The 540,413-nt window shown below is 38.6% G+C and overlaps 8 protein-coding genes across 18 annotated transcripts; 2 read left to right on the top strand and 6 right to left on the bottom strand.

Annotated features, from left to right (window-relative positions):
- Nucleotides 1–94,418: 94,418 nt before the first annotated feature.
- LOC127453180 (igLON family member 5-like) lies at nucleotides 94,419–345,280 on the top strand. The gene is made up of 8 exons (XM_051719406.1): nucleotides 94,419–94,910; nucleotides 314,591–314,672; nucleotides 317,948–318,180; nucleotides 320,972–321,091; nucleotides 328,881–329,012; nucleotides 332,059–332,179; nucleotides 333,380–333,531; nucleotides 341,444–345,280. The coding sequence occupies exons 1-8, from the start codon at nucleotides 94,757–94,759 to the stop codon at nucleotides 341,542–341,544; spliced, it is 1,095 nt and encodes a 364-aa protein (XP_051575366.1). The 5' UTR covers nucleotides 94,419–94,756; the 3' UTR covers nucleotides 341,545–345,280.
- A 20,947-nt stretch (nucleotides 345,281–366,227) lies between these two features.
- On the bottom strand, nucleotides 366,228–373,535 carry LOC127453196 (free fatty acid receptor 2-like). Its single transcript, XM_051719431.1, has 2 exons — nucleotides 371,057–373,535; nucleotides 366,228–368,994 (listed from the first exon to the last, which is right to left on the bottom strand). The coding sequence occupies exon 2, from the start codon at nucleotides 368,957–368,959 to the stop codon at nucleotides 367,976–367,978; it is 984 nt and encodes a 327-aa protein (XP_051575391.1). The 5' UTR covers nucleotides 368,960–368,994; nucleotides 371,057–373,535; the 3' UTR covers nucleotides 366,228–367,975.
- LOC127453363 (free fatty acid receptor 2-like) lies at nucleotides 367,976–368,959 on the bottom strand. The gene has a single exon (XM_051719693.1). The coding sequence runs from the start codon at nucleotides 368,957–368,959 to the stop codon at nucleotides 367,976–367,978; it is 984 nt and encodes a 327-aa protein (XP_051575653.1).
- A 43-nt stretch (nucleotides 373,536–373,578) lies between the features above and the next one.
- Nucleotides 373,579–389,356, bottom strand: LOC127453193 (free fatty acid receptor 3-like). Its single transcript, XM_051719426.1, has 2 exons — nucleotides 389,260–389,356; nucleotides 373,579–378,478 (listed from the first exon to the last, which is right to left on the bottom strand). The coding sequence occupies exon 2, from the start codon at nucleotides 378,448–378,450 to the stop codon at nucleotides 377,458–377,460; it is 993 nt and encodes a 330-aa protein (XP_051575386.1). The 5' UTR covers nucleotides 378,451–378,478; nucleotides 389,260–389,356; the 3' UTR covers nucleotides 373,579–377,457.
- Nucleotides 377,458–378,450, bottom strand: LOC127453362 (free fatty acid receptor 3-like). The gene has a single exon (XM_051719692.1). It carries the CDS (start codon nucleotides 378,448–378,450, stop codon nucleotides 377,458–377,460), a length of 993 nt encoding a protein of 330 aa, XP_051575652.1.
- A 28,227-nt stretch (nucleotides 389,357–417,583) lies between the features above and the next one.
- LOC127453195 (free fatty acid receptor 2-like) lies at nucleotides 417,584–444,116 on the bottom strand. Of its 2 annotated transcripts, XM_051719429.1 has the most exons (8): nucleotides 440,622–444,116; nucleotides 438,504–438,608; nucleotides 438,349–438,405; nucleotides 436,525–438,173; nucleotides 432,499–433,695; nucleotides 432,001–432,063; nucleotides 430,108–430,140; nucleotides 417,584–422,968 (listed from the first exon to the last, which is right to left on the bottom strand). In XM_051719429.1, exon 8 carries the CDS (start codon nucleotides 422,938–422,940, stop codon nucleotides 421,957–421,959), a length of 984 nt encoding a protein of 327 aa, XP_051575389.1. In that variant the 5' UTR covers nucleotides 422,941–422,968; nucleotides 430,108–430,140; nucleotides 432,001–432,063; nucleotides 432,499–433,695; nucleotides 436,525–438,173; nucleotides 438,349–438,405; nucleotides 438,504–438,608; nucleotides 440,622–444,116; the 3' UTR covers nucleotides 417,584–421,956. The 2 variants fall into 2 exon arrangements, with proteins under 2 accessions (XP_051575389.1, XP_051575390.1); XM_051719430.1 differs by lacking the exons at nucleotides 430,108–430,140; nucleotides 432,001–432,063; nucleotides 432,499–433,695; ... (2 more) ...; nucleotides 438,504–438,608; nucleotides 440,622–444,116 and adding an exon at nucleotides 429,411–429,439.
- Nucleotides 444,117–446,769: 2,653 nt separating this feature from the next.
- Nucleotides 446,770–465,410, top strand: LOC127453175 (muscle, skeletal receptor tyrosine protein kinase-like). 6 transcript variants are annotated; one of them, XR_007899371.1, is made up of 8 exons: nucleotides 446,770–447,146; nucleotides 447,280–447,340; nucleotides 448,018–448,344; nucleotides 448,799–449,038; nucleotides 452,190–452,268; nucleotides 453,486–455,124; nucleotides 455,276–455,335; nucleotides 460,004–460,133. XR_007899371.1 is itself a non-coding variant. In XM_051719393.1 (8 exons), the coding sequence occupies exons 2-8, from the start codon at nucleotides 455,281–455,283 to the stop codon at nucleotides 464,777–464,779; spliced, it is 1,131 nt and encodes a 376-aa protein (XP_051575353.1). In that variant the 5' UTR covers nucleotides 454,966–455,124; nucleotides 455,250–455,280; the 3' UTR covers nucleotides 464,780–465,410. The 6 variants fall into 6 exon arrangements, 4 of the variants coding, with proteins under 4 accessions (XP_051575353.1, XP_051575356.1, XP_051575355.1 ...); XR_007899370.1 differs by having other exon boundaries at nucleotides 455,250–455,335; XM_051719393.1 differs by lacking the exons at nucleotides 446,770–447,146; nucleotides 447,280–447,340; nucleotides 448,018–448,344; nucleotides 448,799–449,038; nucleotides 452,190–452,268 and adding exons at nucleotides 456,302–456,544; nucleotides 456,666–456,761; nucleotides 457,160–457,498; nucleotides 461,139–461,235; nucleotides 464,716–465,410 and having other exon boundaries at nucleotides 454,966–455,124; nucleotides 455,250–455,335; nucleotides 460,004–460,240.
- A 1,551-nt stretch (nucleotides 465,411–466,961) lies between these two features.
- On the bottom strand, nucleotides 466,962–539,101 carry LOC127453090 (protein argonaute-3). 5 transcript variants are annotated; one of them, XM_051719163.1, is made up of 19 exons: nucleotides 538,509–539,101; nucleotides 502,781–502,952; nucleotides 502,579–502,699; nucleotides 502,171–502,379; nucleotides 499,317–499,453; nucleotides 496,334–496,468; nucleotides 496,167–496,254; nucleotides 495,452–495,599; nucleotides 495,251–495,370; nucleotides 490,785–490,928; nucleotides 489,166–489,299; nucleotides 485,792–485,976; nucleotides 485,531–485,690; nucleotides 485,287–485,377; nucleotides 484,493–484,687; nucleotides 484,220–484,354; nucleotides 483,504–483,605; nucleotides 475,536–475,735; nucleotides 466,962–473,993 (listed from the first exon to the last, which is right to left on the bottom strand). In XM_051719163.1, exons 1-19 carry the CDS (start codon nucleotides 538,525–538,527, stop codon nucleotides 473,885–473,887), a joined length of 2,604 nt encoding a protein of 867 aa, XP_051575123.1. In that variant the 5' UTR covers nucleotides 538,528–539,101; the 3' UTR covers nucleotides 466,962–473,884. The 5 variants fall into 5 exon arrangements, with proteins under 5 accessions (XP_051575123.1, XP_051575125.1, XP_051575124.1 ...); XM_051719165.1 differs by having other exon boundaries at nucleotides 490,806–490,928; XM_051719164.1 differs by lacking the exons at nucleotides 466,962–473,993; nucleotides 475,536–475,735 and adding exons at nucleotides 479,371–480,049; nucleotides 480,350–480,610.
- Nucleotides 539,102–540,413: the final 1,312 nt, after the last annotated feature.

Genomic DNA, 540,413 nt, shown 5'->3' with positions numbered 1-540,413 from the left:
AAAATTAAAAAAGTAAAACTTAAAATATTTAGTTTTTTTTATTTTATTAAAGGTTACTCAATTCAGTTTTATTCAAATAAGTTTTACTTTTTTTTTTTTAGTGTTAATGGACATTTGCATGACATTTTTCGAGAGAATCATCCAGTTATACTAAAATGTATAGTCTTTCGAGAAAACATACCAAAAACATTGATGACTCATCTTGCACTCACATGCGTATCCAAATTTTTGTCCAATTAAATGGTATCTTGAAAGATTTGCCATTTTTAAAAGTCCTTGGTCACTGTCTGTATTTGATAAATGGTAACAGACCAGCTTGGACATTCTGCAAAATAACTGCCTTTTTGTTCCACAGAAGAAAGAAAATCCAGTTTGGACCGACATGAGGGTGAGTAAACTGATTTTCATTTTTGGGTAAATATCCTTTTAAGAGTTCATGTTCCATACGCAGACGTTGCTGATAGCTATGGGATGCAGCGCAGGTGATTTTAAAGTAACACAGAAGGGCAGAATGGTGTATTATTAGTGAGTCACAGTGCTGCTTTGTTCTTGCTGACTCTGTGACTTCATAGGCAAATGCTGCAGCAGACGGATCCTGCACAAATAACTCACCGCAAGGTTTCAAAGGGAGGCAAAAAAATCAGAGCTCATATATTCTTCCTCTCTCGCACACATACACGCTCTCTCCCGTCCAGCTGTCTACCGGTGCATGGCCTGCTCTTTCATTCTGGTACAAGAGAGTGAAAAAAATTGTCTATTCATTTGTCTCCACCAAAATGCATTATAGAAGCTGTTAAGACTGCACAGAAGATAAGGAAAAAACAAGACTAGATGTTTGTAGACATGCTCCTGGGGAAAGAAAGATTGAATTGGAAAGTATAGAACAAGTTCTACTGAATATACAATGTGATGCAAAAGTCCATTAATGGAAATGCCTCTATTTTGCACTCTTTCAGAATATAATACAAAATATTATTATAAATTATATTATCAGCATGTAAAAGGTTGAGAAATTGACATTTATTTCTTAGTATTTGGTAAGTTGCAATTTTTCTTTAATGACAGCATGCACTCGAGCTGGCGTGAACTCCAAAAGTTGTTTCAAACTTCTATATAATAATGTGGTCTTCAAAGACTTTGATAATTTGAATAATTAATTTTGATTGCAGAATATGGTGTCTGAGCATGTCTGAGCACAGTTTAAACATTATTGAGATGCCCTTTGAAACCCTAGAAGAGACATACAATACGTGAGATTACCGGGGTCTGTTTCAAAGGAGTGATTTATTTGATCTCATTGCTTTCTATAAGAAACAATTGAGATGTTAAAGGGATAGTTCACCCAAAAATGAAAATCTGTCATCAAAAATCACATGAAGGAAACATACAAGTAATCCATATGACTCCAGTGTTTCAATCCATATCTTCAGAAGCGATATAATAGGTGAGGGAGAGAAAAAAGAACAATATTCAAGTCCCTTTTTATCCTAAATCTCCACTTTAACTTTTACTTTCAGATTTGAAAGTTAAACTAAACAGGCACCACATGTGAGATGTAAAAGTGAAAGTGGAGATTTATTTACTCTGTTTCTCACCCACAGCTATTATATCGCTTCTGAAGATATGAATTTAACCACTGGAGTCGTATGGATTACTTATATGTTTTCTTTTTGTGATTTTTGGAGCTACGAAGGTCTGGTCACCATTCACTTGCATTGTATGGACAAACAGAGCTGTGATATTCTAAAAATCTTTATTTGTGTTCTGCAGAAGAAAGAAAGTCAGACACATCTGGGATGGCATGAGGGTGAGTAAATGATGTGAGAATTTTCATTTTTGGGTGAACTATCCCTTTAAATAGATGTCATATGTGATCTTTCTTTTCTATGTGTTGTCAATACTCCAGAAAAATACTGGTTGTTCAGTTGGGTTCTGTACACACTACACAGATTTAATTGACCTGAATTGTTCTGGAGCTAATTCAGTTGCATTTCTGATTTCTGCATAATCAGTGTCCATTTAAACAAAGGAATAGCATGCATCCACCTATATACCAACAGGGGAGCTGTCCTAATTACAGTCTCTGTCTGCGCTTTTTTTATTCACTCGATCCTACGTGATCAATTGTAAACTGGCCCCTGTATTCACTTATGCAACACTCATCTGATTTGTTCAAGGCTTTGTAGAGAGCATCTGCATCTGTCTTCAAAGTTGTGCTATAATGGCAGCAGAACAGCACAGTGCATTAAGCAATCATTGCCTGCACTCAGTGTCTCTGAGGGACTTGTCCAAGGTGATCTGGGCTTTACTCCCTGATCAGTCTTTCACCGTGACAAACTTGATAATTCAGCTGCCGTCGGCCATTTGAGGATTTGCATGAATGCCAGGATGTGTCTGTTTGATGCATGGGCGGGCAAATTCAGAATTCAACAATTGGCTTTCTTTCCATTCATGAGTTGGAATTTGGATCGAATTGGCCACTCCCAATGTTGAACTGAAATGACAGGTAGAGGAATTTACTGAATTGCAATTCAAAGACATTTAAAGGGATAGTTCACCTAAAAATGAAAATTCTCTCATCATTTACTCACCCTCATGCCATCCCAGATGTGTATGACTTTCTCTCATCTGCTGAACACAAATGAAGAGTTTTAGAAGAATTTCTCAGCTCTGTAGGTCCGTACAATGCAAGTGAATGGGTGCCAAGATTTTGAAGCTCCAAAAATCACATACAGTAAATCAGCATAAAAGTAATCAATAAGACTCCAGTGGTTTAATCCATCTCTTCAGAAGTGATAGGTGTGGGTGAGAAACAGATCAATATTTAAGTTCTTTTTCACTATAAATTCTCCTCCCTGCTCATTCAACCTCCATTTTAAATTTAACTTTTACATTCTTCTTTTTTTGTTTTTGGTGATTCACTTTCTTCATGCATATTGCATCCTAATGGGCAGGGAGAAGAGTTTCTGGGGGAAAATGACTTAAATATTGATCTGTTTCTCACCTACACCTATCATATCACTTCTGAAGACATGGATTTAAACACTGAAGATGTATGGATTACTTGTATGTTTCTTTTATGTGATTTCTGGAGCTACAAATGGTCTGGTCACCATTCACTTGAATTGTATGGACCATCAGAGCTGAAATATTCTTCTAAAAATCTTTGTTTGTGTTCTGCAGAAGTCATACATATCTGGGATGGCATGAGGGTGAGAAAATGATGAGAGAATTTTCATTTTTGGGTGATCTATCCCTTTAACACAATCACACAACAGGTATTTCATTGGTTGAAAACAAAACTCTTTTCTTACTGGGTATTTTTTTTAATCTTATTTCCCAGTTAAAATATCAAAACATACTTAAAACAAGATACATTTAGAAACAAAATGACATGTGATAATTTGTCTTGTTTTCAGAGACATCTAACAAAATGTAAAAACATTTATGCTTATAACAAGACAGGTTTGTGTTTCTGTTTCTGTTTAAATTTTGTGGATCTACGCACCCTGAACTGGTAGAGCGCAATGATTCAATTTTTCTGAAAACAAGCCTTAATATCTTATTCCATTCTCCTTCTCAAGTAATTTTTTCTTGTTTTGAGGATGCATTTTTACCGGAATATAAGACAAAATGCTCTGTACGTTTTTTTTTGTTTTTTTTTTTTGCAGTATGGGACAAACAATTAATTATACCATTAATAATGTAAGCCTGCTTCATGTTGTTTGGCTCCATTTTAAAGACTGTGGGGTAAAGTATAGCTTGCAGAATTAATTGTTCTTCCAACATGGCCCATACAATGACAGCTAATCTAATAAATGTAATGAAAAATATTTAAATTAAATCAAATTTTGGTAACATGTTTTGTTAACACTAGTTACCTATATTAGTTAACATAAACTAACAATGAACAACACTTTTTCCAACATTTATTAATGTTGATTAATATCAATTTCTACATACTCTATAGTAATGCATGTTTTGCATTAAAAGTTTGTTAAAATATAGTTGAATTATGAACTAAATATGAATAATAGTGTTTTGATAAATTAACATTAACCACAAATAATAATTCCTGTACATCAAAATTGTTTATTGTTAGTTTATGATATCTAATGAATGTACTAATGTTAACAAACTGAATCTTGTTGTAATGTGTTACCCACATTTCTAAATAATTATAAATAACATTTGATGTTTCAGGAAATACCCCGTTTATTGTGAGTATGGTAACATATTCATGGGTAATTCATACTAAAAAATGAAATATTTTATTTGAAACATCACTTCAAGCAGTTGTATGAATTTTATTCTACATTTTAATTCTACACTGCAAATAATAATAATAATAATAATGATGAGGATGATGATGATGATGATGAATAATCACTTTCCTACTCAGTATTTTTGTCTTGTTTTCCAGAAACAATATTTAAACATCCTTAAAACAAGACACACTTACTTGAGAAGCAAAAATACATAACATATGAAGTCTTGTTTTCAGAGAAATCTAACTAAAATGTGTGAGTTTTATAATTAAAATAATTCAAATGAAGACTTGATATCTTGTGTCATAAACAAAATTATTAAGAAAATAATTGGTACAGTCAATGCAAAACCCAAAACAATTACTGATGCAAAAGGACATTCACGTTTATTTTCGAAGCAGGGTGCAGATAAAAAGAGCTGTGCATTAACTTAGAAACATAATTTAATAAAGAAACTAAATGTCATGTGTATTTGTGCGCTGTACTGTGAGCTTTCAATGCAGTATATCGATTTTGGCACATGCACAGTAAAATTACATTAGATTTATGTTTTGTTTTGAGAAAAATGTGACAAAATGAGGTTTAAAAAATGATTTATCAATGGGGTAAGACAAATAAAATTAATTCTAGTCTGAATATCTTAATGTCATTTTGCTTCTTAAGTAAATGTGTCTTGTTTAAGGGATGTTCAGATATTTTTAATGGAAAACAAGACAAAAATACTGACTAAGAAAATAATTCTTTGCCGTGTGCTACTTATTACAATTACAGTTTTGCATCCTGTTTGCTACCTCAGTCTAAATTCAGGGATTTACAAAGCATTGTCGCTTCAATTGTAAATGCTGGTCAATCCTGCCATTGATGAGTGGCTCTTGGATGAGCGCAAACCGCCTGTTTCCCATGTCTTTTTTTGTACATGCACGCCCCACTGGAGCCTCTTTGAGTTATTTCAGTGCAGAGGTGGAGAGACACGTAACAAATGGCTCCTTGGTGGAATTACGCATGCGGCTGTGCTTTACGCCTTGCTGCACACTGACTCAGCTCCCAGGGGGCTGTGTTTTTTTTTATTTTTATAGGTGAGCAAGCCCCGCCCCCTCCACCTGTCCGGCTCACTTGATCATATAAGAGCTGCTCATTGACTGCAGCTGCCATCTATGTCTTTCCAACATCTGCGTCTGCACATGCGCCGTGGGGCTGCATGGATGTGTCACAGATGTGGGGTCTCTCAGGTCCCGGGACAACACTTCCCCTCTATGTGCTCCCACCGTCTGTGCTCAGCCCAGCATGCAGCACCAAATGGAGAGCGGTCGCAGTATGGAACGAGATGCAGTCACAGATGTGCATCTACACCAAGCTGGAGAGACGCCATGCCTCTGCTGCTGCAATCTTCATGGCGACATTACTTAAAGAATGTTTTCTAAGGAACTGTCATTGTGCACATTTGTCAGACGGACTCAACATAGAGCAGAAAAGATTAAGTACTTTCTACATTGAATAAGTTAAAGAGTGAACTTGAAAATATTGAGTAAATTCTACATTCAAACATGTGAAAATGAATGCTCTAGCTTATAAGTAAATATGATTTATGATTATTATCTGTAGAATGTGTCATCATGTATCAATCCTAAAGTAAAAACCTTGTCTAAAATAAGTCCTTTTTTTACTATGAATCTCCACTTTCACATTCATTCACATTCTGAAAGTGAAAGTGGAGATTTATAGTAAAATTAAAAATGTATCTGTTTCTCACCCACACCTATCATATCACTTCTAAAGACATAGATTTAACCACTGGAGTCTTATGGATTGCTTTTTTGCTGCCTTTGTGTGATTTCTGGTCACCATTCACTTGCATTGTATGGACCTACAGACCTGAGATATTCTTCTAAAAATCTTCATTTGTGTTCTGCAGATACACAAGTCAAGGATATGGAATGAAGGTGAGTAAATTATGAGAGGATATTCATTTTTGGATGAACTATTCTTTTAAGCTTCCATGTGGGAGGCTTCAGTGAGTCATCTGGTACACCAGTAAACATGTGGTTGTAAGGGAAGATCAAAACGTGACATATCTAAATTCTAAATATATGTTCATTTACATATTACTACGTTTATTGCAGTACCATGCATCATATCATATTTGTAAGCAACAGTTACTGTATTAACTAAAATGTTTAAGTTAAATTTACTCACACACTTTAATCAATAGTATGTCATGAAGTTAAGTAGATTTGACTTAATTTCATACCATTAAGGTTTACTTTAACTATGTGCAAAAACGAATGAACAATTAAGTAAATCTTACTAGTCAAAGGTGCCATCCGTTGTTCCTGGCAGGCAACTCTGCCTTACAGGCTCCTTATGGTAAGGATTAGGTTGGGGACAGGGTTAGGGTATTTGCTGCCTGCCAGGAACAAATTGTGACCCCTATGTACTGTACAACAGGCTGCTACTGTCAAGCAAACCTTGTCTGGTTTGTTGTCTGTACAGTCAGAGTTTCGCTTACTGCCCCCTGAATGTATGAATGTTACAGTTATATAGCGCTTTTCTGACACTACACTCAAACCGCTTTACACAGTGTACAGGGGACTCTCCTCAACCACCACCAGTGTGCAGCATCCACCTGGATGATGCGACAGCAGCCATAGTGCGCCAGTACACTCACCACACACCAGCTATTGGTGGAGAGGAGAGAGTGGAGTGATAGAGCCGATTAATGGCTCAATTAATGTAAACAAAACAACTGCTGCATAAGCGAAAAATTGTCAAAAACCAGCAACCCTGCCCTTCATTATTCAACAGCTCTGGTCGAAAGCCTTTTCACCGTGAATGCCAAGCATTTCCTCTTCTGTGATCCTCTTCAATGTCAGCCATATGCGTAGAATACTCTCGTCTTGAACACAATGCACGGTTCAATGCTGTATTCACCATAAAGGGAGGCTTTGCTCAGAGTGTTTTGTATTCTGCCATCATTCAAGCTCAGGATGGCTTTATGAGGTGCTTCATTTTCAAAGAAATACGTGTCGCTCTCTCTCTATGGCTTTTAGAGTCCCTCATATCCACTCCTAACGGCACGCTCTGTGGCCCATACTGTTCCAGGTGGATCTTAGATTATGGCAGAGTGATCCGAACAGCTTCGTAGCATTTTGCTCTCGCACGGCAATGATTTGCAAACTGATTACCACATAGGACCAAACAGCCCTATAGTGCTGTGTCTTATCATTTGGTTTTTACCGAGAGAGGTGTATAACTAAGATGGAGGAAGAGACAAGTACTGGAGAATAAAAGAAATGGGGAAATGAGGGGAAAATGCTGAAAGAGATTAACTAGTGTGCAGATCAAGGCTTTGAACAGGAAAGAGTCGAAGAAATGGATCTTATCCAGAAATTGAGAACCGACAGCTTGACTGCTATAACACCTGAATGAATAAAATTGAAGGTACAATGTAAATACAACCACTGTGGTCTTGTAATGTAAGAGTGTGGAATTATGTGTAAATGCAACAAGCAAATAGGGCTGCACAATAATTGTGCAGCAAGAGTTGGGAATCAAAAAACAATTCTTATTCTGGTTATAAAAGCATCTTTCTGCATAGAGCACAAGAGTATTGTTCCAGAAGTAAAAATACTACTAATTTTTTCCATTGAGGAATTGATTATCAAAGATAACCTATGAACATTTAAAGACAAACCTACCGTAAGCTACGAGGTTGTTAATCGATGGTATATACTTCTGTTGAAGCCATCAGTCCGTGTTATTTCAACAGCATTTTTTAGAAATTGTGTTTAATTGTGGAATTCCTGGTGAAGAACTACAATACCCATGATCCTGAAGAGAAATATCCACCAATCAAAGAATTGCGTCAAATAAACCCCGGCAAAAAGCTCTGCAGCGACCACCCACTCACATGGCGCAATGTGAATGATGCAGTCGAGTTGTTCTCTCTACACTCTCATATTACTTAAATATTTTTATATATATCTGAATATTTTGGAATGAATTTAAAATGTATTGTTTCTATAGTTATACTCATCAACTTTAAATCAATAGTTTTATATTTTCCCATCATTTTTAATCCAGTTATGTCATTTGCAATGCTCAATGCGACATAAAGTAAACAGCCAGTTACCTATTTCTTTTTGTCCAATTTTCACACTTTTTTTTGCAAAGTTAGTAAGCTGGTTTGTTTGGTACTTTATGAAGTACCTATGAAAAAATTAAAGGAAAAAAATAATTCCGGAACCAAGATGGTAAAAAAGTGGGTGGGCGCTTTTCCACTCTATTGACGGCCATTCAGATGAAGTAATCTGATGAAATCTGCATTTTTTGCAAGCAAAATATAGTTACTGAATATTTCATCATGTTATAGTTGTATTAAACATTTTCCATTTTCCCTTATCTACTGTCTTTGACGTCACAACTCTAGTCAAGGCTTTTATGACTGTAAGCATTCTTGTGATGCCATCAGCCAATCAGTGTTGATCAGACACTTTCATTATTTAAACAAAATACTGAAACCGAATTATTTTATTTTGTTCAGTTCCGTCAAAGGTTCTGCATTCTTCCATAAATGCAGACAAACACTTCTTGCTAACAACTTGAATAATAACACATTTTGCAATGGAACATACATTTGAAGGTAACTCTGTCGCACCCTTGAGTACTGAGGTTTGTCACCGCCACAACAACGTAAGAATGCACTTTATATATGTCCAGCGAGACTGCATGCTTGCAATGTATTGGCCAACCATTAGTATATGTGTTTGCACACATACTTGTGTAAAGTATGTTTCTGGATAGCTTGTTTTTTTTTTTTTTTTTTTTTTGTTTTTTTTTTTTAAGAATTAAATACATCTGTTATTACTATTCTGTTGAAATGTGAAATTATCTTATAATTTGTCAGTGGAAACTTTTCACAGACTGAGGTGACAAATTTCAGCCTAATCTCACGAAATTTACATGAACATGACAACATTTTTGCAATTCAAAATGTACGTGCTGTATAACACGTTTGGCTGCCGTTTTCCAGTGAAATGTCCAGCTGGGGGCGCCAAAAGCGAGTGAAATGGTGTCGTATTCAGACGAGGTTTTAAGGTGAGTTTCAGATGGATGTTTTAAAAATGTACCTCCCTAACCAAAAACTTTTTCCTGAACCTAACAAATAGTGTTTTAAAATATAAATGAGACATTTAAAAAATACATCCTTACCTTATCAATGCCTAAATCTAACCAATATTGTTTTAAAATGCAGAAGCAAAATGAAAAATAACATTTTCTGAACAAACCACATCAGAGCTTCTATGACTCTGCAATATCACATGCCAGCTTGAGTTCATGGCTAGACTTGAAATACGATCCTCTGACGCTAATTCCGACACCCTATCAGGTGAGCTACTATGCAAACTGGAATAAGTGTATATATGTAGGTGGGTCTGTAATCCAAGCATTAAAATATACTGTTTTTCAAAAGATGTGTTAGAGTAAAAGTGTGTAAATATTGGAACACATATTTTTATTTTTTTTTAAAGAAAAGGAGGGACGAGACAAAATGAATTTTTGTGGTAATCAACATTATGCCACAAATGCTGTCGATTGAGTTTAACCTGTGTTGAACCCAGAATATTCCTTCAAGCGGAATCATAATCATCAAATTCCATACATTTTCCACCCTTATGCCTGCTACAGGAGGAGTATTTACCCGCAGGTTGCGTTCACATTATAAAGTCCAGCCATGGTCCAGAGATCTCAGGTAATTTGAGCGATTACGCCACATGTGCCAGGTGCATTGAGAAGGCTCCCTGGTGAGGGGTCGTTTCCCAGCCTGTTTAGAAAAGCTGGCAGCTGTTGGAAAGATGGATGGAGCTTCTACCCAAAGCTGTCTGTCTGTAAACCGCTACCACCCAAGGTCAGCCAGCCACGAGGCCTGTGCAGAGCAGGGGCGGACCTGCAGAAGTAGTGAGGGGAAAGACAGCACAGGGGCGTGATCCAGAATCCTGGACAGAGTAAATAAGCCACTTTGTTTAATCTTAGATGGCTAATTTCACCAGAGTTTCACCTGTTTGTCCTTGATACTGCTGTATGAATGAATGCAATGTCTATAATCATGTTCTATAATGGTAAAAAACATAAAACCAAAAAACAAGAGTATATAAGAATAGAGGTATAAGAATAGAGGACAAATACCTAACTCAAATGCACTGAAAATCGCTTTCATAATGTAATAAATACTGTATTTATATTAATGATCTCATCTAGGGCCCTGCAAACCCATGGGCCGGTCAAGACTTCCAGGGTAACCCAACTTCACTAAGAAGACCATGACTACCAGCACTAACCAGCATAAACCAGCTGGAAATTCATGCTGATCTGAGCTGGCCTTTGTAGTTAGGCAAGTGAAGAAATATTAGGGTTTTCCCTGAAGAAATATACTGATAGGATGCCTATATTGTTATGCATGTATTTGTGATGGTGCCAGCCGACTGTTCCTCTGTACTTCCTGCTTAAATCAATTCTCTCTGTCTCTCCTTTTCATTCTTGTTGTCCCATCTCTCTCTCTGCCCCTCTCACTCTCTTCAATCTCGCACATGTCAGTTTGTGGCTAGCTCTCTCCGCTTGGTCATTGATCACAGTGGCGTGCGTCGGGATGCGTTTCTCAGCGGGACGTTCGTCTCTGCGGAGAGGGAGGCAGATCAAACGTTTTAATTACTGAAGGTGTGTAGGTGCCATTGGCTGCAGGCACTAATCATATAACCCAAGCAGGCGAGACTCTAATGAAAGTAACGTTGAAAAGGGCGTTAACAAGACTGATTGCTCACAAAACAATACCAGTGATGACATATTAACATTTGCATAAAGACGTAATCATATGCATAATACAGACAATGTCGCTTTGTTTCAAAACCTTGTTAGCTGCTTTCGTAGGCAGGTTTTTTCAAAAGGTAGCCTACCTCTTCTGGCCAAATTCAGGGGCCGTTCACAAGTCTCGAGATGCTTTTTGTTTTTTTTTGTTTTTTTGAGTTGGACTGTTTTTAACTTGACACTTTGTCTTAAAAATGCTGCGTTTATGGTGAGAGAAGCTAAAAAGCCAGAAGGATATGTTATGGTGGTTAAAAATGTTCGTCTGAAGTTTTTGCAACTATGCAACCTTTGTGTGGCCCCGTTAGACAGCAGTGCATGCATTGTGAAAAGCTCATTGAAATATCAATCCAAAATGGAGGATGAGGCGAGAGAGATATTTATTATAAATAATAATTTGTTGAAATCTGAAAGATACTGATTAAAAGTTAAATTTAGATACAATGAACCCTAAATTTGCACTTTTTTTTTTTGTAAAATCCCAATATTTGTGCTTCAGTATGTAGTTTTATGCTTGTTAGATTATCACGTTGTTAGCTTAGCAACATGCTAACATATCAAGTTTTTGTGTTCATCTGCGCTGCTTTTAAACTATTTTACTATGTAAACGTGCTAGATGGATGTCTTTGACTATTGCATTATTTCTCACTGTGTTTTCAGCATTTTGTGCTGGAGTGCCGTGTTTTTTACACATCGTTTCAAGTAAAAACAAGAACATCAACTTTTAAAAATGTTTTTAAAGGTTGAATTGATTTTAACTTGACACCCCTTAAAAAATCGAGAGTTCATGGCAAATTTGTCGCAAACTTGCTGCAAATTCGCCACTGATCATTATGCAAATGAGCTTTGCGGCAAACTTGCAGCAAATTGTCCATTGTTTCCAAAGGTTTGCTGCAGGTTCACAACAACCGGTGAAGAGCTGCAAAATTCTGGCAAACATTTGCGGCGAGTCACAAGCTCATTTGCAAGTGAAAATAATGAGCGGCAAATTTGTGGCTCGTTTGCCAGAACTCTAGATTTTTTGTAAGGGACCATATCTTAAAAATGCTGTGTTCATGGTGAGAGAAGCTACAAATACAAAGAGAAATGTTGTGGTGGTCAAAAATATCCATCTGAAGCTTGTGCAACTCTGTGTGAACACCCCCTGCATTGCATGCATTCTGACGAGTTCAGTATAAATCCAAGATGGCAGATGTCACGAGAAAATGTGATTATATTCATAAATATTGATTATAAATATAATTATTTCGGTATTGAAAAGTATCTATAAAAATGGTTTAATAAAACTAAATTGCTCACGTTGTTAGCTCAGCAACATGTTAACAACATGCTTTAGCGTTCATCTGTTGATAAAAAATCAACATTTTAAAAATGTTTTTAGTTATTTATTTATTTATTTTTTAATGTTAACATGCACTAGATGGACGACTTTCAATGGTGCGTCATTTCTCGCTGTTTTTTCTACATATCATAAGAGTGCAATGTTTTTTTAGACACGAACTTCAACTTATACAAATATGTCTCAAGACACCTGCAGTCCGTTACATTTGTTGCGCTTCATCAAGCTATTTTTTTTTAGCACAAAAATGCATTCTATGCCTAATCAGCCCCAACAATATATTGAAAATGAATTAATTAGAGTCCAGTCTCTTGTATGCTTTGTGTGAGGAGTTCTGTGACACACGTAGTTGTTGCCACCGAGTCAGTATTTGGTATTACCGGAAGGCTACTGTTAAAAGACCGGTATCATTAAATATAATACTTAATACCAAAATATATTTTTATTTTATCAACTTGATACCAAAGAATGAATTAAAACCATTTGGGGTCTTCAGCCCGAGAGCCCAACCCTAGTGCCGCCCCTACTTAGAAGGCAGCTGCCTACATAGGCAGTAGACAGTAAAGCATCTCACTTGGTTTTGGCACAGAGCTGGTGTAATGTGCACAGGAGAACATTAGCTAAGCACGAATATTCACAAATGAGCAACCAACATGCAAATGAGCTTTTGCGTGCACATATGCACGTACACAAGCATCCATTCTCTGCCAAGCATTCCGCCCTCATAAATTGCGGACCTGTCACATCGAAACATTTAAAGTTCTGTCTGAGGGAAAAAGATTATTTACTTCCAGAAATTACGCAAGTGCCCGGTGGCCCATGCCTCCATTTACATAATCAGCATTATGTCACATTGTGCGTGGAATGCATCAGGCAGAGGGAGGGTGGACTCGCTCACTGTTGGCGTATGCTGATTCAGATTTTGCAGGAGCTGCATCAGACCCCTCTGGGTACCATCACACTGAGGGAAACGTACCCATTGAAACAGTGCTGGCTGTATGTGCCTTGCCCAGAAACCCTCTTGCTGGTTTATGCTTTCCCAGACCCTCAGACACTGACTACTCAAGGCAAACGTGATGTAATGACTGCTCTCTGTGTATTCAGATAACAGGCCGATCGCTTCTCCTCAAAGGAGATTGGTGGCTAATGCTAATGGTTCAAGCTAATTAACTGCTACTACATGCTTGTTTTACATCTTGGTGGTGCGATTTAGCAGTTAAATAGGCTCTGAAATCAAAATTGGGAGTTTTGAGGCTTTTAGTCTATAGCTGTGTCTCAAATGACGCACTATACACTGGGCACTTAACTATACTTTATGCCAGGGGTCGGCGACCTATGGCACGCAGAGGGTGTATCATTAAGGCTGTTATGATATCAAGGAAGACTCATCACACATGTCTGTCTCTCATCCGAACATACTTTTTTATTCTCTCCACTTCCTTTCCTTCCGCCCCTCCCTCTAGCACATCAGTACACCTCCCACTTTTAGCTAAGCAATGCATTCACTTTCACTTATGGAAACTTTTAATATAACATTAACTCTGTTAAATCTTAACATTAACTCGTTTTCATTTCAACAAACACTTTCTTAACATTTTCATTTCAACAAACACTTTCTTCACATTTTCATTTCTTTAACACATCCCTTTTTTTTCTTCTCCACAGCATTCCACTCTCTGTCTGCACCAGGTAAGATCTTGGTGTATGAGCCGGTCCGCAGACAGATCCATAGATCTGTTCAGTGGCGAGCCACACTTTCTGTTCACACTGAAGTTGTGGTAAGGGATGTGACTTATGGCGGTAATTGTAATTCACTGCCTGGCGTTTCCTCCCTTCCTCCTCCTTTTTCTGAACTCCCGCAGGTCCGGCCACCTGGGCTCCAGCTTCCCTGTGATTTGAGGTAAGGTGGTGCATAGACATCTTCCCATGAGCAACTGGGAAGGGGAAAACCCTTGCTCCATAGGTGTTATTCTGTAAATCAGCAGGGCTTTGTGGTGGTCTTTTTCCTTAGCCCACAGGCCTTTGATTGTACAGCCCTCTCGGCCTCTCCGTTTGCTTGGGGATAATGTGGGCTGCTTGTAATGTGTTTAAAGTTACAGTCTTTTGCAAACTATTGGAATGTGTGTGAGACAAACTGAGGTCTGTTGTCCGAAATACCTCCTCTGGGATGCCATGGCGTGCAAAGGCTTCTTTGATTGCTGTTACCATGACCACAGAAGACATAGTTTTCAGATGAGCCACCTCTATATATCTAGAGAAATAGTCTACTATGAGCAGGTATGTGTTCTTTGCCCACTCAAAGAGATCCATGCCCACCTTTTCCCATGGACGTGCTGGAACTAAAGAAGGTAAGAGTGGTTCACAGTGAGGGACCCTGTGTTGATTGCATATGTGGCATTGCTCGACCATCTGGTAAATGTCTGATGATATACCAGGCCACCACACTGAGTGCTGAGATCTGGCATGAAATTTTGTTATTCCTTGGTGGCTGTCGTGTATTTTCATCAGCATCTCTTTCTGTAGATTCACTGGAATTACAAGTCTGTCTCCTTTTAACAGCAGATTGTCAGGCAATGTCAATTCTGCTCTCACCTGCCAATAAGGTCTCAATTCTTTACTCACATCATGTTTTCCGGGCCAGCCGGAGAGACAGTGTTCCTTCACCTGTCTACAGATTTCATCATCTTTTTGAGCCCTTTTTATCGCTCCAAACGACCATCTGTCACCGGGAGAGAAGACACAACAGCATCTACAAAGACATGTACATCTTTTTCTAGCTGCAGGTCTGCTTGTGAGGGATCCTCCCTCAGAGGTGCACGTGAAAGTGTGTCTGCTGTGATTAAATTTTTACCTGGGACATGTTGGATGTCATAACTGAATCTCAACAGACGAAGGTGGAATCTGAGGACTCTGGGTGGTAGCTCATCAAGTTCTCTGCACCCCAGCAGTGGTATGAGATGTTTGTGGTCAGTGAGTACAGTGAAGTGTAGACCTTGTAGATATGAAACCAGTCTTTTGCACGCCCATGTCATAGCCAATGCCTCTTTTTCAATTTGCGCATTGCACTTCTCTGTGTCCATTAGACTCCTGGATATGTAAGTGACTGGTTTCCATGTGCCATAATTTTGCTTCTGTGTCAAGATACCACCTACCCCATAGGAGGACGTATCTGCTACAACTTTTGACTCTCTTTCGGGGAGTAAGCAGCCAACAATTTTGGTGAGCTCAGTTCCTCTTTCAGTTTGTGAAAGGCACATCTCTGAGGTTCATCCCATACCCATTCATTTCTCTGTCTGAGCAGTTCTTTCAGTGGCATGGTGAATGAAGCCGGTTGTGGTAAAAATGTAGCGAGATAGTTGGCCATCCCTAGTACTCTGCGTAAATCTGCCACACACTTTGGTTTGGGCATGTGGAGGATAGCACTGACTTTGCTTGGGTCTGCCTCAGTACTGTTGGCTGTGATTTTGTGGCCCACAAAAACAGTTCTCTCTTAGCAAACTCACATTTTTCGTTTAGTGTGAGGCCCACAGACTGAATTTTTTAAGACACTGTGCAGGTGGTAGTCATGTTCAGCTTTGTCTCGGCCAAAGACGAGGATATCATCAGCATGACAAATCACTCCGCTTTAGTCCTACAATAGCTGGGACATTCGTCTTTGAAAATGTTTGGGCGCTGAAACAATTCCAAATGGGAGACAATTGAAGACATATCTCCCAAATGGTGTGATAAATGCAGTGAGTGGTCGTGACTCATAGGTGAGAGGGATCTGCCAGAAACCTGATCGTGCATCTAGTTTTGTGAATATTTTGGCATCTGACAGCATGGCTAAGGATTGATCAATGGCTGGAAGAATGTGGCGTTCTCTCTTAACCCATTTGTTAAGGTTTGTTAAATCCACACATATACAGATCTTTCCATTTGGCTTGGGAATGACAACCATCCTGCACACCATTCCGTAGGGCTGCTCACCTTTGAAATGACCCCCATCTTCTCCATTCTGTGTAGTTCCTCCTTCACTTTTGCTCTTAGAAGTATGGGAACACGGTGGGGTGCTGATAGGGCATATGGTGTTGCATCCTTCTGCAGTTTGATGTGATACGGCTCCTGCAGCAACGCTAGACCTGTAAACACTGAGGGGTAAGCAGTAATGAAGTCATTGTCTTGTTTTGTGACTGCTTCAATGCGGTGAACAAGGTTTAGGACCTCTATTGCTGGTAATCCCAAGAGTGGTTTCGTGAGCTTATTTACAACATACACTTCTTGGGTACAGCTGTGTCCTTTTGCACTCAACACGCTCCGAAAACACCCTTTTACATCAAGGATGTTGCGCCCTGGCCCATACAGTACTTTTGACAGTGTCTTTAACTCACCAAGTTTGTTTGCATTGAAAATGGTCTCTGGAACAGCAGTCACGGCTGCCCCAGTGTCCAGTTTAAAATTGACAGGAGCCCTATTCACTGCAACAGTCTCTGTCCATTCTGTAACCGCAGCTGTAAACACTTCCCCGAGAAAAGCATAGTCCTCCTCCTCAGCATATTCAATCTCTTGTTGTGAGACAGAGACAATTTTGTATGTGTGACATGCAGCTGCAAAATGGCCTTTTTTTTTGTTGCATTTTCGGCACTCTGCGTCTTTCGCTGGACAGTCTTTCCAAGAATGTCTCTGCCTTGCCCCGCATCTGCCACAGTCTTTTTATGTTGATTTCCCTTTTCTGTCATTGTTTTTGTCTGTTTTTCTTTGTCTGTCATGTTGGAATGTTTTGTTAATCATCCTCTTTCCTCTGATTGTATATACATTTAAGCTATGTGTAGCTGTTGATTCTGCCCCGTGTAACACTGCTTGTTGTTTTTATACTGTTTCGTTTTGCCATACTTTCTGTATTGCTTTGGCTAATGCAAGATCCGGATCTAGTTGCAGATGTTCAGATAGTCCCCTATCTCTAATCCCTACAACTATTCGATCTCTGATCAGCTCTTCTTTCAGTGTGCCAAAATTGCAGTGTTCAGCAAGCTTGTGTACCGCTGTTATAAAAGTCTCTGTGTTTTCTCGGTCTTCCTGACATCGACGGTTAAACTGTACACATTCGAATATGACATTATGTTTGCTGACACAATGTTGGCGAAATGCTTCTACAACACTGTCATATTACTTTCTATCCGACTCACCCAGCGGTAGTATTGCGAGGATGTCGTCCACTTCGTCCCCCATAGCATAGAGTAAGGAGTTGATTTGATATTCCTCAGGCTTTGTACTCAGGCCGGATGCCAGACGAAAGCGTCTTCAAGATGTCTTATCCACCTAGGAAAATCTGTTGAATTGGAGAAGTTGAACAGTTCCGGGTGTGTTATTTGTACTGCTGCAACAGCCATTTTATTTATTTATCTTTTTTTTTTTTTCTGAATCTGCACTGCTCCCTTGAGTTTCACGCACGATTCTTTCAGTTTTCAAACTCAGTTTTCGGAGTTCTAACTGGTGTGGTCCATTTCGACCTACAATATGGGTCCACTTCTGTCACCATGTATCATTAAGGCTGATATGATATCAAGGAAGACTCATCGCATATGTCTGTCTCTCATCCGAACATACTTTTTTATTCTCTCCACTTCCTTTCCTTCCACCCCTCCCTCTAGCCCCATCACTGCTCATACATTATGGGTATTGTAGTCCCTATCAGCACAGAGGGGTAAGCACTGGCACGGCAGCAATGGCGAGAGAGGAGCAGACTATATTATTCAGATAAATTCCACACCTGCATTCTAATCTACATCTTGATGTAATCCTTCCTCATGATCACGCAGCATGTTTTCATGAACTGAATGGGAGGCTAAACAAAAAGTTAAATGTGATGAGACTGCAGTATAGGCTACCCAACAGCTTGTGCAGCACGTGCAAGCCATTCGCGCATCACGAGCTGGCAGCGCTTCACTTTTGGTTAATCGCACAAGTAAACATGCCCGCTTTTCTTCGGTCAGGCTGCGCGGATGACAGCCTTCATTATGTGATTCATTTGTTTCTTTTTTCTTTCAGGACAACACATGATGTGATAAGGATAACCCAGCATACAGGTACACCCTCCTTAAACCATGGTCACATTCAAAATTACATTAAATGATTAAAAGAGAAAACATAAACCCACATAGTGGGGTTCAAAAATCTGAGTCTATTAAAAGTATACATTAAACCTGGAACTAACGTTTTAGGACTTTGCAGGTGCAATTTACCGAAAAGGGCTAAATAGTCGATCAGATTGTGATCCGCGAATGGCTTGCACATTCAGCACGAGTCTCCCATTTAGCTGATGAAAACACGCTGCGTGATCATGAAGAAGGATTACATCAAGATGTAGATTGGAATGCAGGTGCGAAATACGTCAGATAAATAAAATAACCTGCTCCTCTCTCTCTGTTGGCTTACGTGCTAGTGATTACCCCTCTGTGTGATTTTGAATAATGGATGACAAAATGTAAGAAGCACTTTCACAAGATGCTCTGTGAAAATGCACATGCACATTGGGTTTCGCACACATTTTTCACTCAAACTATATGCTGATAATATCATTTCTATAATGAAAATAAACGATTAAAATAGAAAAATGCAAAAAGTGGACTCAAACTTCAGAAAATCACATACATGCGCATGTTTTGTTTTTTGCACAGCCATTGACCAGGAAAATAAAAAATGGCACTCCATGTCAAAAAGGTTGCCGACCCCTGCTCTATGCACTCAGTCATAGTGTATGAGTTTTCAAAGTGTAGTTCTGTCCCAAATGGAGCACCTACATTTTTTTACTACACGGAAGCGTTCGCCATCAGCTGACGGAAGTGACATTTAGCACATTAGCCAACTTCAGTCCAACACTATCAGTCTATCTCAAAAAATGTACATAATCATACAACGTGAGCTGATGGTTAAGCATTCAACTCACATTTGTAAGGTGCTGTCTTCACAGAAGTTTCGCTAGTTGCCACATTTACTGTTAATTACAATAGTTTTTTCAGTCCAGCATCGCATCCAGTTAACTCCGCACCTTCCGCTACGTACAGCAAGAGCAAACTCTGAGTGCATGAAGTGTCCAACATTCCAAGTTTTTTCAGTTAAAAAAGTGCATCATCCAGTTACCATCTTCATGATACTTTACACTTGTGCCGAAAGTGTCATAGAAGCATCACAAAATTATGTGGTTGCGTTTTTCGTCTCACATTTGCTCTTTAGGTTTAGGTTTGAGGTTTAGGGTAGGGAGAGTGGTTTGCTGATTGCATACTTGGTAGAGCATTAACTTTAAAAACCTCATCTGTTTGGGAGAACATTTAAGTCACTTTTAGCACCACACATTGGACATTTCACCTCAGAACTGCTGCGTAATGAGTAATGAACCACGTAATGTAATTTTGCAACTATGTCGCCACAGTCACGTAATTTTCATGAGATAAGGCTGGAAATGTTATAGGTTCAAATCCTAGAAATGTTTCATAACACCATTGTGCCCTCCCGCTGAAAAGACTGGCTAATAGACACTTTACCTCATGTTGTTATTATGGGTGAAAATTAGAAATAGTAATGTTGACATTTTAAGCACCAATCTGTGTAAAAGTTAGATTTTTGGTTTTCTGCTTAAATTGCACTTTGTGCTGCTCAACATTTTCACTGGTATTGCAATGACTGCAGATGACAACACAATAGATGTTTCTCTGAAAGCAAATATTGAAATAAACACATCATCCTGCAGTTACAAAATAATCATCAGGCATCTGAAAGAAACCTTCAAAAAGAGTGTGACAAATCCTTTGAAAACAAAGAAATCCAAGCATGCGTTTTTGTCTAGTGTGTGTGTTTTATCTCACTCTTTGTTCTTCACTTTTGTATTCTATATCTGACTTTTAACTAAATCTGCCATATTGGCAGCTAAAAGACATGCTGCTCTTTGGCTGCTCTGTTGTGCTCCAGTCTGCTGTGAATTTTTTTTTACATTGAAGGTGATTCTGCTCTTTGATTTCGTGGATCAATCGCTCACAAGTGTTTTTCCTCAAAAGCAAAGGTTTTATTTTCTGTCCTTTTCTCGAGTGAAAACTCAGACTCAGCCAAGATGGGTGGAGGAGATAGATAGCCAGAGATGTAAAATATGAGTTCAGAAAAATAAAAGCAAGAGGAGAGAGAGAGAGAGAGAGAGAGAATCTTGGTGGAGTCAGAAAGTATGTGGAACAGATGGAGTTTGAGGCAGCAGTGATGGGGGCAGAAGAATAAATATTTATGTCCTGTAATGTTTCTGCATGACAGATTCTGTATCAAATTGAATGCAATGCCACGTGTGAACCATGAGAAATGTGTTGGCGATACAACGAACGCGGCACCAATAAAAACACATTTGGGATTCAAGTGATGGGGCAGGAAAGAGATGGAAAGAAATGCAGAGAGAATGAAGGAATAAAGAAAGGATAAAAGAATAATGAATCAAGGATGTGGAGTGTGGAAAAATAATGAATGTATTAAATACATTTTAATAAAAAAATGTTTTTAACAAATTTACTAAACTAATGAATTTATGAAATATTCTAATTATATAAAATGTTTTATATCCAGTACATTTAAATAAGTTTAATATTTTATACAGTATAGTATATATTTAGAAAAATATGATAGGGTCATGTGAATGTACTGTATAGTAGGAATAACCCAGTTAGTGATTGTAATAATAATCAATTATTTTATTATTTATTTTCCCCTTTTTCTCCCAGTTTGGAATGCCCAATTCCCAATGTGCTTTTTAGGTCCTTGTGGTCGCGTAGTGATTTGCCTCAGTCCGGGTGGCGGAGGACGAATCCCTGTTGCCTCCGCGTCTGAGACCGTCAACCTGTGCATCTTATCACGTGGCTTGTTGAGCATGTTGCCATGGAGACATAGTGCATGTGGAGGCTTCATGCCATCCACTGCGGCAACCACGCTCAACTTAGGAGACCTGGCTGGAGTCACTCAGCACGCCCTGGGATTTGAGCTAACGAGCTAGTGAACTCCAGGGATGGTAGCCAGTGTATTTTACCACTGAGCTACCCAGGCCCCCAATGATGATAATAATAATAATAATAATAATAATAATAATAATAATAATAATAATAATAATAATAATAATAATAATAATAATAATAGCAGCTAGTGGGACTTTAATGCAATCAGATTATTACTGATATAAATTTTTTATAGATGACATCTAGACTAATATGTGAATCTGAACACAGATTTAAGGTCACTTCCAGTGAAGACAGCTTCATTTAATATAATAGTAGCAATTTCGTTTTGTTGTCTGAGAGATGCTTGTCAAAATAGCAATGCGAACCCTTTTACTGATATTTAGAAAGCTTCTTGAATTGTAAATTGAACTCTTAAAACAAAGATATGTCCAGCAGAATTATTGCATCTATGAGATGCAGGAGTCTGCCCAGCATGTCAGAGGTCATGTGATTGGAGCCATGCCGCAGGAGGGTGGGATTCTGGGAGGGAGTGAGATGGGAGAGGAGGACAAGGACCATTAACCCAGAGGCTGTACCTGACCACTGGACCCCCAGAGCATGACCGTGTACATCTCAACTGTATTGAGGTGCAGAGAAAGACAGCAGATATTGATAATTCTGCAGTCCACTGCAGTGGATTTATAAAGGGCAACTGCAATTAAGCACATGCTTGTTGGAGAGATTGAAGGATTTTTCTCAATGCTGCTTGAGAGGTCTTGCTTAGACCATATGGTTTCTATGCTGGCTGGTATAGCTGATGGACAAATTTCACCATGGTTTTCACTAGTAAACTTTATTCTGTTGAAAGGAACACAAAAGGTGATGTGAGGCAGAATGTAAGGGATTTCAGTCATCATTCATTTTCATTGGTTCATTTTTTTTCTTTTTTTTTTCAATACAGTGAAAGAGAATGGTGTCTGAGGCTAACATTCTACCTAACATCTCCTTTTGTGGGGGGACTATTCCTTTAATATCTCAATTATTTATTTTAGACAGCAATGAGATTAAATGGAGACTTTTGCTACAATCCCCTGCTTCCCTGCTTTGCCTCCTGAACAATATATTCTCCACTACACTTAGAAAATATATATTTTAGATTATTTTTAAGATTTATGCATTTCCATTTATGCATACACATTTACGCAATTTTTTATTTTTATTTTTATTTTTTTTTTTATTTCGGTATGAAATTCACTGTGATTTTGATGAAGTGATTTTATAATAAGAGTGTATTTTTATGAGTGTAGAGTTTCAGAATAATGTCTCAAACTGTTCTCAGATTTGGCAAGATTCCAAAGTCTACAATCAAATTTTCAAAATGAACAACAATTCTCATCCAATTCTTGCAAGACCAAATGATCTGAGCTAGATCTAATTGTGTCATGTGTCTACATTGATTACTCCTAAAGAATTGGACAAACTTCTGAGACAAAATTATACTTATAGCTGAGAACTATATATAAAAATAATTTAATATTTAAGAAGATTATCAGTTAACACTGTTGCTGTTGTCTGTTGCTCACACAAAACTATCAGATGACTTGAAATATGGCACTCAAGAAGTAAAGAATACTTTTATGATATGTGGTGCTTTTTTGTTGGCCGATTTATACTGTATATCGTGGCAACTAGTGTTGTCAAAAGAACTGGTACTTCGGTACCAAGATGTCAGGATACCAGTGTTTCTGCAGTACTAATACCGAGCACCGATTTATTTGAGCGCTTACTCCTTTTACACTGAAATGGACAATTTATCTAGTTAAAATCATGATATGTCCTAGTGTCATTTTTAAACCACGAAAGGTTGCAATCTGCATTCGAGCTGAGTGTTTTAAATCAATGTCCACAGACATTAATAATCAATCGCATTGAGTGAGAGATGACAAAGCAGAGCACTAATCCACTGTGATCTCGTATTACATGTAGATTATATACAGAATATATAATTAAATCACAGCATTTGCGCTTCAAGGATCACACTGGGCCATGTAGTGAATTGTTTATCCATCAGAAGAAGAAGTGAAGCTTCTGTCAAAACCACACGTCAAAATAAAAGCTTGATGCAAAATAAAAGCTAGACACCTGAAATTGAAGAAATTGCAACAGAAACACATTACAACTGTGTAGTAAAATGTAATATTCACTGAAGTAATAATACTAATAATAATAAATAATGATATATAAATAATAATAATAACAACAAATATTATTGTTATTATTATTATTAAGCAATATATCACAAGGAACAGTGATGCTGCACCGAATAAAAGTTTGTTATAAAATGCAATGGTACGATGAAAAGTATTTGTTAAATATTTTTGTTAAAAGTTTTTAAACGTTTTCAGAATTAATTTGATTAGACACCATTTTGATGATGAAATTAAATTAATCTTCAAAACAGGGAATTCTGTAAAAATAATAATAATAAAAAAAGGAAAAAATAAAACAGATTTCAGTAGGGGCCTACTTCAAAACACCTTAGCAATGCATACTTAATTGAGAAACACTTGAAACACGCATTTCTTTTAGTTTATTATTTACATTGAAATTTAACTTTAAATAGTCTAAAGGAGTGTGTTCAATAGCACATTACCATATTAGCATATTTTTGCTGTGGCATCAAAATTGGTATAGAGAACAGTGAAATTTCACTGGTATTGGTACCGACTACTATTTTGATATTGTAACAACACTAGTGGCGACGATATAGAGTTTCAATAGATAGAGATTTCGCCGTATCATGTATATTGCGATGGAAATATCTATGTGCACCATCTATCAACGGACAGGGCTTCATGTGAGAAAATTTCAATAAAAAAAAGAAAATCAATAAGCGCTAAATATGCTTCTTATCTGACACAAGCATCTGTGTTTCGTGTGAGTGTCGCACACGCTATCTCTGGAGAACACAAGTGCTTGAGTCCAGCAGGCTTCATGATATTTGTGCTCCAGAGACAGGAGAGCGCAGAGCTGGATCACTGGCATTACTCAATCTGGATTCTCTTGATATGCACAGACCACAAAACTTGCGTGACCCATTTGAATACTACAGAGTGTTTTACCTGATAGTGCTATGAAGGAAGTCAAACATCTCAAATGGCTAGACAGCCTGACATTCTACCCACCACTGATGAGGAAAACAGCTACAAAACTGTGTCATGCGCCAAAATAAAGTGTTTTTACATTGCACATAATCACCCTTACTAAAGTTCTGTTTGAATGATGCCTTCAGTTATTCATATATTCTCTATAGAGATGACTTAAACCATTAAGGGCCTAATGAAGTATTTATTTTTGTTGGATATTGTTTTACTTATGAGTTTATAATTATAATATTGGTCAACAAAATATCAGACTGAAATGTGGCATAATTTAAAAATGAGAATTATGGTAAAGCTGATTTAAAACCAAATTGAGTTTATATATATATATATATATATATATATATATATATATATATATATATATATATATATATATATATATATTATTTGTTTATTTTTACTTTGACGATGTTTGTCAAGATCTAAATAAAGAGAAAATGTTATAAGAGGAAGCAGTTTGGTCATATCGCCCACCCCTAGTTGACAGTATAAATCACCATACGTTCTGTTGTATGGAAAAGAGCAGCTCAGAAATTCTGCCTAACATCTCATTTTGTATTTCACAGAAGAAGAATATACTTCACCGAAAGAAAATAATACGCCTTGTAACGACATGAGATAAATTATGATTAAATTTTCATTTTTGGGTGAACAACATACTTTTTAATGATGCACATCTATATAGGATACAGAGCACAAAAGATCCCAAAACTCTTTTGTTGTTGATTTTGTTGCCACCTCTGGTCACTGGTTTCCACCCCAGACTGATGCAGTGGACTGTATATACTGTATGTATGTGTTCATTGGCAGAGCTTTGAGTCTATAGGGACGATCACTGAACCATAGCCACCTGTCTTCTCTGCTCACCTCTCTAGAATCACTGCAAGCCCCTTGCCCACGTCTCCTAAATGAAGGAGGACGTGGACAGAGGAGGCGACAAAGGCAGAATTCTCAAACTGGCCAGGAAAGATGTAGGGGGGAATTTACTAAGAATGAATTGAGCTCGATGATAGTGATGTTAAAATGCTAATTTCATTTACTGCTTGCCATCTGCGTGTAGGCAAGTGGTTCTTGACTGGTGGGTAACAAACCAAAAATGGAATGCAGGTCTGTTCTGACTGAACTGTGGACAGCAGTGATAAATGCTACTAAATTCAAATTATAAAATGCAACTAAACGAATAATTCAAATAAATAAAATGATTAAAAAACAATTATAAACGGAAGAAAAATGCTCACTATATCTTTTGTTGTTGGCGTCAAAGGCTGTGCATTCAATCAAACTCTATGGTATTTTGGTGCAGATTCATCTGTCACTTGGTAGAAGCTAGAAAAATTAGGCGCGTCAACATGAACTGCAGTGATGATTGCTTTAAAACAAGGGAAGCATTGTTTCCCATAAAATTTCATCAGAAATTAGGCAATTAAGAGTAATATATGTATGCAAATAATATATGTAGACATAATCTGAATAAATGACATACTACTCTTTGTGCAAAAATGGAAAACATCACACATCACTGTTTGTAATCCGCTTTTCCCTACGTGAATATTTCCTTACAAGTCAGGTTAGGGTTAGTCTAACCCTAGTAATTGGGTAGGGTTAGTAAAGGGAGATACCTGTATAAGCAGATTTCAGGTGTAGGACTTCGCAGCAGAAGAGAACTAAGAGAAACTGAACAATTCTACACCGAATTATTTAAATACAGAATCTACACTGACTTTCTCCTGAGCTATAAAGAGATTCAGACTGGTGCCAGCAAGTCTGAATTTCTTGCAGCTGGCAGATCTTAACTGCCTTAAGACCAGGGGTGAATGGGGGGAGAAGCACAACAAAACCCCTCTCCTCTTTGATAAGACTGATAAGATCATTTGCTTAAAGAGCACCTATTATGGTTTTTCAAATATGACCTTTCATGTAGTGTGTTATATAGCTGTTTGTGAATGTAAAAAAGTCAGAAAATTTTCAGAAATCAAAGTGCACGAAATATGGAGTTATTGACTCCCAAAAGAAAGAACCGATTCTGAATACCTGAAATGAGTCGTTAGTAATTCCAGACTTACTTCCTGTACTAACCTACGTAATTTGGTAACAAAAAACCCGCCTCTGGTCTGTTTACATGTACAGCCAGTGCACGCTGTTAGCCTGTTAGCTGTTAGCATCTGCTAACCGGCTAACTCACGTTATTGTCAAACTACATATAAACTTACCACTGAGAAACGTCCTGTTCTCGTCGTGCTTGCGATGGTGGTTGGGTTTGATCTTCCGATGTATCACTATCGGACTCGGGCTCAAATTGATAAGGTAAAACAGAAATTTTTTCAGACGGAGCTGAAACTCAGATATGGTAGTGGCCTTTTCCTTTCCGACACGTGCTGTAAGCGGTAGAACAATCACAAAAGACTGGGACATCTGACCAATCAGAGCAGAGTAGGCTCTCTGAAAGGAGGAGTTTAGAATGAATCCTTTAGAACGGATCATTGAAGGAGTCGTTTGAGACACTGGAAAAAAGGTAATGCTGCAATTTAAATTATGAGCAAATTAAAGTGTTTTTTGACCTTGGATGCATGTAAATCTATTGTATGAGACCTTTAAAACAAAATTAGGCACGTTTAAATACCATAATAGGTGCACTTTAAGAAACTTCCCCATGGTTGCCATGGGAATTTCAGAACAAAGACATTCCATTGTTCTTCAATATAACCAACTCTCTACACTTACAATTATTGTACTAATCATGAGGCATGCTTCTGGCTTACCATCTCACAAGAAGCTTAATTCATGAACATTTGACGTGGACTGCGGACTTTTCTTATTTCACTACAATCCAATGTGTAGGATTATACTAAAAATATGGACAAATGAACCCTATGCAGATGATAACCCTGACAATTATGTTTTTCATAACGTGAAATGTATTATCCGTGTTAAAAACTAACAAACTAATTAGTAGGAAGTTTTATCATGCATTATAACTGAATTATAACTGTAATTTAATAAGAAAGTACAAGTGTTTGGTATGCAACTGATTGTCTCTTAATTTCCACAATGATGGTGTGAAGTATATTCGGGTCATTTGCAATTATAATTTTCTTATAAAGTTCATGATTTAACATTGCCCTATTTTGAGCAGGAAAAAGAACAATGAGCCATAAATTAATTATCTGGAGGGGAGGACAGAAATTACCATGTGACCCAGCAAAAGACACTTCTGATTGGGTAGAATTCCTTTGGGGGTTTGACTAAACAGAAAGGGTTAAAAGACCAGCCTGGACAACCCCCCTCTCTCTCTTCTCAGCTCTACGGCCTTCACACACTTTGACCTCTGTCCCAGGAAGTCCCGAGTTTTCCCTAGCAGGAGTCCTCATCTCCAGGGCTCTGCCAGGTCATTCCATCACCCATTCAATGAACCAAACAAAGGCCTCCTAGAACTGAACCAAGCAAAAGGACTTCAAAGAACTCCACACGCCAAACAACGCACGCAACACAAGTACAGACCTCCAGACTTTGTTGTAGATTAGTTAATAAAGTCTTGTTTATATTCAAAGAGAAGTTGACAGTGTATTTTATTAAATCATATTGGTCCCTTGAAATCTGTCGATCCTAAGCTACATGTTCAGTATTTCAATCTATTTGTGATATTACTTTCAGTGGCCATGAAAGTAGTATTACTGTAAGAATAAATCTTACGTTCTGATCAACTCATCGCTGGCCGAAGACTTTGATTAGACGTAAACATTTATTCTTTTAATATTATCCAAATCAATCATTAATATCTCCCTCTGAGCTAAATCCCTTGCATATAAATTGTTCATTTGTAATTTATCTTGCATAAATTTCCTAACATTATTTTGGTGGTCGAACGTGGCCAAGATTCTTAAACAAATTATTTACATATAAAATCATACACAGGGGAGTAAAGATCGTTGTTCATTGTACGAGTGGCTCTAAACACGTCATTTAGGTCCCACCAAGAACTGTGCTTCTCTGGGAGCCCAAGGGAGCTTCATGAGTCTTATTTGCATTGGGAAACATATCTGATTGTTGATTGGACAGTGGGCTTTTAATCAGTATTTGTCCAGCCTGGAAGCCTAGCTTCTCTATGTGATGATTGTTTGAGTTCTCAAATGGTGTGACTTTGCAACAAATGGGGAATAATTGATGTTATTTCATTATAAAACTAAAATTTAATAAAAAAATAAAAAAAGTGTTTGAAATTGATGACTTGGACCAAATAATAAAGAAAAGCAGCCAGTAAGTACCCAACATAGATGGGAACTCCTTCAATACTGTTTAAAAAGCATCCCAGAGTGATACCTCAAGAAGTTGGTTGAGAAAATGTCAAGAGTACATGTCTGCAAATTCTAGGCAAAGCATGACTACTTTGAAGATGCTAAAATATAACATAGTTTTGATTTATTTTGGATTTTGTTTAGTCACAACATAATTCCCATAGTTCCATTTATGTTATTCCATAGTTTTGATGACTATACTATTATTCTAAAATGTGAAAAAAATTATAATAAAGAATGAGTAAGGGTTTTAAAACTTTTGACCGGTAGTGTATAATAATACGTTTTGGGCTTAGTTAAAGGAGCAGTATGTAATATATTATCAGAGATTTAGGAAACAGGCTAGGTTGAAATACTGGCTTCTCCAAAAACAATGCTACAGCCAGTATATTCTACTTTGAAATGTCTGTTCCGGGCTGGAATTTCTGTTTGTGTTATGGCCTGTATAATCCCGCCCACTGCCCATTTCCCAATAGTATTTCGACACCCCGGGTTGCCAGATTTGAAACAAGTTAGCGGGCAAACACAGCGCGCTGCAGCCATGGAAGCCAGCAATACATCTAGCTAACATTGGCAGAGTTATAAAAAATCCACGTGAGCTGGTTTATAATTTGCAAACAACAAAAACATTACAAACATATACATTATCTGATCAACTTACAGTGTAAGGCTCGTCACTTGCCATTGTCAGTATGCTCATTCCTGTTGCATGTCCTCAACCTGGCAACCCGTGTGCGCTTTGAGTCTGGGGAGGAGGGGGCGGGGGAGACCACTCTCTCCAATATTTTGAATTTGGACTGCAGTACCCATTTTAAACGCTTGATGCCAATGTTACATATTGCTCCTTTAATTATTTTCAAGATGTTTCACTGTTTGAGTAGCAGTCTGAGCAGCCATTGCAAGCAACATTACAGACACCAAAAACAACAGGACAGATGTCCCGTACTCATAGGCGTAGATTTAGGTAGGGATGTTAGGGACATGTCCCTACCAACTTTCAGACAATTGGAAATGTCCCGACCAACATTTAGGCAATTTTACCACAGAGAAAATACTTTAACTTACGTTTTTGTTTTCATTTTAATGGCTATTAAAGTTTATCAGAATCAGTATTCATGTGTAAATTATTGTCTGACTTCTTCTGAAGCAGCGTGTCAATGGCATTATCACATGGCACCGGTTACTTTTCTCAGCGCTGTTCAGGATGCACCAATCACAGTCGTTTGTGATTACTGCAGAAAGATATTACAAAAATCATTATCTGGAGGTTAGACAGGCAGATTTCCATTTGTATCTTAAGACCAATCCTTGAAATTAATAGATTTAAACAAGCTTACTTTTTATGTACGTCACATTATAAAACAAACAAAAATGTTTTATCACATATCACATTTTTCCTCCATATCATGCAGTCCTAGTGGACATGCTGTCCATATAAGCAAGGTAAGCAGTGCTTACTTAACAGAAGGGTGAAAAGAAAAATTACACTATGAAATATTTAAATATAACTGTTAATATAAACTACCATTTTCTTTCAAATTAGTCATCTTTCATCTCAGCTGAGCAGCACAGACAGTTATTCATTTATTCGCTTTAATGCCACCCTCAGGTATAAGCACTTTATGTTATACTTTCTCTGATTCAAAGCATTGTTTACCACCCTTTCATTCAACACTGTATGTTCATCAAAGTCACGCCCGTTACTACAAATGGCCAAGGTAAGCATGCTTACCAAAACGAGTTAGCCAATCAGAAGCTCCTTCCTTCAGTCATGCTATCTGATAGGCTAGATTTTAGTTATGTGTCAACACGTTCAAGTTTATTAAGCGCTAAAATGGATATAGTGTAAGCATCTGCGACCTACTAAGATTTAGAAAAGTTGATTTAAATGGAATCAAGAAAGAGGCTATCGAAACTTTAACAAGCGACTTTTACAACAAAGTGACTGAGATGTTAGGGCGCAGTGTCTGTTTAAAAATATATACAGTATATTAAGGAATGTAGACGGACATGTTTAGGTTACATTTGCCTTGTGCATTCAAGTTAAGATTGTTGTCTTTGGTAGTCAGATTAGTTAATTGCTGCTGTCCATTCCAGTGGTTCTGAACTATGGGACGAGTGATGTGTGAGGCCTATGATGTTGAAACTAGTAACTGGCAATCTTTACTTTTTCTTTTTGTTGTATGTCAAAACAAGCTCTTCTGGCACTATGGTTCATTGTATGATTTAATGGACATAAACATGCTTGGCTCAATATATGACAATCTTTTATTTGTGTGATATGAGCAATATTACTGTCCTGAATTTAAAACAATTTGGTCATGAAGTTCGCCACTGTGACATAATTGTTTCCATTGACTGGTGGGTTATAAGGCAACAATTTACGTCTATAAAATTTCCGCAACATTACACTTACCGTGTGTTTTGGGCACAGCATTTAATAATGTGTATTATAAATATTGAATACTTGCCAAGTCTCAAAGCCCACAGCACATGCCTGATATACTGTATATCTTGTAAGAAAATAATGTTATTTTTGGCTATATAACCAGACTGATTTTTCTCGTATTTTCTTAATTCATTTTGAATATTACAACTTTCAAACCAAACCTATGTCCTTGCCTGTACTTTTTAACTTTGAAGGTGGCAACCTTAGTTGTTTGACATGCCCTCATCCTCAAAAAACACTAACAAAACTACACAAGGTAAAAGAAAATGCGACCCAGACTACATTAAATATGGGTTCACTTGCCGCAAGGTTAAGCATCCATTATGCTGGATGTGTTTTTATTCAGCTAAAAACCTGTTAACATGCTAGGTTAGATTATTTTCAGTCATGACAGAAGTTGACTTGAAAGACAAAACTGACCATAGAAGAAGACTCTTATGTCCGCTATAGTGCCCCTTGTGGCAACACTCAAAATGCAACATGTATTTTCGTTGCGCTATGAATTGCTCTCTGTGATCAGCGATATTGAGTTCTTGTAGCTAGAAGCGTGTGCATTCAGATATGTGTGTAGTGTATGTTCCAAACCAGTCACTTCATGCATTTCAAAGGCTATTTTTAAGTCCTCAGTCTTTTTCATTGTCTATCTAAGTAAACATGGAAAGATCCATCTTTAACCATTGCACCAGCTGTTTTTGAGTGTCTTACACAGGAGCACTGTGTAAGAACAACAACTTTTAAAGGCACGTCTTGAGACATCTGTGTTCTGTTGTATGCTTGCATCTAGCTTTTTAAGGGCAAAAAAACATTCGGTCTGAACAGCCCCTTTGAAGGCAGCTGCCGATACAGGCAGTAGACAGCAAGGCAGCTCACTATGTTTTTGGTACAGATCGAGAGTGAGAGGGTTTTTAGTTGGGCTTTGGTGGGTTTATGAAGAAAAGTTTGAGTGCTGCTATAGAGGTGTGGAAACGGACATATGCCAAGCTGAAGGGGGGTGAGGCTGAGATGCAGGACCCCCGCTTTAAGTGTCATCTGTCGGCAGTATCATGATGGGCAGAGAGTGAAGGTGGTTGGAGAGGTAGAGGAGAGAGATAAGACGAGGAAGAAACACAAGAGTTTAAAATTCACCAGCTCAGATCAGTGTCAAACGGCGAACAGACAAATCACATTCTCTACCAGGCGGTAATTTGGTTTGATGGATCGGGCAGCCCTGTCAGTGCAGTTGGCAAGACTCACAAGCATATGGGAGAATATCTGATATGATTTGATTTTCGTTCACCGAACTGCCAGAAGGGAAATTGACCCATGGAACAAAAAATCAGCTTCAGCACCCTGGACATGTGATCCAGTAGCCTGTTTAAAAGAAAATGTTCCGGGTTCAATACAAGTTAGAATCAACATTAATGATTGGCTGATAAGTGTTTTTCTTTTTCTTTCTTTCTTTCTTTCTATCTATCTATCTACCTATCGCTTAAGTTTAATGAACATTTATTTTAAGCAAAATGCTAAAAATTTAATAACATTATATAAAGACAGGGTGGGACATGACAATAAAATGTGAGTACAGTATGTGTGTATCTTTTGTGCAATCATTAAATTGTATTCCATGTACAGTACAGTATATATATACTGCATATATTGTGTATATATATATATATATATATATATATATATACACACACACACACACAGTGCTGTGAAAGTGTACAAAGTACAGTATTTTCTTCTGTTTTTGTGTATATCTCATACTAAATTGTTTTAAAAAATTCAAACTAAATCTAACATAAAACAAAGTAAATCTGAGTAAACACAAAATACAGTTTTTAAATGATAATGTTATTTATTGAAGCAAAAAAGTTATCCAATACCAACTGGGCCTGTGTGAAAAAGTGCCAAGGTCATAAGAAATGATGAGGGAAAAAGATGATATACATCAGTCTGGGAAGGGTTACAAAGTTATTTAGAAGGCTCTGGGGCTCCAAAGAACCACAGTGAGAGTCATTATCTCCAAATGGAGAAAACTTGGCACAGTAGTGAACCTTCCCAGAAGTGGCCGACCTTCCAAAATTCCTCCAAGAGCACAGACTCATCCAAATTGTTTATTGTACAAGTTGTATTTCAATGGATTCATGCAAATTCACAGCGTAAGACACATTGTTTATGAACATTGTTCATGGTATTTGAGAATGTTGCCATCAAAATATGGTTAAGTTTGATTGAACAGCCTTTGACGTCAACAACTAAATATGTGGGAAACGTTTCCTCCTTCCTTTTAAAAGTTGATAAGACTATTTTTTTTTACTATACTAAATATGAACAATTATAACATAATTATAATAACATATTTTTTATTTTTTTCTTGCAATTACCATTGTTTGCCCCTGCTGTCAGCGTCCCTATCAGAACACACCCGCTACCCATTTTTTATTCTCATTCAGTTGCGAACACGGCTTTAACCTTTAACCCATAGAAATACTGCCTGTTGGGGTACTGTGTTCGATGGTGCATATTTGGAATACGAACAAAGAATGTCAATACACAACTTGCATAAACAGTATTTTCCATGATATTGTACTCATAAGATATATTGTTGCGTTGTGTCTCTCAGGTTCTGTGGTTTGTTTTTATTTAGTGTTGCATTATTTTGAGTGCCTCTACAACCTCTAAGTGGGATCAGAGACTGTCAAGCTAATAGCGCATCATGAGCTCGTCCACAACCTTAATAAGCTTGAGTCCATTAAGATCAACCACAGATTAGATAAACAAATTATCAGCGTTCTACCGACAGCATTCTTAAGAGGATCGTGCAAAAGTCCAATGTCTGCTGGTGAGACAGACTGTTTGTCATACAGCTATACATTAACAAAGCCTCTCGCAACAGCATCTATCATCAGATAGGAGTCTTTATGACCCAAAAGGTGACTGTAACATCCGTTTTGACTCATTTTGATAATCAACAATAAAAATAATATCATTAAGAAGACTTTCTAAATTCATCTAACATAGCAACAATGAGGTGTTTTCTTGGTGGTCTTGATACATTGTTACTTTGTCATGAGAATTAAGTTTTATTACTGCAACTGTTATTTTATTGTTTACTAAAATGAGCCTTTATTAACAAAATAAACCCTTTTTAGATAATTTTTTTTTTTTCATTGTGCAGATGTTGATCTTTCATGACTCAGCACAGGAGGCTTTAAATGAATAGTTTATTCTAAAATTAAAATTATTTCATCATTAACTCAGTTCTTTCATCATGTTGTTTCAAACTCATATGGTGTGTTTTATTTCTTGTGAAAAATATATTTTAAGAATCGTTATTCGCTTTTTACCATATAACAACCACTTATTGTGACCATCTTTTTCAAGCTTAAAAAAGCACACAAAGCACCATAAAAGTGTCATAAGAGAAGTCCATATGATCCCATCTGATGTTAGTAGAGCTCTCAGTTATGTCTCATTTATGAACTTTGTCTCAGATGTTTCTTCTAAAATTCCAGGTTCAATACAATTACAATATCACACAGTAATTTTATAGGTAAAGTTATTGCATGTCATCATTTGTCTCCTTTGTGTCTCATTTCGCTTAAAGGATATTCAAGGTTCAATATAAGCTAAGCTCAATCGACAGCATTTGTGGAATAATGTTGATGACCACAACAAGGAGGGACAAGTCCCCTTTTTGGTGTTGAACACCAAAAAGGGGACTTGACCCTCCTTTTCTTAAACAAAAGCAAAAATCAAGGTTACAGTGAGGCACCTAAAATTTTAATTAATGGAACCAATATTGGAGAGTTTTAAGGCAGAAATATGAAGCATATAACTGTATAAAAAGCACCTAGATCAACACTTTTGTTAAAACATGTATATTATTTGAGGTGTAAAGTTGTTTAAATAGTCATTTTTACAGTTATTTTAGGGTTTACAGCTTTACATTGTCATGGCAACAAAGTTGTAAAATTAGGATAACTTTACACAAAAAGTTAGCAAGCGATTATATTACACTAAAATCATGTTAACACATTATTTACATCTTGTGGCTGTACTTTTAAAAACAGTGTGTATTCAAATGTTTATGGATTAGCCCCATTTACTTCGATTGTAAGAGCCTCACTGTAACCACAATTTTTGCTTATTTTAAAGAAAAGGATGGATGAGTCAAAGTACATTTTTGTAGTAATCAACATTATGCCACAAATGCTTTAGATTGAGCTTAACTTGTATTGAACATGGAATAGTCCTTTAAGCGAAATGAGACACAAAGGAGACAATTGTTTACATGCAGTAACTTTATAGAGCTATTAAATTACTATGGATAGTGTAATGTTGGGTGTCTAGGAGTGGAAGAGTGGAGACACAGGAGTGAAATCTTGAAATCCTTTAATAATACACGCCGGAGTGGAAACAAACTATTAAAATGTAACACTTCAATAAATCTTAACATCTAAACTTAACGAAACACTTCAAAGTACTGACCAATGAATTAACAAAACTGGAGGGTATTTATACACAAAGCACTAAATGAAGTGCTTGAAACCTGTATTCCTACAGGTGAGGAAAATAAGGAACAGGTGGAAGTGATTAGGGCAGAGAATTCCGGGAAACGTAGTGCAGGGGTAAACTTCAAATAGGAGTCCTTGAAGAAAATGAGGGAGACAGACTGTGACATTACTACCCCCACCCCTTAAAGGGCGACTCCAGGCGCCCAATGACAGATGAGGGCAAGATGACTCAGAAGATGAGGGATTTGAGGAGGATGAACAGGAGGCCTAGGGGTCAGCTTCAGGGCAGGAACTGGGTCTGGATGCAGAACCGCTGGAGGAGACTCTGGGGAAGTGGGTGGAGCCGAGAAAGGCAGCGCTGCAAGAGGCTCGAGGGGCAGAGCCGTGGAAGGCGGAGCCACAGGAGAGAGTACAGGCCGAGACTGAAAAAAAAAAAAAAAAAAAGACCACCGTGGTCATGAGCATGGGCAGAGAATGGGGAGATGTCCATGGCAGGCTTGGGCACTGGCTCGTTAACTGTGGCAGGCTTGGGCACTGGCTGTGGCCCGGGGTTACCGCCATAATTCACAGAATATGGGAGAAACGCAACCTCCGTGGTTGCTACCGCTGACTGCGGTGGGGAAAATCGACCACCGGAGCTTGAAGAGGATGAGCCCCCTGCAAAAAACTTAGCGGGATTGTATGGAGAGGAGTTAACTTGGAGATAGGGGGCATGGAAGGCGGAGACAAAGGCCGTGGAAGGCCTGGAGTAGCGGAAGGCTGGAGGATGTTCACTGTGGGAGGAGATTCAAAGTCCTCATCCTCCAAACCCACAGTGAATGGTGAGCCACAAAGCTGCAGAACCACCTCCACATAATAGGAGATCATTCAGTGAGGACCCGATGGAGGCATCAGCTCCTTCAATGCACTATTCAGGCCAGCCCTGAAGAAACTCACTAGAGTGTGGTCATCTTAGTGCACCAAATTTGCGAGATGGAGAAACTCATGTACATGATCCTCAACTGGACGGTCTCCTTGTTCTAGAAGGAGGATTGCTACTGCAGGTGGTAGATCCATTTGGTTGGGTCAGTTCTTCTGTAACATTCGGTGTCTAGGAGTGGAAGAGGAAGAGAGGAGACACAGGAGTGGAATCTTTAAATCCTTTAATAATACATGCTGGAGTGGAACCAACGAAAGGCTCAACAATAGTAATCGCTGGAGTGCAAACAAACTACTAAACATAACACTTCAATAAATCTTAGCATCTAAACTTAACTCAACAAAACACTTCACAGGACTGACCAATGAATTAACAAAACTAGAGGGTATTTATACACAAAGAACTAAACGAAGGAATGGAATACAAGTGAGGAAAATAAGGAACAGGTGGAAGTGATTAGGGCAGAGAATTCTGGGAAATGTAGTGCAGGGGAAAACTTCAAAATAAGAGTCCATGAAGAAAATGAGGGAGACAGGCTGTGACAGATAGCTTAGCTCAAATTATTTAGTCTTAGAAGAATTTGATGAGAAGACACATGTGAGATTACTGGGGACATTGTCTTTCAGTAAAAGTCTCCATGCATTTCTGTCTAGCAATATAAACAATAGAGAGATTTGTGATTATTTTTTTTTTCCGATAAGAAATCACATTAAACATGGTTTATATGTCTCTAATAGATCCTAAGATGATGCCTGTAAGTCAAGCAATTTACGCAATTTGTAATGCTGTAAATGCACAAAGAGCGAGTGAATCAGATTGAGCTCATTATACTGAGACCTTTAAAAGCTTATTCAGGCTTACTGAATGCACTGCTGTCACAGCGAGTGACTCTCAGCACCTTTGCCCAGGTGATAATAGATGAGTTGTCTATACAACCTAAAGATGAAGCTATATTGTAGTCACAATGGCTTTGGTAGCTTTGGACGAATTCAAAGATAACAAAGTTCGCAAGGCGAAGATGAAGAAAAACTGTGTCCAGGTGTACCTAGAAGAATTGATGCTGTTTTAAAGGCAAAGTTTGTCATACCAAAAATGTATTTAGTTTTTTTTTTTTTTTTTTTTTTTAATGTTTACAGGACTATGATGTTAATTGATAAATTAAAACTATTCATGGCATTATTTTTGAAGACATCCTCACTATGCAAGATTTTCTATGCAACAAGTGCCTAAAATTCTTGCACAGTACTGTAATAATAAACATTAGTACACACAAAAGGTATAGCCACAAAATGTAAATATCGCCATGAGAGTAGTATCGTGGTTGAATTGCTTACAAATATGGGTTACAGATATTTCTAAAAATAATATTAAACGTGGAATGCATTTAAAACAGGAATTATACTTAAAAGAACATCTAGTCACATTTGTGTGAGAGCTGAAGGGCGTGCGTCCCTAGTGGATGAGGAGGAAATATAGACATTGTTGAATTAGTTGAGAAGAAAATGAAAACATTTCTATGGACCATTGCAAGATGGTTTAAGGAAGTGACATCTTTTTTTCTCTTGAATATTTCCTGGTAGTTGTTGCATAGGGATGATCACTTCGGATTGGAACACACCCTCATTCAAAACAACAGCGGGAGGCACTTTATTCATAGCATCTTTAACACATTTAACGTTATTGATGTTAACACGATAGTCATAAACTGCCATTATTAAAATGTGGACCATGTTGTTTGGTGGATGGATGCTCCCTGGGTACCTGGAACTAACGGAAATTAAAGAGTTTAGATCTCAGAAAAAGCAACTAAAAATGGACGCACAAACTGCAGCAGTGAAGCGAGAGCTGGTTACTTACATAACTAACAACTGTAGCACACATCTTATCTCTGGTAAGTGAACAAAATTTATGCCAAATAATTGTAAGTTGGAGAGATGGAGCTCTAAAAGTGAATATAGAATGCTCCCATTTAAATGAATGAAGCTGCGCAAGTCATTTAGTTATTTAGCAGGTGCTTTTATCTAGAGGAAAGAGACAGGAAAAGTATTTGTTTCATTAAAAAAAAAGAAATCCTTATGTAACCAGACCTGCTCGACCCACTCCGAGTGGGATTCTTTCTGGCGTCAGCTGACATGGGAGGCGGGCGCGCTAACAAGGAGGCTAAAAGGGCAGTGGTGGCTCAGTGGTTAAGTCTCTGGGTTACTGACCAGTAGGTCAGGGGTTCAAGCCCCAACACTGCCATGATGTCACTATTGGGCCCTTGAGCAAGGCCCTTGACCCCATCTGCTCAAAGGGGTGCCATATCATGGCTGACCCTGCACTCTGACCCCAACATAGCTAGGATATGCAAAAACATCTGTTGCTCAAGATGGCACCAAGTATCCTTTTTGGACTCAAGATGGCGCCGAGTATGACTGCTGCGTTGCAAGCTCCGACACAACATTGTAGTGATTTGTTTGTTTTGTTTACAGTTCTTATGTTTTTTTCTTGGATGTTGTCTGCCTTATTGTCTACGACAGACAAACACTTTTGGACATTGGTTCTGCAATTACACACCATAAACCGGACTTCAAATTCCTAAATGCTGACCCGCTGTTTACAAACACACCAGCGGAGCCCTTTGTCTGGGCTGCCTAGCCGCGGAAACGCAAAAGGAAAAGGGGAAACAGAGCCGGCGTTCTCATCAGAATAAGGCGTTGTGCAAATCGACCCCCGCTACCCAGTATTCTACTGGCAAATGTTTAGTCTCTGGACAACAAGCTTCTGCGAGCTAAGAGTGCGGATCTCTTTCCAATGAGAGACGAGGGACGGAAACTTGGATGTCTGCTGAGATTCCAGACTCAGCCATTGAACCCGCGGGGTTCTCCGTGCACTGAGCGGACAGAGTGAAAGACCTCTCAGGTAAAAGCAGAGGTGGTGGTGTATGTTTTATGATCAACAAATCCTGATCTGATCAGAGGAACGTACATTCTATCAAGTCTTTCTGCTCTCCTGATCTGGAATTTCTCATGCTTCTGTGCCGACCATTCTGACTACCAAGGGAATTCACAGCAGTCATTATCACTGCTGTGTACATCCCGTCACAAGCCGACACAGACCGGGCACTCAAGGAACTGTATGGGATTATAAGCAAGCAGGAAACCGCGCACCCTAAGGCCACGTTCATTGTGACTGGGGACTTTAATAAAGCCAGTTTCAAATCAGTCGCACCAAAATACCACCAACACATTAGTTTTAACACACGAGGGGACCGGGTTTTGGACCATTGCTACTCTCCCTTCCGGGATGGCTACAAATCCCTCCCCCGCCCACCATTTGGCAAATCGGACCACTCTTCCATTCTGCTTCTGCCCGCTTACAGGCAGAAACTGAAACAGGAAGCACCCACCCTCAGAATGATCCAGTGCTGGTCGGACCAATCAGACTCTACGCTACAAGACTGTTTTGATCATACAGACTGGGAGATGTTCCGGTCCACCTCTGATGATGACATCGTGCTTTATGCTGATAGCGTAACGTGTTTCATCAGAAAGTGTGTAGAGGACGTTGTTCCGACCAGAACAATATGGATCTACCCGAACCAGAAACCTTTGATTAATAGCGATGATGCGCGGACCTCCGCTATTAATTCCAGGAATGCAGAGGAGCATAAACAAGCCAGTTATGCCCTCCAAAAAATGTCAAAATATCAGTACAGGAACAAGATTGAAGGACAGTTCAACACCACCAACTCTAGAAGCATGTGGCAGGGAATTAATATCATCACGGACTTTAAAGGGAATAAAAACTCTGTTGAACACCGCTGCCTCTCTCCCGAATGAGCTAAATACTTTTTATGCTCGTTTTGAGGGAAATAACAACGCCCTCACGGAGAGAGCTCTTGCGGCCAAAGCTACAGAGGTTAGTTCACTCTCTGTCTCTGTAGCGGATGTAACCCGATCCGTCCGATGGGTGAATATCCGCAAAGCTGCGGGTCCAGACGGCATTCTGGGCCGCGTCATCAGAGCGTGCGCAAACCAACTGGCTGGTGTTTTTATGGACATTTTCAACCTTTCCCTCTCCTTGTCTGTAGTCCCCACATGCTTTAAAACATCCACTATTGTGCCTGTACCAAAGCAATCCAAAATCACTTGCTTAAATGACTGGCGTCCTGCTGCTCTGACCCCCATAATCAGCAAATGCTTTGAGAGACTAATCAGAGATTACATCTGCTCTGTGCTGCCCACCTCACTGGACTTACTGCAGTTTGCATACCGCAACAACTGCTCCACTGATGATGTCATTGCATCTACACTACACACTGCTCTCTCCCACCTGGAAAAAAGGAACACATATGTGAGAATGCTGTTTGTAGACTACAGCTCAGCATTCAACACCATAGTGCCCTCCAAGCTTGATGAGAATCTCCAGGCTCTGGGCTTAAACAGCTCGCTATGCAGCTGGATCCTGGACTTCCTGTCAAGCAGATGCCAGGTGTTTAGAATGGGCAGCAACATCTCCTCATCACTGACCCTCAACATTGGAGCCCCAAAGGGCTGTGTTCTCAGCCCCCTCCTGTTTTCCCTGTACACACATGACTGTGTGGCAACACATAGCTCCAATGCCATCATTAAGTTTGCTGATTATACGACGGTGGTAGGTCTGATCACTGACAATGATGAAACAGCCTACAGAGAGGAGGTGCACACTCTGACACACTGGTGTCAGGAGCACAACCTCTCCCTCAACGTCAGCAAGACCAAGGAGCTTGTGGTGGACTTCAGGAGAAAAGACAGAGAACACAGCCCCATCACCATCAATGGAGCAGTGGTGGAGAGAGTCAGCAGCTTCAAGTTCCTGGGTGTCCACATCACTGAGAAACTCACATGGTCCGTCCACACTGAGGCCGTTGTGAAGAAGACTCACCAGCGCCTCTTCTTCCTGAGACGGCTGAGGTAATTTGGAATGAACCACCACATCCTCACATGGTTCTACACCAGCACTGTAGAGAGCATCCTGACTGGCTGCATCACTGCCTGGTATGGCAACAGCACCACCCTCAACTGCAAAGCCCTGGAAAGGGTGGTGCGAACTGCCAGACACATCATCGGAAGTGAGCTTCCCTCCCTCCAGGGCATCTATACCAGGCGGTGTGGGAAAAAAGCTCGGAGGATCATCAGAGACTCCAGCCACCCGAGCCATGGGCTGCTCTCACTGCTACCATCAGGCAGGCAGTATCACAGCATCAGGACCCACACCAGCTGACTTCATGACAGCTTCTTCCCCCAAGCAATCAGACTTTTGAACTCTTGATCGATCACAATACATACATCAGCACCGCACTTTATTAGCAATCGACAGCTGAATGTCAAAACAACACTTCATATTTATTTCCACTGATTACATGGGGGTGGGGGTGGTGGTACAGTGTATTTTTAATGTATACAGTCTTCTTATTTAGTTTATACTGTATATTGTATATTATTAGGTGTATATTGTGTAACAGATGTGTAAACTGTGTTATGTGTAAATCAGAAGTTTATTGTAATTGTCATACTGCTATGTTGCTTGGAACCGCATCCAAGACTTTCACCCACTGTTGCACTTGTGTATATGGTTGAGTGACAATAAAGGGATTTGATTTGATAGGTTTTAGCGTCAGATGCTAGTGCACCACTTGTGGCCAGGGGAGTGACATTTACACATATTGCACAGTTATCACATACCAGCTGGCTCCCGTTACTCACCTCCCTAAACCTCACTCCCATCCGGGTCATGGCACTACTGTAACCAGTCCTGGGATTCGAAGTGGGATTCGAACCGGCGTAAGCCGGCATGCGAGGCGGGCGCGCTAACGAGGAGGCTACAGCCTCTAGTGTCAGTCGCTAGTGTGCCTCTTGAGGCCAGGGGAGTGAGGTTTACACATACTGCACAGCTATCACGCACCTGCTGGCTCCCATTGCACTTACCTTGTCCACAGGTCATGCAGACAGCTTAATTAAATGGCTTCATTGATTGTAATATGAGCAATCCAATATTCCTATCCTTACCGCTGATTAAATAATTGTGAGCATCTAAATTATGGTACAGTGTCATTGCCTCTCTCAAGTAGACACTCAGTATCAAAAACACGTCTGTATAAGTCACTTCAGGTAACCCTTTTGATGTTCTCTGAGAGAATATGTTAACTCAGAGCCTTATTTAAATGATCTGTTAATGATACTGAGAGTGCTTCAGGAACAGTTGCATTCTAATTCCTTTGTTATTGTTTACATGCTTGAAATGGTCTATACAAAGTGGTAGATGGGGATTTAGAAAGTAACTTTAAAGTTATTATTTAAATTATACTAATCTGATTACAATTTTATAGAAGTAATTAGTATCTCTAGTGGACAACATGATCACACAGGAAATCGACATGTACAGTAGCTTCCGAAAGTTCATATACCCTGAAATCAACCCCATAATTCTGAAGTACTGACCAACGCCATCCCCCATCAGACATTTTTGCCTTAATTCAAATGTGAACACTTTCTCCTCTGATAGCACATTGTGCAGGCAACCTCAAAGACACGGGTTCTGGTCTCATGGGAACCAGGAAGTAATCATATTCACATAAACAATGACAAGTGTGATTCAGAGATTGCATTTTCACTAAAAGATTTATTTTTTACTCCACTGACACATAGGTTTACAACTAAAAATACAACTCGCTTTTGGTGCCACTTTGTGGACATTTCACCTGGAATCTGGAGCTCATCCATGCCCTTACGTTGAACAACACTTCCAGCTTCGGCCACTGGGGGCAGTGATTCAAATTTCAGTAAACGCAGATCAATTTCAGCAGCAAAACTTTCTACTTACTGTTGCTGAAATCTGTGATCAGTCAGAATAATTCAAAAACAAACATGCAAGGCCACTTGCTATTCAACTATGCAACAATACATGCGATGCGAGCACGTTTGACCTTCTGAAATAGATTGAGGGACATCATCCTCTGGCATGCCGCCACACTGCTCTCACCGGCTGTGACCCCGACTCACCCCGATCCACATGTGAGATGTGTCCGCCTCAGCCTCAAGAGTCTGTTTCACACTCATCTGCTTCATTTTCTCTCTTATTCTCTTTTGCCGGAGGGCAGAATGTGTTGCGGGGCTACAGGGGATGAGCGGAGCTTTGAGGCGAATACTGAGTGCATGTGGACCACTCGCTCACTTCATTACTAAGCTCAGATTATGAATAGATAGGTGTCAAGGTTTGTGTCACCTGCACTGTGTGCTATCTCTCTATCAAAAAGAGAAATCCTTGAGAACATAAAATAGGTCTTTGAGGTCAGGATGAAAGGGTTTTAACTTTTTCTCTTGTATGTATATATTAACTTGCTGTTTCTCCATGGTGAGTTGAACTTATCATGTTGATATCTCTATAATGTCTATTTTAGTTTTACTGGTGCTTATCAGTGTTTAATTGTTTTTTTTTTTATGTACAGTATGTGTGTATTATGTCCCTAACCAAAATCCTCATTGTTTTATGGGTGGTCAAACAGGAACTAAGTATATAAATATAGTTATAAATCTGCATATATATTAAAAAATTCTGAATATCTAGCTGTAATTCTGAATATATATTTTTAAATCTGAATATTTGCAAAACCAAAAATATAGTTATAAATCTGAAAATATAATTGTAAATCTGAATATATATTTACAAATCTGAATACTTGTAAATCTGAAAATATAGTTAGAAATCCTGAATATGTAATTGTAAATCTGAATATACAATATATTTATAAATCTGAATACTTGAAAATCTGAATATATACATTTATAAATCAAGTCTGATTATATAGTTGTAAATCTACTACTACATATTCTGATTTATAGTTGTAAATCTGAATATATAGTTATAAAACTGAATATATATTTGAATATATTTCAAAGTTTCAGTTTGGGAGTTCACATATTTATGAGATGTGGATTTCGATTTGATAATGTTTACATTATCTCCTACATTGGGAGAATTCAACCACTGTAGAAAAACAGATCTGCTATCAATAGCCTACTTTTTTAAAATAACAGTTTCCAGTGGGGGCACGGAAACAAGTGATAAAAGATGAGTTGTATCACAAATTAGTAGAGGCAGGTATTTTGCCTAGATCCTCAAATTGCATTTAATTTAAAAGAGCTTGATTTGGTGTTAAAGAAGCAGGAACATGAGACCCAGCTGCTTCATCTGAGAGCTCTTGAAATTGAAGCAGATCATGACATTAAATTGCATACAGTACACTTGAGCTCGAGGCTCAAACCCTATGCAGCAGGCTGATTCCAACACATCGATCTAGACCGCCTACCTCTGGTGTCCTCGAGGTGTCAAAATCTGACTTCGATGCAGGTAAGTACATCAAATTGGTACCGTCTTTTCGCGAAGCAGAAGTAGACTCTTATTTTATCTCTTTCGTACATGTCGCCGCTAAGTTAAGTTGGCAGAAAGACATGTGGGCTTTGTTGCTACAGTGTAACCTCATTGACAAAGCTTAAGAGGTGTGCACAGCTTTGCCAATTGAGGAGTCATTGGACCATGACACAGTAAAAACAGCAGTCTTGAGAGCCTATGAATTGGTGCCGGAGGCATATCGACAAAAGTTCAGGTCATGTTCAAAGCAAGCAAACTTACGTTGAGTTTGCTAGAGAAAAGAAAACACTTTTTGAAAAGTGGTGTCTCGCCAGTAAGACTACCACTTTTGATGAGTTGCAAGAGTTAGACTTACTGGAAGATTTAAAAGTTGTGCACTGGAAAATATGAACAAAAAGCATCAAAGCTTTCTGATGCGGCTGTTCTGGCTGATGAATTTGTGCTCACCCACCGAACAGTTTTTTCTTCTGAAAGTCAAATGAAAACTTCCTCAACTAGTGAGTTGATAGGCAAGGAGATGCACCGGTTTAATGTTGGTAAACCTAGTAATGAAAGTAAAGCTGTCTCAAGAAGCACACAGAGAAAAGAGAATGCTTTTACTACTGTACCTTGATTCTAGCCATTTAATCTCTGACTGTAAAGCTTGGAAGCAGAAGTCCGTGAATGTGAAACCATAAGCATTGTGCTAGTACAGTCTGTACCTAATTTGATTGCTGCTGACACTTCATCGTATAACCCATTTATCCTGATGGGTTATGAATCTCTTTCTGCCAACTCTAATGTCAAACAAGTACAAATTTTAAGAGATACTGGGTCAGCTCAGTTTTTCATTCTGGAGGACGTTTTACCCTTTTCTGGTGTTTTCTATACAGGGGAGAATGTCTTAGTACAGTACGTGGTATTGAAATGGGCTGTGTTAGTGTTCCATTACACACGGTTAACTTGAAGTCTGACCTTGTTACGGGCTCCATACAGTTGGCTGTATGCAAAAAGCTACCCATACCTACAATGTCAGTCTGATACTGGGAAATGACCTTACAGATGGTAATGTCTTTCCCAGCCCAATTGTTGTAAGTAAACCTGTTGCATACGAACAATCTGATCTTTCTGGTAAGTTTCCCTTAGCTTTTCCGGCATGCTCTGTGACTCGTTCTCATTCAAGAAAGTTCAGAGATGTTGTTGATCTCTCTGATTCGTTCCTGACTATGCAACCTAAACCTGTAGAATGCGAGTTATTTGTTAAAACTGAAATAAACCCTCATAATAACTCCAAGCTCACAACTGAACTTCCTTCCAAGATGGGTAAGGAACATTTAGTTGCTGCTCAGAAGTCAGACCGCAAATTGCATAAGTTGACCGAAGTGATCTCCTAAAGGCTAAAGAAGGATATTTTTGGGATGAGGGAATTCTGATGTGCAAATGGGCACCACAATGTTCAGAAGGAGATGATTTCCAAACAGTGTATCAGATTGTTTTACCCTCAAGTTATCATTCCCAAATTCTAAAATTAGCCCATGAAAATGTTCTTTCTGGACACCTTGGTGTCACGAAAACGTTTCAGCGTATCACTAAACATTACTACTGGCCGGGAATAAAATCCACCATATCTAGTTTCTGTCACTCGTGTGATGTCTGCCAGCGTGCAGGCAAACCAAATCAAAAAGTGCCTATAGCTCCCCTTAATCCAATACCTGTTGTAGGAGAACCGTTTGAGAGACTGGTAATTGACTGTGTAGGGCCCCTTCCTAAGTCATAACACGGACACCAGTATACAGTGCATCCGGAAAGTATTCATAGCGCTTCACTTTTTCCACATTTTGTTATGTTACAGCCTTATTCCAAAATGGATTAAATTCATTATTTTTCTCAAAATTCTACAAACAATACCCCATAATGACAACGTGAAAGAAGTTTGTTTGAAATCTTTGCAAATGTATTAAAAATAAAAAAACAAAAACAAAAAAATCACATGTATATATGTATTCATAGCCTTTGCCATGACACTCAAAGAGTGAGCTCAGGTGCATCCTGTTTCCACTGATCATCCTTGAGATGTTTCTACAACTTGATTGGAGTCCACCTGTGGTAAATTCAGTTGATTGGACATGATTTGGAAAGGCACACACCTGTCTATATAAGGTCCCACAGTTAACAGTGCATGTCAGAGCACAAACCAAGCCATGAAGTCCAAGGAATTGTCTGTAGACCCTCGAGACAGGATTGTATCGAGGCACAGATCTGGGGAAGGGTACAGAAAAAATTCTGCAGCACTGAAGGTCCCAATGAGCACAGTGGCCTCCATCATCCATAAATGGAAGAAGTTTGGAACCACCAGGACTCTTCCTAGAGCTGGCTGCCCGGCCAAACTGAGCGATCAGGGGAGAAGGGCCTTAGTCAGGGAGGTGACCAAGAACCCGATGGTCACTCTGACAGAGCCCCAGCATTTCTCTGTGGAGAGAGGAGAACCTTCCAGAAGAACAACCATCTCTGCAGCACTCCACCAATCAGGCCTGTATGGTAGAATGGCCAGACAGAAGCCACTCCTCAGTAAAAGGCACACTACAGCCCGCCTGGAGTTTGCCAAAAGGCACCCGAAGGACTCTCAGACCACGAGAAACAAAGATTGAACTCTTTGGCCTGAATGGCAAGCGTCATGTCTGGAGGAAACCAGGCACTGCTCATCACCTGGCCAATACCATCCCTACAGTGAAGCATGGTGGTGGCAGCATCATGCTGTGGGGATGTTTTTCAGCGGCAGGAACTGGGAGACTAGTCAGGATCGAGGGAAAGATGAATGCAGCAATGTACAGTGACATCCTTGATGAAAACCTGCTCCAGAGCGCTCTGGACCTCAGACTGGGGCGAAGGTTCATCTTCCAACAGGACAACGACCCTAAGCACACAACCAAGATAACAAAAGAGTGGCTATGGGACAACTCTGTGAATGTCCTTGAGTGGCCCAGCCAGAGCCCAGACTTGAACCCGATTGAACATTTCTGGAGAGATCTGAAAATGGCTGTGCACCGATGCTCCCCATCCAACCTGATGGAGCTTGAGAGGTCCTGCAAAGAAGAATGGGAGAAACTGCCCAAAAATAGGTGTGCCAAGCTTGTAGCATCATACTCAAAAAGACTTGAGGCTGTAATTGGTGCCAAAGGTGCTTCAACCAAGTATTGAGCAAAGGCTGTGAATACTTATGTACATGTGATTTTTATTTATTTATTTATTTATTTTTATAAATTTGCAAAGATTTCAAACAAACTTCTTTCACGTTGTCATTATGGGGTATTGTTTGTAGAATTTTGAGGAAAATAATGAATTTAATCCATTTTGGAATAAGGCTGTAACATTACAAAATGTGGAAAAAGTGAAGCGCTGTGAATACTTTCTGGATGCACTGTATATTAACAATAATGTGTACTGCAGCCCATTACCCCGAAGCTGTACTGTTGCATGCATTGAAAGTACAGGTAGTGGTGAAAGAGGTGGTAAAATTTTGCTCAACAGTAATCCAAACATATCAAGGATCTAATTTCATCTCGAAAGTATTTGGGCAGATGTTGAAGGAGTTAGGTATAACGCACCGCATGTCTAGTGCATACCACCCCGAGGAGTCACAAGGAGTGCTAGAACGCTTCCATCAAACCCTCAAGTCTTTGCTCCGCACCTTCTGTATAGAGACAGGAAAAGACTGGGTGCATGGCTTACCTTTACTCATGTTTGCTGTGAGGGAGTCTGTACAAGAATCACTAGGATTTAGTCCTGCTGAACTTGTGTTTGCACACATGGTTTGAGGTCCCTTGAAGATGCTAAAAGAACAGTTAGTAGGTAAGAGTAACGCATCTGTTTCTGTTTTGGACTATGTCAGTTCATTTCTCGAGCGTCTTCACAAAGCTTGTGAGGTTGAAAAAACTCATCTCGCCGTGACACAGTCTAAGAAGAAAACTTACTTCGACAAGAAAACGCTACAGAGAGGTTTTCAGCCAGTTGAGTCTGTTATCGTGTTACTTCCTGTTCCTGGCTCAGCTCTTCAAGCTAAGTTCTCTGGTCTTTATGACATTGAATGAAAACTTTGTGACACAGACTAGTTGTTAGTCTGTGCCTGTTTGTTAGTACGCCCGATCGCTGACGTAAGAAGAGAATATGCCACGTTAAAATGTTGTTGCACTATGTTTTGCAAGAAGTACCTAAGTCTACTCTTCCTTCTGCGCACATATCTGCTATTCCTTGTAGTGCTATATCTCCTGTGTACATTCCTGAGGAAGACGGTTTAGTGTTAAGTAAATCTCAATCCCCTGGCATGTGTTTAAACAATTTGACTATATTGGGTAGTCTGGAGTTGCATCTATCTTATTTGTCTGAGAATCAACGTAAGGATATTGTAAAGTTGTTGCAATAACATCCCACCTTGTTTTCTGATGATCCTGGAAGAACAGATGTATTGTATCATGACACTGATGTAGGTAATTCTATCCCCATAAACAGCACCCGTACAGAGTGAACCCTCACAAACAAGAGATAATGAAGACTGAGGTGGACTATTTACTCCAAAATGGGCTATCTATTCCCAGTCAGAGTCCCTGGAGTTCCCCCGTCTGGTAGTTCTGAAGCCCAATGCTTCCTTTCACTTTTTTACAGACTACAGAAAGGTAAACAGCCTCACAAAGCCCAATTCTTTCCCTCTACCACATATGGAAGATTGCGTGGATAGTGTTGGTGCTTCAAGGTTTGTCACTAAATTAGATCTACTAAAAGGCTATTGGCAAGTCCCCTTAACTTCACATGATGGTAAAATCTCTGCATTTGTAACCCCTGACAACTTTCTGCAGTATAACTGTATGGCCTTCGGAATGCAAAATGCACCAGCAACATTCCAGCAGCTCATGCAGAAAGTTTTATCGGGGTTGCCTAGCTGTGAAGCTTACTTAGACAACGTCATGGTCTATTCAAGTGATTGGGAAGACCACATCCATAGCCTAGAGAATATTTTTACCCATTTGGGTCTTGCTCAACTAACCCTTAATTTGGCCAAGTGTGAGTTTGCTAAAGCCATGGTAACGTGGTAAACAAGTGGGTCAGGGTTGTGTAAATCCTTTTACAGCTAAGGTAGCAGCTTTGATTGAATTTCCTACTCCTAGTACTAAAAGTCAGTTATGTTGGTTTTTAGGAATGACTGGATACTATCGTGGTTTCTGTAAAAACTTTGCAACAATAGTTTATCCCTTAACTGTCCTCCTAAGTACTACAAAAAAAATAGTTTGGAGTCCTCAGTATGAGTATGCTTTTGTTGCCCTCAAAGACCTTCTCTGTGGTGCTCCGGTCCTATCAGCCCCTGACTCTTCTCTTCCATATAAATTGCAAGTAGATGCAAGTGCAGTGGGAGCCGGTGTGGTCCTGTTGCAGGAAGACAGTGCTGGAGTCGAACACTCAGTCTGCTACTTCTCTAAGAAGTTCTCTAAAAGCCAACAACTACAGTACCATCGAGAAAGAGGCTCTCACACTAGTGATGACACTCCAACATTTTGAAGTTTACATGGGAGGTAGTTGTACTCCTCTTATTATATATACTGACCATAACCTTCTCATTTTTCTTTCACGTATGTCCAGCCTGAATCAGCATTTGACATATTGGTCACTGTATCTTCAAGAATGCAACTTGGACATTCGCCACAAGAAAGGCTCTGAAAACGTGGTGGCAGACGCATTGTCCAGAACCTATGTTACTGATGGTAATTAAAATGTGTATTTTGTACAAGCCATGGGTTGTAAATTTGGTGATGGGGGTGTTGCGTCCTAGGGTGTAATTCCTTTATTTGTTTATTATACGTCTGCTGTAAGATACCTTAAAATTTTTTGTATATATGTGGTGGGTATTGTGGCAGTGTTCTGGTGTTGTTTCGCTCTCTCTCTCTCTCTCTCTCTCTCTCTCTCTCTCTCTCTCTCTCTCTCTCTCTCTCTCTCTCTCTCTCTAAATCCAAGCTTAATGGCTCCAGCTGACTCTGGTTACCATCAACTGCTGGTCTGCTCTGATTGGCTGCTGCAGGGAGAGCCTGTGGATAAAACTGGAGAGGAAACTCACTTTGGAAAGGCCTTTTGTCTCCATGCTGCTGAGACTCTTTTCTTGCCCCATACATTAGCTAGTGTGCTAATGCTATTGTTACATGATGTTTTTATTCTTGTTGCTAACTCTGTTAGTGTAAACATTGTTGTTCAATAAAGTAAGCTTGTTTCTATTCTCTGTTTTACTCACCAAGTGTACATTGTTACGTAGGAGCGAGTGATTTAGTTATAATTATTTTCAGAAGCAGTAGAGTGGTGGATGTCATTTTTGTTCATGTTAAAAAAAAATCCTGTTTCTTGGTTAGAAAGGGAGTGAGGGAAGAGTTTTGTTGCATATTTGATTGTTATTTCGAAAGCTTAAGAAGTCCTCACTAAAAGTCAGAAGAACTTTGTTATTTTGGCCTGGTCCCCTTCTGAAGCCCTTTGGAAGCTTCCCTTTTGTGTTTGAACTTGTAAATAAATCTTACTTTTGTATTTCTAAACTGTTTTTGAGTTCTGGGACAGGAGAGGAAAGTTCTTGGTCTTGCTGTTATTATTTTTACTTTTTCTTTTCCTTTCTTTCCTTGTTACCCCTTTCCCAGCCCCTGGACTGTGGAGGACATAATTTATAAATCTGAATACTTGTAAATCAGAATATATAGTAATAAATCCTGAATAAAGTGTTGTAAAACCAAAATTTTATTTATAAATCTGAATATATGAATTCTGAATATAGTATATGAATAAATTATTACAAGTCTGAATATATAGTTGTAAATCTGATTAAAAGTTATAAATCTTGAATATGTATTATAGCTTACTGTTGTACAGTATATTCACATTTACTAGTACATATTCTGATTTATTGTTGGAAATCTGAATATATAGCTGTAAATCCTAACTATGTTGTTGTAAATATATAGTTGTAAATACAAATATACATATAAATCTGAATATATAATTGTAAACACTAATATATAGTTATAATTCCTCAATATATAATTATAAATTTGATTATGTAGAGTAAAATCCTTCTGAGAGGAACTCATGAGGACATCTGTGAGCAAAAACAGGTCTATGGCAAAGCTTGCGCTAAGCTACTGAAACACTACTTGGCATGCTAGCTTTAGCTTGACTCCTACTGGCAGTAGCTGTTCCTCAGAAGAGGCTTACAATGTGCTGAACACAATTCCGGGCTTTAATTGGGTGTAACAGGAGACAGACTGGGCTCACTCTGAGGATTGTCCAGCGCACGGTGCCAGCTTTGTGCCAGCTACAGGTGCAGATGATGCCTGCAGAGCGTTGCTTAGATGCTCAGGTTATTTCCTCCATGTCAGGTTTTGACCATACAGGTTTTCAAACCACTTGAATTGCCCAGGGGGATGTTATATGGCTCTCTATTAGAAAATAAGAAATCAGGAGCAATGGAGAGAGAGAAAAGAGACTAAAACTGAAGAATGGTCAATGGTAGACAGGATGGAGCAGCAGTCCTTTCAGTGGATGTACATTGAAAGAGTGGATGGGTGGTATACTGAATTTTGTTTTGTTTTTGATTTTTTGTGAATTATAAAGGTATTTACAGTTTCAGAAATGAAGGGAGACAGACAAGTTTTATAAAACAATCAGTTTATTTGCAGATTAAAACAGTTTTCTTTAGTAATTCAAATTATAAACAGTAAATGCTAAAAGTTATATTCATTATTAATAGGAGTGTATGTTTTACGTAATGTTCTGTTACGTGTGTGTGCGTAATTAGTCATTCCTTTACGCACCTGCGTGCCTGCATCGCCATGCGCATGCACAGAGAGAACACTCGTGAAACGCTTTACTTGAGATAAAGGGCCATTGGTGAAGCATCGCATCTGAGTTGTTCCTTCTCTCATTATTCTTCTTTTTCAGGTAATAATGCAATAAACACCCATCACACTACCTCAAACGAGTATACACTGATGCATGACAGTGTGGCCTCTGGAAGGTAAATTGTTGGCAATTCTAAGTATTCACGAATTTAAACTTTCAGACATGATATTATTCAGATGAATATGCAGATTTGTTTTATTTATTTATTTTTATTTTCCCCTTTTCTCCTAATTTGGAATGCCCAATTCCCACTACTTAGTAGGTCCTCGTGGTGGCGCGGTTACTCACCTCAATCTGGGTGGCGGAGGACAAGTCTTCTGAGTCAATCCGTGCATCTTATCACGTGGCTCGTTGTGCATGACACCGCAGAGACTCACAGCATGTGGAGGCTCATTCTACTTTCCGCGATCCACGCACAACTTACCACGCACCCCATTGAGAGCGAGAACCACTAATCTCGAGGAGGTTACCCCATGTGACTCTACCTTCCCTAGCAACCGGGACAATTTGGTTGCTTAGGAGACCTGGCTGGAGTCACTCAGCACACCCTGGATTCGAACTCGTGGCTCCAGGGGTGGTAGTCAGTGTCAATACTTGCTGAGCTACCCAGATGCAGGTTTGTGTTTAAAAATGTGTAAGAATTACACGTGTATGAATATTAAGTTGCCCATTTTCTAGAGTCATTACAGTAGTAAATCTATGAAGGTAAATCGGTTGTGAAACTGTAGATTTTAATTTGAGGATTTGTACAATAAATATTTATATTTGTAAGTTGAAATTAACACACACAGCAATGATGTGAATAATTGTAAAATAAAAATCTGAAGTTGAAATGTTACAATCTGCACCCACAGACAATAATCAAAAATAGACAAATAGTCACAAATGTGTAAAATGGCATTCACATAAATATCAGTTGTTCCAGCTCTTGTGATTGGTCACAGCTTATTGTACAAGTTCTCAAATTCAAATCTACAAGCTCTCGAATTTTGCAACCGATTTACCTTCATAGAATTCTCTGCTGCACTGTGAGCACGGAGAGGATAAAAATACTGCAAACAGGTATAAAAACGAATTAAAAAAGAAATAAACATGCGTAAACAAATCTGAATATACGTGATGTAACGTGAGTCATGACAATCAGACGTGTTGAGCGACAGAGACTGTTTGAACGATCATGAGCACTTTCAGCTTCACTCCCTTCAATATGCTCACTTGCTCTAAAAAAAATACAGTTTAGAATTTGTTGTGGGGCCCCTTGGATCTTTGGGCCCCTAGAATCATTACCACCTTTCACCCCACTAGCTACGGTCCTGGTGTCAGTCAAACATGCGCACTCTCCATGTGCTCTCAATATCTCATCAGTCTCTCATCTCAGCGCTATTCTGTGAGGATCCCAATTCAAATCAGATTAATGCTGGTCACATTACCACTAATCACAGCAATTACATTTTAACCATAACGGCACCGCGTCTTCACGCATTTGCTTAGTAATTAGTGATTTGTGTTACAGCAAATCACCAAAGACAGTAAACAAATCATAGATATTAATGATTTCTCACTGGAGCAGTTTTAGAGCTGGTAATGGATATATTTTTCTTATTTTTAAACATATCTCTGCTGTGTGTGATGCTCTCATGGTTTTTACTGCTTACCAGTATGTCACAATGACCGTTTGATATTGACAACAGAACTATTCATAACTGTTTCAAAACAAGTAAATGTTAGCAATTCACAATTAATGTAATTTTGGTAATACTTTATAAAAAGCTTCCATTTGTTAACATTAGTTAATGCATTAGGTAACATGAACAAACAATGAAAAATATATTTTTACAGCCTTTATTAATTGTAATGTTAGTTAATAAAATTACAATTGTTCATTGTTAGTTCATGTTAGTTCATAGTGCATTAACTAATGTTAACTAATACAACTTTTGATTTTAAAAATGTAATAGTATATGTTGTAACAAACATTAAGTTCATTAGTTCATGTTAACTACAGTAATGTTGTTAAATAATGTTAACAAATGGAAACTTTTTGTAAAGTGTTACCGCACTTTTACTGTGTGGGGCATAAACATATAACTGCAGCATATAACTTGCAAAAGTGTGGCAAAGGGCACTTTTAAAAAAATCGGTATTGGCCGATCTTAGTTTAAAAAAATCGGATATCGGTATCAGCCTCAAATTTCCTGATTGGTGCACGTGCACTATTACTTCTTACGCCTGTGAGCTGTGAGTTAAGTTTCATAGTGCCTTAATGAATCCAGCATGTGTCTTTACTGAACTTGAGCATTCAGACATAATGGATTAAGAGTATTATTGTTCAAGTAAATGTTTTCTTTGTCAATATTGATTTATTTCGCCAAAGACTATTCGTTAAATGTAATTTCACGTGAGATAATGAGTTAACAGTTTATGTCTTCCTAGTGACATGCTTATTTCACATTTGGTAAAAGGAGTTTTCATACAATGTCAATGTTTATACATGTTACATATATGTAATTGTATATTGTTATTGTAAAATGTTGTCATGTTACTGTGACATGCTAATGTTTACATGCAATTGTGACAATTGACTCGAGATAAAGCGCCATTGGTGAAGTATCATCTGAGTTGTACCTTCTTTCATTATTCTCCACAGATGGCAGATGAAAATACTTGGATTTTCTACACAATCACATTGTTTATGTATCTTTTATGCTGTTTTTTTTAATTTTTTTTAATTTTTTTTTAATTCTGGAGCTGGACAGACAGTCAATTTATTCAAAGACATGTTTTTTTTTTCTCCAGTTGTTGCTTTCAGACACCTACCGGTAGTTTAAAAACCCAGTTAAAGGAATATTCCAGGTTCAATACAAGTCAAGCTCAGTCGACAGCATGTGGCATAATGTTAATTAATTTATATTGACTGGTCCTTCCTTTAAAAAAAAAAAAAAAAAATCAAGTTTACAGTGAGGCACTTACAATGGAAGTCAATGGGGCCAATTTTTGGAGGGTTTAAAGGCAGAAATGTGAAGCTTATAATTTTATAAAAGCCATTACATAAAATCTTCTGTTAAAACTCATGTATTATTTGAGCTGTAAAGTTGTTTAAATTGTCCTTTTTACAGTCATTTTAGGGTTTGTTGACATTACATCGTCATGGCAATGAAGTTTAAAAACTGGCTATAACTTCACACAGAAAAGGTAAGTGAATTTATCATACTAAAATCATGTTTACACACTGTGGCAGACAAGCCTCTTGTTCGTTGGTAGAGGAAGCAGGAATTGGATTGACACTCAACAAGACTTTAATTACAACTTAAAACACTGAACTGGAACATGATAACATGACGACACACATACTCAGCTCTGTGTGTGTGTGTGTGTGTGTGTGTGTGTGTGTGTGTGTGTGTGTGTGTTTGTCTCCAGCACTCCCGACTCCTCCTCTTATCTCTCTCCCGCTGACTGGGCCGCTCAGCACCAGGCGCGCACACTCACAGCCCGACCATGTTTTCCTCTTCATCACACACACATTTTTTATGTGGCTATACATTTGAAATAATGAGTATTTTAATGTTTACAGTTTGGCCCCATTTGCAAGTGCCTCACTGTAACCCAGTGTAACGAGGAGGAGGGCATGGCCGAGCTGTGAGGACGCACGCCTGGCACTGAATTGTCCTAATCAGCCGGGAGGGGGATAAAGACGTGCCAGGGAAGCCAGTTCGAGAGAGAGATAGAGAGAGAGAGAGAGAGAGAGAGAGAGAGAGACACAAACGGCCGCTGTGTGTGTGTGTCCATGTTTCTTTAAGTTCATTTATGTCATTTATGTCAAGTTATGTTGACCGTTCTGCCAGTTCCCGCCTCCTCCTTGCCCATCGTGAACTCTGTTACATTGGTGCCGAAACCCAGGAAGGAGGAGGGATGCACTGTCGTTGAGTCCTCACCACTGCCGTCCGCCAGGGGAGGAGCCGCAGCCATCCGCCAGGGGAGGAGCGGCTGCCGTCCACCAGAGGGCGGAGGAGTGGCTGAGGACCAGGTGACGGTCTGTCCGGGGACCGCCGAGTGAGTTTTTCTCTCTCTCGCTCCTCTTTCTTTCTCTCCCCCTCGCTGTTTCCCTCTCCCTCCCCTCATCTCTCCCAGGGCTCAAGAGAGGCGGGGAAGACCTGCCGGCAGATGGACGGCCGGAAGGGCAACACCTCTCCTCCAGGAAGGAGGGGAGTACGTCATGCCGGAGGTTTCCCCAGCCTGAATCGGGCGGTGGAGTAGTGTGACGAGGAGGAGGGCGTGGCCGGGCCGTGAGGATGCACACCCGGCACTGAATTGCCCTAATCAGCCGGGAGGAGGATAAAGACGAGCCGGGGGTGCCAGTTCGAGAGAGAGAGCGAGAGAGAGAGAGAGAGAGAGAGACATGGCCGCTGTGTGTGTCTATGTGTTTATATTTTAAGTTTATTTATGTCATTAAAGTTATGTTGACCGTTTTGCCGGTTCCTGCCTCCTCCTTGCCCATCATGAACTCCGTTAAACCCAGATTTTTCCTTTTTTTTAAAGAAAAGGAAGGACAAGTCAAAATTAATTTCTGTGGTAATTAATTAATTTCTCAACATTATGCCAGAAATGCTGCCGATTCAGCTTAACTTGTATTGAACCCGGAATGTTCCTTTAAATTCGAATCATTTTTGTGAATTCTACCCTTTAAAGTACACATAATTTTGTTAAAGCTCTCAGAAAAAACAAGCAAACATAATCAAACCACACTAGCATACGTTCAGGCAAGAGTCAACTATAGTATGAAAGCAGATTTTTACCTATAAGTTTAAATGTGTTCTTTGGACAAAGCCATTTTTTATGAAAGTCAGGTCAGGGCATGTTGTCACATGTGTTTTAAATAGTATTTTTTGGTCATTTTTTATATATATATATATATATTTTGGTACAGTACCTTTTCCATTGTTGTTGTTTCATAAATTATTTTGTATATCATAACTGGTTTATCATTAAAATTCCTGAACAGCCTGTAAGAGGCTGTTTAATGCAGGCGAAGACTTAAAGAGAGGCATAAATTTTGTTTTGTTGGTTGCGATGGGGGTGATGGGAGGACATTAAACCTGTGTTCACATTAAACCTGCTCCAGTGGTTTAATAGCAGCTTCCCTTGTGACGACTTACCCCATATGGTGTGACAACATGCCCCAATAGCAGCAAAAGGCAACAACAACTACACGTTGAACAAAAGGTCAACGTGTATTTTAGGGTTGCTCCGATACCAAAATTTTGGCTTTGGTAGGATTCCAGCTGAACTTTTATTTTGACAGACGTTTGAGTTCTTCCTTTTTTGACGGGTTAGTTGTATCAAGCTTCCCATTAATGCTGTAATACTCCTGTCGCGACTTGCAAGCTAAAATCTCCAAGCTGCACCGGAGGAGATTTGAGTGTTCACAACAGTTTATACACTAAACACACTGCATGAAAATCAAGCACCAGTAGTGTGTGTTGCATTTGTGCGTATGCACGCATGCGTGCGTGTGTATGTGTTGTGTGAAGTATATAGAGCAGAGCGGCACCTCTCCTTCATTCTGTAGCACACAGCGAATGGGACTGTATATTATTTAAATGACACACTTCTGCTGTTTAATGATCACACTTGGCCATATCTAAAATATATATATATATATATATATTTCGAATTGTCAATGATTTCATCTCAAAACTTTCACATCTCATTACATTTTGCTAATGGCAACATACTGTAAAATGGTACCAAAATTAGCAACAAGATGATATCGTATCATTTAAATTTTTTTGGTATCGTGATATTTCGTTAGTACCAGTATACCGTGCAACCCTTGGTGTTTAATGAACCGTTTTTCCTGTGTAAGAACGGTGAAAATGTTTGTTAGCTTTTTTTGTTTCCAAGACTTGACAGCTCCTTTAAAGCCTCGGCACACAGCAATCATGTTTACACACTGTGGCAGACAAGCCACACAGGTCTTCTTAGTTCAGTGGTAAAATTAGGTCAAAACAGCTGAGCAATGGTATAGTGTTTGTGAACATTTAGACACAAGCTGTTTAATAGCCGGTAAGAAGTTTTCCTGAGAGTTCGCCTAGGCAAGCTGTTATGAACCACAGAAATGAACGCAAAAACACCTTCATTTTGGCCAGATTTTGTTCTAAATGACGTCCTGTTTGTTCTTCGATTTCGTAGGAAGCGTGCAGGGGTCTTAAATGTCACTTTCCCTTTTTCCTATGCACACCAACAGTCTCACAGCACTGCCAAAGTGTCTCAGTCAAAAAAAGAAGGCCTTGATCTTGTCAGTCACCCAGCGATACTCTCAGATTTGGCCTCTTAAACGGACTCTCGCAATCTCTCTTGGTGCACACGGCACCATTCATGAAAAGCATGTTTAAGTGCAGTTGGAAGCGATGACAGGCCTGACTTTCACTGTTGTTGTGCACTGTGAGTAGAGAAACAGGCCAAATTCTGCAATAGTGGGGATTTGTGTGAAAAAGCCAATAACAGCAGGCCTAAGCCCTCTACTCTCTTCACGGACACGTAGAGGTCACTGCGCCCATTCACACACCAATTTACATTGATCAGCTCACCCAGTGTTGTTTATGGTGTTTATCTGCTCAGGTTCTCCACTGCAAACCAACTATAAATCACCTAAAGATTCAATCTAAACGGTAGGAAAAAAATAGTTCTTCTGGGAAAATTGGAGGGAAATAAATAAGCTTGTTGAATCTAGTTTAACTCATTCTTGATAAGAACCTCAGTCACCATTTAATTGCATGGATTAAAAAAAATAAAATAAAAATGCAATGAAAGGAAAGTGAATGGTGACTGAGGCTAACATTCTGCGTAATATATCTGATTTGTGTTCCATGCTAGAAAAAATAAATAAAAATCATATGCCTTTGGAAGAAAATGAGGGTGAACAAATGATTCGAGAATTTTCATTTTTCAGTAAACTATTCCTTTTAACCGATTACTATTCTTTTTTCTATTATAAAATTAGCTACATGTCAATTTATACTTGGAAAGTCATAATTATAAGATACTACGTCATATTTATGAGATAAAAAGCCATAATTATAAGAGCCGGTTTTACCGACTGAACTGAACTGTCGTTATCGGCAAAAATCTGTGCCGATAGTTTTTTCATCATTTCTTCATTTCAAAATAAGAGTCCCCTGTATATTTTGGGCTTGTTTATACTTAAAAGTCCCGTGTTATGCACCAACTCTTGTTTTTTTTTTTTGTTTTTTTTTAAGGTTATTACTGGAATTTTGGTTGAACAATAAACTGCATCTGAGATTTTATTAATTTTGAACTCTTTGTCTGTGTCCGTCATAGTAAGAAAGAATAAGATTTTTTTTTTTTTTTTTACATTCTAAAAATCTATTTTAAAAACTATCAGCCGATTAATTGGTGACCTCTGGCCTTCCCCACCATCGTAGTTATCGGTATTGGCAAAATCCACTATCGGTCGACCTCTAATAATTATGTGATACTAAGTCATAATAATGAGATGTTAAGTCATTAAGTCAAGACTTAGTATCTCATAATTATGACTTTTTATCTCTTGAATGTGACTTTGAATCTAAACATGCTTTTCATCTCAAAATTATGGCTTTGAATATAATAATAATGACTTTTATCTCAATATGTTGACTTCGAATCTAATAATTATGACTTTTTGTCTTAGAAATAATTACTTTGAATCTAATAATTGATTTATTACTTCAAAATTATGACTTTGAATGATAATTATTTTTATCTCAAAATTATGACTGAATCTAATCCTTCTTTTTTTTTCTCAAAACGATGACCTTAAATCTAATCATTTTGACTTTTTATCTCAACAATTTGTCTTTAAATCTAATAATTCTGACTCTTTTTACTGAAAAATTATGACTTTGAATCTGATAATTATGACTTTTATTAATCTCAAAATGCACTTAATATAAGAATTCTGTCTTTATTTTTTAAATTGACTTTGAATCTAATAATTATGACTTTTATCTCATAACTTTGACTTAGTATTTCATAATTATGCATTTTAATTAAAGCATTTGTTTTTTTCATGTGGCGGAAACATATATTTCCAAATTAAGTTCAACCTGCCTGTTATCCCACAATTAGCTAAATAGTAGCTAAATATTAATATAAAAAAATCCCATCTGACGAGTGTTTTAAATGTTGTCTGCTGCCAAGCTGTTGCTTCTCGCTCAATTAATAATCATATGGTAGTTGTTTCAATGGAAATCTGGAAAATTACCAACTAAATTAGGCCTCACCTTCACTTGTGGTGGAGATGGCATGCTCGGCTGAAAAACAACACCTGTCATGTAAACATGTTTGTTTGCTGCTGAAACGATAGACAAGTGAAATTGATCCACCCAATTAATACATTTCTTGTCTTGTTAAATAAAGTCAAATGGTAAGGAAATTACTGTATCTTTTAACCAACTAACTCTTTTTACTGAAGCATTTTTTTTTCATTCTTATCATATAAATATATCTTAATAGAATAATATAATGTATCTTTCCATTTAAACTCTTAACCTCAACAGAGCAGCGCTATAAGTGTAGCAGGCAGCCGCTAGAAAGTAACAAACTCAGACTGTGGTCTTTTTGGTGTGTTGCAGATTAACAAATTAACAAATTAACCATTATTGAGAGGAGAGAGAGATAAACGGGGCGAGTGACAGAGTTTGGAAGCTTAAAAGAGAGTAAGAGAAGATGGCACGCCATTGATTGGCACTCCAGATGCTTTAGGCCAGACCTGAATCAGCACCAAAGACTTCGATTGGGCGAGCATTGACCAGGAGCTCTTGATGGAACTGTGATGCGGCCGGGACGTGTTTAATTAATGGGCAGCAGAACATGTCTGTTAGGAGATTAATAGGGAGGAGAGGAGCAAATGGAGGGGTGATGGGGTGAAAGGGAAAAGGGATGGATCAATAGATAAATTGAACTAAATGATGGCACCAACAATCACAAAGCAATAGTACTAATACCGATTGCATGACTAAAACGCTTTAATAGCTGTGAAATCGAGTATGTGTGCATTAGAGTTAAGGAAGAAGGGAGCAAATTATGAGGGGTGGGGGTAGTTAAATAAACTATGCTGTATGTTTCGTACTGCAGATTCAAAAGAACAAGCTCATATGAGTCATTTGTTTGGGAACTGCACTACACTGGTTGCGCTATAGATTCAAAAAAATCATCTCATAAAAGTCATTCATTTGGGAATCAGACTACACTGGCCGTGCTGTTTGTTTTGCACTATACATTCAAAAGATCTGGCTCATAATAGCAATTTGTCTAGGGAATCTGATTACACTGGTTGCACTGTAGATTCAAATGAACCGTGTCATAAGAGTATTTGTTCGGGAATCAGACTACACTGGCTGCCCTGAATGTTTTGCGCTATAGATACAAAAGAACAAGCTCATAAGAATCATTCGTTCAGATATTATACTACCCTTGCTGCGCTGTGTGTTTCATGCTCTAGATTTTAAGTCTTATTTACAAGAGTCATTTTTTCAGGAATCACGCAACACTGATCATGCTGTTGATTCAAAAGAACCAGCTCACGAGAATAATTTGTTCAGGAAATGGACTACACCGGTCACACTGTGTATATTGCGCTAAAGTTTCAGTACAGTGCTGCCTCTGAATAGCAGTGTAGGAAATACTGTCAGAATATTTTAGTGTGGTGTTTCATCTGCACCGGTTTTAAAAATTTTACTGGTTCAGAAATCAGAATGACAAATGGTTCTCGGTTTCTAACCCACCTTTAAGTACACAGTCTTTTACCTTTTTCCCCCTGAATTTTCAAATACTCTTTTGCTTCAAATCCAAGTTTGTGATGATGAATCTCTGAGCTGTTTGGTTTGGTTCAAGGCATAGATCTCTTAGTTGAAGTATTTTTTAAAATATGTATGGAGAAATTTAATGCAAGTAACTCCATTTAATTTATTCACCAAATTTCACCCACACACACAAAAAAAAGAGTCTAAAATCAAACACTTAATCATGCAAACTTTTTTTGGGGAATTGGACCTCAATTGGAAATCAATGGTCAAGTTATCAGTGAAATACTGTATTTTTATATTTGAGTATATTTGTAATATACTCGCAAGGCCTTTCTTTACTCGATTATAAATGATGTATTCAAACAGCCAGAGATATTTTTCTCTGGCTATACTTTTTTCCTCTCCAAGGCCACCCAAATAGCACACTGCATCTCTGAACAAAAAGATATGCGCTGACTGTGATGGACTGTTGCATTCAGCAGGGACAATCCCCGAATCTCTGTTTTTTTCTGGGACTCACTTTTCCATCCAGTTTCATTATTCAGCAGACCAGCTGATGTGCCTGTTTCGGTGCAAGTTCTTTTGTTTAATCTACATATTATTTTCTGTTTTATAGAAACCTTTCCTGGAGAATGGCTGTTCTCCAGTGAATCTGAGTAAAACGGCCCATGACTGATAGGTTTACCATATCTTTGTCTCATTCTAAAGACTGAATATGCTAGAAGATATTGAGGTCTTTTTCTGGAGAAAAATCTGAGAAACTTGAGACTTAAAAGTTGATTTGATCTCCATTTAATCTCACTAATGTCTAGGAAAAACAATTGAGATATCAAAGAGATATCTTTTTTTTTTTTTTTTTCATCTGCCATTGTTTGTTTGATTGTCTTTGTCATGTCTCTTTATTTCCGTCATGTCCTTGTCTGTCTTTTCTGGTGTCTGTGTCTCTACATAGACCAATGCATTGGGCTGTAGTGAGTGATGTTGAAAGTAAGACTGGCCGGAGGTGAGCCAGACCAAGCCGGGAAGTTAATGAGTTGAGCGACCTTCATTGTGCCTGAAGTAAGACAGAACTGGAAGATATGTGGAATTTCCCAGCTAGAGAAAGTTCTTACAATGAGTTTCAAACTACCTCCCACATGATCAGTCTTTCCTACAAAGTAATAGTGCCGTTTGAATAGGCAAGCCTCTCTATTACTTTTGCTGTCCAATTTTTTTTTTTTTTCACACTGAAAAAATAAATAAAGAAACAGCTTGAACTGCTTTTGCTGGTCTCCCAGCCAGTCTTGGCTGATTTTTGAAGAGTTTTGTTCACTGTTTGCCTGGTCAGCCCAGAGAAAAAAAAAATGGCTGACCAGCTAAGCCAACTGAGCACCAGCTTTGTCAGATTGGGAAGCCATATTAAACTAGCTAAGACCAGGATAAACCAGCTATGACCAGCAAACCACCTCAGATTGATTTAAATGGTTAGGGTTAGGGTTAGGGTTTAGCAGGGGTTTAAACAAACCTCAACTTTACTGCCTGAAACATACTCTACACAAGTACTGTATTTAAACACAATTGCTCATAACAACACAAGAAAGGTGGGACCCAAGCCATATTTAGGGACTAGATGTCATACTTGGGGTGGCTCTTTTGATTTGGTAAACAACCATCTAGAAAAAAATTAGCAACCACCAGAACACTCTAGCAACTGTATAGCTAAAATCCTAAACATGCTAAAATCCTGTCAACCAACCACAACACCCTAGTAGCTGCAAAGCAACGCCCTAGCAACACCCTGGCAACCAAACATAACACCCTAGAAAACACCCACAACAGCCTAGAAACTGCAAAGCAACACCCTAGCAACCATCCACAACACCCTAGCAAATGCCTAGATCACACTAGCAACCGTAAAGTAATGCCCTATTAACCACCAACAAACACCCAGAATCCTGGCAACCACCCACAACACTCTTGCAAAACATAGAACACCCTAGCAACTGCATAACAACACCCAGACATCCACCCACAAAACCGTAGAACTGAATAGCAACACCATGGCAACCACCCACAACACCCTAGCAAACACCCTAACAAACACCTTGTGTGTAGCAAAATCTTAGTAACCACTCACAACATCCTGGCAACTGCAAGGCAAAATCCTGGCAACCACACACAACACCCTAGAAACTGGAAAGCAATGTTCTGATAAACCACCCACAAAACCCAAGCAAACAACAAGAACACCCTAGCAACTAAATAGCAACAACCTAGCTACCATTCACAACACCATAGCAAATGCATAGCAATGTCCTGGCAACAACCCACAACACCTTAGCAACCACCCAACACCTGCTAAGCAATGCTGTAGCAACCACACACAACACCCTAGCAACTGCATAGAAACGTTCTGGCAACCACCCACAACACCATAGCAAACATCCTAGTGTGACGCTCCTGTTCTCCTAGTGTGACACTGCACAGCTATCTATCAGCTGACTCCCGTTACACTAGCAACTACATAGCAACAACCTGGCAACCACAAACAACACCCTAGCAACTGCATAGCAATGTCCTGGCAACCAGTCACAACACCCTTGCAAACACACAGAATGCCCTAGCAACTGCATAACAACACCCCGGCAACCACCCACAACACCCTAGTAAACAACCACAACACCATAGCAAACACCCAAATGAGCCTAAAAACTGTAAAGCAACGCCTTAGCAATTGCATAGCAACACCCCTGTCAACCACCCAAAACACACTAGCGTTCATTCACATTTTCCTTATAAAATGTACAAATCTATTTTGCTTAATGTTATTTCTGCATTTGTAAATGTCACACAGACCTCAGGGAGGTGAAACTAGCTTTTTAAACAGGCAAGACATCAGCAAATTCTTAAAGCGCTGTTTGTCTAATGACTTTGCAGTTACTCCTGACTCTCCTTTTCCCCTATTTTGCTCTCTCTTTCTCTCTGTCTAACTCTCACCCACATCATGTTATTGATTTCGTCTGCCATTCACCATACAGCTCAAAGTCTTCACGATTTTCTTGCGTCCTACACAACGTTTGTCTTTGGATGATTGTTCTCTCTTGACATTGCTTTTCTTTGTTGCTGCCCCCAAATCAATCAAAGTTATTTCAGCTGGAATTGATTGTGCCATTTCGTATTGTAGATGCCACCGTCTTCACCACGCCTACATTTATCTTTATCTCGCTCATCTGTCGCTTCCTCTTCACTGTTCAAACTCATTCAGACTGTTTCGCCATTTTTTCTGCTTTTGTTCCACATGTGTTTGTACAAAAAGTGTTCAAATTACCGCTTGCAAAACTTGGAATTGTATTAGCCGACTAGTAGGCGAGTCAATGTTTACCTTATTTAAATGACTCCTCGCTGAAACGACCAACTTAGACCAATAGATTTTTCAAGCTGCTCTAGGCTGGCTTTGCTGGTTAGTGCTAGTTTGGTGCTGGACTAGAATTATGTATGTATTTATTTATTTATTATTTTTATTTATTTTTTGCAGATGAAACATATATAACCTTATATCCACTTCTAGTTTTTGTCAACCTCTAGACAACAGTTTTGTTTGTTCAGTGGTCTCGGAGTGATTTGCAAGAATGTTGGCTTGTGTTCAAACACTCCAAATGAACAAAGATAATTTTTTAGAAGTCCTCCGTGCAGTTCGTCTATAACGTGCTTTATGAACATGACACTTTCCAGGTTCACTTTCTATTCACAATTGTGCAATTTCACCTATATTTGGTCTTACAAGACACTATACAAAAATATAATAGGGATTATTAAAATATCACAGGGATCATAGGGATCATAGGGAAGTCCTTCATGAAAGAGTTCTCAGCCATGATCCAAATCAAACTCTGAGGTGAATAAGCAAAAAAAGTGTTTGAAAATGAGACAAAAAGACACAGATACAAGACTGGGTACTTAATGTCTTTCATGAGAGAATAAACCATAATCCCATGAAGTCAACACAGACCCAAAGAATCGACTAGTGGTAGAACTTGTTGACTACTAAGTGCAAACCCTAGTTTACATTTAGATGGACAGCCATTGCATGGCACATTTTTATATATTTAATGGAACTGCACAGAGTGACATTATGCATTTAAAATGTCATCACTTAATACCAATGATAACATCTCAATGTGTTCCCATCCAACCACATGCCACATTTCTGCCTGAAGAAGCACTTGCAATGACTCGCTTGATAGTGTATATCTGTAAATGTGCATCATTACTCAAACTCTACCACTCTACGTTGCTGTCCAGGAGCTGTTTAGTAACTTGCCTTTGGTCTGCAGTATTCTTCTTGGTTGAGACTGCAGGGAAATATCTTCTGGCTCCAACATGTTCTGTCGGGTTAGCGGTCTGATTGATGGATTCCTCAGACAGATCTGATAAACTGACCTGGATGCTTTGAACAAAGATGAAATTCTGGCAAGTACTGCCTTGCAATTCAATCACATAGGTAGTACCAGAGACTTTGTAAAGAGCAGGAGATGGAGCACTTGTAAAAAATAAAATAAAATAAAATAAAGTAAGAGAAACTGTAACGCTCAATATGGCATTTGAACAAATGGAAGTTCCACCTTTGAGTTTTATAGATGCATCGGCAGCACATATATGGACTACTTTTATGGTGTTTATATGGTGTTTTTTGTCCTTTTTGGAGCTTGTCAGCTTGACACTGAATTGAGAAAGAGGATACAGGTTTAGAAGGCATGAGGGTGAGTAAATATTTTTTGGGTGAACAGTTCCTTCAAAGGGACATTTCTGACACTCAGACACATGTGAAATAGTCAGTGTCCAAACCCATTTGAATGGCTGCCATGACAATTTCAGAATCAATATGACTTCATTGATTAGCGCATGCAGATTAAAATGCAGCATTGGGAGGGGCAGTTTGTTCCACTGTAGTAGATAACAACAAGGCATGTCAGCACATTTCATCAGTTGGATCCCATTTTGAATGCTTTCCAGCACTTTGTCAAATTATGCGAGTAAGTGTGCCATATGTTAAAACCGAGAACCCACAGAGGTGCATCATCAAAATGACAAATTGAACATTCTATGAAACGGGTGCCTGTTACAGTCTGATAGGGTGATTTTTAAAGTACATTTTTTCAAGATTTTAAACATACTGTCAAATAAATAATGTTGAAGTTTTTAAAGAAATTGCAGGATGCCATCTCAAGTTAATGGATTTGATTATATATTAGAATAATTATACCTTTAGAAAGGTAACAGAGTTGATGATAACAGGGTTGACAGTTTTACAGATTAATTTGACATTAAAAGTGGTGCTCAAGGTTGTGAAGCTATAAAGTTCTATTTAGAGAATTTAATGCTGATATTTAACTTAAAATATCAACTTTTATTTATCAGTTGTTTGCTATATTAAATCATGGTAACAGGGTTGATTTATTAAGATTGTGCCCTTTAACTTGATTGGAAGAGTTTTCTTCTTGAAAGGATGAAGTCAGTATGACAACTTTTTTATATGTGACATATTTAATTAATTGAGTTGAGACTAACGGGGTTGAAAGTTTTACTGTTTAATTTGACATTACAACTCTTGATCTCAAGGTTGTGGAACCGCAAGGTGATTTTTAGAGAGTTAATGTTGATATTTTTACAATTATCCACTTTTTAATTATCAGATTTTTACTATGCTTAATCATGGTAACAGGGTTGATGTTTTAAGATTGTTACCAAAACTTTGTTGTTTATTAAGATTACACTTCTTGAAAGGATGATGTCATTTATTTTTAATCATGACAAAGTTAATGGCATTTTAATATGTAAGTATATAATTATGCCTTCAGAAAGGTAACAGGGTTGAAAGTTTTACAGTTTAATTTGACATAAGTCTTGAGCTCAATGTCGTGATACTACAAGGTGCTTTTTACAGAATTTATGTTGATATTTCTACTAATATAAGTTTTTTAATTGTCAGTTGTTGACTACTAAATCATGGTAACAGTGTTGATGTTTTAAGATTGTCACCTAAACTTTAAGTTGTTAATGAAGAGTTCACTTCTTAAAAGGATGATGTTATTATGGCAAAGTTCATGACGTAGTTTATTCATGATGTAGTTCATTAATTAATTTTAATATACAGTATGGTAGTATATAATTATGCATTCAGAATGGTACAGGATTGACAGTATCAGGGTTGACTGTTTTACAGTTTAATTGATGTAAATCTTGAGCTCAATGCCATGATACAAAAATGTGCTTTTTAAAATAATAATAATAATAATAATAATAATAATAATAATAATGTTGATTTTCCACAAATATCAATTTTTGTTTTTTTCAGTTGTTGACTATACTAAATCATGGTAACAGTGTTGATGTTTTATGATTGTCACCTAAACTTTAAGTTGTTAATGAAGAGTTCACTTGAAAGGATGATGACGTTTTTATGACATAGTTCATAAATAGATTTTCATATATGTTAGTATATAATTATGCCTCCAGAAAGGTAACAGAATTGAAAGTAACAGGGTTGACAGTTTTACAGTTTCATTTGACATAAGTCTTGAGCTCAGTGTCTTTAACTTGTTTTTTCAAGAGTTCACATCTTCTATGAATGATAGTCATTATGAAAAAGTTAATTTTGTTTATCAAATAGTTCATTACTTTTAAAAAGAGAACAAATGATGGTAACAGGGTTGACGCATAAACTTGGGACACAACCTTAAAACTTTAAATAAACATTGTGCTGTAAAATAAAATACAAATATTTATAGAGAGAATAATGTCAAAAATACTAGCTTTAATTTGCATATATAAACTGTCAACCCTGTTACCTATCTAAGGGTATAATTATATCCTTACATTAAAATTCATTAGCTTAAGATGGCACACACAATTTGTTAACATTTCAACACATTATTTGTCTTATAATTGTTTTTAAGTCTCTAAAAATACTCTAAATACTCTCAAAATAATCAAAATGTGCATATTTGCAGACAGGACAAAAAGCCCTGCTCAAAAGAAGAAGAAGAAAAAAAAAAGAAAAAACAACATATAAATAAAATACAAATAATTGATTTGGGAAAACTGTAGGATCTTATGGGCAGAAGAATGAAGGATTTCTATGGAAAATTATTCGAATCCAGGATGTAAACTGATATTTTCCTTCCAAGTTATTCACTAAGACACAGAGGCCTGAAAATAGTCCATTAAAAGCTGCTCTGCTGAGTGTCAACCGTCTTGAGAACATAGAGAGTTCTGTGGACACACCAAAATTCCTCCTTGTCCAGGTTGTAAATCAGGAATGCCCTGAACGTTAATGGTCATCACATGACTTAAAGACTACTCTTCTGAATTAACCCCCATGTCATAAATCTAAAAGAAGTCCCTTTGTTTCATTAATTTATTAACACACGAACACTTAAAAATTAGACATTTTCTGTGTCGCATGCTAAAAAAACTCATTACTAAGACACAGAGCTAAAGCAGGCTCCTTATGATACCCTCATGTTTGCAATGGACAACACAATTCTAATACTAAGACATCTCATCTTAATCCATGAACATTTCACACAGTCACAGTACTTTGCTGACTTAACCCTCTAAAATGCACAGAATCTACCTTTTTGTACCAAAATGTACACAATACTTAGCCTTGCTAGATAATTCTGAAAATGTTGTTATGACCTTTAAAAACTTTGCTAACTGATGAATTGATGATTATAATCTTTAATCTTGTGTTAATGATGTCATATTACTAGAATTGTAACCATTCATGATAAAGCACATCATGTTTACTATGTTGAGATTCTTTCAGCATTTCAGAATGTTTGTTAATACATTTTTTATATATTCAGTTGTATCTGAGATATAAAAAGCCATGATTAAGAACTGACTATTTTGAGCGGGAAACGGTGGGGTCACATGGCAAATGACCATGTGACCCCACAAAAGACACTTCTGATTGGCTCAAGATACCTTTGGGGTGCAGCCAACCACAATAGTACAAAGCCTCCCCACCAAGGAAGAACACTCTCTTACTTCTTACTCTTACGCTCTTCTCAAGGCATTGTCTATAGACTCCATAAAGTTAAATTTCTCTGTACAGATCATTTCATTTACCTTATGTTACAATTTACTCACAAACCTGTTAGTCATGTTTGTCTATGTGTTTAGATTAGTAATAAAGTCTTGTTTGTATTCAAAGATAATTTGACTGTGTTATATTTTGATAAATAATCTCATCACTTGATTTTTTAAAAGATCTGTGCTCCAAAGCTTGAACCATATCTAAACATATTTGTGATATTATTTTCAATAGCCATGAGAATAGTATTACTCTAAAGAGGTCACAGCTGCGTCATATCAACTCAGCGTGGCCGAGTGATTAGACGTATACCGTAATTCTTTCAATGAGTGAATTAATCATAATTCCCTTAAGCTAACTCCTTATATATTAATTGTGATCGATACAACAAGCCTGTTGTATTGCATTTTAAATGGTGGAGAATCTTTATTCAGGTTTCTAATCTGATTATTTGTCATTTATACTTCTTATAATGGTGGTCGAATGCAGCAATTTCCATTATACAATTTCCTACATATTATTGGTGAAGGTACCGTGTACATTTATACTACCAATTTCCCTACATAACACAGAACAAATTGACATCAACTATGCATTCTTACACTGACATATACTGTTTGACTAATGGCACCTGTTTTATAGAAAGACCAAAATGCAACTTATCTGTTGATGCATGCAAGACATTTCAAGGAAGCTAGACAGAAAACAATGCATCTCTGGCATCCAGTTAATGATGTTAGATAAAAAAAAAAAAAAAAAAAGGTAAAGAGAAGAAAATGAATCAGAAAGACAGCGAGCGAGAGCAAGCGAGCCAAGCACATGATTAAATTCCTACATCTATTACTGCCCGGGCTTTGATCCATTTTCAAGGCTGCTTACTTTGTGCTGTACATTTTGAACTTTCCATCTTAAAAGGTGAATCTCCAACAGCTGTTTCGTCACATATTTAATATCAATAATTTACCCTGCCCTTGGGGAGAGCCAAAATTAAGAACACTCTCCTTTGCAGGTTAAGATATTAAAATGAAGCATTGACAAATAGCAGTGGGACAAAAAAAGTCATAAATGCAGTTTATTTTTGCTATTTGCAGCCTGAAAAGCGCTTCCAACCTGAGCAATGCAACTTTTATGTTGCTTGCAAAATAAAATGAAGTTGTCAGAATGCATGGCTTAAAAGACAGTCAAATGAGAATGATGGCTTTTGGCAAGAGAATGGCAACCAGTGTTGGGTGCATGGGGCATAGATTCTGGGATCCCCCCCCAATCAACCCCGCTGCAACCCCCCAATGTTCAAGCAAAATCTACGCCCTTGGTTGGGTGTAATCTGATTATAAAGTAATTAATAACTGAAATATAATTACTTTTTAGTCAAAAAGTAGTCGAACACATTACATTTTAAACTTTTGTAATCAGATTACAGTTACTGATGTTTAATTTAATTAATTTCTTTAAGTAAATGTCAATGGAAATGTAAAATGTAAGGACATCATTTAGATTACACATATTTCTCAAATAACATTATTTATGTAGAATACATTTACATTAATTATTTTAAAATGTATTTTTTAAGCATTTCTGTAACAGATGTAGAGTGTGCACCCCATAACGAGAGCATTCAAAACAGCATTTTGAATTTATTAAGTGAAAAAACAAAAACTTTATGTTTTTACAAAGTAACCTAAAGTTAATGTTATTAGTAATGCATTTACTTTTTTTTTAAGCTAACCAGCTAGTTACTTGCTACTACTTTACTTCCTACTATAACTATGTCTTAAAAAATATCATTCGATGTCACTGACCTGATGAAATTTGACACTGCATGCACAAAAAAACCAGGAAACTTTATTAAGAAAGTAAAAAGGTTGACTTTGAAACAGCAACTCATCACAGTTTTGTTGATTTGTTTTCAGTGTTTCAATTTCAAGGTGATTCACAGGCATGAAATGTTTATAAAAAATAAAAATCAACCAAAGCAACTGTGATCACAAAGTACAGCATATTCAACTGCGGCAGCCCGAACCATACGAAGGGTGCAAACCTTGAAAATGAAGATTAACAGTGTATAAATGGTTCCTCTCTGTAATAAGTACCCCTCTCCTCCTCCCCCGATGGCTGTGTGTTGTTTACTTCACACAGTATGGAGAGGGCATTCATTTAAAGGAGAAAGGAGGCTCCACATTTCAAAACACGGCTCTGTGCTTTGAAATTATTTTCTATCATTTCCCATAAGCTACCAACTATTCAACTCTCTTCGGATACTCAAGTTTCATTCTCTCTCTATTATAAGGCTTTAATGGGTATTGCCATTTCTTTCTTTCTTTCTTTTCCCCTTAGTTATGGGCAGGGTCAAAAATTAACATATGGCAAGCACTAAATGCGTGTAAAAATTGGCTTTGGCAAGTAAATAAAACTGAATTACTCACCAGTTGGCCAGCAGCTTTATTAAGAGCTGCTACATGAATTAAGATTCATAATCGGATACTTACTTACGTAAGCGACGTAAGTGAGTGATTCAAATCAAACAGTTAGATTTTGTCAGACTGATTCAAACTTGTGAACTTGTGACATTCTCTTAAAAATACTCTACTCAAAAGAACCAGTTCGAAAAAGTCATTTGCTCATGAATCGGACTACACTGTTCGTGCTGTTTTTGCATGCAGCCTGTCAGGATTCCTTAACAGAAAGACGTTTTCTTGCCATTATTTTGTGATACACTGTCTTTTTATGTCATTGCATTCATTTTAGACTGCAAGATCACAACCAAGAATTTTTTATTTAAAAAAAAAAAAAAAAAAATTATTTTATTTTTGTTCACTAGTGGTGCTGTAGATTAAGTAGCAGCGGACCGCCACTTATTAAAAGTGGTGCAGGAAGCACTTGATCATAGAGAACACAATGATACCAGTTTTTTAGTGGTATGCCATTTTGATTTTTGCTGTAAAATGCTGCATTTTAGCAACGGTTTGTTGTTTTGAAATGACACTTGGTGTCACTATTATAGCCCTTTTACATGCACATCTGCTGATAACTCCAAAAATAATTGTAGTTAAAAACTTTAACAAAGATAGAAAACTGCATTTACATGAGATTTTTAAATAATAGTTATTCTCTGCTTTTGACATCAAATCATGAAGAGGCATACTTGCGTACATTGGATAAGCAGGTAAGGTGTCTAAATGCAAAGCGAAATTGAGGTAATAAGCAAAAACATACCTGTTTTGATCATTTTATTCATAAGCGGTTAATGACCTTTCACTATCCCTTTGAACTATCCCTTTAAGGGGTGCCTTTAGCCCCATTGGGATTGATGGAAGGGTGGATGGATGGATAGATTCTTTCTTACATTTCTTCATTTACTCTTTCATTCTTCCTTTCTTTTTTCAGTGCCTACCCTCCACCCCTCCCCTTTTCTGTTTGGGCCTCTCCACGGGACAGTGATTACAAGTGAATGTCTGCTGCTTGTGTCATGCCAATTAATGAGGAAAGCTTTAGGCCTGTGTGAACGCAAAGAGAAAGCAGGAATGCCATCTCCATACATTTCCATACTAAATAGTCTAGAGATGCCTTCCCTCTCTCTCTCTCTCTCTCTCTCTCTCTCTCTCTCTCTCTGTGGCACTGCCATAGACTCTTATTGGCACATATACTGTATACTCTTGGCCCAGGAGCACAACGTTTCAGACACTGCAGAGCATTCTTGTGCTAAAGAATGTCTTCCGAGGAAAGATTGCTCCATGGTTTGTTGCCCAGTGATCCTGTGGTGCTGTCAGACTTAATGGTCCTATCATATTCACATAGGCAAAAAATAATTCAAATGATAATTATGTGAAAATTGCATTAGTAATTGAATTCCAGAGGGAGGTATCTTTTTTGAACAGCAAGACCTAGATTGTGAATTTGCACCTGATTTAAGAGAAAGCACTTTTTTGAAGGAAATATTCCAGATTCAAAACAACTTATGCTCTGTTAACAGCATTTGTGGAATAATATACAGTACCTTTACATATATAAAATAAGCCCACAATTTTATGACACTGAAATCATGTTAAAATGTCTAATATTTACATACAAATTTAGAAATGATAGAAATAATTTCCAAACAATGAATATACTTATATATATAAAATAATTATTTGTTTATTTCAGTCTTTGTTTAGATTATCATAGTTTTAAACAAACAATAATTTGTATTTTTATAATTGATTTTCATAGTTTAATATACTGTAGAATGTCTGAGTCTGGGACACAGTTAAAACAGTCAAATATAAACGGAAAAGATATTTCAAAATTACCAAAAATAAATGAAGGCATGGTAAAAAAATAAATAAAAAAATTCCAGTTCAGTTTTAATGAGACCTTCTCATAACAAACAAAAACAAAAAGTTTAAATCAATTGCATACAGTATAGGCTAATTGTGTCAATATAATTATTGGTACTGTAAGTTATCTATAAAATATCAAATATATATAAAATTAGTAGTGATCTCAACAAATCAAGACAGACATTTTTTCTTTTATCCACCAGGAATTTACTGACTTGAAAAAAGTGTATGCTATAGACCAACATGAGCGCAAATTTGCTAAAAAATTTTTGCATTATTGTCAAATCACAAAAAATGCTATTTGGCTATTGGTTAACATTATCCAATAGCCCGCATGGCATAAATTACATCAGCAGAAAAGGACAGTCATTTCAAAGGCAGAGCAAAGTTATTGATTTTTTGATAACGAAGACAAACAAGTTCCCCTTCTGTCACTCACTCGACGTTGTGTCGATGTAGTGACACTAGGGGTCGATCTTGAGAGCCCGAGACACCTTCAGATCTTGAGAAAAGGCCAATGAGAATTGGCGAGTAGAATTTGCATGCCACTCCCCCTGACATACGGGTATAAAAGGGAGGCTGGAATGTGGATTCATTCAGATTTTTTCTTCGGAGCCGAGCGGTTGTATTTCAGCGAGCTGAATACTACTACAGATCCATTCACCTCTTCAGAAGCGTGTGCTGTTGGATATACGGCGCATTCCAGCGGCTTTCTCTCCACTCTGTACTGCACTGCAGACTATGCCCCTGGGCGCTTCGACAGCGCTTTAAAAGAGTTTATTTCCTCTAAAGAGTATATTTCCTCTATTAGAGCAGACACAGTGACGTTGAACTTCTTTTTAAAGACGTGTCTTTTTAAAGATGCCCTTCCGTCTCTGTGCAGTTCCTGGATGCGGTCGTTACCTCTCCGCCTCTGATGGTCACGATCACTTTCTCACATGCCTGGGCCAAAATCACGCTGAGGAAGCGTTCGTGGATGGTTCATGTTCTCATTGCGAGAACATGACCATGGCAACGTTGCGGTCGCGACTTTCCTTCTTTTGAGGGAAAGCCACTTCAGCTGTCCACCCCGCTGGTCCTTCTTCCTACGGGTACAAGGCTGCCCTGGTTGACGCTGAAGGCGATTCAGGGGCTTCAATGGGTACGGTTCCACCGCGTAAACCCCCACGGACCACCCACTCCCCGGTACGCTCGTTTGCGCCCGTCCAGTTCTGGGATGAAACAGGCAGCTCGCCTCAGTGCCAGCCTAATGTCTCTTTCGGAGCTCGTGAGCCAGATGAGATGTCGATCGCTGCATCGGAGAGCATCTTGGTGATGTCGGATGCCGAGGACTCGACCGGGCTGCCACCTTCGGGTGTGGCAGCCCAGTCTGAGGCTGACGCGGAGCTGACTGCCATGCTTGCCCAGGCCGCTGCGAGTGTTGGGCTTGAGTGGAACCCTCTACCCGCCCCTGAGCACTCGTGGCTTGACGACTGGTTTCTGGGTTCGGCACGCCGCTCGCGGCCACGCCCCCTCCAGTCCCCTTCTTTCCGGAAGTGCACGACGAGCTGACACGATCGTGGAGGGCACCTTTCGCTGCCCGAACCCGATCCTTCAGTTCGTCCACTCTCACTACCCTCGACAGTGGGGCAGCCGAGGGTTATGCCGCGATACCCCAGGTGGATAAAAAAAGAAAAAAGAAAAAATTAGAAAAAAAAGGCGATCACGGCACACCTGTTCCCACTGAGAGCGACCACCTGGCGGAGTCACCCGGCACTCCCTTCCCGAGCCTGTAGGACGACATTGTCTCTGGCGACTAAAGCCTACAGCACTGCCGATCAGGCCGCCTCCACCCTGCACGCCATGGCCCTCTTACAGGTCCATCAGGCCAAGGCTTTGAAAGAGCTACATGAGGGTAGTTCTGATCCCGGTGTGCCACAAGAGTTGCGCTCAGCGACCGATCTCTCCGTGTGACTAAGGTCACAGTGCGCGCACTCGGGCAGACAATGTCCACGCTTGTGGTCCAGGAGCGCCACCTGTGGCTGAACCTGGTTAAGATGAGGGACGAGGACAAGGCGCGGTTCCTTAACATCTCCCAAGTTTGCCCAGCAGTTCTCAGCGGTGAAACAACAGATGGTGGCCATTCAGCACATCTTGCCCCAATGTGGCTCAAGAGTGCGCACCCTGTCTGTTCGCCAAGGGCGTCCCCCTGCGGCGACACAAACTCAACCAGCTCCACCCCAGCCTGAGCCCAGCCCTCAGCCCCAGCGTAGAGCCCCCCGCAGGAGAGGGACACCCCCCGCTTCTTGGCCGGCCACGAAGACCCCCAGGAGGGCTCCCAAGTGCCCCAGAGATGGGACACTCGAGGATTGAGACGTCTGCGGGAACTCCGGAGCTGATAGCCAGACCACTCCATCCCCCGGTGGAGGGCCGGGAGGAAAATCTTTTGTTCCCTTTTTCTTTTCTGTTCGCCACACCCCGTACGGGCTGTGGTACCCACATTGTCAAAAAAAGAGCAGTTTCCTCTCTCCTCGGGTCACACCACCAATGCTCACGGTTGCTGACCCCACGGTTACCGGACACTGAGTGCCAGCAGCCTGGGCCTCAAGAACGCAGCCCCCCGCCTTCGTGTGCCCCGCTGCATCACACAAACCACACCCCCGGCCTTACGCCAGGTGCATGGAGTGAGGTAAGTGCTTCGAGGGTCCCCTCAGCGCGGCTGCCTCGGGTCAGAGCACCGCTCCCCGACGTGGCAGTCCCTGCTCCCCCACGCCGTGAGGTCCCACTCCCAGGAACGTCAGATGTGATCCTTCCATTAGTGCCCCTTTCCCGGAGTTTGGACGTGTGGCTATCGCTTTCCAACCCATCGCGCAGGCTGGCCAGAACCATCCGACTCGGCTATGCGATTCAATTCGCCAGGCGCCTGCCCCGGTTCCGCGGCATTCTCTTCATGTCCTGCGGGCAGAGATCGCGGTCCTCCTACAGAAGGGCGCGATAGAACCTGTCCTTCCTGCCAAGGTGAGACAGGGATTTTACAGTCCTTACTTCATCGTTCCCAAGAAGGGCGGTGGGTTGCAGCCAATCTTGGACCTGCGAGTTCTGAACCGGGCCTTGTACAGACTCCCGTTCAAGATGCTGATGCAAAAGCACATTTTGATGTGCATCCGGCATCAAGATTGTTTCGCAGCGGTAGACCTGAAGGACGGGTACTTTCACATCTCGATTTTACCTCGGAGCCCTGCGGAGGCTATTGCCGTTGCTGTTTAAAGGCCCCAACCGAATCTAATTTTCTGTGGAGAGAAAAACGGCTGGCGCGGCCTGCTCCCATACTAGATACGTCTCCTTCCCCCCCTCAGGGTTGTTGGGAATTACATGACATTTTGGGGCATCTGGGGAGGCTGCATGCAGTCTGAGTGCATCTGTTCCTATGCTCACACTAGCTTGCCTACACCTGCATCGGCAGTTCACGTAACACAGTTCAGCCATTGTGGCATTTTGTATAGGGACCCCTAGTGTCACTACATCGACACAACATCGAGTGAGTGACAGAAGGGGAACGTCTCGGTTACTGTCATAACCTCGTAACGAGACGTTGTGTCCCTCTTGCCACAGGCTGAACTACACCGCTGTAATGGCCGGGACCTTGTCTCGGCTCCTCAGTGCAAAAACCTGAATGAATCCCTTTTATACTGTATGTCAGGGGGAGTGGCATGCAAATTCTACTCGCCAATTCTCATTGGCCTTTTCTCAAAGATCTGAAGGTGTCTCGGGCTCTCAAGATCGACCCCTAGTCGACCCCCTACATCGACACAATGATTTCCATCAGGGAACGGAGGTTACGACAGTAACCGAGACATTTTGTTTTTTGTTTTTTTTGCCCCCAAAACATCGACATAGTTTAGTTACCCTCTTTCTGGCCATTATAATTAAACATGCCATTTTTGCTGATATCCCTTTAAGACTACTTTGTAAACGCTCCATTTGCATGTGAAATGACTAACAGTTCTTTGCTACGCTTTCACATGAGCCATAGGTATGCTTTCGAGTTTAAAATAGATCTGAAAAGAAGGATCTGCAGAGCAGCAGGTGCTACACACAGACAGAAACTTTGACACAATTTTTACTCTTTTTATTAGTTCATCTTGTGTTTAGGAATGTCTGTCCTACTTCCTTCTCATCTCCTTGTGACCGGACAGGCCAAATTTCCTGATGTGTAAATGTGGGTGATCTTTTCATCTGTCTGATGTCAGAAAATTGGCAATAAATGCTCTTTTTTTGGACTTGCGAGGAAGTTTTGAGTTCTGAAAGTTAGAGTATGTTTTCATAGTGCAAAGAACTCTTTTATCTCAAAAGATCAAGGAAAATTTAACCCCTTTAAAGTGTTAAAATAAAGAATTCTGTCAATTGTTGTGATGAAGTTGACCTCTCTCAGAGACAGGACTACACAACAACTGTCCCATCCTGTCTGAGGACAGTGAGTAATGTTCTCTCTATTTTTTGCTCTTTCTGAGCAAACCCTTTTTAGTTTGGTCAGAGTCTTCAAAGCAAACAGAGCAGAAACAAAACATGAAACAACCCGAGCAGTGTTCACTGTAACATTCTTTATAAAAAACATTTGATAAAAATCATCTAATGCAGAACAATATGCACATGCATCATAGGGGATGTATGCCATTTTTGTCCCACCACAGTTTCATTTCTAACACATCTTGATAGAATTCTGTGGTGGAAATGATGCTAATGAAAATGACATTTTTAAAGTTTTTTAAATAAAATAAACAATCCTTTGTCTTGCTAAGGCTTAATTCATAGCTAACATTTTATGTATCCTAAATACAGACAATTAAATAATATTTTCACACTTTTTACATAATTTGGCAAAATTACAGCTTGATTGGAAATGATGCCCAATAAAAATATTCTGCTCACAAGTGATATTTACCTTGATTTTTCTTTGTTTTGCCTCATATTTCATCTCAAGCATGCTCTTCACTGACACTTTTGTCCACTTGGATAACAAGTGCACTAACTTTAAAAAAAAAAAAAAAAAAAATACTTAATTTGGGGCAAAATTGTTTGGTGTGGTGGAAATGATACCACAACTATGGGACAGTTGTAATTTTTGAAAAAAAAAAAAAAAAAAATGATAGAAATGATTTCCAAAAAATAAATATAGAAATGGTTTATTTATTTCAGTCTTTGTTTTAGATAATCATAGTTTTAAACAAGCAATAATTTGTATTTTTATAATTGATTTTCATAGTCGGAAAAGACATTTGAAAAGTACCAAAAATAAATGATGAAGGCATGGTTAAAAAAATAAATAAATAAATAAATAAAAAATAAAAATTTCAATTAAGTTTTAATGAGACCTTCTCATAACAAGCAAAAACAAAAGTTTAAATCAATGGCATATAGCAAATACGTCCTACAGTTTAGGCTAATTGTGTCAATATAATTATTGGTACTGTCAGTTATCTATCAAATATAAATATATATAAAATTAGTTGTGATAATAATGCATGGTCTTTGTGGGTTTACGTATTTTTTGTTTTGTTTTTTGAAAACATTATTTTTTTCCTCTTTTGTTCTGTTTGTTCTAGGATGTGGCTCTTATCTTGCAAATTGATCTGCACTTTGTATTTCTGCACAAGATTTCTCACGGCTTTAATTCCATACTGAAAATCAATGGAAATGTGGATGGACTCGACGTTGTCTAGGAAGCCAATCTGAAACCTCATCCAAAAATGGTTTAGATATTCAGACACGGCCTCAGAGGATTGTTATGAAGCTTTCTGCTCTTGGAGGAGTAGTTTAGGAGTGAGGGAATTTCAACAGAAAGATTACAATAATGAACCTAGGCAGGTCACAGAGACTGACAAAAATCTTGAAACAGGCATGATTGTAGTTGAAAATGTCTCAAGCGGTCACAAACAACATTGAAAGAATGAAGGACACTGGCTTTCAGATAGCAATCTTGAAAGGCAAATTATGCAGAGTTTGCTCTATTGAAAGCATTCTCTCTTTGAGAATTACGTCAAAAAGCAAACAGAAAGAGCAAATAGATGACAACTCGTTCGGAAGGTACACAACCAAACAGAAGCAAAGACAATTCCAATTAATGATTTTAATTAGAAATGAATCAGAACTATTTCAAAGACTTGCTGCATGAATACTCAATGATGCTCTGTACAACTTTTTGAAGTCTGTCATTTAACACAAGCTCACATTAAATGAAGCTATGGGCCATTAATGTGTGATAAATGCAGTGTAATAGGACAAAAACATATTCCATCTTTGGGAAAGCACATAAGATTTCTGCACCATTTCACAATTGATTTCTCTGTCAGATTGCCAAATGAACGTGCTGGCGTTCCATTGTGCTATGATGGGACCCACGTTTTTACAGAAGAATAGTACAGATCAGAGCATTTTCAAGCCAGAAACCAGATCTTACATTTGTATTAGATTTCAAATTTTATTCCATTTTTATTATTAAGGATTCGATCAAGCCTGCACAAGCACATATATCAGGACATTATCTCTTGAATAGAGTCGAGTATACATACAGGGTGAATTTGGGTAAACTGGGCCATTATTTATTTAATTTAAACGTGACTTTCAAAAAGTTTGAAGGATTGTTCCAAGTTTATCCAAGTTTTGCTGATTGCCTTGTGGCATAATTTGGATCACCACAAAAAATAAATGATGGCTACTGTATTGCACTTAAAATGGAAATGTATGAGGCCTGAATTCTGAAAGATTTAAAAGCAGAAATGTGAAGCTTGTTCTTTTGTTGTAGCACTTACAGGAATTATTCTGAGAAAATCGTGGGTGCAGATGTCTAGGGTGCAATGGGGCTAAAGGCCCCCTGGAGTAAAAGACACTTTTTTGTCTTCTTCCAAAACACTAAATACAGTAGAAACAAAAACTGCCACAGTTCTTTCCTGAACACCTGTTTGTCACCGCATGCACTGCAAAATTCCCCTCATCCATGAGGGTGTCATGTGCAATATCTAAAGATTGATTTTGAGGTAACTTGATTTAACATTTTATACTTTTAAAATGTTGCAAATGTATGTAGTTAAAGAATAGGCGTAGATTAAGGTAGGGATGGTAGGGACATTTCAGAAAATTGGAAATGTCCCGACTAACATTTGGACAATTTTACCACATAGAAAATACTTAAAATTTTGTTTTTATTTTCATTGTAATGACTATTAAAGTTTCTAAGTATCATAATTCATGTGTAAATTATTGTCTGACTTCTGAAGCAGCGTATAATCGGCATTGTCACGTGGCACCGGTTACTTTTCTCAGCGCTGTTCAGGATGCACCAATCACAGTCGTTTGTGATTACTGCAGAAATATTTTACAAAAAACATTTTCTGGAGAATAGATGGACGGATTTCCATTTGTATCTTACATCCAATCCTTGAAATGAATTGATTTACAGTTTTTTTCAACTGCTTACACACAAAATCCTTACTTGTCACACAATTTCTGAAACCTGACACTCAAACACCAGAACCACACACCAAATCTGCAAAACCATACACTAATTCTCGGCCTTCGACTCAGTTTTCAATTTCATAAAACACTTTTTGCAAAACACAACACACAATTCTCTATGTAACACACACAAATCTAACAGGAAGTATCTTGATTTCCTTTTTCAAACACAACCAATCAAAATGCCACACTAATTCATCAGTGCCTCACACTAACTCCTCACATGTGCAAACACTCATTGCTTTACTTAACACCAACCAATCATGGCTTTAGAATAGGCCTATAAATAGGCCAAAGGTCAAGTTATTGGTTTTGAACAATGGATGCAAACAATGCAGACAGAGTAAGGGGAGTTGGAGGGAGAGCCAGAGGACGAGGCAGAGTTCGAAGAGGAGGAGGAGGAGTTCAAAGAGGAGCAAGAGGAGGAGTTGGAAGGGGAGCAAGGGGAGGAAAAGGACGAGTCGGATGGGGAAGAGGAGGAGGAGGAGGAGGAGGAGGACAAAGACCAGGAACAAGAAGAGTGGTCTCTGATGAGATTAGGCTACTGTCATTGATCATGTGATCAACCACGGTTTAACAATGAGAGAGACAGAGTCCAGCCTAATTTGAGTCGATTTACAGTGGTGGGTATAACTCGAACCTTTAGAAATGAGAACAGGTATGTAACAATCTACTGTAATGTACACGTTCTAATGTACACGTAATAGCTATTTCAGCAGAACATACGGTATACTATAATTCATATATTTTAGCACCCATGCATCCATTTACTGCAGTGCACTGCATGATTGGTCACAGTTTGGTGGGTTATCATACTGTACAGTACAGCTGACTGTAAGAAGACATTCTGACTATATTGTATAAAATAGTATATATTATGTTACAGTTTATGGCACACACTCACACTGTTCTTGAATCTTCTACAGAGTGGAAAGGCGAAGGTTTCATGGTGGGCGAGGTCACATGTTCACTGAAGAGCAAGAGACAGCTATCGTGAATTTGGTTTTGGCCAATAATGCTATAACAATTCACCAAATATGCAATTATATCCTTAATGATGCCACAATTTTGGCTAACATAAATGCTGTGAGCCCCTCAACAATACATCGTGTCCTCCAGAAAAATCAACTGAGAATGAAACAGCTGTACAGGGTCCCATTTGAAAAGAACTGTGACAGAGTCAACATGACTTTGTGGATGTATGCATACAACACTTTCTCCAATATATCAGACTTGCACCTACCAAGTCAGGTTACTGGGTTGGGCATATACTGATCTCCATATTCTTTTGTCTTTTACAGAGAATTTTGGAAGTGGATGCCCATGCCATCGTCCATGAATACATTTATGTGGATGAGGTGGGCTTCAATCTCAGCAAAACCAGAAGAAGGGGGAGAAATGTCATTGGACAAAGGGCCATTGACAATGTCCCTGGACAACGTGGTGGAAACATTACAATGTGTGCTGCAATTACACAGAATGGTGTCCTGCACCATCATGCCACACTTGGCCCCTATAACACTGATCACATCATACGTTTTCTGGATGCTGTTCATGATATGCTTGTTCAAGGTCTGCAGAATGAAGACCAGGCAAGATTTGTCATCATCTGGGATAATGTCAGCTTTCATCGCAGCCCATCAGGTCCAAAACTAATTTGTTACTCATCCCCATTTTCTGTTGTCTACCTGCCTCCATATTCACCATTTCTAAACCCTATTGAGGAATTTTTCTCCACATGGCGCTGGAGAGTGTATGATCGTCATCCCTATGTCAACATGACACTTCTCCAGGCAATGGAGGAGGCATGTGGAGACATTGACACTGCCTCCATCCAAGGTTGGATACACCATACAAGGAGGTTCTTTCCATGGTGTCTGGCAAGAGAGAACATAGCATGTGATGTGGATGAAGTATTGTGGCCGGTCCCAGCCCGGAGGAGAGATGGAGCCTAGATACACCCAACCATCTCGCCCGCCAACAAACACACACACACACACACACACACACACACCATTCCTTTGGAATAATCACCTTTTTCAAAATTATGTTTGGTTTCTGTCCAACTACACATGGTTGATGTATTTCTTTTCTTTTGTACTGTAATACTGTATTCACAACCACAAATGTTTACAGTAAAAAAAATATAGTTTGGTTTCAATCTTGCTTTCGTGTTTACCGTGAATTTTTCAACATCTCTCTGCCAATTACTTTCAATCTTGTACAGAAATGTACATAGGAGGTCATGAAAGAAGAGCTTTAGGTTTTGAATAACTGTGTGTATATGATATATCCAAAAATATAATATTATGGAAAAGGTGTTTGCAACGTAAGACAAATGTTTGCTTTTGAGATGTGTTTGTGATATTTTGAATGCAATGCTTCATTCTGCAAGAGATGTGAGGCATTTCGTGTGTGCAGTTCTTGGATTGTGTGTAAAGTTTTGGGGAAAAAAAAAGAGGCAAAGTTGTGAAAATGTGTGTAAGCAGTTGAAAAAAACTGTAAACAAGCTTGCGTTTTATGTACATCGCATTTACAACAAGTTTATCGCATATCACATTTTTTTTCTCTATATCGTGCAGTCCTAGTCATCAGTTATTAACCTGTTTATTATTCAGAATTTAAAAAAAGTGTACTATTTAATATGGTAGGACAGAGAAATAGGAAATGAGACTTGTTATATAAGGAAATAAATGTTATTTTGGCTATATCACCAGATTGAATTTTCTTAATACCGACATTTTTTTTATATTATCCTCCACGCAGGGCCTGGGTAGCTCAGTGAGCACTAACGCTGACTACCACCCCTGGAGTCGCGAGTTTGAATCCAGGGTGTGCTGAGTGACTCCAGCCAGGTCTCCTAAGCAACCAAATTGGCCCGGTTGCTAGGGAGGGTAGTCACATGGGGTAACCTCCTCGAGGTCACGATTAGTGGTTTTTCGCTCTCAATGGGGCGTGTGATAAGTTGTACGTGGATCGCGGAGAGTAGCACGAGCCTCCACATGCTGGGAGTCTCCGCAGTGTCTGATAAGATGCGTGGATTGATGGTCTCAGAAGTGGAGGCAACTGAGACTTGTCCTCCACCACCCGGATTGAGGTGAGTAACCGCGCCACCACGAGGACCTACTAAGTAGTGGGAATTGTGCATTCCAAATTGGGGAATAAAGGGGATAAAAAAACTTAAAAAAAAAAAATAATGTCCCTACCAACTTTCAAAAACAAACCTACACCCTTAAAGAGTTAAAGAGAATCCCTGAAATTATTACATTTAATGTGAGACAAAATAATTGTCATTTTCAGTTTTTCAATAACTTTCCCAAAGGGTAGTATTTAGGGTAAAAAGCCCCCTTGTTTCAGGGGCTAAAGGCCCCCCATAGAAGAGAATAGATTTGTTATGAAGAATGTTCAAAGTGGGCTCACATTAACTGATTTAATCACAATGGAGATTCATTTGTTTATAGAATACTTGAGATGTTATGAAATGCCAAATGTGATTGAAATGAACAGGAAATGGTTATTTTGAATAAGCATTTATTTATTTATTTATTTATTTTTTGTTATACTTAAAAAGGCATTTTGCTATCCCATCTTTTTAAAATTAATTTGAATCAAAACAACTTTCTGTTTATTATTTCACACAAATTATGTTGTTCCATTAATATTCAATAAAAATAAATATCTTTATACATTTTGCGACTAGAAAAAAAATGCACACTTTTCATAACCCTTTAATGCCCTTTACCTCATCCATCTTTTTAAGTTATGCCCACACCTCTTTAATATTCCTCAACATTTGTCTTCTGAATAGTGTAACAAGAAAAAAAAAAGAAATAAATAGTTTTTATAACTGCTCGATTACCAAAAGTGTATAGGGTCATTAAAGATCCAAAATATGTTATAGTGTTGCTTTTTATTTTTTGTGCTTCCATAAATCATATATAGATATGAAATAATCATAAAAATAAGTTTACTCTCACAGGATATATATATTTCTTTGTTTATTACAAGACAAATTAGTTCTATCTTCATAAAAATGACTACTTTATCATGTTGATTTTCTGTATGACAGTGGTGAACTATCAGTATTCCATATGCATGTTCACATACATGTTATACTGTACATGCTGTTTCTTTCTCAAGGTGGAACTGGTGTTTCAGTGATTGACTTGATTTACATTTTACATTGCTATTTGATGAAAATGCAACGTGGAAGTAAACTATAGCAAGTTTAACACATGAATAGTATGATTTGGCTATTGTCATTTGTGTGTACTACTGAAATTATGTAAGATGTGCATTTATTTAGACTCAAAAAGTACCTGAGAAAGCACATACAGTGCATTCATAAAGTATTCAGACCTTTTCATTGTTTTTCTCATTTTGTTATGTTGCAGCCTTATGCTAAAATGCTTTTATTTATTTTTTTCACATCAATCTACACTCCATACCCCATAATGACAAAGCAAAAACCAGATTTTGATAACTGCAAATTTATTAAAAAGGAAAAACTGAAATATCACATTGACATTGTATTCAGACCCTTTGGTATGACACTTGACATTTGGCTCAGGAGCATCCCATTTCTTAGCATCATCTTTGAGATGTTTCTACACTTTGATTGGAGTCCACCTGTGGCAAATTCAATTGATTGGACATGATTTGGAAAGGCATACACCTGTCTATATAAGATCACACAGCTGAAAATGCATATCAGAGCAAAAACCAAGCCATGATGTCAAAGGAACTGCCTGCAGAGCTCAGAGACAGGATTGTGTCGAGGCACAGATCTGGGGAAGGCTGCACTGAAGGTTCCCAAGAGCACAGTGGTCTCCATAATTCTTGGACGAAGTTTGGAACAACCAGGACTCTTCCTAGAGCTGGCCACTCGGCCAAACTGAGCAATCGGAGGAGAAGGGCCAAGAACCCGATGGTCACTCTGGTTGAGCTCCAGAGATCTTGTGTGGATATGTAAGAAACTTGCAGAAGGACAACCATCACTGCAACACTCCAATGATCTGGGCTTTATGGCAGAGTGGCCAGACGGAAGCCTCTCCTTAGTGCTTAGACACATGAAAGCCTGCTTGGAATTTGCAAAAAGGTTCCTAACGGACTCTCATACTGTGAGAAACAAGAATCTCTGGTCTGATGAAATGAAGATTGAACTGTTTGGCCTCAAATTCAAGCGTTATGTCTGAAGGAAACCAGGCACCGCTCATCACCTGTGCAATACCATCCCAACGGTGAAGCATGGTGGTGGTAGCATCATGCTGTGGGGGTGTTGTACAGCAAAATACAGAGATATCCTTAATGAAAACCTGTCCAGAGTGCTCAGGACCTCAGACTGGGCCAAAGGTTCACCTTCCAACATGACATAAACCCTAAGCACACAACCAAGACAATGCAAGAGTGGCTTAGGGACAACTCTGTAAATGTCCTTGAGTGGCCCAGCCAGAGCCCGCACATGAACGCAATCTAACATCTCTGGAGAGATCTGAAAATGGCTGTCCACCGACGGTCCCCATCCAATCTGACAGAGCTTGAGAGGATCTGCAGACAAGAATGACAGAAAATCCTCAAATCCAGGTGTGCAAAGCTTGTCGCATCATAGTAATCGCTGCCAAAGCTGCTTCAACTAATTACTGAGTTAAGGGTCTGAATACTTATGTCAATGTGATATTTCAGTTTTTTCTTTTCAATAAATCTGCAAAGTTATCAAAAATCTGGTTTTTGCTTTGTCATTATGGGGTATGGAATGTAGATTGAAAAAAATGAAGGGGTTTGAATATTTTATGAATGCACTGTATGTGTAGCTTATGAATAGCTTATACTGTATGTTATTTGTAGCTCAATATGCGCTTGACAGCCAGTTGCGTCTCATGAAATTTGAGTGTGGAAGTAATGAATCCTGTTCTATATTTGTTGCATCATCTCTTTGATATATGAAAAATAAAACATCAAAATGTATCAGAATATATTCTATTATTTTCGAATTGTCTTGAAAATGCTTAGAAATTTTGACACTTTCTGGGCATTTTGTAGAACCATTTGTGATAGATATAAGTACTGGGTCTCTAAAGAACCGAGTATGCAATAATGTTTGGCAAAACACCCATGCATTCAAGGGTAAAGGGGTTCCTTCAGCCCTCTTGTACCTTACTATTTGATATAAAGACTCTGTAAAGTCTAGACCAAACTTATTTGTGGTGGGACTACTTTTCTAGGTGGATGAACCTTTGGTTATGCATTAAAACATAAGCTTACATAAGCTTTAAGTCTTGTTGCTAGACTTTCAAAACAGTTGGTATTTGAATGTTTACTGGTGCTGTGTACTTCCATTGTGCCTTACTGTAACTGCAATTTTTGCTTGGAAAAAATCTAAATTGTTTTCTGTGGTAATTAAATTGACATTGCTCCACAAATATTGATGATAATTCTGAAGTTGTATTGAACCCAGAACATTTATTTAATGTACACTTTCACATCTTTCCTACATAAAGTACATTGAAAGACTTGATTCCAGCTTGGCATCATACAGAGCTCTCAGACTGATATTCAAACGCTGTTGCAACATCCCTTCACCAGTCATGGCTGCCATCAATCTATGAATGACTCTCAAGACCCTAACCGAGGACGATTCTCCAGAGTCAGTGACCTTGTGAAAGTATGGTGTGAATATTCCCACCGAATTACTTTCAGAGCCATGATGCTGTCTCCAAATCACAACCAATAACTTCAGTTCAGCATTTTCAATCAGATTTCTTAGCTGTTTCCAAGACTTCACTGAATTATTATTAGATATGATGCATTTAAGCAGATTTGATGCTGCCAGGTTCTGACTGAGAAGCAGACTGTAATTAAAACAAATAATTAATAAATGTTTAAAATAAAATAATTTGGGCTGAATATGATGACATTTAGTCCAAACACGCCCAAGCAGTGTGTGCAGGGGGTCATGCACCTATTTTGTTTGAGGGGGCACCCCCCCCCAATCAATCACAGGAAACATTATCTATTTTTTTTAATAACTATTTCATTTGCAGCTGATTGTTAATAATTGTCTTTCTGTAATGGATACATCTGGTTACATTTTATGAGTTGCCCTGCGTGACTGACATCTTCAGGTGGTTTTACATCACTTTTTTGCGATCTTGCCACTTTTTTGTTTTCAAGCACTTTCCATACACGACAAGAGAGGTGGTGCAAAAGGTGCCAGCAAAAATGCAATGATGCCTACAACTGCTTCAGCTCAATAGAGAGTGAAAACATGTAGCCCATCTCTGAATGAGGCAATCCTGTAAATATAGTATTACGTGTTCAGTGTAAATGATAGCTATAAAACTAAGAAAATTAACTAAATCGAATGGTTTGCATTTCTCTAAGAGTGTGTTATTTCTCCATAACATATTTTAACCATGAATATGGTCTTATAGTTTTTTCAACTGCTTACACACATTTTCAAAACTTTACACACAAATCCAAGAATTGCCTCACAGCTCTTGCAAAATGAAGCATTGCATTCAAAATATCACAAACACATCTCAAAAGCAAACATTTGTCTTACGTTGCAAACACCTTTGCCATAATATTATATTTTTGGATATACCATATACACACAGTTATACAAAACCTAAAGCTCTTCTTTCATGAGCTCCTATGTACATTTCTGTACAAGATTGAAAGTAATTGGCAGAGAGATGTTGAAAAATTCACGGTAAACACGAAAGCAAGATTGAAACCAAACTATATTTTTTTACTGTAAACATTTGTGGTTGTGAATACAGTATTACACAGTACAAAAGAAAAGAAATACATCAACCATGTGTAGTTGGACAGAAACCAAACATAATTTTGAAAAAGGTGATTATTCCAAAGGAATGGTGTGTGTGTGTGTGTGTGTGTGTGTGTGTGTGTGTGTGTGTGTATGTTGGCGGGCGAGATGGTTGGGTGTATCTAGGCTCCATCTCTCCTCCGGGCTGGGACCGGCCACAATACTTCATCCACGTCACATGCTATGTTCTCTCTTGCCAGACACCATGGAAAGAACCTCCTTGTATGGTGTATCCAACCTTGGATGGAGGCAGTGTCAATGTCTCCACATGCCTCCTCCATTGCCTGGAGAAGTGTCATGTTGACATAGGGACGACGATCATACACTTTCCAGTGCCATGTGGAGAAATATTCCTCAATAGGGTTTAGAAATGGTGAATATGGAGGCAGGTAGACAACAGAAAAATGGGGATGAGTAACAAACCAGTTTTGGACCTGATGGGCGCCATGAAAGCTGACATTATCCCAGATGATGACAAATCTTGCCTGGTCTTCATTCTGCAGACCTTGAACAAGCATATCATGAACAGCATCCAGAAAACGTATGATGTGATCAGTGTTATAGGGGCCAAGTGTGGCATGATGGTGCAGGACACCATTCTGTGTAATTGCAGCACACATTGTAATGTTTCCACCACGTTGTCCAGGGACATTGTCAATGGCCCTTTGTCCAATGACATTTCTCCCCCTTCTTCTGGTTTTGCTGAGATTGAAGCCCACCTCATCCACATAAATGTATTCATGGACGATGGCATGGGCATCCACTTCCAAAATTCTCTGTAAAAGACAAAAGAATATGGAGATCAGTATATGCACAACCCAATAACCTGACTTGGTAAGTGCAAGTCTGATATATTGGAGAAAGTGTTGTATGCATACATCCACAAAGTCATGTTGACTCTGTCACAGTTCTTTTCAAATGGGACCCTGTACAGCTGTTTCATTCTCAGTTGATTTTTCTGGAGGACACGATGTATTGTTGAGGGGCTCACAGCATTTATGTTAGCCAAAATTGTGGCATCATTAAGGATATAATTGCATATTTGGTGAATTGTTATAGCATTATTGGCCAAAACCAAATTCACGATAGCTGTCTCTTGCTCTTCAGTGAACATGTGACCTCGCCCACCATGAAACCTTTGCCTTTCCACTCTGTAGAAGATTCAAGAACAGTGTGAGTGTGTGCCATAAACTGTAACATAATATATACCATTTTATACAATATAGTCAGAATGTCTTCTTACAGTCAGCTGTACTGTACAGTATGATAACCCACCAAACTGTGACCAATCATGCAGTGCACTGCAGTAAATGGATGCATGGGTGCTAAAATATATGAATTATAGTATATATAATATATAGTATGTTCTGCTGAAATAGCTATTACGTGTACATTAGAACGTGTACATTACAGTAGATTGTTACATACCTGTTCTCATTTCTAAAGGTTCGAGTTATACCTACCACTGTAAATCGACTCAAATTAGGCTGGACACTGTCTCTCTCATTGTTAAACCGTGGTTGATCACATGATCAATGACAGTAGCCTAATCTCATCAGAGACCACTCTTCTTGTTCCTGGTCTTTGTCCTCCTCCTCCTCCTCCTCCCCATCCGACTCGTCCTCTTGCTCCTCTTTGAACTCCTACTCCTCTAATTCGAACTCTGCCTCGTCCTCTGGCTCTCCCTCCAACTCCCCTTACTCTGTCTGCATTGTTTGCATCCATTGTTCAAAACCAATAACTTGACCTTTGGCCTATTTATAGGCCTATTCTAAAGCCATGATTGGTTGGTGTTAAGTAAAGCAATGAGTGTTTGCACATGTGAGGAGTTAGTGTGAGGCACTGATGAATTAGTGTGGCATTTTGATTGGTTGTGTTTGAAAAAGGAAATCAAGATACTTCCTGTTAGATTTGTGTGTGTTACATAGAGAATTGTGTGTTGTGTTTTGCAAAAAGTGTTTTATGAAATTGAAAACCGAAGAATGGTCGAAGGCCGAGAATTAGTGTATGGTTTTGCAGATTTGGTGTGTGGTTCTGGTGTTTGAGTGTCAGGTTTCAGAAATTGTGTGACAAGTAAGGATGTTTTGTGTAAGCAGTTGAAAAAAACTGTAAATGTCTTCAATATAGCCTTACAATGCATATAGGGATTTATTTGTTGTTGCCTTTTTTATAGAAAAAATTTCAAATATACAACAAACATCTCAACTAATCTGAGCAGACAACAACATAATGGTTATAAGAGAAGAATAAGAGAAAAAAAGGGAAAAACATATACATTATTTTTGTAAACCAAAGTTAGGTAATTCCAATTCCAATGAGTAGTCAGTGACACTCAGCAGCCGCAAAAAGATAAAACATTTTTATCTTGCGCAGTGTGTGCTAAGCAGAAAAGCACTGCTGCTTTGACCCGTTCAGCCACCCGCCACCGCAGTAGCGGATTTAGGCATGAGCGAAATGTTCAGTCGCCCAGGGCGGCATCTTGCAGGTGGGGGGGGGGAGGGTCTTCATGAGGCAACTTTGGGGGCGTGTTGAAGCTCGCCCAAGGCACCCTACAAACAACACCCCCCCCCCCCCCCAACACCCCACCCACCCAGTATGCAATTTAAGACCAGTCAAGCACACAAGCTGTCAATTAAGACGAGAGTTTCATAGAAGCGACATGAAATAACTTGGTTGCTTCAGAAAATGTGCTTTGCATTTTTTTCTCTCTCTCTTTTTTTTTCTTTGGACACTATCGTTTAGGTTTAGGTTAAAGTTCTAGGTTAGGGAGGCACGTTTTACTCATGAGAAACATCCATCTTACATTCACTTTAAAAATCTTGTCTGATTACGGCAATATATCACCCGCTTTTGGCGCCCCCCAGTGGACATTTCACTGGGAAACTGCAGCCAAATGTGCAATAAGGCACGTAATTTCCTTTTGCAAACATTTTCGCCACGGTCACGTAATGTTCATGAGACCAGGCTGGTTTTTTCATTTATTTAGATTGAGGCAAGTCCCTTATTTTGAGCTTGTTTTTCCAGACCAGGTCCTCTTTTTTTTCTTGAGAGATCAGGTAATACTGCAACTGGTATGTAACCCGCCCTTAGCACAGAGTTGTTATTAACCGTTCTTTAATTTCGTTCTAAACGGTTACCAATTGGAGGAGACAGCGGAACGCCAGAACCGGAACAAAAAAAGTTCAGTTTCTGCTCAGAATGAACTGAAATGAAGAACATTTCATTTTTTAGGGACTGACTAATACCATAAAACATCGCAGAATTCATCAGATGTATATTGCTAATAATGGCTGATGTTTGTGCTGTGCTTTTCTGAGTAAAATAAAAAGTTTTGTTTGAAACATTTCAGAATAAAGAAAGTAAAAAAATAATAATAATAAAAAAAACGAATAAACACCTGTAATATTTCTTAATAAATCACCAGTTTTTACATTTTAGAAGTTTAAAAACTAGCACCCCTCAATTTTCCGTATGACAAAAATAGCAACATCTGTTCAAAACAAGTCACATTACTTAAAATTGTGATATGTGATGAAACAAAAATGAAAAAAGACAAATATTGCTTCCTTCTTTAAAACTGTGAGTTTAATATGTTATCTAGTATGAATGTTTTATCACAGTAGGCCACATAAATAATCTATAAACCGCTAATTTGCTTGTCCACTACACCTCTCCTTCCAGTACTGCAGTACACTGTCCATGCTATAAATCACCTCTTATTTATCCTAGCGCTCTTCTTGTCTCCTCCCCACTGTTGGCTCCTGATTGGCCGAGGCTCTTCCTTGTCGCCCCGCCCCCTTCCTTGAAGCTCGCTGATTGGCGGAGCGCATTTCTCCTTGAGCTTGAGCTGTCAATCAAAGGTTTCTCTCAAGCTCCTTTAACGATGCACAGTGATGCTGATCCACTGAAAGCGACGCGTCAGACCAGAGCATCCTTCAAAAACCTGCACAATACTCTTTATCTCCTAAACTGACCACATGTTCTCTTCTGTGGATTGTTTTGTTTTGAATCTAAAATTCCGAGTGGTAAAACACTAGTATTGTTTTTGGGTGAAGGAATTATTTTTGTGTCCTTTGGCACTCCAAACGCCAACAGATTGTGTTCGGTCTCCTCGTAAAGGGTCACTTGGGAGAATCGGTTCACTTTTGACTCACTTGGAAGATTCGTGGACTGCGGACGTTTAATTGAATAGGATAAAAGGGCGAACGACTGTTTATGCGTTTCCATCCTCATAAAAACAGATCACAACGGACTGTTGCTGCAAGGACTACCACAGAGAAAGAACAAACAGTGATTGAAACTCGAAACATGAGTTGCGCAATGTTGCGACACGCACTCTCCGCTTGGCTCTTGGCATTGCTGTGGCAAGGTAAGTTGGCATTCCTCATGCGTTCCTCTACACGGGGCACATCATGCACACTCGTTCTTGCCTCATTCTTTTGCTCGGACCTGGACTGGAATACTAATGCGGTTCTTGGGGTCTACCTGCCAATGAATCACGCGTGTGTGTCCACGCAAGGATTCTGTTGTGTGTAACTGCGCGCGTGCGTGTGTGTGTGTGTGTGTGTGTGTGTGTGCGCGCGCGCGCGCGTGTATGATGATGAGAATCAAATCACAGAGACAAGTGCGTTCTACAATATACGAGTGCTGCATATCAACACTTAGAAGAAAAATTACATCAAGACGGCTTTCCTCGCATCTCTCTCTCTCTCTCTCTCTCTCTCTCTCTCTCTCTCTCTCTCTCTCTCTCTCTGTGTGTGTGTGTGTGTGTGTGTGTGTGTGTGTGTGTGTGTGTGTGTGTCAATGCATGCAAGTAGAGATCGACCGATAGACTATTTTATTTTAAGAATCCCATAACGAGATGCAGAACCTATTTTTAATTATTTTATTGTTGCTTTTTTAACACAACAATAATAATCACTAGACTAAAACAATATGAACAGAATATGTATTATGAATATGCTGTCATTAACAACAACTAAAATAATAGTTGTAGTAATTTAGCCTAAAAAAAATTACATGCCAAGAATTTATTTTGTTAATATTTTAAGTATTTAGTTGTATTATTTAATTTAAATATAAATATTGTTATTAACTTAGCTTAAACATTTTACATGTCCTGCATTTCTGCTATTTTTCAAAATGTATTTTTTTAATTATTTATTTAATTGTATAACTTATTTATTATTTTATTTAAATGATGATGGTGATTATTATTTTATCTCAAAATGCTACATGTCAAGAATTGTTGTATTTTTTCTGTATTAACTACAATTTTTATTACATTACCATTATTATTATTATTATTATTATTATTATTATTATTATTTACATTTTACATTTTAATTTAATATTTTTTATTTATTTGTTGTTGTTGCTAAATTAACAAATTATAACAACAACAACAACAATTACATTTAAAATATTAAATTAAAATAGAAAAACTAGAACAAATTGAACAAAAATGTAATTCTAAAACATGAAGATAATAATAAAAATAAATGTCAAGATATTTTTTCTCTATTACACCTTTTTAAAAATTATTTTCATTAATTGTGTCACAATTATGCAAAATGACCATTATTATAATCGTTACATCAAAAGTTGAATTATTTATGAAAACATCACACAGAAATATTTAATTAATTTACTTGTGAACACTATTGTTCCCTGTTGTATGCATAGTGGTGTAATGGCATAATGGGTGCTATTCAGTATAGACCCACTAGATGGCATTTATCCATTAGCCGATATTCAAAAACCCATAATTAAATAAGTCGAAAATGTGAATATCGGTTAAAAAATATCAGTCAAATCGATAGGTCTATCTTTACATGTGTTTACTTGTATTGTTGAGTATGTGATTCTCCCTGAGACTGGATGATGCAAAATGCTTCAGCAAATTTCTAATACTAAGCAGTGATTTGTGAAACTGGCATGAGCGATTACATAAACATTTCATAATAAAATCCACAGAATGAATGTAATGTGTTGCTGCAATTTTGCTACAAATAGGCCTAATTGTTGATGGATGACCAAGGAATTAGTTGGTTATGTTTGCTATTCTAGGACAGTTGTGCTTGGTGAAATTGTTAATCTCAGAGAACTGAAGAAAATCGGATGTGTCTGGGTGATTCGTATGGATTAGGAGTAGCCTATTGTTTTATTATTGATTTGTCAAAGAACACTGGGGCATCAGGCTGGGAATAATAGCATTTGGTGTTCTGTGAGGAGAGAAAAACCTGCTTTGAAATTATGTTTGATTCCACTCTTCAAACCCTTTACTATGATGAACACAAATTTAATCATTCTTGCCCTGCAGGGAATCTTTTTTTCTACACATACGCAGGAGATCTGAAGGGGAACTCTACACGTAAATCATCTAGTGTGTCCCTTGTGTCCGACAAAACACGCTTCAACATACGCAAATGAATGCCACCTTATAGGCCCGAAACATATTCTAAACAAGTACGTGAACGCAAAAACTTTCTTCCATCTTATGTTGTTTCAAACCCATATGATTTTCTTTCTTCTGTGGAATGAAAAAGGAGATGTTTAGCAGAATGTTAGCCTCATTGACCATTCACTGTCATTGCATAATTTTTCAATACAACAAAAGTGAATTGTGATTTAGGCTAACTCGAAGGCCAAAGCTACGGTATCGAGTTTGTGTAGCTAGAAGCATTTGCGTTCATATTTTTGCATAATATATTATTCTGGTATTACTCTATCTCCCCCTGCAGAATTGTAATTTGATAAAAGAGCGAATGTTAAGTATATACAACTGGACCGCGGCCTTGAAATGCATTCGTGTTTGAGTTTAGTATGTTTCTGACCAGACTCTATAACTCCCTTGAGTACTGTAGTTTGCTACTGCAACAGCAATGCAAGAGCACATGTTAAGTATGCACGATAGAATGAAACACTTGAAATGCAATAGCAAAGCATTTGCATTTGCATTGAGTATGTTTATGATTGTTCTCTATCGCCCCCTTGAGTACTGTAGTTTGTTACCGCAACAGCAATACAAGAGAACATGTTAAGTATGTACATCAGGGCATTTGAAATGTGTTAGCCAAGCATTCGCAATTGCGTGGAGTATGTTTATGACCGTTCTGTATCGCCCCCTTGAGTACTGTAGGTTGTTACTGTAACAGCAACGCAAGAGAACATGTTAAGTATGTTCGTCAGGGCAGCACACTTGAAATGCATTCACAATTGCTTGGAGTATGTTCATGACCATTCTCTATCGCCCCCTTGAGTACTGTAGTTTGTTACCGCAACAGCAACACAAGAGAACATGTTAAGTATGTAAGACAGGGCCAGGCACTTGAAATGCATTAGCCAAGCATTTGTGTTTGAGTTTAGTATGTTTCTCACCATACTCTATTGCCCCCTTGTGTAATGTAGTTTGTTACCGCAACGCAAATGCACATGTTAAGTATGCACGATAGGATGGCACACTTGAAATGCAATAGCAAAGCATTTGCATTTGCGTCGAGTATGTTCAGGATTGTTCTCTATCGCCCCCTTGAGTACTGTAGTTTGTTACCGCAACAGCAACACAAGAGAACATGTTAAGTATGTACATCAGGGCATTTGAAATGTGTTAGCCAAGCATTCTCAATTACGTGGAGTATGTTTATGACCGTTCTCTATCGCCACCTTGAGTACTGTAGGTTGTTACTGTAACAGCAACGCAAGAGAACATGTTAAGTATGTACGTCAGGGCAGCACACTTGAAATGCGTTCGCAATTGCTTGGAGTATGTTCATGACCGTTTTCTATCGCCCCCTTAAGTACTAAGGTTTGTTACCGCAACAGCAACGCAAAAAGCGTATGTTAAGTATGTACGTCAGGGCTGCGCACTTGAAATGCGTTAGCCAAGCATTCGCAATTGCGTGGAGTATGTTTATGACCGTTCTTTATCCCCCCCTTAAAAACGTAAGTTTGTTACCGCAACAGCAACGCAAAAAGCGTATGCTAAGTATGCACAATAGCCCAGCGTACTTGAAATTAGTTAGCCAAGCATTCGCAATTGCGTGGAGTATGTTTATGACCGTTCTCTTTCACCCCCTTGAGTGTAGTTTGTAACAGTCACACCAATGCAAGAGCACATGTTAAGTTTGTACAATAGGACCGCGTACTTGAAATGCAATAGGAAACCTTTCACGTCTGCGTGATTGCATAATTGTGATTTTGGCCTTAGGGTTTACATAAACAAATCACCTGTTAATCAGAATCGATTTCCATTAGTGTAGAACAGTGCTGCTGATGCACAGATCAATGTACGATTAACATTGCAAATCATACAAGGTGGATCTGTTGAAGGATATATGACATTGTGTTAGGGAGCAGAATTTTTTAATTTTCGTATCAGCGTGTGTCTTTGTTGGTGGGAGGGGTGAACGAGGGCTTGTAACTCCCACAGACTCAACAGAGCTGGAGCTGTTTGCTCAGGGGAAAATCTGTCTCAGACTCATTATGTTTTTTTCTCACAATTCAGCACTTCTGCACAAGGGAAATTGATTCAGCCGGCTGATAATTTGATATGTACTGACCACATAATTTACACTCACAGTAGCTGCCCTTCTAACTCATATTTCTTTCCCCTCTATCAATAGCTGTGTTTAAAGTCTAAAATGCAAAATTTTCATTGACCTCCAACCTTATAAAAGAATGTTTTAGATTACTAATAACGAGTTGGCTTCTCTTAACTAAAATTTGGCATAATTGATAATGCTAACCAAAAATGGACCATGGTTTGTTTGGTTTTTGGACCAAGAGTATTCTGATGACTCCCAGAGATTTGCTTGTGTGAGCAAATGTAAATTTTTTTATTTCTACATATTTTTACATTTTTTAATACATAGGTTGGTGTGGATGTTGGAAAATAGCACCAATATTACTGCAACTTTCTATATTCAGCGTAAGGATATGAGTTTTCGTGGTTGACGAATGACGAGACGTCATTTACAGAATGACCTCATGAAAATTTTGTGACCGTGTCGACTTTTTTACAGAATGATATTACGTGGTTCCTTACATGTATCACTGCAGATCCAAGGTGAAACGTCCACTGAGCGGCACTAAAAGCGAGTTAAATTTTACTCCCAAACATATGAGGTTTTTAAGGTTAATTCTCTATCGAGTTTTAAATCGACTACCGCACAATTTATTCATGCTCGAACAAACTTGTAAGTGTAGTTGGTTTATGTTATGTAAGGCAAACCATTTTGATGTTTGCAAATCAGGCGCTATAGTTAAAGTGTTTATATTTCATTAGAAAGCATCAGTGGCAGACTGGCCATTGGGAGAACCGGGACTTTTCCCGGTGGGCCGGCCCGAAATGGGGCCGCATGGGCCGCCGCGTTATGCAGAACGCGCCACAAAATGGCGCCGTGATATGCGGAAGAGGGCAGCGATATGCAGAAAAGGACAGCAACCCCCCCCCCCTTTGGACCAGATTCTATGTAAAATCCCGGGCCGAATTTACTTCCCAGTCCGCCACTGGAGAGCATTGTGTGAAGGACAGGGCGAAAAGTATGTAAATTATTTACGTACTAATACTATACTCTTTTACTCGTTATTTATGTGAAAATGAATAAAAGTCTACTTCACATTTCTGCCTCCAAACCCTCCAAAAATTGGCCCCATTCACTCTCATTGGAAGCACCTCACTGTAACCCAGTTTAGGATTGGGCATTTTGGTCATTTTGTCTACTCGAGTACTCGGACTAATTACTAAGTACTCGTCGATTACTCGAGGGTCAATGATGTGTACATAACTGTATATATAATAACATGTCTGACAAACGTCTATAGCTGCTGCATTGTGTCTTGTTGGTCCAGTGTATCATCTATTCATCATTATAGGCTGTTATAAAATAATATGTAACTAAATGTTCAAAAGATTGCATAATCAAAATATAATGCATCATATTTTGTCATTATGTGAAGATTCACTGCCCAGCTCGGAAAGAATGTGCACAATGCGTGTCTGTCTATTCTTCCTTCAGGTTACCGTAGTAATCTTAGTAAGCGTGCACCAGTTTTTTTTAGTGACTGTCTGAACCGTCTATTTTCAAATCGCATTTGGCTTACCAGGAGATGCCATAACCATCACGTTTTTAATATGCGTGTTGAAGTTTAGTTTTGAAGACGCTGCATTCTGTTCCATTTAGCTGCGCTCTGTCAAAGTGTTTGAAACACTTGCCTGCTGTATATGTGTTGCTTCAGCGCATTGAGTCCACTGCCATACTGCCTGGTGTGTGTGTGTGCATGTGTAAGTGTGTGTGTGCGTGCATCCAAGTGTTCGCTCTTGTGGGGAAAGCCTCGATGCTCCGCATTGTGTTTGCTGTGATTCATGAAGTATTCCATACAACTTGGAAATTAGGAATTTCCACCTTTCAGCTGGGGAAAGTGCAACGGAATGACACTTTATATCACACATCTAACTTAGAAATTCGTGCGGAAATCTTCATTACATCACGCAAACATGACGCCACCCAGGGCAGGGAGGTTTACAGTCAGTGACAAACGTGTCCATTAACGAGTCAAAGTTCTTACATTAAATGATAATAAAACGTGTTTAGCAAACGTTTTGCAGAGACAGGTGTTCAAAACACGGTTAATTACACTTTCTTTTGATTATCGTAACGATAGAATTGCAGTGTCGTATATCAGTTTGGTTGCTATGAGACGTCTCTGACACGTTTGTGTTTAGTTGTCAGGTAATTGTCACTGGATTTTGAATTAAGTGAAAAGTCACATCATGCATGATCACTATCGATCATCGTTTTCATGATCGATCATTGCTGCCACATCCGAGTACCCGAGTATTCGAGTACTCGTGCCCATCCCTAACCCAGATCTTTGCCTTTTTTTTTTTAGAGAAAAGGAGGAACAAGTCGAATAATTTGTTATGTTTATTAAATCAGCAGTATGCCACAGATGCTGTCGATTGAGTTTAACTTGTATTGAACCCAGAATGATCCTTGAACATATCTAGGACTGATTCAGCTGGTTCTCTGCCCTGGTTTTGTACCCATAAGCAGGTCACATGACCTTCATGTCAGTGCAACATGGCATTACCATTTCCCCTTGACCCATTACAACAACCTTAAAAACACAGAGGCTGTTGAATGATGTTTATATAGCTTAATCAAAAATTGTTTTCTCAATATGGCCTTGACTGACCTGTTTTGTACAGACAGAAAATTAACAAAATATCAGAGAGGCAAATTGTGCCCTGCATCAGTTATAATTACGAAATACGAATCGATATATTTTTAAATGTCATTCTGTCAGACTGCTTTTAATGTAGAAAGACATTTGTAGTGTTTGTTTCGCAGAGGATATTTTGTTAAGACATTTTGTTTGCGCTGTGAATGTTAATTAATCTACAAAACAATAAGGCTTTTTTTGACATTTTGTTTGATTGCTTGGTCAAACCTCGAGTTCTATTCCATCCTCCTCACTCTGCAGATTTCTTTTCACATTGTAAAAGAACTGACGTATGATTGCATCATCAACGTGAGTACCACTGTGAGTACTAGTAGAAGCTGTTTACTACTCAGGAGGAGAAGACTCCAGTTTTACCTCCTGAGACCCGAGCGTGACTGCTGTGTGCATTTTTCATTTCTTTTTTTGATTTGTAACTAGTCACCCTGCACATGCAAAACAACAAAAAAAACATGTGTGTCCTCATATGTGGAGTAAATTCTAGAGACTGTTGTGTGTAAAAATCCCTGGAGATCAGAAGTTACTGAAATACTCAAACCAGCCCGTATGGCACCAACAATCATGCCACTCTCCAAATCACTGAGATCACATTTTTCCCCATTCTCATGGTTTATGTGAACATTAACTGAAGCTCCTGACCCATATATGCACTGCTGCCACACGATTGGCTGATTAGATAATCACATGGATGATTGTTGGTGCCAGACGGGCTGGTTTGAGTATTTCTGGGATTTACACGCACAACAGTCTCTAGAATTTACACTGAATGGTGCCAAAACCAAAAAACATCCAGTGTGCTGCAGTTCTGTGGATGGAAGCGCCTTGTTGATGAGAGAGGTCAACAGAGAATGGCCAAACTGGTTCAAACTGACAAAGTCTACGGTAACTCAGATAACCACTCTGTACAATTGCGGTGAGAAGAATATCATCTCAGAATGCTGAATTGGCGGCATGAGGGGGACCTACACAATATTACGCAGGTGGTTTTAATTTTGTGGCTGATCGGTGTATACTATAGCTCAAATAATAAAAGTTTTAACAGAAGAATTATTGTGCATGCTTTTATAAAATTATAGGCTACACATTGCTGCACATTTGTTGTTAAATGTTAATGTTAAATGGCTAAACTGACCCATTTTATCCTCAGAAATAGCAAAAAATAAAAATCTTTTCAATAGAGGTATCGGCATTGATATTAGCCTGATATTACTTGGTATTGAACTGAAAAGATAATAAGTGGTACCGTCCATCCCTAAACTGCACTTGCGTTGGTCTGCTGCAGATGTTTTCACAAGATGTTGCCAACAGTAACATCAAAACATGAGCTGTGTCCCAAACGACACACTATACACTATGCACTTACAAAATGTACTATGCACTCAGCCATGTAGTGTATGAATTTTCAAAGTGTAGCATCGTCCCAAATGGAACACTTAATGTTTTTTTTTACTACACGGAAGCGTTCGCCGTATAACAGCTGACGGAAGTGACGTTTTAAACCCAAGCGTTGTGTTGTCGCTAGCTTTAGCGCGCTATCCACCCTCAGTTCAACACTTATATCTCAATACTATACATATTCACACAGCATGGTATGATGGTAAAGCGTTTAACTCACTTTTGTAAGGTGGTGTATTCACAGAAGTTTAGCTAGTTGTAATGTTCTCCATTATTTACAATTGTTTTGCCAGACCAGCATCGCTGCTGGTAACTCCACCCCTTCCACTATGTACACTATTCCACACTCCGTTTTGACAGTTGAAAAAGTGCATCATCCAAGTATTCGTAGCACACTTCTTTTTGTTGCATTTTCAGTGTAAACATACTACTCGTACTCGACGTAAAATAGTTCAGAAGTGTCTGGTTTGGGACACACCTATGAATTTGTTGTTCCAAATTCGTGAGGCTATCTTCTGTGGAACACAAAAAGAGATGTTTGGCAGAATGTTAACCTCAGTCACCATTCACTTTCATCTTTTTTTTCCATTCAGTAAATGTCAGTGGTGACTGTGGCTATAATTTTGCCTCCTTTTATGTTTGAGGGAAGGAAGTCATACAGATTTGGTATAACTATGAGTAAATAATGAGACCTTTATAGTATTTCTAAGCCTCCAAGCGTCACAAAATGTGACTTTTCCAAGCCACTCAAATCAATGTGATGTTAATGTCAACATTATTGACGAAACCTGAAATCATGTGTTGACAGGCAGCAGAGAGCAGGTAAACTTCACTCAAAATGTTTTTTCACTATCATCAGCTTTACTGATTCAACTAAAAAAGTGTCTTGTCAGCTCTATGAAATCCATGTGTGTTGGGACAACATTAATTTTTGTTATGTTGTAGATTTGAGGGTGAAGAGTGGAGCTTGAGCTAGGTTGAGGACCAATGCAGTTTGAGTATTCTATTGCTTTATCCATTGAGCAATTGCTGTGCTAACCATAGCATAGTTGCACTCAGTAGTTTTTTAGCATGCTAACATATCTTGTCTCTAGCAAATATATCACTAAAAGATTCATTTGTGTTTTTTTGACATGTTACATTTTGTTGGGTTTACTTGATTTGGTTAGGTTCCCTCTACTTGAAGAATTTAAGTTGAAATTACATGGAAATTTTAATTTAAGAAAACATATTTGAAACATGCAGAACCAATGACCATGATTTCAATCAAGTTCAACCAAAGTTCCTCACAACTGGGGCAGGTGTATCAATGTGTACGGTCCATATTTGGTAATTTCTTTCTCTCTTGGACCAAGATTGTTGACTGGCCGTGAAAAAGCAATTAAATCCATCCACTGCCAGTCAAAACAGATGCCATGTCTTTCAAAACTGGCTCTCTTTTTTAATCCAGTCTCTGAACTACAATGCAGAGCTCTCCAAGCCTGGCCCGCGAATGCTCTCTGTGTTTTTTCTGGAGCGGTTTGGTTGTTTCTCTACATTTTTCTGTCTTGTTGTCAGCTCGTAGTCCATCAGACCTGGCCTGCGTGTCTGGCAAGAAGGAGCTGTTGACGTAATCGCAGTGCTGGGGTGGGCTGATTCACTAGACAGACGACGAGGCACTGGGCTTCGTGCCCGCGGTTGGGCGTGTGCTTATTATACCTGTTGAAAACAGTACTGACAGACTAGGGTTTTTTTTGTAGTCTGGTCATTTTAAAATGTTTTGACATGGCAAGCAAGCAGTAGAGGATTTTTAAACATTTTCACCAAAGTGTCGACCTTTATGTGACCTGCCTTTGATAAATGAAAGATGACAGATTGCGTGGCTTGAACTGTGATCACAACTGCTGGTGTCATAGCTGGAAGTAAGGACATTGGCTTAAAGGGGCAGTTCACCCAAAAATGAAAATTCTGCTATAATTTCCCCTAAATCCAACCTAGTCTCATAGAATGAACGTTACTTTTACTACATTTTTGCAAACTGAGTTTTACGTGCCAGTTTCCTGGTGAAATTAACACTAGAGGCACTACAACAACTGTGCGTTTTATTCACTTTCACACAAAGCACAAGTACAATGGCTGATTATGACTTTATAAACACTTATTTTTCACTCTGTTACTCACATACTGCTATGATATGATTTTGAAACACTTACTCCAACACATCATTTAAAAAACTGCAAATGTTAACACTTCTATTACAGACACACGTACATTTACATACTTATTCAAATGTGATTAGCGTCTGCTGTAGCTCACCTGATAGAGTGTTGAACTTTGGTCTCTGAAGTATGTGGTTTGAGACCAGGCAAGCACAGAAGTTGACACATGACACTAAGTGGTCATGGTTGCTGTAGAAAATGTGCTTTTCATGTCACATCTGCGACAAGAACACTATTACTTAGGTGTTGGGTAAGGGTGGCTGTTTTGTTCACCTCACATTTATCTTTTAGAACACTATTGCTAAGGTTTAGGTTTAAGTTTAAGGTTAGGGAAGTACATTTTACTCATTAAAACCTCCATCTAAAATTCATCTTAAAAACCTTGTCTGATTACAACACCATTTCACTCGCTTTTGGCGCCCCCCGCTGGACATTCTACAGGGAAACTGCAGCCAAGTGAGTAATACAGCAATCAATTTTGGTTGCAAAAATTTTTTACATGGTCAAGTAAATTTCATGAGACCAGGCTGCTTATTTAATGCAATTTGACTTTCTTCTGTAGAACACAAGAATGTAGGACTGGGTAAAAAATATAGATTTTCCGATTATACGCAACCTTCATTTGAATGATCCCAATATCGATTCTTAAAATCCTATGATCAATCTTTTACTTTAAAGTTTAGTTCAGTTTTGGTTCTATTAAATTAATAGCAATTGAACTGCATAGTTTGGGCCTTGTTGTTTATATTTCAATTAAAGATTTTTGCAGTGTACCAAGCTAGAAGTTTTCCTGTAAAATGTACAGAATTAGCTGAGAGAGAATTTCTTTCATATTGTGGTGGGGTGAACAAGAGACAGACACAGTGGGTGTGGCATCAAGCCTCGGAGAGGCATTTATTGAAAATAATAATAAACATAAAATGTCCATAAAAGGAGAAAATAAAGTGTCCATGGGGGAAAGTGTTCCAAATAAAAGGGAATCTGGCATCCTCGCGTTGAATGGGGCATGTGTAGGAAGAGGTGTCCAGGACGTGGACGGGGTCCGGCGGCCGCTCGTGCTCCCTCTGTGGTCCTCGACGCAAGGGATGGCGGCTTCTGTGGTGGCCTGTATTCCCAAAGGCCGTGGTGAGTGTGAGGGAAAGGCAGCCCGGCATCCGTGCCCGTCGGCCGCAATGCGAGCAGTGCTCCCCGTCGACTCATCTAATCCGCGCCGGGGTTTCCAAGGGAGCGGGTCGGGCGTGCATCTAACTCGGCCAGTACCCTCCCCGCTCTGCTCCTGGAACCTGCGAAGATGCCAGCGTGTGCACACATGGAGAATAGAAGGCAGCTCCCTGAGAAGAGGCGCGCTCTATGTTTATATAGTAGCGGTGACGAGGCTAAACACACATCAGGTGTGCCTCGTTCCCCACTGCCTAAATTATGCTTTTTAATTATGCGCCTCTTCTCTCTCCTGCCCACTCCCGTCATGAGCCTGGCTGAAAGATGGCCTTCAGAGGTGGGGCGACGATGACGAAAGAATGATTAATTCTTAAAATATTAAAATATTTTTAAGATTTACACATTTCATTTTAGAACAAATTTCCATCAAAATGAATTGAGTAATCTTTTACAAAATGTAATTAGAAGAATATCTCATCTCTGTAGGATGATTCAATGCAAGTGAATGGGTACCAACATTTTGAGGCTCCAATGGCACATAAAGGCAGCATAAAAGGAATCTATAAGACTCCAGTCGTTAAATCCATGTCTTCTGAAACAATATGATAAGTGTGGGTGAGAAACAGATCAAAATTGAACTGCTTTTTTACTATCAATCTTAACTTTCACTCTTACTTTCACATTCTTCTTTTGTTTTTGGCAATTCACATTCTATTTGCATATCACCACCTACTGGGCAGGGAGGAGAATTTATAGTAAAAAAGGACTTAAATATTGATCTGTTTCTCACCCACACCTATCATAATGCTTCTGAAAACATGGATTAAACCACTGGAGTCTTATGGATTACTTTTATGCTGCCTTTATGTGCTTTTTGGAGCTTCAACATTTTGGAACCCATTCACTTGCATTGTATGGACCTACAGAGCTTCTAAAAGCCTTTGTTTGTGTTCAGCAGAAGAAGGAACGTTATAAACATCTGAAATGACATGATGGTGAGTAAATGATGGGAGAGTTTTCATTTTTGGGTGAACTATCCATTTAATGCAGCTCTTTTCTACACAACAACTGTTCGTAGTTCATGACTACGACTGTCGGGCTCCAAAAATGACAAAAAAGTCACCACAAAATTGGTCGTTACAACTTGATATTATGCTATGCTATATTCCAGGTCTACTAAAGCTATATGATAGTTTTGTCTGAGGAATAGACCAAATTCACAGTCTTTATATGGAAACTAGTGGCAAGTAGATTCTTCAACATTTCTCCTTTTGTTTTCCATGGAAGATGGAAAGTCATACTGGTTAAAAATGACATGAAGGTGAGTAAATGATGACAGAATTTTTCATTTTGGGTGAAGTTTACCTTTAAATCACCTTTGGCTCCATAGAAATCTTTCATCCAGAAATATTGTGCTTTGCAGGCAATCAGGTGAACTGCATCAAATAATAATTACTGCATACAGTCATATGAAAATTACCGTCATTACATTGAACCTAAGAGACATGGAAATGAAACAGGTTTCCGGTGGTGTAGGATAGCTTTTCCGACCATGTTTAATTATCGTCTCTATTCCCTTCCATTTCTTGCCCTTCTCCAATTCCCAACTCAACCCCATGCACGCCTCACACATGAATATGTCCACGAAGAAATGAGCTCACTCTAATAATAATGAAAAAAGCCCCATGTTTTATTTAACACAGCAGAGGAGAGATCATTCAAGTGCAGAAGGGAGAATGTACAGGCTGAAGTAAGTGGGGTTAGGGTTAGGTCCGCATGCCGTCAGCACTCAGAAATATTCTTGGCACACACGTAGCCATGTGTGGCATGAATACGTGTCCACAAGCATCTTTTACTGTTATTTGCAGTACCTGCAATACACAGTAGATTTGAACATTTTCAAAAAAGAAAATGCCAGCTGTGATTCATGAAAAACACATTTAGCACTGAAGATTTTATTTATTCATTTAAAAAAATTTTTTTATATCAGGCTGGTCAATTTAATACATTAATTTAGTGCGATTAATCATTTAAACATTAGATGCGATTAAAAAATGAATGCATAATCGCCCCCTGATGTTGCAAACTCTGTTTAAGCCTCTCCTCTAAAAAGAAAATTGAACTACCACAAATAAAAAAATAAAATAAAAAGTTGAACTACTTTTAACTTGACATGGCATCTTGAAATCACCACATATGGCACTCATTGTAAAAATAGTGCAGATGGAATGCACGAATGTGTATGTTAACTTGTTAACTTGCGCAAAGATTAAAGATGAAGAATAAACTATTGAAAAACAACGCAGACAGATGCAAAAACATGTTCAGTGTAAACAGCCCCTAAGTTTACCATATCTCTGACAGATTGACAAACTCGATTGGAAAATGGATTGCAGGCAAGTGATATAGGCCTATGCAATTATTTGCAGTTAATTTAATTTATTAATCACCATATTATGTAATTAATAGTGACAGCACAATTCATATTCATACTACTCTGTACACAATGTTTTTGGAATAAAAACATTATTGATAAAGGTATGGAACACTTCCAATCACTTTGCGCCACAAGCAAGATGAATTAGAACTTGTAGAAGATGCTTGACGTAATTCAGGAAAAACGTTTTACCTTTTTATTAGGTCAGTCAATTTAATGCAATAATGTATTGCAATTAGTTATTACAAAGATTCTGCAATAAAACATGAATGCATAACTGCCCCTGACCCATACATCAACACAAACATAGTTTGGGCCTCAGCAAACAAAATTGAAGTACTTCCGAAAAACAAAAACTACTTTTAATTTGTCATGGCATCTTAAAAACAGAGCACTCATGCCACTTTCTGAAAAAATAGCACAGACCGAATGCACAAACTTTGTGAACTTCAGCAATGTCCAGACTAATGTGTTTTTGTTTGAAAATGCATTAATTTTGCTATGTTTACGCCACCCATCCACACTAGAACGCTGTGATCCTCCACAGAAACAATGAAAAACTACGATTTTAGCCAACTCAAAACGAAAGCGCATTAGTGTGTTTACCTCGTACAGATTAACAAACTCAATTGCTAAATTGATTGCTGTGAATGGTATATGGGATTATGTGCAATTAATTTGAAAATTCAATCACAATATCATGTAATTAATATAATTACATTACACTTTTTAATCGATTAAAGACCCTAATTTATATTCATACCACTAATAGAAATAGTACTGATAAAGACATGTTGAGAGAATGTAATTAGGGTCTGGTCTTCGAGATGTAGTCAGTGCAGGGCTGAGAGAGTCGTTTGGTGAGTGTGTGAGCGTAGATGGAGACAGAACCGAGATTAGGGTGAGCTCTTTGTCCTGAGGTAGCTGTAGGAACAAGGATCCTTGCACTCTCCCTGTCCTCATTATGGCAGACAAGGTGCTCAGCCTGGAATCAACGGCAACAGCTTAGACACTAATGCCAGCTGTACCTCGTAATAGGCACATGTGTGTCTGTGAGTTAGTTTGTACTGTGTTACACCACAGTGAAAGTAGTCATTAGACTGTGTGCACACTGCAGACCATAAAGCGAGTCTCTCAGTGCACAAAGTTAATGCCGGTAATTTTTAATACTGAGTTATTATCGCACAGCAAACCTTTAATGAAAGTGAAATTATGGTGATTTCAGAACAGCGGGGTGTGAAGACTGAACTATATTTACTTTGGCTGCTTTGACTGCACTTCTGTATATTATGTGTTACAACTATTGCCAACGAACTGAATTTGCAATGTTTCTCAATGGTTTAACAAAGCACTTTCTCTTTATAAAGAGCAACTTTTCATTGTGTATCGTTCTTAAGTTGCTAAACTCTGAGATGTTGTTCTAGAAACTGTTTTTTTTTTTTTTTTTGGAAATTAAAACGCTTTTAATGTAATAGTTCTGTCATTTACATATTTGTTCACTGTAAAAGAGTATTTTTGTCTTGTTTTCCAGTAAATATTTCTAAACATTCTTAAAACAAGATACATTTACTTGAGAAGCAAAGATATTTTGTGTTGTTTTCAGAAAAATCTAAAACAATTTAGTAGTGTTTATGTGCTTATAACAAGAAAAAAAAAAAGTTTGCCAATGGGGTAAGAAAAGAAACTTGATTCAAACGGAAAACAAGTTTATTTTTTACTTACCCCATAGGCAAATAATTGTTTCTTGATTTAAGCATAAACTCCACCGAATGATGTCAGATTTCTCTGAAAACAAGACTTAGGGTGTGTTCACACTTGTAGTTCGATTCTCTTGGTCCTCTTGGTCCGGACTAAAAAAGAAAATGATACATCTAGTCCTGGTTCGCTTGGCGTTCACACTGGCATTTTTAACACCGAACCTAAAGATACAAAGCAAAAGGCATCAGGAAAAAGCCACAACCTGATTGGACAGCTTTTATGACGTATATTTTGTGACGGAACTTGCCGAACAACCAAAACAATGCTGGCGCTCGTTAGATTTATGTATGTATATGTGGTGGTATTTTTACCAGCTGAGAACAAACAAAGAGCTAATAAAATGTGTAAAGGAGTCAAACAAAGATTTGCTCACACAAATGAGGATATGCTGCAAGGACAGCTGACGGTGGTTCCGACGCCTGTACCGAACTGTAATGGGCAACATAGCTCTTATGATGAGAAGAACCAGGTATGCTTGAGATCAGCATTAAAGGCAAATTACTTCCTGTTTTTGGTCCGCTTAGACATCTTTGGTCCATGTTGCGTTCATATATCAATCGAACCGCACCAGAGTTAGTTTGGAAGCGGACCAAGACCCACTATTCAGGCGGTCTCGGTCTGCTTGTTTGGTGCGCACCAAGGTTCGGGTGACAGCGTTCACACTTGTTCAAATGAACCGCTTAAACAGAACAATCGCACCAGAGTTCATTTTAATCGAACCAAACCTGCCAAGTGTGAACACACCCTAAATATCTTATGCCATTCTGCTTCTCAAATAATTTTTACTTGTTTTAAGGATTTTTAAAAATTTTGCCATAAAATAAGACAAAATAAAACAAAAATACTCTCATAATGCTTTCAATTATTTGCAGTGTATGTGTTACAGCTATTGCTAAAGAACCCAAATAAGCCCCATTTTCAACAGTTCAACAAAGAACTTTGTCTTTATAAAGAGCCATTTTGCGTTGAGTTGCTAAATGGTTCTTCTGAGATTTAAAAGTACTTAAAGGTATAGTTATGTTATTATTTAATCACCATCATGTCATTTCCAACCCATAACTTGTTATTTTTTTATACTATGGAACACAAAAATAATATTCTTAAGAATCTTCTGGAGCTTTTTTACTGCCAGAAGTATTTTCGTCTTGTTTTAATTATCTAAACATTCTAAAAATGTGATTTATTTACTAGTCAAGCAAAATGGCATAAGATATTTTGTCTTGTTTTAAGAGAAATCTGACAAAATTAAGTGAAACCTAACCAAAAAACAAACAAACAGTTTTTGTCTTGTTTTAAGCATTTATCTTACTAGATTCAGTTAGATTTTTCTCAAAACAAGACTTAAAATCTTAAGGAAGTTTGCTTGTCAAGTAAATAAATCATGTTTTAAGAATGTTTAGATAATTTTACTGGAAAACAAGACAAAAATACTTATTTTTAAAATCATGTTTTGCAGTGTTCCCTTAAAATAACAAAGTGACCATGTCTGTAAAGCTCAAAAATAAAATAAATAAATAAATAAAATAAAAAACATCATTAAAGTATCATAATAGTCCATAAACTCTCTGCACTATATTTCAAGTTTTCTAAAGCCATAACATAGCTTTGTGTGAGGAACAGCAATGTTGTCCTTGTATAGAAAAGTGCTGTGTGAAGATTCTTCTAAAATTACCCTTTTGAGTTCCACACAAAAAATAACAGCATGCAGGTTTGGAATGACAATAGGGTGAATTAATAATGACATCATTTTTGAGTGAAAGATCAGTTTCTGATTGCTAAAAAATCACATCTGCTCCTTCACAGCTGGAATATCTGATCCACCGGGCCGTTTGGGCCATTGCCCAGGGGCCTCTAAACCCAAAGGGCCCCGAGCTCTAAATCAATTATTTATTTATTTTGAGATACCTATTATAAATCCACGTAAATGTCAGCCTTATGCAAAACACCATTTGTTCTGACGAATGCGCACTGGACGACAGCAGCGCGAGCACAGACACAAGGACAGAAAACAACGTCTGATTTACAAAACGCTTTCAAACACAAAGATAAGGTGCAGTCTACCATGGCTGTGTACAAAGCTGATGGTTTACATTCATATAAGCGATGGAATTTGTGCAACAGTATAGAGGACTTTAAGATGTTTAAGTCCTGCATGCATTTAATGTTTAATGATATAGCGAAAGATGCCTTAATATCCTAAATATGTGCACGGTAACCTTTCCCCAATTTGGAATGCACAATTCCCAGTGTGCTCTAGGTCATCATGGTGGTGTAGTGACTCGCCTCAATCCGGGTGGCGGAGGACAAATCTCAGTTGCCTCCGTGTCTGAGACGTCAACCCACACATCTTCGTGCGCTTGTTGAGCATGTTACCGTGGAGACATAGCACGTGTGGAGGCTTCACGCTATTCTCTGCGGCATCCACACATAACTCACCAAGTGCCCCACCGAGAGCGAGAACCACATTATAGCGACCACGAGGAGGTTACCCAACGTGACTCTACCCTCTCTAGCAACCGGGCCAATTTGGTTGCTTAGGAGACCTGGCTGGAGTCACACAACACGCCCTGGATTCGAACTCATGACTCCAGGGGTGGTAGTCAGCGTCTTTACTCGCTGAGCTACCCAGGCCCCCCATGGTAACCTTTTGGAATATTTGGTAAACTGCGAGAGTTTTTAATTTATTTTTTGGATTTTTCTCCCCTTTTCTCCCCAATTTGGAATGCCCAATCCCAATGCGCTCTAGGTCCTCGTGGTGGCATAGTGACTCGCCTCAATCTGGGTGGCAGAGGACGAATCTCAGTTGCCTCCGCGTCTGAGACCGTCAATTCACGCATGTTATCACGTGGCTTGTTGAGCACATGGCTTGTTGAGCACATTACCGTGGAGACCTAGCGCTTGTGGAGGCTCACACTATTCTCCGCGGCATCCACGCACAACTCACCACGTGCCCCACCGAGAGTGAGAACCACTTTATGGTGACCACGAGGAGGTTAACCCAACGTGACTCTGCCCACCCTAGTAACCGGGCCAATGGTTGCTTAGGAAGCTTGACTGGAGCCACTCAGCACACCCTGGATATGAACTTGCGATTCCAGGTGTGGTAGTCAGCGTCTTTACTTGCTGAGCTACCCAGGCCCCCTCACAAACGGTTATTGTGTTATTTGTCAGGAGACGGGACCTGGAATAAAGGACATTTATTGCCATGCAAATGTGTCAAACACAATCTCAGATTGGCAGGGAATAAAGTGCACAGTGAGCTATGAGCCTAAATAGCACAATACATAGATCTTCAAACGATAAAATCACATTCAAGTTAAACAAAAATAATCTCTGTCACTGCCTGCAGCATAGTAGGCCTATTCTTAATCAATGGACAATGCGTAATTCTGCTCAGGCAGATTCACTTTCCATGAGGCAGCGAACGCTATGGTTTATAGGACTTCTTTGGGATCCTTTGATTTTAAATGATTCAGCATTTAACTTATGTAATTGTTGTCTGCACACCAGATCAAAAGGGGGAAAAACACTCACCGTTTATCAAGCGCTGAATCTTTGCCAGGTGAAAAACAATCTGGAATCATGTGTAACAGTCACATTAAGTCCTCTTTGCAACCTGAACTTCATCAGAATGTTGATTTGTGACACCAGCGCTGAAAAAACTTGATGCAGCGAAACAAATGGTGAAACAGAACACAGGTGTCTCGAGATGTGTTAATAAATATTGAAATTATTTTTAAGTTAACAGTGTCTAACAAAATGTGACGGTCCTGCACAACGAATTGTAAAACAGTACGCGCTTATAAATATGAACGTTTTTTAAACTTTACAGTGAGTTGTGGCACAACGATCAAAGACATCCATCCAGTGCATGTTTACATGGCCTCGATGCACGTGTGAACAGCCCATAACTCGCCCTATAGACAACTTGAAAAACTGACCCGAACCTGGCCCAAAACCTGTAGGTTTGTCAGGTACCGTCGGACTCAGATCGGGTTGAAGACCTCCAAACACGTGCAGAATAACTAAATAGTGATTTTGGTATTTGAATACCGTGCACATCCCTATTAATAACGCATGATTTGGGATTAAAAAGTACATATACCTGGCCGTGTAAGACATTGCTCCAAACTTTTCTTCTGTCAATTTGGTGTACCGGCCCATGGGCCTCTCAGTTCTTAATCTGTCCTTGGAAACCAAAATAATAAAATGGATGGCAAAAACTGTAATGGAAATCTCTATTGGTGAATTATCACACCAGGCACACTTTCCCTGTTGGAATTTAACAACGCCTGTAGCTTCTAGCATGCCTAGAAGGGGGCTGCATCCCATGCCTCGATGGGATGCAGCAATTTACATGTTTGTTGTCCTCACACATAATGGTGCAGCGCTGATAAGATTCTGATCTCTCCGTTACCTCAAATTGTGACTTTTTTCATGGAACATTCCAAGGAGATAAGTAACTAGAGGAATACAGCATAGCGCCCAGATTCTTACTGCTGCACTGACCTTGAGATTATGTACTGCAAAACCCAAAAGTGGATCACAGGTCTGTTCTGATTGGGTCATGGACAGTGGGGGGAAAACAAGCTAAATGCAAATACTGAAATGCAACTAATTCAATCTGATCTCATAAATATTCATTGCTATTCGTAGGTAACATTTACAAGTACATATTTGTACATTTGGACAGACACTGAAACATGAAATACAGATGTACTGACAGCATCTAAAATGTAAAAATATTTAAAAATCCTTCGTCATCCTGAGACCCAAGCGCGACTGCTGTGTGCATTTTTAGAAGCACCTAATAAACATGCAAAAATATTTTTTTAGAGCAAATAGTTTTCCTAAAAATGTATGTTCTCATATGGGGACAGCGGGATTAAGTTGCAAAATTTTAAATAATACCAAGATACAGAAAGTCTGATTTTTTTTTTTTTTTTATTAAATAGTTTATTATGTGTCCAGGAGTGTACTTTTTTGTTACAATGTTTTTTCTACTTTGGTGACAAAATCTCAATGTTTTCTCTTTGCACTTTCAAACAAACAAGTGACAGCCCGTGCAGGAGTTTTTTTAACCAATCAGAAATTTGCATAAATAATTCTGAAACAATTTTTGGCCAGCATCGTCCAATCAATGCCAACCATGTTAAAATAAAATTAAGCATAATACATTTTGAATCTATGTACTGATTATCATTGTCCCATGTCTGCCAACCATGTTGAGTGGTCCAAACATCATCTGTAGCCTGAAACTGAACTTTTGGTCGGATTTTAGGAGTGAATGCACTTGGCTGCATAGGAAAGATTTAGGATGCTCCCTTGCTCCCTATTTAGTGAATGACTTAACCTCCAGTGTGCTGTCTGTCTGCACTGGTCTCAGAACAGTTCGAAATGCATTTTATTTTCATCCTAACTCCATTTAAAGCCTCTGAAAGCAAAATGTTTTCAGCTTTTGGGTGAACCCATTGATTCTCAATGTGAATACAGGATTTCTTAGGCAAAAAAGGCTTATAGTCCTCATAAGCAGTCATTGTGTTTATCAGCATACCGTTTCATGATAAATCGCTCAAATTGTCAAAATGGCATATCAGATGAAACTAGAGACTCTAGAGTTTTGACTCAAACAGGGTTCAATGTAAAAACGTAATTAAGATTCTTACAGATGTAGTTTTGTTGGCGTTTCTCCCTAAGACAAACTCAGCTGAGGTCGGCACCAGGTTGTTTTGTCACATGACTTGTCAAAAGTTTAACACTTTACTGACAGCCCAGAGTATTCTGAACTGTGATCAGTTGGATTAAATGAAATTATGCATAGCATATAGCGAAGACAAAACACACAGTCCACGCAGGAGGACGGGGGGGTCGCACAAGGTTATATTATAAATGTATTTGTATAGATGCATCTTGACTATTTTATAGATATTTTGTTGTAGATCCCTTAACCCTACCCCTACCCCCAAACTTAACCACTCTTAAAAAATATTATAAAAGTAACAAGGAGAGAAATGTATAAAAATAGGATTTACACTTTACGTAAGAATAGCTACGAATACTCACGAGATCACATTGACTAAACATAATTTATTACGATTTATAACAGCAATAAGTCACTTGAGTAATTTCGTTGCACCAATTTTATCTTAGGAAAGATGTTAATTATAGACTTTACAGGTATTATAGTTCTGACTCTACATTCTGATTAAATGAGTAACATTCGAAAGTAACTGATAGTGTCATAAAAAGTGAATGTGAGATGAAAAATGCAACAATGTCATTTTGTGGTGCTTCTATGACACTTTCAGCCCACATGTTGACTCTCGTGCTTTTCAGGACTCGTACCTCAGTCCTGTGCATCGCAAGTGCAATGCTCTATCAGTTTAGCTACCGTGCAATTTGATTTCATTAGAACAAACTTATAAATGTAGCTGATGATGTAATGCAAACTTTAAAATCACCTTACAGGAGGGCCCGGGTAGCTCAGCGAGTATTGACGCTGACTACCACCCCTGGAGTCGTGAGTTCAAATAATTATCATTTTATTTATTTATCACACATTATACATTTGCACATATACAGTGAAATTCTTTTTTTCACATATCCCAGCTAAGCTGGGGTCAGAGTGCAGGGTCAAATCCAGGGTGTGCTGAGTGACTCCAGCCAGGTCTCGAAAGCAACCAAATTGGCCCGGTTGCTAGGGAGGGTAGAGTCAAATGGGGTAACCTCCTCGTGGTCGCGATTAGTGGTTCTCGCTCTCAGTGGCGCGCGTGGTAAGTTGTGCGTGGATAGCGGAGAGTAGCATGAGCCTCCACATGCCGTGAGTCTCCGCGGTGTCATGCACAACGAGCCATGTGATAAGATGCGCGGATTGACTGTCTCAGAAGCGGAGGCAACTGAGACTTGTTCTCCGACACCCGGATTGAGGTGAGTAACTGCGCCACCACAAGGACCTACTAAGTAGTGGGAATTGGGCATTCCAAATTGGAGGAAAAGGGGATAAAATAAAAATAATAAAATTAAAAAATTAAAAAGTCATGCACTATAGTAAAAGTATTTAGATGTTACAAGATAGCATTTTGTGAGGAACAGGGCAAAAAGTAAATGATTATGAACTGATAATCTGCCTTTTAACTTGTGATTTGCATGAAAGTAAATAAAAGTCAGTTTTACAGTCGCACAGTGTATACAGTCATACCACCCAGCTGTAATTTGGCGTAATGATTTTGCTTCAAGTTCAATCAATATTGCACTCAGTCTGTTGCTGGTCTTTGCCACTTTTCACCACCTCCGCCCCCCACTCGCCATCTGCCTGTTCTTGTAATCAGTTTTTGTTTACAAAGCCTCTTTCCTCTCTGTCCATTCCTTGTTCGCGCTCTTGCATCCCTCGTTCACTTTGGGATGCGTGTCGTAGAAATGTTTCCACCTGCCTACATGTTGTTCTTTCTTTTAGTAACTGCACCATTCCATTTCCCCTCATATACAATCTTGGCTTCAGAAGAACTTTGAGGGGCGCAGCTGTTGAAATATTTATTGATCTGTGTTTTTTCTTCTTCTTGTCTCTCTGCTTTATTTATTTTTGTCTATGTCTCTTGCACTCCTCCAAAGCAGTGCAACAAGGTACATTGCTGCCAGCTGTCAGATATGAAGGTGGGATTCAAATCTTCAACACGAATCCATTGTTTAGCATGTTTAAATTTCTAGTTTCTCAAGAAAAGGGGAAAGCTGCACGTGGATGCAATGATGGCGGTAGAGTCTTTTACAACTGCCTACAAGTGGAGGGGGTTTTACTGCATAAAAATCACTTTCTTTATCAGAATCAGCTTTATTGCCAAGTATGCTTACACATACATGGAATTTGTCTTGGTGACAGGAGCTTCCAGTGTACAACAATACAAAAACAATACAAAAACAGCAGCAAGACATAGATAATAATAAAAAAAAAAAATAGTTATACACATACGTACATACACACACAGACACACACACATACATACACACATACAAATACATAGTGCAATCTAATACAAATCTTTTATCTGTTATGTACAGTGCAAATACAAATCTGTTATGTACAGTGCAAATGTTTTATTTTTTTTCAGAGGAATGAAATGGCAGAAGAGGTTGGATGTGTTGGATAAATATAAAAAAAGAATAAACTGTGTATTGCACATAGTTATTGCTCAATGGGGCAATTTAACTGTTCATGAGATGGATAGCCTGAGGGAAAAAACTGTTCCTGTGCCTGACGGTTCTGGTGCTCAGAGCTCTGAAGCGTCGGCCAGAAGGCAACAGTTCAGAAAGGTAATGGGCAGGGTGAGTGGGGTCCAGAGTGATTTTTCCAGCCTTTTTCCTCACTCTGGAAGTGTATAGTTCTTGGGGAGGGGGGGGGCAGGGGGCTACCAATAATCCTCTCAGCAGTCCAAACTGTCCTTTGTAGTCTTCTGATGTCTGAGTTCATAGCTGAACCAAACCAGACAGTTATTGAAGTGCAGAGGACAGACTCAGTGACCGCTGAGTAGAACTGTATCAGCAGCACCTGTGGCAGGTTGAACTTCCTCAGCTGGCGAAGGAAGTACAACCTCTGCTGGGCCTTTTTCACAATGGAGTCAATGTGTGTCTCCCACTTCAGGTCCTGTGAGATGGTAGTGCCCAGGAGCCTGAATGACTCCACTGCTACCACAATGCTGTTTAGAATGGTGAGGGGGGTCAGTGTTGGGGTGTTCCTCCTAAAGTCCACAATCATCTCCACCGTTTTGAGCATGTTCAGCTCAAGGTTGTTTTGACTGAACCAGAGAGCCAGCAGACTCATCGTCATCTCGAATGAGGCCGATGACAGTGGTGTCCTCTGCAAACTTCAGGAGCTTGACAGAGGGGTCCTTGGTGATGCAGTCATTGGTGTAGAGGGAGAAGAGTAGTGGGGAGAGCACACATTGTGCTGATTGTACATGTGCTGGAGGTGAGTTTCCCCTGTCTCACAAGCTGCTGCCTGTCCGTCAGAAAGCCGGTAATCCACTGACAGACAGACATGGGAACAGAGAGTTGGTGTAATTTATTCTGGAGTATAGCCGGGATGATGGTGTTGAAAGCTGAACTGAAGTCCACAAAAAGGATCCTTGCAGGATATGATGCAATCCCATGTTGACTGCATCCTCCACAGACCTGTTTGCTCGATAAGCAAATTGAAGGGGATATAGAAAGGGTCCAGCGATGTTCTTCAGGTGGGCCAACACCAGTCTCTCAAATGATTTCATGACCACAGATGTCAGGGCGACAGGTCTGTAGTCATTAAGCCCTGTGATTTTTGGTTTCTTTGGGATAGGAATAATGATTGAGCATTTGAAGCAGCATGGGACTTCGCACTGCTCCAGTGATCTATTGAAGATCTGTGTGAAGATGGGGGCCAGCTGGTTAACACAGGATCGAAGACACGCTGGTGAGATGCCATCTGGGCCTGAAGCTTTTCTCGTCTTTTGTTTTCGAAAGACCCGCCTCACATCATCTTCACAGATCTTATGTGCAGGTTGAGTAGCAGGAGGGGGAGGAGGGGAGTTGCATGAGGTGTTGGTGTTTGTGTGAAGTGAAGGTCAGAGTGGGTGTGGGGTGTGAGATTGGGCCTTTCAAATCTGCAGTAGAACACATTCAGGTCGTCAGCCAGTTGTTGGTTCACCACAGGGTTGGGGGTAGGAGTCCTGTAATTTGTGAGTTGTTTCATGCCACTCCACACTGATGCAGGGTCGTTAGCTGAAAACTTGTCAGAGTATCTCCTTTTAGCCACTCTGATTTCCTTGTTCAGTGTGTTCCTGGCCTGATTGTACAAGACTTTATCCCCACCCCTCTAAGCATCCCCTTTGGCCTGATGAGGCTGCCTGAGCTCTGCTGTTCAACAACGACCATGGTTTGTCGTTGTTGAACTTTAAATAAGTCCTAGTAGGAATGCACATATCCTCACAGAAACTGATATATGATGTAACAGTATCTGTGAGCTCATCCAGGTCTGTGGCTGCAGCCTCAAAAACACTCCAGTCCATGCAATCGAAGCAGGCTTGTAGTTCCTGCTCTGCTTCATTGGTCCATCTCTTTACAGTCCTTACTACTGGCTTGGTTGATTTTAATTTCTGCCTGTAGGTTGGAAGAAGATGAACCAGACAGTGATCAGAGAGTCCCAAAGCTGCTCTAGAGACAGGGCGATATGCATCCTTTATTGTTGTGTAACAATGATCCAGTATGTTCCTGTCTCTGGTTGGGCATGTAATGTGCTGTTTGTATTTGGGCAGTTCACGTGTGAGATTTGCTTTGTTAAAATCCCCAAGAATAATAATAACTTTGTCCATATTTTTGTCTTGTTTTCCAATTCAAATATCTATTTCTAATTTCTTGAGAAGCAAAATTGTGTAAGTTAACAAGAATATATCTAGGTTACACTGTAGAAAATAATTTTCTTAATTAGTATTTTTGTCTTGTTTACAGTAAAAATATCTAAACATTCTTAAAAATATATATATTTTCTTGACAAGCAAAATGGCATAATATATTTTGTCTTGTGTTCACAGAAATATAACTAAATTTAGTGAGTTTTAGGCTTAGAACAAGAGAAAACTATTTACCAATGTGGTAAGAAAAATAAACTTATTTCAAAGAGACAACAAGTTTGTTTTTCTTAATCCACTAGCATTTTTATTTTTTGTCTTGTTTTAAGCGTAGAGTTTAATAGATTTTGTCAGATTTCTCTTAAAACAAGACTCAATGGCTAATGCCATTTTGCTTGTTAAGAAAATATACAGTATCTTGTTTTAAGAATATTTTGATAGTTTTACTGGAAAACAAGACAAAAATTCTAATTATTTATTTTTTGTATTGTACTTTTATTGTAAAATAGTTTTTCTTGCTAAAACCTTACCAAATTTTTGATTTATGCATAAAAGAAGAAGAAGAAAAAATATCAGTGGGGTAAAATAAACATATAGCAGTGGTTTACGTGAACGTTTCCAGACAGAATCCAGCCACATTGCAAAACAATCATTAATTTTAGTATTTTAGTCTTACTTTCCAGTAAAAATATCTGATCATCCTTAAACAAGATACTGTACATTTACTTGACAAGCAAAATATATTATTAAGTCTTGTTTTCAGAGAAATCTAACAACATTTAGGAAGGTTTATTCTTTAAACCAGAAATTAAAAAAAAAATAAAAATATATATATATATATATATATATATATATATATATATATATATTTGCCAGTAGGGTATGATAAGATACTAAATCCAAAGAAAAAGCTAATTTATTTTTGTTACCCTATTGGCAGATTATTATTATTATTATTATTATTATTATTATTGTTGTTTTAAGCATAAAATTCACTCAATTTTGTTAGACTTCATGAAAAATAAAATAATAATAATACAAAAAAAAAATAAAAACATAGGGGTTTGAAACGACTCGAGGGTGTATAAGTAATATCAGAATTTTACTTTTAAGGTGAACTGTTCCTTTAACATTATATTTAAGCTCAGATTTTGAGGATTAGCCCACGGAAACCTGCTAAAAGACTTATGGCCTTTGTCACACTTGAGGCTTAAAGCTTTTGTTAATGTGAATTGGGGAATTTTGCTAATCGGGATAAAATTTCACGGCATGCACCAGTGTTTATTTATTCCTTTAAAGAAGCTGAGAAACGTGGAGGAATTTGTTTTGGGGGTGACAGTGTGACATTTTTCTAAATTGTGAGAAAGGATGAGATCTCACGACTTGATTGAGCGCCTGTATTACCCTAATTTGGTTCGCCGTCAGACTGCAGTGTGTTATCGCCTGAGGACGTGCCACTAATGTGGTGTTGGGGGATATTTCTCTGTCAGTGTCTCGTGTTCATTATCAACAGGCGCAGATGAAGTTCCTTATAAACATGACAAGATGAAGCCTAGACCGAGAAGGGCATCTTTAGCAGTGCAAAGCCATACCATCTCTGGTGTAAGTTTAGACAGCCTGATGTCTCTGAGCTCTTTAATGGGAAGATGTTTTCTGCATGACTGTGCAAATTCATATCACGCGCCTTCCACAAATTTTCGATTGGAATATCATTAACCAAAAGGGCAATTTTTCAGCATTTAATTAATATCTTAATGAATTCCGAGCAAGATATTCATGGTTAATGAAATTTACTTTAATTTCCGAATGAAACCGCTCACGTGCTGCACTGTATTCGGAGTCCTGCCTGCACACACAACTTTTCTCATTATTAAATTCATTGTTTAAATTGCACCCTCCAATTTGTTGGTTATTTGCTGTGGTTATATTTCTTTGTGATTTGCATAATCAAAAAAGGTCATTAATGATCATAAGTCTTTATAATTATAGTCCATAATTCTATATTTATATTAATTGGACCATACTTTTTGTCATTAGGTGAATCTCACAAAACCCGTCGGAATATGCACCCCCGAAATAAAAAGAATAAACCATTTTACCATTTTACATATTTTCGTGACTCCATCCATCTATCTATCCATCCATCCATCCAATAGGATGCATATGGTAGTATTTGTTGTACTGCCTTTAATTTATGCATACAAATAAAATAATTGGATTAGAGTATTTTTCTTTACTGTAATACAGTACAAAATACTGTATGACAGATATACAACATATTGAGAATTACCACTACCATGTAATACTTACATAGAGGGTATCAAAGCTACAATGACTAGCCGTGACAATCGCACTCTCATGACCTTTGCATGAGCCACACACATTCAAATTCATTAGCCAATAATGAGAACTTTACAGAGGCCAATTAGCTGCCTAATGTTGGGAAAAGCTGTCATGAAGCTGTTGCGATTTTGCTGACAAGTCAATGTTGCAGTGCGCTTTAAATATTTCCAGAGAGACAATTAAACTTTTACTAAGATTTGGAGTATATTCGAATGATTATGAACAGGGCTGGGCAGCATGAAGGTACAAAGGATACGGGGCTAGTTGTCACACTTTTTACTCAACTGAAAATTTCTCAGGGTAGGTTTATATTTAAAACTCAGTTTCTTTAAGGCCACATACGTACCTTAAAGTCTTGGCGACAAAAAAGCTTTCCAACATGTCCACTGTTATTGCTCAGGAAAAAAGATCCAGTTAATTTAACACAAGTTGACATTTCCTGACATCGTGCCCCAATAGCATTTATTGTACAACAGCTTAAAATGTTGCTCATCCAATCAGAATTTAGAAAACGAGACTATGCTTTTTATAATTTAAGTTTTTATAGTCTTTTGTTTTTAACTCAAGTGTTACATAATGTGAAGCTGTTTTTGCTCTGATGCCAGATTTATTACTTATTTGTTATGAATAATCTTATCTGATGGTTTGCATCCATCAAGTTCCAAATGAGAAAATAATCAAATGAGATGAAATATCTTTAATTTGTAAAGTATTTCATACACTTGATTTTTCTAAAAATAGGCATTATTGAATTAATATATTAACTGTTTGTTGAATCATTTCCAGCAGAAATACCTATATCATGAGATACTGTCAATCGTACCAAAATATACAAAGTTTGGTGATGCCGCCCACCCCTAATTATAACGTAGAGGCCTTTACATTTTCTGTTTCATATCTATTCTGTCTCTACATTTCCCATCGAAAATCTCAATGGAAATCAATCTGTTTACCACATGTCTCTTAATTTAGTCCTGGTCAATGTGAAACCGATACATGTGTCGATTCTATCAGGTACAGCTGAGAGATAGAGGCCTAGATTCATCACACTTAGCTTACATTGACAAAATGACATTATGAAGCACTCTGCAGTAAAAATAGAGATTCAATACATAGTGTTTCAGCTCCTACTGAAGAGACCAGGCCTGTTGCTTTCACACCAACAGTGTTTTTGCCGCTGAACAGTGCATATATATATATATATATATTTTTTTTTAAGGATCAAAGCATAGAAGGTGCTGGAACCCTATTGCATTTGTACAGATTTTATTGTTATTGTTTTTCTGCCCTAAAAAGCACTCAGCCTTTCAAAGTTGACTCTTTTGACCGCGAGTACAGACGCGTTCGTCGCCTATGCACTGCAACTGTTTTAGTACAGTCAACGGCAGGCGTATGCGCCGACGATGTGCACAGTCAAGGACTGTCCGCAGTCTGCGCAGACTGTGCTGATTATGAAATTTGCACCATGCACTGTGCGCGTTCCAAATGTGCACAACCGAAGTATACGGTACTTTGGCCTTTAGAGACACCACATTTGGCAGAATGGTCCCAAATGCCACCCATTGCTCAGGTTCGCAATTTTGGGTGAATTAAAACATTTTAGAAGGAGATCCGAAAAAAGTTGTGATTGTAAATATATATTTTGTTTCGCTAATCCTTGTAAGTCTGGAAATACCATACCTACAATGTAACTAGAGTACTTGGTAATGAAATTACTTTGCCCCTGACAGATCTTTCTATTCAAATTTTGAAATTTGGGTTACTTTCTCAAGCTGCTTGGACCCCGATAATTGCTGCTCATGGCTAAATTTAATCAGTATTTTCTCTTGTTTCCAGTAAAAAAGATATCCAAACATCCTTAAAACAAGATATATTTACTTGAGAAGCAAAGTTATGAATAACAATAAGACTTGTTTTCATAGAACACATTTATGTCAGAGTTTATATTACTTATTGCTCAATTAAAGCATGAACCTCAAAAAACTTAGTTTTATGCTTAAAAAATGGCAATGGTAAAATGATAAATAATAAAAATAAATCAGGATATATTCTTTAAAAACAAGTCTTAATATCAAAAGCGTAGGTTTGGTTTGAAAGTTGGTAGGGACATATTGCAAGCATAATATTTTTTATTTTTTTTTTTTTTTTTTATCCCTTTTTCTCCCAATTCCCACTACTTAGTAGGTACTCATGGTGGCGCGGTTACTCACTTCAATCCGGGTGGTGTAGGACAAATCTAGTTACCTCTGCTTCTGAGACAGTCAATCCACGCATCTTATCACATGGCTCGTTGTGCATGACACCGCGGAGACTCACAGCATGTGGAGGCTCATGCTATCCTCCGTGATCCACGCACAACTTACCACACACCCCATTGAGAGCGAGAACCACTAATTGTGACCACGAGGAGGTTACCCCATGTGACTCTACCCTCCCTAGCAAACGGGCCAATTTGTTTGCTTAGGAGACCTGGCTGGAGTCACTTAGCACACCCTGGATTCGAACTCGCGACTCCAGGGGTGGTAGTCGGCGTCAATACTCACTGAGATACCCAGGACCCCCCGCAACTCCAGGGGTGGTAGTCAGCGTCCATACCAACTGAGCTACCCAGCCCCCCCCCCCCCTAAAAATTTTGGAAAATGCGAGAAAGTCAGTCTGGTAATAAACAGCATTATTACCTCATATAACAATTATTTCTCTGCGCCACCATATGAAATATTAGCCTTTTTTAAAAAAAATTATGAACTGACCACTAGGGTTTCACGGTTAGGATAAAAAATGTGATGTGTGATAAACTTGATGGTTAATGGATGATGGGACAGCGATATGCAATGTGATAAACCTAAGGTTAATGTGTCAAAATCAAATGTTATCTTTCACATAACAAGATGGGAATGGAGCATTTACATTTTTCCTCAGTTTCTGCTTGCCAACTCCCCTCACTCCCACTTAATCTTTTATCATATTGCTTATTTATAAGTACTTACATTTTTATTTGAAAAAGTAGGCCCCCTGAAGAGGCTATAATTAATGTTTTTGTGTGTGTGTGTGTGTGTGTGTGTGTGTGTGTGTGTATGTGTTTTTTTATCACCAATGCCTTATTTTATTGACAAAAATATTATTTTTTTTATCTATAAATAAAACATTTATTGGGAGTTATACTGGCATCTTGAGATCCTGCATCTCTTACACAATCGTTAAAATTTTAAGGTGTCTTCCTCAAGAGGGTGCTTACCGGCTGAAAAGCAGAATCCTCTATTGGGCTGCATATAAAACTCAGGATGTTTTTGACTTAGAAAGAAAACATTTGTACACGTAAAGTATGCTTGTTTAAATCTATTAATTTTAAGGATATGATGTAAAATACCAATGTAATCCGCCCATGTAATCTCCACAAAATAATAATAAAAAAAAAAAAAATCTTCCAAACAACTGTGTTTGTTGCATCCTGAACAGTGCTGAGAAAAGTAACAGGTGCTGGGTGACAACTCTGTTAATGTGCTGCTTCAGAAGAGGTAAGAGGTAGGACAATCATTTCTGCGTAGTAAAATTGCCCAAATGTTGGTCGGGACATTTTTCAGATTTTCTGAAAGTTGATAGGGACATGTCGCTATCATCCTTACCTAAATCTATGCCTATGGTTAATGTATTATGCAATTTTTCTTCTCAAGTAAAATTATTTTGTTTTAAGGATGTTTAGATATTTTTACTTGGAAACAAGACAAAAACACTGAGTAAAAAGCGGTCCTTTAAGTCCTCCCATCATCCATTCTCTTAGCTGCCTTTTCATTGCATGGATGCAAGCTGCATTTAACACCCTCCTCCATCCCCAGCTCCATATCTCGTATGACAGCTTTGTTGTAATAATTCTGCTGGATCTCTTCTGTTACCCTTGGGGGGTTTTATTCGCTGCTCCATGCATGTGTAGTTGATGCATAACGTGTCCATAGACTTTTTCCATCAAAATTTTCTGTGGAACAATAATGTGCGTTTCCCATTCTGTTGGCATTTTCAAACCGGGATGGGCGTTTTTCAACTGTCCAATGAAAGTAGGGAATCTCAGTTTAGTAATCAGTGGACGTTTCCAAACCAGAATGGGCGTTTCTGAACTATACAGTGAAAGCAAGGAATCTGAATGTATAAGGCAAATCGTGAAAACCCCGACTGACTGGAAAACTCTCATATTTGTTCTGCAGAGACACAGCTCTCAAACGTTCTGTAAAAATGTAAATGAATCTATAAGGGAAAGTGTAAATCTTAAGTGCTGTAACTGGTCGCCATTTCTCGTAAGTTTTTCGCCATTTTTAATCACCTTTTTGCCTTCACCGGTTCTGATGGTCCTGCAGTATGTTCCATTTAAACTCTCAGCTGAAGGAAAATTCCGGGTTCAATACAAGTTAAGCTCAATCGACAGCATTTGTGGCATAATTTGGATTACCACAAAACTTAAGTTTGACTTGTCCCTCCTTTTCTTTAAAAAAAGCAAAAATTGAGGTGACAGTGAGGCACTTATAATGGAAGTGAATGGGGTCAATTTTGGAGGGTTTAAAGGCAGAAATGTGAAGCTTATAATTTTATAAAAGCAGTAATTCTTCTGTTAAAACTCATGTATTATTTGAGCTGTAAAGTTGTTTAAATTGTAATTTTTACTGTAATTTTAGGGTTTTAGGGTTGGTTGACATTACATCGTCATGGCAACAAAGTTGTAAAATTGGCTATAACTTTACATAGAAAAGGTTAGTAAGTAATTTTATCACACTAAAGTCATGTTTACATGCATATTGTTTATGTCTTGTGGCTATACTTTTGAAAAAGTGAGTATTTTAACATTATAAAATTGGCCCCATTGAGTTCCATTGTAAGTGCTCACTGTGCTAAGTGCTTTTTTAAGAAAATTTGGAGCAGGTCAAAATTAATTTTTGTGGTAATCAACATTATGTCACAAATGCTGTCGATTGAGCTGAACTTGTATTGAACCCGGAATATAAGGTCATGAAGACCAAATGCATAATAATACTATTAAAAATGTTGTTTAAAATAGTTTTAGATTGAATATAGCATGTCCCACTTCCAACTTCCTTAAAAGTATTTAATGTCAACCTCTCTAAAATGGGCTCCGAAATGAAAAGTACGTGCCACTTGCAGCAGATATAATATGTGTGGAACAGGCCTCACCCCTCAACTGTCGCTAATATTTGTTTGTCTGGTCAAAACTAGCTTTAGATATTCTAGCTTTAATATGCAGACATGTCACTGAAAATGGATTGGGGTTGTTTACTGGTGTTATTCAAACCGTGCACACAGAATGCCAGAAAATCCTGCTTCCTGGATGGGATTTCAAACGCTGCTTCAAAGCAAACACATAACAACAGCTTGTGAATTTAAATCCATATGAGGGCTATATGATGATGACAAAAATCATTATTGTCGATTATTTCACTGTAAAATTGTAATTAGGATTATAAAATAATATCAATAGATTAAAATACTTATTTTATGTAGGACATCTGCATGTCATGTTCCTTGTATAGGCTAAACTGAGAACTGTGTTCCTTAATTACTTTATTCTTCTATACTTAATTATAATTTTGATTCTTTTTTCAATGAATGGTCCAGTCCTTATCTATATTTTTATCCTTTTAGTCCTGAAAGATAATCAGTCATGTGTGGTCAGGATGAAAGTTGAGGCATTATTGAACAATTGAAAGGATCTGAATGATTGAAATCTGTACACATGCTCTCTAGATTGTAGATTGTGTTCAGAGGAATGCTATTTTATCGTTACACAGCTTGGAATGGTCGATAATCTTTCACAAATCATTTGGTGATTAAAGAGTTAGATTGCATGAAGCTTTTTGTTGTTTTCTTTTCAAAGAGATTTTATCCATGTGATATCCATTGCTAAAATTATTACTGGTATTAACTAAGGATGTGCGAGACTAGTCGGCTAAACGGTTCTGATGCCGATAGTCGACACTGGAATTACTAGTCGGTTTAAACTGTTCAGCATTTTAACACATTTACATTTGGCTTACAGAGTCTGCACTTACATTAGTCATATTAATGTTGCACATTTTAAATATAATTTGTAATACAAATATTACTGAAAAAAGAGGATATCTGGAACAGTAACAAAGTTTAATTTCACCGCAGGCTGTGCGTGCTTCTTCCCTCTATCACACGCAGGAAAACGTCCTCTCGCTAGACAAGCAAAACTCAGCAAACTAGCTGTGAAATCCCTTCGGTGTTGGCTTGAAAGTCCCTATGGATGTTTTCACATTTGAGTCTTTAAATCTATGCATGCTTTTAAGTTACACTGGCAGCCAAAAGTTTGGAATAATGTACAGATTTTGCTCTTATGGAAAGAAATTGGTACTTTTATTCACCAAAATGGCATTCAACTGATCACAATGTATAGTCAGGACATTAATAATATGAACAATTACTATTACAATTTGAAAAAAAAAAAAAAAAAATGTCTTAAACTACTTCAAAGAGTTCTCATTAAAAAATCCTCCATGTGCAGCAATGACAGCTTTGCAGATCCTTGTTATTCTAGCTGTCAGTTTGTCCAGATACTCAGGTGACATTTCACCCCGCACTTCCTGTAGCACTTGCCATAGATGTGGCTGTCTTGTCGGGCACTTCTCACACACCTTACAGTCTAGCTGATCCCACAAAAGCTCAATGGGGTTAAGATCCATAACACTCTTTTCCAATGATCTGTTGTCCAATGTCTGTGTTTCTTTGCCCACTCTAACCTTTTCTTTTTGATTTTCTGTTTCAAAAGTGGCTTTTTGTTTGCAATTCTTCCCATAAGGCCTGCACCCCTGAGTCTTCTCTTTACTGTTGTACATGAAACTGGTGTTGAGCGGGTAGAATTCAATGAAGTTGTCAGCTGAGGACATGTGAGTTGTCTATTTCTCAAACTAGAGACTCTGATGTACTTATCCTCTTGTTTAGTTGTACATCTGGTCTTCCACATCTCTTTCTGTCCTTGTTAGAGACAGTTGTCCTTTGTCTTTGAAGACTGTAGTGTACACCTTTGTATGAAATCTATCAATTTCAAGCATTGTATAGCCTTCATTCCTCAAAACAATGATTGACTGACGAGTTTCTAGAGAAAGCTCTTTCTTTTCTTTTCTTTTCTTTTTTTTGCCATTTTTGACCTAATATTGACCTTAAGACATGCCAGTCTATTGCATACTGTGGCAACTCAAAAACAAACACAAAGACAATGTTAAGCTTCATTTAACGAACAAAATAGCTTTCAGCTGTGTTTGATATAATGGCAAATGATTTTCTAGTACCAGATGATCAATTTAGCATGATTCCTCAAGGATTAGCTGTTGGAGTGATGGCTGCTGTCTAGATTTGATCAAAAATGACTTTTTTCAAATAGTGATGGTGCAGTTTTATACATCAGTAATGGCCTGACTATACTTTGTGATCAGTTGAATGCCACTTTGGTGAATTAAAGTACCAATCTCCTTCCAAAACAGCTAAATCTTTACATTATTCCAAACTTTTGGCCACCAGTGTATATTCCCGCTGAGTGGGCTTTTTCATGCCAGGATAGCCACTTCAGGTGATTCAGGTCCCGTCTTTCACCGGACCATGTCATCATGTTAATTTTGCTCATCAAAAAAATGTATGCTTTTGAGTAATTAGCCTAGAAAATGGCTTTATTTTCAACGAGGTGCCGACTGCTTAACGGGTTAAATTATCTTTTATTCTATGTGCACATCATGTTTAGAATACATTAGGTTTATTGTAGGCTACATCACAGGCCTATTTTTTCTATCCTTATAACAAGTTTTTTTACATCGTAATTGTTATTGGTTAACGTTCTTTACAGAACAGCTGTCATATTAAATCAATGGCTAATGCACGACTGCTTTTCAGCACATTTTTCTCTCTCGTAGATTTGGCCTACCTGTTAATTATTTTCAACAATGTGATGACTGTTTTAATATGTTAAGTAACTTTTACGTGGTGAATTCCATTTAGAACAGACTATTGGGGTTGCGCTATTGGTCCTGCACTATTCATTGCTTTCAGTAAATAAACATGTATTCGCTAATGGTGAATGCGTTTCATGTTCTATATTTAATGTACAATGATGATAGTGCAAGGCGAGCACATCGCAGATAAATGCACCTTTTCAGCGGAATTTAGCGTCGGATTTGGAACAGATTAAGTGTTGTAAATGGGTCACATAAACACAATTCTTTTTTTTTTTTTTTTGCTGTTTTCTGAAGGTTGTTTTTCTTTTAGACTAGTTGACTAGTCGACTCCACAATTTTCATTTAAACATCAGTGAAATTAGTCATTCTGCACATCCCTAGTATTAAACATATAAAATGGATAGTAACTACCAAGCAGTTAAGATTTGGCTGGTTAGCTTCTGCAGTTTGCTTTTACATGCTGTAACGACGCCATTATGGGGGCAAAAAGCATCTTTCTTTGTTGATGTACATTCAAAAGTAGCTGTATATTCTGAAAAAAAAAAAAATAGATATTTTTCCTTGCAAAATATGAGTCTCAGATATTTTCTTTACATTATATAGTAGATGTTTTGTACGGAGCTCCTTAGAGGACAAAATGGGAATTTATTGTCTGAAATAGTTTTGCGTTCCCTCACAATAAGTTTGAAGTATTACAGTATATAATAAGTAAGGGATAATGTACAGTCAGCCGGTTGTTATCGCAAAATAAACCCCGATATGGTGATCAGGACCCTGAGACTCTTTATTTTGCAAAAACAACCAGCTAACTGTACATTATATCGCTTATTACATGGCTATTAACCAAAAAAATTAATACATGAACATAAAATATTGGTTTGGGTTGAAATTATGTAATTATGTGAGAAGAAAGAAATCACTGAACAGCTGAAATCCACCTCCGGTTTGCGTCAGAGTTCTGTTGGTATTTATTTTGTAATTAATTAACGTCTGACTGCTCATTATGCATCTTATTACAAGACTACTTGCAAAATAAATAAATCAATGAAACATTGAGTTGAGTTGAAATTATTTTATCAGCTTACTTTTAGAGATTGAGCAGTGATTCGAGAAGCAGGAAAGATGACTCGCAGTACCCGAATGAGTGAGAAATATCAGACCGTTAGATGGCGGCTTCAACCAATCAGAATCGAGTATTCCAGAGAGCCGTGTAATAAGTATTATTATTATGGTTTAACTACAAATAGCATAGTTAAAATATGGTTACTGTAGTATAACCGTGGTACATTTTGTGGTTATAAAGGTTTTACTAAAAATGTCTTAGTTGAACTATAATTAATGTAAAAAGTAGTGTTTGTGGTTATGGTTTAATTATAAATACCACAGTTCAACCATGGTAAATTTTCGAAATTGATAGAGAAAAGGTAGTTTGCGAGGGAACGCAAACTATTGCACTGGAGCACAAATCTTTTTGTGAGGGAATGCAAAACTATTTCAGAAAATATATTCCTTTCTTATCCTCTCTCTAATTAATTTTCTATCTTGTTAATCTCATAACTATAGGAGAAATATTAATGATATTAATATTAATTAGATCTCATTGCTGATTTTTCTTTCCTTTTGGCCAAGCCACTAAAATGAGGTGTACGTGATTTTAAAAAGTACCATTAATTTCTTGTAGGTGTAAAACATTTGGAGAAAAAACTTTTAATAGCACCTTTTAGCTGTTTTTTTTCTTCTTTAGATCTAATTTTATGTTACATTAACAGTTGTTTGCTAATTTGATTGTTAAAACTTTCCAGTCCATATTTACTTGATAATGTCCGAGCTGTATTTAAACTAGTTGTTCTTTAAAACCAAATCTCAATTTTATTGCTCAGGTGTTGGCAATACCACCTTCAGTGGATCACTGGACTGATGAGCGTGCTTTCTCAGTCAAGTTAGTGTTGACCCCTCCTGCTTGTAACATCCACGCAAACACTTCTGTCAGTGTTCGCTGGTTTGGCGGCTTTAATCACGTTGCCGTCTAAGGTTTATTCCTACGCTCCCTCATTACGCCGTAGTCGAAGCACTTTCACACCCCAGTTAGTGTCATATTCGAGCGGAGTCAGTGTTGTGTAATGCATTCAAGGAGTCGCCGTGCTGGGCGCTCGCCGCTGATGTTATGCCTCATTGCAGGGCAACTGCATGTTTATTAAATTGCAAGGCTGCACCAGTTGGCCTGAGCTGTTTTGATATCCCTCTATTGGGTGATGGGATGTGTTTGTGTGTGTGTGTGTGTGTGTACAGTCTGGTCGGGTAAACATGGCGCCTCGGGTTGCTTTTGCAGACTGACTGTCTCCCACCTGCGTACCATCGCAGCATCTTGCAGTGTGCAAATGCAATCATATGCATTTAGTTACACTTGCTGCGCACACTCACAGTGGACAAAACTTTGACCAAGTTGGACATGGCTGGGATGACAAATCTTATATCACGAAATAAGTCATATTATATCACTATGAGGGTAAAGTTAGTTTTGCTGGAAGTTCAACTAATTCAAATTAAAGAAAATATTTGGGAATAATTCAGTGAATTACAGTAATATACATTACAAGTTAAATGTTTTTCATCTCGTTTGATTATTTTCTCTTTGTATTTGCAACTTGGATGGAAACCAAAAGATAAGATATTCACAATGAATGGAAAATACGTCTGGTATCAGTGCAAAAACAGCAGGAACACTTTATTTTGATGGTCCTTTAAACAGATATTTAACTGACTATAAGTCACTTATCAACTGGCTTGCTATAGCTAGTAAACAGTGTTTCAACAACATTCAGTAGACTTTCAGTAGCCTGTATATAGATCATTATTAATGACCTACTTACATTATTGTTGAGAACATCAGTTCATTAAAAGATCTTTAATAAAGATCTATATACAGGCTACTGAAAGTCTACTGAATGATTGTTGAAACACTGTTTACTAGCTATAGCAAGCCAGTTGATAAGTCACTTATAGTCAGTTAAATATCTTTTTGGGACCATCAAAATAAAGTGTTACCAACAAAAGACCCAAAACAGTCAGACTAATATTACTAATGAGTTCTGACTCTTAACTGTGATTGGATGAGCTACTGTTGAATCTGTTGTTAAATAGCTGATATGTGCACACCTTTGACCACACATCAGATGAATTCTATATTATGCTGTGTTCACGTCTAATCGGAATTACTGTAATTACGAGATGAAAATTCTGAGGTTCTACTAAAAACTGTTCATGTCTTCGGACAGGAATGATTTGTTTCTATGGCAACGCCTGCTTATAACACCAACATGGATCCATGTGCTGCCCTCTGATAATGTTAGTAAATTGTGCATCCTTGAATTTTTGACCTAGGAGAACTCAGCTAGTTGAAGAGCGTCAATGAAAGGTTGAAACAAATCATGGGTGTGATTTGGACGTGATATTCATGATTTGTTTATTTTCCTCATCTAACTAATTTTAAAATGACTTTGCAAGCTTTGTTCACCAAGGGTGCTTTAGTCCATTCTTCCATTGGAGAAATTGGGTTATTTAATTTCAAATCAACCAAATTTCATAAACTTTCCCGGCTGCAATGTTTGATTTTGTTAACACTTTTTCTGAAGAAAGATAAATATAAATGATGATAAAAGCCAAATAATTCAATTCCATGGGTCAATATTTACTGCGTAATCTGTAAATAATTGCATTTGAGTAAAGTGCATTTTTGGACATTTTGGATTTTGATATTATTGTTTTTATGTGAACAAATAAAGGTACATTTCTAGTTTCAACATTATTCATACTTCAGACCTTTGTTTTGTTGAACAAGTAAAACTACCATCATTCTGTGTGAACCACATTTGGTTTTTAACCATTTAAAATGGGTAAAAATTTACAATTTTAGGATGTAGCCAAATTGAGAGCCCCATATCTCTGGTATTTAACTACTATATACAGGTGCATCTCAATAAATTAGAATGTCGTGGAAAAGTTCATTTATTTCAGTAATTCAACTCAAATTGTGAAACTCGTGTATTAAATAAATTCAATGCACACAGACTGAAGTAGTTTAAGTCTTTGGTTCTTTTAATTGTGATGATTTTGGCTCACATTTAACAAAAACCCACCAATTCACTATCTCAAAAAATTAGAATATGGTGACATGCCAATCAGCTAATCAACTCAAAAAACCTGCAAAGGTTTCCTGAGCCTTCAAAATGGTCTCTCAGTTTGGTTCACTAGGCTACACAATCATGGGGAAGACTGCTGATCTGACAGTTGTCCAGAAGACAATCATTGACACCCACTGAGGCTGGGGTCAAGGCATCAAGAGCCACCACACACAGACATGTCAAGGAATTTGGCTACAGTTGTCGTATTCCTCTTGTTAAGCCACTCCTGAACCACAGACAACGTCAGAGGCGTCTTACCTGGGCTAAGGAGAAGAAGAACTGGACTGTTGCCCAGTGGTCCAAAGTCCTCTTTTCAGATGAGAGCAAGTTTTGTATTTCATTTGGAAACCAAGGCCCTAGAGTCTGGAGGAAGGGTGGAGAAGCTCATAGCCCAAGTTGCTTGAAGTCCAGTGTTAAGTTTCCACGGTCTGTGATGATTTGGGGTGCAATGTCATCTGCTGGTGTTGGTCCATTGTGTTTTTTGAAAACCAAAGTCACTGCACCCGTTTACCAAGAAATTTTGGAGCACTTCATGCTTCCTTCTGCTGACCAGCTTTTTAAAGATGCTGATTTCATTTTCCAGCAGGATTTGGCACCTGCCCACACTGCCAAAAGCACCAAAAGTTGGTTAAATGACCATGGTGTTGGTGTGCTTGACTGGCCAGCAAACTCACCAGACCTGAACCCCATAGAGAATCTAGGGGGTATTGTCAAGAGGAAAATGAGAAACAAGAGACCAAAAAATGCAGATGAGCTGAAGGCCACTGTCAAAGAAACCTGGGCTTCCATACCACCTCAGCAGTGCCACAAACTGATCACCTCCATGCCACGCCGAATTGAGGCAGTAATTAAAGCAAAAGGAGACCCTACCAAGTATTGAGTACATATACAGTAAATGAACATACTTTCCAGAAGGCCAACAATTCACTAAAAATGTTTTTTTTATTGGTCTTATGATGTATTCTAATTTTTTGAGATAGTGAATTGGTGGGTTTTTGTTAAATGTGAGCCAAAATCATCACAATTAAAAGAACCAAAGACTTAAACTACTTCAGTCTGTGTGCATTGAATTTATTTAATACACGAGTTTCACAATTTGAGTTGAATTACTGAAATAAATGAACTTTTCCATGACATTCTAATTTATTGAGATGCACCTGTATATGGCCTTAAAAATGAAGAAACAAAAAGTAAAGTTTGTTCAGAACTAAAAGGATATTAAGATATATTTAATACTTCTGGAGTTATAGGCACTTCAACTTTTGAAAAACAACACAAAAAAGTGTTTTTTCCATTTTTGGACTCGCACCATTGGCATACACCGATCAGCCACAACATTAAATCCACCTGCCTAATATCGTGTAGGTCATCCTCGTGCCACCAAAACAGCTCTGACCCGTAGAGGCATGGACTCCACAAGACCTCTGAAGGTGTCCTGTGGTATCTGGCACCAAGACGTTAGCAGCAGATCCTTTAAACCCTGTAAGTTGCGAGGTGGGGCCTGCATGGATCCGACTTGTTGGTCCATAGATGCTCAATCGGATTGAGATCTGGGTAATTTGGAGGCCAGGTCAACACCTTGAACTCTTTGTCATGTTCCTCAAACCATTCCTGAGCAATTTTTGCATTGTGGCAGGGCGCATTATCCTGCTGAAAGAGGCCACTGCCATCAGGGAATACCGTTGCCATGAAGGGGTGTACGTGGTCTGCAACAGTCTTTAGGTAGGTGGAATGTGTCAAAGTAACATCCACATGAATGGCAGGACCCAAGGTTTCCCAGCAGAACATTGCCCAGAGCATAACACTGCCTCTGCCGGCTTGCCTTCTTCCTATAGTGCATCTTGTTGCCGTCTCTTCCCCAGGTAAACGAACCCACATGCACCCGGCCATCCACATGATCTAAAAGAAAATGTGATTCGTCAGACCAGGCCACCTTCTTCCATTGCTCCATGGTCCAGTTCTGATGCTCACGTGCCCATTGTAGGTGCTTTCAGTGGTGGACAGGGGTCAGCATGGGCACTCTGACCGATCTATAGCAAGCTGTGATGCACTGTGTGTTCTGACACCTTTCGATCATGGCCAGCATTAAGTTTTTTGTACTACAGTAGCTCTTCTGTGGGATCAGACCAGACGGGCTAGCCTTCACTCCCCAAGTGCATCAATGAGCCTTGGGCACCCATGGCCCTGATGCCGGTTTACTGGTTGTTCTTCCTTGGACCACTTTTGGTAGGTGCTAACCACTGCATACCGGGAACACCCCACAATGCGAAATTTTAAATTATTGACCCCCTTCTACAAAATTAGGGATTTCTCAGTAAACATTGATTCATGCCATTTAATATTTTGTCTTTCATTGTCATTCATGTTTATCTTTCACCAGTAAAAAAATATGTATATATCAAAAAACAAAACTTTGAGCCATCAACCTTTGGTTGAGCTGACACGGAATTAAGGCACACAGTATACAGAGTGTTGAAACAGAACAATCTGTTGCTTTCTGGTTGCCGCATTGAGTCTTCTGGGAGGGTTACTAATGCTAGGATGTTCTGTAGGAGACGAGACCCAGCTTATCCTCCTATCTCACCATATAATAAGACCCGTCTGTCTCCACATGACACCACCTTCACATGGAGGTTAATGAAAATGACACGAATATTAATACCACCATTATTGCAAAGCCTGTGAGATGTGTTTGAATTTGACGTGAGAAGAGTTCATTCTTTTGAAGGCAGGTACCGAAGTCACGCTGTTGGTCAGGTCACTAACATCCACCCTCACCTTTAAGACATGATGAACATATGGTCCACTTCAACAAAAGAGGCTTTCAAAATCGAAATGTTTGCAAATTTCAGATGACAAAGTCAGCACTAGCAAAACTGTGATGTCTCTACATGAAAGAGAATTAATCAATGAAACTTCTACCTGCCGGCTAATCAGTGATGATACTAGAATAACTGAGTTGAGGTGTATGCTTAAATGCGATGTGTATAATTTTTTTTATCCTATTCCAATTTAATGTGCAAAGACAACTAGATGTAAGCCATTTGTAGGTTGACTTCCTAAAGAGTGTAAACATTGGGTATATTACAGTCAGTGTTTGGTATTGACAACTGTATTTACAAACAGGTGCTGTGCATAAACATTCCGAACAAGTATATTTGTCTCGTTTTCTAGTAAAATATATAAGGGCTGTGGGTTTAATCAGAGCATTAAAATAACATATGAAAGTGAAGAAATTAGGAAAGAAATGGTTTACTATTGCATATTATAATTTAAAATATTATATAAATATAATAAAATATATATAAATATTATATTACATTTTTATTAAAAATAATATATATATATATATATATATATATATATATATATATATATATATATATATACTGTATATAGATTTAAAAAAACAAGTGTAAATGTAAAATTAACCAAAACTAAAGTTAAAAAGAGAGACATATTTTAAAGGGGACCTGTTATGCAAAATTCACTTTAACATGGTGTTTGAACATAAATGTGAGTCGGCAGTGTGTGTACACAACCACCCTACAATGTTAAAAGTCCACCCACTCCTCTTTCTTATATTTCTATTAATCTAAAACAGTGTCTCAAAATGATTGGTTTTCGTTTCTGCTCTAAAGTGACGTCACTTTAGAGCAGGCCACGCCCACGACTGGTGATGGACTCCACCCTATTATCATAGATCCTCCCCCGAGTGATCTACGCGCAGTTCGCCATTTTTTTCCGTGCTGGAGCAGCTGCGGTGAGAAGAATAATGTCTCAGCTTCGTAAGCGTCATAAGTGTTCTGTTGTTGGCTGTAAAAGTGAACATAAGAGTCTTCATGTACTCCCGGCATCAGAGCCACTGAAGATGCAGTGGACAAGTTTTGTTTTTGAAGCAAATGTGCCCCAAAACATACCAAAATTTGTGTATGTTTGTTTAAATCATTTTACACCAGACTGCTTTGTGAATGAGGATCAATATTGTGAAGGTTGCATGGGAAAGGACGAGTCGGGAAGCTCAGACACCGTCAAAGTAAGGCTTTTATTTTCTGCCTTCTGCACAGCCTGTACACTCTCTCTAGTGTTTTCCTGGGTTCACACAGATAGCTTCACCAATAACAAAAACTCTCCATAAATTTCTTAAAAGACATGCAGCTTTTTGACATTCAGGACACATGCCAACACTGGACTGACGTGTCGTTCTTTCTCTGCTTTTGACGGTGGCGTGGCTGTTTATACTGGGGGCCCAGTCGCGGCATCCTCCACCGTATTCTCCCCTGTCGACGTTCTTGGGAAGGCACGCATGTAAACACATTCAGCAGGAGATGCTGATATAAACACAGAGAAGGTGCGCAACAGTTAAACCTGTCCGTGTAGCGCAAGGTGATTGAGTGCGAACGTTCCTCCTTCAAACACTTTGTTGTAATATACAGTAGCTCACTACTTTTCCAAAAGGGTAGATTGACTATAGTAGAACTACTTTAAACGATGAGTAATTGTAGTTTGACAAACCACATTTTCAAAGTAGCTTCCCAAACATTGGACATAAGCACCAGGCCGTGGTGGGTCTCGTATCTTTTGGACTGAACCAAAGTTCCCCCTCTTCTTCAGATGCATATTGTAAAACCTCCCAGGACCTCCGCTCTGATTCCTTTCCTCGCTTTCTCTCCGCATGCCTCCAGACGTATCACAGTACCAGCCGCTGCTTAAAAATTCATGTGTGTGGATTTTGGGTCATTAAAGAGCAATCACTTGGGTTTCTTTAATGAAATCCAATATTCATGAGAATGGATTTTCTTGGTTTATTTTTCTTCTCTCACCATCCTTGGCTGTGTTTGCATGCATTGGTTGGCTTTGGTTAAGAATAGCATAGGTTTACGGCATCCTGTACTGTGGGGCCAATTATTCCATGAGTTGGCGGCAAAGGCGGCTAATCACCTGATGTATGACACCTCTGGTTAACTGCCTACTGTACGTGAGATTTGACGGAATGTTAGATCCTGTTGCAAGGCGGTTATATCATACTAATTCCTGGAACTGAACCTTAATTGACTTTCCTATAGAATTAAATAAAATCTGCAGGATTTAGAGTTCCCTTTCGCTAAGGGAGTCTGAAAACAGTGTGTGATTGTGCTGAGGCGGCGTAGGAGTATTATGAGCTAACTCAAGTGGTTTGCTCTGTTGTAAATGAGCTGTACTGACTTAACTAGTTAATCAGTTGGTGTGAAGGTAGTCTCAGCCTCAGATGGCACGCCTACGGGCATATTGTACACAAAACTGGCAAGACCTATCTGAAAATCACCGGTTCCAATCTGATGAAGTTGGGGATGCACAAGTCTATCTAGAAACAAAGTTGTGTATACAAGGTACCAGGCTGATTCAGTGTATGCTTTTGAGGAAGAACTAGTCACTAAATTTTGCCAGGTTGGTGGCATGAAACCTTTGAAATACTCTAGAGTTGTGTTTAAGGCACTTAGTAGCAAGTAAATTAGATATTCATATGCAGAACTTTATTTTCTGCTTTGTTTTCTGAGTTATGTCTGTGAAATAATCGTTATTTATTACTTTGGATTGAATTGGTGTTTCCAGTACAGTCGATTGGGTACAACACTATGGTGCAATTATTTTAAAAAAATTAGTTTTTCCAGGTCTTTTATTATTGTATCAACTGTTTCGGAAAAACCCACCCCTAAATGACAGCTAAAAAAACAAAATGTGATTGGTCCCTTTTTGTGTCAATTAGATGTGGGTGATTCTTGGCGAGAATAAGCTTCGATGTACACCCAACTTAATGCAAAAATCAAAAGTCTGGCTATGTAAAAATAGAGTAAAGTAGACTTAAAGGGATAGTTCACCCAAAAATCATTTACTCACCCTCATGCCATCCCGGATGTGTATGACTTTTTCATCTGCTGAACACAGATGAAGATTTTTAGAAGAATATTTCAGCTCTGTTGGTCCTTACAGTGCAAGTGAATGGGTGCCAAAAGGTTGAAGCTCCAAAATCCACATAAGGGCAACACAAAAGTACTGCAGATGACTCTGGTGGTTAAATCCATATCTTATGAAGCGATATGATAGGTGTGGGTGAGAAACAGATCAATATTTAAGTCCTTTTTCCTTCACGTTCACTTTCTTCTTCTGTTGTTGGTGATTCATGGTCTTCATGCATATCGCCCCCTGCTGGGCAGGGAGGAGAATTTATGATTAAAAAATGACTTAAATATTGATCTGTTTCTCATTAGTCATGTGTCTAAACACATGGATTAAACCACTGGAGTCATGTGGTTTACTTTTATATCCCCTTATGTGGATTTCGGAGCTTCAAAATTTTGGTCACCATTCACTTGCATTGTATGGACCTACAGAACAGAGATATTCTTCTAAAAATCATAATTTGTGTTCAGCAGAAGATAGAGAGTTAGTCATACACATCTGGTATGGCATGTGGGTGAATAAATGATGAGAGAATTTTCATATTTGGGTAAACTATTCCTTTAAGCCACATCGAAATTAATGTGTTTTCATTTGAAAACTCAATTTCAAATTTCAAACAAAAATGTTGTATTGTAGACACGGCCTTAAACTTAAGACACGTCAATCACAAATACAGTTTTCATTACAAGGAATATAAAACAAAAAACAGAATTTATTGACTTGATTGATAAAACAACTCGCTTTTATCTCTCTTACATGTAGCATTAACCAGTTTTATTCACAAGCAGAATTGACACCTTATTATAGTATTTTACGAGTTATGTCCGAAAAGTAATCATGATTACTTTCGGATTGAATCGTTGTTTCCTATACAATCGATTGGGTACAACACTATGGTGTAATTATTTTAAAAAAGTTTTTTTTTTTTTTTTTTCAAGGCAAAACTGTTTCAGATAAACCCACCTCAAAATGACAGCTAAAACCAAAATGTGATTGGTTACGTTATGTGTCAATTAGATGTGGGTGATTCTTGGCCAGGATAAGCTTCAATGTGGACCAGACTTTCCACAAAATGGCAAAAGTCTGGTGACACAAAATTAGAGTAAAGTATGCAAAAGTAGAATAGACTTAAAGTAGCACAAGTCAATCACAAATAAAGTTTCCATTATTAAAAAGAAAAACAGAACTTATTAACTGAATTGGTAAAACAGCTCGCTTTTATCTCTTGTTTTAAGCATGTGGTATTAAGAACATTTCCTTACATAACACATCCTGATCAGAATTCAAAAGATACAGACAGTACAAAGCAAGACTCTTTTAAATGCAAACACTAACTCGCAAAAACCCCATTGTATGAATGATTCCAAATACTGTACATATGATAGCAATAAACAAAGGCATTTTACTGGGCGAAAATATCGACCAAATAGTTTGAAATTCATAGCAGTAATTTTCGCAAAGCCACCCCAATAACTACAACTCCCTTTTCTGCCATTAAACATCTCTTTTCTCGTCTACTTCTTTTACTGCCAATAATTGGACCACTAAAGTACAAATCCATATTGTTCGCTCCCTGCCGCAGCTTACACTCAGTTACGACTGCTTTGTGTTTTGTTGCAGGGAGGCTGTAGTATGCTACAGCACAATTACATACTTCACTGAAGCAGAAGAGGTGATCCGCTCTCAGTGTCTCTGATTATGTTTTATTACAGTCATTTTTCATTTGTCATCATCCCCGGCCGTATCATCTTTACCATCACTGGGCAGACCGGAGAGACTTTGCCAAGAGCAAGTATTCTGTTATGTGGATTATTCCTGTTATGCAGTACAACTTTTAAGAAAAATAATTGTTTTGTCATTTTAAAAGGGCAGACTTTCAGAAATATGCTCTGGTAAAGCTCAGGCACTATAACTTTATTCATTATAACTTGATTATGTACACAATTGGAAGACAATTGCAACAGGATGGAACGAAAGAGGATGGAAAAACAAAGCTAAAGTTTGCCAAGAGCCTCTGCTTAATGAGGGATTAGCTTACATGTTAAACAGTTAGCTTGCATGAGGGTGTCAATTTTAAAGTAAATGTATTATTTTTAACTATCTCAAAAATAAAATTGTGATATTATCATCCAAATAATAGAATGTTTTAGAATTATAAAAACCAAGCAATAACACAAAACATCACAGAAGTTATAAAAAGCATTGTTAATACATACTGAAGTATGATAAAAGAAATAATACGTACTGTTGTTTTCCCTCCAAAAATGATGGAACTTCCTGGAGGATGATGCCGTGAAGATTAAAGCAATTTTCCCAAGAAAACTTGTTTCGTTTTAAAAATTGTGATTAGAGAAAGGAAACAATTTAACACCTAGAATATTTCATAATAAATCAGCAAAATATAAAAAAATAAAATAAAAAAGCAGTATTCACGAAACCAAAGTAGTGAAATAGTGAAATTCACCCCTCATGGGAATTTAATTGTAATATAGCGACAGAAGAAAATTAGGTATGGTAATATGATAACATTGATGTTTTAGAGCGAGACAAACCAGCTATAGCACAAAACATCACAGAATTAATCAAATCCATTGCTAATCATTACTGGTGTTTATGCAGTTGGTTTCCCTCCAAAAATTGCCACTTCCTGGCGGATGATGTCATTAAGGAACTGGCTTTTTTGGGGATGTTACTAAAAACTAACAGGATGGAAAGTGATATTGAGGACACAAGAAAACATATGAATTGATCACCAACTGACCCTTCATTTATTACATTACATTTACATTTATTCATTTGGCAGATGCTTTTATCCAAAGCACTTACAAAAGAGGAATACATTATAAGCTAATCATCTTAAGGAGACAGTGGTACGAAAAGTGCCATATTACAAAGTTTCACTAGCATCAGAATAGTAGTATTCAAGACAGATTAAAGTGCAACAAGAATTTTTCCTTTTTTATTAATGACTGGTTAAGTGCTCATGGAAAAGATGTGTTTTTAGCTGTTTTTTGAAGACAGAGAGTGAGTCAGCTTCACGGATGGAGTTGAGAAAGTCATTCCACCAACGTGGTGCGATGAAGCCGAAAGTTCGGGAAAGTGTTTTGGTGCCTCTTTGTGTTGGTACAACAAGGCGATGTTCCTTAGCCGACCGCAGGCTTCTAGTGGGAACATAGCTCTGCAGAAATGATTTTAGGTTTGCTGGAGCAGACCCACTGACTGTTCTGTATGCCTGCATCAGAGCCTTGAATTTGATATGTGCATCAACCGGCAGCCGTGAAGAGAGACAAGGAGTGGTGTAACATGTGCTCTCTTTGGTTCATTAACAGACCAGATGTGCTGCTGCATTCTGGATCATTTGCAGGGGTCTCATTGCACATGCAGGGAGGCCTGCAATGAGAGTGTCACAGTAGTCCAGTCTAGTTATGACAAGTGACTAGACAAGCAGTTGTGTGGCATGTTCAGAGGAAGGGTCTTATCTTCCTGATATTGTAGAGTGTAAATCTACATGATCGTGCTGTCTTTGAGATGTGGTCTGTGAAATTTAGTTGGTTATCGATGGTTACCCTTAGATTTCTGACCGTATTGGAAGGCGTTAATGTAGTTGAACCCAGCAGCACATGTTGTGTTCAACAGCAGGGTTGGCTGCAAAGACAAGGAGTTCAGTCTTGGCTAGGTTAAGTTGCAGGTGGTGCTCCTTCATCCAGGCCGAGATGTCTGCCAAACAGGCAGAGATTCGAGTAGTCACTGTGGTGTCGTTGGGCTGGAAAGACAAGTAGAGTTGCGTGTCATCAGCGTAGCAGTGGTAAGAGAAACCATGTGACTGAATGATGGGTCCCAGTGATGTTGTGTATATAGAGAAGAGAAGTGGCCCAAACACTGATCCCTGAGGCACCCCAGTAAGTAGCTGGTGTGACTTGGACACCTCACCTCTCCAGGCTACCTTGAAGGACCTACCTGAGAGATATGAATTAAACCAGTCAAGCACAGTTCCTGTGATGCCCAGAGAAGAGAGGGTGGAGAGTAGGATCTGATGGTTGACTGTGTAAAAGGCTGCAGAAAGGTCACAAAGTCCCACCTTAAAAGTGCTTCTGACCATTCCTGTCTTAGCAACTGTTGCCCTGCCGCCATTACTCTGACAGCGTTTGCTATTTTCCAATGACAGCCTATGGAAGTAATGTGTGTTTTAGTACTTTTAAGTGTGATTTTATCAAAATAATCAAACAAATATCAAACACATTGTTGCCGGGTCATTTGTAATAGTGGAACATGTTACCCAGAGAGGATACACGCAGTGTTTTTCTTTATTTAAAATAATAATAATAATAAAAAAAAAAATCTTTAAATCTGGAGAAGAGCATGTTATGGATTAAACTTCCCAAATGAACTTATAGCATCTGCAACGACACCTACATTTGCTCCAAGATAAATTAAAGCTAATAACCGAATGTTAATTAATTTATGTATTGAAGTCATAGTAAAAGCGATAGTAAATAAACCATTCACAGCATCAAAATGAGTGTGTTATGAGATGTTATAAACAGCTCTGTTCACTTACGCTGATGTTATTGGATGTGTAATAGCTAATAAATGAAGTTTTTCTCTTTTTAAGTGACTAATAATCATTTGTCTTGATTCTGATTCACAGTCTCTACAGTTTTTAATCAAATTACTGTGTAATTTAACAATTTCTCTTACAAAAAAACTTCAGATAAATATGCATTACAATGTAACTCTTCATACCAGCCCACGTAAAAATATTATCCATTCCATTTATGAGAATATTTTGCCAAAAACCGCATTGTTCACGGCAATCTCCCATTCATTCTTATGGGGAGTTCTGCAGAGCTTGTAAGAGCGAGCAACCGTAACCAAGGGGGCGGAGCTTAAAAAAGGGTAAATTAAAGCAATATTCCCAAGAAACCATGTTTTGTTTGAAACATTTTGATTAGAGAAAGGAAAAATATCACAAAAATTGCTGACCGAACAATGAATGAAAAAATAAAAAATCGAAACATACTTAAAAGAAGATAAATGTACTTGAGAAGCAAAATGACATAATATATTTTGTCTTGTTTTTGGAGAAAAAGCAAAAACAACAAGCACAACAATACTTTCTACTTTTATTGAAATAAATGATGAAATGACTATGCAACTGGAATATTTCTGGAATAAGTTATAAATTGAGATAGCAAAAATGGCAACCAACCAAAGTAGTTAAATTAAATAAATTAATTATTATATTGTGAATAAAACAATGCAATATGATGTCCATCTTTAAATTGTGTGAGTTTAATATTTTATTCAATCTACTAACACATATCATATGAACATGAAAATGTACAGCATAACAGGAATGACCCGTACGCTTTTTTTGTCTCTTCACAAGCACCCTATAGATTTTACTTTGCCTGCATATCGTTCTACTCTCTTTCAGCCTCTCCCAGGCCACACTGGTCATGGTGAGGCCGAGAGAAGGCCAGGCAGGTGTTTTTGGAGTGCTACCGGAGGTACAGAAAAAAGGGGGCACTGAAATTGTGTCGAGAGATGTGTATGTTGTGCACAAAATGAAGGGTGTTGCCACACACACATGTATCAGGGAGATAGAAGGGTGCTTCTCAACTGGTGGGTCGCAACCCGAATATGGGTCACATGTCTGTTCTGATAGGGTCGAGGAGAGCAGGGAAAAACAATAGTAAATGGATATAGAAAAATGCAACTAACTATATAATTTATCAACTTTTTTTAATAGATACCTTTCTGTATTTAATGATTTGTAAGTACATCTATGAAAAGCTTTCTTTCTTTTTTCTTGCTTTGCCATCTTGGATGGAGTTGGAGTTTTCACTGACGCAGTGTCGCAATGAATTCTAGGGTTGCCTTCTACGTGAAATAGACTAATAATTAACAACAATTAAAATAAATAGCACAGGCAGAAGGCAAGACTCTGTCCTGTGTGAACAGCTCCTTAGAATTTGGCCAAAAGCAGGTATCTTAGAAGTATCTTTTGGAATAGCCTTTGCATCTGAAGCACGCCTGTGACACTTAAAAATGCAGTTTATGTAGGCAGCTCACAAGGTTTTGGACACAGAGCCATTGTTTGTTCCACCGATTTCTGAATTATGCATGCAATCAAATTGTCAGAGTGATAATCTGGATCTCGCCTAACTTTATATGCATGTGACACATAACAACAAAATAAATACAATTTATTACACTTCAATTTCAATTTCAATTGAACCACGCTTAGCCTACAACTACCAACTCGTCAGGTCAATGGTAAAATGGGGTGACAACACCATTAATTTGCTGCATTGTTTTCTCATTTATTTAGGGCTAATAAATATATAAATATGCAATAACAAGTATTTTCATTACAATTTTTTAGGAAGGTGGCATGATTAACCAATACATATGAAGCAACGATTTCAATGTAACCTATTGAAAATTATACTATGCCAATGCTAAATTCACGAGCTATAACTTTAACATGACAATTAGTTTGTTGCATTGTTTGATCTCAATTTAAAAATAAAAACAATGTTAAAAAAAGTAACAACTCTCACTCTCTTCACACTTAACAAAAACATTTTCATTTGTGCAAACTGGCGGTGATTTTCGCAAATGACTCTCACATGTGACTAGAATTTACAGATTTACCGTGGCGGTTAGGGTCATATTGGTCTTGGTTATGAAATTTGGCTGAAGATTAATTGTCCCACAAGTCATCATCATCATCATCAATTTTATTTATAAAGCACAATTTAAAAACAACAACAGTTGACCAATGTGCTGTACAATGTGTTCGCAAGAACTTTTTAAATACAATAAAAACCACATTAAAACATAATATAGACCCAAAGACATAAAATAACAAACAACAGAGAACATCACAAGTTGTAGGCTAGAGAGAAAAGATGCATTTTTAACGTAGATTTAAAAATATGTAGTGTTGGAGCAGTTCTGATAGAAGTCGGTAAGCTGTTCCAAAGTTTAGGTGCGGCTATGGCGAATGCTCGATCACCCCTAGATTTTAGCTTCGACTTAGGAACAGTTAATAAACTTTGTTCACACAAACTGGACTGTGTTCACACAAAAGGTTGGAGAGGTAGGTAGGGGCTCGGCCATTTAAGGATTTAAATACAAGCAAGAGCACTTTAAAATCAATTCTAGAACGGACAGGAAGCCAATGTAAAGACACTGAAACAGGAGTAATATGTTCACGTTTACGGACACCCGTTAAAAGTCTCGCAGCTGCATTTTGAACCATCTGTAATCTAGATATGGAAGAATTGTTTATTCCCAAATATAGGGAATTACAATAGTCCAGTCTAGAGGTGATAAAAGCATGTATCGCTGTTTCGAAGTGCTTGATGGACAGAAAGGTCATCACTTTATCCAGTACTCTTAGTTGATAAAAGCTAGATTTTACAACTGTTAATTTGCTTGTCAAATTTAAGGGCACTATCAAAAAAGACCCCCAAATTTAAGGGATAAAACACTAACATTTAAATGAGAATTTTAGGGGCTTCTGATCTCAGTTTTATTCTCATTTAAATGTAAGAAACTTAAAGACATCCAGGCCTTAACATCAGAAAGACAGGCAACGAGAGAGTCTAAGCCATTTTTATACTTCTGGGGCAGATAAATTTGTGTATCATCCGCATAGCAGTGATAATACAAGCTGTGTTTTTCAAAAATAGAGCCTAAGGGAAGCATATAAAGAGAAAACAATATGAGGGCCAAAATAGAGCCTTGTGGGACCCTACAATTCAGGGGAGCAACACTCGATTGGAATTTTCTTATGTTTACAGAGAAACTTCTATTTTTAAGATATGATTGGAGCCAACTTAGGGCAGTTCCTCTTATGCCCACAACATGCTCTAACTGAGATGGGCCTAAAATGAGATAATATTGTTTTTTAAAAGGGGTTTAACAGTAGCATGTTTCAAACAGTCAGGTACAATTCCTGATTCCAGACACCTATTGATAAAAACTAGAAGAGTGGGCCCAACCACATCAAAAACCTGTCCTTTGAGTATTAGTTTCATCATTTTATCACTCCACAGAAAAAGAGTAAGAGTGCGTCTCCTCCTCTGTGTGTCATTAACACTGTCTGCGTGTATGAACCTACTATGACCAGGGAAATTTGCCATACACGATCATTTAAAGTGAAACCGGAGTGCTTTGCGTACATTATCAGAGTTATATTTGTTCATTTATATTTTTGCGGGATTTTGGTGTGAGCCTCTGCATCAAAGCAGATGAGACTCACTTAATTCGCTCTTCCGGACAGGTGCTGCTCTGGTTTAGATCCACGGTGCAGCTCAGTGATGCTCGGAGTTCAACTCAATGACTAAGACAAATGCGCCGTTCATGGCATTTTATATATTCATTTAAAATTCCATTAATTATTAAATGTGCATTAAATGTGATTATAATTAAAAATGCACAATAATCACGGTTATTTTCGATAACCGCGATTATTGTGCATTTCTGTCTCACAAAATGCGTTTCTATACAAATTTTGTGAGACAGAATTACACAACAGAAAATAATCTATAAAACAAACTCCAGCCAATTTGAGGCATAAGCACAAAGAACATGTAGATTCATCCACATAACCGTCCCGAAGGTGTGTTCCTTCACAAAACAAACTCCAGCTGCTAGCGGAACCAGCACAAACAAAAAAGGCCATTTGGTTTCCTCAGACAGTCAAACGAATGATCAGTGAGCCGACCGTTTGGCCGTTACATGAGTGGAACAGATGCCCTAATCACTCTAATGATTTGCAAGAAATATTCCACAAAACAAACTCCATCCAATAGGAGGCACAAGCACAAAGAACGTGCAGATTCATCCACAAACTGTCCTGAAGTAGTGTTATTCCACAAAACAAACTCCAGCTGCTAGGCGGAACCAACACAAAAAGAAACAAATAAGGTGCTCAGTTTCCTCGGACAGTCAAGTGAATGTTCAGTGAGTCATGTTCACTTGGCTGCATCACACAATGACTTACTCAGTCCATTGACTTTATGAAGGACAATGCTTGCTGTGGACATGTAAATGTTTTACGGCCATCCTTAGCATCTATTCTCAATTTGGCCGTGAACATCAGTGCAAAAGCAAACTTCTGTTGATGTAAGAGTTTCTTGAATTCCTTGAATCAATCACGTTTTCATAGTTTCAGTAAATTTTCACTGTTATAGAGCGTGCTTACATTCCTGACAGATTATGCGTAATTAGCCGACAATGTGTAAGGTCATGTAAATGCCTTAAACGGTTTTCCTTTTTAAGCATAAAACGAATGGCACATAGATTTTTGCCCATCGAACCAAATTTTTATTGCATGGAAACACCTTTACTGGCGTTCTGACCGGCTTATCCAATGTGCACAAGAGTTGTGCACATGACTGTTAATGTTTTACAATGAGTCCAAATCTCATGTAAATGCGTGTTGCTTACATTGTCGTTTTTATTTAATAGTTATCAGCATATTGCTGTGCATGTTATCGCACTCACTGGCAGGTGTGGAAAAAAGTTTATTTTGAGCCCTCTGTTTTGGTGTCAGAGGGAAACATCTCTAGAGTCACGTTTCCATTGTACAACTAGAGGCGCTTTGGATGCTACAAACGTCATTTTAGGACAGTCGCCTGTTCAGTGGAGTCCTGATTCTGAAGTTACAGCAGTGTGCACACTAACGGACAGCAGCCTCAGGCATGTCTCTCATCTCACATGTGTCTCTGGTCTGCCGCAGAGACAGGAGGAATAAAGTCATCACGCCTCCATGGAAAACCAACCAGCGCCCTATTTACAACTCCATTCTAATTGGCTGAGAGCTCTGACAGTTGACTGCAGTATGATATGGGGAATATTCTATAAATACACCAATCAGCCACAACATTAAAACCACCTGCCTAATATTGTGTAGGTTCCCCTTGTGCCGCCAAAACAGCGATGACCCGCATCTCAGAATAGCATTCTAAGATTATATGCTTCTCAACACAATTGTACAGAGCGGTTATCTGAGTTACCGTAGACTTTGTCAGTTCGAACCAGTCTGGCAACTTCTGTTGACTTAGAAGAAAGCAAAATAGAAAGGTTTCCAGATTTCAGTCTACAGTAGTGGTGTGTGTGTGTGTGTGTGTGTGTGTGTGTGTGTGTGTGTGTGTGTGTGTGAGTGAGGGAGTCAAGCTGTTGACAGATTCTGACAATTTTATTTATCACAAGCAAAGTAAGATATAAGACTGCCATTTTTAATTCAATATATCCATTTCCATTTAGCTCAGTATTTTAGTGAAAAGGGAAGGTAGATAGATCTGTGGTTCTCAACTGGAAGTTCACAACCCAGAAATGGGTCACAGGTCTGTTCTGAAAGGGTCGAAAGGAAATGACAGGAGAAAACACTTCCTTTATCTTTTGTTGTTGACATCAAGGCTGTGCCTCTAATTAAACACTATGTTAATTTGGTGCAAATTTAAAATTAATTGTTAGTGTGGCTCATGCTCTACTTATTTACATCAGCAGCATGGGAGATCCGGGTTCTGAGCTTTTTTCCCTTTAACATTAAATTTTTACCCCACCGATTGTTAGGTTTAGGTTTGGGGTTTGGGTTGGGGGTACTGTTAATAAAACATGCATTCCTCTTCACTGTATTACAGCCTGTACAGCTGAAAGCGACTCGCTTTTGGCGCCTCCTCCATGGACATTTCACCCAGAAAATGGAGCTCAAATATGGGCTGCATTCCACTTCAAATTTGTATGCAAAAATCTTTTTATTTGTCCAATTTGTCACCACAAGAGCGGATATCTGAGTTACAGTAGACTTTGTCAGTTCGAACCAGTCTGGCCATTCTCTGTTGACCTCTCTCATCAACTAGGCAGAATGCTATTCTGAGATGCGGGTTGGAACTTTTTTGTGGCACAAGGGGGACCTACACAATATTAGGCAGGTGGTATTAATGTTGTGGCTGAACGGTGTATATTCCAGCAGGATATCGCTGGCCCGACCACAGCAGACACATGCCAGACGGATACAAACAACTGAAGGGAGCAGAAGCTGCATAAATCAGCTGCCAAACCTTTCTCATTTCTTTGTTTTAACTTGCTTTCTACTCAGTTTCCCAATGGGTTTTTACTTAATGGCCCAGATTTTACATTGGACACCAAGTGGCAACCCAAAGTAGTGAAACTGTTTAACATAGAAAATATCAACATAAAGATGCTTAAAGATTAAAGGAAAATTCCGGGTTCAGTACATGGTGATTACCACAAAAATGTGTTTCTCCTTTTCTTTAAAAACTAAAATCAAGGTTACAGTGAGACATTTACAATAGAAGTGAATGTGGCCAATTTTTGGAGGGTTTAAAGGCAGAAATGTGAAGCCAAAAATGTATAAAAGCACTTACATTAATTCTTCTGTTAAAACCCATGTATTATTAGAGCTGTAAAGCTGTTTGCATTTTGTGCTGTTTGTTATTTTAGGGTTTTAGGGTATTTTGATATTACATCGTCATGGCAACGAAGTTGTAAAATTGTCTATCCACCTTATTCCTGGGGGTCTTACTGGGGAAATGGATGTGGGATGAACTTCCGCCGGAAGTCGTTCTGTAGCATTCGCTAATGTAGGCAGCGGTCATTTAGACCCCGCTTACAGCTGGTATTAGGATGTGATTCGGATTATCCGATGACAAGTGATCAGCATTATATACAGGTGTAAAAGGGGTGCAAAACCTTTTGTGATCGAATCACAAAGAGCACATACAGAGGTAGTCAAAAGCGCATTTGAAACCGAGCTCAGGGATAACGTGCAGTTCGTGGCTCTACATATGTCCTTAGGCCACTTCTTTAAATCGTCCTCCCAAGCCTCTATTAAAGATGGAACAGCTATCCGTATATTGTCCTTATTATGCTCCATCAGGCTGTGCTCACACATCTAGAAGAATGAATGACTGATCAACATCACAACAAAAAAATTAATGAATGTACAATGCAACTACAACTGTTTACTTCTTAGCAGAAGTTTTTCTACACATTTCGGCGTAGGAATAAGGTGGATAACTTTACACAGAAAATGTTAGTAAGTGATTTTATCACACTAAAAACATGTTTAAGTCAAGTCATTTTTATTTGTATAGCGCCTTTCAAAACACACATCGTTTCAATGCAGCTTTACAGAAAATGAAATTGTAATATCTATAATGTCTTAGAGTCATCATTGTGTAGTTTGATAAAATACGACTGTGAATTGTTTAAAATAAGTAATTAAATAATAATTGTATTTAGAACCCCAGTGAGCAAGCCGAAGTCGACTGTGGCAAGGAATAAGATGTTGGTTAATGGAGAAAAATAACCTTGGGAGAAACCAGGCCCACTGTGGGGGCCAGTTCCCCTCTGGCTAACATCATGAATATAATACCAATAATAGTTATTTATGTGCAGTGCAAGTCATAGTTTAAAATTAGTAAACTAAGTAAGTGTTAAGGGTCAGTGTTTAAACAAACATTTTGTAAGAACTGTAAGATTAATGACTAATGTCTTTGAAGTCCATCCTGGATTAACTGCAGAAGTTAGTTGGCTGATGAAGGGTTTTGTTGGCAATTAATTGATAGTCTATGTATTCCATTTCAAGAGTGTAGTCCATCATTAGACTGAGGTGATGTAGACAGAGATCAATGAGGTGCATCGCATTTCAACCTGGCCGGTAATTTCGGTGAGGTCTATCTTAAGTTCAAGGTTCAGGCAGTGGCATATGAAGTATCCCATGTCTTATGGTTGGAGTTGGCATCAGTTCATCCTCTTTCATCCATCGTAATAGACTGAAGTGATGTTTGGCTGGCACCGGCTGCTATTAGTCATCATCACTCAGTGACACGTAGCAGTGGAGTCCAACATGAAGCAGGAATGGAGCTGGATCCAACCGGTTCTGGTGACCTCAGGATAGGAGTCCTGAGGTTGAGACAGGGAAACACACACATATTGTTTGTGTTGTGGCTATACTTTAAAAAATTTTATTTTAACATTCAAAAATTGGCCCCATTCGCTTTCATTAAAAGTGCCTCACTGTAAACCAGATTTTTGCTTTTTTTTAAAGAAAACGAGGGGCAAGTCAAAATTAATTTTTGTGGTAATCAATTTTATACCTCAAATGCTGTCGATTGAGCTACACTATTATTGAAACCAGAATATTCCTTTAAGTGTGTATTTTTTTTCCCATGTTAAAATACGTCATCCTATTCCAGCTTAATATTCATAGAAGCTATCTCTAGATTGGTTCTTGTTAAAAGTGTAAACACTGTGGCATTCATTATAAGGGACTAGAAACGGTTCAAGGAACGAAAACAAAACCCGAAAACTTTTTGGGTTTGGGTTGAGTTTTTTTTTTAATTTATTTATTTTTTTTTATTATTTAGTTTCAGTTCAAGTCCCTTTCAGTTGTTCTGGAGTGAAAAACTTTAGTCTTGGGTGTGGACAGTTCTTCCATAAATGTGCGCTGCCCGACAGCTTTCTCTTTCACTTTTGGGAGCTGTCTCCGTGATTATATCCGCATCTCCCACTGAACATGCTTAGATGCACTATACAATATGGAACAGTTTTTCATAGGGCCCCCCACCTCAAGCCCGGGCCTGGGACAGAAGGTCCCCCCTTATCGGCGGCCTTACCTGTGTGTACAAACAGAACAGCGCATAACCCGTTCACTCTGAAGTGCACACATACCATGTATTAATTTGATTAAATTGCAGCCTTTTGCAGTTTTATATTCATATATGACCATATCATAATGTCATATGTGATATTGGCATTTGTGGTATTTTTATATTATTTTTGATTAATTGCGCAGCCCTAAAGATTGTGAAATTATTCTAAATTATTCTAATCTCACAGTGATATTGGAAACAGTAGGTTGACTTTTCTTTAGCTAAAATCGCTCTGTGCTTACCGAAATGCAAAACTCTGCCTCAGTGGCCAAAGTGGTATGTGCTGTTGAGCGTATGAGCATGGCTGCGTTCCACTTCACATTAAACATCCACTCGCAAACTTCCCTAAACATTTTCCCTCGAGGGAATATATGTAAAGTTAGGTCAATTAAGCCGTTTAGAAGAGTTAAATTGAGATTTATCCACATAATACTTTTAGCTACCTTAAAGGAGCAATATGTAACATCGACATCAAGCATTTAAAATGGGTACTGCAGTCCAAATTCAAAATATTGGAGAGAGTTGTCTCCCCCGCCCCATCCTCCCCAGACTTGAAGCTCATGCGGGTTGCCAGATTGATGACACGCAACAGGAATGAGCAAACTGACAACGGCAAACAACGAGCCTTACATTGTAAGTTGATCAGCTAGTGTATACGTGTGCAATGTTTTTATTGTTTGCAAATTATAAACCAGCTCATGTGGATTTTTTATAACTCTGTCAATGTTAGCTAGATGTATTGCTGGCTTTTATGGCTGCAGCGCGCTGTGTTTGCCTGCTAACTTGTTTCAAATCTGGTGTTGAAATACTATTGGGAAACGGGCAGTGGGCGGGATCACATAGGCCAAAACACAAACAGAAATTCCAGCCCGGAACAGACATTTCAAAGTAGAATATACCAGTCCCATTGGAAGAGCGATAACAAGCTTCAAGTGATAAAGGGCTTAGGTTGTTCTATTGCAACCCATTGCAATGGCCCCACTAGTAGTGGGCACTTGGGCTACGTAAGCAATGATGTACATCCAAGTCCATGAGATGGATAGAAAGTTAGCGAGGGGAGGGCATACACATTTGAAGTGGAATGCAGCCCATGTTTGAGCTCCATTTTCTGCGTGAAATGTCCATGGAGGGGGCGCCAGAAGCGAGTCGCTTTCAGATGTAGAGGCTGTAATACGGTTAAGATGAATGCATGTTTTATTAACAGTACCCCCAGCCCAAACCCCAAACCTAAACTTAACAATCGGTGGGGTAAAAAATGTAATGTTAAAGGGAAAAAAGCAACTTCCAAATCGTCACTGAGTATGCAAACACATATACTTCCTGGTTTCGACGTGGGATCCGAACCCTGGTCTTACACACTGCTGATGCAAATAAGTACAGCATGAGCTATACTAACAATTAACTTTTAAATTTGCACCAAAATAACATAGTGTTTAATTAGAGGCATGGCCTTGATGTCAACGACAAAAGATAAAGGAAGTGTTTTCTCCTGTCATTTCCTTTCGACCCTTTCAGAACAGACCTGTGACCCATTTTTGGGTCGTGACCTTCCAGTTGAGAACCACAGATCTATCTACCTTTCCTTTTCACGAAATGACCGAGCTAAACGGAAATGGATAAATTGAATTAAAAACTGCCGTCTTATATCTTTCTTTGCTTGTGATAAATAAAATTGTCAGAATCTGTCAACAGCTTGACTCCCTCACTCACACACACACACACACACACACACACAAACACACACACATACACACACACACACACACACACTACTACTGTAGATTGAAATCTGGAAACCCATTTGCTTTCTTCTATTTCTCCTGTAGCCAGACCGAGTCAGGCAGTCGGCACACGTCCTCTTCTGCACATTTCCTCCATCACCTCCATTGTGCCTTACTCCCCCCTTACTCCTTTTTTATCCCCTTTACCGTCTGCTGCAAGGTCTGTAGAGAATTTGGCCAAATTACCTGTCATAGCTGCAGCTACGTGTAAATAAGAAGGAAAGCGTGTGGCTTTATGTCTCTCTCTCTTTTTCTCCCATCATCCTGTCTTACATCTCGCCATTTCTCTGTCCATTTTTCTCCAAACCATATTTTCTTTGTCCTAAGACGAACTAAGATGTCAGTCTTTTTCATATTTACATCATCTTTTGAAAGCGTTGCTCTTGCACGGTGCTACTTGCAAAGCAAACAGCTGTAGGACCGTGCGAGAGCTTCAAATGTGCCAACCGTCTGCTTAAAACCCGTTGTTTACAGTGGATCGTAACCAAATGATATATTACAGCCATTGCCATGCTATGCCGATGTTGGAGTGTATGATTGTCAGGGCATACGTGCTGGTGTACACAGATGTACAGTATGTGTTTTATTGTGATCATGTGTAGTTTGCACATTCCCTAAAGGACAATTATCTTCATATCAACTTTATCTCAAGTGTTTCTCCTTATGCAATTTCTGCATCACCAAACAGAACTGCAAAAATAATGATGATTTACACTCTCTCCATCTTCCATTGTTTGGCCAAACAGTCTGTGTGTATAGGCTATATAGGTATTTTTTTCCAACTTCAGGCACTTTTAGAGCAAGTCTCGTTAAAACATTTTTTACAGTCTCACAATTTAGTTATTGTTTTCTACTAACAATGCCCAACAGTGTATATACAGCTGAAGTGAGAAGTTTACGTACACTTAGGTTGAAGTCATTAAAACAAATTTTTTAACCACTCCACAGATTTAATATTTCATATTTGGCTATGGTGTATGTAAACTTCTGACTTCAGCTATATATATATATAAGTCTCCACACTAAAAAAAAAAAATGACTAGGAGCCATTGGCTCCTGAACTGAAACATTAAGGAGCCAAATGGCTGTTTTTAGTCACCAAATCACAGAATTGATTGCTGTTCAGAAACAAGATAGAAAGAGGTTTAATAAACAGTATATATACAGTAGTTGAGAATATATGTTTGCATTCCCCTTTTGTCTCATCAATGTTCACACCCCTTTCATAATTTATACAAATATAAGAAATAAACATTTATTTTCTTCAAAATCTACATTACAGATATTTACATAAAGTATAGTATGCATATAGAAGTGTGTTGTCTTCTTGAGCATCAATGAATGTTTGCACTTATTTTACGTATATAGTTATGTAATAGTTGTGTACAAGTCCCTCAACTGTCCTAAGTGTCAAAAGCTTGATCTCTTATATTTATATATAACTTAAATAGTTTTAAAATATTTCCTTCGTCTTACTTTACTGTTACCGGATGACCCAGACACAGAGACTACAAGAGTGCAAACTGAATGAAAACCCAGATGCAGTTGTGCTACTCCAATCCCAATCAATAATTACCAGAAGAAAAAAAGTGGTACACAATACGGGACTTTTAATTCTAAAGAAGCCTGAAAAACACATGGGACTCTTATTTTGACATTTCTGCACTTCCAGTTGTGAGCTCACGGTTGATTCGCTGAGAAAGTGAATCTGATTTAAACTGTTAACCTGAGCTCCTGAGTTCAAACCCTCAGTTCTTTTCAGGTGATTCATGAAAAAGATCCGGTTCAAAAGAGTCATTTGTTCACGACTCTCTTACGCTGGGTTTGTTGTTGCGTGCGGTGCAGTGAGCTCATCAGAAACAGAGTGGCTGTAAAGCAGCACGAGACACACTGATGCTCTAAAGATGTATTCAATAACTCACAAGATGATATCTGACGAAACCACATATGAACGCATACAACCTGACTGTCACCAATGGCGACTAGATTTTGAATCATTGTCGCAATCAATTATTTTTGGTCGCATTTGCAACCATTTTAGTCACAGTCTGGAGTGCAATATATAACAAATAAATAAAAAATGTATAATGGCTTAAGTACCCAACGTTTTTTTTTTTTGTTTTTTTTTTGCACTTTCATAAATTATATTTTTATGATTATTTCATATTACCATTGTTTCGTGCAACAGTAGTGAATTATCAGTATCCCGTATGAGTGTACACATAGATATTATACATTATTATTATTATACATACTATACATTAATACATATAGACATTGCTATGTGATGAATAAAAAAACATGGAAGTAAACTATAGCAAGTGTAACACATGAAAAGGATCATTTTGGCTATGGGCGTACTGCTGAAATTATGTAAGTTGACTCAAACAGTGCCTGACAAAATACTTATGTGTAGCTTATGTGTTATGTGTAGCTCATTGGTGTGTTTGACTGCCAGTTGTGTATCATGAAATTTCAGTGTGGATGTAATGAGTCCTGTTCTAGATTTGTCCTGATTTGTTGCATTATCTCTTTGATATATGAAAAATAAAATATAAAAATATATAAACATGTATTTTATTATATTATTTTCTAATTGTCTTGAAAATATTTTGAAATCTGTGAGTTTGAATAAAAATCAACCCCTGAAACAAAGGACAAACAAACCAATTGCAATTCCATTTGGTGCCACTAGCCCTGCAGCAACTACACATTTTAAGTCCGTTTGTTGTCTAAGTGTAAGGTCATGCCCCTAATTCAGGATTTTAAGTCCTTACCTTTCAAGGTTTGTTGTAAATGTGTGTGTGGCTTCCATCCAGAGCAGGTGCTCAGCGCTAGAGTTCAATTTCCAGGTTGTAAGGTGTAATCACTCCTTGCTCAAGGGTTGCAGGTGCATCAGGCATGATTTGGGAGCAGGGATGGAACAAGCCGCGGGAGGAAGCGTAGGAGAGCCCTGAGGACCAACCTCCCAATCTGCTGAGATTTATTGAGTCCACCCTCCAAAAACATACGCCAACAGATACGTGTCATCCTGATAAATGTGGAGGGCTCTTTGGGTTATTTCTAGTCTTTTTAAGGAGCCGCCTGGGAGCAAACACTCCGTCAACCTTCCTAATGCAAGGACTGTGGTTTTAAAAAAGGTGACCTACTTCATTCTTCAAAGACCACCGGCTCCCTTGCTGTCTAAACATCTGAACGTGATGAAGAAACAGAGACAGTGAAGTCTGGATCAGAGTTACAATTGTTAGAGAATTGTTTGTGTTTGTTTGTGTGTTTACACAGAGAGTAGTTTGGTGTTGGCAAACTTTTGATTATCGACATGATGTCTGGTCCACACTACAACTTATTCTGGGCAACAACTGTCAATTTTTTTTCCGCTTGCAGATAGTCTTGCATAGTGGAGTGCTCTTGCCTTTCAAAGTGTACGTTCAGCATATGCGCATTATGGGCCCTAATTTAAGATTGGATACATCATACGTGAAAAGTCAATGTACATGGCCATGAAGTTTTGATATTTTGTGCAAGCATGCGCTAAGTCTAGGCGCAAGTGGGTTGGTGAAATCACACACACAAAATGCTAATGGGCAGGGTCAAGTGCAGTTTAATTATGTGGTTCATCTCCAGAACTCGGGTTCTCTGAGGTTATTACACTATCTGCGTCCTATTAAATATTCCCTTTCTTTTTAAGAATGTCGATATAAATGAAGAGTGCCCATTCATAAGAATTTGGGTGTGTAAATGGACGACTGTATTGTCGACTGAGATGCTCTGGATCGTGATGTATGTGTTGTATAGATTCTCTATCAGCCTCTCTGGGACTGTTGGCTCTGTACAAATGCACTACACATAATAAACGTATGATTATTATTATTGTTATTAATCATATTGATCTACTGACACACAAATCATAGCTGTTATTAAAAGTGATCGATATCTCTTTGATACAATCTGATGGTGGAATCCTCAACCTGCAAATGCAGGAACTGAATTTAGACTTTGCGCCAAGATTAGACATGTTTCTCAAACGTTTTAGCGCAATTATCTATATCTCTAGAAAATAGCAAATTGCACTTTGTGCCACTTTATTAGCATATAATACATCCACAGTTTGAGCAAACACTCCAATCAAGTCCACTTGTACTTTGCGCTGGCACGAGTATTGTGCTTACAATTGGCACTCTCACAAAAATGAGATAAGACGTAGTGCACAGACGTTGCACGAAGCGCGGTCGTGAAAATAGAGCCGTAGGTGAACTTTGTGCTACTGTTTTAGTACAGTCAACAACAGGTGTCACGCGCAAAAATGCGGACTGTCCGCGTGTCTAGAAAAAGTAGGCTGCACGCATACTGTTTGCGCTGATGACACTGAGCAGCATTGTTGGTTCATGAACCATTGTACAAAAACACTGAATAAATGCGCAGAAATAAGTGTAGGTTTTTTGATCAGAGTTTCTGTAAGTCCAAAACTGATCATTGTGACAATTCTTAAAACAAAGTAGAATGTAGTTTTGCTCATTGATATCTAGTTTACATGCTACTTAGTGCCTCAAACAAAACTCGGAGTGTCTTTCAAACATTTGATGCCTTTAACCTGGCAAATGTAGTGATAAGATTGTCCTCAAAAGTGCATATTGTATCAACACGTTACCTTCTAAACACAACTTGATTTCCAGGCAGACTGGTGCCATGCAAGAAATTGCATAGAAGACAGACAATCAGATTGGAACTGGCAATTTTCAAATAGTGCTTACCAGTTTTGTGTGCAGTATGCATCAGAGATTCAGTTAACGGACTGTGGGACTTTGTCTCATGACAAGTCGTAATAATTATTACGAGATGGTAAGAAATCATAAGAAGTCGTACGAGTTGGCTCCAACAAAAATGTACAACTTTTACTCCCACAGAGAAAAATATACGGCTACGCAGATCCTACGCCATAAATTCGACGCAGAAGAATAAATTGGCCTTAATGCATTAGGTATCATGAACAAACAATTAACAATATATTTTTGCAGCATCTTAGTTAATGTTAGTTAATAAAAATGCAGTGTTGTTAACTAATATTAACAAATGGAAGCTATTTTTCCTGTTTAAGTGTAACCCCTTATGCAAACCTTTAACAAACAACAATTTTAATAGGGAAATAGCCTTTAAGCCTTTTCCATACAGAAATGTGTGTATATCTTTCTGAAATGTGTGTATACCTCTCGCCTTCCAGATGTCCCTAATTTGTTTGGTAAAATGGGGAGAGTATTGAGACAGTTCATTGAAATTAGACAGCTTACTGTCATTTTAATTTCACAAATAAATGCAATCAGAAGAGGAGGAATTGCAATCAAAAGGGAGCAGTTGCCCTTCTGATAGGACTGTAATATTGGTCCTGATGTTGCACCTTTCGCAGGTTGCCACCGGTTCTGACCCGAAAGTGAATCGTCACGGCCCTGTTCAAGCTGGCAACCTGCACCGAGTAGTGGGGGAACTTTCGGTCTTAGTATAAGGACCACCCATCGATGTGTATATGCTGTGTGCACAACTATTAAAGAAAAACTGATGCGGTGTAACATCAGTGTTTATGATACATTCCTGATATTCAGTAGGCTATTTTGAACAATCATCTGATCTAAAGCATCGCCATCACAACTGCATTATGTCCCGTATATTTGTCCAGCAACTTTTAACGACCAACTGAACTTGATTATCATCTAAAATTAATTTTAGCATCATAATGCAATTTACATTTACTGAAGAAGCTCAGCAAATGTGATCCGAGGTAAACAGGGTTAGATTTAAAATATTTAAACTGTTCAAAAGCTGGTTTTCTGAAAGTGAACTCAGCATTAGACAAATAGTTCTGAGAGTTTATAGTCTTGAAAAAAGTCTAGAACATTCTGAGAATGTCATTCAGCAGACTTTTTCCAACTACAAAACAGGGTAAGGCTAATTTAAGTTTGTGTAAAGAAAATGCAGTTATATAGGCCTAACAATAGATATATATATATTTTTTTTTTGTTTGGTAATTTATATTTTTAATTTAATGCTTTATTTGTTTAGTAATTTATTTAATTTAAAACAGGGAATTTTGGCGGCATTTTTCAAAAGTAAGCTAAACAATAAATTTATAGAATGTTAGAGTTCCAAAAAAAAACACGGAAGCTTTTCTCCTAGTATTGTGTATTTATTTTTAATTTAAAATTTCTTTGTGCATAGTTTTTTGTATTGTGGGCTAATTCCGTGACTGCCGTCTATTATTGTGAATGGTATGGAAAAGCAACTTTAATAAATAAATGGATGGCTACCGCAATTAAATTAATCGCAAAGAGTGGCCATTCATTTGTTTATTAAAGTTGCTTTTTGTTTATGAATTTGTTATTCATGCACTTGTTGATGACATGTGCATGATACGAGATATTTGTGTTGGCACTCCTGGAAGTGTCATGACGCAGATGTGTTTGCAACATCCGATCTGTGCAGGTATGCCATTAAGACCAATCCATAACAGTGCGAGTAATGCTTCACATCAATAAATTGGCTTTCAAGGATGTATACCTTGTCATCATGATTAACATGTGACACTATATTTTTGCATTAATGCCAATTTTCTCGACAAAAAGTGTTTCCAAACCAGTTTTTCGTGACATTTGAAGTATCGACATAGAATATATGTGCAAGAATTAAACAGAAAAATATTATGGTGACACTTGTGAAATTTTAGCCATAATTTGCATTCCTATCAGCTATATTGTTAAACCTTTTGATGCGCTACACCTTTGTCGCAAAAAAAAACCCCTTGGATGGAAACGTAGTTTATGTTGGGCAATCCGTGGGTGTGTTGTCTAAATCCAAGACGACAGCGAGAGCAACTACTCATCTATCTCTCTTCCCTGTATAATACCCGACGGCACCCGATACATAAACGCTGTCAGCGTGCTTCTAGTTTAGGAGGCCATGCCTGCCTTTTCATGCCATTTGGAAGCACATCACACAAGTTCAGTTCAGTGCAAGAGCTGGCCAAGCATCTGTTGTCCACCGAGGGCCCTAATAAGATGTTATATGGATAAGTTAATTGTGGATGAGCACCCCTTGCAATAGGTGAGCTCCGAGTTTACAACGCATTGCAGATTCACAAGCCGCTAAATGGCAGAACATTGTGCGTGTGTTTTGGTAAATTATGGTCCTGTTTACACCTGGTATTAACATTCATTTGGGGTTATATAATTACAAGTGGTCAGGCACGACAACATTTTATACCTTGTATTGCCATGTGTCTCAAATGAGTTTCAATTGACCACTTATGATTGGATTTCATCACATACTATATCACTTACTATGTTAGAGTATCACTGAATTTTGATGAAGTACAGAAAAGTTAAATGTCTTTGAGAGAAAAGTAGCTTTATTCTTCATGTAGTGCTGGGTGCAAATTCATGAGCAGCACCATGCACTCAAAAAAATTATTTAAAGATTTACATGTGAATTTCATAACAAAATCCCATCCAATTGTATTAATCTTTAACAAAATAAAGTATATATATATATATGTGTGTATGTGTGTGTGTGTGTGTGTGTGTATATATAACCTCAATTCGGAAAAAGTTGGGACAGTATGAAAAATGCTAATAAAAACAAAAATGAGTGATTTTTTAAATTATATTCATCCTTTGCTATATTGAAAGCTCTACAACTACACATTATATGATGTTTTACCTTGTGAATTTCATTGTTTTTTAAAAATGTACAGTAATTTCAAATCAGATGATTGCAACACACTCCAAAAATGTTGGGACAGTCGAGTGTTTACCACTGTGAAATCACCATTTCTTCTAATAACACTTATTAAGCATTTGGGCACTGAAGACACAAGTTTGTTAAGATTAGAAAGTGGAATGTTCCCCCACTTATCCATTATGTAGGTCTTTAGCTGCACAATTGTACGGGGTCTTCATTGCCGTATGGTGTGCTTAATAATGCGCCACATTCTCAATTGGAGATGGTCAGGACTGCAGGCAGGCCAATCTAGCACCCGCACTCTCTGCTCACACAGCCATGCACTTGTAATCCGGGCAGTATGTGGTTTGAAGTTGTCCTGCTGGAAAATACCGGGACGTCCCTGGTGCTGGATGGCAGTATATGTTGCTCCAAAATTTGTACATATCTGTCTGCATTCATGGTGTTCTCACAGATATGCGAGTTACCCATGCCATGGGCACTGACACACCCCTGGCCCATATAGACACTGGCTTTTGTACCTGACGCTAATAACAGCTTCGATGGTCCTTTTCCTCTTTGGCCTGGAGAACACAACAGCTGTGTTTTTCAAAAACGTTTTGAAATGTGGACTCATCGGACCAAAAAACACAGTTCTACTGTTCTACTGTCCATCTAAGATGAGACCGAGCCCAGAGAAGTCGGCAGCGCTTCTGGACAGTGTTGATGTATGGCTTCTGCTTTGAAAGTCTTAACTTGCATCTGTGGGTGCAGCGTTGAGTGGTGTTGACCAACAAAGCTTTACTTAAGTTATCCCAAGCCCATGTTCATGATATCAATTGCAGATTAATGACTTTTTTTAAGACAGTGATGTCTGAGGGATCAGAGATCACACGCATTCAGAAGTGGTTTTCGTCTTGCCCTTTACGCACCGAGATTTGACCAGATTCCTTGAATCTTTTAACTATATTGTGCACTGTAGAGGGTGAAATGCCAAAAATCCTTCCAATTTGTCTATGGGGGAACATTGTTCTCAAAGTGCTGGATTATTTGCTGAAGCATCTGTTGGCAAACTGACAAGTCTCGAATGATCCTTGCTCTTGAAGGATTAAGCTGTTTTTGGAGGCTCTTTATATACTATGACATGATTGCCTCACTTGTTTAACATCTCCTGTTTCACATCGCCTTGTTATTTTAACTGGTCAAATTGTTATTAGTCTTAAATTGCCCCTGTCTCAACTTTTTTGGAGCGTGTTGCAATCAACTGATTTTAAATTACTGTACATTTTCAAAAAACAATGAAATTCACAAGGTAAAACATCATATAATGTGTAGTTGTAATGCTTTCAATATAGCAAAGGCTGAATATAATTTAAAAATCACTCCTTTTTGTTTTTATTAGCATTTTTCATACTATCCCAACTTTTTTGGAATTGGGGTTGTATATTACATTTTATTACATTTTTTAAACATTACACAATTCAATTTGATAGAACATTTTAAGACTTGTTTTCAGAGAATATATCCTGAATTTAGTTTATTTTTTATACCACAATGGCAAATATATATATATATATATATATATATATATATATATATATATATATATATATATATTTTATTTTTTTTTTCTTGTTTTAAGCACAACAAACACAAACATTACTGAGTGCACCATAAAAAAAAGATTATTCGGGAAGTAAAATTCCATGAGATTTTAAAACTTATTAAAGCATATGTAATATCCCAGATGTACAAAATGAAAAGACAAAGTTGTCAGTTATGACATTTTTTTTATTTTTTTTTAAGCATAGACACCACTACATTTTCTTAGATGCAAATGTGCATGTTAATTGAGGTCAGTTTCCTCTGAATGTGGTTTTAGTGAACGTTTCGGACGCCATTCATGTCTAGTGCTGTCCACTTGTGATTGGATCACCCAAAACAGATTTTTTTTATTAGTTGTAAATGGTGTCTATATTGCACTTTGATATACAGTAAATATATATGTTGCCTCTCCAAGGTCTCATGTGCATTAAGGGAAAATATAAAAACCCATCTGTGATTGTGGTTCATTTACATAACCTGTGGGTAGCTGTGGGTATGTTTGTTCATATTTGAAACACGGCTCTCTGTCACGAGAAGGAAAGAGATAGCAAATCACTCCGACACACACACACATGCTCGTGACTCGCTCTGTCGCAGGTCTGATTGGGGAAGTGTATCTGATATTGTACTGCAGCAAAAACACTCTGATCTCCCTCACGCTCTCTGATATGCACTGGCATCCAGGTGTATGTGTATCTGTATTAGCCCGCCAGCACCACTGGTCACGCTTGTGTCGGGAGACCCCGCTGCACTCCATCCGCCCGATCTGCAGTCTGGGGCTTTGATCACGCTCTGTATCGCCCGACAAATGTAATCCATAAACCACAGGCTTACCAAACACAATACTTGCTCTCTGACTAAAGACTTCAGCAAGCACCATCCAGCTTATATATCTTCGCTGTGGAGAAAAATGTTTGTGTTTTGTACTTGTATTTTACATTAAACCTGTATCTTGCATTAAACATTTTGAATCTATGTGGCCATAACAGTTCCTCTGAACTTAATCTTTTAAGCCAAAAATATTGAGATATATATCAAACATCAACAAAATGCTAAAAAACATCAAGGTATAATTTTTTAGCTATATCGTCCCGCTCTAGTCTCAGCTAACACTTGACGGAGCGAGTAAGCGAAGAGCAGTAATACCCCAAATGCTTTTGATTAAATGTCATCTGTGAATATAGCATGCAGGAAAAATGTAATCAGCACGTCTCTCCATTCCAGCACAGAAAACGTGTTTTCCTAATGAGCTCCCATTGAAATACCCTGCCATGCCATGCTGCCTGTTTTACGGTATGATTTCACATCCATTTATCCAGCGTCGCTGCAAATGGGCCTAAGAATTTATGTGGTGCTATGACAGTGGCCCCATCATAACAAAGCAGCTAGTATCCGATCAGATGGCGGAAGATAAAGACGGAGCATGGTTCGGATCAATAACCAGATGCTTTATTTGCAACCCCTGCGAGCCGGCGGGAGAATGCTGAACGCTTAAAAAGCTTGTGCTGAATACTAAAGTGTAGCAAGGCTAAGGTTGGGAAAGGAGGAGGCGGGAACCGGCTGAACAGTCAAAATAATATTTAATAAGAACTTAAACAAAAAGACACACTGAACACAAACACACACATGGCAGCTGCATGTGGCTCTCTCTCTCCCGAACTGCCACGTTCCGCTGCATTTATCCCTCTCCTCGGCTGATTAGCCTAATTGGGTGCCGGGCGCTTGCAGTCACGGCCCGGCCCCGCCCTTCTCCTCGTCACATAAAGCTACAGTACATTTGAGTCCAGTCAACCAGGTCCAGTTTGGTTTCACAGACATCTGGCATAGATCAGATCTTGTAACCATTGTCAGGTGAGCAATAAGAGCGAGAGGTTTTAACATTATATGTAACATAACATGGCCAAAATTAAAGTTGCATACTCTAATATTTCTTTGGACCTCCTTTAGCTTTGATTACGGCATGCATTCGTCGTGGCATTGTTTCAACAACCTTACGCAAGGTCACAACATTTATTTCCATCCAGAGTTGCATTCATTTTTGGCCGAGATCTTGTATTGGTGACGGGAGAGTTGAACCACTCCGTAAAGTCTTCTCCAGCACATCCCAAAGACTTTCAATGGGGTTAAGGTCAGGACTCTGTGGTGACCAATTCATGTGTGAAAATGATTCCCTGATGCTCCCTGAACCACTCTTTCACAATCTGAGCCCGATGAATCTTGGCATTGTTGTCCTGGAATATGCCCGTGCTGTCAGGGAGGAAAATTTGTTTAGTCTCTAGCAGGTTTCGCAAGCCCATTGATCTCTGTTGTCCATTTCCAAACACAGTACAGACAGCGAGCATGAAAAAAGATGCATGTAATCACCAACGGCTAACAGTACAATGCCCATCACTTACTCAGCAACTAATTTCCTAATTCAATATTAATGCAACAACATTCTGTGCAAAGTGTGATTTCTGTCATATGATGATTTTGTGAGCGCTTGCTTTACGAGAAACACACTTTGATTCCTTCGCAGGCTGATTTGTTTCAAAAATCAAATGTAACTGGTGTTTCTTCAACTTCGGGCACTTTTAGCATTGTGAACTTCTAGAAAGTAGTCTCGTTAGATTTTTTTCTTCTTTACACTCTCACTTTATTTAATTTGTCTACTAACAATGTAAATGTACTAAACACTGTATGCACATGCACCACAGGAGATTTACTGTCATTTTTGTCAATTTCTGAAATTTATGAAAATTCCCACCACAGTGTTATTTCCAGCACATCTAAAATTTTGTATTGAGTTTAATAGAATTCTTCGCTGGAAATGATGCTGATGGAAATGACATTTTTAATGTTTTTTAAATACAATAGGAGACTCATTTGTCTTACTGATGCTTATTTTATTGCTAACATATTATGTATCCAAAATACACACAATTAAATGATGTTTTCAGACTTTTTGCATAATTTGGCAAAATTACAGCTTGATTGGAAATGACGCCCAATAAAAATATTCTACTCATAAGTGATATTTCACTTGATTTTTCTTTGTTGTCTTCAAACATCATTTGTCTCATATTTCATCTCAAGCATGCTCTTCACTCACACTTCTGTCCACTTGGTTAACAAGTTTTTTAACTTTTGAAAAAACTTTATTTGGGGCAATATTTTTGGTGTGATGGAAATGACACCATAACTGTGGGACAGTCTTAATAGAAATTATTTCCCTACAATAAATATTGAAATGGTTTATCTTTATTTCACTCTTTGTTTAGATAATCATAGTTTTAAAAATGGAATGATTTCTGTTTTTAATATGTGTTTTCATAGTTTAATTTTGAATGTCTGGGTCTGGGACAAGACTAAAACAGTAAAATCTATACACATAAGGAATATGTATAAATAAATAAGGAAGGCCTAATAAAAAATGTTCAGTTAAGTTTTAATGTGTCCATATAACAACAAGAAAAATTTTGAAATCTTTTCATTTTAATAAAAATCAACCCCTGGGACATGAAATTGCCTGAATTTGAAGAAACACCTAACTATGTTTGTTGGTAAACATGCCTCTTTATCACTCTTTAAAGGTAATGTGCGTAATTCTTCCAGTGTACTTAAAAAAAAAAAAAAAATTATATATATATATCTTAACCCGGATGACTTTTTCTTCTGTGAAACACAAAAGGAGATTTTAGGTAGAATGTTAACCTCACTTTCATTGCATGTTTCTTGTTGTATAGTGAAAATAAATAGTGACTGAGGTTTAGAACAGCATAAGGTTGAGTAAAAGAAGACATAATTTAATTATTGCATCAACTATCCCTTTAAAACGAACAGCCTGAAGTGTCAGTGCTGCAATCCTCCTAGCATGACTTTCTAATCCGTCTTGCTCTGTCTTTGCATGAAGTGCTACAACACTTCATTCGTCATGCTTAATTAAATCTGTTTCACCACTAATACAGCGTCTCATTCATACTCATAACCAACAACACTTTAAAACAGCAGAGCAGGCGCTAATAGATGCGCTGTTTGCAGTCAGGATCAGGGGGGGTTTGTGCTCTGGACCGGGTTACGTGAGTTCATCGCTGTATTTTTTAATTAAGAGACACGTATGACACATCAACAGTGGCATAATTTCTCTAAGGATGCGTTAGCTCTCGCGGTGGTGGCGCCACGTGTTGTCTGCCCATTTCAGACTGCGTGCGGCGTCATGGAAAGGCAAATGACTGCTGTCTCGGACACCCGCTTGCTGTATTATTAGCATAGAGGGAGCAGGCAGGAGAGATAAAAAGAGATTGAGAGAGGTGAGATAGAAAGAGGCAAAAATACAGGGAAAGTTCGGTTAACATTATGTAATGTGCGTAATGTTCTTTAAAGAGATAGTTCACACAAAAATGAATGTCCTATAGTCATATAGTTTTTGAAGAATCATCACACAGCTCTTTTCTTTTTCTTTATAGCTCTCAAATCTCATTGGGATCAATATGCTACACTCAGTGTTAGCTCAGTGAGTCACCATTCACTTTCATTGCATCTTTTTTTCCCATACGATGAAAACGCTAGATTTGTCACTTTAAGGTTGTAATCACATTCAAGCGCTGGAGAATCCAAATTATTTAAATCAATCTGTAAATTAACCAGTTTAAATAAACTATTCACTTACCATTGGGAATGGGAACACCAAGTCATTTTAGTGAGTTGGTTCGTTCGGATGATTCATGCAAATGTACTTGACATAAATGATTCACTTCAGAAGTCTTCTTTTTTAGTTAATATTTAGCAAAATATTTAGTTAATTGCTGCTGTTTATCACTATATTTCAATGGTCTTCTAAATTTTGTGTTTTCTAGATTTATTTGTTTATAATAAGTATAAACATATATTTTTAATTTAATGTTATCGCCCTATTTGTTTAGTGTTTCCCTAATTCAATGTATAACTATCAGGTGATTTATATTATATTATATTATATTATATTATATTATAGTCAAGTCATTTTTATTTGTATATCGTTTCAAAGCAGCTTTACAGGAAATCATGCATAAAAAAAAAAAAAAAAAACGAAACTGTAATATCTATAAAGTGTTAGTATGATCATTGTGTAGTTTGATTAAATGTGTCACAGTCTGTCTCCCAGGACTCTTATTTTGAAGTTTTCCCCTGCACTACGTTTCCCAGAGTTCACTGCCCTAATCACTTCCATCATCATCCGCACCTGTCTTCCATTCCCTCATTAGTTTCCCTGTGTATATATACCCTCTTGTTTTGTTCATCATTTGTCAGTCCTTGAAGTGTTACATTGAGTTATTGAAGTGTTGCGTTAGTGTGTTGAGCTTTATCGTTTGTTTCCACTCCAGCTATTATTATTAAAAGATTTAAAGAATCTACTCCTGCGTCTACCATCTTCCACTCCTTGGACACCAACGTTACAATATGATTGTAAAATATGTATATAAATTAAATAATTAAGTAATAATTGTATTTAGAACTCCTGTGAGCAAGCCAAAGGCGACTGTGGCAAGGAACACAAAACTCCATAAGATGTTGGTTAATGGAGAAAAATAACCTTGGGAGAAACCAGACTCACTGTGGTGGCCAGTTCCCCTCTGACTAAACATCATGAATATAATACCAATAATAGTTATTTATGTGCAGTGCAAGTCGTGGTTTACAATTTGTAAATTAACTAAGCTTTAAGGTCCATTGTTTAAGAAATAAAACGATTTTTTATGAATTGTGAGATTAATGACTAATGTCTTTGAAGTCCATCCTGGATTAACTGCACAAGTTCACATAGATGCATTGTCCTTGTTAGTTGGCTGATGAAGGCGTTTGTTGGCAATTAAATGATAGTCTTTGTATTCCATTTCAAGAGTGTAGTCCATCAATAGACAAATGTGATGCAGGCAGAGATCAATGATGAGGTGCATCGCAGTTCAACTGGCAGGTCATTTCTGTGAGGTTCAGTGGGGTCCATCCTAAGTCCAAGGTTCAGGCATTGGCATAGGAAGTATCCGATGTTTTACAGATGGAGTTGGCATCAGTTCATCCTCTGAAGTCAAAAAACTGAAGTGACGTCTGGCTAGCATTGGCTGTAGCTTGTCGTCATCTCTCAGCGACACGTAGCAGTGGAGTCCAACATGAAGCAGGAACGGAGCTGCATCTGGCAGGCTCTGGTAACCTCGGGATATGAATCCCAAGGTTGAGAGATGGAAACAAATAGAATAATATTAGCATAGATGCCATTACATTTTACGCAGAGTTATAGATCATGATGGATGTTTCTGGTTCCTGCAGACCTTAACTAAAGCAGCCTAATTGTTAACTAAAGAGTTGATGGATAAATTAGGTGGATGCCTGGCTGTGAGTGTGTCCGCTTCCCGAACAGTGTTAGGGAGTCTATTCCATAGTTTAGGAGCCAAGTATGAAAAGGCAGACCTCTACCTTCTTTTTTGGATTTTGATATTTTAGGAACTATTAACAAGCCAGAATTTTGTGATCGTAATGAACGTGACGGAATATAGCGTTTAAGAAGGTCACTTAAGTACTTTGGAGCTAGACCATTCAAAGCTTTGTATGTAATTAACAGAATTTTATAATTAATATGAAATTTAACAGGTAGCCAATGTAACGACGATAAAATTGGGCTAATATGATCATATTTCTTAGTTCTAGTCAGCACTCTGGAAGCTGCATTTTTAACAAATTGAAGTTTATTTATTGAACCTGCTGGACATCCTCCCAGTAATGCATTACATTAATCTATTCTTGAGGTCATGAACGCATGAATTAATTTTTCGGCATCAGCAACAGAGAGCATGTGTCGTAATTTAGCGATATTTCTGAGGTGGAAGAATGCTGTTCGACAAACATTGGTAATTTGATTTTCAAAGGACAGATTGGTATTAAATATAACACACAACTTCGCTGTTGAAGACGATGTAACTTTACATCCATCGAGAGTCAAATTATATTTTAGTGGCTTATTTTTTAGAGGTTTTTGGTCCAATCATTAGTATTGTATTATATTATATATTTATATATTATTATTTATATGTTGTTATATCATTATTTATGTATTATTATTATTATTATTATTATTATTATATTTTATAATAATTTATTTCTGACTGCAGAATTAATTAATATAATTTTATTTTTATATATTTAAAAATATTTTCTGATTTAAATAGCTTTAATGTAGTTAGCTACTTTTGTTAGTAACTTGTAGTGTGGATAACTACTTTTTTTTTAGAAGAGTATCTTGACTGTAGTTTAACAACTTTAAGTTATGAGGAGCTTGAAAGAGGAAAGAAAGTCATACAGGTTTGGAACAACATGAGGAGCGAGTTAAAGAGCACCTATTATGGTTTTTAAACGTGCCTAATTTAGTTTTAAAGGTCTCATACAATAGATTTACATGCATCCAAGGTCAAAAAACACTTTAATTTGCTCATAATTTAAATTGCAGCATTACCTTTTTTTCCCAGTGTCAAAAACGACTCGTTCAATGATCCGTTCTAAAGGATTCATTCTAAACTCCTCCTTTCAGAGAGCCTACTCTGCTCTGATTGGTCAGATGTCCCAGTCTGTTGTGATTGGTCTACCGCTTAGTGTAGTGTTTGAGGGCGGGTCAAAGCTGTTCGTGAGCAGCCAATGAAGACCAGAGGCGGGTTTTTTGTTACCAAATTACGTAGGTTAGTACAGGAAGTAAGTCTGGAATTAGTAACGACTCGTTTCAGGTGTTCAGAGTCGGTTCTTTCTTTTGGGAGTCAATAACTCCATTTGTCGTGACTTTTTTTACATTCACAAACAGCTACATGAAAGGTAATATTTGAAAAACCATAATAGGTGCTCTTTAATGATGACAGAATTCTCTTTCCTTTTAAACATGGATGTAAAACATTTGGTGCTTTAAGCTGCAGCAATAAATAAAATGTCAAGAAATACATCAATGTGGTCACAGGGACACACATAAATCATGTTTAACAACAGCCGGCAAAGGTAAAATACAGAGCGCCTGAACGAGAGAGACGAGGAGAAGCCTGGCTTGACGCATACATTATTGCTGACCTGTATTGATTGAGCGGGGGTAGAGACAATAGAGAGAGATTGAGCGTTAGAGAGGAGAGATGGAGAAAACGGGGGCTTTAAAATGAGAGGATGTTGACAGTGTGGTTAAACATATGAGTCACTATCACCTACCTTCCTCCCTCCAGCCATGAGCATGAACACTACGATCATAACGTAACCCCTCTACCAAAATAAATGGGTCACTGACAGTCACTGAAAATACTTAAATGCTCCTAAAGAGACACATATACAGCACGTTATTTCTTGGCGGTATTACCAAAATAACAATATATCACAGCGTCATTTATTTCGTATCACTGTGATGGTAGATTTATCACGATATAGTTATTTTTTCTGGAAATTTGAAGAAAATCAAAATGCCGTATATTAAGTAAATTAGCATGTCAGAATGCCTATTTTTGGATAATCAAGTGAATTAGATTCTTTATTAATGAAAGGTACTTCATCACCTAAATTCTGGATAAGCCACATTTAAAATCATTGTAAAATAGCCTATAAATGGACATCTGTGGCCACACATCAGTTGAATTTTATGTTAAAGGAATATTCTGGGTTCAATACAAGTTAAGCTCAGTCGACAGCATTTGTTGCATAATGCTGATTACCACAAAAATCTATTTAGAGTCTTTGTCTTTAAAAAATCAAATCAAAAATTGAGGTGAGGCACTTACAATAGAAGTGAATGGGGCCAATTTTTGGAGGGTTTAAAGACAAAAATGTGAAGCTTATAATTTTATAAAAGCACTTGCATTGAATCTTCTGTTAAAACATGTCTATTATTTGAGCTGTAAAGTTGTTTAAATCATACTTTTACAGTTGTTTTAGGGTTAATAGCATTATGTTGTCACAGCACAGGTGTTGTAAAATTGGATAGAACTTTACACAGAAAGGTTAGTTAATGATTTTATTACTCTAAATAAATTATATTAACTAATAAAACACAACCTAACCATTAGTGTAGTAAAAAATGAAAAGTTAGGGGGAAAAGTGCAACCTCTGAATCACACTCGTCACAGATTAAGCAAACATGATTACTTCCTGGTTTCAGTATGGATACTAACCTGTGCCTCTCACACTGCTGACGCAACGTGCTGCCAGTCGAGCCACATGGAATGTGAATGTGAATGTTGCATTTATATAGTGCTTTCTCGGACACTACACTCAAAGCGCTTTACACAGTGAACAGGGGACTCTCCTCAACCACCACCAGTGTGCAGCATCCACCTGCATGATGTGACAGCAGCCATAGTGCGCCAGTACGCTCACCACACACCAGCTATTGGTGGTGAGGAGAGAGTAGAGATATAGAGCCAATTTATGGATGGGAATTATTAGGAGGTCATGATTGAGAAGGGCCAATGGGAGGAATTTGGCAAGGACACCAGTGTTACACCCCTACTCTTTTACGAGAAGTGCCCTGGGATTTTTAATGACCACAGAGAGTCAGGACCTCGGATTAACGTCTCATCTGAAGGACGGTAAACACACTGAAACCAATGCAAAAATGTCTGGTGGGGAATGAGTCGCATGTCAGTGAGTCGGCATATTGTCGCTAATCCTAGGATACCGGAACTTTCGAAATGTTGGAAAAATCAGCCTGGTCTCATGAACATTACGTGACCGTGGCAACATTTTTGCACGTTTCGCTGCAGTTTCCTTGTAGAATTTCCAGCGGGGGGGCGCTAAAAGCGAGTGAAGTGGTGTCGTAATCAGACCAGGTTTTAAGTTGAATATCAGATGGAGGTTTTAATGAGTAAAACGTACCTCCCAAACCTAAAGCTTAAACCTAAACCTAAGCAATAGTGCTCTAAAATCAAATGAGAGGTAAACAAAACAGACATCCTTACCCTAAACCAACACCTAAACCTAACCGATAGTGTCCAAATACAAAATGAGAAATGAAAAGCACATTTTCTGAGTCAACCACGTTAGCTTGTGTTGCTTCTATGACACTCTTGTCTCATGTGTCAGCTTGCGTGCTTGACTGGTCTCAAACCGTGGTCTTCAGAGTCCAAAGTCCAACACTTAAAATGGTGAGCTACCGCGGAAGCGAATCACATTGGAATAAGTGTGTAAATGTATTAAGTCATAATCAGCTGTTGTACTCCTGATTTGTGTGAATTTGGATAAAAATAGTTGTTGTAGCACTTCTACTGTTAATTTCCCAAGGAAACTGCGATGAAATATATTTGGCATTTTAAAGCCCGTTTGCAAAAATGTAGTTATAGTAACATTCATACTAGGCTAGTCACCAACATGCTGGTCACCAACATGGTAACAAATCACTGGTCTGGATGGTCTAGTTTGATAGTTTTCGAGGGGTTCTGGGCACTCATCAGCTGGTTAGGCTTGGAGACCAGCTATCTGGCCAGCCAAAGTGCAGCTAAGACCAGAAAAACACATTAGGCTTGTATAACATGTTGTTTTCACAAAGTGAAAAGGCAATGTTCATAATTCAATACGCTGCAGATGGGGAGAAAGATGATATGGATGATTTTCTGCTTTCTGGATCTTTCTATTGGATGAGTCGTTTGTCCAGTTCAAGACATGCAGGTGCAAAGTGTCAGTTCCTGGCAGGGGTCTAGAGTAAATCAGAACCCACGGCTGTGTCAAAGAACCTCACTGGAGAAATTACTAATGTCGCAGCCCTGGTTCATGAGCTTTGGTCTTTACATCTTGTGTTCATGTGGATAGACACAGTCATTTTCAAGAAATAGCTCTAATTTTGTCAAGAATGAGCCATCTTGCATGTAACTTGGGTCATGATATATCGATTACATGCTGACCCATATGAGAAATAAAAATAAACACAAAAGAGACAAATGTTGTCATACGGGATAACTATAGAACTATAAAATTAATGTGGGTTGCTTTGCTCAGATAACATGGTTTTTGAAAGAATTTGACAAGAAATGTTAGAATTCATTTTTCAGTTTGAGACTTTGTTGAGATCTCTTATGAAACTATATACAGTGTTGTGAAAATGTATTTGCCCCCATCCTGATTTCTTCTGTTTTTGTGTATATCTCATACTAAGTTGTTTAAAAAAAAAAATCAAACAAAATCTAACATAAAACAAAGGCAATACGAGTAAACACAAAATACAGTTTTAAAATGATAATGTTATTTATTGAAGCAAAAAAATTATCCAATACCAACTGGGCCTGTGTTAAAAAGTATTTGCCACCTTAGCTACTAACTCCCCACATCTATGAAACTGCATTCATAATGGGATTCAGCTGGACTAGACACCCCCAGGCCTAAATACTGCCAGCAATGTTCAATCAAATCAACACCTAAATAGAACTTTTTCAGCAGCATGAAGTTGGCTAAAAGGTCTCACCCAACAGAACACTATGCCAAGGTCAAAAGAAATTCCAGAAATGATGAGGAAAAAGGTGATTGAAATATATCAGTCTGGGAAGGGTTACAAAGCTATTTCAAAGGCTCTGGGACTCCAAAGAACCACAGTGAGAGCCAATATTTCCAAATGACTCAGTAGTGAACCTTACCAGAAGTGGCCAACCTTCCAACATTCCTCCAAGAGCACAGGGACGACTCATCCAGGAAGTCACAAAAAAGCCAAGGACAACATCCAAGGAACTGCAGGCCTCTCTCGTCACTGTTAATGACTCCAATATCAGACAGACACTGGCCAAAAATGCCATCCATGGAAGAGTGGCGATTGTGAAAACCACTGCTAACCCAGAAGAACATTAAGGCTCATCTAAATTTTTTCATAACACACTCTGATGATCCTCAAACCTGTTCTGTGGCCTGATGAGTCGAAAGTGGAACTGTTTGGAAGAGAGGTGTCCCGTTACATCTGGCGTAAATCAAACACAGAATTCCACAAAAAGATCATCATACCTATGGTAAAGCATGGTTGTGGTAGTGTGATGGTGTGTTCATGAAACATGAATTCTGTTCTCTACAAGAAAATCCTAAAGGAGAACGTCTGGTCATCAATCCGTGACTTGAAGCTCAAGCGCAACTGGATTATGTAGCAAGACAATGATCCAAAGCATAGGAGTAAGTCCATCTCTGAATGGCTCAAAAGAAGCTAAATTCTTTAATTTAATTTTTGGAGTGGCCTAATCAAAGTCCTGACTTGAACCCGATTGAGATGCTGTGGCAGGACCTTAAATTGGCAGTTCATGCTCGAAAACCCTCCAATGTGGCTGAAATAAACCCACCACAGTGTTGTGAAAGACTGATCTCCAGTTATCGGAAGCATTTGGTTGTAGTTGTTGCTGCTAAAGGTGGCACAACCAGCTATTAAGTTTAAGGGGGCAGTTAGTTTTTCACATGTGTGATATAGGTGTTGGATAACGTTTTTTCTTCAGTAAAAAAAAAAAAAAAATCTAGATTTGAAAACTGTATTTTGTGTTTACTCAGGTTGCCTTTGTTTTATGTTATCTCATTTCAATATCTAAAACAATTTAATATGAAAAATACACAAAAATAGAAGAAATCAGGAATGGATAAATACTTTTACACATCACTGTAGGAGACACATGATATTACTGGGGTCTTTTTCTCAATAGAATCATCTGAAAAGCAGGAGACTCAAGCTAAAGTCTCCATTTGCTCGCCATTTAATCTCATTGCTGTCTAGAATAGAGGGCGACCGATATCGGTGCCAATAGTTGCTTTTTGGAACTATTGTTAACTACAAATATCAACGGCAATAGTTGCCAATAGTTTTGTATTATTATTTGTCGGTTTCCGGCACTGGAGGGTTCTACAGTAAACAACCGCCTCTAGAGGCCAAATAAAAACAGAGTTTGTTGTGCCACGTGCCTACTTACATTTACATTTATGCATTTGGCAGACGCTTTTATCTAAAGCGACTTACAGTGCCCTTATTACAGGGACAATCCCCCTGGAGCAATCTGGAGTTAAGTGCCTTGCTCAAGGACACAATGGTGGTGGCTGTGGGGATTGAACCAGCAACCTTCTGCTTACCAGTTCAGTGCTTTAGTCCACTATGCCACCACCACTCGCCTACTTCTATTGATGAATGATGATCTACTGTTGATTAATTACTGCTAATACAGTATTTATTAATCTATGACAATGTTAACTTTAAAGTGTTAACATTGTAATGCATTGTAGGTGATCGTAAGAGTGCATCTTTTGTTTTCCCTTTTGTGTTTGTGTGAACTGGGAGCACAGACATTTCAAAATAAGAGTCCCTAGTGTTTTGCAGCCTTGTTCATAGCTAAAGGTCCCACGTGCACTGGTATTAGGGGCTGTAAGGATTTATAATTTACCAAATAGAAAGCTTTAGGTAATGGCAACAATCCTGAGCAATCTTTAGTCTGATCTTCATGAGTTATGATTATTAATTCATACAAGAATTCAGATTACATATTCCTTTCTTGTTTCGTTAACAAAAATCACACCATGCTTAATTTATTCATGGCTTCTTGACACACAATATTAACATTTCACATGCAGTGTTCTGGCATTTTTTAAATGCTTTGAAGTTACCTGGACAAGATGGAATCTGACTTCTCGGAATCTGGTTTGCTGCATATTTTGGTTTAAAAATCTGCTTCTACAGAGCTTTATATAACTCGCAAAAAGAGAACCTTTAGCAAACCGCCAATTCATGTTCTATGTGGAATGCAGGTAACCTGCAGCAAGATATGTTTACCTTTTCCAAACATCTCCTTGCATTACAGGGGATTATGAAAACAAAGGTGGCCTGAAGACATACTCTGCTTAGCAACTGCTCGCAATAGAAAGCAAGCTATTGATTGCACCTCGGACAATGCAAAGGTGAGGACGCAGCGCTCAAGCTAATCATAGAGCACGGTTCAGTCCTTGGCCCGGCCTTGCAGTACCACGCCACTGGAGCATCCCTCAGGTGTGAGCTATCTGATCACCTCTATTGATTAGTCCAAGGAGACTGTGACATTCAGACCACATTGTGCTGCCGTCCTCAAATTAGATGCTATCAGGACACAGCTCCAACAAATCCGAGACACTGGAGTCAACTGACCCTTCATTAAGCTCCGCCCCTTCGGTTTAGGATTTTTTTTTATTTATTATTAAAAAAACATTGCACTAGAAACTATATGTAATATGTTAAAACAGAGAAAACAAATATGTAATACATCAAGATAATAATAAAAAAGGTCAATTACATAAAAAAAGCTTCAGAAGTATATCCTAAGATTGGTATTACAAAATGTAATATACAGAGGCTTTTTCTGAGCGATTCTTGCTTTGTTAAAACTTTGCTAAAATAATTAGGAGACTAAGTACATATTTCTTTTTTTCTGATGGGTTTTCTAAACCCCCTAGGTTGCTATTGCACATTACGACAAGATTTACAGAGCATTCAGAAATTAATTAGAGATTTGAATTTTGTGATTTACAGTAAATGTGCCCTAAACTGGTAACTTGAATGGATATTATTGGGCTGAAATGACGTATGACATCACAAGGTATTATTTTCTGCTGTTGTTTTTAAGAAACTGTGAACATTATGCAGTCATGTGATTTAAAAACAACATTTTGATTTATTTTTTTACTTGAAATTGACTTAAAAATATCTAAGACTTTGATAGACATTTGTGGAAAAATGCAAAAGGCAATGATAACATGGCGAATAGCAACAGTTACTAAGACAGGATTGGTCAGTAAAGTTTTATAGGAATAGTCCACCCAAAAAATTCGAGACATTGTTTAGGATATTTTTCAAAATCCCTAAAACAAGACCAAAAATACAGCTTTCAAGCTGCATCAACCAAACTTGGGACAGGTCTGTACCAAGGAACAAAGACACCACTTCCTTAAACCAACAAATTGTCCATGAAAGTTTGTATTTTAATACATACTGTTACCTCATTGGAAACCCATGTTCACTCACAGCCTCACTCCAAATGAGTGTCAGAGCGACTGTTGCTTTCTACCTTTAGGTACATTATCTGTAGAATAAATATTAACAGGTGTGGATGTAAATTGATGAAAGAGAATACTTCTTTAAAAGACAGATAGTGCAAATAGCACAAACAAGAAAAACAAGAAAAATCTTACCCTTCACGAATAACTGTCTATTCCCCCAAAGATTGTAATGTTGTACCTAATAAAACATGACATCCCTTGAAACACTGAAAGTGCCAAGAAATAAATTGCTCACAAACATGACACACATTTTCCCTGAGTACACACTGTTGAGTTCATAACATTATAAGGTGTTGAGTCAGAACGCCAGTGTAAATAGCAGTAGTGTGTATTTGTTGTACCTGAAAATGAGAGATTTTTTTTATTTTTACCAGCTACACTCTGAAAGTACTTTGCAATCACTCCCCCAGTGTGAATACACTTTACAATTGTGATATAAAGAATGGCATGCAGACGTACCTGATTAGTTTGTGGTTGGTGTCAGGAGAGCCCCTCGGACCATCCGTTATCCAGCATCTGGTACAGAGTTCTTCATCTCTGTTACCAGCTCATCATCAGTACAGGTGCTATACAATGTTCTTACTGACGTATTGTTGTCAGCCAACCTCCTAAACAATGTAGCTCAAGAGACTCCCAGTAGTTTGGCAACACATTTCAGAGGCAGCCCAAGTTCAATAAGGTGGGTAAGAGTGTTTTTTGACATTTTAAAAAATGGGTGTGTGTGACATCCACTGTAACACACACCTAATTGCAGGTATTCCAGTGTCCAGAGCCTGTCTCTAAGACATGTACCATACAGTGGTTGGGAATGTAACCAGAGTCGCTGGAGAATGCAACACTTTAGTGATTCCTAAGGAACTAAGGAATTGTAAAAAACAATCCTTCTACATGCATAAATGTATTCAATTTTTGGTACTGAATAATAGAAATCTAGTAGTCGTTGACTTTACATACACTCAGATCACTGAATAATTATGACATAATGGAGTTAATTAACAGAGGTTCGGGAGGAGCATGTTCATTTTAATCTGACAAATCACAGCCCACGAGTAGGAATATATAAACCGCTGCTTACCTGCTTCCCGTGACAATTCTCCTGACATCCCTCCTCCATCCCATCTCCACCTGTTCTCTAGATTCATCATTTATCTATATAAGTAAAGTCTGAGCTTTGAGCCCTCCAGTATATATGGACAGCAAGCCAAATAAGCTTCCCTCTTCTATACAAGATTACATTAACATTCAAACTACTGAATTACTAGTAATTCTAAATGTGGTACCTATGGTTTTCTGGCTAAAATAATGTAAATTCAATCCATATAATGTGATTGCAAAACTATTTTTTCATAATTAAAACATAGGTTGTTTTAATGAATCCAAGGAAAATGTTATATTTATTAAACCATGGCAAAGAGGAATTATTCACATTTTTCCCCACTCTTGTGGTACCTGTGATTACTACGACCTTCCTACAAACACTAGAGTTAAAATATGTTTCTCTTGATTGTAAAGATAGCTGGCTTCTCTTCAGAAAGTGTGGCTATCGGTCATTAGCATTAGCTTTGCAGATCTGCAAATGCCACACTTCATTATCAAAAACAAACCTCATAATATATTATGAGTTATAAAATGCCATGAGACATACTTTTTCTGCTTTACTTACTTGTGGAGTGTGGATTGCTGCAATGCTGAAACTGAAAATGTTCCTCTCTGTGCACTAGTGCCGTCACATTGAGCAAAACAACATAACATAATGCTTCTCATGTCAGATCAGTACGGCATGTTATGATTGGTGGATTAAAAGCTCAATGTGATTGGCTAAAGAGGACTTCTCCCAAAAAAAACACTATTTGTGAATCGCAACCTGGCAGGAAGGTCTCAAAAATAGCCACACACAAATTCAAAGTGATCCACACACGTGACGATTTGCAAATGCAGATTCAACAAACCATTAATAAATGTAACAACATTTACACATTTTTTATGCAAATTAATTCAAGAACTTGATTGATACATATTTGTGAAAACAGTTTGAATTTATTAAAGTGAAATGTATTTGTGTGGGCAATCGGGGAAATATCTGTGCTCTTACACTTTGAATTTATGAATCGGATTTTGAGAATGTGAATTGTGCTGTGCATTTATGAATTGTATTTTGTATATACATTATTTTTGATATCATTCTTGCTCCATATTCATTGCCTTAAAGCAGAATAATAATTGTATTTGTTTAAACAACAATAACAAACATGCTCTATGTTGTAAAATATAGTGTTTTTTAATTAAACTTTTTTTTTATACAAAAAAAAGTTTAATATATATATATGTTTGTGTGTGTGTGTGTGTGTGTGTGTGTGTGTGTGTGTGTGTGTGTGTGTGTGTGTGTGTGTGTGTTTAACTTGACTCTACTTTAAATTATTTAGGTTTATTTTCCATTGACCCCTATTGTTCCTAATAAGCCCACTGAGCAAATAACCCATTGAACCTCATATTAAACTGAATTAATTGTCAACTCTACATACTGAATCTATTTTCATTGCAGGGAGAAAATGAATAGGCAAAGAATATAATTATAAGGACTGTCAGATTCAGAAATTAAATATTTTATTTATTGGTCTGTCTGTCTGTCTGTCTGTTATCTATCTATCTGTCTGGCTGGCTGTTGGTCTGTCTGTCATCTATCTATCTGTCAGTCTGTCTGTCTGTCTGGCTGTCTTTCTATTATCTATCTGTCTGTCTAACTGGCTGGCTGTCTGTCTGTCTTCAATCTATCTGTCAGTCTGTCTGTCTGTCTGTCTGTCTGGCTGTCTGTCTGTCATCTATCTATTTGTCTGTCTGTCTGTCTGTCTGTCTATCTATCTATCTGTCTAACTGTCTGCCTGACATCTATCTATCTGTCTGTCTGTCTGTCTATGTCTGTCATCTGTCTGTCTGTCTATCTATCATGTTTTTTAAGGTTCTATATAGTTATTATTATTATGAGAATTTGGGAAGAATCAAGTTTCAAGGGGGAGAGCAAGATTGTCAGTATCATGACAAACATATTATTTTGGTCTTTTCCTCACTCAAAGCTATCGTATGACTTAAGATGACTTGGAATATACCGTATGGATAATAAAGAGAACGTTTATGGTGCTTTAATAGTTTTTTTTTGTCCTCTTTTTTTATTTGGAGCTTGACAAACCCTAGTCAATTCTTTGTATGAAAAAAGAGTTGCCATAAAGTATCTACTGTATATGACTTGTGTGCTACCAGCCCAAGTCTTCTGAAGTCATATGATAGCTTTGGGTTAGGAACAGATCGAAACATAAATTATTCAGTGTCAATGTTGCTCTCCCCTTAAGCTTGATTCTTCATACATTTCTTCTTTTGTGTTCCACAGGGGAAAAAAATAACTGCACAAATGTTTGGAACAACACAAGAGTGTGTAAATGATAGAATCTTCATTACTGGGTGAAATATTCCTTTAAAGGTTGTGACGAGGAGGAGGGCGTGGCCGGGCCGTGAGGGTGCACGCCTGGCGCTGAGTTGCCCCAATCAGCAGGAGAGAGCGATAAGGAGGAGCCGGAGACGACAAAGAGAGAGAGAGAGAGACACATTGACACACACACAGCTCCGTGTGTGTCTCTCTCTCTCTCTCTCTCTCTGGCATTTCCGGTTCCTGCTTATCTCTCTCTCCCGCTGACTGGGGCAACTCGGCGCCAGGCATCCACCCTCACGCCTTCCTCCTCGCCACAAAGTTGGAGACACTTATGGTCAAAGAATACCATTGATTTGTGGTGCTCTCTGTGTTGCGTGCCTCTCCGCATTGCGTTTAGACCCAGCTCTGGCCTCTCCTGATCGTCTGAGGCAGCAGAGCAGTCAGGTTTCCCATCTCAGGGGAATTCTGCTCCGACAGCTACCATCTATAGGGAGGATTTTGCCACAGCTGTGTGGATGCACAGGATGCACTCCAAAGAACCAGTTAATACGCAGATTTTTACAGAATCTGTTATTTATTTATCTCACCGGCTTCTCGGGGAATAGAGACTGGCAGCGTAAGCCACTGTGCCTTAACTGTTGAATTCATCATTTGAAGAATTTAAAGCTAGTGTCGATGCAGTTTTTGGAGTTACAGTGCTAGTTTTAAAGTTTCACATCTGAGTAGTGCTATAGACTGTGATTGTGAATCTAGGATGAGCAAACCTTAAAACTAGCACTGTTTGGGAAACCCTACAAAATTATTTGTTAATTACTACCAAAAGTACCTAAGCAAAATGTTTCTCTTTGTTAAATATTTTTTTATAATGTTATCTGTTTTAACTGAACCTAATTCCATGGACTCAAATTAGAGGTCTGCATAACCCACAAGACCTGATTAGAATTGTTTTTTAGATTCACTTGACTAGTTTTCTGAGTTGTAGGTGGGAGTGGTTGGTATTCCAAACACTTTTGGCAGGAGTGGGCAGTTTGAGAGTAGCCTATGCATAATTGGGAGTTTGAAGTATTTTTCTTTTTTTTTTTAAATGCATGTGATACATTGTTTCCAGTTCCCTGTAATAGTTAGAAGTATGACACTACAGTATGATATTATTACCTTGATTCTGGTTTATTCAAAAGGTTGATTTTAATTATTAGGTTTCAAAAGTGATTCAGTGATTCTTTTACATGATAAAGATTTCACAGAAGTCCTGTTTCCTTCAGAAATAGTGTTCAGGATTTGTTGGAGGTGCAGAGAAGGTTACCCAGTGGAAATGTGTGTAGTTTAGGACACTTAAAACAGTTCTCTGTGATATATATATATATAAAGATGAAGTGTGTAACTTTTTCAATGTTCAAATATTTTCTCCTATCACAGCTTAATATGCAGAGACAACTCTACTGTAAGTCAAGGTTCATTTTCTTAAACCGTAAACACTGTGTCTCTGCAGCTCTATAAAATTGCTCTCTTTGTTTTAAGCGACGTGTCCAACCCGACACAACAACATTGACTCAACCAGTGGTGTGAGTTTGGAGTGAGGCTGTATGTTTGCTTAATCAATGGCATATGGGGGAGTGTTTAAAAAAGCTGTTTGAAAACAATGTTTATTTTTGTAGTTCTTTTTGGCGACGCTATGTTGGAGACTTCAGCTTTAAATATCAACTTTGTTTTTATCAAGTTAGAATTAAATGAATACATTTGTTGACATACTGACATTGAGAATTTGATGAGAATTTTGGAGAGTTTGATAAGACATGTTTGAATTAATATTGAGATCTCTGACTTTTGATTGCAGACTTTTGTATCTCGGCAAATCTGAGCACAGTTTGAGACCTTGTTGAGACCTCTGAAACTCAATAGGAGACATGTGAGATTACTGGGGTCTTTTTCTCAGGCGACAAATCTGAGAAGCAGGAGACTTCAGTGAATGTCTCCATTTGGCCTCCATTTCATCTTTTTACTGTCAGAATTGGGTTTTCAAACGTTTTGATGCCAAGGACTTCCAAACATGATGATCCCCTTGCAAGGGACCATCTTTCTAAAATATAAAAGCAGTTATGTATAAAGGCCCATTTATATCCAGTATGTGTTATAGTTCTAAAGTCAAAAGCAATGATTCAAAACATTTAAATGGTAAATATGTACTTGAAATTACAGTTTTTCTCCGTCACTTTGGTACATTTCTTGAATCATCCTTAACATCTGCAAACCAGTAAGTGCATTTCTCAAAACAATTCGTACAAACATCACCACACAATGGATTACCTGCAAAAGTCTGTAACTTGCTCAAAATCCTTAGTTCATCTCTCAAAAGTAAATATTTATGTCAGTGAACATATCAGTGCCATCAGAATGACAAGTCCTTGTGTCATTGTTCATAAACAAGATAGTCAAAATGCTTAGCCATGTTGTCAATATAACAGTCTGTCAGTATTTCCTGATGTAAACTACGGCTACGGTTTTGATGACAATGATTGAAAATGCACACGGCTGCACTTTTTCTGTATGTCATATATCAATTTCAACAGTACAAAGTTACACATTACTGTATGTGGGATATTGATTGCAAGAGATGTGGTGCATTCATGAGATGCACCTCTGAGCTATTTTAGAGAACTGGTTGATCATTGGTTGATCTAACGCTTCACACATTCCCCTTCATTAGTGAAAGTCAAGCTTCACATGAGAGCAATTCATCAATTTAGGACACATTTACAAAAAAAAGTCTAATAGAAATGCATAGAATATATGCTTGACAGATAATGACAGCTGGTTCAACCATTTTGCATTTACAGTTTTTCTCGATTGCTTAAACACATTTGTCCACTCTGACATCACATTTTCAAAACAGTTAACACACAGGCTAAAACTGAAGCTCACTGGCCAAAGTGACTCATTTTGTTTGCAAAATGCTCACAAAACATTAAAAACTCAGAAATGGTGAATACTGTGAAAAAAAGCAACCAAAGGAAACTTATGGGTGGAAATATCTGAAAAACTAAATAAAGAGTTGAAATACTCAGAACTTCACATTTAGTCCATTCATTCCTGACGATTATACCACAGGTTCTCATCAACATCGCATTGGATGTTTTCACTTGCAATGCACTGAGGGAAATACCTCCATGCGTGGCGTATCCATCCCTGGCAGTCCTCTGCACCTATTGCCAGGCAACCAGCATTCATTGCCTCCAGGAGGGGCATCAGCTCATATGGCTAGTGATCGTACACCTTCCATCTCCAAGCAGAGAAGAACTCCACAATTGGGTTCAGAAAAGGAGAGTATGCAGGGAGGAATTGTATCATCATACGGGCTGTGCTGCAAACCATTCATTCATAAGGCGAGAGTGGTGGAAGGCAACATTGTCCCAAATTATGACATACAGAGTCGTGCCAGGCCTCAACAGCCCTCTCTCTTCGGGTGGAACCAGTCTTTCATTCAGTGCATCAAGAAATGTGATGAGGCGTTCTGTATTGTATGGGCCGATAGTTGGTATGTGGCAAAGGACACCATCATTGGAGATGGCAGCACACATGGTGATATTGGCGCCCCTCTGACCTGGCACTGTAACAGTGGCCCTCTGCCCAATGATGTTCCTTCCGCACCTCCTCACTTTACAGAGGTTGAAGCCGGCTTCATCCACATAAATGAATTTGTGAGCTTCAAGCTCCATTATTCTCTAAGAAAAAAAGCAAATTCATAAAGCAAATTATTCCAGTTACATGTAACTGTATGGTATAACAAGGCATTACAATAACAAATCTGTACCTGCACATACTGGAATCTTGCCTCCTTCACGATATCAGAGTTTCTTTGGAATGGAACGCTGTACAGCTGCTCCATTCTGACATGGTTTCATTTAAGGACTCCATCAATAGATGCCAAACTCACACTGTTGATATTTCTAAATGTTCCCTGATCTGCAATTACTGCTGCCTGGATTTCACGCAGTCTGATCGCATTTTTTGCCATGACCATATCTACAATGGCAGCCTCCTGTTCAACACTAAAGATCTTTCCTCTGCCACCAGTGTATGGTAGTGTGTGGATTCTATAAAGTAAAAGCAAAAAGCTTGTCAAAATTGACATTATTACAGTCACATAAATGGAATTGATGAAACATCTGCATTACTGTAGACACAGTTTGTTCTGCCAACAGGGCAATACAGTAAAGCTGCAATACTCAGTGGTATACAGTAACATTCTGACTTACCTGTTCTCATTCTGAAAAAGCCTGACAATAGATGCCACAGTGCTCTGACTCAGAATGGGCTGGACTTTTTGTCAAGCCTCTCTATAGGACAAGCCATGATTGATGACATGGTCAATAATTGTTGCCTGAATTTCATTTGAAACTTGAGCTCTATTTTCTCCTCTTGCCGCGGCTCCTCCACCACACATGCAAACTCCTCTTCCTCTGGCCCCTCTGCCATGGCCTCTTACTCTTCTTCCATGCCTTTGGCCTCTTTGATCCATGCTTGCAAATAGCAACACAGTGGTGGCATCTTTTATAGATGGACGAGGACTGATTGCTGATTGAAGAGATGTGCAAACAAGTTTCACACAGGTGCATTAGAGATTCATAATTATGCAAGTACTTTCTATCAGCTGTGAATAGATGTTTTCCTTTTGTTCAACACAGTTAATCCAGTAGAGTTTTGGGTCTTTCAATGAGACCTGTGGTAAGTGTTTTGACAAAGGGTGTGAAAAATGTGTGAAACAAATCAAAAAGTGTTAAGACATTTGCAAGAGAAGACTTCTGCTGTGCTAAGAAGGTGATGATGAAGATCAAGTGGATCCCAGTTTTATTAAGCGTGTCTAGACAATTGTACATAATCAACTGCATGAATGTACCAAAGCATTGGCAATTTGTTCAAAAGAATTAGAAATTGCTTTATGGTGTGCACAAGTGTCTAGATGATGTGGAGGTTGAACAAGTAGTTTTGAGAATTTCAACTGTGATCTGAGAAATGTACCAAAGCGACTGAGAAAAACTGTAAGTAGACAGTTTATCTTTTACCTTTAGCCCTAAGAAACACACTCACAGTCATCATCGTCAGTTTTACTCAATTCTCCTATGTTCATATTACTCAAAAAAATAATGTAAGCAAGGGAACTTAAACTAAGTTGATTCAACTAAAATAGTGTCTTGTCATCATTATTTAATCCATGTGTGTTGGGACAACATTAATATTTTTTTTGTTTGGTTAACTGAAGCTGGGCAGAGGATTTCTAGTTAGGTTCCATATACTTGAATTATTTAAGTTGAAATTACATGGTAATTTTAATTTAAGATAACTCATTTCAGACATGTGTAACCAATATCCATGGTTCAATCAAGTTTAGCCAGAGACTTATATTTTTAATTTGGTAAATGTTTGCTTTTTTATACTTAAAACAAAAGTGGCCCCTGGGGGTCCCTGAACCCCAGTTTGAAAACCCCTGGTCAAAGAGAAACAATTGAGAGTCTTAAAACATCCCATTTAGGATTTTCTTCTCCTACAGGCAGTTTGGAACTCTGTGTGATTCATCAGTAATGTTCCAGTAAGGCAATTTCCATTCAAGGCAAACTTTTATGTTGCAACAAAAAAACGTTAATGTATTTAATTGGCTGTTAATATAAACATGAGAAGCAGCCATCTGTGTTTTGAGATTTAATTTATGCTGCTTAATGACAACAACACACACAGTCTATAAAAATAGGCCATGCATGTTTTTTTCTCTCCCTTTTTTTTCCTTTCTTTTTTCTTTTTTTTTTTTTTTTTTTTTTTGTATGGCATTTTTGAGAAGACTTAACAGATTTACTATATTGCAAGTTAGGAGCATGCTAGTCTTGTGTAGCTTGGGGGGGAAAAAGCCCATTTTCAAAATTCATTTGCACATTTCGTTGGATCATAGCGAAATGAAAATGTTCACAGTGAAGCCTGTGAGATAGCCATCTTACAGTATGTTAGTAATCTTATCTAGAAATTAATGCCATTATGAAAACATGATTGCCGTATGTTATCTGAGGCCAGAGAAGAATACAAAGTGAAGAGGGTTCCCCAATGATCAAGATGTGATGTTCTGGTAATGCCACATCCCACAGGACATCATTAGCATTATCTGGGATCTGTATCCTGGAAGAAGCTCAGCGTTTCTCAGCTTGAATATCTATGTCTTAAGTAATTCTTTCTTGAAATTCCTTGTTGATGTTTCTCTAGGGGAGTTGAGGACAACGTTCTTTTAAGGTCTGCGCAGACAAAAGTATAATCTGCACAGAATGCAAACTCAGACTCAAAAATGTGTGGATAAAGTGAGAGGTTTCTTTAAAAGAGCTAAATGAATTGATGACATTGGAGTTTATTGGCATATTTATAAATTTTTAGTATGGAAGTGATGCTGTGCATAAATATGCAGTGTTGAATAATTCACAACCGTACCCTAGAACAGTACAGCATTTTCTTTTTTTTTTCTTCTTTTTTTTTGGATTTTCTCCCCTTTTTCTCCCCAATTTGGAATACCCAGTTCCCAATGCGCTCTAAGTCCTCGCGGTGGCATAGTGACTCAATCCGGGTGGCGGAGGACAAATCTCAGTTGCCTCCACGTCTGAGACCGTCAATCCGTGCATCTTATCACGTGGCTTGTTGAGCGCGTTACCGCGGAGACCTAGCGCATGTGGAGGCTTCACGCTATTCTCCACGGCATCCACGCACAACTCACAATGCGCCCCACCGAGAGCGAGAACCACATTATAGCGACCACAAGGAGGTTAACCCAACGTGACTCTACCCTCCCTAGCAACCGGGCCAATTGGTTGCTTAGGGAGCCTGACTGGAGTCACTCAGCACACCTTGGATTCAAACTTGCGACTACCGAATACTCGCTGAACTACCCAGGCCCCCCCAATACAGCGTTTTCAATTCATAGCGGCACCAAATAACAAAATTAATGACCGTTTCCAAACACATGGAAAGCCCATAAAGACCATGCATTATAACTTTTCTGTTATTAAAAAGAAGAAAACATGACGAAAGCATATTTTTCTGGTAACATAAAAGTTACCTTGACAAAACGAGTTAAGCTTTACCTGAGTTATGTCAAGGAATCAATACAAAACACTAAAGCATAGCCTCTGTATACCGTAACAATATTAGATAACTGTTATTTATTTATTTAGATCTACTTGCAAATTAGATTTCTGAAAGCACAACTGGACCCGCCTGTCTTAAATTTTCATTGCTGGAAAAGTAAAACTTGAAGTTTTGTATGCATGACAGAGCACAACTTTCGCAAACCCTTTCGTTTTTCAAAACCTTGTGTTTTTTTTTAAATAAATGGATTTGCGTTATCTAATGCAGTGTAAACTGTAGTGTGTAGGCTCCTTAATATAGAAAAATTGTTGGATATTAGATGTTTTATTTTTTATTTTTGCAGAATTCCTTCGTAAAGAATGGTCCTATGAATACTGCACTGGTCAGTACATGTGCAATTTCTGCACATAAAATAGTGGTTTTCTTGGATCTGACCAAGTTTTTCTCACCAAGAACAAAAATTAGAGGGAACATTGGTTGGGGATTCGCTTAATTTTTCCATAGCTGGGACTACTTTTCGGACTGAAGCTGTGCTGCGGTGGCGTAATGCTTTCAAAGGCTGCATCACTGTGATATGGTTCATCTTTTCTGACAGCTCTGCCTGCTCTCTGCTCCCGGACACAGGCTGGAGCCGGGCGAGGCTCGATGACTCTTACACCCGCCTTTAATCTTCCACTGGGTGCTCGAGCCTCAAGCTTCACTGCACCTTGGCACCTTACGCCCCCTCAGAGGTGAGCTCAGGCTCTCCTGCGCAACGCAGACACCTACTCCACGACTCTGGGAACTGTAAATATCTTCATATGCTGGAGGCTCATCTATTCTCCAGTCTAGAGGCACAGATGCCACATTGACAAACAGACCTGAAAGGAAATTAGAATCCACTGCAACACTAGTTTGAACTCTATTTTGTGGGGATTTGTCTTCTTTGCCTTAAAACAAGATTGTGAAGATGGCTCCGACATTCGTATTTCTCCTACTAGTTAGAGTCGTTATGAACTGTTATTTTGCTCGCAATGGATTTTATTAATTCAGGGAAAAGCTACCATTGGTTTACCTCAGAATGACATTACAGTGTGTGTGATTTTGTTGAGAAGATGCATGAATTCAATTACTGTAAATTCATGATAAATATTCACCCAGTATTTATTAATAATAGTGTTATTTATTATTAATACTGTTTTTATAGTTATCATTATGATAATTAACAGCAACAACAACCTTAATTCAGCAAATAGGAAGCAGTAATTCATAGATGTGATTTTAAACATGTGGGTTTTGCTTGTGCAGAAATAACCCTTCTTGTGATATATTTGCAAGGTAAACAATCATTTCTGACTTATACATTCATAATTGTGCCAAATACAGAAGTAGCAGGTGTTTAGAATAAAGTTTAGGACAATATCCATTGATATTTCACACTCTGCGCTGATAGTTTTGCATGAATACATCACTATCGTTCGGACGGTCACATGCGGTCTAGCATGTGAAGTTGAAATACTTAAACGCAACCAAAGCTCAAATCGAATACCAAAATGTTGCATCTGGAGATAGTCGGAACCCCACACAGCCCTTGTGTGTCTTTCCTTTGAATATGAATGACTTACGGTCTATCGTCTGTCGTTTGTCGGACACAGTAAAAAGGCAGCTTTATACAGATATTACACGAAGATAGACAGACAGACAGACAGATAGACAGACATACAGTGCAATTTAAAGCAGATGAAACGCCTTGTGTGGGTTTGTTTATGTTTGAATTTTTAAAAGTTGGAGTTCAAATTAACAAGCATTCCATTGGCCCATTTGAACATTCCATCAGTTTTAGTCTATACGATTTTTCCCATTTTTATTGTCAGCTTTGCAAAAACCGTATATCTGATCAGTTAGAAAAGACACAGTACACTATTATAGAACAGTCTGAAGGTCTGTGCCAAGTCTGATGGACATGCCAAGTCTGACAGCTCTAGGGAGAGTTAGTGTTCGAATTTTGGTCTGCCGATGATCAAACAAACAGATACACCCGCCCCCAACTCACGCTTTTGGTCTAGTCAGTGTTGCTGTTGGGCTAAATGGGTTGATGAAATCAACCTACGCATGGTTGCGTATAGTTGTCTCAGCATAATAAGGGATAGGAGAAAGTATTTTAGTATCAAAAACACACTTCAGCTTTAAAGCTAGTTTATACTTACTGGCTGAACAGGCCTCTTTATGTTTGCTTTAAAATTCTAAAGTTTTTTGTTCTGTGTAGGTATTCGTTTGGTGATATTTTTCCTTTTTGCACACACCCCTGAAATTCTTGACCTAGGAGAACTCGACTACTCGAAGAGAGTTGATGTTTGATTAAAATTAATCGTGGGTGTGGTTTAGACTTGACATCCTGTATTTATTTGATTATTAGTTCAATGATCTAATTTTAAAACAATGCTACGCGCAGAAGAAAGACAGGCCTAGTGTACTCAGAAATGTAGTTAAGCTAACAACTTCACTATTTTTAGCAAAGCTACTGCCCATCACTGATTATACGTTATTCACTGAAATATCTTCCCCTCCATTGCAACTCTCAAATCTCATTCTCCATTTGGCATATTCGAACTGGCGCATCGTGTTCGTTTACAACACAAGAATCAATGACATTTTAGTGGATAGTGACTTAAATTTCTGTCTTTTTCTCGCACAAAGCTATCCAGCCTGATCTAATAAACATTACGTGACCGTGGCAACATTTTTGCTAAACGAAGTTGCCTTTTTACATAGTTCACTGCAGTATCACTGTATGTCCAGCAGGGGCCACCAAAAGTGAGTGAAATGTTGTCGCAGTCAGACGAGGTTTTTAAGGTGAACATTTTTCACCTAAATGAATAAAACATTCCTCCCTAACCTAAAACATTAACCTAAATCATACCAATAGTGTCCTAAAATCAAGAGGTGAACATCCTTACCCTTAAAACAACACCTAAACCTAACCGATAGTGTCCAAATACAAAATGAGAAATGAAAAGTTCATTTTCTGAAGCAACAAAATTATTTTTTGTCGCTTCTATGACACTTTTTTTTCACATGTCAGCTTACGTGTTTGGCTGAGCTTGAACCGCAAGCTTTCGAGTTCAAAGTCCAACAATCAATCTGGTGAGCTACCATGGAAGCTAATCACATTGGAATAAGTGTGTATATGTAGGTGTGTCTGTAATACAAGCGTTAAAATGTGTCATTGTTCAAATAATGCATTACATTAAAAGTGTTTGGATATCACAACATACAGTTGTGCTCAAAAGTTTGCATACCCTTGGAGAATTGGTCATATATGTACCATTTTAAAGAAAACATGAGTGAGCAGGCAAAACACATTTCTTTTATTTCTTATGGGATTCATATTCAACTGTAGGTTTTAACAGAATGGCACAATCATAAAACAAAACATGGCAACAAAGAAAAAAATGAAATGACCCCTGTTCAAAAGTCTGAATACCCTTAGTTTTTAATACTGTGTATTGCCCCTTTTAGCATCAATGACAGCGTGCAGTCTTTTGTAATAGTTGTCTATGAGGCCCCAAATTCTTGCAGGTGGTATAGCTGCCCATTCGTCTTGGCAAAATGCCTCCAGGTCATGCAAAGTCTTTGGTCGTCTTGCATGAACCGCACGTTTAAGATCTCCCCAGAGTGGCTCGATGATATTAAGGTCAGGAGACTGTGATGGCCACTCCAGAACCTTCACCTTTTTCTGCTGTAACCACTGGAGGGACAACTTGACCTTGTGCTTATGGTCATTGTCATGCTGGAAAGTCCAAGAGCGTCCCATGCGCAGCTTTCCTGCAGAAGAATGCAAATTGTCTGCCAGTATTTTCTGATAACATGCTGCATTCATCTTGCCATCAATTTTCACAAGATTCCCCATGCCTTTAGAGCTCACACACCCCCAAATCATCAGTGAGCCACCACCATGCTTCACAGTGGGGATGGTATTCTCTACACTATAGGCCTTGTTGACCCCTCTTCAAACATAGCGCTTATGGTTGTGACCATAAAGCTCTGTTTTGGTCTGGTCACTCCAAATTACAGTGTGCCAGAAGCTGTGAGGCTGTCGGGCATATTGTAACCGGGCATTTTTGTGGCACTGGCGCAATAAAGGCTTCTTTCCGGCAACTCGACCATGCAGCTCATTTTTGTTCAAGTATCGTCGTATTGTGCTCCTTGAAACAACCACGCCGTCTTTTTCCAGAGCAGCCTGTATTTCTCCTGAGGTTACCTGTGGGTTTTTCTTTGTATCCCGAACAATTCTTCTGGCAGTTGTGGCTGAAATCTTTCTTGGTCTACCTGACCTTGGCTTGGTATCAAGAGATCCCTGAATTTTCCACTTCTTAATAAGTGATTGAACAGTACTGACAGGCATTTTCTAGGCTTTGGATATCTTTTTATATCCTTTTCCATCTTTATAAAGTTTTGACAGTTCTTTTCTGCTCCCCATGGCTCAGTATCTAGCCTGCTCAGTGCATCCACGTGAGAGCTAACAAACTCATTGACTATTTATACACATACACTAATTGCAATTTCAAAAGCCACAGGTGTGGGAAATTAACCTTTAATTGCCATTTAAACCTGTGTGTGTCTGTAACAAGGCCAAACATTCAAAGGTATGTAAACTTTTGATCAGGGCCATTTGGGTGATTTCTGTTATCATTATGATTTAAAAAGGAGCCAAACAACTATGTGATAATAAATGGCTTCATATGATCTCTATCCTTAGTGATCCTTAGACTGGTTTTATTCTACTTTTTTGAGTGTTTTTAGTCATTTTCGGAGCTTGACATATATGTAGTCAGTATTACTATGAACTGTGTATTGAAAAGAGCTGTTTAAAGATTCAAAAACAAATTTGGTCACACTTTATAATAACTACATGGGATAAAGTATTAGTAAAGAAATCGTTTATAATTAATTGATCATTTATAAATGTATTGTTCCAACACAGTGTTAAAACATAAACATAAATAAATTCACAGTAGCAAACAATGTATTATTGTTTAATAAGTTCATATAAAAGTAGTTTGATAATGTTTTTCATCCTTAGTAAACAACTTGTTAACTATACCTAACTAATGTATTTCAGTTAATGCAAACAAGTGGAAGTGTTTATGAGAACATTAAGAAGGCATACATTCATACAGTTGTAAGAAATTATTTAAACACTTAAATATGTAATGAATTGCCTATACATATGCTTAATGTGTCAGGAATAAGAGGCTCAGGACCCAAGCGCAGAGTAAAAAAACAAGGAATTTATTGAAATACAGAAATGAATCAAAAACAAACCAAAACTCCCACAAGGGGGAAAACAAACATAAACTACCCCATAGGGGAAAAAGGTGTCCAGGCTGGTGCAGAAGGTAATGGAAATGGGCTGGACTGGAAAATGGGGAAAATACATAGGACCGACTGGACGGGGAACAGGACCAACCAACAGGACCGACTAGAATACACACAAGATACGCAAAAACTGGCACTGGACAGCACACACGAGGAGACTAAATAGGGAGAGAAATCAACAGGTTAACAAAACAGGGCAGGTGTGACTAATAAACTAGTAATGGGCAAATAAGGAGGCGGGGTATGACATAAGACAGAGAGACATGTGGTGATACAGAAACGAAACAAAGCCACGTGCTCTCACAAGACAACAAAACACCCGAATGGCATCAGCGTACATCGGCAAGACAATAAGGCAATATACGCCCATGCCAACTGACAAACAAGATGAGAGAATGCGTAGCAATGGCAAACAAAGCAATGCCATGTATTCTTACACTAAACGAAACCTGTGTGTACACTGCGAGGCAAACGCCATGTGATGAACGCAACAGGCAACAAAAACAAGACAGGACACCTGTGCGAGAGTTTGGCCACAAACAAACATGAAGACAGCTCGCGACCCAGGCGCAAAGCGAGCGCAACGCACGTCCGTGAGAGACAGACATAGATTATTGACGCGAGTGCATGCCGCACTCACGCCAATACAGGACAAGACATGGAACATGAGTGTCCGGATCCCGACACCAAAACCGAAACCGAACCAGACAGAAGCGTCAGGATCCAGACATCATGCTCCAGACATGAAACAAGACCAACCGAAAACACAAGACAGACATGGGACGATGATGTCACGTGACATAATGTGTTATTTACTTTATTAGGAACTCTATTACAGCAATTAATGCTTAATAAAGATTGTAATAAAGCACTGATTAATTGCTATCTACAGTGCATCCGGAAAGTATTCACAGCGTTTCACTTTTTCCACATTTTGTTATGTTACAGCCTTATTCCAAAATGGATTAAATTCATTATTTTCCTCAAAATTCTACAAACAATTCCCCATAATGACAATGTGAAAGAAGTTTGTTTGAAATCTTTGCGAATTTATTAAAAATAAAAAAAAATCACATGTACATAAGTATTCACAGCCTTTGTTCAATACTTTGTTGAAGCACCTTTGGCACCAATTACAGCCTCAAGTCTTTTTGAGTATGATGCTACAAGCTTGGCACACCTATTTTTGGGCAGTTTCTCCCATTCTTCTTTGCAGGACCTCTCAAGCTCCATCAGGTTTGATGGGGAGCATCGGTGCACAGCCATTTTCAGATCTCTCCAGAGATGTTCAATCGGGTTCAAGTCTGGGCTCTGGCTGGGCCACTCAAGGACATTCACAGAGTTGTCCCGGAGCCACTCCTTTGTTATCTTGGCTGTGTGCTTAGGGTCGTTGTCCTGGTGGAAGATGAACCTTCACCCCAGTCTGAGGTCCAGAGCGCTCTGGAGCAGGTTTTCATCAAGGATGTCTCTGTACATTTCTGCATTCATCTTTCCCTCGATCCTGACTAGTCTCCCAGTTCCTGCCGCTGAAAAACATCCCCACAGCATGATGCTGCCACCACCATGCTTCACTGTAGGGATGGTATTGGCCAGGTGATGAGCGGTGCCTGGTTTCCTCCAGACATGACGTTTGCCATTCAGGCCAAAGAGTTCAATCTTTGTTTCTCATGGTCTGAGAGTCCTTCAGGTGCCTTTTGGCAAACTCCAGGTGGGCTGTCATTTGCCTTTTACTGAGGAGAGGCTTCCTTCTGGCCACTCTACCATACAGGCCTGATTGGTGGAGTGCTGCAGAGATGGTTGTTCTTCTGGAAGGTTCTCCTCTCTCCACAGAGAAATGCTGGAGCTCTGTGAGAGTGACCATCGGGTTCTTGGTCACCTCCCTGACTAAGGCCCTTCTCCCCCGATTGCTCAGTTTGGCCAGACGGCCAGCTCTAGGAAGAGTCCTGGTGGTTCCAAACTTCTTCCATTTACGAATGATGGAGGCCAGTGTGCTCATTGGGACCTTCAGTGCTGCAGAAATGTTTCTGTACCCTTCCCCAGATCTGTGCCTCGATACAATCCTGTCTCGGAGGTCTACAGACAATTCCTTGGACTTCATGGCTTGGTTTGTGCTCTGACATGCACTGTTAACTCTGGGACCTTATATAGACAGGTGTGTGCCTTTCCAAATCATGTCCAATCAACTGAATTTACCACAGGTGGACTCCAATCAAGTTGTAGAAAATCTCAATGATGATCAGTGGAAACAGGATGCACCTGAGCTCAATTTTGAGTGTAATGGCAAATGCTGTGAATACTTATGTGCATGTGATTTTTTTCGTTTATTATTTTTAATAAATTTGCAAAGATTTCAAACAAACTTCTTTCATGTTGTCATTATGTGGTATTGTTTGTAGAATTTTGAGGAAAATAATGAATTTAATCCATTCAACAAAATGTGGAAAAAGTGAAACACTGTGAATACTTTCCGGATGCACTGTATGTACTTTGGGGTGTTCTGTTTTATATTTGATGTAGTTTAGTTCATGTTTATTGCATTATTTAAATTTCACATGTGTTACCCTGATGGTGTTTTGTGTTTGTGTGAGTGACACTGAGCACTGTCTCTACATGTTTATTGGTCATTGCCTCTATTGATGAACTTCATGTCATCATGTGCTCTTCTGTAATTACTACAGTGATTAACAATACATTATAAAATGAAAAGCAGATTTTTACAGTTTCAGAAGGTTAATATATCAAGTTTATTATTTAATAATATAAACAAAGGTAATGCACCTTAAAATATACAGGTGTCAAAATTACATCCCGTAAAGCCTGAAACGTTTTTACCGTATTTTTTACGGTGAATTTCTGGCAACCACAGCTTCCTGTTTTTTACCGTAAATTTAACAGGCTTTTTTTTTTTTTTTTTTTTACAGTGTAGAGAATGGGCTCTGCTCTGTTTGGCTTTGTGCTTTTCCCACAAAACTTCCCACTCAGCAATCATTTCCATTAGATCAAGGACCACACAGAGTGGTTCCTAATGTATGTGTTTATTTCTCTTTGTCTCAACCCTCTGTTAGACCACCACGGCATTAGCTAGCTACACACGGCGGCGGCGGCACTCAAATGTGTGCTCATAAAACATTCACAACTTGGTATTTCTTTCCTCAGAGGCTGGGAATTTCTTTCCCATTTGTCTTAGGGAACAAACAGAGTGTCTGTCTGGAATTGCACAGGAACAGCACTATAAACTCGACATTCCAATTTGTTAGCGGTAAACACACCTTTGAATGCGCGACTCGACGGCTTGCAGATAAAATAATTTGCATGAATTTGCTGTTCCCAAGTGTCACACTCCCCTCACAGTATGTTCAGTCCCCATCGGGCCTCTCAGATCGCTTGCACACAGCAAAAAAATAGATATAATTTTCCATCCAAAGCATAAGCGTGTCTAGATTCATGGCAGCATTATTCTTCAGGAATTCTCTGAAATTATTTGGATCAGGTTGTTCCCTCAGTGTTATTCTGTCTGCATTTCAAAGACGTGGCCAATCTGCTGTTTTTCTGTAGCCAAAAAAAAAAAAAAAACAAGCTTTAAAAAGGATATTATGAGCGGAAATAGCCAATGGTAATGTTTCTGCTGTGTATTTTGATCACGCTTTTGATATTGGCTGCCACGCGAGAGGGTAATGAGATGAGGCTGCGTGCGAGTGAATTTCAAGACAATCCAAGATATCTGCGCTCGAATCTATTATCATAATCTTCAAAGATGCTTCTCTTGTTCATTTTGTGCATAACCCCGGCAAGTTGGTCATTGAGTTTCCTGAAACGACTACAAATAAGAGCGTCGTCATTAGGAAGCAGACAGTGAGTGGACTACAAATGACTTTGGAATTAAAGAGGAGTGATGCTACTTCTGAAAGGATTTGATTAAATTCCACACCTCAAAACTGTTCAGGGACACCTCCAATTCTCTTTTCCCATAATATCATGCAACTTAGATGCAATATTCACCCTCATTTGGGTTTTCAACATTGACACGTATTGAACTTCTCAAATGACGATGCATATCAGAATTTCTGCATTTGTTTTTTTTTTTAAGTCCCATGTAAATTCTTGTTATAGTTCCATAAAGGCATATAAAGTACTGTTTACCTTACATTATCAGCAAGCGACCAGTACTAATATTTTTGCATGTTTAAACATAATATTTATTAAAAAACAAAGCCGCATCAAAATCTTTTTTTTTTTTTTTTTTTACATAGATTCGAAACCGTAAAAATCATAGACAGTCAGCATAAATGTCATCGATACGACACCAGCTGTTAAATTAATGTCTTCTAAAGCAACACAATCGCTTTTGGTGAAAAAAAGATAAATATTTACTTTTTTTAACTCTAAATCATGCTTCCGGTCAGCAGCGGTACGCCTGTGTGACGTAATTGCATTGGCATTTGAAACACGTGAGAACTGATGCACGTGCATCACAGCTGGAAGAGCAGCGCTGTTTACAAGTGAGAAGGAGGAACGCTGTACAGAAGATTCGTTGATTTTGGTTTAGATATGTATATATCTGTTTCTTTACTCACAATGGTGCGTTTGTGTGCTCATCCTGGATGTCTCAACCGACTGGAGAACGTGAGATTACATCTATATCCATGGCAACGCGAATATGTCACATGAGAGACTGCTTGGACTCCACCCTCTCGTGAAGTGTTGGATTATAGTTAAGATATACTTAAATATTGATCTTTTTCGCACCAAAAGTGATCGTGTTGCTTTAGAAGACATTAATTTAACCGCTGGAGTCGTATCGATGACGTTTATGCTGACTGTCTGTGATTTTTAGAAATATCCATTCACTTGCATTTTAAAGACCTACTGAGCTGAGATATTTTTCTATTTTTCTTCAAATGTGTTCTGGTGAAGAAAGAAAGTCATACACACCTGGGATATCATGAGGGTGAGTAAATATTGAAAGAATTTTCATTTTTTGGTGAACTATCCCTTTAAGCTCAATCGACAGCATTTGTGGCAAAAAAAAATAATAATAATTACAGCAATATATATATATATATATATATATATATATATATATATATATATATATATTATATAAAATGGAAGTTACAGCAAGACATTTACAATGGAAGTGAATGGCGCCAGTCTATAAACATAGAAATCCACACGGTTTCAAAAGTATAGCCACAAGACATCAACATTAGTAATCCTATGTGTGTAAAGGTTTATGCAATATTACACCTTTGTTGTCATGGTGATGTAACGCTGGTAAACCCTGCTATCAGGTAGATGCCATAATGCCAGTAAATTCATGATTACTATCTATCATGGTAGCATGTTGAATGTTTAAGTCTCGTGGCTTTACTTTTGAATAAGTGTGTATTTTAATATTTATGCATTGACGCCAGACACTTCCATTGTAAGTGCCTCACTGTAACCCAGATTTTTGCCTTTTTAGGTTGCAGGCATGTAGGTGCAACATTAACCAAATTGAAAGGTCGCTAATAACTGGCTTACTCAAAGATCATTTCATGTTTTAAATTATATTAAGTTCATTTCAGTTCAGATACGACCAAAAGTGGTGATATCCAAGTGGGCAAGTTGTTTACTTTGTAACTTTTCCGTCCATTTGACCCATTTTGGCCAATTTATGTCCAGTTGTGCTCATAATAGGCAGGTTTTGGCATATTGACAAAATAATCAGCCAATCATAATGCTGTGGAGGAATCATGCTCTTTAAAATGATTTTTCACTTGAATTGCGCAATTTAGGAACATTCTGTGATAATTTGCCATAGAAGACACATTACTGCGACACCAATAACACGTCTATAGAAACTCGCAAAGCAGACATCGGACTATCAGTACGGGACATGTTCTTGGTTGCAACACTCCTCGTAGGTGAAAATGACACTTGATGCACACTTATAAACGGGTTAAAATTTTATGTTGCATATAATAATTTTGAATTGATTGATATGCACACTGTCTGAACTTTTCTTTTTTAATTTTTGTGTTGTTTTATTTTTGTAATATTGATTATTTTCTCATCCAGTTTATTTCCCCCTTGCCTCTTCTAAAAAAGAACCTTTGGTTTACAAGTATACTAATTTCATATGAATATTTAATCATATATTAGCAGGTTTGCATCGGTTGTTAACGAATAGCCCGCTGGTAGGGGGGTTGGCATGAATGTTTGGAAACTTACAGTGCCTCAAGGTGAGTGCGAGCCGGAGAACCTGACCCACTTTTAACACCAACACAATTCATATCCACACTGCCACGCTGTGACATTCCCAGTCGCACCGCATGCCATTTTTATTCTCATGTCTTCATGATGGTCTCCTTGTCCTCAATGACTTTCTGTTGGCCCTTTACAGATGAGTTTGAGGCTAACATGAGTCTCAGAGGGATAGAGTGGGCACGACAAATTGTACGATGATATGCCATTGTATGATATATAGCAGTGCTTCTCAACTGGTTTTACTTCAGGACCCAGATTTTACATTGGACATCAAGTAGTGACCCAACACTAAAAAAAAACAAAAAAAAAAAAAAAGATTCTTGTGAAGTATTTTTGCCTTGTTTTTCAGTAAAAATGTCTAGGCAGAAAACGAATAACAAGAAAATCAGTTCAAATACAATAGAGTTTCGGCATCTTTGGTTCTTGGACCCCTGCTGATGCATTGAAGAGCTTTGTAGATGTTCATTTCTAAAATCCCAAAACTAGATACAAGCAATAGTGTAGTCTAGCTCAGGGGTTTTCAAACTGGGGTCCGGGGACTCCCAGGGGGCCGCAAGGGGGAGCCAAGGGGTCCGCAAAATTCTTAAGATAATTTTTTTTTTTAAATGTTGAAATTATTACCATTTCATTCTAAAATCATTCAGCCTTATCTCCACATTAACTTTCACTTTCAGATGTGAAAGTGAAACTAAAGAGGCACCACATGTGACTTTCAGATGTAAAAGTAAAAGTAGAGATTTAGAGTAAAAAAAGGACTTAAATATTGATCTGTCTCTCACCCACACCTATCATATCGCTTCTAAAGAAATGGATTTAATCACTGGAGTCTCATGGATAACTTTTATGCTGTCTTTATGTGATTTTTGGAGCTACGAAGGTCTGATCACCATTCACTTGCATTGTATGGACCTCCAGATCTGAAATATTCTCCTAAAAATCTTTATTTGTGTTGTGCTGAAGAAAGAAAGTCATATACATCTGGGATGGCATGGGGGTGAGTAAATGATCAGAGAATTTATTTATTTATTTATCACTTTAAGATATATTTTATACTTCTAGAGTTATAAGAACTCCAACCTTAATAAAACAACACAAGTTGTTTTTGGACTCACAACTTTGGCATATAATGCAACAAGAGGTGCTGAAGTCAACTGATTTTAGTAAAAGACCTACCCATCTCTGTGTAAAAATAAAATAATGGCACCGCCCCCTTTCAAAGGTTATTTTTTTTTACCTGTAGTGTTGCTCCAAAATTATAGGTGAAAATTGTAATTTTGACCCAACTCGACAAAATAATGGATTACTCAGTAAATATTGATCTATGGTTTTTAATATTTTGGATTTGGTCATTATTTATGTATGTCTTCCTTCTGAAAAAGTGTTAACTACATACAAAATTTCAGCCTGGGAGGTTTCTAAAATCTGGTGGATTTTGACCTATTACACCCTATTTGCATTTTATTATTTGTATCTGGTGTTGTTTTTCCATGCTGTCTGCAACCGTATCAGAACAGACTTGCAACCCTCCAGTTAAAATCGTTTCACTGCAACACCTGGCCAACAGAAACAGAAATAAAATCCGCTATGCTGCACTTTGACTCATTTGCGGTCCAGCTCCGGGTGAGCCCTCAAGAAAATTGCCGGCCAAATCACAGGATATTAGAAGGGATAATAAGGGGTTCTTGTCGCTTTAAATTAGCTCAGTTTTCACACTGGAAAGTCGGTAGCAAGCGTGAAATCTGGTGCACCTGTTCGTGGCTCAAGTCCAGTAGGCCGCCAGTGGCACATTGAGGAAGATCGCAACAGCTGGGGGGCCGTTTTCAGCTCAAAGTCACACAGCGTTCCCTACTGCCCTCGCCCATGGAGACTTATTGTTTTATTCTGTCATTTATTCACTCAGCGGGTCGCCTAATCTAATGCGATTTACGCCACTTACATTTTTCATACAGTGCATATTAGCGCTTTAGTCCCGCCTGAGTAGAGCGGCGTGTGGACCTTGCTCAAGGGCATCTATGACACTCTCATTTAACAGGTTCTTCTCACAGATTTTGTCATTTCCCTGCCTGCTTCTGCTCTCCCAAGACTGCAGATATGCCATGTTTTTAAGCAACATTTAAGCTGTCTAAGGACGAGGCCAGTCCAATGAGGCTTTGAGCAAGTTAACATATATATTTCACAAAATGTTCATTGATAGCGAGTTATTTATTTTTTTCTTCGACTCACTCATGCATTATTAACTGAATGCAATTAAGTCACAGGTATAAAGGAATTTTATATTAATTCTCAGAGCTCTGCATATCTTTTCTATAATCCACATGAAAGCTCGTGTCCTAATCATCTAAATGTTTCACTGTTTTCCATAGAGAGCTGTCCATGGTGCTGAATGTTACAGTGTCTAAGAATGGATTGCACCTTCTGAAAGTGTCATTTATTGGGTTGGGAACTGAGAATTTTTCATTTATTTATTTATTTTTAAAAAACCAGAACAGACTTTCGGTTCCATTAACGATTCTTGAACGTGCATTCTTCCGTCGATGCAGATGCAACACTGTGCTAAAATACTCATAACAGCGTTTCCTGTGCTACCATTCAGCAGTACTACAACATCACTGTTTAATCTACAGCACGAAACATACAGTGCAACCACTGTAGTACAATTCCTGAATAAAATGACTCATATGAGCCAGTTCCTTTGAATCTACAACATGAAACATACAGCACGACCAGTGTAGTCCGATTCCTGAAAAATGACTCTAATTAGCCGGTTCTTTTCAATCTACAATGTGAAACATACAGCACGACCAGTGTAGTCCGATTCCCAAACAAATGACTCTAATGAGCCGGTTCTTTTGAATCTACAGTGAGAAATAAGCAGCACATCTAGTGTAGTCCAATTCCCGAAAAAAATCACTCATATGAGTCAGTTCCTTTGAATCTACAATGCGAAACATAGCACAACCAGTGTAGTTAGATTCCCGAACAAATAAATCGTATCAGACGGTTCTTTTAATTCTACAGCACAGTACATACAGCATCACCAGTGTAGTCCAATTTCCAAACGGATGACTCGTATGAGTCAGCTCCTTTTAATATACAGCATAAAACGTACAGCACGACCAGTGTAGTCAGAGTCCGAAACATATGACTCTTACGAGTCAGTTGTTTTAAATCTTCAGCGTGAAACACACAGAGTGTCCAGTGTTGTCCGATTCCCAAACAAATGACTCTAATGAGTCAGTTCATTTGAATCTACAGCAGGAAACAAACAGCACGACCAGTGTAGTCCAATTCCCGATCAAATGACTCTTATGAGTTGGTTCCTTTTGAATCTTTGGATCAGTGTAGTCCAATTCCCGAACAAATGACTCTAATTAGTCAGTTCTTTTGAATCTACTCTGCAAAACATAGAGTTCTACCTTCTTAACGAATTACTCTTTTCAGCCTGTACTTGTTAGTGAATGAAAAACTTTCTGTAATGCAAGACATTTAATCATGCCGGACTCGTATTGAACCAAGAATTGTTACTGTATGTGTACTTAAGGCTCGTGAGACTTAAATCAGAGTAATTCCTGGATGGTTGTTGATATGAATATACTGTATGTAGGCAAAGATACACATTATGAGTTCTGTTAAATTTGTTGTATACTGTTTAGAAATGAATAAATATAATATCTTTTCTGTTAAAATATGAAATGATCTCATCATTTGGTAACAGGCAGCTCAGGGCAGTAAATTTAGAAAGAATTGCATTTCTTTTTTCCACATATTTCTTCCTCAAAAGAACTAAAAGAATCATTAATGGAACCGTCAAGGAACCAGACGCCTCAATTATTAAGACGTTCGTAAAATGATCTTTAATGTGAACCTACGACAACTTGCAGCTAGGTGTCTGCCCATATAATGAAGCATCATCAGTTATTCATTTTCATTATCAATAATAAATCAATTCATTGATCACATTTATTGTAAATCCACATCATTCTTCAACCAATGTCCATAGTCTTGCTAAACATGAATTCCAAAAAGAGGTTTACATGCTCTTTTACATTTCATGAAATACTGAAATATGCATAGTCTACATGGAAATCGTGTTCTGTATATGTGCTTGCCATTGATTATGCTGCATTTTAGTCAAATCATTCATTTTTATTTATGTCCTCAACAACAACAGAAGAGGCTGAAGGAGCATGTTTTATGTGAGACTATTGCTGTGCTTTTTAACCACCTGCATATTAATTTAGCTATGTTTTAAGGGCTGTAAACTATAATTTCTCCTCCTCTCTCAATCCACATGACATATCACATACAATATATTGCAACTGCCTGTTATCTCATATGTCTCAAAATGAATTTATTATGGAAACATGCAGATAGGGCTAAATAAATATTCTGTTACATCAGATATCCAAAGTAAAGCATTTACATTACACATGCATGATCTAAATAAGAACACATTCTGACTCATATCATAATATTCTTAGTCAGTCACTGACTTGTATTTGCATCTCTAAAAATAAAAAAACTTGGCACACCAGAGCATAAGCACAAACAACGTTTGTACGCATGCCTGTCAGTTGACAAATGCATAAGAGCATTTTCGTGTCAGTTTCTGCCTTTATAAATCCCTGTGTGTTCCTCACTTTTGTCGTAGGATCATATCCATGAAATTAAGGATAAAATCTGATCGTATATAGGCCTACGTTAAATGAGGCTCCTGAACCGTGAAGAAGAATTGGAACAGGAATAGTTAAAATTGTAAACGGCTGCTGATGTTAATTGCGCCAGTCAAAAAACACTGACTTTTGTCAATACAGCGCAATCTATAATAAGCCTCATTTGCACAGAAAGCAGGCATTTGTGTCCCGACTAATGACAGTGGCTTCATTTAAATGCGCAGCACATTTAGTGCCTGATTAAGCTAGATTTCGGTTGGTTTGTGAAAAAGACGCTGATTTTAATGTTGAAATGTGGCACAACTGTTGAGTTAATTCACACATTTGGATCTTACACAGTATAACTTTAAAGTCTTTGAAAAACTGTTTTTTAAAATTTGGCTTCATTATTTTAAGCAATCGATTTTTCTTACAGAGCTCTCGGTAGGAGCTAAAGCATGTTTAATAATTAACCTGTTGTGAATACATGAAGATGATGATTATTATTTAATTTCACTTTAATCTCAAGATTACACTTCTGTGATGCATATGTGATGCAGTGTAAGCCTTTCTCTCTCTCTCTCTCTCTCTCTCTCTATGGTCCATCATCACACTATCACAGTGTAAGCCTTTCTCTCTCTCTCTCTCTCTCTCTCTCTCTCTCTCTCTCTCTCTCTCTCTATGGTCCATCATCGCACTGTCACAGTGTAAGCCTCTCTCTCTCTCTCTCTCTCTCTCTCTCTCTCTCTCTATGGTCCATCATCGCACTATCACAGTTTAAGCCTTTCTCTCTCTCTCTCTCTCTCTCTCTCTCTCTCTCTCTCTCTATGGTCCATCATCGCACTATCACAGTGTAAGCCTTTCTCTCTCTCTCTCTCTCTCTTTCTCTCTATGGTCCATCATCACACTATCACAGTGTAAGCCTTTCTCTCTCTCTCTCTCTCTCTTTCTCTCTCTCTCTCTCTCTCTCTATGGTCCATCATCGCACTATCACAGTGTAAGCCTCTCTCTCTCTCTCTCTCTCTCTCTCTCTCTCTCTCTCTATGGTCCATCATCGCACTATCACAGTGTAAGCCTTTCTCTCTCTCTCTCTCTCTCTCTCTCTCTCTCTCTATGGTCCATCATCGCACTATCACAGTGTAAGCCTTTCTCTCTCTCTCTCTCTCTCTTTCTCTCTATGGTCCATCATCACACTATCACAGTGTAAGCCTTCTCTCTCTCTCTCTCTCTCTCTCTCTCTCTCTCTCTCTCTCTGTGGTCCATCATCGCACTATCACAGTTTAAGCCTTTCTCTCTCTCTCTCTCTCTCTCTCTCTCTCTCTCTCTCTATGGTCCATCATCGCACTGTCACAGTGTAAGCCTCTCTCTCTCTCTCTCTCTCTCTCTCTCTCTCTCTCTCTCTCTCTCTCTATGGTCCATCATCGCACTATCACAGTGTAAGCCTCTCTCTCTCTCTCTCTCTCTCTCTCTCTCTCTCTCTCTCTATGGTCCATCATCGCACTATCTCAGTGTAAGCCTTTCTCTCTCTCTCTCTCTCCCTCTCTCTCTCTCTCTCTCTCTCTCTCTGTGGTCCATCATCGCACTATCACAGTTTAAGCCTTTCTCTCTCTCTCTCTCTCTCTCTCTCTCTCTCTCTCTCTCTCTCTATGGTCCATCATCGCACTATCACAGTGTAAGCCTTCTCTCTCTCTCTCTCTCTCTCTCTCTCTCTCTCTCTCTCTATGGTCCATCATCGCACTATCTCAGTGTAAGCCTTTCTCTCTCTCTCTCTCTCTCTCTCTCTCTCTCTCTCTCTCTCTCTCTGTGGTCCATCATCGCACTATCACAGTTTAAGCCTTTCTCTCTCTCTCTCTCTCTCTCTCTCTCTCTCTCTCTCTCTCTATGGTCCATCATCGCACTGTCACAGTGTAAGCCTTCTCTCTCTCTCTCTCTCTCTCTCTCTCTCTCTCTCTCTCTCTATGGTCCATCATCGCACTATCACAGTGTAAGCCTTTCTCTCTCTCTCTCTCTCTCTCTCTCTCTCTCTATGGTCCATCATCGCACTATCACAGTGTAAGCCTCTCTCTCTCTCTCTCTCTCTCTCTCTCTCTCTCTATGGTCCATCATCGCACTATCACAGTGTAAGCCTTTCTCTCTCTCTCTCTCTCCCTGTCTTCTCTCTCTCTCTCTCTCTCTCTATGGTCCATCATCGCACTATCACAGTGTAAGCCTTTCTCTCTCTCTCTCTCTCCCTGTCTTTCTCTCTCTCTCTCTCTCTATGGTCCATCATCGCACTATCACGGTGTCAGAGATGTACAAGAGTATACGGGCTATAGAAACCCACATCGATCGACTCCCTGCGGTCTCAAGCCAAACCTGCTGACTGTGTGCAAATAAATGGAGGGAGTGTAAAGGGAAAAAAAGAGACTTTTTTGGCTGCCTTTTAATTCGTGAGTGTGAATTTCAGTGCAATTGGCCACAACCAACAGGATGTTGAATTGTAATTTGAGTTGTAATTCAAACAAATTCAACACAGTTACAAAACAGAGGAATTTTAAACAACTAATTGCATCATTTTTCTCAACTAATTAGACACATTTTTCTAAACTAAGTTGAGAATATATTGTCGAAAACAAAGAACACAGCTATCAAACAGACTTCAACTTTCCCATACAGCACCACACAATGTCCCTCAAATTTTGTAAGTATTATCTAGAGGTGCTCCTGCCAAAAATGATCAAAAGAATTTGGATTAATTTAATCGTTTATAAGATATGAGTGAATAAAGTTTTGGATGTGGCCGATTAAAAAAAAAAAAAAAATATATATATATATATATATATATATATATATATATATATATATATATATATATATATATATAGACATAAAAGATGATGATATATATATTATATATTGTTAGCTGTGAGGTTGAGAGCTCGAGACCGGTCCATGAGACACGTAAGAGCAGCTGCTCTGTGCACGGGCTGCTTTGTCCATTGATCCGGGCAGTGAATAGCACTGTTTCATTCCACTTTTGATGCGTATGCCATTTGATATCGCTTAACAGAAAACGGCAGCCATAAAAAGAGAGAGAGAGAGTTGGCCAACTCTGTAGTCACACCGGCAGGAAAAACAGTCGCAAAATGACTTGTGTTTTTCACGAGTCTATGATTTCGAGTGCGAGTCGAAAGTCATTTTTTTTTGCGACTTAAGTGCGACTCGAGTCCGAGTCACAGACTCGAGTTTCCATCTCTGATTTACAGTATACATACAGTATGTTTATTGGTGAAAGAAATTCATAAAAGATGATGAAACCCAAAAAGTTATTCATTATTTAGCAGAGGGGGGTCAAATTGAACATTTTCGCCTATGATTTCAGCAAAACTGCAGGTACATAAAATTTTAGAAAGGTGGCAGTGTCATTGTTTTAGTTTTACACCAAGACAGGTCGGTATATTGCTAAGATCAGTTGACTTCAGCACCACTTGTTGCATTATATGGAAATGGTGTGAGTCCAAAAATGGGGAAAAACACTTTTTTTGTGTGTTGTATTTCCAAAGTTGGAGTGCCTGTGACTCCAGAAGCATTAAAGATATCTTAACATCCTTATAGATTCTGCTCCAGAACAAATTCAGCTTTGTGTATATTCATTTTTAAGGCCCTATATGGTTAAATCCCAGAGACATAGGGCTTTCAGACACTCATAAATTGTTACATTTTACCAATTTTTTAATAGTTGAAAACCAAATGTCGGTCACATGGGATGATGCTAGTTCTTCTTGTCTTTGTTGCAACAAAACAAAGTTCTGAAGTACAAATAAATGTTGAAAATATAAATGTACAGTGCAGTGAAAAAGTATTTTCCCCATCCTGATTTCTTCTGTTTTTATGTATATCTCAGACTAGACTGTTTCAAACATTCAAAGAAAATCTAACATAAAGGCAAAATACAGTTTTTAAATGATAATATTCTTTATTGAAGCCAAAAAGTTATCCAATACCAACTGGGCCTGTGTGAAAAAGTATTTGCCCCCTTCTATCCCCAAATCTATGAAACTGCATTCATAATGGGGTTCAGCTGGACTAGCCTGATTACTGCCAGCACTGTTCAATCAAATCAACACCTAAATAGAACTTTTTCAGCAGCGTGAAGTTGGCTAAAAGGTCTCACCCAATAGCATACTATGCCAAGGTTGAAAGGAATTCCAGAAATGATGAGGAAAAAGGTGATTGAAATACATCAGTCTGTGAAGGGTTACAAAGCTATTTCAAAGGCTCTGGGACTCCAAAGAACCACAGTGAGAGCCATTATCTCCAAATGGAGAAAACTTTACACAGTAGTGAACCTTCCCAGAAGTGGCCGACCTTCCAAAATTCCTCCAAGAGCACAGCGTTGACTCACCCAGGATGTCACAAAAAAGGTAAGGACAACATGCAAGGAACTGCAGGCCTCTCTCGCATCAATAAAGGTCTCTGTTAATGACTCCAATACCAGACAGACACTGGCCAAAAATGCCATCCATGGAAGAGTCGCAAGGCAAAAACCACTGCTAGCCCAGAAATATTTCCAAAACACACTCTGATGATCCTCAAAACTTTTGGGAGAATGTTCTGTGGACTGATGAGTCGAACTGTTTGGAAGACAGGGGTCCCGTTACATCTGGTGTAAATCAAACACAGAATTCCACAAAAAGATCATCATACCTAAGGTCAAGCACGGTGGTGGTAGTGTGATGGTGTGGGGATGATTTGCTGCTTCAGGACAACTTGCAATAATTGAGGGAAACATGAATTCTGCTCTCTACCAGAAAATCCTAAAAAGAACGTCCGGTCATCAGTCCATGAGTTGAAGCTCAAGCACAACTGGATTATGCAGCAAGACAATGATCCAAAGTATAGGAGTAAGTCCACATCTGAATGGCTCAAAAGAAGCTAAATTAAAGTTTTGGAGTGGCCTAGTCAAAGTCCTGACTTGAACCCGATTGAGATGCTGTGGCAGGACCTTAAATGGGCAATTCATGTTCGAAAACCCTCCAGTGTGGCTGAACTAAAGCAGTTCTGCAATGAAGAGTGGGTCGGAATACCACCACAGCGTTGTGAAAGACTGATCTCCAGTTATCAAAACGTTTGGTTGCAGTTGTTGCTGCTAAAGGTGGCACAACAAGCTATTAGGTTTAAGGGGACAGTTAGTTTTTCACATGGGTGATATAGGTTTTGGATAACTTTTTTTTGCTTAAAAATATATATATATATATATAGATATTTGAAAACTGTATTTTGTGTTTTCTCTGATTGCCTTTGTTTTATGTTATATCTTGTCTGAAGATCTAAAACAATTTAGTATGAAAAATACACAAAAATAGAAGAAATCAGGAAGGGGGCAAATACTTTTCATATCACTGTACCTTTATTTATTCATATAAAAATAATAGTCAAAATCTTCATTTTACACTATTACATACACTATAAAGTAAGAACAAGTGACACATGTGATCTTCAGTCTGTGCAATGGCCATGTCTATGTTTTGGTTTTCAGAAATTTGTCAAAGGAATTGAATTGGAATTTGCAAGGCGTTCTCAATTCACACCTCCTTTCCAGTTTCCCCTAATTTTCTTTGACATTTCCCGCTCCAAAAATCGAGACGTAGCTTTGCATCTCTGCTCATTTTGCTTATAGCCCTCCATTTTAACCACTGCCTCATATCTTCAGCTTGATTTATCTGCCTCAAATTCTCTTACATCAACTTTCTCCTCATTTCCGTGCCCCCTCCGTCGTCTTCCTTACTGTCTGAACAGCAGGCGGAGTGATGGCGGGGATTACAGATTCAGTGGGATTTTGCACTGGTCCCAAAACAGAGCTGTCTAAAACTGGAGGAATAACCTTTAGGCATTTCATCAGAAATATGTTGGGGTGCTTAAAGGGATAGTTCACCCAAAAAGGAAACTTCTGTCATCATTTACTCGCCCTCATGTCTTTTTAAACTCTATTAAACTTATTTTTTTCCATGGAACACTAAGAAGATATTAGGCAGAATGTTAGCCTCAGTCCTTTAATGTTCCATGATAGAAAGTAACAGATTTGGAACAACATGAGGGTGAGTAAATAATGACAGAATTTTCAGTTTTGGGTGAACAATTTTAATCCATTTTATCAGTCTGATATCTGCATTGATTTCTCTCAGTTCCAGATTGTGTATTCAGGTCAGATCGGCTCTTCATCTGAGCTGAAAGTCTGTATTTAGAGCACTTTTCATACCACTGTTCAGTATTTCTCTATTATCGACATAAATTAATCATCAAACAGAAAGACAGAACTACAAAAAGAGGAAATTCAACCCAGAAAATTAGTGTTTTTATGACAGGACATATGACTTCTGGAGCAGCTATGAGGTGAAAGAAAATCGTCTATTTCTGCTGTCAGTTCAGAAGATCTGGGGGTAATGGCGGTAATGGTAATATTATCTTTAATGTGTAGATCATTTCCATTACTGTGTGTTTGAGGGCGCTCCCGGTAGCTTGATAGCGCTCGGTCATGAAATAGATTGCTGTTTGAGAGAATTACGATGTAAATATCTATATTTATGTATAGAATTCAGTAGATGTCACTGGAATAACAAACAGCACAGAATCAAAGTATACAATATAGAATACACTGATACAGTAACTGTTCAAATTAAACAATCATTAATACCATTAAAATTATTAATGTGTTACTGTATTTGCTTGTGCACTTTTTCCGTGAAGTAATAAGCGAAAATGTTGTCAAAAATGCCTTAAACTTAGGGGCCGTTCACAAAGGAAACGTACTCGCATTCCATTTGCGCTATTTTTTATTTTCATGTTTTTGTCTATCTATATACTATGTAGTTTGGACTTTGAAAAACATGTTTTTAAAACTTCTGCATTTAATTAGTTCCATTGCGTTACACTCTGTCAAACTGTTTTGGAATATACATACTGTGTGTGTGTTTGCTGTATTCAACTAGTTGAGAATTTTCCAGTGATATGTAGTGAACATGCCACCTTCTTATTCTGTCCATCTATATAAAAAAAAAATAAAAAAATGATCCAAATAGATTTAAAATTAGCTTGCAAATGTAATACCTCTAAAATATACTGTATGCACCTAAACTTTTAACTTTTCTATGCATTTTATGGAATCTTTCACATTTAAAGTGTTAAAATGTCAAGTGGTGCATCCGTCAAGGCACAACTTCTCTTCTGAAAATCTATTTAAATCATGCAAAAACAAGTGTTATCATATGTTGGCATTATTCCATAACTGTTCTGTATCACTGGACAAAACTCCAATGCATTTTCATGGTTATTTCCATCATAATACTTAAATGAATGTTGTCTGATGGTGATCGTTTTATTTAATATCATGTGCTGCAACTTTTGAGAAATTATTTTTGAAAAGTGTTTATGGAGATTTCAATAACTGCTTTATTTGCTTTTGATTTGTTTTGTTATTTCTTCACAGAATTGATGGGCTATTTTAACAATATATTTAACATCTTTTAGTCTTGCCATCATTTAGTGCAACCAGGGGCATAGATTCTGGGGGGGGAGGGGGAGGTAACCCTCAAATAATAAAAACAAGCAAGCACAACCACCCCATTATATATACCATGATCAATGGAAACATATAAATGCTTCATGCTACACCCCCCCCCCCCCCCAAAAAAACTATCTACGCCCTTGAGTGCGACCATTCATAAAATTAAAATTCTAAATTAGATATTTAAGTTCTGTGTCTGAAATATCAATCACTAATACAATATGATAAAATCGATGACTTTGTTACACTTTTTCAATACTACCTGTGGATTTTAAGAAAAAATGGATCTGTAAATTTCACTAACACCTGAAAGACTGCTCTGAAAAGATAAACATGAAAGTGGTATGATAAGCGTGGAAAAGAAACAGATAATATTTAAGTTAACCTTTATTCAATAAATCCACCTTTGACCAGCCCCCACAAGTAGGTGGCGATATGCACGAAGAATGTACATCTCCAAATAACAAAAGTATGTGGAAGTGAAAGTGGAGATTTAGAGTAAAAAAGGACTTAAATATTGATCTGTTTTTATATCCACACCTATATCATATCGCTTCTGAAAATATAGATGAAACCACACGAGTCATATGGATTACTTTTATGTAGGGGTGTGCAGCGAAGCCATTATCTGTATTTGTATCTGTATCTGTTCATATGACAAAATTATCTGTATCTGTCTCTTTATTCGGTTAGAACCGGGTATGGACGGGGCTAAAACAGGAAGTGCGTCAAAACTAAATGAAATGCAAATTTTTAAGTGTTACTTTTACATTTATAGTTTCTATTAATAGAATATGCCTTGTATATGCCTTTTCATAATAATAGCCTAATATTATTATTATTATTATTATTATTATATTTAAAATAATATTCTTTTATTCTTTTTTTTTTTCTTACCAAATGAAGCTGAATTTGTAGGCAACATTAACTGTGGAATATTTTTGGTTTCTTCTGGTATTTCTGATATTAAAATCTGCATGAAACAGAATTTTCATTTGTCTGTTCATGTATAACAACATTATTCTGGAGGCAGGAGGTGTCAAGCTCAGTGAATAATAAATACAAATTCAAACATTAAAATAAAATAAAATCAATATAGCCTACAAACTGGTGAAAGTCCCGTAAGTCTATCAGGAATTTTTACGATAGGACTCCATTATTTAGTTAAATAATACTAATATTATTAATAATAATAATAATAATAATAATAATGTTACATTTATATAGTGCCTTACCAGAGTTCAAGAATGTCCTGGTTACTTTCATAACCTCCGTTCCCTGATGGAGGGAACGAGACGTTGTGTCGATGTAGTGACACAAGGGGTCACTCTTGGGAGCCCTAAACAGCTCTGATCTTTGAAAAAAGGCCAATGGGAATTGGCGAGTGGAATTTGCATGCCACTCCCCCGGACGTACGGGTATAAAAGGAGCTGGTATGCAACCACTGATCCAGATTTTGTGCTGAGGAGCCGAGATAAGGTCCTGGCCATTTCAGCAGGTAGTTCAGCGTTGTGGCAAAAGGGACACAATCTCCATCAGGGAACGGAGGTTACGAAAGTAACCAGGACGTTCCCTATCTGTCACTCACTCGACGTTGTGTCGATGTAGTGACACTAGGGGTCCCTATACAAAACGCCATGACTACTGAACTGTGTTACGTGGACTAGCGGTGCGAGACGGGCAGACCTCTGTGTGCCTCATAGCCAGCGCACCAGGCCGTCATGTAACCTTCCCCAACAATCTTATGAGTGTTCGAACGGTCCTTCGGGAACAAGTAGACTGCCCAACAAATAGGGACAGGCTAGTCCAGCCGTGGCCTCTTTTCCTCTTTTTTCTCCACAAAAAAAGTGGAATTTGTTAATCGACTGGGAGCCATAAATGTCTACGTTGGGGGGGGGGGGGGGCACTCCCAAGGGGAAGACACCACATCCAGAGAAGGGAGGGGGGTATTTCGAGTGGAAATACATCACATAGTCTTACCGAGTCTTGTTGGAAATATGTCATGTAGAGAAGTCGCCTGGTAGGTCCTACCCGAGGGGGAGGAGTCTCTACATGCATGGTGACCGGGGGCAGAGTGGCCTCTGCCCAAGGAAGACACAGTTTACCGACAGGGAAACGATTTAGCGGAAGATATATCACATGGGGTCACCTATGGGTAATCAGCGCATGTGGAGCACCTACCCCAGTACAGGGCTTAGTTAGCACATGTACTGGGCCGGCAGCGAATTTCTCCGCAAACTCGTCTGCCACAGGGCTATGGAGGAAAATCATCCAGGGATCACAACTTGTGAACATGTCTGGGAGTCAAAGGCGCACATCTTCACCTCATGGGAGGGGAAAGGCATTATATGCAAGCGGTACACCCAGCCAGCTTTCCTGAAACTTACCTGTTCAGACCTGACAACACACGGGATGAAACCGGCTCAACCCAGTGATTATAGAACCTCGCAAAGGTGTACAGTGTCGCCCAGCCTACTGCTCTGCAGATGTCTGCCAAAGAGGCACCACTGGTCAGGGCCCAGGAGGCCGCTACACTCCTAGTAGAGTGGGCTCGTAGCACCACGGGGGGCGGCACGTCCTGAGCGTGATATGCCATTACGATGGCGTCAATGACCCAGTGGGCGATCCTCTGTTTGGAGACAGCACTTCCTTTCCGCTGTCCACCAAAGCAGACATAGAGCTTCTAAAGCTCTGCGTGCGATCCAAATAGATGCGTAAAGCACGCACCGGACACAGCAACGCCAAAGCTGGGTCTGCCTCCTCCTGGGGCAGTGCTTGCAGGTTCACCACCTGATCCCTAAACGGGGTCGCGGGAACCTTGGGTACGTAGCCCGGTTGGGGTCTCAGGATCACGTGAGAGTAGCCCGGACCGAACTCCAGGCACATTTCGCTAACAGAGAAAGCCTGCTGGTCCCCTACCCTCTTGATGGAAGTGAGCGCAGTCAGGAGGGCAGTCTTCAAATAGAGTGCCTTAAGCTCAGCTGACTCCAGGGGCTCGAAGGGGGCTCCCCATAGACCCCGAAGGACTACAGAGAGGTCCCATGAGGGGATGAGATGCAGTCTGGAGGGATTCAACCTCCTGGCGCCTCTTAGGAAACTGATGATCAGGTCGTGCTTTTCTAAGGAATTACCGTCCACTGTGTCATGGTGTGCCACTATAGCGGCTACATATACCTTCAAGGTGTAGGGGGACAGCCGCCCCTACAGCCTCTCCTGCAGGAAGGAAAGCACCGATCCGATCCTAGCCTGAGTGATCGTGTCTACCACTGCGGGTGGTAGGCCAATTAGGTCTTCTGTGTCCCGTCCAAGGGCCAGACGTGGAGATTCCAGAGGTCTGGTCGCAGGCGCCAGATGGTGCCCCGTCCCTGAGAAAGAAAGTCCTTCCTCAGGGGAATTTGCCGGGGGGGGGGCGGCTGCCATGAGGAGCATAAGTCTGAGAACCACGTCTGGGTGGGCCAGTAGGGTGCTACTAGGACGACCTGCTCCTCGTCCTCCCTGACTTTGCACAGGGTCTGTGCAAGTAGGCTTACTGGGGGAAATGTGTATTTGCGTAGTCCAGGGGGCCAGCTGTGTGCCAGCGCATCTATACTGAGGGATGCCTCGGTCAGGGCGTACCAAAGCAGGCAGTGGGAGAATTCCCAGGAAGCAAACAGGTCTACCTGTGCTCAACTGAACTGACTCCAGATCAGCTGGACTGCCTGGGAGTGGAATCTCCACTCTCAGTGCATCTGCTGTGGTGTTGAGGTCGCCCGGGATGTGAGTGGCTTGTAGCGACTTGAGGCACTTCTGACTCCAGAGGAGGAGACAGCGGGAGAGTTGTGAAATGTATAGGCGTAGACTGCCTTGATGGTTGATGTACGCCACAGTCGCCGTGTTGTCCATCCGGTCCAACATGTGCTTGCCCTGGATCAACGGTCGGAACTTCCGCAGGGCGAGCAGTACTGCCAACAATTTGAGGCAGTTAATGTGCCAATGCAGCCACGGGCCAGTCCAGGAGCCGGCGGCTGTGTGCCCATTGCATACGGCTCCCCAGCCCATCTTGGAGGCATCTGCTGTAACTACGACGCACCTGGAGACCTGCTTTAGGGGAACCCCTGCCTGTAGAAATGCTAGGTCGTTCCAAGGGCTGAAGAGGTGTGACGACCACGCAATGTGTCCCGTGGCACCATGCCCATCTCGGGACTCGAGTCTGAAGCCAGTGCTGAAGCAGTCTCATATGCATCAACCCGAGCGGTGTGGCAACCGCAGAGGATGCCATATTACCCAGGAGCCTCTGAAAATGTTATAGTGGAACCGATGTCTTCTGTCTTAACACCTTCAGACAGTTCAGCACTGACTGTGCACGCTCGTTCGTGAGCCGCGCCATCATCGAGACTGAGTCCAACTCCAAGCCGAGAAAAGAGATGCTCTGAACCGGGGAGAGCTTGCTCTTTTCCCAGTTGACCTGAAGCCCTAGATGGCTGAGGTACCTGAGCACCAGGTCCCTGTGTGTGCACAGTAACTCACGAGAGTGAACAAGGATCAGCCAGTCATCGAGGTAGTTGAGTATGCGGACGCCCACTTCCCTTAGCGGGGAAATGGCTACCTCTGTGACCTTCATGAAGATGTGAGGGGACAAGGACAGGCCGAAGGGGAGGACCTTGTACTGGTACGCCTGGCCCTCGAAAGCAAACCGCAGGAAGGGTCTGTGTTGAGGTAAAACCGAGACGTGGAAGTACGCGTCCTTCAGGTCTACCGCCGTGAACCAATCTTGATGCCGGTTTTTGCATCAGCATCTTGAACGGGAGTCTGTGTAAGGCCCGGTTCAGAACTCGCAGGTCCAAGATTGGCCGCAACCCACCGCCTTTCTTCGGTACGATGAAGTAAGGGCTGTAAATCCCTTTCTTCATCTCGGCTGGAGGGACAGGCTCTATCGCACCCTTGCGCAGAAGGGTCGCGATCTCCGCACGCTAGGTAGTAGCGGGCACCTGGTGAACTGAATCGCATAGCCGAGTCGTACGGTCTGGGTCAGCCATCGCGACAGGTTGGAAAGCGCAAGCCACGAGTCCAAACTCTGGGCGAGGGGGACCAAGGGGATAATCATGCCGGACATACTGGCGGGTGGGGCTTCGCGGTGGGGCGGAGCCAGAGGCCCCGTGGCCGTGCTGAGTCCAGGGACATCATCCCCGCAGTCTGTCGGAGCCAACCTGGTGTGGGCATGTTTGTGCCACAGCTGGGTGAGCAGGGGCGGGGGGTCTGCCGCTGGAGCGCCAAACCTGCGAAAATGGGACGGTGGATGGAAGTCATGACGACGGCTGTGCACACCTGACATGTGACCCAGAGAACAAGGAAACCACTCTTTTGTTGAAGTTTTGGGTACCGCAGCCTCTTGTGCATGCGGCGAAAAATGAAACTAAAGATTCTCCTCCCGGTCCTCCACCGGGGGATGGAGTGGTCTGTCTACCAGCTTTGTAGAAGCGGATCTCATCATCCCTGGGTCACCCGTCTCGGGCGCTTCGAAGCCTTCCTAGGGTTTTTGGCGGCCGGCCATGAGACAGGTGGCATCTGCTTCCTGCGGTGGGCTCCACACCGGGGCCGGGCCGTGGGGGCGGTCTGCGGCAGAGCCGGTGCTGTTGCTGCAGGAGGACACCCTTGGCAACGAGCAGATGGGGTGCGGGGTCTTGAGCCATGCCGGGGCAGGATGCGTTGAATGGCCTCCATCTGCTGCTTCACCGCCGAGAACTGCTGGGCAAAGTCCTCGATGGTGTCGCCGAATAGGCCAACCTGGGAGATTGGGGCATCAAGGAACTGTGCCTTGTCGGCCTCTCTCATCTCGACCAGGTTGAGTCAAAGGTGGCACTCCTGGACCACCAGGGTGGACATCGCCTGCCTGAGAGACTGCGCAGTGACCTTCGTCGCCCAGAGAGCGAGGTCGGTCACCAAGCGCAGTTCCTGCATCAATCCCGGGTCGGACCTATCCTCGTGCAGCTCTTTTAGCACCTTGGCTTGGTGAAATTGCAGGAGAGCCATGGCGTGCAGGGCAGAGGTGGCTTGTCCAGCGGCACCATAGGCCTTAGCCGTCAGGGACGACGTAAACCTACAGGCCCTGGACGGGAACTTCAGGCACCCGCGCAAGATGGCAGCGCTCTGCGGGCACAAGTGCACTGCGAGTGCCTTATCCACCTGGGGGATCACCAAATACCTCTTGGCCGCCCCACCATCGAGGGTAGTGAGAGCAGGGGAGCTGAAAGATCGGGATCAGGCAGTAAAAGGTGCCCCCCACGATCTTGTCAGCTCCTCATGCACTTCCAGGAAGAAATGAGACCGGGGCGGGGTGCGGCCGTGAGCGGCGCTTTGGACCCAGGAACCAATCACCGAGCCGCGAGGATTCAGGGGAGAGTGGAGGGTTCCACTCTAGCCCGACGCTCGCGGCTGCCCGGGAAAGCATGTCCGTCATCTCCACGTCAGCCTGAGACTGGGCAACCACACCCGAAGGAGGGAGCCCAGCCGAGGCATCCGCGTCAGAGTGAACTCATCACTTCAGGTCAGGAATTTAACATGACGCTCAGGTTTAGGCCATACATGAATACATGGGAGTCACGTGTGAATCGTGTGATACATTAACATATATACTTTCCACTTCTTGAAATGTCTATGATGTCGTATCTTATTTAATGTTACACTTTGACAAGAACCAGACGCGCACAATTAACAGAGAACACAAACAGTGTCGAGATTGCGCCCATCCAATCTGAAATCACACCATGTGCATTTTCATTCATAAGGTTTACACTTTAGAAATATTGGCTGCACAGATTCATAAATTCTTTGTAATTTTGGTTATGTTTATTTAAAATGTTACTTTATCCTTGCGCTTCTTGGATAATCAGTCTTATAAATATTTTTTATATTATTCAGATGAATCTGTTATTCGTTTTGAAGTCATTATTCGTGCCTTTCCGAATAAAGAATTTGGCTTTGGGCACATCCCTACTTGTATGCTTCATTTATGTGCTTTTTGGAGCTTCAAAGTTTTGGCCACCATTCACTTGCATTGTGTGGACCTACAGAGCTGAGATATTCTTCTAAAAATCTTCATTTGTGTTCTGCAGAAGAAAGAAAGTCATACACATCTGGGATGGCATGAGGGTGAGTAAATGATGAGAGAATTTTCATTTTTGGGTGAACTATCCTTTAAATAGAACCAAACTTAGACCCTTTTCACTTCAGCCAAAAGTAAACAAATTAATAAATAAAACAGTGAAACAAGCTGGACAGTCTTCTTATTCACATTGCATCTGTCCACCTGTTTTTGTGATAGTGTCTCATTCCATAATATTTTTTTAGAACTTTATTATTATTATTATTATTATTCTAAAGTAGCAATATATATCTGATAATATTAACTAACTTGCATGTGGCATTGTTATGTGATCTGGTTAAACCCTCAAGCCTTTATTTTGGCGGAAAACTAAATGAAGATCATTGAGTTTCTGTTTGTAGTCGAGGCAATAACAGCCTTTCTTGATTTCAAATATGCTGAAATGCTCTCATCTACTCTCCTGTCCACAAAACTCCAGTGTCATAGGGCTACTTTAGATTTGTATTTTACTCATAAACTGAGAAACGCTAGTCTAAAAACCCACCGGATATTCCCAAGGGAACCCATGGTGAATTAGCCTTCTGGGTCGGCCTATAAATTGACGTCATGACTGAACAGCTTCAGTGTTTGTTCCATCATCTCTTGTAGTTGGGGATGTTTTATAGAGACTGACATACTTTTAAAGCTCAGGCTTGGAAAGACTTGGAAAGGCTTGGAAAGGTAAATGGGCAGTGGGTGGGAGCATATCCCAGTCCTTTTAGGCATGGGCCAATTACTTATTTTGTCTGATGAAATGGGAAGGTGTTTCATCATCAGGTTAAAAACTAAACCCACTTTTGCTTGGCTCAGACTTCCCTCTCTCACAGTGGCATGCTGCGGAAGACCTGCCAAGACGAGGCTGGGTTTTACGGAACCAGCAATGGTGCGATAAAATGCAAAATTTGCTTCCCAAGCCAAAATTAGCATTAGAAAATCTGACTGACTCATGTCTGTGAACCGGTTCTATATTTTCAATGAACTGTTTAAAAAGTGACTGATTCATCTATTCTTTTACATTCTCATCACATGTTCCCAGGCGTCCCATGACATTTTAAAGGAATGTTCCTGTATACAAGTTAAGCTCAATTCGACAGCATTTGTGGCATAATGTTGATTACTACAGAAATTAATTAAGACTTGTCCCTGGTTAATTTAAAAGAAAAGCAAAAAGCTCAGTTACAGGAAGACACTTACAATGGAAGTGAATGGGGCCAGTCCATAAACATTAAAATACACACTGTTTCAAAAGTTTAGCCACAAGATGTAAACATTAGATATGTAAACATGATTTTAGAGTGATTAAATCAGGGATTTGTGCTTTTATTTTACAACAAAGTTGTAATATTGGATAGAACTTTACACAGATAAGGTTAGTAAGCGATTTTATCACACTAAAATCATGTGAACACATTTGGGCCCTGACATACTAAGACTCCAAATAATGGGTGCTAATTTGCTTGTGCTATTTATGAAATTGCACGTGCACGTCATGGGCGTTTTGCAGGTGATTTACTAAGAAAAATCACGCAAATAACTACATGTGCAAGATTATAGTAAAATTACGTTGCTAATGTGTTTCCTGTACATATATACTACCTTTAGCTATATAGCCCTATTCAGGCGGGAATAGTTATTTGGGGAATAGGTTGGGGAAATTTGTGTTTCAGAGTTTTTCCTCGCACAAACTTGGTAAAATAACCCACGGACTTTTGGCTAACTCAGGCGTCCTCTAAATTGAATTAGTGAGTCGATAACTCGAGAACCGCTGCGAACGAATCATTGAAAAGAACTGGCTGAAAAAGAACAATTTGTTTACAAATCAGACATCAGTAGCCAGGATGACTGGAATCATAAACTAAGTGATTGGTCTTCTTTGTGCATTCAACAGTGGATGGTGACAATGCTGGACTCGAGAGGTTTCCATAGGAGTTGTGGGAGAATCATTGGGTGGACAGATGGAATAATGCACGAGTCACGCTCTCAACCAACCAGCGCTTTGAGGTGTCTTGGCCACCTGCCTGCGCGGGGAGCGGCGGAGGCGTCAATAACGCCTCATCATTGGCAGATACCTCTCTCAAGGCCGAGATGTTTGCACTTGACTATAAGCCGAGCACCCACGCACACTTGGGTTGTTCACAACGAGCAGCCTGTTATATAAGCTCAATTCAGATGGCCTGCTTTCTCTGGGGCTGCTGATTTTAATGACAACTCAATAATAAGCCTTCTTGGGAAACAAACGTCTGCAAATAGCAGTATGCGACTGAAAATGATCTGTAAAACAGCAGTTTTCCGACGAGCAGTGTGCACTGTGTTGTCTAATTGACTGGATACATAACAAGATGTGCAAAACAGAAGCTACCCAAATGAGTCTATGGGGAAATAAAATAATCAACAAACTCTAGCTAGCTCTGAATCAGTTCAGGATTGGTGGGGAAAATAACAATAAGGTTACAAGAAAGGATGGGAAATAAGATGTTCTGGAATATACAGTTGTATCCAAATATGACCAGAGACAGGTTTCATGAGAATCGCCGGTTGATCAGGTTGATGAAGTTAATAAAACCAGTTAATTTCGATTTTACAACATGATGCATTTTTTAGATAACCTGACAAAGGAGATTTTTACAGTGTACATAGAAATCCAGATCATGACTCAGGACAAGAACTTTCTTTTGTGTGGAATGCCTCACTGAGTCCATGGAGTGGTGATGGTGGGGTGCATTAGGGTCTGGTTCACAGATCACTGAGTTTAATTAGCTCTGATGTGTGGCACTGAGAGTGGCTTACACTCCACACATCCAATCACTCACAGAGAGGGAGACAGAGAGAGAGAATCATGGGTAATAAGAAAAGAACAGATGAGCACTCCCTGTGGAATTGTCCAACTCTACTGCCACCACTCATGCATTTCTTGGATCTGTTCTACTAACCATCAATTCTATATAATACATAAAACCCAACTTTCTGCTGCCTTTATAATTACCATCATTTTGTTGTTGCATTGTCTTCGCAAAGCATAGATTCCTGCGGAACATATAGCTTGACCAGTGCAGCCCGATTCCCGAACGAATGAATCTTATGAGCTGGTTCTTTTGAATCTACTGTACCAAACATACAGCGCAACCAGTGTAGGCCGATTCCCAAAATTAATGACTTTTATGAGTCTGTCCTTTTGAATCTACAGCATGAAACATACAGTATGAACAGTGTAGTCAGATTCCCAAACAAATAACTCTTCTGAGCTAGTTCTTTTGAATCTAAACTTTTTTTCCAGAGACCTTCAGATTCCCATCACTAATTATTTTACTTCCGATAAAAGCAAAATAGTGAATATCACAATGATTTTTATGTGCTTCTAATTTTGCATAAAAGAGTTTTTAAACTAGTTTTGCGATTGTTCCTGTTCTCGCGACTTGTGAATGGAAGAGTGTTAAGCCTGAAGTTTTAGGAAATGAGTGTACATTTTTTTTAATGTTAAAATACTTTCTCCTGTAAATATGAATTGACGACTATGGGCGGCATTTTTGCAGGCACGCTTAGCGTAGTGCAGCACTACGTCTTATCTAATTTTCACGAGAGTGCAAATTCTAAGCGCAATTTTTGCATGCCAGTGCAAAGCGCAAGTGGCCGTGGGTGGGAGTGTTTGCGTTATCTGTGAGTGTATGTGCGCTAACTGTGGGTGTATTGTATGTTAATGAAGTGCCACAAAGGGTAATTTGCTATTTTCCTGAGAAATAGGTAATTGCGCTGAGATGTTTGAGAAGCACGTCCAAGCTCAACACAAAGTCTAAAATCAGTTCCTGCATTTGCAGTTTGGAGATTCCACCAGTAGGTGGTAATAAAGTTCATGTCCAAGCTCTGAAAATATAGTGGAACATCAAATTATGTCCCTGGCAATCACTGTTGTAGCCATTTAATGAAGCAAAATAAATAACTTTTTTAACTTTCTAGAGGTATGCATCCCTTACTGTCTCAAAAGGTATTTTGCTATACATATGACATCACAACATGTCAGACAGCATTTCATACCGACATGCACCTGGTGACTGCACGTGGTTCTGTCTCAAATGGTTCTGTATGAGTCCAAAGTCTTCTACTGTACGTCTCCCGCCACTTTGATTTGAAGTCTTATTGTATATTACAGTAATTCCTCAAACATTTTATCCAGCCCCTGTGGCTCTTTATCGCCATGCAAGGCGTGATAATAATGTACAGTAAGCTCATTAAAGCACACTCTGTAGATCAGCCCTGCAGTCTGTCCACAGGACTCTGGTGTTTCTGGGTCAGTAAGCTGCTGTCATCCTGTCAATCTGCTTTGCACTTTTAAATGGACTGTTAATCACCGTAATAACATGGTGTTTTAAATGGCCAATATACATGTAGAGATGGTGCACGGTGTCACTCACTCAAACACAAAATACCACACATGACATTAAAATAATGCAAGAAACATTAACTCAATATAAAATGTAACATAAAACTCCCCAATGTACATAACTGTTATAAAAAATAAGAACAAACATAAATATTTCTATAAAATATATTCAGATGTGATGGGTCACACAGGGACTTCACAGAACGCCCAACTACTGTTTTACACAAACTTTGTTACTTACAATAGTTTACTGTAAAAAAAACAAAACATATATTGTCTTGTAAAACGTGATATAAAGTTTTACCATTAACTATAAGGTAAATCTTCTTTTCTTTCCGTTATTTGATTTATTTTTAATATATATATATATATGTTTTTTTTTGTTTTTTTTACTCAAATATTACATGTATTGTCTTGTTAAATAAAATATTCTGGAACCACCCACTTATTGTTTTTCACAGTAATTGTAACAATAGTTTACTCTAAAAAACAAACAAACATGCATTCTCTTATTAAACACATTTTCACCATTAACTAAAAGCTAAATCATTACAGTTTTGACCATATTTTACTGTAATATTACATGGGTTGTCTTATTAAACATAATTTAAATGTTCACCATTAACTATAAGGTAAATCATACATTTTACTTATTTATTTACAGTATTTTACTGAAAAATTACATATCTTGTAAAATAAAATATTCTGTAAACACCCAATTATTATTTTTTTTCATTGTAATTTTAACAATGGTTTACTGTTGAAACAACAACAACAACAACAACATGTATTGTCTTATTAAACGTACATTTTCACTGTTAACAAAGTTTTGCTTATAAAAAAAAAAGAATAATAAAATTTTTACAATATTTCACTATAAATTACATGTATTGTCTTGTTAAACAATTTAAAATTTCACCATTAACCATAAGGTAAAACATACTTATATATATATATATATATATATTTATTTTTACTTAAAAAATTACATGTATTGTCTTGTTCAATAAATTATTCTGGAAATGAAAAAAAAAAAAAACATTTATTTTTAAATATAAATTTTCACCATTAGCAAAATGGTAAATCATACTTTTTACTTCTAATAGTTTAATATATATATATATATATATATATATATATATATATATATATTTTTTTTTTTTTTTTTTTTTTATAATTACATGTATTTTCTTGTTAAATATACTTTTTTTTTTTCACTGTACATGTTAAAGTAACTACCAGTTCACAGTTGTTGTTTTGGAGCAATTTTACACTTACACTAACATATTCACAAGCAGAACTGTTTATTACATTTACACATACATTTGAATGAATGAATGAATGAATGAATGAATATTACAGTTATATAGCGCTTTTCTGACACTACACTCAAAGCGCTGTACACAGTGAACAGGGGACTCTCCTCAACCACCACCAGTGTGCAGCATCCACCTGGATGATGTGACAGCAGCCATAGTGCGCCAGTACACTCACCACACACCAGCTATTGGTTGAGAAGAGTTATAGAGCAAATGACATTTGACTTGTATCCAAAGTGCATTAATATATACATTGTATCAGTGTGTTTCTTGGAAATCGAACCCATGGCCTTGGTATTGCTAGTGCCATGCTGTGCTAGTTGAGGTTTAGAAACTTTATTTTATGCTTTGTTTTCTGAGTTATGTCTGTGAAAAAAAAAAAAAAAAGTCTATTCACATTTAGATTTTTTTTTTAATGTTTTCTTTGCAGCCATTGGTGTAGACTGTCCCACTGTTAATTGAACTGAACACAATCTATTAATTTTATTTATAATTTATTTAAAAGGAACCTGCCTCTAAACAGCACATACAATCAAAATGAACTGTGGTTGGTCACTTTGCATGTCAAAATGTTTTAAAGTGGGCAGTTCTTGGCCAGAATAAGTTGCAATGTGGATCAGACTTCTGTCTGGCTGTGCAAGACTACTACAGTAAACCACCAAAGTTTCCGCACTTAAACACAGGATGTTAGATGAAAACCTTTTACCACTTGAAGCATTTATAAGTAATTTGAGAAGCATGTCTTTTGAGAGGAAAACACTTTTCCTGTCAGTAACACTCTAGAAAGGAGGCAACGAGGAACTGAGAGTAAACCAGCTGATTAAATCAAGATGGCACGTTCCCCTCGGGTAATGCTGGGTAAGGCCCACCTCAGAGGTGCCCGCTGGTGCTTACTGTGATAAGGGCCGGCCTCGTCTGAAAGCTGATAAGGCGAGTGAGCGGATCTGAGCTTATGTGCTTCTCCAGGGGTGAGCTCCTTTGGAGAACGTTTAATTAGCAACTCATTAAGACTGGATGGAGAAAAAACATCTGGTCGCAATGATTATCCAAATAAGAAGTTGAATTAAGTAATTAAGACCTGTGGAAGAGCTAGACTGAATGAGTAGCTGTCGGTCTCGGAGGAAACGGCTACACCTGAATTGAATTAGAAGAGCTTGGAGGGCAGAACATCCACATGGGCATCAGAATCCCTCACTGAATGTTGCCCAATCTTCAGGATACCAATTTAGACATGGGCTAAGTACGATTATGAACAAACTACCTAATAACAGAGTAGCCCAGCTCTTGGCGATTGCTTACAAGGCTAACTGCGTAATCTAATCAAGCTTTTCTCCCTGGGAATCACTTATGGCATTCACGTGCTGAGAACAAACAAAGGCAGTGCAAACATAAAGAAATAGGAGAAATCACTGACAATGAAATGCGGTAGCTGATAGTGTTGTTTATTTGCTGTCTGTCTTGTTCTAGCACCAGATTCACTAAAGGAATTATGCAAATCAGCTAACGGTGCAAATACGCCCAATCAAGGAGTGCTGAACGCAATTTACACGGCGCAATGGCCTTACCTTGCAAGCGGTTCTGAGTGTTCGATTGTGGAGAATAAAGCAGAATACCATGATCTGTAACAGCGTCACTCCACCACTGTGATCCAGACACCTGTATCCACTCATTCAAATGCAAGTGTGCAATCAACTGCACTGTTGGACTATATATATTCATGGTTTTAATGCCATTATTTGATGATACTGCTACAATGAATGAAAAGAAAATTTACACAAACATCTCTTTTGAACACAATTCTGTTTACTGCCTGCTTTCCGCATGCAGTAATAGCACAACGTTAATTTGGTCAAGCAAATAGTGCTGACTTTTGTGAATATGGCGCAGTCTATGGGTCAGTGTCGTTTTTTTGCCTTCCATCCACACAGACGAAAATGCTCTCCCAAGTGGATACATTAGAAAATGGCATATTCGTATTGTACCGTGGACTGGGAAAACAGAGACATTTGAAAACAATGACATTTGTTGTCATGTGATCCATTCAATCCAAAACAATTAAGATGGCGGCCCACGTTGTAGCGGCGTTGCTGTGCATGCTATGCACTTTGATTGCATTGTTAAATGTAAAGGCTACTTTGTACAACCTTCACATTGCAATCCTTTCTAAGGCGATGGGAATTTTACTTGGAATTGGTGTCCAGCGGCAGAACAGCAGGATAATTGCATTTCAGACTGTACATGGAATGGCATTTTTGCATGCGCAGTAAGAGGATTTAAGTGTTTTTATTCATTTCAGCGTGGAAAAGCAACTTTTGGAAAACGTTTTGAAAATGAAAATGCCGTTTTCAAATTTATCCAGATTAATGTGGACATAGCTTAAGTAGTTTGAAATAATCTCTCTCTCACTCACTCTCTCTCTCTCTCTCTCTCTCTCTCTCTCTCTCTCTCTCTCTCTCTATATATATATATATATATATATATATATGTAATATATATTAAAAGCAATAAAACAACAAAAACAGAGCAAACCCCTTTAGACCTTCATATTTAACGTTAATGTTATGACAGTATATTTTTTAATTAATGATTATACCACTTGACATTTTTAGTCATTAAATCGTCTTGGTTACTGTTGTAACCTCCGTTCCCTGATGGAGGGAACGAGACATTGTGTCGATGTAGTGACACTAGGGGTCGCCCTTGGGAGCCCCAAACACCTCTAATCTTTGAGAAAAGGCTAATGAGAATTGGCGAGTGGAATTTGCATGACATAACTAGCGTGGGAGCAGGCCGCACCAGCCGCTGCCTTTTCTCTCTATGTTTTCTCTCCACAGAGTATTAGATTTGGCTGGGGCCATCTAACGCTATTACACACGTCGGGGAAGGTGTTCTTTTCCTTTCCTATTCTTTCAGGGGGAAAAGACCCCGCGGAGACCACATCCTGCCCGGAGGGGAGGTAACATGTGGCAATACGACACGTGGGCTCACCAGCCGCACATGGAAGAGGCGAGGTGGTAGGTCCTGCCTGGAAGGGGAGGAGCTCTACAAACACAGTGACCAGGGGCAGAGAGGGCTCTGCCCAAGGGAGTCGCGGGTCTGCTGACAGGGAGACCGTACCGCGGAAAATACATCACAGGGGGTTACCGGAGTAACCAGCACCTGTGGAGCACCTATCCTTGCACAGGGTCTGTGCAAGTAGGCTCACTAGGGGAATGCGTATTTGCGCAGCCCCCAGGGCCAGCTATATTCCAGCGCATCTGTCCCGAGGGGGGCTCCCGTCAGGGAATACCAGAGTGGGTAGTGGGAGGATTCCCTTAAGCGAACAGGTCTACCTGTGCTTTGTCGAATCGACTCCAAATCAGCTGGACCACCTGGGGGCGGAGTCTCCATTCTCCGCTGAGTGTCGCCTGCTGCGACAGCATGTCCGCTGTGGCGTTGAGGCTGCCCGGGATATGAGTGGCCCACAGCAACCTCAGCCACTGCTGGCTCCAAAGGAGGAGATGGCGGGCGAATTGCGACATGCGACGAGAGCGTAGGCCGCCTTGGCGATTTATATATGATTCTGTCGCTGTGTTGTCCACCCAGACCAACACATGCTTGCCCCGAATCAACGGCAATAGCCTCCGCAGGGCAAGCAGTACAGCCAGCAACTCGAGGCAGTTGATGTGCCAACACAGCCATGGTCCTGTCCAGGAGCTAGCGGCTGCGTGCCCGTTGCACACGGTGCCCCAGCCCAACTTGGAGGCACCTGTGGTGACCACGACACATCTGGACACTTGCTGTAGGGGGACTCCTGCCTGCAGAAATGCAAGCTCTGTCCAAGGGCTGAATAAGTGGCGGCAGAGTGGCGTGATAGCCATGCGATGTGTGCCGCAGCACCATGCCTATCTCAGGACTCGAGTCTGAAGCCAGTGCTGAAGTGGTCACATATGCATCAACCCGAGCGGCGTGACTGCCGCCGAGGATGCTATATACCCCAGGAGCCTCTGAAAGTGTTTCAGTGGAACCGCTGTCTTCCGCCTGAATGACTTCAGGCAGTTCAGCACCGACTGCGTGCACCTGCTTGAGAGGCACGCTATCATTGAGACCGAGTCTAACTCCATGCCAAGAAAAGAGATGCTCTGAACCAGGGAGAGCTTGCTCTTTTCCCAGTTGACCCAAAGCCCTAGACAGCTGAGGTGCCTGAGCACCAGGTCCCTGTGTGCGCACAGCAACTCTCGAGAGTGCGCTAGAATCAGCCAGTCGTCGAGGTAGTTGAGTATGCGGACACCCACTTCCCTTAATGGGGCAAGAGCTGCCTCTGTGACCTTCGTGAAGAAGTGAGGGGACAGGGACAGGCCGAAGGGGAGGACCATGTACTGATAAGCCCGGCCATCGAAAGCAAACCTTAGGAAGGGTCTGTGACGAGGTAAAACCGAGACGTGAAAGTACGCATCCTTCAGGTCTACCACCACAAACCAATCTTGATGCCGGACGCACGCCAAAATGTGCTTCTGCATCAGCATCTTGAACGGGAGTCTATGTAAGGCCCAGTTCAAAACTCGCAGGTCCAAGATTGGCTGCAACCCACCACCTTTCTTTGGCACGATGAAGTAAGGGCTGTAGATCCCTTTCCTCATCTCGGCTGGAGGGACAGGCTCTATCACGCCCTTGCGCAGAATGGTCGTGAACCATCCACAAACGCTGCCTCAGCGTGAGCTGCAGCCCAGACACGTGAGGCAGTGCCCGTGGCCATCGGAGGCAGAGAGATAACGACCGTATCCAGGAATTACACAAAGACGGAACGGCATCTTTAAAAAGACGTGTCTTTAAAAAGACGTTCACGTCAATGTGCTGCTCTAATAGAGGAAAATATATTCTTTGCAGAGATATATACTCTCTTAGTAGCGCTGTCGATGCACCCAGGGGCGTAGTCTGCACTAAGCGTGCAGAAGGAGAGAAAGCCGCTGGAATGAGCCATATATCCAACAGCATACCCTTCTATCTGAGGTGAATGGACCAGTAGAATTCAGCTCACTGACACACAGCCGCTCGGCTCCGAAGAAAAATTTGAATGAGTGGTTGCGAGCCAGCTCCTTTTATACCCGTATGTCCGGGGGAGTGGCATGCAAATTCCACTCGCCAATTCTCATTGGCCTTTTCTCAAAGATTAGAGGTGTTTGGGGCTCCCAAGGGTGACCCCTAGTGTCACTACATCGACACAATGTCTCGTTCCCTCCATCAGGGAACGGAGGTTACAACAGTAACCAAGACGATTTAATGACTAAAAATGTCAAGTGGTATAACCATTAATTAAAAAATATACTGTCATAACATTAACGTTAAATATGAAGGTCTCTCAAGGGCGACCCCTAGTGTCACTACATCGACACATGTCGAGTTTTTTTTTTTTTTTTTCAGAAAATGCTTTAATGTTTGTTTATTTTTTATGTATCAAAACAACATTACACTTCACAAATTTGAAGCATGTTTTTATACTAGATTTTTGAATTATTTTTTACTTTTATTATCTCGGACAACCTTGTTTATTTTTCAGTGACCCCTGATTGGGTTTAATCTGTGCTAAATAAAATTTCAATGAATTCATTTAAATATGCATAGTGCTTGGCTAAAGTAGATTAACTGCAGAACTTTTTAAATCTGTATTTTGGTCTTATTTTCTGAAGTATTATGAAGTAGTAAAAATTGGGGGGTTCCTAATCAGAGGGCATTTTCATACAGAGATGGGTGTTTTTCAATTGTTTTTTTAATTAATTTATTTTTTTACAAAAAACTCATAATTTACTCACTCTGATGTCGGTGAGTAAATGGTGACATAAGTTTAATTTTAAGGTGAACTATTTCTTTAAAACAAGCTAAATTGATTTGATAAGCAAAATTGTGGATGATGATGTTGATTTTTATGTTGATAATTAAAATACATCTGAGAATATGTCTTGAATTAAATATTGTATTATAGTTAAGTATGGCAGTTCTAGTTTTAAGCATAAACATCACTAAATTATGCTAGATTTATCCTTAAAACAAAATAAAACTATTTGCTGTGGAGTAAGAAAAAAAAAATTAAAGGGAAAACAAGATCCTTTTTCTCACCCCTACTTAATTTTTATTTTTTTAACTTCAAGTCAAGTCAAGTGGCTTTTATTTCAACCATATACAGCTAGTACAGTACACAGTGAGATGAAACAACATTCCTCCAGGACCATGGTGCTACATAAAAACAACATGAAACAACAGAAAACAAACACAGAACTTCATGAGACTACACAGAACTAAAAGACCTACACATTTCTACATGAAGTGCATATGCAAATGTGTGCAAACAGTACAAGACAGTACAATAATTGCTGAAACAGGACAATAGGCACAGTAAGAGACAGTGCAGCACCGACCAGTACACAGTTCTAGTGTGATGAAACAGGTAGTGAAAAAAAAAGATATTACAATATAATAGAAAATGCTGTGAATGTAAACATAACATACTATGACATAGTATTCAGCAGATAAGCTTATACTATATATGGACATAGCAGTTACTGGGGTAGCAGCCAGGTAGAAGTGACAAGAAATTAAGCACAATATTTTATGAATACAGTAGCAGCAAAAGAATTCAGGTAGATAATACAGATATATGCAAAATTGCAAAGGGAGTCTGATGGTGTTCAGTTGAGTGTGTGTATGTGTGTGTGTGTTGTCAGTCCAATCTCTGAGTGTTGAGGAGTCTGACGGCTTGGGGGAAGAAACTATTACACAGTCTGGCTGTAAGGGCAGGGTGAAGAGTTTGTGTGAGGGGTACGTGGGGTCATCCACAATGCTGGTGGCTTTGCGGATGCAGTGTGTGGTGTAAATGTCTATGATTGAGGGAAGAGAGACCCCAATGATCTTCTCAGCTATCTTCTGCAGGGTCTTGTGACCAAACCAGGCAGTGATGCAGCTGTTCAGGATGTTCTCAATATTCCCTCTGTAGAATGTGGTAAGGATGGGGGGTTGGAGATGAGCTTTTCTCAGCCTTCAAAGAAAGTAGAGACGCTGCTGGGCTTTCTTGGGAGCTGGTGTTGAGGGACCAGGTGAGGTTCTTCACCAGGTGAACACCAAGGAATTTGGTGCTCTTGATGATCTCCACAGAGGAGCTGTCAATGTTTAGCGGAGAGTGGTCTCTCCACGCTCTCCTGAAGTCAACAACCATCTCTTTTGTTTTGTCTATGTTCATTTACATTACATTTTACATTTATGCATTTGGCTGACGCTTTTATCCAAAGCAACTTACAGTGCCCTGATTACAGGGACAATCCCCCTGGAGCAACCTGGAGTTAAGTGCCTTGCTCAAGGACACAAAGGTGGTGGCTGTGGGGATTGAACAACCTTCCACTTACCAGTTCAGTGCTTTAGTCCACTACACCACCACCACTCCATACATTCAGAGACAGGTTGTTGGCTATGCACCAGTCTGTTAGCCGCTGCACAGTCGTGAGTCAGCAGAGTGAACAGCAGTGGACTGAGCACACAGCCCTGGGGGGCCCCAGTGCTCAGTGTGGTGGTGGTGGAGATGCTGCTCCAGATCCGGACTGACTGAGGTCTCCCAGTCAGGAAGTCCAGGATCCAGTTGCAGAGGGAGGTGTTCAGGCCCAGCAGGTTCAGCTTTCCAATCAGGTGCTAAGGAATGATTGTGTTGAATGCTGAACTAAAGTCATTCTCATAAAGAACAGCATTCAAACGTACATTTCCTTTTTGTCCAGGTGGGTGAGGGCCAGATGGAGGGTGGTGGTGATGGCGTCATCTGTTGAGCGGTTGGGATGATACGCAAACTGCAGGGGGTCCAGTGAGGGGGCAGCTGGGTCTTGATGTGCCTCATGACGAGCCTCTCGAAGCACTTCATGATGACGGGTGTGAGTGCAATGGGACGATAGTCGTTGAGGCAGGACACGGGGACAATGGTGGTGGCCTTGAAGCACGTTGGAACGATGGCACTGCTCAGGGAGATGTTGAAGATGTCAGTAAGGAAATCTGCCAGCTGGTCTGCACATCCTCTGAGCACTCTGCCAGGAATGTTGTCTGGTCCAGCAGCCTTCCGTGGGTTGACTCTGCATAGAGTTTTCCTCACATCAGCCATGGTAAGACATAGAACCTTGTCGTTGGGAGGAGGGGTGGTCTTCCTCGATGCCATATCATTCTGCTCCTCAAACTGAGCTTAGATGTCATTCAGCGCATTTGGAAGGGAGGCATCACTGTCACAGGCAGGTGATGTTGTCCTGTAATTGGTGATGGCCTGGATACCCTGCCAAATGTGCCGCGTGTCGCCGTTGTTCTGGAAATGGCTGTGGATTCTCTGGCTGTGTGCGCACTTTGCCTTTCTGATGGCCCGGGACAGTTTGGCCCTCCTTAGGGCTGCCTTGTCGCCTGCTCTGAAGGCAGAGTCTCAGGTCCTCAGCAGTGCACACACCTCCACAGTCAACCATGGCTTCTGGTTGGAGCATGAGGTTATGGTCTTGGAGACAGTGATGTCATCGATGCACTTTCTGATGTAGCTGGTCACTGATGCTGTGTATTCCTCCAAGTTGGTGGAGTCGCCATCGGTGGCAGCCTCCCTGAACATGTGCCAGTCAACACAGCAACATTGTCTCGACCAATGGTGTGAGTTGGGGGTGGGGCTATCTGTTTGTTTTATCAATGGTAGACGGGGGGGGGGGCGTGTTTACCCCGTTTTACATACCAAATCACACACTTCATCTTTAAAACAGTTATTTATTTATTTTTTGCAGTGTTGTCGATCTGCCCCAAAATGCTACTACAAGCTAGACAAAAAGAGCAGCCTGATTTCTGTTTGTCAGGTGAAGAATTTTGCTGGTCATTTGGGAATCTAAATGGCACATCATCTGCAACACCGATAGGGCCGTCAGATTTGAGAGTCATAAACAGCTCTGGTTGCATGAAGAACAGAAGTTTTGATTTAATCTGTGTGAATGTCTGAAGATTTGTGTCTCTTGATGGGAGAGATAGACTGGACTGTGTTGCCCTCAACCTGCCTGACACCTCTGCTGATCCACTTTGGCGCATTGACTGATGTCTGGATACTTCTGCAAACTGACTGACACACTGACTCAACACTACAAGGCATCTCAGTGGAAATATAGATAAGAGGAAAAGCCTTGCCCGGTTATCCTCTCAGAATTTGCTGTGTTTCCATCACTTGACTGTGAACAACTTGCAGAGATGCAAAGTGGGAGTTTGTAAGAAAATAAATAAAAGAGCAAGGATCATTCATAGCAGGCGAGAAGTGAATTGAATAAACAGCTTAAACCAGATTAAGCTTGTTAGCTGGTCTCCCAGCCTAAAACCAGCCTTACCAGGCTAGGAGACCAACTAAGACCAACTTAGGTTTAAGTTATTTTATTTTTTTAATAGGGATTGTAGAAAACAAAGATCTAGGCATCCAGAATGCTAATTTATGGTCTTATTGTGCATGATTCATTTGTGCATGTTATTCCAAATAACAAAAATGTTTGTCATCATATTCTTTCATCAGAATGTTATAACTTGCTCCGCCTCTAAAATTACTTTCCTTTTTGTGTGATGTCACAAATCCCTCTTATTTTTCAACCGCTCCCATCCAACCACCCCAGAGAACCATAGCTACCAATACAACTGTAGTACCCTCAGCTCTAGTTAACATATATTTACCACATTTAAATCCATTCTTCTCAGTTTACCCTCAAAACGTAGAATTTTCCCTCAGATTCTGTCTAGACCTAAGTTGGCTTGGCATAAGGGTAGGGTTGCACCAGCTGTGTGTAAGGTCTCACATAAGTTGAGATGTAAAGTTCAAACTAAGGGCTTAGTAACTACTAGTTAGTTTGTAACTAAGTAGTGCTGAATTTGGATTCACCACCTGTTCTTAATCCAAGACTTAACTAGTAGGTCGTAAACTGTCCGTAAAGTAATGCGTAGTCGCATTATATGACGTTTACCTTTATTGATTGATTTATTTATGTAGCCTTCAAATTTGTACACAGAAGTGTTAAAAAGCCATGCATTTTAGTTTTATCTTGTTACGGTTGATATTCAAACCTTGTTTGCTCACGTAACTGTCAGCTGTAATAAATTATATTCCCATTGAAATACAACACGTAATAAAAGTAGATTTAATAAATAGTAGGCTATAGGCTATTTAGCCTATGTAAATAACATTATTCAGGAAATGTGTCTAAAATTAATAAGGGCAATAAATAATTACTAATACAGCAGGTTGGAAAAATGTACATTTATTAATTTTAATATTCTATATATTTTGTATGTGATGAAACTTGACACCGGGTGTCGTACACAGGAAAGTGCACTGTTAGATCGGTTTCACGATGAAGACCGTTACTGCTGGTCTGAGTGTTCCGTAAATATTTAGTTCATACGTAGTGTTATGTCCTACCTGAGTTTAATGGTGCAATGCTGAAATATTTAGTAGTGTGTAAATTGTGACTTAGTGCCCATTTACGCCACAACTAGGATACGTTGTAACTTACGTATGGCTGGTGCAACCGGCCCCAGTTGAGCTACAAGAGCACTATATGAATTTACATTGAAACCCAAAGACCCAAATGCACAGTGGGGACTTTGCCTCAGCATGCCACTGTATACAACACATTATCAGTGGGAGAGAATGGAGCTAGCACTCAGCTCAGAGGGGTGTGTTTGTCTTTCTCAGATCAATAAACCAATGCTGACGCTCTCAAAGATGATTTATGAGCCATAAAGGACAAGGCCCCTATGTTTGTTCGCAGTGTGTCTTTCTGTGTGTGCTGGACCGGGGGTTGATGAGGGCTCACCCGGGCTTCTCCAGATGCTTCGTTGAGCAGCAGCTGTCACACGGGGGACATTTTGAGATGGGCCAAAGGGGTCCGGGGAATGATTACAGTTTTGTGAAGCACCCAGGTGAAAATGGCACAAAAAGGTGAAAATCAATTTTTTCTAGTGGTGGCCCTCTGAGACTCAGTGGGTGGGTTGTTGCCACAGCTCGTCCCCACGTGTCTGTTGTGTTCTGAGCATAGGCGTGATCTAAAGTGGAATTTATTTAATGCACTGTGTGGGGTGGCAGGTGGGTGGGGTGTAGAGTTTTTTAAAGGAATTCATAAAGGAGTCATTTTTAGTAAAGTAGTGTAGTAATTTTTTTTTATTTAAAGAAATTTTGGAGCACAAACTGTTGAGGTTTGACTTGCGCAACGCAATGATTATTTTATTTTTATTATTTATTTATTTTATTTATGTTTTTGCATTCCCTGGAACAGTAAGGGCTAGAATTATGTTATTTCTAAATCTTTCTATGCCCCTGAATAAAATGATGATATGGATTTCCATTCCCACACGAAAAAATCCACTACTTTGATTGAAAAACATTTAACATCTAGTTTTTGAAAAACTTTTTTTTTTTAACTCGTCTTAGACTGTCTGTAAGATTTGCATGAAATGCAATGTGTCTCGACAAAAAGTTGTTCAAAATATTTTGATTAATTTAGTCATTCTGAAGATTTAAGCAATTATCCGTTTGAAGCAGTTTGGAAATGACCAAGATTGCCACCCTGCTGATGCTCTAGATCCAGTTTTATTTGTTAGAAATGTCAGCTGTTTAATTAATAGTGCCCCCTAGCATCGGAAATTAAACACATTTGGCTTGTTCCCTCAGAGTGTCCTGTTGTCCATGTGCACCAAGTTTTGTGAAGTTTGGACATTGCACTCTCATGACATTGTTGTCCAATGAGTCATTATGGGGCACTCCTTAATATATACGGAGTGTCTATTTGTACCTGGTGTAATTAGCATCTGCCACACATGGGAGCTATTTGCACCCCAATAGTATGGTGAACCACATAAATATACAACAAACTAAACAATAGTTTTCGCTGCAGTGGCGTGGGGTTTAAAGATGGTGTGAGAATGTGTACTGTTGCCCTAGCGACCGTGGTTCGAATCCGTGTTCTGTCTCACTCTTTTTCCCATATGATTTCCTGTTTCCACTCTTATTTCTACCTTTAATACTAGTTATAATAATAGATAAAAATGAATATAAATATTGATTTCATCACAGTGTTTTGGTCACGGTGAATGTCGAGGAGTGCAGAGACGGGTTTGATCCGGAGGCAGGGTCTGTTGATCACACTCGTTCCCTTCCTCTTACTCCTGCAGCTCAGCATCACTTGTGTGTACATTGCATCACTGTATTACTAATATTGTAGTAACCATGTTTTTTGGCAGAAACCATAGTTTTAATGCAATTAACCATGGTGTTAGTACAGGAATATGATGGTAATATAGTAACCATGGTTAATTTTGTGTTCACTGTAAATGTACAAAAAATACCATGGTGAAACCATGGTTCCTGTAGTAAAACCAAGGTTTTTTTCAAAGGTAAAGTTAAGGTTAGGTTTAGGCATAGAGGTTAATGTAGTGTGTCTGTGGGACTCTAAATAAACATAATGGGCCTCATTCATGAAACTATCATAAATATATGAGTAAATTCGGAGTAATTTGCATTTAAAATGGACCTTCCTGAAAACTTTCCACCGGATTCACAAATGCTACATACTCCTTAGATTTGTTAGTAAAACATGTGTATGTTAGAGATTTTCAAACATTCGTAAAGAGGGGGCGTGTGCACGTTCATTCACAATTATCATATTCCATGCCCATGAAAGCGTCATATAAGAAAGGCAACAGACATGCTAGTAAATGCAGTCAACGTCTATGCGGAACAGTAATGGTATCATTTTTATGAATGAAGTGCATTCACATCGTAGATTTTTTTAGCAACACAGTTGTGTCTCAAAGAAAGTGAGGACTTACTGTCATTGCATGTCTTCAGAGGCTATTTTGTGAATCAAAGCGTTCAAAATATACAAATGGTTTGACATGATTGTAAAAAATGTTCAGTTCTCGCCAGGAGGAGGATTTCCATCACCATTAACCTTCTCTGGTTCAATTCGCAGTGCATCGCCAGCATCATTTGTGAAACTTCTTGGGTAAATCATGATGGTAACAGTGATATACTTGCAACTTTTTTTTGTGGATTTAACAGCTTTAGCATTGACCATACATTATCAACTGAACATGATTTACCGATGCCTATACTAAATAATGAAACCTAAATTATAGAACTCATATTTACATCAGAACGGCTTTACGAACGATTTACACAAAAATTCATTCTTCTCGTATTTCATTAATGAGACACAATAAACACACTGCAGTGATGCCCATATACTGTATGTTAGTATTTAAATATTGGTGCAAATAGTATCTGACACTATTTGCACTGGGGTGTAAATAGCATATACCATTATTTGCACCAGGGTGCAAATAGCATCTGCCTAAAATATATTGGCATATATCTTTTGAATGACTAAATTGATCAAAATACTTTGAACAACTTTTCGTCGAGAGACATTGCATTTCATGCAAATCTGACAGACAGTCTAGGACGAGTCTGAAAATGTTTTTCAAAAACTAGATGTTAAATGTTTTTCAAAAGAAAGTATTTAAAAAAAATAAAGTGGTTGAATTTTTTATTGTGGGAATGGAAATCCATATTATTAATTTATTCAGGGGCAGGGCTGTAGCAAGGATTTCTGGGCCCTTTACCTATTAAAAAATACAGTTTTACATTTATTGTGGGCCCCCCTGGATCTTTGGGCCCCTAGAATCATTACCACCTTTCACCCCACTAGCTACGGCCCTGTTCAGGGGTATAGAAGGATTTAGAAATAACATAATTCTAGCCACAGTATGCAAAAATTTGAATTAGCTTATTATAGCACCATCTTGTGGCTGATTCACACAAAATTTGGTACACTGATTTTTTGACCCACCCTGTATGTATTTACCAAGTTTCATGACCATTCGACATTCACAAATTAAATTGTTGTCTTCTGAATACTGATTGACTGTTTGGTGGCATTTCTGTTGATTTGCCTGTTTGATATTTTAAGGATACGTTAGCACTTGTCCTAAAGAAGATGCATGCCAAATGTCAATGCCCTCAATCAAATGGTTGTGGAAGTAGAATAGATATTTAGTTGTTGTGCCCCTTATTGGTGGGATAGGACATAATTTATCATGCAACCTCTGTTGCCAAAATATACCAAGTTTTGTTAAGTTAGGCCACATATCCAAAAATTAACTAGCATATTTCTCTGAAACTACCTGACAATTGAAATTTCTTTGAATGACTTTTGGTCAGGAGGGTCCCTAGATGATAAATGCCAAATTCTGTGCAAATTGGACAAATGGCCAAGGAGGAGTTCGAAAAGAAGTTTTTTTTATTTATTTAGAAAATTCAAAGTGGCATAAAAACGTATGTTTAAATCAATTATATTTTATTATAATAGAACAAAATGAGGGTGAGTAAATGACACATTTTTAGGGGAACTGCCTCTTTAAAATTGTTAATGTGACACATTTTTTAAACATTTGATTAGTGGACTATAAAATAAAAATGTCTTATTCATTTTACAACAAAACTGTTTTACATTCCTCAAAATCCTAACATTTCCCGACCCATTTTTTTTAATACAAAGTGACTCCCATGCCTCCGAGCCATTTTGAAGATACGCAAGATGTAATGGCGTGAGTATGACCTTGTTACGGAGGGGTCAGAGGTGTAATTTTCAGACGGGATGAGTTCAGTGTTCCCATTAGTTAGGCACGGTGCAAGAATTAATTAGGCTTGTGCAGCCCCATCAATGATAAATGGTTCACAGTAAGTGGATGCAAGTGGATGCGATGTATGTCACTTTCTTTTGTATTGCATTATTCATACCGATGCCCATGTTTAAGATGCAACCAGGGCAGCAATTGGCATGCATGCTCAATCATTTCCCTTTCCGTCCACAAAATTCCTGTTGCAGTGTTAACCTACCTTGTCTCATCACGGTGCCCCGTTTATCTCCGTTAACCTTTCTCGTGATCCCAAAGCACAGCAGATCATTCAAACATCTGTTTATGAAAGGGCAAATAAGTGCATTGGCAGTTCAGTATGATTTAACTGTGACCAGAGGGCAAAGATGAGACAGACTTGTTAAGGAATTCTAAAAGTACCATTAGCTCAGTTTGAATCATTGCAATGCAACTGTTTACTTGCCTTGCCTCATCTAATGTTATTTCTGTAACCCTCGGAGGGCCTGTATTTACCAAGGCAGTCTATAATGCCTGTAGAAAGCTATCGTGAGCTGTGACGTCCTACCTCGTTGCATAGAATCACGTTACTATTTCGCAAAATGATTTTTTACGATGATGAAATCTGAAACTCAGTTTTGACAGAGTGTGTAGTTACTGCTTTTTGTCTTTGCACAGCAGTACATGTTGTTTGCAAACAAAGGTTTGAATGGTCATCAATGGAAAAGATGCTTAATATATACGGAGACGCATAAGGTGTAGTCACAGCATCTACTGTACCAGCGGGGCCTAACTGGGCCATGCTTACCAGCCAAGCCCTGATCCCTTGGTATTTCGCAACCTTCTTCTCTACTTCAAACAAGGCCTGTTTTCTTCTTACATCTGTGGGAAAGCCAGGACAGGCGATTGAGGGCCACAAGAGGACTTGTGTTAGGGGAAGAGAGCTGGAAAGGGTAGAAAGACAAGAGACGAGAGGAGCAAAGCGCGCGTCCATGCATGACAATGAGGATTCCATTCAATTAGCAGCAGTTCACGGCCCCTGATGTTGATTACCTAAGACAGGCCAGTTGATCCTGGTCTCTCACTGATTAAAATAAAGGAAGGGCGGTAGAGGACAGGACGAACACATCGGGTATCCTTCGTTTGGCTAGAAACATGTAATGGGGTGAAAAATCAGAGACCAATTGTTAAAAAGCTCCTATTTTGCACTCTTTTATAATATAATAGGGGAAAAAATTCTTACAGATTATATTATCAGCATTATCAACTAATAAAGAACTGATACAAAGCAAAGCTGAGTTCTCAACCAATCAGAGAAATCCTTCCGACCAATGTGTGTGTGTGTGTGTGTGTGTGTGTGTGTGTGTGTGTGTGCGGCAGAGCTGTCTCAAAAACCTTTCCGTGAAAACTTTGGCATCCGTCACGGACAAAGTGTGCTAGACCTAATACATCATCAGATTCCGGAGTGGCAGCCGGTGAGGACTTGAACTATGTTAATAGTCTTAATTTGGTGAATTATAAAGGCTGCTTACTGACATTGAAATAAAGACAGTTGCTAAGATAGTTTCAGAGCGTGACCTACTGTTCATGAGACCTAGCGTAGCTGTTTATGTTTGATACGTTAACTATTTAATAGTTTATTGTTTCAAGCGCTGATTGTTTGTTGCATTTGCATTTTACATTTTTTTTATTGGTGAACAGCAAATGTCAATGATGAGAAGTTATTGCTGAATGTTAAAGGATCCGAATGTAGTTTAATCTGGTTCTGAAGTATAAATGCATTGATATGGCTTAAAACATTTACAGTTAAATTACACTTTTTATCTATTTCATAGATTGCCTTATATTAAGCCTAAATTCATGTCAGTATTGAGAACAGTAATTCTCATCATTTTATTTAAAAGAATATACCTTTGTTTCTGTTCAAAGGTTTGTCACCTTTTGTCACCCTTTTGCTTTCATCTTTCATCATCTTGTCAGCTTTAACCATCTTTAATTGGAATAAATGAAGAATTAAATCCAGCTTGAAATCTCCTTGTTGATGTGTTAATCCCTTTCAAGCAGGGAAGCTATACACACAAAATAAACAGCTTGACAATATAGATATACATGTAACACATAACATCACCATAACAACAGACCATACAGTCCACCTTTTGCTTTAATAATCTTCAACTTTGGGCACTTTTAGCACTCTGGACATTTAGGAAGAAAACGATGAAACATTTTTCACACCTTTGTCGACTAAAAATGTCCAACAGTGTATGTACATTCATCGCATTTTTTTCTTCTTCTGAAAGTCATGAAAATTACCACCACAGTGTCATTTCCACTGATGGAAATGACATTTTTTACATTTTTGAAATAAAACGGCAGTCTTATTTCATAGCTTACATTTTATGCATCCTAAACACACACAATTAAATAATATTTCCTGCATAATCTGGCAAATTTACAGCTTGATTGAAAATGACGCCCAATAAAATTATTCTGCTCACAAGTAATATTTCCCTCACAAGTGATTTTTCTGTTTTCTTCAAACATCACTTGTCTCATATTTCACCTCAAGCATGCTCTTCTCTTAAACTTTTGTCGACTTGGTTAACAACTACACTAACTTATGAAAAACAATTATTAGGGAGAAAACTGTTTGGTGTGGGGAAATGAAGTTTGGGACAGTTGTCATTTTTGAAATAATTATAGAAATATTTTTCACACAATAAATATTGAAATAGTTTTTGGTTATTTCACTCTTTGTTTCGATTTTCATAATGGATTTTTGGTCTGGGACAAGGCTAAAAGAGTAAAAATCTATACATAAAAGACATTTGACAAATACCAAATATAAATGATGAATGCATGGCAAAAATAAATAAATAAATAAATAAATAAATAAATAAATAAATAAATAAAATGTTCTAAGTTAGTTTTAATGTGGTCTTTTATAAAATAAAATATATAGTTTTTTTTTTTTTTTTTGTGGTAAAAATCAAGTTAAAGAAACACCCACTAATAGGGATGCTACTAACTATATTTTCCAGGAGCGTTACAGAAGTTCAGCTATTTTCAAAATAGAGGAGCCTTTCCCGTAATTAAATTACAAAACAAATTGTAATAAAAAAAATTAAAAAAACTTGTAACCACGAGTTCTACGATTTTCAATGTAGTCTCACACTTTTAGACTCCACTGTATGATTCCAAGAACATCTGAATGGGGCCTTATTGAGAATTTGGCTTTGAGTCATCAATTGCCCCTTGAGGAGGAATCCTTTTAGTCCTGTATTAGCATATGCCACCCCAAGGGACAGAGGCAACATGTCATGCACTTGTGTATGCAACCCGGCCTCTTAATATTGCAGTCATGATCTGTAAAGTATGCATTGAAAGCACCTTTGAGGTTCATATTATTGTACCGATCATAACACAACACCAATGACATTATAACTAACCAGTCAAACTGTTCAACTGCTTTCCGACTCCTGGCAGATTTATTCATTCTGCCGTCGTGATAGAATTTGTCACTGAAGATACTTACAGAAGATGGACTTGTTATGTCGGCGTCATGCTTGATTTTCAACGTAAAAAATCCTGCTGCTGTCCGCATTACCACGGTCATTTATCATATTGACAGTTATATTATTTATCATCAGGATGGATCATCGACTAATTTGTACAGCCAGTGACGTCTTTATTGCACAGCGGTTTTGCCTGGCTTTCATCACCAAAGATGCCTGCACTTTAAAAAAGGCCATTTTAATTGAATGTCTTCACATTCAAATTGGTGGCAAGTTGTTGAAAAAAATCCATCATCTATTCCCTTGGCAGGTTTTCTATTTAAAGCATAAAACATCTTATTTAAAGTTACCAGGGACTGATTTAAGGACAAAGAGTGACAGGTAAAGGCAGTCAAACATCAGAGGATAAATGAAAATATTGTTTGTGAATTTGGTGTCGTCCCAACCCAACCCCCCCCCAAACATCTTCTAAACTTCTTGTCAAAGAATTGTACATGTATAAAAATAGACATTAACACTGCCAGTCATGTTACAGACAGAATCTTTTCTCACATTGTGCCTATATTGGAAGTGACCAACGAACAGGGGCGGTACTAGGATGTGATCTTTGGGGAGGGCGGGCATTGTGGTCTTTAGGGTGGGCAAGTGTCAGACTGGGAGGTGCTTCCTCTTCATCGAGTTTCAGTGTTGGTCCGGGGGTCGTCCGGGGGGGCTAAGAGTCATCCACTTGCATCAATGACACCTTAGGCATTTTAGCACTCAGTTTATTCTAGATCTTCTAATCATTTATCACTCCAGATGCTATTTTAATAGTGCTAGCACTAAGAGAAGCACTATATTTTAAGTCATAAGCGCAAAGTCAGTGGGCATGGCCATGAAGCTTTGGTATTTTCGTGTAAGCATGCCCTAAATCTAGCGCTAGTGGGTTTGTCGAAATTTAATTCAGAGGTTCTTCTCCAGTTATTGAACCATCTGCGTCCTATTATTTAGTCCATTCCGTCAAGCACCAGTGATATAAACAAAGACAGCACATTCATAAGAAGTTGTCAGTGTAGATGAATTGTATGCAATTAATCAGAAGTATAGAAATATGGGCTTAGGTTTTTTGTGCATTAACTGCATCCTTGTTGAATGCCAGGCATATTTTTGCAGTGACACTTTGTAGGTCTGGATAGTGAGCAAACACTCCCACCCATGCCCACTTGCCCATTGTGCTTACCACGAACTGCGATTAGAATTAGCGCTTTCACAAAAACTGGATAAGTTGTAGCGCACTCACGAAAATAGAGCACTCAACCTTTTTTTATTTATTTATTTTTTGCACAGTCTAGGTTTTTTTTTCTTATTTGCCAGTTTCAGATGTAGCTTTTTTTTTTAATCAAGCACTTAACCAACTTAACCTTTTTTTTTTTTTTTTTTTTTTTTTCCCAATTTGGAATTCCCAATGCGCACAAAGTCCTCGTGGTGGCATAGTGACTCGCCTCAATCCGGTTGGCAGAGGACGAATCTCAGTTGCCTCCATGTCTGAGACCGTCAATCCACGCATCTTATCACGTGGCTTGTTGAGTGCGTTACCGCGGAGACATAGCGCAGGTGGAGGCTTCACACTATTCTCCGCGGCATCCACGCACAACACACCCCACCAAGAGCGAGAACCACATTATAGCGACCACGAGGAGGTTAACCCAACGTGACTATACCCACCCTAGTAACCGGGCCAATCTGGTTGCTTAGGAGACCTGGCTGGAGTCACTCAGCACGCCCTGGATTCGAACTCGTGACTCCAAGGGTGGTAGTCAGCGTCAGTACTCGCTGAGCTACCCAGACCCCCCTAAACAGCTTTTCCCCCAATTGTCTAACCAAGATAGCTGCCAAGTGAACTGACTTTCCTTAAAGGGACTCCAGTGTAGACACGCTTTACAGCTAAAAATGGTTTTGACCGACAGTTTAGATGTCCTATGAGCAAGCAGGAGGGTGGACGTGAGTAAAGATGAGCAAAACAAACAAACAATCCTTTTAAACGCGCCACCCTACACTGAGCCACAGATACTGGCTCTGTGTTGTTTCATGCTTAATAATGTTTCCCAAAGCTTCTGACCTACTCAATTAAATTCCAGACTAATGCTGTCTGGCGGTTTATTATTTTAATTTTTTAAGGAAACAAGGCAGACAAAAAAAATATCACAGTTTCAAAATTCAGACATCAATGGGACGGATAAACAGACAGAGGAGAATCTGTAAATATGATTGCCTCAGTAATTAAGAAGAGAAGATGAGGGATGGGGGTGTGGAAGGACAGCAGAGAGAAATGCTTTGGAGAACGGAGTTAGCCACATCTGTAATGTGTTTGCAACATGATTACAAAGAGGGAAATTGGCGGATTATGGAAGGGCAGGGTTTCTGTCCCTGTTATATAGCGATTGGGCACCAATACACAACGGCCCATTTGAACTGAGTGTTAGTAGTTTGCATTGCGGTTCTGCGGTCACTGTTTTGTTTGGTTTGGTTTGGTAAATACTCTTGTATGTCGCTATAGAGCGCAAAAGTGCACGTCCACGTTTTCATCCGTCTACAATAGACAATTACAATATATTTTGTTTTTAATGCAAAATATTCAGATATATTAAAATGTATAAGTGGTTTGAGAGTGTGCTGCAGAGCTCTTTTGGCGCACTTTGTGTGCCTCAGTTCTCTGATTGACTGATCTTTTTTATTCAGGATCATTGGTAGTGTAGTTTTTAATCAGGAATTCCACTATGAAACATAAATAAAAAAAGAAGTTGAAACAACATGGACTGATAAGTTTAACAGAAGCATATACCATTGATTAACAGCTTCGTAGATCACAGAAGCGTTTTCTACTTCCTTTTAAAAAGTCTCTTGATTTAGCTATCCTAACTATGCATGATTACATGGTTAATTGCATTTGCATTTATTGATGTTTCCCTGCTGTCCGTGACCCTATTAGAACAAACCTGAGACCCATTTTTTTGGTCGCAAACCCATCGGTTGAACAAAATGCATGTCTCTTCTCCTTAAATGCCTAGCGGGAATGAGAGGCCAAACTTTGCCCATCTGTAAGTGCCCAGATAACCTCACAGACAGATGGTAAATTGAACATTCAAGAGTTCAGTCTTTTCTAATGGGACGTCGTTTGGGTGTAAGGGCATTTATTGACGTAGTGTGATTGTGCACAGGTACTTATTACTAGCGAATATCACAGACTCGCTCGCTCACTCGTGAAAATGAAATATGGACCTTAGTCAGAGTTGATGCCATATTTCATTCGGCAGACCAATGAAAATGAGGCTGCAAGGAATTTACAGTCGGTACAATGTTTGTACAGTTTGTACAGTTAGAAACAGTGAAAGTAATCTTGTCAAAACATTTTCATTAATCAAAAAACTCAAATAAAAAATAAAAAATTGAATTACGCTGCAAATAAATGATTTATTTATTTATTTATTGTCAATTACTTATAATTGATACAAATAATACAAAGTATTTTTGTCTTGTATTTCAGTAAAAATATCTTAACGTCCTTAAAAATTCAAGGAATCAGATGTTTAAAAAACAAAAAAAGCATTTTTATTCATCCATAAATGTTCTTAAAATTAAGTAAATAATTTACATTTTCAGTTTACAGAATTTCAGAATTTAGTTCATTTTTCTTATCCCATTGTCAAATTGTATTTTCTACGTTTAAGCCAAAATCTGCCAAAATTTTGTTTACGCTTGAAACAAGAAAAAACAATATGCCAAAGGGGCAAAACACTTTATTCAAGATATATTCTCTGAAAATAAGACTTATTGGGTGTTTCTTCAACTTCGAGCAGTTGATTTTTTTATTAAAACAAACAGATTTAAACCTTTTTCTATTTATTATATGAAGATCAACTTAGCACAGACTTAGAAACGTTTTACCAGGCCTTCATTATTATTTCTATGTTACTTTTCAAATGCCTTTTATGTTTAGATTTGACTGTTTTAGCCTTGTCCCAGACCCATGACTTTCAATATTAAACTATGCAAATCCATTATAAATATACAAATGAATACTTTTGAAAACTATAAGAGTGAAATAAATGTAAATCATTTTAATATTTATTGTGGGAAAATAATTTCCGTAATATTTTCAAAATGGCTTCATTAATAAATTGAAAATGTATTAAATAAATTTAAACCTGCAGCCATGCACCTACACCTGTGCACTTACAAATGAGCCAGTGGGGTTGTCGTTTCCATTATAAGACTAAAATAAATTGTCCAATAGTTACAAGTGTGTACTGAGACGGTCTGATGCATACTTAAGCATGTAAACACACAAACGCATGTACGTACACACAATCGACGCTCATGCCAAGTCCAGCAATGCGACAGGTTATTTTCCCTCTCCCTACTGTGGCTGTTGCCATGGCAACAAGCTCCGGTTTCTGGAGCTGAAAAGTTGGATCTGACAGGAAGTGTGAGCGGACTCCAGGGGGTGCACAGTGGTGGTTGGGGGTGATAATAAGGTCGAGGGCAGGTGTGGACAAGCAGAGTCATCGAACTGCCCCCCTTCCATGTGTGTACGGGTCTACCTCGGGGTGCTGATTTGTACAAAAACATTTACTTCTTATGTAAACAGCTCTTGACTTTGGGGCTCCGTGTAGGTCAATGGATCACAGACTCCTGTTGACTTTATCCTACATCTTTACACTGGTTCACAAATGCCTGTACTTTGCTGTACGAGACAGAGGTTTGCCCTAAAGAAAGAAGAACCACCAGTTACTGGTTTCTACATGACAGCTTTTGTTAAATGTCCTGCTTCTCAGATGTTTCTACTGGAAAAAAGAAGAAGAATTTCAGAGGAGATCTCAACAATGAGCAAGTTTACATGCACCTTCTTACAAGTGCTGGGGAGTAGTTCACTTAACGTAACTTAACTGTATTTTTCAGTAGTGTCACCATAGCTCAGCTGTTTTCACAATAGTGTCGCTTTTCCGGTAACAAGCTACATTTCAACATAGCATCACAAAATGCTACATTTGTCACATTATATTGCGAACGCAGCAACGGAGACCTAAACCGTGTTCTCCTAAACTGTCCTCTCTCTCATGTAGTGCTGGGAAAACCAAATGATTTAAGTGAATCAGTTCTTTCAGAGAGTTCGTGTGAATTAGTTGTTTAAAATAAACGATTGTCTTATTTGTATTATTTTTATATTTAACGTTGGGAACTCCCATTCTTTTAAGTGAGTCTTTCAGACAGATCTGTAAATGAACTAGTTCACTTAAATGATTCACTGATTCACTTGAGCTGCACACAACCTTAAAGGGACTTTGCCTTCTCTTTTTAAAGCGAAATATTTGGTTAATTGCTGCTGTTTATCACTATATTTCCACAAAAAAAAAAAGAAAAAAAAAGAAATAATAATAATAATAAAAAAAAAATATATATAATATATATTTTGTTGCCTATTTTTAAGATTTATGCATTTCAGTTTCATAACAAAATTATATCAAATTGAATTGTGTAATTTTAACAAAGTTAATTTTTTTTTTTTTTTTTTTTTATTTGGTTAAAGATTACTCAGCCTAAGATTACTTTAATTTGATGGAATTTTGTTATGAAATTACAAAATTTATTTCAGAACAAACAAATTGCATAAAGCTTAAAATCATTTTTGATTGTATAAAATAGGGTGTTGTCTAGTATTATTAGTGCAGCGCAACTCAACACGCGGCCCATGGGCCACATGTGGCCCCCGAGCGATCTTTTGCGGAACACAAATGAAGATTTTTAGAAGAATATCTCAGCTCTGTGTGAATGGTTGCCAGGATTTTGAAGCAGCAAAAAGCACATAAAGACAGTATAAAAATAATCCATAAGCCTCCAGTGGTTTAATCAATGACTTCAGAAGCGATATAATAGGTGTGGATGAGAAACAGATCAATATTTAAGTCCTTTTTTACTCTAAATCTCCACTTTCACATCTGTAAGTCACATGTGGTGCCTGTTTAGTTTCACTTTCACATGAAAAGTGGAGATTTATAGTAAAAAACTTTTAAAAAATCATCATTTGTCTTCAGAAGAAAGAAGACAAACTCCTAAAACCTCAACTTTTTGGGTGAACTATCCCGTTAATTAACCCTTGACCTTTCCGAAGTTGAGTAGCCCTGTATTAGTGTAGACTAAATATAAATGTATACTCAATTTCATGTTGTCACCCTATTAATTTAACCCTTATTGAAATTAATGGTTTTACTATAGCAGTTTGGTAGTAACCATGAATGTAGTAACCATGTTTTTTTGGTGGAAACCATTGTTTTGATTCCATTAACCATGATTTTACTACAGGGTTTTTTTAAGAAACCCATGCAAGATGAATTGTGAACTAACGAGACCAAGAGTGTGTATTAAGAGTCAAACGCGGTCTCATGACAAGACGAAATAATTAGTACAAGATGGCAAAATCGTAAGAAATCGGACAAGTTGGCTCGTTCAAAAAATACATTTACTAAAAAAGGAACCGATGAAAAATGTAACCACATACCCAAACCTAATCCTAAACCATTATTTTAATATGAAAATAACTTTTGTGTACCACGGAAGAAAGAGAAACAGTGGTGTTTGGAACGAGACGAGGGAAGTGTATTACAGGCTACTGACAAACATGAATCATTTGTATTGCATAAATACATACGGAATGAGTAACCACATTTGTTCCCAGGTGTTTCATATCTTAAAATAAAGTATTTTATAGGATGCTAGCTAAAATGACTGTATTGTATCGATCAGACACGTGCAAAGGGGGTGGCTCGAGGGGCCCTTTTTGCTGAGGTGCCTGATAAATGCTACCCAAAATGAAATTATTACTTTTTTTACACTTAATGATTTCATTTAGGGGTGTCAATATTATGCTGAAACTTTGATGAATCAATGAAATTTAATAATCAATTATAATGACTATAATAGTACCCAATGTGTTACAGAGGCATCTCAGATTTCACGCGCTCTCTCGCAACCAGGGTTGGGGAGTAACGGAATACATGTAATGGGATTACATATATAAAATACTAAATATAAGTAACTAGAATTGGAAATTAGAATACAGTTACATTCAAAAGTATTTTGATTACTGAAGAGATTACTTTGCATTTTATTGTCATTTGTTTCATTTAATATTTAGTCCTTTCAGATGGAAAACATTTATACATATAAATGATGTGATCCAAAGTGCATTTGAACAGCGGTGAAACACTTTCTTATGATGTGTTACATTCATACGAGCAGACAGAGAAGTAAGTTTGAAGTAAGTTTGGAGCAGAAGAAATAGAAATAAGCCTTGTGTAAATTGTCAGCTTTACGCTAAGATAAAATGCTATTTCAAGCCATTTTACTTGCACGTTACCAGGCACAATCATATTTTTTTATCAAGAAAATTCACGTTGGATCATAATTTCTTTTTATCTAGTAAGACCTTTGATATTAGGGCAAAAATCATATTCGTGATAATAATTGTTGTATTGTTTTCCTGTAAAAATATCTAAAAATCCTTAAAATTTATCTTGTTTTAGAAACAACACTGCATAAGATAATTCGGTTTTTCAGAGAATGTATTTTTAACATGTGTATTTTGTCTTACTGTACTGGCAGAGTTTTTATAGTCAAAACAAGTGAAAAAATCAACCAGTGCTGAAGAAGTAATCCAAAGTATTTAGAATACGTTACTGACCTTGAGTAATCTAACAGAATACATTACAAATTACATTTTACAGCATGTATTCTGTAATCTGTAGTGGAATACATTTCAAAAGTAACCCTCCCAACCCTGCTCGCAACAGATGCGGGACTGAGGAAACAAACGCACACTTTAAATTAAAAAAAATTCAGTTCTGTTTTTCGCCACTTTGTTCATAATTGTGCTCATCTATATATGCAAAATAAGTTAATTGTTGTTCTTTTCTTCCCCAGTTGCGATATATTATGCATATTGTGGAATATTTGGAGAATACACTTGGAAAGGTAGGCAATCCTGTACTGCGCCTTTACTCGCGATCATTATTTGTCCTTAATGTTCTTCACGCCATTCAGTTTTTAATTCTTTGAGACTGCTTAGTTTTAAAATCAGACTTATCTGCCAGTATAAATGACAGATTTAATTTATATTTCAATTATTGGTTCAGTTAATGCTCCCGTGATGAAATGCAAATCTGTTACGCATAATCAGTAGCCTACTTAGCATTGTTAGTTTCCATCATGTCACACATGATATTATCCTTTATTTATATTGCTCAATAATTCACGTAACAACAGTATTATTTATTTGTATTTTTATGTATTTTTTTATTAAGAACCAAACCTCTCTGTACTCCAGAAATACAAATAATCTTCGGAAAAGATTTTGAATCTTCTTATAGTTGTGCATTCTTCTGTTCAACAAGATGCATTGAGCCTGTTTCTTATCCTCAATTATGATTTTGAACCAATGAATGCAACCTAAACCCTTTATATATAACCACTATACATATATATGTATAGTGCAAATTATCCCACCATTTATTTATTTTTTGTCTTTAGCATATTTTGGAAAATAACTATCAATACAAAATCATTTTATTGAATTTTATGACTAATCATTAAGTATAATTAACAGGTCTGCTTACTCCATTGATAAAAGTGTCATTCATTTGTTTACTTAAGCATTAAAATGTAACACATGGTTTAAAAAATAATAATAGCAAAAAAGAAATTGAGGTCGTGCATGCGCTCCAACGGAGATCGTACACCCCCATACCAACACCCCATCAACAGACAGTTTTGAAGTGACTGCCCTTCAAAAATGTTTAGCCTGTCTGTGCACATCTGGGTATCAATTTGAAACTATTAATATGGGAATAAAAGTCATATCTCTTTGTATGAGCCAAATCGTGTGATATCCTACAATTCTGAATTTCGTTGGAATTATTACAAGTTGTCATGACACTGTGTTGATCATAATAATGATGACTAAGTGACAGGATTCACTTGCATGAGAATCAAAGAGGACCTAAGGCAGTTTTCCGAAGTGATGAAAAGTGTCATATTGAGGACAGGTTCACTTTCTCATATAATGCATTTATGTGATGACCAGAAAAAAGCATGACTCGATTACAACCCAGGTGCAGAGGAAGTGCATTAACTGTGGCTAAATGTTACCTGAGACTTGGGCTATTTGGTCAGTTCCTACTCTAGGTGTTCCCTGTGTCAGAAGACTTGGAATATAACGCCGGAATAATGGACTACTTTTATGATGCATTTGTTGTGTCGTTTCTGGAGCTTGACAGCCATCGTCGATATGAACTGATGTTGTATAAAAAAAGAGCGACCAAGATATTCTTAAATAAATCACCTTTTATGTTCTACAGAAGAAAGAAAGTCATAAGGGTTTGTAACTCATGGGGGTGAGTAGTGTACAGTAAATTATGACAGAATTTTCATTTTTAGGGTGAACTATTCCGTTAAATGTTGATGAAACGTCTTCCCTGTCTCGTTTTTCTCTCAGTCCAAAGTCTTGGAAGAATTAATTAAGTTTCTCACTCCCTTTAATGTTTGCAGTTCTTGTCTAAATTATCATCCTTCTATTCCAACCCATTAATACTCAATTCCCATGTCTCAGGAGGAGGTAGAGAATGAGCGAGAGACATCAGAAACCGCTCGCTTCTTTTTGGTCTCACTTCCACCTATTTCCCCATCCTCCGATCCCAACACCCCAGCGCGCTTCAAAATCTACATGATTGACATTTCAAGGGTGATCCCCAAACACTTGAGTGAAAAACACTTTTAGAATTTATGCAAATCGTACACATGACTTTAATGTGTCCCTCTTTAATGTGTCAATGCATCTCCTGTGACTTCCTCCCGGCGGATTTGTGTGTTTATCAGGCAGTTCACAAGGTGACGAGAACGTGAGGAAGATCCGAGATTTTCACGGTGGCACAGGTAACAAAAGGAGATTTTTGGGGGGTGGGCGGAGTTTCTCTCCAAAACAACCACTGGTTGAGAAACTACACAGAGAAACTACAGAAATAACGAGAATCTTTATGATCAGTTTTGATTTCCTCATTTAGTGTCCTGCGCGCCGTTTGACTGACCTACAGGCGGATTATGTGTGTGTGCTTAAGTGCACGTGTGCTCGGAGATCAGTCGTGAAGTTGCGCTAAGGTGCCATTATTTTGAGTTAGATCTTTCCAATGAATCGGTTGATTCAGTTCACAGAACCGTTGTGTATGTTTCCTTCATGAATCGGTCTGATCCGATTCTCGAGTGACTTAATGATCTGGTCGCAATGTTTAATAGATCTCTGGAGGGAAAGATTGTACATGGAAAAAAATACTTAAATTTCAGTCTGTTCCTCAAACAAAGCTGTCGTTTGACTTCAGATGATTCAGGAAATACCAGCCTGATCTCATGAACATTACTTAACCATGGTAAAATTTTAGCAAATCGAAATTACATGCTTTATTACATGTTTCGCTACGGTTTCCCAGTGAAATGTCCAGCGGGGGGCGCCAAAAGGGAGCTTCAGGTTTTTAAGGTGAATATTAGATGTTTATTTTAATGAGTAAAACGTACCTCCCTAACCTAAAACTTTAACCTAAATTTAAGCAATAGTGTCCTAAAATCAAATGAGAAGTGAACAAAACTGACATCATTACCCTTAACCAATGCCTAAACCTAACCAATAGTGTTCTTGTGGCAATTGTGAAAAGAAAAAAGAATTTTCTGAATCACTCGATCATTTTGCGACGCTTCTATGACACTTTCGTCTCACGTGTCTTTTGTGTTTGGATGGGCTCGGACTGCAGTCTGCCGAGTCCAACACTCTATCAGGTGATCTTCCGCAGAAGCTTATCACGTTGGAATAAGTGTGTAAATGTAGGTGAGTCTGTAATACAAGCATTAAAATGTAGCGTCTTCCAAATGATGCATTGAGTGTTTCGATATCATAACATAGCAGCGTGTTAGTGATAGTGTGAAAAATAAGTGTTTATAAAGTCATAATCAGCCGTTGTAGTTGTGTGACAACAAATAAAGTGCACAGTTGTTGTAGCACCTCCAGTGTTTCACCAGGAAACTGCGATGAAACGTAGAACGCGGCATGTAAAAGTCAGTTTGCAAAAATGTATTTATAGTAACGGTTTATGTTATGAGACTAGGTTGGAAAATACTGCAAGTATCTGCGAGAATCATATGGACTACTTTTAAGATGCTTTTGTGTCCTTTTTGAAGCTTGAAAGCCCTATTTATAGTAATTGCATGGGAAAAAAATTACTAATACAGCTCTTCAAAATTTCTCTTTGTGTGTTCCACACAAGAAAGAAAGTCAGGCGGGTTTGGAATCATGAGTAAAGGATGACAGACTTTTTTTCCCTTTCAGTGTCTCACTTGACCCATATGCACCCTCTATTACAGACTTCTTAGTGTACTTGACCAAGAGAACCACAATGAGACAGGGCCTACAGAAGGTCACACATCTTTGCTCTTACATAAGGACCAATGCACAGAGCATTGAAATGCTGCACTCAACAGTTCAAAACCCACCTAATTTTTCTTCTGACCCAGTTCCTTTAATTGATTTTTTCTTTTTTCCCTTCTGCTGCATCTTCCCTAATCGCTCATGAGTCAATGTTGCTCCCCTCACTGTGTTTTTCTATTTGCTGCCATCCTCCTCTGCCACTCTTACTTCCTCTGCCTCTCCATGTCTCATTACTGCCATCCTCTTGTCTGTGTACCTCTCCACTTCTCCTTTTCTCAAGTTCAATATCCTTCTTTACATCTCTCTGCCTCTCTGTCCATCACTTATTCAATCTATTTGTGTCTCATACCTCTTAAAAGCTCCAATCCTGTAGCTTCTCAATATCCCGTCTTGATTCCCAGAGATTCAGCAGAACCTAACAAATCTGCTTAAGGAAATATTTTACTATCTCAATTGTTTGTCCTAGACAGAAATAAGATTTAAATGAGAGTAACTGCAGATGTTTGCTTTAGTCTCGGTTGCTGGAGTATTTTTCCCAATGTATTTATTTTTTATTTTTTCATAGAATTTAATAAAATGCTTCATTAAAGAGTTGTAAGCCATGAACCAAACCTACCAGCTCAGAGATGAATCACAACATTACTAACTTTAATTTGAAGCAAAAAATAAATAAATAAATAAATAAATTGAAAATGGGACAAAAAGACAAAGACTATGCACATACAGTCTTCAATGAGGGAATAAACTACAATCCCATAAAGCATTGCGAAAGACCTAATCGAATTAAAACCGATGGAAAAATTTAAAACTATTGATTTAAAGGTGTTGATTATAAGTATAGAAACTATATATTTTTATTTTATTGCAAAATATTCAGATATATCCAAATATATCAACAGTGGTATATTTGAGAGTGTAGGGAGATGACTAGATTGCATCAATCACAATACTTATTAGAAGTGGGCAATCGCTGCAGAGCTCTTTTGGCGCACATTGTTTGCCATAATTCTCTGAATGGTGGATAGTTTCCCCTCTGGATCATGGATAGTGTATCTTCACCAGGAAGTCTGCTGTTAAATAAGATTTTTTTTTTAATGACGTTGTAATAACACTGACTGATGGCTTCAATAGAAGCATATACTATTTGTTTACTAACTCTGAGCTCACGGTAGGTCTGTCTTTATAGGTTTATAAGTTATTTTTAACAATCAGTTATCCTATGGAGAAAATTAGTGCGATTTTTACCTCCTGAACCAGACTGTTACACTTTAAATTGAACGTTTGGTTGCATCCTTGTCTCAAACTGTGCTCAGAGTTGTCAAAATACCAAATCCTGCAATCAAAAGTCAGAGATTTCAAAATGAACTCAAATATTTCTCAACAAATTCTTCCAAGACCAAATTATCTGCTATCCATATTGATTTTATAGCTCTATGTTCTCACTGTACATCAATAATAACTCAATTGTGTTACTTATTCCTCCAAAGGAATTTTAGGAGAAACATCTAATCAGTTGATACTTCATAACTGATAAACCCATTAAGTCTTTTGAGACATGAAAGAGCAACTTCTGAGCAATACAAATAATATTTTCCTCTGGAGTTTTGCTTCCTGGAAATTCTGCAGATTTGAATAAGTCCTGTATCTTATTTAGCTTCTTCCCCACTTGCCAACCGCCTACCAACCAATTACCAACACCAGCACTGGGTATCTCCTCCAAAGCGCCTGCACCGACCACCTCCCTCTTCTTTTCCGACACCCTCGACACTCAGCAGTGCTGCTGCCATCATCTCCAATTACCAAACCCGGCACAGTCCAGCCTCCCGCAGAGCCCAGCCTGATTGTCTCTCTCCCATGTCTGTCTTGCACTTCATGGCCTTCTCATTTTGTCCCCCAACACAATTACAAAGATCACACTAGCCTTTTTCCTATGTCTGGAGCTGTCTTTACATCCCTCCTGTATGCTCAATCCCCTCAGGTATCTTCTCCCTGCTTTCTAAGCAGTTGTTCTCAGCTTTAATTAAGGCCGCTCTCCACTGGTTTCTTAGAAACTCATTACTTTCGATCTCATGGAGTGTGTCTCAATTCGTTCCCTATATACATTACTAGTAATCAGGATCCAAAATTAAGTTCTTGCTCGTCCTGCAAATGGTGAGTGAATTGAGAAATGTATGGCCATAAATTTGTCTTACAGACAGTTCAACTGTATTTTGCATTATTTCTATTCAAATATATGAAATGTAAGAATTTATGAAAATTACAATGTAGACACATTTCACTCGCTTGGCTTACAGGGCAACTGTGCATGTTTGTATCTCTGTACCTGTTTATTTGGCTTTGTGTTGATGGACAATAATACGGTCTCTCGCTTTGCTAAATCCACTGTTTTGCCTGGTCAAAATTGCATTTCCTTTTTACTCTCCTCTGCTACACCACCTTCCTAATTGAAAGCTCCCCTAAAAGTACGTCATTGCCTGTGGGTTTTCAGGCACAGAGACGTCAATCATGAAGACATACCTAATTTGAGTAAAGTCAGGTTTTGGCAGCGTTTTTTGTGATGAAATATAAATTGCTGTGCACACTGTAATTCTACCACCAACACTGAAATGGCAAAAGAGAAAGTACCATTGTGTTTGGTTATTTCTAGTCTTGCGTAGCCAGAATTTCGACCAAAAGCATAAAATTTGGTCAGAGCCAAGATGAAATACCTAAGGGGGCACATTTTTCACTATACCCTATTAAAATGGAAAGCTGCTAAAACAAGCAACCTAGTCTTATTGAATGAATGTCACTACAACTGCATTTTTGCAAACTTACTTTTACGTGACGCCTTCTATGTTTTGTCACAGTTTCCTGGTGAAATAAAACACGTGCGCTACAACAACCATTTTGTTACACAGTAAATACATTGTATTGCATGTATTTTAATGTTAGTACATAGTATTTAAAGACACCTAATATAAAGTGTTACCAGTGTTTTTTTTGTTTGTTTTTTTTTTTTTCAGTAAACAGTAGTCAGTGTGTGTAGGCTATATTACGCACAGGGGCTCATCTTATTATATGATTTGATTAACTAGGGTGCCCCCCTAGAGAACGTTGCAACACTAGAACATGCTCAAAGCAAATAAATTTACAAAATTATTCATTTTATTTAGAGTTGCACATTGTGGTTACTGAACAGAAAGCACAAGGGAAAGAGATAATAGATTGGGGGGGCATCTGACAATTTAAAAGTGAGCCTTCATCTTTGGGCTGCACAATTATGACAAAAAAATCATATATGACGATTATTTCCCTTGATGGTGTAATTGTGATTAATTTTGATGAATACAATTTACATTAAAGTGCTTATTTTGGGTGGATCAGCTGCTTGCCATACTTTTTATATATGCGAGAACTGTTTCTGAATTACTTTATAGCCGTAGCATAGCATCAGCCAATCAGATTGGTGATTTTAGCCAATAAACAGACTTTGGGCGGTTGGTGGCGTCTGAGGCTGACATTAGGTTCATCCTGAAACAAAACACAAAGGGGTTTAGAAAACAGGGTGCCCTTCATTTGTGACATTGTATCAATCATGTTTTTTGGACATGTTATCTGCTCCGCATCGTGACTCTGACCCCTAACCCCAATCTAAACGGACGCATCACACCACCTGAGCATCAAAGTTAGCACCAAACCACCTGTCTTAGCAACTCATTTCAGAAGTTACTTTGAAGTAAAAGTTCACTCGGTAGCACTTTAAGAACAACTTATTCGCTGTCTATTTCCTATTGATTTCCCCGTGCCATCTTCTGAAATGACAAAAAAAGAGAAGAAAGTCAAAAGAGCGTGGAATGACGGATCGATGCTAGTTTCATCCATGTAGAATTCACTAGAAGCTTTGATTCAATGAGTTGGAACATTTGAAATCAAATCTGTTGAAGATCTAAATTTAATAAGATGTTTTGGTGATTCTTGAGACATGAGGCACAAAGTCCCACAATTTTGCCTGCCATAAGTTTTGAAGATGGCATCATTTCCACTTTTAATTAATCACAGATGGTCACTAGAATGTTCTAAACACAAATGTACAGTTTCATTTTCTTTCATTTTTATTTGATTTGAAAATTATGACATTATCAGTCACTGGCCCACCTGTCCTCAGACCGTTACTCAAAACAGCATATGCATTCAACTTAAACGTACTACAAAACAACAGAAAGATAAAAGTGTATCTTTAAAAGAAAAAGAACTAGTAGATGCCCACATGAGGGCGAGATTAATTTATTTGGTTACACTATAAAAAATATTTAGTGTGAGTTTACAGTAAGATCCTAACTAATAGTTGCATGACTTTCACAGTATATTTTACAGTAGTATTTCTACAATTTATTACAATTAAAAGACAACTGTATACTGTGGCTTCACAATGAACAGGTCCAGGATATTACTGTAATGTAGTAATGCTGTGTTGTAGAATCACAGTGATCATCTGTATATTTTTATCTACAGTGTTTGTTCATTGTCACCATCGTTGAGTTTTATTTGCAGAGTGCTGATATCAGTCTGTGCCTGGTTGGCAATTATTTCTAAAAGTTGATGAAAGATAAAACCAATCATATCACAGACTAGCACTGCAAACACCCCACCCTCATTTTATATTTAACAAGATAGTAATTCTTTATTTTAAAGGAGACCTATTATTGCCCTTTTTATAAGATGTAATATAAGTCTCAGGTGTCCCCAGAATGTGTCTATGAAGTTTCAGCTCAAAATACTCCACGGATCATTTATTATACCATGTTGTAAATGCCTCTTTTTGTGTGGAATCAAAAACACGCTGTTTTCAGTGTGTGTGTCTTTAAATGCAAATGAGCTGCTGCTCCCCGCCCCCTTTCCGTAAAAATAACGACATAGCTCTGTTCTCCGTGAATACAATCAGAGACAATTGTAACTTTAGCTGCATTAGCCGTGGAATCAGCTAACAAGCACATTCGGAAAGGCGATTTGCAAACATTCACAAAATATAAAGTGCGATACTAAAGCTGGAACATGAACAGTTGGTACGGATTCATGCTTGAGAATAACATTTTGGTATGTTTTGGGGCACATTTGCTTCAAAAACAAAACGTGTCCACTGCGTCGTTCAGTGGCTCTGATGCCGGGAGTACATGAAGACTCTTATGTTCACTTTTACAGCCAACAACAGAACACTTATGACGCTTACGAAGCTGAGACATTATTCTTCTCACCGTAGCTGCTCCAGCACGGAAAAAAATGGCGGACTGTGCGTAGATCACTCGGGGGAGGATCTATGATAATAGGGTGGAGTCTGTCACCAGTCGGGGGCGTGGCCTGCTCTAAAGTGACATCACGTTAGAGCAGAAACTAAATCCAATCACTTTGAGACACTGTTTTAGATTAATAGAAATATAAGAAAGAGGAGTGGGTGGACTTTTAACATTGTAGGGTGGTTGTGTACACACTGCCGACTCACATTTATGTTCAAACACCATGTAAAAGTGAATTTTGCATAATAGGTCCCCTTTAATTTACATTATACAATGTCGCCTACACATCATGACTAGACATAAAGTCGGTCATCAAATTAAACTAATTTTCTCCATACATCACAGTGCATCAAACTGTGGAACTGCACAAGCTGAAAGAAAATTAATTAGAAAGAAATAAGTCAAAGTTCCCATCCAAAGGGAATATTAAACACTATAATGGTGACTTCAAATGAGACACTTATCCCACAATGCAGTGCGATATTGTACTTTCTTTTTTTTTTTCTTTAACAGTAATTTGTTGTGTTATGACAGAAAATGAACTAGACTGCATTGGTTTTACAGTAAAATTCTGAATACAGTACTTTATAATGTTTAACAGCGGTGTACTTATTGTCAACTCACTCAGATATTTATGGAAACATTTATGGTTACATTTACATTTAAGAGTTGCTTTTTAACTGGTTGTTTCTTTAATGTCAGGCACTTTTAGTACTGTAAACTTGTAGAACATAAAATTTCATTAAAAAAAAATCACACTTTAACAGTTATTTTTTTAGGTTTTTTTATGCATTGTATTTTTATAATATTTTAACACTTGTTTTTTTTTTTTTTTTTGCTAGTAATTATTTTTCACACAATAAATATTATTATTATTATTTTTTTTGTGTGTGTGTTTTTTTTTTACCTTTTGATTAGATTATCATAGTTAAAAATATGTAATAATTTGTATTTTTATAATGGTTTCCTAGTTTAATATTGAAAGTCTGTGGTCTGGTACATGGCAAAAACGGTTAAAATATATACATAAAGCATTTGAAAAGTTTATTTTAATCTGATCTTTATAAGCTATAACAAAAAAGATAAAAGTTGACATCTGTTAGTTGTAATAAAAATCAAACCCTGGGACATGAAATTGGCCACAAATGAAGAAACACATTTTATATACTGCATATGTACAATTTCATATTTTCTGTGTCACCCAAATTTTGTTTTGGAAATTTTAGGTACATTTTAAATCTATCCTGTTATTAGCTAGTACAGCTAGTACAGTAACACCAGACATACAATTGCATTTGTGATATGCAAAATATGGTTATTTGTCAGCACAGTAAGCTGTCAACCCTGTCAGATTGTCTTGAATAGATGGAGCTGACAATCAGTTTGAAACCATAATGTATTCTCAATGCATTCTTAAAGTTGAAAGCAAGATTTGTCAATATTTACAATACTTATCTGACATGACAGTGCACATTATTTTTCAGCTCTGACAGTGTTGACACATATTAAATGATAGGCCAGTAAAACACACATACAATTCATGCGAAAGTAGAAGAAGCAGGGGGGTTCATTCCATTCGGCCCGCGCTCCCAAACTTCTTCGCCGCACTGTATTCTCTTCCCCTTCACTCCTCTCCCTCAGCTTTGGCCAAGCGTGCAAATGGCAAATGGACAGCGTGAGTCCCCCACGGCTCAGACGGGCATGTCTTATTCATGAGCGCAGGTCCCACGCCGTCACACTCCATACGAAAGGACAAGCTCGGGCCTGAGCGGGACTCCCTCGGCTGTCCTCTGTGACATTTGCACTCTACGTGCTCCATTCTGCCAGGGCACAGAGTAATAACAGTAATGGCCAAGCGAGACGGGATGACATGGACCCGTAGATACTTTCTCTGGAGATGCACAGTTGTCTGCTTTGACATGGCAAGGTGATTGGAATGCATTGCTGTGTGCCGTGTAAAAGTGGTACAAAGACAACAAAAGTGATTCGAAGACAGGGCCGAAATAAAATCGAAATCGTGATATGACCCAGTGCGATTATCAAACTGCAAAGGCTGTGTTTTAAATTAAGAAATAGTCTGAATCCTCTAAAAACCCTAGCAACGCACAAGTTACCACCCAGTACACCATAGCAACAGCCACGCCTTTCAGTGCATCTCAAATTAATTACGACGTCTCTAGATGCATCATCATATAAGCTTGGTACATTTTGGGCTGGTTCTCAGACAAAGCTATCGCACGTCTCCAGAAGACTTGGAATATAGTACATGAGCAACCCTCTACATAGCAAGTAAATCACTCTCATATCCGACCAAATTTTGTGCCATGCGACTAAAATATGTCTGTTATTAGCCACTGCATAGTGAATATTCAGATTTTATTATTGAGAATTGTTGATTACACTTTTGAGTATGTTTAATGTGTTTGCAAATGTGATTTTATATTTGTCTTTTTAATATTTTTTAATGTATTTTCTGCATTAATTCAATCATGGTATTGCTAAGCAGAAAGGAAAATAAACTTCAACTTCAACTTTTGTATCCAAAGACGAGACCCAGGCAACCCATTTTCATTTCATGAGTCTTTTCAAATCTTTTCGGTTATTTACAGTCAGTTGGTAATCAAAAAGATAAAAAGAAACATTATTTCTAATCATATATTGCACGATGAGGGAAAAACAACCGTGCAACTTCTCTCTCGTTAATGTGCACTGTGCTCACTCAAAAATAAACACCTGCAGCCATTCTCTTAAAGAGACAGTACCAATTTAGTGCTTGTTATACATAACAATGTGAACTCAATGTAAATCGTACAAGTGCATATAAACGAACATGTTTAAAAAAGTAGTAAGTTAGTAAGTGTAATAAATGTGTAAATACATAAATATTATAACAAATTTAACAAACAGGCTTGTGCTGCATCTATGCAAGGTTTTGTTTTTCTTTGCATAATAATTTTGATATAGTACCACTTCAATTATTATTTTTATAATATCATTATTAAGTCTATTTTCATTTGGTTCATTAGGTGAATTTGAATGTGAAATGTGTATGAAATTTCAAACAGTGGTTAGCTAACCTAGCTTGTATTGTTATTAAATATTCAATGTCATGACATCATATAAACTGATAGAATGTGAAATTTGTACATTTGCACACAAGCTAAAATGTGATTAAAAGGATCAAAAGTGAAAAAGTGAAATAAAATGTACAATCTCGCATACTATATTGCGTGAAATCATATATATGAAAACAAATATATATATATATATATATACACACACACACACACACACACACACACACACTGGCGGCCAAAAGTTTGGAATAATGTACAGATTTTGCTCTTATGGAAAGAAATTGGTACTTTTATTCTCCAAAGTGGCATTCAACTGATCACAATGTATAGTCAGGACATTAATAACGTGAAAAATTACTATTACAATTTGAATAAAAAAAATTCAGAACTTCTTAAACTACTTCAAAGAGTTCTCATCAAAAAATCCTCCACGTGCAGCAATGACAGCGTTGCAGATCCTTGTTATTCTAGCTGTCAGTTTGTCCAGATACTCAGGTGACATTTCACCCCACGCTTCCTGTAGCACTTGCCATAGATGTGGCTGTCTTGTCGGGCACTTCTCACGCACCTTACAGTCTAGCTGATCCCACAAAAGCTCAATGGAGTTAAGATCCATAACACTCTTTTCCAATTATCTGTTGTCCAATGTCTGTGTTTCTTTGCCCACTCTAACCTTTTCTTTTTGTTTTTCTGTTTCAAAAGTGGCTTTTTCTTTGCAATTCTTCCCATAAGGCCTGCACCCCTGAGTCTTCTCTTTACTGTTGTACATGAAACTGGTGTTGAGCGGGTAGAATTCAATGAAGCTGTCAGCTGAGGACATGTGAGATGTCTATTTCTCAAACTAGAGACTCTGATGTACTTATCCTCTTGTTTAGTTGTACATCTGGTCTTCCACATCTCTTTCTGTCCTTGATGGAGCCAGTTGTCCTTTGTCTTTGAAGACTGTAGTGTACACCTTTGAATGAAATCTTCAGTTTTTTGGCAATTTCAAGCATTGTATAGCCTTCATTCCTCAAAACAATGATTGACTGATGAGTTTCTAGAGAACGCTGTTTCTTTTTTGCCATTTTTGACCTAATATTGACCTTAAGACATGCCAGTCTATTGCATACTGTGGCAACTCAAAAACAAACACAAAGACAATGTTAAGCTTCATTTAATGAACCAAATAGTTTTCAACTGTGTTTGATATAATGGCAAGTGATTTTCTAGTACCAAATGATCAATTTAGCATGATTACTCAAGGATAAGGTGTTGGAGTGATGGCTGCTGGAAATGGGGCCTGTCTAGATTTGATCAAAAATGACTTTTTTCAAATAGTGATGGTGCTGTTTTTTACATCAGTAATGTCCTGACTGTACTTTGTGATCAGTTGAATGCCACTTTGGTGAATTAAAGTACCAATCTCCTTCCGAAACAGCAAAATCTGTACATTATTCCAAACTTTTGGCTGCCAGTGTATATTTTATATATGATTATATAGATAGATAGATAGATAGATAGATTGATAAATTATATGATGATGTCCCCTTCTCGGTTTTCTTAATATCTTTTTAGTCTTCAGTAGCATTACGCTTACATGTTGTCAAAAGTCTGGCGACTAAATACAAAAGTTTACTAGCCAATGGCGATTTTTTATCCAACATGTCCTCAGAAGATTGCAATGAGTCATAAGGACTACTTTTATGGTGTGTTTTGGGTGTTTTTTGTCCTTTTTTGGAGCTTGACAGACGTGGTCACTAAGAACTGTCATTGTATGGAAAGAGCTGCTTAAAGAATTTTTATAAATTCTCCTTTTCCATTCGATGGATAAAAACCATAATTTTCATTTTTGGATTAACTATTCCTTTAAGTAAAGTGATTTCATGAATAATTTACCTTAAAGTGATTGGATGAGGAACTGATAATTGTCTGAGAGTCAATGAGTTCACTGAGACAGAATGATTTGCAGGAAATTATTTCTACGAAACTCTCACCACCAACAAATACGTGCTTCTCGGATCTCCAGGTTGGAAATAAACATGCGTGTAGGTCGCTAGTCGAAGAGGTCTATTCTGGGTGTGACTATTTAGGCACTGCAAGTTCGACTAGCGTTAATTGACTGATCAAATTTTAATGGGATGTGCTGACTTGCGATCGGCCTGATTTAGAGGTTCAATCCATCATTAGCATTATTCTTTTTCTTCTCATTAACTTGCTCAGTCTGGCTCTTCTTTCCCATGTAATGGCATTAGGAAAAGGGAATTATCCCCTTATTAAAATTTTATTGCAGGCAATTTGAAACTTTCCTCCTCAAAAAGTCTTTAGTTATTTACAGACACAACTTTAGTGTGTTTGTAAAGCATTTAAACATTATGGCTCTGTGACAATTACCATTAAGGATCTGATCATTAGCCGGATTAAAAAGAGAAATGAAGCGTTACACAGATTAAAATCACATGAAAAGGTGGTTTCCTTTCCTGTGTTGACGTGTTTCCTATTGTAACAGGATTTTGGGGTGGAACCAATCAAAAACTTTATTAAATAGCCAAAAGTCTTTAGATTAAGACTGATCTGTCTGATCCCATTAAACTTAACATACAAAGTGTGTTTGAGCATTTCAACTAGCTGCACAGCAATATATGGGGGGCAAATATTTGCTTATGTTCGGACAAAAATGTTATGTTCGGTCTTTTGTGTTTTTGCAGATTTTTTCTGCAATTTATCTTAATAGCCTGATCTCATGAAAATGTTGTGACTGTGGTGACATTTTTTAAAATGATAATACGTGGTTCATTACATATATCGTGGTATTTCAGTTCAGAGATGAAATGTCCACTGAGTGGCGCTAAAAGCGAGTTTAATTTTCTCCGGAATAGATTTGATTTTTAAGGTTAATTCTCTATCGAGTTAACAAAACCGACCTCGCTACTCTAAACCTAAACCCAACCAATAGTGTTATATATAGCATTTTTGGTGCTTCTATGAAATTTCGGCTCACATGTCGACTCATGTGCTCTTCAGGACTCGTACCCCGGGCCTTTACATTGCAAGTGCAATGCTCTATCAGGTGAGCTACTGCACAATTTAATAACTACTTGTAAAAGTAGTTGGTTAAGTGAAGCAAATGTAAAAAATTATCAACTTACAAGTCATGCGCTATAATAAAAGTGTTTAGATGTCATAAGATAGCATTGTGTGAGGGACAGAGTGAAAAGTAAGTGTTTATGGACTGATAATCTGCCGTTTTACTTGTGATTTGTGTGAAAGTGTATAAAAGTCGTTGTTGTTGTAGCACCTCTAGTGTTCATTTCACTAGGAAACTGCCGTGATACGTGCAATGAGCCACGTAAAAATCTATTTGCAAAAATGTAGGTATAGTAACAAGACAATGAAAAATGTTCATTGAAAGGTCAAAACATTCCGTCTAGCACATGTATACACAGACCAACAATTAAAAAAAAATAATGCATCCTATATGAACAGCTGCATCATGTGCCTATAAATAATTTTTGTTCAAATGCATTGATTTTTGCAAGAATACGTTCTGCTTGAACGAACCCTGAGACATTTGCGTGCTGGTGTGTGACTATGTATGGATGACTGGTTCAAAATGAAATTACGGAACAGCAGTGCATGCACGCATACGCTGAGAGACAAAGTGAGTGTATGTGAATGTGTTTACAGTATGTGCATACCCACACTCATGTGACTGATGGACTCTGCAGTGCTTTGGTGCAATAACTCCATAGAGGAATCAGATGACATGGTCCTCCCTTTGCCCCATATACAGGTTTGTCCAATCCAAGCACACACGAGTGTGTATATACTATACTCCAGAGTGAGCGAGAGAGGTATTGCAGCATTGCTTTTGCTCAGCTTCATAAATCACAGACAGCGGCGTTAAGGATTATGTTGTCATGAAAAAAACTGCAGCCCTCTCAGACAGGTAGAGTGGTATTGACAAGCTATTGTACGGCGTTATTTAAAGAAAAAAATACTGTGATATGCAGCCGTACATGAAGAAGACTAGATGAATTGAAAAATAAAAGCCTGTCTGCTTCTAATGGTACACGAGGAAGACTATCAAAAATGAAAGAGAGAACGGGATTAAAAGGAGTGAGTGTTTTTCTGTATAGAATAAGTGTATATGAGAATCAAGGAACGATACATGGGAACCCCCTTATAGTCACTTATTGTTTTATCTTCACCTGTATGACTTTTAAAATCTTCAACATTAAAGGGATAGTTCACCCCAAAATGAAAATTCTCTTATCATTACTCACCTCCATGGTATAACAGGTATGTATGACTCTCTTTCTTCAGCAGAACACATTTGCCGAAAAATGTCTCAGCAGGTCCTTAAAATGCAATTGGATGGTGATCCATCTTTTGAAGCTCCATAAAGAACAGACAGTCAGCATTAACTTCATCCATTAACTTCATCCATACTGACTCCAGCGGTTAAATTCATGTCTTCTAAAGCGATACGATCACTTTTGTTGCGAAAAAAAAACAAACAAATAATATTTATGTACTTTTTAACTATACCCATCGCTTCCAGTCACCAGCCATTTACGCATTCACGAAAGGGCTGAGTTCACGTGGTTTCTCATGTGACGTATTCTCGTTGGCATGTTACAGATGTAATCTCACGTTCTTCTCTCAGTTGAGACATCCAGGATAAGCACACAAATTGTGAGTAAAGAAACAGATACAAATACAGATCAAAACCAAAACCAACCAAGCTTCTGTACAGCGTTCCTCCTATTCAGTTGTAAACAGCGCTGCTCTTCTGGGTGTGTTGCACGTGCGTCAGTTCTCGTGTGTCTCACATGCCAATGTGATTACGTCACACACGCATACTGCTGCTGACCGGAAGTGATGCTTTACAGTTAAAAAGTACTTAAATATTTATCTTTTTCACACCAAAAGCGATCGTGACGCTTTAGAAGACATTAATTTAACCGCTTGAGTCGCATGGATGACGTTTATGCTGACTGTCTGTGATTTTTGGAGCTTCAAAGGTCTGATCACCATCCACCTTTTCCATCATCCACAACCATTTTTCTAATTTTCTTCAAATGTGTTGTGCTGAAGAAAGAAAGTCATACACACCTGGGATATCATGAGGGTGAGTAAATGATGATATAATTTTCATTTTTGGGTGAACTATCCCTTTAATGATGAAACATAAAGATACTTGCATTTTTCAATTGTTTCAAAGCCGAAAAAGCACTGAATTGTAGGAATGACCCATACAGTTTACTTGCTACGTAGTGCATGAAACAAAACTCAGAGGGGGGAATTCACTAAAAATTAATTGTACCTGGTAAAAGCACTGAATATCTGGTTTGGCACCTAATTGGGAATTATGCAGATCAGGCAATGGCACAAACACACCCACAAAATCTTTGCTGAATGCAATTTGCACGTGCAATTCTGATCTTACGGGCCAATTCTGAGCACTATATAGCGGAGGATACAGCAGACCACCGTGATCTGACACACCCTAATGGGACTGTATAGCATCACTGTGATCCAGACACCTAAATTATCTTTTTAACATGCTGAAAGGGCACTTGACTACATCACGTATCTGTATATATATGGCAGGTTATAACGCTCTTTTCCATCATTTGATCATTATTTGAGTAATTACTGTTGATACGATTAATAGAATTGCAGCGGGTAATTTTTGTAAATGAACCGCAATCTATAATGAGACTAATTTACATAAAAAGGAGCTGTGTTTTCACAGAAAGGAATGACAATTATTTAATTTAAATACTCAAGACACAGTGCTATTTCAGCACTGATTGTACTTGCTTAAACTAGACTGCGGGTGGTTAGTGAATAAGTTGTGGGTTTTGCGATGAAATTCCACGCGCAAAAGTGGCACAACTGTTTATTGAGTTCACCCCTGAATATCTTTCAAAGATTTAATGCCTCTAACCTGGTAAACTTAGGCAAATCCAGTGACAACATCAGTAATATGTGTTTTTTTTTTGGGGGGGGGGGGAGGAGATTTGAACCCACAATCCTGGCATTGCTAGCGTCATGCTTTACCAGTTGAACTACAGGAACAAGTTATGTTGCTGTCACAGCCTGTCAGGCAGTTTGATTGGAGGTTAAAGGAGGTTGATTTTTATAAGCGCTTCCAGTTTTGTGTGCAATATGCATCAAGGGTCATTTAAAGACTGTTGGCGGTCTGTGGGCGTGCCTCCTGAGGCTGAAACCACACCCACCCAGACTCATTTGACTGAGTTTAAAGCCAGTAGCAGGTGCAAAGAGGAATGAAATCTTGGAAATGTGTTTTGAGATGAATGTGAAAAATGGAGGTAGAGAGCAAGAGAGGAAAGTGAATGGGTGTAAAAAGAAGCTCTTGATGGTTCCTTTAACTCAGGAACATCCACTGGGAAGACGAACAGCACTTTGCAATTAACTAGAGTAACAGGAAAAAGGGTAAGAATGGGTAAGAGGGAACGCCAAAGCTTGACAAAGGGCAGAAAATGGTCCTGAGGGACAGGATGATGGAAGTGTGCGTTGGATAATGGAATTGCAGAATGGTCAATTTGACTTTGGTGAGCAGCTTGGACCGAGGTTTGAAAGGCCGGTGCAGGCAGGAGCCTTCTATTTACACCACTTTCAACGAACAGGGTACAAAACAGGGTCTAATACTCTTTTAAAAGGTCAAGAGGTCAAGCTAAATATAATATGGGATGTTTTATTTTGCGTATATTTAATATGAGGTTTGCGATTTGCAACCCTTTTACCAAAATTTGGAACGTGTCTAAATATAGTAAAAAATTATAAAATGTGATCATTATTTTTTTTTAAATGCTAGTTTGGGACCAGTTGTTTATAGTTACTTATCAACTTAAAAATGGTATGAGTAACCATATTTGTTCACTGACATTTTCTTTCTTAAAATAAAGTGTTGGATAGGAGGCTAGCGAAAATTTCATGCCTGAATTTTATCCATTGGAAAATTCTGCTGGTTGATTGGTTGGCCTCTAAGGAAAAAAAGTCGTACCTTTCCGTATGAGCCAAATCGTACGATATTTAACGATTTTTCCATATCGTATAAACTATTATGGGTTATCATGAGAAAATGCAATGAGATTATTTACTTGTCCTCCCATTATGCTGTAGAAAGGGTCCAAATGATGTCCCTTTCTGGGTGTCACTTTTTTAAGGAACGTTCCATCTTCCAATGTTCCAACAGGGTTGCGTTTGGTCATTAAAATGATTTAATAATTAAAACGAGCTTTTTACTTCTATTAATTGCATATCAATACAACAAACAATGTCAAAAGTACACTGTTGTATGATTTTAATTGTTGGATATAGTTGAGAAGCTCAAGGCCTTTGAAGTGATACAGGCCAAAATCACCATTCAGACGCATAGATGCATTTAAAACTAGCTACTTTTTTATACTATGTTAATATGAGATAAAAGATTGCAAAAAAAATGGGATTTGTGCCTTTATTTATTTATCTATTTATTAAAGTAATGAGACACCAAAGTGTACATGTTGGGTGGAAAGTGTCATATCACTTCTTCTGATCTGACAATTGCCTGTGCCACTGCAGCAGCAAAATATCCAAAATTCATTGAGGCTCTAAAGGAGAGGAGACACCAAAATAAAGACACTGTCTCTGTAGGTACAAAGAGATGGGAGGAACTGAGGAGGAAGTCAAGACAGCGACAAAGGAGCAGTTAAAGTGAGATCTGTGTGGCTGATCTACAGAGTTGTTTTTGAGCCTGTCACAGATTCACAAAAGATCTGGATTTGTGTGACACATCGCTACAAAATCTCCGTCAGGCAGTTCCTGTCTGTCTTTATCTCTGGCCCAGGGGGTCTCTCTCACACTCTCTATCTTTGCGTTCGGTCTGTCTATCTCTCGTCTTCACCGCTGTGCTCTTTGGGGGCCTCAAGTCCGAGGGGCTAAAGGAACCTGTCAAACTTGTGAGCTCAGATAAGCCGGTGGAATTATTGTTGGAAGATCAGGTGTGCCGTCAGTTCAGTCAGTGGAAATGAGAAGTAGTAGTGTCATGAATGAATAATTTTTTTTTAGTTTGATCTTTTCAATGAATCGGTTATATGGCCGATTGACGAACTGGATTGAATCGTCCTGGGGTGTGTTTCCCAAAAGCATCATTAGCCAGCTATGGTTGCAAGATGCAGTTACCAACATAGTTCAACGATTTGGTGTATTCCAAAATCGTAGCAATTTACCTGTGGTTAGAAGCATAGTTTCTTGTTGGTTTGCTGTGTGTACATCATTTGAGTTCGCTGAGGCTTCTATATCTTTAATTCCATATATACAGTGCATCCGGAAAGTATTCACAGCGCTTCACTTTTTCCACATTTTGTTATGTTACAGCTTTATTCCAAAATGGATTAAATTCATTATTTTCCTCAAAATTCTACAAACAATACCCCATAATGACAACGTGAAAGAAGTTTGTTTGAAATCTTTGCAAATTTATTAAAAATAAAAAAACGAAAAAAATCACATGTACATAAGTATTCACAGCCTTTGCTCAATACTTTGTTGAAGCACTTTTGGCACCAATTACAGCCTCAAGTCTTTTTGAGTATGATGCTACAAGCTTGGCACACCTATTTTTGGGCAGTTTCTCCCATTCTTCTTTGCAGGACCTCTCAAGCTCCATCAGGTTTGATGGGGAGCGTCGGTGCACAGCCATTTTCAGATCTCTTCAGAGATGTTCAATCGGGTTCAAGTCTGGGCTCTGGCTGGGCCACTCAAGGACATTCACAGAGTTGTCCCGGAGCCACTCCTTTGTTATCTTGGCTGTGTGCTTAGGGTCGTTGTCCTGTTGGAAGATGAACCTTTGCCCCAGTCTGAGGTCCAGAGCGCTCTTGAGCAGGTTTTCATCAAGGATGTCTCTGTACATTGCTGCATTCATCTTTCCCTCGATCCTGACTAGTCTCCCAGTTCCTGCCACTGAAAAACATCCCCACAGCATGATGCTGCCACCACCATGCTTCACTGTAGGGATGGTATTGGCCAGGTGATGAGCAGTGCCTGGGTTCCTCCAGACATGACGCTTGCCATTCAGGCCAAAGTGTTCAATCTTTGTTTCTCATGGTCTGAGAGTCCTTCAGGTGCCTTTTGGCAAACTCCAGGCGGGCTGTCATGTGCCTTTTACTGAGGAGTGGCTTCCTTCTGGCCATTCTACCATACAGGCCTGATTGGTGGAGTGCTGCAGAGATGGTTGTTCTTCTGGAAGGTTCTCCTCTCTCCACAGAGAAATGCTGGAGCTCTGTCAGAGTGACCATCGGGTTCTTGGTCACCTCCCTGACTAAGGCCCTTCTCTCCCGATCGCTCAGTTTGGCCGGGCGGCCAGCTCTAGGAAGAGTCCTGGTGGTTCCAAACTTCTTCCATACGGATGATGGAGGCCACTGTGCTCATTGGGACCTTCAATGCTGCAGATATTTTTCTGTACCCTTCCCCAGATCTGTGCCTCGTTACAATCCTGTCTCGAAGGTCTACAGACAATTCCTTGGACTTCATGGCTTGGCTTGTGCTCTGACATGCACTGTTAACTGTGGGACCTTATATAGACAGGTGTGTGCCTTTCCAAATCATGTCCAATCAACTGAATTTACCACAGGTGGACTCCAATCAAGTTGTAGAAACATCTCAAGGATGATCAGTGGAAACAGGATGCACCTGAGCTCAATTTTGAGTGTCATGGCAAAGACTGTGAGTACTTGCGTACATGTGATTTCGTTTTTTATTTTTAACAAATTTGCAAAGATTTCAAACAAACTTCTTTCACATTGTCATTATGGGGTATTGTTTGTAGAATTGAGGAAAATAATGAATTTAATCCATTTTGGAATAAGGCTGTAACATAACAAAATGTGGAAAAAGTGAAGCGCTGTGAATACTTTCCGGATGCACTGTACTTCTTTCATTCTGTCAACACTTACGTGCATTTAAGGAAATGACTTATTCCAGGGTTTTGCAGAAACATCACATAAATGCGAGTGCAGCTTTTTAAGGCATTAAAGGCTGTTAAGAGAAAACTATTTATCACACACATTTCTGAACACTGCTTTTATGTGTTTATGTCAACACATAAATTGCTTTTATATGTTTTTGAAGATTGCGCATGTGCGTTTGTGCTCAAGTGTGTTGGGGGAACCCTGAAGTCTGATATAGAGAGAAACCCCACTATTACAGCTCAATGCATCTGCAGCTTTCCTGTCTTCGGCTGCTTCCTCGCATTGAACTGCTAGTAAACTGAAGTAAACCCCACTCTAATTTTTTTTTCAGTGTGATGGGGCGAAACGCAGGTTACTGAAGTAGCTGAACAGCTGAAATTACGATATACTGTATAAAAGGTAGGGCTACCGCAAATATATTTGCGACTTGATTGTTAGACAGTTTTATTAACACACATATGAAAAAGAGTTTAAACAAATGGCATTTTATAAAATCATGCAAAAACATTTTCAGCCGGGAGATGTAAATTAATTTTAGCATTGTTTATTGTGCAAACTATATTTAGATTCTTTACGACTTTATGTTGTTATAAGCTGAATTATGGCTGCTGTAAATAGGATGAGTTAATTAAAACTAGTTTATTAATCTTCCTTGTTTGTGCATCTTTGTTTTGTATTTGGTGCTTTAAGTGCGAAGCTATAAAGTAGGCAACATGCCCAAGACTATATCAGTATTTGTTATAGTGGTATTCAACATGCAGTAAAAGACACTGAGGACATTATGAAGTATGAACACTGATTATATAGTGGGAACAACAAACTAAACTGAGACACATTACAACAAAACACCTTAATTAACATATTGGAATTGGAAGAAAAATAAACAGCATTTTGTGCCTATATATGGCTTCAGGGCGGGCTCTAGGGGGCTGCTAGGGTGTGCTGTGCTCCCCCCAAATTATCCTTATGCAAATCCTATACGAAACTACATTTCTCATGATGATCGGTAGCAGCATAAGACCAGTACAATACATAATGCATCAATAATACATCTGTGTGTCCATTGTATTCTGACCAAAATCACTTGAACGTATCTCACGTAATCATAACTACGATTTCCAAACTCGAAAATAGGAACTTACAATGTGCCACATTGAAAAGTCAAGGAACACAATGATGTAATTATGTGATGATGAAAAAGCACAGCTAAATGTTTTTTTTGTTTGTTTGTTTGTTTTTGCAAACTGTTCGAAAGAACTGATTCGCTGGAATGAGTCAGATTTCCCATCACTAGAGAGAAGGAACAACAGGAATTTTTGCTTTTTCCCACAGCTCTCACCAGCAGCTATTAACATTCAAACAGTAACACCACAGCATAACACAAGGACTGATGTGGACTTAGCCCTCGCCATAGTCAAACAAATTTTGGTTTGAGGGGGACATGTCGGCCTTAAGAATTGATGAATCGCCCATAGGCAGCCCTTGGGCTTGTAATATCAGAGTTTAATTGGAGGCGTCAAATGGCAAGTTAATCCGACCTCCCGTAAATCTGTGGAGATATTTCTGAAGAAAGACTGACTGATTTGTGACAGAATGGTCACATTAACTCGTCTGCCTCGAGCCAACACAAAAATAAATCACATAGTGTGCTGTTCATTTATTTTTAAACCCACTCTGATGGCATGTTACAACTTCTGAAAACCAGTTTGAATCTCAATGTAGCGAAAATGTCATGTAGACGCATAGAGAAATTAGTCCGATACTGTACAGCTTCTGCTTTGAGATTGAAATAAGTCATGCATAATTTATTAGGACATATTATTAGTTCCTGGTTTATTTTTATTTTTTGAAATTCTTCAGTAGTTTCCTCAAAACTTTATTTAGTGTGATGAGGGTAAGAAACTTCACTTCTTTTTCATTGCTGCCTTGAAGATGTCAATCGAGCACAATGACTTTGCTTTAAAAATGTGCTTTAAAAAACGAGAGCTAGCACACTCATCACTGCCACATGAGCTCGTAGTTTGCAAGCTCTCGTGTTTTAGCAAACTCTCACCTAAAATAGTCAAGGATAGATTTGGAAGGTGTTTTTGGATGAGGAACTGAATCTTCATTTCAATCACAATTAAGAAAGATTTGATTAAAAAAATAGTTTTTTATTATTAGTCGTGTCATTGGCTTATTAAACTTAGGACTGCAAATATAGCTTCACTGATAGACTGAAAAATGGTGATTACCACAAAAAAAAACAAAAAAAATATGACGTCCCTCATTTATTTTAAAATAAGTTAAAGGGATAGTTCACCCAATCATTTACTCACCCTCATGATATCCCAGGTGTGTATGACTTTCTACCTTCACCAGAATACATTTGAAGAAAAATAGAAGAATATCTCAGCTCAGTAGGTCCTTAAAATACAAGTGGATGGTGATCAGAATTTTGTAGCTCCAAAAATCACAGACAGTCAGCATAAATGTCACCCATACGACTCCAGCGGTTAAAATTAAAGTCTTCTAAAGCGACACAATTGCTTTTGGTGCGAAAAAGATCAATATTTAAGTTCATTTAGGACAACTCTCGGAGTAGTATGCTGCTTCTACTGAACAAACATAAAATCCCTATCCCCGTAGAGCAGATCTAGACATGAGGTGCTGGGAAGGAGGAGGGAGAAACGCTGCATGTTACCATGCTGCTGCAGCCACGCCGCTACGATGCGTTAACGGGTTATATATAATTTGAAGAGGAAAAAAGAGGTTCTGATTGGTTAACGTAGCAAAGTGTGCCAGGGTGACCTATCAGCCTGTGCCACAGAGTTTCCTAACTGAACTTAATTTGTCATTTCAGTTAGGACAACTCTCGTAGTATAACATATATTTTTTTTTATATGGTATGGGCTTGGTCTTGGAGTACTAGATTTGCTCTACGCATGCTGCTGCTGCTGCTACTTGACATGAGTAAATATGCTGCTGCTGTTGCACAGAACCCATGCGCTGCTGCTGCTGACAGAGAAGCTTGCTGCTTCTACTGAACAAACATAAAATCCCCCAAAACCGCATCAAAAGAAAATAAATAGACAAGCAAATAAGGTGATCCATCCCCCCCAACGAGCAGATTTGACCACCAGACATGTGGGCTGCTGTGAGATGGATTTCAGGTGCGTGTAGCTAGCAGTGTATCCCTAGCGTGTGTTAAAAATGTGTTCCCATTGGTGTTTATCTATTGACCTGAATAACTATGTGTGATTGTTAATTAATAAAAAAAAAAAAAGTTTTTTGTTGTTGTTTTTTTTTTGCACAACACACATTTGCGCTGCTGCAGTGTCGACCCGTAGACGCTGCAGTTACGGCACCTAGATAGCACATTTGCACTGCTGCAGTGTTTTCTTTTTTTTTTTTTTCTTTTTTTTTTTGGCTGAGTCAAGTTAGACAATGACTAGCATGGAGCAAGCTGACAGCACACCCTAGCCAGTTTATGCAACGACTAGCACGGCACAGCTGACAGCATACCCCAGCAACCACCTGAGCAATTGTATGATCAATTGAATCCAGAATACATCGCTTGTGTATTCAGAATAATTGAACTGGTCTAAGATACACACTGCTGAAAACTTACACTCCATTCTTTTAAATAGCCGACAAAGTAAATGTGCTGAAGTGATCTTGCTCCAGCTTTGAAGAGTGCTGGTGTATACTTCTGCATACAGAATCCCTTGAGTAGACATATTTGCTTCACTGCAGGCAAACCATGACTTGTCATAGGTTACCCGTCGACCGTTAGGAAGAGAGGGTCACAGAAGGAGGCAGAGACATGTGGAGAGAGGGCAGAACTGTGTTAGTTTGGGTGATTTATTTTCATTTAAAAAAAAAATTTGACAGCACATTTGCGCTGCTTTGCAGTGTCATGAGAGATTTAGTTGCTCGGCCCAAAGGCATCTGAACAGCACATTGTGCTCAGCAGGCCAAGTAGATGACATGCATAATGGGTTATGATTGGACACCACTGATTATGAATTAAGATGTGTAAGCCAAAGAGAGAATATTCTACTATTTAATATCTTGTACTTGAACAGTAGGTGCGATCATGTGATACAGCCTCAGATACAGACCCTTAATAGTATATTGGTATGAATTTGTTGCTGCATTACACAAGTGGTATGTCTTTCAAAGCTTATAATGCTTGTCGTGAGTGAGTGACCCTAGATCAGAGGTGCCCAAACTAGGTTTGGCCCGTGATGATCTTTGATTTGGCCCACCTTGTCATAGATGACAAGAGGGGCAAAAAAATAGAAGACAAAAAATATGGCATTGATGCAGCTCTTCCGGCGGATCTGGACACCGCCTTTCTTCGGTGCGATGAAGTAAGGGCTGTAGAACCCTTTCTTCATCTCGGCTGGAGGGAGAGGCTCAGAAGGGTCGCAATCTCCACATGCAAGGTAGCGGCGTTCTCGCCCTTCACCAAGGTGAAGTGGACACCACTGAACCTGGGCAAGCGCCTGACGAACTGAATTGCGTAGACGAGTTGGACGGTCCGGGTCAGCCATCGCGACGGGTTGGAAAGCGTGAGCCACGCGCCCAAACTCCGGACGAGGGGGACCAAGAGAATGATCAAGTCGGATGTACCGGCAGGTGGGGCCTCACTGCAGGGCGGAGCTCATGGTGCCATGTCGAGGGGACTCGAGCCCGTGGCCATGCTGAGTCCAGGGACATTGAAGCACTTACCTGGCTCCTGCCGCCCACCATAAGATTGGCCGAGGAGGGGGGAGGAGAAATCTCGTCCCCGTAGTCCACCGGAACCAATCCCGTGTGGGCGTGTTTGTGCCACAGCTGGGCGCACAGGGGCGGGGGTTCCATCACGGGAGCACCATACCTGCAAAAATGGGACAGTGGTCATGACGACGGCCATGCGCACCGGATATGTGACCCAGGAAATTATAAAAAAAACTCTTTTGTCGAACTTTTGGGTACCGCAGCCTCTTGGGCATGCGTCAAAAAATTAAACAAAGGATTCTCCTCCCGGCCCTCCACCGGGGGATGGAGTGGTCTGTTCACCAGCTCCAGAGAAGCAGGTCTCCTTGCCCCTGGGTCGCCTGTCTCAGGGGTGCTTCGAAGCCTTCCTCGGGTTCTTAGCGGCCGGCCGTGAGACATCTGCTTCCTGCCTTGGGCTCCACGCCAGAGCCGGGCCATGGGTGCGGGCTGCGGTGGAGCCGGTGTTGTTGCTGCAGGAGGATGCCCTTGGCGATGAGCAGATGGGGTGTGGGGTGTTGAGCCACGCCGGGGCAGGATGTGTTGTATGGCCTTCACCGCCGAGAACTGTTGGGCAAAGTCCTCGACAGTGTCGCCGAACAGGCCAACCTGGGAGATGGGCGCGTTAAGGAACCGTGTCTTGTCAGCCTCTCACATCTTAACCAAGTTGAGCCAAAGGTGGCGCTCCTGGACCACCAGGGTGGACATCGCCTGCCCGAGAGACTGCGCCATGACCTTCGTCGCCCGGAGAGCAAGGTCGGTCGCCGAGTGCAGTTCCTGCATCAATCCCGGGTCAGAACTACTCTCGTGCAGCTCTTTTAGCACCTTAGCTAGGTGTACTTGCAGGAGAGCCATGGCGTGCAGGGCGGAGGCAGCTTGTCCAGCGGCACCATAGGCCCTAGTCATCAGGGATGATGTAAACCTACAGGCCCTGGACGGGAGCTTCAGGTGCCCGAGCCAGGTGGCGGCGCTCTGCGGACACAAGTGCACCACGAGGGCCTTATCCACCTGGGGGATCACTGAATACCCCCTAGCCGCTCCATCATCGAGGGTAGTGAGAGCGGGGGATCTGAAAGACCGGGACCGGGCAGTAGAAGGTGCCTCCCACAATCTTGTCAGCTCCTCATGCACTTCCGGAAAGAAAGGAACCATGGCGGGCCGTGGCCATGGGCGGCACCCCGAGCCCAGGAACCAATCGTCGAGCCTTGAGGGTTCAGGGGTGAGTGGAGGGTTCCATTCTAGCCCAACGCTCGTGGCCGCCAAGGAAAGCATGTCCGTCACTTCTGCGTCGGCCTGAGACTGGGCGACCATTCCCGAAGGAGGAAGCCCAGCCGAAGCCTCTGCATCCGACTGGACGAGCCTGCTCTCCGATGCTGTGCTCTAACTCATCCTCGTCCCAGGCTCCAAACAAGAGGTCGAACTCGCCCTGAGACGAGCCAGCAGTCTCGTCCGAGCGCCTGATCGGGGCAAGCGAGCGTGTTGGAGAATGGGAGGTCCGTGGGGGGATACCCGGCAGAGGTGGTCCCATTGATGTCCCCAAATCGCCCCCAGTGCTAACCGGCATGGCCTCATACCCATAGTTAGAAGGACTGAGGCGGGGAGCCGCTGGGGTGGCTTGCTTTCTTACGAATGCAAGCCGCGACTGCAACGTTGCCATGGTCATGTACTCGCAATGAGGACAAGACCCATCCACGAATGATGTCTCCGTGTGGGCAGTGCCCAGACACATAAGACTCCGATCGCGGCCTTCAGAAGTGGAGAGATAACGACCGCAACCAGGAATAACACACAAACGGAAAGACATCTTTAAAAAGACGTTCTGTGTGTGCCACTCTTTTAGAATGAAAATACTCTTTTTAGAATATACTCTATTTGTTATTATGCCGAAGCACCCAGGGGCATTCTCTGCACTCCACGGGTGCAAAGGGGAGAAGCCGCTGAAATGCACCGTAAAATCCAGCAGATGAGGTGAATGAACTCGCGGATGAATTTAGCTTCAATGAATAGAACCGCTCGGCTCCGAAGAGAAAATCTGAATGAGTGGTTGCATACCAGCTCCTTTTATACCCGTATGGCCGGGGGAGTGGCATGCAAATTCCACTCGCCAATTCCCATTGGCCTTTTTTCAAAAAGCAGAGGGGTTTGGGGCTCCCAAGAGTGACCCCTAGTGTCACTACATCGACACAACGTTGAGTGAGTGTCAGATAGGGAACAATATCCTGCTTGATAGTATTATGTAATGCCATTGTATCTTCATCTATCCAAAACTGCACAGAACTTCCGTGTGTCCAATGTGAGGAGATGCACTGTTCTTAAAGAGACAGTAACCGTGTTTTAAGAGATGCTTACATTTAGTCGATTTAGGGGTTCTGATTGGTTAACATAGCAAGGTGTGCCAGGGTGACCTATCAGCCTGTGCCACAGAGTTTCCTAACTGAACTTAGTTTGTCATTACTTTTTAACTATGAACCATTGCTTCTGGTCACCGGCCGTATACACATACACGAGAGGGCTGAGTTCACGTGGTCCTTGTGTGATGAATTCGCGTTGCTATGTTACGGACATAATCTCACGTTCTTCCTCAGATGAGACATTCAGGATAAGCACACAAGCAGACCATTGTGTGTAAAAAAAAACAGATAAATACAGATCTAAACCAAAACCAACTAAGCTTCTGTACAGCGTTCCACTTACTCAGTTGTATACAGCGCTGCTCTTCCATGTGTGTCGCACGTGCCAACACGATTACATCACACGGGCATACTGCTGCTGACCAGAAGCGATGCTTTATAGTTAAAAATTACTTAAAGATTTATCTTTTTCACACCAAAAGTGACTGTGACGCTTTAGAAGACATTAATTTAACTGCTGGAGTTGTATGGGTGACGTTTATGCTTACTGTCTGTGATTTTTGGAGCTTCAAAAGTCAGATCACCATCCACTTGCATTTTAAAGACCTACTGAGATAAGATATTTTTCTATTTTTCTTCATATGTGTTCTACTGAAGAATGAAAGTCGTACATGCCTGGGATCATGAGGGTGAGTAAATGATGAGAGAATTTTGATTTTTTGGTGAACTTTCCCTTTAAGGCACTTAAAATAGAAGTGAATGGGGCCAGTCCATAAAGATTAAAATACACATAGTTTCAAAAGTATAGCCACAAGACCTAAACATTATACACATAAACATGATTTAAGCATGATTAATTCGCTTACTAGCCATATCCGTGTAAAGTTCTATAAAAAATTACAACTTTGTTGTCATGGCAATGTAAAGCCAGTAAACCCTGTTATCTGGTAAACGCCTCAGTGCAATTAAATCCCTAACTTTATCACACTAAAATCATGTTAACATGCATAATGTTTATGTCTTGTGACTATACTTTTAAAACAGTGTGTATTTTAATCTTTATGGACTGGCCCCATTCACTTCCATAGTAAGTGCCTCACTGTAACTGTGATTTTTCTTGAAATAAACTAGGAACGAGTGGCAATAATTTAACTTTATGCCACAAATGCTGTCGATTGAGCTCAACTTGTATTGAACGTCCCTTTAAATGGTGTAGCTAGCAATTTTTGCTAACTTCAACCACACACCCCCTCTCCAAAACCCAGCCCTCCAAAGACATACTGGCCAACACGATGTCAGTAAATCCAAACGTGTAAAATTATTGATAGGCAGAGAGTGTTTCTGATTGGTTAAAAGGACGTGGGCCTCTCCAGCCACTCTTATATATATATATATATATATATATATATATATATATATATATATATATATATATATATATATATTTGTTAAAATGATTTACTTTAGGAGGTCAACCTAGCTAAGTAATTTAACATTGTAAAAATGACACACAGCAGCTATAAGCATTTATTTTCACAGCTGGCACACAATTGTACACAATCCATTATTCATTCTTGGAGTCTTGCCTTTTTAATATATTTTTTGTAGATTTAAGCATTTCATTCAAAGTGTAAGCCTAATGCATGGACCAAGGCAAAATGACATCATCGCTTGCCAGCAGAAACACTCTTCAGAAATTCTCGTTCAATCTGCGGCTGGACTGCAAGACACTGATACAGCACTTGTCCGAAAGACAGAGGCCGCAAGCACTGTGATCTCCCAATTGCCGAACCGCACTAAGCCAGGCTCTGAGCGCAGCTTAAATTGCTCTCCATCGATTGATGGCCATTAATGCGCCTTTGCCTCCAAAGCAAAAACCAAAAATATGCCGCCTTTCGAGTGGTATCTTACGAGGGCCACTCAGCCGAATGGAGTGTGCTAGCTCACATGAGAAAGACTGCTTCAGCTAATGCAGTCATCAATGGAAACGCGCATTTGTGTAACTCAGTTTCATCCGTGCAAAACAAAACCAGCAGACGTCGAAAGCAAACAACCATAAAAACACAAGTGTGTTGTGTGGAAGAGAGCCAGGAAGCTCTCCCGGAGCTCAGAGTTTGTGTTTAAAGTTTTATGGGGAGAATTATGTCAAAGATTAATGTTGAGTGTTTATATAAATATTAGTTTTAAGAAGTTTATTTTGTTGTGTATGACATGATCAGTATTAAAATAACAGAAACCACTCGTGAAAGGAAATCGGACATGGAAATGGCATGCTAACTGTATTTGCAATGGTATACTATCCTACTGCTTTATTGCATACTGTGCTGTATATACTGTTTATACTATACTGTATAATGGGCAATTTAGTGTTCTCTTCAGTACTTTAATCTTTGTTTTGCCTGTTCTGTGATGAAACGTAGAGATTTACATTTCAAACCACTCAGTAAACATTCGTTCATGCCATAAACGAGTGGGAGCGTTTCTGTTATTCTAGAAAGGTACTGTCTCATTAACAACAAAGGAAAGCGCGATCCCTCGCAATTGTGATTCCTATGCAGGCGGCATTAGGGTCTTAATTACACTGCATAAAATATTTTCTTAATTAGTATTTTGTCTTGTTTTCCAATAAAAATATCTAAATAGTCTTAAAGCAAGATATATTTTCTTGACAAGCAAAATGGCATAATATATTGAGTCTGGTTTTCAGAGACATCTGACTAAATTGTTTTAAACTTTATGCTTAAAATAAGAAAAACTAAATGCTAATGGGGTAAGAAAAATAAACTTGTTTTCCCTTTGAAAAAGTTTACTTTTCATGAGAACTCTTTTTTCGTAAATTTTGTGAGGTTTATGCTTAAAACATAAAAAATCTATTTGCCAATTAGTAAGAACAATAAACTTATTTCAAAATAATTCAATTTTTTTTCCTGTTTTAAGCATAAAGTTTACTACATTTTGTCAGATTTCTCTGAAAGTGATGACGAGAGTCATGAGTGATAATTACTTAGATTCACTTGCTGTGTTGCTTTATATTTTTTAGCTTTTTGCTTTTCATATCACATTTCTTGTGCTATGTATTTATGTCTTTGTTTTTGCTGATTCTGTAAAGTGACCTTGGGTTATAAAAAGGTGCTATGTAAGGGATAATGTACAATCAGCCGGTTGTTATCGCAAAATAAACCCGACAGGGAGCGGAGCAGAGGGTTCTTGTATCACCCTAAAAGGGTTTATTTTGTGATATTGATCAGCTGACTGTACATTATCCTGCTTATTACACTGTTACCTACAAAATAAATGAAAAGATGACCATGAAATATTGATTTGAGTTGAGATTGTGTTATTATGTGAGAAGAAAGAAATTGCGCAAGTCTCTAGAAACAGGCTGATTTGCACTTCCGGTTTGCTGTTTTGCTGTTCTGGTGTTGTTTATTGTTAGAAACTGATCATCTACACTGTAAAAAAAATCCTGTTGTTTTTACAAATAAATAAATAAATAAATCAATCAATAAAATGGCAGCTGTGGTTGCCAGAATAATTATGTAAAAAATACAGTAAAAATGTAAACAACTTTACAGAACAACCTGTAAATTTTACAGTTTAAATCTGTTGTAATTTACATGACCACGATGGCACTGTAAAAAAAAACAACAAAAAAAAACATCATAAACTTGATATTAACCTTCTGAAACTGTCAAAATCAAATCAAATAACACCTCAATGTACATAACTGATATAAAAAATAAGAAGAAACATAACTAACCCATAAAATATAATGAAATATGATGGGTCATGCAGGCAAATGTGGGAACGCCCGATTATTGTTTTTTACTGTAATTTTAACAATAATTTACTGTAAAAAGTACATGTACTCTCTTATTAAACATTTTATTGTAAAAACTACTGCATTGTCTTTTAAAATATATATAAAAAATGTAATGTGTATTTTACAGTTAATATTCGTTAATCAATTAACATTTTTTCTGTAGCATTTTTACAGTCTTTTACCATTAAATTTTTTTACAGCGTGACTACTGATTATCAAGTTTGTTACAAGACTACTTGCCAAAAAAGTAAATAAATGGACATGAAACATTGAATTGGGTTGAAATTATTTTATTTGCATACAATACCCAGATAAGTGGTCCATTACTTAGAAATATCAGACCGCTAGGTGGCGCCATTGACCAATCAGAATTGAGTACTCCAGAGAGCCGTGTAATAAATAAATAAAACCTAAAATTAAAGATAAAAATAAAAAGTAAAATTTATATTATTATTATTATTATTATTATTATGTCATTTTCCTTGTGAAGAAAATCTATCTTGTTATAAGAATATTTAGATATTTTTACTGGAAAACAAGACAAAATACTAATGAAGAAAATGTTTTTTGCAGTGTTTAATAGTTTACTGTTGAAAGTCTGGGTCTGGGACAAGGCTAAAACAGTAAAATCATTAGATTCTGCCAATTAAAAAAAAGAAAAATACAGTATGTGAAAACAGAGCACAGTATGCAACTTTTCAAACAGTAGTAAACTACATTGTTGTCACATGACCTCATCAAGTTGCATGTTTAATTCAGTGAGCGGTGTCAAATTATCATTTTCGAAATAACAAAAATTGGCTATTTTGCATTTTCCAAATTAATTTTGTGCAAAAATGTCTTAACATGGGGGAATCCAATCAAACAATGAGTCAATAGATATGCTGAAAATCACAGCTGATACAACTTTCATTTAATTCTTCACACTGAAAATGGAAATTCAAGTTGAGCGCAATGTGTGATACAGTACCAAGTATCACAATGCAATGTGCTCTGATATATACTGAACATTTAGCCAAATGTAGCAAGCTGTGCATACTGTGCACGGTATACATACTATATACTGCAGAAATAGTATGAGTATCAAGGTTGCATATTATTCCAAACATCTCTATCTATCTCTGTAAGTGCACCCTAACAGCATGCCGCAGCTGATCGCCGCATGCCCTCCCACAAACCCCGGGCCACTCTCTCTCTCATAACCAGGTGTTCGTTGGTTTCTTCTCCCTGTAGAAACGTGGGTTTTGTTCTCAGCGCCAGTGCAGAATTATCCTGACAGAGCAGACTCATGGGTAGCAGCCTTGCATAACCTCCTCACCGCCCCTACCTTGCCAGCCCTCTCTCATTTCCACTCCTCGCCTCCTTAAGGAGCAGATCTCCTCGCCAGATGCCCGGAGCAGCGAGCTTCCACCCACGCTCTCTCCCCCTGTGACATGGCACTGCACATCGGCCCAGACTGGCGCAGTGCAGCATGCATTCAGAATGAGCGTGCTGTGCTCGGCATCAGTGTCAGGTTGATCATTTTGAAAGAAAGTTTCATTTATCAATGTCAAAATGAAGATGGTAACAAATCACCCAAAGGAATGTGTACAGTGGATGTATACGGGGTGTTTGGTTAGTTAATGTGAAATCAAAACTGGCCCTGTTCTCTTCTACTTGGTCTCATAGAGTCACGTTACTATACCAACATTTTTGCAACATGATTTTTACGTGGCAGTTATTGCTTCCTGGTGAAATGAACACTAGAGGTGCTAAAACAACAATGACTTTTATTAACTTTCACACAATTTGCAAGTAAAATGGTAGATTATCAGTTCATAAACACTTACTTTTCATCCTGTTCCTCACACAATCCTATCTTATGACATCTAAACATTTTTACTATAGGGCATAACTTGTAAGTCGATACATTTTAACTTTACACGACGTAAACAGCTACTTTTACAATCTTGTTCAAGTGCGATCAAATTGTGCAGAAGCTCAACCGATAGAGCCTTGCACTTGTGATGTAAAGGACCGGGGTACGAGTCCTGAAGAGCACACAAAGCGACACGTGAGCCAAAAGTGTCATAGAAGCACCACAAAATGATGTTGTTGCTTCGGCAATTGTATTTTTCATCTCACATTAGCTTTTCTGACACTATCGGTTAGGTTTAGGTTTAGGGTGGGGAGGTCGGTTTTGTTGAGTTAAAACTCGATAGAGCATTAACCTTAAAAATCTCATCTATTTGGGTGGACATTAAACTCACTTTTAGCGCCACTCAGTGGACATTTTACCTCAGAACTGCCGCAATACGTGTAATGAACCACGTAATATCATTTTGCAGGAATGACGCCACTGTCATGTTTTTCCATTAGATCAGATTTGTTTATTTCCCGTAATGAACATTAGGCCTACTAGTGTTATTGTGCATGATTCTTTAGTGCACTCTATTCCAAATAAAAATAAATAAATATAATTTCAATTGACACATTAAAAAAATAGAGCAAATAGCATTTCATGTTGACTTTACATTACATTTCTGCACTTGGCAGGTGCTTTCATTAAACAACTTACAGTGTCACATACTGTATACATTTCATCAGTATCTGTGATCCCTGGGAATCAAACTCATGACCTTACTGTTGCTTATCCCAAGCCTTACTAGTCCAGCTACAGCGACGCAAAAAATATGCAAAATCATTTGAGTGCTGGCGAGTGCATGGGAATAAACAGCAAAAGATTCAATTATGGAGAAGCATTCAGCACATTATGTTTATAAGGCATTAATAAGCTTGTCCCAATGTGATACAGAGTGGAGCTTATGCATACAAAAATTACACAAAAAGCCAAATGAGATCTAAATGCCAAAACAAGAATGAATACGGATTTGCTCAAATGCAATTTGCCATTGCACTTTCAGCACTTTGCTTTATACAGTGTTCGGAGAATCAAAGTCATATTTCAAAAACTCTTTTGGCCATTTTGTCTGCTCCATTTTTCATGCAGACAGATCAGCTCGACGCGTTAGCTTTCTTTCCAGGAAGCACCCTGAATCACGCGGATGTGACGACTGTGCGTTAACGCCTGCTCTATGAAACAGACTCATACCCTCTTTTGAGACTCAAATCCATCAAATATCCTGTGAGCACAGACACTTTTGCACAGTACCACAAGGCCTTGTCTTCTGGCCGAAGCGTGTTATGTTTTCTGCGGGGTAAGTAACAGTCTAACGACTGTATTGATCTTGGATAGCTTTGGGATTTAGGCTTTCATCCAAGAAAGGAATGGGGCTAAAAACTGACAGGTCTTATGGGATATGGACTTAGGAGCCGCTCTTGGCTGCACTGGCAGAGCTGGAATGTTCAATGATAAAGATTGACTTTATAGAGCCAATGCGGTCTTTCTGCCTTGTGGTGGAGCTTAGCATTGACGGATACTTGGAGAGGGAACTAAATCTGGAGAATAAAGCAACATGCAGGCATTCTATGAACAGAAGATTTTAAGATATCAACATGCTGGTTGAGAGATATAAACTAGGTAGCATAGTATCACATTACAGACCTTGACAGCCGAGGCTTCTTTTAAAGGAATAGTACACCCAAAAATGAAAGTTCTGTCATTATTTGCTCAACCTCATGTCGTTCCAAACCTGTTATTTGTTCTGCGGAGCACACAAGGAGATTCATTTTTCCAGTTCTTTTTCCATACAACAACAGTTCATAGTGACCACATTTGTCAAGCTTAAAAGGACAAAGTAGTACCACAAACAACCATTTAAGTAGTCCGCATGACTTGTGTACTACAGTGCATCCGGAAAGTATTCACAGCACTTCACTTTTTCCACATTTTGTTATGTTACAGCCTTATTCCAAAATGGATTAAATTCATTATTTTCCTCAAAATTCTACAAACAATACCCCATAATGACAACGTGAAAGAAGTTTGGTTGAAATCTTTGCAAATTTATTAAAAATAAAAAACGAAACAAATCACATGTACATAAGTATTCACAGTCTTTGCCATGACACTCAAAATTGAGCTCAGGTGCATCCTGTTTCCACTGATCATCCTTGAGATGTTTCTACAACTTGATTGGAGTCCACCTGTGGTAAATTCAGTTGATTGGACATGATTTGGAAAGGCACACACCTGTCTATATAAGGTCCCACAGTTAACAGTGCATGTCAGAGCACAAGCCAAGCCATGAAGTCCAAGGAATTGTCTGTAGACCTTCGAGACAGGATTGTATCGAGGCACAGATCTGGGGAAGGGTACAAAAAAATATCTGCAGCATTGAAGGTCCCAATGAGCACAGTGGCCTCCATCATCCATAAATGGAAGAAGTTTGGAACCACCAGGACTCTTCCTAGAGCTGGCCGCCTGGCCAAACTGAGCGATCGGGAGAGAAGGGCCTTAGTCAGGGAGGTGACCAAGAACCCGATGGTCACTCTGACAGAGCTCCAGCATTTCTCTGTGGAGAGAGGAGAACCTTCCAGAAGAACAACCATCTCTGCAGCACTCCACCAATCAGGCCTGTATGGTAGAGTGTCCAGAAGAAAGCCACTCCTCAGTAAAAGGCACATGACAGCCCGCCTGGAGTTTGCCAAAAGGCACCTGAAGGACTCTCAGACCATGAGAAACAAAGATTGAACTCTTTGGCCTGAATGGCAAGCGTCATGTCTGGAGGAAACCAGGCACTGCTCATCACCTGGCCAATACCATCCCTACAATGAAGCATGGTGGTGGCAGCATCATGCTGTGGGGATGTTTTTCAGCAGCAGGAACTGGGAGACTAGTCAGGATCGAGGGAAAGATGAATGCAGCAATGTACAGAGACATCCTTGATGAAAACCTGCTCCAGAGCGCTCTGGACCTCAGACTGGGGCGAAGGTTCATCTTCCAACAGGACAACGACCCTAAGCACACAGCCAAGATAACAAAGGAGTGGCTCCGGGACAACTCTGTGAATGTCCTTGAGTGGCCCAGCCAGAGCCCAGACTTGAACCTGATTGAACATCTCTGGAGAGATCTGAAAATGGCTGTGCACCGACGCTCCCCATCCAACCTGATGGAGCTTGAGAGGTCCTGCAAAGAAGAATGGGAGAAACTGCCCAAAAATAGGTGTGCCAAGCTTGTAGCATCATACTCAAAAAGACTTGAGGCTGTAATTGGTGCCAAAGGTGCTTCAACAAAGTATTGAGCAAAGGCTGTGAATACTTATGTACATGTGATTTTTTTCGTTTTTTTATTTTTAATAAATTTGCAAAGATTTCAAACAAACTTCTTTCACGTTGTCATTATGGGGTATTGTTTGTAGAATTTTGAGGAAAATAATGAATTTAATCCATTTTGGAATAAAGCTGTAACATAACAAAATGTGGAAAAAGTGAAGCGCTGTGAATACTTTCCGGATGCACTGTATATACCAAGTCTTCTGAAACTGTATGATATTTTTGTGTGAGGAACAAACCAACATTTAAGTTGGTTCTCCTTGGCTGCAGCTGTCGAATCTCATTCTCCATACAGCATATTCGAACTGTCACATTCTGATTTAAATTTCGCCCTGTTTTTCAAACAAAGTTATTGCATGGCTTCAGATGTCTTGGAATAGAGCACATGAGCCGTGTGAACTTCTTTTATGGTTCTTTTAAGTCATTATTTTGTCCTTTTGGTGCATGACAGTTGTGGTCACTAAGAACTGTCATTGTATTGAAAAGAGCTGAGTAAAGACTCTTCAAAATTTCTCATTTGTGTTGAACAGAAATAATTACAGCATATAGAATTGAAACGGCATGAGGGTTAGTAAATAATGAGAGAATTTTTATTTTTCAGATGCCAGTATTGCCAGTAAGCATTTAGCCACCATGTATCAATGTTTTCTGCACAGAGGGTTCTATATGCACCTTACTGCAGGTGTAATCGATACAAACGTATATGTAAAATGAGTTACAAAATCCCTTAATCTGTTTGCAAATGAAGCCAAATCTGTATCTCATGACACCAGCTAAGTCAATACACAGTGTGAACTAAGTGGAATTAATGATCCGTTTGAACAAATTCCACCAATGAACCGCTTCAACCTATTTTGCATACTTGTTTAAGGAACCTCAAGATCACTTCACAACCCTGCTGAAACAACCGAAATTACTGATGAAAATGTTCATCAACTCAGGGTTTTTTTATTTTGTCAGAGATACTTTAATTAAATTGTTGACAAAAATATGACAAGAAATAAATATTATTGCAAGATATTAACAATGCATTAACACAGTTTTATTTATTTATTTTAAGAAAAAAAAAAAAGCTAGAATTGGTTCAAATAACCCCATCGTAGCATGTTGTGGGTTTCCCTGTTTGAGCTGCGTGAGCTGAAAGAACTGTACTAACAGGTTTATTAGCTCACTGATGTCGCATCTTAAATATGTGCCATAAAGGCACGGTCACATTTACCTTTGCATGGCGAAATTCCGCAGGCGAAAAAGGCTTGGGCGGATGTTGAGCACGTGTGAAACTAGCAAAAAACTAATAGCCAAGCAGCCTCTTTTAATGCTGCACTTTATACTCCGGGAGAGTGAAGTTAAAAAGAAACGTGCGGCTAAAATTATTTCCTTGCCCATTGTGAATATTTAGTGTATCTGTGTACGAAGCACCACCCACATAGTTTGCTGCCAAACCAAACAACTTGGTGAATTCGCCCATCAAAGCTCACCAAACTTGAACTCCACGCAAAATCTGCGAGAGGAAATTCTTAGCCTTACAACTTTTGAACAAACAATGAAACTAATGAACAAGAGAACTTCAACTTAGTTACGTGCAGCTTGTCAGAATGTGTAGCTTGCGTTGCGAATACGCTGTTTCCTAATAAACATGCTACATGTAACATTGAATCCTTAACTGTCTAAATGCGGGGAATTCACAACAGAGTAACTTCTTTTTTTTTTCTTTTTTTTATTATCCCCTTTTCTCCCCAATTTGGAATGCCCAATTCCCACTGTTTACTAGGTACTCATGGTGGCGCGGTTACTCACCTCAATCCGGGTGGCGGAGGACAAGTTTCAGTTGCCTCCACTTCTGAGACCGTCAATCCGCGCATCTTATCACATGGCTCGCTGTGCATGACACCAATGAGACTCGCAGCATGTGGAGGCTCATGCTATTCTCCGCGATCCACGCACAACTCATCACGCGCCCCATTGAGAGCGAGAACCACTAATCGCAACCACAAGGAGGTTACCCCATGTGACTCTACCCTCCCTAGCAACCGGGCCAATTTGGTTGCTTAGGAGACCTGGCTGGAGTCACTCAGCACACCCTGGATTCGAACTCGTGACTCCAGGGGTGGTAGTCAGCGACAGCATCAATACTCGCTGAGCTACCCACGCCCTCAACAGAGTAACTTCTTAAAAGTTCAGTATTTTGTATATTCATTATATGCTTTTATTTCAAGAGCTCAGATTTTCAGGACATGTTGATTAAACATATTAATTATAGGTGACAAATATTTTATATGTTTAATATGTATATGTTTAAATAATTGTATTACATGTTAATAAATATTTGATTTTGGTCTGCTACAGTTTGTCATTTTGCACATCATCGTCAACTAAAATGATACATTTGTCGACTGTTGTTCTCGTCAGGATTTGGATGTAGACTCCATTAAATTCGAAAGAATGTACTGTAAGTATTATTAATCATATTGATCAAGTGACACACAAATCATGGCTAGTATTAACAGTTATTGTATCGGCCTTCCAGAGGTCTGTACCATGAAGGTCGCTGAACGAACTCAGGGTTTCAGGATTGGTTTCAGGTTCACAAATTCAAACCAATCCAATCAGGCTTAATTGGTACCACGATGCAGCTCATCAGCTTTCTCTGTCAACTCAGGCTTCGATCCTGACTTTAAGATTAGATGACATGCTCGTGCACATGAATGAGTGATGTTTGCAGCGCACATCCAATCGTGTGAGAAAACGCGATTTACTTCTCGCGAGAGACTCAGTGGGATTTACCTTTCTGCTGAAAGCTGTTGATTATGAAAGTTAGAATTGAAATTCATTTAAACTGTGCACAAGACATTGTTTTAAAAATATTTAAAATTATATAAAATGCATTTACACTGTTCAAGAGTTCAGCATGAAATCATGAAGACTTAAACACATGATTTACACAGTACAAGGGATAACTGTAAAATTATGAAGCAATTAAAGACATTTACACAACAAGAAGAAACAGCGGCTGCTACGAGAGCTCAAGAGGACTGCTGCAAACAAATTCTTAATGTGATAAAAAAAAAATAAGTGAATTAATATAGGCCCACAACAAGAACACACAGGCTTATTAATTTGTACCCTTGTGCGTCAATTTAAAAAAGTTACTCAGAGTAACTCAAAAACGTCCGCGTCAAAAAACTGCCATAATAATATTATATATTAATATTATTTTCCACTTTCACTGACTTAGATTTTTTAACCAACATCAGTCCTGATCATAACCACCAAATATTCATTCATGTTCAGGATTTTAACCCTTTAAATGTCAATTTGTTTACATAATGCCACTGTTGTTTTTTACACACACACACACACACACACACACACAGACACAAATTTCTCAGTACACACATACAAAACACACTCTGACATCCATACCAACACACCCACATAATTTTAGCTGCATCATTTATTCAGCTGTGATTGTTGGAGAAATTGTGGAGAAAAAAAAGGCTCATTATAGTCAAATTCTATATGAGTGCTCTAAATTGACAGCTTATTGAAATGAATTGATTAGACATGTTAATTTAATATTTAACTGCTCAATAGAAATACATCCAGAAAACCTTATTTTGGGTAAAATGCCATTGTCCTTAAAAAATAAAACTGAACAAAATATATTTAGGGTAATCAGAATAGCAGCTTTGAAACAGAATACAAAAATTGGCATGCAATAATAAGACGTATTTGTTCTTTTTATAAAATACGTATTTTGTGTATTGCTTATTGCTTATATAATTATAACTTCAGGTAAATTACTGTATGTTCATCTTGAGTCCATGAAAGAAAGAAGGGGTTTGGGTGGCATTCACCCCTTTCCATAGCAATCTTGAGCTTTTAATATTTTAAAAATTATAATTTTTTGCAGGTATCATATTAATCCATCTTATTGGCTGTTTTATATATAGCCTAATATATTAAGTTTATATTTTCAAAGATATTTTTTGCTATGGCTAAAGAGGGTAAATGAAAAGCAATTAAATTTTAAATAAAATATAACACTATATCTGCTGAAAATCTACATTTAGATTCTCAAATAAATAATTTATCATGAAGAGTCGATTTTGTGGATTTCTAAGATTTTATTTGTAAAGAGTGCTTTAAGAGACACAGGGGAGCGGGGGGCCTGGGTATCTCAGTGAGTATTGATGCTGTCGCTGACTACCACCCCTGGAGTCGCGAGTTCGAATCCAGGGTGTGCTGAGTGACTCCAGCCAGGTCTCTTAAGCAACCAAATTGGCCCGGTTGCTAGGGAGGGTAGAGTCACGTTGGGTTAACCTCCTCGTGGTCGCGATTAGAGGTTCTCGCTCTCAATGGGGTGCATGGATCGCAGAGAGTAGCATGAGCCTCCACATGCTGTGAGTCTCCACAGTGTCATGCACAACGAGCCACGTGATAAGATGCGCGGATTGACGGTCTCAGAAGCGGAGGAAACTGAGACTTGTCCTCTGCCACCCGGATTGAGGTGAGTAACTGCGCAACCACAAGGACCTACTAAGTAGTGGGAATTGGGCATTCCAAATTGGGAGAAAAGGGCATCAAATAAAAATAAAATAAAAAAGAGACATGGGGGAGTGACTTGATTGCATCACAGATGTCATTTTACTCACAGCTGATTGGTTCAGCATCTGTTTGTGATCTATAATTCAGAACGAAACCCACTACGGCACAGGTTAGCTGTGTAGCATAAGTTGCTATGGCGATGAACACCACTAAAAGCCGACCAACTTTCATAGTACCTAAAACCTGGGGTTGAGGCAAACTAAACTAAAACTTACCTGGCTAGCCACTGAAACTGGCTTCATGGTACTGGCCACAGGTTAGGCTGTGGATCTAGGGATCGTTTTTTTTTTTTTTTTTTTTTTTGCATACACTTCACTTCTACTGGTCAATTTTGCTTTAAAAATTAAATGTATTTTTTGAAACACGAAAAACATAAACCAAAAATATTTCTAAATTCAAATTACACTTCAAACTAAATGAAAATCTTATCAAAATAATGATGTGATCAAAAAAAAAAAATATCTAATCACCTCCCTGAATCCAATAATTTTACCCTCTCTGATATTTTCCACCTTAAAAATCACTCTACAACAACAGGTGGAAAAATTATATTACAAATAAGATCATAAATTCAATTGTAAATATAAACATAATAATAGTAATAATTGAAAAATAAACCATGACCCTCTACAAAGTTTAACACAAATCTCATAAATTTTTGTGTCATAAAACAGCTACAATTGTAATTGTCAGGGACATAATTTTCTCAGGAAAATAGCAAATTGCACTTTGCAGCACTTTATTAACATACAATACACCCACAGATAGTTTGCGTGCATACACCCACAGATAGTGCAAACACTCACACCCACTGCGCTGGCACGAAAATTGGAGAAGACGTAAAAAACAACCTTATTGTAAGTGTTATGACATGATGAAATATTGACTAAATTTAAAAGGCATTTTTGTTGAAAGACAAAGATTATGACTAACTGTAATGCAAAACTGAAATGCATCTTGTGCTGGGAGTAAATAGTGACCAGGTGCTTGAAGGTACGGATGTGACAGGTGGCTGAAGGGCAGGTATGAAGCCCGTCTCCTTACTGGCCCGTCTCGGAGCAGGAGAGCACAGAGGGAAGTGGATACAGGGGCTTCACACAGCCCAGCCGAGTTAATGGGATCAGACGTGGAAAAAAAGCATGTGCCAGTTAATGTTTAATCCTCTGCAGCCTCGGGCTTCAACCTACTGATAATTCTTGGGCCGCCTCTCTTCATCATCAAGGTATCGGGAGGAAGTGCCTCTGTAAATATTTAATTGGTTGCAGCATGCAGCTCCACTTCTCACTTCTTCCACAAGCCCCTTCCTCCGTTCCCAACCTCACAACTGTTTCTACTTCCAGAATTCTGACCATTGACTCTCCCTCTGTTTATCAGTGGCTGATATCAAACAATGTTTGCATGAAACGTTGTTGTATCAATACATTTGTAATATTTATTTTGCAAGCTACAGCAGAAGACAGTATGGTGACCAATGGCTGATATAATGCACAATTCAATGACATAAAAATTAGCTTACACTTAATTATACAATATTTAATCAAAATCAATCAAAAATCTAAAATTCTGTCCTTATTTACTCCCCATAACACAGTTGCAAAGTTGTACGATTTGCTTTCCTACTAGGAACACAAAAGGAGATGTTAAGGAGAATGTTAGCCTCAGTTTTCATCCATTTTCATTGCATCTTTTCTTCTGTAGTGAAAGTGAATGGCGACTGAGACTGAACATTCTGCTACACATCTTCTTTTGTGTTCCACGAAAGAACAAAAGTCATACGCATTTGGAAATGACACGAGTGAGTAAATGATGACCGAATTTTAATTTTTTGTTAATTATCGCATTACTGGATTATTCAAAAGTTCCACATTTTTATTTAATATACACAATTTTTCGTTGAATTCCCAGGCCAAATAACTATATTGCGATATTGCCTACCATCACTATGACTTAACATTTCTGTTATATATAATTAATTGCATCACCCACCCCCACATTCGCTGTTATAATTGGACATTATGGGGAAAAAAAATAATAATAAAAAAAAATATATAAAATGACTTAATTTCTCCAGATCTTTTCGCCAAGACGGTTTTTAGCAGGTTATTGTCAAGCAATTATTATTTCCTCCAGTTGCTCCACCATCATGATGTCTTGGCTTTCAGAATGCTTTTTTTTCATGTTTATTTGATTGTCAAGAGTAGTGAGCAATAGAGGTTCAGTACAAAGGCACTGAGGCTCTCTGCCGTCAAACTCCAGTGTGCTTTTGTTAATAACTTTGCGCCAGAAGCAAGTGCAATTACAAACGAGAGCATGTACAAGTCAAGGGGATACAAATCATGTTTGAAATAAAGTCCCACAGGTCTAAAGGAATCAACCCCTGAAGCCTCGCATTGTACCAGCACAGCAAATGATACATCTGTTTAAAGCCCAGTGAACAGTTAAAGATAGGTCAGGTCATTTGTAGACAGGAGAGAGAACAAGAGATGGAAAAAGGTGCGTTGCAAATGGCACACTTCTGCACTATTCTACACCATTTTGTATTGCGAGTAGTGTGTTCACACTGAAAATGCAACAAAAATAAGAGTACTTAGAAGAGTGAATGTTGGACACTTCATGCACTCAGCGCTCACGTCTTGCCCTACGTAGTGGAAGAGGCGGAGTTACCAGGCCACGATGCTGGACTGACAAAACAATTGCAATTAATGGTGAATGCGGTACCTAGCGAAACTTCTGTGAAGACGGCACTTTACATATGTGAGTTGAATGCTTTACCATCACCCCACACTTTGTGAATGTGTACATTATTTGCGATGAACATACTAAAGCTAGCAGCAACACATCGTGTGCGTTTAAAGCTGAAATAAACAGCATTCCACATGGAGGCTTTCAATGCATGCACACTACAACTGTTTTGTGATACTCTTCAGGACAGTCAACGGGAGGTGCATGTGCAGACGACGCGCAAATGCGCATGTCTAGAAAAAACCTTGATTCTGCCACAGACATTCTGATAGAATTCTCCATTCCAACAGAAAAACCGACACAAAACCTCAAGGTTAGACTCATTTATTACAGCTGTGTACTGTGCAGTCTCAATTGAATGGTGATGCAACTCGCAAACTTCCCCACACCCACGTCTGCCGCTTTATATTCTTTCACATACTGTATGTGTGTCTCTCTCTCTCTCTTCTTTGAACCTCTCTCTCTCTGTCAAACGTTTTACTGCATCTTTCACTGGTGTGTTCACACCCTGTTTCTCGTCCATAGGGACCTAGATTGAATTTGACAGCACTTGAGATGGTGATACTATGATGTTGTGGATCCTATTGCACATTCATAAATACTGGCGTACAGGACACCCGCTTCCTTTTCATTTATGTCACGGTCAAATGTTTACAGATAGACCTGCTGTAGCCCACCAGAATTACACTTTCTAAATGAAAAATCTAGAAAGATGAACAGAATAGTTTAGCAAAGGTGCAAAAAAAGAGAAGATAGACTATGTTTACATGCACAGATTTTCATTATCTGAATAAATTAAATTTGATTCCAAATGTACTGTTTATATGTACCTTTAAATTAATTCTGTCATTACTTATCCTTATATTGTTCTAAACCATAAGACAACAAAAAACCTTTTTTAATTATTAGTATGTTTGCCTTGTTTTCCAGTAAAAATATCGAAATATTCTTAAAACAAGATCTATTTACTTGACAAGCAAAACGACTCCTTCAATGATCCGTTCTAAAGGATTCATTCTAAACTCCTCCTTTCAGAGAGCCTACTCTGCTCTGATTGGTCAGATGTCCCAGTCTGCTGTGATTGGTCTACCGCTTAGTGTAGTGTTTGAGGGCGGGTCAAAGGTGTTCGCGAGCAGCCAATGAAGACCAGAGGCGGGTTTTTTTGTTACCAGATTACATAGGTTAGTACAGGAAGTAAGTCTGGAATTACTAACGACACGTTTCAGGTGTTCAGAATCAGTTCTTTCTTTTGGGAGTCAGTAACTCCATTTGTCGTGACTTTTTTTACATTCACAAACAGCTATATAACACACTACATGAAAGGTAATATTTGAAAAACCATAATAGGTGCTCTTTAAGCATTAAGTTTAATAGAGTTTACAGATTTCTCAGATAATAAGACTTAGTATCATATGATATTTTCCTTGTCAAGTAAATATATCTTGTTTCAGAATGTTCAGATATTTTTACTGGAAAACAGGACAAAAATACGGAGTATGAAAATAATTTTTTGCAGTGTATGACTTTCTGCCTAATCTCTTTCTGTGTTCCATGGAAAGAAGAAAGTCATATGGGTTCGGAACACCATGTGGATGAATAAATGATAGATAAATGACAGAATTTTCATTTTAGGGTGAACTACCCCTTAAAACTTTTTAATCTGATGAAAATATCTGTGCATCACTTGTATTCCAAGCAAAATTCCTGTGCATGTGAAAAGCAGCATTTAGTGTCAACGATACCTTAACAACAAGAAGCCTTTGAGTCCTGTCAGAGAAAGAGTCAGCTGACTGAAGAAGTTAGGAAACTCAGCATGGCACCCAACCGAGTAGTTGGCATGTATGCCTTTCTTACATTATCTAAAGATCCCCTTAGAAATCTTTTATTCTCATGTTGCTAACTTTTAAGAATTCAAAGAAGAGTCACAAACTTCTATATGTCATAAAGTTTTAAGACTCAGAGGTTTACTGTGCATGTACTATTCTTTTTTTAACAGATTATTTAAGATCTACACCACCTCTTGTGGATAGAATTGTCCTTATTTTATTATACAGATAAATTATATTTATACAGTGTGGTGAACAATCAGACCAGATGACATTCCAGGAGCCAGTTTATGGCAGAGCCCCTATAACTGTCAAGGCAAAGAAGAGTGGCTCCATTTTGATTGGATCATGGCAGGACCAACACAAAAAAATGCCAAGCACAGCCATTAGATAAGCTGCTTGGACAACTATCAGATACTTCAGAAAGTAAGGGCCCGGACCTTCCAACACGTTAGAAAAGACTTCTCATTGGTCCATGAGTTGTTTCTTAGCAACCTCTCAAACCCCCCATCCTAACGTTTGCCCTAAGACCAGAGGTGAGAAGGACCATAAAAATTCTTCATGATCTCTTGAAGCAGCAATAACTTACCATGTGGCAAAAGCTGAAACAAAGAAGCCACAAAGAGAAATCTTTACACACAAACTTTTACTCCTTACATGGACACCAACTGCAACTCATCCACTCCATGTTTGTTCACAGAACTGTTTATGTACAGTAAATTGCAGTTGTTCATTTAGCACAATAGTTCACACAAACTGAACTATGGTGGTATAAATTAATGCATGCATAATATCTAATCTTTCAATATCATGTTTGGCCTCTATATCTTCAGAAAAATGGCAAAAGTATTTTTGAAGAGGTTTGGAAAAGGAACAATGCATAGATTAAACTTTAAAGACATTGTTTTAACCATGTACTTTAAAATATGCAAATGTTCTACACAGAGAAGTGTAAGGCTTTACTGGTTGTTTAGATCAGTGTTACTATCAGAAATAATTAATAATTATTTATTAAATATTTAAATTAATTAATTGAATCTAATTCATTAAAACCTCATATGGGGCTCCAGTAAATGTAGTGTGCTATGTTTAGGAGCGGGTTTGGTTATTAGCAATAATTAATAATTATCAAAGATAATTATTAATTATTAAAATCAATAGAACATTGATGAGAATCAATGTTAGCTTTTTTTAATCCTTTAAATCAACAATTATCAAAGATAATCACCAATCATTAACAACTATGATACATTAATTAAAATTAACACTAGCTTATTGATCATTCAAATTCAACAATCATCAAAGATAATGATCAATTATCAAAAATCAACAGAATATTAATAAGGATTAACATTGATGGGGCACCACCCTGGAATCAGGGACTAATAACCAGATAGTATAACAGTCTCAATATTAGATTGTTTTCTTAGGAAAATCGACATCCGAAGAATATCGATTTTCAGAAAAAAAACAATGAATGAAGGCTTGAATCCGAGCACTGACATCCCGTCAGCATGACACAGGTGTATGCAAAACAAACCAAAACACTTCTCTTTGTAATATAAACAAAGTTTATTTATGCAGTAATATCAATTAATAACTAATACAATGCAGTCAATAAACTTCCGACTTACAACTACAAACTAAACAGTGATATGATTAGATATGGAAACTAAAATAATCCTATAACACATAAGGTGTGTGTGTGTGAGAGTGTGTGTGTAAGGAGGGACGCGCACAAAATGGCGGACGTGACTCTCGTGGACACGCGAGACTTCCGGCCAGGGAATATGGCCGCGAATGTGGGCGGAGAGAAATCAGTCCATGGTAGCTTAGGGACAAAGCTGAGCTTGATCACGAAGCTATCCACTAGCCAAAAATGTGTGCCAGAATGTTTGTGAGGGGTCGCATGTGTGTGTGGTTAGTACGAGAGAGAGAGAGAGAATTACGTGACGGCCCCAAAGCCGATTTCACGATCGTGGGAGAGAAAGTAGCTGTTAGTTTATCACTCAGAGACGCGGTGGACGGCTTGTAAACTGTCCCGCGGTCTTTGATTCTTTAATGGATAAACTCAGTTTGCCAGTCTCGCCCGCGATGGCGGAAATGCACAACAGCCCAATGTGGTTGGACTACAATACAGCAAATCAAATTCGTGATAATTAATACCCTGAGTATTAATAATGAGCGGCCTTGGCGGTCCGTAAACTGTACAAGCAATAACCTTGATACACAAGAATAACACACTATAATATTCTATCTCTGCCCAGACGTAAACCTCTTACTTGAATTGCATGAGGACGTAGAATGTGTGTTCATCCATCCTTTAACTTTGACTCGGTTCCTCGAGGCTCAGGAAATGACGGGAGGCCGTTTCCTCGCTCTGTCGGTGGGCGGTACGGCTGCTGATTCTCGGCGGGCTGGTGGAGAAATCAGCAACGTTGACTTGATTGAAGATGGAAGAGAAATCTTTAATCTCTTCACTTCTGCAGGCAAACGGATGAAGATGCGGATTGCTCGGCGGTCTCCTTCTGATCCGTTAGTTCGGTGGAACACAGAGTAATCTCAACTCGTCCAGCGAGATGGAGATTGTATGGCCACAGTTTCAAGTCGGACGTTACTTCCTTGTGCCACGAGGCTGCACCTGAGAGCAGCGATGAGCTGCGTCTACACACGGCGAGCAAAGTTGCTGGAAGCAAATCCCGGAAGCATTTCAGAGGTATTTCTACTCCTGATGATGTCATGGTAGAGGTGCGTTCTGTCGTATGCCTCATCCAATAGGAGTTGAGAGTTCGATCCTTTAGTGAGCAAGGCTTCATGGGATTTGTAGTCTGTTTTGGACTCCCTTTGTTTGATTTTGGTGCGATTTTTATCAGTATAATTTATGACTTGGTATGTGGGGGCCTGAGTTAGGTTTTACGACTGTGTTAGGCCTGCCTTTGTCTTCTATCTGAATACATGAGGCCCAACAGAAGGGAGGCCTTCTCCAATGTCAGCAGCCAATCATAACCCTGAAACAAGAAGCACCAAACTGAAATTTCCTCCTCATAAGGAAGGTATAAATATATCCTCCGGATGACCACACCTTTGTTCTGAGTTCCCGGCTGTCCGAGTTCGGGAGCAATAACATCATAATAATCAACGTTCTGAGTTCCCGGCTGTTTGAGTTTGAGAGCAATAACAGAATAATAACTCTTCTCTGTTCTGGTCTCACTCTACGAGAGAGGCAATGACAGAATAATAATGAACATTCTGAATCTCTGGCCTGTGTGGTAGGAGATGTAACAGAAAACAAACCCTTCCAACATGTTAAATCTCTGCCTCACAGAGAGAGGATAACAGATCACCCAGCATTCTTAGTGTCCATCTGAGAGACAGTAGAAGACTGACCAAGGACCAAGTCTCACTACAAGAGACTATTGCAATACCAAATTCATAATCTCTATTCCAGGGAGATAACTACAGCGATAAGGTTTAGCTCTGGCAAGCAAAACCTCTCTTCAAGTTTCGTGCATCTGCGTGTTCCAGATGATGAATCTTGCACCGAAATAAGGGCTGTATATCTGCATGTTCCAGATTGCAAGAATCCTCTCTGTGCTTCCAAGAGATCAGCATTCCTCAGCTCCTTCGTGTCCAAGGCTGTTGAAATGAAATCTAGCTCCTACCCCACTGTAATGTGGCCCTGAGCCCCAGTGGAAGACATCGCCATCACCATCACCGGACTCATCAATCGATCAAAAGCGTAAATATCACTACTAAACCTCTTTCCAGAGACCTTGGCATTAGTGTATACTATCAGTTTATGATTTTCTAATGTTCTTTAGATTACATATCCTGTGTATCAAATGTCTTGCAAATAATCTGAGAGTTATTTGTTTAATTAGGAATAAGGCTTTCACATTATTAATTAACAGAGAAACAGCAATGTATCTTTCCATAAGATAATAGTCATACTTTGCCATTGCTGCATCCACTTCAACCACTTACATCTTTCCATCCTATGCACTTTATTTACCTATTAATTTATATTATTCTTTTAGCATATTAGTACCATTTTGTAGTTTTGTTTGTTATTCTTGTTTATCTTTTTTATAAATAAAACTAATTTTATTAAAACTGTGTGTTCCTTGTTTTGAAGATACAGAAGAGCTCTAAAGGGTTAGGCCGAATCTTATGAATCCTTCAGATTAATCAGATGATCAGCTCCCTCCAATTTACATATTTTTAATTTCTTGAATGGTCCATTTGGATCATTCTGTTATTGTTAAGGTGAAACTCCTTAGCTGGTGCCCCGAGGATGGAGTGAGGGGCCGTCTGATGTTAATAATCACACACACATACACCTTGAGTGAAGGGTGATCAAAAATAACCACATATTTTGGTGTCTTGTGTGAGACCCAGTTCATTTCAGTTGGTGCCAGTGTGATTCTCACTACAACAGCATGTATTGTAAATGTAGCTACTGTGTGCATCAGCAATTTCACCCCAATACAAATAATAACATTTTGGAAAACAATTAAAGCATTAATGTATATATATATATATATATATATATATATATATATATATATATATATATATATATATATATATATATACACAATTTATTTATTTATTTTTTACAAATAGCATAAATATCAAGAAGCTATGCAATCTTAGGGTTACTCCATTTGACATGAGCAAAATGTGCCTATACATAAAAATGTCAAAAAAAATTTTTTTTGTCACATGACAACAGAATGGCTACCTGCATATATATATATATATATATACACAATTTATTTATTTATTTTTTACAAATAGCATAAATATCAAGAAGCTATGCAATCTTAGGGTTACTCCATTTGACATGAGCAAAATGTGCCTATACATAAAAATGTCAAAAAAAATTTTTTTTGTCACATGACAACAGAATGGCTACCTGCATATATATATATATATATATATACAGTATGCTGTATACACAGTGTATATATATATATACACAGTATATATTTTTCACTGCTTATTTTTTAAGAAATAATTAAATAAAAAAGTTTTTCCAGACTACTTATGGCAATATTTCTTTTTCAAGAATTTCATCTTTTAATGAGACTTTTAGAAAAAATAGGCTAACCCCAGAAAAAAAATCTAAATGACTTTGAACTCAAAAAATTGAAAACATACAACATCCTAGTAGAGGTGTTTCAAGTAATTGTTTTGTGCGAATTGCATTTTTTATGTATTTTGAAATAACTTCATAGATTCAGACCAAAACAAAATGAGCATCATGGCATTGATCCACACCCGGCACAGGTGAATTCCTCACTACCCCTACATTTTCTTTAAGCCTAGTATGCATACTGCACACAGCTGCAACCTAGTCTACACTCTCATTTTTCTGCAGGGAACACCTTGGACAAAGACCTTTGCGGTTTGCACAACACAGCAAAAATGCATGGAACTCATTATAATCAAGCATATTTGTGCACGTGGTGTGTGTGTGTGTGTGTGTGTGTTGCCCTAGCTAAGACATAACGGCAAGCTGGGGAGCGTGAGCTTCCCGGAAACCGGTATTGAAATCTGAGGTGCCAATTGAACTGTGAAGGCAGGAATTGAAAAGAGAAAAGGGAATAACCCCCTCTGTTTTATAACCTTTTATAATAAATGCATTGGGGTTTTAGCATGTGTGCATACATCATCCTTTTTGATGCAGAGTACTCAAGTGAGGAAAATGAAAAAAAGATGGTATGCATGTGTGTGCACGTCGATAACTGAATTGAATTAACCTCGATACTGTACATTTCGTGCAAGATTCATTGAGCTGTGCTGTTATGCGTCAGGACATCTACAAGGTTGTTTCATACATCAAGAACAATGTGCAAATAAAAAAGAAGAAATTCTCGCTTTTCAAATGTGTTCTGCATCTAGACTAACCTGAAGTGCATAGCAACTGTTTCTAATGTGCTTTAAGGCCACAGAATTTCAGGGAAACTCTGGTAACGTTTGGAATGGAATATTAGCATACTGTGCAGTACATCCTACATAACATTTCAAAGAGAGGAATGCAACATTATTGTCACATAATCTCATTATATTGCATGTTTTATTCAGCGAGTCGTGTCCAGTTAGCATGTCGGAAATAAATGTGGATATTTGACATTTTTTACACTCTTTTTTTTTTTTTTTACTTTTTGCATTTGAATCAAGTATGGAAGATCACGTCAAGTGCACTGCATTAATGAATACAGTTGTGTACATTGTTAGATAATGCAGTGTTCTCTGAACCAATCATTAATCAATTTTTCAACTAATAAGCAGCTATTGCATTTGCTATAAATGCTATTTTTTTGATCATTTTATTATCTTCCCCGAGGACCACTGATAATGTCAGTAAAGTGTTTTGCACCAAAACTGTATAGTTTAGTAATAAATAATAATTTTCCACCCTTTCTCTGGCCCTCTGTCTCAAACGCTAAGTTTTGGGCTCAGCGGCTCTTTTAAACTTCAATGTAAACGCCTACTGTTCTGATTGGTTAACATCGTCCCTCAAATACACTATATTTCAAACTCAGTCAGAAGAGAATGAATAAGCTCCACAACATTATAAAACTACATTTCAGGGTTTACACATAACGCACATCCAACACATTGCATCCGAATATATTAAACTTCACTCAAGCACAACTGTCAACACTCAGCACCATAAACAATCAAACAGACATGGCATTTGAAATATTCATGAATTAAACTGTTTAATCACGTTTTTGCAGTCAAGTCCAAGTGTTTTTTAACTGCCCCGTTCTTCAATAACAGTTCCTTTGCAAAGCTTGACTCATATTCACAGTCCGTAGCATGGTAAAATATGATGCACACACATAGGTGAACCGAGGCGCAGAACGCCAGAAATTAGAAATACATCCAAACGGTCAAAGACGCCCAGCTTGTGCTTGTTGACACCACGTCTTTTAAAAGTGGCACGATAAACATGACAAAGGTCAAAGATGTCTGTTTAATGCATGTTACGTAGCTGGTCCTGCTCGACCTGCTCCGAACAGGACTTGAACCGGTGTCTCTGGCATGGGAGGCAGGCGTGCTAACGAGGAGGCTAAAGGCTGCAGCCTCCAGCGTCAGTTGCTAGTGCACCCCTTGAGGCCAGGGGAGTGAGGTTTACACACTGCACAGCTATCACATACCAGCTGGCTCCCATTACATTATATCCACAAAAGTTTCAAAATAGTAAGGATAGTTGGTTGCACTAGATCTGTCTCTCTCCCTCTCTGTTTACGATAGGAACTGAGCGCCAGTGGGCGGGGCCAAGGGTAGGATGATGCATGTTGTGGGGCATGTAAATACAACTGAGCAATGTCTCGTCATGAACACACAGTTTTCAAAACGAGACGTTTCAGAAAGGTTGGAACTATAAATGCTCTTTTTAGACTGGGGAGGAAGTTTTGAGTTTTGAAATTTACAGTATGTTTTTATAGTATAGTTACCTCTTATATGTCTAAATATCAAGGAAAATTGTATTTTCCATTTCATGACCCCTTTAAATTTAATGTCAGTAAAGAATGTCTTATGCCTAAAACTTCCAACATTTGCCTGTTATGGCTTACCATATCTGCAGTATGCTATGCATAAAGCTTTTGAACAGTTTACCCCTGCTTATTAGAACAGCTCCAATGCTGTTATCTCAATTATCAATTAAAAACTAATCTTTTCTCTGAGGTTTTAATTAACCATGAACTGAGATTTGTTTGACCCCTTGTTTAGTATGCTTATTTGATGTATTTATACTTATGCTTGTTATTGTTTTCTCTACATATTTTATTGTACAGCACATTGGTCAACAGTTCGTTATTTTTAATTGTGCCTTATAAATAAATTGATTTTCCTTGTCTTGCCTATACTGTGCACAAGTATGCACATTTCCTCTATGCAATAACCAATACTATTTTATCCCATTTAAAAAAAATAATTGTATGCCAAATACAGTGTATACTGCACAGTATTCAGTAAGTAGTAATCTAGTATGCAATTCTGAACATAGCCCTGGATCTACATAGTATGCATATTTTGGCAAATTTGGTAACAGGTTTTCCATGCATGCAGAAAATGTGTATACTAAGCATAGTATACATACTGCATAATGCAGAAACCATGCTACCGTAATAATACGGTAGCATGCTTTACCGAACAGCCACACATTCTTTTAGATATTGCTGTTTAGCTCCTTGACTCTTTGAAATATGCATGCACACATGATTATATAGAAGCACCTGTCTTTGAAAATAATGGAGATGATTAAGCAATTACTCTGATTCAGATCAGCCCATGCCCTTGTGTGCGGCAAGTAGAGAAAATATAATTTGGCAATGTCAGTGCTGGTCATTTGAGTGGATAACGCAAAGCAGCTTTATGCAATTTTAAGAGGGCAGCATTAAATTAAAAAACATATATTTTAACATTAGACATTAAATTTCTATTTTAAATTCACTATTGTTTTAAATAGAATTGTTCTGTAGTCTATACAGTATTTAACACAATTACATCAGAAGCAACTAATTAAATTACTGAAAAATTAAGAGTAATCCCTTACTTTACTTTTTTCAATGGAAAAAGTAATTGAATTACTGTAATTAATTACTTAGTAATGCATTACACCCAACACTGCACCACACGCATGACAATGCGGCCCACACTTTTTCTCATTACTCTGTGCAATTTAGTGCGCAGATATAAAAAGCCAAGTGTTTGGCCATCAGAAGCTGCTTTGCTTGAAATCTAGGAACATATTTTTTTGTTGTCGGTTCACTCCAGGGTTATTAATGTAGGCTAAAACAAAAACAAAGAAGAGTACTATTGATTTAAAAACAGTTCTGTGTAAGTTTTGGTTTTTGCCACTAGTGGTGCAGAAATTATATTTCATCTTTAACTATAATTGCTAAAACTGAAACTAAAATATACATTTACATTTATTCATTTAGCAGACGCTTTTATCTAGGAGGAAGATGAAAGATAGTGGTGATAGAATGGATTAAGATTTTTCAAGAAGAAGGAAGAAGACAGTTATTAGTGTGAATGGGTCAAGTGCTCGCGAAAAGATGCGTATTTAGATGTCTCTTGAAGGTGGCTAGAGAATCAGCTGCTCGGGTGAAGATTGGCAGGTCGTTCCACCAGTGAGGAACAGTTGAAGTGAAGGTCCGGGAAAGATTATTTTTTCCTCATGTGAGATGGCACCACGAGGCGCTGCTCTCCCGTCGATCATAAGCTTCTGGATATCTCATAGACGTGAAGTATCGAGTGTAGATGGGGTGTGCGGAGCCAATGATTGTTATGTAAGCGAACATCAGCTTGATTCAAGCAGCCATTGACAACCAGTGCAGTTCGATAAAGAGAATGGCGTGACGTGAGCTCTCTTGGTCTCGTCGTAGGCCAATCATGCTGCTGCGTTGTGGATCAATTGTAGAGGTTTGACTGTACTTGCAAAAAGTCCTGCCAGAAGAGCATTGCAGTAGTCCAATCTAGATATAACAAGAACCTGGACAAGGAGTTGTGTAGCATGCTCATACAGGGGCGCATTAACACACGGGCTTATACGGGCTGAAGCCTAGGGGCCTACAACTCCCATGGGGCCCAGTGGGAGGAGCGGTTGTTGACATGGTGACAGTCTGCAAGTGTTAAAGGCGCCCGTGTAGTGCTTGTTCATTGCACTGCAGTTGCACCCCCAATGGGGAGTTGGGTCTCAACAACTTGAAGGGGGCCTCAGCGGACCAGCGAGCCCATGGGCCCAGAGGTACCTTAAAGTGCCCCTGTGCTCAGATAGGAAGGGTCTGATCTTCCTAATGTTATATAGAGCAAATCTGCAGAAACGGACTGGAAAATACTTAAAAATGAAACAGAAAAGTGCCTATGAAATAAAACAAAACTGAAACTGTCAATAACTTGCTGAAACTAACTAAAACTACACTAAAATTTAAATACATTTTTGAAAATAAGTATTAAAATAAAATCTATTAAAAAATCTTTTTTTAAAAAAAGCAAAACTCTAACAGCCCTGCTTCACTCTTTCAAATCACACTTGGCAAGCTGTTGGTTCAGTGGCTTCGCATGCCTCCGTGCACTAAATGCAAAAACCTCCGGGTGCTTCTTACCCCTTGACTTCACTGGTTTCTCGTATATTAAACCTCGCAGGCAAGACAACCAAATATTGGCCAGCAGATATTAAGGACAGTACTGGTTATGACGGGCTGATGATAAACAGAACTTGCACACGGAGCTCAGCCCTGGTGCCACGCTGGCAGTGCTGACGTGTCTTGCGACAGAACCACGCCGAGACAGAGGCCTATGCTTCGATAGCGCACCTGGGGTGCACTAATCTCTGTTTGCATAGGAAATTGAAGCATATTTCACAAAACCCTGAATAGATAAGAACAAGAATGCCATTTGAATTTGTCCACTTTATTTCGTCTTGTGCCACGTGCAAACAGCCAAAGCAAATTCACATTTCGTCTGATGTTGTCTGTTCCCAGTTGTGCATGTCTGTCAATTCATATTGTGTTTCAATTGTGTTTCTTCAACTATGGGTACTTTTGGCCTTGTGGAATTTTGAAATTAAACTTTATTTGTCTACAAACAATGTCCAACTGAATGTCATTTCCACCACCTCTGATGTTTTTTTGTTTGATAACACTTTGTGGTGAAAATTATATTTTAAACGACCTAAAAAGAACCTATAGAGAACGTTCTCTAATGGTTAATTTTAGGTTTTATTTTTCTTTCACACTTTACATTATTTTATCCATTCCTCTGCATGAAGTTGCATGCTGACAAAATTTAAAATTGAATGGTCATTCTGGTAGACTGACTCACTGACTGACATTCCTTTATAGATTTCCTCAGTAAATAATTGGAAAGATAAATATTTCACTCATTCAATAGAAAAGAACATTATGTACCACGTACTATATAACCTAGAAGTTTTTTTTATTGTTATTATTTATCTACTACAAATGAAGAGAGGTAGCGGGGTGTCCCCGCTATACTGTTTTAGGAAATGCAAAATCAAGGCACAGTTTTTAGTATGGTATTGACCTACAGCAAGGTTGCAGAAATTGTATCTTCCAAAATGTGTTGTGGCTCATTTTTTATGATTATATAATAATTATAATTCATTATAATAAATAATTATTCTATCACTTGCTTATCTATTTAAATTGCAGCATGGTTGTAGAAAGGTTCTCGGACTTTATAGGTTAAAAGTGAAGGATCATGTACAATCTTAAACAAGCGTTCTATTTGTTGTGTGTTTTGGGAACCAAAACCTACCATTTCCAGAATGTTCTGGGAACAAAGAAATGTTAGTTGGGAAGGTGAATATTACAGTTAATCTTGAACTAATGAAATCTATTGCCTATAGTTACATTAAAGGGGTCATGACATGCATATATTTTATTTTATTTCTGCAACGTTTTTGCAAAACTGAAATGATGTGCTTCCTTACACGTTTGGCTGCAGTTTCCAAGTAAAATGTCCAGCGGGGGGCGCCAAAACCGAGCAAAGTGAGTTTGTAATCAGACGAGGTTTTGAAGGTGAATTTTAGATGGAGGTTTTAACAAGTAAAACGTACCTCCCTAACCTTTACCCTAAAATGTTTACTCTAAACCTAACCAATAGTGTCCGAAAAGATAAATGAGACTTTAACATAACAGACATCCTTACCCTTAACCAACACCTAACTCTAACCGATAGTGTTTTAAAATGAAGCAAAAAAGAACACTAATTTACTGGGGCAACCATGTCATTTTGTGTCACTTCTATGCAACTTTCGCCCTTTTTCTACCCTGTATTTGTCCTTCTGTCTTAAATGCTCAGTTTTGTGTGTACTTCACTTTTAAGACACGCCCACTGTTATGATTGGCCAACATCATTGAAAAGCAAACGCCCTCCCACCATTACAAGTGTGGAACTGTATTTTCCAAGAATGAAATAAAAACTTGCAAGCGATTACGAAATCCAGGCAATCCAGCTGAGGAAACACCCTCGAATGATTCATTGGTGGACCGGGGAAGGGGGTCTCCCTCGATAAATTTGCTGCTTAAATATGGGAAAATGTGCATCCCCATGTGTTCAATTCGGCCAAAATGCATGACATCATGCTTATAGAGACAGATGATGTGACATCACAATGTAGCCGATTTCAAAACGAGTCATTTTCGCAGGGTGGATACAATGAATGCTCTTTCTGGACTGAGAGCTTTGAGTTCTAAAACTTACAGTATGTTTTTATAGCACAGTAACCTCTTATATGTCAAAATACCAAGGAAAATGTTATTCCTCATGCCATGACCCCTTTAATGCTACATAATAGTACTTAAAAAGAAAATGTAAACAAAAAACAATGACCTTTACAAACGGCTAGTGCAACTCTACCCTGGCCCGTATGTGTTTGTATACAAGTGACAGCATGTGTGTATTTGTATGTGAGATTGTGCATTCATATCCTTGACATTGCAGCGGCTGTCCCTTCATTTCACGCTCCACCTCTAGCCGCGTGAATCCTCTTCCCAGGGCTCATTATCAGGTCTGTTCGATGAGTGCACGGCCAGGCAGCGCACGGAGCAGAACCCAATCATTATTCAAACCCACCGCCGGTCAACACTGACGGCTCCACGTTGTCGTCTGCGGTCATATTATTCTCTCCTCACACATAACTAAGCAAAAGCACAAAAATAAATCCTGACTGACCAGGATCAATGCGGTACTCAGCACCCGCCGTGCCACCTGAGGGAGTCTGGGAGAGAGTGGACCTTCTGTTGTTGGATAAACTGCTGTATGCTCACCATCTCGTTTTCTTTGGCAGGGCCCAGCAGCGCTCAGGCAGCCGAGTTCGGCCATGTGCCCGACAACATTACCGTGCTGGAAGGAGAAAGCGTCATTTTGAGGTAAATCATTCATTTCATGTGTCACACGGACATATCGAACATTAAATGGTTAAAGAAAACCCACTGGTAATGTAGGGCTGTCGATTCGAATCGATTAAAAAAAGAATCGAGAGTCGCCACCGCTCAGGGGAATCGATTCTGCTCAGAGCCGTGACATGGTCATTTAGCATTTATTCGGTCCAATAAATCATAAGTACTGTAAACAGCGTAGAGTATGCTTTATATTGCAATGTATATTGTGAGATTTCACTTTGCCTCCCGTTGAGTCTGGAATTGACACTTTGAATCGATCCTGAAAACCTGGAATCACTCATTTCTGGAATCGAACTTCCCCAATGGCTATGTCAAAGGGAAATTTCCCCCCAAAATGAAAAAACAAACAAAAACTCTCATCGTTTACTTTTAGAATATTTCAGCTCTGTAGGTCCATACATTGAAGTGAATGCTGGCCAGAACTTTGAAGCTCCAAAAATCACATAAAGTCAGCATAAAAGTAATCTATATGACTCCAGTGGTTTAATCAATGTCTTCTGAAGCAAAACTATAGGTGTGGGTGAGAAACATAAATATTTAAGTCCTTTTTTACTTAAATTCTCCTCCCTGCCAGTACGTGGCGATATGCACGAATCGGCAAATAGGAAAGAAGAAGAATATGAAAGTTATAGGGGTGATTTACAGTAAAAAGGACTTCAGTATTGATCTGTTTCTCACCCACATTTATCACCAGTATTACCCACAATAATACCACCAGTATTATTAAGGTAATTTTGTGCTTTTAATTCAATTTTGCGCTGAAAAAGCAACTGAAAATTCACCTTTGTTCTTTCTTTATTTACAATTCCAAACATTTATGGATTTTTTTTCTGTCTTACAAGGAACATCAAAATAGACGTTTAGCAGAATGTCTAGGCTGCTCGCTTCTATATAATGATTGTGGATGGGGACCATGGGCTCCCAAGCTCTAAAAAGGACAAAAATCACCATAAAAGCTTAATAAAAGTATTCCATGAGACCCATGGACTATATTCTGTCTCACAAAGTCATATGATACCTTTTGTGTAAGGAACAGACTGAAATTTAAGACAGTATTCACTGAAAATCAAGCTTGACAGCTGTGATCACCATTCACTTCCATTGTGGGAGACTTGGACATTCAGCCAGGGGCGTAGATTCCAGGGGGGATGGGGGGTCCCCCCCCAATAATCAAAATGAGCAAGTACAACCCCTCCAATATTTATACCTTGATCAATAAATTCTTGATCAATAACCCCCCCCCCGAATAACTCCTGAATACAAGCTTGTTTCGAAGGACATTAGGGTGAGTAAATGATGACCAAAACTATTACTTTAACTTGTGGCAATTAAACAATGATAAGTCAAGAAAGAGATGTTAAGAATCCCAGCTGATATTAGGCTACTTCAGCTCTACTGTATATACTGCACATTTTGCAGGTCTACATCCAGGAATTCTTAGCACATAGAAAATGTGCATACTGTGCACAGTATACGTACTATACAGTATACTTCAGCAATTGTAAGAGTACCGACATAATGCCCAACCCTTCTGGTTTTACCACTAGACACTTATCAGAGGCATCAAGTTAGGGGTGCATTTTTGAAATATGAATTTGACTCTTTCTAGTTTCTTGTTTGTCAGTTTCTGGGCAGAAATGACTTGGTTTCATTCTGTCAGCCAGCAGTTGAACTCTTGAACTGTCTGTCAGGGGTTTAAACACTCAAAAGCACCATATTATTATTCCACACACCTACACTATGAATTTGATGTGATATCACAGTTTGATATGCTGAAAGTCAAAGCTGACATGAATGTGAGTGATATTTACTGCTTAAATGTGTCACCTTTTCTCCATTTAAAGATGAGAGCAGAGCAATGACATCTAGAGGCAAAACACTGGTACTACGTGTTATTGGAGTGACTGAGTTTACTGGGTCTGATTTATTGTAGGCTTTTGATTGCTTTTGAATTGCAACATAAGGTCCGGTCCGCAGTGCATCTTATTCTGGTCAAGATTGACTATCGGCTGACATCTAAAATGACCAATCACAGTTTGTTTTGTCTGAATGTCTCCTGTAGGAGCAGGTTTATCTGTAAAAGATTTTTCCACAATAATAGACCAACTTGTGCGGACTTTGTGATCAGAACTTTTGTTCACCGAAAAGTAATGAGTGGGTAATTCCACGATTGCGGTGCCTTTTGCATCCCACTGACTTTACATTTGCCAACAGACATCTTAAGTGAATTTAAATCACAATTTACAATTAAGATAAATTACCTTCATGACAACATACGTCAATTATAAAAAGTAACTAAAAACAGTATCTGCATTATTTTGTAAATCTAGAATTTATATCATGCTTAAAACACAGTGGGCATGAGCAATTCATTATTAGTTAGAAAAAATATATACATTTTACTTGTGTTCCAAACATTTCAATTTCATAACAAAATTCCATCAAATTGAATTGAGTAAAACTAAATTAAATTTATAAAAAAAAAAAATTTATTTTAAGTTTTATTCATTTAATTTTCTTAAAGATTACTTATTTCAATTTGATAGAATGCTTTGCTTTGAAATGAAAATGCGTAAATCTTAAAAATAGGCTAAAATACTTTTTTGAGTGAAATATTGACTCAACCCTGTTACTTGAACACATTCACCCCAATGCAATGTTTTGAATATATGGCCAAATATGTCTTGATGCTGGCCTGAACACCATATAAAGATAAAAATTAAGTTCTTTCATTCTTTTTTCTGTATTTTCAGTGATATTCATCCTGTTAAGTAGCATTCAACTATTTTACAGCCACTTCTGTTTTTCAATTCTTCTTTTGTTTTTACTTCTTTAATAAATAAAATGTTTCAAAATTTTAGATATAATTGGGTTTGTAGGCTCTGTTAAAAGGAAACAGGGTTGAGAAACATGCAGCCATTGTCCACAAAAAAATAAAATAAATAAATAAATATATATATATAAATAAAAATGTAATATTATTGCCTGAGATATGCAAGAAGTCAAGGCCTAGGAGGCACCGCGATCATGGAATCGCCCGAATACAGATTGTTTTAATAGATATAACTCATAAAACACAATTCTGGCTTCTAAGTGTCTAAAATAAAACTCTGAATGTATTTTAAAGATTTGATGCCCGCTACACTGGCAAACTTGACATCAATGACATCACAGTTATTGACTGTAACTAGTCGATTCTGTCTGCCACAAACTTGTTCTTTTCAATCTGCACTTTTTCTCAGATGCAAGATTGATGAGGAGGTCACACACAAGGCGTGGTTAAACCGCTCCAACATCTTGTTTACGGGCACAGATAAGTGGTCCCTGGACCCCCGCGTTTCTCTGGTGAACAACAACAACAGCGACTTCTCCATTAAGATTGAGAGAGTGATAGTGGCTGATGAGGGACCCTACACGTGCAGTTTCCAGGCCAGAAACCAGCCCCGTACGGCCCACGTCTACCTCATCGTCCATGGTAAGTCTGTCCTGACAAACCAGTACTGATCTGTTGATCTGAGGATGGTGTGATGGCTTTAAGGTAAAAGGAACAGTTAATCCAAAAATGAAAACTCTGTCATCATTTACTCAGGGCATATCCACACAAATTCGTTTTTGTTTGAAACCTCGAATCATTTCATGGAGAGCGTTTTCGAAAGTCTTAATTTTCGGTGGAGGAAAGCACTGTTCTAGTGAGAATGAGAGGTGTAAACGTAGATAAATTAATGCGTTTTCAAATAAAGGTGTATTAGTGTGGGCGTGGCCTCACATTTTTCCATCTAGGAAAACAACTGAAAATCAGAAAGGACAGATGCAAAAACGCCTTCGGTGTGAACCGAAGTAGTACAACATTAGTTCATATGACCTGTGCGCTACATTTGATAGCGTTGTGTGAGAAACAGACCAAAATGTAAGTCAGTATTTACCGATACATTTTCCCTCCGGTGAGCTGCAAACTTGAAAACCACCGCAAACGAATCATTGAATCAGTAAGTTCAACTTGAGAACCAGAGTTCAGTCCGATTCTGTGACTTAATTAAATGAAAATATGGCGCACCAAGACACGTCACGCCAGGTTTATGTCAATAACGAGATGACGGAGAACCACCCTTACAAAAATGCAGAGTTCTGGCAAGCTCGCCACAAACTTGCCGCAAACATGCTGGCAAACTCTTCGTTGTTGCCAAAGGTTTCTTGCAAGTTCACCAGTATGGGTGAAGAGTTAAAAACTTCCGTGGCAAACATTTGTGGTGAATCGCAAGCTCATTTGCATGTGAAAATAATAGGTGGCAAATTTGCGGCAAGTTTGCCAGAACTTTTGTAGTGATGATCGTCAAACCCGGAGCGATGTGTCATATTTGAAATGAACATGCCTGCAAATGAGATTTGATAGCTATGGTTGAGGGGGAGATTTTCAGTAAATAACTATTTAAAATTCTGTTTGTTCCTCATACAAAGCTATCAGATGATTTCAAAAGACTTGGAATATAGCACGTGAGTCATATGGACTACTTTTACGATGCTTTTTTGTTATTTTTGGAGCTCTACAGCCCCAGTTCCCATTATAGAAAGCAGCCATCTGGATATTTCTTCTGTTGAGTTCAAATATGAAAAGCCATGATGGTGTTTGCCTGAACTATTCCTTTAAAAGCAGTATCTAAGAGGCACAAAGAGGGCTGCTGGTGGATTAAAAAGAAGCACAAGGGGGTGTTTATGCTCAGTGCATTTCTAGAAGACCTTTAGATTGACCGAGAGTGCAGGGCGAGGCATGGGCCGTACCAATTGTCACGGCAACAGTGAACTGAGTAAGAGTTCTTGTGATCTTCAGTGACATGATTTATTGGCACCAGACAGCTTTGTTGATGAATTGTGATCATTCCTCCCCTTACCGCAACCCCGCACCAAACCCTCTGCCGCGAGCTGTCAGTTGTTATGTATATTGCGCTTTACGCAGTACATTTTCTTGTAACAGTACAAGATTGAAAATATCAAAGTGAAAAATATTCTAAAGCACATTACTTGGCTGGTGTTGTACAACACTATCCCATGCATAATCCTATCCTTCTTGGACCTCAAAGCAATTCTATTGGCCGAAAGAACTTTTAATGGATTCTCTATTCTGTAAAATCCTACAAAATTGCTTTGATGTCCTCTTAATATGACCGTTAATGTCCTGCTGAAAAAAAAAAATATCTTGAACCAGCTAAGCTGGTGTTTGTTGGCTTTCGTTAGTTTAAGCTGGTCTCCCAGCCTGACCAACTGAAAAGTGTCCAAAACACCATCAAAACCAGCCAACAGATGAGCCTGGCCAGGAATTCTTTACATTTGCGGATTTTTTGAGTTAATACTGATGTCTGGTTAAAATTTAATGTGAATAGCCTCATTAAAAATATATTTACTGACAAAAATGTTGACGCGTTCAATACTTATTTCCCCCACTGTATATGTATGTATTTATTTTGTCTTATTGTGTATTCTATATATACTTAATTTTCTATTCAATTTTTATTTATTTATTTTTTTTAATTATTTTGTCTTGTTGATGTATTATTTGTGCACTGGAAGCTCCTGTCACCAAGACAAATTCCTTGTATGTGTAAGCATACCTGGCAATAAACCTCATTCTGATTCTGATTCTGATTCTGATTCTGATTCTGATTCTGATAGGATTCTGTGGTGGGACTGAATCTTGCATTTTTAGAATGCATCCCAGGCATGTTGTTGGCCAACCAGCGGGCCAGAACCATCTTTCAGAAAACAGCCTTTTATCTGTGCCATGGAGCTTTGCAGACAGATGACCATATGTGCGCGATACCATTGTGCCCTCAATTTTAGCCTTGGTGCGATATGAGTGAAAATAATTACACCCCCCAGTCACTCCACCAACAGGAATGAGTCCGCTATGGGTCCAATCTTAACTTTATCATCAGTAAGTATTTCAAAACTGAAAAATGGACTGCTTGAGAATGCCTCGCAGGCCAAATTTTTTGCCATCTTCATTAAAGCTCTGGCCATTTAAATTCAAGGACCATTATTATCTGTCCGACATTATGCATTGCCCTCTGCTTTGGGAATTTAGACCGAAAGTGCTGATTGGACTCATTTATAAAACCTGAAACAAACACTCCATCTCGCTGGTGTCTGAGCAAATACATCCGACTTGTTCGTTTCAAAACTACGTTTGATTTTGAATCAGAATATATCCAGTGCACTAATGTGTATTTTTCATTAATCATGACATTTATTAACTTGTCATTCTCTTTTTGCAGTGCCAGCCCGGATAGTGAACATCTCACAGGATAAATCGGTAAATGAAGGTGATGATGTTAACCTGTTTTGCCTGGCCGTAGGCAGACCGGAGCCGACCGTGAACTGGAAGGACTTCAAATGTGAGCTGCCTTTCAAATGTTATGTTTGTAATGGCATACTGTACTAACATACTACTCTTACAATTTCTGCAGTATATAGTATGTACTGTATACTGTGCACAGGATGTGAATGCATGCCTTGCCCAGATGGCAGAAATGTGCAGAACTGAACAGAGCACACTGATGCATACTGTTTCACATATTGTTTTGTATTAAATAGTGGGAAGGATACAGTGTATACTGTAGGAAGCAAGTAACATTCCTAACACATCACATGTCTTTAGCTACGTTGAGAATATACTGTATGCTGCATGCTTTTTATTATGTCAGACATAAATGCATTGTTGTCACATGACTTTGTCATGTTGCATGCTTAACACAGTGAGTGACGTCCAGTTACAATCTCGGAAATATACATTTATTTTGCATTTTTGTTCCAATTTTGTGTAAGAAATGTAAGGAGATCTCAATGGATTTTACGTCTCGCACATTCATCTCACTGAAAATGAAGCTGAGTGCTTTGCATTGTGAGATTCAGTGTTCCATCCACCGAAGTAAGGATTTTCCATGCATAAAGAACATTTGTATAATGTGCATCGTATACAGTACAGCGTACTGCAGAAATGGAGTAGTATGATGGCATGCTATTATGAGCATTGTCTGTGATTTAAAGCTCTGATTTCATTACAGATAATTACAGCCACAAGCAGCGTGATAATTGTCAACATGTGTCATCATCATCTTTGTCACCGTTATCAGGCCTGCCTCAATATTAACAATCTTGGTCGTCATTAACATACTATTTATAACTTTCATCTTCACCGATATTAGCTGCATTCATTTTGAGTGATCGTAATGAAACACGTAACGGGAGAGGGCATTTTCATTAAATCTTTTCACTGAATCATAACAGGGTGGTGGGGAACCTAATTTACCATCATTTATTTTTTAATTGATTCTTTAGTCCTGTGAAATCAACTGAAGAGTCTCCCTGCCTGGACACATACCAGCTCCACATGGACAGAACAGCTGAAATGAGATACTAAACTTCTAGTTTGTACAATGTAGAATATGTTCTGGACCTTTCTATTAACATGTCAGGTGGTAATGTCTATTTTTGTATAATCCAATGAATTAAATCTGTCAAGAACATGTCTGTGTATTTCACCCCAAAATCAAAAGATAGAAATAAGAAATTATATTTTACTTAGAGGAAATTACGCCTATTTTTAGGACCATTTTGATTATTTGCATTTTGACTTATGCCAAATTTTCTCACCGTAATACAAAAAAATCACATTCTCTTTACTGTAAAGTTTTAACCACTAAGTTAATGTGTCATGGTAGTATTTGTTACTTCCTTTCATTTGCTGATATTACATTAAAAATCACTATAATGCAGTAAAAAAAAAAAAGACTATTATAGTAATAACAATCTAATGAGAATAATCTTTGAAAATAATATACTCAAAAGTGAAATGTCGATGCATAACAGTAATGTGCTTTAAAAAATGTGCTTAATTGTAATGAATATAAATAATGTTACAATGCAACAAAAAAATGTAATGGTTCTAAAAAATGGTTTAATTTTCTTAAGGGAAGTATTAAAGGAGATTAGTAAAGTATTAAATTCACAGGATGATTCAAAAGTAGGTAACTCTCACACAGTTATTAAATATTTATCATTCAGCTCTCTGGTGCACTCAAATCTGATTGGTCAATCGCGCCATCTAGTGGTCTGATATTTCGGAATAACAACCACACATCCAAGGATAAAGTAACATTACACCGGTCATCCAAGAATTGCGAGTCATCTTTCCTACTTCTCGTATCACCCCGCGATCTTAAAAAGTAATCTGATAAAATAATTTCAACTCAAATTAACATTTTATGTCCATTTATTCATTTATTGGCAAGTAGTCGTGTAATAAGCCAGAACATTAGCAGTCAGACGGTCATTTTCGCAATATAAACACTATCAAAACTCTAAAGCAAAATTCTGCTTTTTCTGGAGACTCAGTGGTCTATTTAATCTCACATGATAACAATTAATCAGAGCAAATGAATGTATCATCTCCATTTAATTATTTATTTGGCAAGTAGCCATGTAATAAGCGGGGTAATCTACAGTTGGCCGGTTCGTGTCGGGGTCCTGAACACCCTGTCTGGATTTATCTAAAATGACTCCTGCCGTGATGTAAAATTTTGGTCATACAGCCCCCTTCTGCGGTGGCCCTAGTCTGCAGATCTCTTGGTCTGTGGTTTTCCCCCACTCAGCACTTCCACTGGACCCCATAAGCCACTGCCAAGACAGAATACAGAGAGGGGCATAAAGAGAGAGAGAAAGAGACACATTATTATTCAGTGTGAGTCACTGCAGTGGAGTTATTGTCTGCCAGCAGCAAGGCGAGAAAAGAGGGGTGTATAGACACCGCAGGAGAAAGAGCGAGCCATCTGGACGAATACATCACACTGTAGGAAACTAGATAGGGTGAGATGAGATCACAATCTCATACATGTCCACTATCACCCCGCCCACAGTGACAGATGACACGCCCACCTCATCTTCAATGGATCACTCTTTACAGGCACGTCTACATTGATTAAAAACATGCGTTAATCATGTGTCAGACAGGCCAGTTTCTTTCATTAGATTGCTCACCCACAAACAGAATGGCGTGATTCAAACTAGTAATGGGGATTTAGTGATTCTGTTCGCCAGATTCATTTATTGATTCATTCAGTAACTCATTCTGTGGGTTATATTGTTAGGCCAGTAGGTGGCGATATGAGCGAGTCATTGAATCATTCACTTAATAGATTCGTTCAAGAACAACAGTTGTACATGACTGAAACAAAACATATTATTCTTTATTAAAATTTAGGGTCCTATTTTAAGCGTGCTAGTGCTTAGCGCAGTGCTATTCTTTAAGTCATAAGCACAAAGTCATTGGGCATGGCCATAAAGTTTTGGTATTTTCGTGCAAGCATGTGCAAAGTCTAGGCGCAAGTGGGTTTGGTGAAATTACGCACATAATGCGCAAATGGGCTGGGTCAACTGCGATTTAATTCTGAGGTTGAACCATCTGCATCCTATTATATATTGTAGTCCGTTCCCTGTCTAGCACCAGTGATATAAACAAAGACAGCACATTTATAAGAAGTTGGTAGTGTAAATGGACTGTATGTAATGAATTAGAAAGAATAGAAATATGGATTTGCCTCTTGTGCATTAACTGTATCCTTGATGAATGGCAGGCATATTTCTATGACAGTGACACGCTCCTTTTATTGCATGGAAAATGTGGCTCTCATCAGGATTTGTATGCTCCATTAAATTGTAGAGAATGTGAGTTTTATTAATCACTTTCATCTAATGACACACAAGCATGGCTAGTATTGACAGTGATGGTATCGGCACGCACTCACTTTTAATTGTCGATTTTTATTTTTAAAAATGACATTCATTTATGAAAACACAAAAATATTTTACCAAAAATATTTCTAGTTTCAAATTATACTTCAAATGAAACTAAAATAGAAAAACAAAAAAAAAAACATACCAAATCCAAAATTTCACTTTCTTCAACTTTTTTCAGCTGGCCCTTTTGCATTGACTTAAAAATCACTCTATGACAACAGGTGGAAAATTACCAACATAAATCAGATCATAAATACAATTGTAAATTTAAATATAATAATAATAATAATAATAATAATAATATGACCTATACAATAGATACAGTAGTTGAACACAAATCTTGTAAATTTTTGTTTCAGAAAACAGCGATTGTAAGGGACATTATTTGATGTTCCGATATATTTTCAGAGTTTGGACATGAACTGCACTTAGCTCTAAACTGCAAATGTAGGAACTGAGTTTAGACTGTGCCAAGATTAAACGTGTTGCTGAAACAATATCAAATTATGCTTTGCACCACTTCATTTACATTCAATACACCTACAGTTTGCGCACATACACCCACGGATAGCGCAAACACTCGCACCACCCCCACTTGTGCTTTATGCTGGCACAAAAATTGCGCTTAGAATTAGCACTTTCACGAAAATTGGATAAGACGTACTGCTGCGCTTTGTGCACTTACAAAAAAAGAGCTCCTAATGTCTACAAATCTTCTAAGAGAATCGAGAAAAAGTGCCATAGGTGTTTCCCTACAAATGACACAAAGCAGATCTTACAACACTAATACAAACAATTTTTTCTTTTTTGTAAAGCGGGCATCCAAACCCTCAAAACTGATTGACATACAGTACATACCAATATTAGTGCGTTCATGTGCACGCACACACACACACACACACACACACACACACACACACACAGGAAAGACAAAGCTAATTTGTATAGAGAGGTCTTTTCCTGAGCTTGACAACAGAATTAGTCACACTTTCAAGAATATAGTTATAACTATGTCAGGATGAGAGATGATTCAAGGGGCGGCCAGACCTGTACACAGAGTATACATACTGCATACTTTTGGCAACACCAACATTTCATTAAACTCTCTTTAACAGGCATGATACCTAGTCATCCAGGTCACATTTCACCCCAAAATCATATCCCTCAAGTTCTCATTACCGTAATGCATTCAGACAGTTTACTTTGGAAGGGTTTTATTTGTAATTCCCAAAATTCTCATTACTGTAGTATAGTAATTTTGGTAACACTTTACGATAAGATTCCATTATTTGTTAACATTAGTTAACATGAACTAACTATGGGTGATATTTTTACAGCATTTATTAAACTTGGTTACTGTCCATTTCAACATACTGTGTACTAATATATTTTTTAAATCAAAAGTTGTATTTGTTAACTTTAGTAAATGCACGATGAACTAACATGAAAGAACAATGAACAATTAGATTTTGATTAACAAACATTAACATCCAATCTTACTTATTAAATAAATGAATCTTTAATATGTTTGAAACATGTTTAAATAATTTTAAGTAGGTTCTAAATTTTTCTAAATATTTGAATATTTGGTTAACCTTTGTCATTTTGCACATTTTGTCAACTGTTATTTTTGTTGACTAAATTATATGCCAATATTGACTTAATTTAAAGAACAAACAAAAATTATGGCTAAAACTATGTGAAAATGAACACTTAATGGCACATGGAAAACGAAGTACACGCCAGACCTTTATTTCTTCTCTGTACCTTGGAGAACCTGCAGACGCCCCTGACCAATTCCGTCCAGCAATTCGAAAGACTTCCTAAAACTTGCCTTGAAACTGATTTTGCATTTTGCCAGCTGCAATCTCGCTCATTGTTTCACTTTGCTAATATTTCCTAGGTGTCACGACTAGCCAAGGAAAAAATGCGTATGGCCACATGAGAAAATGCTTGTCACAACAGTGAGAAATAAATACAATCTACTTTGTAAGCATCAGTCTCTTTACCTGTAAACCCTTTGTGTCAGAATAAGATTACTTTTCCCCCAGCTGTTTAAAAAGGGTGCTCAAACGTGCCTGATGAAGATGTCACAGGGGACCAGTATTTATTACGTTAATGCAATGAGTAAAAACCTTTGCTGTACACCCCACTGTGCGCTGTGTCGGGTGGCATCTGCAGCTGCAAATAATCCGCTCCAGTTCAGTAGCTGTGCTAATAATCCCCGGCAATAATCTTCAATTAGAAAAGGCACCGAAACTCTGACATAAAGTCCTCATGCTTGTGAATTAAAAGGTGTGCGGTTGCCTTTGTGTTTTCCATCACTTGATTGGCTGATGCAAGACAGACTGACTACTAAGAAGAGGATTATTCTGGTTGACACTGAGATTTTTGTGTGATGTTCTGCACTTTTACAAAGTATTCTATCCTGAGAAAGCAGATAGCTAGTGAAGGCATGTGTCACTGTTGTGCTAATGACATTTCTAATAACTTTCATCACACAGCTGCAAATCCTCTATGTCCTCGCATATCTAAAGATTTTTGTTGTTGTCTGTTTTGTTCCGCTAAAGGGAAAGATGTGTCTTAAAGGTGCAAGACAGTATTTTTGTAGTTCACAAAGGTCAGTAAATAAAGCTTTGGCAGAATTATTATAATTTTTATTACCATAGTCTTTTCTGTATTATTACTGTTTTTTTACTACCAATATCATGATAAACCATGGTAAATGTTGTGTTTATGGTTTACTAAATTCCAAAGTTCAACTATAGTTACTGTAGCAAAATCATGGTCAATTTTGTGGTTACTATGGTTTACTGGGGCAGCTGTGGCTCAGGTGGTAGAGTGGGTTGGCCACTAATCGCAGGGTTGGCAGTTCAGTTCCTGGCCCACATGACTCCACATGCCGAAGTGTCCTTGGGCAAGACACTGAACCCCAAGTTGCTCCCAATGGCAGGCTAGCACCTTGCATGGTAGCTCTGCCATCATTGGTGTGTGCGTGAATGGGTGAATGTGTCACAGTGTAAAGCACTTTGGAACCACTAAGGTTAAAAAAGTGCTATATAAGTGCAGACTATTTACTGCAAAAACAATAGTTCAATGGTTACTGAAGTAAAACCATGGTTAATTTTAGTGGGTTTCTGATAGGTAAATGTATTGAGAATCCAAAATAATTGTGAGGAAATGCACAATGTATTGCAATGGAATGCAAAACTTGAGCGCAGAACTATTGCGGGGCACACAAAACGATTTCAGAATAAACTGGATGGATGGATGGATGGTGTGTTTACATTTGAATTGGAGTTTGAATTAATGAGCATTCCGCTGGCCCATTTGAACATTCTATCAATGTAAGTCGATGGGATTTTTCTGATTTTTGATTGTCCGCTGTGTGAAAACCGTACGTCTAATCAGTCAGAAAACGCAGAGCAACATGAGTCAGAACAGTCTGAAGGTCTGTGCCAAGTTTAGTGGAAGTAGCTTAAAAGCTATAGGTGGAGTTACAATTAATAATTTTGGTCTTGGTATAGGGATTTTAGAAAAACCAACATACTGTAAATTTCCTCCATGTCCTCCAAGCATATCTGTACTGTTGAAGTGAATCTATTTATCCTGGGTCAAAATTTGGAAAAGTTCACCATTTGGTTCTTTTTAATCATCCACAGTGGTCACATAGGAGTAGGTGTAGTGTAGAGGTTAAAGAGTTGGGTTCACATCCCTAACGGGGTCATCAGTGAACAAGAATCGTGCTGAATTCCCACATCACCACTGCGCCCCTCGGCGAGACATTCTACAGCAAGGTACTCCAGAGAGACAGTCCCTGTAGTACACGAGCAGAAAGTCACTTCAGATAAAAAGTGTCCGCTAGATGTTGAATGAGGACAATAATGTTTCATGGTGCCTGTGGTCATGTCCTTAGGCCTTCTTTTTCTATAGCATGACAATGTGGAACAATGCTTACACTTATAGCTGCTTCCCTAGAACAGCTAACTACGCTGTTACACTCTCAGATGATGTTCTGCACAGACACTGCACTACAAACAGTCCCTATCCATCACAATTTTATGTAACGGAAGATTTAAATCAAAGTTTGTAATGTTGTAATTCAACTTGGAGCTGGTTGGTTTGGTTCATGGATTACAACTCTTTTATTAAGGATTATGAAATCCCTGTGGGTAAAAAGAATGGGAAATACACTTGTGGAACCAAGACTACTGAAAAAGTGGACAGGGAACAGTTACCTTTTTCTTTATCTGCCTGCCTTAAATGCCGGAAAGCATTTTAAATTATGCATCAGTGGTTTAATAATTTTGTAAATGATGAAAAGGTTTCTGTTAAAGCAACCTCCGACAATGTGTATTTAATCACTTTTCTCATCCTCTGTCTTTGCAGACGGTCTCATGAGTGAAGGGGAATTTCTGGAGATCACGGAAATCAAACGGCACCAGGCAGAGGAATTTGAATGTGTCACCAACAACAACGTTGGGCCGCCAGACACTCGTCGCGTCAAAGTCACCGTCAACTGTAAGTCGAATCACACGGCTTCTGTCAGAAACACACTTTGACATCTTAATGAGCTAATTTCTGAACGCTCTGGTGCTGTAATGGAAACATAAATTGGATTGCAACTAGCTGTCTATAGAATTATACGCACCCTTTATCTTTTCATCTTCTCATCTCGTTTCTGTGCCCCATTTGAAGAACATTTCACCTAAAAAGAAAATTCTGTCATTATTTAATCACCCTCATGTCGTTGCAAACCTGTATGCTGTTATTTTTCCACAAAACATAACATTTATACACAGAAACTTTTTGCAGTTTTCGCTACACAATGACAGAATACACAATACAACATAAAAACAAAAATAAAAGTAATTCATACAACTTCCGGAGCCATATGATAGCTTTGTGTCAAGAACAGACCAAAATGTAGGTTTTTATTCACAGAAAATCTTTTGAAACGGCATTGATTTCCGTGTACAGTGACCGAACAAGCAGTTGGATTCAGTGAACAAGTTTTATGGACTACTTTCATGGTGCTTGTATGGGGATTTTTGGCATTTTTGGAGCTTGACAAATGTGGTCACTATGAACTGTCATTGTATTGAAAAAGCTGTGTGAAGATTTTTCAAAAATTCTCCTTTTGTGTTCCACAGAAGAAAGAAAGTCATACGGATTTGGAATGACATGAGGGTGTAAATAATGACAGAATTTTCATGAACTATTCCTTTAAATGCAATTTTCCCTCAGAGATGCACCGTTTGTTTGTTTAAAACAATTAAATTATATCTAATATTCATTAAATATGGGTAAAATCTACACATAACAATAGCAGTACGCATAACAATAAACTACCACAACAGTTTTGGTGGTAAAATTTTGCATATTGACTGTCAGAGCTTGCTAAAGTCACAAAAAAGTCACAGCTAGTTGCTAATTGCAAAAACTTTTGGAACAAATTTTGCAAGTATTTGACCTGTAATAATCTTTTTTCGTATTTACCAACATGTTTTAACAAACTGTTATATCCCCCTAAAATATAAATATAGTTATAAATTTGAAGCAATTTTTCTAAGTATAGCGAAATTCGGTAACATTTTACAATTAGGTTCCATTGGTTAACATTAGTGAATGCATTAGGTATCATGAACTATGTACAATATATATATATATTAAGCATTTATTAATCTTTGTTAATGTTAGTTAATATAAATACAACTGATCATTGTTAGTTCATGTTAGTTCATTGTGCATTAACTAATGTTAACAAATGCAACTTTTGATTTAAAAAATGTATTATTATATGTTGAAATTAACATTAACTAAGGTAAATAGATGCTTAAGTATTGTTAATTGTTAGTTTAACTAATGTTGTTAACTAATGTTAACAAATGGAACATAATTGTAAAGTGTTACTTTTTTTTCTATATTCACACAACAGAGCAAATTCAGTAAATAATAGATCAGCTATTCCAAATGATTCCAGTGTTTGTGCTGTTCCATCCATTAAAAAAAAAAAGGATGTTATTACAATATATATATATATATATATATATAGTATATTAAATATATTACATTACATAGAGATTGGTATTTTTTATAATTTTGAGTACACCAGCAAATATATAAATATCAATAGTCATTATCAGTTTTAAATAGTCAAATTTCAAATGTTTTCCTAAAGTTACCCCCAAACAAAATATGCATCAAATCATAATTTTTATAACCAGTGGCTTCCTAAAACACTTTCAAAAAGGAGAAAAAAATTTCTATCAGTGCTTAGGCCTCTGGGGGTTAGAATTCAAGTATGTTTTTAGTTTGATACTTAGATTTTTAATTCACAGACACCGGTGGCCAAACGTTTGGAATAATGTACAGATTTTGCTCTTATGGAAAGAAATTGGTACTTCTATTCACCAAAGTGGCATTCAACTGATCACAATGTATAGTCAGGACATTAATAACGTGAAAAATTACTATTACAATTTGAAAAACAAATGTTCAGAACTTCAAACAGTTCTCATCAAAAAATCCTCCACGTGCAGCAATGACAGCTTTGCAGATCCTTGTTATTCTAGCTGTCAGTTTGTCCAGATACTCATGTGACATTTCACCCCACGCTTCCTGTAGCACTTGCCATAGATGTGGCTGTCTTGTCGGGCACTTCTCACGCACCTTACAGTCTAGCTGATCCCACAAAAGCTCAATGGAGTTAAGATCCATAACACTCTTTTCCAATTATCTGTTGTCCAATGTCTGTGTTTCTTTGCCCACTCTAACCTTTTCTTTTTGTTTTTCTGTTTCAAAAGTGGCTTTTTCTTTGCAATTCTTCCCATAAGGCCTGCACCCCTGAGTCTTCTCTTTACTGTTGTACATGAAACTGGTGTTGAGCGGGTAGAATTCAATGAAGCTGTCAGCTGAGGACATGTGAGGTGTCTATTTCTCAAACTAGAGACTCTGATGTACTTATCCTCTTGTTTAGTTGTACATCTGGCCTTCCACATCTCTTTCTGTCCTTGTTAGAGACAGTTGTCTTTGAAGACTGTAGTGTACACCTTTGTATGAAATCTTCAGTTTTTTTGTCAATTTCAAGCATTGTATAGCCTTCATTCTTCAAAACAATGATTGACTGATGAGTTTCTAGAGAAAGCTGTTTCATTTTTGCCATTTTTGACCTAATATTGACCTTAAGACATGCCAGTCTATTGCATACTGTGGCAACTCAAAAACAAACACAAAGACAATGTTAAGCTTCATTATGAACAAAATAGTTTTCAGCTGTGTTTGATATAATGGCAAGTGATTTTCTAGTACCAAATGATCAATTTAGCATGATTACTCAAGGATAAGGTGTTGGAGTGATGGCTGCTGGAAATGGGGCCTGTCTAGATTTGATCAAAAATGACTTTTTTCAAATAATGATGGTGCGTTTTTTACATCAGTAATGTCCTGACTATACTTGGTGATCAGCTGAATGCCACTTTGGTGAATTAAAGTACCAATTTCCTCTTGGCCGCCAGTGTAATTGCATAACATCATTGACTTGAGTTTAATTTCTCTGTTCCTGCAGACCCACCAATAATTACAGATGTGAAGAACATGCCCGCCCAGCTGGGAAAAACTGCTATTTTACGTTGTGAAGCAATGGCCGTGCCCACTGCAACCTTCGAATGGTATCGGGATGACCGACGGTAAGGTTACTTTAAAGGTATAGTTCACCCAAAAATCATTTACTCACCCTCATATTGTTCCAAACTCATATGACTTTCTTTATTTTGTGGAACAGGCAGAATGTTAGCCTCAGTCACCATTAGAGTAGGGGAGAAACAGAATACATGTAACAACAATACGTAGGCCTATTTAAAATATAAAATATTAGTAACTGTTTTCCATTACAGTTACAATTTAATATTTTTTAATAGAGGTTTGGGTATTTTTACAAGAATAAATGATGTTATTATGAGAAATGCTAACCAATTTAGCTTTTAGCATCATAAGGAAAGTACAACTAACATTTTCTATCTCATTCTATGAACAGAATCCACATACGATCAGAAAAAGATGTCATTGTCTACACACTTTGGAGTTTTGTAGTAAGTTTGGAGCAGCAGAAAGTTAACCTTGTTGTCATGTGAACATTTAGCTTTATGCTAACCTACCTGTTACCAGCCGTGATTATATTTTCAAATTAATTCTATCAAGCAAATCTAGGTCAGATCATAATTTTTTCTATTAAGACCCTTGTTATTAGAGCAAAAGTGTACTGCAAAAATCCTATTCTTAATGAGAATTTTTTTGATTGTTTTCCTGTAAAAATATTTTTAAAATCTTTATCAAAACAAGATAAAGGTACATTTCTTACATTTTAACACATTTAATAAATGTATTAAAACTTGTATATACTTATTTTTTAACAGAGAAGCAACACTGCTTAAGATATTGAGGCTTTTATTCAGAGAATTTATTTTAAATCTAAGTCTATTTTGTTTTACTGTACTGGCAGAATTTTTCACTTGTTATTCACGTTTATAGTCAAAACAAGTTATAAAAATTTGCCAGTGCTGAAGAAGTACGCAAAGTGCATTAGTGATGTTGAGTAATCCAACAAAATATGTTACAAAGTACATTTTACAGCATGTAGTCTAATCTGTAATGACATTTATTTTAAAAAGTAACCCTCACAATCGTGGTCATCATTCACTTTGATTGTGTGTGAAAACAAAAAGATGCAATGAAAGTGAATGATGACTGAGGCTAACGTTCTGCCTAACATCTCCTTTTTGTGTTTTATAGAAAGAAAGAAAGAAAGAATCATTGGAAATGGTACATAATGGTTTACGTGTGAAGTCAGCTATTCTAACATGTGATCTTTTGAATTACTTGTTTCTCAGGCCGATAGAGAGCGATGACTCGCTAAAGATTAAAAACGAGAAAACACGCTCCCTGCTGCTTTTCACCAACGTCACAGAAAAACACTTTGGCAACTACACCTGTTTCGCCTCCAACCGCCTTGGGGCTTCCAACGCCAGCATGCTACTCTTCAGTAAGTACTCACTGCGCACTAAAACTCTGAAATCACTTTGCTATGTATTTTCGAAACATTCATACATTTACAAAGGCATACAGTCAAGGATAAATAAACACCCTCCAGGATGTGACTTTCCACTGTACTAAATAAGTGAGTGTGCAATTCTCGCTGCCCGAGGCTTGTTTTCAACAAGCTTTACCAGAGACAGATAATAACACTGAATCCACTGATGGTACTTAAGCGCAAATAGTCTAGTGCGCTCACCAAAGTGCATCATTTTTCCCCTTATTAATAATGCATAAGTGGAATAAACTCTTGTTTATCCCCAATTGCAATGTGATGTATTTTTAAAATGTTTGCGACTACAATGCATGTGGGCCAAAGCAACATGTTCACTATTGCTGCCTTCAAATCTTTCTTACAAGCTCGGAAGTCGAAATTACGATGTGATGTGCACTCACATTGCTCAAGTGCTTTTGATCAGAAAGAAATGGCCAATTTCGTTTTTCTTTTTCTCTTTTTCACTTACAGACAAAAAGCTTTTTTAAACTCTGTGCAACACAATGAAGAGCAAAATATGTGCATTAGGTGTGCATTAATTTATCGCCAACTTTCACAATTAAAGCTTAATTATGACCAATATCAACTTGCTTATGCCATGATTCTTTAAATGGCATGCCACCAACTTGGACAATCAGGACTTAAAAGAAAGTTTTCCACATTACGATGGCATTCACGTGCACTGATTTCTCAGTATCAGAAATGAACTTTTACACACTCCAAAAAAAGTATTTTAAGATTTACACATTTCAATTTCATAACAAAATTCCATCAAATTACATGGAGTAATCTTAAAACCAAATAAAATATTTTAAGTTTTAGTAATTAAATTTTGTTAAAAACAGTTCAACTTCAACTATAAATCTTAAAAATAGGCTAAAATATTTTTTTTAGTTCAGTATCTGATTTTTATGGACATTTTTTATCTTTATGAGTGCATTTTTATTTTTATAACCGTTTAAAACAAACTGTGTCTCATCTGTTTATGTCAAATATGTCAATTTAATCGATTTATTAATAACAAATTGCAAGATTGAGATTTATTACCTCTTATCCTAAGAATTAAATCAACATTAATTCACATTTATGTCATAATATGTATAACTAGGACTATAAATCCCTTACATTTCTGACCCTGGTGTTTCTTCAACATTGGGCACTTTTAGCACTCCATAAAACATTTTACAGACTTTTATTAGTCTATTAACAATGTCCAACAGTGTATGTACATGCATCACAGGAGATTTATGTAATTTTTTCTGTAAATCCAACACAGACACCACAGTGTCATTTCCAGCACATCTCAAATTCTGTATTGTTTTTTTTAATGTTTTAACTTTGTCTGCTAAGGTTAATTTCAAAGCTAACATTTTATGTATACTAAATACACACAACTGAATAATTTGTTTTTACAAAACTACAGATTGACTGGAAATTACGCCCAGTAAAAATATTCTGCTTATTCTGCTCTTCACTCACACATTTGTCCACTTGGTTAACAATTACACTAACTTTTGAAAAAACTTTATAAGGGGCATCTTGTTTGGTATGGTGGAAATTACACCATAACTGTGGGACAGTCGTAATGCTTGAAACTTTTCTAGAACTAATTTTCACACAATAAATATTTAAATGGTTTGTGTTTATGTCACTCTTTGCAATAACATAATATGGAATAATTTGTATTTGTGATGGATTTGCATAGTGTTAAATTGAAAGTCTGGGTCGGGAACAAAGCTAAAACAATAAAATCCATGAATAAAAAGCTTTTGAAAAGCACCAAAAAGTAAATGATGATGGTGTGGTTACAAGCTTCTGAGTCAGTTTTAATGTGGCCTTCAACAAAAAGAAAAAAGTTGAAATCTTTGGCACATGAAATTGCTTGACGTTGAAGAAACACCAAAATATCATAATTCTGACATGACTTGGAGGCAGCAAAAGGGTAACCAAAGTTTATTTTGCTGGTTAGATTTTGTTAACTGAATTAAAGCTTTGCTACAAAAAAATATTTTGTTCGTTAAATATATATCAAGTATCATTTGACCTTTTCTCATTTTGTTGGAATAGTGTCATCACAGTGACTAGAAGTGTGAATAATTACTATGAATAATAATTATTCAAAATGGGAGATAAAGTGTGAATCTCACAAAGTCACATTACACCTCAAAACCTAATGAAATATTATAAAGAGAAATTATGTTTTGCATAAAGGAAATGATATGAAGACCGTTTAAGAACAGTATCCTGCTGTGCTGATTTGAAACCAGGGTTGTACACACAGGACTGTTATTTTACGCGGTTCTGTTCAGTTTTATTGCACACTGTTTAGCTTTTTGTGGCGCAAGAATGTGTCATGTGTGAATGCCACCTTAGTGCTCTTTTTCTTAATCATTTCCTTGATACTAAGATTTCCAGGAAGGAGAACTGTTGTAAAGACGGAGACAGGTTAAAAATGACATTTGTCTGTAGGTAACATGAAACTCTTAACAGCTGCAGGTTAACAAATGAATATGTAACGCACGTTGAATTTTGCGTTAATTTAAACCTCTCGCTTCGCTACCACAAAGATGAACTTTTTTTAACAGTTAGTTTTTAAACACTCTTACTTATTTAATCAGTAAACAGAACACTGAAATGTTTTTAAGATGTTATGACCTCAAAAATATGAAGTTTCACTATCGTCTGTTTTACTCAATCCTACTCAATCCTCAATATGTTCCGATTTCTCAAAAAATTCATGTAACCAAGGAGTTGATTCAGCTAAAATATGTTATACATTTGCATTGGGACAACATGATATATATGTTTTGTTTGGTTAACTGAATCTGGGCAAAGGATTTCTACAGGAAGAGTAAATGTTGAAATTAAGTGTTATTTAATGTGTCTTTGCGGAAGATGAATATACAGTAAATTGGGAGACATATGCTGTGCTAAACATAGTGACTAAGTTGCACTCAGTAGTGCTTCCCACCAGCATGTGTTTAGCATGCTAATGTTTCCTGTCACTGGCTAACATATCACTATAAGTGTTTCATTTGAGTTATTATGACATGTTTGTTGGGTTTACTTGATGTAGTTAAGTTCTTTCTACTTTAAGTATTTAAGTTGAATTTACATGGTAATTTGAATTTAGGAAAACTAATTTCAAACATGTGGAAACACTGCCTATGATTGAATCAAGTTCAGCCAAAAGAGGTTTTGTGGTGAGTGTGTGAGTGTGTGTGTGTGTGTGTGTGTGTGTGTGTGTGTCTGAGTGTGAGTGTGAGTGTGTGTGTGTGTGTGTGTGTGTGTGTCTGAGTGTGAGTCTGAGTGTGAGTGTGAGTGTGTGTGTGTGTGTGTGTGTGTGTGTGTGTCTGAGTGTGAGTGTGAGTGTGTGTGTGTGTGTGTGTGTGTGTGTGTCTGAGTGTGAGTGTGAGTGTGAGTGTGGTGTGTGTGGTGTGTGTGTGTGTGTGTGTGTGTGTGTGTGCGCGTGTGAGTGTGTGTGTGAGTGTGTGTGTGTGTGTGTGTGTGTGTGAGAGAGAGAGTGTGAATGTGTGTGTGTGTGTGTGTGTGTGTGTGTGTGTGTGTGTGTGGGCAGGTTTAAGTGGTTTACGATGACTTTTTTAGGTTATAAACTGGTAATTACAAGGGTATTATGCTATAAATGTGGTTAATGAAGAAATTTCTTGTGTTCCCATAATTCAAATCACTTAAAAAACAAAACATACTAAACAATGTTTTATTGAAAATGTAAAAATGCAGAAAGTTTTTTGTGAGGGTTAGGTTTAGGGGTAGGGTTAGGGTTAGGGGATAGAATCTATAGTTCATACAGTATAAAAATCATTATGTCTATGGAGTGTCCTCATAATGATAGCTGCACCAACATGTGTGTGTGTGTGCATGTGTGTGTGTGTGTGTGTGTGTGTGTGTGTGTGTGTGTGTGTAAGTGAAGCAATTATGTCAGTTCTGTCATTGTATTCCCACTTCCACTGCTTTCTATTTTACACAGTACAGCAACATTTCCATTTATACGTCAAGTTTATACACATTACTCTTCATTACAGATTTAAAACTTGTTTATAATTACCTAAAATTTGTATTTTTTTTCTCCAGTCCTGACAAAATGTGCCACAAAGTAAGTTTTTAATAATAAGGCAACTCTCAAATTAATAACAATCCTGGACTTTCTCACAATTATGCTGTTCTATCCCAGAAGCTCAATTTATAATTTTATACATGCAAATTATTAAAAGGTATAATTAACACAAAAATGCTTGGCATGATAAATCACTGTCCACTTTTGTTGTATGTAAAACTGAAGTGCAGACATTCTCCATAACATCTCCTTTTGTGTCTCACGGAAGAAATAAATAATGCAAGTTCTGATCAAAGTATAAATTATGATTTATTTATTTTTAAATGGCACCTTGCTCTGTATGTCCCTGGTGAGAAATACTGTATAATTTTGCTATTCCATATGATCTCACTCTTTTTAGGTTGATGCTCTTGCTAGTCCTAAAGGCAACCTATTGAATGCCACTGTTAGAACACAAAACAAAAGCAGCCCAAAGTCAACTGTGTAATCATATTTTCCATGATGAAGGCTGACCAGGCTCTGGACCAAACTAAATGAAATGACAGCAGAGCTCTTAGTGGAAAAGTTTGCTGAATGCAATAAAGAGCTCTTAGCAAGGAAAACTTCCTGGGATGAATCAAGACAAGAGGAGGAGCAGGTCATGGTGAACCCTGTTGCTACACAGAGGAACATTATACTGGAGTGATGGAGCATAGTGCTGCCTAGTGTAACCGGTCCTGCTCGACCCGCACTGGGATTCAAACCAGTGTCTCTGGCATGGGAGGCAGGTGTGCTAACGAGGAGGCTAAAGGCTACAGTCTCTAGTGTCAGTCGCTAGTGCACCCCTTGAGGCCAGGGGAATGAGGTTTACACACCTACCAGCTGGCTACCGTTACACTAGCACAGAAAGGGTTTTGTGCTGGTGAAATGCTTTCATCTTACATTAGTCCACTCTAACTTAATGGGCAGTGTGGGAAATTTTCAAAAAAAACAAATGTTCCACTGCTTATTTTTATTTATTTATTTATTACATATTTTAGGAATTGCAAAACTTTTAACTTGGCAGTCCAGAAATTATATCTCAATATTTTTTTAGGCTTTTGACTATATAAACTACATTTTTGATTTATATATAAGATGCTTTGTTTAATGCAAGATGTAAAATATAGAGAAAATCTGGTGAAAATAAAATCAAGGCATGTTAACTGCAGTTTTTCAGAAAATTAACTCTAATTAAGAATTATTATTATAATTATTTTAATATTTAAAATACATTTTCTTTAATGTGCACCAATATTACAATACTATAAACAGCAATTTAATCCACATCTATTTTTATTAAAACATTGGGACTTTAGTGAATATTTTTAGAGACAATGCAAATGAATCATTCTCTCTGAGCTTTACTTTTTTTGGGAGATTTACGAAAATGAATCAAAATTACAAATTAAAGTACCATTTTTGTAGTTGAAGCATAACATGTTACAAATTAGAATTTTGTAAAAAAATAAAAATAATAATAATTATAATAATACATTTGTAAGTATAAGTGGCAAAATGCTTCCGACGTCGAAATATCCCATACTGAAGTGATCAAAATGCTCGAGCATCCCACATTTGTGTGGTGAAAAGTTGGCAATGCTACCATTTCTTTGTTTTTATTTTATTTTTTTATCATATTTAACTAGTGTATATAGTTTGTTAATATACAGTATATTTTAACTGTGATGTGTGGCCTCCATCATATATGCTTTGTTTAATGCAAGATGTAAAATACAGTAAAAAAAACTAGTAAAAATGATAAAATCAAGGCATGTTGTCCAAAGTTTTAACTCAATATGTAATCATTTTCTTAACTATGCACAAATATAGCAATACTACAAACAGTAATATTTACCAACATATATTTTTATTAAAACATTGGGACATTGGGACTTATTAAATATTAAATATTTAAATATTTTTATAGACAACGAAAATTAATTATCTTAGAATCGATTTATTGCAACAGACAGCTAGAACTGTTTTACGCAAAATGAATTGAACTTACAAATTAAAACACTGTTTTCGTAGTTTGAATTATGTGCAATTTTGTAACATTTTGTGAATACAAGCTTCAAAGTGCTAAAATATGTTGGATGGTGAAATGTCCCACATTGAAGTGCTCAAAATGCTCGAGCGGCCTATATTAACATGGCAAAGTTGGCAACCCTACCATTTCGTTATTTTAGTTTTTTCAGCATATTTAATCGCTTTTTTACCTTTACTAGTTCAGTTTAAATGGCCATGAAGTGTGACAGATTGATTTTTCAATTCATAAGTATGAGTATTCCATGTTTCTCAGTTAGTAGGCTATGAGGTCTTAAGCGAAATGTTTAAAATAGCTTTAGATTAATATATTATGTTATATTGGTCTGTCTTTTTGAAGCTGACACCCTTATTGAGATCCTATTTAATTTTTACAAGATAAAGACTACTTAGTTGGCAAACAAAAAAACTCTCAAAAAATGCTTGAATGCTTTGGGCGACAAAACAGCACTCAAAATGCTTTTTTATGTGGGGAAAGTTTGGCAACCCAACATTTCTTTGTTGTTTACATCATATTTAGTCACTTTTTGTCTTCACTAGCTCAGTTTAACTGGTCATGCGGTGTGGATGAATTCACAAAATTCACAAAAACAAATATACAATAGGCTATGAGGTCATATTGCATAATAAATATAATAAGCAAAATGTTTCAAATAGTTTTAGATGAATTGTATCAAGTCACTTTTTCATATCAACTAATGACATACAAAGGCACACGTGTGCATTACATGCCAAGTCCACGTCAATCCCCTCCATTATTTTTCTGTTAGTCTGCAGTCCCTCCCTCCTCCCCCAACTCCTGCAGTTTCTTACAGCCTTTTCTCTTCAATCCTTCTTTTCTATTCTGCGCTCCATTATGTCAGTGCAGTGCTCTCTCCTCGTTTGTCCTCCTGCATTTCTCGCTCCGTTGTGTCCTGTTACCACAGGAAGTCATCAGTTCCCTCTTCTCTCCCTCCTCTCTTCAACATTTCAGTCTCCAGTGAGTGATTCCTGTTCTTCCCTCACGCATTACCATTGTGAGCGAGTCCTCCATCACCCACTCTCCGTTCTCATTCGATCTTTTCTCATTCTTTCTTCCATTGTCTCTGCAAGTTTTTCCTGTGATGAGTCACCGGCCGTCAGTTTAATAAATTTTCCCTCGTTCTGCCTCTGTCACATGGCTTTGGCCTCTTATCTTTGCATTAAATGTAGGCTAATACTACCTTTTACTTTATCTTTAAGAGAACACTTTCTTTAACCTCTGTCAGTCTTAATTCAGGGTTTTGATGAAATCACCATATAGCGCTGAGTAACTAATTAAAATTAGCGTGTATCTAACTAAAAAGTATCACGTGACAGTTCTAAAAATACTTTCTCTTTTGTTTTGTTTTGTTGTTTTTTGTCACATATGACGCTTGCATCTTTAGCCAGGGCCACATGAATGCACAGGCTGCAGTCGCGGTATTCTCCCATCATTTAATAAATAAATATTAAATAAAATAAAAATGGGATATGTTTTGTACTCAAATATGTACACAACCCCTTAAAAGTTAAAAAGAAATTGGTGCTTCTCCTCACCTCAGATGCATTAAATTGATCAAAAACATTACCTTAAACATTAGTAATGCTGAAAATTAATATTACTGTTTGAAATTACGATTTTATATTTTTATTTATTTTAAAATTCACCTGTGATGACAAAGCCACATGTTCACCTCTTCACCTCTTTTCTCTCTACTCTTACAGGGCCCGGGGCAGTGTACGGTGGAGGGGTGTCTCTGCACACCCGTTTATCAGGGGTCGGCCTCTGGTTCTGCCTCTCCGTTTCTGTTCTGATGAAAGTCTAAAACTTTCCCATCTTGGAAGGAGTCTTTAAATATGAACCCATCACTGTGAACAAAATGAAATTATGCATTAATCCAGGAGCCATCGCTACATCACCTTGGTCATACCTTCTCGTCCAATTTCCTCTCCCATTAACGCCCGGTGGCATATCACTGCTTCATACCCTCTGCTGTGTTCAACGCTGGTCACCTTTAACGTCCAAACCTGATATATGATGCAGATTATTTGAATGACAAGTGTATGAGTAACGTATGAAAAGTTTGTGAACAGCTCGTTATGTCTTGATGTGCGTGCTGGACATGCTGTTTGTGTCTTGTGGGTTGTAAATCCGTGAATGTAACAGTGTTGATAATGATGGTTATGGTGCTCTAGATCAGGTGACCCTGTAGAAGAGGTTTGTGGCAGTTCACCAGCGGGTCCATTGGCCGCTGAATTTCAGATCTGAATGCAGAGATCTGAATGAATGGTGGTGCATTCTGACATACGTAGCTACTATGAATGATGTCAAACCACATCCTTTCTTGCAAGGGTTAGAGGAATGGGCGTTCATCTTGGCCCCTTGTTTGCTTTCATTTTGGGGTCTCGACCCAAAGGCAAACATCTGACTCTTGTCCAGCCCTCATACAGTCCTCAGTCTGTCTATTGGTTCATTACAAAAATTGTTGGTCCTTCACCCTCAGTGTAAATATATATGCAGTATAGACGCCCCTCATTCCAGTGATAAAAAGTACATTTCCCATCAGCCTGTTTCAGCCTTTTTGGCTTGGATTATATTGCTGCCTTCAAGTCAAGTTGGAATGGTTGTATTTATGAGATAAGCGCTCATATGCCACCACAGTGTCATAATTTCCAGTGGGACACTTGGAAATTTAGCCCAGGACTTCGCGATTTGGGGGTGTGTCAAAAGAATCATTGCGTAAATGAATTGGTGAACGTACATGAATGCCACCATAATGTCATGATTACCAATTCGGAAACGTTGGATTTCCTTTAATCCCCAACTTTCTGTGTTGGGGGCATGTCAGTTAATGAATCTTTGCAGAAACTAATTGGTGAACGTACATGAACGCCACCATAATGTCGCAATTACCACTTCAGAAACATTGGAGGTTATTTCAGGCTCAACTTTCTGAGTTGGAAACGTGTCAATAAAAGAATCGTTGTGCAAACTAATTAGTGAATGTACATGAACGCCACCATAATGTCATGATTACCAATTCGGAAATGTTGGATTTTCTTTAATCCCCAACTTTCTGAGTTGGGGGCATGTCAATTAATGAGTCTTTGCAGAAACTAATTGGTGAATCCACATGAATGCCACCATAATGTCTTAATTGCCACTTTGGAAATGTTGGATTTTCTTTAAGCCCCAACTTTCAGAGGTGGGGCTATGTCCATAAAAGAATTGTTGATTCCCACATGAACGTCACCATAATGTCGTAATTACCACCTCGGAAACGTTGGATTCTCTTTAAGCCCCAAATTTTTGATTTGGGGGTGTGTCAATAAAATAATCACTGGAAACACTTAATAATAATTTTCCATTTGTTAACATTAGTTAACAACCTTAGTTAACACAAGCTAACAATGAACAATACTTTTACAGCATTTATTCATCTTAGTTAATGTTAATTAAAACATACTAATACATTTTTTTAAATCAAAAGTTGTATTAGTTAACATTAGTTAATGCACAATGAACTAACATGAACTAATAATGAACAATTGTAAGATTAATAAATTCTGTAAAAATATATAAATTGTTAATAGTTTGTTCATGATACCTAATGCTTTAACTAATGTTAACGAATGGAATCTTATTGTAAAGTGTTACCGAATCATTGATTCCCACATGACCGCCACCATAATGTCGCTATTACAACTTCAGAAACGTTGGATTCTCTTTAAGCCCCAACTTTCCGAGTAAGGGGCATGTCAATTAACGAATCATTGGGGAAACTAATTGGTGGACACACATGAATGGCACCACAGTATTGTAAATATCAATTCGTTTCTCTGTATTTTCTTTAAACCATGATTACCATGTTGGGAGCAAGTCAATTAAACAATCATTGCAGAGGCATTGAATTTGCATTGATCGTAAGAAGTAATTGTAATTATGAATGTTGACTGTACAGTTTAGTTTGGGACTATTTTGGGTGCTGTAAATAAAAAACAGCATTTAAACTTGCCAGAAATACTAGACATTTTGCTGGCTTTTGAGTCAACATAATGCATAAATCGCACTCCTGATGCAAATCTTTTGCTCTTCGTTTTGTTGCACTAGTGCTAAAAAAGCTTTCTGTGTTTGTCGGATAGTAGAAAAGAAGGAAATATGAAATAGCTCAAATGTGTCCATTTTATTCTGACCAAAATCCCTTGAACGCACATCATCAATGCGATTTTTGAACTCTCAAGTATGAACTTTCCAAGAGGACTTGAAGGCAGCAAAAGTTTCTGGTGTCTCCTGCCCTGAAGCAGATCATCAACTTGTTGCTTGTGGATAGCATGTACCGGTTAGAAATGTCCCTCTTGTGACCTCACTTCCTGCACCAACCCCTGTTTTAACCCCTGCACTGTGTACATTTTAATCTGCAAGGTTAACTGCTATTACTTTTTTGGTGTTAATAATGATGATAATGATGATGATGACAATGTTAATAAGTATTGAATAAATATGATAGTAATTTCATGTGAGAAAAAAAAAAAAAATGACAGAGCTGATCGCAAGCCATGTGTGTGAAAATATTTTGTACTAAAATCAATCCATTGAATGGCAAACGTGTTTTTCAAGTGATGTGCTCTGTTTTACCATGATAAACTTTTTTAAAATGGAAGTTGTTGGACCGAGTCGACTTGTCCATATAAAGGCTGGGTGAACTTAATTTTTCTGTCAGCATTTGACCACGAACCCATATGGATGCATTTGATTTATGCACACTATGTTTGATGTGACTGTGCAGATGACGAAATGTACGTCACTTATACTTTGGCCTTAAAAAGACCAAACGAGAAAATGTAAGAGCGCTTACACACTAGAGAAAGCTATGGTGGAGCGTTAGATGGATAGAAATGTGTAAGATCTGTTTAAGAACCAGTTAGTTTGAAATCAAGTGGTAATACAGTGAATTGGATTTCCAAAAGCACAACTGGACTCGCCTGTCTGAAGTTCTCATTGGTCAGTGGATGCTCACATCGGGGGGCATTGCAGCAAAAGTTTCTTAACTTTTGGTCGCGTGACGTAGCCTCACTTTCACGAAACGTGGGGTTTTTCCTCTATGTCTTTGCGACTTGCCATCCCTGTTGAAATCAATGGTTTGCTGCATTCTCTGACACAGCGTAACTCTAGTGTGTAGGCCCTAATATAATTTCAAATGTGTATGTATTCTGGTGTTTTGTTTTTTTTTTCATGCTGTTGATGACTGTAATGTATTCTGCCGTAATGATGTCACGCTCATTTCTGGTTCGGTGACATAACCAAACCTAAAGTATTCTGCAATTACATGCCAAGATCTTAGTCTTATGCTGCATTCTATTCAAAGTCGGATGTCGGATATTCCTGCTTTATGGTCGGAACTAAATTGACTGTGCTCAGAAGATAATGCCGTTAGTTCCCTTTGGCGCAAGTCCCGTCCTACGGTTCAGCGATAGGATTAACGCTCGAACCGTCATATCCTGCCAGAATGTGATGACGGCAGGGAAGTGGAGCTTACCCCTTACAGCAGGACGGGTCCTAAACTGGTGGTGTTGGGGTGGGGTGGGGTGGGGTGGTTGTAAAAGCAACGCTGCATAATGAGCAATGAGTGGCAGCTTTACTGAGCTTACAAGGCGAAGGCTGGATTGTGATTGGATGAGATGCCTGATATGAATAAAAGGATAACGTGATGTTTACTACGAGCCCTCTCCTCTTGCATAGGCTTCCATTTCCACACTAGTTTCCAACTTAAATTGCTGTTCTGTTGCACTTAGTTGGAAGTTGGAAATTCCGACTTTCCAAGTTGAATGGAACCCAGCATTAGATTCTGTGAGCAGCCTCTTTTTTTCTTTATTTCTTTTCTTTTCTTTCTTTTTTGTTGTTGTTGTTGAAAGAGAATCAGATTAGCAGGAGATAAAGATGTAATTAGCCAGCGACTGTGACTCGCTAAGCAAGCAGACATCATATTTTCTCTGTCCCCCATCTGGTGAGCGGCAGAGCTCATAAATCAAGCTCGGTCCTGGCACTGACAGATCCCTCTTCAAGGACAGCTGTGCCTTTGGCTCATGTCTTAAGCCCGATGTGGAGTCCAATCCCCGACAGGCTAATTAACCCTCACTTAAGAGCACACAGTGAAGAGGCTTTGACGTAACGCAGCAGTGCACGTCTTAACGCGCTGTGGTTTATGCAACTATTCACAATGACCCTGCATGAGCGCAGCATTTCTGACCATTCCGTTTCCAATGCTAATTCTGTACATACTATAATACGATAATGTCTCGTCTTCGCCATTGTGTCCCATTTTTCATAATTTTGTCCAGAAGTACATACAGTGTCCCCAGAAAATTATTTAAACACTTAAGGCAAACGTGAAAATGTGTGAATGTCTTTGCATTGCATACAATGTCTAACCAAGAGCCATTTATTTTAAAGAAACACAGCATACTTTTCATGCAAAACATTTCACACACAAAAAAATGAGGTTTGTTAAGCTTTTAAATGATAAAACAATAGATAAATAGAAATCAAATGAAAAAATAAGCATTCTGGTTGATTAAAAGTCATTGCAAAAATGTTGCCAAAAAGTGTAGTTGTGAGAAAAGCTTGAGCAGCATTTGAGCACAGATGACACTCGAATGCAATGACATTCATGCCTTTTTAGTTGCGACTCAAGTGTCCAAGTACTTTTTATGGCCACTGTCTGTTCAGAAGTGCATATATAGGTTCAATTTTAAGCACAAAGGCAGGTGAAGGGGTCTCTTCAACTTTTTATCTCGCTTCATATTCTTGTCATATTCGTGTAAGCATCCAGGTCAGCCAGTTAATCTCTGTGTACATGTGTACTCCAAATATAAGTAAACAAACAAACAAAACAAAAAAAAATCTAAAGGAAAGTGTATGAACTGTCATTGCAATTCTCGATGTGGGTATAAAGCATGTAAATGTTTATTTTGGGTGGAGTGTTTTGGATGTCTTTATTGTGATGGAGCGCTGTTGGTGTATGTTATGGGATGGTATCATATTCCCCTCATAATTCCCACTCAAGATTCAGATTCTGGTGAGGAGGAAGGAACGGGATTTAAGTGCACCTGTACTTGAGCAGGTTTGATTGGGCTGTTTTAAATGGTTTCTCTGTTTAGATATGGAGCTCGCAGCCAAGGGGAGATGGGATGAACTCGGAATGGTAGAATAACAAAGATACTGAAAAAAATAAATAAAATAAAAAATTATGCAAAAAGGTACACTGCAAAAATTGAGAATATATTCAGGGATATATATTGAATTAAGTTTATTTTTAGCATAAATCTAACAAAAATATATGCTTAAAATATTTGCCAATGGAAAGTAAAATTATATAAAATAAAATAAAATTTATAGAAAAATAAAATTACTTTAAGATGTATTCTCTGAAAACAAGTTGTAATATCTTATGCAATTTTGCTTCTCAAGTAAATTTACAGTATCATGTTGTTTAAGTACTTTGTTTAACTAAAATATAATATATTATAACAGGATTTTGCAAAAGAATTAAATTAAACTAAAACTATAAATGTGCAATATGAACAAAATGCTTTTATTTCAGAGAAAAGTTTCCATAATTTTAATAAATGTTAGGTCAATTAAGTGGCAGAAAGTCTTTGGATGTGAAAATGTCCTCAGATTCATCAAAACATCACAATCAGTAAATTTGGCATGTTTCTCACCTGCAGCTCACACCTGTAAATCTTAAATCAAAGTCAAAGTGCATGTGTCCCAGTTTAGATCCCATTTAAGGTGGACAAACAGTTTGAATCAACAGTAAAGTCCTGGGTCTTTATAGCTTGCATTCACCCAGTGGGCCACTAGATGGCGCTAACAAATCTCTCTGCAACATCTCTGCTTCTTTATCCCACTTTTGTTTGTACATGCTAATTGTTTGATTCCTATAAAAGAGTACATACATTTTTATACATAGCCTGAGTATCAGGGCTGCCAAGTTTTGAGTTTGGGTGGGGGGTGGGGGGACGTGTGGCATGAGAGCGTGAGAACAGTGTCAATTGCGTGAGAGTTGGCAGCCCTGCTGAGTATTATTAGTGTACAAAAGGCAATGAAAAGAACTTTTGATTGAGCTATTGTTCACCCAGTACATTTTCAAATTCTCTTCAGTTGCTTTTGGTATTGCATGTGTTTTTTCATAGCCTACATGCAACTAAAATATGTATGAGAGAATTCACTTTTGAAATGTCAGTGCCTACTGATACTGTGTATCTTGAGACAAAACATTGACAGTTTGCATGTAGAAATAGAAAATAGAATGGGGGAAAATGTTAGATAGTCGACCGTTGGTAGTCAAAACCATATAGCTTACAAAGAATATGAATTATAAGAAGGTTCAGAGCCTCATTATTGGTACTATGTATCAGCTATATCACAATATTATTTGTTGCCGAATATGGGAGATGCAGTGCAATACAAACAATTGAGTTACCTTGAAATGCCTGTGCCATAAAACTAGATGTGTTATTTAGGTAGTTACAGTAGCTATGAATTTGTTGACTTTAATTTTACTTGCTCAGCAAGATTCTATTCAACATGGTGCCTTGATCCAGCCGTAAAAGACTCCATATTGAAGAAATAAAAAGGCTAATTCTGACTTTATATCACACGATTATTACTATATCTCGCAACTGCGACTTTCTCGTAACTTTGACTTTATTTCTATCAATTGCGACTTTACATCTTGCAATTACTACGTTATATCTCACAATTGTGACTGTCGTCTTGACTTTAAACTGTATGTGACAATTGTAGCTTTATTTCTCGTAATTGTGACTATTTCTCATAACTGCAATTTTTAATCTCGCAAATGCTACATTATATCTCGCAACTGCAACTTTCTCGTAATTGTGAATTTATATGTAGCAACTGCGACTTTATTTCTCGTAAATTGCAACTTAATTTCTCGTATTGTGATGATTTCTCGTAATTGCGAATTTAGATCTAGCAAATGCTATATTATGTCTCGCAATTGCGACTTTATACGTGTCAACTGCAACTTTATTTCTCGTAACTGACTTTGTTGCTCGTAATTGTGACTTTAGATCTATCAGTTGCTATGTTATATTTTGCATTTGCAATTTTCTCGTAATTGTGACTTTATATGTAGCAACTGCGACTTTATTTCTCGTAATTGCAACTTTAAATCTAGAAATTGATACATTATATCTCGCAATTGCGACTTTCTCGTAATTGTGACTTTATATGTAGCAACTGCGAATTTATTTCTCGTAATTGCAATTTTATTTTGCGTAATTGCGACTTTAGATCTAGCAACTGATATGTTATATCTCGCAATTGCAACTTTTCTCATAATTGTGACTTTGTTTCTTGTAATTGCAACTTTAGATCTCGCAGTTGCTATGTTATGCAGAAATAAAGTAGTAATTGCTAGATATAAAATCACAATTACAAAAAAATAAAGTCGCAGTTTCAAGATGTAACGTCAGAATTAACTTTTTTTATTTTTTTCATCTGTGGTGGGATCAAGGCCTCGGCCTGAAGACTAGATTTATTATGCAACCGCTACTATAGCGTAAAATGCACTTGCATTGTGTTGTGAGTTACGCTCTGATACATTTGAGAACAATGCATGAAATCAAGCATTTGTGTTGTCATACTTTGTGCTTTGGGCCTTTTTGGGATGTTCACACAGGACACATACTTGCATTTTGTCTGCGTAATTTTCTAATTGTTAAAATTGTGTTTTTCAATGTTGTGTGCTCTGAGCATTGCGTTTTGAGGACAGCGTGCCAAGAAAAAAGTTTTTAAAAATCTCAAAACCCCTACATTTCTAAGTTCAGTTCTGTTGCTTTCCGTCTTTGTTTCTTTGAGCACAAGAACGTGTCCTGTGAGATCGAGTAGGCATTTTGGCTTGAAGTACATTTGATGATGCATGACAGCGTGATGCATGATTTTTAGTAGTAAAGTTGGTAGATAGTTAGATACATCAGTGGTTTGATGATAGATAGATAGATAGATAGATAGATAGATAGATAGATAGATAGATAGAGAAAGAAAGAAAGAATAGGGATAGTTCCATCAAAATCAGCGGGTGTGACCCACTGCGGTGAATTTCAATAATCATTTCGTTCCAAGTTGCGCAGAATGTCAACAATGCATGCTGTTTTTTCTCGTAAGGTAAAGTCTGCATTCTCAGTTATAGTGGTAAATACAGATGATTACCCAGCGACAGCTACAGCTTGTTTTTGAGAGTTTGTAAATCAGTTGTGCCCATCTTCCCATCACTGTACTGCGCAAAAATAAATAAATAAATAAAAAATAAAAATATCATGTACTTAATCTGAATGTTTTCTCTTGTTTTCAAGTAAAAATGTCTCTAAAATAAGATACATTTACTTGAAAAGCAAAATAGCATTAAATTAAGACCTTTTTTCAGAGATAGTATCTTGAATTAAGTTTATTTTTCTCACCCCATTGGCAATTTATTATTATTATTATTATTATTATTATTATTATTATTATTATTATTTGTTATTAAGCATAAATCTATCAAACTTTAGTGAGATTTATGTTTAAACAATTTCCCAATAAAAATTTACTTGATTCAAGATATATTTATGATATATTCTCTGAAACAAGTCTTTTTATTGTATACCATTTGAATATACCTTATATATTTTTACTGGAAAGCATGATTAATCAAAAAATGATTAATAACATGATGTTTTTGCAGTTTGCCTCTGTTTTGCCATTCCCTGTTATTCCCGGTCTCTTCTCCTTTCCAGCCAATCAGAATGCTTTTCCTCCATCCCCTGATCCGAGTGCCCCATCACGGTTATGTACCCCAGACCTCCACTTCAATATCTCTGTAATATAGCTGTGTGTGTGTGTGTGTGTGTGTGTGTGTGTGTGTGTGTGTGTGTGTGTGTGTGTGTATGTCGTTGTACATTCTCTGGCCTTCTTACGGCAGGCATGAATCTTCATGATTCTGTTTCAGACAAATGGATTTTATTCCCCGTAATTGTCGACTGTCTTCAAGAAATCAATGACGCAACTGAACAACAGCGGAAACTAACAGAACGTTGTCTTCCACAACGACACATTCTGTGCTGTGATGTAACGCTTCTTTGAAGTAATTTGTTTTACAGTTTTTCTGTCATTTATTTTTAGGTGTGTGTAAATTTTTTAATCCACAAAGAGGAGAAAAAAAGTAAAAAAAAACTTAATGTAAATGGAAGGAGAAAAATAAAACTGACTTTTGTTTTTAACATAACACTACTGGTTGCATGACTTTTCTTCTGACTCATTTCTATACTTTCTAGGAAGAAAAGCTTTTTAAAGACGTTTGTGCCTTTGATATACAGTATAGCTGCAGACACATCTATGGGCTGTTCACACAGGATGCATTCTTATGTTCCGCTGCACTATTTTGTTGGTCTATCTATGCCAACATGCACTAGAGGAACATCTTTGACCGTTGCAATGCATCTTGCTGTATTTTCAGTCAACTTTTAAAAATGCATCGCAAGACCTCTGCATTCTGTTTCATTCTGATGCTGAATTTGACAGACTGATCATTGTGAACTTGGCGACAGGAGGTTGAACGTTCTAATGCACAAATCGGTCTGTGCATACCGAAAAGTGAGTTGTATTTTTAGTAACGTAATGATGTAATACAGTCAACAGGAATGCACATTTTATTAACCATGTGCCCAAACCCAACCTTAAACCTGACCGCCAGTGGTGTAAAATGTTTATTTTAGAGCTAAAGTGCAACCTCCAAATCATACTCATCATTGTTTATGTGAACACGATTACTTTCTGGTTTCCATGGGACCAAAACCCGTGTCTCATCAGTAGCGCCAAAGGGTAAAGTGAACTTGTTTAAATTGGTGCAAAAATTTCTGATGGGGGATGCCGCTTGACAGCAATTCAGCAGAATGGGGTCGATTTCAGGGTACATGAACTTTCGGAAGACGCATGCTGAATTTTCTGTGTGATCATGTTGGTTTTAGAACACAATTACATGTCCTGTTAGAATTGCCATTTTTTAGCCAATTTTTTTTATTTTTATTTTTTTTTTAATTATTATTATTGCATTTTTTATTAAATTTTTTGGTAAGCTTCATTTACATAGTTGGTTGTGACTCAGAATCGGTGCGCACTAAGTTAACCAAGCCCCTACTCCCTCCTGAGCCCTGCCGACTCTCCAACAGCATCAAACTTGTTTTTGATGTTATCGTTCAGTAGCTGAAGTGGACTAGTGGCCTTGATCAGTGAGCTTCTTTCTACACTGAAGAACTGACAAGTCATCATCCTGCTCAGATCTGATCCAAACTCTTTCCTCAGAAAATGCAGAGCCACATATCGCAAATGCTAACACCAACGTCACGCTCAACATCACAGTAAGAAATAATGTCAGTAGTAAGGGCTTTGTGCTTGTTGAAAAACACAATATGGTCCAGTTTTAAAGGAATAGTCTGGCTTCAATACAAGTTAAGCTCAATCGACAGCATTTGTGGCATAATGTTGATTACCTCAGAAAATAATTAGCAAAAATAAAAGCAAAAATCTGGGTTACAGTTAGGCACTTACAATGGAAGGGAATGAGGCCAGTGTGTAAATGTAAAATACTTACTGTTTCAAAACATTGTAGTGTGATAAAATCACTTACTAACCTATTCTGTTTAAAGTTATATCCAATTATACAACTTTGTTGCCATGATGATGTAATGCCAGTAAACCATAAAATGACCTTAAAAACTATGGCAATTAACATTATGCCACAAATGCTGTTGATTGAGCTTAACTTGTTTTGTACACATTTACCCCAAGCATTAATATACTATTTGTAAGAACTGTTGTAATGTAATATTTCCACAAGTGGCTCTTCAAAGTAGAATTTTAGGTTCATTTCACTGTCCTTGTGTTTTTTACCTACTTTGGTCTTTTTCTCTTTAAATATAATTTTTTCTCTTTCTCTCCTTCAAAGTAGTGAGTTTTTTATTTTATTTTTTATTTTTTATGTACAAGCATATTTCTCAAATGTGCCTTCTACAGCTTCTGCTGTGTGCTTCCTGTGCTCTAATTTTTTCTCCCAAGAAGCTGCTGAGAATAATATTGCATGAGCATATAAATTGCCCGATTCTGTTCCCTTTAATGTTTATTAGATTACATTCAAAATATTTGTTCAAATACATTTTCTCATTTACTTAAAAATCTCTATAAAAAAAAATAATATTTCAAAGAAGCCTTTTGTTTACACTAGATGTATACAGGCCTCAAAGAGACACTTGGTAAGTACAGTTTTTTTTCTTCATTAGAAAAGGCTGTTTTATGTCACGGTCCTGTCACTCTGTCAGTTTGGGTTTTGGTCTGACAGGACCGTGGCATCATCGTCCCATGTCTGTGTTGTGTTTCACTGTCTGTCTTTGTGTGAGCGCGCAGTTTCGGTTGAATTCCCTACCGTGCGCTCTTCGGTCTGTCTTGTTTCATGTCTGGAGCATGTTGTCTGGATCCTGACTTCCTGTCTGGTTCGATTTCGGTCTGTGTCGGGATCCGGACACTCATGCTCCATGTTCTGTCTGTTATTGACGTGAGTACATCGCACTTATTTCATCTTGGTGGCATGCACTCGTGTCAATAGTTTATGTCTGTCTTTCACGAACACGGGTGCGCCTCGCGTTGCGCGATGTGCTGCACACCTGGGTCGCGAGCTGTCTTGTGTTTCATGTCCGGAGCATGGTGTCTGGATCCTGACTTCCCTGTCTGGTTCAGTTTCGGTCTGTGTCAGGATCTGGACACTCATGCTCCATGTTCTGTGTCTGTCTCTCATGACCGCAGACGCGCATTGCGCTCGCTTTGCGCTGCGCGCCCAGGTTGCGAGCTGTCTTCACGTTGTACTGAGGTTCGGTCACTTCGGTCTGAGATTTCGGGTTTGTGTGTGGCCGAACTCTCGCACAGATGTCCTGTCTTGTTTTTGTCGCCTGTTGCGTGCATCGTGTGGCGTTTGCCTCGCCTTGTTTAGTGTGAGAATGCATGGCATTACTTTTTTGGCATTGCTACGCATTCTCTCATCTTGTTTGTTGGTTGGCATGAGCGTATATTGCCTTATTATCTTGGCAATGTGCACTCATGCCATTCAGTGTTTTGTTGTCTTGTGAGAGCACGTGGTTTTGTTTCTGTATTGCATCATATCACATACATCATGCTTATTAGTTCATTTGCCTCACCTGTCCCCTGTTAACCTGTTTGATTGCAATTTCCTATTTTAGCCTCTTCGTGTGTGCTGTCCAGTGCCAGTTCGTCTTGTTTTCCAGTCAGTCTTGTGTGTTTGTTGGTTCCAGTTGATCCTGTTTGTCGATCCTCTTATTTGGTCCTGTTTCATCCCCAGCCTGGTCCGGTCAGTCCTGTGCCCTGTTTTCCCTACCCCAGCCTGGATACCCTTTTTCCCCTTCGGGGTAGTTTATGTTTATTTTATGTTTGGTTTGTCTTTGCCCTTTTGTTATATTAATAAATCCTTTGTTTTTTTATTCTGCATTTGGGTCCTGAGCCTCTCTGATCCTGACATTACGAACTGTTCGCCAGCGTACAGAGCACATCAAGAGGCTGTGCGGGGTAAGGCAGGAGGACAAGTCTGTGTGGGTATATGCCCTAGAGCTTTTGTCATTTTCCTCAGGTCTGGGATACAATCAGACCTGCCTTACTGATATTTTTTGGGCAGGTCTGAATGAACCTATTAGTTCTTGTGTCCCAGAACGGGGTGAGGATGAGTGCATTTCTTGAGGCATTCAGGCAAGCCCTTAAATGCCAGTGCCTCGGGAGACTTCCCATCCTCATCCCAACTCAAGGATGAGGGCACTCCCCACATGAAGGTGGATGCCTTAGCCATTTCCCCCACACCTCAAAGGAGGAAGCGAAGAAGGAAGCCCAGCCCATCGGCCGAGCCCATCACTTCTGACCACCAGGAGGCGGAGGTCGTTCCCGTTGCTGACCACCTGGAGGCCACAGAGGCTGTTCCCCTGCTGCTGCCAAAACCCACAGCCATGGAGGCCGTTCCCCTGCCACTGAAAATGGCCAAAGAGTTCGTTCACCTGCCGCTGACAATGGCCATGGAGTTCATTCCCCTGCCAGTGCCTTTGACCACGGAGGTCACTCCCCTGTCACTGCCTGTGCTCACAGCCTCAGAGGCTGTTGCCCTGACTGCAGACGTGCTTTGCGCTTGGTTTGTGCTGCACGCTCGTGTCATGAGCTGTCTTCATGTTTTGCTGAGGTTCGGTCACTTCAGTGGGGTCTGGTGGCCTGGGAGGAGACCTCAGGGCAAAGGTGGGATCTGGCAGTCTGGGGGGCAGGGGCAGAGGGGACAGAGTACTGGGCGGTGGCCATTGGACAGGGGTCAGAGGACTGGGCGACGGCTGCTGGACAGGGTTCAGGAAGGAACAGCTCAGGGGGCGGAGCCGTGGAAGGCTCGGGCACTGGCCGTGGCAGGGGAATGGCCTCAGTGGCTGTGAACACTGGCAAAGCCTGGGGAATGGTCTCCTTGGTCGTGAGCACTGGCAGGGACAGGGGAACAGTCTCAGTGGCTGTGAGCACAGGCGGTGAAAGGGGAACGACCTCCATGGTCACAGGCACTGGCAGTAACAGGGGAACAGCCTCCATGGCTGTGAGCGCTGGTAGCGACTGGGGAACGGTCTCCATGGCCAGGAGTGCTGGCAGTGACTGCAGAACAGCCTCCGTGGCCGAGAGTGCTGGCAGCGACTGGGGAACAGGAGCTCTTCTCCTCCTCCCCTTCTGGACGGCCAGGAGCACTGCTGTGGGAGTGGCCGTTATGACCGAGGACGCTGGCACTAGGACGGCTGAAGCTTCAGGAGCTGGTTCTGGGGCAGTCGAGGCTTCAAGCGCTGGCTCTGGGACAGATGAGGCTTCAGGAACTGGCTCGTTGACAGTGACAGGACTGTGAGAGATGGAGGATGCCGCGATTGGGCCCACAGTTTCGACTGGATCGACTGGAGTTGCATGGATTACTTTTATTCTGCCTAAATGTCAAACTTCAAACTTTAACGGATTAGTGTAGACATAGTCTAATAGAAAAGTTCATATGCACTGTAGCTGGGCTACTGGTGGTTCTATAATGAGCCTATATACTTTTAAGTTAACTGCAAAATTTTCTACATTTTAAAACTCATTGTTGCACTTGACAGTTTTATAAGTTTCTAGGTTTAAACTACATAAATGTTTAGACCATGCAAAGTTGTTGTGACACTACTAACTTAACCATTATTCATGTGACAGTAGTTCAGCTTGTCGAGTAACAAGCAACTTGGCGTGGCCTCACAAAAAGCTACCTTTGTCATATTGTATTGAACACTCAGCAAAGTGAGTCGAGAAAAAAAACATGCTCACTCACCTAAGCCATCCTCATAGCGTCCTCGTTATTTTTCGTGTAATTAATCTCACAAGATTTGTGATTTAAATCAACGATTTGGGGCTTTACTCAAGTCATTTTTATTTGTATAGCACTTTACACACAGTGTTTCAAAGCAGCTTTACATAAAATTATACATTAACAGAAAATGAAGCTGTAATATCTGTAGTGTCTTAGAGATATCATTGTGCAGTTTGATAAAAATATGATTGTAAATTGTCTGAAAATAAATCATTAAATAAATAAGTAAATAATAACTGTATTTAGAACCCCAGTAAGCAAGCTGAAGGTGACTGCCATCATGGTTGGCAGTGATTTGATGATGCTGACCATTACTTTTAATCAGAATTATTTATTCAGCTTTATAGAAAATCAGCTGTAATGTATATCATGTCTCAAAAACACGAATAACCAACACTCCTGGAAGTATTTGATGAAAAAAATCAGACTTTCTATAGCTTGAAATTATTTACAATTTCACAACTTAGTCCTGCTGTCCACATATGTGGACATACATTTTTAGGAAAAATATTTGCTCTAGAATTATTTATTTATTTATTTATTTATTTGCTGGTTTTGCTTGTTTCTAAGGATCTACTAGTTACAAATCAAAAAGGGAAATGGAAAATGCACACAGCAGTCACGTGGGGGTCTCAGGAGGTTCATGTAACTTGTCATCCTAAATGTTTCATGTCACCAGCAATAAGATCTTCTTAAGACTTGTATTTGTTCCACAAAATACTGCATTCTCATGTTTTTTTTTTTTTTATTATTTTTTTTTTTTTTACTTTACTATATTTTATTTTACCATATTCATAGCATTGGGAAGTCCTAATTACTTAAGCAAATCGGTTTGTTCAGACAGTTCGTATAAATGAACCTGTTATAGCATGCGTTTCATTGAGTCTCTTATATTTACCGTTGTGAAGTCCAATTCATTTTAGTGAATCAGTTTCATCTAGTTGAAATAAATAAATGATTCACTCGAGTCCCTGCTCATTCACTGAGTCTCTTCATTGTCTTTGTGCCAAATAATACTGTTCTAAATCACAATTTAAAATTAGGCCAGAGGCCAGAAACATCATGACCTGGCTTTGATGTAACAGTCAAAAGTAAAAAAAAAAACAAAACATTATATATCTTGTAAATATTTTGGTTTTGCCTAGATGGGGAAATAATATGGAAGGAGTAGCTGTGCAAACAAATCAGGACAAAAATAAAAATGGGTCATCGCATTAGGCACTTCCAGTCAGTGTACACAGCTTCATTGATGATAATGGGAGCAATGTGTCTTGCACTTTTTTTCTGACCAGCAAAAATTTACAATGGATAGACAGAGTACATTAAATGCATTTTGCACGAATAGAAATAGTGAACCTCAGTGGGTCCATTATCAAAAACAACTTTTTTGCTTTTAGTTCTTTAATTTGAACGTTAGAAACCGGGGATAAGACCACAAAATAATCTAATTTGACCCAAGAGGGGAAATGAAACCACAGCCATGCTCAACAGAAATACCAGCTTGTATTTTCCTGAATGACAAGACTGATGCTAATAGAAACTGATTACTAAATCAGAGTGACTCAGAAACCCACGAATGTTGGTTATGCAATAGAAATTTACCGTAAGATCTGTGACGCAGCTCATTTGCAATTGACATGATGCAGATTCAAGCATGGATTATGTCATATCCTGATATCACACTTTCTATTCAAAATAATTTTCATAATTAATGTCACTTTCCACTGACCTACCTATTAGGAAAAATAGACATAGACACTTCTGGGCTAGAGAAACATGCTTACAAATGGTCCACTCACATTTGTAGCATTGGGAACTCTGAATCATTTAGGTGAATCAATAAATAATACGGTCTTCGGTAGGTGTGACCTGGAGCTTCATCTACTTTGAGGCCAATAGCTAATTCCTGTTCAGTCATTTAAGATCAGTCAACATAAATACACCAGCATGCAGAGTTATTAGTGAGCTGGTACAAACGTAACTGCATCTGTTCACATAGAGACATTTTCGAAGATCATGTCATGCGATTTTATGTTTGTTTGTTTAATTAGTCTACAAAATTAATCAAATCTACTCAAATACTCTTAAATGCCCATTCACTCTGTTGTTTTATGTGCTGCTTGACTCATATACTGTCTGTAGCCGAAAGCCATTCACACATCTGCATTAGCACCTTGAATGCAGAATGTAAACATTACACAATACACATTATCTACTGCATATACAGTACATCCTGAAAGTATTCACAGCGCTTCACTTTTTCCACATTTTGTTATGTTACAGCCTTATTCCAAAATGGATTAAATTCATTATTTTCCTCCAAATTCTACAAACAATACCCCATAATGACACCGTGAAAAAAGTTTGTTTTGAAATCTTTGCAATTTTATAAAAAAAAAAAAAAACGAAAAAAAAAAAAACATGTACATAAGTATTCACAGCCTTTGCTCAGTACTTTGTTGAAGCACCTTTGGCACCAATTACAGCCTCAAGTCTTTTGAGTATGATGCTACAAGCTTGGCACACCTATTTTTGGGCAGTTTCTCCCATTCTTCTTTGCAGGACCTCTCAAGCTCCATCGGGTTGGATGGGGAGTGTCGGTGCACAGCCATTTTCAGATCTCTCCAGAGATGTTCAATTGGGTTCAAGTCTGGGCTCTGGCTGGGCCATTCAAGGACATTCACAGAGTTGTCCCGGAGCCACTCCTTTGTTATCTTGGCTGTGTGCTCAGGGTCGTTGTCCTGTTGGAAGATGAACCTTCGCCCCAGTCTGAGGTCCAGAGCGCTCTGGAGCAGGTTTTCATCAAGGATGTCGCTGTACATTGCTGCATTCATCTTTCCCCAATCCTGACTAGTCTCCCAGTTCCTGCTGCTGAAAAACATCCCCACAGCATGATGCTGCCACCACCATGCTTCACTGTAGGGATGGTATTGGCCAGGTGATGAGCGGTGCCTGGTTTCCTCCAGACATGACGCTTGCCATTCAGGCCAAAGAGTTCAATCTTTGTTTCTCATGGTCTGAGAGTCCTTCAGGTGCCTTTTGGCAAACTCCAGGCGGGCTGTCATGTGCCTTTTACTGAGGATTGGCTTCCGTCTGGCCACTCTACCATACAGGCCTGATTGGTGGAGTGCTGCAGAGATGGTTGTTCTTCTGGAAGGTTCTCCTCTCTCCACAGAGAAATGCTGGAGCTCTGTAAGAGTGACCATCGGGTTCTTGGTCACCTCCCTGACTAAGGCCCTTCTCTCCCGATCGCTCAGTTTGGCCGGGCGGCCAGCTCTAGGAAGAGTCCTGGTGGTTCCAAACTTCTTCCATTTACGGATGATGGAGGCCACTGTGCTCATTGGGACCTTCAGTGCTGCAGAAATTGTTTTGTACCCTTCCCCAGATCTGTGCCTCAATACAATCCTGTCTCGGAGGTCTACAGACAATTCCTTGGACTTCATGGCTTGGCTTGTGCTCTGACATGCACTGTTAACTGTGGGACCTTATATAGACAGGTGTGTGCCTTTCCAAATCATGTCCAATCAACTGAATTTACCACAGGTGGACTCCAATCAAGTTGTAGAAACATCTCAAGGATGATCAGTGGAAACAGGATGCACCTGAGCTCAATTTTGAGTGTCATGGCAAAGGCTGTGAATACTTACGTACATGTGATTTGTTTCGTTTTTTATTTTTAATAAATTTGCAAAGATTTCAAACAAACTTCCTTCACATTGTCATTATGGGGTATTGTTTGTAGAATTTTGAGGAAAATAATGAATTTAATCCATTTTGGAATAAGGCTGTAACATAACAAAATGTGGAAAAAGTGAAATGCTGTGAATACTTTCCGGATGCACTGTATATTACTTTCAATCATCATTGATTAGTTAATACAGCATCTTTTGCTGATCTTGTGTAAGTTGCACTCATAGAATGAGGCATGAATTAATTGATAACAGATTTTAATGTCATAGTGTTTAATGTTTTACATGTAGTCTTGAGTGTTCTCAAAGACTACATGTAAAACATTAAAAAGGGGCAGTGGTGGCTCAGCAGTTAAGGCACTGGGTTCCTGATTAGAAGGTCAGGGGTTCAAGCCCCAGCAATACCAAGATGCCACTGTTGGGCCCTTGAGCAAGGCCCTTGACCCTATCTGCTCCAGGGGTGCTGTATCATGGCTGACCTTGCACTCTAACCCCAGCTTAGCTGGGATATGTGGAAAAAAGAATTTCACTGTATATGTGCAAATGTGTGATAAATAAATTTAATTAATTTAAAAAAAATTGTTTAATTTAAATGACCCTATAAACACCTCCCACAGCTTTGGCCTGAATGTTCACAAATACAGTACTATAGCGTAGCTCATTATAGTCCATCTAACTAGCTTAATAAGATGATATTTAACTCTGTAGTCAGAACTTCTTTAAAGTTTCAAATTGAAAACTATTTCCTTCCTTAAATAGTTTCCATGTAGAATAGCTAACTGTTTCAAAAGAGTAGCTTGACTAAGTCTTAGTTCAGCTACTTTAATTTATGAGCCAGCGGGGTAACGGGGGTTAACACAAGCTATCACAGTGACTCATATCATTCCAACCCCCAACTACTTCCCTGTTCTCTCCAACGGGCTCATCTAATCCAAAGACTGGTGAGTGGAACCTGTTGTGTGTCATGAGCTTTTATCTTGCAGACATCAGACACAGCTTGACTCAAACATAGAGTTCTTAGACATTGCTCATTTCTTATTGAGGTATGTCAGTGAACAGCATATTCCAGATACACACACTAGGGTCAGTAAAAACATCGGCATCACTGCCTCAGTGAAAGAGAAAGCCATAGTCAGGAAATGCATTTAGATAGCCGTTTATTGTGATGGAATCACAAAACAATCTGAAATGTGCCACTCAAACTGTTCAAACTGATCAAACTGAAAGGATCAAGGATTTTGTTAAAAAATAAACTTAAGCTGCTTGTCACTAATGTTCTAATTCTTCAGAAGGATATGCATATGATTCATCTTTCTAGCTCCTGGCAAACCTTCACTCTTTAATTTTTTAGAAGCAATTCCCAATGATGTGTTTGGCTGCCTGAATATTCTCAAAGCTGGAGTCATATCAGGGCTGAGGTTTTTATGTACTACTACAAATGGGCCAAACTGCAATGATAATACGTGTGCTAACAGTCGTTTTAAGAAAATGCGAATCATATGAAATAGTGGTTAGATACTGACATAAAGCTGACAGTGTTAAGACTTTTTTGTAATGTTGAAATAATAAGAATTTTACATCTGTCTTGAACTGTATACTCACACTGGTGCATCCACAGTTTTCCTGAGCAACCACTGGGTGGCGCAATGATGATTCTAATTGCCTGTTTTTAGTTTCTGGTCTTGAGACGCAATGTAAAAACTAACAAACGAGCAATCCAGACGGAAAACAACAACCAGTGCTGTGCAGATTACTTCAGGTACTGATTACAAATTACATGACAGAAATTGCAATCAGTACTGTAATCTTGCAGATTACATTTTTGGGGTAATTTAATCCAATTACTTTTGGATTACTTCCAACACAACTCTTTTATTTGATGTTACTTGCATTTCTTATGGAAGTTTCTAGAAATATGGACAAGTTCCCGGGGCATGTTACACGAACGTGGTCATGCAATTTCGCCATTTTACAAACGGCATCCATGTGTGGTAAGAGATCAGACCAGTTATATTTGGGAATCAACGTCACAAAAACAACCTCAAAGTTATCGCTAAAGCAAAAGTGCATTTTGAAGCCAAGTACAAAAGCAATTCACGAAACTAAAACTATTTTTACGCTGCTAATGCAATTGAATTACTTTGTGAATATGAAATGATGTGTATTTGGGCATTTTGATAGTCAAAACCCTTCCAAACACTCAGTGACACATGGTTAAATTACACACAGAGTGATAATTCAAATAATACCTAAAATGTGTTTGTCAGGAATTGAGTTAAGAAAGTTTAGAAAACATGCAAACATATCTTTGAATGCTTCTTTGACATTGAATCCTTGGCAGCTGACAGGATATTAAACTTTGGAAGGCAGACTTTATGTTGCACATTGATGTTTTTTTCCGTGTCGCCTTAAAAGTGAAATTATCTCGGTACATCCATTGGTCAAACGCTGATTTAGACCACTCCATCTTCACCTGGCTAATGACAAGTATCAGGTCTGTATGTAAATTGACAACCCTCCCCCTCTCCCTCTCTTCCGAAAACACTCGAATAGTTACTGAACATATTGTTTAACGTAGTCAGACTGAGTGGAAAAATGTAAAAGATTTAAATAAAAGAGAAAAAATTCCATGTAATAACAATTTACTGCAGTTACCTAATAAACATGTAATCATGTAATCCATAAGAAAGTAACTGAAGTAAGATTAATTTTAAAATGTAATTTAATCCAATTACAAGTACTTGATTTTCATAATCTGATTATGTAATCCAGATTACATGTAATCAGTTACTACCCAGCACTGACAACAACCATTAAAGTTTTTTGGAGTAAAAATTAATTTCCGGCTCAACTTGTGCAGTTGTTGGCAGTCATAACAACTCAAAGTTGTCATCTTGGATTTACAGTGACACCTGGTGGTGTGGATGCAGCTTCATTCAAAATCAATCGTTTTTAATTACAGATGCCATTTTAGAAATTCTCTTTTCATTATCAGACATGATTAATCTAATCCAAGAGTAAAAGTGTCCAATAACAAGACGGTTACTGAGATTAAGCGAGTAGTATTCAGCTGGACGTGTGATTCTAAAATGGCAGCCCCCATGAGGGCGCCCCTGCCCCATGTAGAATAAAACAGCTTTTATAAGGTTATTGATATGACTAGAGTCCTTGTCTCATGTGAGTGCTCATGATTTTATATATATGTTTCAAAATTACAATTCCTTTTTTTGGGAGTAAAACTTTTGAGTAAAATGACTGAGTGCACCTTTAAACATTACATTACCCACTAAGAATACACCGATGTGAGTAAAAACACTGAAGACCAGAAATTGAAAACAGTCCTATCGTGTAAGACTTCCGCATTCAGGAAAAAGGTGGATAGAGAAGAACAAAAGGCATGGCAAGTTCCATTAAGTCAGACATACACACATAGAAAAATGTTGTTTGTCTTTGAAATGAAGTGTTTAAAACTTGGTGCATCATTAATCACCATCATGTTCTAAACCCGTAGGGCTTTCTTTCTTCTGTGGAACACAAAAAGAGGCTGCTTTATTTTGCTTAGTCTAATTTCATGGGTAGGCCTGGCATGATTATAAATAATCGTCTGACCGCAGTTATTTGATCTACCACAATTATTGTGCACTTCAAATTCCAATCACATTGTAATGCCCAAATAAGGAAATTTTAACAAATAAACGCCATGAACAGTGCATTTGTGTTCATTCAGTTGAACTCCGAGAGTCACTGAGCCGCACCGTGGATGTCAACCAGAGCAGCTCCTGTCCGAAACAGCATGTGAAGAACTGCAGAGGTTTGCATCAAACAAATATACATTTTGATAGTGAACGCAAAGTTTTCCGGCCTCACTTTAAACTATATTTGTAAAGCCAGATATACCTAGTCATAGTAGGTATATACACACAGACAGTGTTAATGCACACTTCCTCTATTTCTGTGGAGTGATAAAATTATAAAAGGAATTCTCAAAGTTTTTGCTTCTTTAGAAATAAGGGCTTATGGGTTTAATCAAAGAGCATTAAAATAACATGTAAAAGTAAATAACTTAGGACAGGAATATTTTACTATTGCATAATATAATATACATATAGAATATTTTTTTATAATTATATATATAGTTATAGTTATATATAGTTATATAGTTATATATATATATATATATATATATATATATATATTCAGTGTATATATACAGGTGCATCTCAATAAATTAGAATGTCGTGGAAAAGTTCATTTATTTCAGTAATTCAACTCAAATTGTGAAACTCGTGTATTAAATAAATTCAGTGCACACAGACTGAAGCAGTTTAAGTCTTTGGTTCTTTTAATTGTGATGATTTTGGCTCACATTTAACAAAAACCCACCAATTCACTATCTCAAAAAATTAGAATATGGTGACATGCCAATCAGCTAATCAACTCAAAACACCTGCAAAGGTTTCCTGAGCCTTCAAAATGGTCTCTCAGTTTGGTTCACTAGGCTACACAATCATGGGGAAGACTGCTGATCTGACAGTTGTCCAGAAGACAATCATTGACACCCTTCACAAGGAGGGTAAGCCACAAACATTCATTGCCAAAGAAGCTGGCTGTTCACAGAGTGCTGTATCCAAGCATGTTAACAGAAAGTTGAGTGGAATGAAAATTGTGGAAGAAAAAGATGCACAACCAACCGAGAGAACCGCAGCCTTATGAGGATTGTCAAGCAAAATCGATTCAAGAATTTGGGTGAACTTCACAAGGAATGGACTGAGGCTGGGGTCAAGGCATCAAGAGCCACCACACACAGACGTGTCATGGAATTTGGCTACAGCTGTCGTATTCCTCTTGTTAAGCCACTCCTGAACCACAGATAACGTCAGAGGCGTCTTACCTGGGCTAAGGAGAAGAAGAACTGGACTGTTGCCCAGTGGTCCAAAGTCCTCTTTTCAGATGAGAGCAAGTTTTGTATTTCATTTGGAAACCAAGGTCCTAGAGTCTGGAGGAAGGGTGGAGAAGCTCATAGCCCAAGTTGCTTGAAGTCCACTGTTAAGTTTCCACAGTCTGTGATGATTTGGGGTGCAATGTCATCTGCTGGTGTTGGTCCATTGTGTTTTTTGAAAACCAAAGTCACTGCACCCATTTACCAAGAAATTTTGGAGCACTTCATGCTTCCTTCTGCTGACCAGCTTTTTAAAGATGCTGATTTCATTTTCCAGAAGGATTTGGCACATGCCCACACTACCAAAAGCACCAAAAGTTGGTTAAATGACCATGGTGTTGGTGTGCTTGACTGGCCAGCAAACTCACCAGACCTGAACCCCATAGAGAATCTATGGGGTATTGTCAAGAGGAAAATGAGAAACGAGAGACCAAAAAATGCAGATGAGCTGAAGGCCACTGTCAAAGAAACCTGGGCTTCCATACCACCTCAGCAGTGCCACAAACTGATCACCTCCATCCCACGCCGAATTGAGGCAGTAATTAAAGCAAAAGGAGCCCCTACCAAGTATTAAGTACATATACAGTACATGAACATACTTTCCAGAAGGCCAACAATTCACTAAAAATGTTTTTTTTATTGGTCTTATGATGTATTCTAATTTGTTGAGATAGTGAATTGGTGGGTTTTTGTTAAATGTGAGCCAAAATCATCACAATTAAAAGAACCAAAGACTTAAACTACTTCAGTCTGTGTGCATTGAATTTATTTAATACACGAGTTTCACAATTTGAGTTGAATTACTGAAATAAATGAACTTTTCTACGACATTCTAATTTATTGAGATGCACCTGTATATATATATATATATATATATATATATATATATATATATATATATATATATATATATAAAATTTAAAACAAAAGTGTAAATGTAAAAACTGACATTTAACATGTCATTCATAAGTTTTTAAAGCCTTAAAAGGAAATCATATATTCCTATTTTATTATTTGATTTACATATTTGAGGTTAAATATGTAAAAATGACTTCTTAAGGTGTATGAAGGAAGTACACATGCACCTAAAGAAATATTACAATTAATCATGAAAGCCCTAAAAGAGACAGTTAATTGTTATAATCACAATTATTTGTTTGACAATTAATCATCAGGCAAATCGTGATAATCGTGACAGCATTTATCCTAAATAAGCATGCTCTTCACTTACATTGTTGTCTCCTTGATAAACAAGAACACTAACTATTGAAAGAAAAAAAAAAAACTGGTGGCAAAAGTTTTTGATTGTGATGGAAATAATGACATATGTGATGGATTAATAATGAAAAAAAATAATTTAAAAAAAAGGCAAAAGATCGATTTCACAGTAAATATTGAAATGTTTGTAAACTGAAATGTATTGAAAATGTTTGTTTATTTGTTTAGATTATCGTCATTTTAAAAATGTAACATTTTTATGATGGATTTTCACATTTTAAGATGGAAATCAGGGTCTGGGAAAAGGGTAAAAAAAAAAAAAAAAAGTTAACATGGAACATTAAAATAGCATTATAGTTGAAGAAACACCCAAAACCCAAATCTGACCACTTCTGTTTATGTGATCATGAGTCAAACTTCCTTCCACCGTAGTCTTTATGATAACAGGATTGGTCCTCAAACTGTTGCAATAACCCTTTATATCAACAAGTTTCCTGAACGATGTACTATAAGGAATGAATCCAAACATCTTATCTACACGTGCACGTTGATGTATATCCTGTTCATACACACCTTCCTGGCTAAGTTGTTAAAAACAATAACCCTTTGTAAATATTTGTCAGGTTTATAACATAGAGACAGTTAATAGTTATAATGAACGTGGAGGAAATATGCTATAAACCTTTTATGACATAATCCAGGAATAAGAAAGACACCATAATGATACAAATAACAAACCTATTGTACTGTCCTCTATCATTATTATATTATACACTACATGTTATATAATGACACTTACGGTATCTTATAAATCTTTGAAAAACATGGTTTTCATCAATGTTCAGTAATAATGCATATTCATTTACATTTTATTTACACATTCATACAAATAATGCATTTAAAAGTGAAGCCGAACAAATACTGTAGTCCAAATACTCCGTCTGCCTTAGGTCTCAAACTCACCATTGGTTTAGCCAATGTTGCTATGTTTGCACTTTTCATGGGAACCTACGAATGGCTTACTAATACAATAGGTGTCTCTGCAAATTATGCTTTGATAGGAGAAAGCCTTTTAACCAAAAAAGTTGCACACAAATCTGACCTAATTGTACAGAGCTCTTTGTCTTTTTTTCGACATTATTTCCATCATCGTCAATGTCTGTGGTGTACTGATGTTTCATCACTTCCTTTACTCTGAAAATGAAGAAATAATATATTTTGATCTTGCAGTCTTACATGTGCTGTACACAAACCGAAAGGCAACCACACTGTCAATTCCCGGCCAACTATTTATCTCAGATTTGAAAACCATATGGTGCTTCTGTTGACCCTTATAGTGCAGTTGAATGTGGCTCCTTTACTGTCACCCAGTGATCGAAGCCCTCATACTCCCCTCTGTTTGTATTGAGCGATGGGTACAAGTTTGTTATTTAGAATCTGCATGCAATGAGCTCTGACTTCGGTTTTAATTCGGGCTGATGAGCACTCCACGTTCAAAAGCAATCAAACGAAGTTTATCCTCTGTTTGCCGACACCCAATACAGTCTCTGTATGTACACACAAGTTTCGCTGCAATGTTTTCCTTTTCGTACTAAGATAATACTTGCCACGTGAGTTGTGTTGTTTTGACATTCCATGCCCTCTTCTTCATCTCTGCATGAAGTATAACAATGTTTATTTAGCTGCAATAAATCATGCATTTGTGTAAAAATACAACACCTTGCAGTGACGTGCACAGACAGCAGGGGCAGGGGCAAATGGACATGGACAGAGTGTGAGGAGAAATCTGCCATCAATAGTTGTTGAGTGTGGGGGGTGGGGGGTTGTGCTGTAGTAAAGACACCTACGCTTAAATCTCCGCACTCTTAAAGGCACCTCCGCTTAAAAGGGCACCTTGCACCCCTGTAGCCCCCGTTCTGTGCATTTCAGTGCCTCTTAGCATTGTTTGTCAAAGGGCGTTTGTCTCTTGTGGTTTTGGAAGGCTGCTTTTCTCTGTTTCAGGAGGTTCCTTTTTAAAACTCCAGTGGCACCAACATCTGCTCCAAATGCCCCTTGCCATTGTGCCCAGGGCATTCCTCACCGCTGCTGAAGTGAAGTAAAAAATAAGCGGGTCCAAGCAGGCATTGAACGTGCTGAGAAGCAGGGCTTTGTCCCTCCACCTTGGGCTTTGCTTGGTAACGAAGCCAACCACATGGGAGACATTATAGGGTCCAAAACAAAGTGCAAACACCAAAAGTGTGCCCAAAGCCAGACCAATTGCCCTCAACCTCCTCCGCCGGCCAATATTTGGCAGCCTCAAGAGTATGCGAATGAAGTTTATGTAGCAGAAGCTGCAAATAAGAAAAGGAACGCAGAAGAGAACCACACATAGCTCCAGACGTACAGGTAGGAGTATCTCAAGCTGAGCATCGGAGAATTCATCATAGCAGATGTTCCGTTGTACAGGTGCCATTCCAGATGGGTTGTAGTAGGGCATGATGTACACGATGCTCAGGTGGAGAACCGAAAACATCCAAATGAAGATGCTGGCCAGCACGGCGTAAATTGGTCTTCTCCTCAAGGAGTGTTGGATGGGGAAGGCCACTCCAAGGTAGCGCTCCACGCTTACCGCAGTCAGGAAGAAGGTGCTGTTGTAGATAGTCATGTAGAACACAAAGCCAGACAGTGGACACAGGTCGTATGTTATACTCCAGATCATATTATTGGCCACTTCTTGCATCTTAAAGGGTAAGAAGATGAGGAAGAGCAGGTCTGAGATGGTGAGGTTGAGGAGGAGGATGTCGATGGGGGTCGGCTTCTTCCAAACCTTGCGGCTGAATGTGTAGAAGGCCAGGATGTTGGCTGGGAAGCCGGTGATGAAGGTGATGATGTAGACAGAAAGACACAAGTGAAAATCACACTTCTGCATGGTTGTGCCGTTCCATACAGTCATCGGGATAAAGAAGCCTGGCAAGAGTCGTTTCAGTTCTGAAAATCACATTCACAAAAGTGATTAAATTTAGGCATTTACAGTGCATTCAAGTTATACATTTTATCAATACGGTTGCTCCCTGGGAATCGAACCAAAGACCTTGGCATTAGCATAGCAAAATAAATCAGTTTTCAAATGAAAGCTTATTAGTGTGGACATGGCCTAAGGCCACATTCACACATTTTCGTTTGAAAACTGCATTTTACGTTTGCTAACACCATCTTTTCCCAAAGTATGCAGTAATGGAGAAATGGAAGAAAACGCAGTTCAGTGTGGATGATAAGTGTTAACGTAACTAAATTAATACGTTTTGAAACAAAAATGTATTAGTGTGGACGTGGCCTAAAAGAATATACATAACTTAATAACTAACTTGCTACATTTTTCAGTAGCATAACAGTAACAAGATGTTTTTCCAACAAGTGCATCGTTATAAAATACTACATTGTTGTTTTTGTTACATTGTTAACTCATGCAGCTGATCGAACCGCTTTTTGTAGTAAAATAAAGCTAAAAGAAAAAGTTCAACTGGAAAAGATATTACAGAAAGAAACATATTTCCCCTTCAATATCCTTAAATAAGTATTTTTCCTATTAATTTTTTCCATAGGGATTTCATAAAGTACTTCTTAAAAGAGTTTTAATCCATGAACCAAACCAACCAGCTCCGAGGTGAATTACTACATCACAAACTTTGATTTGAAGCAAAAGAGTATTTGAAAATCAGACAAAAAGACAAAGGAACAAGACAGTGTACTTAACATCTTCAATCCCATTAAGCATTGTGAATGACAATCAAGTTAAACACGATGGAAAAAATATAAAATTTTAAAATATTCAGATATACACAAGTAGGAGTGTTGGGAGAGTGTGTTATGGGAGTGGGCGGTCGCTGCAGAGTTCTTTTGCCGCACTTTGTTTGCCGCAGTTTTCTGATTGGTGGATTTGCCCCCTCAGGATCATGGGTAGTGTAGTTCTCCACCAGGAATTACGCTATTAACATTTTTGTTTTTTAATGATGGCTTCAAGAGAAGTATACACCATCGATTAACAACCTTGGAGCTCACGGTAGGTGTGTCAATCTGTATTATTTAAAAATCAATTCCCCTGAGGCCTGGGTAGCTCAGTGGTAAAGACGCTGGCTACCACCCCTGGAGTTTGTTAGTTCGCTAGTTTGAATCCCAGGGCGTGCTGAGTGACTCCAGCCAGGTCTCCTAAGCATCCAAATTGGCCCGGTTGCTAGGGAGGGTAGAGTCACATGGGGTAACCTCCTCATGATTGCCATAATGTGGTTCGTTCTCGGTGGGGCGCGTGTTGAGCGTGGTTGCTGTGATGGATGGCGTGAAGCCTCCACATGCACTATGTTTCTGTGGCAACGCACTCAACAAGACATGTGATAAGATGCGCAGGTTGGTGGTCTCAGACTTAAAGGCAACTGGGATTTGTCCTCTGCCACCTGGACTGAGGCGAATCACTATGTGACCACGAGGACTTAAAAGCACATTGGAAATTGGGCATTCCAAATTGGGAAAAAAGAAAATGAAAATTGAAAAAAATGAACAATTCCCCTTTGGAAAAAATGAATGGTATTTTTACTTCCGAAACCAGACTGGTGCGCTCTTTAATGGTTCTACATATCCCCTACTCCTTACATAAATATTTTGGTTACTTTTATGATGTTTTATGATGCTACCAATAAGTGGAGAACTATCAGCTTTGTTAAACAAATTTTACCCAGTTTTAATCCATGGCATCCCACAGAATTCTGCAGACTGTCACACAAAATCAGAACAGAATACAAAAGAATAAAATTCCATCTGGGGCTGGTGATGGTAGACTGAAACCCAGAAATAACAGTTATTACTGGATACAGTATACAGAAAGTCGGGTTGTATGGTAGTCACTTTTTATGTCTATGATTAGAACAGTGAAGAAAGAAGAAAAAAAGTTACACAAACATCAAAAAGTGAATATTGGAACTCTTTTACCACTGCCATCTGGAGTACACTTAAAAGTAGCTCTACTGTAATCTATTCAAACGACAAAGAGGCAACTTACCGCAATGCAAAGTAGACCACTCTGATGTGATGTTGTGTTGATTCACTCTCTTTTCAATAGCCACTGGGGTCTGTCCACTGACAACTTCCGCAACAACTGTTTACTTTTCATTTTCAATATTGTGCACTGATAAGGGAAAATTATTAAATGAGCACTCGATCCATCCGTCTGACCCCTGCACACAGTGTCTCGATATGACACCTTACCAGACATTAGGGAGCTTTATGTGTACAGTTCTGTGTATGTGAGAAAGTCAAACTTTGTAGACGGTAACAATCTTATCTGGATTTACACTTCTTAAGCGTGTGTGGGAGATGTGTTTATAGTTGATGGGTGTGCGTTTGCATAAGCGGAAGAGACAGAGAGTGTGATGAATCAGTCTAGCCCAAAGATTTTCCTTCACTTTATTAAAGCTCTAACTGTTCAAAGATATCCAAATGAGATGACAGCATTCCCCATCCCTATACATCCCTCTTTCGTGCTGATAAAGCTGTGAATGAGTCCCTATTTTTCACCATTGACAAAACCTAGAGGTCTATTCTTCATTCAGAAAACCATGAAAAAAACCCAGTGTTACAGAATTGAATTCCCATACATGGAAAGTTGGGAACTCAGCCCTTTCACAATAATGACGTACGATTCGCTCTACTCCTCCACACATACAGTAACAACACTGAGTAACTCCCCAAAGAAATAGTGCAGGCCAAAAAGGAAAATTATTCATTATTTACTCACCCTCTTGTCAGTGCTTTTTTCCCTGCGGAAAACAGGAAAGAAGAATTTTTGAAAAATATTCATGCAGCTCTTGTCCAGATAACAACTTTGTGTCAAAATTGAAATGGTTATTTACTGGTAATCTACAGGACCCATTTCACAAGTCTCATTCGTGGTCACATTTTTGAAACGTGCCACATCTCAATTAACTATTTGACCAATGATGAAAACCATTGGCGTTTGCCATTAATCATTTCAGAAATAGTAAAGGAGCCTTGTGGAAGTTTAGTACTATTTATTTATTTAGCTATTGTTTTAAGTTTTACAGATGAGACTAGGGTAGATTACATATGTTGTGTACTTGAGTTGTTGAGTATATTATGGGTAAAACAAAGCACATACTATTTGTTAATGTCACGAAGAATTAAAAAAATACACTTCTGTTCTGTGATTTCAGACACAGAATAGGATAATCTTTAGAGGACACACATACTTTCTTTCACTCTGTATTATATGTGTATTTCAAAAATTAATTGGGAATATATTGATCTCAGCCAAAAGTCAAATTTTTTTTTGAATAGGGCTTTTTACAATGCACACTGTTTCAGAGCAGCTTCATAGAAAATTATGCTGTATTGTCTGTAATGTCTTAAAGTTCTCATTGTGTGGTTTAAATGAATAACGTGATTGAAAATCATGCCTCATAATTAGGCTATTTATCTTTAGGCCCACAGTAAGCAAGTCAAATGTGACTGTGGTAAGGAAACCAAAACTCCATAAGATGTAAGGTAATGGAGAAAAATAAACCCAAATCAGCCTGGTCTCATGAACATTACGTGAGGGTGGCAACATTTTTGCTAAATGTTCTGGATCAGATTCTTTTGACCACAAACGAATATGAACGCATGCGCGACGCATTTTCAACGCATGCGCACAACTCTTTTTTAGTACAGTCAACAACAGGCGCTTGCGCTGACAATGTGCACATACAAGGACTGGCACCGTGTTGAGAAAATCTGGGCTGTGCGCGGACAGTCCGTGCAGACTGTGCTGATGACAAAATTTGCATCATGCATACTGAACCAATTAGCAACACAGACAACCAAGTACACTTTGGCCTTTACACATTTGGCTGCAGTTTCCCCAGTGAAATATCCAGCAGGGGGCGCCAAACGTGAAATGGTGTCGCAATCAGACGAGGTTTTTAAGGTGAATATTAGATGGAGGTTTAAATGTGTAAAACATACCTCTCTAACCTAAAACTTGAAACTAAACCTAACCAATAGAGTTTTAAAATCAAATGAGAGGTGAACAAAACAGACATCCTTACTCTAAAACAACACCTAAACCAAACATAGTCCAAAGTCCATCTCTCTCTCAGGTGAGCTATCGAAGAAGGTAATCACATTGGAATAAGTGTGTAAATGTAGGTGGGTCTGTAATACAAGCATTAAAATGTATCATTTTCAAATGATGCGTGATAGTAAAAGTGTTTATATTTCATAACAAAATATGAGTAAATGTGTGAGTAAAAGTGTTAAAACATACGTGTTTATAAAGTCATATATCAGCCGTTGATGGCATGATTTGTGTGAAAGTGAATAAAACGCACAGTTGTTGTAGCGCCTCTAGTGTTCATGTCACCTTGATTTGGTGACGAAATGTAAAATGTGGCAGGTTCAAGTCAGTTTGCAAAAATTTTGTTATAGTATTCTATGAGACTAGGTTGACCTAAATGGAGGTCTGCAGTTTTGCTCTGTGAAGTATTGATTGATATCATTTAACTTTGACATAATCTGCACACAGACTTTGTTGGAAGAAACTTTATTTCTTTTTCCACAGAAATACAGTATGATTTTTCTGTAAAGCTGCTTTTAAATGATGTGTATTGTGAAAAGTGCTATACAAATAAAAATGACATGACTTGAATTAAGTTAAAGAAGGCATAAAAATTCCAGTGTTGTTCTTTGCTCAGACTTCTAATGTCTGATGCGAATGCTAAAACAATAGCTAAGTCATGTTATTACATGGCTCTCTGGAATACTCTATTTCAGGGGTGTCAAACTCGGTTCCTGGAGGGCCACAGTCCAGCAGAGTTTAGCTCCAACCTTAATTAAACACACCTGAAGCAGCTAATCAAGGTCTTCAGGAGTGCTTGAAGATTACAACGAGGCATTTTAGAGCAGGGCTGGAACTAAACTCTGCAGGGCTGCAGCCCTCCAGGAACTGAGCTTGACACCGCTGCTCTATTCTAATTGGTCAATGGTGCCATCCAGCGGTCAGATATTACTCTGTAACAACCGTGCATCCAGGGATTAAGACGTATCAGACCGCTCATCCGGGTTCTGCGAGCCCTCTCTCCTGCTTCTCGGATCACTGTGCAATCTCTACAAGAAAGCTAATAAAACGGTTTGAACTCAAATCAATGTTTCATGTGCATTTATTTATTTGGCATGTAGTCTTGTAATAGGCTGAATATTGAGGAGTCAGACGGTCATTTTTACAAAGTAAACACCAACAGAACTCTGATGCAAATCAGAGGTTGATTTCAGCTCTTCAGCAATTTCTTCTCAAATTACATATTTTCAACGCAAATAAATATTTTATGTCCATGAATTTCTTTACTTGGTTAGTAGCCGTGTAATAAGCAGGATAATGTGCAGTCAGCCAGTAGTTATTGCAAAATAAACCCCTTCAGGGTGATACAAGAGTCTCCGCTTCGTGTCGGGGTCCTGATCACCCTGTCAGGGTTTATTGTGCGATAACAACCGGCTGACTGTACATTATCCCTTACTTATTAAACCTTTTAATGCTGAAAAAATATTCTATTTTTAAATGGTTTTAGATGGCTTGGTTAAAGGTGCTGTAGGTGTTTTTAAATTTTTTTTACATGTACATCCTGACTGATATCAACAAATACTGTTGGTGTCCTATTAGAGTATAGGGAGGGAATTTATTTTCGGAACTAGTTTTGCGTTCCCTCACAATTCGTTTTTAGTTCCCTTACAATATGTTTTGTTTTCCCTCACAATTATTTTACATTTCCTTGCAGTTCTTTATCGATCACCTAAGAAAATCAACCACTGTTTTACTACTTTAACTATAGTTCAACTATGGTATTTGTAGTAAAACCATAACCACAAAATTACCATGGTTTTACTACGGTAACCATATTTCAACCATTATATTTTTAATTATTTTCTTCAATAGTAGAATAACCAAAGGAATGAATCATGCACACTGCTGTTGCTTGCAGTCTGTGTATACATTTATTAATGTAACGTTTCGGTCATGTGACCTTCATCAGGCATTGTTTACATGAAGGTCGCATGACCGAAATGTTGCATTAATACATTTATACACAGAGAGCAAGCAACATCAGTGTGCGGGATTCATTCCTTTGGTTATTCTCTAATTCAATTTTTCCTTTGCACCTGCTAACGGGATTTATCAGGTGTTACGGTGGCGCTTCGTTTTTTGACTGGTAAATCAATAGTAAAAATACAGGAAAACCAAAATATTGGTAATAAAAAGCATAATCATTCTGCCAACAAAAAACATATTCGTTTTACTATAGTAACAGTATGGTTAATTTGTGTTATATCTACCATACCATGGATAAAGCTATTTTGAGGGAACACAAACCATTGCGGAGAAATGCAAAACTTTCTGTGAGCGAACGCAAAACTATTGAGAGGGAAAAGTGTCTATTTGCACTATGCACTATGTGTAAATAGCATCTGCCACACAGGGCAGTTATTTGCACCTCAACAGTCTGGTGGAACCACAGAAATATAGGACAAACTAACCAATTGTTGTTGCTGCAGTGGCATGGTGTGTAAAGACGGTGTGTGACTGTGTACTGTTGTCCTAGCGACCGTGGTTCGGATCCGCGTTTTGTCCCACTCTTTTTCCCATACAATTTCCTGTTTCCACTCTTAATATTTCCTTTAATACTACTTAAATAATAGATATAAATGTTGATTTCATTGCAGTGATATGGTCACGGTGAATTTCAAGAATGCACAGAATGCACAGATCCCGTGTGAAACCATGGTTACTGTACTAAAACCAAGGTTTTTTTTTTTTTTTTCCTATGTTAAGGTTAGGTTTAGGGGTAGGGGTTAATATAGTTTGTTTGTGGGATTCTAAATAAACACAATAAACACTCTGGAGTGATGCCAATACTGTATGTTAGTATTTAAATATGGTTGCAAATAGTATCTGATACTATCTGCACCAGGGTTGGGGTGCAAATAATATCTGCCACAGTTTGCACTGGGGTGTAAATAGCATATACCATTATTTGCACCAGGGTGCAAATAGCATCTGCCATAAATTAATTCACTCTCTGTCCTCTAAAGGGGCTCCGTATTTCAAATGACTGACGCACAATCTGTCTGTCAGTCATTTTGAACACTTGGGTTTGCTAACATTGTTGCTTTGTTCAGAATAGTTCAATATTAGTACTATTTCTGAAATACTGTATATATAGATATGGCAGAAATAGTAATAGGACGGTAGTGTGCTACTCCAAATCAAGCCCAGGTTGGGACCTTCCTTTGCTGGAGGGTGTTACTTTCGAGAGAAGTTATCAGTCTAATTGTGTGGCATGGCTAGAGGAAGTTAGCAAAACGGCTAACATTGCTTACAGCACATTTACTGCACCCACCAAGGCAAATGCAAGAAAAGAAAAAAATTATAATGTACAATTTCACAAATGAAGCAAGCTTTTGATTTTTTATTAACAAGTCATGTTCTAACCAGCATGTCTCCTGCATGAGCAATGCATTTCAACCTGAGTGGAGCGTGTGTGCTAATCGCTAAGCTACAGCTTCAGCTAAGCTTATCTATTCTTGCAGAAAATTAGTGTGCATATTTACGTGTGAAATTACATTTACTGGTATAAACTAGTATATGAAAAATATATAATTTCTTTAAAAACAATACAAACTTGAATCTTAATACACAAAAATGGCGAAAGAAAATAAATGTACCTCATTAAATGTCCAAATCATTCAAAGCACCAAAACATTTTTACAAAAATTCAACAATAAATTGTAAAGTGCAATGTTTATACTTGACATTCAGTGTGAAAATAAAACTAATCATTCAAACTTTTACCCTTTGGTTGGTCCAGCCATTAGCCAAAGATGTCCAGTCACAAAGCACAGGAGACCTACATCTCTCTTTATAAATATATTAAATTACAATCATGCCCACTCAAACTTACACAAACGAAATATGTCAAAAGAATAGTCATGCAGATGTGACAATGGTGAAATGTGTCATTTCTGAACCACTAGTGCAGCCAACTGGAATTGCAATCTGCAGGGTAAACAATTGCAGATGGCGGAGTGTTTCGAAAACCTGTTCAAAAACAATTATTTTTGCAGTTCTGTTTGGTGCCATAGTGCCGCAGAAATTACACACTTTCCCTCTGACTCCCAGTTGACACTTTTCAATTTGTTCAATCTAAATTGGTAGCAGGTTTCTTTAATTCCTGTTGTACCATCGCTATGTTACTTCAGAATTTGGTTTAATGGCACCTGAATTTACTCTATAGCCATTTGAATGCATAGGGTTGTTACCACCAGAGCAATGCAAGAGTGCACCATTAGTCTGTTCAACTGAACTACACACTTGCAATGCATTGGTCAAGCATTTGCATACTTGCATTAAGTAAGTTAATGGCCAAAGGGGACGCTATCAGTAGAACTCTGAGTTCTTTCCTCTGTATTCACACAGTTCAATAGGGGGCATTTGAGAGCAGAGCGACAGCAGGGAAGGGTCAGCCGCCTGACCAGCTCTCGCAAGACATTCTTGAAAGTCCCTCTGAGTGCTGAGGAAGAGAAGTAGAATATGAATGGGTCAAGACATGCATTAAACGTGCTGGTGAGCAGCGCATACACTCGCCAATCAGGGCTGTAGTTGCCTACATATCCCACAACATGCGATACATTGTAGGGCAAGAAACAGATAATGAAGACCAGAAGCGTGCCCAATGCCATCCCAATTGCCCTGAACCGCTTCTTGGAGTTTATGTTGGGCAGATTGGAGAGGATGTGGATGAACTTGATGTAGCAGAAGCAACAGATGAGGAAAGGTGCGCAGAACAGCACAGCAAAAAGTTCCATGCGCACCGGCAGGAGGATTTTGAGCTGTTCGGGACTGAATTCTTCATAACAAGTGTTCCGTTTGGATGGATCGGTGATGTTGGGGTTGGAATGGTTGTGGTATTGCATGATATAGACGATACTGCAGTGCGCCATGGATACCACCCAGAATATACCACTGGCTATCACTGCATTTCGGGGATTGCGTTTTAGCTTGTATTTTATGGGAAAGGCCACACCCAGGTAGCGTTCCACGCTGATGGCTGTCAGATGGAAAGTGCTGTTGTAGATTGTGGAGTAGAAGATGAAACCCGACAGCGGGCAGAGGAAGTACGGCAGTGTCCATTGCATGTTTGCTGCCTCCACCATACGAAACGGCAGGAAGAAGAGGAAGATCAGGTCCGAAATAGTTAAACTGAGTAACAGGACATCTATTGGGGTGGACCGCTGGCGAACTTTCTGGAAGAAGGTGTAGAAAGCCAGGATGTTAGCTGGGAGGCCAGTGATCAGAGTGAATCCATACACCGCTAACACCAGGTTACGGAGGCTCTCTGTCCACACCATTGTCACCGTTTATGACAAGTATACAACCCTGTAAAAGGAGACAGAGATCTTAGTTAAAGACAAGAATTTAAATGTTAAGTTTTACATCTTTCAAACCTGTTAAAAAAAAACAAAAATGACCAGCATTTGTTGTGTTTTGAATGTTGGTCTCCACCAGCATGGTAAACTGGTGAGCTTCTTAACTAACTTGACCAGCAAGCTCAACCAGGTTCACCAGGTCCGTGCAGGTCCACCAGTTTCACCAGCTAATGTTTGCAGTTCAACATCTTGGCTTTTGTCCTCAGCTAGACAAGCACCAAACCAGCATAAACTACTGGAGTGTGGACAAATATGAAATCCATGCTGGTTTAGGGTGCTTTCACACTTGGTTTGATTGCTTAGTCCGAACCTGAATTCGATTCATCCTCCCTCCCCCTGCTCCTACTGGTCTATGTTCATATTATATTATTTGGGTCAGAACTGCTGTACAACTGCATCATTAACACAAGAACTCACAGCAGCTGTTTACTACTCTACACTGAATTTACATGATTTAATCATGTACATTGGTTCCACATGAATCAATTAAGTTACATTTTTATCTTTGTTTAGTTCATTAATTCTTTGTCAGAACACATAACTTGTTCACGTAATTTCAACATAATGAAATGAAGTTGAATTTAAATTAAGTATCCTCAAAATTATTTTATATGTGTCCTTAACATGATTCATTTCTTCAGTAGTACAGCATATTTTGTGTCACATAACTAATTTATGTTACAAGGTTATGCTATTTAGCTAACTTTTAGCTAGCAATATTTAGCTAACTTTTAGCTAGCAATAGTATACATTTGCATGCTAAATGCCAAGTAGTAATTGCTCCTTGGGTAAACCAACATAAAACATGTTGTTTGTGTACCCATCCTCAAAATAAGCACATTGGTAACCCAGTATAACAGAAGTGCTTCTAAATTCCAAAATAACAACAATAAACACTATAAAGTCACATTTTTACTCTCTGCATCAAGTCCCATGCAAAGCATGCTGAGAACTACAAATCAGGGACTAAAAACAAAATGTTTTTAATATAGCGTGGTTCTGAGCAAAAACAGTATTTTTTGTTCCGGTTCAGAAGTTCCGCAGCCTCCTTTCCCTGGGAAACATGAAGTGGTGTAGTTCCAAAAATATATTGTGAGAAACCCTTTGGTCTTTAGTTTCATGAAAAAATTATCGGAACAAAATTAACCGGTTATAGCCGGTTACCGGCAGCATTTAAAAATAACTTTTTCACTCCGGAGCGATTGAAAATCACTTTGTTCCAGTTTTCGGTTACATTCTGCTAAAAATCTCATTCGTTTTCGTTTTCATTCCTTTAACTGTTTTAGTCCCTGCTACAAATACCCTGTCCTGTTTATTTACATGAACCAAAAAAATTCATGTAGTCCCGACACAAATGGATTAAGTAAACTTCCATTTAAACCATTTAAAGGGATAGTTCACCCAAAAATGAAAATTCTCTCATCATTTACTCACCCTCATGCATCCCGGATGTGTATGACTTTCTTTCATCTGCAGAACATAAATTAAGATTTTTAGAAGAATATTTCAGCTCTGAAGGTCCATACAATGCAAGTGAATGGGTGCCAACATTTTTAAACTCCAAAATCCACATAAAGGCAGCATAAAAGTAATCCATAAGATTCCAGTGGTTAAATCCATGTGTTCAGACATGATATGATAGGTGTGGGTACGAAACAGATCAATATTTAAGTCAGTTTTTACCATAAATTCTCCTCCCTACCCATTACGGGGCTATATGCATGAAGAATGTGAATCACCAAAACAGGAGAAGGAGAAAGTGAAAGTAAAGTGTAAATTGACTGGGCAGGGAGGAGAATTTATAGTAAAAAAGGACTTAAATATTTATCTGTTTCTCACCCACAGATATCATATCGCTTCAGAATATATGGATTAAACCACCAGTTGTCTGGAGTACTTTTATTTTGCCGCTTCAACATTTTGGCACCCATTCACTAACATTGCATGGACCTACAGAGCTGCGAAATACTTCTAAAAATCTTTGATTGTGTTCAGCAGAAGAAAGAAAGTCATACACATAAGGGATGGCATGCGGGTGAGTAAATGATGAGAGAATTTTGGGTGAACTGTCCCTTTAAGTAGATTGAATGCATTGAAATTAAATTGTGACAAAATGTTCAAGAATTGTGTTGCATTACATGTAGCTCATTTTAATTAAGTAATACAGCAAAAGTAATTTGGTGCTCTTATTGAACATACGTGATTGGTTCACATTCCCCCTTCATAATGTATTCTAGTAGAGTGCACATTTTAGAGAATTACATGAATAAAAAGCAATGAAAACAAGTTAAGAAGAGAAATACAATTTTGTTGTGTAGATCACAAATAATATTATGCAGTAAATCAGACAGCCTGCATTATTGAAATATTTGTCCCTTTGGATGTACCACCAAAACTTTACATGAACATAGTGATACATGCATTTGTCTGTAGCGGATGCGTTAAATGTGCAAAGATATGAAGAATATTAGCATTTGTCTGTATGCACTGCAAGAGATGTGAAGGGTGTGAGCTGCTCTCTGATGGTGATTTATTGCGAGACAAGCTGGTTTAAGGAATGCATTACACCATAGTAATTGCGACCAGGAGCATGCAAAAATGCAAATTATACATCACCAATGCGGTTTACTTTCGTGAAATAGGATGGATTGTGTTCATCAGTAGCAAACCGTACCGGAGTTCACATGGACTGTACCCCAGACCACCTTTTCAAGCAGACTCGAGTGCAGGTTGCGGGTGTGCACTTGAATTTGGAAAACAGCATTCACATCAAGCATACAGCTCGAACTTTGATGTCTAACGAACCCATGTGTCCACCAAAAGTGCTAGTGTGAAAGCATCCTTAATCTTTTTTTTTTTTTAAGCAAGGAACTTAACCCCACTCCAATAAATGCAGGAGATAAGTACACAGCTACACTAACTACTCATACCAATACTTAAAAACACTTGAAATGCCACTAATATAGTACAAAATGTTTCTGTTTGCTCACAGCCGCTGAGCTAAGAGATGCTGCTCAAATAACATCCAATTTGAATGGCCCTCAAGCTACAGCAACACATGCTCTTGTGAATGCAAAGAGGCTTACTGTTCTATAATTATGAAGAGTTTAATGAGATTCTTATTACAGATTATTATTTATTTTGTATTTTTTTTAAATGCCAATGCGGAAAATGAAAGGAACAAATAAGCTACTTCTGGAACCAAGGCTGCTGGTCTGGCTCATCAATTTTCCAATTAAATCGTGACCTTCATTTAAACAACCCCGATATTGATTCTTAAAATCACAAGATCAATCTTTTACTCAGTGCTAGGAGTGCTCATTATGTCTTTTGACTGACCAACTGACAAGTGCCCGGAACCCCTTCTCAGACCAGTAAACAGACCAGACTGACCAGCCAAGACCAGCAAACCATCTTGTTGGTTTTTTGTGAGCTTTTATTTATTTATTTATTTATTTATTTATTTATTTATTTGTCAGTAGGGTTACTTCTCAGGGGTACTTCAGAGTAAATAATTTAGATCATATGGTGTCAGCTGACAAAAAATGGATTCCCATTGTATCCATATTTATTTCCTAAAATGGTAAGAAAAAAAATCATTGGTAAACTAATCTTTGAGAAGTAAACAGTTCACTTTTTGAGGTTTTAAATGGATGATATAACATTTGTGACAGAGCTTATGTCATCACCACCAGTGGGAAAAGCAATGGTCAAGAAATTTGAGCCAAATATTTTTAAGGTGATAAAGTAAATGTTGACTCAATGTTTGCAAATGTTACTTATGATGACTTATGATATGAAAGTGTATTAAAAAAATGTAAAAAATAATTTGTAGATATTTTCTATAGAATAATTTTTCCTCTGTCCCAATTTACCAACACTGCCTACTGCAATCTGGGATGTGGTCAAAAGAGGGTCTCCAAAGGTTCTTCTTCCCAGTATTGAGTATTTCTTGTTGCTTTTGACCAAGGTAGGAGACAACCTAAGCTTTCTATAAAGGTATAATGTCAGGTTCCCTATCTGTCACTCACTCGATGTTGGTGTCGATGTAGTGACACTAGGGGTCACTCTTGGGAGCCCGAGACACCTCTGGTCTTTGATAAAAGGCCAATGAAAATTGGCGAGTGGTATTTGCATGCCACTCCCCCGAACATACGGGTATAAAAGGAGCTGGTTGCAACCACTCATTCAGATTTTCTCTTCGGAGCCGAACGGTCATGCTCATTGAGCTGAATACTACGGTTCATTCACCTCTGCTGGATCTGACGGCGCATTTCAGCGGCTTCTCCCTCCTCTGCACTGGTGCACTGCAGAGAATGCCCCTGGGCGCTTCGGCAGAAAAACTAGAGAGTATATTTTCTGAAAGAGCATTTTTTCCCTCTAAAAGAGTATATATTTCTCTAAAAGAGCGCACACACGGAACGTCTTTTTAAAGACGCGTCTTTTTAAAGATGCTTTTCCGATTGTGTGTTATTCCTGGTTGTGCTCGTTATCTCTCGCCTTCTAACGGTCACGATCACTGTCTTTCGTGTCTGGGCACTGCTCACGCGGAGACAGCGTTCGTGGATGGTCACATTCTCATTGCGAGAATGTGTCCATGGCAACGTTGCGGTCGCGGCTCGCCTTCGTAAGGAAGCGAGCCACCCCAGAGGCTCCCGCCTCGGTCCTTTTACCCACAGGTTTGAGGCCAGCGTGGCTAGCACTGGGGGCGATTTGGGGACCCCAATGGGACCGCCTCCGCCGGGTATCCCCCCGCGGACCTCCCATTCCCCAGCACGCTCGTCTGCCCCGATCGGGCTTCCGGGTGAGTCCGCCGGCTCGTCTCACGGCGAGTTCGACCTCTTATTCGGAGCCCGCGAAAGTGATGAGCTCTCGAGCGCAGCATCGGAGAGCGGGCTCGTCCAGTCGGAAGCCTCGGCTGGGCTCCTCCCTACGGGGTCGATCGCCCAGTCACAGGCTGACGCGGAGATGACGACATGCTTTCCCGGACAGCCGCGAGCGTCGGTTAGAGTGGATTTCACCGCTCTTCCCTGAACCCTCGCGGCTCTGTGATTGGTTCCTGGGCTCGCGGCGCCGCTCAAAGCCACGCCCCGCCCCGTTCCTTTCTTCCCGGAAGTGCATGAAGAGCTGACAAGGTCGCGGGAGGCACCTTTTACTGCCCGGTCCCGATCTTTTCAGCTTCCCCGCTCTCACTACCCTCGATGGTGGGGCAGCCAAGGGTTATTCGGCAATCCCCCGGTGGATAAAGGCGCTCGCAGTGCACCTATGCCCGCAGAGCGCCGCCACCTGGCGTGGGTGCCCAAAGCCCCCGTCCAAGGCCTGTAGGTTTACGTCGTCTCTGACGGTCAAAGCCTACGGCGCTGCTGGACAAGCCGCCTCCGCCCTGCACGCCATGGCTCTCCTGCAAGTCCGCCAAGGCGCTAAAGGAACTGCACGAGGGTAGTTCCGCCCCGGGATTGATGCAGGAACTGCGCTCGGCGACCGACCTCGCTCTCCGAGCGACGGAGGTCACGGCGCGGTCTCCCGGGTGGACGATGGCCACACTAGTGGTCCAGGAGCGCCACCTTTGGCTCAACCTGGTCAAGATGGGTGAGGCCGACAGGATACGATTCCTTGCTGCCCCCATTTTCCAGGCGGGCCTATTCGGCGACACCGAGGACTTTGCCCAGCAGTTCTCGATGGTAGAGCAGTAGATGGATGCTAGCCGGCTTGTCCTGCCCCGGCGTGGCTCAAGATCCCCCCATCTACTCATCGCCGAGGGCGTCCCCCTGCGGTGACTGCACCAGCTCCGCCGCAGCCCGCCCCTCCGGCCTGGCCCCGGCGTGGAGTCCACCGCAGGAAGCCGACGCCACCCGTCTCACAGCCGGCACCGAAGAACCCACGGAGGTCTTCGAAGTGCCCCTGAGACGGGCGACCCAGGGACAACGAAACCCGCTGCTCTGGAGCTGGTAAGCAGATCTTCTCTTTGTTACCTTTTGCATTTAATTGCGCTGCATGCCCAAGTGGCTGCAGTACTCAAGAGCTCCGCAAGAGTGGTTTCCTTGTTCCCTGGGTCACATATTCGGTGTGTACGGCTGGCATCACGACCACCGTCCACCACTCCATTTGGCAGGTTGGCGCTCCAGTGGCGGTCTCCCGCCCTGAGCGCCCAGCTGTGGCACAAATCCGCCCCCGATGTGACAGTCTCCACGGGTCATGAGGACAGGCCTCTTCCTCCCCCGTCCCAGGCTGTTCCGGGGGTGGTCACAAGGAGCCAGGTAAGTGCTTCGATGTCCTCGGACTCGGCACGGCCACGATGTGGTGTGGCACCTCAAGCTCTGCCCCGCCGCGAGGCCCCACTGGCCCGCCCAGACGTGGTGCTCGGACCTCACGCTCCTCGTGACAGCTCCCCCCGGGCAAATTCCCCTGAGAAAGGCCCTTCTTTCTCAGGGAAGGGGCACCATCCAGCACCCGCGCCCAGACCTCTGGAATCTCCATGTCTGGCCCCTGGACGGGACGCGGAAGACCTAAGCTGTCTCCCACCTGCGGTGGTAGACACGTTCACTCGGGCTAGGGCTCCCTCTACGAGGCGCCTGTATGCCTTTAAGTGGTGTCTGTTCGCTAAGTGGTGTTCTTCCCATCAGGAAGACCCCCAGAGGTGCGCAGTCAGATCAGTGCTTTCCTTCCTGCAAGAGAGGTTGGAAGGGAGGCTGTCCCCTTCCACCTTGAAGGTGTACATTGCTGCCATAGCAGCACACCATGACGCAGTCGACGGTAAGTCCTTAGGGAAGCATGATCTGATCATCAGGTTCCTAAGAGGCGCCAGGAGGCTGAATCCCTCCAAGCCACGCCTTGTTCCCTCATCGGACCTCTGTAGTTTTTCAGGGTCTACAGAGAGCCCCCTTTGAGTTTTGCAGTCAGCCGGGCTTAAGGCACTCTCCTTGAAGACTGCCCTCCTGACTGCGCTCACTTCCATCAAGAGGGTAGGTGACCTGCAAGCGTTCTCTGTCAGCAAAACGTGCCTAGAGTTCGGTCCGGGTTATTCTCACGTGATCCTGAGACCCCGACCGGGCTATGTGCCCAAGGTTCCCACCACTCCTTTTAGGGACCAGGTGGTGAACCTGCAAGCGCTGCCCCAGGAGGAGGCAGACCCAGCCCTGGCGTTGCTGTGTCCGGTGCGCGCTTTGCGCATCTATTTGGATCGCACGCAGAGCTTTAGACTCTCTGAGCAGCTCTTTGTCTGCTTCGGTGCACAGCGGAAAGGAAGCGCTGTCTCCAAGCAGAGGATCGCCCACTGGCTCATTGACGCCATAACTATGGCATGTCTCGCCCAAAACATGCCGCCCCGGTAGGGCTACGAGCCCATTCTACCCGTGGTGTAGCGGCTTCTTGGGCTCTGGCCAGAGGTGCCTCTCTAACAGACATTGCAGAGCAGCGGGCTGGGCAACACCCAACACCTTTGCAAGGTTCTACAACCTCCGGGTGGAACCGGTTTCGTCCCAGGTAGTGGCACACAACACAAGCGGATAAGCCTGGAATAGCCGGCCGGGTGTATCGCTTGCACATAGCGCCTTCCACCTCCTTTTGAGCTGAAGACGTGCGCTGTTAATTCCCAGTAGTGTTCACAAAAGTTGTTCCCTGGTTGACTTCCTCCGAGCCCTGTGGCAGTCGAGTTTTCGGAGAGACTCGCTGCCGGCCCAGTACACGCGCTAACTAAGAGCCCGGTTCTGGGGTAGGTGCTCCGCATGTGGCGGTTCCCTGTAAGGCTAACCCCATGCGATCTATATCTTCCGCTAGTTCGTTTCCCTACTGGCAAACTGCGTCTTCCTTGGGCAGAGCCCCTCAGTCTCCATGTTGTAGTAACTCCTCCCCCATTGGGTAGGATCTACCTTGAAGGCTCTCCACATGGTTGGAAAGACCATGTGATGTATTCTTCCACTTAAATATCCCCCCTCTCTTGGGGCGAGGTGTGGTCTCCGCGGTGTCCTCCCCTTGGGAGGGACACCCCCCGACTAGACCTGGCGGCCCAGTCGGATAATCCCCCTTCTTTTTTAGGGAGTGGAAAAAGAGAAGGGGAAAGAGGCCACGACTGGGTTAAGCCTGTCTCTATCTCTGGGTAGTCGACTTGTCCCCAAAAAGGGCCGTTCGACACTCATAACTGTGTTGGGGGAGGTTACGTGTCGACCTGGTGTGCTGGCTATGAGGCACACAGCAAGTCTGCCCACCACACACCGCCAGTTCACGTAACACAGTTCAGCCTTGTGGCATTTTGTATAGGGACCCCTAGTGTCACTACATCGACACCAACGTCGAGTGAGTGACAGATAGGGAACGTCATGGTTACTGGTGTAACCTCCGTTCCCTGATGGAGGGAACGAGACGTTGGTCCCTCCTGCCACAACGCTGAACTACCCGCTGAAATGGCCGGACCTTATATCGGCTCCTCAGCGTAAAACCTGAATGAGTGGTTGCATACCAGCTCCTTTTATACCCGTATGTTCGGGGGAGTGGCATGCAAATACCACTCGCCAATTTTCATTGGCCTTTTATCAAAGACCAGAGGTGTCTCGGGCTCCCAAGAGTGACCCCTAGTGTCACTACATCGACACCAACGTCTCGTTCCCTCCATCAGGGAACAGAGGTTACACCAGTAACCATGACGTTATGTGGCATTTGAATTATAATTAAAAGTGTCCCAGTTTGCCCATATTCACCCTGTGTATCAAAAATAAAATGAATTCAAGATTATTTTTTGTATTTTGTAAGTATTTTGGTTTAGTTTTTATTTTTATTTCAGTTAACAAAAAAGTTTTAGTTTTACTAAAACTTTGCTCACAAAAAAAATGGCTGGGTAAAGAAATCGATTTTCCAATTAATCACGATCTTCATTTGAATGATCCCGATATCGATTCTTAAAATTACAAGGTTGATCTTTTACTTTTGCGATTAACTATTAGATCACAAAATAATCACTTGTTGAGGTTTAAGCCAGTAAAATATTACTTATTAATAATAAAATAAAGCAGTGTAAAACATATAGGGCTGACTAAACCAAACACCTGTGTGTTAAATATATGGTGGTTTAAGGGGTCAAATACTTAGTAGATAATACAGCACAGGAAATGCATCATGGAATCTCTAGCGATATACTGTATGAGGTTGTTGCACAGAAGTTTTGTTGCAATAGAGTTTCTATTGGTCTTGTGAATTTGAGTCAGTGTAAGTTTATGAGTTAAGTACCTGCTGAACAGGATTCCCAAATAAATTGTCAAACAGATGTTTAGTGAATATGTTGTCTTTCCAACCCTGCTTAACAGAAAAACAGCTTAACAGCACCCTAAGTTGGTTTGCTGGTCTCCCAGCCTGGTTATGTTGGTTTGTTGGCTGGTTTTAGAGTGGCTTCTGGAAACTTTTAAGCTGCTCAGGCTGGGAAATCAAATATTAAAGTCTGCAAAAATCAATATTGACCCTATTTATCTTATTAATGCATGTAACTGGTCTTATTGTAATTGATACGTCCATGCATATTTGGATTAACCCATTTTAAAGTGGTTCATTTTGCCGGTGTTCAACTCACGCATTTTAAGAGGGGAAATCCACAACACACTGGATTATTGGATTAGAGGACTATCTAACATGATCTTCTATTAACAGATGTTTCTCTAGATGTTTCTTCTTCTATTTATACTGTATCTTGCACTGTTAATATCTTGCAGCATTATTTTTATATGCTTTAATAAAATGTATTCATTATCGTTATGATGCATCTTTTTCTTCTCGTATTCGTTATCGTTGACGAAATAAAAAAAAAAACTTTGTTAACTAACGTTTTCATAAATGATTTCTTTGACAAGATTAACACTCAATGGGATTTTGTCAATTAGTGGATAAATTCATGGATCGCTAAATCTAAATCTAGCTAGAATGACTAAATGGTCTAATGGTGAAGTCTTTGCCTCTAGTACAAGGAGTTTCAGGTTCTAATCTGACCTAATATATAAGTTAATAAGCAAAGATTGTATATGAATGTCAGTGGATGTATATCACACATCTGTTTGCATTCAAATGGAAAGGAGCGTGAGCTGCAGAACAGCAGAAAGAATATCACCGTCCGCTGTCACTCAACGCCACTGATAACAGCTGCAATGAGCACTTATAATAACATTTGAAACAAAAATGCCACTTATTATAACACACCTGAATGGGAACTGGATGTTGTTTTTGCATTGGACACTTACCTGAAAAAAGCAATTTCAAAAAGTGGTAGGGTCAAAATTGGCAAAGCAAAAAGTGGTAGGGACATGCCCCACCCGCACCTCCCCTCCCCTCCCCTAAATGATGCATATGGATAGCAAAGCTATTTAGATGAATGTGAATGCTAACAGACTGCTCTCCCAAGTGTATTAGACATCTTCAGAATTAACATACCTTTGAACTATTTATTAAAATAGTCTCAGAATTGTTATTCCTCCAACAATAAAAACAGTACATGAGCTATTAACCAACAGTAGTAGTGAAAAAACAGCTCTCATAAACTAATACTCATTTAAAAAAACAATGTTAGAAACTTTCCATAAATCATGTTACTTCTGTAGCCTATTCAACATTGAATATTGATGTAATTTTCCAAGTCTAAAACTTTCATTTTTAGACAATAACTGTTGTAATTGTTTACCTGGTGAAAAAAAAAAAAAATTATCCTCACAAGTTAAACTGAAGAAAATAGAAGAGGAATCAATAAATATTTTGTACCTTAAAAGGTCAGTCCAGTAGAGTAGACCCTGTATCAATGACACTTTCACTCTCGTATAATTCTTCTTATAATGAGGTCATGGTGACACATTTCTATGATGACAAAACAGGAAAGAAGCAAAACTTTCTTCCTGTTTTACGCCTAAACACAATGTCAGAAAATGGTATAACAATTTTGGTTGGCATATATATATATATATATATATATATATATATATATATACACACTGGTGGCCAAAAGTTTGGAATAATGTACAGATTTTGCTGTTTCAGAAGGAAATTAGTACTTTAATTCACCAAAGTGGCATTCAACTGATCACAAAGTATAGTCAGGACATTACTGATGTAAAAAACAGCACCATCACTATTTGAAAAAAGTCATTTTTGATCAAATCTAGACAGCAGCCATCACTCCAACACCTTATCCTTGAGGAATCATGCTAAATATTAATTTGGTACTAGAAAATCACTTGCCATTATATCAAACACAGCTGAACGCTATTTGGTTCATTAAATGAAGTTTAACATTGTCTTTGTGTTTGTTTTTGAGTTGCCACAGTATGCAATAGACTGGCATGTCTTAAGGTCAATATTAGGTCAAAAATGGCAAAAAAGAAACAGCTTTCTCTAGAAACTCATCAGTCAATCATTGTTTTGAGGAATGAAGGCTATACAATGCTTGAAATTGCCAAATAACACTGAAGATTTCATACAAAGATGTACACTACAGTCTTCAAAGACAAAGGACAACTGTCTCTAACAAGGACAGAAAGAGATGTGGAAGGCCAGATGTACAACTAAACAAGAGGATAAGTACATCAGAGTCTCTAGTTTGAGAAATAGATGCCTCACATGTCCTCAGCTGACAGCTTCATTGAATTCTACCCGCTCAACACCAGTTTCATGTACAACAGTAAAGAGAAGACTCAGGGGTGCAGGCCTTATGGGAAGAACTGCAAAGAAAAAGCCACTTTTAAAACAGAAAAACAAAAAGAAAAGGTTAGAGTGGGTAAAGAAACACAGACATTGGACAACAGATAATTGGAAAAGAGTGTTATGGATCTTAACCCCATTGAGCTTTTGTGGGATCAGCTAGACTGTAAGGTGCGTGAGAAGTGCCCGACAAGACAGCCACATCTATGGCAAGTGCTACAGGAAGCGTGGGGTGAAATGTCACCTGAGTATCTGGACAAACTGACAGCTAGAATAACAAGGATCTGCAAAGCTGTCATTGCTGCACGTGGAGGATTTTTTGATGAGAACTCTTTGCAGTAGTTTAAGAAGTTCTGAATTTTTTTTATTCAAATTGTAATAGTAATTTTTCACATTATTAATGTTCTGACTATACACTGTGATCAGTTGAATGCCACTTTGGTGAATAAAAGTACCAATTTCTTTCCATAAGAGCAAAATCTGTACATTATTCCAAACTTTTGGCTGCCAGTGTATATGTCTATGTGTGTGTGTGTGTGTGTGTGTGTGTGTGTGTGTGTGTTTGGTTTTTGTTTTTTGTTTTGTCTTATTTCAAGTTTAAATAGAATTTTCCATAGCATTTTATATAGTTAGAAACTGACAGTTATTTCACAGGAATTTATCTAGCTAGATGGGTTGTTGTTAACAACTAATATTGGCATTATATTCATGCTGGCTTTCCCAGCTGAGCCTGGTTTCTCCGAAGGTTTTTTTCTCTCCATTAACTAACATCTTATGGAGTTTTGGGTTCCTTGCCACAGTCACTTTTGGCTTGCTCACTAGGGGCCTAAAGACAAATCATTTTTAAGGTATGATTTTCAATCACGTTATTTATTTAAACTATACAAAGAGAACTTTAAGACATTACAGACATTATAACATCTTTTTCTGTTACACAACATATTTTTCTGTAAAGCTGCTTTGAAATGATGTGTGTTGTTAAAAGCTCTTTACAAATGAATGAATGAATGAATGAATGAATGTTACATTTATATAGCACTTTTCTGACACTGCACTCAAAGCGCTTTACACAGTGAACAGGGGACTCTCCTCAACCACCACCAGTGTGCAGCATCCACCTGGATGATGCGACGGCAGCCATAGTGTGCCAGTATGCTCACCACACACCAGCTATTGGTGGTGAGTAGAGAGTAGAGTGATAGAGCCAATTCATGAATGGGGATTATTAGGAAGCCATGATTGAGAAGGGCCAATGGGGGGAATTTGGTCAGGACACCGGGGTTACACCCCTACTCTTTACAAGAAGTTTTTTTTGACCACAAAGAGTCAGGATGGTGCCTTTTTACAGTATAATGTCCCCGTCACTATACTGCGGCATTAGGACCCACACAGACCACAGGGTGAGCACCCCCTGCTGGCCTCCCTAATACCTCTAAAATAAAATAAATAAATAAAAATGACTTAAATGCCACAGTGGCAAAACTGTTCTCATGTATGTTGTTATTCAGTGGCTATTACAGTATATTCTGGGTTGTTGCTAAGGCGTTGCTAAGTGGTTGCTACGCAGTTGCTTACTGGCCCCTATAAAAAGAGCCCATCACCAAGTGTATGATATTTTGTTTACACACATTTTTAGGTTATAAAAATATAACCTAAAAATAACCTATAATATAATAAAAACCCATTATATTGTCTTCCAGGTGAAAATCATAAGTCTGGTTGCTTTGAAAAGTAACAGAACACCTCTCAACAATTAAGGTATCATTTATGTCTGCAGCACAACACTGCAGGATGAGTTATGTGACTACCTTTAAAACTAAAATGTGCTGTTAAGCGATTTGAACCATTCTGGAATTTCCAGCAGACTAGCTGTTGAATTAGCCATGCCCCCTCTTTCCAAAACATGCACTCCAAAGACACTAGAGGCCGTTGTGTTGGTGCAGATGGAGGACAATGGGTCCCTCTGAGCTTTTCGCCATCCAACACTGAGTGTTTCACGGGAGCAGGACACCGTAACTGCACTTATTTGAGCATATATGGGCTGCCCTGTGAACCTGCACAATGACTGACGGCAGAATTTCTTCTGACTATCAGACCGTGGCTCGCAGACATCTTTTCACCCGCTGTTTACCCAGCCTAGAGCTGTTACAGAGACAGGTGTGATATTTTATGGCACCTATTTCCATAATATCTGACAGGTACTGTAAAAGAGCCATTTTTTGCATGTCAATTAATTTAAAAAAAAAAAATTACTTACAGCACCTTTAAGGTCATGGTTTGTTTAAATATATTCTAAATCTCAACATATTTGGCCCCCCTAATAAACACTGGTAACACTTCGCAATAAGGTTCTGTTTGTTAACATTAGTAAATACATTAAGTATAATGATGTATTTGTATATGTAAAAAATTAACATTAACCAAGGTTAGCAAGTGATGTAAAAGTATTGTTCATTGTAAATTAATGTTAACTAATGTAGTAAAAGGAATATTCCGTGTTCATATTCTTAATGCTTAAACAACAGCCTTTGTATCATAATATTGATTACCACAAAAATAATTTTGAATTGCCCCTCCTTTTCTTTAATAAAAGCAAAAGTCTGGCTTACAGTGAGGCACTTACAATGGAAGTGAATGGGGGCCAATTTTTGAACGCTAAAATATTCACTGTTTCAAAAGCATAGCCACAAGACAGTTCTCCGATGCAACTCGCAAACAGTGCTGCTGCTGACTTCAGTGTTTTTAGAAGTGTTGGGACACTCCATTGCCTCACACTTCCTCTTTTGCACAACTCAAGTTTGTACAACTGAAGGCAATTCTGGATTGTACAAAATGGTACAATGCAATGTTTCACACATTATACAATCCCACTTGTTGCACTTTCTTCCAAAAATATTTTATGTTCCTGAAATGAGGAAATGTGTTTATAATTGACAGAGCACATGTCTACAATTACTACAAAGCACCATAAAAGTATCATAAAAGTACTACTGCTGCTCTCATGTCTTTGTACGTGCCCTCATTCAAACTTGGCATGTTATGATGCGGCGTCATTCTGCCCAACATCTCAACTGAAGAAAGAGTCATACGGGTTTGGAATAACATGAGGTTGAGTAACTGATTACAGATTTTTTTTAATTTTGGTTAAACTTTTCCTTTTGACACCCAACACACCACTTCATGCCAGACTGACTAGAAAAAGGCCTCTGGGAGCCTCTTCATACATGAAGGTGAAGGTGAGCAGAAGGCACAGGTGACAGGTTTATCAATATCTGTTTAATCAGAGACTGTGGCAATCAGCCCCACCTCCCCTGACTTTTCATCACATACATTCTGTTCCGTGTGCTGAATGATGAATCTAAGTGATAATTAGACTGCCCTGTTCTCTATCTCACCCTGTATTTACCGTACCTTTAAATGTGCTGTCTGTGAATGCTGTGAATGAGCAAGGAAATGTTTATCAAACAGATGTGACTTGCATTTTCTTGCACACTGCTAAAACTACTGATTGATCCATTGACTGTGCATCAGCAAAGCTTATTCGAGAATAGTCTCATTCCTCCATCACCAATACTGTGCAAAGCCCTTCAGTCTTGCATCATGTCGATATTTTTAGTGTTGTTTGCTAAGTCTATACTATTGCTCATTACTTTCGTTTAGGAATTTGGTTGCACCATAGCAACCATGTAAAACGCCCTAGTACCTACCAAGTATACCATGACAACCCCACAATATATAGTCAGAACGGCTTAGCAACAAGCTAGCAATGCCCTAGAAATCACCCAAACTTTGTGGTGGCGAGTTTTGCATGGACAAGCACCACTCACATTTTCATCTAGATGTGTTTCTGGGCTGGGTTTTTTTTTTTTTTTTTTTTCTTGTAAAAAAGTAAATAAATAAATAACTCAAATCCTTGCTTTTTGAGCCATTTGAAAAGGCTGAAATTTGATTTAGATTTTATATGTAGGCCTACAAAGTTATTTTTTGATGGTATGCTCAACTTGATGTTCTCTCCTTTGAAGCGAAGTAATTTTTTCACTATGACTTATATCTGGCTCCATCTTGTGGCCTATATAATTATCTGTTTGTCTATATACTGTCTAAATACTGTAGAAAATACTGTGATCTATAGATAGATGTATAGGTAGAACATATGTAGAATCAGCATACAACAAGAGAGTTTTCTTTATAAAAAAAAAAAAAAAAAAAAAAAACTTTGTTGCACCAAAATACAGCTGAAAACAACACTCTGGTCATTTCAAGTTCAGCTATTGTGTTGTCCTCAAGTGTTGTAATTCACATCTCTCTGTCCCTTTACAGTGAGAAATCAGTTGTGCGGCAAGCATGCGCACATCTCTTCCCTGCTTTTAGGGAACCGAGGTAACAGTCATAACCTGAGCATTCCCTTTCAAGCCGGTCACTTCAAAGCTGCGTCAGTTGCTAATGCTATAGGGAATTCTATACCATTGCGCCGTGCTACTGGATGCACACATGCATTGCGCTACTAGCCAAGAAGGTAGAAAAGCGCAAATACAATCTCCTCTTTGTATTGAACAATAGGATGGAAGGAGAGCCAAAAAGTCCCCTCGACGTGGTAGAAGTTAACAATGACACTAGCCATTGGATAGTGAAATATTGCATTCTATCACATACATATATGTGTAAATACTGTCTGCTTCCACACTGTAGTAGGGAAAAGCATAGAACAGTCACAGACCAAAAATGCATAATAAATGCCACTAGCCACCTTGGTAGTAGGACATAAGGTCAGATCAATTCAATTCTGTTAATTCTCACTAAAGTTCAAAAACACTCACGAGTAGGGGAGCGTCAAGTCATAATAAGGATACTTTGGAAAAACTTCAAGCTACGTATTCTCCTGGGCTCCTTTGTTCCGTTTTACTGCCCCCGGGGGTGGGGGGGAATTATGGTGAGCACCTCACCTGAGCGAGTAATGTCTCACTAATGAAGCCCAGCGACAAGATATACCTGACGTGATCACCACAGGAAAATGCAACAACCGCAGTGCACCGGTGCGAACCACCATGAGTGCATTTCTGAAGAGGCGAGGACACTGGAGATAGAGGAAAGGTGCAAGCTCAAGCCGGCAACAAATCATCCTCAAATTCAATATGCTCTCTATCCTATCCTTGCTAGATAGCAAAATTCTTTGAGTGTCATGTGCTTGCTATCAAGGGCGTAACCCCTAATATTCTGGGTTACTAATATTCCCTGGCTATGCCACTGCTTGCAATAAACCTCAACGAGCATTGTGTGTCTGTCAGACAGAGGGATATATTGCTCGTTTTTTCATATGCTTTTGCGAAACATTTGCAAAGTGCCATCTACTGTATATAAAGATGCCATTAGCAAAAGGCTCTTTTTGTTTCTTTTCACTGGAAGAAACACACAAAACAATGCACAGTATCATAGCAAACATGATGTAATTACTTAGATGTAAAATCAAAGGGTGCTCCCAAAACAAGATGTAGAGCATACTGAAAAACAACAAAAATCAAGAAAATTGATTCCTTGTTCCTTCTTTAACTACTACTTAAGAAGCACACCAATCATTGGTTTATTTATATCAAAACATAATTTGTTTCACCTTCAACATGAAGACTCCACAGTCCACACCACCAATCTGTTGGGGGACATCCTAAAAAAAAAAGAAGCATGAGGTTAAGTGTAAGGGTTTGACACTTGTCCCAACTTCAGCAGACTTCTTTATAACCAACCTTGTTTTTCAGTAGCATCCATGTGCCAGGAGCAAATTTGGCTGTCATCTTACTGCAACAAAAATACACAAATAAAAAAAACAGATTTCTTAATATGCAAAGTTGCACTGTGCGGCACAAACACTTTGAAGCTCTAAATCCATGCACAATATATTAAATCCATAAAATATTATGCTATAATATATTGTGACTACATATATTAAACAAATAACTCAAGATATTCATACCTCATGGACAACTGACTTGTTGAAGTGGCTTTGATGATGACTTTTTAATTTGACCAGTTTGGCTGGCTTAAACACGCTGGCTGAGCAAAAAGGGCAGTGGTAATTTCTGCAACACTTGTTGCAGCTGAGGTAATGTGTCACCTCTCTGCATCGTTATACGTCTCTGCAAGAGATTAAAAAAAAAGCACCACACAATTATCTCAACTTTGACAAATGCGATTAAAAAAACTCAATGGTAAGGTAACATTAACTCACAAACAATGCATATAACAGAAGAAAGTAGAACAAATATTCATAAATAATAAAATGTCTTCAAAATTTCATCGCAAGGCCCATTTACAACACGCGATCCGAAAAGTAACCGAACAGTCCGCAGAAAAAAAAATTCTGTACAATAAAGCATGACAACTAATTCAAGCTTCAATAAGATGATAAAGCCATGCACAGATTCAGTATTTAGCAAATAAGCACTTTACTTAATATATCCGATAATTATTCACCACATTGATCATCATGATGGCGCCGCAGATGGCTGCCTTGGTGTGGAGCTCTTCAGTTCTTTTGTTGTTTTTGTTTGTTTGTCCTGTGTTTAGTAATCTTTTTCCAGTCAGTTTTAACAGAGACAAACTGCTGAACATTCGACAGCGTGTACCAGACAATGTTTTCCCAGTTTTTGAATATTCAGATGTTTTGCTGGACATTTTAGTTGGAGGTGCTGCTTTATTGTTCAGGAGATGCAGACGAGGAAGACAAGTCGGTGTGCTGGTCAAACTCCGTCGGCACGGATTTCGAACAGTGCTGCCGGGTATTCACTTAGCGAATCTCTGCTCTCTTCCAAACAAAACGGACGAACTACATCTCATCTGCCAGGCTTCCAGCTGTTCAGAGCGGATCGTATCACGGAGTTAACGGGGAAAACAAGAGGCGGTGGAACATGCTTTTATATCAATGAAAGTTGGTGTACAGATGTAACAACGTTAAAGAAGATGTGTTGTCCTAATTTGGAAGCGCTCTTTATTAACTGTAAGCCTTTCTTCTCGCCACGGGAGTTTTCCTTGTTTATTCTGATGAGTGTGTATATCGCGCCAAACACGTGTTTGAACACAGCGCTGCAACAGCTGGCTGACCAGATCACAAACATGGAACAACAATACCCGGACTCTGTTAAAATCCCTAAGAATAATAATAACTAAGCAAATCTCACACGTGAACTGCCCAAATACAAACAGCACATCACATGCCCCACCAGAGACAGGAACATACTGGATGCATATCGCTCTGTCCCTAGAGCAGCTTTGGGACTCTCTGATCACTGTCTGGTTCATCTTCTTCCAACCTACAGGCAGAAATTAAAATCAACCAAGCCAGTAGTAAGGACTGTAAAGAGATGGACCAATGAAGCAGAGCGGGAACTACAAGCCTGCTTCGATTGCACTGATTGGAGTGTTTTTGAGGCTGCAGCCACAGACTTGGATGAGCTCACAGATACTGTTACATCATATATCAGTTTCTGTGAGGATATGTGCATTCATACTAGGACTTATTTAAAGTTCAACAATAACAAACAAACTTTGGCTAAAAGGAGATACTCTGAGAAGCTGAAAAACAAGTTTTCAGCTAACGACCCTGCATCAGTGTGGAGTGGCATGAAACAACTTCTACCCCCAACCCTGTAGGGAACAAACAACTGGCTGACGACCTGAATGTGTTCTAGTGTAGATTTGAAAGGCCCAATCTCACACCCCACACCCACTCTGACCTTCAATTCACACAAACACCAACACCTCCTGCAACCCTCTTCCTCCCCCCTCCTGCTACTCAACCTGCACATAAGATCTGTGAAGATGATGTGAGCCACGTCTTTCGGAAACAAAAGACGAGGAAGTCTTCAGGCCCAGATGGCGTCTCACCAGCGTGTCTTCGATCCTGTGCTAACCAGCTGGCCCCCATCTTCACACAGATCTTCAATAGATCACTGGAGCAGTGTGAAGTCCCATGCTGCTTCAAACGCTCAATCGTTATTCCTATCCCAAAGAAACCAAAAATCACAGGACTTAATGACTACAGACCTGTCACCCTGATGTCTGTGGTCATGAAATAATTTGAGAGACTGGTGTTGGCCCACCTGAAGAACATCACTGGACCCTTTCTAGATCCTCTTCAATTTGCTTATCGAGCAAACAGGTCTGTGGAGGATGCAGTCAACATGGCATGGCATCATATCCTGCAACATCTGGACAGACCAGGGACATATGCAAGGATCCTTTTTGTGGACTTCAGTTCAGCTTTCAACACCATCATCCCAGCTATACTCCAGAATAAATTACACCAATTCTCTGTTCCCATGTCTATCTGTCAGTGGATTACCAGCTTTCTGACGGACAGGCAGCAGCTTGTGAGACAGAGGAAACTCACTTCTAGCACCTATACAATCAGCACTGGTGCCCCCCAGGGATGTGTGCTCTCCCCACTACTCTTCTCCCTCTACACCAATGACTGTATCGCCAAGGACCCCTCTGTCAAGCTCCTGAAGTTTGCAGATAACACCACTGTCATCGGCCTCATCCGAGATGATGATGAGTCTGCATCCAGAAGGGAGGTTGAACAGCTGGCTGTCTGGTGCAGTCAAAACATCCTTGAGCTGAACACGCTCAAAACGGTGGAGATCATTGTGGGCTTGAGGAGAAACACCCCAACACTGACCCCCCTCACCATTCTAAACAGCACTGTGGCAGCAGTGGAGTCATTCAGGTACCTGGGCACTACCATCTCACAGGATCTGAAGTGGGAGACCCACATTGACTCCACTGTGAAAAAGGCCCAGCAGAGGTTGTACTTCCTTCACCAGCTGAGGAAATTCAACCTGCCACAGGCGCTGCTGATACAGTTCTACTCAGCAGTCATTGAGTCTGTCCTCTGCACTTCAATAACTGTCTGGTTTGGTTCAGCTACGAACTCAGACATCAGAAGACTACAAAGGACAGTTCGGACTGCTGAGAGGATTATTGGTAGCCCCCTGCCCCCCCTTCAAGAACTATACACTTCCAGAGTGAGGACAAAGGCTGGAAAAATCACTCTGGACCCCACTCACCCTGCCCACTATATTTTTGAACTGTTGCCTTCTGGCCGACGCTTCAGACCACTGAGTACCAGAACCGTCAGGCACAGGAACAGTTTTTTCCCTCAGGTTATCCATCTTATGAACAGTTAAATTGCCCCATTGAGCAATAACTATGTGCAATACACAGTTTAGTCTTTTTTATATTTATCCAACACATCCAACCTCTTCTGCCATTTCATTTCTCTGAGAGAAAAAAAAAAAAACAGTACATAACAGATTGTATTAGATTTGCACTACCCATGTGTATGTGTGTTTCTGTACGTATGAGTATAATTAGTTTTATTTTTTATTATTATTTATGTCTTGCTGCTGTTTTTGTATTGTTGTACACTGGAAGCTCCTGTCACCAAGACAAATTCCTTGTATGTGTAAGCATACTTGGCAATAAAGCTCATTCTGATTCTGATAATGGCAAAAACATTACAAACAACTCACCGTACTCTCCGCCATGCTTATCTCGTTGTCAATAACTCCGCCCCTCACTTCCGTTCTGTGGCTGCGGTTCTGAAACTGCTGGTGCTTTGGGTCTGCAGCTGGATACTATTGGATGATGCACGCATCATGGGTGGAGCATCAAGCACCATATGCCAGTAGACTGCCATGATTGCAACAGGCTTCAGAGATCACTAAGATCACAATTTTATTCAAATTTTCCATTAATATTTATGTTGCAACATGGAATTCTTGAGGACTTTAGGGATCCTAGATAAACTTGGTGAATCTTCTACTGAAGAAAAAATACATTCACAGAATGCTGCAGTGAGGTACAGTAGGCCTATTTGATGGAGAACAATGTCTGACATCAGTAAAGTGCATTTTATGTAATGTAGAAATTAGGATTTGCATCCAAAATGCATTATGATGATCAAATAAACATTATAAATATATGGATAAATCAGGGTTTAAAATGTAAAAAACAAAACAAGAAAGCATGCGTTTGCTTTTATTTTACTTTACCCACTATATTATCAGATACTCGCAAGTGATTTCTCCTTCATAGAAATTAGCACGCTCACACAGTTTAAAAGTGCACGGTCATACCACTGTAGTGACTCATTGATTCACTTTGGCATCTGTTTGAAAACATAGGTTAGTAAGTGTAACTGAGAAGTTTTTGTTTATTAACTAAAATGGGGAGAAGTTATATTGGACAGCTCAGTGGTAAGAAATGAATCTAAATTTAGCCAAGTTAACTGCGTTTTTGAAAAAAAAAAAATTGGCTAGGTGCACAAGATGGTGCCTGTGAGCTTTTGCCATATGATGTGCATGCTTACTTCCTCTTGTATGAGCACTCATTTAAACTGAGTGAGATCACATGTGTGAGCTGGGCTTTATTGATGCTGTGAGGGGAGTTTTCCATGGGAGACTTGTTAGAGACTTGGCAGAAAGCAGAATGAATGTGTTTACAAGAAATGAAAGAGAGAAGAGTGGTCTGTCAGTGACAGGAGATTTACATTGTTGCGTTCTTCAAAAAGCAACGATGAGCTATATCTACATATGAAGTAAAGGTTCTATTCGTGTACATAAGTAAATGCAATATAAATTACAGCTGCAAGCAGCAATGATCGGGGTCAAGCCCTAAAGCCATTCACCAAGCACAATGCAAAGAGCTCCAGCACAACGTTTAAACCAGCTGAGCCATTCAGTTGACACAGCTCAAAAGTGCAAAAGAGACACTCCAAGCTGAGAGCAGCAGGTTTTGAATCAAAAGATGAATAAATAAGTAAACTTAGAAATGTTTTTGTTGAAATTGAAACCGCCTCAAGGTTTGACATGTTGTACATTCTGATATGCTATTCTGCTCACCACAACTGAACAGAGGGGTTATCTGAGTTACCATAGCCTTTCTGTCAGTTTGAACCAGTCTGGCAATTCTCCGTTGACCTCTGTCATCAACCAGTTTTTTCCGTCAGCAGAACTGCTGCTTACTGGATGTTTTTTGTTTTTGGCACCATTCTGAGTAAACTCTTGAGACTGTTGTGCGTGAAAATCCCAGGAGATCAGCAGTTACAGAAATACTCAAACCAGCCCATCTGGCACCAACAATCATGCCACGGTCGAAATCACTGTGATCACATTTTTCCCCATTCTGATGGTTGATGTGAACTTTAACTGAAGCTCCTGGACTGAATCTGCATGTTTTTATGCATTGCACTGCTGCCACATGATTGGCTGATTAGATAATCGCATGAATAAGTAGGTTTACAGGTGTACCTAATAAAGTGGTCACAGAGTGTAGCTGCAAGCAGCAATTATGTGGCCAAGCTCACCAATGGCAAATATTTAGATTGAGTGTAGAATTCTGGTTATGATTTTAAGCAGAGTGGTGAAAAAAGACATTTGTTTTATTACTTATAGTGTTATACAAATGCTTATAACTTTTGACCAATATGTGGCGCTGTCACCAAATTAATATGATATTGTAAGTGCTTGGTCACATTGGTGTTTTGAAATGAAACGTCATATATGGCAAAGCGTTCAAGAGATGCAGCCTCAGATCCTTATTGGCATCTTGCCATTACATTCTGTTTGATTGATCAAAAAGCTTTTCATCACTTTTTGTCAAGAGTGTCTCTAGATGATACATGGAAATTTTTGTGATAATACATACATTCTAGGAGCAGTTTGTAAAAGTAGGTTTTCAATTAAATGAAAAATGGTGGACAGTAAGTATGGCCGATGATGGCAAAACAACTTACTCTGCAAGACCCAAGGAATCTAATGACCAAGTCTCATGACAAAAGGCCAAACTGATCAAAAGTTAGAAGCATTTCTTTGTATCTTTTGACCACAAGGTGGCGCTGTCCCAAAACTTTGAGTACCTTCAGAGTATGGCCCCAATGACACATACCAAATTTCATAATGATATGGAAATGCATTTGTTATATGCAGCAGTTTAAGACAAAAATTCAAAATCACTGATGCAATTCATTTTTTTAATTTTTTTTATTATTATTATTATTATTATTTATTCAACTATGTATGCCCTTAGGAATCGAAAGAGACCAGTCTCATGATTTTAGGCCAAACTTTTCAGAAGTTATAAGCAAAAATCAAAAGATTTCAAATCTCCTGACCGATAGGTTGCAGTAGCACTGTGCCAAAACACTGCAGGTCCCCTCAGGTCATGCTTGTGATGATATGTAGTAAGTTTTGTGTCAATATGCTTAAGCATTGTGCAGTTATAGCCTCACATCCACATAGTTGTTCTCGCAGTCAAATTTTTGAAGTGTTATTCACGAACAGTGTGGTCTATCAAAAAGCTGAAATATATAATTAATATATAATAAAGAGCGGAAAAACCATGCAATATTTCTTTATGCGGCATGACCCAAGAAATAGGAGAAAAAAAATAATTTTGTTTCTACTGGATTTATGGTTCAAAAGTTATAGGCCAAAATGTAAGTGAAAATCTGAACTGTTGGTGGCGCTAGAGGGTTTGAGTGAGACCCCAAATATGGGTCAATTATATTTGAGAGTGTCCTCTATCAGTGTGCCAAATTTCAGAAATTTCCTATGTACGGTTCTATGGGCTTCCATAGACTTTCGGCAGAAGAAGAATAATGATAAGAACACTAACAGATACATTAGGGGCTTCACACCTTCGGTGCTTGACCCCCTAATAACAACGAATAATACTTTTACAGCATTTATTAATCTTGATTAATGTTCTACAGTATATCTTAAATAATTTCTACAGTTGAAGTCAGAAGTTTACATACACTTAAGCCAAATACATTTAAGCTCAGTTTTTCACAACTCCTGACATTTAATCGTAGAAAGCATTCCCTGTCTTAAGTCAGTTAGAATCACTACTTCATTTTAATAATAATAATAATAATAATACGTTTTATTTATATAGCACCTTTCCACAAGCTCAAGGACACTTTACACTCCATACACATTTAACAGGACAGAGTACATTAATATACATTTCAACAGAAGTTACAATCTCAATTACAAAAGGGGAAATAAAACATCAATCAGTAATAGACAAATAATGCGCTGAGAAAAGATGTGTTTTAAGCTGAGATTTAAAGACAGAAATAGAGGAGATGTCACGTAGGCTCTGAGGTAGAGAGTTCCACAGTTTAGGTGCAACTACACTGAAGGATCTCCCACCAAATGTGGATTGACGAAATCTAGGGACAGACAACAATTTGGAATCAGAAGAACTGGTGTGTGCTGGCGTGTATGGATGCAGCAGATCACATATATAACGAGGTGCCAGACCATTGAGACCTTTGTATGTCAGGAGAAGAATTTTAAACTTAATACGGCATGAGAGAGGCAGCCAGTAAAGACTAAACATGATGGGAGTAATGTGTGCAGAACACTTGGTGTTAGTGAGAACTCTAGCTGCAGAGTTTTGGATGTATTGTAATCGGGCAATAGTTTTAGCTGGTAGGCCAGTAAAGAGTGAGTTACAGTAGTCGAGACGTGATGATATGAAAGCACGAACTAATGATTCCGCATCCTTCAAACTGAGAATGGGGTGAAGTCGTGCAATGTGACGTAGATGGAAGAAAGCAGTTTTAGTGATGGTTCTAATTTGGACTTCAAAAGTAAGAGATAGATCGAAAGTGATTCCCAGATTCTTAATGGTTTTAGAGGGTTTGGTCAGATTTCCACCAATACTGACACAAATGTCAATATTTCTTATAAGTGTTTGTGGCCCAGAAATCATGATCTCAGTTTTGTCAGCATTGAATTTGAGGAAATTACTGTTTAAACAAATTGTTACATCATTGATACAGGCAGTTAAAGAGCTGATGGCATGTGATTCATCAAAACGTGCAAATGTATAAATCTGGGTGTCATCAGCATAGCAGTGATAACTGAGACCATGACGACAGATGATCTGACCTAGTGGGAGAATGTAAATTATGAACAGTAGTGGACCTAGTACAGAACCATGGGGGATACCCTGAGTGAGAGAAGCAGTAGGGGATTTGTTTTTCTTAATAGAGATGAAATATTGTCTGTTAGTTAGGTAGGAAGAAAACCAGGATAGAGCAGTGCCAGCAGTACCGATATCTGAAAGTCGGGAAAGGAGTGTTTTGTGGCATACAGTGTCAAAAGCAGAGCTCAGGTCAAGCAAGATCAGAATACTGAGAAATCCAGAGTCAGCAGAGAGGAGGAGATCATTAATAACCTACAAAAGAGCAGTTTCAGTGCTGTGGAATAGGCAAAAACCAGATTGTAAAGGGTTATAGAGATTATTAGCTGCAAGATGTGATTGTAACTGGGAGGCTACAAATTTTCCAGAAGTTTAGATATAAAAGGCAGGTTTGAAATAGGACGATAGTTGCAGAGGGAAGATGGATCTAAGTTGGGACCTTTAAGGACTGGTGTAACAGCGGCAATTTTAAGATCAGTTGGAACAATGGCAGATGCAAGAGATGTGTTTATCATATGCGAAATAGGTGCTGAAATGACTGACTCACGGTGTTTAAGAAGGGAGGTTGAGGCAGGGTCCAACTGACAGGATGATGAGTTAGAATGTAAAATTAAATCACTGACTGATGATGGGCAAGTGGGAGTGAAGGTGGAGAAAGGGTGGACAGGGTGTTCAGACAGAAATTCGTGCAGAGGATCTTCAGAAATGTTTGACGTGAATGTTTGGTAAATGGAAACAATTTTATCTTGAAAGAAGTGCAGAAATGAGTCACAAAGTTCATCAGAGCTGTGTTAGTCCTGAGCCGGCAGGTGAATTAGCTTGTTCACCATAGCAAAGAGGGCTCTAGGTCTACAACTTGCTTGTTGGATAATAGAGGAAAATTATATTGAACGTGCAGTGTTGAGTGCTGCTCGGTACTACAGCTGATGTTCTGTAAGAGATAATGAATGAACAGTGAGACCTGTTGTTCTACAGAGTCGTTCAAGACGACGACCCACTCTCTTCATTGCCCACAGTTCAGGAGTAAACCAAGGCGATGAGCGAGAAGAGGGCACCAGCTTTGTCTTGATGGGGGCATGCTCCTCGAGCAGCTGAGATAGCTAAATTATAATTTGAGAGGATGTTTGAAGGACAAGACAGTTTTAAATAGTCAGAAAGTAAGGGTGCACAGACAGAGGTGGAGAATGATGAGGGGTCAGCTGCTTTTAGGTTGCGATAAGATACCACAGTTTTCTTGTATGACTTACAGCGAGGAAAATTAAATGAAAATTCTATAAGTTTATGATCTGAGATGCCAATTTGTGTACCAGTTGTAGAAACATTATTAAGAGCTGATGTACAAACTAAGTTAAGTATATGTCCATGGGTATGGGTAGAAAAATTCACATGCTGTGTTAAATTGAAGCATTCAAGAACATTCATAAGTTCAGTTGTATTTGAACAGTCAGTATCAACATGAATATTGAAATCACCAAGCAGTATAACATGGGGAAACATAGCACAGGCAAGAGTTAGTATTTCACTAAGTTCAGAGAAAAAATGAGGCTGATTCTTTTCAGAATGTGAAATGTCAATCATAGTAGAGAGAATTATATATTTCAGGTTTTATTTCTTTCATCGCATTCCCAGTGGGTCAGAAGTTTAAATACACTTTGTTAGTATTTGGTAGCATTGCCTTTAAATTGTTTAACTTGGGGTCAACATTTTGGGGAGCCTTCCACAAGCTTCTCACAATAAGTTGCTGGAATTTTGTCCCATTCCTCCAGACAGAACTGGTGTAACTGAGTCAGGTTTGCAGGCCTCCTTGCTCGCACACGCTTTTTCAGTTCTGCCCACAAATTTTCAATCAGATTGAGATAAGGGCTTTGTGATGGCCGCTCCAATACCTTGACTTTGTTGTCCTTAAGCCATTTTGCCACAACTTTGGAGGTATGCTTGTTGTCATTGTCTATTTGGAAGACCCATTTGCGACTGAGCTTTAACTTCCTGGCTGATGTCTTGAGATGTTGCTTCAATATATCTACATAATTTTCCTGCCTCTTGATGCCATCTATTTTGTGAAGTGCACCAGTCCCTCCTGCAGCAAAGCACCCCCACAACATGATGCTGCCACCCCCATGCTTCACGGTTGGGATGGTGTTCTTCGGCTTGCAAGCCTCACCCTTTTTCCTCCAAACATAACGATGGTCATTATGGCCAAACAATTCAATTTTTGTTTCATCAGACCAGAGCACATTTCTCCAAAAAGTAAGATCTTTGTCCCCATGTGCACTTGCAAACTGTAGTCTGGCTTTTTTATGGCGATTTTGGAGCAGTGGCTTCTTCCTTGCTGAGCAACCTTTCAGGTTATGTCGATATAGGACTTGTTTTACTGTGGATATAGATACTTGTCTACCTGTTTCCTCCAGCATCTTCACAAGGCCCTTTGCTGTTATTCTGGACTGATTTGCAGTTTTCATACCAAACTACGTTCATCTCTGGGAGACAGAATGCGTCTCCTTTCTGAGCAGTATGATGGCTGCGTGGTCCTATGGTGTTTATACTTGCGTACTATTGTTTGTACAGATGAACGTGGTACCTTAAGGCATATGGAAATTGCTCCCAAGAATGAACCAGACTTGTGGAGGTCCACAATTATTTTCTGAGGTCTTGGCTGATTTCTTTTGATTTCCCATGATGTCAAGCAAAGAGGCGCTGAGTTTGAAGGTAGGCCTTAAAATACATCCACAGGTACACCTCCAATTCAGTACACCTCCTATCAGAAGCTAATTGTCTAAAGGCTTGACATCATTTTCTGGAATTTTCCAAGCTGCTTAAAGGCACAGTTAACTTAGTGTATGTAAACTTCTGACTCACTGGAATTGTGATACAGTCAATTAAAAGTGAAACAATCTGTCTGTAAACAATTGTTGGAAAAATTACTTGTGTCATGCACAAAGTAGGTGTCCTTAACGACTTGCCAAAACTATAGTTTGCTAATATCAAATCTGTGGAATGGTAAAAAAATGAGTTTTAATGACTTCAACCTAAGTGTATGTAAACTTCTGACTTCAACTGTATGTACTGTATACTTATAATAATATATTTTCAAATTGTATACATCAACATGAGGCAATTTAATATGAACAAATAGTAATTAACAATGAACAATAATATATTTAAATGAAACATTAACTTAGATTAATGCTGTAAAAAAAAAAAAAAAACATTGTTAGTTCATTATACCCAATACATTAACCAATGTCCAACAACAGCCTTAAATAAACACTGCTTATGAGATCAGCTTCATTTGACCTCATTGCAAGGTCTCTTGAAGTGGCTATGCTCACACTCACTAAACCAGAAATTAAACTTGCCGTCTTATGTAACTAACCAACTGAATAATTTACTGTCTGTAATTTTCTGGGAACGTTGCATATGATAAACATTTATTACCAATTTGCACCAATTATTATCAAAGTACCACAGTATTACCATGTGATACCATCACTGTACCATGGTACTGCCACAAATGGTATAATGCTGTATTTCTTCTTAAAAGTACTTACTTGATTACAGGATACAGTATGTTCCTCTTTAAAAATGTACAATACAGGATATGGGGCCTAGGCATGATATCAAGAATAGCTTCTTTTATTTAAGACCTGCCAATGTGCTAGTGCTAGAAACAACAACTGAGTGGGTAATATGAGTCAGCTGCTATTCAACAATGAGAAATGAAATGTGTAAAACAAATGCACCTAACTTTAGGTACTGAAAGTAAAATAATAATAATAATAATATATGAATACACTGCCGTTCAAAAGTTTGGGGTCACTTGCCTGAAATGTTTCTCATGATCTTAAAAATCTTTTGATCTGAAGGCGTATGCTTAAATGTTTGAAAGTAATTTTGTAGACAAAAATATAATTGTGCCACCATGTTAATTTATTTCATTATAAAACTAAAATTTTATTTAAAAAAAAAAGTTTTTGAAATGGATGACTTGGACCGAATAATTAAGAAAAGCAGCCACTAAGTGCCCAGCATATAGATGGGAACTCCTTCAATACTGTTTAAAAAGCATCCCAGGGTGATACCTCAAGAAGTTGGTTGAGAAAATGTCAAGAGTACATGTCTGCAAAATCTAGGCACAGTGTGGCCACTTTGAAGATGCTAAAATATAACATAGTTTTGATTTATTTTGGATTTTTTTAGTCACAACATAATTCCCATAGTTCCGTTTATGTTATTCCATAGTTGTGATGACTTTACTATTATTCTAAAATGTGAAAAAAAAATTAAAAAATAAAGAATGAGTAAGTGACCCTAAACTTTTGAATGGTAGTGTGTGTGTGTGTATATATATATATATATATATATATATATATATATATATATATATATATATATATATATATATATATATATATATTTTATTTTTTTATTTTTTTCTCCATATTCCTAAGCTATAAAGAAAAAAGAAAATGCTATGTTTGGTGTGACAATTAAAACATAAGTAATGTAACAATGATATATAAAAGGGGAAAGACTGAATTTAAGAAAGCTTAAATATGATCACATACTTCTGTAGATATCCAGATACATAAAACTATTTAAATGCCTGTTGGAAAACAAAAATGTATCCAAAGCATACTATTAGAGTGAAAAGCAAATCTGTTTAAAAAAAAGTTTGTTTGGTCAAAGACCATCCAACATTCCAACCCACTAAGATCACCAAGAAATATAAAGTGCTGTCTCCTATTTGTAGTCCCCTCAACTTTAGGAGATAGAGCCTTGTTCATAAGCGCAAAAGTTTGCAGGGAAAATCCTACATTATTTCCTTTTCTAGGAGGTAATGTGGGGAATTAGCCAGAAATCACACAAAAAAGCAAGCTCTGGAGTGGGAAAACATCTGGGAAATAACTCAATGTACTGTATACAGGCATGTTGCAATAGAACATACAAGAAAAGAAATGCCCTGCAGAAGAACTAATGCAACCAATGTCAATGCAACAAACATCAGAAATTAAGCTATTTTGCCAGAGCATACAAAACTTTAGGCTTGTGGAACTCACACTGCATATCACAAAATAAGAACAGTGTGTATTGTTTCAGATTGTATACCTGCAGAAAATAATAGATGAGCTGTTTATAGATTCTGTCACTAATGAGCATGCAATCACTAAAAGAGAACCAAACTTTGCTGAAGTGAAAGTAGGGACTAATAGATACAAAGCCATATTTAAGGTTGAGAATGGTGAACAGCATAATGCAACAGTATACTGTATGAAATCAGGGCCACTATAGTAAACCCTCAGGGTATAATGGCAATGCATTTAATATCAAAGGATCATGATACATCATGATGGCACCCCGGATGGCCGTCTCGGTGTGGAGGGCTCCTATTCTTTTGTTGTTTTTGTTTGTTTGTCCTGTGTTTAGTAATCTTTTTCCAGTCAGTTTTACCAGGGACGAACTGCTGAACATTCGGCAGCATATACCAGACAATCTTTTCTCAAATTTTGAATATTTGGACATTTTAGTTGGAGGTGCAGCTTTGCTGTTCAAGAGACCCAGGCGAGGGAGATGAGCAGGCACACTGGTCAGGCTCTGTCGGCGCGGCTTTTGAACAGTGCTGCCGAGCATTCATCTAGCGAATCTTCGCTCCCGTACAAACAAGGACTTTTCAAACTCTGCTGCCTTGTGCTTCACAGAAACCTGTCTGAGTGAAGCCATTCCGGACAGCGCGTTACATCTGCCGGGCTTCCAGCTGTTCAGAGAGGATCGCATTGCAGAGTTAATGGGGAAAGCGAGAGGCGGTGGAACATGCTTTTACATCAGTAAAAGTTGGTGTACAGATGTAACAACATAAAAGAAGATGTGCTGTCCTAATTTGGAAGCGCTCTTTATTAACTGTAAGCCTTTCTACTCGCCGTGGGAGTTTTCCTTGTTTATTCTGGTGAGTGTGTATATCGCGCCAAACACGTGTTTGAATGCCCTGCTGCAACAGCTGGCTGAGATCACAGACACAGAACAACAATACCCGGACTCAGTTATTACTATTCTTGGGGATTTTAACAAAGCAAATCTCACACGTGAACTGCCCAAATACAAACAGCACATCACATACCCCACCAGAGACAGGAATATACTGGATCATTGCTACACAACAACAAAGGATGCATATCGCTCTGTCCCTAGAGCAGCTTTGGGACTCTCTGATCACTGTCTGGTTCATCTTCTTCCAACCTACAGACAGAAATTAAAATCAGCCAAGCCTGTATTAAGGACTGTAAAGAGATGGACCAACGAAGCAGAGCTGGAACTACAAGCCTGCTTCGATTGCACGGATTGGAGTGTTTTTGAGGCTGCAGCCACAGACCTGGACGAGCTTACAGACACTGTTACATCATATATCAGTTTCTGTGAGGATATGTGCATTCCTACTAGGACTTATTTAACGTTCAACAAGACAAACCGTGGTTTACAGCAGAACTCAGGCAGCTTTGTCAGGCCAAAGAGGATGCTTACAGGTATGGGGATAAAGTCTTGTACAGTCAGGCCAGGAACACACTGAATAAGGAAATCAGAGTGGCTAAAAGAAGATACTCTGAGAAGCTGAAAAACAAGTTTTCAGCTAATGACCCTGCATCAGTGTGGAGTGGCATAAAACAACTCACAAATTACAGGACTCCTACCCCCAACCCTGTGGTGGACCAACAACTGGCTGACGACCTGAATGTGTTCTACTGAAGATGTGAAAGGTCCAATCTCACACCCCACACCCACTCTGACTTTCAATTCACACAAACACCAACACCTCCTGCAACCCTCTTCCTCCCCCCTCCTGATACTCAACCTGCACTTAAGATCTGTGAAGAAGAGGTGTGCCATGTCTTTCAGAAACAAAAGACTAGGAAAGCTTCAGGCCCAGATGTTGTTTCACCCACGTGTCTTAGATCATGTGCTAACCAGCTGGCCCCCATCTTCACACAGATCTTCAATAGATCACTGGAGCAGTGTGAAGTCCTATGATGCTTCAAATGCTCAATCATCATTCCTGTCCCAAAGAAACCAAAATCACAGGACTTAATGACTACAGACCTGTCGCCCTGATGTCTGTGGTCATGAAGTCATTTGAGAGACTGGTGTTGGCCCACCTGAAGAACATCACTGGACCCATTCTAGCTCCCCTTCAATTTGCTTATCGAGCAAACAGGTCTGTGGAGGATGCAGGCAACATGGGATTGCATCATATCCTGCAACATCTGTACAGACCAGGGACATATGCAAGGATCCTTTTTGTGGACTTCAGTTCGGCTTTCAACACCATCATCCCAGCTATTCTCCAGACTAAATTACACCAACTCTATGTTCCCACGTCTATCTTTCAGTGGATTACCAACTTTCTGACGGACAGGCAGCAGGTTGTGAGACTGGGGAAATTCACTTCCAGCACCTGTACAATCAGCACTGGTGCCCCCCAGGGATGTGTGCTCTCCCCACTACTCTTCTCCCTCTACACCAATGACTGCATATATATATATATATATATATATATATATATATATATATATATATATATATATATATATACACACATATATCAACATGGCACCTCATGGCAAAGAACTCTCTGAGGATCTGAAAAAAAGAATTGTTGCTCTACATAAAGATGGCCTAGGCTATAAGAAGATTGCCAAGACCCTGAAACTGAGCTGCAGCACAGTGGCCAAGACCATACAGTGGTTTAACAGGACAGGTTCCACTCAGAACAGGCCTCGCCATGGTCGACCAAAGAAGTTGAGTGCACGTGCTCAGCGTCATATCCAGAGGTTGTCTTTGGGAAATAGACGTATGAGTGCTGCCAGCATTGCTGCAGAGGTTGAAGGGGTGGGGGATCAGCCTGTCAGTGCTCAGACCATACGCCGCACACTGCATCAAATTGGTCTGCATGGCTGTCGTCCCAGAAGGAAGCCTCTTCTAAAGATGATGCACAAGAAAGCCCACAAACAGTTTGCTGAAGACAAGCAGACTAAGGACATGGATTACTGGAACCATGTCCTATGGTCTGATGAGACCAAGATAAACTTATTTGGTTCAGATGGTGTAAAGCGTGTGTGGCGGCAACCAGGTGAGGAGCACAAAGACAAGTGTGTCTTGCCTGCAGTCAAGCATGGTGGTGGGAGTGTCATGGTCTGGGGATGCATGAGTGCTGCCGGCAATGGGGAGCTACATTTCATTAAGGGAACCATGAATGCCAACATGTACTGTGACATACTGAAGCAGAGCATGATCCCCACCCTTCGGAGACTGGGCCGCAGGGCAGAATTCCAACATGATAACGACCCCAAACACACCTCCAAGATGACAACTGTCTTGCTAAAGAAGCTGAGGGTAAAGGTGATGGATTGGCCAAGCATGTCTCCAGACCTAAACCCTATTGAGCATCTGTGGGGCATCCTCAAACGGAAGGTGGAGGAGCGCAAGGTCTCCACCAGCTCCGTGATGTCATCATGGAGGAGTGGAAGAGGACTCCAGTGGCAACCTGTGAAGCTCTGGTGAACTCCATGCCCAAGAGGGTTAAGGCAGTGCTGGAAAATAATGGTGGCCACACAAAATATTGACACTTTGGGCCCAATTTGGACATTTTCACTTAGGGGTGTACTCACTTTTGTTGCCAGCGGTTTAGACATTAATGGCTGTGTGTTGAGTTATTTTGAGGGGACAGCAAATTTACACTGTTATACAAGCTGTACACTCACTACATTACATTGTAGCAAAGTGTCATTTCTTCAGTGTTGTCACATGAAAAGATATAATAAAATATTTACTAAAATGTGAGGGGTGTACTCACTTCTGTGAGATCCTGTATACATATATATATATACTTTATTTTTTATTCAATTTTTTATTATTGTTGCTGTTTTGTATTGTTGTGCACTGGAAGCTTCTGTCACCAAGACAAATTCCTTGTATGTGTAAGCAAACTTGGCAATAAAGCTGATTCTGATTCTGAAACTCACATGCAGGTTCAAGTGTGTTGTAGTTGGAAGAATGGAATGCTACGACAGATTGTCATTCAGCAGATGCTTTTATCCAAAGCAAACACAGTAAATTTACTCTGTAGAATAACATTTTCCTTAGAGCAACCTCTGGTTAAAGGGTGTTTCTCTGCAGCAGGGTGTTTCTAAGGTGATTAGTGATATCAAAGTCAAATTCTTAAAAAAAGAATTGTTGTCATGAGTAGTGCTGAATAATATTTCATAAATTATTCTTTATAAAATAAGCAGCGAAAAAATTGTTTCAAAATATAATTTAAAATGTAAATACCTTTGTCCACTAAATCAAAGTCATGTGGTGTAAGCAACATCGTGTTGTTTATATTTGTAAATAAATAAATAAAATAGAGGACTCCTTTAGAACGTTGTTTAAAAAAAAAGAAAATCCAATATTTCGACATTTCAATGAAAAGTCATTTTGTTCAGGTCATGTGGTGTAACACTATTCTTGATATTCTTGACTCACAAATTCATGATATTTGAGAAAAAAATTACCTTGAACAATGTGTTTGAATTTGTTTTTATTAAGGATCAAGTTGTGTTCTCTTATGTGTCCAAGGTGCGAGGACATTTTTTTAATACCCTTTACTTGATGGCTATACCACATAACAAATTTAAAGTCATTAAATATTTATGTTTTTAGAAAATGCTATAAATGTTTTAAAAAATGTATGAAACCAAAATGGACACAGATTACAGACTCTATTTTCCGTAATCTATTTTTGTGAGTGTGCTAGACTTGCCATGTGTGAGTGAAACGTGCAATGACCTAAGCTAATTAAAATTTTAGTGAGAGCGCAAAGTGTTAGTAGGTGTAGGTGGGAGTGTTTTGCTATTTGTGGTTGTGATAAAGTTAATGTCTAAACTCTGAAAATATGGTGGAACATCAAATTATGTCTGTAGCTGTCTTGTGAAACAAAACAGAAAACTGTGAGATTTGCTAAACTATCTGTTTTATTTTTCAGTTATTATGTTTATATTTACAATTGTTTTTATGATCTAATTTGTATTGGTATCTTTCCACCTGTTGTCATAGACTGATCTTTAGTCACTGCAAAAGATGCCGGTGAAAGAAGTTGGAGAGGGTAAAATGTTTGGATTTGGTAAACTATTTTTTTGACCATTTCTTTATTTTAATTATATTTTCATTTCGTTTAAAGTGTCATTTGAATTTAGAAATGTTTAAAAAATAAAATTGTTTCAATAATCACATATAATTGTTCTAAATCGAAATCTAGAGGTAGAAGTGCATTCCGATACAATCACAATGATTGTAGTCATGATTTGTGTGTCAGTAGATGAAAATAATTAATAATACTTACATATTTACTTACATTACCCTATAATTTAACGTGCGTACATCCAAATCCTGATGAGAATAAAATTTTCATAGCATATAAAAAGAGCATGTCCGTATTTAGCCCTAGCATTCTTAAAATAGGGCCCTATTCTACAAAAGATTTCTCCTTTTTTTATAACCTCGGAAAACCTTATTAGTCAATGACCCAAAAATGTATTTAGCATAATATTTACTCAATTTCAGATACAACTTTAACTTTGTAAAAGTAGCAAACAAATTATGGCGCTTCAATATGGGACAATAGGCATCCTGTTCGGAACTTCTTAATTTCATCCAAAATATGGGAAGTCCTGTGAACTGCATGCTTTGAGTGTCATGGACTGATCGTCATGCAACATTCGTAATTCAAGTCAGTCGTGAGGTGCACGTTTAATCCAGACTAATATTATGCACGTTTCACAGAAATGCACACTTCACTGAAAGAAAACTATGGATTTGCGCAAGTTTTATGAGGTTTGTGAATTAAATCTTTGAGATAATGTATATTCAATTAGCTGATGCAGATCATTTAAAAATAACAAATATCGGCCAACAGCCTCTAATTCTAAGCCATGTGAATCATGGTACTGTATTTCCTAGTTGACAACTACTGGCCACACTAGCAGACAAGAAGCAACAGTACGCCTCGAGAAGACCAGTGAACTTTAAACCAATCACTCTCTGAGGAGAGGTCCTTGCCTGAGGTCTGGCTGCTGGTTCACCAAGAATCTGTGGTTGATCAGCACCAGAGTAAAATATACCTGGGAAGTACATCCTGGGTGCTGAGTTACTTTTGCTGGGAAATGAGGATGTTAGAGCCTTGTTGTATACTTACTTCAGGCTTACTGTAAGCATAGGTTAAAGTCATCTAGAGCACAACTCTCTACTAGGGACTGCTTCTCCATCATGGAGAAGATCTGCTTCTTGGCCTCCAGCTCGAAATGTACCACACGTAGCTCAAACATGCCCCCAACTGCAATAGACACAAATTCAGTGCATCCAGAAAGTATTCACAGCGCTTCACTTTTTCCACATTTTGTTATGTTACAGCCTTATTCCAAAATGGATTAAAATCATTATTTTCCTCAATTCTACAAACAATACCCCATAATGACAACGCGAAAGAAGTTTGTTTGAAATCTTTGCAAATTTATAAAAAAAAAAAAAAAACACACGTACATAAGTATTCACATCCTTTGCTCAATACTTTGTTAAAGCACCTTTGGCACCAATTACAGCCTCAAGTCTTTTTGAGTATGATGCTACAAGCTTGGCACACCTATTTTTGGGCAGTTTCTCCAATTCTTCTTTGCAGGACCTCTCAAGCTCCATCAGGTTGGATGGGGAGCGTCGGTGCACAGCCATTTTCAGATCTCTCCAGAGATGTTCAATCGGGTTCAAGTCTGGGCTCTGGCTGGGCCACTCAAGGACATTCACAGAGTTGTCCCGGAGCCACTCCTTTGTTATCTTGGCTGTGTGCTTAGGGTCGTTGTCCTGTTGGAAAATGAACCTTCGTCCCAGTCTGAGGTCCAGAGCGCTCTGGAGCAGGTTTTCATCAAGGATGTCTCTGTACATTGCTGCATTCATCTTTCCCACGATCCTGACTAGTCTCCCAGTTCCTGCCGCTGAAAAACATCCCCACAGCATGATGCTGCCACCACCATGCTTCACTGTAGGGATGGTATTGGCCAGGTGATGAGCGGTGCCTGGTTTCCTCCTGGCATGACGCTTGCCATTCAGGCCAAAGAGTTCAATCTTTGTTTCTCATGGTATGAGAGTCCTTCAGGTGCCTTTTGGCAAACTCCAGGCAGGCTGTCATGTGCCTTTTACCGAGGAGTGGCTTCCGTCTGGCCACTCTACCATACAGGCCTGATTGGTGGAGTGCTGCAGAGATGGTTGTTCTTCTGGAAGTTTCTCCTCTCTCCACAGAGAAACACTGGAGCTCTGTCAGAGTGACCATCGGGTTCTTGGTCACCTCCCTGACTAAGGCCCTTCTCCCCCGATTGCTCAGTTTGGCCGGGCGGCCAGCTCTAGGAAGAGTCCTGGTGGTTCCAAACTTCTTCCATTTACAGATGATGGAGGCCACTGTGCTCATTGGGATCTTCAATGCTGCAGAAATGTTTCTGTACCCTTCCCCAGATCTGTGCCTCCTGTCTCGGAGGTCTACAGTCAATTCCTTGGACTTCATGGCTTGGTTTGTGCTCTGACATGCACTGTTAACTGTGGGACCTTATATAGACAGGTGTGTGCCTTTCCAAATCATGTCCAATCAACTGAATTTACCACAGGTGGACTCCAATCAAGTTGTAGAAACATCTCAAGGATGATCAATGGAAACAGGATGCACCTGAGCTCAATTTTGAGTGTCATGGCAAAGGCTGTGAATACTTATGTACATGTGATGTTTTTTTTTTTCGTTTTTTTTTTTTTTAATACATTTGCAAAGATTTCAAACAAACTTCTTTCATGTTGTCATTATGGGGTATTGTTTGTAGAATATTGAGGAAAATAATGATTTTAATCCATTTTGGAATAAGGCTGTAACATAACAAAATGTGGAAAAAGTGAAGCGCTGTGAATACTTTCCGGATGCACTGTACATGGATAAACACATCGCCATTTAATCATGTGAATAATGAAACTTTGACATAACCAAACTGATATTAAACAACATGGAGATATAAATAACATAAAAAAGCAGCTGTTCAAAATCTGCGATAAAGCACTAAAGATACCAAATTCCCAAATTATCAGTAATATTATATCGGATTAATTATCAGTCATGATAGGGAGCAGGTGAAATAAACAGAAAAAGATAAAGGAAATGATTAAAAATCAAACTTGTTCAAGATTATAATGGCATCACTTGGCACACAGCGACAGAGTGATGTTTTGTGATTGGTCTTCTGAAATGTTTGATCCAACACATGTTGAGTAGAACTTCATGTGCAATGTGTAACTGGTTCAGTATGGTGAAATAAAGAATGGATGCATATTTAGAGATTAGAATGAATTTCCTTTATTGAATAATTGATTGATTGATTCTTTATTGGTCTCTGTGGAGAAATTTGCCATGGGCATCAAAGTTGCTATTACATATAAAAGCACAATAAAATACTCAGCATATATTCTCATAATCTCTGTTACATATGGACACACAATAGCATAAACAACATATACCTTCAATATCCTTACCACATAAAACATTATAAAAAAAATAAAAAAAGATCAATATACAGTTGTGCTCAAAAGTTTGCATACCCTGGCAGAAATTGTGAAATTTTGGCATTGATTTTGAAAATATGACTGATCATGCAAATAAACTGTCTTTTATTTAAGGTTAGTGATCATATGAAGCCATTTATTATCACATAGTTGTTTGGCTCCTTTTTAAATAATAATGATAACAGAAATCACCCAAATGGCCCTGATCAAAAGTTTACATACCCTTGAATGTTTGTTCTTGTTACAGACACACAAGGTGACACACACAGGTTTAAATGGCAATTAAAGGTTAACTTCCCACACCTGTGGCTTTTAAAATTGCAGTTAGTGTCTGTGTATAAATAGTCAATGAGTTTGTTAGCTCTCACGAGGATGCACTGAGCAGGCTAGATACCTGGCCATGGGGAGCAGAAAAGAACTGTCAAAAGACCTGCGTAACAAGGTAATGGAACTTTATAAAGATGGAAAAGGATATAAAAAGATATCCAAAGCTTTGAAAATGCCAGTCAGTACTGTTCAATCACTTATTAAGAAGTGGAAAATTCAGGGATCTTTTGATACCAAGCCAAGGGGTAGACCAAGAAAGATTTCAGCCACAACTGCCAGAAGAATTGTTCAGGATACAAAGAAAAACCTACAGGTAACCTCAGGAGAAATACAGGCTGCTCTGGAAAAAGACGGTGTGGTTGTTTCAAGGAGCACAATACGACGATACTTGAATGAAAATGAGCAGCATGGTAGATCTGCATTGCCACAAAAAAGCCCAGTTACAATATGCCCGACAACACTTGACATGCCTCAAAGCTTCTGGCACACTGTTATTTGGAGTGACGAGACCAAACAGAACTTTATGGCCACAATCATAAGCGCTATGTTTGGAGAGGGGTCAACAAGGCCTATAGTGAAAAGAATACCATCCCTACTGTGAAGCATGGTGGTGGCTCACTGATGTTTTGGGGGTGTGTGAGCTCTAAAGGCACGGGGAATCTTGTGAAAATTGATGGCAACATGAATGCAGCATGTTATCAGAAAATACTGGCAGACAATTTGCATTCTTCTGCACGAAAGCTGCACATGGGACGCTCTTGGACTTTCCAGCATGACAATGACCCTAAGCACAAGGCCAAGTTGACCCTCCAGTGGTTACAGCAGAAAAAGGTGAAGGTTCTGGAGTGGCCATCACAGTCTCCTGACCTTAATATCATCGAGCCACTCTGGGGAGATCTTAAACGTGTAGTTCATGCAAGACGACCAAAGACTTTGCATGACCTGGAGGCATTTTGCCAAGACAAATGGGCAGCTATACCATCTGCAATAATTACAAAAGACTGCACGCTGTCATTGATGCTAAAAGGGGCAATACACAGTATTAAGAACTAAGGGTATGCAGACCTTTGAACAGGGGTTATTTCATTTTTTTCTTTGTTGCCATGTTTTGTTTTATGATTGTGCCATTCTGTTATAACCTACAGTTGAATATGAATCCCATAAGAAATAATAGAAATGTGTTTTGCCTGCTCACTCATGTTTTCTTTAAAATGGTACATATATTACCAATTCTCCAAGGGCATGCAAACTTTTGAGCACAACTGTATACCCTCAGAACCTCAATCCTTTCAGGACTACCATTCTTTATTAAACAGCTTTTTCCATAATGGTACCATGGAGAACTTGTACCTGTTTGTCTTACACTGTGGTAGCTGATATAGAATAAGAAGCAAAAGTAATAAGGAAATGTTACAAAATGTTGTGCCAAAATATTAGTTTTACTGATTGTATTTACAGTATTCCATTGCTGTTAGAGAGTGTAGAGAAGTTTAAATGAGCTATACCGTTAAAGAAGATAAACTGGTCAACCTGAATTCAACTCACTCTTCAATTGTGTGTGAAATTTGTGCTGCTGAGTATTAGGTGGAATTGTTTTGCACTCAAGATGTGCTTGCTTGATTGTCTTGGTCTTGAGACTTCTGGACTGGGTTACACTACACTTTTAAAATCTGAACAGGTTCTTAAAAAACTAGGTATCCCACACATACAGACCATGTAAATGGCTAAAAATGAAAACTGGACATCACACAACAAACCACTGAGGATAATACACTAACTGACTGTGAAGTCAATCCATCCATTCTAGGAGACACATTGAAGTGTAAACAAACATGGATATATGGGAGCCATCCCTACTAAGAAATCCAGCTTAACCAGCATGCAATTCCCATGTTGGTCTAAGCTGGTTAATACTGGTTAGTGCTGGTCTAGCTGGTGGACCAGCATAGACTTTATTCACGCTAGTGCCATCTTTGATTTTTAATAGGAATGACAATGAGGCTGTGAGGGAGAGACTTACAGTCTCTTCAATGGGCTTTATTGCAGTTTAAAGTGTTTTTGGATCGTTCTGCGGACAAAACATTGCTAAAATATCTGTCCAAGAACATTCAGTATACAAAGAACTCCAGACAACATAAGTTGTGGAAAATCAGATGTGATCTAGGAGCTTTAAACAACTTTATACAGTTCGTGCCATTGAAGAGATCAGTAAGTCTATCCCTCACAGCCTTCTTGTCATTCCCATTAAAAATCAAAGATGGCGCTAGCATGAATAAGGTCTATAGCCAAGCTTTTCACCAGCAAAACCCAGCTGTTGAAGTTGGTTGACCAGTATTGTCTTTCAGGTGAAGCTGGTTTAGCTGGTTTAGCATGCCGTGCTGGGGGACCAGCACATAAAACACAAAATAAGCTGGTTATTTTTTTTTTTTTTTTGCAGGGATTGGTGTTGCTGCTATTCTGTGTGCAAAGTTGTGTAAGACGTCTTGGGTGGGAAGATGCGGTCATTATGGCGTCTAGAGACTGAAATACAAGTTGGAAGTGAGTGGCGCTAAAAGTTAAGTTAACTAGTTAGTGCTTGTTCGTCGTCTCCATTTCTTAAGCTTTCCATTGGCTGCTCACTATATGATTTACATTTTAAGTCTTGGAGCTTTATACACAACGAGAATTACTCTATAGGAATTTAGATGCACTCTTCCTGCGAAAATGGATGGGGGAAAAGGGGTGGCGGACGCCACGAGCTGGGCCCCATGGGAGTTGTGGGCCCCTGGGCTTCATCTGTCAAAAAGTTGCCTACCTACAATTTTAAAACAGTCTAATATAGTCAACAAAAGGCTTTATCCACAATTTGATGATGAATTACAGTGACCTGCTGACCTAAAGATGTTTTCTTCAAAGATCATTCAGGTATGTTCATGGTTTTTATAGGGATATAGTTGGGTTATTGGTCTGTTAGGTCGGATTGCATTCTCACTACAAGCAAACCACTTCGTTTGCATTTGGATTATTATGGAGCAGATCCAAGTGCGATTGCCTTGTTCATATATGCCTAAATGAACCGAACAAGGGAGAAAACGCACCAGATTCCAAAACAAATGCTCCAAACGAGCCAGGTGTGAAAACACACAGTATCATTTCAGGACTGTGTCTAGAAGGTAACAAGTCTCGCAAGAGACTCATTTGCTGTTACTTATAGTTAACTAACAGTGCTGAGAAATCTGGGCCATGATGGTATGTAATTGTACCGTACCAAACTGTGCTGAAACGGGGTCGTGTCTAGAAGGTAAGCAACCAAAAATCCTATAGTCTTGCGAGACCTGCATGCGACGTTCCCACACTGTGTTTATTGTGTTTGTTTGGAGTCTTACAGAAACCCTACACCTAACCCATAGCCCTATACCTAACCTTTACCCTACCAATAAATGTAACCCTATCCTTAACTTAATCAGGACAGAGAACCGTGCTGGTGGAACAACTTTAGTGACATGGTGACTCACGACTGGTAATTTGCTGAGTCAGTCCATTCTATTTTTGATTTCGCAGCACCAAAGTTTACAGTAAAAAGAAGATGTAACTGTGCCCACAAGCCCGGATCGGTATGGAACGGCACAGTTCCACAACAAGAACAGTTCGTGTGCCTGCTTGATTTTTCTTTGGGACCATTTTTAGCTGCTCTTCAGCGGTCCAATCATAAAACGCTTAGCATTGGTCAGTGGAATATCAGAATGATATCAACTGGATTTGTATTAGCTTTGGCACTGGCAATGCTTGACTCAGGAACGAAAAAAGCAGAAAAAAAGACAATGGTACTCAGCAGGTCAGTCTATGCAAAATTGGCTAGATATGTTAGTGGGACCAGTCATCAGAGCACTGTGATTTCTCCTCTGTTTTTTCACAGCTCAATGGGGGGCAGTAGAGAGCTGTGCTACTGCAGAGTAGGGTTAGCCGCATGACCAGCTTGCTCAAGATGTTATTGAAAATCTCTCTGAGGGCTGAGGAAGAGAAGTAGAAAATGAATGGGTCGAGAGAGGCGTTCAATGTGCTGACAAGTAGAGCATGTTCTCGCCACTCAGGGCTGTAGCCACCCACAAATCCCACCACATGTGATATGTTAAAGGGCATGAAACAGATAGTGAAGACCAGAAGAGTGGCCAATGCCATCCCAATGGCCCTGATCCGCTTCTTAGAGTTGACGTTGGGTAGATTGGAGAGTATGCAGATACACTTAATGTAGCAGAAGCAGCTGATGAGGAAAGGCACACAGAAGAGCACAGTAAAGAGTTCCAGACGGACCGGAAGGAGGATTTTAAGCTGTTCGTCGCTGAAGTCTTCATAACAAGTGTTCCGTTTGGATGGATCGGTGACATTGGGGTTGAAATGGTTGTGGTATTGCATAATATAGACGATACTGCAGTGCGCCATGGATACCACCCAGAATACAATGCTGGCTATCACTGCATTTCGGGGATTGCGGTTTAGCTTGTATTTTATGGGAAAGGTCACACCCAGGTAGCGGTCCACACTGATGGCCATCAGGTGTAAGGTGCTGTTGTGGATGGTGCTGTAGAAGATGAAACCATATAGCGGGCAGAGGAAGTACGGCAGTGTCCATTTCATGTTGGCCGCCTCTAACATGTGAAATGGGAGGACAAACAGGAAGATCAGGTCAGAGATATTTAAGCTGAGTAGTAGGACATCTATGGGTGTGGACTGCTGGCGAATCTTCTTGAAAAAGGTGTAGAAGGACAGGATGTTGGTAGGAAGACCAGTGATCAAAGTGAATCCACACACCACCAACACCAGGTTACTGCGGCTCAATGTCCACACCATTGTCACCTTTTATGCCAAGTATAGAGCCCTGTAAAGGAGAAAGACACGTTGTTTTAAATTTAAATATCTCATTTTAAGATTAAAGGTGTTGTAGGCAGTTTCAGCCAATTTGCCAACTTCAGCACCTCTCTCAAAATTGCTCACAGGCAGAACGCTTTTCTGACATCTGTTTCAGTAGGGATGGAAATCTTTATGATATAAAAATTTCCAATACAGGGTCCTCTTAACAATTCTTACTTTTGAGGAAGAAGTATTTGGAGATAACAAACATAATTTGTATTGCATGTACTGCCATCAGCAGTCTATTGCCAAATGATCAGATCATTTGATTTTTCATCACTTTTTAATAGCTTTTCAAATACTTTTTAAAGGCATAAATGCAATCCAATTAGTGATCCTAATCATACAGTATGCTTTATTAAAGAAAATACTTTTTTTTTAAATAAAATTTCACTGATTACAACAGAACTCTTAATGTGTAGGACAATCTTTAACTACAAAATTGTCATATTGTCATATGAACCACCAGTCAGTAACTACAGTGGCAAACCCTTTGGAATTACCTGCATTTATGTACTGTATAAATTTGTCTTAAAATCTGGTTTGATCTTCATCTAAATTACAATAATGAACAAACACAATCTGTTTTAACTAATAACTCACAGATTATTATATTGTTCTTTTACATATTGAATACATCACTCAAAAATTCACAGTGTAGTTTGGAAAAAGTATGTGAACCCCTAGGCTAATGACATCAAGAAAAGCTAATTAGATTCAGGTGTTGGAAAACCTGACATTCAATTAATGAAACGAGATTGGAGGTGTGGGTTAGAGCTACTTTGACTTATAAAAAGCACTCAAACTTTTTGAGTATGCTATTCCCAAGAAGCATCTGCTGACGTGGATCATGCCTCGCAAAAAAACAGAGATCTTAGAAGACGATCAAGAATTGTTGCTTTGCATAATGCTGGAAAGGGTTACAAAGTTATCTCAAAGAGCTTAGATATTCATCTGTCCACAATTTGACAAATTGTCTATAAATGAAGAGGATTTAGTACTGTGGCAACTCTCCCAAGAAGTGGCCATTCAGCCAAGATTACTCAAAGGGCAGAAAGAAAGAAAATCCATCTTTTCATGTGGCCCAGTCAGAGCCCAGACCTTAACCCAATAGAGATGCTGTGGAATGACCTCAAGAGAGCCGTTCACACCAGACATCATAAGAATATGGCTGAGCTGAAGCGGTTCTGTAAGGAAGAATGGTCCAGAATTCCTTCTGAACGTTGTGCAGATTTAATTCGCAGCTAGTGGAAACACTTTGTAGGGGTTATTGCTGCCAAAGGAGGATCGGCCATTTATTAAATCCAAGGGCTTTTTCCACAGCACTGTGAATGTTTAATGGGATGTGTTCAATAAAGACATTAAAGATTATATGTTTTTGTGTGTTGTTAGCTTAAGCACCATTGTGTTTGTCTATACTTCTGTCTTTGATGAAGATCACATTTTATGACCAAGTAATGCAGAAAACCTGCTAATTCCAAAGGGTTCACATACTTTTTCTTGCCACTGTATACTGCCTGATTTAAGTCTTATGATACACTGTAATAGTTCTTGGTTCATTGCGAGTTGGACATACTTTAATGGAGGACATACTTTAATGGAAGTCAGATTCACTAAAAAGCTTATGAGAGACAATTTGTCAGGAATCGGACTACACTGGTGATGTTGTATGTTTTGCACTGTAGATTGAATAAAACAGCTCATAAGAGTAATTTTTTCAGGAATCCAACTACACTGGTCATGCTGTGTTTTGTGTTGTAGGTTCTAAAGGACCAACTCATACTAGTCATTCTTTCAAAATTCAGACTAAACTTGACCTGGAGTGTGTTTTGCATTGTAGATTCAAAAGAATCTATTCGTTTGGGAAGCGCATTACACTGGACATGCTGTGTGTTTTGTGTTGTAGATACAAAAGAACTGACTCCGGGTCATTCAGTCTTGAATCGGACTACACTGGTCATGCTGTTTGTTTCGCATTGTAGATTTAAAAGAATCGGCTAATAAGAGTAATTCGTTAGGGAAGCGAATTACACTGGTCACGCTGTGATTCATGTTGTAGATTCAGCAGAAACGTCTCATAAGGGTTATTTGCTCGGGAATCAGACTACACCGGTTGCACTGTGTATTTTCCACACAATCATACAGGAAGTCAGCATGTTGTTTCTGAGAGTTCTGGTACTCTAGGATCGGCCACATTATGCTGACTCCCTGACAAACGGCATCTCTTATCAAACATTTTTGCATCGGCTACAATGTGTTTACCTTCCTCTGTGGTGCAACCGGAAGTTTGTTGTGTAAGCAGCGTTGGAGACCCAGGTTTGAAACAGACACTAGCATGATTCGGAGCTTGATTTTTTTGATCTGACAATACCCTTTTAGGTAACACTATATTTAGGGGGACCATCAAAATAAATTCAACTAACTATAAGTGACTTATCAGCTGACTTGCTATAGCTAGTAAACAGTGTTTCAACAAACATTCAGTGGACTTTCAGTAGCCTGCATATAGATCTTTATTTATGATCTTCTTACATTATTGTTGAGAACATCAGTTCATTAAAATTGTTGGACAAAACAATGACTTCTGTACATAAAGAACCTAAAGATATTTGTTTTACATATAGTCTATGTGCTGGTTGCAGTGTGGTGCTGCTATTCCTGTATGTTATTATCAGTATTGGTATTTACCATCTGTTGATAGTCTGTTTCAAAAAAGGGGACATGTAGCAGTCAGTTAACCATTTTCTGTAGATGTTAACTTTATTTTGATGGTCTCTAGGTAACTATAGATGAACAGTTGATACTACCTTAAAGTAAAGTGACTCTGTACTTACAACATGTTTTTGGTGCCCCTCCGTGAACAGCTCACTCAATATGTCCAACAACAGTTACCGCTTTGGTCACTGGGGGCAGTGTTTTGCATTTCAGTAAGCACAGACCAATTTCCGTTAAAGAAAATTCAACCTGTTGTTTCCGATTTGACTGTGAGGTCAGTCTGGTATTTTGCAATATAATTCAGTAGGGGGCAGTGCTACTGCTGTATAGCTCAACAGGAAACACTGTTAGCTTATTTAAGTATGGTGCTCTGTCCACATTGGCGGAATAATGCACATTCAAGACTGTTAACGGAACCGACAATAATTTGGTTCCGGTATTTTTTGGAAAACTGTGCCCAGTTGCATAAAGCACCTTAAGTGTAATTTTCACTTAAGATCACCCTAAAGTTTCCCTTAAACTTAAGGTGTTGCAGAAAATAACCCTTAAGGGTTACTTAAGTGTTGCATAAAGCCCCTTATCTGCCATTTTTCTAAGTATACCTTAAGGTTAGGAACACTTCACTTTAAGTAAAAGCTAAGAGTTACAAGGTTAAAAAAATAAATAAAAATTAGGAAATGCCAAAGTTTATCGAACCAGTTAAAGAGTACAGTGCGCCAAGGTGTATTATTTGCAATATCGAGAACCCTTTGGATCATCTGAGCAATGAAAAACGATTGCAGGTGTACAGATTTGACCTTCTTGCAATATGGTAAATCACTTACAAGCTGAAGGGCGATCTTGACCATGTTACGCAGCACAACCACACTTCTTGTTGTATGACAACTGCTAAGCACACTGCAGTTTTGTTTTTTGCAACTTGGATTTTCCATTCGGATAGTGGGAGATGTTTTCCACATACACAAGTTTATTCTTTTAGTTATTTCCTCCCACAGTTCATGTTTTCTCGGCTGCAGTTATAACTGGTTTGAATTTGCTTTTCAAAATGTCTTTACCATGTCCCTCATATTTCCAATTTGGTTTTATTATTTGTTTTCCCTATTTTCCACATTCCCCTTAAAAACAAGTGTTACTCCTTGCCTGCAACTGCTTGGTGAGAGCCAATTGAGAGCCAATTGCTGACGATGGCCCTCACACTAATCCAATACATGCACTCAAAAACTGCACCAAAGTTGCTCATTGTTCCACTAAAAAGAGTGTGTTGCTGGGGTATGGTTTAATGATGCATGTTAATATTCTCTCATCATTGTGTTCACAACAATCATAATAATAACACCATTCAGACAGATAATTAGATAAGCATCACCTCAACACTAAAATTTTGCAATTGTTTTGCATTGTCCCAAACCCCATATTTAAGAACAAGTCTGTAAAACAGGAGCTATTCTCGTTAAGTCCTCCTTTAATTGTTCTCTATAGGCACCAGTATCTTATCTATCAGTATCTACAAGAACTTCAGGGAAGTAAATCTTCTATTTTTATTTAGTAGTTCACTTATTAATGGCACAATATAGGGCTGACTAAACCAAACAACTGTGCTAAGGACTTGAACAATGTTTAAATATACATATGAAGTAAGTTTAGAATTGGGTCAAGTACATTATAAATAGATCAGGCAGCTCAAGAAATGCATCAAACTATCTCGCACAATCAGGTGTTATTGCTGACAAAAAATTCTGCAACACACTTGCAGAGAAGGCTGAAAGAAAGATGAAGTCTCTGTGGTTAGGGTGACATTCTCAGGGGCGGGGCCAGAAGGACAGCATGGGATGGCAGCTGCCACCCTAAAAATGAGCTTTGCAACCCCAACTCAGGCCCCGCTTGCATCCTGGAGATGGTTAAATATACATATGAAGTAAGTTTAGAATTGGGTCAAGTACATTATAAATAGATCAGGCAGCTCAAGGAATGCATCAAAGAATCTCACACTATCAGGTGTTATTGCTGACAAAAAATTCTGCAACACACTTGCAGAGAAGGCTGAAAGAAAGGTGAGGTCTCTTTGGTTAGGGTGACATTCTCAGGGGCAGGGCCAGAAGGGCGGCATGGTGTGGCGGGGGGGGTCACCCCAACTCAGACCCCGCTCGCGTCCTGGAGACGGTGCGCAACGGCTTAACCCGTCCATGTCGTGCATGGTCCATACAACATTATCTGGCATTTGGCAGGACACATCATTCCTCATCAGCTAACAACCTCCATTCCCAGTCAGGTGGAACTCCCCCGTCAGACGAAGGTACTGGATGCCACCCCTGGCAAATATTCCTGGAAACGCCCCTGAACATTCTCAGAGTGTGAATTTAAGAGACTTTGAAGGTATTTGATGTTTATGAGTCTGAAATAAATGGCTTAGCAACAGTGTCAAGATTTCCTTTCCTTTGTGTCCAGGTATTAGTTCACCCCCAATTCAAAATAAATTAATAATATTTTGCTTAAAGAAAATTAAGCTATGCCCCACCCCTACTACCATATCATTAGCATAAGGCAAAAGAAGCTATTTTTTACTATTTATATATTATACAAATGGTAAACTGTGTACACATAATAGTAATATTACATATTATTGTACATTATATTATTTATTATATAACTTGTAATTACTTTTAGAATAATAATAATACTGATTTTAATTTATGATCATTTAAAGGGGTTATATAATATATATATATATTTTTTTTTTGCTGTGCAATTTTTTAGTTTTTCCATGCTCATTTTTCTCCCTCTTTCTGATCTATAGAATTACATGGTCCTTTTAATATTCTAAAAATATACATTTAAATTTCTGTGCCACTAATACATACATATATATATAATTGGTGGGTTTTTGTTAAATGTGAGCCAAAATCATCACAATTAAAAGAACCAAAGACTTAAACTACTTCAGTCTGTGTGCATTGAATTTATTGAATACACGAGTTTCACAATTTGAGTTGAATTACTGAAATAAATGAACTTTTCCACGACATTCTAATTTATTGAGATGCACCTGTATATATATATATATACACACAGTATATATAACAGAGTTGCCTGCATACTGATGCAGTTGGCTTACCTGCTCAACACCTGTGCATGCATCCTTAAATTGGTCAAAAACAATTGGTCATTTTGGATGAAAACAATGCAAAATGATTTGGAATGGAATTAACTAACAAACACTTTTAAAACAATAACACCCCTCATGTGTGAAGATATGTCAACTTATGCACCAGCAACATCTCTAAACAATTTATGTATTATTATTATTTTAGAAAGTAAATTTGAAGAAACGTTTCCTTCTCACAAGCAATGATTTCTCATGTGTCCGCAGACAGACCAAATTAACCATCTGTCACACTGATAACAGATAAACCAATTCGCAAAATCCTTACAACGTTTGCTTAGTATGTGTAAAAATCAAAATGAATATCGCCTGGTTTTTGATCAATTTTTCTAAATCTGCAAGACAAGATTTGCGTTCCTTGACTGAGCTATTGTAATGTGAATTCTCAATTCTCATTTAAGAAACAAACATTTTCTGGAGGCTACAGATTAGAGGTTTCTGAGCAAACGTAACTCAATTTACCTAGTTTTAGCATTATAGCCCTCATTATAATGAGCCAAATAAAAAAAAAGACAGATGGAGAATTTTTTCGTACCTTAATAATTCAGTCCAGTACCACAAACCCAGAAGTGACAATGCCACACTCCTATTTAGCGCCTTTAAAAATGATGTCATTGTGACATACCTATAGAATGGTGACAAACAGGAAACATATCTCACTCAAAAGGCTACATTTATTTTCCAAATGACAGTGTGGCCTCTGTTTTTGTCAAAATCTTTGCTTTTTTTTTTTTTAAATTCTGTATTTATTAACCCTCCTGCTGTTCCTAACTTGCATGACTTTCTTCTGTGGAACACTAAAGGTGATTAGGCAGAATATCAGCTTCGGTCACCATTCACTTTCATTGTATGGAAAAGTATTAAATTAAAGTAAATGGTGTCAGATACTCTTATTCTGCCCAAAATATTTTGTGATCCATGGTAGAAGGACATACATTGTGAGTATTATGTGATAGTTCACGAAACAATGAAAATTATTTTTAAATGCATGCTTGCAATTACTAGATGGGATCTTGTTGAAAGTGGCAAGTGTTTTCTATTCTTTGGTTTGTTTCAGGTGTCATTTTTGTCATTGTGGCTAACTTCCCCTTTATTTACACCAACTTATCTGGCCCCATCTTGTGGCATCTTTTCTGCGATCTATTTTTATATTTATTTATTTTTTTTTTTTTTTTTTTTTTTAAAAGGATAGTTTGACCCGAAAAATATCATTTCTGTGAACATTTACTCACTCTCATCTTGTTCCAAACCCGTATAACTGACTTCTGTAAAACATGAACAAAAGGGATACAGCTAAGCACAATGTTAGGGATTGACAGCCACAGTCACCATTGACTTTCATTGAAAAAGAAACATGCAATGAAAGTGAATGGTGACTGAGGGTAACATTTGGTCTAGCATCTAACATTTATTTTGTTTCTTATTTTATTTCTTACAACCTCCTGAAAAAAATACATGTACATCATTTCATAAAGCATTTGCTATTCATCATTATAGGGGAGATCAGGGCTAGTTGTCACACGCAGAAGGGGCTATAACTATGAGGTTTTGAGTCAAAATTCCAAATACATAAATCCTTGTTTCCTCTAGCAGGTCTTTTATGTTTCAAACACCTCGTTCTCTTAAATAAGTTTTTTTATATATATATTTTTTTAATTTAAATTATCCAAAAAAATAAAAAAAAATAAAAAAAAATAAAATCAACATTGGCACACTGGCACACTGCAGGGTCAATTATGTCATTTTTTTTTTTTTATATCTTTTTTTCTTCACATAATGACGGCCAAAAGTTTGGAATAATGTACAGATTTTGCTCTTACGGAAAGAAATTGGTACTTTTATTCACCAAAGTGGCATTCAACTGATCACAATGTATAGTCAGAACATTACTGATGTGAAAAATTACTATTACAATTTGAAAAACAAATGTTCAGAACTTCAAACAGTTCTCATCAAAAAATCCTCCATGTGCAGCAATGACAACTTTGCAGATCCTTGTTATTCTAGCTGTCAGTTTGTCCAGATACTCAGGTGACATTTCACCCCACACTTCCTGTAGCACTTGCCATAGAAGTGGCTGTCTTGTCGGGCACTTCTCACACATCTTACAGTCTAGCTGATCCCACAAAAGATCAATGGGGTTAAGATCCATAACACTCTTTTCCAATGATCTGTTGTCCAATGTCTGTGTTTCTTTGCCCACTCTAACCTTTTCTTTTTGTTCTTCTGTTTCAAAAGTGGCTTTTTCTTTGCACTTCTTCCCATAAGGCCTGCACCCCTGAGTCTTCTCTTTACTGTTGTACATGAAACTGGTGTTGAGCGGGTAGAATTCAATGAAGCTGTCAGCTGAGGACATGTGAGGCGTCTATTTCTCAAACTAGAGACTCTGAAATTATACACATTTGCATGAAATCTTCACTTTTTTGGCAATTTCAAGCATTGTATAGCCTTCATTCCTCAAAACAATGATTGACTGATGAGTTTCTAGAGAACGCTGTTCCTTTTTTGCCATTTTTGACCTAATATTGACCATAAGACATGCCAGTCTATTGCATACTGTGGCAACTCAAAAACAAACACAAAGACAATGTTAAACTTCATTTAATGAACCAAATAGCGTTCAGCTGTGTTTGATATGGCAAGTGATTTTCTAGTACCAAATGATCAATTTAGCATGATTACTCAAGGATAAGGTGTTGGAGTGATGGCTGCTGTCTAGATTTGATCAAAAATGACTTTTTCAAATAGTGATGGTGCTGTTTTTTACATCAGTAATGTCCTGACTATACTTTGTGATCAGTTGAATGCCACTTTGGTGAATTAAAGTACCAATTTCCTTCTGAAACAGCAAAGTCTGTACATTATTCCAAACTTTTGGCCACCAATGTACTGTATGTCAGGTTGGGGCAAGTTGTCACATTTTTTATCTAAAAAAAAAAAATCAATTTTTTTATATAAGTTGTTTATATATTTATATGTGATTTTATCAGTGTTTTTCTATGCTGAAAACCTATAATATACTATTTAATTCCAGGTTCCCATTGTGACAACTTACCCCATGTAGTGTGACAACAAAGAACTGTATCTTTTATCCTGGGCAACAACGGTGGTGATGTTCAACTGACCTTTCACTAAGCTCTGTCCCCCTTGGTTACGGCTGCTCTCTCTGACAAGCTCTGCAGAACTCCCTATAGGAATGAATGGGAGATTGCTGTGAATAACACTGTTTTTGGCATCATAAATCAGATGTTATATGTTCATTTGGGCAGGAGGACTGACACAGTTTATTTCATAACATGCTCTTCTCCAGATTTAAATAAAAAATAAATAAAAAAAATAAAAAAGAAAGAAAAACACTGTAAGTACGCTCTCTGGGAAACACGTCACTATTAAAAATGACCCTGCAACAATGTGTTTAAAAAAAAAAAAATGTTTATCATTTTGATAAAATCCCACTTAAAAGTTCTCAAACACACAGTAATGTCAGAGTAATGGTGGCAGGGCAACAGTTGCTTAGACAGGATTGGTCAGAAGCACTTTTAAGGTGGGGCTTAGCGAAGGGTAAATTAAGACTTTAATGTTTATGCCAATACAGAAACTGACTTTCAAAAAAATAAACCTACTGTATGCTGAGAAATATTAAAGTCTATCTAGCAAGTCTGTCCACTGTCGGCCATCTTTGGAATGCTCTCGGGACGCTATTTCCAGTCATGCCAGTGCAGCTCCTATCTACTTGAATGGAGAAACACCAAAATCTCAAAAACGGTTGGTCAAGATTACGATCAAAGTACATTTTTCAAATCAGCAATAAAATCTGACAATACTGAAATCATAAATTGTGATTCTTTACCTGAGATTACGCTAAGAAAAATGCAATTTTCCCGGCTTGTATGGTTAATGCGCATGCGCTTTCTAAAGTTGATTGACAGGCGATGTCTGTATCTAAAAGGTGATTGGCTCTTTTAACTGTAAGGCGGGACTTCGTTTCTACATCCGTTGACTGTTGGGTGCTCAAGAGCTCGTTGGCTGAGCGTTCCAATTTGTCCCATTCATTTTAATAGAAGTGGCCCATCTCTGCTAAATAATCTCTGGAAATATTCACTGGAGTAAAAGTGTGACTAGCCCCAGTCTCTCTTATATTTGATTGTTTCTTGCTAGACTGGTCAAGAACTAATTTTACTTTAAGTCATTAGCATTTTCCACATCATTAACGTACAAATAAAAGAGCTTAATTAATTACATGTCCGTTAAGTGGGTCTCCTTCATACTCAAATGCGCAATGCATCCACAAAAGCTCCATAGTGAATCGCACTAATTGAGCAGTGTTACAAGAAGCATCTGTGAGCATAAAGCTGAAATAATAGCTGTGAAAGGACGAGCAGTGGCACTCCATTATTTATCATTTAGTAGTCGAGCTCTGCCAGCCATCCTAATTCATTTGGATTTTGTTCAAGTCTTCCTGTCCGTGCAAAAACACATCATTGTGTTTTATTTTCAGACAATTGAGTGCAATAAATGATTCCATAGCAGCATTGTTCTGATGGATGACATTCACACTATGGCCCATTCAACAGCCACGGTTCTCACATGACTACTGTTTGTCAGAGACAAAAAGATCAGTCGTTTTATCAATAATGTGGTCTCCAAAAAAAAAAAACAATAAAAAGTTTTGTGCAGCACAATAAACGAATGGCCAGAGGAATGACTGAACATTTGTTTCTTTCCACCAGAGAGACATTGTGCTTTGTAAGACAGGTTTTTTTTTTTTGCAGTGCAGATATTGTTGCATTTTCTCAGCATCTGGGTCTGCCTCTGTGGGCCTGAGGGACAGAAGAAAGAACAATATGCTTTATTTTATACAAATCATATCAAAAAGTCCCTTTCACATGACTTACGTCAATGTTGCCCAATGCAATGAAATCTATGGAGTAAAGTGTAAGCTACAGCGTTCTCTCAAGCATTGTTACACGGCACTCAACTTTAAAACTTGAGTCATTTGAGTCAGTGACCTTTCAAAGTGCACCAGATGAACTACCAGACAATTATGCATGACCAGTCAAACATTTGGACAGGCCTACTCATAATTAATATTTTCAATATATTTTTTAATAATAGTAAAGTTAGTATATTCATGTGAAAGGGCATTTTCATATATTCAAAGACTTAGGCTCTGTCACTAAACCTAGTGAGCTGCCTCGTAGCCTACTGCCTACATAGGCAGCTACCTACTGAGGCAGCATTTTAACCGAAATGTAACCTTATGAGTGACTGATTTGGAACAATCTACATAGGCAGCGACTCTTCACAAACTAAAATTATGCTCCGCATGTGAGACTTGACTCGCATTTGATTAATATGGAATTTAAAGTTAGCATGTTGCTTAGCTTACGGCATGATACTATTATATTGTACTATCATAAATAATTCATAATTATGCTGCCTACCTTTTGTAAAAGCTGTCACATCGGTAATAGGGCTGTCACCAGGGCTGGGACACTAAATTAGAATTTGTCACTTAAATGTTACCAAATTTCAAATTATATTCATATTCGAAATTCAATCATATTAAAATTTAAAGGCATTATTTAAGGGAAAATGTACTATAATAGTATAGTATAGTATAGTATAGTATTATCATTGTTGAAAAAGCTACAAGTTATCATTGAGCACCAGATTATTAAATCAGCATTGTCTCTTAAGTCCACAAGAGGGTGCAACGAATAAATATAAATCAAACATCACCATGTTTTAGTGTTTATGGCAAAGCAAATACCTGGCTGTTAAAGCTGCACTATGGAAGATTTTTTGGTTAAAATGAACAAATTGCCATTATTGATTGAGTACATAAACAATCAGTGTTCAAAACAATGTTCTTACCCTGATTCACTAAGGTAAGCCTATACAAATTATCTATATTTTGAGCTGTTTGGTTCGTTTTGGCATGAAATCGCTGGCTTATGACGTACATTTGCATCATTACGTCATGTCCGTGAACATAGGAAAGAAGAGCCGGCTGTCTCGTTCCCATGTATACAGTAGATAGCGGTAATGCACTGTTTTAGTTTGTGAGTTGCCGTTAAAAAGAAGAAAGAAACTACAGTTCAGTTCAGTAACACTCACAGTTCAGAACAGCATCGCAACAATCTGGATGGATGTTTATCTGTTATCTGTTTGGTGAAGTTGTTTACCTGCTGTAATGCTTAGATATGTTGTCTGGTAATGTTGTTGAAGCTTATATTGCTCGTCATGCTTTATGAATCGAACATTACTCGTGTGTTAACCGATCGCGATTTACGTTGTCGGTGGGAGTTACTGCGACATGTTTACTAATATTTATGACTTCTGAAATTGACTGTTAACTGTTATATTGCATTTTTAAGCATAAGTATATTTTATCCCCATCATTACTGAATCCTCCTTTTATGTTTTTAGTTTATTGTGTTATTGTGTGCATTCATAGACGTACTATTTTAGTATTACGGTTCACTTGCATTATCAGCTGAGGCTGTACAATATAATATAAAAATAATAAAGTCATCCATTGAACTCGTATCAGCCATATCACGAGTATCTCCACTTAAATTGATGTGTAGTACAATAAAAACATTAATAGTACATAAAACACTTGAAAAATTATATTCAAATATATTGGTACTGATAGAAGTGATTGAGTCCCCTGTTCTTTATGTAAGAGCACTTGGAGTGTAGTGTCAGAAAAGTGCTGTAAGTGTAAAATTCATTCATTCAAAATATATGAATACGAGCGTTGTTTGTCTTCATCAAAGCAAGTAATATTTCAGTTTTAAATGTTTAATCGTATAACATTATATCAACATGAAAATAGCACGTTATGACTCCAGCTCTGAATATCTCCCTGTCATGATCACACACAGGCGATGTCCAGGTAAGCTCAAATCATGAGATACATCCGCCAGAAGAGCAGTGCCGAAACACGGATCACGTTTAGTGTTCTTCCGCAAATTGCTTGCAGTTTTAAGTTTCAACCACAGCTGTCGCTAGAGAGCACAAATTTCCGTAATGCAGCTTTAAAAAAATTGCATTCCATTTTAAACTAAAGTGCATACAATTATTAAATCAAAATATTTAGCTAATTCATATTCTCAAATCTTAAGTAAAAAAAGTAAAACAAAACCAAAACACTTCAATAGACAGTTCTTTGTTAACTTAATGTTGCGCTGTATACCGGTGCCACGGTACTACAGCAGTACTCAAGCTTCAAAATACCAGCAATATCACTGTGTTTATCATTATTTACTGCTGTCTGTACAGTAGTTTGTACTGTAAAGGGTTGTGAAGCGACATTTGCGGCCTTACTGCGGTAACGGCGTGCATCTGAGCCCAGTGCTGGAATAGGGGCTGTTCAAACAGGATGCTAGACAGAGCGTAAAGCCTGGGAATCTCGAAAGAAATTTAACTTCTTTCCTGACACAGCATTTTAACAGAGCAAGACCCAATGGGTAAAGACCTCCACCGAAGTCATCGTCTAAACTTCGCATTTTAATGTGCATTGTAATCTTAAATTCGACAAATATTTTAATTCCGAATCTTAAATGGACAGCCTTCATCGGGAGTGCACCTTAAAATGCTGCCTACAGAGGACAATCACTAGGTCTATTTGGGTAGGCTACCAAATTTGTTCTGTACAAATATCCACATCCATGAATGGATGAATTCCTGGCAATCATTGAGGGCTTGTATGCCACACGCTAGTCTGTCTGTGCATGTCCGTAGATCAGTCTATGCATCACATTTACAGGCCGACTGTTCACGTGCGCGGGCTGGAGGGTGCGCGCCTGCTGCCTGCGCTCCAGTGGCAGTGACTGGAACTTGGCCGGCTGTAGCACCAGAGGTGGAGTTGGTGGCTCCTGGCCAGCTTTGTTGAGCTGCTGAATGGGTTGAGAAGATCTGGACTGAGCTCCAGGGTTCTGCAAGGTGGCTTGAGTCTGCTGGATTCGGTTGGTGAATGGGTTTTCTGTCTGGATGATGTGCTGGCAAAGGGATTCATGAGTAAGAGGAATGGCTGCATGTGGTCTGGTCTGATGCCCGTTTGCATCTGTGGATGGCTTGTGCACACCTGAGGTTGGTTGTGCGCTTCAGCGGGGTGATGTATGGTTGTTCCTGGAGGTAGACCTATGTGGATTGGATTCCGAGCCTGAGGAGTTTGGATTTGAAGTATAGCATGCCTCGGAGCACTCTGGCTTTGGGATTGGACTTGTGGCCGTGGCGTGTTCTGTTGTTGCACTTGTCTCTGCACATTCAGGTCCATTTGAGAGTGATTTAGCACTACGTTGTAAACATTCGGTCTCTGGAGGTCTCTTTCTTGGGGAGCAGAAGCAGCCTGGGTCAACCCACCTACTAGGTTCAATTTCCCTGGGTCTTGGACCAGAGCGGCCCCTCCGTGCATCTTTTTGTGGCAATCTAGGCAGCCGGTCTGTAGATCCACTGCTGTCAGAGTTGTCGACTTGGCGGTTGGGGTACGTCGGTGTTCCCCGCAAACGGTCCCAAGGCATCTGGCGGGGATTCATGCTGGTGTCTAATGAGGGCTTGTTGAAAAGGTTGTTGGCCTGAGTTGGGTTAGAATGTCGTGGATGCTCTTCTATTGATGACCGCGAGTTGGCGGCACGGTGGTTAGCATTGGTGCAGTTGGTAGGGTGCGAGTAGCCGGTCTTAATGAGTCCACTGGGTTGAGAGCCATTGGTCAAAGGTTCAGAGTTTAACAAGCCAGTCTGAGAGAGATTTTGATTGGTGTGTTGATGCCGTAGCGCACTTTCTCTCTGATCAGTGTGTTGCTGGATCACTGGACTTGGCTGGTTTGGTTCTTGAGAATACGTGTTCAAGTTGACATGCACTGTTTGAGGTTGTGCGCTGTTGAACTGGTCAGTACGTGGAAGTGTGTTGAAGTTTACATGAACTGTTGGGGCAATCACACCAGGCTGATGGTTACCCGTTTGAATGAGTATATTAGGATTAATTAGCCAGGCTTTGGGAATGATCTGGAGTTCTGAAGGCCATTGTTTGGATTAGTGTTTGGATGCCCATTGTTTGGAAGTGCACTGAAGTTGTGTTGGAATACATCTGTGTATGCATCTGTGTTCAGATGGCCATTATGAAGCTGTGGGCTGGAGTTGCCAGGCCTGTTTTGTGTCATTGAGTTGATGTTCTCATCATTGTTATTGGGAAGAGTGGTGAGGATTTGCTGGTTTTGGGTAAGTGAGTTGTGTAATGTTGAATCAGGGTGGTTTCCATTGACAAGAGCTCTGTAGGCAATGTTGGAATTCTGTGGAGGGGTAAAAAGAGGTATTACTGTAAACTGAACAAGGAATTAGAGTTGGCCGAAGAATTTAAGTGCAATTATGTTGCTGGCAATAAAATGAAACAACACAGTGAACAGTGCATTGATTTAAATTTAGCACAATTTAAGATTGGAGAAAGTAGCACATTTCATGTCTTACTGTGGGGCTGTCATTCTGGTTTGTCTTCTGAAGAAAAATCTCTGAGTCTCTGATCAACTGCAAATGTAATTATATGAGCATGTCGGTTTAGACTCTTTAGCATCATAAAACAAAACATCAAGTATTTAAAAAAAAAAAGAAAGGAGATGCTGTACCATTTCTTTGTCACAGGAGCACAGTAATAACAATGATAATTATGATGAGGGCAACAACACAGGCTACAACGATCCCTGCCACTGCCCCTGCACTGAGACAGGTACCTATGAAGCAGGTGAGAGGGGGAAATGGGGGCGAGGGGGGTAAAAGCAGAAGAGTTAGTTAATAATAACACGATTTGTACAATTCTAAAGAACATGTTGTCATGCTTACCTGTGGAAAAGAACTGGAGAGAAAATGACAACAAACCTACCAGGGTTTTCTGTGTGCTGTTTTTGTGGTTCCTTATGTGTTTTGGGTGATTTTTAGCACACTGATTTGAGGTTACTAAAGGGCTATTTACAACGAACAAGTTTTTGTGTTGTCTGCACTCTTTTTCCATTTTTTCCCCCCATGTAAACATGTGCATTGTGTTTTTCAGCATCTCACGCATGTCAGCAGGGTTTCTGCAGGTCTGAAAAAGTCTTAAATTGCCCTTTTGCTAAATAAGGCCTTAAAAAGGTCATAAATCACAGCAATAAGTCTTAAATTCATAAGGTCAGGGTTTTAAATGTTGCATGAGGGATTGGTTTATCATTGCATAGTTTTAAAGTGAAGAGTCATTTCTGGGCACGAATAGCCCCCATACCAAATTTGCGGTCTCTAGGACAAACTCTATATCGCCACCACCAGTTCAAAAATTCACTATTCTTTTGCGTGTATCTTTTGAACCCTTTGTCCTAGAAACAAAATTATTTGGCAGATGCTATTTGCACCTCTCTATGATACTCTGGTCTCTAGATCTGATTTGGGTCCCTCCTTCAGAGACAGTCTATGGGATATCTTAGCTTGTTATTTAAGGTCCACCTGCTTATAAAAGTAATAGAACACCTCTGCTCAACAAGAGCTGCATAATTTCAGTGAAATCCCTGAACCTAAATATAAGCAATAGAGCACAACGGTGTGGTTCCAGAAGTAAAATTGCCATTTTTTTCATTGGGGAATTGATTAATAACAATAATTTATAAACACTTAAGACAGACCTATTGTGAGCTCTGAGGTTGTCAGTCCATAGTACGTGCATCTATTGAAGCCACCAGTCCACGTTTGTTTTTTATTGAGTTAAATAGTGGAATTCCTGGTGAAGAACTACATTACCCAAGATGCTGGAGAATGATCCACCAATCAGAGAATCACAGTGAACAAAGCACGCCAAATGAGCTCTGCAGCAATTGCCCCCTCCCATAGCGCACTCAAACTACTTATAACCTTTTAATATATTGTTTCTATACTAATAAACAACATCTTTAAATCAAACGTTTTATTTATTTTTTTTCATCGTTTTTAATTGGATTGTCATTCGGGGTTGTAGTTCATTACCTTATTAAAGACGTTAAGTACAAAGTCTTGTTCCTTTGTCTTTTTGCCTGATTTTCAAATACTTTTTTTTTACTTCAAATCAAAGTTTGTGATTCACCTCAGAGCTGGTTGGTTTGGTTCATGGATTACAACTCTTTTATGAAGAATTTTATAAAATCCCAATGGAAAAAATTCCTAGGATAAATACTTCCAGAACCACGATGGCTATAAAAAGTGGGCGGACACTGTTGCACTTGTTTTTCCTGTTTATTCATCTGTTTGGTTTCTATTTCTGCTGCGTTGCGCCGGGTAGCAATGTCCACTGTTATACTCATTGGTCCAAAAACCTTGTTTCACATAACTGTACATTAAACATTGAATATGTTCTGAATGGATGTAATTCACGTTCAGTATGGACAGACAAATGACTTGTCGCTAGAATTTTAGGAGTCTTAGTGGTTTTTTCCTTTGCAAGCACCACTAATAATAGGAGAAATAATTACAGACAGCGCATACAGAGCAAAGAAATAAATAACTGCACAGAAACATCAATAGTAAAGCAAGAAAATGGGAGAAAGTATCCAGCAAAAAAAAAAAGCATGGTAGGCAGATGAAAATTATGACTCCTTCCAGTGTGTTGACACTTGAATTTATCAATCCGGGGTAAATTACTCCCTCTGCGGTCAATAAAATAAATGTCAGACCACAAAATGTGCCAACATGAGAATCAGTCAAAGAAGCGTCATAAAGAGCCATTAACTCTATTAACCATTACCCACAATGGCCACGTCTATCTGCTGCTTTGATGTGCCCCTGGTGATGTCATTCCGTGCTATGCAGATGTAACGGCCACTCTGATTGGTCGAGAAGACTCAGCACACCACTGCCCGATTGGCCGGCGGTCACTGGCTGGCCGTTCAGTTCCCATGAGAACGAGGCAGGAGACAAAGAGTTGGACGAACAGGTAAGAAGAACCGTCTGGAGTCTTAGTTAACTGAGGGGCATCTGGACCATCTGAGGAGCCAACAACATTACAGATTATAAATAAAAGATCAACATATTTTGAGTCATTTATGGGAGTATATTAATGACAAATGTCTTTAATTTAAAAAAGCATGTTAAATCGAATCGATTAAAAAAATGTGTTCCAATAACAGTTGCAAATGCAGTTTTTGGGGCTGTAATTTAACATTGTTGTATATTTATTTTAAGCTGTGAATATTTCAAACAAAAACATTTTGCATGTCATTTTATTTCATCATTAGAAATTCAATAAATATTCACCTTCCAAAGTTCCATTCATGTATGTTTTTAAATGACATCTTTGTTATTCGACAAGCAGTAGTAGCAGCAAGTGAAGATTGTGCATTTGTAAAGCAAAATAAATGGAACAAATATTACCTGTCGAATAATAAAAATTGATTTTTTTTATTTTTTTTTTTTATCTTGGTATAATTTCAGTAATTAAAAGTAATACTGTTTCTACACTAATAAACAACAACTTTAAATCAAACGTTTTATTTATTTTTTAGTAATTTCAGTAATTATTGTCTGTGTGACAATAAAGTGATTTGATTTGATTTTGATTTGATTTTTAAAAATGACAATTCAGGACCATTTTTCCAGGGTGTAGCTTACCTTTAAAAGTATTCAAGCTTTAACAGTGTTATTATATGCATATACTGTAGTTCTGTGCATTCATGGAGTGGGCAATCAAACATTAATATTGATTGATTGTTCTGGAGTTCAACGTTTGTTTAATTGCTTTATCTTGTGTTGTTGTTGGGCAATGTAAAAGTGACAGACAATAACTCCTATCCCTTTTTCCAGCGTCTTCTTTACACATAACACATATATTATTTTTGGGGTCCCTGTGTTTAGGACATGGATCGTCCGGCACGAGTCTAAAGAAAACACTCTTTTGTTCTCCATCAAACACAAGCGTGCGGAGAGAGAGAGAAGCTGCATATATCACGTTAAGATAAAGGAAATAAAAACTCATGTCCTAGTTTCAAATGGTTTCCTTTCTTGCTGTTTTTTATCTTTCAAAATGGCAAAAAATATTTAGAATTATCTCTTAAAACTGAAAATGAGCATCCCGCAGAATTAGTGACAAATGTTTTCGAACTTATTTTTGGTGTTCAAGGTTGACTAGAAAGTTTTGAGATCATATCGAAATATGACGTATACAGGGATGGATTACCGACCGGGCCAATGGGGCCAGTGCCCAGGGGCCCTTGACTGCCCGGATGGGCCTGGGCTTTAAGGTTGTGCGATCCAGTTTGGCGATCCCCCCCGCTCGAAAACCCATCAACAATGAAAACAAACCCTTGGAGGGGGCCCTTGGAGATAATTGGCCCCGGGACCTTTGCAAGTCATAATCCGTCCCTGGATGTATAAACATCCAGCAGCTAAATTGCTGCATAACTATGCCATGGGTGCAGTAATAACCATAGTTTTGAGTTCATCTATGTGCAAGTGTACTCCTAAAAGTTTACAAACATAACTTTTAGCAGATGTATTTAAAAATCATAACCGGGGGGTCCTGGGTAGCTCAGCGAGTATTGACGCTGACCACCACCCCTGGAGTCACGAGTTTGAATCCAGGGCGTGCTGAGTGACTCCAGCCAGGTCTCCTAAGAAACCAAATTGGCCCGGTTGCTAGGGAGGGTAGAGTCACATGGGGTAACCTCCTCGTGGTCACGATTAGTGCTTCTCGCTCTCAGTGGGGCACGTGGTAATTTGTGCGTGGATCACGGAGAATAGCATGAGTCTCCACATGCTATGAGTCTCTGCGGTGTCATGCGCAATGAGCCACGTAATAAGATGCACGGATTGACGGTCTCAGAAGAGGAGGCAACTGAGACTTGTCCTCCACCACCCGGACTGAGGTGAGTAACCGCGCCACTACAAGGACCTACTAAGTAGTGGGAATTGGGCATTCCAAATTGGGAGAAAAAAGGGGATAAAAAAATACAAATAAAATCACAACCAGGAAAACATATTGTTGATTCATCTTGCAATCTTGCGTATCCAAATTTTTGTCCAATAAAATGCTCTTTATCTTGTGAATGCAAGTAAATAATGACAGAATTTTCATTTTCTGGGGGTAAACGATGCCTTAAAGACATGTAACCTTTAGTAGCATTGCTAGCAACAATTGTAGCATTGTTCGGACTCAGCAAACACCTTGAGCTGAACTAAACGGGTGTTTACACCAAGTCCAGTGGCAGGACAAGGTTCCACTTGAGGCTGAGAAGTTTCCAGAATCAAGGAGCTGGCTGTTATTGATCTTAAGTTGATTGACTGTGACAGAGATTCTTCCCTGGTACTCTGGGACTGGTATTACAACAGGCTGTCCAATCGCCCACAATGCCAGTGTCATCTGTCTGCCATTGATCCATCTGATGAGGGATGTGTCAGACACGGTCTGCACTGTAAAGATGCCATCTCTACCTGATGCCACTGTGACCGGCCTTCGTTTAGCTCTGCGTTGTGTGGATAAATGAACAAGACCGGGCAACAGGAATTACTCTGGCCAGATTTTATTCTGCATGAATAAAGAAACAAATTAATCAAAATAAGCTCGAATCTGTGGCCTTCTCTCACAACTGGAACACCAGCCTGTCCGTGAAAAGCATTATTTTAGCCACAGAGCTTGCACACTCATGCTTAATGAACTCTCTCCAAAAATACATGCTCCATATCATTCACACAAACTTCATACATGTTTGAATAAGATTAAAGTGAATTTAAGAACAAAATTACATGTTTTATTACAATAAACAAAACTCATATCAAACTTTTTAGACGGAGCTTCAGCACAACTACCCTCTCCTCAGTCGCGTTTACCGCGAACAGAAGGAGAGCAACCGGAACCGGAACATAAGTCTTAAAGGAGCCACGCGCCATTTTTAACAATACTGAAAAAGTACCATATAACCATAGAAACATGACATCTCAAATAAAAGAAATCAATATTAAAAGAATAAATTAAATGAAATATTAAAAGAATTTCCAGAATACAAAATAATTATATAAATATAACAAATGATAATAACAAAAAGAGAGATTTTGTGTGAAATTAATAAATAAATGTAACACCTGTTACACCACCAATACTGGTGATTTCTCAAACTGAACTGAAACAGGGTCCAGACAAACAACGACCAAAGGCAGACCTGTTGGAGAAGAGTTTATAACAACAACTGTAATTGATAAAATCATACAGTGGCGCAAAAAAAGTATATGGACATTAAATAAGTCTGAATGTGATTGCATTTTATCACAAAATATTAAACAAAGCAGCGTATGCAAAGTAATGGTGCTCAAGATTTTCTCAGAACTAGCTTCAATTTTTTGAGCCATTTTTCTCAATGATTTTAATCAGCTGGTGTCTTGGTGATTTTAAGTGGATGTATGAAGCCAGTTCCCCTCAAGTTCACACAGGTGAGTATCAACACATGGAGTTCATCATATTAACTATGGACATGTTCCAGTAACATTTGACAAACACAAAGTGCCCAGATACTTGGTCTTAATTTTGAAAATCTATTTTTATCATTTAGATTCACCTCTTTAAAAAATATAGCTTGAAAGTGTGCATATACTCTTAATAAATGGCACTTGGTTTGACATTTTGTTATATAATCTAATGACATTCAGACATTTTTAAGTGTGACTTACGTGTCCAAATACTTTTTGGGGCCATGGTGTGTCATTTGTGCAGTTGTATCTGCAGTTGAAAATATCTTTTGAAATTGCTTTTGTATGGGTGTGGCATGTGGAGACACACAGTGACGCATGTAATTGTGTAAGAAATTAAAATAGTAAAAACATAACACAACAAAACAACAACAAAAATATTCAAACAATACTCAACTGGGTGTGACACAGGCTTTTCAAATCTTTGACATTTTTCTGCCCCAGTGTGAGTTTTTCTGCATTTTGTAATAATTAAAATGTATTTATTGTAAAGCCCTATGGGCTACTACTTGTATGAAACTTGTTCTTTATTAAGTAGGGTACTACAGGGCCACCCTTCAGGAAATGTATTTTGTTTTGGTCCCAACTGGAAGAAAAAAAAGATAAGAAACACTTCTTTTTATTGAATAATGCTGGAGCAACACAATTTTGTGAAAAAATATATACTGTATACTTTTACACACACACACACACACACATATATATATATATATATATATATATATATATATATATATATATATATATATATATATAAATATGTGTGTGTGTGTGTGTGTGTGTGTGTGTGTGTGTGCGTGTAAATATACAGTATATATATATAGTGTGTGTGTGTGTGTGTGTGTGTGTGTGTGTGTGTGTGTGTGTTTATAAAAATATTGGTTAATAAAATCCTTTAAAATTGAAGGCATCACTGGGGAATGTTATTCCAGACTTGGGGGTAAAAACGATTAAACATTATACTTATTATTATTATTATTATGTTGTTGTTAGACATTTAATTAGCTAGACACGGTGCTGTAACATACAGTATATGGCTTCACACATCTGTCAATCATGTGGGTGAAATAGGAAACCAAACTCACCTGTCAAAGTGAAAATGACAACATGATGCACCCATATGTTCATATCATTCAGGAGGATCTGAGCGAAAACATCACAGTGTACATATTTTTCATTCTAACAAATATTAAACAAGATATAATAAAAATATATTCAATCAAATAACAAGCGATACTGAAAAAAATAACTGTTGTCTCAGAGAGGCCTATAACAACTCGAAAAAAGTACAAAAATAAACATGGTCACTCAACCATTAGTTATTGATTATATGATAATAAACATGACAAAACTGTATTACACATTCACTAAGCAGTCTTTGTTTAGTTCTCATTTTCAAAATCTTCATAAAAGCCATTAAATCTGCGTTTGGATTCGTGAACTGGATGGACAGGTGTGTTCACTTCCTGATTCACCTGAACAGACCACCTCACCTGCCCTTCAGCAGGTACATCGGGATTAATGAGAGAAAAATAAAAGAAACATATCTGGTAATGAAGAAAAGAAATGCAATACTCCAGATTGATTTACAATAACAAGATACATTAATTATTAATATGTACAAATCACACCTGAGCTCTCCAACTGTCCCACTAAACCACACCCACTGAAAAACTTTTTTAAATAATAGTCTTTTATAGATTACCACCCAGTAGCTTTGCTAAAACGTGTCAAACATGGTCAACAGTAATAAGAAATCATAAATAAAAATATTGTAATAATAATAAAGATAATAATAACACAATGTTTGTTTACAATACAGGATGCGCTGTCCCATCTGTTTGACATCAACATGTGTGTAGAAAAACAATGTTAGGCAATGGATTATTATTATTATTTTTATTATTATTATTATTATTATTATTATTTTGCCCCTTAGACACTGATGTTCACATTTATTTCGTCGGAATTCTTTAATTATTGATGGAATTATTCTTTATTATTATTATTATTTTATTTACATTTAGTATTGTTTTCTGTTTTTTTTTATTTTTTTTTTTTATCCTTGACTATTGCTTAATCTATAATTTATTTGTATTGAATTTAGTATATGTTTAAAGAGCTTGTAATAAAATATAGTTTGGCCAAGGATCAATATATTCTCCAACTGTTAATATACTCATAAATATCTAACATTTTATAAGATTTCATAAATAGTAAGCTTTTAAAATCATAATTTTCATTTTATAATGTTGTTGTTTTATCCACATCTTTTTATCTACACTTATATTACATCACAACAGAGCCTTATTTAATATATATATATATATATATATATATATATATATAATATTTTTTTTTATTTTTTTTTACTGGGAACACAAAAAAAGGCTAACAATTGTATAAATGTAAGTGCATATACATCAAAGGCATTGACAATAAATAAAAAAGAAGAAAAAAAAAAACTCTCTTAATATTTGTCCTGGTTCACGGCACACAAAAAAATTCATCATAATATCTAAAAAAAGAAGAACATTTATTATTCATGAGCAATCTTAAAGACTTAACTAAGTATTCCACTTCAGCTAAGAACTCAGTGAGCCTGAGTAGCTTTACACCTCTGCTTATGCAAATACAACAGAGCCTGATTAAAAGTACGTGACGTACCAATGACGTCAGACACTGTTGGATTTGCGTCTCGAGCTTTCATAGAGGATGAACAATTGACGTTATTTTCCGTAAAACTCGTTTATTTTGTTGTAATAAAAACTTAGTGGCAGAACGACGGCAACACGTGAGGTGAAGCCTCGAAAGTCAAAGTAAGTGTGTATATATATAGGCAAATTATGCAATTAATTTATCACCTGTTTGTCTGACGTGAGTGAACGAGTTAACCATCAGTAATCTCTTTATTTTCATTTTTTTTTGCACTGTTATCTCTAATTTTCTCAGAATTGTCAAGTGATGGGAGTATGGAGGCTGGTGTGGATTCTGTGTTTCATGATCACTATGAGTAAGTTGTGTGACGTTATTGAATCTATAAAACGCTATATAAAACCTATACGTGCACTTGCCATGACATGCAATTTTATTGTCTTCAAAGACATTTTTTTTTTTTTTTTTTTTTTTTTATTTCCATCACTTGGCTGGACAGCAAAGGACAGTTTTTGTCCATAAACATTGAAAATGAACAATATATATATATATATATATATATATATATATATATATATTTCTAATTGGGTAATCTCTTGAGGATCCTTGATAATGCAGCTAATTAGGACCCCAACAGGAAGTAATAACATTTTTAATCTTGTACTTTCAAAAAAAAGTTTTACCCCCTAATGTTTGTGGAACAACTTCAATGTTAATGAATTCAACCCTGCTGTGTGATGCCTCCTCCACATAATAGAAAGACAGATTTCCAGCATAAATAAGATAAAAAAAAAAAAAAAAAGGCATTACTAGATATATAGAATATTTGTACTTTTTTTAATTCATTTGCCACACTGGAGGGCGATTTGCATGAACAGTTAAAAGCAAAAAGTTAATTAAAAACTAAACTAAACTGTACCCCCTATATGAAGTTAAACCTTAAATCTTCATGTTGGAAAAAAATAAATAAAAAAAAAGCTAATGTCCATTTGTCATCTACCCAGATACTGATCATATTTTAATAACTGTCAACAGTCCCGGTTTCTCTTCATGGAAGAATATCTGTAAACTTTAAAACTGGGCAGCCCCTCTATGTGGCGCTGAGAAAAACCCTGGTTTTGGAGGCCGTATTTCAGAAGAACCCAGAAGATAAGATAGACATGGTGACGTGGGACCGCGAGAGAGGACAGGACAATGTCAGAATATCAGGGACAGCCCATGACCAAAGGATATCTTTGGAGAAGGATGATGCACTTCTGCGGATCACAAATATTTCAGAACGCGATTTTGGTGTCTATAAGGTTACAGTCACAGACAGTAATGGAGAACAACAGCATGACTCAATTGAAGTGCGCATGATGGGTATGTAAGGAGGTATTTCAGTTTTAACTATGCAAATGTTACTGTATGTATCTGACTGACCTTTATACCAGCTGCTTTGCATATTTTCTGTGCATGCCAACCCAAAGTTACATTTGAAGTTTGCATGCCAAGAATGCAGAAAACTAGATTAGCAGGACTGTTTCTTTCACAAGTAGTTGACATGTCTTGCAGTGTTACATACCAAACTCCATTTAAACAGCATTTTACACATTCTTTCATCATTATTATGCCTGCTGCTTTTATGATGTCGTATTGCAAGACTCTCTGGAATTCTTCATTGTGATTGGTCAAATATTTTTTATATAATGATCGCCAAACTGTATACGATCTCTCTGATTCACATCATGGTTTATTTTGTGGAAATGAGCAAAATAAATAGGTTCATGGACATGTTATGCATTAACAAGCCAAACATTTCCTTGTCTTCTTTTAGAGGAACCTCCAAAGGCGTCCATTGCACATGTGTTAGAGTGTGTTGTGGATACAAATGACATGGTGCAGTGGGATACCCCTCAGTTCTCATGGTTTGTGGATGACGTTGCAGTAACCAGTCAAACCGCCCTGTTAGCAGATGGCAGGAGACTCAACATCGCAGAGATCAAAGGAGAGAACTACACCTGCGTCATCCACAGCAGTCTTGGAAAAGTGACAACACATTTTGAAACATCTAAAGGTACTTTAAAACTTAACAAACACAAAGTTTTTCACGAAACCTGTCAAAAACTGATTGATAGATAGACAGACAGACAGACAGACAGACAGATGGAATGACAGAACGATAGACAGATGGATGGATGGACAGACGGACAGACAGACAGATAGAATGACAGAACAATAGATAGACAGATATAGAATGACAGACAGATGGATAGACAGACAGAATGACAGAACGATAGATGGACGGATGGATAGATTGTGAGACAGACAGATAGAATGACAGAACAATAGATAGTCAGACAGACAGATATAGAATGACAGACAGACAGATGGATACACAGATAGACAGACAGACAGATGGAATAACAGAATGATAGACAGATGGATGGATGGATGGACAGACGGACAGGTAGAATGACAGAACGATAGATAGTCAGACAGACAGATATAGAACGACAGACAGACGAAGGGACGGATGGATGGATAGATAGATAGGCAGGCAGGCAGACAGACAGTTAGAATGACAGAACAATAGACAGACAGACAGTTAGAATGACAGAACGATAGATAGTCAGACAGACAGATATAGGACGGCGGACGGATGGACAGACAGAGAGACAAATAGAAAGAATGACAACGATAGGTAGTCAGACAGACAGATATAGAATGACAGACGGACGGACAGACAAATGGATAGACAGACAGAATAACAGAACGATAGACGGACGGATGGATAGATTGTGAGACAGACAGATAGAATGACAGAACAATAGATAGTCAGACAGACAGATATAGAACGACAGACAGATGGATAGACTGACAGAACGATAGATGGACGGATGGATAGATTGTGAGACAGACAGACAGATAGAATGACAGAACAATAGATAGACAGATATAGAATGACAGACAGATGGATAGACAGACAGAATGACAGAACGATAGACAGACGGATGGATAGATAAATAGTGAGACAGACAGACAGAGAAACAGATAGAATGACAGAATGATAGTTAGTCAGACAGACAGATATAGGACGGTGGACGGATGGACAGACAGAGACAAATAGAATGACAGAACGATAGACAGACAGAGAATGACAGAACGATAGATAGTCAGACAGACAGATATAGAATGACAGACGGACGGATGGATAGATAGAGACAGACAGACAGATAGAATGACAGAACAATAGATAGTCAGACAGACAGATATAGAACGATAGACAGACAGAATGACAGAACGATAGATGGACAGATGGATAGATAGTGAGACAGACAGACAGAGAAACAGATAGAATGACAGAACGATAGACAGTCAGACAGATATAGGATGGCGGACGGATGGACAGAGAGAGACAAATAGAATGACAGAACGATAGACAGTCAGGCAGACAGATAGAATGACAGAACGATAGATGGACAGATGGATAGATAGTGAGACAGACAGACAGAGAAACAGATAGAATGACAGAACGATAGACAGTCAGACAGATATAGGATGGCGGACGGATGGACAGAGAGAGACAAATAGAATGACAGAACGATAGACAGTCAGGCAGACAGATAGAATGACAAAATAATAGATAGTCAGACAGACAGATATAGAATGACAGACAGATGGATAGACAGACAGAATGACAGAACGATAGATGGACGGATGGATAGATTGTGAGACAGACAGATAGAATGACAGAACGATAGATAGTCAGACAGACAGATATAGAATGATGGACGGACAGACAGATGGATAGACAGACAGAATGACAGAACAATAGGTGGACAAATGGATAGATAGTGAGACAGACAGACAGACAGATAGAATGACAGAACAATAGATAGTCCGACAGACAGATATAGAATGACAGACAGATGGATAGACAGACAGAATGACAGAACGATAGATAGACAGACAGACAGATATAGGATGGCGAACGGATGGACAGACAGAGACAAATAGAATGACAGAATGATAGACAGACAGGCAGACAGATAGAATGACAGAACGATAGATAGTCAGACAGACAGATATAGAATGATGGACGGACAGACAGATGGATAGACAGACAGAATGACAGAACGATAGATGGACGGATGGATAGATAGTGAGACAGACAGACAGAGAAACATGACAGAACGATAGACAGACAGACAGATATAGAATGACAGACAGATGGATAGACAGACAGAATGACAGAACGATAGACGGACGGATGGATAGTGAGACAGACAGACAGAGAAACAGATAGAATGACAGAACGATAGACAGACAGACAGATAGATAGATAGTATTTTGAAAAAATAAATCATTCTAGCTACATAAACGTCATGAAAAATTTAGATATTCTACCATAATGAAAAAAATATATTGCACTTCAATTAATATAGCATGGTCATTCTATTGTCATATGACAAAAGCATGAAACAGAGAGGAGCCCTTTAGTCCCTCAAGACAGTGTGTGAAGAAAACAAATATCAGATATTTTGACATTTTTATGAAAGGCACATTTTTTTCTCTGGTCAGGTGGAGTAACCCTAAGAAAACAACTTTATTTTTTTTTGTTGTTGAAATTCCTATAAATATTTTTCAAAAATGTATGAAACCAACATGCACACGTTTCTCATTTTTATAATCTCGAATGACCTTATTTTTCAACGGCCCAACTGTGTCCCTCATGTGAGGTGCTGTTTGGATGATACTGTACAAACCGCTGCTTATGTAGAGCATTCTAAATTGGTCCCTTAAAGGGACAGTTCACCCAAAAATGGAAATTCTCTCATCATTTACTCCCCCTCATGCCATCCCAGATGTGTCTGACTTTCTTTCTTCAGCAGAACACAAACAAAGATTTTTAGAAGAATATCTCAACTCTGTAGGTCCTTATAATGCAAGTGAATGTTGATCAGACTTTTGTAGCTCCAAAAATCACATAAAGGAAACATAGAAGTAATCCATAAGACTTGTGTTCAGCAGAAGAAAGAAAGTCATACACATCTGGGACATGAGGGTGAGTAAATGATGAGAGTATTTTCATTTTTGGGTGAACTAGGATGTTGCCTTACAATGTGACAGCAAAAGCTCACTAGGAACTGAACAGATTATAATAATGTCATTCAGCATGTCTAAAGCTTGTTTGTGACTGCTGTGTATTGTGTGTTTGTCCTCAGAAACTCCTCCCAACTCTTTGCCCTGTTTTAAGGGACTGATTGTGACTGGAGTTGCATTAGCAGCACTTTTTGTAACTTGGTAAGACCTCATTCCTGTTCTATCGAAGACTCGTACACAAAGATTTTGACATAGCGACATAGTCAATATTGAAATCATTAAATGCATATTTTATTTGGTCATTATTATGTGCATTAATAGACTAGTTTCACAATCCTGAGAACGGTAAGACAGTGATGTTTTTACTAGTTTCTCTGATTTAAACTTCAGTAGCAAAAATGGCATGAGACATTTGTAAGTTCGATTAATTTTCGTGAATCAGTTCTGACTGTTTCAATGAATCGATTCAGAACTCTTGATTCAGTGGTTTGTTTGCATCATCACACAAAAATATTCATGAAGTCTCTGCATGCCATTTTGTATATATTAAAATGTTTGGTAAAAACGGGCATATACAGTATTGTATGTAGGTAAAAATTGCTGTTTTATGTGAAAAGCAGTGTGGGAATCATGCTTTGATTATATTTGACTTGATTTTTACAGTATTGCACTTGTATTACATTTTGAATATATTTGGCAATGATGGCTGATTTTTTGAAAATAAATGATGTCATCATTTACTCACCCTCATGTTGCTACAAACCCAAATTACATTCTTCCGCGGAACACATAAGGCGAATGTCACCTTTCACTTCCATTGAATGGAAAAAAGATCCATCCCTAATATTCTGGCTAAAGGCACATTCACATTTACCTTCACATGGCGAAATACAGTCATCTCAATGGGAATCCATGCGAAGAATTTCCCCTCGCAGATTTCGCGTGGAGTTCAAATTTGGTGAACTTTAATAGGTGAACTTGCCACGTTAGTTAATAAGAAGTTGCTTGGATAGGCAGTGACCTCTGTGTGGGGGGTGCTTCGTACACAACTACAGTACTCGCACTGAACCAGGATATCATTTTAATGGTGCATTTCTTTTTAAATTCACTGTCCCAGAAAGTGCAGCATTAAAAAGAGGCTGCTTGGCAATTAAGCTTTTTCGCTGATTTCACACGTGCTCAACATCCGCCCATGCGTACTTCGTCTGCGGAATTTCGCCACACAAAGGAAAATGCGATTGCGCCTTAACAGCTCAAGAAAGTAATATGGTTTTGGAGCAACATGAGGGTGAGCACGTACTAAAAATACTAATGCTTTTGAGCCAAAAGGTAAAACAATTATAGAGATATTGTCTGTTTAGCTTTATTGCCCCTGCCTGTGTACTTACAGTCATTCTTACATAAACTTTTTATTTCAGTGTAATTATGTTGAAGAGAAGCAGAAATCAGCCTTTGTAGGTGCCTACAGATGTGAGGGAGTTGGCTGGGCCTAATTGAGTCCTCATGTTACACTAAGATTTTATTTCATTTTTATTTATTATTTTATTTTCACTTGTAAACCTGTAAACGTTAACATTTTATGAGAACGAGCATAAGTTATCTTGTTAAAAAAATGTATATGTTTTGTGAAAGAAAATATTATGTTGTCTACCTCAGTTGTTCTTCTGTCACCCGGATCATATGCAGACACTGGTGTTCAAGTTTCTAAAGAGAATAAAAGTTTAAAAACTAAACTAATATTGAGAGTGTGATTCTCACCACAATGGGTGGTGATGGAGAGGGACAATCATTTATGGTGCAACCTGGAAATATTAGGAAATTTAAGGGTTAGCCCTAAAACATTTAATCAGCTAAAATTGCACTTTGAGCAATCTAATAAATGATTTTCATCCCTGTTTTTTTTAATTGTTTGTTTTGGGGATGTTTTATGTATTATAAAAATAGTAATGATATTTACGTAAACATTAATTTTCCATCTACACTAGTTTAATACAATCCTCTGGCAGAAGCAAAACCCAGGTGGCAGATATTATAGAGGAATTAACCCTTGGTTGTATCACAAAATAGATTAGGAAAAGTCATGAAGTATTAACCTGGGCTCTGTTGCAACAAACGCCTTAAAGCTGGTGTGTGTTAAAATGTTTACTTGTATTCTAGTTTGATAAGTAAGACATTTCTAATTCGATTTCACTTAAAAATGTAACACATTGGATCTGTGGCACTATAAAAGCATTCCTCTCATCATTCAAAATCATTCCTAGAGGTATGATCACTAGGGATTTTCTTAACTTAAGGGGTTTGTTGCAACTGGCTGCTGCCTACATTTTAAGGGGTGTTCACACAGGATGTGTTCTTGCATTCAAAGCAGCTAGACTGAATGGAACCGAAAGCAGGGGTTTCCTGACAAGTTGAGCTCCTTTTAAAGCTAAATGTGATGCTCTAATTGCCTAAGAAAAATGGCAAGATGTGTCACAATAGTCAAAGACATTTGTCTGGCACATGTTTACATAGATACACAAGAAGGAAAAAAAAGAGCTTATTTTGTGTGAATGAACCCTAAGTATGTTTTTTGAGCTATTAAAATGGCCTTTGTATCTCAGAGTAGTTTGCTGCCTGTAAAATGCCAACAAACACCAAATTCCAACGTGTTAACTCTTTTGACTTGTGAAATAACAGTTGTGTTCACCAACATTATGTTTGCTGAGGCAGAGTGAACCTTCAGACCCAAACAAAACATTATATATATATATATATATTATCCCATAATCATAAACAAATGGAAAAGTCATGGAATTTCATTGGTGAAAAGGTGTGGGAGGGTTTTAGCACAGAAAGATCTGCTCAAGGACAGAGAGAATGGTGGCTTTCCAGCAGAGGAAATGGAAAGAGGAAATTGGCCCACTTGAAAACAAGGTGACGCCTAAAGACTTCTCACTTTGTGAACCCGACGCACTGAGCAAAAAAGGGAACACAACTGGAGTACGTTTTCTGTTGGAGCTTTGGTCTAGTTTAATTTATTTTCTGGACATAAGCGTCTTTTTAAGGAAGTTGTGAGTGGTGAGTTATATACATGTCTGCTCTGGCTTCAATGAAAATAATCTAGTTATGTCACTCATAAAGTTACAGACAGTGTCAATAATGTGTGTGACCTTTAGTCGCAATAACTGTTTTTCGCATATCAGTCTTGCAGCTTGTCTTCTTCATGCAGGTGACATGGAACTGCAAATAGCGCATTTTATTCGGACTGTCCTACTTTTACAAATCTGCTGTGAGTTCCTGTTCTTAAAAGTTTTCATAAATGTTTCATTTGTCCAGGCAAGTCAGTTAATCACACATCCTGTGTTTCTATGAGCCTGTTTATGTTGATTTCGTTTCCTGTTTAAGTTGAATTACACAGCTTTTTGGAATACTTGATTCTCATTGGTCAGTCGCAGCATTTTGTTGTCAGATATTTTTGTTTGCATGCAAAACTGTATAATTTTTGAATGCCTATTTCCGTCACGTCAAATAAAAGAAATGAACTCAAAATAATGAGATAATGTGTCAATGAGGTAGTGTGTCAAACTCATGAGATAGTGTGTGAAAATAATGACAGGATGTCAAAGTAATGAGATACAAACTCAAAATAATTAGATATCTTGAAATAATAACTTATGTGCTGGATTTTTTTTTTTTTTTTTCACGTGGCGGAGATGGGCTTCTATGTATAATTGACAGTTGTCTCAGGCAGTGCCGTAATATTCATAGACATTAAGAGGAACATGTCCCCCAGTATTCAGATTAATGTTCAATCAATATTATTTTTTCAATGACTAATTTTAAGAGTTTAACCTTGCTTGGGAATGGTAAACAGCACAGAGTTAAGCTAATAAACTACATTACTTGGCAAAATAATTGTTTATTTTGATTCTTTCTATAAAGAAATGTGACAATTTATTCAACATTTGTGTCTTTTATCATATTTCTGATTTTTCATATTCAAAATTACAGCAATTACAAAAAAGTTATATTTAATGATAAACAATTCTTCAGACAAGTAGTATAGTTCATTTGTCTAACTGTAAGCCATTTACGGTTGTCAAGCAACGTACTGTAGCAGCTTGAGCATTATTATGCGTTCACGTCATGTCCGAATTATCGTAATTACAAGACTGATGTCTACGTAAAGTGTAAACTCACAATTCTCTCTTTTTTTCTCCCAATGTTGGAAAGCCCAATTCCCACTACTTACTAGGTCCTCGTGGTGGCGCGGTTACTCACCTCAATCTGGGTGGACAAGTCTCAGTTACCTCCGCTTCTGAGACTGTCAATCAGCGCATCTTATCACGTGACTCGTTATGCATGACACCGCGGAGACTCACAGCATGTGGAGGCTCATGCTACTCTCCGCGATCCACGCACAACTTACGACACGCCCCATTGAGAGGGAAAACCACTAATCGTGACCACGAGGAAGTTACCCCATGTGACTCTACCCTCCCTAGCAACAGGGGCAATTTGGTTGCTTTGGAGACCTGGCTGGAGTCACTCAGCACACCCTGGATTCGAACTCGCAACTCCAGGGGTGGTAGTCAGCGTCAATACTCGCTGAGCTACCCAGGCCCCCGTAAACACAGAATTCTATGAAATCCCCAACTTGACAGTCGTGACGCCATGTAAAAGAGCCAATATTGCAGTGGCCTCAACAGTTAAAGGTAGTGAACACATCTTTCTGTTTGATTAAACATTCTGTTATAGCCAGTGTTACCTGGAGTGCTTAATTTGTACTTAAACATTTTGGTGAATTAAGAATCTTGCTGTAATCAACAACAAAACCACACACAGATCCATTTTGACATTATGAGTGTTGCCATAGAAGCAAATAATATCTCAGGTCTGAGGAAGTGAACAGCTCCAATAGAACATCCAAGGTGTTATCTTGTAATTCCGGTAATTCCGACACAATGTTAACGCAGGATAATTATAGAATCTGCTGCTACAGGTGTGCATGTATTGTCATTTTACAATGGCTTCATACATGGCTCATCCAGTACATTTTTTTCGTTGTAACTATCTGTTTTATGACATGTTTTTTGTCACCGTTATTCCGCAGTGCTCTGGAGCGGCCAGTGCTTGTCCCTACACTTCACAAACCAGCAGCCAATATATGTCATCAAAGGTCATAGTTTAATCTTACAGGTACAAACTGACCTGCTACATGGTGAGCGTGTTGCCAAGGTGACGTGGGACCACAAGGCAAAAAATTCGGCAAAGAATTTGACAGTGGCCGAGTTTCCTGGTAGAGTATTTGATGAAAGGGTGACTGTGGACCAACAAGGATTCACTCTGAAGATCAGGGATTATGAACCTGCGGACAGTGGCGTATATACAATTACAGTTACAAACCAATCAGGGCAGAGACGATCAGAACAGCAAATCGTACAAGACTATCGTAAGATGCTCTAAAATCTCTTCATTCGTTTTCACCTCGTATATAGTGCTTGCATGGCAGCATTGTATTCAATCAAATATTTAATGTTTCCCATCGACTTAAAGTGATAGTTCACCCAAAAATGAAAATTCTCTCATCATTTACTCACTCTCATGCCATCCCAGATGTGTATGACTTTCTTTCTTCTGCAGAACACAAGCAGAAATTTTTAGAAGAATATTTCAGCTCTGTTGGTCCATACAATGCAGGTGAATGGTGACCAGAATTTTGAATCTTCAAAAATCACATAAAGACAGCCTAAAAGTAATCCAAATAACTCCAGTGGTTTAATCCATGTCTTCTGAAGTGATATGATAGGTGTGGGTGAGAAACAGATCAGTATTTAAGTCCTGTTTTTTCTTTTAATCTCCACCTTTGACCAGCCCCAACCAGTAGGTGGCATTGTGCATGAAGAATGTGAATTGCCAAAAAATAGAAGAAGAATGAAAGTGGAGATTTATGGTTAAAAAAAAAGATTTTAAAAAAAGGACTTAAATATTGATATATTTCTCACCCACACCAATCATATCGCTTCTGAAGACATGGATTAAACCACTGGAGTTATACGGATTACTTTTACGCACCCCTTATGTGAATTTTTGGAGATTCAAAGTTCTGGTCACCATTCACTTGCATTGTATGGACCTACAGAGCTGAAGAAAGAAAGTCATACATATGGGATGGCATGAGGGTGAGTAAATGATGAGAGAATTTTCATTTTTGTGTGAACTATCCCTTTAATGTAACACTGCAGTTACAGCATTGCAATAATTAGCAAACGGAATTCTGATTGGCCACTACTGCTGCACTGTTTGGACCCTTTTCACAGCCTGTGATGATGCGTTTTTGCCTTATTTGCCTTATTTTTTAGTTTTTTTTATCACCTTTTACTCCCAATTTGGAATGTCCAATTCCCACTACTTAGTAGGTTCTCATGGTGGCGCAGTTACTCACCTCAATCTGGGTGGCGGAGGACAAGTTTCAGTTGCCTCCGCTTCTGAGACCGTCAATCCGCGCAACTTATCACGTGACTCGTTGTGCATGACACAGCGGAGACTCACAGCATGTGGAGGCTCATGCTACTCTCCGTGATCCACGCACAACTCACCACATGCCCCATTGTGAGTGAGAACCCTTAATCACAACCACAAGGAGGTTACCCCATATGACTCTACCCTCCCTAGCATCCAGGCCAATTTGGTTGCTTAGGAGACCTAGCTGGAGTCACTCAGCACGCCCTGGATTCGAACTGGCGACTCCAGGGGTGATAGTCAGGGTTAATACTCGCTGAGCTACCCAGGCCCCCTCCAAAATTATAAGTATTTTTTATTTTTTATTATTTAGTGAAAATTTCTAAAATTATCTGCTCTCAAAAAATAATTATAAGATTTACACATTTCAATTTCATAACAAAATTCCATCAAATTTAATTGCGTAATCTTTAACAAAATAATAATAAAAAAAACAATATATTTTAGGTTAATTTAATTTAGCTAAATATTACACAATTTGATGGAATTTTGTCATGAAATTGAAATGCCTAAATCTTAAAAATAGGCTAAAACGGGGGCCTGGGTAGCTCAGCGAGTAAGGAAGCTGACTACCACCCCTAGAGTCACGAGTTTGAATCCAGGGCGTGCTGAGTGACTCCAGCCAGGTCTCCTAAGCAACCAAATTGGCCCGGTTGCTAGGGAGGGTAGAGTCGCATGAGGTAACCTCCTCGTGGTTGCTATAATGTGGTTCTCGCTCTCGGTGGGGTGCGTGGTGAGTTGTGTGTGGATGTCGCGGAGAATAGCGTGAAGCCTCCACACGTGCTACGTCTCCGCGGTAACACGCTCATCAAGCCACGTGATAAGATGTGCGGATTGACAGTCTCAGACGTGGAGGCAACTGAGATTCGTCCTCCGCCACCCGGATTGAGGCGAGTCACTACACCACCACGAGGACTTAGAGCACATTGGGAATTGGGCATTCCAAATTGGGGAGAAAATCAACAAAAAAACAAAAAAAATTTGTTTTGAATGTACAGTAACTGCATCTCTCTCTATTATTTCCTCTTTTTTTGAAAGATGTTGAAACAATACAGAGGATAATTTTCTTTTGCTGTTGGAGCAAATGGTAATGCAATAATTGTATAAAACTTAAAATGAATATGTTCTCATAGACAGCTGACAGAAAACAACACGCATGCTGAGTGTCACCACAACAAATTAAAAGCAAAAGCTCTGATGCATAATTTCAATTGCACAGATCTAATGCTTAAAACCTAAACTTACCTAAAATGTTATTCTTTTGCTGCCTTGCAAGCACAGACATTTCCTTAAAAAATGCATATCTAGTTATATTCCCTACATCATCCTTGCATCTTTTTTCCATACAATGAAAGTGAATGGTGATTGAGGTAAATTAATGTCCGTTGTGGGTAAAGTATTCCTTTAAGTCTGTTTATTTATATGTGTGTGTCAGTGGCAGTAAATCATGTATCAGTGATGGTGAATGTGTCTCACTGCATTCTGCACTGTATGGAGGCGTGGGGCACTGAGCCCACCTTCACCTGGCTGCACGAGCAAGCGGCTGTGACGGAGGAAGTGGGTCGTGTGTCTACAGATGGAACATCTCTGTACGTCTCCAGCACCTTCTGTGGACACTTCACTTGTGTGGTGAGCAACAAACTGGGCCACAGTTCTGCAACCTACACTGCAGGTACAACACTGACAATCAAACCACAAACTATTATAGAACAATGTTTAGGTAGCGTGGTAGCCCATTTGTTCATGCAAAGAAATTACCACCACAATGCTTTTTTATGGGGTTGCTAGGATATTGCCTGGTCATATTTAACCAAAAATATAAATACAAATAAAATATATATTTTGCATAAAGAAAATGAAGCCTGCATTTAGGACGATTAAGATTTTTTTTGCACTGTGACATTATTTTCAGGACACTTTAGCACACTTTACCCCACATTTCTCATGACCGTAACGTGTCTGAACATTTTACTTTTACTATTCCTATTGTTTTCAATGACAAGTCTCATCAATGTCATTTTTACTGTATTAGAGTAAAAAAAGATTATTTTGTAGACAGATTTTTTGTTTTGGATTAAAATCAGCAAATATGAAAGGCAGTACCAAGGTAGGAGTACTATGATGAATAAATACTTTACAATTTATATAATAATAATAATTTTTTTTTCACATTGTAGTAATGAGAATATCATAATGAGAATTGGGAAGCAAATTGTGCATAACTGTCAATAAAAATGTCACAATGCAAAAAATCTTAATGGCCCCAAAAGTTGGCTTCATTTTCTATGTATAAAATATAGTTTCTTATTTGTTTCTTATGATCTTGGAGGAAAATAGGAGCAGGACATTTTCTTGACAGGTTTCGAAAAATTCAGGTTGTGAAGCATTATTTGCATTATTTAAAATGTGAATTATGTAAGTAATATATGATTAATTTTAGGAGAAGTTCATTATTACTGTTCGTTATGCTTAATACACATAACAGCTGTTACTGCTTGAAATGTTGATGAATTGCCTGAAATATGTTTTATGACAGCCACACTAATGTGATGTGTGTGTGTGTGTTTCAGAGCCATGCGAGAGGAAAAACAAAGCCACAACTGCTGTTGTTGTGTGTTCATTACTGCTGCTGCTGGTGGCCACATCTCTGGCGTTTCTACTATGGAGGTTCATTAAAAGAATTTTCCGGGTTCATTACAAGCTCTATTGACAGCATTTGTGGCATAATGTCGATTACCCCAGAGAATAATCTCAACATGAACAAAATTGTACAGTAATACCCTTAAAATAGAAGTCTATGGGGCTAACAGCTCTGACGGTTTAAAAGCAGAAATGTGAAGCTCATATGTTTGTTAAAGAAATTATCTTTAACAAAAACAATCTTTTAAGTTTGTTAAAAGATCACTCCTTTAACTGACACTCAATGGGAGAAGGCCACACCAAAGTAAAAATCTCATTGCAAACATTGTCTGTCATTTAAAACCATCAACAAAGAGAAACTATCTTCGAACACAAAGCATGCCGTTTGCTAATGAATAACTGATTCACATCATCGGTTGCCTTCTAAAGACTCCACCCTGTAGTTCAAAAGCCACCGTGTTTGTTAAAGCAGTAATAAGAGGCTGTGCATTACACTGATTTTTAAGGTGTGGTCACACTAAACAAGACTAATTCAGATCCTTCATCAAAATATGGAGAACAAGATGGTCAGCATGCTCTTGGGCTTCTGTTTTGAATAAATTATAATGTACACGTAAAAAATTCAAAATGTTAAAGGTGATGTGTGTTGGTGAACCAGAGGTGTGAGTTTGGAGCTGAATCTGAACTACAGGTTGACCGATAGTGGATAAATCAGCCAATAGTTAAAAAAATACAAATAATAATAATTACAGAACAATTACAGTGGGGGAAATAAGTATTGAACGCATCAACATTTTTTCAGTAAGTATATTTTTAATGAGGCTATTCACATGAAATTTTCACCAGACATCAGTATTAACTCAAGAAATCCGCAAATGTAAAGAATTCACAACATTAAAGTCCATAAATAAAGTTATGTGTAATAAAGTGGAATGACAGGAAAAAAGCATTGAACACGCTAAGAAAAAGCAGTTCTCCAAGGCAAGGAACCAGCTGAAATCCGTAAGTAGCTGGAAAGTAATTATACCTCCTATCTGTGCAAATTAATATCAGCTGGGTTAGTAAATTGATGGTCTATAAAAAGGCTTTTCGTTAGCAAGGTGTCACACAAGAAACATCTTATGATGGGTAAAAGCAGAGCTCTCCCAAGACCTTCGCAACCTTATTGTTGCGAAACATATTGATGGAATTGGATACAGACGTATTTCAAAACTTCTGAATCTTCCAGTAAGCACCATTGGGGCCATTATCCGCAAGTGGAAGCAACATCACTCCGTCATCAACCGGCCACGCGCAGGAGCTCCTCGCAAGGTTTCTGACCAGGGAGTCAGAAGAATAGTCAGAAGAGTAGCCCAAGGGCCAAGGACCACTCGGAAAGAGCTCCAGAAACACTTGGAAGTACTCCACCGCCATGGCCTCTATGCACGCTCACCCCACAAGACTCCATTACTAAAGAAAAGGCATGTCGAAGCTCTTGTAGTCTGGTCAGACGAGAGCAAACTTGAACTACACACCATGTTTGGAGAAGAAATGGCACTGCACATCACCCTAAAAACACTATACCAACAGTGAAGTTTGGAGGTGGAAGCATCATGGTGTGGGGCTGTTTTTCATCACATGGTACTGGCAGACTTCATATAATTGAAGGAACGATGAATGGAGCCCTTTACCAGGAGATTCTTGAGAAGAATCTGCTGCCATCCACCAGGATGATGATGATGAAGATGAGATGTGGGTGGACCTTCCAGCAGGACAATGATCCAAAGCATACAGCAAAGGAAACTCTCAATTGGTTTCAATCAAGATGTTAGAATGGCCCAGTTAATCACCTGATTTGAATCCAATTGAACATTTGTGGAAAGAGCTAAAGGTTCACAAGAGGGCCCCCTGGAATCTTCCAAGATTTAAAGACAATATGTTTAGAAGAATGGGCCAAAATCACACCTGAATACTGCGGCCGATTAATTTCTTCATACAGGAAGCGTCTTGAAGCTGCCATTACAAACAAGGGCTTCTCCATTAAGTATTAAATCAATTTCAGTTAGCGTGTTCAATACTTTTTTCCTGTGTCATTCCACTTTATTACACATAACTTTATTTATGGACTTCAGTGTTGTGAATTCTTTACATTTGCGGATTTCTTGAGTTAATACTGATGTCTGGTGAAAATTTCATGTGAATAGCCTCATTAAAAATATACTTACCTGAAAAAAACGTTGACACGTTCAATACTTATTTCCCCCACTGTATATGACAAATTTGTTGGACTTTCCTTGCGATGACATGAACAGACATAAGCTACAAGAGTCCAAAATCCCAGATGCAGTTTATTGTTCCACCAAAGTTTCAATAATAATCAGAAAAAATGAAGATTTGGTGCCTAATGTGGGACTTTTAAATATAAACAAGCCCAAAACACACAAGGGGCTTTTATTTTGAAATGAAAGAAACTAGCCTCCATTGCAATGCTCTATATTTAAGTATTTACCAAATTAAGCTTTTTACAGCCTATATAAACATCAAATATATATATACACTCACCGGCCACTTTATTAGGTACACCTGTACATCTACGTTGTCATGTGATTATCTAATCAACCTATCGCATGGCAGTAATGTAATGTATCAAATCATGCAGATATGGGTCAGGAGCTTCAGTTAATGTTCACATCAACCATCAGAATGGGGAAAAATGTGATCTCAGTGGCCCTTCTCAATCATGGCCTCCTAACAATCCCCATTCATGAACTGGCTCTATCACTCTACTCTCTCCTCACCACCAATAGCTGGTGTGATCATCGCCGATCCTCCACCTGGACATCTAATGGTGACCTGGAGAGGCCTACGAGCCACAGTGTCTTGCACCCACTGTAAAATTTGGTGGAGGATCGGTGATGATCTGGGGGTGTTTCAGCAAGCCTGGAATCGGGCAGATTCGTCTTTGTGAAGGACGCATGAATCAAGCCACGTACACGGGAGCTAATCATGTTGGAATAAGTGTGTAAATGTAGTTGTGTCTGTAATAGAAGCGTTAAAATGTGTCGTTGTTCAAATGATGCTTTATAGTAATAGTGTTTCGATGTCATAGCGGTGTGTGAGTAATAGTGTGAAAAATAAGTGTTTATAGTCATAATTAGCCATTGCAGTCGTGATTTGTGTGAAAGTAAATAAAACGCATTCAATAGTTTTGTAGCGCCTTTCACCAGAAAACTGCGACGAAGCGTAGAGTACGGCACGTAAAATTCAGGTTGCAAAAATGTTGTTATAGTAACGTTCATTCTAAGATTAAGTTGCAAATTTCAGTTAGCACAGACCGACTTTCAACCTGTCGCTGAATAAACAGTGAGATCAGTGTGCAGAACTGTCATTTTTCTAAGCACTTTTCTACTCTTAAAAGATGCTTTCGTGAAACAAAAAAAATAAAATTGCATATCGTGATGCATTTGAGTTTCATGCATTTAATTCAAGTCGATTCCTTTCAGTAACCCTTGTTGTTTCCCACTGCAGGAGACACCGGTATCAAAGCAACAGAAGGGAAAGACTGAGAGAGCCCTATGAAGACACTCTGTGAGCAAGCTGGGCTGGACTCAGCGAACCGCAAGCGGTGCAGGTCACATTGCGCAGGGACCAAATTCTTCCTCTCTCAGCGCTGTGACATGGAGAAGACTGTGCACTGAAGAAAGCTGATGGATTATGAGACACTTGAAGCTTTCTAGAGACAAATACATTATTTGACTGTTTGTTTGATTTGTTTTTTTGGATAATGAATTATACTATGTTTTACTAAATATTTATTAATATTCATAGTACAAAAGTCGACTAGGATTACACTAGGGTCTTAAGTTTGATGTACTTAGAAATAATGGTACCACTACTGGTAAATTTGTTTGGTATCATGAACTAACAATATATTTATACAGCATTTATTAATCTTCATTCATTTATAAAGATAAGATTGTTTATTATTAATTATTATTAGTTTGTAGTGCATTAACTAATGCTGACATATACAACTTTAAATATTAAAAATACATTAGTAAATGTTGTAATTAACATTAACCAGGATTAATAAGTGCTGTTGTTCATTGTTAAGTAAAGTAGTTAACTAATGTTTATAAATAAAATCTTATTGTAAAGTGTTACCGGGAAAACCATATGATGTAACTGAGCAAGTATAACATTAAAGGAATATTCTGGGTTCACTGGGTTTAAATTGTCATATTGTTTACACCTTGTGGCTATACTTTTGAAACAGTATATTAAAGTTTACCGACTGGCCCCATTGACTTCCATTGCAAGTGTCTCACTGTTACCTCCATTTTTGCTTCTTTTTTTTTAAGAAGGGACGAGTCGAAATAAATTTTTGTGGTAATCAACATTATGCTACAAATGCTGTCGATTGAGCTTAACTTGTATTGAACCTGGAATATTCCTTTTAAGATTGAAGCTCATTTCAATGGAATGATTTTCTTAAAGGTGCACATTTTTTCCACATTAAAAAGGGGTTTACCGGTAAGTCTAAATAAATGAATAGCACATTTTGGCATCTGTTTAAGATGATGTCCACTGACATGGGGGTATCGAAAATATAGCACATTTTGGCATCTGTTTAAGATGATGTCCACTGACATGGGGGTGTCGATAATATCGATATGGGAAACACTTTCTCCTCCCTTTTGAAAGTTGACAGACATTTTATTATCCTAACTCTGTACGATTGTATTTCAGATCTCTCTCTCTCTCTCTCTGAGTCTGCACACTGCAATCCTTGTACTGTATCCTTGTCAGTTCTCTTCCTGTCGAATTCTATAGATGAGATAAGTGGAACATTCAGAGGTGCTTTCTCAATGTCCAAAAGACTACTGCCAACTGGAAGGGGGTTGAATGTAAAACAGTCCCAATGGAGCATTAATCTACGTTAGCTTTGATATTGTTCCAGAGACAAAGCCCTCACAAACACCCCTGAAAGTTTTAATTCAGCCAATAAGGACATAGAAATCACTGTTGTTCGATGACCATGTCAGACTCTGCAATTCAGTCTTCGAATAGGTAATGTTATAAGAGTTGAGTGATTTGGGTGGAGCCACAGTGCTGCAGTACAGCGCCATCTGTTACGTTTGAGGATTTGCAGCAGATGACCGGCAAAAACTAAAAATGACATTTGAACTGAAATTTTACATGAAATAAAAATAAAAACCTAATTGAAAAACTGAAACTAAAGAAAGAAAAGAAAAACCAGTAGCTATGTCAGTTCCGTGTCTCATGTATCACTCAGCCCTCTTCTCACTAAGTAAAATATTTTAAATCAATATCAAATCAATATTTTAATATCTATTTATTGGGTAGGTAGCAATGTAATAAATGGGATAATGTACAGGTTGCTTAGCGATAAGCACCAGACTACATTTCTATTCTCTTTATATTTTTTATAGGCGAGTTGCTCTCACTAGTGTTAAGAAAAGGAACTGCAGAAAGAATCGTTACTAGTAAAACACCTGTAACAAGGATATATACGTGCATATACAGTATGTAGATATTTACTGTATGCATGCAGAAAATGTGCATACTTTGTACAGTATACATACAAAATAGTACATAGAAAAAGTAGCCTAAATGTAGCATGTTTATATGCAACCAATACAATTCTTTGTGGGATGTTGTCAAGAGTTATTCTTTATCCAAACGCTTAAAAACATTGTGATCTTGTCTGTAATGCAACCAAGGCATGTAAAGCAAAAACATCAAGTCCATGATTCAAAAGCAAAGCTTTTTATTGCAAGTATTAGTGAAAGATACACTCCAAACTGAAGCAAAGCAACACTAAAAGGCCATTGATCTACAAAGAGATTATTATAAAACAAAGAAAGACATTTCAAGGTAAAAGAAAGATCCCTTGGTACATTAGAGAGACTCTTTGCAAACACGGAGAGGAGAGAAGGGAGGACAGAGCCATGGAGCTCCTGGTTTGAGACGAGATACCGGTTGGATAACACGACATCTTAACTCACACAGACAGGAACGACTGTACTTTGGCTCTTCATATGCATTGAAAGACGACAAAAATCACGGAAGTCGTCTTCTAGTACGAAGAGACATGAAATGGTATTTGGTGCAAGCATCACTCATCTTTGCGAAAGAAATGGAGAACTGACAGACTTGCCGTTCGTTTGCGTTTGATGGTTCACAGTCCTTTTTTGGAATGCTGGAGCTTGACGTTTCGGTAAACTATTTTGTAAACATTTTTAGGAATTGACTTGCATTCTGTCACCGATTTTGGTGCAACTTCTCAGGAGCTCAATGCCTCTGTCCCCCTGGAAAGTGACAACACGACGATTCGAAATACAGACACTGGTCTCTCACGTACGGACGTCTTGCCCTGCTCTTGCCGGACTGGGAGCGATTACATTTGCACACATCAGGACTTGTTAACGTCGCGCAATTAGTGGTTTAAAAAGAGAACCAAGATGCAACAAGGGAGTTAGTATGCTTCTCTATGCACAACTTAAGCAATTTATAAACATTTTAAGTTGAATATGAAAACAAAAGAATACCGTTAAGGCTAAGGCTCATATATATATATTTATATTTATAAATCTGAGTGGAATGGGACCCCCTCTCTTCCAAAGGCTCTGGCATGAAGACAATTGAACTCAAAGCAAATGACGAAGGACAAATACCATTATCCGATTCACACTTCGTAAAAAGCACCGGGTGCACCTAGAGAAAAAAAAAACAACATCCTTCTAGTTCACCCTCAAGCTGGGGAAACTTGTATGGCTAAGAGTTTAGCAGCTCTAGATGAAAAACATACGCTTTTTTTTTGGAATAACCAAGTCAGTGTAGTTCTCCTCTTAACGAGATGAGATGCAACGTGTGGGACGTGCCGAGCCTCTTTGCTGGAGAGCTGAAGAATGAGATTTGGATGTCAAATGGTGGACAATCTTGAAAGACAATTCGTCAAAAATCCAAACATTCCGCAGGATTGTGCCACCCCTGCCCACTCTGTGGTTGTGCTTGTGTGTAAGAGGAAGTTGAGGGTTGGTTGGCGATGAGAGGCAGGCTTCCGCCCCCCCGAACCCCTTAACTCACCCCCCCATCCCGTAACTCTGGCCAACAATGCGGAGACTCCAGCCGCTTTAAGCACTCCCTCAATAAATACACTATTAAATATTTCCCATATATATTTCCAATATATCAAAAGAAAAAAAAAACATTTAAATAGGACAACAAAATAAAAGTTGGCTCAATAAAGAAGAGAAATGATAAGTGTTATGATATAAAAACAACTATTACTTTTCTTACAATTAAACTGCTTAATCTAAAAGGATATTGTCAGGCATTAATCAAGCATTATACTGTTATCAAAGTAATATTTGCGTGAATCCCGCAAAATCACGTCCAGGTCACAATTCACACCAAAATCAAAGAAAATTAGAAAGAAATTATAATTTTGCCTAGGAGGATTTTTTAAGACCATCATGTTTTTGTTTTTTCTCCACTTTTCTCCCCAATTTGGAATGCCCAATTCCCAATGCACTCTAGGTCCTCGTGGTGGTGTAGCTGCCTCCGCGTCTGAGACCGTCAATCCACGCATCTTATCACGTGGCTTGTTGAGCGCGTTACCATGGAGAATGGCATGAGCCTCCACACGCACGTCTCCGCGGCAAAGCGCTCAACAAGCCATGTGATAAGATCACCATGTGCTCCACCAAGAACAAATCACATTATAGCGACCATGAGGAGGTTACCCCATGTGACTCTACCCTCCCTAGCAACCGGGCCAATTTGGTTGCTTAGGAAACCTGGCTGGAGTCACTCAGCATGTCCTGGATTCGAACTCATGACTCCAGGGGTGGTAGTCAGCGTCTTTACTCACTGAGCTACCCAGGCCCCAGACCATCATATTTGTTTGCATCGGGACATTATTTTCATAACAATTAAGCAATTAAAATTCTCATTACATTCTCATATGTGTTCAGACATTCAGTTTTTTCATAATTCGTAATTTCATATCTGTAATGCATCTGGACATTTTATTGTTCAGTTCATTCAATATTGTTTCATAATTTGCATTATTTTTTAATGGTGATTCTCATTACTGTGAAACACTGTCTACACTGGACGCGTCGAAGTGAACGTTCTAAACGGTTTCTTTGTTTGTTTGCAGGAGTAGCGGCAGCACAAAACAGAACGGTTACTGTCGACGTGACGTGCTGCAACAGACACTTCCAGTGTAGACAGCGTCACTGATAATTATGAGAAAGATAAGCTTTTGACGCAATGCGCCACTCATGTCCAGTGTACACAGGGTGCAATACATCCGGACATCGTAATTTGCAAAAATACTTTTTTTTGCACATAGCAGTAATGCAATTTTTTTTTTTTTTTTTTTTTTGCATAATGATAAAGTTGTTTAATAGCCATGAAAATAATATCATAAAAAAATCTTAAAAATAGGTTTCATTTTCTTTAAGCAAAACATAATTTCTTATTCCCCCTTTGCTTTTGCGGTAAAATATGACCGGGACATGTTCTCAACAGGTTTTCTGAGTTTCACCTCTTTGCAGTTTCTTTCACTATAATATTTGCAGCATACTAAGGTAAGTGAGGTGCAGTGTTTTTGAGATTTCTCATCGAGGTATATCCTCCTGGACCCCAGGGCACCCATGAGCCACATACAAGCCATGGGGGTCGTAAATGCGTATAAAACATATACTTTATTCACTGAAGTTAATATGGGCAATTGCACATTGAGAGCGACCAGCCACTAAAAAAATGACACTAAAAGGGCATTATGAAGTCCAAAAGATAATAATTGTGCCCTGCCTAAACCTTCAAAACTCTATAAATCATACTAATCTTGTTCAAGTCTCCCTCAGCAAAGAATTCAAGAACTAGAGGCCGTCTTTTTCTGGAGTACATGAAAAAAGGGGCTTATAGGGGTATAAAAGGAGAGCAAAGCACTTTGACTTTTGTTTGGGTGGCAGTCTTTAAAGTGCTATACTGGGCTTTCCTCTCCAGGATCAGGCTATATAATATGAGCTGTCTAAAGATAGCACATTCAACTATATAAACACTTCCATTGGTCCAGACTCCTAATACAGTGTGATTCAGGGCTCAACCTTCGTTCATACACTTGGCATATATGTTGTCATTGTAATATCTGAATGTACAAAGAGCCTCCTGATCGAGATAAAAATGTGTTTGCATGTGTGCACACCTTCTTCAAGGTAAGAATAAGACGAATATGCTCTTTGATCACTCACTTTAGTTTCAGATAATTCAGCACCATCATGAGAAAAGGCACTTTCTACTTTGAACTCACATTATATATTAGACCATAAAATAAGACCCTTCCTAAAGCTCAAATATAAGAGATAACAAGACAAGACAAAATAAGTTGCCTTTCGTTTGTGGACATTCTAAAGCAATTTGGTTATACGAGACCATCATTTCTATGGATAATGGAAGTCGCTACAGGCCAAGTCAATAATTCAAGCGAACACTGTAAACATCTTCCTTTACAACGGCAATAAAAAGGTGCTCAATCCTTAATACAATCTTCAATTAAAATGTATTGATCCTTCAATAGTTTACACATTAATGAAAATTCGGTCACCATTTACTCACCCTCATGTCATTCTTAACCCGTATGACTTGCTTTCTGAAGCCGTAAGATAGCTTTGAGTGACAAACACCAAAATTGTAGTTATTTGCTGAAAATATTTCCCTCTATCACAGCTCTTAAGTCTCATTCACGCTTGAGCACATTTGAATCTGGAGCACTAAGACAGATCACCTGGCATCTTTGCAGGTTTGACGTCAATAATACAGAATGCAAATGGTTCTCATGTGACCCATCATGTCATGTTTGAATATGCAGAAGTGCAAATGAGATCCGAGAGCTAAGGCGGAGGGAAAGATTCTCAGGGAATAACGACTTAAACGTTAGTTTGTTACTCACACAAAGCTGCTGAATGACTTCAAAAGACTTGGAATAATAAGCACAAGTCATTTGGACAACTTTTAAGACACCTTTATGTCCTTTTTGGAGCCTGGCAGAAAAAACAAAAAAATTTGTACATTTGTACGGGTTTAGAATATGTAAATGAAAATGACAAAATTATCAATTATGGCTGGACTTTTCATTTAAAAGAGACCTTTTATCAGAATAAGAGGCCAGTATTAGTATTTACGAAGTTACAACTACACAAAAATGAATCACGACACATCATCAAGATTACTTCTTAAACTGATAGTTGTTTGGCATCCACACACAGACGGTTTAACTTCTGATGACCAATAGTGGTTTCAATAAGGAAGGTAAAATTAAAAGGGTACAATTTCAGTGGCCGAATCTTTGCTTGCTGTTTTAAACCTCACAGATGCTCACAAAATTGCTCAAACCTCTCGAGTGAAAAGACAAGGCCTCAGAGTCGGAAAACATGCCCTTCTGGGTACCCACAAAACAACCTGGTGCATCGGTTCCAATCTTATCCTCATTAGCAGTAAAACGTTATTAATTTATGCTTTAGAACTTAAGTAACTAAACTTGGATTACATATTGCAAATATAGTTTACCATTTTAAAGGGATTGAAATTGTTATTGAAAAGGTTTTAAGTCACCTTCGAAATGTCAGAGGCAGTCAATTGTAAAGAGGGGAAACCTTCATTACATGTTTTATGGTGTAGTGCTTCGTGCAATTGACCGTAATCTTATTCTAAGTGGCCATTTTGCTGTACCATTCTATGCAATATAATTTAATATCCAAATAAACAAAACTAAATCTAATAATCAAATATCTGTCCTGACATTAGGAGAGCACCATTTATGCATCCCATGTTCCCACCTTATGAATGAAGTCTCTGCCAATTTCCGATACTTGCATGGGCCGCACCTAATAGCACCACTCGTTATGCATCATTTAGTGCAGTTAACCGTCGTTACACAGCTGGACATGCTTCAGATGGGGCACGGAGAAAGAAAGGCACTCGAGCTCACTGCACCGAGATACACTCTTCAAGTAAAATACTATACTGACCTCTATTGGCCCTCCAGTGAATAAGCACATATCAGGTTCTGTCGGAGCTTCTCCGTGAACATGTGCCCAGAGCTGCCAACTGAAGCATGGCTCAGTCGGTCTTACTTTGACAAGTATAATAGCAGCGAAATCCTTTGAACAGGCAGGGCGTTGAAAATCGTACCGAAAACACGAGTTGAAACATCATAAAATAAGTGTATGATTAAACCAGCAAAACCACTCTGGCTCACATTTTAACAGATTTCATTAAGGCTGTACAGTTGAATGTGTTTGCAACTGTGCCCTTGGTCGGACTAAATGAGGTGCGTTCGTTATTCTTTTACTTCCCACATCAACCATTTCTAGAAGCAGGCACTTGTAAAGTCTCTCATCCATGGTCAAACATCAAGAAATGCCCCCTACTTATGTAAAATAAAATCTCAACATAAAAGTGCCAAACATGCACACCTCCACCTTAAAAACAAACCTCAATGCACATCACTCGCTTTCTGTTGCCATAACTTTCCTAAATTGCCTCTTCCAATCGCACACTTCCGCAACAAACTTCCAGCGAACCTTGAGTCTTCGCAGAGGAGGTATTCTCAATCTGCTAATGGATTATTGCACTAAACTATGATAGTAACAATGTGATCTGTCATATATCAAGGACTATGCATTTCAAACTGAGACGGAAGGGAACAAGACAAATCTGTTCGGAACTGCATTGAAAACAATACTGGAGGGAATTTAGGTGTTTAAAAAATAAAATAAAATAGGGGATAATGTTTTGTATCATAAATAAAAGCATTAATCATAACATGATAACTTTGCGTTGTAGTACATGAAAGCTCACAGATGGTGTTCAGGGCCACTCCAGGTAGATATTACAGAGCGTAAAATCGTAAATTTGCTTTGAAATAATACAATTAGCGTTTTGCCCCCGGCAGGGTCCGTCGCAAAGGACTTTACGCCTGGCAATGGCACTTTTCTAACAATAAAACTTTTTTCTGTTTTAAAATGCTAACGCACAATTGGTTCTTCACAACTGACACTTGAACACTTCGTTAAGTCACCATTGGCTACAAAAATAATTGAGAACGGGAGAAGAGTACATTGATAAAATGTAGTAGCCCGTGTGGCGGCATTTTTTCAATCTGACAGCAGGCGTTCCTCAAAACTTCCTTCATGGTCTTTCTATCCGCTTCCGTTCAAATCTCATCTTGGGAGATAACGGGAAAAGTGCTGTTAGGAAACGTTGAGGTACGAGGTGTGACAGGCAGGGAAAGAAATTTAATGTTATGTCTACAGACAGGAAAAGAATAGGGGACCTAGACGGGCTTCCCTTTTAATTATTTTCGAGGGTTTGGAGGGGAAATGAGAGAACGGCCGCAGTCGGCTGGATTTATATTGCATAATAGTGCCGAGGTCCACATGGGGAATTAACGCAGGTCTGCTTCCTAAGACCAGCGTGCAGGCCCTGTCTTTTCCTGCTGCACAGTGTCAGGTCCAGATTTTCTGGGCGGGGTGGCGGTGCTTCCATCACCACAGAGACCGACCCTTCAGGATGCACAGACTTGAGGGAGATGTGACTGTGTGTATGTGGTTGTTGGTTTTGAGTGCATGACTGGTTGAATATGGGCTTAATGTGGGCTGGCTCAGGCAAAGTACATGGTCCTCAGGGTGTCATGGTGAATTTGCACGGCTTTGGCGAGCGCCTGGGGATCCCGGCCGTTACTCTGCCCGGAGACGTGGCTGCCCTCAGCGCTGAGAAAGAAAAGGGAGATATACTGTTAAAGAAACATTCACGATATAGTCACAATGATCGCCGGTGATATAAAACTAAGCAACATCATTTAGGTCACACTTATTTTAATGCACTTTTTATTTGTTGATTAAGCTTCTTAAAAAATGTGACAAGAGCCTAGTTGCATGATCCATCCTTGTTTTGGGACTTGGGACATATATTTTAATTATCTTGTTAAACACATTTCAGTCATAAAAATTGCATGGATTGGTAAGTTTGATTAATTTCCGTGAATCAGTTCAAACTGTTAATTTCAATGAATCAACTGGTTTGCATCATCACTCAGAAAATATTCAAGGAAGTCTCCATGTGGCATTTTTTATATAATACAATGTTTTAGTAAAAATATGCGAAGGTAAATATTACTGTTTATTACTATGTAATTATTTTGCATATAAATAAAAGTGATTTAATATCACTCTTCCTTGTGTTTCTTTATGTAAAAAACATGCCTCAACAACTGGATTTTTATTGCATTTCTTTACTTAAAATGCAATAATAAAATAATTTGTGCTAAAAAGATTAAAGATTACAGTTTTGAATCTAACTGGTTACAATGATTGTTGACTTGAAATGATGTTTTCGGCAATCCAAAATAAGCCATTTCAGAGCAAATGCAGAAATATCAAGAAGAGAGATAGATACTGTAGATGGATAGACAGACAGAGACAGAAAGACAGAGACAGACAGATGGAAGGACAGATAGACGGATGGATAGACAGATGGATAGATGGGTTGACAGAAAGACAGACAGATAGACAGACAGACCGAGTATTTTCAAATGGTGAACAATATGGAAAGACTTGGGGCCTGGGTAGCTCAGCGAGTATTGACACTGACTACCACCCCTGGAATCGTGAGTTTGAATCCAGGGTGTACTGAGAGACTCCAGCCAGGTCTCCTAAGCAACCAAATTGGCCCAGTTGCTAGGGAGGGTAGAGTCACATGGGGTAACCTCCTCGTGGTCATGATTAGTGGTTCTTGCTCTCAATGGGGCGCGTGGTAAGTTGTCCATGGATCGTGGAGAGTAGCATGAGCCTTCACATGCTGTGAGTCTCCGCGGTGTCATACACAATGAGCCACGTGATAAGATGCACGGATTGACGGTCTCAGAAGCGGATGCAACTGAGATTTGTCCTCCGCCACCCGGATTGAGGTGAGTAACCGTGCCACCATGAGGACCTACTAAGTAGTGGGAATTGGGCATTCCAAATTGGGAGAAAAGGGGATAACATAAATAAATAAATACAAATATGGAAAGACAGACATACAGACAGACAGCCAGCCAGACAGATAGACAGGCAGACATAGTATTGTCAAATGGTGAAAAATTTGGATGGACGGACAGACAGACAGACAGATAGACATACAGATAGATAGAATATTGTCAAATGGTAAAAAAAATCTCAAGATTTAAGATACTTTTTTCCATTCATTGTACCTAGCCCCAAATGCCAGCAATGCTGAGACACTGGCACAGATATTGGTCATGGTACACACACCTGTCGTGTTCTTTGTCCACTAAATGGTAGCGGGCACGGAAGGCCACCAGGTGGGCGTAGTATGCTGGCGCAGGGATGGAGACGGAGCGGGTACAGCGCACGTATGTGTGGCACAACTGGTAAGTGAGCAGCTGGAACTCATCAGCAGTGAAGCAGTTGTCGTCCCACAGGACGTGGTAGTGAGAGGGTCGGCTGGTGCCCTGACAGGAGGAAGATGATGAGGAAAGAGATCAGAGCATAACTACAAGATATTCACTATCTAGAAATTTCCTTGACATATAAGATTTTATTAATTTCTAGGACTTTTCCAGGCCTGAAAAGTACAATTTTAAAATTTCCTGATATTTCCCTGGTTTTCCATTTTCGTGGGAACACTGTTTACAATTTAATTAATGAAAACTGGAGGGGAAAATGTACTAAATTGTCATGACAGTAACCACAATGCAAACAAGATCTTAAAGAAAAATTCAGGATTCAATAAAAGTTAATATATTGGATATATTGCTCTTGTTTTTGAACACATCTCTGGTGTATGTGATGTTGATCACTGATGGTGTTTATTAGTTGACAATCACAGTGAAAAAAAACAAACAAACGAACTGTTATACCCCTTATTCAGGTCATATCATGGTTCAGGATGTAGGGAAGATACCGGGGCAGTAGTGTTAATATCCATGTGCAGTTTAATAAGGCAAATAAATAGTAAAAACAAAGTAACAAAACAAAGAGCAAAAACAAAGGCAGGCAAGGGATCAGTACACAGACAGGCAGTCCAGAAAGGCAAACAAAGTAAGTCCGATAGGCAGACAGGTACTCCAATAAACAGGCAGTAAATCCAAAACACTCACAAGAAGGATGGGGAATTCAGAGAACAGGCAAGAGTCAAACACAGGGTAATCAATGATAGTAATAACGCTCAGAATTGTAGACTAGACAAACAAGACTTCACGCTGAATGCGTGGAAACTGGGGACTTACATAGACAGGATTAAATGTGATACAGTTGGAAGAGTAATCAGTCTGACTGGAGGATTATGGGAAATGTAGTCGTGAAATGTTAAAACTCAGGTGATGGCGACCTCTGGTGGCATTCAGGGGAGAATGAATGAATCCACCCCACCCCCACACCCCCCCCGGCGAACGGCTCCTGACGTGAGGAGGTTGTCTACCTCGACCTATGGGAGCGGGTCGATGAGGGAAATTGCAGTGAAACTCAGTGATGAGATTAGGGTCCAGAGTGTCCTCAGAATTAGTCCAGGAACGTTCCTCGGGACCGTAGCCTTCCCAGTCCACCAAATATTGAATTGTCCGACCCCGGCGTCGAGAGTCCAGAAGCTTGTGGATCCAAAAGGCTTCTTCTCCGTCAGTGAGGAATGGAAGGGGTCTCTGAGGGTCTTGAGAAACTTCCTCTCACGGAGGCACCGCAGGTTTGAGCAGGGACACATAAAATGCAGGGGAAATAAGGTAGTTAGCAGGGAGCTGAAGTCTAAATGATACAGGATTAATTTGACGGAGAATTTTGAAAGGGCCAACATACCTGGGACTTACACGGGAGTCATAGACGAAGATCTTGGGTTGATAGCCAGACCCATTGTCCAGGAGCATAGTTGGGACCTGGGCGGCGATGGAGATTGGCTTGTTCACTTTGTCGACGAATGGCATGTAGCAGGTGGACATGAGCTTGGTCCCAGATAGCCTCGCTGCGTTGCATCCAGTCGTCGACAGCGGGAACATCGGAAGGTTCCCCGGACCAGGGGCAGAGTGGTGGTTGAAACCCTAAGATGCATTTGAACGGTGTGGTTTCGGTGGCAGTTTTGATCAGAGAGTTCGGAGACAATGTCCTCAGGAAGGCCATATAGGCGGAAGACTTAATGAAACAGGCTCTCTGCACATTCCATGGACGAAGGAAGTTTGGGCAGAGGGATGAATCAACAGGCTTTAGAGAATCGATCCACCACGGTTAGGATGGTAGTGAAACCCTGCGAGTTGGGTAGATCCGTGACGAAATCCACTGCGATATGGGACCAAGGACGTCGAGGGGCAGGAAGAGGTTGAAGGAGAGCAGACCGGAGCTGTCGAAGAGATTTAGTGGTGGCACACACATTGCAGTTTTTAACATATTCGCAAAACCGGTTTTGCACTAATCTGCATGTAGCTTGAGCGTCTGGATATCCCGAGCAGGCAGAGTCACGAACCCACTGAAGAACCCTGTTCCGTAAGGAACTGGGGACAAAGACTTTGTCAGGAGGGCAGCCAGCGGGAGTGGGTTCTTGGTTCTGAGCTTGGGTAATATCAGCCATGATATCCCACTGTACGGGAGCAACAATGAGAGTAGGTGGGATGATGGAAGTCACAGGGTTGTTGTCACTGAAGAAATCATAAATGCGGGACAGAGCGTCGGCCTTGGTGTTCTTAGACCCAGGTCGAAAGGTGATGGTGAAATCGAATCTGGAGAAGAAGAGAGACCATCAGGCTTGGCGAGGATTTAGGTGCTTGGCCGATTGAATATATTCTAGGTTACGATGATCCGTAATCACCAGAAATGGATGGTGAGCTCTGTCTAGCCAGTGTCTCCACTCCTCGAAAGCCGTTTTCATGGCTCACAATTGTTAGTCACAGTTCTCGATTGCCGACATCAAAGTTTCTCTCGGCCGAAGATAACTTGCGTGAGAAGAATGCACATGGCTGGAGTTTAGCAGGAGATCCTTGTCGCTGGAAGAGTACCGCACCTACTCCAGAGTCAGAAGCATCTACTTCTAGCACGAAGGGTCGAGAGGGATCAGGATGGAGATTAAGGGCAGTAGTGAAGCGACGCTTGAGATCATCAAAGGCTTGACGGGCGGAAGGTGTCCAGTTTAATTTTTGGGCTTTACCACGGAGCAGAGTGGTGAGTGGGGCAGCTATGGAGCTGAAACCTCGAATGAAACGTCGGTAGATGTTGGCAAAGCCGAGGAAGCATTGCAGTTCCTTAATAGACACCGGTAAGGGCCACTGCAGTACCGCTTGTACTTTGGAAGAGTCCATGGCAACCCCCTCAGGGGAGATGATATACCCCAGGAAGGAGATGGTGGACTGGTGGAACTCACATTTCTCCATCTTGGCGTAAAGCTGATGTTGAATAAGACCGTTGAGTACCACTCTGACATGTTGAATGTGATCATCAAGGGAAGATGAGAATATAAGGATGTCATCGATGTAGACTAGAACCCACTTGCCAATAATGTCACAGAAAATGTCATTCACGTAGGCTTGGAAGACAGAAGGACTATTGGAAAGTCCGAAAGGCAACACCTGATATTCATAGTGGCCAGTGTGTGTAGAGAAGGCCGTTTTCCATTCATCCCCCTCCCAGATGCGGATCAAATTGTAGGCATTATGAAGATCCAGCTTAGTGTAGATTTTGGCGTTTCTTAACTGCTCTAGCGCTGGTGGTACCAGAGGAAGGGGGTAGCGATACTTGATGGTGACAGAGTTCAGGCCTCGATTGTCAATGCATGGACGAAGACCACCGTCCTTCTTTCCTACGAAGAAGAAAGCCACCGAAGCTGGAGAGGTGGAGGGTCGAATGAAACCCCTTTCTAGGGATTCTGCTATGTATTCTTCCATAGCTTTAGTCTCTGGCTCAGATAAGGGGTAAATTCGTCCGTGTGGAGGAGAGGAGCCTGGCAAAAGGTCAAAAGCAGGGTCGACATCTCCTTTTCTGGGAGGATAGTCATGGTACATACCGGGAGGGAGAGAGATGGGTTCAGGGAGGTTGAGGCAAGACTGGAAACAGGAGGTACTCCATTTAAGTAATTTGGAAATCTCAGGGTTGTGAAGACTCAGCCATGGTAAGCCAAGAACAATCGGGTTTTTTGGAGAGTGAGTGACCAGGAACTGAATTTCCTCATGATGAAAGAGTCCAACTTGGAGTTGAATGGGTTGAGTTATCTGCTGAATCTTGCCGGAGCCTAGGAGCCATCCGTCTAGCGCTGCGACATGTAATGGAGGGACACAAGGGATAAAAGACAATCTTAGATTCATGGCGAGGGCCAGGTCAATGAAATTACCAGCAGCCCCGGAATCTAAGATGGCTGACATCTGCTGTTCACTATTCTGAACATGCAATATGACAGACAATTGAAACTGATCAATATGAATCAAATTAGAGAATTCAAAACTCACAGTCACGCCCCCCTAGGGGCATTTACTAGGCAGCCAGTAAATGTCTCGACTGTCCGCAGCAGATACAAAGTCTCTCTCTGAGATGGTGTTGTTGCTCTTCGGTGGTGAGGGAGGAACGACCCACTTGCATGGGCTCGTGAAGACTGGTTACAGCGATGTCAGAAGGAATTGATTGTAGAGAGCTGACTGGACGATGAGCTTTGATCAGGTTGTCCAGGCGAATGGCGAGTTTGATGAATTCATCCAGAGATCTTCCCTCATCACGATATGCTAGTTCCGTTTGAAAGTCAGGGTTTAGTCCTTCATGGAACAACAGTTTTAATGTATCCTCCACCCACACGGTTTGTGCTGCTAGAGTGCGGAATGATAAAGCAAATTCAACAGCTGACATATTCTGCTTTAGACACATCAGAAGTTCTCCAGGGTCCTTACCACCCTTGGAGTGCTCAAAAACTTCACGCAAGCAAGTTAGGAAGTGAGACAAAGAACTCTTTAAGATGTTTTCTTGACTCCAAACTGCTGTAACCCAGTCTAGAGCTTTGCCTGACAGCAGTGATATAATGAAGGAAACACAAGCTTCATCGTTGGGATATATGTGAGGTAGTTGCGACAGAAAAAGTTCACATTGTAACAGAAATCCTCGACACTTACTGGGTGATCCGTCAAACTTCTCTGGAAGAGAGAGTCGAGGATTAACAACAGCCGTTGAGGGCGTTGGGCTGCAGGCGGAACTGCTAGTGGAAACCCCTTCGGAGATACACATGGGTTGGGTTGCACAGATTTGAAGAGTTCTTCCGTGATAGATGAGAGCTTGCACAGCTGCTGATGGTAACTAGTCAGCATGGCTGCTTGCGCTGAAACAAGCATGTGTAACTGTTGAAAAGCTGCTGGATCTAGGTTTGGCGAAGTCTTCTGTAGGGAAGATACCAGGGCAGTAGCGTTAAGATCCATGTGCAATTTAATAAGGCAAATAAATAGTAAAAACTAAGTAACAAAACAAAGAGCAAAAACAAAGGCAGGCAAGGGATCGGTACTCAGATAGGCAGTCCAGAAAGGCAAACAAAGTAAGTCTGATAGGCAGAGGTATAATCCAATAAACAGGCAGTAAATCCAAAACACTCACAAGAAGGCTGGGGAATTCAGAGAACAGGCAGGAGTCAAACAAAGGGTAATCAATGATAGTAATAACGCTCAGAATTGTAGAATAGGCAAACAAGACTTCGCGTTGAAACTGGGAACTTAAATAGACAGGGTTAAATGTGATACAGTTGGAAGAGTAATCAGTCTGACTGGAGGATTATGGGAAATGTAGTTCATGAAATTTTAAAACTCAGGTGATGGCGACCTCTGTGGACATCCATGACCCACAAAGGTCAATTCTTGCACTGCTACTGTTCAACCTGTATATGGTCTCACTAGGCCAAATTATGAAAAAGAACCAAATTGCATACCATAGCTATGCAGATGACACAGAGTTACCTAGCCCTATCGCCAAATGACTACAGCCCCGTAGACACTCTTTGCCAGTGCATTGACAAAATTAACAGTTGGATGTGCCGAAACTTCCTTCAGTTAAACAAAGACAAAACAGAGGTCATTGTATTTGGCAACAAAGTTGAAATTCCCAAGGTGAACAGATACCTTGACTCCAGGGGTCTAAAGACAAAAAATCAAGTCAGGAATCTTGGTGTCATTTTGGAGTCAGACCTTAGTTTCGAAGCAATAACTAAATCAGCCTACTATCATCTAAAAAATATAGCCAAAATAAGATGTTTTGTATCCAGTCAACACTTAGTGAAACTTGTTCATGTATTCATCACCAGTAGGGTGGACTACAGCAATGGACTTCTCACCGGGCTTCCCAAAAAGACCATTAAATACCTGCAGCTCCTTCAGAATGCTGCTGCCAGGATTCTCACCCGAACAAAAACATCTGAGCATATTATTCCAGTCCTCAGGTCTTTACATTGACTTCCAGTTAGATTTAGAATTGATTTTGAGGTACTATTAATCATTTATAAATCAGTCAACGGCCTAGGACCTATATACATGCAGATATGCTTGTTGAATATAAACATCATTAGGATAAAGTCAGTTAGAAATACAGAGGGTTTAGCCAAAACAAGGTGAGACAGCGTTTAGTTATTATGCCACCCGCAGCTGGAACCAGCTTCCTGAAGAGGTCAAATTTGCTCCAACAGTAGCCACATTCAAGTCAAGTCATTTTTATTTGTATAGCACTTTTCACAACACACATCGTTTCAAAGCAGCTTTACAGAAAATTGCGCTTTAACAGAAAATGAAACTGTAATATCTATAAAGTGTTAGAGTGGTCATTGTGTAGTTTGAATAAATATGATTGTAAATTGTGTATAAAAATTTAATAAATAATAATTGTATTTAGAACCCCAGTGAGCAAGCCGAAGGCGACTGTGGCAAGGAACACAAAACTCCATAAGATGTTGGTTAATGGAGAAAAATCAGTGAGACTCACTGTGGGCGCCAGTTCCCCTCTAGCTAACCAGCATGAATATAATGCCAATATTAGTTATTTATGTGAAGTGCAAGTCATAGTTTAAAATTTGTAAACTAAGTAAGTGTTAAGGTCCAGTGTTTAAAAAAAAGATTTTTTATGAACTGAAAGATTTTAAGAGTGTAGTCCATCATTTGACCAAGGTGATTCAGGCAGAGATCAGTGAGGTGCATCGCAGTTCAACCAGCAGGTCATTTCAGTGAGGTCTATCCTAAGTCCAAGGTTTAGGCAGTGGCATATGAAGTATCTCATGTCTGAAAACACATCTGTTTAGCTGTGCATTTATTCACTGAGCACTGTGCTGCACTCATTGATTGCACTGCATAATTTTATTTCTGTATTCTTTTTCTGTTTTATTCATTTTTAATAATTTTTACTTTTTAAAATGTATTTTATTTATTTTTATTCTTATTTCTTGTTCTTAACTGGTTTTACTTGTCTGTTTACATGTAATTTTTTTTTTTACATTACATATGTTAGCCAGCAGGTGGTGGCAAAAGATCATTTTTGTGTGTAATATGAGCCAGTTGATGAAGTGAAGTGAATCCGCGTCAGCCAGTGATTACATACAACAGCTCAACGTGATCGCTCATATTACTCTACACTACTAAAGCTAGGAAATAGCTTTAAACGGCTTTAAATGAACAACTTCAGCATTCTGGCTCATCACAGCTGGAAGACACAACAGACTGATTAATTACACAAACTCAAGGCGCCCACCTCTTACTGGAATTTCCACATTGGAGAGGACGTGCTGTTTAAAATGGTGGAGGACACTGCGGTTTCTATAGTAAATGACTCTTGCGCACCGGCTACCGCAAAATAGGGAGAAATACCCCCTCTTTTTCCACTGAGAAAGCTGATCTTCAGAAAGCTGACAGCATCTCTGCTTGGGTGTGGCAACAGGTGATCCAACACGCTCCATCTCTCTCTCTCTCTCTCTCTCTCTCTCTCTCTCTACACACACACACACACACACACCCTTGTTTATCCAATAACTTGTTAGAAACAGCACAAGCCGTGATACTATTTCTGAAGTGACATTTTTGAATTACTAACGAAAGCTTGGACGCATCATTTGGTTTGAAACAGCAACGGCAGATTCTGACATCTGGGATGGCATGAGGGTGAGTAAATGATAAGAGAATTTTCATTTTTGGGTGATCTATCCCTTTAACATAAAAGAAGACCACTGGGTAGCTCATAAGGCAAGTAAAGGTGATTTTCAGTCCGTTGAGAAATTGCGTTGGAATTTCAGTGTCTCGTTTATACCTGTATTCCAGCATGACTGCAGAGGTAAAAGTCAAACTCATAGGGGTGTGTGATATCGGTGTCCACTGTCGTACCCGCAGGAATGTTTCCACTACGACCCACCTGTGCAGGATATAAACAGAGAGCATTTAAAACACTTTGGTATTCAAAGAAAATAATCAACACCAAATGGTTCTAATAAATGTGCAGCCCTCAGTTTTGTTTCCTTGTACGCCGTTTTAGCAGACCCTGAAGAAAATTGTGGGTCTTTTCTTAATAAATGCTTCAGACCAGCTCGACATATGAAAGGAATGCCTATTTGTGTTTGATTCATGATTTAAATGGTAACAGTGAATGAGGTTATTGCTGAGAAATCGATGGTCTTGCTCCTTTAAAAAGCTCTTCAAAAACATTTATTCCCTTACAAACTTGAGGACAGACTTGGAGAAATGCCCCCTCAAATGAATGAATAAAAAGGAACATATCATGCATTTTTTTGCATCAAAAACAGACATAATTTAGTTTTTCAAGACAATTTTCCACCCTCCCTCTGGCCCTTTGATTTAGAAGGGCTGTTTTTGCAGCTTAGTTTTGATAAATGCTCTTTTTGGACTGAGAAATAAGTTTGAAATTATGAAAGTTACAGTATGTTTTTAAAGTACATTGAGCTCTTTTATCTCAATGCGATTCTCTACAGACCTTTCAACAAGATGAATGCCCAGAGAAAGATTGCTCACCCTCTCATTGCGATCAGCACAGAAGAGTCGTGTATGGTGGCGTTTCTGCACCACTATGTACGTGATGCCAGGCTGGTACTCCTTCTCCAGACTGATACAAGCTTCTCGAATGGCCAGCAACTCATAGTACAACACCTGTAAACACAAACATATATATATATGGTATCAGCCATTGAAGAACACATATTGGTCGACCACCATCTCAAAGTATTTACACTGTCAAATCACTGCAAATGAGGAGAGATGAGGCATGCATGTAATGCTGTTCCACACCTGTCTAAACTGTCCCTCAGACACGCCGTCCCTGTAGAAGATGATTCTGGTAGGTTTGTAGCGAGTGGATTTGTAGAACTGGATGAGTAGCTCTCGCACCATAGAGGCCAAATCCTGAATCACCTCCTGTCTGGGCCTCTGGACACGCACGGTGGCACAGTACCTGCTCGGATGAGCATCCATACTGCCCACCACCTATAAACAGAGAAAAGAGCATTATGCCTGGATGCAGACGAGTCATTATGGAGCCATAGTGAATAAAAAGTAGGGTTGGAAACCAGATGTCATGAAAACATTCCACACTAAATATTTCAAAGACAATAAATCTCTTTCTGTTGCATTGTCCTCTCACTGGTTGCATGTAACAACAAACATACAGTGAGACCAATGTAGTCTTACTCGCCAACATATCAGCTGGTTCTTTCTAATGAATCAGTGAAAAAGACTCACTAATGTGTCTCGAACTCATGAGTTACCAGTTTGAGTCAGTCTAAAGACTCTCTAACTTAACCGGACTGAGCAGTTCTTTATTCACATGTCCAACTTGGAATGAACTGTAATTTGTTACAGTGTTGTGTGCACTTAAGATTCATTTAATTTAAATCAGTTTGATAAATGACTGGATGTTTATATGACAATGTGAAATTAATGATGCACATTCAGAACAGAATAATAAAGGAGAAATTATAAAGGATCAATAATAATAATGAAGACTAATTAGTTCTTTAATTATTATTGTTAAAATGATTTATGGTTCACTTCATCGTTCCCATCAGAATGGGAGCTGAACTGACCGCTGCTATGGATGGCTTCTTCCCGTCTCCTGCAGGTGGATGAGTAACATCTGCACCCAGAAATATGACTGGCTGCTGGAACACTGACGGCCTGAGAGAGAGAATACACAGACACAAAAACAAACACTACATTAGCTGAATAATTCCTTTATAAAAGTATGAGGCAATTATAGAAACCCGCTGTCTTACCTCCTGTTTCTTTTTCCTAATTCTCATTATTTTTAAATTCTCCCCATCAGCTTACCGTTGATGCGGCACCAGGATGTTGTTGATGCCACCGAGTTTGACGTTGATTTTGAGGCAGAGGTTCGAGAGCGTCTGAGGGGACGTTTTCACCACATTCTTCACCTGCACACACTGAGTGGCCATTCCAAGAAGAGTGTCTCCAACACGCTTCACTTCAGCTGCACAAACACAAAAAGCATATAAGCAAGTTCACAACAAATGTGCTTTCATTAGTCTGAAGGAGTGTTTTCCACTGTGTGATGTCTGAATCAGATCTCACCATAGACGGGTGTTTTTCCAGGCAGAATGACGATGATGAGCTGAAGGCCAGAATAAGTGTTCTTCAGATGTCTGAACATGGGTTCCACACTGTCTGCTCCCTGTGCATACTTACAGAAACACGGCTGCCCCTGGATGGGCATCCCCGCATCCTTTGAGATCTTACGCAGCTGGTCAGTGAAACCCCTGCAAGGAAAAATCAAGAATGAATACTAATTCACATACTATTAAGTATGAGTATGTACTACACTGGTGATGGTGAAGTACACACTTTGAAGCATGAAGTTAGCCAGTATTGGAACTAACTCTGGGTGACATCGAATATTTGAGATATTTGCAATGATTCTGTTGGCAATGTAAAGCAACATTGCGAAAACCATTGCTTTGAATTGTCTTTTTTGTTAATGTCATCACTCGAAAGTGTACACAATGTAAAAAAACATTTATTTATTTTTTTCCAATTTTCTTCCCTTTTTCTCCCCAATTTGGAATGCCCATTTCCCAATGCGCTCTAAATCCTTGTGGTGGCATAGTGACTCGCCTCAATCCGGGTGGTGGAGGACGAATCTCAGTTGCCTCCGCGTCTGAGACCGTCAATCCGCGCATCTTATCACGTGGCTTGTTGAGCGCGTTACCACGGAGACGTAGCACGTGTGGAGGCTTCACACTATTCTCCGCGGCATCCACGCACAACTCGCCACACGCCCCACCGAGAGTGAACCACATTATAGTGACCATGAGGAGGTTACCCCATGTGACTCTACCCTCCCTAGCAACCGAGCCAATTTGGTTGCTTAGGACAGGGGTTTTCAAACTTTTTGATGCCAAGGACCCCCAAATATAATGATCCTCTTGCCAGGGACCCCTCAGACTGCTATCAGGTCCTTGAATTACATTAGGGCTGCACGATAATGGTTAAATTGATAATCATGATTTTTTTTTCTTAAAATTTTAATCACGATAATTAAATCACAATTTTTCTGCCCTTCGAGAATTTTTTATTTATTTTTTTCATTACAGGGCTGCACGATTTGTACAAAAAATACTGTTGCCACTGCTCTGATATCAATTCTAAAATATATTTTTTTTTAATTACAATAAACAGCAGCTCTCATATTGGACAAGGTGTTAAAACTACAAACTAGTAAATGATTTGACCAAAATTAAGTCATGTTTTGCCGATGCTTTACTTTCAATATAAGAGATACTCTGTAGGGCTTTCACACATAAGTTCTCTAAAAAATAATTTATTATTATTATTGTCATTATTATTATTGTTGTTGTTATTGCAATAAACAATAGTAATATATTTCTGTAATAATTTAGCAGGAGGAAATGCTATCTGGACTCAAGCCATTATTTTGATGAGAAAAAAGACTGAAGAAAGTAAGTGTGTGTGTGTGTGTGTGTGTGTTTCTGTTGACAACAGCTTTGACAGGTTCTGGTGCTCAGCCTCGGTCCACAAAACCACGGTGCCACGAGTGTATTTTAGATTTTTAAAGCACTTTTAATGGCCAAACATATTTGAAATTATGCAACTGAAGTAAATCTGGAGCGTTTTTTTAACGCGTTCAGCGCACGTTAATGGTGCGCACGAACCGAACCGATCTCAGAGCAGAGCTGTTCTGAACTTCTGTGCATAATACATAATGAGAGCACGAAATGAAAATTCATGTCGATCGAGCACAGAACTGCTGTAACACCGTGCTGCATATGAAGTTATTCAGCTTACTTGCTGCCTAATCTTAATGGCTTTTAACCGACAGCGCTGTTGAATGAATGGAAGTTTTATTGAAATGGGTCTCAGAACAGTTGAAAGACATCTGATCTCAAAGCGGCACACATGAGACATGCGATACTCAGATTACTGCGGCTCTGTATTTCAGCGCGTGCTCGAAAGTGAAACTGATTGGTCAGTGGCGAACTTATGAAGAAAGCGTGAAGAAAGCGTGATTGAGTAAAAATAAAAAAACAAAAAACAAACAGACTTCAGAAGGGCTTTGGCGCTTGCGATTTTGTCTGTCATCCGTTGACAAAGCCTATAATAAAAAAAGAGTTGAATTTATGAGTGAACACTTTATGGCTGATAATTTCTGTTTGCCACCTCACTAATACCGCAGACTGCTGTGAGAGGCAGAAGCCGTGATCGCAGTTAAAATACAATTAATTGTGCATCCCTATATAACGTGATTTTTTCACTTTTTTCTGAAATTTTCTGTGGACCCCCTAGCACCCCCTTGTGGTCCCCTGGCTTAGGAGACCTGGCTGGGGTCACTCAGCACGCCCTGGATTAGAACTCATGACTCCAGGGGTGGTAGTCAGCATCAATACTCGCTGAGCTACCCAGGCCCCCCCCCCAGCTAATGCTGTTATTAATTATACAGGCGACCTTCTAACTTGGTAAATTATGGATATATTAAGTTTACAAATTTTATCATTAATTTTTATCATTCTGTCATATTTTAGCTTTTATATACAAATTCATGTATCCCATCAATAAATATGATGTCTTGAAAATGCTAATTATATTGCATATTTATATTTTGTTACATGTTTGTTGTTTACATGCTTAGTTTGTACTATTTACAAGTATTTACATTGATTTGTAGATCACGTGCTAAAATGGTACAGTATCTTTAAGACAAGCAGCAGTAACTTTGACTGAAGTGTTTGTTTTGTTCGGATAGCATTTTTAAATCATCCGTGCTATGTGTGATTAGAAATTAAACGGGCTCAATTTATGTCTCTCTCACGCCTCATTGAAGCATCTCTGACTGCACTGAGGAATGCCGCTCTGACGTTGCACTTATTTTATACGACCTGCTTCATTATTGAAATGCTAGACATGATATGAATACACAAATAGTTCAATATAAATAGCGATACATGGATCTGAAGTATTGATACATTATTGTTAGAAAAAGTATAGTGATATATAAATTTTTTATTGTAATAGTCCTAATTTTTACAGTATTTTAATTTAAAATTAAACATTTTTATCAACTTGGCTACACTGGCTGTTTGGTCGAAATTATGGTTCCTCTAATTCAGAAAAAGGTGACTGCGATTCCACCGAGTTGCACATCTTCCCGAGTCAACATCCTTATTCTATTAACCAATCATACTTTAGAGTTAATGTTAAGGTGTGGCTTAGGGTTGGGTTAGGGGCTTGCAAACAAAATACTTATCAAGCCATCATTTCCTTCTAATTTTAGGGTTCGGGATATGATTCTCTGACAGGAATGTTATTCCAGGACCAAAAAAAGATGTTGATTGAGGAACATGTACAACTTGGCAAAACCATTGTGATCTTGGGAAAAATTAACATCAACTAATAAAATCATATCTAAGAGAGGTGGAAGGGTGTGGTCTTACTTGAGTATCTCTTCTCTGCACTGTCTCTGCGTAGCGAAGCAGGCAATGGCCCACATCTTGATCTCCACTCCAGTATGGAATTGTTTCCCTCTCATGTCCCAGACGCCATGACTGGGTGTGGCCACAGTGCGATTCTGTAACGACAGTGCAAGGTTGATCTGCTGTACGAGTGTGCATACACAATAAGCATGCAAAGTCATTTATAGACTGCACTGAACTGAAACTAAAATTAAGTGTATAACTTTACAAGATAATTTTGACTATAAAGTCTGTATATATATGCACTTCAAAAAAATCATTTTGTAAAAACATGTATATTGTAGGACTAATCACATAAACACTTAGCACTAACATTAGTCAATGCATAAGGTAACATGAACTAACAATGAACAATATTTCTAAAAATGAAATACTATTCAAGATTGAACTACTTTTTAATAAATGACTATGTGGCAGCGGGGGCATGGTCAAGCATCTCTCCGGAGAGAGAGAAAGCGGTAAGGGCGCTTACACCTGCTGACACTGCTCCATCCACTGGACCGGGTCTGGAGCTCCCTTTTTAGTGAGATCAGTCAGCGGGCTGGTGACGTCTGAATAATTAGGCACAAACCTTCTATAATAGCCAGCCAGCCCCAGGAACTGTCTCACGCCTTTTTTGGTCTTGGGGACGCACCTGCCCGTGGCCCAAGTGGAACCCCAGATACCGTACCTCCACTCGCCCAATCGCGCACTTCTTTGGGTTTGCTGTGAGTCCCGCTCGTTTCAGCGTCTCATGGACCGAATCCTCAGACCGCATTCAGCATACGCCGCTGCCTATTTAGATGACATCATCATTTACAGCAATGATTGGCAGCGGCACATGCGACATCTGAGGGCGGTTCTGAGATCACTGCGCCGAGCGGGACTCACAGCAAACCCAAAGAAGTGCGCGACTGGGCGGGTGGAGGTACGGTATCTGGGGTTCCATTTGGGCCACGGGCAGGTGCGTCCCCAAATTGACAAGACAGCAGCAATTGCAACCTGCTCTGAGGCCCAAGACCAAAAAGGGCATGAGACATTTCCTGGGGCTGGCTGGCTATTATAGAAGGTTCGTGCCTAATTATTCAGACGTCACTAGCCCGCTGACTGATCTCACTAAAAAGGGAGCTCCAGACCTGGTCCAGTGGACGGAGCAGTGTCAGCAGGTGTAAGCGCCCTTACTGCTTTCTCTCTCTCCTGAGAGATGCTTGACCACGCCCCCGCTGCCACAGACTAGTTGTTGTTAAGCTGTACTACTGCATTTCCCATTTCCATGGTAACAGTGACCTACAAATGTATAGAACCTTATTGTAAAGTGCTACCATAAAACTCACAGAATAGCACATTACAGCAAAGATAACATCAAATATCTATTAATTTCCATTAATTCATTTTTAAATTGTAAGGCACTGCAGCCATGAATAAAAACATCTATACTCAAATCACTGCAAGCTTATCTATTGGTAGTTATCCCACACACACTTCACAATCACGGCAGCAGTGGTTAGGAGCTGTTAGTTCCTCCAGGAGAGGGGTCATTCAGACAGACAGACAGACAGACAGACAGACACAGAGATGTGGGTGATTGAAAGGAAGGGTACCATAAAGTGCTCAGAGCTCACCCTGCCCCCGTACTGCAGCATGGGCGCGGGTAACACACGCCCCGTCACGTGGGCCATCTCGTCTCGCACCTTAAATTGGAACTCCTGCACAAATGGGTCTGCTTCATAATTAGCACTGCGCACCTGCAAACAAGCAGACCAACATCTGTTTTATAACATATTCAATATGACAGTGTTTCTTCAACTTCAGGCAATTTCATGTCCAGGGGTTGTTGTTTTTTTATAATAAAAAAAAGATTACTTTTCTTTTTATTTAATGTCATTAAAGATCATGAAGCCCCCCAATTTTTTTTTTGAGATGTTAACAGATGTACAGGTTGCACATAATTGAAAACAATGATAGCACTCATTATGTTTACTAATAAGGGGAAAGCGGTTATTTTGTAATTTTTTTAGCCATTTCGTTCTTCCAGTTAAAAAAAACAAAGTTTATGCAACGTCACAAAAATGAGGTATACGCGTAAACTTTATGATTGATAGGACAGTACACGTGTATGTCAGTAGATCCTGAGCATTTGTCCACATTATTCATGAAAAGGAACGCTTTCCATCCAATCACAGCACTGCCTCATGCAAGAGTTGGCATTACAGCGGAAAAAAATTTATCACACGCGGACATGACAATGGTTTCAGCCCGCGCAAGTTCAAAAGCACTCGCGGAACAGGTGAGATCATAATCACTCTTCAGAATGGACCACAGTTCATAATCGGACCGACGCAAGTTTTTCTTGGGTGCAGACCTGAAGCAGCTGTTTATGAGGGGAGGGTGTTGTTTAGACGGAGCGCTGATTCCATCGCTTATTCTCCACGTGTCTGATCATTAACAGGATAACACGACGGCTTGTTCAAAAACAGAAGACAATGGTGAATATTGAAAACTCAAAGTCGTGTCAGCTCTCTACTTTGTATCCTTTACATTGTGCGAAAGTTTCAGGGATTTTCACCTCCATGGTTTACTGCTGTTACGTCGTCATGACAATAGAGCAGAAATACTGGATAACTTTACACAACTTTTTTTATAATGCCTCCATTTATTTTTAGTACTTTTCCAATGATTGTACTGATTGTACCATTTAAGCCTTGTCCCAGACCTACAATATTAAACTATGAAAACCCATTAAATTATTACACGTTTAAAATTATAAAAATCTAAACAAACAGTAAAATAAATATAAACCACTTCAGTATAATTGTGTGAAAATTATTTCTATCAATTTTCAAAAATTACGACTGTCCAACAGTTGTGGCGACATTTCCACCAAACTATTTTGTTCCTAATAATTTTTTTTTTAAAGTTAGTGTACTTGTTAACCACATTTACAAAAGCGTTAGTGAAAAGCATGACTGAGATGAAATATGAGACAAGTGATGTTTGAAAAAATCAAAGAAAAATCAAGGTAAATATCACTTATGAGCAGAATGTTTTTTATTGGGGGTCATTTCCAATCAAGCTGTAATCTAAATAGATTCACTTCAGGACATTGTTAGACAAATGAAAAAAAAAAACGAGAAAAAAAACAAAACAAAAAATTTGTTATAGTTTAAAAAGTGCTTGAGACTTTCCTTTCTAGAAGTCCACAGTGCTAAAAGTGCCCTAAGTTGAAGAAACACTCTGTTATTTCAGTTATTTTAAAAAGTAAACATTTTCATCAAATTGTTTTAAATCAATAAAAAACTATTATCACAATTTTTACTTTTGGCAGTCCTAATAAAGTTAAACTGCGGCTTTAGATAAATGTCATTCCAATGCTATTAAACTTTATTAAGCCCTAAAATCAACTCTCTGAAACAGACCGCACACACAGTCTATCTGTCAGAAGTGTTTCATGCCATGATCTGATGAAATCCCAGCTCGGATCCTGCAGCACTTTGGAGTGTAAAAATACTCACCATGATATTTTTAGCTTTGTCTCAAAAGGAGTGTTTTCGTTTTGGAATGTTTCATTGGCCTTGTCAGTAGCATTTCACCCACACTGCCTCAACTCTTATGTGGGGATTTCTACGTCTAAATGTAAAATCACGCATTGCAACATGCAGTCAGCCACTCTGATTCAGGGCCAGATTGGCTGCCATTGTAATAAGGTACAAAGAGCAGCAGTGCTTCAATTGCACATTATCAGCTCGCAACTAATGGTGTTTGCAGCTGCAAGACTGGAAATCTGCAGGGAGCAGTTCACCGGGTTCTCACGTGGAGAGATCGCACCTAATCAGCTCACTATAGACTTAGTGCTTTTGATTGCTGACCTCCATTAACCCAAACATCAAACTGAATCCATTCGAGGAGATCAGATGGACAGCTGGAAGATGAGTTTTTTTTTTATACAAAGCAAACTCAGGTGCATCCTGTTTCCACTGATCATCCTTGAGATGTTTCTACAACTTGACTGGAGTCTACCTGTGGTAAATTCAGTTGATTGGACATGATTTGGAAAGGCACACACCTGTCTATATAAGGTCCCACAGTTAACAGTGCATGTCAGAGCACAAACCAAGCCATGAAGTCCAAGGAATTGTCTGTAGACCTCCGAGACAGGATTGTATCGAGGCACAGATCTGGGGAAGGGTACAGAAAAATTTCTGCAGCATTGAAGGTCCCAATGAGCACAGTGGCCTCCATCATCCGTAAATGGAAGAAGTTTGGAACCACCAGGACTCTTCCTAGAGCTGGCCGCCTGGCCAAACTGAGCGATCGGGAGAGAAGGGCCTTAGTCAGGGAGGTGACCAAGAACCCGATGGTCACTCTGACAGAGCTCCAGCATTTCTCTGTGGAGAGAGGAGAACCTTCCAGAAGAACAACCATCTCTGCAGCACTCCACCAATCAGGCCTGTATGGTAGAGTGACCAGACAGAAGCCACTCCTCAGTAAAAGGCACATGACAGCCCACCTGGAGTTTGTTAAATGGCACCTGAAGGACTCTCAGACCATGAGAAACAAAGATTGAACTCTTTGGCCTGAATGGCAAGCATCATGTCTGAAGGAAACCAGGCACCGCTCATCACCTGGCCAATACCATCCCTACAGTGAAGCATGGTGGTGGCAGCATCATGCTGTGGGGATGTTTTTCAGCAGCAGGAACTGGGAGACTAGTCAGGATCGAGGGAAAGATGAATGCAGCAATGTACAGAGACATCCTTGATGAAAACCTGCTCCAGAGACCTCAGACTGGGGCGAAGGTTCATCTTCCAACAGGACAACGACCCTGAGCACACAGCCAAGATAACAAAGGAGTGGCTCCGGGACAACTCTGTGAATGTCCTTGAGTGGCCCAGCCAGAGCCCAGACTTGAACCTGATTGAACATCTCTGGAGAGATCTGAAAATGGCTGTGCACCGATGCTCCCCATCCAACCTGATGGAGCTTGAGAGGTCCTGCAAAGAAGAATGGGAGAAACTGCCCAAAAATAGGTGTGCCAAGCTTGTAGCATCATACTCAAAAAGACTTGAGGCTGTAATTGGTGCCAAAGGTGCTTCAACAAAGTATTGAGCAAAGGCTGTGAATACTTATGTACATGTGATTTTTTTTATTTTTATAAATTTGCCAAGATTTCAAACAAACTTCTTTCATGTTGTCATTATGGGGTATTGTTTGTAGAATTTTGAGGAAAATAATTAATTTAATCCATTTTGGAATAAGGCTGTAACATAACAAAATGTGGAAAAAGTGAAGCGCTGTGAATACTTTCCGGATGCACTGTATTAGTGTTTCATTCAGCTTTATAAAGACAGGTTGGACATGATGAGATTAATCACAATTATTTTGTTCTATTGATGGCCATTGTTTTTAACTGCAAGGGAAAAAACTCCAAAAACAAATATGCATATTCTTTTGCAATAAAAAAACAACAAACAACTGAGGGTTGTAAGGCCATTTTATCTGTAAAGCTGCTTTGGAACAATATTTATATTTGAATTGAAAATGTGTCTCAGGTTTTCACATCTAACATTACTCTAATAGTGAAAGTACAATGTATATTAACATATTATATTTCATAATCATTTCCTTTGGCTTTAGTGCAATGACAATAAACTGTCCCGACTGATAGTCACCAGTTTTATATTGTATTGTTTTTGCCAGTTTTATTATATGAATGGTCATTCATTCATTCTCCTATAAATGCATTTTATACACTCTTTTTGCTTTAAATAAAATGTTTGTAATATTGTGATTCACTTCCGAGCTGATTGGTTTGGCTTAAAACTCATTAAAAAATAAATGTTTCAATTTTTATAGAAAAAAAAATGAAAGGGATATATACTTTGGGTATCCAGTTCGCAGTGAGATTTTTGTTCGCAGTTCAAACATTTTCCTGGGTCCCCATGGGAATTTGATATGGATAATTGGTGGACAACTAGCCAATCATCTGGACTAATCCCTAATACACAACATAGGGAACTAGGAAGAGATATAACACCACCCCCCACCCCCAGTACCTAAAGACACTCACAAGTCTGCTGATCTCCTCCTGTCTGTCCGGTGCTGAGCGTGCCGTGGCTTTGATCATGGTGGATGTTTGATTATCCGTCAGTTTCTTGATGCACCGCTGTCCTGCTACAATATTACACACCTACAAGAACACCAGTGAGCAAACGTAAGAGCAGAGACTCTCATCTATTGCCATCAGTGAAGTGTAGGTGACAGCACTCACCTCTAGGGGCAGGTAGGTGTGTTTCTGCTCCTGTCCCACCTGTAGGCAGGGCAGGTGAGGGTACTTGAGTTGCAGGTTGTACTTCTCTCTGAAATACTGAGCTACGGTTCGTTCTACAGTTTGACCGTTCTCCAACTGCAAAGGGAACCTGCATGGAATCAAACGTGTCAATACAACAAACCACCACTAGAGGACAGCAAAGATCAGAGCTGAATCGCTTGCATCTAAGGAGGCAAAAAATGGGTTGTGTTTGGCATACTACCATTCTACTTTTTGCAGTATGCATCATGTTTACTGCATTATGTATAGAGGTAATATCACTCACATTTTGTAAAATCTCATTGCTAACTCATTTGATCAGACTGGCATAGAAATGTAACAAAATTGGATTAAAATGCAAAATAACTTTTTATTTTCAAGATAACTGGATGTTACTCACTGAATTAAACTGCCCAACATCTCCTTTTGTGTACCACAGAGAAAAAAAAATCATATGGGTTTGGAACAACATACGGGTGAATAAATGATGACAGATTTTCCACTTTAGGGTGAACTATTTCCTTAAAAATCCCATTTTCAAAAATGAAAAATTCAAAATGTTTGGTGCATTTATTCACAAATCATCTTGAAACAATGTGACTTTGCCTCCCACAATCAATAATGCATCTTGACATAACACGCTTCACTTCCCACAGCTTTAGACGGTTTGACTCACGTTTGGTGGCTGGCAGGGCGACGGGTCACATTGCAGACCCGGTACTTCCTCCGCATGGTTCCGCAGTGTGTCACCTCCACCTTCAGACCTGCACAGAAACCAGCCAATCAGAGAAGCACAACCACATGCACACACAGAAACATAAAAACATACTCTCACACTCGTACCTTTGATTTCTTTAGTGAATTTGACTCTGTGGGAGTCCGTGAGGGGTCGAGGCTGCTCGTCAATATTGTGGATGTCCAGTACCTCACACATGAACTGAATCACTGGCTGTGCTTTGTAGAAAGCTGTGGCTGATACTGCAAGACAGAAGAAACAGGCAAAACTGATGAAAACTTGGTCAAAATCAAAATTTAATGGGGTCATTTCATGAGGAATCTAATTCCCCTTGGATCTTTTGAAATATAAAGAGTAAACTGTACAAGGAAAACAAACTACAAAAAATAATTGATTAGTGGCACTTGTTAATTCAAGTATCACTTTTACTATTCATTTTATACTTGGGGAAGGTGTTTCGAAAAAAATCACTAAGCTTCAGTATTTAACGTTTTCTATAACAAGCCTCATGATTTGAAGTCTAAACTTAAATTCATAACTAGGGACGATTCAAGGATTTTAACAAATTTCTTAAAATGTGTAGCCTAAATACAGAATATGGCATGCAGTTGCCCTAATTCAGACTTCTAATGTACATTTTATTTATCAAAATTATTAAATCGCAATTACACTATCAAGGGAAATAATCGACATTTATAATTTTTGTCATAATCGTGCAGCCCTAGTTGGTGTGGACTCAAAGCTGGTCTGATTGCTTATGCTTGCATGCCTTCACACTCTTTCTGAGCTCATTCACTGCATTATTAGTTGTACAATGAGCAAGTGAAAAGAGGAGCCGATTTCAGACAGTTAGACTTTTCCCTGCCCTTTAGTGGGGAGGGGGGAGGAGCAGGCGATACAACCGATTGACTTGTGGGAGTTTAAGAGAGCGGGAAAACATGCAGACAAGGGACACAGAGAGGGTGAAACTTGAAAGAGTCACTCATTCGCCCGCCTGCCATGTTTCAGTCAAAGAGAGGCTTCCCTTCATTCCCATGGCAACAGTGTGAACAGTTCTCACACTCTTTGTAAACACCATACTTACGTCTAGAGCATATCCACCACCACCGGGCTGCACAATAAGGATGGCCGAAGGTTGACTGTCAATTTCCCAGTCGGGCTAATGTTGCTTTTATGCCATCAATTCTGTTTGTGTGCGCATAGAGACTCAAAACAGGTGGCATTTGCACTCAAGACGTGTTCTTGCGTTCAAAAACAGTTTGCCAGAACAGAACAAAATGGGAAAAAACGTGTTTTTAAAACTTGAACTATTTATAACTTCGCACGTCATCCTAAAAACGACGTGATGCATCTAGGCCTCCTAAAACACAGGTCCAGACAACACACAAAGAAACGTTTGTGTATGCAGTTGTCATGACAACCAGCACACACGATTCAACACAGTGGGCAAATTTGAGCAAAATGAGCACGATACATTGTTTCATGAGATTATTATCCCTGTATAAATACATTAATGATGCAATATAAAACTAACATTTTAAAATTATTTATTGATTTAATAATTTTGGATACTTCGCTTCTCTGCCACTTTTGTATACATTTACATTTTTAAATTGTTGAATTATATATAAACCATTATATGTCTTAAATTTAAACTTATTTTTTTAAAGTTATTAATTATCTACAAAGTTATGTCTTGACTTTTGTAAATCCTTAAATATACTTTGCTTCTTACTTTGCTGTAAAAATATGTTACAAACAAATGGCAACATTTAATTTTTAAATGGTTAAATTATACAGTATTATAAAGGTTAAGTTTAAACTTATATATATTTATATTTAATATTATACTTAAGTTTTAAGTAATTTCTTGTCAATTTGTCTCATCATACACTGTGCTTCTGGTGCTTTATTTAAAAATATGTTGCTACTAAACCAACCATGCCAGCAGAAAAAATGAGAAGGGTATAGCTGCAGACAGAGCTCCAAAAAGGGCCAAGAATATAGGGAGCCACTTACCAAACCCTTTCTCTAACCCTAAAGGAGGTCGATCACCGGATACATCTGGCTAACGTCATGGCGCATTCTAAAATGCTAAATAATTGTTTTCTATGAATGTACACACACCGCCGCCGCCACTCAGCATCTATCGGTGGTGCCCACCTACAATTGCTCAAATTTCTGCCACACCATGGAACGTAACTCGAATATTGTCCTTTAAATTTGACCCAAATCATTATCAGTGGACATATATTATTTACTCTAGCCTTGTTCATTCTTTAAGAAGGGAAAAACCTCATTAACATTTGTGTGTACTGTCTGCCACGTGAACCGCATCGACATGCCCCGTGTTTGATACCTGTGCCGTGTCCTAGCCGCTTCTCGTCTGGGTGCGACCTCCTCAACTTTTTGTGGCGGTGTCACCCCCTTTTGGAGTAGCTGCAACACCCTTTTGGAGTAACTCCACCCCTTTTGGAGAAACCATGCCCTATTTTGGAGAATGCACCCCCATTTGGAGATCTCCGGCCTGCAGCTATACCTACTTGGAAAAAATCCACCCCTCTCTGCTCACTTTCTTTCCCCAGGTCCTACAAACCTTTGCTCATGTTAAGCAACCCAGACAAGAGGGGGCCTGGGTAGCTCAGTGGTAAAATACGCTGGCTACCACCCCTGGAGTTCGCTAGTTCGAATCCCAGGGCGTGCTGAGTGACTCCAGCCAGGTCTCCTAAGCAACCAAATTGGCCCGGTTGCTAGGGAGGGTAGAGTCACATGGGGTAACCTCCTCGTGGTCGCTATAATGTGGTTTGTTCTCGGTGGCGCGCATGGTGAATTGAGCGCGGATGCCGCGGTGGATGGTGTGAAGCCTCCACACGCACTATGTCTCTGTGGCAACACGCTCAACAAGCCACGTGATAAGATGCACGGGTTGACTGTCTCAGACGCGGAGGCAACTGGGATTCGTCCTCTGCCACCTGGACTGAGGCAAATCACTTAGAGCGCATTGGGAATTGGGCATTCCAAATTGGGAGAAAAAGGGGAAAAATCCCCCCCCCCCAAAAAAAAAAAAGAAACCCAGACAAGAACCCTCACCATCTATGTTGAGCATCATCTTCCACATGGCTGGGCGAACAGACTGGTGGAAGCCAAACCACACCTCTCTGCCTCCTCCCAGAGGATGGTCATAGCCCTCCGGGGCAGAAAAGAATGAACGCCCCACAGGTGTGTACCTGAGAGAAACAGCACAGAGAGCAGAAAAATAAGCACACAAAATGGGTTTAAAAGATATTACATTTTCCATAGAATAGGTGATATATCAAATATTCACACTGACACATTTCATGTTATTATGTTAAATACTGTATGTCATATTATGACAGCCCAAAAAAAAAAATAAAAAAAATAAAAAACAAATATATATATATATATATATATATATATATAAAAAATAATAATAATATTATATATATATATATATATATATATATATATATATATATATAAATTCTCATTTTTAAATTTGCCCATTAAGTTTCCTAAAAAGCATTTTTAGACTAGCTTCACTATCTTTCATTATTCATCCCCAGTTGCCTCTGGGGATGAATCCCCAGAGGCAACTGGGATTCATCCTCCACCACCTGGACTGAGGCAAATCACTACATGACCATGAGGACTTAAAAGCACATTGGGAATTGGCCATTCCAAATTGGGAGACAAAGGGAAAAAAAAAAAAAAAAAAAAGTTAACTGAAGTGTCCATTTTACCCACATTAAAACATTTTAGTAAAAATATATACAGGTGCATCTCAATAAATTAGAATGTCGTGGAAAAGTTCATTTATTTCAGTAATTCAACTCAAATTGTGAAACTCGTGTATTAAATAAATTCAATGCACACAGACTGAAGTAGTTTAAGTCTTTGGTTCTTTTAATTGTGATGAGTTTGGCTCACATTTAACAAAAACCCACCAATTCACTATCTCAACAAATTAGAATACATCATAAGACCAATAAAAAAAACATTTTTAGTGAATTGTTGGCCTTCTGGAAAGTATGTTCATTTACTGTATATGTACTCAATACTTGGTAGGGGCTCCTTTTGCTTTAATTACTGCCTCAATTCGGCGTGGCATGGAGGTGATCAGTTTGTGGCACTGCTGAGGTGGTATGGAAGCCCAGGTTTCTTTGACAGTGGCCTTCAGCTCATCTGCATTTTTTGGTCTCTTGTTTCTCATTTTCCTCTTGACAATACCCCATAGATTCTCTATGGGGTTCAGGTCTGGTGAGTTTGCTGGCCAGTCAAGCACACCAACACCATGGTCATTTAACCAACTTTTGGTGCTTTTGGCAGTGTGGGCAGGTGCCAAATCCTGCTGGAAAATGAAATCAGCATCTTTAAAAAGCTGGTCAGCAGAAGGAAGCATGAAGTGCTCCAAAATGTCTTGGTAAACGGGTGCAGTGACTTTGGTTTTCAAAAAACACAATGGACCAACACCAGCAGATGACATTGCACCCCAAATCATCACAGACTGTGGAAACTTAACACTGGACTTCAAGCAACTTGGGCTATGAGCTTCTCCACCCTTCCTCCAGACTCTAGGACCTTGGTTTCCAAATGAAATACAAAACTTGCTCTCATCTGAAAAGAGGACTTTGGACCACTGGGCAACAGTCCAGTTCTTCTTCTCCTTAGCCCAGGTAAGACGCCTCTGACGTTGTCTGTGGTTCAGGAGTGGCTTAACAAGAGGAATATGACAACTGTAGCCAAATTCCTTGACACGTCTGTGTGTGGTGGCTCTTGATGCCTTGACCCCAGCCTCAGTCCATTCCTTGTGAAGTTCACCCAAATTCTTGAATCGATTTTGCTTGACAATCCTCATAAGGCTGCGGTTCTCTCGGTTGGTTGTGCATCTTTTTCTTCCACACTTTTTCCTTCCACTCAACTTTCTGTTAACATGCTTGGATACAGCACTCTGTGAACAGCCAGCTTCTTTGGCAATGAATGTTTGTGGCTTACCCTCCTTGTGAAGGGTGTCAATGATTGTCTTCTGGACAACTGTCAGATCATCAGTCTTCCCCATGATTGTGTAGCCTAGTGAACCAAACTGAGAGACCATTTTGAAGGCTCAGGAAATCTTTGCAGGTGTTTTGAGTTGATTAGCTGATTGGCATGTCACCATATTCTAATTTTTTGAGATAGTGAATTGGTGGGTTTTTGTTAAATGTGAGCCAAACTCATCACAATTAAAAGAACCAAAGACTTAAAATACTTCAGTCTGTGTGCATTGAATTTATTTAATACACGAGTTTCACAATTTGAGTTGAATTACTGAAATAAATGAACTTTTCCACGACATTCTAATTTATTGAGATGCACCTGTATATGTAGGAAAATATTTTGTTACTGTTATATTGATGCATATAATGGAAAGTGATTCAATATATTTTTCCCTATATTCATTTAGTGAAAAACAGTGTGCAAAAACATGCATAGATTATTTCTAATTAGATTTTTACTGTACATTAAAACAATTTTATCTACTTGACTACAATGTTTTGGTAAAAATGTTTCCAAAAAAAATATAATTGTAAGCAAACACATAATTAAGATAAACACTGAATAATCAAAAAGCTAATTTTTTATATTTAGATAAAGAAAATAATCACCTAGATTCTCAATAATATATTCCTGAATGTATTACTGACCTGAACAATCTAGAACCTTCATACACATATTTAAACATTTCAGGTGTCCAATACTTTTGGGGGCCTCTATATGATAATATTTTATTATATGAATATTATCCAAACAATAACTGTAGGTATGTCAGAATGTATGGTTTGTAGGAGGCAAAAAAATACAGGATGTAGACTTTTTGTTCGATCACAGGCTAAAGTTAGTCACTGTGTTAATTGTCTTGAGATATAATGGCTGCACCTGCACTCACTTCATTGATGGTAGGTGGCGTAGTACCACATCCACAGCATGAACTGGGTTAGTGCTGATTGGCTTGTCCAGCTCCAGCGGCTCCGGCATACTGCGACCAGTTAGTACCTCGTGCAACAGGTGCCAGCTCACCAGGGACACAAATTTAATGCTGACCTTAAAGGGTCGGTCTTTGCCCCCTTCACCTGGCAGTGTAACATCCAGGTCCACCTGTTGACACATAAGGAGTGATGTAGAGGAATGGAAAATGGGGACATTAATGCAGTTTCAAAGTAAAATGCTTTGATTAAACTGAAAACTCTAAACCCTAGTGAGCAGCCTTTCTGTCTAACATGTCTACATAGACAGCAACTTTCTTAGGCAGCATCCTAGCTAGCTTCATTTTGTAACAGAGCTAGTGTTTGCTTACCCCTGTGGGTGCCACAGGCAGTGGGTTGGCTGTGTAGAGACTTCGCTTTCCATCATAAACTGGCCTTCGATCCCCAAAGATGGTGACCTTAAAATGCTGCACCATGGAGTCCACAACCTCCCTGCAGAGACAACACTCATCATAAGGAGTCTATAAAAGGAGTCAGTCGTGAGCTTCAAGCGGTTCTCCTGCAAAGCCTTACCTGTTCACTCGCCGTGGGCACTTCTCAGGCTTGATGTCAACCTCATACAGGTACACGTCCATCTTGGGGATCTCGACCTGGAAGCAGTTGGCCAGCAGCTTGATGGGCTTCCCCATGGTGCCATAGCCAGGCCTCCGTGGCACGGAGAACAGGGACTGGGCCCCAACGGCTCCTGCAGCGAGAGGGACAGAAAGAGAAAAAGACAAACTGTTAGATGCCCCATTTATATAGACACAGTGCTGGTGTATAATCATATTTGAGCTGACTTGTCAAATTAGGTTTAACATCATTGACACCAAAACGGCATTTGTTCACGCATGTCTTGTAACCAAAACAGGACAAAATATGCAGGATGGAGAATGAGATTTCACTTCAAACATCTAATGCAACATGCATTCGTATTTTTGCCATGCAGATCCATTCCAGACACTTTATTTAGGCTACCCCGTTTGTCTGAAATGAAATACTTTTATTTATAAATGGGCATTTATAATGTAAATCATGTCCCAGGGGTTGATTTTTATTACAGCAAATACACTTCAGCTTTTTTTTAATTATTATTATTAAATGGTCACATTAAAATTTACTTTGAAACTTTTTACCAGGTCTTTATTTATTTATGGTACTTTTGAAATACCTTTTATATATAGATTTTACTGTTTCAGCCATGTCCCAGACCCAGTTAGTGTACTTGTTAACCAAATCCATAAAAGATTTAGTAAAAGAACATGCTTGAGATGAAATGTGGTGTGAAATGGACCCCCTGCTACACTTTATAGTGTTGCTGACGTCATCAAGCTTTCCTACCCGCATCAGTTCAGTTCGGTTTATTATAAATCCGTTGGGAAATTTCATTTGCACAAGTGTCACATTAAAATATCCAAACACACGTCAACACAACTCAAAAAGAGGTCGATATTTAGGTCAAGAGCAATATGGATTCATCAGGATATACACAAATGTATCCTGATTCCTTTCCTTTTTTTTTTTTTTTTTTTTTTTGTTGCTTGGATTGAAAAACAATGCATAGAATATAAAACAGTTTTAGTATTATTTTAATAATTGCTTATTGATTGAGAACGTTTTTTGTTTTTTTTTCCATTGCAATGGACATGACAGATGTACCATTAGGCTGCTTTGGACATCGTTTTAAATAAAAAAAATAAAAAATGACTTTCATTATTTTAAAAGTAGTTTTTGAATCACTTTCCATCAAAATAGATGTAAATGTAGGCTATATGCCTATCTCAATGTATATCTTTATCAATCAAAACTTTTAAGAATATCGATATTTTTTTGCTTATCGCCCACCCCATCACATGGATATTTAATAAATTTGTTGATTTTCAGAAAGGAAAAAAAACGTGATATATACGATTACAGTAGGGCTGGGTGAAATATCGAATATTAACGACATAATCGAGATAATTTTGCTGACAATGTAAAATTGACCAGTATCGTGAATATCGCGATGATTTTAATGTGCTTTCATTTGGCCATTTAAGTTTCATAAAGAGCGCATCAGTAGACTGATTTCACGATCCTTCAGGACTGCACAATTAAATAAAATAACATCAAAATGGCAAGTTGGTCAAATGTGATTATTAATCCACAAAAGGCTGTGATTTAAAGACAGATAAACATGGTCTGTGTGTGATTCAGAACAAACTAGTGATGCGCTGATCTGTGTGTACACGCATGGCGCCGCTCTCAGATCAGTTCACGTGCATTGTGAAATCAAAGTAATGCGGGTTCAAGCATTTGCGCAATTTCAAACATTAGTAACCGCTAAGGTTGGGTGGTTGATCTAATTTAATTTTCAATTACAATTTTGGCTTCCAACAATTATGAAATCAAGATAATCGAGATAAAACGATTATTGTGCCGCATTCCATTTCGCAATGAAACGCTCCGGCGTTATATCTTTAAACCTTCCTTTATTAAAGTTAAAATAATAAGGAAGCAGGTTATGAAAATAAACTCTGAAAATGGCATATCTCTTTGCGGTCAGCGCCACATCTATGAGTTGCTTGAAGTGACCGAGGAAGAGATTGAATCTTCTCCCGACTGATGCACACTCTGGCGAGGGACGCTCGTCACTCGCACGCGTTTGCTGCAGCTAGATTATAACATGATGGCTCGCGACATAGTGAATCATAATATAAGTGTCACATTCACTGTGTATCTTATCATGATATGCAGCCCTATTAAGAAGAGAAAGTTTGTTTTTTGAGAGGTAAAGATGGATCGAAGTGAACATAAAGCTGAAAGAGTATAGTCTTAGCCCATTATACACTGGAACAAATATGTTTTTTATTAGTCTTTTTTTATTTGTTTTCCAAAATAATATATAAACTCCTTTAAAACAATGTACATTTACTTTAGGAGCTATACAAAAATTGTTCGAATTGTTAAAATTCTGAGAATGTTGAATACAACATTTAATCAGGGCTTGACATTAACGCTTGTCCAGGACAAGTGGATTTTTGAAGGGAGAAGAGAATTTTACCTGCCCGACCAGACAAGCAGACTGATTAAAATGTCAATAACGGAAAAATAGCCAGTTATATTTGTGATAGCCTAGGCCTGTGTCACTTATTAAAAAGTTAATATTCTTATTCTGCTGTTGAAAGAAATCCAGAGCACGTAAATTTAAAATTCACAAGTGATCTAGTAACAGCTGCGCCCTGTTTGATTGACAGGCGGCATATGTGTGAGTGCTGAATGTGCACCTGAACGGTCAAATACATTTCAAAATTCCCCCAAAATGCCCGTCTTGGTGAGGTATTCATGTAAACACAGAGAGTGATGTCTAAAGTGAATGTAAACAGCGGAGAAAAAAGCGGATTTGTATTGAAATATCGGACTTGTAAATGTAAGCTAATAGACCTGCTGCTGTCTAGTGTCATTATAATAATCAAACAACCATAACAAGAAAACACTCACTGCTCTTGACTGGGTAACTTTAGTAGCTTTAAAAAGTATTCATGTATTATAATCATATAGTGAAGATCAGTAGTAGTTTTGTTGCATTTCATTCTGAATACTTGATAGCCTACTGCTGTTAAAAACTTTTAAAGCTGTTAAAAAAGCACTGAATGTTTTTAATTTGTATTTTTTGTTCAATTATTTTTAATCCAATTCTGTTCATTGCTGTTTTTTATTGTTATTTTATTACTGACTGTTTACTAGTCTTGAATAATTACTTAAGAACTTTAAACCATATTCAATAATTAAAATACAGTATTAGTTAGTTTTATTATTTGTTGTGGTTTTGAAGCTGGTATTGAGAATTGTCAAATTTCACAACCGACTACTTAAATTTTGGTATTGTAATAATGTGTAGCCTTTATTGTACATGATAGATCTTTCTGCAATAACATGATGAAAAAGTAGATCTCATTCTATAGAAATGTGAGCACACCTGCTGTAATTGGTGGCGATGGAGACTTTCCTTTATTTGACTACCATTCATAATATAAAATAATTATATGACAATAGCCTCCTCCTTTACCCAGTGCAGTTCACATTTCAAGTTCAAGGAAATCCACTGTTAAAAAGACAAGTAAAAAAAAAAGAAGTTCAATAAATGCATGATGTTTCCAAAGCCAATGAGTAATCGTGTTCAATAATCGTGATCTCAATATTGACCAAAATAATCATGGTTATGATTTTTGCCATAATCGAGCAGCCCTAGTAACCGCAACACAAAATTATACAAATCTAAAAACGCAGGATCGTATAATAGAAAAGGAGGAGATTACAGCGTTTCAGGAAATACGGAACATTGTAAACTGTAAATTTACACATTGATGAACCTGTCACATTGATGTGTCCCACTTTAATAATTTAGTATTATAAGTCAGTGAAGTAGCTTTGCACTCTCGTTCATTCACAAAAATGTATTAGTAAAAACATTTGAAGGATATTTAAAATAATTAATATGGTAAATAATGCTTTTTATTAAGCTACTATGTATCATTTTAAATGAAATATAAATATAAAGTGCATATCAATGAAAATGATTGAATTTCATTCTGCCTTGTGTTTATTTAATGAAAAACGTATTATTTTTAAATAGATTTTTATTGAATGTCTTTAAAATATTGAATCTATTTGGCTAAAATGGTTGTTTGGATGAAATTATGGTTCCTCTATTAAAAAAACAACAACTTTTGAGCCATTTTAGAGCAAATACATAATTATCGAGCTATATATCGAATATTGTTAATAGGCTGAAAAATACCGAGATATAATTGAAGACGTATCGCCCAGCCCTACGTTACAGTGGTATAAAATGACTTATACCGTGATGTTGAATTTTGGTCATATCGCCCACCCCTACAAGACATATCAAAATATTATTTCATTGTGTGTATTTAGGATACATATAATTTTACCTATGAAATCAGCCTTAGCAAGACAAAAGAGTCGGCCATTTAAAAATAATAATAATAAAAAAATAACATTAAAAATATCATTTCCATCAGCGTCATTTCCAGGACAGAATTCTATTAAACACAACACAGAATTTAAGATGTGCTGGAAATGACACTGTGGTGGGAATTTTCGTGAAAAACAAAAATGACAAATCTCCTGTGAAGCATGTACATACACTAATGGACATCGTTAGTAGACAAATTATTGAGAGTGAGAAACATTTTACTTTCTAGAAATGTACAGTGCTAAAAGTGCCCGAAGTTGAAGAAACACCCTCATAAATGTGTTAAATGATCTCTGTGAACCTGGGTTATTACAGTTTTGGATTTTTAATTTAGTTTTTTTTTTTTTTCTATTTTATATTCATTTTGTCATTTCGATTTAGTTTTTGTTAGTTTTCATACTTTGTCTGTTAGTGTTAGTTTTGTTTTCCTTTTCTCAGTGTTTTCTAGTTTCAGTTTAGTTAGTTTTTATTTTAGCTTTAGTATTTTATGGCTGCCAAAGCTCAAGCATTTACTGGTATCATTTAAAATGTCTAACGTCATTACATTTCTCAGGATAGTCTTGTATTACCTCTATCTATTGGCATTTTCATGTTTAATTAAGGTTGATTGTAAATGTTTCAAATTTTATAATATAGGGTGAAGATGGGTAAAGTGGGACAGTTAAGATTGACCTCTATTGTATCCATATGTATTTCTTTAAATGGTTAAAAATCATTAGTAAACTAATCTTTAAAAAGTAAACAATTAACTTTGAGGATTTAAATGGTTGATTTTACATAAGGATATGTGGCACAGCTCGTCAAGCAATGGTAAAGAAGACAGAAATTTAATGCAAATCTTTTTAAGGCGATAAGTAAAAGTTGACTTAATGTTTGTAAATGTTACATTTATGATTTGAAAGTGCGTAAGAAAATATAAAAAAATAATTAAAAATAATTTGTAGACATTTTCTATAGAATCATTATTCCTTTGTCCCACTTTACCAATACTACCTGAAAAAAAAAATCTGAGATTTTGTCAAAGAGGGTCTCCAAAGGTTCTTCTTCCCAGTACTATTACTTAATTTTTGCTTTTGACTATGGTAGGAGACAAATAAGCTTCCAAAAAAGTGACTAAATAAATAAATAAATAACCCAAAAGTGTCCCACTTTGCCTGTATTCACCCTACTGTGTATAAAAACAAACACTAAAATTAATTCAAGGTCATTTTAGTTAGTTTTGGAGTAATGAAAAAGTATTTTAGTTTAGTTTCAGTTTTTTCCAATCATTTCAGTGTTTATTTTTATTTCAGTTAACGAAAATGTTTTTATTTAGTTTTCCTTAATGATAATAACACTGCTGTGAACTTTATTTGTTATATTTAAAGTAATAGATATTATCGGCCGATATTAGCCTTTCACAGATATATCGGTATCGGCGTATATGTTTTCCAATATGCGCAGATATGAAAACTTTTTTTTTTCAGAACATATAATGCAGAAAACAATGCTTGGGGTGATTTAGAATTGGTGTCAAAATGTAGTTTGTCCAGCAGAGCGCGCTCCGACTCCATTGTTTACAGAACTGAGCTGACGGTGGTTCTGCAGACAGTGCGGTGTTAAGCAGTGTCTTCACGGTAAGTTGCTAACTAGTTTGTGAAATACATACTGGAAAGTTAATCAACAATGACCCCATAATTTTCCCTTTTCAACGTGACTAATATAACATTAACCCTGTCCCTGACAACCATGTCACTCATGTTTATCACATCTGTTTGCTGTTAGCCAGCTGTAGTTTGTCAGTGCAGACAGTAATGTAGCAGATTGAAAGGTAACCATCAGAGCATATTTTTGCAGCTCAGCAGACAATGGTGTGGTGGTGGAGTGTGTCTGCTGAGTGTTGATTTCACGCTACATTGTTACCTAGTTGGTGAGACGCAATGCTGGAAAGTAAATAAACAACATCCATTTTTTAATCTCCATGACAGCGAGCTTATAGCTAGCTAGCCATGTAGCTACTTTCATACCTTGTCAGCTGAGTGGAAGCTAATGTGTAAACATGTATTCACCAAACTGTTTTGTTTAGGATTCGCAGTTTGTTACCCCCTTCAACCGAACAATTCCAGTCATTGCATTTATAAAATGTAATATTTAAAAGTCTGGTTTTCCACCATTGAAAGTTTCCCCTGAACTTGTATAGCAGAATACAGTGTAACACCGCTGCCGCTGTTTATCTCTTGACTCGGCAGGTGTAAATGCTTCTTGTTTTACAACCTGACCCTAACTGACTGGCAGTATTAAAATAGTCAGCATTTGACTGATACTAAACATACAGTCCTGATTTTTATTTAGCTATAATTGTAATTTATTCTTTATTTAAATGGTCAGCAACTGACTGACACTGAACATACAGTACTGTTGTTAATTTAGCCATTTATTGTATTTTTATTTATTCTTTATTTTCTCAGTGTTCATTTCTAGAATTTGTTGACAATGTATTATAATAATAATGTCAAATATTATTTGATAAAAATATTTAAGAAAGCAGCCTTCTGAGTACCTTTGCATTGTCATATCGGTGTAGAATCTGTGCACAATCCACATAGAAAAGGTCTGTTTTCATTCCAGCTCAAAATTTAACTATATCAGCCACCATATCATGAATAATCAGTGATTCAGGTATCGGTCTCAAAAATCCCATATCGGTCAGGCTCTAATTTAAAGTAACTTCAGCCTGTTACATTAAAGCCAGTTCATGATGGCATCAAGATGCTGAAATACTTTGGTTGATAAAAATAAATTCTCAAAACTAGGATTATGAATTGTAAACAAAGACTGTGATGTGCTGTTTATTTATGTGGAAACGCAGGCCGGTTCAGAGACAAATTAGTCATTTCCCCTGCCGAGCATCAGCACTATTTCGGTGGAAAAGAGGGTAAAGAGACAGCCAAGTCTGAAGTTGTGTGCATAGTGTGCTGTTGCCTAACATACTGAGAGAAATGTTTGAACATTTATTGTCAAATTCATGATTGTGATTGACAGTAATTGGGGATAATGATTCCTCGACACCAAAATGCACATGGCACACTAGCAGTTTTACATCTGGAGAAAACTTCCTCTCTTGGGCCTTGTGAGAAGAAAAAAAAAATTATGTTAGCAACTCTGTGGAGGAGGAATAGGAAAAAAAAAAAAAAGAAAAAAAAGATGTGATGGTGCAGCTCAATGAATCAAATGTTGCCGCCCTCAGACATGAGAAGACTTGCACATGAGTCACATGGCCCACACAAGTTTCAAAGTTACTTTGAAAGAAGTTACAATGCAGTTCGGTGACATAAAAGGTGAAGTGTGTAATGTGAAGTGTTCGATATAAAACACACAAGTACATAAAAGACATCTTCAGTTGGACGGAATGGATCTGAATGCAACAGAGCGTAGAATGCAGAGGTCTTGAAACATTTTTAAAAGCTGAGCTATTTTTAACTTGATGTGCCATGTAAAAAAAACGACACTCAAAGCGTGATGTGGCAGCAAATAGAGACACTCGCTGTAAACCTGTTTGGAAACAAAAACTTTTTGCAATTCCATTTGGTAAAATTACACAAGAACCCAATGTGTCAGAACACAAACTAACACCTTCTATCAAGATTCTAATAACGAGACAGCAACAGATGAAATTTTACGCAAGGTTCAGCCCAGCATTACCCACCAAATGGCCTCTGAGATCTTTCTGTGCTAAACGAATGTCAGGCTGAGAGTGAATCATCCAGTTTTGACTCATAACCTTTGCTGAAGAGGCCGCTTTCTTTTCAAGTTAAAGAAAGCACAGTCATCTTAAAAGGAAAAAAAAGCTAGAAAAACAAGAATCATTCATAAAACCTGGCGAGGCTAAGATTGAACCATTAGCTGCAGTGTTTAATGGAGCGCAACAGTATCGGTTGTGGAAGTAAAAATCCTATTAATTTCCTCTATAGAGAAATAGATTTTTAGCGATGGCATATTAAACCTTTCAATATAAATCCACCATGAGCCTCAAGGTTGCTAAGCGATGATATATGCTTCTGTGAAAGCCACAGGTCAGTGAGCGTGTTTACATGCATGATCATACATCGATTATGCTGAGGCCGACAACATGCGTGGTCACGTAAACACCTTAAACGGTTTTCCTTTATCAGATTAAGACTGGGCGTACACGGTGTGCGTTCTGACACTCATAAGGTCGTGAGCCCCTGCACACTTGTATCTTATAATCGTACAGATGCAGTGGTACACAACACGACATTATGACTTCGCCAATTCCGAAGCAATCGCATGACTTTTCCCACTATTTATCTTTATAAAACAAAGCCAGAGGAGGAGCTGGCTTCCCACGCTTTTCAAGGCACAATTCACAGGACATTTTATGTGCCCAACAGGTGCATATTTCAGCAAAAATACGAGCGGTCATTATGTATACAGTATTGTGGATATTGGATGCAAATTTTTTTCAGAATTCCATATTTGACAGTTTAATTAATTAAAACTTTAATCAAATAATAATATAATTATTTCAATTAAATTTTTCAAAATAAAATTGCATTAATTCATTATAAAATGAAGTGCTATTATTCAAAATCCTCACAGCACAACACGAAACAACATTGGAGATATTTTTGTCAAATGAAGTGACAGAACAGAACACAACAGAACATCAAAATGTAAGATACTGCTTTAATACATTATTATTACTATTATTATTATTATTGTTTAAATGCAGAAAACATTACATTACTATACAGTAGTAATATATTGTTGTCTTTTTCCCCCATTTCACGAGGCCATTTATCCCGAGGTTTTGTTTTGGCGGTAGTTTCTCACCTCTGGACAAGCAGTTCGCTACATGGCCCAGTGTGATTATTAAACCCCCAAAAAGCTGTAATATAATTAAATAAATACACACAAGGCAAAAAATTATGACCACCTGCCTAATATGCTGTTGGTCCTACGTGTGCCCCCAAAAACAGAGCCGACCCGCAGAGGCATGGACTCTACAAGCCCCCTGAAAGTGTCCTGTGGTATCTGACACCAAGACATTAGCAGCAGAACATTTAAGTCCTGTAAGTTGCAAGGTGAGGCTGCCGTAGATCGGACTTGCTGGTCTAGCACATCCCACAGATGCTCAATCGGATTGAGATCTGGGGAATTTGGAGGCCAGGGCAAAATCTTGAACTCTTCATCATGTTCCTCAAACCATTCCCATACAACGTGTGCAGTGTGGCAGGGCGCATTATCCTGCTGAAAGAGGCCACTGCCATCAGGGAATACCACTGCCATGAAGGGGTGTACCTGGTCTGCAACGATGTTTAAGTAGGTGGCACGTGTCAAATTGATTTCCACATGAATGGCTGGACCCAGGGTTTCCCAGCAGAACAGTGCCCAGAGCACCACCCTCTCTCCACCAGCTTGTCATCTTCCCACAGTGCATCCTGGTTCCATCACTTCCCCAGGTAAATGGCGCACAAGCACACAGCCGTCCACGTGATGTAAAAGAAAACGGGACTCATCGGACCAGACGACCTTTTTCCACTGCTCCAGGGTCCAGTTTTGACACTCGCTTGCCCATTGTAGGCGCTTTCGAAGGTGGACAGGGGTCATCATGGGCACTTTGACATCTGGGGCTACGCAGCCCCATACGCAGCAGGGTGCGATGCACTGTGTGTTATGACGCATTTCTTCCGTGACCATCATTAAAATTTTATGTGACTTGTGACACAGTAGACCTTTGGAAATTGATCTTATTTGGCTGCACTTTTCCACTGACTGTTTTCATGACACGCTCCGTTTTACAGCATGGCTACAGACCAGCAACGCGCCTGCCCTGTTAAATGCCTGTTGGAAGGTAAATGTGTTGCAAAACTCAAGAGCTTGTACATTTAAATTTGAGAACTTGTATAATAAATATTTTTAAGTCAATACTTATGCAAGTAAAAGTTACCTTTTGGGTCATTCTGTGTATTTTGTGACCCACGCACCCCACTTTAATTTCATGTCTCTTAATATCCTTTCTGTTATTTATAGCCAGTTGGTGATCAAAAGGTAAAAATAAACATGACTTCTTATAACACACTGCACGGATGGGGTAAAAACAACTGAAATTTCTCTCTCATTAATGTACGATGCACTCATTCAACCGTAAACACTTGCTCGTGGAGCAGGATCTTTTAAAGAGACAGTAACATTTTAGCACTGGTTATTAAGTGCATATAAAAACATTCAACAAAATGTAGTGATGTAGTAAGTGTAATAAATGTGTTAATACATAAGTATTTAAAGGCACAATCATACATTATGAAATATTTTAACTTCAGAAAACACAAACATATGAAAGCATTTAACAAATAGGCTCATGCTGCATCTACGCAAGGGTTTGGTAAAAAGTTGTTATTTTTTTGCATAGTAGTTTTGATATAGTCAAAAGCAGACAATAATTGGGTGATTTTAAATCTCATGTAAACTAGGGTTTCTTGTGCTGTCTGATTTTTTTAATAAGCTGATTTCTGGTTATCATCAGTGTATTTCTGTGCATGTAAATGTGCTCAGTGTGATTTCAACTTTACTTCTAAACACATGTTTAACAATCATGTTTAATTGGCCTACCACAATCCTGAAAAAGAGATCCACTGATCAGAGAAGTCGCCGTTACCATTGACACAGGAATCACACCCTAAAGAGCTCAACAATGGCTAAAGACCGCTCATCTTCATAAAGCACTGAGCATCATGTTGTAACCGCCCAGAACTTGGTTACTGTGGTTTTTAAGTGTAATGCCACTACCATGCACTAGGGGGCTCTGTTGCATTCCTCCTCTTGTATATAGCCAGGTAAGAGGAGAGAAGAAGTTAGTTTGGTGAAAGGGAAGCATGGTCTTTTCTTGTGCTTATCCAAGTGCTCAGAGTCCTTATTGAGAAACTTTGGTTTCAAGCTCAGGCAAGTAAGTGTTTTCTATGTCTAGTTTGTCATGGTTAATTCTCTATGTAAGCTGTATTTTGTTTCTCATGTTTTATGGTATTGGTTTGTTTGTTGGTAGCATGCTAATGCTAGCCTGTATGTTTTATTGTAGAGGGACTCTTTATGTACTACCTTCCTTCATTGGCTGTCTTTATATTATGCTGCTGTTTTAAATCGTTTGCCTGGAGTTTGAGAGTTCTAAAGACACAAGGCTTTTCAACCTGCCAAAAAAGTGCAGACTGAGGACAGTGGAAGCTAGGTCTAAAATTTCAGCACATGTTGTTTGGATTTCATTTGGATTGTTGTTTCATCAGACTGCATCATTCCACGGACGTTTCTTCAATTTCTCCTCATCTCTGCAACTAGCTCAACGGATATTATTCTACAAGACATTCGGATTACTCTGTGGTCAATAGGACAATGGTCAGATAAGGGTTTCTCTCTTTCCCTCATTTCTAAACAACAGTGACAGAAGTGCATTTGTATGACTTTGGGTTTTGTCAATGCAAATATTTTTGTGTCTCTCTTCATATAAACTTTAAAAACTATATTTTTTGGCTTATATGTGTTGTGAAGTTTTTATGTTTGAGGTATACCACTAGGGTTAATTGCAAATCTGGTCTGTGGGTCCCTCTCTTAAATTTATTGTGTAGTTTGCCTCCTTTGTTTTTTTTGGAGACGGTTACAATGTGGTACCCGTTACTTCTCTCAGCACTGGCCAGGATGAGCCAATCACAGTTATTTATTATTATTATTATTATTATTATTATTACTGAGGATTTAAAGATATTGCTGTGCTGAGGCAGATTTTCATTTACAGGTATGAATCTTTGAAATGATCAGTTTTTATGTAAAATAACTATTCAATGTAAAAGTGTCTCCAGTGAGATTTTTTTTTTTTTCGGATATTTAAATACAGATGGACGGAGGAGTCAGTTTTCTGAGCTACAAAGCACCCTTGGAGGCAATTTGCAATGTGTTCATGCCCAGGGGATGCTCCTGCAGCAGCAGCACTTTTTATTTATTTTTTTATTTTGATTTGAAAATTGACTTAAATATTGATCTGTTTCTCACCCACACCTTTCATATTACTTCAGAAAATATGGATTTAACCACTGGAGTCATATGAATTACTTTTATGCTGCCTTTATGTGATTCTTGGAGCTTCAACATTTTGGCGCCCATTCATTTGCATTGTATGGACCTACAGAGCTGAAATATTCTTCTGAAAATCTTAATTTGTGTTCTGCAGAAGAAAGTCATACACATCTGGGATGGCATGAGGGTGAGTAAATGATGACAGAATTTTCATTTTTGGGTGAACTATCCCTTTAAAAACACTTATGTATACTTCAATAAAAAAACACTTGTTTTAATTTATTATTTACATTTCAATGTGACTTTGAATGGGATATAGGAATGTTTAATAGCACATTACCATATTAGCATATTTTTGCTGTAGTATCAAAATTGGTATAGAGAACTAGAGGTCGACTGATATATCGGATTTACCCATTAATCGGGGCCGATAGTTGCGTTTTTTTTTAACTATCGGCTATCAGAAAAAACTAATAGTTATCCAATAGTTATTTTTGGTTTAATTTCTCCGTGACCGGCACTGAAGGGTTCTACAATCTGAACTGCTTGGTTCAACAGCATAACTGCGACCTCTTGAGGTTAATTACAAACAATTACTGACTCTGCATGGAGTTTGTTGTGCAACGTGACTAGGCTATTTACAGAGACAGACGCTTCAAAAGCGGGATTAAAAACATCGACAGAGAAAAGCCAAGGCATGGACTATGTATACAATACACATTTTTGTATTATGGTACAATAAATCAGTCATTTAAGACAACCAAAGACAGTTTGATAATTTGTTTATAACTAACCACTGCACTGGAGAATGGCATTGCTGACGAGGAGGAGAGGACACTAACATTAGCTGTTTGGAAACTGCTTACCTTTACTCTTAATACGCTGTTTTGAATAATAAAAAAAAAAGTCACTAATGAATCTGTGCCAATCTGTTGTGTGTGTTTTGTTTTTTTCAGGGTTGAGGGGCATCCAATTGAAGAGGTTTGTTTCAAAGTGAATTTATAAGCTAATTATCAGCAGCAGTAAATCAGTCATTAATGCCAACCTTATGCTGCTTGAGTTTTTGCTTTTGCTTTGCCATTCTCTTGCTTCAGAAGACCAAGCACTAGAAAATTACATTGAGTGAATGCACGTGCACAGGAACAGTTTATAGTTTTCCGTTTTGTCTTTTTTTTTTTGTTTGTTTTTTTTTTTTTACTATAAAGTTTCCCAGATTTTTTTCTCCGTTCTGAAAAAATGAACTTCTGTCCAAGCTTCCTAATTTTATGATGTAGTTATGTACAAAAAAACAAAACAAAAAATGTAAGAGCATTGTAAAATATATATGTCTGAAATATAAATGTGATATTCATGAGAGGGCACACTGTTATATAATACAATGTTTTCATGTGAGGGCACATGGATATATAATACAGACAATGCCATTCTAAAATTACCTTTAAAAAGACAAGACTAGAGTTGATTTTATTTCTATGCCTTTTTCTCTCTCCCTTTCTTGTACTTCATTCATAGATTTAATCTGAAAATAAAATAAGAAATATTGTGTAGTGATGAAGCACACGGTCTCTATTTGACTTAGTAAGGCAGTGTTTTAGGTTACTGCTGAACAAACACATTTGACCTGTAATATTTTAATTAGTATTTTCATACATTTCAGATGGCAAAGGCTTTTATTTATTAAAGAATCGCCATGGAAAGTAATACTAAAGTTCAGTACTATTTTACATTAAGTGGAAAAATTATCGGCCGATTAATCGTCTATCGGCCTGTTTTTCCATCTTAGTTAACGGTATCGGCAAAACCCACTATCGGTCGACCTCCATCAAGAACTGTGAAATTTCACTGGTATCGGTATCGACTACTGAAATGTTGGTATCGTGACAACACTATTCCTATGGATAAAATGAATGAGAAAAATACCAAGGCCACTTAAAATGTGGGTGCTCACTTATGCGCTCTATAACTGCTCTGTCAGGAAGCCGAATTTCTCTTTCACCTGGTGGGCCTCTTACAGCAGACACCGGGGCCACTGCAAGAGGACCCCAGCCTTTCACATGCCACAAGACGAAGAGTAGGGTCTGAAACTCCAGACGACTCTGCTCCAGTACGAGTCTTTGTCATGGAAATCACTGTGCCTCAAGTAGACGGGTAACGATTTGAATTTACGCTGAACACGGACTCACCGATATGCATGCACACTCACCCGGAGACATTTAGATTCAGACCCAGGCTTGAGGGAGTGACAGGGATCTTGAGAATGTTCTGAGCTGTGCTTGGAGGGCATGTATGTGGAGGCAGTGAAGCCAGAGGACGTCGCTTTTAAACCTCCGCACATGCAACCACACTGAACACTATGAATGAGTCATTACACCACACTTCTTTGACTCTGGTCTAAGGGCAGAACTTATTTTCACACTGGCGCCCACTCTCAAACATCCGTTCTCCATTGAGCTACAACGTCATTTCCGTTGAGAGGAAAACAAAGCCAAGTACCAAGGCCACTCAAATAAGAGGGAGAGAAGCTGAGAATGAAATGCATACAGAGCAAAATAGAGCCTGTGTAAGAAATCTGTAGTTTTGATGCCCACTGGATGTCACTGCTAGTGGTCGACCAGTCGATAGATGTCAAAAGTATTGGATCTTCGGCATTAAATCAATAATAAAATAACTTTTTTTTAAAAAAAGTAACAACAACACTGTTTTTACAATACGGTATTTGTAAAAACAGGTAAATTCGGTATTGGAGAGTCTGAGCAGTCACAACTGAAATATTGAGGTGTGCCTATTATAAAAATAACAGTAGTCTCCAGAAAGAGCAGACAGACGGCACATTCATTGGCTAGTGTATAAGCAGTAAACACAAGTTACATGTAGTATATAGTTTAAACAGATCGGATAACTAACGTTATAGGCTGGAGCCATACATCATATCAACAAGTCAACATGGCAAAAAGAATTCAACATTTCTGGGAGTACAGTGGGAAAAGCACATACACTATAAACTATACACATTTATACACACCATCGAAAAATATCCACTGTCCCTCAATCTCGTATATGCATTTGTACATTGGGGGAATCCTGGAGCCGCATGTTTACTGGAGTAAAGAGTACGCCGTTTATACAGTGAATGTAAACCGGAACGACACTATATTGCAATAAGCCAATTTCTGTTGCCCATATAAATGTAGTCAATGATATCCTAATAAATGCATGTGTGAATGTCTCACGTTTTGAAAATTATATTGACCATTATTGTATAGTATTGCAATGGTCTAGAAAAATATCTAGAGGGGCCTCATACAGTTGAAGTCAGAAGTTTACATGCACCTTATCCAAATACATTTAAACTCAGTTTTTCACAATTCCTGACATTTAATCATAGAAAACATTCCCTGTCTTCGGTCAGTTAGGATCACTACTTTATTTGAAGAATGTGAAATGTCAGAATAATAGTAGAGAGAATGATTTATTTCAGCTTTTATTTCTTTCATCACATTCCCAGTGGGTCAGAAGTTTACATCCACTTTTAGTATTTGGTAGCATTGCCTTTAAAAATTGTTTAACTTGGGGCCAACATTTTGGGTAGCCTTCCACAAGCTTTTTACAATAAGTTGCTGGAATTTTGGTCCATTCCTCCAGACAGAACTGGTGTAACTGAGTCAGGTTTGTAGGCCTCCTTGCTCGCACACACTTTTTCAGTTCTTCCCATAATATTCTATCGGAATGAGGTCAGGGCTTTGTCATGGCCACTCCAATACTTTGACTTTGTTGTTCTTAAGCCATTTTGCCACAACTTTGGAGGTACAGTACTGTGCAAAAGTTTTAGGCACTTGTGAAAAATGTTCCATAGTGAGGATGTCTTCAAAAATAATTAAATTTTTCATTTATCACTTAATGTCATACAAAGTCCAGTAAACATAAAAAAAGCTAAATCAATATTCGGTGTGACCACCTTTGCCTATAAAAAAAAAAAAAAAAACAATTCTCTTAGGTACTCCTGGACACAGTTTTTCTTGGTTGATGGCAGATAGGATGTTCCAAGCTTCTTGGAGATTTTACCACAGTTCTTCTATCTATTTAATCTGTCTCAATTGCTTCTGTCTCTTTATGTAATCTCAGACTGACTCGATGTTCAGTGGGGGGCTTTGTGGGGGCCATGACATCTGTTGCAGGACTCCCTGTTCTTCTGTTCTAATCTTTTCAATTTGCAAAATTAATGTTTGGGAGTCTGACATTTTTATTTCTTATTGACACTAAAGCTGAAGATATAAATAACCATCTTAAGACAAATGCTTTTGTGAAACATCTTATGTGCCTAAGACTATTGCACAGTACTGTATGCTTGGGGTCATTGTCCATTTGGAAAACCCATTTGCAACCGAGCTTTAACTTCCTGGCTGATGTCTTGGATTTGGCTTCAATATATCCACATAATTTTCCTTCCTCATGATGCCATCTAATTTGTGAAGTGCACCAGTCCCTCCTGCAGCAAAGCACCCTCACAACACGATGCTGCCACCGCCATACATGGTGTTCATCGGCTTGCAAGCCTCACCCTTTTACCTCCAAACATAACAATGGTCATTATGGCCAAACAGTTACATTTTTGTTTCATTAGACCAGAGCACTTTTCTCCAAAAAGTAAGATCTTTGTCCCCATGTGCACTTGCAAACTGTAGTCTGGCTTTTTTATGGTGGTTTTGGAGCAGTGGCTTCTTCCTTGCTGAGCAGCCTTTCAGGTTATGTCGATATAGGTCTTGTTTTACTGTGGATATAGATACTTGTCTACCTGTTTCCTCCAGCATCTTCACAAGGTCCTTTGCTGTTGTTCTGGGATTGATTTGCACTTTTCGCACCAAACTACATTCATCTCTAGGAGACAGAACGCGTCTCCTTCCTGAGCAGTATGATGGCTGCGTGGTCCGATGGTGTTTATACTTGCATACTATTTTTATTTTATTTTTTTGTACAGATGAACGTGGTACCTTCAGGCATTTGGAAATTGCTGCCAAGGATGAACCAGACTTGTGGAGGTGCACAATTTTTTTTTTTTTTCTGATTTTCACATGATGTCAAGCAAAGAGGCGCTGAGTTTGAAGGTAGGCCTTAAAATACATCCACAGGTACACCTCCAATTCAGTACACTTATCAGAAGCTAATTGTCTAAAGGCTTGACATAATTATCTGGAATTTTCCAAGCTGCTTAAAAGCACAGTTAACTTAGTGTATGTAAACTTCTGACCCACTGGAATTGTGATATAGTCAATAAAGTGAATCAATCTGTCGGTAAACAATTGTTGGAAAAATTGTGCATGACATGAGTAAAGTAGATGTCCAAAACGACTTGCCAAAGCTGTAGTTTGCTAATATTAAATCTGTGCAGTGGTTTAAAAAAATTAGTTTTAATGGCTTCAACCTAAGTGAATATAAACTTCTGATTTCAACTGTATATAGTTATAATGTCCATTTTGCTTACATATTAAATTCTCTCTCAGCTAATGCTGTTAATTATACAGGGGACCTTCTAACTTGGTCAATTTCAAAAATATTTTTAAAAACCTATTTCATTATTTTTGCATAATTTGTCTCATTTTTTTGCAGTTTAAAAATTAACAAGTTCCATATATTTCATCAATAAATATGACCTATGTCTAAAAATTACAAATATTATATTGTACATATACTGTATATTGTTACATGTTTATTGTTTACATGCATAATTTGTACTATTTACAAGTATTTGCATAGATATGTAGAATGGGTAATAAAACTGTACTGTCCCTTTAAGAAAAGTTCAGCAAGTGTCTCACATAAGTGTTTTGGTTAAAGTGGAGTTGCAAGGCTTCTTTTCTGCAACCATGCTATGTGTGATCAGAATGAAATTTTCTATTGTGCCGTTTTTGATGAATATCTGACAAACAACTGACAATAAGTGCAGAAAGTGTCTTAAAGACATTATTAAATTTAAAAATGGATCAATTAATCTCATCTTCAATGGGTCTCATCTTTGGACACCTTACAAGGAATAGGTCAAACCACATTTTAACTTTTTTTTTTTTCTTTTTTTATGCATGCCTACAAATTAGACACAAATATAAGAATAGGATTCTGAGATGATATTCTTCTCACCACAATTGTACAGAGCAGTTATCAGAGTTACTGTTGACTTTGTCAGTTCAAACCAATCTGGCCATCTCTGTTGACCTCTCTCATCAATAAGGCATTTCCATCCACAGAACATGATGATACACTATCTAAAACACTTCAAAAATTGGCACACGTGACCATCGCTGGGTTTCCATCCAAAATGTTTAGCATTTAAGCACATTTCTAAAGATTTGACTTAAGAAAATGCGAGTCATTCCGCATTTCCATTTACTGCATCATGCACATTATTTTAAAGGAGCCCATCTTGTTATGAGGGGAGAGTTATATGCGGAATAGGAGCAAGTATAAATAGTTGTATTAAATGCTGCCGGGAGATGCATGGAATGAGTGTATCTCTCATATAATGAGGGCTGAAATAATATTAACAGAGTAATTATCTGAAGTTTCCGTGACACCACACAGCAGTTCTGTTGAGAAGCAGCTTTAAATGGTGGATATAAGCAGTGATACGATATTAATCATCTGTTAGCATTATATAATGTAGTGTTGTCACAGTACCAAAATTTCAGTAGTCAGTACCGATACCAGTGAAATTTTATGGTTCTTGAAAGTAATTTTGGTACCACAACATAAATGCTAATATGACAATATGCTATTGAACACACCCGTTTACCCTATTTAAAAAGATACATTTCAATGTAAATAATAAATTAAAGAAATGCATGTTTCCTTCAAGTGTTTCTCAATCAAGATGCATTGCTTAAGTGTTTAAGTAGCACCCTACTGAAACCTGTTTTAATCTTTACCAAATCATGCTTTTTTGTTATGATTATTTTTATTATTTTCCAGAACTCCATGTTTTAGAGTTTAATTTAATTTCATCATCAAAATGGTGTCAAATCAATTCATTCTTAAAACTTTCAGCAAGTGAAAATAGAACTTTAACACATCATTGCATTTTATTTCTTTTCAAACTTTTATTCAACAGCAGTCTTGCTTGTGATATATTGCTTTATTACTATTATTATTTACTATCATTACAGTGAATTATTACATTTAACTACACAGTTGTAATATATTTCTGTCACAACGTCTTCAATTTCAAGGCTCTAGCTTATATTTTGAATCGTGCTTTTATGACGTGAGTTTTTTGCCGGAAGCTTCACTTTCCGAATAAACAGTTTGTGACACGGAGACTTTTGTCACATCTGAAATCTCATCTCTTTACATTGGCCTTTTGAGTATGACAAATGAAAAGTAGGACAGTTCTGGAGTGTTTGGTGTTTTAAATGACTGGCGTTGTGTATGTGGTAGTTTTGAAATATTATGTTTAAATTGTATTACTGTGAAGCACTTAACTCTGTTGTTTTAAATGCTATATGAATAAAGTTGAGTTGATATTAAAGCAAAAATACTGTGATTTAATTATATAAATATAGTTTACATGTGCTGCGTGGTTCACAGTAGATTAGTGCTCTGTGTCATCTGATACAACGTGTCGTGAATGATTCTATGTATGAGTGGTCAGATTTATACATTCATTCAAAGTATGCAGCACTTTCACACTACGATTGCAGCCTTTGGCAGTATAATAAATCGCACTAGGACGTCACAATTTTAATTTGATTAACTGTCCATTTCAGTGTAAGGTGCTCTGTTACACACGCTCAAAATGAGCATTTTATAGCAGTCGTGTGCCAGTCAGATTGCACGCTGGTACCAGATTGAGTCGGTGCTCAGTTTTACTGGTACTGCAGAAACACTGGTATCGTTACATCTTTTTTTTTATTTTAGTATCGACTTGGTACTGAAGTACCGGTACTTTTAACAACATTAATATAATGCATTATATTATATAATGTTTGTTGGTCTTAATAAAAGTTATTATAAAGGGATATGTTTCAGTGGTTAATAGTTTAAGGAATATTTCGGGTTAAATACAAGTTTAGCTTAAATCGACAGCATTTGTGGCATAATGTTCTTTATCACAAAAATACATTTCCACTCATTTTTCAAACAAAAACTGAGGTAACAGTGGAGTATTCACTTACAATGGAATCCACTCACATGGGATCAATCGATAAACATTAATACACTCTCAATTTCAAAAGTATAGCCACAAGACAAACAATATGCATGTTAACATTTTAGTGTTATAAAATCACTTTCAAACCTTGTGTAAAGTTGTAAAATTTGAAATAACTTTGTTGCAATGATGACGTTATGCCGTAAACCTTAAAACTCTAAAAACGACCGTTAAAATGACTATTAAAACAACTTTACAGCTCAAATAACAAGTTTTAAAACAATTAATGTAAGTGCTTTTATAAAATTAGAAGCTTTACATTTCTGCCATTTAAACCCTCCAAATATTGTCCCCATTCACTTCCATTGCAGGTGAATCTAAGCATACTTAATGTAACATGAGTTGCAGCAGTCAGACTGCACACATAACAACATGTGCTCTCAGGTTACTCAAACATAGTCTAAACTTTAGCCTATCATTTTAATGTGTAGCGTATTTTGCTGAAGCATATGTTCTATGGCAAGCTTAAAGGGTTCCTTGAAAAACATATTGGGATGAATCACAACCATAAAATCTTGGTATCGACGACCCCTAACAGCAAAGTATTAAGTATTTACCAAACCAACGAATCAAACTGAATTAGAACTCAGAGACCCATAAACATGCATAGAAAAATTCACAACTAACTACACTAACTTCTGACCAGCCAATCTGGTCTTTATCCAGATGTCCACCAATAAATGCACTATACTGTATACTGGGCTCGCTCTTCCTCTGCCTCTCTAGCACACTACAGCAAACACACACACACAATACAGCTGTTGTGAGCCTAATCCATAGAGGCTTGGGTTGTGGGAACAGGACGAGTGCTTGATGGTAGGACACAATGGCGTCAGTCACGGCACAGGGTTCAGACGCACTGAGCGACAGAATGCAGATGGGAAGCTGGAGCATGTGTGTCTTTGCGCATGTACAGTTGCAGCCACAAAACAGCACTCTCCAGCTCTCTTGAGTAAAGATAAATCGTCCGAAGGATCAATGTTTTCCACCCTGTTTTTCACTAAATGAACACAAGGAAGAATGATATTCACTCACTTTCTTAAGCGCCAATATATCAGAATTTTGTTATACACAGACATATTTTCCTACATATTTTACAAAAACATTTTAATACATGAATAATGCAATGCATTGACTTGTGAGAAATGTAAGCAATGATGCAAACAAATTGGGTTTTGAATAATTTACTAGCCTAATTAAAACCGACAGTTTGAACTGATACATGGAACTTACCCAACACCGTTATGGGTGAGCGCATGCACGCAAGTCACAGGAAAAAGACTGGAAAACTAGTCTAATGTGTCTTTAGGAAACTTAAAGGGATATTTCACCCAAAAAAATGAAAATTCAATCATTGTTTACTCACCCCTGTGTTGTTATATCCCCATTTGGTTTTCTTTCTTTTACTTAACACAAAGGGAGAAATTGTGAAAAAAAATTGTGATGTCATACAATGGCAGTTTATGGTGACCAAATTGTCAAGCATGCAAAATTATAATTTCGAAGTCTAATAAAATATTCCATGAGACTCACGATTGTTATGAAAGCACACAATGAGGTTTGGTGAGAAACAAACCGAAATCTAATGTGAAACTGTTGACTGAACTTTGCTCTCCTCTGTGCATTCGTGAGACTGCACGAGAGCAAGTTCAAGCAGCCCAACTCACGAAAAAGGGCGTTCAAGCGTCAACTTTTTTGTTTATTTAAAAACAGGTCCACCACAGCGATAGAAACGACACAGCTGCACACAAACCAGGGAACAAAACGTACTAAATATGTCAGAGTTTGTAGTTGGAGAATAGATGCATTTCTATGCCCAGGGTTCCCACTCTTTTCAAGGCACAATTTTCCAGGACGTTTTAATGCGGCCAACAAGTGTAATATTTAAGCAAAATCACATGCGTCCATTCTTTTATTTGGCCGTTATTTTTTTTTTATTTTAATGGTAGTTTCTCATCTCCAGATAAGCAGTTTGATCCAAGGCCCTGTGTGATTATTAATCCCTGTAAAGCTGTGATTTATTTAAATATATAGTCTGTATGTGCTGTGCACTTCAGAGTGCTCTCTGTCATTTCACACAAAAGAGCGCATGTGATGATCATGAGGTGTTTTTAGTGTATGAGCGGACAACTCTACACATTCATTTTGAAGCATGCATCACTTGCAGATTATTTATTCTATTAAATCAGATACTTAGTTTAATTATCACACTAGGACATATCATTTTAATTTGTTAAATTGTACATTCAACCATTAATTTTCATCCAAATATGTCATATCCCACAACATTCTGGTTTTATTGCTGATGTCATTTTTATGACTACATTCTGTGTTTTCCGCATACTACATGTGGTATCCATGGTATAAGCTGACTGTGATCGTTGAATTATTGAAAATTAATTCACATCCCGAGGTATTAAGGCCAAATTACCATGATACCAACCCAGTGTGTCATCATTGTCTAAAGTTTATAACTCACAGGGATGCAAACTCAAGAGGGTTGAAAAAGTTGAGACGATCACTAATCCACAAACATGTTTTCCAGGGTTATTTTTTTAAAGAATAAGCTAAAAGCACCAACTTAAGCTATTTTAATGATTTAAGTCTAGTAAATTATCTGCACAATTGTGCAAAATTTGCTGCAATAAAAGGTATTTTGTTGTGGCTTGCTTCTGTTTCACAAATTTGTTCATTTTCATTAATTGATTAGTTTAGTGACCACTTCTGGAGGTGCCACTAGGTGGCGACAAACGAGTGTCTTATGTGCTTGAAGTGAGTCATTGAATCATTTTGACTTTATACTTATTTAAGCATTATTAGAAAAAAGCAGATCTATAATTTCCATTCCTTTTGTGAACCGGGGAGCATGATTTTTCATCCAAAAAGACAACAATAATAGTCTAATAATAATGAGTTACAATAACGTCTTTACCTTCTCTTTTATTAAAATTTGCATGTCAAATCTACTGACTATGTCCTTTCTTCATTGTAAAGCGCATTTCATGCGAGTTGAGTCGAGGCGTCAACGCTCTGCTCATCGCCAGCATCAAGCGGTGCTTTGCCCTCCACATGACAAATGTTGCAGAAAGCATCACGGAGGGGCGAATTTATAAGCTTGTCACGCAAGAAAGCAGCAGGTGTGCACAATAAACATTGAAAACATTTATTAGGAAGAGAAAAAAAAAGGCAATTGTTTTGATGGCAGAAAATAAAAAGAGGACTCGTTTATGTTAATCTTTTGTTTTTTTTGGATGAATGTAATTACTGTAGTTCAATAACTGGAGTCTCTGGATACTCGGAAACGATAAGGTAATAATTAAAATAAATTGAGACATTCAATATCTCTTCATAGATTTAGTCAGTTTTATAATATTTCTTGAAGCTTTGTACTCTTAAAGACATCATTTGTGAGGCAAAAACCTGTGTGAGAAACACTTTGGTGTGAAGTTGGAGCCGAGGTTGCGCTGACAAGTCACTTCAGACTTCAGTGTATTTGGCAGCGCTGAGTCATGTGAAAGCCCCTCAACGTGTATAAACATCAGTCACTTTTACACATTAATAGCTCTTCCACCATTTTCTCTCCATGATGAACAAGGTAGACTCACATGCCGATGCTGAAGTAAATGAACAACATGCCCCTCTCATTCGGTCGGTCAGTACATGTACCAGGTCATTCAGTTTGTTTATGAATGAGAAATTTCATGAACAGACCTTTTTCACAGACTGTGACACATTTCCATCTTATTTAGCAACATAAAAACTTTTTTAAATATTTATAAGTTTATAACATTATGCTTTGTGTTATATTACCCTGGAATTAGTTTTAAAAAATGAATTACCACAGCTGTGAGGGGGTTTCGATTACAGCTGCTGAGAGAATGACAGTAAATTTGGCATCTTCTCCCATCTGACTGTCTTATTCTTCCGGTCTCTATTTATTTTATTTTTTTCCGAAAGTCATTAAAATGTAATAGTGGATTTTTTTGTTTTGCTCTTGGAGCATATGGGTAAGTGAAAATAATATTTGTTGTGGTCTCCCATTCACCGTTTTCGAAGTTTACCTTGCAATCGTTTACTTCTGCGTTTCAAAACCCAGTGTGTGAAAAAGGTCTAGTGATCTGCCTCGGTTGGACCAATATTGCCAAGCACACGATTGGCTGCTGCTGTAATCACTCACAAGGGTGTAAGCGCCATTCAACGTTAATGTTGTTTTCACAATCCGCAGCCGCCAGCAATTTGTGTATTTGACTCCTATTCCGAGTCCCGATTGTTACCATGTTCTTGTACATGTAAGAAAACCTTGCTAGCAACACAGTAAAACAGTTTTATTATCCTAAAATATTTTCCAGGACAAATCATTACTTTCTAGGACATTTAGGTATTTTTCAAATTTTCCATGACTTTTCCATGACTGGAAAACTGCATTGCAAAATTCCAGGTTTTCCAGGACGCGTGGGAACCCTGTATGCCCAGCCTTATTTATTTATTATTTTACTTTACTGAACTCCTATTTTGTCGTAATTGCCGCAGTTTCACACATACAGTTAATTTGAGCTTATATCTTGGCAGAAAACTGAAGATCAATGTGAGAATTAAACCGCAAAAGACTGTGATTTAAATAAATTATAGTCCACATATGCCGCATTCTTTAAAGTGAATAAGCACTCTGCACTTTTTCATATAGTATACACACAGACAGACAGACAGACACATACAGAGCATCTGTGGCAAAGTCTTTATAGCAAGTCAATTCACTGGTGGCCATCATTGTAATGCTCCCGGGAGGCTATTTCCAGTCATGCCAGTGCAGCTCCTACTTGAATGGAGAAAGATCAAAATCTCAAAAATGGCTGGTCAAGATTATGATCAAAGAACATTTTTCAAATCAGCAATAAAACCTGACAATGTTGGTATCATAAATTGTGCTTCTTTACCTCAGATTACACTAAAAAACAAAATATTCCCGGCTTGTATAGCTAATGCGCAATCTCGAGATGATTAACAGGCGACCTCTGTATCCAAAAGGTGATTGGCTCTTTTACCTGTAAGGCGGAACTTCCTTTCTACATCCATTGACCGTTGGGCGCTAGAGCTTCTTTGTTGGGCGTTCCAATTTCTCCCATTCATTTTAACAAAAGTGGCCCGTCTCTGCTAAATAGTCTCTGATCTGTGGTGCTAATGATGCTGTGTTTTCAGATAATTAACAGCTTCACACATTCACTTGGAGTGAGCAGCACTTGTACACTTTATTTAATTCAACCACAGTCTTTCGCGATTTAACACAACTTTAATCACAACTTTAATTTCATTTTTATGACTGGATTCCGCAATTCTGTTAGCATTTTCTGCATCACGGAAATCACCCATCTCTAACAGCTGCTATAAGCTCACTATTCTCAAAGAATATGTAGGCTGGCAAAACAGGGGTCAAGCTTTTGCAAAGATAGAGGGTAATACTGGTGGTCAGTATTTGGCAAGGTACATGGCAGTGGAACAGCCTGAACTCTGACCACAGCAAGACCGCATGAATAAGATCCATTCTGAGATTCCACCTCAACTGGGTGAATGGTGCACTGTGTTGCGAGCAAGCCCAATATGCTAGCAGCACAGCGAGAAAGAGAAACTGAAAAATAATTAAGTGCAGCCGGGGCAATTAGAAACAAAAGAATCCAAAATGTCGTCTTAAGTAGTTGAGACGGGGGGTTGGGGGGGGGGGGGGTAGTCTGTTGCAATTCGCAGGTCAAGCTTTGTGTCTTTTTACCCCCGTATGTCTGCTTCTGGTTCCTTTCCGGTCTAAAATTCCCTCCACAGAGCCTCTTTTCCTTCCCTCGCCTAACTTTCAAACAAAAAAAAGGCCCTAAAAGCCATAGTGGGCCCCATCGGCAGTGAGATTGCAAAGCCACCATATGTAACTGCCATGAAAACATTCCCCAGGCCGACAGTCCACTCCAGAGGGCCCAAAACCTCCTTCCTCTACCACCTTTTTCTACTTAATTTATGACCCGCACACTTTCAAGCAGTCTATCCACCAATAATGCAAACAGAATGTGTTGCTTTGAGCACTGAACAACAAAATGAATCGCATTTGAGCTTTGAAGGATTGTGGTGACTAGGCAGCACACATGGTGAATATTCATGATATTTTCACAGTGATTTTGTTAATGATAAATTAAGCAACATCATGAATATCAAACTGATTTTAAAGCGTTTTTTATTTGACCTTTTAATTTGAACTTTTAGACTACTTTTGCGACTTAAGTATGTGAAATAAAAGCATTGTTTACACGTTATATGAAGATGAATTTTGGGTGCTAAAGACAGGTGTAAATGGGGTCCAAAATAATGAGATTTATCCACATGAACCAGATTTGGATGTGGTCAAAAACACATGGGACAACTTTTGGCTCATAGTGTAAATCCCAAAGTATACTTCGGTTAAACACGAATGCTAGCTGTCTGAGTACAGGACGCGTGATGTAAATTTCATAATCAGCAGAATGAGCGTGTGCAGCCTGATTTTTCAAACACAAGACATCAAAACTTCTTCAGTGGGTCTGATATCAACATGGAAGCTCAGTTAATACAGGTACTGCATTAAAATAACAGAGAAAATGGCTCTAAATATCATGTTTGCACTGCAAGCATAATTGGGAGAAACAGTGCACTGTTGTTTCATGCACATTTTTTTCTTTTCCTTTTGCACTTTAGAATCATGCAGTTATACGCTAACGTAATGATTAATGTACTGTATGTGGTCATGAAATCACACAACACAAAAAGAGATGCAAATTACGAGCAGGTGTGTCGTGTCTCGCCTGTCAACATGTGATTGCATCTTGGAGATGGAAAAAATTTGAAATACAGAGCAAATATATACAGTAAATATTGAAATGTCAAATATCACTGAAAGGATCACAATTTTTTTTGTTATATCTGGTGAACTATGTAAAAACTCAACTCGCAAGTTATAGCCAGGCCTAGTCGGAATCTGTACGTGCAGATTTCAACAGAATTGCGACATCTGTTATTCATAAGTTCTAAGCATTCCCCACCCCTTGCATGAGGTGTTCGTAAAATATTATTATTATTATTATTTGGCTTATTTCATGATGCTTTCATGTACCAATAAGACTGTAGTACTAATCTCCAATTAAAACATTTTACTGTATTTAAATCACTTCCACAGAATTGTGCATCTTCCCTCAAAATCAGCACAGAAAATGTGAAAAATGTCAGCAGATTCTGTCTAGGCCCAGTTATAGCTTAGACAGACAGGCACTACATGAGAACACAAAAACGATCAGACAGCACTGACTGCCCTCAGACTAAGTTTTCACCATTGTGAGAGTCCCGCCACAAATTTGTATTATACATGGAAGGCAGTGACACCCCTATCCACAATGCTAGTTTCAGGAAAACTGCACTCTCCATAGAAACCAGCCATAGTATGTCATCTGCTTATGGGCGATGGGAGGGGGTAGTGGGGCTATTGTTGAAATCTCATGAAATGAGATGAAGCGTGTCTGAAGGACGTTACTCAACCCCTACTTTGGCACGGTCAAAAAAAAAAAAAAACGGATTAAAAGTCAATGCAGCATAATGTGGCATAGCAGGACAAATTGAAATCAACTGGGAAAAGCTGGACACTTTGACCATAAAGTGTTGAAAACATAATCGTAGCATCCTGATCTCAATAGGTCCAACATCATTTTGACTGTACCCATCCACCTGTAGCATTACCTCAAAATGAGAACCAAGAGGGGGCTTCCCCTCTGCGGTGGCCCAACTTGCTTCGATGACAGGAAACATCTGGTATTATTAAATATCTGTAACCATGCCACAGGCATATTTAGCTTTTAACCTAGTGAAAGCACAATGGTTTTGTCTCTTCAAGGTCACTGGCCACTTAGTTCTCAAAGGCATAGTAGTGTCTTTAATGGCATAAAGTAACTTTTGACGCCAGAAAGTCACTGCATTTTATTCTGGCCAACGAATGCCCACTAGACAGGGAAAGACAGTCTGACCGCCATGTAGAAGCCAAACGCAGATTGATTCGTTTATCTGAAAAAGATGAAGCCAGACCGGACCAGTATGGATAAAGACATATTCAAACAATGGCACGACAGTCTCTGAGAATGGCTGTACAGAAAACAAGGAAAAAAATGGCTGAAAATGTACGTAGATTTTGAGAAAATTTCTGTCCGTCCAAAAATTGTAGGCCAAGTATGATTATTTACTGATCATATGCATACATAGAAAATAGAAAAACATTCTGAATCTAATTGGCAACAATTATTTATATATATATATATAATATAATATAAAACTTCCTGAAACTTCACTTCACAGAGAGGTGTCCCAAGTTGTTCCTGGTATACTTCAGTCAGACGCAAACGCTTAACATCCACGTACAGGACGCAGGGTTGCTGCAGAGTTTTAAAATCAAATGTAAGACTTTAAGACCTTTTTCAAGACCTGAACAAATAAAAAGAATACCGTATCCCCATACCAAAACAAACCAACACCTGCATTTTTATAACTCGAGTCTGAAGGAATGTAATACCATCTTTATGGGTCTAAACTAGTTCGGTGTCTTGTAGCAGTCGTAGCACGCACACGCCAACCGCCTGTGTATACTGTTAGCGCGTCAGACGGCGTATACTTTGACAGGCTCGCGTTCGACTGAACACAGACGCTGAACGTTCACGTCAAAGTGGACTTTGGGCTTTACAGGCTCTGTATGGTTAGGATTAGTGTGGGGGCAGTGTTAGGGCATCTGCTGCCTGTCAGGAACAAACCCAGGCACCCTTGTACAACGGGCAAAATTTCACCAATGTTTTCCCCCACTTTCTGAGGCTAAAATGAGCATCTATAAATTTTTAGGAGGTACATGCTCAACTTAACTGCACATCCTAACACAGAAACTGATTGTGTGGAGCAGCGCATGCTTATTAATTACATGCAACAATTGTCCCAGGCATTATAAACAAGCAAGCAAATTTACTTGTACTGTGAGAGATCCAGGCAAGCTGTTGTATCTCTTCAGCATCGCCTGTAAATGCGCAACTTTTGTCATCTGAACCACTGACAAAAGTGAAACCGCATGAGAGAGACCCAGCGTGTGCGCAATAGAGACTGAGAAGGACCTGGCTGTTCAGCAAGCTGCAGACAGGTATACTTGTAGAGACTAAACGGCAGCCAGGGAAAATTATTGTTTTGAGTAGGGCTGCACCTAACAATTCTTTTTTATCGATTAATCTAACGATTCTTTTTCCGATTAGTTGATAAATCTAACGACTAATTTGCAGATTATTCTAAAGATTTTTTATAATTATTACTTGATTAATAATAACAATTAATGAACCCAAAATAAATACACAACTTGTCTCATTAATATTTCAGTATTTTATTAAATCATCTTAAACACAAACAAATGTACAAGAAACAGTGTGCACTGCAGGGCATTATTCTGCAACAAAAAAAGTGTTACTATGAATGCAAACTTTAATACAGTGAAAAAGACACTCTATTAGCATAACATAAATATATATAAATAAACATTTCCAACATTCTTTTGAATGTCCATGTACTAAAATAAAATATTTGATGCCATGAGTGAACCTTCATTTACTATTACTATTATTTTGAATGGCCATGGAAAATGAAGCAATGTGATAACAATTTTACCTGGTTGCAAAAATTCGTTAATTCACCTGATGAACCTTCACCTTTTGCTGACCCTTTATGCTTGGCAGAGCTAATGTGTGCTTCTAAATCACTTGCACCTTTATTAGCAACTGACACGTAAGTGCCAGCTTTACATGTCATACATTCTGCTTCCCACGGATCTTGACCTGAACGAAAGCATGGGAATTCTTTGTGCAAATCTTCTGTAAATTTGCACTTTCGTTTGGGCATTGTTTCCACTCAGCTGTCATTTGCTCCTACTGTCAAGCAACTGTTTGATGCCGAACACAACAGTGCTTTACGCATTCACGGAGAGATTGACAGGCAGGAATTTGGCCAATAGTTGCTGCAAGCCTCTTATAATTGACCAATTGATGTGCAAGAAGGCGGGACTTACAAAGAGGGGTTAAAGCAATGCAAATATGTGCACACACACAATGAAGTATTAGACCAGATGCACATCATAATGCAACTAAAGCTGAATCCCGGACATTTTCGCAAATGTAGAAATCCCGGCTGGATGCTTTTTTAAGGTCCGATAAAGAGGACATGTCCGGGAAAAAGAGGACGTATGGTCACCCTACGTTAGCAGCGGTGCAGAAATTACTTTTAACATGGGGGCGATGAGGAAACCCTCAATTTAAAGTGACTAGTACTAACAGAAACACGTGTTGTAATACTAATATGTCATGCTTAGGTGGGGACAAAAAGTAAACAGGACTTACGGTGCTGTCTTGCTGCCGTCTTGACAAAGCGCTCTGGGATGCTTTCGCTTCAAGTGTTCGTTCATGGTGGTTGTACTGCTGTGATAAGCCATTTCCAATTTGCATAGCTTACACAGCACCACACTGTTGGGTCTCTGGCTAAAATACTCCCATGCTTTAGATGACCGTAGGCGAGTTTTTTTTTAGCTGCAGCTTGTTCTTCGGGGGAATCCATACTTAAAACCGGGCGCTGCCATTTTAATTACTCCATTGCGACGCACCGACGCATGTTATGCAAATCGACTTATTTCTGTAATCGATGACGTCGATTAATCGTCCCAGCCCTAGTTTTGAGATTTTAAACTTCAGCATTCAATATGTTTTATATCCGTATGTATTGTGTCTAATAATGCATTGGCAATGCACACTTAAGTTTCTCTTGCCAATAAAGATTTATATCAATTGAATCTGCTCATTTGATCATATTATTAAAAAAGTCCACTGCAAAACGCCAGAAGCTTTTGTATAACTTGTAATTACATTTCCACTAATTTTATGGCATGTATAAATACAGGCTACTTGTATCAAAGATTATACCATGGTCTGTTCTAAATCTCGATTCTGATTGGCAAGAATGAGTGTAGTTCAAACCGTTGAATGCACAGGTAGTTCCGGTCAGTTTTAATCACCATTCGATATTAATGCGCTGTTTGTAACCATAGCAACATAACATTACAGAGCAAGCAGAGTAAACTATAGCAACTGAAAACATTTCCTAACCACTTTTAACAGCATAGCTAATATAATGGAATTCAGTTTGTTTTGCACGGAGGGTGAGAGAAGGAAATCAGGACCTATTAAATGCATCTTTCACTGTCTGGCAAGGCAATGCAAGACAATCTAAACTGTAAATGTGTTGTGTACATTATGTTGCTTCACTGAAGTGCCACCTATACCCACTAGAGAACACTGAAAGAAAAAAGTGAGATTCAGCCAGCGCAACAGTCAAAGATGCCCTTCCAGCGCGTGTCAGTCAGTATCACTGATTATAATAGAAAAACAGCACAGATGCACACAAAAGCATATTTTAACAACCCCAAACTCCACCTTTACATGGAAAAACTGACCCAAAACCAGACGGAAAACAGTTTGTCGGAACTCGTCGAGCTTGGATCAGGTTGAAGACTACTGCACGTGTAGAATAACCAAATAGTGGTTTTGAGATTCAAATAGTGGCGCATCGAACGGTTAACCACAGGGTCCGAAATTAACATCCGCCAAGCGCTAAATGCTAAATTTTCTATTTGGCCTGTGAATTTCGCAGTGCCACAGGCCACTCTGGCAGGTGGTTTTTGATTTCTATCAGTTTGTCAGCTTGTAAAATACATTTAAACACATTCTAGTTTTGTCCTCAAGGGGGCTCTGTAGGCCTACAGTACAGTCACTAACAGGTGTTTACATAGAACGACTCTTATTAGCTCATAGTCCTGCTGCTCATCAATAGTCTCAAACACTGTATGTCCACTGGCGCGTAGTGAGCGAAGGTGGATTCAGTGCTTTTAATCCAGTGATGATTACACGCATTCTTTTGTGGCAATTTAGTGGCTGGGTAAGCAAATGATTAATAAATCAACACTGTTTATATACTTTTGGGCATTTGAAAATGTTGGCATTTTTCCAACTGTAATCGCGCATATTTAAGATTACATAATTGCTCGTATACTGAAAGCTAATAGTAGTAAATACACACTGGCTTTGTATATTACAAACTCAACCTGAAGCTGCAGTTCTCTGCCGTTGCGCCAGTGGGCACGTACTGTTAGCAATACGTCTCGATGCAAAATGAAAGCAATGTTCGTGCCATCTGGATGAAGGGAAGACCACTCTTGGATTTACAGTGGATGTGCGAGTAAGTTTTAATTAACAACATACAAATTCTATGGTAATATTTGCATTAGAGAGATCAACGGTGGTTCAACAGTTTCACTAAATAAAAGAATAGATTTCCGTTTTGTTCCTCACCAAAACTTATCGTTTGCATTCATAATAATTATGAGTCTCATGGAATAATTTATTAGACTTATTAGAGGTGGTCACCATAAACTGCCATTGTATGACATCACTGAGCACAAAATTGTTTTCACAATTCCTCCCTTTGTGGTAAGAAAAAGAGAGAAAGTCATATAGTGTTATAACAATACAGTGGTGAGTAAACAATGATTTAATTTTCATTTTTGGGTAAACTATCCCTTTAAGGGAAATTCTTAATACCTTTCTTCACAAAGCCCCCTCAGATGGGGGTATTCCAGAGGACAGAGCTGACAAGAAAACAGAAATTACAGCAGCTTAGTCAGCACAGAAGAACACCATGTTTTTGTTCAAGTACACAACCAACCACAAGCTGCATTTTAATGGGAGGGAATTCTTCAAGGAATACACTTAAGAATGGTAAATTACAGTGTTGCTAGCCCTGCCAGTAATGAACTTCTGACCATAAGGTCAGAGTGGCAATAGGAGGTCACTAACCTCTTCCCGGACAAAGCCTCTTGACCTAATTCTAACTACCTTCATCTGGTATCTTGTATTATATTAGAGGCAAACCACCTCCCATTATTTCTGACTAGTGCTTCTTCTCAAACACAAAATGACTCATAACTTGAAAACCACTGAATGTAGTCACGGTTTTTAAAATGCCCATGATGAGGCACAATGACATAATTGCTTTGACCTAAACCCCCCTACAACAAAATGAGCATCAAGCGCTAGTGCAAAAAAAAATCTAAAAGCTTTTAAGACTTTAGAATGCATGAATGTTCCATGAAAATTCCATTGATTTTCTTCAAGCCTGGACAACACAACTTTAAAGGAATATTCCATGTTCAATACAAGCTAAATCGACCACATTTGTGGCATAATGTTGATTACCACAAAGAATAATTTTGACTACTTGTCCCTGTTTTCTTTAAAAGAAAAAAGAAAAGACAATCGAGATTACAAAGTTGCACTTACAATGGAAGTCAATGGGGCCAATTTTTGGAGGGTTTAAAAGGCAGAAATGTGAAGCTTATAATTTTATAAAAGCACTTACATGAACTCCTTTTTTGTGTGTGTGTGTAAATTGTCATTTTTACAGTCATTTTAGGGTTTAACTTTACAGCCTTACGTCAAAATGGCAACAAAGTTGTAAAGTTGTATATAACCTTACACATAAAATGTTAATAAGCGAATTTATCACACTAAAATCATCTTATCAGGCATATCGTTTACATCTTGTTGCTATACATTTGAAACAATAAGTATTTTAAAGTTTACAAATTGACCCCATTCACTTCCATTGTAAGTGCCTTACTGTAACCCAGATTTTTGCTTTTTCTAAAGAAAAAGAGGGACGAGTCAAATTTTTGTGGCAATCAACATTGTGACAAATGCTGTCGATTGATCTTAACTTGTACTAAACCTTGAATATTGCTTTAAAATTGCTATTTCCAGGTTTGCCATGCCAGTGGGAACCCTGACACAACAGTACTATAAGACAAATATCACACATTTAAAAGTTTGAAATGATTAAACAATATATATAGTTCAAAAAGTATCTGGACACATTCATTGAACATGTTTATTGTTAATGTGATGAACTACACCTATGTCAACTTGAAAAGAACTAACTTCACATTCACTTAAAATCTTAATTTGTTTGCAAATGCCACTCGACATTCATAACATTTAAGTGTAGCCTACTTTTGGAGCAAATTATGGAGTTATGTGTGCCACAATTCTGCACATGCAAAATTATATTTTGAGCGCACAAAAATGTTCTGCGCGTGCAAGATGAAATTATGAGCGCACAAAAAGTTATTTTGCCCACGCAAGATGATATTCTGAAAACACAAAAATGTTCTGCACGCGCAAGATGAAACTTTGAATGGACAAAGTTATTTTGCCCACGCAAGATGATATTTTGAGAGCACAATTTTTTTTTTTTTTTTTTTGCACGTGCAAAATGATATTGAGCGCACACAAGATATTTTGAGCGCACAAACTTTTTCTGCATGCACAACATGATATTCTGAGCACACAAATGTTCTGCACGCGCAAGATGAAATTGGACATAAAGTTATTTTGCATGCGCAAGATGATATTTTGAGCGCACAAAGAATTTTCCGCATGCACAAGATAATATTGACCGCACAAAAAAAATTTCTGCAGGTGCCAGATGATATTTTGATCGCACAAAAACATTTCTGCACGCGCAAGACGATACTGACTGCATAAGAAAGTTATTTTGCACGCGCTTGAACTCAAGTTTTGTAAAGCTATCTTCTTGCAAAGATAAATTCATATTGAGCAAACAAAAATCAATTTTGCGCTTGAATAATGTTTATTTGAATGTAAATTTGCTCAGAATTCTTACATTTTGCTTTCTCCTCCAAATGCTCTCAAAGTATAATTTTGCATGTGCAGAATTGTGGCACAAGTATAACCCCATACAAATATACCAGTCAGAACAGCACAGACACATGTACAACCCGGTTTTCTCTCAAGAAAGAAGCTTAACTAATCAAAGTTCATGTTGAGAGCCTTGCCATGACGTTGCAAACAGCCAGATGTGCGTGAGAAACACAACAGCATACACACCTGTAGTTCCGATTTCCATTCATGAGGTCTCTGTCCGGTTCCGTCCCCGGCTCGCAGTAGACGAACTTCAATAGACTCTTAATGGACTCGGGGCTGGAAAAGGTGCCCCCGAACCGACCGAGTGTCTAATCTCAGGTTGTTGCTTCGAATCCCACCGAAAGCTCGTATACCTAAGGAGGCCTTTCGAGACCCCCGTGTGTGAATTCAACTATCCCGTCCGGATTTCAGGTTCGGTTGACAGACTGACGTGACGGCGAGCTAGCAATCCAGCTAAAGCGAGAAGTGAACGTTGAGGTGTTATGTCGTTATAACGTGTGAAAGTTCACTTATGTCTCCTCCACAGAGCGCTAGCCTGCTACTGCTAGTGGCCAGGCTAACCAGCTAAGCTACAATCCCATCTGACAGGGGAAAAAATCCGTAAAAAACGACGTCTTCTCTTCACTTGAAGTCCCCGACACCCCGTTAAATCCGTCCTCGAAGCTGGTGACTTTTACATATCGCTTGTTTCACTTCGTTTATTGCCCGCTATGAGGTAAATAAGTTGGTGTTCAACTCTCTCTCTCTCTCTTTCTCAGGGTTTTTCTGACTGTCAGAGCCTCTGTGAGACACGCTCGAGCTATATATGGGGCGTCTGATCCTCCGCGAGCGCGACGTACGGACCTGCCGCCAGTGCCGAGCGCTGATTGGTTGGGAGGGAAAACGCGAGGCAGAGGAGGAGGGGCGTTGATGAAGCAGCTTCTGGGAGTCATTCATCATCATCATCATCATCATCTTCATAAACTTGTTGTAAGAGCAATTTTTGTTATCTGACTGTAGCTAACTGCATTTTCACTGGTTTTAAAATGATCTGTTATTCACTCATTTTATTTATTTCTTACTAGTAGAAATTTCACATAGTATTAGCAATGCAGTTCTTACAATTAAAAATCATATATATTTTTTATATATATTAAAAATGACATTGTTACTAGTGCAAATTTCTATTCCCGATATCAACAACTGAATTACATCTAGTAAAATGCTCATTTTTGGTATCTGTAAATGCAACATGTTAGATGTTTTTTGGAAATGGATTTCAGATATCAATAAATTGGAGAGTGATTAAAGATATCTTTAACTGCATTCTTACTAGGTACAATCACATTACAGAGATCAGAAATTAACATTGCCTCTAGTGAAAACCAAATTATAGATGTTAAAATTTTGCATTTTTACTAGTTGGCATTCAATTGTTGATATCAGGAATGGACATTTGCACTACTAACAATGTAATTATTGATATAAATAAAATATAATTTTTACTTGTTTGAAGTGCATTGCTGAAATTTGAAATTTCAACTAAGAAATTAATTTTAGTTTTCTGTAATGCATTGTGAAAAAGAGTGAATGACAGATAACAAATTCTACTGGTGAAAATGCAGTCACAGATATCAAGAATTACGTTTTTTAGTAAATAAAATTAATTTATTATATCAAGAATACGTTTTTTTTTTTTTTTATCAATAATGTTTTTACTAGTGCAACTATAATTACTAATATCAAACAATAGCACTTTTACTAGTAAATCCATTCCTGATAAAGCTTGAAGTAGCATTTATCTAGTTAAAGTTGAACTGTTGATATAAATAATTCATGTCCTGCACATGATGAAGTTAATTCAGCTAGCCATTATATGCACTATAGTAATAATGTAATAATTTATATAAAAATGATTCTTACTAGTAAGAAGTGCAATGTTGAAATGTGAAACTGGAATTTCAGCTTTTGAGACATTAACTGTATATCTGTTATTGCATTTTGAATAAGAGTGAATGACAGATAATTGTGAAATTCTGCTAGTGTAAATGCATTTATAGATAAAGAAATTTCATTTTTGATAATTCTAGGATTTCTGTGAGTGATGAC

The sequence above is a fragment of the Myxocyprinus asiaticus genome, chromosome 15 (genome assembly GCF_019703515.2).
Source record: "Myxocyprinus asiaticus isolate MX2 ecotype Aquarium Trade chromosome 15, UBuf_Myxa_2, whole genome shotgun sequence".
NCBI lineage: Eukaryota > Metazoa > Chordata > Actinopteri > Cypriniformes > Catostomidae > Myxocyprinus > Myxocyprinus asiaticus.
Note: the sequence above shows the minus strand (reverse complement) of the source record. Positions and strands in the feature narration are given on the sequence as shown.

Bases quoted from the DNA above. Each gene is read 5' to 3' on its own strand.
- LOC127453180 (XM_051719406.1), top strand. From the start codon at position 94,757: ATGCGTTTCCATCCTCATAAAAACAGATCACAACGGACTGTTGCTGCA. The intron at 94,911-314,590 runs GTAAGTTGGCAT...TTTCTTTGGCAG, and splicing joins CTTGGCATTGCTGTGGCAAG to GGCCCAGCAGCGCTCAGGCA. The intron at 314,673-317,947 runs GTAAATCATTCA...ACTTTTTCTCAG, and splicing joins GGAGAAAGCGTCATTTTGAG to ATGCAAGATTGATGAGGAGG.
- LOC127453196 (XM_051719431.1), bottom strand. From the start codon at position 368,959: ATGACTGTATGGAACGGCACAACCATGCAGAAGTGTGATTTTCACTTG.
- LOC127453363 (XM_051719693.1), bottom strand. From the start codon at position 368,959: ATGACTGTATGGAACGGCACAACCATGCAGAAGTGTGATTTTCACTTG.
- LOC127453193 (XM_051719426.1), bottom strand. From the start codon at position 378,450: ATGGTGTGGACAGAGAGCCTCCGTAACCTGGTGTTAGCGGTGTATGGA.
- LOC127453362 (XM_051719692.1), bottom strand. From the start codon at position 378,450: ATGGTGTGGACAGAGAGCCTCCGTAACCTGGTGTTAGCGGTGTATGGA.
- LOC127453195 (XM_051719429.1), bottom strand. From the start codon at position 422,940: ATGGTGTGGACATTGAGCCGCAGTAACCTGGTGTTGGTGGTGTGTGGA.
- LOC127453175 (XM_051719393.1), top strand. From the start codon at position 455,281: ATGGAACTGCAAATAGCGCATTTTATTCGGACTGTCCTACTTTTACAA. The intron at 460,241-461,138 runs GTACAACACTGA...TGTGTGTTTCAG, and splicing joins TTCTGCAACCTACACTGCAG to AGCCATGCGAGAGGAAAAAC. The intron at 461,236-464,715 runs GTTCATTAAAAG...TTCCCACTGCAG, and splicing joins CTGGCGTTTCTACTATGGAG to GAGACACCGGTATCAAAGCA.
- LOC127453090 (XM_051719161.1), bottom strand. The intron at 496,469-499,316 runs GTGAGGGTTCTT...TCTGTCTTGCAG, and splicing joins GATGATGCTCAACATAGATG to TATCAGCCACAGCTTTCTAC. The intron at 489,300-490,784 runs GTACCCTTCCTT...CTGTCGTTACAG, and splicing joins TGAGCTCTGAGCACTTTATG to AATCGCACTGTGGCCACACC.